The 576,716-nt window shown below is 30.2% G+C and overlaps 56 protein-coding genes and 3 long non-coding RNA genes across 100 annotated transcripts; 31 read left to right on the forward strand and 28 right to left on the reverse strand.

Annotated features, from left to right (window-relative positions):
• Positions 1–1,176: 1,176 nt before the first annotated feature.
• On the forward strand, positions 1,177–2,654 carry LOC109597766 (odorant receptor 4-like). The gene is made up of 5 exons (XM_049969848.1): positions 1,177–1,797; positions 1,849–1,948; positions 2,002–2,085; positions 2,145–2,303; positions 2,354–2,654. Exons 1-5 carry the CDS (start codon positions 1,286–1,288, stop codon positions 2,411–2,413), a joined length of 915 nt encoding a protein of 304 aa, XP_049825805.1. The 5' UTR covers positions 1,177–1,285; the 3' UTR covers positions 2,414–2,654.
• Positions 2,655–14,632: 11,978 nt separating this feature from the next.
• LOC126266279 (odorant receptor 4-like) lies at positions 14,633–15,446 on the forward strand. Its single transcript, XM_049969957.1, has 5 exons — positions 14,633–14,739; positions 14,787–14,883; positions 14,945–15,028; positions 15,083–15,241; positions 15,319–15,446. The coding sequence occupies exons 1-5, from the start codon at positions 14,633–14,635 to the stop codon at positions 15,373–15,375; spliced, it is 504 nt and encodes a 167-aa protein (XP_049825914.1). The 3' UTR covers positions 15,376–15,446.
• A 7,336-nt stretch (positions 15,447–22,782) lies between these two features.
• Positions 22,783–23,626, forward strand: LOC126266237 (putative odorant receptor 92a). Its single transcript, XM_049969826.1, has 5 exons — positions 22,783–22,895; positions 22,945–23,041; positions 23,101–23,184; positions 23,239–23,397; positions 23,450–23,626. Exons 1-5 carry the CDS (start codon positions 22,789–22,791, stop codon positions 23,507–23,509), a joined length of 507 nt encoding a protein of 168 aa, XP_049825783.1. The 5' UTR covers positions 22,783–22,788; the 3' UTR covers positions 23,510–23,626.
• A 29,428-nt stretch (positions 23,627–53,054) lies between these two features.
• On the reverse strand, positions 53,055–54,621 carry LOC109597750 (uncharacterized). Its single transcript, XM_020013508.2, has one exon. The coding sequence runs from the start codon at positions 54,531–54,533 to the stop codon at positions 54,135–54,137; it is 399 nt and encodes a 132-aa protein (XP_019869067.1). The 5' UTR covers positions 54,534–54,621; the 3' UTR covers positions 53,055–54,134.
• Positions 54,622–55,095: 474 nt separating this feature from the next.
• On the forward strand, positions 55,096–56,226 carry LOC109597756 (26S proteasome non-ATPase regulatory subunit 8). Its single transcript, XM_020013514.2, has 4 exons — positions 55,096–55,297; positions 55,351–55,719; positions 55,771–55,956; positions 56,011–56,226. Exons 1-4 carry the CDS (start codon positions 55,190–55,192, stop codon positions 56,146–56,148), a joined length of 801 nt encoding a protein of 266 aa, XP_019869073.1. The 5' UTR covers positions 55,096–55,189; the 3' UTR covers positions 56,149–56,226.
• Positions 56,227–56,341: 115 nt separating this feature from the next.
• Positions 56,342–59,294, reverse strand: LOC109597780 (CWF19-like protein 2 homolog). Its single transcript, XM_020013546.2, has 2 exons — positions 59,213–59,294; positions 56,342–58,300 (listed from the first exon to the last, which is right to left on the reverse strand). The coding sequence occupies exons 1-2, from the start codon at positions 59,213–59,215 to the stop codon at positions 56,393–56,395; spliced, it is 1,911 nt and encodes a 636-aa protein (XP_019869105.2). The 5' UTR covers positions 59,216–59,294; the 3' UTR covers positions 56,342–56,392.
• Positions 58,488–59,300, reverse strand: LOC109597782 (adrenodoxin-like protein 2, mitochondrial). Its single transcript, XM_020013548.2, has 2 exons — positions 59,213–59,300; positions 58,488–59,138 (listed from the first exon to the last, which is right to left on the reverse strand). The coding sequence occupies exon 2, from the start codon at positions 58,991–58,993 to the stop codon at positions 58,535–58,537; it is 459 nt and encodes a 152-aa protein (XP_019869107.1). The 5' UTR covers positions 58,994–59,138; positions 59,213–59,300; the 3' UTR covers positions 58,488–58,534.
• Positions 59,301–59,382: 82 nt separating this feature from the next.
• LOC109597781 (Golgi resident protein GCP60) lies at positions 59,383–61,162 on the forward strand. The gene is made up of 6 exons (XM_020013547.2): positions 59,383–59,563; positions 59,623–59,911; positions 59,963–60,141; positions 60,192–60,316; positions 60,379–60,619; positions 60,680–61,162. Exons 1-6 carry the CDS (start codon positions 59,398–59,400, stop codon positions 61,021–61,023), a joined length of 1,344 nt encoding a protein of 447 aa, XP_019869106.2. The 5' UTR covers positions 59,383–59,397; the 3' UTR covers positions 61,024–61,162.
• Positions 61,163–63,161: 1,999 nt separating this feature from the next.
• Positions 63,162–64,173, reverse strand: LOC109597762 (alpha- and gamma-adaptin-binding protein p34-like). The gene has a single exon (XM_020013520.2). The coding sequence runs from the start codon at positions 64,072–64,074 to the stop codon at positions 63,313–63,315; it is 762 nt and encodes a 253-aa protein (XP_019869079.2). The 5' UTR covers positions 64,075–64,173; the 3' UTR covers positions 63,162–63,312.
• Positions 64,174–64,757: 584 nt separating this feature from the next.
• LOC109597746 (protein arginine N-methyltransferase 9) lies at positions 64,758–69,479 on the reverse strand. The gene is made up of 8 exons (XM_020013503.2): positions 69,149–69,479; positions 68,759–69,092; positions 68,490–68,704; positions 67,671–68,004; positions 67,314–67,550; positions 66,745–67,099; positions 66,224–66,652; positions 64,758–66,169 (listed from the first exon to the last, which is right to left on the reverse strand). Exons 2-8 carry the CDS (start codon positions 69,085–69,087, stop codon positions 65,855–65,857), a joined length of 2,214 nt encoding a protein of 737 aa, XP_019869062.1. The 5' UTR covers positions 69,088–69,092; positions 69,149–69,479; the 3' UTR covers positions 64,758–65,854.
• Positions 69,480–69,707: 228 nt separating this feature from the next.
• LOC109597742 (UDP-N-acetylglucosamine--dolichyl-phosphate N-acetylglucosaminephosphotransferase) lies at positions 69,708–73,901 on the forward strand. The gene is made up of 4 exons (XM_020013498.2): positions 69,708–69,895; positions 69,974–70,085; positions 70,140–70,585; positions 73,213–73,901. The coding sequence occupies exons 1-4, from the start codon at positions 69,711–69,713 to the stop codon at positions 73,697–73,699; spliced, it is 1,230 nt and encodes a 409-aa protein (XP_019869057.1). The 5' UTR covers positions 69,708–69,710; the 3' UTR covers positions 73,700–73,901.
• On the reverse strand, positions 70,818–73,021 carry LOC109597740 (beta-1,4-mannosyl-glycoprotein 4-beta-N-acetylglucosaminyltransferase). The gene has a single exon (XM_020013497.2). It carries the CDS (start codon positions 72,369–72,371, stop codon positions 71,127–71,129), a length of 1,245 nt encoding a protein of 414 aa, XP_019869056.1. The 5' UTR covers positions 72,372–73,021; the 3' UTR covers positions 70,818–71,126.
• On the reverse strand, positions 73,902–77,068 carry LOC109597758 (CD151 antigen). 2 transcript variants are annotated; one of them, XM_049969669.1, is made up of 6 exons: positions 76,868–77,068; positions 75,944–76,040; positions 74,705–74,896; positions 74,480–74,649; positions 74,205–74,427; positions 73,902–74,147 (listed from the first exon to the last, which is right to left on the reverse strand). In XM_049969669.1, the coding sequence occupies exons 2-6, from the start codon at positions 76,019–76,021 to the stop codon at positions 74,100–74,102; spliced, it is 711 nt and encodes a 236-aa protein (XP_049825626.1). In that variant the 5' UTR covers positions 76,022–76,040; positions 76,868–77,068; the 3' UTR covers positions 73,902–74,099. The 2 variants fall into 2 exon arrangements, with proteins under 2 accessions (XP_049825626.1, XP_019869075.2); XM_020013516.2 differs by having other exon boundaries at positions 76,786–77,066.
• A 1,276-nt stretch (positions 77,069–78,344) lies between these two features.
• Positions 78,345–81,876, forward strand: LOC109597743 (calnexin). Its single transcript, XM_020013499.2, has 9 exons — positions 78,345–78,440; positions 78,792–78,907; positions 78,960–79,626; positions 80,096–80,344; positions 80,398–80,612; positions 80,667–80,807; positions 81,070–81,204; positions 81,259–81,426; positions 81,481–81,876. Exons 2-9 carry the CDS (start codon positions 78,821–78,823, stop codon positions 81,535–81,537), a joined length of 1,719 nt encoding a protein of 572 aa, XP_019869058.1. The 5' UTR covers positions 78,345–78,440; positions 78,792–78,820; the 3' UTR covers positions 81,538–81,876.
• Positions 81,877–83,594: 1,718 nt separating this feature from the next.
• LOC109597751 (bombyxin F-1) lies at positions 83,595–93,257 on the forward strand. Of its 3 annotated transcripts, XM_020013509.2 has the most exons (4): positions 83,595–83,751; positions 85,513–85,635; positions 91,717–91,882; positions 91,970–93,257. In XM_020013509.2, the coding sequence occupies exons 3-4, from the start codon at positions 91,717–91,719 to the stop codon at positions 92,215–92,217; spliced, it is 414 nt and encodes a 137-aa protein (XP_019869068.1). In that variant the 5' UTR covers positions 83,595–83,751; positions 85,513–85,635; the 3' UTR covers positions 92,218–93,257. The 3 variants fall into 3 exon arrangements, with proteins under 3 accessions (XP_019869068.1, XP_049825488.1, XP_049825487.1); XM_049969531.1 differs by lacking the exons at positions 83,595–83,751; positions 85,513–85,635 and adding an exon at positions 90,229–90,412; XM_049969530.1 differs by lacking the exons at positions 83,595–83,751; positions 85,513–85,635 and having other exon boundaries at positions 91,470–91,886.
• A 1,841-nt stretch (positions 93,258–95,098) lies between these two features.
• Positions 95,099–108,761, reverse strand: LOC109597765 (FMRFamide neuropeptides). Its single transcript, XM_020013522.2, has 4 exons — positions 108,622–108,761; positions 95,773–95,958; positions 95,586–95,723; positions 95,099–95,531 (listed from the first exon to the last, which is right to left on the reverse strand). Exons 2-4 carry the CDS (start codon positions 95,946–95,948, stop codon positions 95,177–95,179), a joined length of 669 nt encoding a protein of 222 aa, XP_019869081.1. The 5' UTR covers positions 95,949–95,958; positions 108,622–108,761; the 3' UTR covers positions 95,099–95,176.
• A 6,950-nt stretch (positions 108,762–115,711) lies between these two features.
• LOC109597783 (centrosomal protein of 135 kDa) lies at positions 115,712–142,421 on the reverse strand. 4 transcript variants are annotated; one of them, XM_049969799.1, is made up of 21 exons: positions 142,359–142,421; positions 142,149–142,225; positions 141,937–142,063; positions 141,572–141,885; positions 141,345–141,522; positions 141,136–141,295; positions 140,880–141,082; positions 140,658–140,788; positions 140,124–140,594; positions 139,915–140,070; positions 139,769–139,864; positions 139,481–139,710; positions 139,214–139,424; positions 139,045–139,160; positions 118,637–118,762; positions 118,425–118,578; positions 118,172–118,369; positions 117,946–118,122; positions 117,694–117,896; positions 116,267–116,308; positions 115,712–116,211 (listed from the first exon to the last, which is right to left on the reverse strand). In XM_049969799.1, exons 2-21 carry the CDS (start codon positions 142,173–142,175, stop codon positions 115,761–115,763), a joined length of 3,771 nt encoding a protein of 1,256 aa, XP_049825756.1. In that variant the 5' UTR covers positions 142,176–142,225; positions 142,359–142,421; the 3' UTR covers positions 115,712–115,760. The 4 variants fall into 4 exon arrangements, with proteins under 4 accessions (XP_049825756.1, XP_049825755.1, XP_049825754.1 ...); XM_049969798.1 differs by lacking the exon at positions 142,359–142,421 and adding an exon at positions 142,282–142,318; XM_049969797.1 differs by lacking the exon at positions 142,359–142,421 and having other exon boundaries at positions 142,149–142,331.
• Positions 125,337–138,872, forward strand: LOC109597784 (uncharacterized). The gene is made up of 5 exons (XM_020013551.2): positions 125,337–125,713; positions 134,487–134,657; positions 137,074–137,270; positions 137,322–137,662; positions 138,190–138,872. The coding sequence occupies exons 1-5, from the start codon at positions 125,690–125,692 to the stop codon at positions 138,855–138,857; spliced, it is 1,401 nt and encodes a 466-aa protein (XP_019869110.2). The 5' UTR covers positions 125,337–125,689; the 3' UTR covers positions 138,858–138,872.
• A 409-nt stretch (positions 142,422–142,830) lies between the features above and the next one.
• Positions 142,831–146,758, forward strand: LOC109597786 (zinc finger CCCH domain-containing protein 11A). 4 transcript variants are annotated; one of them, XM_020013557.2, is made up of 7 exons: positions 142,831–143,073; positions 143,396–143,486; positions 143,546–143,665; positions 143,727–143,853; positions 144,152–144,250; positions 145,591–145,716; positions 145,843–146,758. In XM_020013557.2, the coding sequence occupies exons 2-7, from the start codon at positions 143,418–143,420 to the stop codon at positions 146,499–146,501; spliced, it is 1,200 nt and encodes a 399-aa protein (XP_019869116.1). In that variant the 5' UTR covers positions 142,831–143,073; positions 143,396–143,417; the 3' UTR covers positions 146,502–146,758. The 4 variants fall into 4 exon arrangements, with proteins under 4 accessions (XP_019869116.1, XP_019869115.1, XP_019869117.1 ...); XM_020013556.2 differs by lacking the exon at positions 142,831–143,073 and adding an exon at positions 143,108–143,215; XM_049969544.1 differs by lacking the exon at positions 142,831–143,073 and adding an exon at positions 143,211–143,337.
• Positions 146,759–146,814: 56 nt separating this feature from the next.
• LOC109597759 (programmed cell death protein 2) lies at positions 146,815–147,998 on the reverse strand. Its single transcript, XM_020013517.2, has one exon. The coding sequence runs from the start codon at positions 147,964–147,966 to the stop codon at positions 146,956–146,958; it is 1,011 nt and encodes a 336-aa protein (XP_019869076.1). The 5' UTR covers positions 147,967–147,998; the 3' UTR covers positions 146,815–146,955.
• Positions 147,999–150,203: 2,205 nt separating this feature from the next.
• Positions 150,204–155,225, forward strand: LOC109597745 (sphingomyelin phosphodiesterase). The gene is made up of 14 exons (XM_020013502.2): positions 150,204–150,424; positions 152,167–152,291; positions 152,345–152,453; positions 152,513–152,683; positions 153,088–153,215; positions 153,268–153,419; positions 153,475–153,553; positions 153,608–153,780; positions 153,830–154,024; positions 154,082–154,182; positions 154,238–154,390; positions 154,460–154,569; positions 154,822–155,009; positions 155,062–155,225. The coding sequence occupies exons 1-14, from the start codon at positions 150,334–150,336 to the stop codon at positions 155,204–155,206; spliced, it is 1,920 nt and encodes a 639-aa protein (XP_019869061.1). The 5' UTR covers positions 150,204–150,333; the 3' UTR covers positions 155,207–155,225.
• A 934-nt stretch (positions 155,226–156,159) lies between these two features.
• LOC109606881 (uncharacterized) lies at positions 156,160–156,930 on the reverse strand. The gene is made up of 2 exons (XM_020023413.2): positions 156,639–156,930; positions 156,160–156,585 (listed from the first exon to the last, which is right to left on the reverse strand). Exons 1-2 carry the CDS (start codon positions 156,888–156,890, stop codon positions 156,205–156,207), a joined length of 633 nt encoding a protein of 210 aa, XP_019878972.2. The 5' UTR covers positions 156,891–156,930; the 3' UTR covers positions 156,160–156,204.
• A 473-nt stretch (positions 156,931–157,403) lies between these two features.
• On the forward strand, positions 157,404–158,100 carry LOC109597731 (uncharacterized). Its single transcript, XM_020013486.1, has 2 exons — positions 157,404–157,602; positions 157,649–158,100. The coding sequence occupies exons 1-2, from the start codon at positions 157,404–157,406 to the stop codon at positions 158,098–158,100; spliced, it is 651 nt and encodes a 216-aa protein (XP_019869045.1).
• Positions 158,101–168,220: 10,120 nt separating this feature from the next.
• Positions 168,221–174,026, forward strand: LOC109606885 (homeobox protein Nkx-6.3). Its single transcript, XM_049969746.1, has 4 exons — positions 168,221–168,341; positions 169,690–169,929; positions 169,989–170,140; positions 173,602–174,026. Exons 2-4 carry the CDS (start codon positions 169,712–169,714, stop codon positions 173,943–173,945), a joined length of 714 nt encoding a protein of 237 aa, XP_049825703.1. The 5' UTR covers positions 168,221–168,341; positions 169,690–169,711; the 3' UTR covers positions 173,946–174,026.
• A 118-nt stretch (positions 174,027–174,144) lies between these two features.
• LOC109597736 (uncharacterized) lies at positions 174,145–174,666 on the reverse strand. The gene is made up of 3 exons (XR_002191448.2): positions 174,584–174,666; positions 174,468–174,517; positions 174,145–174,417 (listed from the first exon to the last, which is right to left on the reverse strand). It is a non-coding gene; the product is annotated as an uncharacterized LOC109597736 (long non-coding RNA).
• Positions 174,667–175,712: 1,046 nt separating this feature from the next.
• LOC109597734 (serine/threonine-protein kinase Pink1, mitochondrial) lies at positions 175,713–178,212 on the reverse strand. The gene is made up of 7 exons (XM_020013488.2): positions 177,793–178,212; positions 177,620–177,734; positions 177,113–177,540; positions 176,876–177,055; positions 176,285–176,816; positions 176,127–176,228; positions 175,713–176,071 (listed from the first exon to the last, which is right to left on the reverse strand). Exons 1-7 carry the CDS (start codon positions 178,080–178,082, stop codon positions 175,838–175,840), a joined length of 1,881 nt encoding a protein of 626 aa, XP_019869047.1. The 5' UTR covers positions 178,083–178,212; the 3' UTR covers positions 175,713–175,837.
• A 269-nt stretch (positions 178,213–178,481) lies between these two features.
• On the reverse strand, positions 178,482–182,034 carry LOC109607922 (nose resistant to fluoxetine protein 6). The gene is made up of 13 exons (XM_020024376.2): positions 181,827–182,034; positions 181,684–181,772; positions 181,420–181,628; positions 181,291–181,367; positions 181,045–181,238; positions 180,609–180,778; positions 179,797–179,965; positions 179,556–179,746; positions 179,367–179,502; positions 179,130–179,313; positions 178,910–179,052; positions 178,748–178,856; positions 178,482–178,693 (listed from the first exon to the last, which is right to left on the reverse strand). The coding sequence occupies exons 1-13, from the start codon at positions 182,011–182,013 to the stop codon at positions 178,629–178,631; spliced, it is 1,923 nt and encodes a 640-aa protein (XP_019879935.1). The 5' UTR covers positions 182,014–182,034; the 3' UTR covers positions 178,482–178,628.
• Positions 182,035–183,388: 1,354 nt separating this feature from the next.
• LOC109597747 (uncharacterized) lies at positions 183,389–189,231 on the forward strand. Its single transcript, XM_020013504.2, has 6 exons — positions 183,389–183,561; positions 185,915–186,062; positions 186,240–187,678; positions 187,731–187,932; positions 187,994–188,166; positions 188,224–189,231. Exons 2-6 carry the CDS (start codon positions 185,954–185,956, stop codon positions 188,965–188,967), a joined length of 2,667 nt encoding a protein of 888 aa, XP_019869063.2. The 5' UTR covers positions 183,389–183,561; positions 185,915–185,953; the 3' UTR covers positions 188,968–189,231.
• LOC109597729 (uncharacterized) lies at positions 189,221–190,058 on the reverse strand. Its single transcript, XM_020013484.2, has 3 exons — positions 189,698–190,058; positions 189,547–189,613; positions 189,221–189,224 (listed from the first exon to the last, which is right to left on the reverse strand). Exons 1-3 carry the CDS (start codon positions 190,050–190,052, stop codon positions 189,221–189,223), a joined length of 426 nt encoding a protein of 141 aa, XP_019869043.1. The 5' UTR covers positions 190,053–190,058.
• A 1,318-nt stretch (positions 190,059–191,376) lies between these two features.
• LOC109597728 (uncharacterized) lies at positions 191,377–199,379 on the reverse strand. Its single transcript, XM_020013483.2, has 6 exons — positions 199,202–199,379; positions 193,390–197,724; positions 192,189–193,147; positions 191,964–192,129; positions 191,764–191,904; positions 191,377–191,694 (listed from the first exon to the last, which is right to left on the reverse strand). The coding sequence occupies exons 1-6, from the start codon at positions 199,245–199,247 to the stop codon at positions 191,534–191,536; spliced, it is 5,808 nt and encodes a 1,935-aa protein (XP_019869042.2). The 5' UTR covers positions 199,248–199,379; the 3' UTR covers positions 191,377–191,533.
• A 4,684-nt stretch (positions 199,380–204,063) lies between these two features.
• Positions 204,064–206,148, forward strand: LOC109597775 (ATP-dependent (S)-NAD(P)H-hydrate dehydratase). The gene is made up of 3 exons (XM_020013538.2): positions 204,064–204,300; positions 205,208–205,402; positions 205,455–206,148. Exons 1-3 carry the CDS (start codon positions 204,183–204,185, stop codon positions 206,036–206,038), a joined length of 897 nt encoding a protein of 298 aa, XP_019869097.2. The 5' UTR covers positions 204,064–204,182; the 3' UTR covers positions 206,039–206,148.
• On the reverse strand, positions 206,145–227,017 carry LOC109597773 (kinesin light chain). Of its 7 annotated transcripts, none has more exons than XM_049970257.1 (13): positions 226,896–226,970; positions 226,676–226,735; positions 222,207–222,553; positions 220,067–220,283; positions 214,324–214,458; positions 214,085–214,262; positions 213,376–213,597; positions 213,044–213,315; positions 212,778–212,982; positions 210,547–210,773; positions 210,347–210,358; positions 210,084–210,221; positions 206,145–206,814 (listed from the first exon to the last, which is right to left on the reverse strand). In XM_049970257.1, the coding sequence occupies exons 3-13, from the start codon at positions 222,233–222,235 to the stop codon at positions 206,794–206,796; spliced, it is 1,656 nt and encodes a 551-aa protein (XP_049826214.1). In that variant the 5' UTR covers positions 222,236–222,553; positions 226,676–226,735; positions 226,896–226,970; the 3' UTR covers positions 206,145–206,793. The 7 variants fall into 7 exon arrangements, with proteins under 7 accessions (XP_049826214.1, XP_019869090.2, XP_019869093.2 ...); XM_020013531.2 differs by lacking the exon at positions 206,145–206,814 and adding an exon at positions 207,253–208,949 and having other exon boundaries at positions 226,896–226,969; XM_020013534.2 differs by lacking the exons at positions 206,145–206,814; positions 226,896–226,970 and adding exons at positions 207,253–208,949; positions 223,902–223,975 and having other exon boundaries at positions 226,676–226,718.
• Positions 227,018–227,904: 887 nt separating this feature from the next.
• Positions 227,905–237,425, forward strand: LOC109597785 (eukaryotic translation initiation factor 5). Of its 3 annotated transcripts, none has more exons than XM_020013552.2 (9): positions 227,905–228,075; positions 228,212–228,325; positions 234,659–234,749; positions 234,814–235,004; positions 235,065–235,467; positions 235,526–235,832; positions 235,892–236,214; positions 236,272–236,452; positions 236,508–237,425. In XM_020013552.2, the coding sequence occupies exons 5-9, from the start codon at positions 235,184–235,186 to the stop codon at positions 236,754–236,756; spliced, it is 1,344 nt and encodes a 447-aa protein (XP_019869111.1). In that variant the 5' UTR covers positions 227,905–228,075; positions 228,212–228,325; positions 234,659–234,749; positions 234,814–235,004; positions 235,065–235,183; the 3' UTR covers positions 236,757–237,425. The 3 variants fall into 3 exon arrangements, with proteins under 3 accessions (XP_019869111.1, XP_019869112.1, XP_019869113.1); XM_020013554.2 differs by lacking the exons at positions 227,905–228,075; positions 228,212–228,325 and adding exons at positions 233,569–233,799; positions 233,846–233,945; XM_020013553.2 differs by lacking the exons at positions 227,905–228,075; positions 228,212–228,325 and adding an exon at positions 230,227–230,380.
• A 93-nt stretch (positions 237,426–237,518) lies between these two features.
• LOC109597726 (palmitoyltransferase ZDHHC20) lies at positions 237,519–238,601 on the forward strand. Of its 2 annotated transcripts, none has more exons than XM_020013481.2 (3): positions 237,519–237,908; positions 237,954–238,202; positions 238,255–238,601. In XM_020013481.2, exons 1-3 carry the CDS (start codon positions 237,556–237,558, stop codon positions 238,511–238,513), a joined length of 861 nt encoding a protein of 286 aa, XP_019869040.1. In that variant the 5' UTR covers positions 237,519–237,555; the 3' UTR covers positions 238,514–238,601. The 2 variants fall into 2 exon arrangements, with proteins under 2 accessions (XP_019869040.1, XP_049825500.1); XM_049969543.1 differs by having other exon boundaries at positions 237,972–238,202.
• A 249-nt stretch (positions 238,602–238,850) lies between these two features.
• Positions 238,851–240,301, reverse strand: LOC126266189 (uncharacterized). Its single transcript, XR_007548651.1, has 2 exons — positions 240,112–240,301; positions 238,851–240,008 (listed from the first exon to the last, which is right to left on the reverse strand). It is a non-coding gene; the product is annotated as an uncharacterized LOC126266189 (long non-coding RNA).
• An 849-nt stretch (positions 240,302–241,150) lies between these two features.
• On the reverse strand, positions 241,151–245,713 carry LOC109597776 (protein argonaute-2-like). 2 transcript variants are annotated; one of them, XM_049969548.1, is made up of 16 exons: positions 245,602–245,713; positions 245,415–245,502; positions 245,286–245,345; positions 245,065–245,163; positions 244,850–244,930; positions 244,667–244,768; positions 244,497–244,616; positions 244,248–244,442; positions 244,033–244,158; positions 243,705–243,979; positions 243,469–243,649; positions 243,192–243,391; positions 242,966–243,138; positions 242,715–242,909; positions 242,383–242,656; positions 241,151–242,327 (listed from the first exon to the last, which is right to left on the reverse strand). In XM_049969548.1, exons 2-16 carry the CDS (start codon positions 245,476–245,478, stop codon positions 241,209–241,211), a joined length of 3,264 nt encoding a protein of 1,087 aa, XP_049825505.1. In that variant the 5' UTR covers positions 245,479–245,502; positions 245,602–245,713; the 3' UTR covers positions 241,151–241,208. The 2 variants fall into 2 exon arrangements, with proteins under 2 accessions (XP_049825505.1, XP_019869098.1); XM_020013539.2 differs by having other exon boundaries at positions 244,838–244,930.
• LOC109597777 (fatty acid hydroxylase domain-containing protein 2) lies at positions 245,680–253,225 on the forward strand. Of its 4 annotated transcripts, none has more exons than XM_020013543.2 (7): positions 245,680–245,791; positions 251,026–251,227; positions 251,278–251,441; positions 251,493–251,578; positions 251,631–251,812; positions 251,869–252,141; positions 252,194–253,225. In XM_020013543.2, the coding sequence occupies exons 2-7, from the start codon at positions 251,034–251,036 to the stop codon at positions 252,366–252,368; spliced, it is 1,074 nt and encodes a 357-aa protein (XP_019869102.1). In that variant the 5' UTR covers positions 245,680–245,791; positions 251,026–251,033; the 3' UTR covers positions 252,369–253,225. The 4 variants fall into 4 exon arrangements, with proteins under 4 accessions (XP_019869102.1, XP_019869101.1, XP_019869099.1 ...); XM_020013542.2 differs by lacking the exon at positions 245,680–245,791 and adding an exon at positions 246,280–246,417; XM_020013540.2 differs by lacking the exon at positions 245,680–245,791 and adding an exon at positions 248,894–249,119.
• A 277-nt stretch (positions 253,226–253,502) lies between these two features.
• Positions 253,503–254,629, reverse strand: LOC109597760 (uncharacterized). Its single transcript, XM_020013518.2, has one exon. It carries the CDS (start codon positions 254,560–254,562, stop codon positions 253,822–253,824), a length of 741 nt encoding a protein of 246 aa, XP_019869077.1. The 5' UTR covers positions 254,563–254,629; the 3' UTR covers positions 253,503–253,821.
• A 212-nt stretch (positions 254,630–254,841) lies between these two features.
• On the forward strand, positions 254,842–256,443 carry LOC109597739 (polyprenol reductase). 2 transcript variants are annotated; one of them, XM_020013495.2, is made up of 5 exons: positions 254,848–255,535; positions 255,588–255,782; positions 255,843–255,977; positions 256,033–256,196; positions 256,265–256,443. In XM_020013495.2, exons 1-5 carry the CDS (start codon positions 255,211–255,213, stop codon positions 256,355–256,357), a joined length of 912 nt encoding a protein of 303 aa, XP_019869054.1. In that variant the 5' UTR covers positions 254,848–255,210; the 3' UTR covers positions 256,358–256,443. The 2 variants fall into 2 exon arrangements, with proteins under 2 accessions (XP_019869053.1, XP_019869054.1); XM_020013494.2 differs by having other exon boundaries at positions 254,842–255,535; positions 255,588–255,977.
• On the reverse strand, positions 256,431–259,945 carry LOC109597738 (glycerol-3-phosphate phosphatase). 2 transcript variants are annotated; one of them, XM_049969331.1, is made up of 4 exons: positions 259,896–259,945; positions 257,194–257,611; positions 256,791–257,140; positions 256,431–256,737 (listed from the first exon to the last, which is right to left on the reverse strand). In XM_049969331.1, exons 1-4 carry the CDS (start codon positions 259,928–259,930, stop codon positions 256,524–256,526), a joined length of 1,017 nt encoding a protein of 338 aa, XP_049825288.1. In that variant the 5' UTR covers positions 259,931–259,945; the 3' UTR covers positions 256,431–256,523. The 2 variants fall into 2 exon arrangements, with proteins under 2 accessions (XP_049825288.1, XP_019869051.1); XM_020013492.2 differs by lacking the exon at positions 259,896–259,945 and adding an exon at positions 257,772–257,825.
• Positions 257,941–262,667, forward strand: LOC109597744 (uncharacterized). The gene is made up of 9 exons (XM_020013500.2): positions 257,941–258,997; positions 259,424–259,800; positions 260,644–260,959; positions 261,038–261,174; positions 261,227–261,444; positions 261,499–261,752; positions 261,803–262,002; positions 262,055–262,185; positions 262,244–262,667. The coding sequence occupies exons 1-9, from the start codon at positions 258,183–258,185 to the stop codon at positions 262,502–262,504; spliced, it is 2,709 nt and encodes a 902-aa protein (XP_019869059.1). The 5' UTR covers positions 257,941–258,182; the 3' UTR covers positions 262,505–262,667.
• A 118-nt stretch (positions 262,668–262,785) lies between these two features.
• Positions 262,786–290,780, reverse strand: LOC109597767 (spectrin beta chain). Of its 7 annotated transcripts, none has more exons than XM_020013524.2 (12): positions 290,624–290,780; positions 277,103–277,261; positions 269,132–273,267; positions 268,119–269,075; positions 267,258–268,060; positions 266,979–267,195; positions 265,867–266,044; positions 265,039–265,128; positions 264,655–264,795; positions 263,813–264,077; positions 263,573–263,752; positions 262,786–263,511 (listed from the first exon to the last, which is right to left on the reverse strand). In XM_020013524.2, exons 2-12 carry the CDS (start codon positions 277,230–277,232, stop codon positions 263,508–263,510), a joined length of 7,101 nt encoding a protein of 2,366 aa, XP_019869083.1. In that variant the 5' UTR covers positions 277,233–277,261; positions 290,624–290,780; the 3' UTR covers positions 262,786–263,507. The 7 variants fall into 7 exon arrangements, with proteins under 7 accessions (XP_019869083.1, XP_049826118.1, XP_049826117.1 ...); XM_049970161.1 differs by lacking the exon at positions 290,624–290,780 and adding an exon at positions 282,233–282,407; XM_049970160.1 differs by lacking the exon at positions 290,624–290,780 and adding an exon at positions 280,232–280,411.
• Positions 290,781–291,876: 1,096 nt separating this feature from the next.
• Positions 291,877–294,358, forward strand: LOC109597749 (zinc finger CCCH domain-containing protein 4). The gene is made up of 6 exons (XM_049969937.1): positions 291,877–292,281; positions 292,340–292,444; positions 292,498–292,560; positions 292,620–292,655; positions 292,714–292,999; positions 293,050–294,358. The coding sequence occupies exons 1-6, from the start codon at positions 292,051–292,053 to the stop codon at positions 293,628–293,630; spliced, it is 1,302 nt and encodes a 433-aa protein (XP_049825894.1). The 5' UTR covers positions 291,877–292,050; the 3' UTR covers positions 293,631–294,358.
• Positions 294,359–294,652: 294 nt separating this feature from the next.
• LOC109597725 (uncharacterized) lies at positions 294,653–299,027 on the reverse strand. Its single transcript, XM_020013480.2, has 20 exons — positions 298,942–299,027; positions 298,806–298,889; positions 298,568–298,751; positions 298,309–298,515; positions 298,111–298,260; positions 297,814–298,058; positions 297,647–297,765; positions 297,400–297,592; positions 297,181–297,346; positions 296,892–297,124; positions 296,693–296,841; positions 296,494–296,642; positions 296,104–296,441; positions 295,920–296,053; positions 295,765–295,868; positions 295,512–295,717; positions 295,315–295,455; positions 295,011–295,262; positions 294,815–294,964; positions 294,653–294,767 (listed from the first exon to the last, which is right to left on the reverse strand). The coding sequence occupies exons 1-20, from the start codon at positions 299,020–299,022 to the stop codon at positions 294,687–294,689; spliced, it is 3,366 nt and encodes a 1,121-aa protein (XP_019869039.2). The 5' UTR covers positions 299,023–299,027; the 3' UTR covers positions 294,653–294,686.
• Positions 299,028–300,075: 1,048 nt separating this feature from the next.
• On the forward strand, positions 300,076–304,236 carry LOC109597737 (integrator complex subunit 6-A). Its single transcript, XM_049969995.1, has 11 exons — positions 300,076–300,339; positions 300,462–300,610; positions 300,670–300,885; positions 300,944–301,063; positions 301,164–301,241; positions 301,298–301,567; positions 301,620–301,825; positions 301,912–302,058; positions 302,107–302,367; positions 302,421–303,491; positions 303,547–304,236. The coding sequence occupies exons 1-11, from the start codon at positions 300,290–300,292 to the stop codon at positions 303,802–303,804; spliced, it is 2,826 nt and encodes a 941-aa protein (XP_049825952.1). The 5' UTR covers positions 300,076–300,289; the 3' UTR covers positions 303,805–304,236.
• Positions 304,237–304,851: 615 nt separating this feature from the next.
• On the forward strand, positions 304,852–307,038 carry LOC109597753 (proteolipid protein DM beta). The gene is made up of 6 exons (XM_020013510.2): positions 304,852–304,992; positions 305,326–305,482; positions 305,913–306,072; positions 306,125–306,275; positions 306,325–306,473; positions 306,529–307,038. Exons 1-6 carry the CDS (start codon positions 304,989–304,991, stop codon positions 306,652–306,654), a joined length of 747 nt encoding a protein of 248 aa, XP_019869069.1. The 5' UTR covers positions 304,852–304,988; the 3' UTR covers positions 306,655–307,038.
• A 746-nt stretch (positions 307,039–307,784) lies between these two features.
• LOC109597755 (zinc finger protein 425) lies at positions 307,785–313,455 on the reverse strand. The gene is made up of 6 exons (XM_020013512.2): positions 312,153–313,455; positions 309,646–309,797; positions 309,311–309,591; positions 309,114–309,259; positions 308,821–309,056; positions 307,785–308,770 (listed from the first exon to the last, which is right to left on the reverse strand). Exons 1-6 carry the CDS (start codon positions 313,405–313,407, stop codon positions 307,916–307,918), a joined length of 2,925 nt encoding a protein of 974 aa, XP_019869071.2. The 5' UTR covers positions 313,408–313,455; the 3' UTR covers positions 307,785–307,915.
• On the forward strand, positions 309,878–312,136 carry LOC109597769 (coiled-coil domain-containing protein 22). Its single transcript, XM_020013526.2, has 5 exons — positions 309,878–310,202; positions 310,253–311,111; positions 311,164–311,537; positions 311,590–311,755; positions 311,814–312,136. The coding sequence occupies exons 1-5, from the start codon at positions 310,153–310,155 to the stop codon at positions 312,057–312,059; spliced, it is 1,695 nt and encodes a 564-aa protein (XP_019869085.2). The 5' UTR covers positions 309,878–310,152; the 3' UTR covers positions 312,060–312,136.
• Positions 313,456–313,496: 41 nt separating the features above from the next.
• On the forward strand, positions 313,497–314,336 carry LOC109597771 (39S ribosomal protein L22, mitochondrial). Its single transcript, XM_020013528.2, has 3 exons — positions 313,497–313,745; positions 313,799–314,012; positions 314,065–314,336. The coding sequence occupies exons 1-3, from the start codon at positions 313,545–313,547 to the stop codon at positions 314,283–314,285; spliced, it is 636 nt and encodes a 211-aa protein (XP_019869087.1). The 5' UTR covers positions 313,497–313,544; the 3' UTR covers positions 314,286–314,336.
• On the reverse strand, positions 314,276–321,111 carry LOC109597768 (ral GTPase-activating protein subunit beta). 5 transcript variants are annotated; one of them, XM_049970231.1, is made up of 22 exons: positions 320,990–321,111; positions 320,732–320,938; positions 320,454–320,673; positions 320,365–320,391; positions 320,083–320,297; positions 319,834–320,017; positions 319,673–319,779; positions 319,468–319,615; positions 319,020–319,181; positions 318,707–318,808; positions 318,513–318,641; positions 317,942–318,457; positions 317,680–317,886; positions 316,985–317,089; positions 316,762–316,902; positions 316,317–316,703; positions 316,122–316,264; positions 315,852–316,066; positions 315,310–315,794; positions 315,057–315,257; positions 314,573–315,005; positions 314,276–314,524 (listed from the first exon to the last, which is right to left on the reverse strand). In XM_049970231.1, the coding sequence occupies exons 1-22, from the start codon at positions 321,023–321,025 to the stop codon at positions 314,413–314,415; spliced, it is 4,482 nt and encodes a 1,493-aa protein (XP_049826188.1). In that variant the 5' UTR covers positions 321,026–321,111; the 3' UTR covers positions 314,276–314,412. The 5 variants fall into 5 exon arrangements, with proteins under 5 accessions (XP_049826188.1, XP_049826189.1, XP_049826191.1 ...); XM_049970232.1 differs by lacking the exon at positions 320,365–320,391; XM_049970234.1 differs by lacking the exon at positions 319,020–319,181.
• A 294-nt stretch (positions 321,112–321,405) lies between these two features.
• LOC109597772 (tyrosine-protein phosphatase 10D) lies at positions 321,406–352,940 on the forward strand. 5 transcript variants are annotated; one of them, XR_007548647.1, is made up of 18 exons: positions 321,406–321,720; positions 342,315–342,558; positions 344,741–345,025; positions 345,078–345,453; positions 345,845–346,029; positions 346,312–346,842; positions 346,900–347,169; positions 347,225–347,506; positions 347,565–347,843; positions 348,341–348,750; positions 348,810–349,383; positions 349,610–349,844; positions 349,905–350,091; positions 350,149–350,406; positions 350,465–350,613; positions 350,703–350,938; positions 351,013–351,097; positions 351,645–351,759. XR_007548647.1 is itself a non-coding variant. In XM_020013529.2 (18 exons), exons 1-18 carry the CDS (start codon positions 321,667–321,669, stop codon positions 352,188–352,190), a joined length of 4,674 nt encoding a protein of 1,557 aa, XP_019869088.2. In that variant the 5' UTR covers positions 321,406–321,666; the 3' UTR covers positions 352,191–352,940. The 5 variants fall into 5 exon arrangements, 4 of the variants coding, with proteins under 4 accessions (XP_019869088.2, XP_049825439.1, XP_049825437.1 ...); XM_020013529.2 differs by lacking the exon at positions 351,013–351,097 and adding an exon at positions 352,187–352,940; XM_049969482.1 differs by having other exon boundaries at positions 351,013–351,093.
• Positions 352,941–353,336: 396 nt separating this feature from the next.
• On the reverse strand, positions 353,337–362,618 carry LOC109597724 (ankyrin repeat and BTB/POZ domain-containing protein 2). The gene is made up of 15 exons (XM_020013478.2): positions 362,459–362,618; positions 360,619–360,809; positions 357,485–358,004; positions 357,228–357,431; positions 356,950–357,176; positions 356,490–356,894; positions 356,250–356,437; positions 355,704–356,197; positions 355,491–355,649; positions 355,218–355,436; positions 354,917–355,160; positions 354,687–354,863; positions 354,491–354,630; positions 354,138–354,437; positions 353,337–354,087 (listed from the first exon to the last, which is right to left on the reverse strand). Exons 1-15 carry the CDS (start codon positions 362,459–362,461, stop codon positions 353,674–353,676), a joined length of 3,885 nt encoding a protein of 1,294 aa, XP_019869037.2. The 5' UTR covers positions 362,462–362,618; the 3' UTR covers positions 353,337–353,673.
• A 6,075-nt stretch (positions 362,619–368,693) lies between these two features.
• On the reverse strand, positions 368,694–370,117 carry LOC109605927 (ADP-ribosylation factor-like protein 1). Its single transcript, XM_020022518.2, has 4 exons — positions 369,970–370,117; positions 369,695–369,911; positions 369,529–369,640; positions 368,694–369,337 (listed from the first exon to the last, which is right to left on the reverse strand). Exons 1-4 carry the CDS (start codon positions 369,971–369,973, stop codon positions 369,128–369,130), a joined length of 543 nt encoding a protein of 180 aa, XP_019878077.1. The 5' UTR covers positions 369,974–370,117; the 3' UTR covers positions 368,694–369,127.
• A 965-nt stretch (positions 370,118–371,082) lies between these two features.
• Positions 371,083–373,489, forward strand: LOC109597754 (juvenile hormone epoxide hydrolase 1-like). The gene is made up of 5 exons (XM_049969483.1): positions 371,083–371,306; positions 372,083–372,282; positions 372,339–372,508; positions 372,561–372,926; positions 372,977–373,489. The coding sequence occupies exons 1-5, from the start codon at positions 371,121–371,123 to the stop codon at positions 373,435–373,437; spliced, it is 1,383 nt and encodes a 460-aa protein (XP_049825440.1). The 5' UTR covers positions 371,083–371,120; the 3' UTR covers positions 373,438–373,489.
• Positions 373,490–373,858: 369 nt separating this feature from the next.
• LOC109605925 (juvenile hormone epoxide hydrolase 1-like) lies at positions 373,859–375,773 on the forward strand. The gene is made up of 6 exons (XM_020022517.2): positions 373,859–374,127; positions 374,320–374,519; positions 374,583–374,752; positions 374,806–375,171; positions 375,222–375,456; positions 375,512–375,773. The coding sequence occupies exons 1-6, from the start codon at positions 373,939–373,941 to the stop codon at positions 375,735–375,737; spliced, it is 1,386 nt and encodes a 461-aa protein (XP_019878076.2). The 5' UTR covers positions 373,859–373,938; the 3' UTR covers positions 375,738–375,773.
• A 491-nt stretch (positions 375,774–376,264) lies between these two features.
• LOC109606203 (juvenile hormone epoxide hydrolase 2) lies at positions 376,265–378,470 on the forward strand. Its single transcript, XM_049969784.1, has 5 exons — positions 376,265–376,895; positions 377,010–377,385; positions 377,437–377,790; positions 377,845–378,073; positions 378,126–378,470. Exons 1-5 carry the CDS (start codon positions 376,641–376,643, stop codon positions 378,337–378,339), a joined length of 1,428 nt encoding a protein of 475 aa, XP_049825741.1. The 5' UTR covers positions 376,265–376,640; the 3' UTR covers positions 378,340–378,470.
• Positions 378,471–378,535: 65 nt separating this feature from the next.
• On the reverse strand, positions 378,536–382,843 carry LOC109606206 (DNA polymerase delta catalytic subunit). Its single transcript, XM_020022766.2, has 13 exons — positions 382,688–382,843; positions 382,372–382,633; positions 382,052–382,317; positions 381,224–381,766; positions 380,933–381,166; positions 380,711–380,876; positions 380,452–380,660; positions 380,134–380,395; positions 379,841–380,074; positions 379,611–379,783; positions 379,307–379,556; positions 379,121–379,250; positions 378,536–379,066 (listed from the first exon to the last, which is right to left on the reverse strand). Exons 1-13 carry the CDS (start codon positions 382,741–382,743, stop codon positions 378,681–378,683), a joined length of 3,171 nt encoding a protein of 1,056 aa, XP_019878325.1. The 5' UTR covers positions 382,744–382,843; the 3' UTR covers positions 378,536–378,680.
• A 3,059-nt stretch (positions 382,844–385,902) lies between these two features.
• On the forward strand, positions 385,903–387,546 carry LOC126266225 (uncharacterized). Its single transcript, XR_007548679.1, has 3 exons — positions 385,903–386,251; positions 386,301–386,456; positions 386,505–387,546. It is a non-coding gene; the product is annotated as an uncharacterized LOC126266225 (long non-coding RNA).
• Positions 387,547–450,777: 63,231 nt separating this feature from the next.
• On the forward strand, positions 450,778–566,650 carry LOC109594976 (brain tumor protein). 4 transcript variants are annotated; one of them, XM_020010246.2, is made up of 3 exons: positions 540,226–540,534; positions 553,024–553,054; positions 561,685–566,650. In XM_020010246.2, exon 3 carries the CDS (start codon positions 561,704–561,706, stop codon positions 564,206–564,208), a length of 2,505 nt encoding a protein of 834 aa, XP_019865805.1. In that variant the 5' UTR covers positions 540,226–540,534; positions 553,024–553,054; positions 561,685–561,703; the 3' UTR covers positions 564,209–566,650. The 4 variants fall into 4 exon arrangements, with proteins under 4 accessions (XP_019865807.1, XP_019865805.1, XP_019865808.1 ...); XM_020010248.2 differs by lacking the exons at positions 540,226–540,534; positions 553,024–553,054 and adding an exon at positions 450,778–452,220; XM_020010249.2 differs by lacking the exon at positions 553,024–553,054.
• The last annotated feature ends 10,066 nt before the right edge of the window (positions 566,651–576,716 follow it).

Here is a 576,716-nt window from a genome sequence, read left to right on the forward strand (position 1 = left end):
AGAGGTCAATATTCTTCTATACATCGATTGGCTAGCGCATTTTCGTTCAGCGCAAATGCCGCCAATCTAAGTCGCGGTAACATGGTGGGCGTTGTATTACGTGCATCGTTATGACCGGTCTTGTTTAGTACAAACATTCGTCGGACCATCGTTGTTTAAATGGATTGTAATTAAATAAAATATTTTTAAATTAGCAATTATTTAGAAACTGTTTAAAAATATTAAATATATTCAGTAGAAGTTCAAGTTAACAGTAATTTTATACATTTCAAATTAATGATTGAAGTAAATAAAATAAATTAGCACATGAAAATTTTGGTACAGTGACTAAATTTCATAGTTACATTATGTTACGGAAAAAGTGGATTTTGTATGTGACAATATTTATGTTTCTTTCATATTGAATCACCATAACGTTTTAATATTCCCACGTTTTAGTAGAATCAGTCACTCGACATGATTGAAGAAAGTTTTCCGTTGCAACGTACTTTAAATAAATAATTTAAAATTATTTATTAGATATTACGACCTTTTTGTCACAACTTTTCCATTTGACGTTAATATTTTTCCACTTTTTCGACGCGCATATTATGAAATATGTTTTTACATTGAAAATAGTTTGAAGCAAGGAGGAACGTTGGAACTATATATATATATATATATATATATATATATAGTATATTTTAATGTGAGAAATATATTAGGTACTTTTGTACTTCGATTAGTTTAAAATTTTGTGTTAATATTAAACAACTTTTTTCCTTACATTAGATTTTACTGGTGAAAGTACATTTTACTTTAAAGAATTTCAGTGATTATTAATATTAATATAAGGTGGGAAATATATTGATTTATATATAAATCTATAATATGCACTATAATATTAGTCTCACTCTTTTATATTTTCTCATTGGAGCACAGTCTATGACGTTTTAAAATTGTTGTTACTGTATAATTATTAATGAATGAATAATTTTAATCGAATCAGTATATAAGGCGTCATGCCTGAAGAAAGTCTCGTGTTGCAAAGCACTCTAAACAATTTAAAATTTATAGGATTATGGTCAGAAAATGGAAAAAGAAACTCATGGTACTACAAGAAATATCTTCTTTTGGTACCAGTGTTGTACTTTACACCGTTTGTATTAATTTTGGATATTACTTATAGACTTATATGTAAGTAAAGAAACAAATTTTCAATAATACGTCTAAGTACAAATATTTTTTAGTTGGAATTCCTTTTGAACAAGAATTAAATGTATATTCTCTTTCTCTCGCAACTATCATGTATGTGAACGTTCAATTTATACTTAATATTGAATCAATGCAGTCTATACGCCTTACTTTGTCCGACGTGGAAGAATTTTCTACACCACCTGACTTTACAGAAATTAGGGTTAAAATAGACAAACAGAACAAGTTTTATAATATATATTTGTACGTATTGTTTAACATCTATGCCATCATAGAAATTGTTGCAGAAAATCCATGTGAAATATATAAGCAAGCAGAAAATTTAACATATTCTTGCGGCTGTTTTGTCCCCACAATTTTTCCATTTAACATCAATGTTTTTCCAGTTTATCAGTTATTATTTTTGTTTGAATATATATCGTCATTCCACATTCTTATTGGGGGTGCTTACATAATGCTATTGGCATATGAAATAGTTTTGTATATAGGAAGCAGAATGAATCATTTGTGCCTCATTTTAGAAAGTATTCCAAATGAAGGAGATGAAAATGTTCAAAAACAAACAATGAAACATTGTATTCGGTACCACCAACAAATCAACAGGTAATACAAAGTCTAATAAATGTGATAAGTTCGTTTTAAGTTCTATTTCAGGACAATTAATGAATTAACGGGGCTATATAAAAAGGTTTTCGCGATTCATGCAATTTTTACAGCTGTAGTTTTTGCTTTACAAGCAAAATTGGCATCAGAAGTATTTATAGTTATATTATTTTTATGCAATTACTGATATATGATATTTTATAGAACGTCAGTTCAAGGATCCATATAGCCTGTTGGTTAATTGCTATATTTTTAATGTGTCATTCTGGACAGGAACTAACTCACATAGTAATAATTTTCAATTAAATAATAAATGTATTAAATAATTGAATATTTATTTATTATAGGGTGAAACATTGGGAGAAAAGATTATGTATATGTGTAAGTGGTATAAGTTGAACACCTCTCTTCAAAAGGATTTGATGTTAATGTTATTACATACCCAAAAACCTGTCATATTTCCAGCTGGATACTTCGCAACCTTGAATTATAATTTATTTATAACGGTAAAAAAATGAATTGATTGAAACTGAAGAAATAATGTCTTATATTGCAGATTGTTAAAACTGCGTATTCATATTGGACGTTGATCGTAAATACACAAAAGGATAATTAGGCAACACAGTCAAATTTATTCACTCACGATGTTATACTTTATTACATTATATATCAATGAAATAGGGCACAAAATAGATGTATTTATTAATTAAATTATTAATAATGTTACAGTTATGCACATCATCATATTTAATTAATTGTTAAATAAAATTAATTCCGCTACGACATACACTACACGCTAATAATACACTATTTATATTATTATGTGCACAACACGTTCATACAAATAAAATTTTATTAAAAACTATCTTTTAATTTCTATATACCCGAGATTTCAAATTTGAAATTTTTTCTACTTTATGGTTTAGCAATATTTATGTTACATATATTTTATTTACCACAAATCAGAGTACTTTGTAATTCAGATCAATCGAAATAGCTAAAGAAATTGATCAACAAAGATGTTATAAATTATACTGTTCAGACCTTTCCCCAATCGATGGGTTACGATGTACCCAGGCAGTGTTTACTTCTTAATATTTTCAATTATAGTAACCCAAACAATTCTCACACATATTCGATTAGGGAAAGGTCTGAAAATCTGGGTAGACACGGCAGTAAATTCACATGGGAGGCTTCTAGGAAGTTTAATATATTTCTGGCAATATGTGGACGGGCATTGTTTTGCTGAAAAATTAGTTGGAGATTTCTTCTTATGTAGAGAAGAAAATAAGGCTCCAAAATGTCATCCACATATCGCTGGGACGTCAAATAGCCACTATTGAAAACTAAACCCATAGTGTTATGGATATGACTCTCAACAGCAAGCTTAGATATTGTTCATATTCATATTTATATAATGTTACATTAAAATTGCTGTATTTTGATGGTTTATAATATTCTGAATTAAGATAAAAATAATGATTTATTTAAAATTTGTCGATTAGTACCTCAGATATTTTGGTTATTATCATTAAACAGGTAAAATGAGCTAATAATTAAAATAATTAATATAAAATGTTTTTTGTTTAAGAGTGTATAAAATCAGATGTTTCAACAAAAAAATTCCGTTTCAATCAAAAACCTTCTTGAAGGAATTACATAAACCTCAACGTTGACCAATCGCAGGCATGGGATGACTAGTTATTGGACGGCGCCATTAAATTACGGTCATTATGTTATCGATCCGCGTATCGACCGGTCGATCGGTCGGGGGTGGTGGTCCGCGCTGCCATCCACCCCAATTAATTAGGTGGTGCGCTTTGGGTTAGTGCAGTCACTCGTGCGATCAATTAGTGCCCTACTGGACATGCTACGGGGTTAAAAGGTAGGATTTTTTATTTTGAATCAATTGTTTAAGGGATTTTTTTAATTTTCTTGTTTAAATGTGAAACCAATATTGAAAGCTTTTGGTAATTGTCTGATGTTTATTTAAATTTTATTAAAATACGAGTCAATTTTGTAAAGTTGTTTAAACAATATTTCAGTACAGTTACGTAAAGTAATTAGTATGAATTAATTTAAAGTTTCTATTAAATATTCAAATATTTTAATAGTAAATTAAAGACTCGATTTTTAATTGAATATTTTTTAATGTCAGTATTTAAAATCAGTTTAATTAAACAGAAATTAAAAAAAATTTGAAAACAATTTGATCAACTTTTTCATTTTTATTGGTCGAAACTGATGTGTTATATTTTTTATAATTAGAATAAATGTTTTTGTAAGTAAGAATTTAAATAGTTAAATAATTTACATTAATTTAATTAAAATAATTGAAAAATAAATGATTTAAAATGAATAAAATGCTTGAACATTGATTGTGTAATCGATATTCAAGATCAACACTCATGGTGTGACACACCAAGGATTACTTTTTTATGATCAAAAAACGTCTAGTTACAACTGACACGATAATGCAAAAACAATTTTTGGAAATATGCTTTAACTGTATAAACAATAAAAAATCCGATTTATATTCAATAATGAATGATAAAAGCAAGTTAATAATTAGAGTTTCGGTTTAATATTTAAACATTTTATTAGTAAATTTTGATTTTTACTCAAATTACTTGTATTAACATCTATATTTTAAATCAGTTTCTACCATTAGAAATTCTTTCCTGTGTACCTGGTTTATGGTATATTTTTGTTATTACAGGACATACCAAAATTATTAGAAATATAAATAAGTAATCGACTCTCATTGTTTTAACTATTGAAAGAACATTTTTTGTCATTACTGGAATAAATAAAAGCATTTAAATATACATTTTCGAAAGTATTTTATACTAAATAAAATAACCCTATAGTACATTTTTGAATAAATTTAATACTTTACTTGGATAAGTGAAGTCATTCAAATTATTTACATTGACAAATATTAATAAAAGCATTTAGAAGTAATTTTTTGGAAAGGGTTGATATTTTACTTGGATATGTAAAGTTGGGAGAAAGAGATTTTCGGTCGTCTACAAATTGTCGAAAGTATCGATACTTTACTTGAATAAGTAAAGTCGAGAGAAAGAGATAGTCGGTCACCTGTAAATTATTGAAAGTATTTATATTTTACTTGGATAAGTAAGATCGGGCGCGAGATTTTCGGTCCCCTGTTGGTTTGAAGTCCTGACCCGGAGTCTTGGTCACAGTACCGATAAGCTCTAATTAGGCAGCCTGGCGGCAGCAGTGGTTAGGTTTGAAATCGAGGGGTGCACTGATTATCTGTACGTTTAACGCAGTAACCATGAAATGAACTTTTTTGGATAAGTAAAGTCATACAAATTATTTACATTGACAAATATTAATAAAAGCATTCAGAAGTAATTTTTTGGAAAGGGTTGATATTTTACTTGGATAAGTAAAGTTGAGAGAAAGAGATTTTCGGTCGCCTACAAATTGTCGAAAGTACTGATACTTTACTTGAATAAGTAAAGCCGGGAGAAAGAGATAGTCGGTCACCTGTAAATTAATGAAAGTATTTATATTTTACTTGGATAAGTAAGATCGGGCGCGAGATTTTCGGTCCCCTGTTGGTTTGAAGTCCTGACCCGGAGTCTTGGTCACAGTACCGATAAGCTCTAATTAGGCAGCCTGGCGGCAGCAGTGGTTAGGTTTGAAATCGAGGGGTGCACTGATTATCTGTACGTTTAATGCAGTAACCATGAAATAAACTTTTTTGGATAAGTAAAGTCACACAAATTATTTACATTGACAAATATTAATAAAATCATTCAGAAGTAATTTTTGTAAGGGTATTTTACTTGGATAAGTAAAGTTGAGAGAAAGAGATTTTCGTTCGCCTATAAATTGTCTAAAGTATTGATACTTTACTTGAATAAGTAAAGTCGGGAGAAAGAGATAGTCGGTCACCTGTAAATTAATGAAAGTATTTATATTTTACTTGGATAAGTAAGATCGGGCGCGAGATTTTCGGTCCCCTGTTGGTTTGAAGTCCTGACCCGGAGTCTTGGTCACAGTACCGATAAGCTCTAATTAGGCAGCCTGGCGGCAGCAGTGGTTGGGTTTGAAATCGAGGGGTGCACTGATTATCTGTACGTTTAACGCACTAACCATGAAATGAACTCTGATGATGTTATACAGCGATTATTGAACCAGAACCTTATTAATTCTTTGGTGTTAAGTAAAGAACAGTAGATAACATAAGTAGTAGTTGTAACAAATACAAATCAAAGTGTTTTTTCTTTAACTAAAACATTTAGGGAAGATTTTTGTTTATTTTCTCATCGATTCGACGGATAAAAGTGCTAAGGACAACAGTGATGTAGTGTTTTCTCCAACGTGAACTATTTTGGGAACTTTGATGGACAAATCCTGAACTGTGATGACACAACCAACCATTGGAGAGACGATAAGGCAACAGGGAAAGAGCATTAAAGGTAACAAATAATAATTGAATTACTAATTAAACAATAATACTAACTGAACGTTTTTGATTATTTTCAGGTAGGTCCAGAACGAGACTAGTTAACTGGGCAACTGGCAACGCAAAGTAAGTTTTTAAACATGTTATATCCGGTTCTTTTTTTGTCGTTTCAACTTTGGTGTCGATTTATTATTGCGTTCATTAATTATTTTACTAAATATTTGCGGAAGGTAGAACAAATTATTGTTTGCTCCATACATTTTATTTATTACTTTCCCAAAAGGAAAGTTTTCATAAAGCTTTTATTGTTTTATGTGTCCTTTGGATAATATACTTTGACATTCTTTTTCAGCTTACATAAATAATGAAAACTTTGTTTTATTTCATATCCCCCCTATTTATTCCTTTTCCACTAAATTACAGATTTATTTTGATTAATTAATAAAATTTTACATCTTAAGTGTCTTAAAATATTTTTTTTATGTCCTTTATGTCATCTAATCAGATATTCTCTTTCAGCTTACATAAATAAAACTTTATTCAGTTTTCTGTCCATATAATTATTCCTTTTCCATTAAATTACATATTTATGTTAATTAATATAAATTTTACATCTTGTGTCATAAAATGTTTTTCTTATGTCTTTTGGGTAATCTAATCAGGTATTCTCTTTCAGCTTACATACATAAAATAAAATTTATTTTCTATCCCTTATTTATTCTTTTTCCACTAAATTACAGATTTATTTTGATTAATTTATAAAATTTTATATCTTAAGTGTTATAAAATGTTTGTTTTTTATGTTCTTTAGGTCATCTAATCAGATATTCTCTTTTAGCTTACATAAATGAAACTTTATTCAATTTTCTGTCTATATAATTATTCCATTTCTATTAAATTACATATTTATGTTAATTAATATAAATTTTACATTTTGTGTCATAAAATGTTTGTTTCTTATGTCTTTTTGGTAATCTAATCAGATATTCTCTTTCAGCTTACATACATAAAATAAAATTTATTTTTTATCCCTTATTTATTCTTTTTCCACTAGATTACAGATTTATTTTGATTAATTTATAAAATTTTATATCTTACGTGTCATAAAATGATTGTTTCTTATGTCTTTTAGGTAATGTAATCAGATATTCTCTTTCAGCTTACATACATAAAATTTATTTTCTATCCCTTATTTATCCATTTTCCAATGAATTACGTTTATATTGAGCAATTAATAAAAGTTTTACATCTTGTGTAATGAAAAATGTGTTTCTTGTGTCTTTTAGGTAATCTAATCAGATATTCTCTTTCAGATTAAATAAATAAAAGTAAATTTTGTTTTATTACCAAAAAATTAAATTGATTGATTAATTTCGTATTTATTATATGTTATGAAGTTGATATTTTTGTATAAATATGTACATTTATTGTAATAAAAGTGTAAATTTATGTCATTTATTGTATTATGTTATTATGTTAATCAATTTGTATTCGCTTGTCCAATATCCAAATGTACTTATTTATAAATAAAGATATAAATAAATACATTTATTTATTTATTATGTTTATTCTCATAAAACTAAATTTATATGCTCATAAATTGAAACTTAGTATAGTGCTGCATTTACTCAGCGACGATGGGCTTTCTAGTTTTTCAAAATTGTTACCTTCGAAAGAATAAAATTAATAAATTTTTCTAAATGAAAAACTTGTCGCCGTAAATGCAGCGACAAGCTACCCCACTAACCAAATTAAACAGTATTTTAATTGTAAAGCTTGTCATAGGATTTTCAGAGTTGTATAGAATTGCAATTTTGAATTGTGTCCTATCTGATGACGCACGAAATGCAGAAACAAGTATTTACTTATTTTTTAATTTATCAGTATACAAAGGTAGAAGTGGTGGCTGGTGGGTTATCGAACTGGTGGTGCACGTTACTTGCTCACCAAGCAAGTGGATTTGATTGACTATGTGGTTGAAAGGTAAACTCTTTCATCGAGTTTGATATTTAAAAGGTAAAATACGTTTTTGTTGGTTTTAATCAATGTGAAACTCATTTTATCTGAATATATGAATAACATGATTACACATACTATAGTTTCCGACTAATTTGTTTTCCTTAAAATTCATTATTTTATAGGAAAAACACATTTTACTTTAAGGAGTGATACGATTGTTCATATTAATATGTTACAAGGTGGGAAAACAGTTATTACAGATATATTGATTCAAATATAAATCCATAACATAATATTTATCTCACTCTTTTATATATTTAGTGACTACCTTTTCACTCGCACTCACTCAGTGACGTTTTAAAACTGCTCTTTCTGTATAATTATTATGAATAGTTTTAATCGAATCAGTCTATTAGTCGACATGGCTGGAGAAAGTCTCGTGCTTCAAAGTACTCTAAACAGTTTAAAATTGATAGGAATATGGCCCGATAATGGAAAAACAAATTTATGGTTCTACAAGAAATATCTTCTTTTGACGCCTTTGTCTTACTTTACTCCTTTTGCAGTGATTTTGGACATTGCCTATAGAGTTATATGTAAGTAAAGAAAATTGAAACATTCAATTATACAACTAAATAAAATTATTTTTTTAGTTGGAATACCTTTTAACCAAGAATTAGTTGCATATTTATTTTCTCTTGCAACTGTTGTTTATGTGGTTGTTCAATTCATGCTTAATATTGAATCAATGCAGTCCATATGCAATGGTTTGTCCAACGCGGAAGAATTTTCCACACCACCTGACTTTGAAGAAACCAGGGATAAAGTAAATAAATACAGCAAGATTTATAATATATATATTTACATATTATTTATTATCTATGTCATCGCAGAAGCTGTTACAGAAAATCCATGTGAAATATTTAAAAAAGCAGAAAATTTAACATATTCTTGCGGACTTTTCGTCCCCACGATTTTTCCATTTAACATAAATATTTTTCCAGTTTTTCAGTTATTATTTTTAGTCGAATGTTTATCGGCTTTGCATATTTTTGTTGGGGCTGCTCACATAATGCTATTGGCTTATGAAATAGTTTTGTATATAGGAAACAGAACGAATCATTTGTGCCTCATTTTAGAAAGTATTCCAAATGAAAAAGACGAAAATGTTCAAAAACAAATAATGAAACATTGTATTCGGTACCACCAACAAATCAACAGGTATGATAAGTCTAATAAATGTCATATGTTCAAGTTATGTTTTATTTTAGGATAACAAAAGAAACTACCGATCTGTATAAAAAGATTTTCGCGGTCCATGCAATTTTTACAGCTGTAGTGTTTGCTTTATTAGGAAGATTGGCATCACATGTACTTGTAATTATGTTATTATTATACTGTTACTATTATATATAACTTTGTAGAACATCAATGCAAGTGCCCAAGTAGCCGGTTGGTTAATTGTTATATTTTTAATGTGTCACTCTGGACAGGAACTAACTTACACAGTAATAATTCGTAATTAATTAATAAATGTATTAATCATAAATTTATTTGTTATAGGGTGAAACTTTGGGAGGAAAGATTATGTATATGTGTAAGTGGTATAAGTTGAACACCTCTCTTCAAAATGATTTACAGTTAATGTTATTACGTACTCAAAGACCTTTAACTTTTCCAGCTGGTTACTTCGCAACATTAAATTATGATTTATTTATAAAGGTAAAATGTTGAATTAATTGAAATTGAAGAAATTAGATGTCTTCTATTGCAGATTATTAAAACTGCGTATTCATTTTGGACGTTATTTGTAAATACACAAAATGATATTTAGGACACGCAATTAAATTAGCTCACTCACGATGTTACATTATATTACATTATAGTTAATTATTCATCAATAAAATACGGCACAAAATAGATGTATTTAATTAATTTACCAATAATGTTAGAATTATGCATCATATTTAATTAACTGTTTATATTATTATGTGCAGAACACATTCATACAAATAAAATTTTATAAATTTAATAAAACTGTGTTTTAATTTTTATATACCCGAGATTCCAAATTTGAAATATTTTCTACTTTTGGATATTTTTAAATGACGTTATTATTTGTTGTCTTAAATCTATGGTTTAGCAATATTTATATAGCCACTACATAATTTAAGGATTTAAGTATAGTAATTGTTACATATATTTTATTTACCACAAATCAGAGTACTTTGTAATTCAGATCAATCGAAATAGCTAAAGAAATTGATCAACAAAGATGTTATAAATTATACTGTTCAGACCTTTCCTAAATCGATAGGATATGATGTAAGATACCTTTTATGCAGTATTTACTTCTTAATATTTTCAATTATCGTAACCCAAACAATTCTCACACATATTCGATTGCGGAAAGGTCTGAAAATCTGGGGAGACAAGGTAAATTCACATGGGAGGCTTTTAGGAAGGTTAATGTATTCTTGGCAATATAAGTTTAATGGTATGGGGTGCTTACACCTTCTGTTTTCATTGGTGGCAATATGATGTCTCAGCGAAATGTGGTTGAAGTTTTGGAGCCTTATTTTCATTCCATCTTGTAAAATCGTTTACACACTTTTTAAAAGTCATATACGAGGATTTTTCAAACTTAACACTAACAATGTACTATTTACTTAAAAAGAAAAAAATATTTACAATATTATAGCTACGTTCATTTCTTGAAACAGTGTAGAAGCTATAAACTTGTGTTTATTAATTTACTATTAATAAAATATTATCTAAAAGTATTTATTTTCAATCATAGGTTATTTTGTTATTCCAACAATTTTCTGCATGGGGGAAAACATTTATTGAAACATATTGATTTATAAATCAATAATTTGTATAATTATATATATCCCACTCTTTCATATTGAATATACCATACATTGGATGGGTACATTCTTTCACTCACTTACTAACCTTATAAAGTTACAACCCACTTAAAATTACCATACTGAAGAGTTTTAGTCGAATCAGTTTATCAACAAACATGGTTGAGGAAAGTCGCCCGATGCAACGTACTTTAAATAATTTAAAATTTGTACAAATATGGCCCGAAAATGGAATAAGAACCTCTTGGTTCGCCAAGAAATATATTCTTTTGGTGCCTTTTTTTTACATGACGTATTTTGCATTCACTGTGGACATCATCTATAGGATTAAACGTAAGTAATTAGTTTTCGATTTATTAAATAGAATAATATTATCTTTCTTAGATGGTATTTCTTTCGACCTGGAACTAATTGCAAGTATCGTGTCTTTATTAACTGCTAGTTATGTGGTTATCCAATTCATTCTTAATATTGAAACAATTCAATCTATATACGTTGATATGTCCGATGTGAAGGAATTTGCGTTCCCACCTGACTTTGAAGAAACAATGGATAAAATACATAGACATGGAAAGATATATAATATATACATATACACCTTATTTAGCATTTATGTCATTCTCCAAATTATTTTGGAAAATCCATGTGAAAAATTCAAGGAAAAAGAAAATCTATCACATTATTGTGGCCTTTTTGTTCCATCAATTTTACCATTTGACATACACTTTTTTCCAGTTTATCAATTATTTTTTCTAATCGAAGTTATAACATCAGTACATATGTTTTTTGGTTGTTGCTACATAATGTTTTTGGCTTATGAAATAGTTGTGCATATTGAAAATAGATTGAATCATTTGTGCCTCATCTTAGAAAGTATTCCAAATGAAGAAGATGATAAACAGCAAAAAGAAAGAATGAGATATTGTATTCGATACCATCAACACATCATTTGGTAAGCCAAAATTTAAGAAATTCCAAATGTTTGATACGTCTTATTTCAGTGTGGCAAATAAAACTACTGATTTATATAAACTATTTTTCGCGATTCATGCAATTTTTGCAGCTGTTGTGTTTGCTTTGCTAGGAAGATTTGCTTTAGAAGTATTTACATATTTTTTATATTATTTTATGATATTTCTATGAGGTGCATTTTGTAGAGCATAAGTGCATTGCTGCATATCGCCGCTTGGTTACTTGCTATATTTTGGTTCTGTCACTCTGGGCAGAAACTAATTAACGTAGTAATAATTTTTATTTAATTAAAAATTGCATTAATTATACAATTCTTTATTATAGAGTGAGAATTTTACAGATAAACTTATGTATATGTGTGATTATTATAAGTTGAACTCCTCTCTTCAAAAGGATCTACAGCTCTTATTGCTGCGCAGCCAAAGTTCCTTATATTTTTCAGCTGGATACTTTGCAACTTTAAATTACGATTTATTCATAACAGTAATAAGTTAAATTGATTTAAATTGAATATATAATCTATTTTATGTTGCAGATTATTAAAACGGCATATTCCTATTTGACATTGTATGTGAATAATCAAAATAATATTTAGAAAATACAACAAAATGAGTATCTCATTATATTGTAGTAAATTAATTTACGCACGATGCTTTGTATGTTATATTTCACCAATACTTTGTAATAATGTACCTTTATAAAATACAATGTATCCTTAAGTAATTCATGTATATTACAATGTACTATTTATGTTATTATATTTAAAGAAAACATTCAAACAAATATATTCTATACAAAACTATTTGTGTTTTAATTTTCTACATTCTATACAATCGAGGCTTATGAGGTTTATACAGTTAGAACACTTATAAGAACACACAAGAAGGGGGTGTTCTAATTTAATATTGTTTGGTAAAACATCCATTTTCATTTTAAACAGGTTATTAAATGTTAATTGTGAATACCCAAAATGTATCTTTTTTAAATCACGATTTAGGCTTGATAATTGAAAATATCATACTAGCACAATTTTTATAACCACACCACTGGATTAAGCATCCCTTAAAATGGGTATGTACCAAGTTTCATAAAATAATTATGCATATTCATAATTCTGTGGAAAAATTATGTTTCATATAGCAAATATTATTCTGAAGAAGCTATAAATATGTAGTTTTTTCTATATATATATTTCAAACAAACCGAAACAACAGAAATAATAAAATAAATATTTCATTATTTAAGACCTTTCCGCAAATTCTATAAATGAATGATTAAATGAATGTTAAGCTTCATGATAACATCGAGATTAATCAAAACGTTATAATTTACCTTAAATGAAAACAATATTAAATTTATTATGTACTGTTTAAATAATTAACAGTTAGGGAATTAATGGGATTTAGAATAATTCTAAAATAGATATTATATTTATAATAGTATTGTTATATTGTTATATTAAAATATGTATTGTTTAAAAATATGTATTTTATTATTATTATTTATTAGTATTCTGTACACAATTTTTAATACATGGTTCAATTGCACTTTCAACTGCGTTTAACATACATTACAATTGTTGGTGACATATATTAAAAATAAAAAATATAATTTTATAAATTTGTATAATTATTCTTAAACTAATTTTAAAATTATAAATAGTTATATAGAACTGTATAACCATCTCATTTTATTAAGTCACCACCCCAGTCTATTATTATATATGATAACGTTTATTATACAATTTGCACAAACGTTACAAATTGCATGGAGGCTTTTTTATAGATCGATAAACTTAATATCAAACCAATTTACATAATGACTAGTATCAAATTGTTATTGATTCAGTTGTGACCACTGACACACTATGGATCCATTATTTTACATTTAGTCGAATGAATCCGTCTATAAACATGAGTAAAAAGAATCTCGTGTTGCAAGTTACCCTAAATAATTTAAAATTATTAGGAATATGGTCCGGTAATGGAAAAATAAACTGCTTGAAATATGTTCTGATGACACCTTTATTATATTCAATGCCTCTATCGATAATTTACGATTTTGCTTATAGAATTAAATGTGAGTAATGAAATAATTTAAATGACAAAATAATTTAATATATTGTTTTTTAGTTGGGATTCCTTTAGACACAGAATTAATAGAACCACTTTGTGCTGCCATACCTTTTGTCTACATGAACATTCAATTCATACTTAACGTAGACTTAATGCTGTCTATATGTTTTCATCTGTCCAACGAGGAGGACTTTCAGTTCCCACCTGACTTTGCAGAGATTAGGGATAAGACGAACAGACGTGTAATGTTATTCAGTTTCAGCATGTTTATGATATGCACCTTTTACGGTGTCACACATATCTTTATAAAAAATTCATGTGGCACATTAAAAAAAACAACAAATCCAGAACTATCTTGCGGCATTTTCTTACCCACTATTTTACCGTTTGACATGAACTTTTTTCCACTTCTTCAGGTTTTATATTTAGCTGAACAATTATCAACATATCATATTTTTTTTGGGGGTTGTTGTCTAGTTGCATTGGTTTACGAAATAGTTACGTATATCGGAAATAGAATGAATCACTTATGCCTCATCTTAGAAGGTATTCCAAATGAAAAAGATGTAAAAATACAAAAAGAAATTATGAAGCTTTGTATTCGGTACCATCAAGATATCATTAGGTAAGGTAATCACTAATAAAAGCCATACATCAAATATTTTATTGTAGTATATCAAATAAAACCGCGAAACTGTATAATAAAGTATTGGGGATTCACACAATTTTTACAGCTATAGTCATAGCTTTGATAGCAAGGCAATCTTCGGTATTTATGTGTATTTTATATTATTTAATGCGGTTTGTAATATAAAGTTTTCATTTTGTAGAACATTGATGCAGTCGTGCAGATGATCGGTTGGTTAACTACAATATTTATAATGTGTCACTCTGGACAAGATCTCATTTACATAGTATTAATTTTTTTATTCAAACATTCGCAAATACTAAATGTCTCTCTGTTATAGAGTGAAACTTTGGGAGACAAAATTATATGCATGTGTAATTGGTATAAGATGAATAAGTCATTACAAAGAGATTTGCAGTTAATTATATTGCGCAGCCAAAAACCTTTGACTATTTCAGCTGGACCATTCGCAAATTTGACATACGATTTATTCATAATGGTAATAACATATATATTTAATGTTTGATAATAAGTTAACTTAAATTCAGTAGAAAAATTATATGTTTTATGTTACAGATTATTAAAATGGCGTATTCATATTTTACGTTAATTACAAGCAAAAACGATAGTTAAGAAATTTAAGAATAATTAAATAAATATGTACACAGCATTTGAAATTCAAAATAGTGAATTCAACTTTTCAATTCCCACTGGAATTTGCAATTATAAAATAATTAAATTTTGTTCCTAGTTATGTACTGTTAATGATATTAGATATCAAATAAAGTCACATTTTTTCACTATCTATATAATTTGTCATTTCTAATACTCTTTACAACTTTTACCGTAAAACTGTATCTTTCAGCTAGTCACTTACTCAATCAACATGGAGAAAAATAATATATTTATATGATATAATACATTTATTATACTCCAGAAATGATTACACTGATATCAATTTTATAATTATTCTAAGGGTTATTATTACTATTATATATTTTAATACAGTAAAAGCTCCTTATTCCTACACTCGCGTTTTCACTATTCGCGGATTAAAATAATGCAACCCAATTTCTGTATTCGCGACTAAAGATTTCTTTATTCGCGGATCTAAATCTGAACGTCGGTACAATATCCTTTATAAACTGTCAAATGGAGTAATAAAAAGTAAAATATTAAAAAAAATTTATTTTATCTACTGTTAGAACCATTTTCAACAGGTACTATTTAAAGTTTTTTAATTATTCAGTAAAGTAACCTTTAAAATACTATTAAAAATATGATTTTAATTTTAATAAATGTTTAAACATCGTGAATGCGCAAACAAATTGTATAATTACATCTACATCCAAAAGGTAATTAAATTTATGTTTTCAAATATCTTATCCTAATTCATTTGATTATTTTAATTAAGTTTTTTGTTTCGCATCCACCATTTTTACAAGTGTTGTTAAAAATGGCGAATGCGCAACCAATCCAATAATTAGTTACTATTAAACAAATTCTAAGAATAAATTGATTATATTAAAAGTAATTTATTTTATCCGCTGTTAGATCCATTTTTAACAGGTATTATTTAAATTTTTTTAAGTAATCAATAAAGTAACCTTTAAAATACTATATAAAATAAGACTTTGATGTTTAATAAATGTTTAAACATCGTGAATGCGCAAACAAATTGTATAATTACATCTACATCCAAAAGGTAATTAAATTTATGTTTTCAAATATCTTATCCTAATTCATTTGAATATATTAATTAAGCTTTTTGTTTCGCATCCACCATTTTTACAAGTGGTGTTAAAAATGGTGAATGCGCAACCAATCCAATAATTAGTTACTATTAAACAAATTCTAAGAACAAGTTGATTATATTAAAAGTAATTTATTTTACCTACTGTTAGATCCATTTTTAACAAGTACTATTTAAATTTTTTTAATTAATCAGTAAAGAGACTTTTGAAATACTATAAAAAATATGATTCTGATGTCTAATAAATGTTTAAATATTGTGAATACACAAACTAATTATATAATTACAACTACATCCAAAAGGCAATTAATTTTATGTTTTCAATTATCTTATCCTAATTCATTTTAAATGTTTTATTTAAGTTTTTTGTTTCGCATCCACCATTTTTACAACTGTTGTTAAAAATGGCGAATGCGTGACCAGTTCAAACAGCAAAATCTCCTTACTCGCTCTAGCAATAGAAAAAATGGAAGTGGCGTTATCATTATTGATCGAAATGAAACTTGATCCGTGTGTGGAACCAAGTCTTATTTTTAAGAGAGAAATTGCTAATGCTTCTGCTGAATGTCTGAATTGAAAGAGCTTCTAAAAACTGCCAAGTAAGATAAAATTACAAAATTCTTTAAGCCATTGCCTAAGCCTGAAGATAATAATTAATCAATTTGGTTAAAAACCTCAATTAAATTGATTTTTTATAAATATTTGTTCTTTATTTTGTCACCCAGGAACGTATTTCCTATAATCCCATATAAATTACCATTCACGGTTTCTGTATTCGCAGCATATTTACGGAACATATACCCCGCGAATAAGGAGCTTTTACTGTATATACAAATATATGTGACATATGTTATATTAAAAATTGAAAATATATTTTTATCAATTTGTATAATTATTCTTGAACTCGTTTTACAATTATATATAATTGTATATAGAACTGTATTTCTCAAATCCTCGCATTTTATTAAGTCATTATCCTAGTCTATTATTACGTAGGATAACATGTAGTTATAGAATTTGCAAAAACGTAGCAAATTGCATTGAAGCTTTTTTATATATGGGTAAATTTGATGTCAACCAATTTACATAATGATTAGTATCAAATTGTTATTGATTTACTTGTGACCACAGACACACTGTGGACCCATTATTCTACATTTAGTCGAACGAATCCATCTATAAACATGGTTAAAAAGAATCTCGTGTTGCAAGTTACCCTAAATAATTTAAAATTATTAGGAATATGGTCCGGTAATGGAAAAATAAACTACTTAAAATATGTTCTGATGACGCCTTTGTTGTACTTACTGCCTCTATTGATAATTTATGATTTTGTTTATAGAATTATATGTGAGTAATGGTATAATTTAAATGATAAGATAATTTAATATATTGTATTTCAGTCAGCATTCCTTTAGATAAAGAATTAATAGAACCATTTTGTGCTACCATGACTATTATGTACAAGAACATTCAATTCATACTTAATATAGAATTAATGCAGTCTATACGACTTCATTTGTCCAATGAGAAGGACTTCCAGTTGCGACTAGACTTTGCAGAGATCAGGGATAAGACGAACAGACGTGCAAAGTTAGTTAGTTTCGGCATGTTTATGATGTGCACTTTTTACGGTGCCATACATATCTTTTTAAAAAATCCATGTGAAAAACTAAAAAAGACAACGAATCCAGAACTATCTTGCGGCCTTTTCATGCCCACTATTTTACCGTTTAACATGAATTTTTTTCCAATTCCTTAAATTCTATATATACTAGAACAATTATCAACATTACATATTTTTTTGGGGGGTTGTTGTGCAAATTTATTGATTTATGAAATAGTTATGTATATCGGAAATAGAATGAATCACCTATGCCTCATCTTAGAAAGTATTTCAAATGAAACAAATGAAAAAATACAAAAAGAAAGAATCAAACTTTGTGTTGGGTACCACCAAGATATCATTAGGTAAGGTAAAATCTAGCAAAATCCATATATGTAATATATATTCTATTTTAGTGTGTCAAATAAAACCGCGAAACTGTATAATAAAGTATTTGAGATTCATACAATTTTTACTGCTGTAGTAATAGCTTTGATAGCAAGTCAATCTTCGGTATTTATGTGTATTTATATTATTTAATGCGGTTTGTGCTATAAAGATGTCAATTTGTAGAACATTGATGGGACGGTGCAAATGGCCAGTTGGTTATTTGCTCTATTTTTAATGTGTTACTCTGGGCAAGAACTCATTTATTGTGTATTTAATTTTTTTACCTAAATATTTGCAAATACTAAATATCTCTCTGTTATAGAGTGAAACTTTGGGAACACGTGTAATTGGTATAAGATGCATAAGTCACTACAAAGAGATTTGCAGTTAATTATATTACGCAGCCAAAAGCCTTTAAGTATTCCAGCAGGACCATTCGCAATTTTGTCATACGATTTATTCATAATGGTAATAATAAACATATATACTTCTTAAGAGCAATAATTTAACTTAAATTCAGTTGAACAATTATAATACGATTTATGTTACAGATTATTAAAATGGCGTACTCATATTTTACGTTAATTACAAGAAGCACAAGAGATAGTTAAAAAATTGAGCAATAACTAAATAAATATGCAGACAGCATTAGAAATTCAAAATAGTGAATTCCTCATTTCATTTCCCTCGGGAATTTGCAATCATGAAAATTAATAATTAATTTGTTTGTTTTTGTTCATAGTTATTTATTATGTACTTTCAATGCTATTAAATATTAAATAAAGTTACATTTTTTCATTATCTATATATTTTGTCATTTCTAATACTCTTTACTACTTTTATCATAAAATTGTATCTTTCAACTAGTCAGTTATTTAATCAACAGGGAAGAAAATAATATATTTATATGAAGACATTATAATTTATAATTTACATTTATTATACCCTAGAAATAACTACACTGAAATTTTATAATTTACATTTATTATACCCTAGAAATAACTACACTGAAATCAATTTTGTAATTGTTCTAAGGGTTATTATTTCCATTAAATATTTCATATACTTTACAAGTATATATGAGACATATATTAAAAATAAAAAATATAATTTTATACATTTGTATAAATATCCTTGTACTAATTTTATAATTACATATAGTTATATAGAGCTGTATTTCGCCAAACCCCCGTGTTTTATTAAGTCACTACCCCAGTCTATTATTACGTAGGATGATAACATGTATTTATAAAATTTGCACAAACGTTTCAAATTGCATTGAGCTTTTTTATAGATAGGTAAATTTGATGTCAAACCAATTTGCATAATGATTAGTATGAAATTGTTATTGATTCACTTGTGACCACAGACACACTGTGGACCCATTATTCTACATTGAGGCGAATGAATCCATCTATAAACATGGTTAAAAAGAATCTCGTGTTGCAAGTTACTTTAAATAATTTAAAATTATTAGGAATATGGTCCAGTAATGGAAAAATAAACAACTTAAAATATGTTCTGATGGCGCCTTTGTTGTACTTAATGCCTTTATTGATAATTTACGATTTTGTTTATAGAATTAAATGTGAGTATTGATATAATTTAAATGACAAGATAATTTAGTATATTGTATTTCAGTTAGCATTCCTTTAGATGAAGAATTAATAGAACCATTTTGTGCCGCCATGACTTTTATGTACATGAACATTCAGTTCATACTTAACATAGAATTAATGCAGTCTATACGACTTCATTTGTCCAATGAGGAGGACTTCCAATCGCCACCAGACTTTGCAGAGATCAGGGATAAGACGAACAGACGTGCAAAGTTATTCAGTTTCAGCATGTTTATGATGAGCATATTTTACGGTGTCATACATATCTTTTTAAAAAATTCATGTGAAGAACTAAAAAGGACAACGAATCCAGAACTATCTTGTGGCCTTTTCATTCCCACTATTTTACCGTTTAACATGAATTATTTTCCAATTCCTCAGGTTCTCTATATAGTAGAACAATTATCAACATTACATATTTTTTTGGGGGGTTGTTGTGCAATTTTATTGATTTATGAAATAGTTGTGTATATCGGAAATAGAATGAATCACCTATGCCTCATCTTAGAAAGTATTTCAAATGAAAGAAATGAAAAAATACAAAAAGAAAGAATGAAACTTTGTGTTCGGTACCACCAAGATATCATTAGGTAAGGTAAAATCTAGTAAAATCCATATATTTCTTATATATTCTATTTTAGTGTGTCAAATATAACCGCGAAACTGTATAATAAAGTATTGGGGATTCATACAATTTTTACTGCTGTAGTCATAGCTTTGATAGCAAATCAATCTTCGGTATTTATGAGTATTTTATATTATTTAATGCTATTTGTACTATAAAGATGTCAATTTGTAGAACATTGATGGAGCGGTGCAGATGGCCAGTTGGTTATCTGTTCTATTTTTAATGTGTCACTCTGGGCAAGAACTCATTTATTGTGTATTTAATTTTTTTAACCTAAATATTTGTAAATACTAAATGTCTCTCTGTTATAGAGTGAAACTTTGGGAGAAAAAATTATATGCATGTGTAATTGGTATAAGATGAATAAGTCATTACAAAGAGATTTGCAGTTAATTATATTGCGCAGCCAAAAGCCTTTAATTATTCCAGCAGGACCATTCGCAATTTTGTCATACGAATTATTCATAATGGTAATAATAAACATATATATTTCTTAAGAGCATATATATTTAATGTTAGGCAATAATTTAACTTAAATTCAGTTGAACAATTATATTACGATTTATGTTACAGATTATTAAAATGGCGTACTCATATTTTACGTTAATTACAAGAAGCACAAGAGATGGTTAAAAAATTGAAGAATAACTAAATAAATATGCAGACAACATTCGAAATTCAAAATAGTGAATTCCTCATTTCATTTCCCTCTGAAATTTGCAATCATGAAAATTAATAATTAATTTGTTGTTTTTGTTCATAATTATTTATTATGTACTTTCAATGGTATTAAATATTAAATAAAGTTACATTTTTTCATTATCTATATATTTTGTCATTTCTAATACTCTTTACTACTTTTACCATAAAATTGTATCTTTCAACTAGTCAGTTATTTAATTAACAGGGAAGAAAATAATATAGACATTATTTATAATTTACATTTATTATACTCGAGAAATAACTACTCTGAAATCAATTTTGTAATTGTTCTAATTAAATATTTCATATATTTTACAAGTATATATGAGACATATATTAAAAATAAAAAATATAATTTTATAAATTTGTATAATTATCCTTGTACTAATTTTATAATTACATATAGTTATATAGAGCTGTATTTCGCCAAACCCCCGTGTTTTATTAACTCACTACCCCAGTCTATTATTACGTAGGATGATAACATGTATTTATAAAATTTGCACAAACGTTTCAAATTGCATTGAAGCTTTTTTATAGATAGGTAAATTTGATGTCAAACCAATTTGCATAATGATTAGTATCAAATTGTTATTGATTCACTTGTGACCACAGACACACTGTGGACCCATTATTCTACATTGAGGCGAATGAATCCATCTATAAACATGGTTAAAAAGAATCTCGTGTTGCAAGTTACTTTAAATAATTTAAAATTATTAGGAATATGGTCCAGTAATGGAAAAATAAACAACTTAAAATATGTTCTGATGGCGCCTTTGTTGTACTTAATGCCTTTATTGATAAGTTACGATTTTGCATATAGAATTAAATGTAAGTAATGATATAATTTAAATGATAAGATAATTTAATATATCGTGTTTCAGTTCGGATTCTTTTAGACAAAGAATTAATAGAACCATTTTGTGCTGCCATAACTATTATGTACATGATCATTCAATTCATACTTAATATAGAATTAATGCAATCTATACGACTTCATTTGTCCAATGAGGAAGTCTTTCAGTTGCCACGAGACTTTGCAGAAACCAGGGATAAGACGAACAGACGTGCAAAGCTATTCAGTTTGAGCATATTTATAATGTGCATCATTTACAGTGTCGGAAATACCTTTTCAAAAAATTCATGTGAAGAACTAAGAAAAACTACAAATCCAGAACTATCTTGTGGCCTTTCCCTACCCATCATTTTACCGTTTAACATAAATGTTTTTCCACTTCCGCAGATTTTATATTTAGCTGAACAAATATCAACATTTCATATTTTTCTTGGGGGTTCTAGTGTAATTGAATTGATTTTTGAAATAGTTACGTATATCGGAAATAGAATGGATCACTTATGCCTCATGTTAGAAGGTATTCCAAATGAAAGAAATGAAAAAATACAAAAAGAAACAATGAAATTTTGTGTTCGGTATCACCAAGATATCATTAGGTGAGGTAAAATCTAGTAAAAGCCATATTACAAATATGTTCTATTTTAGTATATCAAATAAAACCGCAAAATTGTATAATAAAATTTTGGGAGTTCACACAATTTTTACAGCGGTAGTATTTGCATTGCTAGCAAAGCAATCTGCGGTATTTGAGTATTTTAAATTAATTAATGCGGTTTGTTATGTATAAGTGTGATTTTGTAGAACATTGATGGAGTCGTGCAGATGGTCGGTTGGTTAATTACTATATTTGTAATGTGTCACTCTGGACAAGAGCTCATTTACATGGTATTAATTATTTTATTTAAACATTCGCAAATACTAAATGTCTCCCTGTTATAGAGTGAAACTTTGGGAGAAAAAATTATATGCATGTGTAATTGGTATAAGATGAATAAGTCATTGCAAAAAGATTTGCAGTTAATTATATTGCGCAGCCAAAAACCTTTGACTATTCCAGCTGGACCTTTTGCATATTTGACATACGATTTATTCATAGCGGTAATAAGTTAACTTAAAATTCAGTTGAAAAATTATATGTTTTATTTTACAGATTATTAAAATGGCGTACTCATATTTTGCGTTAATTTCAAGAAGCACAAACGATAGCTAAAAAATTGTCCTATTTATATTTGCAATAATAAGAATATATAATTATTTTGTTGTTTATTGTTCATAGATATGTTAGGTATTGTCAATTAGAGTAAATTCAAATAAAGGCATAATTTATATTTTAGTCATTTTTATCAATTCTTTCTTATTTAATACTAGAAAGAAATTTCATAGTATCGACAATAACCTGCGAAAAAACTACTTGCAGGGAAGTTGTTGCCAATTCAGGAGGCCACACGAATTATTAAACCATACTTTTGTTAAGTATTACAATCTAGAAATATCCTTTAGTTTTCATACTTTTTCACTCATTTTTAAAATATTCGTTTTTTAAATAAACTTTTGTATTAGCAGGTTTTTTACGCGTTTTAATAATCTCATAATCAATTTTGTGTATCCATAAAATAAATATAATTACCGAATATATTTAAATCATCCCTAGACATTGCGGTGGTGTGTATTAATACAAATTATTTCATATTATTTTCTACCTTTATATTAATACCACGAAGTTACATTTCAACTCAGAAGTTATTACGAAAAAAATATCACTGGAAAATAAAGAATATACAAGAGGGAAACGACGTTGCAATAATTATAGATTTTTCCGTAAGTCTAAGTAATAATTTTTTAAGTGCACGCTTGCATATTTTATCGATGTTTAAACTACTATTAGCCTAATTAAATAAACATTCGCAGTACTTTTAAAATGGAAGGAAAATATCAACAGAAGTCTCCTATGTAATTTGCAAATTAAATTCATTTTAAATTACAGTTTGATATAATGTTTATTGATAAAATCAATTTACATATTTAATTGGAGAATTATGGACACGTAATCTCAGAAAAGACATACAGATATAACACAAATAAAACTAATACTATATATATTATATGCATAATAAAATTTATAAACATTGTATATTATACAACCGGATTTGGTCGTAAGATTTAAGATTCTTACTCTTTATACCAATCTCTACACTCTTCGATCACATTAAAATTTTTATAGATATAACATAAAAAAGTTGTTAAAATAAGAACATTTCTGAATAATTCTCACATGTTGAGAATGTTACAGTGTGTTAAAAAAATATAATACAGTAGAGAGACTAATTTTCTTTTATTATAAGAACTGATTTACTTTATAATTAAATATAAACGTATGGAGTTGCAATTATTTATGATAATTAGTGTTTACATTTTTGTTTGTATAGTAAATAAATTATTGTAAATATTGAATAAAAAGATGTTTTTATTCTAGCACATAAAATTAAAAATGCTTCAACTACATGTTAAAAACTTTAATTCTATTCATCTAACCAAATACTGGTTTCTTTGATGTAGAATTAAGCTGAATAATCTAAGCAAATAACAAATTTAGAAAACATTCTACCCTAGATGATGTATTAAATATAACTTTAGTAAAATAATGAATACCTGTAATTAATTCAGTTATACTTAAATTTAATCAGGTCTATTTGTGCTATTATCAATTAAAGTCACATACGATTATGCTGTTTTAATAACCTATAACATAACGATAATATTTTTCAACATAATTTAATTAATTAACTTTACCCTTAAGAATAGATCTTAGTTCAATTTTGCAAATGGTCCAGCTGGGATATCCTTTTGAAGTGATTTATTCAACTTATACCACTTACACATGTACATGAGCTTTTCTCCCAAGTTTGTACTCCGTTATACAAAAATACTTAGTTAATTAATTAAACTAAATAATATTTAATCACAATCAATTGTACAGACTGTCTTGATAACAAAGCAAAAACTAATGTTGTAGATACTACCTGAATCGCCAGTATTTGGTTATATAGATTTTGTCTGATATACTGAAATGGAATATGTGTGTTAAACACCTGACTTATTTAAATTTGACTCAAGTACTCAAAATAAATTTGTAATTTAGTGGACATGGAATTTATACGGAGATAGAAATTAAAACAAAGTTTTTTTTATTTATGTAAGCTGAAAGAGAATGTCGGAGTACATTACCCAAACGACACAAAACAATAAAACCTTACGAAAACTTTTCTTTTGGAAAGTAATAAATAAAATCTAATGAAGCAAACAGTAATTTATTCTACCTTCCGCAAATATTTAGTAAAATAATCGATGGACCCAATGATAAATCGATAAGAAAGTTGAAACGACGAAAAAATCATCATTTTAAAAGTGTTCTTTAAACAATAGTAACGTCGTCACACACATAGATGTCACCACTATTATTAACTTACACGGTTAAAAATATGATTAGATTTCTTTTCTTTCACATAGCTTTACAGTTTGGTTCTTGTTACTATTTCTACTGTCACACAGATGGCACTAAAATCCCATTACTTTCCTCTTTCTGTGACGTCAGGATATACAACTGAAGTTGTATTTGGTGTCTAGAGCAATGACGTCAAAGAGCCAAAATCGATTCCCATTTTCGCTGTCATATGGCCAGGCATTCATTTCGACACTGTAAAATGGTGAATGGAAATTTCACTTTAAACAGAAATTTATTTCAATTTTAATTTTGTTTATGTTTAAAAATAGTACTGAGAGTTGGAATCGTGTTGAGATTGAATTACCGAATGGTGTTTTGCCAGATTATTTTTAAACAACTTGTTTTGTTTTACAATTTTATACATTTCGATAGAATTTAATTATTACCAAATTTTCAAAATTATTGTGGCGTTTTATTTAATGATGAATTGTTGAATTAAATAATTAATTAAAAAACAAAATTATGTTCAATATCTTATTAATTAAATTATCTTTATATAAAAATTCAATTGATTACAATAATTTTAGAATTATTTTAAATATTAATTTTAACTATATTAAAAGAAAGTCGTATTAAAATACATTAACAAACACTAATTAAATATTGAATTTTAATTATGATTATGTCGTCTGCTGTTAATTTATTAACTACAATGAATCCAAAAACTCAATATTTAATTCATTCTTACATGTTTATTTATGTTTAAATGCTGCTACTATTGATATTGATTAGTTCTGCTCCGTATTTAGCTTTTACCATTGATTTGTGAGAACAAAAGTGTAATTATTTTCTAGTCTTATTCATATACTGTAATTGGGCATAAGTAGAAAAGCTTTTAATTTTTTAAAATGAAACACGAATTTGTAACTTTTAATATTTGCATTCTATCATGAGGAATGTACATCCTCATAAATTTATCCGCTCTACTGCAGCGTTTATTAAACTTCAGTATTTAATATTGCATAACTCGGTATTTCATTTTTCCATTCTGAAATTTTTACTACTTGCAGTTTTATTATTAAGTGTTGGAGTGTTTGAATTTTATTTATTATTTTACGTTTTATTCTTTATAAAATGTATTTGAAACACATTTGATAACAATGAACAAACATTTAAATTTATAAAGCTTGTTTCTAAAAGAATATAGTGGATCCTTTTGGTCCCATTAATCTTTATCAGTCCGCGTTGTGAGTGCCACGAAACCCTGAACCGACATATTCTCAAGATATACACGCCTGTTTGTTTTCCTTCTTCTCTAATTAACCGACCGAACGTCGTCCTTGTAAACAATGTTATGTAGGACTAGCTGGCTTGCATGTCTTCAGATAACCACAGGAAAACAAATTTATTCAGCTGCATTATGCAGGATATCGATTCGAATGCCAAACTGACCTTCTCAATATACAACTGCGCAACACCGAGAAATATCATAGCGCTCATTAGAAATGGGGGCTTTGGAGGAAATCTGAGGCAACAGGAAACCATTTTACGAAATCCGTTTAACTTTTACAAAGTTAATTGATATTGCGTCTCGAACAGCAACGGTTCTTGTTGTTTGATAGAAATTGGAGCATGATGCAATTACATATACATGCATGTTGGCAAATATTTAGTTAGGGGAGAGTACATGCACTTTAGTACTGAGTGCATACAATAGGAAAGTTACAAGTTTGACATTCAGGCACAATATACCAATAATATGATGACAGGAAATAATTTTACGAAATCCGTTTAACTTCTACAAAGTTAATTGATATAGCGTATCGAACAGCAACGCTTCTTGTTGTTTGATAAAAATTGGAGTTTGACAAATATCAGGCACAATATACCAATAATAAATTTTCTTGAGTAGTACTTTATACACTGTTCCAGAAAATTAACAAATCTCACCAATAGTAAATGATTATAATTGACATCTTCTGTTAATACTCAAAATCTAGATTCGAGTTTAATTTTGTTCCTTATCCAATTATTCGGACGATACGACTATTCTAAGTTAGGAAATATTGAAAAGAAGACAAAAACATTTTACATCTAATTAACTGAGCCATTAGCTATCGAAAAACTTAATCTAAAGCAAACAAATCAGGCTTCTTGCAATAAATTTCATCAAAAAGATGGACAAATGGATTTTACATAAGTCGGAAAACGCAAATGAGCCTTTTATTGATCACATTACAACGAAAAAATGGGTTGGTTAAGGCTGGCATACCTAGTGGAACCGTATGGTTGACTGCTCAAGAAATATTACATATTGATACTTATCAAGAGGCCAAACAATTAACTGCCTACCTATTGCTTGCAAGTTTATAAAAAAGACATTATTTAGACAATAAAAGAGACTATTTGCTTCATCATCAATGCAATGCTTCATAGTTCATATATTTTTGCCATTGTTCAATTTTTTATGTAATAAAGAGTGAAGGGAAGGCCAATATTGAAGTTTTTTTAAATCGAATCATTTATTTTTCGTGGCATATATTTGCTTGTAGTCGGTCATTAGTAAAATGTCAATCTTACCTTGACAACTAAAAAGTGCTATAAAAAATTACATTTTTACTACGTGTCTATGAACCTCAATATATTTACAAATTCCGTGGAAAATTTTATTACAAAGAAGTTCATCTTTCGTGTATATTAGTGTTATTCCAAATATAAAACACAAATGAAGAAAGAACTTTTGAAGATTACTTTATGAATTGAGATAATTGAGTCGCTAACTTTCTTCTAATTAAATAATTTAATAATTACGTCAATCAATTAAAATATAAAACTATAACTATAACTATAAACCAATCCATTAAACATAACGCTGTCTAAATTTATTGATGTGTACCACATGTACCAACTAACTAAACCAATTGAAAAACATTCAATAAAAACGCTCCCGAACCGCTGACATGTATAACGTTCCACTCCAATAACAAGTTCGAACCGGCACCAATTCACAGACGATGCAATTCCAATAATCTCAAGGAAATAAAAATATATCCTCGTTCCTCGCCTTGAACTTGATATTACCATGACAACAACGTTAGGAAGTTTCGATGGCCGGCCCAGATCAGTTTTATTTTTGGTTGTCGAGTATATTTTTGGTGGAATATTGGGATAAATATAGCGCTAGTGTTATGAATAATTCTGTTTGTCTGAATTATTAGGCTGTTTTGACAATTCGGTTTTATGAGGGAAATTTGCGTTTCGGACGTCAGAGGTGCGAAAATAGCGATGTGAACGGGATGATAAGTCGATACAAATTTTAAGTCAAGGACTAAGATTGTTGATGTTTATTTTTCAAGTCGGGTCTTTTGATATTTTGATATGATGTATTAATCCATAGATAGAACTATTCAACATAAAGAAAATGTTGTTGAATGTACAGTAAGAAAAAATGGCTTGTGCAAGTTGATTTAGAACTAAAATGACTTACTGGACTTACTTGGTAATGTTTTATTTTACTTGAGAACTCTTCATGAACTGAATAAGGGGAAAAGGATAAAAAAGAGAAATATACAGACTAAAATAAACATTACATTTTCTGATATTTTTAAACCACTCAATTTTTCAACACGTAAGAGGACTTGTAGAAGTTGATTTAGAGTTAAAATGGGACTATTCTCTGGTCACTCCATAACCCCCAAATTATTCTCTTCAAAGAAATTTGGAACAACTCTGTCATCGTGAGGTCTTGCATTATCTTGATGTAAAGTGAAACAATAGGTTGCAGAATATTGTCAATGTATCGCCTGGAACTTGACGGAACCATTCCCCAAGACGAGAAGGACTGTACCTCGGTTTGAAGTTACACTGTCCCACACCATTACAGATCCTCCTTTAAAAGCTCTTTTCTCAGTCACAGTTGCATTCAAATATCGTTCTCCTCGACGTCTATAGACTCTTTGTCGTACGTCATTTGATCTTAAATAAAATCTGGATTTATCTGTAAAGAGAAACTGACTCCATTGGTTCATGTTCCAGTTAATGTGTTCATTAGAGAAGTTTCTTCTCATTCTCCTATGTGCTCTAGTTAATTCAGAAACAACAGCTGCACGTCTTGAATGTAAATTGGTTTGAGTAGGTACGGTTTGAGTAGATAAATGTGTCTCTGTGGCCATAAAGTGACGGTTTTTTAACTGGTGAGCTGTTTTTGTTCGCTCTTGAAGTGACATCTGAACCAAAAGTTGATCTTCTCGAGGAGTAGCAAGTCTCTGACGAACAGTATATGGTCTCCTATGACTGATACCAATTTCTCTGTTTCGATTCCACAATCTGTGAATAACCGGCTTATTTGGAGCAAGTTTGCCACGTACCTCTGCGATTGACCTTCTTGCTGAAGTGCAAAGCCCCCTAAAAACTTCATCTCTAATGATCTAAGAGCATCGTTGTTCATGGCACAGAATGGGAAAGACGACTGATAAATAATGTTATTTATGAATTAAACGAGTCTATTTTGAAGCATTTTATGACAAATTTCAGTTATTTTAGTTTTTCTATAGATATTTAAAAAAATAAAGAAGTTTTTTGTAACATTAAAATATGCTGTAATGTCTAAATAAGGCGTACAAGATTATACATGGATAGCACAAAAATATAGAAAATATTTAAATTTTAAATATTGATACCTATTTCATTATGACTAGTTTAGAAAAATTTATTTACAAAATTCTTTAAATAGTGCACTTGAGAGCTCTATATGTTTATCATGATCTGGATAAGTCAAAAGATAAAATACAAAAAGAAGCTCGAGACAAACTTTATATTGAACGTACGGAACTCTTTGTAGACATGACAAAAGTGAATCACTCTTTGTTATCAACCATGTGGATATTTCACGCATAACAAACTCATCTCCCTATTTACATTTTCACCGACGTAATCTCATTGTCACAGACCAATAAAATTAATAATTGGCCGGACGCAAGCAGTTCCTCTATCATCTACGTCTGTTGTGACGCTCCTAAATTGATCTGTTGGAGTCAGCTGACACGATTTTTATTGTCCCTGAACGACGGCACTCGGTCCGTTTGGTCTTGGCGGCCAATATTTTGTCGCATGTATAATTTAGATATTGTTGGCCCGCACGAACGGCGCCAGACCGTCAACGTGCTACCCAAAGCTCCTACGCAGTGAAATGAGCCCAAAAACCGACGTCAATTACGAATTTTACAATTGTGATTGTAGCACCGACTTTTAATTACTGTATTTGGTCCGACACAAAATGACGGGCGTCGTAAGTTTGTTAGGAACCATTGTTCCTTCTGTCAGTGTGCCAGGGATGCTTTGATTCATTTATTTAATTGAACAACATCAATCACATAAATGTATTAAATGGTTTAATTGCAGAGCTCGGAGGTTGGGTTAATTTAATCTCTTTTGAGGAGCAAAATCTAAACATTGGTAATAAACCAAATTACTTTGATTTGATCACCTTCAATTTTTAGTAATTAAGATCTGTATACTAAAGATGCTTGAAGGAACATTAAAAACATCTGAATTTATTCAATCAATTTGCAGCAAAATATTGCTAATTCAAGGAAAATCGAAAACGACATAAACATTTAGATTTTCACTGCACTTTTATTACAACCACAATAATATTTGTTCAACAAACGAAATAATTTATGGCCCTATAAATTAAATTAATTCCACGAAATCAATTGACATGCAAACTTTCAATAGAAGTTTTTTCGTAGAAACGTTAGCTTTATTTCCAGCTTTTATTGTTTACTTTAATTTAGCAAGTTACGACACTGTGGGATTTTATTGTGTTTGCAAATTCGTAAAAATGATTGAGGGACATGAAACGATTTGAACGATTTGCGTCAGACATTTGGTAACGACGTATTGATTTTCGATGCGAATTTGTTGCACTTGTTTGAATTTTACGGCAGTTTTAACTCGTCAAATGTCAAAAGCAGAAAATCATCCGAACGTATCTATTAATAAATAAACGGTTGTCTCTCACAGTGAAAGTATGGAAAGGTTCATTATTACTTTCGCTTGCGTTTTTTTATTCGCAGTATTTTTATTTATGTAACATCACAGTCAAACAATAAATTTCTTAAAAATATACGCTGCATTTTATTATAAATTAAAATTAAAAAAGGCAGTTTTTATTTTTATTGTTTAAACTGTAATCGTAATTCATAATTGAACATAAAAATATATACAATTTTATGATATTTTTAGACATAATCCCCACAATATTTTTAATAATATTTACAGTTTTGTTTACAAACAAAAAAGTGAGAGTTAAAAGACATAAATATGAGAAAATTATTTAAAATACATTTTGTAAAATAATAATTTTTATTTACATTATTTTGAAAAAAAAAATAAATAATTTGAAGTTACATTGTGATAAACACTTATAAACTTTATTTACAAACTGTAACTGAAAAATTAAAAGAGAACATTATTTTTGAGAAAAAATAAATTTTTATTAAACACTGCTTATAAAATATATGGAAAAAATCACACATTTTTTGACAATTATTATATCTTTATTTACAAAGCATAAATGGAAAATTAAAAGAGAACATTATTTTTGAGAAAAAATAAATTTCTGCGATGCATTGTGCTAAACACTATTTATAAAATTTATAGAAAACATCCCACTTCGTATTTTTTGACAATTTTTGTACTTTTGTTTAAAAATTATAATTGGAAATTAAAAAGAGAACAAAGAGAAGAAAAAATATGTGCTTTTCAGTACATTGAGTTAAACGTTGTTTATAAAATTTATATAAATAATCCCACTTGTCATTTTTTGAAAATTTTTATACCTTTGTTTACAAACTATAACTAAAATATCTGAAAAATATGATATAAAATTAAAAGAAAGTATTTATTTTTCAGTACATTGTGTTAAACGTTGTTTATAAAATTTATACAATATGACACATTTTGACAATTTTTGTACTTTTGTGTACAAACTATGACAGGACAATTAAAAGACAACATTATTTTTGAGAAAAATTAAATTTTTTTTACTTCATTGTGTTAAACAAGATTTATAAAATTTATGGAAACAATAACACATGACTTTTTTGATAAACTTTATGCCTTTGTTTACAAACTATAATTAGAATATCATAAACATTAAGAAAGACATTATTTTTAAGATTTTTTTAAATAATTTTTAATAACTTTTACAATTTGTATTCCATAACAATTTTAAACACTGTTTACTGCACTGTATTCTGATAATTAAAATTGTAAATGGCAAAATGACTAATTATAATTAACAATTGAATGTAAAAACATTTACGATTGTTTAAACTTTATTAGATTTATGGAAACAATTCCACATTATATTTTTTATTAACCTTTATCCTTTGTTTGCAAACTATAAAAAATTAAAATAGGATATTTTTTAATAGTTATAAAAGTAATATATTTTCAAGACTTCTGTTGTGTTATGAAAATAAAAATAGTGAATGGCAAAACTATTGTTTTTTACATACCCACTTTTATTGTCTGTATTGCATTTTAATAATATGTTAATTAACAATTAAAAAATGTATGGAAACAATCCCACTTGACATTTTTCTAATAATCCTTTGTTTACAAACTATAATTAGAATGTCACAAACGTAGAATAAAAAGGTTAAAAAATATTTTTTTAATATTCACAATTTTTTTGGAGTTATTAAATCACACAGTAATTATGTACTTATGTTCTCAAAATTAAAATTAACAATGACGAAATTATTATTGATCAAATTCCTATTTTAATAGTTCAAATTACATTCCAATCATAATTAACAATCGAGTGTTTTAAAACACTGTCATTAAAAATTATGGAAACAATTCCTCGTGGCACTTTTTGATAACCTTTTTGTCTTTGATTACAAATTATAATTAGAATGTCATAGCCAAAGGATTTATAGTTTTTAAGTTAAAAGAGAACATTAATATTAAGAAAACTTTTTTAATATTTGAAAATTAAAATTGCGAAGGCAAAATTATTGTTCCCACTTTCATTGTTTAAACTGCAAACTGATGGTAATTAAAAAATAATTTATAAACAATTAATCTCTATTTATAAAACTTATGGAAACAGTTCCACGTGGCGTTTAAAAGAGAATAAATTATTTTACATAACATTTTTGAAGTAGAATTTTTTCAAAATAACTGTAGCAGAATACTTATGTTATTTTATTACAGTTTGACGTTATTCGAGAATTTCTGTGAACACAATGCGTCTTATCCCTCTAGATATTTCTTTCCCCTAACACAGATATGCAGTTCGTGACTGCATAAATCCCCTATGGTTTTTGGGGGACGTTCGAAATCGATTGCCCCATGCCTACGTGCCTTCAGTCTTGTCCGCTTCGCAGACCTCGTTTCTATTTCGCATTCAGTTTCGCCCGGTAAGTTCTGCGTAGAAAAATACCGTTCATAATTTTTGTTTATACATCGCGGTCTATCGATTTGAACGGCGGCGACGAAATGTGTTTGCGTCGTAATCGGATTTTATTTGTTTTTAATGCAACGGTTGCAGTTGGCAATCGGCGGGGGTGGGTTGTTGTTCGGGTGATTCGATTTAACTTTAAATAAGGTCGTAAGCGTGGCTGACATTTCGAAATTAATTTCCACGTTTTTAAAATATGATTGAGCAGCTACCGGATAGCATCTTGCGCCCACGGGGACCTTAGGTGTACTTCCATTAATTTATCCTTAAGTAATTTAATCAGAAACTTGATTATCAAATGCATTGATGGGAAAACATTTGACCTTTAGTTTAATTCCTAAACAGGGTCGGCTCTAAACATATCCAACCAAAACATTTAACACGAAAGTACCCTCGTAGCAACTTTTTTCTAGTCGTACTTCTAAATCACCATTTATGATAATTGAAAATTGTAATTTAATTAATCATTAAAAACTTGATTATTGTAAGAATTGAGTAGAAAGAGTTTTACCTTTAGTTTAATTCCATGTTAAATATGTTTCCAAAACGATACACAATGAGTAATTGAGGTTTTAAGTAGCCGAAATTAGCATTTTAATCCATACATGGTTTACCCTCTGTTCTTAAAGAAATTTAATCAACTAAAAACTTGATTATCATCCTTCAAAATGGAAGCATGTCAAATTTCATTCAGCATTTTATCTTTTGACATACCTTAATAGCTTGTAAATAGAAATTCTTTGTGTTTTAAAAGATTGTGCCTGCTTATGTTATTTTTTAAAGGAAATTTTGAAATTATCTGGATAATAAGACGTTGAGAATTTTTCCTCAGAGCGTGAATTACATTTAAGCCGGCGCCACATTTAACCTTTACTTCGGATTTTTGTGTATCGACCAACAAACACTTTATTACCAGCATTGATTAGAATTTAACGTACTTACGTAACACTTACAACCAATATGATAGTCACCCATTTACAGGACATTTATAAACCTTCATTTTATTGCTTACTGTGTATATTAATCAATTTAATACGAACGCGGACAAAGTAATAATAATGGAAATTACCCCATTTCAACACGATATATTTGTGCTTGGATTTATTAGTTCCATTTCTTTTGGTATGTCTGACCTATTTTCTCTGCGTATTTGTCTCCGTTCTGTTGCCATTTCTATTCCGAGTTCATGGATAATGTTCGAGTCACTTAATTTTTTATATCTGGTCTAGATGAGAATATTAAAAATGGAGCAACAGACAGGAGGGTAGGATTTATTTTTTTGTGTAAAATTTATCGATACCATAGTTAAGGACCTTAGTATAAGAAAGATATAGGTGAATATGTAAATCCTTGAGAAAGCACAATAAATTTTTATTTTACTGTCAAATTGATAGAGGTGAGTCAATTTGGAGAAAAATTATCACAATTAGCACATCTTTAATGAACTCTTCTCTTCTTTAGGTCAGAAGAACTCCGTTAGGAAAATGATAACTTATCTAATTTCAGCACCAGCTTTAAAGACTTTGGTATATCCGGGAAGCCACCTCTATCAATAATTGACAAATTGATAGATTGTGTTTCATTTAACATCATTTTATTTATAGAAAAATATTCAAATATTTAAATAAAATCGCTTTGATCACTTTGAAATTTGGTGAAAAAATGAATAATTAACACACCATTGATGAAGCCATCTGGTATGATAACTTATCTAATTTCAGCACCAGCTTTAAAGACTTTGGTATATCCGGGAAGCCACCTCTATCAATAATTGTCAAATTGATAGATTGTGTTTCATTTAACATCATTTTATTCATAGAAAAATATTTGAATAAAATCGCTTTGATCACTTTGAAATTTGGTGAAAAAATGTATAATTAGCACATCATTGATGAAGCCATCTGGTATCAAAGATAAGTCAAGATATAAGTCGGAAGTAGTCCATTGTTAAGACGATGACTTATCCAAGTTTTACACCAAGATTAAAGACTTTGGTTATGTCTTTAAGGTACAATAATAATGTTAAATTCTGACTTGTTTTCTAAGGAGTATTAAAATGTTTTCAAAGCTTTTAAATTGAATGTTCCAGGGAAGGCTATAAATCACCTCTATTAACAATTCATAAATTGATAGATCATTTTATATATGGAAAAATATATGCCATCACTTTGAAAATAACATTTTACCTACCTGAAACATAATAAAACAACAAGAAACATAAACTTAAAATGATTGTTCCAACTGGCAAATATATTTTGACGTTGTGGCATGTAAGATAAAAACGCAAAAGTATGAAATAGCATGAAGGTAACATTAAATTGTGGGATGAACGCATTTTCCACATCCGGCACATCACGTGCAGATAAATATTGACCGTGGAGGTGTGTTAAAAGCAGTTACATTGACGTGTGTTTTGTTTACAGTCGTTGAACATTCGATGTTCCTAAAACGTTTATACGATCACGTAACTCTGGCACAATTCGTACGTATCACTTGACGGACGAAAATAAAAGGAACAGAAACGTTTGAAGCTTGATTTTTCGATCGGACGCTCTATATTTGGTTCATCGCCGCTTCCACGTTCTGACATCACATTGTTTGTCACGATTTATACATGGAACACCGGAAATTCTATTGTCCTCTATATTGGAAATTCGTAGCTGATCTCAACAGGTTTATGTTCACTTAGTGTGTAGGCGTTTATTTCAACATCATGTAGGGCATTCATTTGAACCAATTGATAACAAACAAACGCAACCAAAGAAATAGCAAATAAAAAATAGATAAACAACAGTAATTGCACAAGAGCTTAAATAAATTTATCAGTTATCAAAGACTGAACAACGATTTATTCAAATGGAAATGCAAATACGCGACTGTTTGAAAATTTGTAGGACGTTGCACTGCGATAACCTGTTTCGTAGACGTAAAAATGCTCCTCTTTAGAAATGGAGTTACTTATTTGCGGGCCATTGAAGTCAAGGATAGCCACATATGCGTTTTATGTATTATTTCCGTGGGCGCATGCAATCATAAAATGAAATTTACTTTGTTATTATCGTTAATATTTACAAAAAAATGATTAATGTTCTAGACCTACAATTTTACTAGATTATAAAGCATAGTATTTATTCTATGGTGTTGTTTACCGTGCAGTACAGCCACACGGATATATTAATTTCTGAGCACATATACATACATATATACCACAATGTCTTAATAACTGTTTTAGACACACAAGTTATTCCACAATTTATTAGCACACAACACATGTCATTTTTTAGGTTAGGTTATAATAAATTGTAAATTGTATATGTTTGTAAACAAATATTCCTTACATGTTATTAATATCAAAATTATAAACTTGACAGAAAATTACTGAACATATATATCACAAATTCCCAATAGCCGTTTTACACACACAAGTTAGTTTACAGTATATTAGCAACAACTTGTTTATAACGCTTACCATTTTTTAGGTTAGGTTATATTAATATGTGTAAATTGTATGTTATGTTTTGAAACAAATATCAAAACTACAAAGTTACCAGAAAATTACTGAATGTATATACCACAAGCCGTAATAGTTGTTTTAGACACAAGTTATTTCGCAATTTATTGTCAGTAATTTCTTTATCACACATACCAATTTTTAGGTTAGGTATTATATTAATATGTGAAATTGTATTGGTAAACAAACATTCATTAATTGTTGTTAATATCAAGTCAATAAAGTTGTCATATTTTCAGAAATTTCTTGGAAAGAAATAGGATAATAAATTGGGAATATTTCATATTACACGTAGCAGTAAGCTGGTCTCTAAATTGGATAAACATTAAATTGAAGTGTTAAATATTTAACAAGTAATATCGATTCGATAACATCAGTATTTGAAAATTAATTGATTTTGACTATCATTTTATTTTTAATGATAATTTTTGCAATAAATTTGAAAACAATGACATTCCTTAACTTACTACCACACTGTATATTATAATGAACAAATGACTTATTTACGTTTCAGCTTTTTTGTTATTCAGACAATGATTTATTTTCTTTATATCAAAATAAAATATACAATGTTGACGAAGATGATAATTTTGACAAAAACACAGAAACTGTGTTTGTGAACAATTTTGCAAAACTACAATCTTTATCAAAGAAGCATGAATGTTATTATAACTGCACATTTATTAGATTACAGTACCAATTAACTGAACCATTGTTTTCGTTTAGTTGTCATAAAGTACAATCATAAATGAATAATTCATGAAATATGTTTTTACTGGACCATATCCTTCCAAAACTGGTTTCAAACAATTAACATCACAATTCATAAATTGCACCACGTTTGTTAATGTTAACCAAAACGTTATTGAATACTGCACGTTAACCACAATTTAGTAATCTGTTACCTTGAACTTGTCACTACCTGTGTGTTAAGTTTTGAGTTGCACCAACAATAAGGTCAGGTTCGTTCTAGAAAACTGAATTGAATCGAACTGAATAAAACTAAGTCTAATTTTTTTAAAATGCATCAGCTGTAAAACGGGTCATTATAGGACATTGCCCTGTACGTTTGTAAACCGTATGGTGATCTTATAAAAACATTTTTGTTTCGAGTTCTGACTGAGCATAGTTTATGAAAATAAAAAACTTTGATACAGTGACAAATTATTAAGCAACAAAGTACAAAACAATAGAAAAATTATTTTATACAATTTGAGGATTTTTCCGTGTAATAAAACGTGCCATCAATTAGTCTTTTATTAGAAACACGACAAAAGACAAATAATCTGGTGTCATTGATTATCCTTCTTCTCTTCCACGAATGATTGACATGCAATCCGTTCCATGTTGCTAATGAAACGTGGAATAACCCCATGTTTTCTGTCAGTTCTTCCAATTTTTGTCTGAGATTCTGATTAGCAATTGTTATCATGTTTTCAATGGTATTAGGCTCAATTATCGATCGTAATCCCAATAATAGAATTAACTGTTAGACTGTTCTTTTTTATTTATTATTTATTCATGGTGGCAATAATAGAACTGACCTGTTTATTATTTGACTGCATGATAAAGTAGAAGAGAAATTAACCGATACACTATGATAAAAATATGTAAGTTGATCGATGGTGTTAATATGGATGAAGCATAATGCGTAATGCATTTTTGTAGTAAACAAACTGTTTTCCAACTGCAAAGTATTTTTCACATTATTCAAGCCAATCTATAAATTAGCGGTATAAATAGCACGAAAACAACGAAATTTCGATATAAGTTAACCTTGATTCCTGTTCCAATATTATAAAACGAATATTTATTTTGATCTTTTATCATTAGTTTGTATAAACATACTCTTTTACTTTTATACATGTATGGTTATATCTAAAATTTGTCATTTGGGTAAATTGACACCATGTACAAGAGTAATTAACTGAAAGGTAAACAGTAGGATAAACATGTCATAGTGCAACAATTGTTTACATACAACTGGATGCTGGGAATTGTGTAAATGCATCCATGTTTAGTGCACCAAAGGCTATAAACACTTGGTTTGCGCACCCAGGTGAAAGTATTTGTGCTATAAAATCTAATTGGTTGAAGATTAGAAATTTACAACTATCGTGAAAACGTAAAATAATATGTATTATAATGAAATAAAGTAGGTTAATCGATTTTTGTTTGTTTATACTGGTTACTAAAAATTATATTACTTAAAAAGTTCATTGACATTTTATTCTACTGTAATTAATTGCATTTCTATCCCTTTCATGTAATTCCACACTTTACTGGCATCCATTTGTTTATTTTTCTGCAGTGCGGACATTTTTAATTTTAGGTTAGTTAATTTTATATCTAACCTGTATATTTAAAGATTGTTATATGTTGGTAGCATTGAATAATAACATATTACGAAAAAGTTACTAGACAATTAGAGAAAAATAACATTCTTATTTTTAGGTTAGGTTTGTAACCAAATTTTATGTATATGTTGGTAGTATCAAAAATTATTAAGAATTTACCAAAAAATTGGGAATAAAGTAGTAGGTAGTAATAAATTGAAGGCCTCAAAGTTGGTCAATAAGGAAGTATCTTAAAAACTTCATATTTATTAGTATAATTTAAGAATTAGCACTTATGTTAAAGTATTTAACAAATGTTAAAACTATAATTTAATTAAAGAACTACTTGGTGTTAGGGTCATAAACTTTCCACTAGTTATAGATGAAATTAAAAAATCTCACATTTTAAAAATGTTACTAATAAATAATATACAGTAGTGGTCATTATTATAGGAAATTCTTAAAATGTTTTAACTATAGTTTTTTTATTTATTGTGAACAGTTAATAATATTAATTTACTATGGTATTTTATACAGTATTACAATTAGTTCTAGCATTTTTTTTCTGAATTGAGCTGGACATAAATATGGCAACTTTAATTTTGAAAGAAATTTTTATTGATTAAATCTGTGCTATTTAATTTAGCTTTAATATTTTGTATAATATCTTTTATGTTTTACAATTTTGACCCATCTTCGTGACTGCTATGGTGAGTTTATTTAAATTTGTAAATTCTTTCACATCGAGTTGTTCGTCGTAATGTAGAGAAGCTGCTACGAATCGGGAATGTCATAAACTTTTGACAGCACAGCTTTTTCATTTGTTTCAAAAATCTACTAATCAATTTTGTGTATTCATATTCAAACTAAATTAAGACCGCAGTTTAAAATAAAATTACCGTAAACATTTAAATTATCCCTAAACATTGCAGTGGTGTGTATTTTAATATGTGACTATAATTATGGTCACTATAATAATTTATAATAACATGAATAATGAATTTCATATCATATTTAGATTAATTCATGTGCAATCAAATCCTTTAAATACTTGCGTTTATTTTATTTATTGGAATTACATTTACATATAATTATTACATTTTCAGTTACAACACATCCAAATTAAAATCGTTCGACAGGCAATTCAGTCAATTTACATTCGATTCGCAGGCAGAAACAAACAGATTAATATTGAAACGCCAACAAATTGAAATTTATCGCCCTACACATTTGTGGTACTCGTCGAACGTCACAGAAAAAAAAAATGCGAAGCACAACACAAATAAACGTTTGATAACGGAATGCATGTAAATATTACAGTTGGACCGATATCTAGTTCGTGCTATTTTTAGTTTCGATATTATGTTTTATCGATAGAGTTTTAAACGAAAATAAGCGTTTAAATATAGAATGAAATTAATTGTTAATTAGTTGTTATCATTCAAAGACAATTGCGTTAATGACAATTGCCACACAATTTTGTTGCCAATTATTTTTGTTGTTGGATATTTAAATTAAGAAATATATAAAAAGGGCGCAGTTTTTTTTGTCGAATAAATTGGCAATGGGTCAATTATTTTTGGCGTGACGCTCTATTTGTACGTCTAAAAATTGAGCCGCTGTATTGTTACATAATGGATGGTGTTTACTGGACCCGAATTAGCGAAAACAAATTTATATGCGATGCACGCGAATTGCATTATTTTACTACTGCGTCGCGGCGCGTCGTGACAAAATGTGATATTGTGACGGTAAAAATAGCATTTGCATTTTTGACGTGTGAAATTGTGCGCAAAAAATAGATTAACCAGAAATGATAATTCAAATTTATTTATTCAAAAATTTATAAATCGATGGATTATTTTAGGGAATTAACAATGGAAGGTGTGACTAAACAGTAAATGAGCAATATTTAGGTATTTTAGTTCATATTCACATTTCTTAAAATTCTTTTAACATGAATTTACACATCCGTTAAATTGATTTTTATCGCCTAAAAGAATTATAAAACTCTTTATATTAAATTTTCTTATTTTTAATAATCTTTAATAATTTTTTCCAACTTTCTACAAGTAAATTCATGTCAGAAAAAAATTTCGGGTTCTTGAAATTGAAAGAAAGATCAGTTTTGGCTTATTCTTTGAATTTAAACCATTTATTACGTAAAAAATGGACGATGACAAAAATAAATAATATTCACATGGACAAGTATCTGGATCATGTGATGGGTGAGGAGGATCTTCCCAATTAGAGTTAGAAACTTCCCTTGAGTCTCTACTACATGTGGTGTTGCGTCCCAATGAAGAAGCAACACTTCTATTGACTAAAGAAGTTTTTAACAAAGTTACGAAATTTGTGACAAATAAATAATTGGATTCCTCATTGGTGGATAGTCAATCGAATTGAAGGAAAAATCAACCTGAGTTTTGACGTCCTCTTCAGATTTAAACCATTTATTACATAAAAAATTAGACAAATAAATCATAGTCCCATGGACAAGTATCTGGACCATGTGACGGATGAAGAGGAATTTTCCAACTATAGTTTCTAATACGACGTGTGGTCTTACTCATGAAGAAGCAAAACTTCTATAAATTAAAGACGTTTTTAATAAAGTTGGAGAATTTGTGACAAATAAATAGTTGCATTGATCATTTGATCTCTTAGTGGGCAGTCAATCGAAGTGTAGGAAAAATCAACCTGAATTTTGTCACCCTCTTCAGATTTAAACCAGTTACGTAAAAAATTGGACAATGACAAAAATAAATAATAGTCACTTGGACAAGTATCTGGACCAATTGATGAATCAGGAGGAACTTTTCAAATAGAGTTATAAACTTACCTTAAGTCTCTAATACAACATGTGGTCTTTAGTGCCCATAAAAAAGCTAAACTTCTATTGACTAAAGAACTTTTTGATGATGTTGAAGAATTTACGACAAATAATTAGTTGCATTGATTATTTAGCCTCTTGCTGGGTACTCAATATGTAAAATTCCACTTCCAGTTTACTATATAGTCATCAAAATCTTTCTTGGGTTGAGACTTTATTAAAGTTTTGCTCCACCAAGTTTACCAACTTCAACCCATTGTCCAGACTGGCAAAAATAATTGAAATCAACCCAATTTTCGTCATATGTAACAATACGATCAATGAAAGACTCATTTGTGTTGCGTGCAGAGGATAATTGACGATTATCAACGCCTAATTTCGTTATCTACACTTAATTTATTTGGAATCCATTTGCCCAAATTTTTTGATGAAATCCAATATATCAAGCCCTCTTCTAATGATTAATTAACCACAGATTAATGATTGACATTTTTTCAAAATATTGCAGGAGGAGTTCTCATGAGATATTCCTTAATTTTTTCATTGGATTTTTAAACCGACGAAACCAAAATTGTAGAATGAAAAAAAGGACTTGTTAGAAAAACTATATAGAGTTTAATATAAAAATATTAATATGCAATATAAAAACTGATTCAAAAATGTAAATTACTTTTTTAACACTTAATAGTATTTATTATTCTATAAAATTACAATGGATGATAAGATTAAATATAAATGTACAATATTTAAATGAATTTTATTTTACACAAAATGTTTATTAATTTTTTTAAGATTTTTATTGCCTTTCTTAAAATAGGTTAAACACACTTTTAATGAAATTATTAATAAAATTTGTGCCCTGTCTTAAAAAATACTTAAAAATTTAGTTATTAATAAAAAATAAATTTATAAATAAATAAATTTATAAATAAATAAATTTAGTATTAATATATTACCAGAATCACTAAATAGTTACATAAAATTTCTTTGAATTTAACAAGTATAAGTAAAATTCTCACTTTTATGCAATAAAAATAATAACATAATATTACAATAAATGTATTTTTCCATCAATTATTAATGTTACAACTGTGGGAAAATTTTATTAATTTCCATAAACCACAATCGAACAAACAATAAACTGAAATGTCGTGCATCTTTTCCTATAACATAAACATAAATAAATATTAAGTGTCCTGCGGTTTGGTTAGTTTCAGCAATCGATAACGTTTGAATGGATGAAAATTTTCCATCAAAGGTATCAATATCAACAATCAACGTATCCGACGAAACTTTTCAAGACTCCAATTTGTTGAAATCTGATATTAAACAAGCGTAATAGATAAGGCACAATAAAATTTGCTCATGGAAAATTTTATTCAGTTGAATTCGTGACGACATTCGTCTAATCGACGTATTGAATCATATTACGCATCGAAGTGCAATGTTTACATCAAGATAAGGCACATTCATTAATTATTATTTATAATTAAATGTGGCAAAATATTTTTATATTCGGCGAAAGCGTGAACAATGGAAAAGTCCAGCGATCCACGTCCTTTTATCGAGTTGCAAAAATGCCTTTGCCATTTGCAAGAGTGACGGCAAAAATAGTTTTCAGATTAGGAATTTTCCATTGGCACCTGGTAGCATATATACGATAATACAAACTGCTATTCATAGAAACACCTCAACATTTTATTCATTGACATCACTTGCAGGGATGATGTGATTTACAAAAATACTCTTTTTTAATTAAACTAATATAACATGTTTTATCTTAACTAATCAAAAATTAATATTGTATATTTTGGACATGCATTACATTGATTTTATATAATTTATATAAATTTTGTTTTAAAAAAGTCATATTCTTTGTTTTTTTTTTTATTTATTTTTTTTTTCTATTAAATATTTTAATTGACTTTTTTTAATTTTAAGTTTACTTTATTTAAAATATTTTTCCAACTCTTTGAATTCAAAAAATTATAATATTATTAATAAGATGCAATTAATTTTAAATTTGTATTAAACTAAAGATTATTTTAAACGGAATTAAAGAAACAAAATTAAATTTAATATTTTGGACTCTTATTTTCAATGTTAAATAGATAAAAACAATTGAAATTATTTTATATATTTTATATCATTTTAAATTAAATATTTTAATTATATACGAGGCCCAGTCTAAAATTAATAATTTAATAAAAATTGTGAAAGAATACTGTTGATAAATTTTTTTTTCTATACATTTTATTATTTAAAATTTTTATTTTATGTAAATTAAACTATTTGTACACAAGTCTGGTTTTGTTTTAAATTTTTCGGTATTATTTAAATTTACAAAATTCTAAAATTAATTTAATTTCAAATTAAAATTATTATTTATATTAAAAATATTTAAAAAATGGAAATTAACAAATTAATTATAAAAAATAAATTAATTTTATTTATTATATTTTTATACCCAATAAAATTAAAAAAAATAAAGCTGTTGATTTAAATTTATGTAATTTAAAAAATTGTGTTTAAAATAGGCTTAAATAATAAAAATAGACTTTTAAATAAAAATAAAATAATTTAAATTTATATAATTTAAAGAATTGTGCTTAAAAAATAAAAATAACCAATTAAACAATAAAAATAAAAAAATTATTAATTTATAAAATTATTGTTAATTTAAATTTATAAAATTTAATAAATTAAACTTAAAAAATTAAAAACAACCAATTAAATTCAAAAAATAAGTAAAATTATTAATTTATAAAATTTAAAAAATTGTGCTTAAAATAAAAATAATCATTTCTATTTTAAATCAAAATTATTAATTCAAATTTTTAGAATTTAAAAAATGGAAATTAATAATTTAAATGTGAAATTTTAAAAAATTTAAGATAAAAAATTAAAAATAACATATGAAATTAAAAAAATAAAGGTCTTAATTTAATTTAATGTAATTTAAAATACCCATTAGATTTTAAAAAATAATATTATTAGTTTATATCTAAAAAATTATAAAAAGTCAATTTAAAGATAAAAAATTAAGGAAACAGATTTAAAATTATTCATTTATATTTATAAAATTTAAAGTATTGTGCTTGAAAAAATTAATATAATTAATTAAGATTATTTTAAATCAAAGTAACAAATTCTTGATATTTTTTTAAAATTTTGTACTTTTAATTTTATTTCATCAATCTTAATGTTTTAGCCCAATTTGTATTTAGACAAGGCCAATTGTTAAATTTGATTAAAATAGTCTGGGGAATTATTAATCAACGTTGCATGATATTCAAATGGAAAAAATGACCAATAAATGTTTTATTTATTACATTCTACATCTAATCGTTTCATATTAACTTAATTACCTTATCAAAATTCCACATTACCTTTATGATAATATCCACTACTAATTTTAATTCGTTGAATAAATAATTATAATGAAATTTTGCGAATATCAGTATGTTCGCAAAACTAAGACAGGTATTTTTATTCAGTACTTTTCCATTCGTTTTAAAATTCCATCTATAATCGTCATTCTGATTCATTCGCTTTAAGTTTATTCATTATTGCAATGTTGGATATTTATTTCTGTCGGATGTGAATCCTGAATAATAAAACTTATTGTCACCTTTTATTTTTTAATTTAAAAAAGGGGGCAATATTTAAAAAATTAAATATTGGTAAAAGCCAAAATAGGAATTAATTGTGAATGTAAGAAAATTGTAGGCATTTATGTAATATATAAATTGATACTGAAACGGAAACATTATAAAAACTAAGTGCGCCATACCATAAACCTAATAATATGATCCAATTTAGTTCATGTTTCATATTGTGGGTACTAAATTGTTAATAGTTTTCGTCTGATATAAACCTAAAATGGCTTCAATGTGGTTCGTCGTTAAATTAATAGTGAAACACAATGCTCTAGTTATTGCAGTCGCTGAATATTACTAAAAGCCGGAAATTCAATCCAGACAAACTCGAGTGTGGTATAACACTGCTATTTTTAGTGGAGCACGAGAACATAGACACGTTTATTTCTAGGATCTAATCATTATCTCACACAATCACGTAATTTGTGTAAAAGGGAAAATGGTTATGATTATTCGCTAAAACTATATAACAGAACAAACAATGATTTAAATTGGATGAAATTTAACACGATTATTGAGTGGCATCAGCTGATGCATCCAATTTAATATAGAGTCATTAGGTAAATTGATCAATCGGGGACCTTGACACTGGGAGCCACTTTCCAATTAAAACTGAATATTTCATGGCCTTAATGTGAATTAGGTTTTGTGCTTGGTTGATGGTAATTTTCCCAAAAGAAAACTATTAATACTCATACGTAATTTAAAATTGGTTCAACTATTCAACTGAACAATTACATCCCAACTCTGTAACAAGATGATTAAGGAAAACCAAAGATTAGGTTACAGGTAATTGAAATTAAATACTGGTTGACGTCATTTCATGCATAGTGGTCAGTTGCCGATGAATAATGATGTCTACACCCACTTGATATTCAAATATTACATTGCAAAAGCTTGTCGGAATTTATATGCACTTAGCTTATGTTAAGTTTAATTGAAAATACAGTCACACACTCGATAAGTCAGTAGAAAAAAATTCTACTTAAGTCATCAAATAAACTACAAAATAAGTAGGGACGTACCGGGTGGCTATTTGGTTCACTATTTTGTACAAGGGTTGTAGAAAAATATTAATAAAAAAACTAATCACAATTAAATCACACTTCAAAATCATACGCTACGTGATGTGATGTGTTTCAAATACGTTCTTTCGGTTTCATATCGAGACTATTCTCTGGTCACTCCATAACCCCCAAATTATGCTCTTCAATGAAATGTTGAACAACTCAGGCACGGTGTAGTCTTGCTTTATCTTGTAAAGTGAAACTTGGTCCATACTGATTCATGAAAGATAATACGATAGGTTACAGAATATCATCAGTATATCGCCTGGCCGTCAGTTTGAAGTTATACTGCGCCATACCATTACAAATCCTCCTCCAAAAGCTCTTCTCCCAAAGTTGTATTCAAATATCGTTCGCCTCAGCGTCTATAGACTTTTTGTCGTGCGTCATTTGATCTTAAACAAAACCTGCATTCATCTCTAAAGAGTACCTGACTTCACTAGTTCATGTTCCAGTTAATATGTTCATTAGTGAAGTTTCTTCTCATTCTCTTGAGTGTTCTAGTTAAATCAGGAACAACAGGTGCACGTTTTGAATGTAAATTGGCTTCATGAAGTCTGTTATGTATAAATGTATCCCTGTGGCCATACAGTGAAGGTTTCCTAACTGACGAAAATTCTTGTCCACTCTTGAAGTGACATCTGAACCAAATATCGATCTTCTCGAGGAGTAGTCAGTCTCTGACGATCAGTATATCGTTTTCTATGACTAATACCAATTTCTCTGCACTGATTCCACAATCTGTGAATAACCAGGTGATATATTGATATTTCATTTGACTAGTTTATTTTTGAGTTTTCCGTTAGGGGTCATAAAATTATCAAAATAATCAGTTTTTCTTACTAATTTAAATATTAAAAGAGCAGCAAGACATTTGATTATTTATCATGGGGCATTTATCATATTTTTTGTCACAACCTTCTTTTAAAATAAAATAGGGGTGCCACTTTGAACATTGAAAAAGATAAAACTCTATAACTTCAAATTGATCTATCATCTATATATGATGGGAACTCTTTTGTCATTAAAAGTCCTATCAAAAATTTTATTATAAGTTTACTAGCTTTTGTAAATTTCATTAAAATACAGGATCTGAATGAAGATACAAAAAAAAACATCATTATTCAGTACGAACACAAAGAATTTCTAGTCAGTTTGAAGAGGGTGGAAACGAAATATATAAACTGTTTATATGTGGCAATAGTTTTTGTTTTGTCATTAAATTTCATGTACAAATATTTTTCATACCCATATACAGATTAGGTTATGAAAAAAAAAACAGTTTAGTTCCATTTTAACGAACAAAGTCTATTTGAAATTTTAATATATAACATTGAAAACTCAAAAAATAACAAAGATGCATTAAAACTGGCTTTGTGTATAGAGAAAACATTCTAGAATTTAAACTTCAATAAATCAATATTGATTTATCTGTTTTAAGTTAGTAAACTTTAGTAGATAAAATCGGGAGCCGGTATAAAATTAAACATTTAAAAAGAAAACATCTAGATTACACTTATTTGAAAATACGAGGACAATTTTAATTACATAAATTTGTTATTGGAAAACATGTTTTGCAGTTGATAATTTTATAAAAACAAGTATGTGTGATATCTTTTTAATTAAAACAATTAATCTTCACATCAATAATATCATCTAACTTTAATTAATTCCCCCTTTGTTACAAGTCTAATCTGGACACGATGAATAATTAAATTCAAACATAATAATACCAGACATTATAACTATTAATTAATCACGAACAAAACCGCATGACTTTGGCTAACATCCACGTCTAGAAGCTGAATTCATCCAGACCCGACTAATCCGGACCTCATATGGATAAATCATAACCACCTCAACATGGCAATGATTAAATGGGTCAGTCGTAGTTTCCTTAAAATAAACACCGGTTAATTTGCATACTCCAATGCGTCGCACATGCACAAACCTACCGGTTTTAATTGCGTGCAATGTGTGTATACATGGTTCTTCGCTATTTTTAGACGTGCAGCACTTTTGTCAGTCGATATCGCGACCGGCGTTGTGTGGCGGCCAAACGGACCCGGTAATTTTCCGCTGGCTTGTTGAATACGCCGACAGACAATCGCAAATACAGCTTGTATTGTGTGCAAACATGAAAAATTACTTCCTTTCGATTTAATAAAGCATCTGCGTAATAAGGTCAAAGGTAAAATACAAAAAACTCCTCGACAATCCAACTTCCTCCAACATAAACTGAACGGAATCAAAACGGAAAAACAATGAAGCCAATAAAAGGTCTTGTTTTGATTCAAACAAGTGATTCCATTGAAACGGGATTAAATGAATGGAGCAGCTTCCAACTGATGTTTTAATGAATTAAAATTGAAAACGGTTTAAATAATTGTGCAATTTTAAACAAGCGCCATAATTATTATACAATCGTTGCACCAGGACGTGTACACGATATAAATCATCTGTTTATTTATGGTTTTTACTGTGGAATATTTATTTACATGTGTAAGGTCGCGTTTTATGTCATTGCAAATAGAATAGTGCAATTTATGATGAATTTTCTTTTCCTGTTTCCTCATATGTTTACGCATTACATGTCAACAAAATGTGCATATTCAAACGATTTTAGTGTCTGAAATACGTTTCCTGTAATAATACTAATGGATTTTTGCCCACATGCAATTTCATTCGAGTTATTCAAAACATGTTATTTATTAACAAATCGTAGACTTTGGCAAAAAATAAAGTCGCCATAAATGTGACCTCGCATGTATGTTTTAGAAAAAACTGCACTTCAAAACAACTATAAAGATAGGTGGGTTTGTTGTTCGTCTAAACATTGACAGTTGCCAAAATAATCAACCTATTATATGTGTTATTAAGAAGAACTTCTTTGTCTATAGTGGTCGGTGAAGTACAACCAATGATAAAAAGGTTAAAAATGAGTTCCAAAACTCTCGTTTCAATATGTGAATTGTAATACAATTTATATGTTGAATACATACAATATATACAATTTAAAAAGCGTTTGATCCATCTGAATATTGAGAGAGACATTATGCACGAAGGAGAGAGAAAAAGTCTCCCACTATGGAGCAATCTGGAGACTTACATGACGTCTCTCTCAAGTTTCAGACAGATTAAACGCTTTTCGATCTGTATATATTTTATAGTTATTTGTGCCATCATTGGGTGTTTATTATTATAGTAAATATTTTTTATTCAGGCGCTTTCTGTTTCCTATAGTTTTAATATCTATCCATTCTATGTCCTATAACGAATAAGCCATAGGACAACAAAAGTTAAAAAATAAAATTCTTACTAGGTTTTTATAAACATTTGAACCTAGATGATAATGCTTCAGACATACGAACATTCTGAGACATTTCCGATATATCTCACAAATATTATATTTTCCTTGTAACTTTGAGATGTTTTTGTGATATCACAGATAAGTCACAAAACGTTTGAAATATTGTGACCAATATGGGACATTTCTGTGATACATATATCCGAGACAACCAATGCCGTGAAGGTGGTATGATCAAATGCTGCCATTGATTGACCGTGGATATTTTAGTCGCGCCCTTCGGAAGGCCGTGGAATATTTTCGTTAGTTGGGTTCCCGGGAGAATCCCAAATTAATTAGTCATGCTCCGTTTTACGGTTTGTATCGGCCAAAGTGGCTTATATTTGGCAACCCGAAGATCGCTTGGAACAAATCCAAAGCCGAAATATTTTTCTGGTTGTTCCTGGCGTGCATAATTAAAATTCCCACAGAGGTAAATAAAGGGCACGAAAAAGTAAATATTGGTTTTTATTTGCAGTGATAATAAACCTTTACAATTTTCCCCCTTAGTAAAGCCTTTAATGGCAAAAAATGTTGAACTGATGTCATAATTAACTTAATAGCTAATTTGTGGATTGTTTATGCGAAGCTTTTTCAATGTTTTGCACTCATGTTGTAAATTATTACACAAACCAGACAAAAAAAAGTGATAATAATTACAGCAATCGAATAAACTAACCATTGTAGGTGAGCATGACTCAAACTGGTTGCATTTTTCTTATTGAAAGATAAATAATGAGACAATTCATTAAATTGACAGCAAAAACTGGATATTTCCAGAGACGACAAATTACTATAACCGATAATATCTCGGAGATTCTGATTCATTGTATAGACAAGGCATATTTTTAAGATCAAATAAAGAAGTTTTATTTATTATAAATTACATGAGTAAATGATTGTCAATTTGATATATTCAAGGGTCGTTTTAACTTTTATTTTGCGGGTAAATAGTATGTGTAATCCTTCCTGTTACTTGCAATTGTAACTATATATTATTTTTCTATGTAAGTATGTAAAAGAACAATGTAATATTTATCTATATTCTCTTGATACACTAATGTTTTGCTTATTTTAAAAGTACATTCATACATTCCCATTTTATCTAGATATATTGTTTCCATTATCCATTATTGTAAGTAACATATTGTTCTTTATAAAAAATTGACACAATACATATCTCTGAATATGTGTCATAAATTTGAAATATACAATATTTGAGGGCAGTGCTCCCTAGATAAGGGGAACATCCGGTTTGAAGAAATAGACTCGCATATTGCATGGGTGAAACTACATAATATCTAATCCAACATAAAATGATTAACATCTCTTTTATTTCCATAAGAAATACTAAATACATAAATTTCTCTTCTATTATTAAATAGTAGGTAGTCCAGACGGTGCCAAAATAATCATATTTGGCTGGAGGGCGGTTCATTAAATGTTATATTAAGTAACTCTCCGTATTTGCACTTCTGATTAAGAGAAACAATATTTGGGGAATCCCAGACCTCTTATATCGCTATGACCTTCGAACATTCTTAATATGGATTGGTGATAAATTCGATTTCCTTTCTTAGCGTTTATACATCACCTTAATTTGTAGTATCTTTAATAAATTAAGTTGATAATTAATTAAGTCAATCTGAACGTAGTGGTGCCAACAAATTGATAAACATCAAACTATTTGTCACATGGCAATTCATCAAATAGTTGTACCTAGTTGTAAATAACCATTGACCCTCAAAAAATTGTTTGTCCAATTATATTCGAAGTAATACAATTTCTCCATGTCATTCGTATTATTTATATAAACAATTCATTGAACTGACAATGTCTAATGGATACTAGTTACATTTGTGGGAATCCCCCTTCATTTCATAAGTATACAAAGTGATTCACCTACCGAATTTATTAGAAATTTATAGAAAAACTTCTAATGAATAAGTTATGTGAATCAGTCGTGATCAAATATGCATATTTTTTTTTTATTTTTTACAAACTATATTTAATTAAACTGCTTAACCCATTCGGTTGTTTAAAATTAACTCCTTTAGGTATTAAGGAAGAGGTTTGTAAAAAAACAAGTTATACATTCAAAAGGCTGTTTATTTAGACAAATAATTTACAAATCAGTACACGACAATTATACACATTAAGTGGATATAGTCATGAAAACATGAAAATATCGAAATACATACAATAAAATTTCATCTGACAAAATAACTTATCTAGAAATTTATATAAATTTTATTCAACATTTATTTATTGTTCACGCATTCGTTAGAATATTCGTCGTTAAGACTGATTACATTATTGTGTCGTAGGAATGTAATACATAAAAATATTTGATTAATAATAGAAAAATTGTCGAGGGCAGTGATCTCAGGTGCGGACAAAGTAAACGTCCGTCCTGAAAAAAAGGTTGGTCGTAACAGATCTTGTAGGCCTCTCAAACAATCTAGCAACCAGGTAGATGTTGAAAAATAGAATCGAGAGTCCTAAGAGTATTTAAAATCACAATTAATACAATAGGCTTGTTGAATGTAAAAGAATAAACATCCATTTATTCCAGATCTTTCCAAGTTACTGGGTGTTAAGCGACCTTTAAACTGTACTTCCTAAATATAACCCTCTATAAAGTTGTTTCAAAGTACAACCTATTAAACCTATGAATATAACAAGCAATAATTTTATTTATGATAACATTTCAACTCCGTTAAATCCTCCTTTGCACAGTCTTTACTCAATGTAGCAGATTCTATGAGAACCCCTTAAGCGAGGAAACAATTTAATTTAAATTGATTTAGAAAATTGATTTAATACTGAATCCAAGTAAAAATTAAAAGAATCTTTGGCTAAATTTAAAAACCGGTCGAAATTTTAAAATCGGCTTCCATATTTTTATATTTTTATAAAAAATATCGAAAAACAAGAATTATCCGTTACCGGATCAGTCCCCCACTTAACACTCTAGACCGAGCCAGCCATAAACTCATAAAACTACAAAAGCTCGAACCGATAAAAATTAAGCTACATATCACAGGGCAATGTATCAAATTGCTATACCTGGCAATAGCCGGCCTTAAACAGTCACTGACCCCAAACAAAACAGTCCCAATCGTCCCATTTCTACTGGAGGTGCTGGAGTTTCTTTTTCTCCCCATCTCATGAACTCGTTCTCTCGTTGTCCGCGTCCTTGTGCTTCATGGTCTTCTTCAACTTGTCCAACAATCTGTTGTGAAACTTGTTCAAGCTGGTCGTGGAGTTGCACTTCGGCGGCGAACAGGACTCGCTCTTCACCGGACTCTGCAAGCTGTTGGAGCTGGTCCGAGAATTGGCCCTGGAGTATTGTTTCGAAGACATGTTGGCCGGCACGCTGCGGTGCGTCGGCGACGTTATGAAGTCGGAGCCTGGCGACGTCGAAAGACTGGGTCCCTCCGACCGGCATTCGGACACCTTCCTCGACCGGCAATTCGAGGTGTTCGAGCACTCGGAAACTCTCCGGGACCGATTGGACTTGTAGATGTCCCAATCGTTTTTCACAACCGGCATCATAAAAGCCATCGCGGTGTTTATAAACAACAAACGGTTTTGGGTAAACAATCGATGCTACAACTGACACACTGTCACAGTTTCAAAGTTTACTAGCAAATTGACGTTTCACTGCCGCGTAAAACGGTTTTGTCGAGTAACGTGTTACTACAAGCGTCCTGATTGGTGGGTAGTAAATGGAGGGGGTAACACGCCTTTGAATAAAAAAATGTTCTGGAAACAGCGCCCCCCAATAATAACAAACCAACTATCGATCAATGTGGTGTAATTCAAATTGCCCTAATTAATTTTGTTGAAACAATTTATACAATAACAAGGATTATTTAATTTATCTACAAGAAATATTTTGATAAAATTGGTATTTTGGAGCTTTACTGAAATATGCAAAAGATCTCTTTATTTGAAACTGCATTGATAATTCACTGTTTTAAACATTTAATAATTGGTGGCACCATTATCGAAAATTTATTTTAGTTTTCAATATTAAAAAGAGATGGTGCCAACATGTGAAGATGAATTAATGTTTTCCCTACTGGTTGGTTGTAAAATATTTTGTACAGAGGGCGCTGAACAACCAACAAAAACACTCGTCATCTGTCAAAACTGTCTTTAAAATTTACCCAAATCATCCTCCATAGCAAATTATTTTGTGAAATATTGCTGAAAATATGTCGAAAATCAATGAAGTGGCCGCTTTATACAAGCAATTAAAATCAGAGTGGTCGGCGTCGTCCCCCAACTTGAGTAAATGCGAGAAACTTTTGTCGGATTTAAAGGTAAACACATTGTAGGTTAACTCACTGATTTGGCATAATATTATAATTTCCAGTTGGAACTTACAAATCTGATATTCTTGCCTACGTCCAGCTCGACCGCGTCAAAACAAGAACTTTTACTAGCCCGAGATATTCTTGAAATTGGGGTACAATGGAGTATAGCAGCAAACAACATCCCAGCCTTTGAGCGATACATTGCTCAATTAAAATGCTATTATTTTGATTACCAGAACTTGCTTCCAGAATCGGCATTTAAATATCAAATTTTGGGTTTAAATTTACTGTTTCTGTTGTCACAGAACAGAGTTGCTGAGTTTCACACTGAATTAGAATTATTGCCAGCTAGTCACCTTCAGGATGATCTCTATATAAGACATCCATTGTCCATTGAACAGTATCTAATGGAAGGTAGTTACAACAAGGTAATACTTGTGTTTAGAACAAATAAAAATATTTCAGTATTTGAATTTTAGATCTTCTTAGCTAAAGGAAATGTGCCAGCCAAAAATTATAACTTCTTTATGGACATTCTTTTAGACACAATCAGAGGTGAAATTGCTGTCTGCTTAGAAAAGGCATATGAAAAGATTTCCCCTAGGGATGCTGCAAGAATGCTGTATTTACAAAATGAGGAGGCTTTCAATCAATTTGTAAGTAGGGTGAGTATATAATTAAGTTCTGTTAATATAAAATTTTAAAACATAAATTTATAGAATAAAAAATGGAAAATTGGGTCTGACAACATGTTCCATTTCGTCGCGGAAGAAAGGAAGACGCATGAACCCATCCCATCAACTGAGTTGGCACAACAGGCCATAGAATATGCTAAAGAGCTGGAAATGATTGTTTAACTTTCTATAACTTTTTTATAACATAATTTTACTAATTAGTGTAAGTGATGAAAAGAATAAATTATATATAAAAAGTTATTTCAAGGCATCATTTATACTCCCAGATCCATCTAGGGTTACAGCATTATCATAATTATAAGAAATAATTATAAATGAAAAATCACTAATTAAATAATAAGTTTTTCAAGAAGGCAAATAAAGAAAATTATAATTTTTTTACAAAAAAGTGTTATTTTATTCTTATTTATTTAGTACAATCATATTTGGACCAACTCTTGCTGAACTCCAAGACTCTCTTACTTTGTTCATCAAAACTTTGTCTTTTAGGCTTCCTCCATTTACTATGGTGTAAATCCAACATCCCTCCAATAATTTCCTGAGCAAAATTACTGGGGAACATCTGTTCATCTTCTATAACATGTGCAAATCCCTCGTCCATTCCAAATGACACGAAAAAGTATGGCAGACCTTTAGGAACCGCCTTTCTCACATCTCTACCTTTTAATGAAACCAGTTTTTTGTTTTGGGCCCATTCTGTTTCCGACTCGTCTATGGCTTTTTTGAAATAAATTGGAGCCATGTCACCTTCTTCCTGTGGTACGGGTATACATTGGATTATCATATGCGGGTACCTTTGTAAATACATTGCGGTCTCGAAGAATATAACATCTTCACCTCGAGACTTAAACATCTGCACTAAAGATCGTCTAAAGTTCAACATTTCGAGCCATTCATTTTCGTCCAATTGAGTGGAACAAATTACGTGTCTTAGAGGTAAAATTAGACAATGTCCATCAGTTAAAGGCTCAAATGATGGTAATCCTAAATAAACAGTCTCACCCATTGATACCATAAGATGTTTTAACATCGCCTCACTTTGAAGACAGTACGAGCAATTGTCCAGACTTTTCGTTATTTTTTGATGTTGATGAACCGCTCTGTCCCTATTTCTAGAGTCAATCTTCGAGTCCGATTCTTTTTTCCTTATGTTATCGGTGAAAATATCATCCAGGTCATCTCTCTTCTTCGTTTTACTCACCATTTTTGCAAATTCACTATTTTGATCTTCAATTGTGTTAAACTTCTCGTTCTCAAACATCTCTTTAAGAGAATATTTATCATCATCGGCGAAATATCTCATCCTTTCACCGTCTTGATGAGTTGGCATTTTCTTTTTCTTTTCTTTGCGGTGGTTACTCGGCCCATAATCTGACTGAAGTTTCACAGGTTGCGACCTACCTTGATTATCGGTGCGCGTCAATACTACTTCTTCTTCAACTGTTTTTGGAGCATTCTGTCTTAACTCTCTAGCTTTGTCTAGTTTATCTTTCAGTTCTTTTGCCAATTGTATATTTCCCATTATCTCAGCCTTAACCAATTTAGCTGCAAGGTGGTTAAGCTCCTTTTCTGACAATATCCTATCATCATCATCATCAACATCTTGTTTGTCATTTGTACTTGTCTCAGGTGTATTCGTATATATAATATCCGACTTTTCTGTATACGTTCTATTCTCATTTTCTTCAGGTTTCTTTTTTTTCCAGTTGGATGTTCTAGTTGACCTAGAGTAACTTGATCCAGTTTCTGAGGACATTTCTTCACTGGGTTTCTTGAATTTAGGCAACCCATCACCACCATCCTTCCAATATGGATTAAGCTCCCTGGTACACTCTCTAGGGTTGTATTGTTGCCTCTCTTTTTCTTCCTTTCTCCTATCTTCACGATCCTTTCGTCTGTCTTGGCTTGAAAATGAATTGAATGATGTCGGTAAGGTCATCCAGTCATCTCTTGTACTAGGTTTTTTATATTCAATTGTCTCTTGATTATCTTCTGTGGGTTTTCTTCTATCATCATCAGGACTTTCAGATTTAATTCTTTTGTGACTTTTGCTCTCATATTCATCTGAGCTATCTATTGATTTACTTCTCCGTTTTTTACTTTTCTTAGATTTCTTCGCTTTTTTGTATTTTTTATAATCAGATGATGAATCAGAGCTCTCTGATGTGCTGTGTTTCCTACGTTTCTTTTTAATGAGCTCTTCTTCAGAAGAAGAGTCATTTGGATTTCGTTTTTCTACCCATTCATCTTCCTCTGAACTAGATGATTTACGTTTCTTGTGTTTCTTTTGCTTCTTGTGACTCTTGTGCTTACCCTGTAAATAAAGATATAATCAATACTTACTGCTTAATAAAAAGAATGCATTTCATTTTAACAGAATCTATTAGGATTAATTTGTGAAAAAAAAAAACAATAAAAATCAAAGTTTTTTTAAAATATATCTATTTTCAACGAAAATTACAATAAAATATTTATATTCAATATAAATTTGTAAATTTAGCTAAACAAGATTCAAATACATTAATTAACAAATGTAATAAGATTTGAATTAAGAATTCCTTTGATCATTTATAGTTGCTGGTACTCTAACTTCCAATCCATCCAATTTCTCTGATAAAAAGATCTGGCATCCCAATCTTGATGTGTCTGTTAATTCATAGGCCAAATCTAACATGTCTATTTCTTCCTCAGTTGCCTTATTTGGTAGTTCATTAAAATCCTGTGGGGTGAATATCAAGTGGCATGTAGAACAAGTCAGTGTTCCCTCACAAGCCCCAAATCCATCCAGGTCAATATCATTGTTTACAACTACATCCAAAAGTGAGTCTCCAACTTTACCTTTTGCTTTGACTTTCTCTCCATTGGCTTTAACAAATGTTACCTCAATTTCTTTCTTGTTTTGCAACGGAATTCCTGTAGAAAATACCCTTAGATTTTGTATGCAGTTATTGTATGTTGTTGGTGTCCTGGTGAGTTTTGCAATAGTTTTAAAAATGTTCATAGACATTTTGAGGAAATTAACTAGTAAAAACTGGTCTTCAGCGCACTATAAAACTTTAAACCTAAACGATAGAATTTTGCTGGTTCCGTAATATTACGTTTTGGCCAAACAAACTTCACGGGTAAAAACGGCGAGTAGTTTAAAATTTTATCTATAAATAACAATAAGAATGTTGATTTTCTAATCTTCAAACCACTTCTATTAGATAATCTTGGGTGCACTTACCATTACAAAACGATTAGAAACTCAATCGTGGCTGATGTTGTAAACAAGCGTCAAGGTTATGTTACAACTCACAACTGTCAAGTACGCGAACTTGAGGGACCGAAACATCCCAAGATAATTAACACGAATCTAGTAACTTTAATGATTGTAAGTTTTTAGTATGTTTTGTAGACGTCACTTCGACAATGGCTGCGGAAAGTGACAGCTCACAAATTTCCGACAATTTCTCGAATTTAAAAATAAATACGGATAGCACTAACAATGTATCTAGTGTGAATTCTCCAGTTGATACTTCAAAGTATGGCCTCCCTTTGAAAGAAGTATATCGACTCGCCTATAACTTTTACAAGGGTATTTCTTGATTTGTTTGTATTATATCCTTGCACAACAACAGTCAATTTCCATTGCAGAAAAGGAAGGAAAAGCGGTACATTTCAGTTATGAGGACAAACTACAGCTAGTGGCATTTGCCCAACAAGTATTACATGGACCTTTGTCTGAAGCGATACACAAATTGCCCCCATTAGGAACCTTGGATGTTGTAGGCAAGGATAGGAGAGATGCATGGCTAAAGTTGGGCCAATTGCCCAGTGAAGAAGCTAGAGAAGGCTTTGTAGACCTTTTGTCTAGACTATGTCCTTTGTTTGAGGCCTATGTGGAAGCACACCGCACTGAGATTAGGGAAAAGGAGAGAAAACTGTAAGTTTATTAATTACTTTCTACTTCAATTTTAAAAATTTTGCTTTTTAGTAAGGAGGCAGAAGAGAAAAGACTGTTAGAACAACAAGAGGCATTGAAAAAGGAAGAGGAGCAAAAGAAAATACAGGAACAACTTGAAAGGGAAGAGGCAATAAAACGTCAAATTCAACAAGCTTTAAATGAACAGACTTATGACCAGTTTAGAAAATATGCTGAACAACAATATCCAGGTTAAACATAATCTGATTAGCTAGTTCTTTGTTTAACATACAATTTCTAGGAGATCCTGAAAAGCAAGGTGCTCTAATTAGACAACTTCAAGAACAGCACTATATCCAATACATGCAACAACTGCAAGCAGCTCAAAGAGAATCCACACAAGAACACATTACTGAATCTTCAAAGGTATTAATTAGTAGACTTTATTTTCATTTTATTCTTATTCATAGTGTACTTTTGTGTTGTAGGCTAATGAACAAGTACAGGATTCAGAAAATACAAATGAAGATGATAATGAAGAGGTGACTTTGATGGCTCCAAGTATGTGGACAAGACCAGATGTGGAGGAATTCAAAAAAACAGTATCAGAGGCAGAAGGTGATGGAGTAGTGAGAGTTGGACATGGAGAGACAGTTACTGTTAGAGTGCCAACACATCCACAAGGTACCAAACTCTTCTGGGAGTTTGCAACTGACCATTTTGATATAGGTACAATTTAAAATATAAAATAACGCCAAAATAAAATTGCCTATTGAAACAATTTTGTAGGTTTTGGAGTGTTCTTTGAGTTTGGCACCCCCATTTCTGAACAAGTGACTGTACATGTATCTGAAAGCGACGAGGAAGACATGGACGAACTCGACGATGATGACATATTCAATGAGGAGGCTATTCGTACCGGCGATTTGGAAGCAGGATCTGTCACGCCGAACGGTATTTCTAAGCCTCTGCTCACCGAAATTGTTCCAGTTTATAGGAGAGATTGTCAGACAGAAGTGTATGCTGGTTCACACCAGTATCCAGGAAAAGGAGTATATCTGTTGAAGTTCGATAACTCGTATTCACTGTGGAGGTCGAAAACTCTGTACTACAGAGTATATTACACACAGTAAATCTATTTATTATAAATGTAGAGTATTAAATTTACATAAATCCAATGTTCCAATGAATATTTATATATTTAAATGATGTATATTGTATGTACTATGAAATATGTTGTGCTAAGAGTAAAGTGATATTCGTAACCGTGAATGTAGTTTTATTGATCTAGATGTATATTACACACATCTATTATCAAACACCTTATGAACAGTTTTTGGCTTAAACAACAATTAAAGTTTTTCTGCATTAAATTATCTTTAAACTTGTCCACTGGAAGACAGTTTTTGGCTTTAATGAAATTAGTAATTGATATATAAAAGAGTAAATATTTATGCATTAAATTATCTAAAATATATCCTATGGAAAATATTTTATTTTTTTATTTAAAAACTCATTAAATAAAAGATATCTAAAGGATATATTTTTATTTATGTAAAAATATATTAAAACAAGTATAGAATTTGAACACTGTGTACTAAAAATGTCAGTAATAAAAAAAGATTATTTAAAAATATTTATTTAATGCATATAAAAGGCACTGGTTTCATAATCTTAATAAACATATATATAGATATATAGATATAACTAACTAAAAATATTCAATATCTATTAAATAGCAACAGAATATTAAGACATATGTATTACAATGTTGCTATCACATTCTTTTAAAATTTAACAGTCTCATTATACATAAACATTCTAAAATACATATAATTATTTTGAGAAATAGCATTTGATATGGCTGTATTTATAAATTTAAGCCAAAATAACTTAAAGATTAAAAAATCAATCTCCTCAAACCCTAATGAACTAACAAACATTAGTTTTAGGTGTTTTCCAAGATCGAATACAAATCTAAAATATTTGGATATGACACAAGTACAATTTTGCTTACCTACTTAAATAACTTAATACAAAAACCACTAAAAACTAAACCAATTAAAACTAACGGGTGCAGCGTTCGAAGCTTCGCACCGAACGCAGTTTCTTCGCAATAACTTCGCCAAGCTCCTGCGAACTGTCCGGCGTCAGCACAAGCCTCCTGCGTATTTTGGGGTTCATGGGGGTGACAACGGGTTCCGGTGTCTTTTCTCTGTTTACACCTAACACGATTTTGTCGTACTCCAACGGCGACCAGGTTATGGGCTTCTTTCTCGGTCCTCTTTGCACGATCACCATTTCATCTGGACTCGAACTTTTATTTGGATTTTCGTCCGTCAAAACGGTTTCGTTCACTTCCATCAGTGCAATGCGTGATGATCTTCTGGGACGGTTCTCGTCGTTCATTATCTCCGCTTCGTCCATCATTACGGGGTAGAATTAACGGTTTTTACGACCGTTACACCCCCCGATTGTTTGGCACTTGTTGATGCTTTTAAACTGGCGTGAACGAACTGAATAACTGCATGAGCAAATTATGTAAGTTGCGGGTGTGGTTATAGCAGGAAATTTTGGTGTAAATGTCCAGAAAACTAAATTATTCCCGCTTCAAGATAAACACTGTCAATATTGCCTCCAGCTTAGACACACTGTTGCCGTTGTACGTGTTTTATCACCTGATTAGGTACTATTTTCAAAAAGGATGATTAATATTTTAAATATTCATTAAATATACCTTTTATTTTAACGAGTTTTGTTTGTATTATGAAGTTTTTCATCACTATTTATAAAAAAGATAATAGAATAAATGATTAAACAAAAATCGAGAATTTATTGCGTAAAATTTGCTACGACATCTGTCAAGTGCGATGATGTCCCTTTAAATTTCCAGTCGGCGATTTAAATGCCGTAAGCATAATTTTACACCAGTAGGCTAAGCGCAAATTATTGTAACTACGAATAATAAATATAATTTCTTTTGATAACTAGTTAGTTGTTGTTACAAAAAAGTGTTAATTTAACATTCAGTTATATAATTTCTTTAAAAAAATCATCTAATTTTAATTTCTCATGAATATATAAATGAAAACAATTGATATATCTATTTTAATATTATATTTTCTTAAATATGAATTCTAATTTTAAACATTTCCTTATTTTTTAATTTAAAAATAATATATGATGTGCTTAACATGAATTAAAAATATTTGTATTATATAATATTCATAAAATCAACTAATTATATAATTTAAGAAATAAAATTACCAAGTAAAAATTTTACACTGTATTTATATTATCATTTTTCCATTATACTTAACATTAAGTTTAAATACTATTATAAAAATTATCACATACAAAGATAGAATGTACTTTCTACTCCTATACATACATGTTAAATATCAAGAGCATCCACAATAAACTCAAATGTCCAACAATTCCTCTTCTTCACCACCAATTGCCTTCCAGAACGCTGTCACCATATCCTCAGCATATTTTTTGCGTTGATTAGCCGGCATTGACTGAAAACTGTCTTTCATCATGTGAAACTGTGAAAAGAGCTCTGTGAAATCATCTGTACCATCTTGATCTGTACCTTCAACATTTTCTTGGACTTCTTTTGGAATCTTTTTTGATGAAGGTATCTTATCATTCTGTTTCATTTCTAAGTTGGGCCACATGTGTGTTTGTAATGCTTCAATGATCCTATCAACTCCAAACTTCTCTTTGATTATTTCTTCATCAGTGTGAGTATTATCTACAGTTGGATAGAGTTCAATCAGTTCAAATTCATGTTTAAGGCACCACCGAAGAGCATTTGTTTTCGTAATTTTGGTGTCATTGGTACAGTAGTTTGAGATGAGCAATTTTATTTCAGGTTCACACTCTTTGATCAAATCATCCCATAGATTCAAATCGACTAAACCTGATTCTTTATTGGAATCCATGTGTATTATCACAGCGTCGACGTTTTCGTTGAATTCTGGTGTTCTTTTATACATTTCGTCAATTCCGATAATATTAACCGTAGCTTTATAATACTTTGTGTCTATTATCCAGGGACATTTGATGATACCCGTTTTTGGATCAGGATCGAGTTGTTTTTCCTTAGTTATGAGTTTTATTAAGGATAAGGGTTTTGTGTTGCTGCAACTCACTATAACAATGCTCGGATTATCGTCCATTTCTTGTTAATTTGTCAGTAATTGATATCTAAGCAAAATTTTCTTCTGCTGGAGTTAATTTGAGGTTAGATAAACTGTCAAGTTTGTGGTGACAGAATACGTTCTGTGAATTGAATACAGAGTATTCAAATGTTTATATCACGAATAGGCAACCAATGCTGCTAAAAATTCTGTAATATACACAGAGGATAAAATTTGGAAGTAGACGTCTAAATAAAGTTTCAAATGAAAATATTTCAAAGAAAATTTTTAAGTTTTTTATACTTTACTTAGATAAGTAAAGTGGTGTAATTATTTCACAGTAACCAATATAAATAAAATATCGAAAAAATTCTTGAAACTATTTAATACTTCACTTAGATAACTAAAGTCGTGCAGCCCCTCTACAGTTTATTTCAGACCCGGAGTCTTGGTCATGGAACCGTTAAGTTCTACTTAGGCAGCAGCCCAGCGGTCAGTCCCGACATAGAACATTGTCACATCATATGTTGTATTAGATTTTGATTAATATGAAACTAAATTGTAATTAAAAGTAATATAAATATAATTAATAATAAACCATTTTTAGTTTTATTTAAAATTAATTAATCAATTATTGTATACCTTAGTTATTAAGATGTAATTTTAACTTACCTTTACCAACTTAAGAACTGTGGTCTGTGTTGATCAAATAAAACAATTGGTGTGGCTTTGTATGCTTTATTTAACGGACTTTATAATAATTATATATTATATAATTATTATACCATATATTTTACACAAATATATCTTAAAATTAAACAGCCAAGATATTATTAAACATTGTAACGCCAATAAAACATCGACATAGACAATACGAAACAAGTTTTGGGCTGAATATTCATTCCCAGATGAGAGAAAAGTAAAAATTGATAATACATGTCCAATGATTAAAGTTGGTCACAGGCCATAAAGTACAAAATACCTTTATAAAAGTGAAACCAATTTTAAAACTTTGGTTTTTGTGACTAGTATACCCTGTATAACCCAACTCGTAAACAATTTCTAAACATTTCTCAGTCCATATGGTTACTATCTTTTACATATCTACAAGTGCCTTTTTACATCGTCGTTCGATCATCTATACATGGTAATCAATAATGTATTTACAATAAAATACATACATCGTATGTTCAATATATAACATAAAGCAGACAAAGCTAAACCATTTAGATATCTGTATATAAATAAATAACGTCTAGAAAAATAAGTTAAAGATAGAATTTCTATAGAAGTACATGAAGATGATCTTATCATACAACTAGTACTTTAGTAAAACATTTTTAAAAACATTTAAAATAAAAAGATGGAATAACATCAATATGGAAAATTATAATTCGTTACAGCATTGAAAAATCCTTGATATTTTATAACCTTGTACAATAATTTAATTAGTTGTAAACAACGTTACAATAGGAAATTTTCAATTAAACAAGATACAATTATCTTTAAACATCTAAGAGAAGATTATTCCATCACATTAATAATTTCAAATACAATCAGTCAATTCAGTCCAAAATTCGAAGAATTACATTTAAGACTTTTACTATTAAGTCAGTGATATTCATATGATTTTGATTTACATTAATATCATAGTTAATTGATAAATTACAAAGTACTCTGTTGAGTAGTACATGTTTGAACACCAGACAAATTTTACATAGTCAAGCATTGTCATGTTTTGTAGACGAAATGTACTGCATAACTAGACCAAACATTAACAGACAAATGGCCATGCAACACATATGAATGAGAATATTGTTTAATCATCTACAATCGAAATCTTCAAGTAATTATCCTCTCGTTTAATATAAAGCTTGACAATTTGCCCCGGTTCGACGACACGCGGATTCTCCAAAATGGCGCAGCTCTTACGATGATACAGCGATTTGTAAGTTGGAACGGTGATCTCAGGTGTAAAAACGATGTCGTACCAGAAGTGAACGCCATTCAAAAAACCTTTAGCAACAACAGGTACTTGGATCACGCTCTCGAAATAAATCGGGTTACTTTTTAGGGCGATTGTGCGAGATAAGAGAGCAGCACGCATGTTGAATATGTTGGGGTGTTCAGATCCCTGGAAAATATAAATATGTAACACAGAAATTTAATTACGTTTTACCAAGCTTACAGTGTACTCGTTCATGAATTTATCAATTTTGTAGCCAAGACAATTGTCACTATTGACTTTGTTCCAGTTGTCGATGTCCGGACTGGCGATGAGCTGCACACGGATATGAATAGCTTTGGGAATGCAACGGGGTAATGTGCCGCCCTCTAGCCCGCTCTTCAGAAGCGGGGTCACCAATCCACCGCCAGTTTTAGCCAACGATCCATCCGTGTTAACGCCATCGTAAAACAATACGTTGCAAGAGGCAGCGTATCGGGCGCAGTTTTGAGACGAGTCAACGAATATTACCCTGTCACTCGGTATGTCGTTCAAGCGCATCACCTCACGGAACAACGGAAGATCATCGACGTTCTGGTAGACGTGATATACGTAACTGCCCTTCTTGGCCATCAGAAAACCAAACAGTGGGAAACAGTTTAAGTCTATCACCTGGAAAATTTACATTATATATTCTTATAGACCTTATAACTTATTTAAAAATATTTTTATGACAGACAATAAACAGAAAATTAAGATTATACCTTAAGATCAGTGGCCTCCTTAAAAGTGTCCGCAACGTTACAGATCGCTTGTACCAGCGCCGCATCATTGAGGAATGTAACGATATCGCCGGAAGCATCGTGAACGTTGACGTACTCCTCGAAACGTACGTTCTTGTTGACCACCTCGAACTTCAATCGACTTTCGGCAGCCGACGCCCTCAGGTGCAACTTTTCACCTTTGTTCATCAGGATGGGACGTTCGAGATGGAAGACCGCTTGTTCCCAACAGTTCACGCACTTTTTGTTACGTGGATCGGTTGTGATGCGCACCTCCTGGGTCAAATCCAAGTCGAACCACACGGCGAGTGAATGCACCCATCCATCGTTCACGCATCTGAAATATTACACAATTTATATTTAATTTTATGAAGCATATTTATATTGTTCCAGCTTCGAGAGAATCTCTATTTTGTCCTTTTAAAACTGATTTGTTCCTTGAACATGTAACCAATGAATGCTTCAGTTTTCTTCTTCTAAATTTTGTATTTTCAACCTATTTTGATAGTTGAACCAGTTCAATAATTAAATCTATGTATGTTATAACTTACTTTAATTGAATGTCAAATTGCTTCTCGCCCTTGACAATCTTCTCCAATTGGTTGCAGTTGGAAAAATCAATGCTAGCAAAAAGTGCAGTGTCTGTTTGGTATTTGAGAGCAATGGCTGGATTATTCAGATACTCGGCCTCGTACGGTTCAGAGTCACTCTGTCTTATACAGATTTTCGACTTCAATATGTTCAACTGGGGTAAGGGTGTTACCACCGTTGTTCGGCACCCAATATAACTGTAAAAATCACAACGATTATAGCAAGCAAATAACTGGGAAATGTTTTCTTAATTGTATTAATTTGCGTCGACAACGGAGAACTTTAACAAATAAATTTTATGGTGAACAAAGCCTTACCCGCTGTATATGCCGGTGACATATAACTGCGCCCTGGCCGGTATAACCCTGTACTTCGGATAAGTAACAAGCGTTCTTAGAGCATGCGTGAGCGTTTCGAGGGCGCGTTCACCGAACAACGCCACGTCGAAGATCTCAGTGACCAGGAGGTTGCAGGGGGCTGGAGCGCTCTTTAATTCCGTCGAATTACAGTGCAAGAGGCGCACGTTAGTCGCTTCGTTCTCCTTCAAGATCTCCGAGCACATCTTGTACAATAGTTTGTTCTCTTCGATTGCGGTCACATTCGCTTTCGGATTACTGGCGGCTATGAGGCTCAACAATCCACAACCAGCGCCTAAAATAATTATTTAGTATGAATTTTAATAAGTTTCAATGTCATTAAAACATCTATTTTAGTAAATACTTATATTATTCGTCGATACAGTATATGTTACTCATAAATGTTGATCAATTGTTTAAAGGTTTGCTGTAATTTGAATAATTGTCTTGATGACTCAAATATTATGTAAACAATAATATTAACGCACATAGAAACTTTTATATCTTCTATTCCTCAAATATTTCCACGTCTTGATTTATTTGTTTAGAAGATACAAAAATATATTAAAAACGGGGGAAACCCTAAAATTAAAATTTACTCCACATACGTTTACAGATTATTTAAAATATGATAATAAATTGTTATGACTTGGGCTAAATTCTTTTATGTTTGACTCATCAAATTTATACTGATTACTGAGTATTAAAGGCAATAAAAATAAATGGTCACATCAATAATATGCTAAGTAATTATTACAACAGGACAAACAGAAATCTTACCCAAGTCTACAACATTAGTGAATCCCTCCTCAAGCAGTTCATCAATAGCACGTACATAAGCCACATTTCTTCTAAGATCATTCAACATTCTGAAGTGCCATCTTGGTAACTGATGCCACTTTACATAAAGCAGATTCTTCTCAGCTGGCAAAAACTTTGGATTTGCCTTTACTGCAGCTTCCAAATATCTTCTGGCAATTTCCAGTTCTCCAACTCTAAATGTTTATGTATTAGTGAAATTAATATTATTTACTTCAGAATCTGCTTACCTGTACATATAACCACCAAGATTGTTGAGAATCATGTAATTATTCGGAAAAAAGTTTATAGCCTGGAGGTAACATTTTAGTAACTCCTCTATGTTGTTGGTTGCTTCTAGAGCTGTCCCAATTTCACAAATGACATTTGTGAATATCTTTTGTACGCTCAGTGGAGCTTTATTTGGATTATCCAAGCTTTCAAAGTACTTGATGAAGTACTGGTAGGCTGAGGGATAGTCACGCTTTTGAGCAAGATCAGTGGCTTTTCTCAGGTATACTGTAACATTTGCTGGTGATTGCCGCACTACAGATGTGTGTCTTGGTACTCTACCAGCCATTTTCTCTGAAATAAACAATTGTTTTAGTCATTCTTGGAAAAAGTGGATGTAATAAACTTACCTTTGATATATTGGCTTAGACTGTAAACATAACTATTTACGCTGTCAGACTTTTGTTTAAAACATTGGCCAGTGTTACCAGTTAGATTGAAAACTACTACTTAAAAATATTTACACAAATTTATATTCTACAGTCGGAAATTTGATATATTTTATGACAGTGGTGCGTTTTGATTGAAATTCAGATTTTTCACATATTACTTAGCAAAATAATATTACGAATTTCAAAATTTTAGAAAGAAACACTACTTAAATGGCCCATGTAAAACACAAATGTCATATTCAATTTAACACTATTTTGTAATATTGCCAATTTTACTAGGTTATCTCAAAATAATAAACATTGAGGTTCTGGAACAATAATAAAAATAAATTATAAACACCTAAAATAATTTGTAATTTACTGTATTATTATACCAATTTAAAAAAGTTTCCATTAATTTCATATTAAAAATAAAAAACTAAGATTACCTGTTTCTATAGGTCTTTGTAGAAGTGTAGTGGCAACTGAGCATAAACAAAGAACACATCTGATTTTGACGTTTATCTGACAGTTTCAAATAATGGCGGCAGACGTGGATACGAAGATAAATAATACGTGGATAATGTGGTTTCCAATAGTAATAAGTTTTATTATGTCCATTATTTGTTACATAGTAACAGTAAGACTAATACCCAAAGTTAAGGATATGTTTATAAAAGCGAATCTGTTCGGAATTGATATGAGCAAGACTACCAGTGAAAAAGTGTAGGTTAAGTGAACATTTTTTCCTTTTCCTGCTATTTGAAAATGGTGATTCCTCTAATTTGGTTGAATTTATTTCAGACCTGAGTCTCTGGGAGTGGTAACAGGATGCACATTTTTAATAACAATGTTTTTATTTATACCAATACCCTTCGGAAACAGCCTGTTTGGTGGAGATTTTCCTCACGACGAAGTAAAACTAGCGCTAATCATTGACAAATTACCTATAATGAAATCTTTTTTATAGTTTGTAAAGTTTATGGCAGCCCTCTTGTCCATCTGCTGTATGCTTTTACTAGGATTCGCTGATGATGTATTAGATTTGAGATGGAGACACAAACTTCTACTACCCACAGTAGCATCATTGCCACTGCTAATGGTGTATTATGTAAACTCAAACTCAACTACAATCATAGTTCCTAAACCATTCAGAAATATGTTTGGTTTATCTGTGGACATTGGAATAGTCTATTACATTTACATGGGGATGCTAGCTGTATTTTGCACCAATGCCATAAATATTTTAGCTGGAGTGAATGGTTTGGAAGTGGGACAGAGTGTGGTCATTGCTATTTCTATTATGATATTCAACATCATGGAATTATTTGGGGCCTTGTGGAAGGCTCACCAGTTCAGCTTATATTTTATGCTGCCATATATTGGAAGTTCAGTTGCTCTATTAAAGCATAATTGGTGAGTGTTGAAATTATATTATCTATGCATGTTTTCTTTTACTGATAAGTTATCTGTTATCAAATGTAAATGCAAATTATTGGTATGCATTCATTAAATAAATGGTTGCGTCTAATTAGATTTTATTAATATATTTTGTAAAATATTTACATGTTGTGCCAGTCAGCTTATTATAATTATCATATTATCTGAATTTCCCATTTTGCAACACAAAAATATAATTGCTACATTAGAACTTTTAGAATGTTTAGTGGTCTAGTGTTTTAAAATAACTAGTTTAATCAGTAAAATTATTATTTACACAATTTGATTATTGTGAAGGGGCTGGTAGATTAGTGGGATATATTTAAAATTAAACAAAAAACATTTTTTTAATCATGTATTTTTTTAATGCACAACAAAATTCATTAAATAATTCACAATATGCTAATTATCACAGATAATTTTAGGACTTTTGTGCTGATTTACAGATGTGCACTATATAAGTATGAACAATGGTTACTATACAGGTTAAATTGAAAGCAAGCAAAGGGATTTTTTCTCATCCTTCATAATAATCAATTTTGGAATAGAAATTGATGATCAGATAGTCATATTTCCAGCTGAAATCTGTAACAAATTTAGGGGCATAATAATTGTCTGAGTATCTATGACTCCTTTTCAGTTCTGTTTTGCTGTCTATATAAATACCATTTTCTATCAAATCTTCTATAAATTGGTTATCTATCTTGGGATTGTTCACTTTATTCCAGTCTATTATATCACTCTTTCTAGTTTTGAGGAATTCTACTATTCTATTTGCATCTGTACAATATTCACAATACCATCCTCCAAAATGATTAAGGTCTCCTAATATGATACCTTTGTGTGCAGGATTTGATAAGGTCCTGTTATCTATTAAAAAATCCAGTCTATCATCCAGATTGTGTTTCAAATAAGACACTGTACAAGCTCCTCCAGTAATGATTGTTTTGCTGGGGTGTATCCAAAAAAAACCAAAAACGGACCACCTCAAACGAAAGCGCAATGGTTGTGGCCAATTATCATAATATTTTGTAAAGCTTAAAGCATGTTTGTTGAGAATTTCACTGCTATTGCTTGTTACTAGAAGGTCTTCATTCCTGAGATTCTTCAACAAAGGTTTTACTGTCCTCCAAATATCTGTTAAGTTCCCTTTGACATACAAAATTTTCTTGTGAAATTCTTTCAAAAAATTATTATTAAGCTTACTTTCTAAATAATTATCAGATTGACTCTCATAAAGTATAAATAAATCAACAATGTCATTCAGCTCATTGACTCGAATATCAGCCACACTTTCAGAGAACTGATCTACAGTAAATATATAAATAATTCTTCTTTCAAAAAACCTCGGCCCCTTCACTTTAATTGGCTTTCGGTTAGCCAACATAGCCCTCCAGAAAACCTCAGGCTGCCCACAATCAATGCCATGCCATCCTTGTAAGCAATTACAGGACCACTGCAGATTTTTAGTCCTGTTCATCGACATCAGATCTGTACCATTTTTGTAGCACACGCTCGAGTTGAAATCTATAAAACTGTACCTCGCACCCACGCTCCTCAAGTTAATTTTACTATCTACAGTGTGATATGTAATGAGATTATGTTTGTACGTATCCAGACTCTGGAAGAAACTGACCACATCGCCGGTGGCCTCCTTAGGTCGGTTGATCTGGACGTAGAGGAAAACGGCGACGAGCACCGCCTGAGCTAGAACCAGGACGGTCAGGAAGAGGCGCCGGTAGCTCAAACGTAACGAGTACATTTAATGATTCATTCGGCACTGCTTAACCTCGAAACGCGCGTCGGACACAGTCCGAAGGAGACGTCTGTCCCTTCCCGCATTTCGTTGCGCCGCATTTGTCGTTTCGAATTTTTGGTCGGCGAGCCCGTTTCTATTTTCGGGGCATTTTTTAATTTTTCCGACTTCGTGTGGGGCGGGGATAAAAAATGACAAGAACAGGCGGTGACGTTCCAAGCACTTCGTTTTCAGATTAGGGTTGCCAACTTTTGAATCTTTAATTTTCAAATACCTAAACGTGGCGTTAAATAAAATATTTATGAGGAAATAATTAATTATATAACAAGAAATAATAAATAATATTATTTAATGTATATTTATTATTTAAATTTTAAATAAGTTAATAAATCATCGTCTCAAATAGTGATTATAGTTGGCAACATTGATAATTTTTAATAAGAAATATTGTGGGTCATTCCTAGATATTCATATTTTTGGGCAATGCATATTAAATTGAACTCCATAAACTTTAATTTTTTAAAATCTTTTTTCCATAGTGTACCTTTTTGATCAAGTTGAATTTTATCCATCAACTCAGTTTCAATCAGAAGAAATACAGTTTAAATAAATTAATCAATTTGGAATTTTTAATTACAATAAAAAATGTTTAAAACTAAATTTACAATACAAGAAACTGAAACAATTAATTACAAGAAACTGAATTAAATTGTATATTAAAATCAACTAACCTATATATAAGAAAACAAAGGTGGTGTAATTTTTGGGTTAGCTTATAATAATATAGTTTTCATTTAATAATTAATTTATAATAAAATTACATAACATTTGTGACTTTCGGTTATAGGTATCCCTCAAAGGTGTTTGTGGGAGACACATTCTGCTACTTTTCCGGAATGACGTTCGCGGTGGTGGGAATACTGGGCCACTTCAGCAAAACGACGCTCCTCTTCTTCATTCCGCAAGTGTTCAACTTTTTGTACTCGTCTCCGCAGCTTTTTAAATTGATACCGTGTCCAAGACATAGGTTACCAAAGTTCAATTCGAAGACTGATAGATTAGAGATAAGCACCACGTATTTCCGTTACTCGGACCTCAACGTTATGGGGAAGTTTGTGGTGAAATTGTTTAAAATATTTAGACTGATCCAATGGAAGGAGAGGGAGGGCATCGTGATGACTAACAATTTCACGCTTATCAATTTAGTCTTGTTCTATCTAGGGCCTTTGCACGAAGCAAAACTGACGACAATCTTGATCGTAATCCAAATAGTGTGTTCTATGCTAGCTTTTGCAATTAGGTATCCACTGGCATCCGTGTTTTATGATAAATAAAACGATGCTTAGATCACAGGGAGTATGACCGCTAAATTAGTGCATTTTCGATCACTATAGTTGTCGTGTTCGTCAGGCAGATGCACGTTATTTTTTAGTACCTAATGTGTATGTAAATATAAAGTGATCTATATTTGGAAAGTGACACGTTTTATATAAATATATTTATATATACATTGTTTAAATAAAACTGTTATAGAAATCCAATGAATTTTTATTTATTTCCTACATATTACTCCTAACAAATATTTCTTTTATAAAAAACATACAAATAGATATTTAAAAATAAAATAATTTACATAGAGGTTTTTACGATACAAGTGCCTTAAAAAGTTTTGTACTTTGTACTCATTAAATACCTGGATATGAGATTCAAGAGTTGCTTATTTCCGCTGTTTGTCTACTTGATCAACTTGAACAGCGCACAGGAGAAAACCATTCCCAAAATCTGTAATATGTACACGTAAAAATAATATTAATCGTTAAACGCAAGAAGGAACCTTACCATTAAGCATGATACAACTACACCAGCAGTTCCAATAATAATGGCGTTAGCTTTAACGTACTCTGTAGTAACTGTGTAGCATCCTCTTTGGAAACTGGTGAAATGGTTGTTGTTCTCGCCTAGAACTCTGCAGTTTTGCCTTCGTCCCAAAACCCATTTACAGCAAGATTCAGGTAAGTTACCCTTCCAGTCAGATGGACCATCAATGCCGCAACATTCCAATCTAAATGCATAAATAGTTTATATAAGATGTGACTGGGTTAAGGTGAATTTACCTGGTTTGAGTTTCGTCCCAAGCTTCGGTAACTGGTTTGTAGTTACCGTACGATCTCAACGATCCAGTCATGCCGTTCCTCAAGGTGATCTCCACCTTACCTCTGAATACGTATCCCAATATGCCACCGACTAACATTGTGACGAATATTATAAACAGGACGATGAAATACTACAATATATGTACGTCAATGACTATATAATTTTTACTAGTCTTTTTAACTCACTATGACCAGCATACATCGTATCTCTTTGACGGAACCGTAGCAACCCAGACATGAGATAAGGGTTACCAGAACTCCGGTTGCAATTAATACGTATGTGGCACCTGAATATAAATTGGTGCCCAGAAGTTCATTAGCGAATGATTTGTCGACTGCCGTCCAAATTCCCAAGGCCAAAACTATTAATCCACCCAACTAAAAATAATATTAAATTGTTTCCTTTAATAAACTACTTGTAAATTGTATGCAAATTCTTAAATATGCTCATAATCTGATGTGAATTTGATTGGGAAATATAAAATATATGTTTTGGTGAAACAATAGAACAAAATAAAATTACAATAAAAATTTATTTTCAGACAATGTGATAAACATGTGGCGTTGCGGTGATTTTACACAATACGTTTATAATTTGTAATTTTAAAATATGTTATTAAACCACAAGTTTTTAAAAAACATTTATTAAATCAATTTTGTGCTTCGTGCCAAATTGAATAATATAATAATAATTGAATAATTTTAATTATTGTTGACGGTTTATGCAACAATTTCGCATAAGTTATATTAATACTTATTATAAAATTGACCCACAATGGATAGCATAATAAAAGATAAAATATTTAAATGTATGTAATTTGATATCCCGTTTATTTTTAAATGTAAATAAAATCTAAATTTAAAATAAGTATTTATAGTAGGGGAATAAATTTAACAATAAATAAGTTCTTAACAGCAGGAATTGGTTGTTCAATTTATGAATATATTTTTTACACAAATTATGAAATTAAATTAAATAATATTTATCGGTATATATTATTTTAAATTATGACACTTCCTGATAATACATTTTCCAAAATTCTGAAATCAAAGAATTAATTATTATTTTAATTTAATGGTTATTTACAATTATTTAATATTGATATATGATATACATTGACATTAAAAAATATTCAATTAATATAATAATATTTAATATTATTAAATAAAACTTTTATTTTACATATAAATAAATAAACTTTTTATTTATGTAATTATGTATGTATATTTAAAATAAAAATAAATAAATCCTAAAAAACATAAATTTTTGTGAAGTATTGAGATATATTGAACCTCTATTAAAATCATTTATAAAATGCTCAAAAATAAATAAAAAAAATTGTGCAAATCAAAAAATAAAATATTTCAATATTGTCTGATTATTTCTTGTTAAATTTGCTTTGGTAATATCATAAAAGTACTTACGAAGATGATGAGATTGACAATAAACAAACTGTATTTCATGAAGTTCCCACAACCATCCATGTTCCTCCCGAACCCCATTTTCAAGATTTAAAGTCACCTGAAAACAAACCGTGACTAGAACAAGTTCAACCTTGTTCAAATCAAAACAACTAAACACAATTAGCTGTTAATTGTTACATACACTTATGACACAATATTCTAATTAGACCGTTTTTGTCGTTGCATAGTTTTAAGTGCGTGCATTGAATAAAAGTATTGTAATGTTGTTATTGTAAAATGGTAGTGTAAGCGATTCTAGGCTAGCAAATACTTTCACTACTAGTTCGTCTAGTTTGATCAAGGCAGTACCGTCTTTTAAGAAGATTTTAACAAATAATATTCGCCAACTATATTTTATATATTTATCATACTTAATGTTTAATTAGTAACTTCTGATGTATCTTACAATGAGAAATGACTATTTATTATTCTAAAATCTTTAAAATGAACGCTTTAAACCGTTTAAACTAGAGAAACATATATGTATTAATTATAAAAACTTAATTTTTTCTACTTATATATTTAAATATATGTTAAATACGGATCTGCTTCTGAGTTCTTGAGTTCCCGCTCATCCTGAATCTCAGGATCTGAGATTGAAATCTTTCCTCTTTTTCAATTTCGTTTAAGAAAACTGAAAAATTTGATGATTAACAATGAAAATGGGAAAATAACGAATCTCACACTCTCCCCCAATGGAAAACATCACGTAATAAGTTTTCTTTTCGAAAGCACGCTATTTAAATTATACAACAAACCGTCGCATGCGACAAACAACCACACAACAAACTTCCGAAACTCACTCAGATCAAACGTAACAACTCCAATCTTCCCACGAAACAAAACAGATAATTTGTTTTTATTGTTTCTCCTGTCCAAACGTACCCGTGTTCTTGACTGTTTACCAACTTTCGCCTCGTTACGTGTGGAACCAAGTGTGCGAGAGTGACCACACCTCCCACTCGTCCGTCTCGGCACCTGCGACCTGCATTTCGTTGTAGCATGCACTCGTGACTCATTTCAGTTCATTTTTTTTTATGTTATGCGGGTTTCGAAGGTTTTGGTTCCGAGTTATGGGAAGATTACGCACACCACCAGCAGAACCGTATCCTGGTTGTTTCTCGTTTTCCTGCTGCATTTCGTCCGACGTTCAAGGATTAAATCACTTTATTCATATTTCCGTAATGTAATTCAAGAAATCGAATTTAATGCAAACAATATCAATTTATATTGAATTCGAATTCTAATAAAATGTCTTGATTTATTGTTTTTTTATGTACTCATTGTTAATTCGTATAAACATATAAAACAGTATTCATGTTTTGCAAGGATTGATTAAAATTATGCACTCTCAAGGATGGACAATAAAAGTCCATTTATTTTCTGCTCGTTATTTAAATTTGAATTAATCGTTGTAACAAAAATTGTGCAAAGCATTTATTAAAAGTTAACACAGCAGGAATCAAAAATACAATTACACGTTAGTGTTAGTGTTCATAATTATAGCAACCTTTTGAAATTATACAGTGGTGGCCACAGAAATACCACAAAATTTAAAATTAAACAACCTGTAAGATATTTCATAAAAGGATTTTATTTAAATTGTGACCAGTTAGTATAAAAAGTATATTTCAATATTCTATATTTTTTTGTTATATGTAATGTATAATTATTTTAAATAAAATATAAATATGATTGTATTTAATTAGTGGTGTATTTTTCCTAATTAACGTTAGGATTGTAATGTGTGCTATGTCTCTGATCACCATTGTTCATATAATTGTTTTATTTAATATAAACTGTTTTAACGTTGTTCTATACTGTATTGTATAAACTAATAATGTATAATTGATCTAGGCACACTATTAATTTTGAAAGGAATTTTTATTGACTAATTGAATAACATTTAATTTAACATTAATATTCTTTTATGTTTTATAATCTCGACCCATCTCCGTGAAATAGACTTAGTTAGTTACAACGAGTTGATACAAATTTGTATAATTTTGTCTAAGTAGTTGATTGATCTCACATATTTTCAATAGGCTTAATTTCTGGAGATTGCGATGGCCAAGGCAAAACATTGATGCCTTTGACAATTCGTCAATTTTAGATTTCGGTTTGGATTCGTTTCTTCAATATATGGAAGCAAATTGTTTTTAATATATCGCTGTACATAAATTTGTGCATAAAATATAATTTCACAATTTTCACTACAACTATAATAATACTATAAAATAAATGATATGCACAATTTAAAAACCATCCATCGTAAATTCAAGCGGCGCGCGATCACGTATGCCATCTGTTTCAACCCGATTGGTTGACGTATATACGACGACGTTTTGTCATTGGTCTGTCAATTAATTAGAATCAGTCTTGTTGGTTTTGTGTTTATGTCTCAAATGCCGAGTAAATGTTGTTCTAAAATCCATCCGAAACATTGATTCACTTATAGGTAACTAATAAATTTTTAATACTTAGTTATATAATGGGCAGTTTTTTATCAAATTCACCGTACTTATTTTGATTCACCATTCTGACGTTATAGGTTAGGTGTGTCGATACACCCTAATCTCGTTTAATTGAATTTTACGGGTATTTATAGAAAATACCACTGCTTGTCGGGTAATTAGTGTTGAATATTGTTTTCTGTCCGATAACAATAGGCTTTCACTTAAATCCGGGTAATTAGGTTAGGATATTGATTTTTGTTGGTTCATTGTACAGACCTTTATCTTAAATAAATACAATTACACAAGTGTCGCAATATTACAATAATTACGACTCATTTTACATGTGTTTGCAGGGACAGCTAGTTAGCTAATTCAGAACACCATGAACCTCAGGTTAAACTGCCTCTTGGCAGTAACATTATTATTCATGAGTGCAGCTATAGCCGAAGATGATATCGAAGATACTGAAGTAAGTATACTACACCTTAAATGTGACCACTTCTAAATTAACAACATTTCAGGATGGAATAAGAGTAGAAGTACCTCCAGAAGATGATATTTTGTATACAAGTCCAGAGATCCCTCCACCAGATCAGACTCATGTTTACTTTGCAGAGCACTTTGATATACCTGAAGCGTTCAACAAGAAATGGGTGAAATCCCAGGCTAAAAAAGATGGAATGGAGGAAGAGATTGCCAAATATGATGGTGAATGGGCAGTTGAGAACCCAGTTAAAGATGGACTTAAGGGTGATTTGGGTATGGTCTTGAAAACTAAGGCCAAACATGCTGCTATTTCTGCCAGAACTAAACCAATTCACTTTAATGATGAACCAATCATTGTCCAGTATGAGGTGGTCCTCCAGGAGGGGCAGGAATGTGGTGGTGCCTACTTGAAGCTGTTGAGTGAAGATTTTGATTTAAAACAATTCACAGACAAGTCTCCATATGCTGTTATGTTTGGGCCTGATAAGTGTGGTAATGATTACAAGTTGCATTTCATATTCAAGCACAAGAATCCATTGAATGGCACAGTTGAGGAAAAGCACTGTCAAAAACCCAAAGAAAGGTTGGAGGAAATTTATGATGACAAACTGCCGCATTTGTACACATTGATTATGAATCCAGATAATACATTTGAGATTAGGATTGATAATAAGGTTGTCAATTCTGGAAGCTTGTTAGAAGGTAATTGTTTTATTGATTTAGTTTTTGTATGGTTGTTTCTTATGGTAAATGTTTTAAGTATATGCTTCCTGTCTTAATAAGAGTGTAGTATACAAATAATATATTAGGACCAATTTAATTTAATTGATAATGTTCATCAATTAATTCTCATATGTTGGAACCTGTGACACTGAATTTCTCTGTAATGTGACCACATAATTGAACAAAATAATATTCTGATGCAATGTCTTCTGTTAGTTAATCAATAACTGTGTTCTACAACTTTGAAAATGATGTAACTATTTAAATTATTTTTTCGTATCTAAATTGAAACGTCCTTTTGAATAAATTAATAGAATTAAAACATTATTCTTAATGAATTTATAATGTAAAATAATTTTTTCTTTATGTATTAATTTTTATAATTATGTGTTATATTGGATTATATCATTTGTATTAGTTGATTTTACATTGTGAATCATGGTTACAGACTTTGCGCCACCAGTGAATCCCCCGGCGGAAATCGAAGATCCTACCGACGTCAAACCCGACGATTGGGACGAACGCGAGAAGATCCCAGATCCGGATGCGGTGAAACCGGATGATTGGGACGAAGATGCACCGGCGCAGATCGTGGACGAGACAGCAGTCGTTCCAGACGGTTGGTTAGAGAACGAGCCCACTCATATTCCTGATCCGGAGGCTAAGAAGCCCGTGGATTGGGACACCGACATGGATGGTACAGTTGACGTTTTATAAATTTGGTTTTTATTAATTTTAGTTGTTATCTAGGCGAATGGGAACCGCCACTGATCGAAAACCCGGCTTGCGAGAACGCCGCAGGTTGTGGACCGTGGGAACCACCTCTAGTCAACAATCCTAAGTTCAAGGGCAAGTGGCGGCCGCCGTACATCGACAATCCCAACTACAAGGGTAAATGGAGGCCCAGGCTGATTCCCAATCCTGATTACTTCGAAGACAAACATCCATTTAAACTTCCCACTGTGGTAAGTAGGAAATTACATTTATAATTCTATAGTTTATCATGTTTTTTGTTGCAGCATGCCATAGGTTTCGAATTGTGGTCCATGTCCAAAAATATTCTTTTCGACAATATAATCATCACCAACAAAGTGCATGTCGCTGAATATTGGGCCACACAAACTTTCGCTAAGAAGAGACTAAAGATTGCCCAAGAATCAGTAAGTATCACTTCATATTATATATCCATTTTCGAACACCAAAATCGTCATTGATAAATCTCAGGCTTCCTTATGGGGCAGGATGATGCGGGCGATGAATTACAGGCCGAAAACTTGGGCGGCATATATAATTTATTGTTCCATACCCATCATAATTTACATATGGTACCTCTACACATGTGTAAAAGAGGTACTGACTCAGTATCGCTAAAAAATTGAAATTAGCCAAGTAGTTTGCTAGAATTTGTAATGTTTTGTTTAGGAGAGCTTCATCCAGAAGTTGGCGAACTTCACTAACGAGTATCCACTAATGTGGGGCCTTTACATTGTAGTACTTGGTATACCAGTTGCCCTTATGTTGTTCCTTTGCTTTAGGCCTAGTTCAGCTAGTCAAAAGGTAAGTGCCCATGTCATTTGTTTTCAAATATTTTATATTTCTTTTGATGTATAGGAAAAAGAAGAAATCAATCTGTTAGCAGAGAAGAAAAAGACTGATGAAGTGACTGAAGATAATGCTGAAGGTGTTGAAGATCGTGTTGAAGATGAGGAGGATGATGAAGATGCTGAGAAAAATTCCGAGCCAGACAGCGAAGAAGATAACGATGCTGTTGATGATAATGTAAGATAAATTTGAGGATATATTTTAACAAGATTTCAATCAATTTCATTTCAGGTACCTGATAAAAGCGCGGGAGAAGGCACTAGGAAGAGGAAACTCCGTAAGGATTGAACGATGTTTTGAATTTAGAACTAGTTGTAATCAATTCTTAAGATTTTTTACCTTTGAAATTGGTTTAATTTTGTTTTGTTAAGAGTTTATTATTTATTTATTGCGTTACGTGAATCCATCGATGGTATTATGTTAATATTTAAATAATTCCGGATCAAAAAGTAGCTGTACACCTTTTTCGAATAACTGATTCACAGTCTTGTGTTCTAGGAGGAAGTGTAAATAATTATTTATCTGTAGTACTGTTTTAGTGATCTTACGTAAGTTTTTTAAAATTTATACTCAGGACCAAAGTATGCTTTGTTCTGGAAGTAATACAATAAAAAGCGTAAAACAATATATTTCCTGTTTTATTTTACCTTATTATACATAAAGTAAGAAAAAAGAACATCTCTTATCGGAACTAAATAATTCGATGAATTTATCAATCATCATTTTGTAAGTGTAAAATTGAGAAATAATTTTTTTATTCATATTCTTAATTGAGTAAATTAATCAAGAAATTCATTCGAGGAAAACAATTATTACGAACAAGAATACCAAGAAGTACTTATTTATAAATTATTGTTTACAAAAAGTAGCCAAACACTAATTCATTTAATTTGGAAATTTCTAATTTTCCACTTTGATTTAATTTCGTGCATCATGACTAGTTTTATTCCCGGAAAAAATTATCGGAAAATGCGAATGCAATTTACTAATAAAAAATGGCATGTGTATGTAAGTGCAGGGACTCTTCCAAACTAATTGGCATGCGTGCACTTAGATGCACTGGTATAGATGCAGAGACGTCTCTTGACAATTTTAAAAATCCGAATGTTTTAATCTCACAATTTAATAATGCTACTTATTTAATTAATTATGGTTTAATTATTTTTGCAATAGATGGCGTAATTTCGTAGCATGTGATTCACATAGTCCAAACTTATACATTTTTTAAAATAATCTGTTCGAAATATTAAATATATTTACAAAAAAATTACTATAATTAATTGTAATATTTTTCTGAATTTCTGATTTCCTGGCAATAACTTACTAGGCCTTTTTTAATTTAAAATCGTCGCTTCCTCCACATTTGACTTAGAACCAACGATTTAAATTCCATTTGTCATCGTAATCGGTGGTAATTTTTCATAATAATTCCATTTCTAAAATTACAATCTGCAAATGTAGAGTTACGACTCTGATTTGCAACAATAGACTAATATAAGTGGATTATTATCACTAATGGGTAATGCTAGTACTCACTTTCATACCACTCTAGACGATAATAGATCTAAATTTATATGTCACTCTCCAAAGCAAAGTTCCTTCTATTACGTAATGGCTTCAACCAAATTTAAATTATTCCGTTTATTTAATAATGATGAAAGTGATAGAGTCGAATTGTGAGAAACTTTCTTCCGAATTTCGAATGAATATTTTAAAAAATAAGTTATTTTAGGAAGAGTTAAAGCTCCACAAGTTAATTTATATTTATTATTAGTTTAAAATATTATTATTATTAAAAAGTATTTAAATATGTTTGATTAAACAAGAGAAATTGTAGTTTCAATTAAAAAATAATTATTGTTGGAAAATTTAAATTAAACATTAAAAAAATATATTTATAGTTTTAAAATAAAAAATCATAAATATGGAAAAGATTTCGTTGGTTAAGGATAAAACAATAAAAAATTATTAATTTTATAAGAAGTATATTAAAATTTATTCTTTATAGGATCATCTTTATAATTAATTTGTTTAATGTTTATAATAAATTTACAGATATTTTATCAAAATTATGTGCAATTATATTAACTCTTGAGAAATTGCATTTCAAAAGTTGCAATTATTAAATTGTCTGAATTTTAAGTGTTCACATAAAATCATTGTCCTGCCGCTGATTGCCGCCAATTTGAGTGGTGAGTGACTGGTTTTGATATTGAGGCAGTACCTAAAACCAAATATAGAGCAAGTACAATGCACCGAACGGCGAATATTTCGTTATTTTGTTTGAGCAAATTGCGTTAAATTGGCAAGTCTTTAACCTCCTTGGAGGAGAGCGATGCCGTTTCAGTATGACTATTTAGTGCTGTGTTATCGGTCCAGTCGGTCGGTCGCATGTTGCACCAATTCGTGGTTGGCCCGCACTGAAAACTGAAACAAACATACCTACTCTACGTCGCACCTTTCATTTTATTAAGCGGCCATTACATTTATTTATATTCACAGGTAAGATTTATTTATTATTAAATATAAATTTTGTATTTAATTCATTCAAATTAAAATAGTATTTTAATAATTATTATTTTTTTCTAAATAAAGTTAATTTAAATATCTTCGAAGAATTTATTAGCAAATGTTTTTAAAGTGTTCCGTTTAATTTTTAATAATGAATGAAGTAGTGAAAATTGTCTGACTATTTTATAAAAAGTCGCAATGCTTGTTGGATTATATTATTATCATTGTAATAATTGTTTAATGTAGCTCAAGAAATTGACTATTATACTGTATTAATAAAAGAATTAAAATTTATTTATTTGCAATTGTTAACTACTTATATTTACCATGATATTTCAAAGGTCACTGACTGTTTGTCTTGGATCAATATAAATTATCAAAAAGTAAAAATGTTAAGCTAATAAAAAATAAAATAAGCTAATAATAAATGATTTAATGAGACAATTTTAAAAGTACTATTAAGGTTTAAAAAAATCAATAAAATTAATTCTTCGTGGAAAACAGATCAAATAAATTGATGATTTTAAGATAATAAAATTTATAAAAAAGTAATAATATTCTTTAATTAGAATGGGATTACATATATTTAAGTCTATTTATTTAAATAAGTATATTTTTAATTAATGAGTGAATGAATTTATAGTTACAGATGACTCAAAAAATTGTAATTCATTATAAATTTTGTTAAGCTATTTCTCGAAGAGCTCGCAATTTCGTCCCTCGTACAACCAAATAACCCACATTTCGTTTAACGTTCATAAAACAAATCAAGCATACACTTCTGGTACACCTACGTTAATATAACTCGTGCCACCAGTAAATTATGCAATAACCACAAATTGTTGAACAAAATCAACTAAATGGAGCCAATGAATCGTTGATTGGGGACCCTTCAGTTTCTTTTACGAGGGTTTAAAGGTTGTGTTTGCAATGTACTAGGTTAAACGAAAAAAACAAATTAGTTTAATTGTATAACAATAGAACAATCAAGGTTAAAATGTTAATTTTCAAAATTCTATTGGGCGCCTGGCCACTTCGGAAAGCATAAACAAAGTGATTATTTTAGGATTAGGTCTCACCAGACAAGATCTTTGTCACGTATGTGACCAAATAAAACAATTTGTATGTTGAATAACAATGTGCAATTATAATTGATGTTTGAAGGTTTGATAATTTATGATGTGAATCTTGGAACACATAAACAAAGTAGTGAAAATAAGATAATTACTTTTTGAAGGGGATACTAAAAACAGGTGGTTTTAGAGAAAGAAATAATTATTGAAAGAACGTGTCCTTCAAGAGACCATTGAACACTTTATCTTAACTCTTGAATCCAGACTGAACTTTTAATATAACATGTCCATGAAACTTCTGGAAGCTGTTCTTGAGTTTTTGATAACTAGGGAAAACAAAAGAATTTATCGACTGTTCTAAAAATAGTCGTCCAGAGAATGTTAGCCTTTAACTTTAATAATTCCATAATAACGTGCCTGCTCCACCGTTTCTGGTACGTAAATTTTCACCAATTACGGATCAATCCATTAATTGCCTAGAGCCAGACTGATTAGCGACTAGACAGAAATTATGCTCTAGCTCAGTTTGGAGGTTGCCCAATTAAGGACAACGGCAATAATAGGCGTCTAGTCTTGGCGGCGGTTCACATCAATTGCGGATCTATTTCGATGACGTCGGTCATCTAATCGCAGCTTGGTTTCGGTACGAACTCGTTAACGACCAATTTTGATGTTGCAGGGGGAGAGTGACGACTGCGGGCCACAGTTTTGGAAACATGCGTTGACCTGACCTACAAAAACTACACTATCGCTCGTACTAGTGCGTCGGCTCCGATCCAACAAAAGTTGCACGTCGCGGAAGGTAAGTTACAATATACAACTCATATTTGTAACACAATAGATGGTTGCAACTACTAACAATCTTTTTATTGCATTTGTTTCCTAGTTCTGTCTTAGTGTCTATTTATTATTTGGGTCCACATATAGCCATAGTTGATTTTGATTATCGATTTACTTTTATTTACCATCAGATTTATAATGCTTTAGATTTTTTATAATATTTAGATTCCTTCTATTCAAGTCAATCTAATTATAGAAACAGTGGACTCTTTAGATTTTAAATATTCTTCAGATTTTAACTTAGATCTATTAGATTTATTATGGATACAGGATTTTATCTATAAGGGTTATTAATTATGGTAATTATAAAGACTAAGTACCACTGACGTCATGTGGGTGTTGAATCTGGTGAGGCACATATATAGAACAGAAAAAAGAATATTTTATTTTTATTTTTCATAATAAACAATTACAATGTAAATTTAGTCTGCAAGATATATTCTTATATTTTATAATAAATACCTTCATTACCATAAAAGATATGGTCAGCAAAATAATTTATTTATACTGTACAATAAAAATTATCGTACCAATATAAAGTAAATCCACGGTTTTTACACATTTATTTAATAAATTTCATTTGGTATTTGGAGTTATTGGCTAGAGGCACGCCTCAGCTCTCCTACCATTGAAACAATAACCCGACTTTAAAGCGCATGTGCAAATCTGAACCAAGTAGGTTTACTTTTAAAAGTGCCTCTAGAAAACTTGTGCACAAATTCAAATTAAATGCTTGTTTAATTATGTGTTTTACAATATGTTCCTTTCTACCTTTGTTTAAATATTAAATTATATTCTTTTTTAAAGAATAATTACACAATAACATAATTAACACTATGTCAATAAAATCATGTCATAAGTGAGGCACTCTCTCACCTGCCTCATTTGAGTACCCGCCACTGCTAAGGACACAATGGGAAAAAATTAATAATTTAATAACTGCAGTTCCCTTCCTTTTATTGTGTAATCTGGGTGGCCTATCTGTAGGAGAAAATTTAGCTGTGTGATAGAAAATTGTTAAAAAATGCGAAACTTCTAACTACGAAGACGTTCGGAAACGAGTTACCTCGGCGCATCCGCCAAAATTTAAAATATGTATGTATTCTCCTCCACCTTCGTCGCTGTCAAGTCTATCTTAAAATAAAAAAGAAAAGACGGAATCCAGATGAGTTATTCTAGATCCCCAGACTTGCCCTATGCCTATAATTAGGCATTTATCTCGTCTTGGTCACAAGAATAGATTCCTACGTAGATTATTCCGTATTTACCGAAGACGCGTAAACATTTATAATGAGCACATAGGGTCGTTGTGTTCGCCACTATCACGCTTATTTATAGAAATGCAAAAATGTAAGCGCCAGACAGGCCCGCCGTGCATTCTCGCTACAAATTCTATATTAATTGTTACTTATCGGGATCGTTTGATTTAATTAGAATAACAAAACATGTTATCGGCGTGTGCCGTGATCCATTAAAAACCGCCCGAAATCGCCAATCGTCGATTGTTGCGTAACTGGATGATCAGATATTTTTTTATCAAACTGATGATGTCCTTGATCGGGGTATGGATGTTTCGCAAAAATCTGTTGATTGGTCAATGTTTACTGTTACAATGTAGCCACATATTTGCTTCGGCAAACTTCCAGATTATCCGATTATTCAATTTTCGTTAACTAGACGAATATGTTTTTAAAAATAACAATTTTAGAACAAAAACATTTTGGAAATGATGTATTATTGTTTTTTCTTTTATGTGCTGTTAAAATTTAGTACATTTGACGATTTTAAAAATTTATTTTTAGTACTTATTTATTGAAACTATGTGTGCTGAATGTAAGTACCCAGTAATAGACCAATTTGGTGAGTTCAACAACAACAAAATTGAATATCATGCTTAAACGTATTCACGTGTGAGACACATGTTGTGTATAATAAATAGATGAATTAGAAAATAGTTATACATTCATATTGTTTATATCTATTTTTGTTTAAGTGTTTGTCGAGTCTGGCGACTGAATTAGGAAAATTATTGTTTATTTAAAATAGTTTTAATAGTCGCATAATTAGACTAATTGCTATAAATTATCGTATATATTAGAAATAAAAGAAAAATTATGACTGAAGTTAAAAAGTGACGCATTTGCATTTTAATGCAAACATAGAGAAATAATTAATAAGAATACAAATACGTTAATGTTAAAAACAACTATCTTTATCAATTAAAGAAAATAAATAAAATATTTTAGATATTTATTGCATATTTATTATTTCATTTTATATGTACGTATGTTGTTTTGCAAAAACATTAATCTAATCTAACCTAACCTAACCTAACTTCACCTAACCTAACTCAACTGTACTTAACTTAAGTCAAAGTCTAAATTTCCTCAAAACATATATTTTGTTATTTTTACTTTTAATAATGTAATTGAAAAAAAATAAATAAATAAACGTATTTATTTGTAGTTACTTATTTATTATGTTTAAAGAAACAAAAAAAGTTACAAAAGTTATTAGAATATTTGTTGGTCAAAACATGCCTATTGTGAAATTTAATTACTTAATTTCGGGAGAACTCGACCTTTTCCGGAAAAAGAATTCCAAAACAAAAACGAAGATCTTCAGCTTCTCTGTGAAGAACCAGTGTCAAAAAGCTAATAGTGCTTAAAGTTTAAGTGGGTTTAAGGTCCGTACTGAAGGCATGAAAGAAAAAATCATCCATTTGTGTGTAGGATTCTCAAAACAAGAGAAGTAGTACTTCGACTAATATTCTTCTCATACTTTGGTGAATTACGATGTAAATGAAGCTGACTAACCTAATTTAATTAATAACCTAACCTAACTTAATAACTAAAATAAACTTTTTATAATGATTTATGGCAATAATTTCGTATTTAAGATATAATTTCAGTAAAGTTATGTAATATGTATTTTCTAGAAATAACAAAATTATAGTAAAGTCAAAAGGTGAATTTGTATCTATAGCATAATCTAACCTAATCTAACCTAACACAACCTTATATAACTCAACTTAATCTAAATCAATATGAAAAACTGTTTCAATTTTTATATTTAACAGTGTAACTGTAAAAATTAAACCCATTTTAATGTTTCGCTAATATAAATATGACCTATTTAATTTATTTATATTACAAATTACTAAAATAAACTATTTATAGAAATTTCTTTCATGCGATAATTTGTATTGATTAAAAAAAATGTATTTAAACAATTTTATTCGAAATCGTTATTTCGCAACTAAAATATAATTCCAGCAAAATTATATAAGTATCTTGTTGTGTGTACTATTATTACTACGTTTAGATTGTAAATTTCCGCAATTAGTGCGGATTTACTTGATCTTTGTTTTCGTGATACAGAATGGTGCCAATGATTCTTTATCTTGGCAAGAGCATGTGTACCGATTAATCATCGCAAATATATTTAGATTGTTTTATTTTATTCTTTTACATGTAATTCTATAAAATACGTATCTGGTTATTACACATCTAAACTGCACAGATATAATATAATTACCGACGAACAGTTACTAATTGGAATCCAAAATAATTCTAATCATTAATTTATTCAATGTCAGAATAATGAAAAAATTCTGGTTTAGCATATAATAATACAGATAATATGAGGTCACAGTCTGCCAAATTTTTAAAGATAATAAATCAACCAAAAACAAAATTCTTTTTTATCGATATTTAATTTAAGGGAATTATCTAATATACAATAATTTAAAAAAAAAAAACAAAAGTTTTAAACAAATTAGTCGAAATAATATGGTTACATGTACATTTAATCCGGGTCAATTATTATTATCCTCGTTCGCTTCCTTTGAGATAAACGTATTTGCATTTTGACGAAATATAAAAATAAACAATGTTTACATAAAAATATCACAAACAAACGAAATGTTTATACACAATGTATATAGTAAATGAATGAATGTGCGCGTATGTGCCTATTTTTGTTATACGGACTTGTGTTAAAAAATTATCGCATAATTGGGACATGAATTCATCACGTTGCTCATAAACTTTGATTTTATAACAAATCCGGTTGTTTGTTATTATGTATTGTTAAGCTTTGGGTGTTTTTGTGTGTTCGAACGTCTGGTTAAACACGCGGACGAATTTAAAAAAATACCCAGTCAAAGGTTGAATTAATTAAACATTCCAAATGGGTTGTCTAAGACAATTAAAAATTTGTCTGTAAATTAAATTATAATTGACAAAATATGTCCATGTAATAATGAATGTCTATTATTATTAGGAATAATTAATTAACAAATATGTTCCCATCGATTATCTGGTTCGTCAGAAACCTGCAGCACCGATTTAAAACAATCCAATCGACAGGAAATTAAAAATACCATCGTGACAGTTCCGGATCACTTTGAGAACACTCGTCGGTCTTAATCTTGACGGCGCGACCTCCCTGTTTCGATGATCACTTCTTATTTAGCCTGGCCTTTGACTCCCACTTGTCTCGGCCATTATATATTATCAGTTTTCTAAATGTGAAATTATCAATCGCGCTCCTAACCGGCATACGGTCCAGACACGCGTCCCAGTGATGTGTCCTTATAGGTTCCGCATTTGAAAAGTGCTGCCTCGAGTTTACGTGTCTTTTTCTCCTTCTTCGGTGATGCTATACTTTATTGTGATTTTGCCAACAGTGGTTCTAGTCTGTAGTATGATCATTAAAGATACCGTCACATATTTAAGGTAATATTCGTTCCCAATAAATTGTTAATTGGCCAATTTTAAATTTGTCTCTTTTAAAAAGAAACATATTTATGCAGTAATTCTTTAGATTAATAAAATGTTGTTTATGTTATACTGTAAGTAAAGCTAATTAATATTATGAGTACATTCAAATAAGTTAAAGTTTGTTATAATTCATAATATACACAATATATTCAATTAACAATCAATTAATAATAAATATATAAAGTTTTTAGTACAACTATCTATAACTTATTATTTGTTTTCTTTATTTTATTTAAATGGTTTATCTTTTGCATTTAAATTTCATTAATATAAAAGAAATCATAGAAAAGTGGGTCAGGGTTATAATTTTATAAAAGTTCAAATAATATTTCTTTTAATATATTTGTAAACATTATTTGAGTTAGCTTCATTTCCTGTATTGACTTAGTATTAATCATTATCTATCAGTTGATTGTTCCTAAAGTTGAAATTTTATCTTCAGTAAGCATTTTTGAAATAACATTATAGTTAAAGAAAGCAATTAGTTTGTAAACATATCAACAATCAATTAGTAAGTTAAGCATTAATGGAATCTTATCAATTAACTGAAAAATTCCTTAAAAACAATTTCTAGTATCTTAATATTTTAAATCACGTTTAAAATTTCAATAACAATATTTAGTAAATAGTTAGAAGATTCTTTCCTAACTTACCTATTTCAAGTTCATTTGATTGTAACTTTAATTGTTTTTATCAAATTGTTAATAACGTAAACATCATTTATTTATAAACAAAAATATAATTGTAGTAAAAGACTTTATAGTAATGTACCATTTAAATCTGTTATATTTGGACATTTTGAAAGGATAAAAATCGTTACCTTTCAAATTAATAAGTTTGAGAATAATTTTTCGAAAGTTTCCACCCTAGCAACAATATTTGTATCACGATTAATGTATTTATACGTAACTTTTAATTAGGAATGTATCCGTGATAAGCAGTTGTTGTTGTATTACAAATAAACATATTTGCTGTGTTTATTTATTTGTTCCTGTTGCTTCTTTCTGACCTCGTCAGTGTTTTTAGTTTTGGTTTCAGTAAATACTCGATGTAAAATGTGCAATGAAACTCGAAATTCGACTTATCAGATTACCATTAATCATCGATTAATTGGATATTGAGGACGTACACGTGCGGACCATGTAACAGTTATTTACCAAAAACGAATAATTTTTCATTCTGTTTATATCAAAAATATATCACTATATTTATAAATCATTTGACACGAGAATAATGAGTGTGTGCATTGCTTGTTTCAGATGGAGTTTCGGTATGGTCTACTTCTCACAGTCCTTTTATTCGGCATTACTCGTTGCCAATTGGAAGATCTCGAAGAAATGTTTAGTAAAAAGCAGTACTGCGGTGAACATTTATCAAAAGTCTTGTCCGCCATATGCCAAGGCAACTACAACACATTACATAAAAGTAAGTAAGTACTGTTAATACCCAACACCTGAAGTCGCCTCGTTAATTTTCACCCGACAAATTCTAACTTGCACGTGGTCGTTTCAGAGTATAAGAGAAGTGCCGACGTTAGCGTCCAAGTGGATGTTGCGTCTGCGGCAGAAGCCATGGAGCGATACAATCTGAATCTGCCGTACACGATCAGCAAGGAATCGGCCAGGTCGATGTTGTCGCGGGGCAGAAGAAAGAAACGGGGCGTCTATAATGAGTGTTGCGAGAAGGCGTGCTCGCATGAGGAACTGCGGAACTACTGCGCCCCACGAAGGTACAACAGGAACACGAGCGATGGACGATGATGACTTAAGCCTCTTTGTCAAAATAAAAAGAAAATATTGTGATATTTGTAAAATCCGTTTTCTAGACAGTGTTCTAGTGTTTTAATTTGGTGATATTGTTCACTGTCGACGGTGGGCGGAAGTAAAATATAACTAGTCCAATTGCTATTATCATTATCAGTCGGTACTCGCGGTTGTTGGGTTAGATATTTTGGTTGGCAGTGGAGGATTTCTACATATCGTACGATATACTTATATGAACCCCATGGGTTCCCATTAAATTTTTTTTTGTACCAGTCTGCAAGCTGTGCTTGATCTCTTAGGGCAGTTTTCCTATAATATACGTAAGACGAGATAAATCTATTAAATGAGCATATTTTGTGATATTTATAGCTAATTTTACTCCCATGTAGGTAATTTTAATTAATTCAAGGACGTGTAACTGAGGTTGGGTGCTACACATCTTAATTGTATCAATTACTGATGGTGATGGTAGTTTTAAGGTTGAAGGTCCAGTTGACACCTGACCAAAATCATCTATCAATGTGATATTTAATTAATTATTCTTGTTGAAAAATTTGAAAATGTAATCCATCAAGTTGTACCTGAACAATTTTATCGTTAGCGGATAGGTTATGACTTTTTGGTACCGACTATTTCAAACCTTCAATAAAGATCCAAATTATATAACTTAGTTTGCACAAAAATAACGCTTTTTTATATTTTTGTATACCGAAAACACTGCACCCAAAAATAATGAAAAATATTAGCAGTGGGCCAATGGTAAAGGAATTGTAACATTTATGTTTTGGTTTAACAAAATTGATTTGGTTCAAAACTAATATTTTCTCATTCTTGTAGATTTAGTTCCTATAGCTTGATGTAACATAATTTTATCTAGTGGTCATTTTTCCAGCTGTGTTATTATTTTAAATTATACATTTTTAATGAAAATGACCTTGTGATAATTTTATATATGAGAATTGTTAGGCAAATCTAGGCTGTAGACATAGTTATTACGTTATGGTAATATGATTGTGTAATAAATTATATTTTTTTAATTAGTCGTTTATTTTTTATGCCTATTGGAAATATGTTACAGTTATATGTTACAGATTTCGAGTATCTTCAAAATAATTTGAGGACACTGCTACTGTAAAAAAACTACCTAATCTATCTTAACTTTACATAGTTTCACTTAACCTAACTTAACCCAACTTTACCTATTCTTTAATTAGTGTTAATGACGTGTTCAGTAATGTCGAGAATTCAGTTAAACTAATAAGTAGAAAAAAGTAGATACTTATAAACACTTCTATTATTCAAATACAAATTATATTCCTATGTCTTTTAGTTATTCCTAAACTTATTAAAAATTCTTATGTAGAAACTAATATAAAAGTGAGACAGTCTTGTTGTTTAAGAAATAAGTTTTTGTTTTGTAATGCTTTTAATCAAGTTTTATCTGAACAATTTTATTATTAGCGGATAGGTTATAACTTGTGATAATTTTATATATGAGAATTGTTAGGCAAATCTCGGCTGTAGATATAGTTATTACGTTATGGTAATATGATTGTGTAATAAATTATATATTTTTAATTCATAATTTATTCTGATATTTCTCTTTTTTTTCAAAAAGTTTTATGCCAATTGGAAATATCTTTTATTTTACTGATTTATTATTTCTTATAGAATTTGAGTATCTTCAAAATAATTTGAAGACATTGCTACTGTCAAAAAACTAACCTAATTTAACTTAGTTTAGTCCTACCTAACCTCACTTAATCCTATTTAACTTATTCTTTAATTAACACTATAGGCGGGCAGCAAAATAGTCCAAACTAAGTTGTTGAATTATAACAAAAATTAAGAGATAATTCTTTCAGTTCCGTATGTAAACCAATAGAGTAAAATTATCTCACCCCGCTTTTAAAGTAAGTACATTCAAAAAGGTAAAAATTACCCGGCCAGCTAATAATCAACAGTTCTCGAGACGGGTATTTTTACCCGACCCGCTTATAGTGTGTTAATATTCATGAGATACTTCGAAGTGTTCAATAATGTCTATATTTCAGCTAAAATCGTAAGTAGAAAAAAGTAGATACTTACCGGAATACTTCTACTATTTAAATAAAAATGCTTTTCTCAACGTTTTTTGTTATCTATAAACTTTCCCTCTTAAAATTTTTGTGTAGGATCTGATATAAAAAATGACGGTCCCATTGTTTAAGAAATGAGTTTTTGTAAAGGATTTGAAACGTTCATGTTTTGGTTTAATAAATTTGATTTGGTTCAAAACTAATATTTTCTCATTCTTATAGATTTAGTTTCTATAGCTTTATGTAACATAATTTTATTTAGTTGTCATTTTTCCAGTATTACGTTATGGTAATATGATTATATTTTTTTAATTAATAGTTTGAGTTTTCTTTTTTTCGAAAAGTTTTATTCTATTAATTGTAAAAGAATTTTAAAATATTCAAAATAATTTTAGGACACTCTTACTCTTAACCTAATCTATCCTAACTTAATTTAGTTTAATCTAACATAACCTTACTTAACTCAATTTAACTTTAACTATCAAAAAATTAACCTAATTTGTCCTAATTTAACTTAACTTAATCTAACCTAACTTAACCCAACTTAACCTATTCTTTAATTGGTATCAATATGGTACCCATCCGCTAAACTAGTAAAGGTAAATACTTACCGGAAAAAGTACTTCATATAAAAATTTTTTGTGAGTTCTAAACTTGCCTCTTTGGAATTTTTGTATAGGATTTGGTTTAAAAAATGAGACGGTCCCGTTGTTTAAGAAATAAATATTTGTATTTCAATGCCTTTAATCGTTATACATATATTTATAGATAGTTAATATTTACAACATATACTTATAAAATATCGATCAACATAATACTGAAAAGTATCCAGCCACAGTTTTAAGGAAGAACTTTAAAAAAACGTGTCAACAGTGAATTTACGAGCTGAATTTTTTGCCATCTTGTCGAGCATTAATCGCTAGGTCAGTCAGAAGCCTAAGCAAAGGGGAGTCGTGCATCTGCTTGATCTTTCCGAGCAGTTCATTGATCTGAGCGTGGGTGATTTCGGTTTCGGACGTCGGCATGGCCAACACACCATCGGGATTCCTGCCGAACCTCAGGAAGTTGCTGTTGCGTCCGAAGCGCAAGAAATTGCTGCCGCCACGTTTATACTCCTCCTGCATGGCGGTGTCTCGTTTGGCGCGCGACTTTTGCTCTTGGACCGGGGCGCTTCTGCCGAATCTCAGATGGGTGTCGCGGTCTCTGTGCAGTCTCACTTGGCTTCTGCCAAACCTAAACGAGAACAGTTTATTATAATAATTTACGATTGCGGTGAGCAGTTCATGCCTGAGGAAGTCTTGTCCGGCACGACCGAATCGGATGAAGTGGTCGTTCTTGTCGGTCCTTCCGGATCTGGTGGGTCTGGCGAAGTCCTCGATGTAATCTTCGTAATCCGTGTCGTACTTTTTCTCGCTGCGTCCGAACCTAACGATGACAATGGTTAATGGAAATTGGGATCAAGGTTGGGGGTTACCTTAGAAAGTTATTGTTGTTATTGTTTCTTCTTTGAGGAGGATTCGGGTTTTCGTTTTCGGTGACTTCCTCCGAGTACAAGTAGTTGTCCACATTTTCACCGGGGTAGTAGGTTTCATCTACGTAGCCCCACGTCGACTGCACGAGGAAGAGTATAACAAGGGGAAAGAAGAACATTTTCTTCAAACTGTAAACAGGAAAATATACTGTTTAGTTCAGTTTCAAAAAAGAATTCTATCTTCTTAAAATAATACCAAATTTTATTAATATTAAAGAAAATTTTATAATTTAAAAAAATATCAATTTTATCATAATACTTTATTAAATTTATTATAAATTGTTGTCGGTTTAAATGCAATTTTTACAAAATGAAATATAAATTACAAAATTTATTTACTATTTAACAAACACATGTTCCATCAAAATCGAAACAATATTTGCTTGCACATATTGACGCACACAACGAAAATTCGACTGTTCCCTTACTTTTTACTCCCTGGAAGTAAAATATTCAAAAGTTATATTTGGCCTCAGGGGCTGTTTCGTCTTCGTGATCAAATTGAATAACTCGAGAATAATTTCCAGTTGTTTAAATATTGCTGCTTCAGTCCAAGGGGAACGGTAATTATGTAATGTGTCTGTGTTGATGAGACTGAACTGAATAATACTGTAATTAGATATGTGTTTTGATAGTTTCGGGAAAGACGTACCTACTTGAATTTGTTATAGACATTATATATGTTACGTGTAAACAACAAAAATTAACAAAAAGTAATTTCCAGGAGCTTTGTTAATTATAATAACACAAAAATAATTGTACTGATTTTATTATTTAATCAATTATTACTGGGTTGTATAACTTCGTAATGAAAAATCTGCTGCCCTCTATATACTAGTAGTCGTATTTGGTATAAGTGTAGTTGCATAACAGAATGTAAAAGTCTAAGAGATATTTAATAGGATAAATAAATTAATTAAAGCATATATATATTAGAAAATGGCGAATGCGTTTTGAATATTTGAAATGGTGAATGCATTTAATATTAAAATAATAATATTTAATAATAAAATTACTTCAATTATATAGGAGGAACAAATATGTAGAATCTTACTGTACTGGAACATTTCGTATAAAATCACAATTAATTGAATTGTACATGCATCCATTTAATTATTCACATACACAATTAATTAGCGTTGTTCAGTGGGTTGGATAACTTCAAAATGTTAAATGTATTGTCATCTACAAATCAGCTGATTTAATATAAAATAAATTAATTTTAGATACATAAATTGTAGTTTAATTCAATTAATTATCAACATTCATTACAAAGAAATTGATGAATGGAGGGAATAAGGGAAATTAAAAAATAATTATTCATTACTGCTTCAAACTTATAGCATTCCATTGGCAAATATCACGAAATGGAATGTTTGCAAATTCAGCATGTTTTATTCAAACATTCATTTCGTATGGGTTAATATATTTGTCAAGCAAATTAGTATTCGTCGTATGGAGAATTTCGAGAAATTGATAAATAATAGGACTGCAGGAGCATGATAATTTCAATTTGATTTCACATCTAAAGTAGTGATTTTTAAAACTCTTTAAATAAAATTTTTGAAAAAAAAACAAGTAATTTTTTAATTATGTTTATTAATAAATAAAAAATATAATGCAAGTGCATCTAAATGAAGGAAAAATGAGTTTTATTGTTAAGCTAACAAAAAAAGGAGGTTTATGTACAATGTTTTAATCCGAGAACGAAAATTAATTAACAAACTGTGTGTTGACACAGGATGTTTTGCAGGATGGCTGAAAGAATGCACGAAATATTAATCATTTTCCAAATCGTCTAAAATTGTAGCTTAATGAATTAAAACTTGATAATGATCTGCTGAAGTATTTTAATTAGCGTAAAAACGCGTGCCGTCAAATCGCACCATAAACAGACAGTTAACACAATTAGGTCTCGCAATAAAAAAACCTGAAAACGTGAAAACGTAGCAGCTTATTCATAATCTTTCAATTAAAAAACTTTTACAATTTATTTCCGCTAATAGAAACTTAAGTGTTATGAATATAAATTAGTTTGTGCTTTCCGTGTTACGGTACAGATTCGTTGGGGAAATACGAATAATTTTAAATTCAATAATAGTTCAGCGATAATTACCATTTTTCGTTTGTTTTATTTTTAGCTGTTGCGTGAAATGAGTTTATGTGGTCCAACCCGTTAATAAAAAATGTTTTGTGGTAATGAAAATTTTTGTCTACCTAATATTAATTATTGAAAATTATACAATTTGTTATTATTGCTTGTATTGTTAAAATCCTAATTTTGTTATCTTTATTTAATTTATATAAAATTTATTTGCCCAAACCTGTTTCTAAAGGTTAATTGATCGAAGTTGTGTGGCCTTAAAATTTTACACGAGATATTGTTTAATTTAAATTATTCAAATAGAATTTCGAATTTTCTTTTATGTAAAATATATTCAGGAAATGTTTGCTAGAAAATAATCTTCATTATTTTAAAAAAGTACGGCTATTAAAATCAAGGGGGCGGCACCTTTCAGAATATGATATGCAACAATGGTTACGCTTAAACGTATTCAATGTATATTATACTTTCTAATATACATATATGTAATTAAACAATAGGTTGAATATTTAATAAAACTATATTTAATCGCAGTTTAATAACTGTCATTTGATCATAATATATTTATTATTTTGAATTTGCCTGTTACTTAAAAATTAAATATCGAAGCTTTTATGCCATGATCTTTTTAATCAATAATATATTAATTTCATAAATGGACGTTTAAAAATTTTACATAACATAATTTTGTAATTTCTGTTAATGGAAACACAATTTTATTATAAAGTAATATGTAACAAAAATTATTTTGAAATTAAAAGAGTGTAATTAAAGTTACACAAATCTGTTAAAATTATCTTAGTAGTGACATAAAAACTGAAAATTTAAAAATTCTCAAGAAAGTTATTAATATATTTATATAAAATAAAATACTTCATTATGAATATAATTTTGCTTAGTTTTGCTTAAACTACTAGAAATTCAGAAATTTATCTTGGCGGTTTTATGGACTTCAGCAATCGTCAGAGCCAGTAAAGATCAACTTCATTTTTTCGTTGACAGTTGAGACACACAGTTGGAAATAATCTCGGTTGCGTCTATTTATCTTGATTTTATGAAAGAGATTGTTGTCCGTGACCACAAAAGGAACGACGTCCGAATATATTGGACATCTGGAATTTTCGCGTAACGTACTCCGGACATGCACCCGTATCATTTCCAGTTTGTGTAGTTGTACGCTCCGTATCAACGCGTCACACTTTCCATTTTTTCTAAAATTACTACGTTCTACGGGCGTTGAAACAAGTTGTCGTGTTGGTCGTTAAAAAGGCCACTACGGAGTTGTAATTTTCCCTTTATTTACACAAACTGAAGCCTAATAATAACATACTCAATTGTTCCGAAAAGGAAACCGTTATAACAAGACTTTATGATAATTACGCGAAATTTTAGTTGTCCGGAAACGAAGTTAGTTGATGAGGGTCCTTTAGTTTCAGGTTACAATATACGTCTCCTGAGAGTGTCACGAACACGTTTGCCAAAATATAACAATTATTGGATAAACCATGTTAATTTATTGCTCACTCAATTAATTAAATTTAATATGGTAATATTATTGATTAAACAGTGCATTAAATTTATATAAAATATACTTCATAAAGCACACACAATTGTATAAATCAGGGATAAAATTTTAAGCTCGTATCACATTAACAAGTTTCAAAATACAGATGTTAAGGGTTGCAAGAGGTCGTGGAAACATTGGGAACTGATTACATTGTATTTGTCAGTATTCCATGTTTTAATCGGATTACGTGGTTTAAAGGCGGGGATTATCTCTTTATATACATTTTAAACAATTTTTTAAACAAATGTAATTTGAATTTATCGTATCTTTGGCAAACCGCAATTTTATAAATGAAAATTCAATAAATCGGTTGTACACAGAATTTGTTTAAAAATATGTAATTATTTGTTGTGACCAAAGTCAATAAAAATGTTATTTAAATATTAAAATATATTTTCACGATTGAATATTTACATTTTTTTAATTAACATGGAAGAAAAAATATTTTAATTAAAATGTAATTTATGAAGAAAAAATATTCAGTCCAGAGGTTATTTTTTATTAGTATACGGGTTAAATATTTTAATATAAAAAATGTTAATAAATATTAAACCAATATTGAATGAATAAATATTGTAAATAATAGAATAAATTATAAATATATTAAAATGTATTTTTTTCATAACATATTTTGGAACGTGCTGCCCTCTTTATTTTAGTAATTTTATTTTTTTGAAATAAATAAGATTACATTATAGAAAACATTTTGCGAAAGTATTTTAAATAAAATCCAAATTTTATTTGAAAAATTTAAATTAAACAATACCTCGTGTAAAATCGTGGTACAACATGATTGGAATTAGGCGGTCCGCAAACTGCGATAAATCAAACATTAAAAAGAGATAATGGGTTGAAATGGGTAAACCTAGTAAAGCAGAACATACAAAAAGTGTCAAAGATTTTGTGTTCATAAGAAACTTACTCAAAGTTGAGCTTCTTTAGTCGGTAGAAAAGGTGTTCTTTTTAAGGTAGTGCAAGATTACATCAGGATTTGGAATCTTGAAGAATATTTCAAAATATTAAATAGAAAAGTCTATCTCATCATATATTTCGGTTATAAAATAAACCAACCAACCATTGTCATTTGCTGTAATCTTTTAAAAGCATAAATAATCAATTACATATTATATATTATTAATATAATAAATAAAATACATTGAATATGATACAATAGTTGCCTAACATAGTATAGACCGTGCTGCCCTCTTGACATTAGTAGACGTATTTTATGAACATAATGAAGATTATTTTTAAGTAAACATTTTGTGAAAGTACTTTAAATAAAATAAAGTTGAGGATTCAAATATTCAACTCCAAATACAGAGCTTTTAATTATCCAAATTTTGAATAGTATTGTTTCTATTTCATATGGGGCACACTCAACTAAAATAATTTGATATATTAAAGAAGTCAGCATATAAATTATGTTTGAATATTTGATTATTCATTCACATTTTGAAAATGGGCGAATGCGACACAACACGTTTAAACTAAGGCCTACGAAAAAATATGATGAAACAAAACATCAGACAATTAAATACACAAATCTGAAGTTAAATTAATTTTTTCACAGGCAGTGGTGGTTGAAAGCGTCCGGTCAATTATGATCTTGACAAGCGTCTATTTATCAAGATTTTATGGACGAGAACATTGTTCGGTTCCCTGAAAGGATGACGTCGACATTGTCGAAGTCCCCGAGTCATCGTATATAAATTCCCGGTTCTTTTGTTCACTGATTTTTATTTTTTAGGGATGATTTAATTAACATCGGCCCAGAACTGTTGCTTATTGCTGATTTTTATTCCGCAGGCGTGTAAAACTCGCCGAGTGTTTTCTTAAAGAACCCGAGCATGATAAAATTTGTTGTTTTATCCGTAAATTGCTTTCGCTAATTTATTTTTATTAATATAATTTATGCCGAAGTTAATCATATTCGCATTTGCATTTTTTGTTTTAATTTTAAAAATGTTTTAATAACGAAACCACATTAACTGGTGGTGGGACGTAAGCACGTAAAAACTCGACAAAATAACAAAAAGCGAATGAATATTTAACAAAACTAGCTTTCTGTAGTATTAACGTAACGACGGAGGTTTATTAAAGCCTGGAATATGTGGCGATATCATATTTTGAGATAGAGTTACACTTTTAAATGCATAATTAACCGGATCTGGGCTAACGCGTCAACTAATTTATGAAACAGAACACATTCTAAATCATTTACAAGCACGGGGTCAATCGCAAAACACCAAAAGTGACATTTATCAAGATCTTGTGACCGGTTTTAGTGAACGCGGGTAATGAATTGTTGATGGATTAATAAAAATATTGTTTAAACTGGTGCGAGGTTAAAATAATTATTTACTCTGTCACCCTTTTTATGATATTTTATTATTTTAAATAAATATTAAATAAATCTAAAATAATGTATTAATTAAAATAAATATTCTTAAACAAAATGAATGTAATTTAAATGTTTATTTTAATATATTCTTTTATTAATATTTTAAAAAATAGAGTGATTAATGAATTTTATTTCGTTTTAAATTAAATATTTAAAATTTGAAATTTAAATATATTCGTTTATTACAAATAATAGTTATACAAGTATCATGTATTATTATAAAAAAATAAAATTAAAATTTAAATACAATAAATACAATTTAAATATTAATTTTTATATACTAATTTATCTGTTAAATAATTAAAAATAATTTTGTATATATGAAATATTCACACCAATTGAAAGGTTTTTATTATTTATTCAAATTCATTAGACAATTTAATTGTTATAATATACATGATCCATTGAAAATAAGAAACTATTCGGTTTAGATATAGAATATAAAACGTACAATCAGTACAATCAATAAATGTTCATTCTAAATATTAATATATTTTTTACATTTATGTATTAATAATGCATATTGAAATTTTAATTAATATTGGAAAAATAATGTTTTAATAATAAATTAATATAATAAATTACTGATTTCTGAGAGTATTTCAAAAATATACTTAATTAATTACTAATTAATAACATGTGTATATATGATATAAAATGTAGTTTTATAAATTGTCAATAAATATTAAACCAATTTAAATTTGAATGGTTTTTACATAATTATTTTTCATACGCAAATAAAACAAACCAAGCTTGCAATTCAGCAACAACATTTAGAGCATATTAAATTTTTTAATTACAGTTACTTATGTTATTCTGATATCTAATATTATTTCATATTAAATGAATGGTTAAAAATTCTCCGATTTCATTCATTAGAACTTAAATTGATTTGGAGTCTTAAATTATTAAGACTTAATTGGACCCGGTCGTAAATTGGCCAGACTTTGCACCATTGAAAAAGGCAGACTGTTGGGTAAATAAATCAAAACTTCTAAGAGCGAAACCCGGTAAATATAATTTACAAGCACACACCAACTATTTATTTACATTTGCTCGTTCATTTAATATACGCATAATGTAATACCCAGAAGTAAATTACACTTCCTATACCAAACCGTTTTACAAATTATCATTTATAACTTAGTTTCAGCATAAACTTATTTAATGCAAATACAAACTCTCAAACTATACATGTTGTTAAAATATGCATAATTACGTTTAAAACTATGTGGGTTTATTGTGTATCACTCGGAATTTTCTTTCATCTAATGTTCATTTTATATCAAAACTAAAACTAAGCTATTCAAAATGCTGTTTATATTGCGTTCTATTTAAAAAATATATCTTCATATGGTTTAATTGTACTTTATCAAAGCTATCTTGTTTTCTTCACCCACATCAACTTATCAACAGAAAATAAAATAAAGTGGTTGATGTCTAAGATTTATGTTCCATTTTGTAATTGAGTCTTTAAAGGTGAATCTTTTGTCAGAAAAACATATTTTATATGTCAATAGTATTAACCTACATATTTCGATTAGCCTTAAATATTACGGATTAAATTAGTTAGCGAACTTGTGATCATATCAATGTAAAAATAAGAGTATCAGATTAAGTTGTTAAAATAGTTGCATAACTTCTGTTATTAAAATGTGGTGCCATCTAACAACTAGTAGATGTACTAAATCAAACTTCAACTATTGTTGCAAAAATTAAAATACTCATACTAATCATCTCTCATTTAATTTCAGGAATAAATAATTTAAATAAGAATATGATAAAGCTTAGTATCCAGAATTTCGTTAATACTGCCTAAATTAACGGCAAACTTCCGCCTGAAAAATAAATAAAATAATAACAGGAGGACGTTTCGAAACTTTTTCCCGTCCGGCGATCTCAGCGCCTTCGATGCAAATCTTGTCATTATTAAAAATTATTTACACAAAACGTTTCGCTTTTTGTTTTTCCACTGCAATATTTAATCTCCCTCACAACATTTTTAATTACCCGTTAACGGATAAAATTAGAACGGACTTATCAACCTCTCCCGCTTTTACCCGTATTTATCACCCTTGTATAACAATATGCATGACATGTGTTTAATGCTAGAGTTCGTACGACATTTTTTAGTTGTGATGTGCACCGAATTCCGTGTCGTTTTGCATAATAAAATTATTATATTTAATGTTTTTGTCGTGTAATGCCGAGGTTAAAAGTTGGTTGAAACGCATTTACTTTTTCGCAATAAGCTTCTAGATAGTTACAAAATTAAATTGACTGTAATTGAAGGAAGTCACTGTAAATAATAGAAGTACGGTTATTTCCTGTTTCGTTCTTTCTGTAATTCTCAATGGAACGTTGATTAATATTTTGCAATTTAGAACGGAAGATGTGATAATTGCCAATTTTAACGAAGCACAAATGAAACAAATATCGTTTGAAATTTTAAATGCATCGGCCGATTTTTACGATTTATAAATCTATTATGTCATGATTCCAAAACAAAATCAATGAATTAAATAGTTTTAGTTGACAGTCACATAAATGCAATTCCAGTAAAAGCTTTCGTATTATATGATTTTGTTACAAAATTTATACATCAAGGAAATTAATATAAAATTATATTTTTTGGATCAATTGTAATACCAAATTTACATGTTGTATTATCAAAAATAGCAATGTTCCATTTTATTTTTTATTATTAACATACTGACACACAAATTTGTTGACGTGGTTGTATATGTTTAGTGCAAATAAAGTGGAGACCTCTAGTAACAAAACATTTTTTCTTATTAATATATAATTTTTATTTCATATTTTATGTCTGCTCATATTGTCTCGTTTATTTGACCACTCTCAATATTCATTTAGACAAAATAAAATGTAAATGTTTTTTATCATTGAATAAAATTTTGGCTGTAATTCTATATTTAGCTCAGGCAACCCTGGTCAAATAATGGTTCGAGAATTATTTGAAAAAATCGAGTTATCCTCACTTAAAAGAAGTAGTGCCGTATAAAGGACGCTCCTCAGGAATACTTTATTGTTAGAAATCGGTTCCTCATTCAATAAATCTCAATAGAATGTTCATTTATATTACAACAAGCCGATTTCGTAAATCCACTGCACTTTTTTACAAACATTTTTATGATGACACTAATAATAAAATATATGATTTTCTGGGGAATTTATTTGCACCATAAATAATTTTATTTAACAAAATAAGTGGACTAAATTATATATTTGATTATAATTTAATTTTCAAAAATAAACATTTTTACTTACTTTAGAATAGTACATAAAAATCAAATAATATACAAATAAATATTTAATGTATTAAATTAAAAGGTTTGTATCTTAGATGTTGATTTCTTTGATGTTAAAAACCAAATAAGAATTAAGTAAGTATAATAACTGGATTAATAATAATGCAAATATTTAGTTAAACTTTTGGTATAAGTTAAATGATGTTTTTCCCTTTTTTATTTGAGAAAGTTTAAGATTTTTGTTTTACATTAAAATTGTTCGTCATGTTTTTCAAGGGTTACCATAAAGGTTGATAGATGTCAATATTTAAATTAAAAAATCCCATAATTAAAATAAAGTCTTTGATAAACATGTTAAAGATTTTAATACGATTTTACAATTAGTTATTTTGGACATGTATTTAATTAATTTAATATAAAATGGTATAATATTTATTTTTATGCGTGGGAAACTAATTTTAACAACCCCTTTCACTCAGTCTGTCAGTTATTAAACGGTCCAAATAAGATTAAAACGTATTTCATTTCTATTGATTAAAATGTGTTAATAACATATATTACAACAGACTATTAATAGCAATGTGTGTGTCAAAAAAAGCATTTTTAAATATTAAAACTCTTTAATAATCCGATATTAAAACATGTTTCGTTTATATAGATAAAACTGTATTACGACAGATTATTAACAGTAAAATAAATATGTATATTAAAAAACGGAAGGAAATGTATTTTTAAATTTTAAAACTCTTTTATAATTCAATAGTAAAACAATTTGAGGTGTTTTAAAACTTTCCAACGACGTAAATCACATTTACCGAAACGTAAGCCGAAATTCACATTTTAATGATTCCAGATTCATACTAGAATCTGCACTGGAGTCCGTAATATATCTATTTGTAATTTACAGATAGATCAAATTAAACAACGATATTTAATCCACTATGCACTTAATCTTGCGTTGGAGTGTGTGAGGATTTGGTTAAATATCAAGTTGATATTAATTTATGTGAATTATTGACTCAGGGAATTATCTTGAACAGTTCGCTTTGTGTAATGAAATCATGGGTGCTTGGATCTCACAATAATTCAGAGCGTTAATTAGTTAAAACCACTAACTTTATGATACATCCGGATTGATGCATTTATTACGTACTAGTGTTGTTGTTGTTTTGTTAAATTAGATATATGTATGTTAAATGTTAAATGAAATTGTGAATATCAGATTGCATTGAAAATTTTTGATGGAACACAATAATTTCCTTTTACACATTGGAAATAGTTCTTTTAAATTTTTTCTCTAAAGATACTGGAGAAAGAATGATACTAAATCATTTATCTCGAATACTTTTAACAGTATTATAACTTATGTAAAAAGGTTCTATGTTATAGGTGTTAGCAAAGAAATTGTAGGCAATAGAGAAATCCAATTTTGGATATGAGTACTTTTAAATAAAGGTAAAAGAGGATGGGGATGGAGTAAGTTAAATTCAAATTATTATGTCACATACTTCTTTGAAAGGTTTTTTATAGGTGCCAATTTAATAGTTCCTTCTAAAAGGAAAAAATATTTAAAATTATGTTAAGATATTTCCCAAATGATAATACATTTTTATAATTAAAATCAAAAAGGACTGGATTTTAAACAAATTAAAGATTTGTTAAATATTTCTTGTTTATAATGAAAAATTGGGATGTTATATGTTATATGTATAATTTTTTGATAAACTATTAATATTTCTGGGTTGAGATATAATTTATATTTAAATTTAATACTTTATCATAATATTTTTTCATTTTATTATAAAGTATTTTATCGAAATTGTATTTAGCCAAAATATTTATTTTAAGGCAATATTATTTATTATTAATATTTAGTCGTTTAAAAATGAAAAATAGTAGTAATAAAATACTATGAAAGTGTTTAACAAGTACCATGAATTTTTTAAATGTATTTTTCAAAATTTGTAAATTATTTTAAAACAATTTTAATTTTCAATTTTTTGCAATAAAAAATAAATATTTAACAAATTAAAGAATTAAAAAAAAAACATGTTTACAAAAATAGTGAAATTTTTAATTTCTTAGCAATTTTGGAAATTGTTATGAATAATCAAAATAATATCCAATTATCGCAAAAAATATATTTTATTTCAATTATTCTTTATCATTTATTTTATTTCAATTTTATGATAATATTTTTTTATTTTATTATAACTTATATTAATTGTAAATAAATATATATTTTTCTAATTAATTAAAATAGTATTTAGCCAAATTTATTTTAAGGTAATATTATATATTATTATTTCTGAATTTTTTTCCATTTAATTTAGATTTGTCTATTACATATTTTATTTTTTTTAAATGTATGAATATATTAATCTTAAACTTATGAAAATGAATGAATTTGAAAGTACACAAAAAAATTTTAGTTCCATTTAATAATTAGGATCACCCAAAAAATATATTTTTAATACAAACATTCTAGAAAAATATATAATTATCTGAAAGGTAATTACACTTTAATAATTAAATTTTCGAGATAATTATTTTATTATTAATAAGGAAGTTTTAGAGAAACATAATAGTAAAAATATAAATAATGTGTTCATTTAAATATTAAACAGCCAATTTAATTTTAAATTAGTTATATAATATTTTTAATAACAATTTTAGTAATAAAATAATATGAAAATATTTAACAAATAGAATGAACTTTTTAATTAATAATACATATTTCTAAATAATTTGGAATTTGTTTATATACAATGTTTAAATCATAATGTTTAGTATTAGAATAGATTCATTTAATATTAAAAAAAATATAAAAAATGCTTCAATAAAATAGTTATAATAATCAAAATAATATCAAATTATTACAAAAATACACTTATTTTACAAGAATTTATTCTATTTTCTAAATAAGTTAAAATATTTAATTTTTTTACTTTGTGTTTGAATAATGAAATTTGATCATTTATGAATTAATATTCGATGAAAATATTTTTGGATTTAATAATATAATAATATATGACAATAAAATATAAAATTTTTAAACACATACATTTATATACTTATATTAATTAAATATATTACTCATAATAAATATCAAAAAATAAAATTTAATTTAAAAATAAAATATCATTTACATAATTATAAATAGATTAAAAATTAATTTTTTTATTATTTTATTATTAAATTGAAAATATTTAAATTTTATTTGAGTAGGCATATAATAGTAGTAATTAAGTAGATACTTAAAAAAATTAATATTAAACTAGCTACAAATTAAACAATTTAAAATTAAATTTATTTAAAACATTTTTATCAATTAATATAAGTGGTAATTTAACTATTTAAAGTTACATAATCGCATAATAAACAAATATAAAAAGTACACTTTGAACAAGAACAGTGATAAAAGTTGTAATTGAGTGTGAAAACTCACCGCAAATTGTTGTGTTAAACAACAGTTGATGATCGCGCTCCTCTTCACTACTTCTTTTCGTGCACAACGGTCTGATTCAACAGGCGATAGAATATCGTCCTTAGAATAGCACAGGATAACGCGGCTTTATCCTGTCGGAGCGCCTACATGGAATCCTGGTGGGGGCTACTACAACACCATTGGTCACACTGTCATTCTCTCGGTTACACACATACACACATATGTACGGAGATTTTCCGTTATTTTTTTTAAAGTTCTGGTGTTCTATTAAAAGTTAGGGTTACCGATCCTGATAATGGGGGATAATTACTTAGAGATGACAATTATTATGATTTAGTAATGGATTTGTCGCGTGGGCGAATAACAAGTTTTAGTTTTAGGGGTTTGGTGTCTTAAGATGTGTGGGTTTTATGTGTATGTGAATACGGAATGTAAATTGCAATTTTTTAAAAAACTGGGACAATGTATAATAAATAAAGTATAGAGCTTTTAGTCTAAGTTATAATCATTTACAATATTAAATATTACTATTATTTAATAATAGTTAATTAATTTCATCTTAATAATTTTAATAAATCTATATTACATTTAATTAACTATATCAAATTTTAGCATAAACAATGTACACATTAACATTAATTAGTAATATCATAATTTTTATATAAATAGAGAAACACAAATGTGTTTAAAACTTTGTTTTAATCCGGGTTTTTGGGATTTAATCAGTGTAGGATATTTATACATATTCAAAATAATTCTGAATGTACCATATAAAAACTAAACATCTTAAAAAACTTCGACTGGAAAATAATTCGATAACTTATTATATTTTAATTATTTTGAAAAGGTAAAAACTGGTCAGCAAAAAAGTAGTTGACGATGTAAACATGCTTAATATGTATTTACTAAATTATTAAACTATATAATGTATTTTAAGAACATATTCAAATAACAGTTTTACTTTTTTCTTAAAAAAATATAGTCAAGAAGTGTTTAAGAAATATTATGAAATTAAAAAATATATAATAATAATATTAAGACAGTTTTTATGATATTTATTTTGTGATATTTCTTAATAATTTTAAAAATATTTTAATAATATTTAAATCACAATTTTTTAATAAAAAGATAGATTTAAATAATAATGTTTAATAGTAAAATGATGTAGAAGTATTCAAAAAAACGAAATGAACATTTAAATATTTTATAAAATTTTTAAATTTTTATATTTCTTAATAGTTTTACTTGAATCAAAATTTGTTTTAATCAGTATATTAATGAAGATTAAAGAGAAATTATTAAAAATATATCAAAATATTATGTTCTTAAAAATTTGTAAAATAATTTAATAATAAGTTTAAAGAACAGGTTTTAGAAGTACAATAATAGAGGAATATTTGACAATTAATATGAACTTTTAAAATACATTCTATACATATTTTTACTTGTTATATTTCTTCATAATTTTGAAAATTCTAGATCATATTTTTAACCCTTTTTATACATTTTTTATGTTTTAAACTGTTTCTTCAAGTTTAAATAAAATTAAATTATTAAGGATTAAGAAATAAACAAGACAGATTTATACAAATTCACAATTTTAAGAATTTTGGAATCCAAAGCACTTGAAAATACAAATATTAATGTGTAAGTGTTTCACAGATTAATCATATATAAATAAATTATTTTGCACAGTTTTATAAATTTTCTAAAATATAATTGTTATACATTCTATACATGTTTTACTTGTTATATTTCTTTATAATTTTGAAAATTCGTTTTAGATCATGTTTTTTATCCATTATTTTATATTTTAAACTGCTTCTTTAAGTTAAAAAAAAAATAAATTATTAGTATTAAGAAATAAACAAAACATTTAAATTTTGTATGAATTTACAATTTTGAGATCCAAAGCATTTGAAAATAAAAATGTTATGTCTATGTGTTTCACAGAAATATCAGTATAAATCATATTTAAATAAATTATTTTGCACAGTTCTATAAATTTTCTAAAAAAAATTGTTATCTTTCTTTATAATTTTAAAAATTGATTTTAGATAATATTTTTTATCCATTTTTATGTATTTTTTATGTTTTAACTAGTTTCCTTAAGTTTAAAAAAATATAAATTATTAAAGAATAAGAAATAAATAAAACAGAATTAAATTTTCTATAAATTCACCATTTTGATAATTTTAGAATCCAAAACATTTGAAAATGAAAATATTAATATTATTATTAATTTTATAATTTTGCAATATTATAATTATATTCACGTTCTTTGAAATTTAAGGATGTTTTACTGTAAAAAAATATAAAATAATATATTTTTTATAAATCAATCCAATCCATCCAATTTAAACACGATTATAGTAAATTAATGGAAATTTCAGGTTTAATTTAAAAAACTTAATTTATTAAGGACTACAACATATAATGAAAATTCAATAAATTTTATAAGCTAAATATTATTTAAATTATGTATATATACTGCAAATTATTTCAATTTTTTTTGTTTTTTAAACTTAAAGTCTAAAAATGAAAAGTTTGGAAAATTGTCTTTAGAACTGCAAAATAAATGAATGTTTCTGGTTTGAAATTAATGCGAAATCTGAGAATTATAATTACTAGTTTAAAGGACAATTCGTTGTTTAATTAATAGTGAGAAATCGAAGGTGCCATTAAAACGAGCTGAAAACTTTCATAAATAATCCGCCTGAAGCTTCATAAACGAGAACTCTTTATTTTCATCCAACGATAATAATTCAAACCAAATATTTGTTGGGCTCCTTTTTTGTCGCGCTACCTTTATTTAACGTGGGCCCACATGCCCTTTGGCCGGACGCCGCGACGCTGCCGTCTTGTATTCCAGTCAGGCACAGTAAAACATAAACCGCGTTATTCATTTTAGTTGCCATTAATTTTTATAAAAACTGAAGCACCGTTACGATTGAAAAATTTCCGCTTGTGTACGGGCATAATGACGGGGATTAGGATGCTTTCTCCGACTTATCCGGCGTCGTATACAAAAGAATATACTTTTCATCTAAATCTTTATTTACTACGACTCATGAAAACGTCACATTCGGAAACTGTTTTAGACTCAATGGAAACGGACATGTGACACTTTGTTAATATAGAATTAATTCTTGGTCGTGGGGCCGTCTTCTGTGAATGATTACAGTGGTTGGTTTATTTCAGACGATAAATCGCAATATTGAAATTGATCTAGTCATTATTGAGAGATAAATTTTGCTTCGGGAATCGGAAACTAGCGATTTTCTTGTCACGCCACTTTATTTCGGTTTCATATTCTTCAAGCACAATAGCATAAATCAAAGCAAATTATTTTCTCTATGATCGAATAGTTCAGTGGGATACTTCGAATCGTCGATTCAACGTGATATTAATGTAAGATTGAGTCGTAGTAAATTACGGTCAGTTTTTACAGTGGTTTTCATGATTTGACATGAATTAGGATGACGAATTTTACAGGAAATATAAGAAGACATTACACAACTTTGAGCTACGTATGTGGAATTTTATACGAATCGTAAATTATTTATGGCATATTTTTATTTCGCTGTATGCTTTCATATTCATATTTATGCAGATGTCAAATGATGTGATGATAGATTGATTTAAATAAACTAAGTGTAATCTTAAACTCATAAAAAACATACATAGGTAATACAGTCGAACATTGATAACTCAAACCAAGATTTGCCACAAAAAATAGAATTAATAAGACTACGGAGTTAATAAATAATTTAAGCCTTTTAAATTTAAATAAACACTTAAATTCTAGTGTTTGAAATACAGTCGACACGTACAATTGGTAATTAAATAATTTTTTAAACAATTAAGGATTTATTCATTTTATGAAATATTTTACTGAATATATGGTTTATTATACTGTATCTATAAAACACAAATATTAACACTTTTTTATCTAATTTTTTGTATTCCAAAAGTCCAAATTTTGTAGAAAAGTTAGAACTGTTTCATTAAATTTTTTAAACATTAAACTTGAAAAAACAATTAATAATTTATGTCTTGTAAATTAAAGAAACATTTAAATTCTAGTGTTTAAAATACAGTCGATACATACAACTGGTAATTAAACAATTTTCACAATTTTTTAAACAATTAAAGAATTATTAATTTTATGAAATTTTTTACTGAAAGTCTGTCGAATATATATGGTTTATTATAGTATATTAGTAAAACACATAAATATTAATACTTTTTTCTAGTTTCTTGATTTCCTAAGTTTCCAGAAGTTTATATTTTGAAGAAAAGTTAGAACTGTATTGTTACAATATATTTCTTAATTCCTAAACTTAAAGAAACTGTCATTAATAATTTATGTTTTTTTTTAAATTTAAATAAATATTTAAACTCTACTGTTTAAAATACAGTCGATACATACAACTGGTACTTAAACAATTTTCAAAATTTTTTAAACAATTAAAGAATTATTAATTTCATGAATTTTTTTACTGAAAGTCTGTCGAATATATATGGTTTATTATAGTATATTAGTAAAACACATAAATATTAATATTTTTTTCTAGTTTTTTGATTTCCTAAGTTTTCAAAAGTTCATATTTTGAAGAAAAGTTAGAACTGTATTGTTACAACATATTTCTGAATCCTTAAACTTAAAGAAACTGTCATTAATAATTTATGTTTTTTTTTAATTTAAATAAATATTTAAATTCTACTGTTTAAAATACAGTCAATTCATACAACTGGTAATTAAATAATTTCCAAAATTTTTTAAACAATTAAAGAATTATTAATTTTATAAAATTTTTTACTGAAAGTCTGTCGAATATATATGGTTTATTATAGTAAATTAGTAAAATACATAAACATTAATACTTTTTTTCTAGTTTTTTGATTTCCTCAATTTCCAAAAGTTTATATTTTGAAGAAAAGTTAGAACTGTACTATTACAACATATTTCTGAATTCTTAAACTTAAAGAAACAGTCATTAATAATTTATGTTTTATAAATTTAAATAAATATTTAAATTCTACTGTTTAAAATACAGTCAATACATACAACTGGTAATTAAATAATTTCCAAAATTTTTTAAACAATTAAAGAATTATTAATTTTATGAAATTTTTTACTGAAAGTCTGTCGAATATATATGGTTTATTATAGTAAATTAATAAAATACATAAACATTAATACTTTTTTTCTAGTTTTTTGATTTCCTCAATTTCCAAAAGTTTATATTTTGAAGAAAAGTTAGAACTGTACTATTACAACATATTTCTGAATTCTTAAACTTAAAGAAACAGTCATTAATAATTTATGTTTTTTAAATTTAAATAAATATTTAAATTCTACTGTTTAAAAAATACAGTCAATACATACAACTGGTAATTAAACAATTTTCAAAATTTTTTAAACAATTAAAGAATTATTAATTTTATGAAATTTTTTACTGAAAGTCTGTTGAATATATATAGTTTATTATAGTAAATTAGTAAAATACATAAATATTAATACTTTTTTCTAGTTTTTTAATTTCCTCAGTTTCCAAAAGTTTATATTTTGAAGAAAAGTTAGAACTGTATTATTACAACATATTTCTGAATTCTTAAACTTAAAGAAACAGTCATTAATAATTTATGTTTTTTAAATTTAAATAAATATTTAAATTCTACTGTTTAAAATACAGTCAATACATACAACTGGTAATTAAACAATTTTCAAAATTTTTTAAACAATTAAAAAATTATAAATTTTATGAAATTTTTTACTGAAAGTCTGTCGAATGTATATGGTTTATTATAGTATATCAGTAAAACACATAAATATTAACACTCTTTTTTCTAGTTTTTTGATTTCCTATATTTCCAAAAGTTCAAATTTTGTAGAAAATTTAGAAATGTTCCGTTATATTTCTTAATCATTAAAATTGAAGAAACAGTCATTAATAATAATAATAATTTTGTCTTGTAATCTTAAGGAAATAAATATATCAAATAATTTGAATGTGTTTAAAAACTTAAATTTTAAGATTTTGTTAAACTCAGCTTCTTATCAACCGTAAGCCCACTATTAAAGCGGTTGACCCCATAATAAGAATTTATCTATTCAGGGGTTACCCGTCCCATCTCCTTAATAAAGCTATCGTCCTTATGCGCCTTAAAAATGGCAGACCTTCCGATGGTGGAAGTGGCGTTTTCACTCAACTTTTTACTGTCACCTCTCGCCAGGGAGTTGAATCAAGAGTTACGTCCGTTCAAAGTTTTCCTTTTAGTTATAAATGATAGAATAATAATGATAACGTCCATTATATAAAACCGGAGTTGCACATTTAACTTGTTTCCGGTAAATGTTATTTATATTCATAGACTTCTGTTAAGTCACTCCTAACTTAATGCAGTTAACTGCAATTTATATTTGTTTTATAGTTGTTTTAAAGTTCGTATGGAAAAGTTTGGAAAATAGTGAAAAAAATAGTTTTTATCTGTTATTTTTTTGTGACGGGTCACGAGATTCTGACCCCGAACAGCAATCGATGACGGTGGACGATTTATGTCGCAGTAAAAGGTTTGAATATTTTATTTTGAGTCCATTTCAAATGTGTTTCGCGTACATCTCCCTGAAAATTCAGTATTTTATAAACACATTGTTATAACACATAGCGTTTCAGAGAGGTTTTAAATCGCCCTAAACCAATTAAAAGTTCAATTCACGAAATGTGGAATTAAACAATTAGTTCTCACGTTGAAAGAACTAAGCAGCTTTAAAATTGAACGGATGTTGTTTGTTAATTTACCCCCTGAACAACTTTTATTGTACATAGTTGATGCCGATGGATTTAAATTGTGTATGTTAGTATCGTTTCTATTAGAGTATGCAAATTTCGTAGAGGCAAAAGGTGTTATCATAGCCTAAAATAACTTTGTCTCATCAATCCTTTCATTATAACCCATTGATTGCCGCGTGCACTTTTAATTCCCATAGATTATAAATTGCATGACGTGCCGGGCACAATATCAATTCCGATCAGGTCGAAGCTTTTGTCAAAGCACTTAATCAATAACTTTACTGTGTGACATAAACAATTAAAACGTTTATTATACATTAAAATTTACATCAACCAGCTCGTCTATTTATCTTTGACGTTGACCATGCTTTTGCTGCAAATACTTTCGACATTTTTTATGATGTCCCTGATGCAGCCTCGGTCGCAGGTAAACTTGGAAGGAGTGTGTTCTTTTAATATTTTCAAGGCGAGTTTAGAACGAACTGGGGACACATCACCTCTTTCATTTATGTCTTCTAGTTGATTTTCTACAGTCCCCGTAAATTTATCCATGTGTTTCGCTGATTTTTTGACTTTGCGTCTCTGGTCCGGTCTCTCCGGGTTCTTATCGCAGGAACATTTGTCCGAATATGAATTACTTTGGACGTTACGGCTTTGTTTGTTTTTAACGGTGGTACATCCGCATAATGGGCAACAAGTGGGTGTTACGTCAGCTCTACCCAGTTTTAGCTTCAAAGATACTGTACTTTCGGGCACGGATTCAGGAGACGAAAGTCTTTTATATATGATTCCTCTATTTAACATTGACCAAATTTAATACGGAGGAGATTATATTGTTTTATACTTACCTGTCACTTGGTGAGCCCACTGAACTCGACGTTTCTGATTTGCTAAAAATAAATTAAAATTATTGTAAAACTTTTATCATTCAATGTGCTCCAACAAAAGTTGTCTAGAAAATAGAAATAATATATAATTAATAATACACCAAATTACATTCACTAATCACTTAGAATTGAAAATTAAAACATCTGTGTAAAATTAAAAAATAGTGAAGTTTCTGAGAAATGGTGTTAAGTTAAAGAAAGGACAAGATATTAATTAATTAAATTTACATTTAATAACATTTTGTTATAAGGTATATTATAAGGTATTCCAAAAAATATAAATTAAACAATGTTATATAGATATATTATTTAGACAGGGTAGAATAAAAGAAGAAATGGACAAGGAAATTAATAAAAAGGCACAATTTTATAATGAAAAAACAAAGAAATATGTAAGTTATGTTTTAAGAATAAAGTTAATGACCCAACATAAAAAATATTCCTATGATGAGCTAATTTATAAGAATTTTATAGGACAACGTTTACAGAGAAATGTTTATTATTCCTCTCAGAATTATTTAAATAGAATTTAATTTTGAAAACTACGAATTATGAATGTTAAATCATCTTAGTTCAACTGCATGAAATCATAGGTTGAAAAGTGAGCATAGAAATAATGAACTATATCATTTAAAACCATATATAATATCAAAACATGTATAATAATTTTAAATACAGATTTAAATATTTAAAATTGGGTATAATAAATGAACACAGAACATATAATATAAATTATATATTAAAAATAATAGGAATTATCAATGCAATTAATATTCGTTGTATGTAAAATGTGGAATTGAATGAGGAATGGAAGGAGATTAAAACAAATAATATCATTTAATTCAAGCTTTTATATGATATTGTATGTATATATAATAGTTATTATAACAAAATTATTTGTAATTGTCCTGAAATGTTAAAACCAAGTAAAAAGTAAACAATACAAACAGTAAAAATTAAATTTCAGCACAAAACACACATTTTATTAAAAATAAAAATAAAACACAAAATTTAATAAAAATACAATTAATATAATTAGAACTATAGAAAAATATTTGGAATGCCTTTAAAATGGTAAATTCAATAATTTATAAATACATATTGTATAAAAATAAATATTTACAATATTAAAAAAGAAGTTTAAAAACCGAAAAAGTTGTAATTTATTATTAAAATCAAAGAGATGGATATCTTTTACTGTCATCCTCTCTGGCTCTAAAAAACCTTTCGTTAGCAATCTCCCTTCTTAATTGTTTATTTTGTTGGCTGTAATCTAATGCCTTGTCCTGATAAATGTCCAATTGTTCTGTTGCTGTTGTGCTATAATTACATCATACAACATCGTTAACAATCGTAATAATAAAGTGTCAATTGACAATGTTACTTACAGTCGAACTTGTAAATCAACAATGTCAGCCTTTAGCCTTGAAATTTCATTTTGCAAATCTTGATTCTCCAACCTTTGGTTGATTATATCTTGTCTTGCTTCCGACAATAGCTTTTCCAAATCATCAGAATTGTCACGATCTCTATTCAATCTGGCTTGCAACTCCCTGTTCTCGTTTTTGAGCAACTCCAAGCTTCGCTGGATCTAAAAACACAGTAATGTAAATTCGAATCAGCCTAAAATAGACACTTACTTTGAGGATTTCATCATCTCGTCTCAGCATTTCTCTTTGTAAATTATCTTTTTCCTTATCCATCTTCAGGCACAGGTCCTTCATCTCCCTCGCCTCTTCGCTTAAGTTCTTCTGCTCACAGTCTCTTTGTTTGCATTGCATTTCATATGAAGCTAATTGTGTGGTCAACTCTGAAATCTACCACTAAACATTAGGCAAAGAATGTCTTTGTAAGTGTGTGATGTACTTGTTTTTCGTAGCTCCTGATTATAGAATTCTTGTCCTCCAACCTCCTCTCCAAGTCTGAGGCGTGGTCCAAGGCCACGGACAATTGAACTTTGTTTTGAGTTGCTTCATTTTCCAAGGTGTGATTGTTGGTCTCCAGAGCTGTGGCCTCCTCCGACAGACTCTTGAATTGATCCAGGATTTCATTTCGTTCCACCTCCTACCAAAAATAATTTTTTAATTAATAATCGATTTAATTAGGGCAGATTTTGTACCTTTTGCGAGATTAAGTCTTCGGTCCTCTTGATTTCGGCAACGTATATCTGCAACTGCCGTTTCAAATCTTCGACTTGTCGGTGCAGTATTTCCAATTCGTTCCTCGCGTCCTTACAGTCCACTGTGACGCTGGTCAAGTCGTCTTGCAACCGTCTAAAAATAATCAGGCAATAATGTACGGTTAAATTGTGGTAAACAAGCAAATGCTGACCTATTCTCTCTGGTGAGTGCCTCCTTTATTTTCCTCTCCTTGTCCAATTCGGACTGTAAGGCGAGCAACTCGTTGCGAGAACTCCTGACCTCCACATCTTTATGGATGGTTTCTTCTTCGTACACACTGCAATTAAAGCAACTAATTAGACTAATTTACATAATGAATTAAGAGTTTTAAGACATGTAACACCAGTTTAAATTGCCAAATCGATTCGCACGTGCTACTTTATTGGGTGACTCAATTTAAATCGGCTTACGAAAGACGTCATTGAGAAAAACCATTGTTGGCATAGCAGTCGATAATATGCAACGGCTATTAGGAAATTTCACACAAATTCGTATGAGAAACTGCACGTCTTGGATTTGTTGCGAGAGATATAGGAAAGCCCAAAAAACGATGCAATTTAACCTTGATATCATGCGTTCACGAATGGGTCTTAATTGCACTCTTAATGGTTATGTGGTGTTGTCCGGTTGTTAATTGGCGTCATTTGTTGAATAAATCAGTCGAATAGGTGTTGCGGAATGGTCTACAAGACTTTTTTATAATGTAATTAATTGCTCTGAAGTATTTGGAACGATGTGGGGCAATCGATTGGGTTGCTTAAAGAGTTTATGTGTGCTGTAAAAATTGAAGATGTTTCCATGATAGGCAATAAAGCAAAATATGTAATAAATTGTAATGTACGTAATAATCGTCATAAATTGTCGTAAAATGAAAACTCGTAAAATTAAAAAAAATATCGTTATATAATGTAGACAATGTTCAAACCAAGAAACTAATATCCACTAAATTTTTACAACTGAGTATTTGTGTGTTAAATAGTAAACAATTATAAATATTACTATCATTAATGATAAAATGAGATGCTAAAATAAACATAAATATGTAAATATCAGAATTAAAAAATAAGTAAAAGCAATTATTGTTTTTAAATACATATGAGAATAAACATAGTGAGGTCGTAAAAAATCTATAACTATACACACAATCCACAATTGAAAAGCTTCCAAGATATTGAAATTACATTATGTTATTTAAATATTACTTCTAATCTATTTTTTTTTAGAAATACATACACTGATATATCGTATAATTTTTATGAAAGTTGAAAACAGTTTAAATTTTAATTATATTTCTTTTAACATAAAGGTTTGATGACTTTTCTCTTTAAATTCAATGATAATTGTTCAATGTTCATGATAGTTTGCTTAAAATTGTTAGTTATGAAAATATTAATATTTTTGGTTACATTACTGATAAAACTATACAGTGGGATCGAAAAAGATTTTATAATTATTATAAGTACAATGTAAATAATGTTGACATTAAACATACTGAATTGTTTTTTATATTGTGAATATAAATTTATTGAATTTTAAATATTAATTAATAATTATGAAGTGAAACAACAAGTATGTATAAATATTGAGAATTCATAAATTATATTAATTATACTGTTTAATACGTAATAATTAATAAAAATTAAAAATAATGTATGAGAAATGATTTAAAGGATAATATCTAATAAAAATATTAATATTGTCAAATCAAATTCGGCAATATAATTTTATTATATAAATAAAATATTAATGTATGTTCTAAATAATATATGTATGATGAATAGGATTTTTTAATATTTGTAGTATGAGTAAAAGGTTAAGAACACGTTTAATAGTAATTATGAAATTTATTATTACAAACAGTTATAATAAAGTCTTGAGTAAATATTTATATGAGTTTATTGTATGTTATTTATGTAATATTATATTTCAAGTAGTATTTTAATTTTCTCTATAAGCAAATATGACGATTTATATGAATATGTAAAATTTAAATTTTAAAAATATTATCTTGTTTTTCAATCATAATATTAAAGGGAAAATAAGTAGGAATTGAAGGAAGAGTAGAATAAAGTTACTATAGGAAGTTGAATAAATCAATAAACATTCTAATAATTTTATTTTGCTCTTTGTTATATTTATTAAATGAATGCAAAATGTGAATAATATTCCTAATTAAAAAAAATATAAAGATTAAAATTAATAAAATATTATATAAAAAGAATATAAAAATGTCGTAAAAATATTAAAATGTCACAGAAAAATTAAAATTAAATGTTATAATACAAAACATTTTTTAATTAAAATTAATATTAAAAATAAAGAAAAAATAGAAAATAATTAAAATTTTTTCATTAAATATTTCTTTAAAATGTCATGAACTGTGAAAGAATTATTAAATTATAAATTTTATTTTAACATTTAATCTCTTATAATACAAAAAATAAACAAAAAAATTAATACTGTATGAATTAATTATACAGATTATAAAAATATGCATTATAATTATTCTCATAGGTGTAATTTAAAATAATTATTCAATTAAATATTTAGTGAAAATTTAACATTCTACAGATGCATAACACCAACATTTTAATTAAATGTTATTATTTAAATTATGTAACGATGTGAAGATGAAAATTTATAGAAATCATTTTATTTCTTATTATTTCAAATTTGTATATAAATATGTATCTAGAAACTGGTCAACCACATTGGTAAATTAGTTTTTCGAAAATTTGTAAATGAAATTTCTGAAAGATTTATTTAACCAAATCGTTTTTCAATCATATATACTGAAAGATTTGAATTACGTAATGACTTAAAGATGAAAATTTGTTGTAAATTATTATTTTATTTTTTAACATTTTAAGTTTGTAAATAATGTTTCTAGAAACTGGTCAATCACTTTGGTAAATTATTTATTATAAACGATTCAAATTTGTAAATGAAGTTTCTAACAGACTTGACCAACCAATTCGTTATTCAATCATAATGATCGGTTATTTAATCGGACTGTAAATTGTGCCATTTAGAAAACATTGCATAAGAGTAAGTCGGAATTCCTGACACAATTCGCGGGGTCAGGAGGATGCGTTAACGAGCATCGTAAAATTTTCTCCTCGCTCCGCGTCCACGAAATCGAAAGCGATCGGCCAAATGTCAAAACGTGGCGAGGCCGTTTGCCGCAAACCGAAGAAGTGGCCGTCTTCTGCAGCGACGTGTGAATCGTTAGGTTTAATATGTGCATACAATCGCGTGCATCAATGGATCGCCGGTAACGGTACAACCCGTTTTGGTGCTGGAGTGGTTTTTCGGGATCGGTCGGGTGCTTTGGGTTTAATGTTTTACTGCTGGACGCCAAAGAGCTGAGGCACTAAAATGTCTGGAACCTTTTCCTTTTGTAAATTTAAATATCTGGTTTCAGCTATTAAAGATAATAATAGAGGTCGTTTCAAATGAACATTATAAAACCCAAAAATATGATATTTTAGAATTTGTGAGCGTTTCTAATTTCTAAATTATTTCTCTCAAAGCCACATATCACTAATGAAAATGCTTAATATAAATGAAAAGTCAGAATGGGATAATCCTAAAATGAAATGGAATAATTTAACTTTCAAATATAAATTAAGTCCAAATATGTATATTTACTTTTTCTTTCAATGAAATTGTTGTTTTGGAATATAATTTTAGTTTTACTATATAAATGATTTATTACTGAACAATTTAATATTTGTAGGATGAGTAAAAGGTTAAGAATGCATATGCAACAGTGATGACATTCTATCAAGATTTATTACTTATATAATTACTGTAAAATATCCTCAGGAAATATTCATTATTTATAAACTTTTTATATTTTCTTTATAAGTATATTTTTTTAACGAATTAATTTTTTTATTTTAATACTTAGATTTCTTCTATAACCAAATAAGACTATTTATATGAAAATGTAAATGTTGAATTTAACAAATATTGACTTGTTCTCTGCTTGAAGTTTTAAATAAAAAATGAATAGGAAGTGTCGGAAGATTAGAATAAAGTTATAGAAGGGAGTTGAATAAATCAGTCAATAAATTCAGTAATTTTATTTGTTTTTTCCATATTTCGAATTTTTAAACTTATTAAACCTGTTTTGTGTTAAGGAGCTTTTTATTGTTTTTTATATACACATTTCAAATAAAAAAAAAAATTTAAATTTTAATTCGTGAAAATAATTATAAAAGCATTACTAAAATATGTATTACATATCATGTAAAATAAAATTTGACCATCAATAAAAATTTTTCATTAGTTAATAAATATTTGAAATAAAAAGTGAATTTAATTTCAAAAGGGACAACATCTCTATATTGTTTCAGTAGATAAAATGTAACAAGAGACAATAAAATTACTAATTCTACATCAACATCAATTCTTCAATTTTAAAGACAATTATATCGTAGATATAAAATTACCTTTTTAATCTAATAAAAAGTTAGTTTATTATTTAGGTATGCATTACAGATTAAAAATATTAAATTTCTCCTTTTAAAATTTACTTTTTTATTTATTGTTAGTAGAAAAAATAAAATAATTGCTATTTACAATTTAAATAAGAAAAAATAAACTATATTAAATAGCAATTACTGAACAGTTACTGTTAAAAGAACTATTTTAGATTTAAATTATTTTGATATTTTAAATTTTAAAAATGAATATGTTTAGTATTTTTTCAAAAATATATTAAATCCTTTTATTCAAATAATAATTATATCTAATTTAAAACATAAGATAATTATAATAAATACATCAATATTTAAATACAATTAAAATGGCTTATAAACAAAGTATTTATATAAATTTTATTTGATATTTATGTGATAAATTTTATGTTCCAGGAAATTTCACTTCATATAATAAATAAAATAGTTAATTTATTTATAAAGGTATCCATTATCTTATATGCACAGTTTAATAAAAACACACTATCAAATTTCTTATTTCAAAATTAATAGTTCATTTATTTTTACTTTTAATGTGGAAACCAATAAAACATATTTTAGTTTAAAAATGTAAAAAATAATATTGTTTTAACATATAATCATTTATTAATTTATATTTTCAAATTATTTACATTTTATTTGAAACCTTTTTGTGTGGCTTCTAAATATACTACTTATTTTTTCCTCTTTGTATATATGATAAAACTTTTTTTTAAATTAAAAATGGTGTATTTAAGAATTCACAATGCGTTTGAAGAAGATGTTGGAAGTGATGAAGTCACACAGTTACGATTTCGTTAGTTTAAGAGTGGTAACGAAAGAGTTAAAGATGACCAACGTCAAGGTCATCCTGAACCCTGCGTCGACGAATAAATTAAGAAATATCTTGTGCAAAATCTTTGTGTAACATTTATGAAAATAAGCAGTTATTAAACTGCAATGATTCATCTATTAGAAAAAGAAAAAGTCGGACAAATGGTTCCACATGACTTAAGGGAGGATAACAACATTAGGTTTTTGACAATTGCCAATTGTCTCTTTGCATACAACACACATCGAGTTGATTGCAATAATTCTTACCAGTCTGGACGATGGGTTGAAGTTGAAACTATATTTCAAAATGTCAACCTAAGAGTGGACAATGTGGAATTTTACATATTGGCCACCTACCAAAAGGCCAAACGATAATTGCAACTGTTTATAGTTTATAGTCTATATTTAAAGGCGAGTTTCATTAATAAATATTGATTATTCATTATAACACAAGATAACATATCACATTAGAGACCTAAAGGAAGCTTGAAAATGCTAAATTGATTCTAACTCATCCACTACAAAGATTCACTGCGCCGCAAAATTATGGAATACTTTTAAAAATTAATAAAAATGAAACAAATATGCTACTTTTTTATATTATTTTTTAATGATATATTCTATGAATGTTTACTGAAAAAAAAATACAATACTATTATAGAATTAATTAAATATAACAAAATTTTAACATTTTTCAAGTTAAGTTTATTTACACTTATATGAAGTATTTCCACCACGTGTATTAATGACCTTTCGACAAAATCGCCTCATATTTAAAATTAATGTTATTATGACATTCTGATCACTGCCCTCCCAAATTTCTATGTTATTTTCCTTTAATTGGTTTAAAGTGTTTAGTGATGGTTGAAGTGCTCTTATTTGTCTTCCCATATGGTTAAAATGTTCAATCGTATTTAAGTCCGGACTTCTGACTGGCCAGTTCATCAGTGGAATATTTACTTCGTCAGGTAGTCTCTGACACTTCTCGCAGTGTGAGGTTGAGCATTGTCATGCACAAAAATAAACTCTTCACCAATAAATGGAGCAAAGGGTACAACATGAGGTACTAAGATTTCCCTTATATTCCTATCAGCCGTTAAGTCTCCACTAGCAATGAGAACCAGTTCTTTATGAGAACCATTACTGATTCTCCACCAAAAAATTTTTCTCGTGTTATAAACATCCAAAAATTGAGGTACTATTTGGTAGATTAAGTTATTTTGAAACGTTTAATGTAAATTACTCCTTTTGATACCCATTTAAACAGACTGGCGGTCACTGAACTTCAATATTTGTTGCCAAATTCAACAACAGACATTGTCGCAGATCACAACCAATAAACCGATGGTACGATCAATCAATTCGTCGCGCGTAACATTCCAAACCGAACGGACGCGGCGGATGCGTGCCGCTGCTGCAGTTATGCAAGAGCAAAAACCTTGCCCTTCCCGCGTGTCTCGGCCGCCGACCGAATCGGCACCACCCTCGCGTCCCCGAGGTGGCGGGGTACCGACAACGTACCGACCATGTCGGGTCCGCGGGTACCGCCGACCGATCGCAAACGCAGGACAGCCAGGGCGTGCTGCGAACGTCGCGGCTTGAAATAAGAAAAGTGGCGCCCCGTGCGAATACCGGTCCTGTCGCCGGACGAATTATGTAAAAAGGGTCTCGTGCGGTCGTCGCCGTCGTCGTCTACGTCGTCGTTCGTTCTGTTTTGCGCGTCCGATCGTCTCGTTTGTTTGTTTTCCTTTTTTTTTCCTTTGCTGTGAGCGTGCGACCCGAGAAGAGGAGACGAACCTGAAAATGGTCTGGTGAGAACGGACCGGACAGTGCCATATAGTACGAGCACATGTGACTGTGAAGTACGGCTTTTAAGGTGGAGACGGTGAAGTTTGCTGTGCGCGACCATGGGGAGGATTTTGCGAATTCAGGTAAAAAAATTATTATAAACATTACATTAATAATCAATTATTTTTCAAAAAACAAATAAAAAAAATATTTTTACGTTCTAATAAGATAATTTTATTAAAAAAATTGTGAAAGCGCGAAGCCTAAAAATATGCATGGTATACCTCAGGGCAATGTCATAGGTCTAGTTTTATCTGTTCTTTATGTAAATGAATTCTTATAATTAAATAGTGTAATAAAGCAATAATTCTTTATCAAAATAAGTGAAATCTTGAACATATAATGCAAATTTTAAAACAATTTTAATATTTAATTAACAACAGATTATTATAGTATTAATTTTACGACAGATTATAATAATAGTTAATTTTCGATGTGTCTTCAAAAACATAACAATATAAACCGTTTTACCGAAATAATTTAAAAAAATACTACAATAACTGTTTTAAGTCTACTAAATAAAAATGTTTCCAAAATATATTAAACAATTAATTTTAAAACATAAAAATTGCAATTATTTTAATTAACATTGATTTTAAAAATTTAATTAAATAAAATAATAAGAAAAAGTTCCTGTTTAATGTGTAATAATATATAAAATTATTTTTTATTTAGAACTTAAATAATAAATAATATAATTGTTTTTATAACATTAAATCTTCGAAAGCTTTTTGCATTATTTCTTAAATTTTACTAAATTAAAAAATAAATGTTTCGAAAATACTAAAAAATTTTTTAACTGAGTATGTATATATGAGACAACTAATAAAATTATTTTTATAACAAAACTAAATTTAGGAAACATTTAAAATTTTTTAAATGATATTTTAAAATCTTAATAAAAATATATTAAAAATATAAAGTAAAATAATTATAAGTCTCTTCACTGTGTTTCAACTGTGTGTTTATTAAAATAAATTATTTTAAAATAATTTAAAATTAAAAAATAATAAATAAATAATTTTAGAATAATAAGATAAAGCTAAATAAAAAAATAATTTTAAAATAATAAGATAAAGTTAAAATTCCACTTTAATATATACCATAATAAAAAATAAAATTATTACATTTATTGTGATTTTATTTAAGGATTTTATTTATAATTAATTTATACATTATTTTCAAAACTTAACTTAAAAAATAATATTATGAAATGAAACGAAGTCATAAAAAGTAAATATGTATAATTTATCTTATTTATAACACTTATTACACAAATTAAATTTATAAACTAAAATAGTAAATAATAAAATTTGTTTTATAACAACATTAAATATTGATTTTTGTATTATTTCTTGAATTTAACTAAATTAAAATTTATGTTTTGATAATAACAAAGAATTACAAAATTCGATATTTTTTAACTGACAACTAAATTATTTTTAACCAGATTAAATCTATAAAACATCTAAAATTTTTTTAATGATTTTTTTAAATATTAATAATATCTGAAAATATGAAGTAAAAAATTATAATTCCCTTCGCCATTTTTAACTGTGTGTACTAAGATAATTATTTTATCTTCTTTTATTAAAATATAAAATATATTTAAACACATGTGAAGGTGCTATAAAAATAATTACATATATATAAAAAGCAGAAAAGAAATATAGCAGAAAATATTATTTTAATGATGAATGTTTAAATTTAAAATTTAAAACATAAGAAGTGCAGCAAATATCATCATTAATATTTACTTTAACCAAGATTATAACACAAAAATTTCAAATAATAAAATATAAGATATAATCATTTATTACAAAATTCAATCTAAAAAAGATCTCAATTTTTTTTTAAATAAAATAAAGTTAAATAGAAATAATTTGAAAGTATTTAATAAAATTTTATGGTATAGTAAATAGATACATCTTAAAAAAATAAAAGAAATAAATTATTTTAATTAGAAGCATTTACATTTAAAATAACTCAAAAATAAAAATTAATAAAATCATTTTAATGTTATGGTTTAATTTTGTTTAATGTTAATTAATTTTTAATTAAATTAAATTTTTATATTTATATTGGCTTTATTTTAAATATTAAATTTATTAAAATTTAATAGAAGTATAAAATATTATGAAAGAAATATTTACAAAAACTAATGAAATATATCATTAATGTTGATAATTTTATTTTAATTACATTAAGGTAATTAAATTATTTTACTATTATCATTATATTATGCCAAAAATAGGACACAATAATTAACTTTATTAATAAAACCAGAAAATTAAGCGAATATTTATATAATAAATATCTAAACAACAATGTTTATATTTTTATATATTTATAAAAAATATTTGGGTTAATTTTAAATTTAAATATGTAATAACATAAATTATTAAAATAAAATACACACAATATTTAATTTTTTCATAAAAACATGGAAAATGTTTATTTTCCATTAATATACAAATTGTAAACTAGCCCAGTTCCGTACAAACATGCAGTTTCTATATTTATTTTAACTCTGCCAATTACATAATATCTATTTAATTGCTATGTTAATTTGTCACATAAATATTGTACAGATACTTCCTACAGAATTAATATTTGCATATGTTTATAACTGCAAGTATAATATTTACGACAAATAAATTATTCGTGATCTTGACTTGAAAGGAGAATGGGATTGGCGTCTTTTAAATGTGTCACAATTTTAATTACCGAGTTACTCCATTATTATCGTATATCTTTTGTGATTTTTAACAACACTCCAATTTCTGTGGCCTTTGCAACGGAGTTAAGCACAACCACGTCCTTGATATTTCACCGCAATCCAATCAATTGATAGGAAACGGGAAACAAATCAGCCACACCAACATCCTTGTAAACTGTTCGATCACGATTTGTTTGTAATTAAAAACGGTACTTCAGGAGCTTCAACAAGACGAATCGAGTAAATCTTAATCTTTTACCCGTGATAGGATTAAAAATTTCCGGTTACGCCACCAAGTAATTTGTCTATATGAACGCATACGGTGTTACGAACCGCTTACGGTTTATTATCTCATAAGATTCGATTGTTGCGACACAGATTTACAGTTTTACTTTCGTTGGGAACTGGTATGACCGTATAAAAATCTGGCCTCCAAATAGGGCCTTAACATGATTTAATTGCGCAACCACAAAGGAATTCGTCGCGTGTTTGTTGGATGATGTACAACATCAGTGGATGATGAATCTAAAATATTAGGTAACATAAATTAAAATATATTATATGTAAATTATAACTCCTTGGAACTGAAGAAAAGACTTACTTTTGTTCTCCTTTTCATTTTTAATCCATTTATTACGTTATAAATTGGACAAAGACAAAAATAAATAATGGTTAAGTAATGAAAAAACATCTGAACTATAGGATAGATAAAGTAAAATTCCCAATTTAACATCTTGAAGCTTCCTTTGAGTTTAATGTGACATGTTGTCTCATTTTGTCATGAAGAAGTAGAAGATCCCAGTTATTCAAAATTGTAAATTACTCTTTTCAGTATTTAATAATCAAAAAAATTGAAGAAGCAACATACTTAACCAATAGAAATCCAAGTGACTGAAAATCGATGAAGATTTTATAGTAAAAGATTATTCAGCTAATCCACTTTTGTGTTTCCATTGTATTATTTAATACTTTTTTCGGTGCGAATTTCTCTTTTAATTAATGTCAAACAACATGTGTTTAGATTATCTAACTTGCTCAAAATTCCATTAGAATTAAATACGGTTAATCTATTATAATACAATATGTTGCGAAAATATACAAAAAAAACACGTTACATCATGTGATGCTATAATTTAGACTCATCACGGATTTCTCTAAATGGAAAAAATCAGTTAGGTTCTTTCTCACGTAAAGCATTAAATCTTTTTCATTTTTAACCTGTATTTATTTTAATAGCACCAAATTTCACATCTCATAATTTTACTTTTATTATATACTTTAATAATTCGAAGATAAAAAAATCATAAGTATTTGAAATATTTATTTATTGTGACTAGAATATGAACAACAATTTTGACCTTTAATTTATTTTAATGTGTTTTTATGAAAAAGTAAAACTATATTTGTCACATAAGAAACACTAAATCAACTGAAGTTGAATTAAAGTAGTTATTTTTGGCAACAACTTGTTATAAATTCAATTAGCACAAGAGTAAATTAACAGGAAAGAATTAAAAACTGGATTTCTCCAAACTGGTAAAAATTCGTGACAGACAAACGTATTCGGAACGAAACAGATTAGAATCGACATTATTGTGTCTTAATTCCTGAAATCCTATTTACATTTACGACTCTCAACAGAGAAACTGAAACACAATGAAGAAAGTATCAATGCACTTATCGATTTCAGCAAATTTTATGACATTTTGATATAAAGATTGATAAGTCATGAGAAAGTGTGTGTCACTAATATTACACAACATTTATGATATTAACAAATAAAAATGATGAATGCATGTAAATAAATAAAATAAATTAAATTTTGTGTTGCAATAAAATAGTATAAAATTACTTTATATTTATCTTTTCCGGTTTTAATATAAAAATGTCAAAGAATTGTGTAATTTAAGAAAAATAAAATAAAAATAAATAAATAAATAAATAAATAAATGTAACATAATTGGCAAATTATGAATTTTTATACGAACATATACAGTTTAAATGAAATAAATTTTATTTATTTGGTTACAAAGAACAGAATTTGTTTATTTAGTTGATCTTTTAAATAAGTTGTTGAAATTGTACAGATAACATTTCCTAAATATTTATTCAATTATATTATATTTTAATATTTTTTGTTTTTTATTATTTTATTAATTATATTTACTTTTCTAAATTATTAAGTAAATTGTTGAAATTGAATAACTTTTATTTCAAAAGTTTTTTATACATATATAGTTTGTTATGGTAACAAATCTAATTAAAATGTGGTAATTTAAAGTTACTTTCTTTCTATTTTATTTTATTTTTCTAATTTACAGTTATTATCTCACTTTTCCGGACCTACAAATTTTTTATATTTCATTATAGATTGAATTTATTGAACTATTTTTATGTAGTTTCTAAGGTACGTGCGTCTTTTTATAATTTTATTTTAATTATTTGTATATTTATTTATTTTCACTTTGTAATACTTCTTACAATTAGTTATTTTTTAATAATTCATTTTTTACAAATGAAATTAATTTCACTAATTGTATGTTAATTTGTTACCAAATTTCTTATACATATGTTTTCAAGTTTCTAATTATACCACTCATTTGTATTTTTGCAAGTAATTATTATTCCGTATTTGTTAAACTATTACTTGGACATTTTGCTATAAATGTATATAAATAAATGAAGCTACTGCATTTCGTTTTACTGTTTATCACCACCAAATATGTTTTTACGACGACATGAGCGTTCACCTTTTTATTATTATTGTTGATGTTCACATTCAAATTAGGGAAAAGCGACCGTGGCTCATTGGTACTGACATTTCGTGACGGTTCTCTCGGAACCTTGAAACGGTTCAGTGCAACCTTCGTACAAAAAAAACTGCCGAAGAAATGGACAGTGATTCTTCTTCATTGTTCGACCGCCTTGAACTTTACGGAGGCGACTTTTACTTTTTTTTCGGTAACGGGATTTAAATGTTTACGGACGATGCAACGACGACCAACGCATAGGCCCAAAACATTTTGTTTTTAACGGTACTTTCCAAATTACCATTTTCCAAATTAAAAGATAGTTTTGATACAGGTTTAGATTTATTCTTTTTTTTGTTTTGTTCGGTTCTATTAAATATAAACATAATTTACATATAGAATTGTATATTGTTGATGACCCAGGACACAATTTTTCAAATGATAAATTAATATTTGGAGAAATTAAATGTTATGATTTTATTAATTCAATGACTTGTATATAATATGTCAAAGAACATTAACGATTCAAATGCCTATTCTCGTTTTTCAATTTTAATCAGTGTATATGAAAAGTAAAACCTATACTCCATTCAAACTAGGTAAATATGTGAATACACTAGAGTAAGCCCAATCTTTAGTAAAACAAAATAATAACTATTTTTTCTTAATCATTTGATAATTTTAATATTTTTTTTATCTTTACATTACAATATGATTATGGCAGAACCAGCCGCTTTTCATTCATATTTTATAATAATTGAACCTTAAGATTGATAAATATTAAAACTAATTAGATGCATTTCCTTTCAAATCTCCTTTACTTACGACTTACAGCTTATGGAACGAATATTTCTGCGCAATTTTGTGCAAGTTCAAGGCGTCTTTCCCACAATTAATAATACCTGCAATTGCCTCTGCTGCTGTCAATTACGTAAACATAAACGGAACAGGGGCGCGGTTTATCTCAGATATTTTACGTAATTCCATTTACCCCGATTGCATCAGCGTTATGGATAAAATGCATACATTAAGTAATTATCGACTACGAGATAAATAAAAACAATTATCGTTGCGTATAAAATTGTGCCATTATTTAATTCTTTGACTTCGTGGTAAAAGTAAGAGTTGACGAAATAATTAATAATCAATTTTGTGATTCACGCATGTGACATATTCCAAAGAATGCAAATTTTTCCCATTCCGAACGTAAGACGATTGGGAAACAAAGCCCACAGATAGCGCCGATGGAGAAAGCGGTGCTTATTATTTAATAATAGCGGGAGATCATCCATTTTTATTACAAACAAACCTACCAACTGATTACAATAGTTGGGTACTAACGTATAATTTTTATCGTAACCACAGGTGATAATTGACACTAACTCACACTGTAATGTGGCAACGATTTACCAATTTTGATGTGTTTCAAGTTTGATCTTTAACCTTTAACCTATTTGATTGTAAATTAACGAAAATTTTCTAATTAACATATGCGGTGGCGGTGCGTTTCTGGTGGAATTTGTGAAAAACTTTGGATTTCGTGCGATGAGATGAAAGTTTCACATCTTTATTTATTAACGTTTGAATATTAATGGCCAAAAGTCTTGTAACGTTTTGATGTAACGACATTTTCGCATATAAATTATTTCATTTTTATTAATAACACACGCGAAGAACCAGAAAAGGAGGTCTAATCAAAAAACTAGTGTTGAACTATTTATTTAAAATTTATGATACGTTTTCCTAGGAAAAATAATTTGTGCTAGTTTTAAGCAAATAATTTGATTATCAATTATTATTAATTTTATAAAAATTTTACATGTGTGAATTTTAACTTAAAAATTAAGTAATTTTCAAAATTAATTAGTAAGATGATATTATTTTTAAAATTTACATAAAAGAAAACTGAAACTGGGTGTATATCAAATTTCATAAAAAATGTGCATATTCATAATCCTATGGAAATAATAAAATCATAACTATTTTATGAAACTTAGTATATACCCATTATAGGAGGTCCTTAATCCTGTATGTTAGTTGATTTGCTAAACAAAATTTGTTAGTGTGATTCTTCAATTTTCATGTCTAAAAAATTGGTTCCAGACCAAAAAACTTGACCTTTATTCATAAACACAAATTTTACTATTCTACAATTGAAAAAATGTCAAAATAGCACGAAAAATACAAAGAAATTTGTAAACATTTTATGTCTTAATTGTATACATATATGTATGTTTGAGGAAGCAGATAATATAAAGAAATAAATTTAAATTACAATTATATTTTCAAAGTTAAAATAACTAAATATAATTTTAAATTAGAAAAAAATTAGTTTTAATTTAAATTTTTCTTGTAATTAACTACTCAAGTATTTATTAAAAAATGATCATTCGTACTAAATAATATAAATAACGTAGCGAAAATGAAAAAATATTCAATAATTATATAGATAAGAGAAGAAAATCTACTAATTTTAATTAAATATGTTAATAGATGTAATTATTAAATTAACTAACTAAACGAATTTTATATAATATAAAAATTATTTTTTATATATATATTTGGTGAATTAATATTAGAAGATTTAAAAATATGTCTGGAGGAAGAGAAAATGTACATAAATTTAAATTGACGGAAGTAATCTTATTTGAAAATTAAAGTTTCTATTATAAAATTACAAAAAAATAAATAATCTTCTGTTTATAATCAATAATTTATATAATATTAAAGAAGAAACTCATAATTAAAGTAATACAAAAACAAATATTATAATACAAAAATATGTTAAAAATTAATTAAAGCATAGACTAAGAAATTATTAGCATCTGCTTAAAATAATCATTATGAATCTTTACACATACACATTACAATAAATGAATAAGAATCGACTATGACCAATTTCGAATCAATATGCATAAGTCTTTCTCAATTGATTTTTCATAAATTCAAAGAAATCCACATCCATCGATTAATCCATATGCAAGTAGATACAGATCAAGGAATTGTTGCTTTCATAACTCTTTCTCGCCTCGTTAACGTAATGGCGAAATACAAATCCAACAAATCATAAATCATCCAGCACAAGTACACGGAACGCAAATAATTCCAATGTGCATCGCAATAATCACAAGGTCCGCCCATTAACACCTTTAATCCGCATGGAATTATACGCGCCAGAACACAAACACGAATAACTAATTGTCCGTTTAAAATGTTAAATTTTTCCGACATTCCGTCATAACCGGAGAAAGTGACGTCGGGACCCTAATGAACTTATTGTTGTAACAATTTACCGCATTACCTAATACCCAAGTTAAATAAAAATTGATTTGATTTAACTGGAGCGTTTCAATGAACCTAATTAACGGATAATTTGCTCCGTTGCAGATATTCTTCACTGCACTACAAATGCTCTTCCTGCTGATGCGATGGTCGACGGAGGGGGCGGTGATGGCGCCCCCGTGGGCCAACCCCAAGCTCAATCCCTGCGCCAAACAGCCGATGGGCTGGCAACTGTTGTACTGGCCGCCGGACGGAAAGTGTTACAAAATATTTCAGGTGAGTCGAAATCACGTTTCGCAATTGCGATTGTTCTAATTTAATAATTCCGACGTAAAAAATAAGGATGACAAACAATGAACGTATATCTGAAACAATATGCGTCCGATCCCACACAATGAGAGGAGTTATGTAAAGGGGGTCGTTACGTAAATGCGGCTGCAATCAGACAAAATCGGCAGTTTGAAGAAATTATGACAAAAAGACCGCGGAGCGTGAATGAGATTTATCACGATGCGATTGTAACTCACGAAAGGATTTTGCAATGAAATATCTGTATCAATGTGCAAATTCGTTTGTTTTTTTTTTCGTAGAAGATCCTGTTTACTAACCAGTTGGCGAATAAATATGTGTTCTTTAATTTATAGTCCACAAAATTGTACAATTAAGTGTGTAACATCAGGTTTTATTACAACTACTAAAAAACATAAACGTTATAGTTTTATGTCCATCTTTTATCGCCAAATTAATTATGTTGCGTAAACTATTTTTTACTTTCGTTTTGTAGTTTTATTACTAATAACTATGTTTTATATTGCTACAGTGGGCAGCATTTTATTTAATTTACAGGTATTATTGCATTTCACAATATTACTGATATTTTCATGTTAGTAAATTATTTAAAAATATGATTATTTTTATTATACTTATTAATTATTTTAATTTGAAAAAGTAATTTTGACATTATAATAATTAAAAACAACATTTTCATTTCTTAACATTTAAAGATCTTAATTAGTAGGCATATTTAGATTTAAAGATATTTTGAAACACAGTTATTTCATCAATTTATCCAGTAAGGTAACATGATTTTATCATGTCATATCAACACAACATTGTTCAAAAAATAAAACATTTCCAATAACTAAAATACATCGCTAAAAATATTTTGTTTAGAATTATATGTTTATAAAATATTTATAAATGGTTTAAATTCTATTTGAAAGTTTCCTATTTTCAGTTATATAATAATTAAATCCTGAAATATTGGCAATTCATTTAATTTTTCCATAAATCTTTCAATTGATAGAATTTTTAATTCCATTTTAAATTTATTTGCTACTCTTAATTTTTCATATTTTGTTTAGAACAATAAATATAATTTTATAAATTGTTTAATTTCTATTTTTGAAGAGTCATATTTTCAAAAAGACTACAATTAACCAATAATTAAAATACTGTAATCTTGTTATTTTAGAACATATATTTTTTAAAATTTTGCCACAATTTTTATAAATATTTTATTTAAAAATATCTTAAGTCCATTTTAAATTTAATTACTATTTTTTTAATATTTTTTTATGGAATGATAAAAAATTACTCAAATTTATTAAATTCTATGCGAAAGTTTCATATTTTCAAAAATTTCTGCAGTACTTAATTAAACATTCAGTTATAATTAAAATAATTAAAATTCTAAAATATTGGACATTTATATATTATTAAATTTATTACATTTTCAATAAATCTTCATTTAATTAATAGTATTCAACTCCATTAAATTTAATTACAACCCTTTATGTTTCATATTTTGTTTAGAATATAAAATAATAAATTTTCTTTTAATTAATATTATTTATAACTCCATTAAATTTAATTACAACTCTTTGTTTCATATTTTGTTTAGAATATAAAAGAAAAATAAATTGTTTAAATTCAATTTTCATTAAAATAATCATCTCATATTTTCAAAATATGCTTTTAGTTTTAGAAATTGAATTCCCCAATAACTAATATATAGAAATTTAAAATATATAAAAATAAATAATATTTAACTATATTTTCTAGATATAAAGACATTATATAAAGATATTATTAACCCTATTTTAAAATGATATAATTTAAAGCTTATTAATAGGGTGAAATTTGATTCATTTAAAAATGTTTGTTATTAAAATTCTGAAATTATTGCCAGTTATCACATAAATGAAATATTAAAAAAAGTAAAGTTATATTATATATATAATTTTTAAAATATATTAATATGTCTGAATATTTTTAAGAATATAATTATATTTTAAGGAAATTATTATTTAGATATTGATACTGATAATTTCAATGATTTTTGCTAAACTTAATAAACAGAAAATTTCAACTACCATATGTGAAAAACAATTAACAATTAAAATTTCTTATTCTGTACTAACATAAACAATGCACATGTTTACATTACAAATTATTTTGTAACTTGCACTATCACATATTGTAAACGAAGAATTATATTATATAATATTATGTGAATCTGAAGAATAACCATACCATTTCATAATGAGAACCGGAACAATGCAACAAAACCCAGAAACTCCAACCACTTTTATCATGCATTAATTAAGTAAAACTTATTGAATACAATTGCTCATAACACTTATTTCTCACAACAAAGCCATTACAGTATTTATTTGAATTATGTTTCCAGACGGGTTATCCGTGTCCCGAGGGCATGGAACTGAGTCCATCCTCGGACAAATCGGGAAATGAATTTTCAGCGGAATGTCGCTGTCCACCCAAAACGGCCCAATCCGCCAGGGACGGACGGTGCTACGAATTATTCACCATAGGACCCTGCGAGAAGGGCTCCTACTTCGCCCCCGACACCTACTACAACAACAACAGGTACTTAACTTCAACCGTTTAGTTTTGTTGTATTAATAGTAATTCTTCCAGTTCCAAAAGAAAATGGGGTGTATGCAAGCAGTTGAAGACTTGCTCGAATCCTTCGGAAATCTACTGGCCTCAGGACGGCAAGTGCTATAAAAAACTGACGAAGGGACCGTGTGCCAAAGGACAGTTATTGTACAGTCCGTCCCCTGATAAAATGCCGGCGTGCAAGTGCGGCAAGCAGCGTGAACTCCGGGAGTTCAGGTTCGACAACGGGGAATGCTATCAGCACTTCACGCGGGGGCCTTGCCTTGAACAAGGGCATCTGTTCCTACCCGACCGGAGTTGCGGGTGTCACAGTTTTCTGCCCCATTACCACGAGGAATCTGAACAATGCTACGAACTTGGTAAGAAAGAAAAGAAATGTGGAAATCAAAAATAATACGACATTTCAAATATTATGACTAGATGTGGAATGTTTCACATGTTAATTTGATATTATGCAATAAGAATTTAAAAAAATAAACACGTTAACAATTGTAAGTGCAAATTTTTCCTTGAAACTCTTATAAACGCACATTAACATTAAAATTCAAATGCAGCAATTAATTAATATGCGAAATGAATGTTTTCCATTGATACACGGATTATATAATCGTAATCGTCGTATCACAATCGATGAATTTTATTATAGGCATTCTATGGAATATGTGGTTGCGCAATTTTACGCACTTGCACTCATTTTACGGCAACTGAGTCAAGTTCGTAACCGCAATTGAATTTCTAAATGTTATTTGAATAATTATGTGGGTCGATTGGAACATTATTTTGTTTGTTTACATTTTAAGATTACAAAACTTAATGAATATACGTGTATTCTCTTAAATAATTAATTATAATAGTTTCAAAATTAATCTTATGTAATAACTTTCAGGTTCAATAGGACCGTGTTCGTCAGGCGAAATCTTCGACCTGAACCAGAAGACGAGACGCGGCTCGTGCAACTGCAAGCCAGGCTACATCCGTTACCAATCCGACAAATGTTACCGTCCCTACACCCAAGGTCCGTGTCCCGCGGATCACATCCTCCTCAACACCACCACCTGCATCCGCCAACCTTGCGAGAAGGGCCACCTGTACTTCCCCGCTGATAACCAGTGCTTCCGTATCGGCACCAGAGGTCCGTGCGCCGCGGGCAAAATCGTAACGTTCGACTTCAACACACGACCGTCCGTGGACGGCGTCTCCTATCACGGCGTCTGCATGTGCGAGCGACGCGACTGCCGCACCGACTCGAACCAGGAGATGTGCGACAGTACCAAGGGCATGGTGCGGTACGGAAACGGATGCCACAAGCTCTACACGCAAGGACCGTGTCCGAAGGGCTCGTGGATGGTTCCGAAACGGCGACGCGGCAGGGAGGGACTGTGGTCGGACGGTAGCAACGAGAAGGACGGCATCTGTGAGTGTGCACCGGGGCACACCAGGGTGCAGAAGACTGTTAGGAATAGGAACGTGACGATATGCGTGTCTCCCACTGTGATTTTAGCTAATTATTTGAACAGTAATTTCACCATCGCTCAAGTTGTGACGATTAAATAAATGTATTTAGTTTTATTATTTGTATTTATTGTTTGTAATATAGTTTCTATGATGATACCCAAAAAATGTACCCTAAATTGCAGAACAATAACTTTCGTCCACTTATTTAGTATTTTACGAAAATCATTACAAAAAACTACTAATTATACACAGGTGTAAATAATTTCAAAAAAAAAAAACATTTTACCTTAATTTCTTGCTCAGAGCTTTCTTTTCCTCCTCCAAACTGGTAATAGATTTATTTTTACTCTTCAACTGTTCTTCTAGTGCTGCATTTTTCTCAGTTTTCTCGTCCAGGGCGTTCTGAAATAAAACAATTTTAAAATGAGCTTCGTAATTTAAAGAAACTAGTTTACCAAAAGGTCGTCTTTCTCTTGGTCAATTTTGGTAAGTTGCTTCTTTAAAAGTGATATGTCACTATTCAAAGTCGCCACTTCGTTCTGGCTTTGGTTGGTCATCCTTTCAGTCGACTTCATTTGTTGTTTCAAACTTCCAGCTTCCGATTCTGCCCTGCTCAGTTGATTTTGTAATTCACACACTGACCTCTCCATTTGATCATGGAGATTCCTTAAATATTTAAATGGTTAATTTTCAGTTATACTCTGGAGAAGATTAATTTATACTTTAACTGATTGTAATTGGCCTTAGTAACTCGTAGTTCATCTTCCGAGGCACGCAGTTTTTCCTTTAATGTCTTGTGATTGTCCTCCAATTGAGATATGGAAGATCTCTGCGTTCCCTGTGCTATAACCAAATCGCGCCTTTCATCTTCCAACATTTTTATGTGGTTTTCCATCTCTTGGAAGGCCTTCTTCACCCTTTCTTTTTCACTATCAGTTCGACATAGCAAATCCTGTTAACAAAATTGAAAATTTGTATCAAAATAAGTGACTTAAACTGAATTATTTTACCTGATATTTTTTTCGACAATTATCTCTTTCCTCCTCCAAAATTTTCAAATCCCCGCGTAGAATTTCGATTTCCCGTTCCAATCTTTTGATTCTTTGCTAAAATATATTCTAATAAGAAACGAGAAACTGATAATTGGTACTATTACCTGATTCAAAAGATCTTGGCAGTCATTGGTTTGACTTTTAGTACTCATCATGCTGTCCCTCCAGCTGGTCCTTTCAATGTGAAGAGCCTTGTTTTCATCTTTCAGTGATTTAATAAGAATTTCAAGGTCTTTGATTTGTTTCATCAAATCAGCATACTAGGATACAGTAAAATGTTATTTAATTTATTAACAACAACCTTTATACTTACCCTGCTTCCCGACGATGGCCTATCCTTTATCTCATCCATAAGTTTGTGGTACTCTTTCATGTAGTAGTCCTTTTCCTGCCTCACAGTTTCTAACAGTTGCGTTGCTTGAGCTTGCCTATAATCAATTTCTTTGTCCAGCAATTCCCTCATATGTCTTAAACAATTTTGCGATCCACAAGGTGCCTGAACTGTTCCATCTCCCTGGATATGTGTTTCACTGATGTCCTTCATGTTAGTTTGGAGGTTGCTGTCTTCAGACATTCGGCATGACGGCTTGTGTTGATAGGTTTGGGAGGCTCTGCTTGAAATTTTGGCTGGTTCTGTTACTGAGAATCTTGATGTAATTTTTGACGTGGGTTTTACCAAAGTACCTGATCTTCGGCCTTTTATTGGAGATCTGGAGGATGACGATTTTATGTCTCCAGAATGTCTTGATTGACGATCTTCCATGGTTTCACTTATGGTTTGTTTCTGTGTGAGACAGTAAGGAATTTATATAAAGAAATAAAAAAGGAAATGAAAAAATTTACTTACATAAGCACTAGGTACAAATTCATATGATTTTAATTTTTCAGATGAAATGAGACATTCTAGTTCTGCATTTTTCCTCTTCTGGTCCGCCGATAGTCTTACTAACCTGTCGATTTCCATATTCAAATCATGCTCTAAAAATATTTGAATATACATAATTATTATTCCTAAATTTTATAATTTCGATATTTAATTGTCAGATTGGAAAACAAAACTAATTTTTACCAATAATAGTAAAGTTGTTCACTTTGTCAGTTAAAGTTTTCTTGTCATCCACTTCTTTTTCTAAAATTCTTTGCAAATGATTCTTCTCCAATCTTAATGAATCCAAATCTGAATTCAATTCTGCTTTGTCTTGCTTCAATCTACTGTTTTCCCTTTCCAAATTTTGTATTACAATGAGAGATTCATTAACTCTATCCTGTAACCTTGCAAATACCAAAATACAAATAAAACCCTTTTCTATTAGTAATCATTATACCTCGAAACAGTTTCTGCTTTATTCTTAACAACATCATTGCATTCAGCTTCAACAGCAAGTGCTATTTGATCTATATCCTTAAGTTCCTTTTCTAGTTGTTTGTTTCTCTCAGCTAAGTGTAAAGCTCTTCTCATTGCTTCATGTTGTTTATTAACAGCATCTGTAATAAACTGATTAATTAAAGCTCTAGATTATCAAATATATCATGCCTTTTAAGTTGTTTTGTAACAAAATGTTCTCCTCTTTTAGCTTGTGAATATGTTCATGCAATGCTTGGCATTTATTATCTACATTTTTGTAACAACAGTCTTTGTTTAAAGCCTTTAAGGGCCTACCTCCTTGAACAAGCCCTGTTAACCTTTCTATCTCCTTATCTCTAGCATTTATCTAAAAATTAAAATTAAGCAACCAATATTAAAAATAAGACTAAACAAACCTGATTTTCACAAAATTGTAATCTGTCCAACAAATTTAATTTAGAATCTTTTAAATCTTTGATTTCCTTTGTAAGGTTTTTGATTTTAGTGTCTGACACAGACATGGCTTTACTGAATTCTTTATCCTGACTTCTTGAACTTGCTTGAGACTTTGCCACAGTCACCACTTTTTTCTTCTCTTTAATACCAGTTATTATATTTCCTTGTTCAACTATATCGAACTCTAAACCTTGTATTCTTTTTTTCAGTTGTTGCTTTTCGGTTTCTGCTTCCTCAAGTTCTTCTTCTAATTTATTTATTTGCCTTTTTAAATCTAAAATAAGATATAGGTAAAACAAGTATTATGTACATTATTTAAACCTACCTTTTTGGGATTTTTCATGTTGCTCTTTGAACTGTATGAATGCAAGATGTAAGTCGTTGCACTCTTTTATAAGTTTTGCATTATCACATTTATATGGTTCTGCTCCCAATTGTAAATTATCCCTTTCCTATCACAAAAAGCTCAAATGTTATGACATTTTCAACCAACAATGAAATGTATTGTCAAAATCAAGGCAGATCTGATTTTTTTACCTCAATAGCATCCTGTGCTATTTTCATATATTTCTGTAAGCTTTCTGTCGTTGTTTTTAAATCTCCATACAGTCTCTCTACAAGTGGAAGAGAATCTTTATTAAAATTTTGATAATAACCTAATTCATTTAACTCATCACGTATTCGCAGATATTTTACTTCCATAATTGTTAATTATTAAAAATAAAGAAATAAAACAAATATATTTACAATTATAATATGTACAAAACAATATTTATGCGTAAAATAATCATTTTAATAATAAAGTTCAACAATCACAACAAATATTTTAATTAAAATTTGAAATCGTAAAAGTGCCAACATAAGGAAACAAATATAACCATTAAAATTAGCAATATTTTTATTTATTTTAAAATTCGTCTTTATTTATTTTCATTTAAATATTTTGAACTGAAAGCAATATTTAATTGAAATTAATCAATTACTTTAGTAATTATTTTTCAGTTCAAAAAATTTATTTATTGTATATACTTTACAAAAAGACGTTTTATAAATAACTCCCACAACATAACTAATTTAATTAAATAATTCTTCACGTGGATATCAATATATAAAAATTAATAAGGTATATCGATATATCGGTATATTTTGTTTTATATCAAAGAAAATTTGACATTTTCAAAATTAGTGTTGCCAACGTTACAGCTCAATCATTCTTTGTCATTTTCATCCCATGTCTTGTACTCGTTTTAAAATTTATGTGTAAAATTCAGTGTTTCAGTGAACGTTTAAGGGATATTTCACGGAACTAAATATTTAAACACACGAATTTCAACTTTCCTGATTAGCTTGAATAGCATTTAAAACTCGCGCCATCCGCGAAACATTTCCAAGGATTTCCTACTTCCTGTTTCAGTGACAGAAAAACTTAAAGGTCACCGGACCGTTTTATTTTTTTCTTAAGGTAAGTGATTCTTTTGCATTTTTTATATATCGATTTTAAGTTATAAAAACTCGAAGTTTTTATAATCTTCGTCACTATCACACAGAACTTCATCTGCGTTAACATCGAGACAATTGAAAATGCCTGAAGACGTTTATTACTGGTAACAACCAATTTGTACTTGTTAAATGTTGTGGCGTTTTGTTCTATTCACCGTAAAAGATACGAAATGACACAAATCGTTGGGTAACCAGCATATAAACTGTCCTCCCAAAAATTGTATGTGTATGTGTGTGAGTGTCTGTGACATAACCTAGAAATTTGAAGATCTCCTCGTTTTCAGTCACGACAACTTCTTCAAAAAAATGACGGACCTCGAATCGCCCCGTAAAAATAACGACTGTTATTTCTACTATTACTCCACATGTGCAAAGGTATGTCTTTAACCAAACAATTTCACTTCGGATCTCCACCATATGTGTCATGATTTCAGGGTGACAGTTGCACATTCCGGCATGAACCGTCTGCCTTAGGATGCGAAACGATGTGTTCATTTTGGAAAGAAGGCAAATGCCTAAATGTTCACTGCAATTATAGACACATGGAACTCAGGGTAAGATTGGAATTATTAATTTCTTCTACTTGATTTGTAATTGTTTTTCTGACATTTACAGAAAAACAGAAAAGCAATCGCCTGTTATTGGGAGTCCCAACCTGGGGGCTGCCTTAAACAGCACTGTCCATTCATGCACCAGAACAAGAGTGATCCAGAATCTCCAGAGAAGACCGATAGCAATACAGGTAATTTGATTTATTCATTAAATATTAGTATTTGAATACAAAAATTTATTTGCTATTTGTTATTATTGCAATCTTATATTGCTTAAAGTTAAATGAAATTGAAACAACCATCTAGATAATTTTATGAACTTTATATCCTTGATTTTATAATAGTTACTATTATAAAGAGTTACTAAATAAATTAATAAATCAAAATTAAATAAAAAAAAAATATTTTTTGTTTATAACTTAATAATAACTATTGATTACTTTCAAATTTTCTTTTATAAACCAATCTTACATGATAATTACCTTGCAGAGAAACAGAACAATGAAAGATCTGTGCCTGAGAAATGCCAGAAAAATGACGTCTTCAAAAACTCGGGCGTCGACAGTTTAGTGGTGAATTTTGAAGAAGGTATGCAACTTGTTAAGTAATATTTGATACGAAAATCGAAATGGGAACGATAGCAGCCGATTTTTTGCAGAATATATTTGTTTTTCGTTTTTGATTGTAATCATACTATCATTTTAATAAATCTGTTTCCATGTTGATTCCTGTTGTTGCTAAAAAAGTATATATAACTACGATTTTTTTTTTGTATTTGTTGAGTACAATTGTTAGTTCACCTAATACTTAAATAATACTAGTTGAAAATGGCTCAGAACGAAAGTTAAATTCAAAATTTACACAAATTTCAGTATTCATCTATATGTTATTTGGGTATCTACTAAACCCCAATGTTCTTTTTGTTTCCAATGGAAATAATGAATATTTTCTTTAATGGTAGCTGGTTTCTATCACTTCTAATTAATTTTGGGTGGAATTTTAGTTCTGATGCTCAACATTTTGTGGGATAGTGTTGGCTACTTTAAATTTGATGCATATATTTTTGCCACTTTAATTATTTACCTATATTGCAGCAAATTTTAAGTGGGTACAACACATTTACCCTGATGTGATAATGATAACTTTTTGTGTTTTGATTGTATAAGGTGCATTCTTGTATTTTTTAATTATATTTTGGGTGTGGGAGATATTTATATGCCTATTAAATATGTAGTAGAAAATAGTATTTATTTATTTCTAAACAGCGGCTCTTCATTGTGGACATTTCTTCAATAATAACGATAATAAGTAGTAGGAGCTTAAATATGTTAAACGTGGTATACTCCATGTATGACATGCCTACTTAAACTTTCGTTGTCTGTCCGACCCAGTCGAAGTCCACGTGCCCTTGTAAGGATTCGTGTCCACACACTAGCTGAGCTGATTCTGATTCTAATATTGGAATGTAGTATTTATTAATTAGTATACTCTACTATAACCCTGTTATTGTACATATAGCAAAATTAACATCCACTATAATTAGTTTTTTCAAGATTAGTGTTGGAATGTAAACTTTTGCCATATGCACAAATATTCTCTCTAATTAAGAATTACTGTTTTTTATTATGTATCCTGTGAGGAGTTATATATTATTTTGTTTTTATATTATATAGATATACTCAGCTTGACTTGAAACCGACATACCCTACGAGAATCTCGAATATTTTTGGTATTTGATTCGATTGTTGATTTATTTTTTTATGTATTTTATGAGGAATCATTAAAGTTGTTTTCTTTTGTACCAAGGTTTTGTGTTTTTATTTTGTCTTAATCCTTCGGTCGAGTCGGACAGCAAGAATGCACCATTTTTGCTTCCCCCTTTATACAATTCATAATGCTTGCTACTAAAAAATGGTGGATCTTTGCAGAGTCCGACAGTGAATCCATGCCTTCACACAGCCCGTTAAAACATCCAAATCGACAAATCAAGACATTGGATGAAATCAAATTGGAGAAAATCCAGGCTGAAGCTGCCGCTTACTATTCATATGGGGGTAAGTTCAATAGAAGAAACTTCTACTAACAGTATATTCGTTGCACCTTTATACATTTATATTTTCTGTATATTAATGTATAATACTTAGTTACTTCAGTGTTCCATTTTATTATTTATATTCTAGCCGAACAGTCCCCATCATCTGGTGACGATCTCAGAAAACGTATAATGGAACGTTTGTCAATAAAAGCACAACCACCAATCGACACAGAAAAGCGACCGGCAAAAAGAAACCTAGAAGTAGAAAGTGAAACAAAACATACCAAAAAACAGAAAAAAAATGAACCAAATGTTAATGAGATCAAGATCAAAACTCTGGCGGAAATACGAGCGGAAAGAAATAAAAGGATTCACGATCAACCGACGGATGCTGTGGTTTCTAAACGGAAACACTCCGAGATCGTATTTAATGACCAAAAAGCGGTGGACGAAACGGAAGTAAGTAGTACGAGTTTAGATGAAGACGTCAACAAACCAGCGGCGAGTCCACCAAAGAAATTGAAATTGAGGAGGAGACCTCTTATTGTAGAGGAGAGTGAAAAGACAGTTGAAACTGTATCTAACAGTGTTAATAATGAACGTGGTAACAATGAAAAACTGGAAACTGATCAATCGCGTACTTCAGACAGAACTGAATGTAAACCTCTTGGAACTGACCAGAGTGATTTTAGTAAAACAATGGATGAAGTTCTATTGTTGGAAGATGATGAAGACGATAGTAATGTTAGTATTAGGGCAGAAGACGATTTATTAAATGAGATCGACAGTATATTAGATGAATAAGGATATGTTTTATGTGATGTACATATTAGTAAGACTACTCTTATCAATAATTTAAAACTGAGTATAGTTGCATAAAGGCAATTTTACCTCTTTCTAAAATTTATTTCAACCAAAAGATACTAAATAAGATTAACAATCTATTATATGATTAAGTACCTATTTTATCTGATGTATATAAATAACATATTTTATAAATTTGTACAAATTCTGTTATGAATAATTGTAAATAAGAACATATTAAATGTTTTATGGCTGAAGTTTAGTTTTATTTAAGATGACTTCATGAAAATGAGAGGTAACAAACTTGTTAAACTTCAAATTTTAAATAATTTATTTTTAGATCTACATACATTTCTTCAACAAAAAGTATAATATAACAAAATTTATACTAAATTCTAAATTAGTTTCAAAATTATTTATTTATTTATTTTTAACAAGACAGTTATATATTTAATTATAAACTACTTAAGGTTACATCTTGTTTAAATACGAATTCTTTCTTATATCCTTCAATAATATTACAATTTTTGCTACAAGTATAAATAGCAATAACTCCCCAATCTAATTCATTTTCATTCAATAAACTTAACAACTGAGGCATAATTTGAAATTCAAACTGCCTACTTGCACCACATGCACAATTTGGCACTGTCTCTGGAACTGGTTCTGCTGCAATCCAAAGAGGTGTCCCATTGCGTTCATACCTTAAAATTTGTTCTGGATTTTCCGCAACTCTTTTCTTGAACTTGGAAAATACTTTGTCTTCATCTGAGGTTGCATGTGCATCTAATTCAGTTTCTGAAATGTCATTCAATGTACCAGTTTTGCCTTCCTCTTCTAATTTCTTGAATTTTTCAAGTTCTTTTTCTTCATTACTCTCACATTTTTGTAAGCTTTCAGATTCAATAACAATCTCTTTTTGTGGAAACAATAACTTTGATTCTCTGTTAGATTTATTGTTAGTTTTACATTCTGCTTTGTGTCCCTCTTTCCAGTCTAAAACTTGATGTTCCCTATCACAATATGCCACAGACTTACATTGACTGCAATGCTTTTCTGCTAAAATACCGCATAAGTTACAGAACTGAGAGTATTTGTTGATACTAAAACTGTCATCCGGTTCATCAACAGGTGGATCAAAGTCATAGAACTTGTTCTTTCGTGGCAAACTGTTTCTGAATACTTTTATATTGCCGCTGTCATTTCTCTCGCAACACGAGACATTCTTGCAAATAAATACGTACAAAGTCCTGTGGAAATTGTCCTCATCGTCTTCGATAGGAGCATACACCTGACATAAGAAAATCATAACTTGGTTACACTTGTCGCATTTTAAGTCGGCGACTTTTGGCAAGTTTTCTAAATCGAGCCAAGCTGGTTTTCCGCCTACTTTGCTTGGAAATAAGCGACTTTCCACCTCCCAATCTTCGCATTCTTCCAAAAAACCAAGATCTACATTAGACATTGTTAAAATGTGGTTATACCAATCTAACCTCACTATTTGGCAAACAGTATTTATTGATGTATCATTAACAATTACAAAGAAATCATTGCTATTAATTGTTGATTTTATCAGGATTCTTTTTGATACAAATACAAAAATTTTTTTGAACAACATGAAAAATATCAATTTTTTAAATTAAATATTATTTAAGTTTGCTCTTTGATTTTCATAGAAATATTTTTTATATTCAACTATTTGAACTAGTTGTAGATAATTATAATTTATTTTTATTTACTGACTTTTTATTTGTGCCAAGGGCAGAATATAAATATATTAAGTTAATCAAGTTAATAAATGCAAATAAATGTTAGATAATTATTTAAAGTTAAGTTAAAGTGTATGCATTTGATTTATTTTTTTTTATTTTAAAAGCATTTTGTAATTGAAGGTTATATTTAGTTATAAGTAATAGTTTCTAGCAGTGGCGACTCCTGATATTTGAGCTTGGTGGAACATTTTGTCATTGTAATTGGAAGTATATATTTATTTAATAAAAAAAACTTTACTCACTTTAACGTCATTTATTTTTTTAATAAATTCTTTTTTGTTATTATTGGTTGACGCCATATCATAATAAAAAAGAGATGCTGTTTTAAAAACTTTTTCAGAACTGAATCCACCGGACACATGCACAGTAAAGTAGTTTTTGGAATCATCTCATTGGAAAGAGGCACTCCTCAGGTCCTCTACTACCTAATAATTGCCCTAGCTTAAAGCGCATGCGCGAATGTTTTAACTAAATAGAAATATTTAGTTTCACTTATGAAAAGAATTGGCGGGAAGAGGCACTTTTAAAAGTGATTGTGGAGATCTCACGTACAATATATTCATTGCAATTTAATATAAACCTGTTATTGCTTGTTATCCTTCTATTTTTGTTTAAATATCAATTCATATTCTATTTTAAAGAGTAAAAACATAAAAAATGTATTTTTTAATGTTAACGTTATGTCGATAAAATCATTTTCATAGGTGAGTCACTCCCTAACATGCCTTATCTGAGTAGCTGCCACTGATTTCTAGCATACAACAAAATTAGCATATGCAAAATTAATGAAAAATGAATATTTGGAATTTAAGTTTAATGTAAATCACCGCAGTGTAGTTAGCATGATGCGGTTTGGCTGATTGATCCCCGTTCAAATGTCTATAATTATTGAAAATAACCGGACAAAACTAGGAAATCACCGGTTTGAATTTAATTGGCGATGTTCCTTAAATAATAAGTAGGTTCAGTACTGCAGCCTTGTAAATGTACTTACTTGTGTGTAGAATTATCCAATTGACTAATTCTGCATTTGTTGCTTACAAGGAACTTTTTTATAAGATTACAAATGAGTTTACCTTGTAAAGAAAATTGTATGAATACAAATAAACACACGTTGAATATGTAACATTATTGATTGTTGTATCGCATGCCATTTAAAAAAGGTAAGGAAAATTGTTTTGTTGATTGGGTGTATCCTCTATTCATAAGGATTGAATAAAATATTTGGTATATTGATTATATGAAACGAAAAACTTTAACTATTAATGTTAGTGCTTGCTGTTTAATATTTAAGTTGCAATTGGTTAGAATTGTTTAAAAGATAAGGTAATTACTTTTATCACGATTCAGATATTAGTGATATTTGAAGGTTTTGTTAATAATGCCCCTCAAATAAAGAGTTTCTTAAAAAGTCAGGTATGATTTTATCCATATATAAAACAATTTTTGTTAATTAAATTCTAATAGCTATTTTCAGGATAAGGATTGTAGATATGTAGATGACTCCTTCAACAACTTGTTATTCGTCATACATTTAAATTAAAAATTTTGTCCATTAAATAATAAAATCGAATGTTTCAGAGGGAACTCATTTGGGAATTTATAATGATTTTCCTCTTTAAAATAATCGTCACGACGAATTAATGTCAAGCAATTAACACCAATTAACTGCTGCAGGTATTACGAGTACCCACACTAAAACATTAATTATTAGCAAATCCTGCACACTATTTACACTTAAGTTTAGCAATTGTAGTAACGTCTACTCGTTTTGTTAACGATACTAATCAAAATGTAAATGGACAAATTGCAACGAAACCAAAAACAACAAACCTATGCACAATACCTATAGATAGTACACAATCCCCCACCTTTTTCTGTTTTGTTTAATTCTTAATTGTCTATATTATTCATTATGCAGCTAAAGAGAGAATCAGTCGTGTGCGGCTAGCTAGTTTCGCCGTACCCGCTATCCTTGGATGTTGAACTCGCGGCCGCCCGATCAAAAAAGAATTTGTGAAACCGTGAATTCGAGACGAAATTTTTGTATGTAGATCGCAATGATGGTGAGTGGTGCAGGGTTCCGATTTGGGAGCGGGCGCTCTTTCCCGGTGGCGTTCTGTGTTTTCTTCAGTATTGTTGCAATAATAGGTAAATATTTACTGCCTAAATACATTTAACTAGTGAAAATTAAATATTTTCTAGTAGAACTATGCGGAATTTTTATGACCATCCGTTATTATAACAAAGCAATTAATTAACATAATCGCAAATAGTTTTACGCTATAATATTTATATTCAAACCTAATTGTCACGTTTGAGCAATTATTTTTATAGGTGTTATTTCGACCTTAAGTATTTTTTTGTTTTTAGGTCACTAACAAGATAATATTAATTTTATTTGTGACCTTAAGATATTCATATTTAAATGAAAAATTTTACTTACGGTAAATTTGTGGGTATCTGGCTAGTAAAACTAATTTGTTTAAATAACCATAATAAATATTCTTCAAAACAAAATTCTGTAGATAAATTATTTGTTAAAATTCACTTATGACAGATAAAGTACGTACATAAAAAACTATTTTATTGTAAATACAATCCGAATATTTTCATTGTTAATTTTGATGATATATACATATAATGTTTGGTTATTATATCCGTTCTAATTTAGAACTTCTAAATTATGCTTACATAAAATATAATACTGTAATGTACTTGTTTTATCATTTTATACCACGTGGAATGTAAAAAATAAAAAATATATAATTTAAAAGAGTTTGTAAACATATTTAGATCAAATTGCTTGTTAATGTTATGTTTATGTTAATAATTAACAGTTAAAGTATGTAATTAATGTCAATAAAAAATCATAAAAACTTTTTTTATTATTATTAAGAAAAAATAAATAAATAAATAAAAATCATCAACCGAAAATAGATAAAGTGATAAAAATAAGTATTATTAATTTATAAAATTACTTTTTTCATTTTTGCAAATGTTCCTTTGACATTAAACTATAAAATTTCTTTAAACAAATTACTTAAAACCTAACCGGTTATTAATTAATAAATATCCAAAAATACATTTTAATTTAAATACTTTTATATACCTACCTTTATTATTAATTATTTGCGTCAATTTTGTTTTCAATATATTTAAAATAATGACATTTAATTAAAATTCAGAACAACAAAACATGGGGCTTATTAATTAGGGACAATTAATCTCATTAAGACGTTTATATAAGTAGATTGTGCTTTGATGAATCAGGCATCTAATTAGAATAGTATGATCTTATTATTGTTTCCTTCGCAAGTTTAATAATGCAAACATCACGCCATAATTATCTCGACTAACTTGAATTTACCTATCATTGAAATATGAGAACTCCATTAATCTTTATACATTACATTTTCCTATATGTAATTCATCATTGTTTTTGTTAACATTGACGCATTTTATTTATATTGCCTTGATGGAATTTTGTGGTTGTTGTTTGGGATGGGAGTTATTTTTTTGGGTATTATTATTCAGTCCTTGGTGGAAGAACAATGTAATTCCCTTATGTCTTGTATGTGTTTAACGTGTCTTATTATTTTTACACGAATACAAATGAACACTTCCTGGTATTGCGGTAAAAAACTCATAAAAGTCTCCAGAGACATCACACTTTATTTAAATATAGCCAAGGTGATAATGCCCATCTTAAATTTATTTCAAAATAGGCTGTTACAAAATGCACTTAACTTTGACCCATTGTGGAACCTTGACATTTTGGAAAATTTATTGTAATCTTCAAGCGTGAACTGTACCTCATATACTATTAAAATTAATTAAAACCTAATGCCAATGTTTAAAAGACGATGATAATTCTAGTGTTTATGTTTTAGATGCTAATCCTGTGATAATAGATCTAGAAAACTTTAATGACGACTGGGATTACCAGGTCAAACCCGATGATTTGCCAAGACTGAACCAACCAGTAAAGATCCACGAATTACCACCAACAACACCTGTAATAATTACAGATGAAAAATTAATAAATTAATTTTAAACTAATAATTTTAGATCAAGAGATACGAACATTACATTCAGAGAATCAAACCTAGAAAAGCCAAAAAGAAAATAGTCACTGATGTTATAAGGTCACGAGTGTCTTGTGGATCTTGTAAAATTGGTAAGTATAAATATTAAAATATAATATTAAACAAAGAATTAAAACATTTTACGTTGTAGGAGTGGGATTATTATCTAGCGAAGTAAAGAAAGGTTCCACATTTGACGCAATAAAAAATAAATTCGTTTCATTATGCGTTGCATTAAATATTGAAACCGGTCCAGTTTGTACTGGTATTTTTGACACATACGGACCTCAAGTAGTACCAGTACTAAATGTTACACATCTAGGTACGTATCATAGTCTTTTGATATTGTCTTAGGTTTCCTCTATTTTACTTTATTCGTATATAGATCATTAATTTATTGAGATTTTTCAGTAGAAGAAATAATCCATGTGTCGTTGTCAGAACATGTTGCAAATAAATTTATAAATAGAGAAACCGAAAGCCAATATCTTATAGTATATGGACGACAAGGCCAATTTCATAATGTGTGTTAACAGGTTATTCTCTGTAAATCGAAACGCGTGAAATAACCAATTGTACATAAAAGTAAACAATATAAACTATTAAAACGATGAACGAATCCGCAAATATTTGTTAAATGCTTCACAATTTGCTTAATTCATGGCCACAGTTTGTTGTCGTGCAATTACAGGTCTTTGCACTGCATTTTAAATTATGTTTTCGTAGCACCACTGGAAATATGCAGTTTAGTGTTGGGCGAAGTGTGCGGAGACGTTGAAATACAGGACCACGAGTGGACTGTGGAATTTTCGGACGTTCCAAAGCCCAACTGGACGATTCCCGCTGTTCCGAAGGTGAGACTCAATTCCGAATTGTCTTGCAAATCTTATTCATCATTGTTTTTAGGCAGGAACTCCGACGTTTAAGGTTTTACATCTTTCTGATACGCACTTCGATCCGGAGTATGCACCAGGTTCGCCATCTAATTGTGAGGAACCTTTGTGTTGCAGGAGTTATAGTACTCCAAGTAAAAAGGAAAAAATGATACCAGCAGGACGGTAAAACTCCAAAGTATAAACATTAATTGACTCTTATTTTCAATCATATTTTTAGTTGGGGGGCTTACAGATCGTGTGACTCGCCCGGTATAATAATAGAGAACATGCTGACGCACATTGCAAAAGAACATCCTGTAAGTTCTACAACTTCCGTAAATCTATTAACAGATCAATAAATCATATTTTAGGATATAGATTACATCATATGGACTGGAGATTTGCCTCCACATGACATTTGGAATCAAACTAAAGAAAGCAACTTAGAAATTATACAAACTATGGCAGAAATGATGTCTGAAATATTTCCTAACACTCCCATTTTTCCTGCCCTAGGTAATCACGAAGCCATACCAGCTGGAAGGTACAAACAAAAATAATAAGTTACACTTTAATTCAGCCTAATTTTTCAGTTTTGCCCCTCCTTGGATGAAGGATGATGACTTGGGTATATCTTGGTTGTACACTAAAGTGGCTGAAAACTGGAAAAAATGGCTTCCCGAGTCCGCTGAAAATACTGTAATGCACGGAGGCTTCTTTTCGGTACTACTAAGACCAGGCTTCAGATTGATATCTCTCAATACGAACTACTGTCACTCACTTAGTTGGTAAAGAAGTGCTCCCTCCAAATAAAAAATAGGTCTCAATACATATACCATTTCCAGGTGGCTGTTAGTAAATAGTACAGACCCAGCACAGGAGCTAAAATGGCTGGTGTATCAGTTGCAAGAGGCTGAAAATAACGACGAAAAAGTCCACATCATAGGTTACCACAATTCACAAACATAATGGCGGAACGAAACTGAAAGTAATGCTTTTAGGTCACATCCCGCCAGGAAGTTCCGACTGCATGAAGACCTGGTCGGCGAACTTCAATCGCATCGTGAACCGCTACGAGAACATCATTACGGGCCAGTTCTACGGGCACAGTCACGCCGACGAATTCGAAGTCTTCTACGACATGCCTGAGAACAGTAAGCGAAGAAAGTGGCCGTTTTGGCTGAAGCGGTATAGGAAGGGTAAAGAACGAAAGCCTTTTACAGGTAGGGCCACCAATGTTGCCTATCTTGGTCCCTCGGTTACCACATACGACAACTACAATCCTGCCTACAGGATTTATTATGTCGATGGTGATCATAATGCCACCACTAGGGTAAGTGTCGTTTCGTACGAGTGTTTTTATGGTTTATAATATCTTCAGTGAGGTAAGATGTTTTCTGTAATTTGTGGTGGATGGAGGAAATGATTTAACATAAATATAAAGAGCTATTTTAAGGCCATTAATATTTGTATTACCAGATAACATTGCACGTTTTGCATTAGTTGCTTTTAGTGCACTCTTAGTTTATGACTATAACATTAATGATAAAACGTTTAGCCGAGGAATAATTATGAAATATTGCAGGAGGTAATTGATCACGAGACGTGGACGATGGACTTGGATCTTGCAAATGAAGGAGACAACGAACCAATTTGGTATCGACTCTATTCAGCTAAAAGTGCCTATGGTTTTCCTTCATTAAGACCAGCCTATTGGTCAAAACTTATTACTGATATGGTTGGAGATGAATACTTATTCAACGACTTTTACAAGCATGTTTTAATGTAATATGTAATTTATATTATTTAATTTGATATTTTTTAGGTTTTACTATAGAGATAGTCCGACAAGACCAAAATGTAACGAACAATGTAGATTACAAATACTATGTGATTTGAGAAGTGCAAAGTCTAATAGTAGACGTGAACTTTGTCACGACCTTGAAGTAGAATTTGGAGCTTTATATTAAATTATTTTTTATTTAATAAGTGTTTTATTTTGAAAATTCTCTCTACGAACTCTTCAAAAATTCCTATTGTAGTACTCTGTAATTTGAATTTGAAACAATATATTACTATTCTAAAATAATTTTGAAATGGTACTAAGTAAAACATCAAGAAATAAGGTAGTTCCTAAAAAACCTTTAGGTTTGATTATTTTCTTGCATTAACTGATTTTAATGGGATTACTATTGTTGGAAGGAGGAGGAGAGTCAAATATAAATTACAAAATAAGCAGTAAAATACTAAGAAATAATTTGACATCAATCAACAAATTCAGAAAATATCACACTATATTAATTTAATAGAAAAATATGAACAAGTAACATATCAGTAATAACTCAGTACTAATAAGCAATTATTAGTACCTAAGAAGAAAAATTCTAATGATATTTGATTGAGAATTAACATACTGAAAGCGATTTGTCTATAATAATATATTTTGTTTTTCTATTTTCTTAAGAGTAATAAAACCATAACCATTCCCGTTTACTTTCTTCGTCCAGACTGCAGAAATGTGATACGATCACAGCTTGACACCAAATTACTATTAGCTCAACGTAGTAATAGTAGTCGTCGTAAATATAGGAAAATATCACTTTACACTTTATTATGAGTTTTATGATCGTTATGAAAATTATTAATGAAATTATGGTTACATATTATTGGGACTGTCGTTATTCCGATTTATGAGACGGGCAGCTTTTTAATGCACTCAACTACTGGGCTTTGAGAACCTGCTCGTCGCGTTGCAAATGCAAATATTCCATGTAATCCGATTTATGCGACTGATTTTCTTTAAATGTGGTCTGTGTAACTGAGAAATTAAATTCACCATAACCGCAACGGGGTTTCAATTTATTCACTGTATAATGCAATATAAATTAGCAAGGAAACATATTTTTAATTATCACAGTTTTATTATCTCATTATTTACAACTTCAAACAGTTGGTTACATTATAAAGTTTATAAAATGTCGAACTTACAATAGGGATGTTTTTTTTCACACTCATCCCCATAATCAGCAACTTCCGACAGTTCAGGCAAATAAGCAAACAGAGCTTTGGGCCCCTTTACGCCTTCTTTACCTCTCTCCTTGAGTGCTTTTTGCATGCTCCAAACAAAAGGTGAGCTTTTACAAATTAGAAGCTGGACACAGCCCGTTTCTTCGTCCGCTGTCCGTTCCTGAACATACTCAATGATCTGGTCGGGAAGGTCTTGGTCCGTTGTGTAAGCGAGAAGATTGGACACTTTAGAGTTGTTGAGCATCCAATCGAAGGGTGAACCTGTTGAGTATCGTGCTTGAGTCAACTGAGATGGTGATCTGAGGGACAACGAGGAACTTATCTGGAACGAAATACGTTTACGTTTGAGGAAGAACAAATAACAATAAAACTTACTAATTGTGCGACGAAAATGATGGCATTTACGGCAATAGCACTGATTTTCTTCGCATCGAAACCTAACACCCTCCAAAATCCTGAGAACACATTATCTTTACCATTGTCGTGCTTTATTCTGGTTTTCCCGAAGGCCTCGCTCACTAATTCGGCAACACCTTTAGCCTGGTCCAGACCTAACAATTTTCCTGCCATTTGAATACTGGATTTGATTTTCCCAAACATGTCGAACGATCGATTTTCCTCCGCCATAACGCAGGAAAACACTACTAGAAGTAAAAACCAGCGGATGGTTTTGAGACTCATGTCGAAGTGACACGTCCGTGGCGCAGAAGATTGCGTTACCACCACATGAGCAGTCAAGTAGGGATAATTGTTACTGAACCCGTAAGCTAAAATCATTTAACAGTTTTTGTTTCAAAGTTATTTAATCGACTAAGTGTCAAGTTGTTGAATTTAATACTTTTTCCTTAAATTAATTTTCAAGTGGTTTTTTCAACTTCTTCTCTAATATAAAGCATCATCTAAAGATGATGTTTTAAGCTAAAATAGATAAGAACAGTAAATCGCCATTTTTCCAGTTACTTAGTTTATAATTCAAGATTTACTCCTTGAACTCATATCGTTATTCGAATCATAAGCTAAATAATTGTCACAAAATTGCGATTCATGTGGCGCATCCACCGTAACATACTGATAAAGTACAGTTTGTTAAACCGGGTCAGTTTTAGATTTGTCGCTATACGATTTAGATGCTGACATACTATGTTCAGTTTAACACTCATTCTTACTTCATTATTTTATTTGTCGTGTAGTCTTCAGTTTTCTAGTGATATAGATGTGAGCACACTGAGTGAGTTGCCTCTGGAAAGACTGTTACAAGTGCAGAGAACTTTTATCGATGATGATTACAAAAGTGACAATTTGACCAATGAAAATGTTCCTCAAGCTCTTCCATTGCAAGGTATTTATGTCCAAAGTAATAATGTTGCTATAAGAAAATTTTGTAGGAACCCCTAGGCCAAGTAAAAGAGGAGGATACCACAGTTATGACGATGACTACAAGAAAGACAAAAAGGAGATCCAAAGCATATTTCAAATGTCCGTTACAACTTTAGCCTTTTTAGCCTTTGGAGGATATTTGCTGTGTTTATTGTGCTCAGCAATCAGCAATACCAATTCTACTTCCAACAGTAACACCAACACCCAAGTCGTTCAAGCTATTATCAAACAGGCTAACTTTCGAAGGGGAACAAGAAGACCGGTTACCAATTACAGGAAACGAAGACCCAATCGATACAGGAAGAAATTAAGGCCTAGGATTAAACGGGAAATTTGGGTGGAACGGGTTGAGCCTACGGTGCTCACTGAGAAAATGTATTGGGCTTTGATTAGCTTGTCCGAGGGTTATGCTGGGTACCACACTGTAGATTATAAACATTTTAATCATACAATGCATTAATAAAGGTTTATCTGGACATGTTGCATTTTTTGAAAATCTACAATACTTATTTTCATTTGTTAAGTTTTGATTATTATTTTATACGTATAATATACATGATTAATTAATAAGTGTTTAAAACAATTATTCTTTAAGAATATTTAGTTATTTTTAATATTTTCATATTTATTATAATAATAGTATTTATTTTATTCTTAATGATTAAAATAATTTCAAATTTTATTTAATATTTACTGAATTAATAACAGAATAAAATGAAAAGAATTTAATATATAATTTACACTCAAGTAAAAAAAAAGATGAATAATAAATCCTAAAATATAAAATAGTTTCAAATATTAATTTTAGTTTATATAAAGTTAATATAAAATAAAATAAAAATAAAATAAAATAAAATAAAATAAAATAAAATAAAATAAAATAAAATAAAATAAAATAAAATAAAATAAAATAAAATAAAATAAAATAAAATAAAATAAAATAAAATAAAATAAAATAAAATAAAATAAAATAAAATAAAATAAAATAAAATAAAATAAAATAAAATAAAATAAAATAAAATAAAATAAAATAAAATAAAATAAAATAAAATAAAATAAAATAAAATAAAATAAAATAAAATAAAATAAAATAAAATAAAATAAAATAAAATAAAATAAAATAAAATAAAATAAAATAAAATAAAATAAAATAAAATAAAATAAAATAAAATAAAATAAAATAAAATAAAATAAAATAAAATAAAATAAAATAAAATAAAATAAAATAAAATAAAATAAAATAAAATAAAATAAAATAAAATAAAATAAAATAAAATAAAATAAAATAAAATAAAATAAAATAAAATAAAATAAAATAAAATAAAATAAAATAAAATAAAATAAAATAAAATAAAATAAAATAAAATAAAATAAAATAAAATAAAATAAAATAAAATAAAATAAAATAAAATTTGTAGTTGTAAATATGTATGTAAATATTAAAAATTAATTGTTAATAGTATTTAATAATTTAATTTTAATTTAAATTAAGAATGTTGATTTAGGAGAAACTAAATAATATCAACAGTTTTATTTGATATTATAAATAATAAAACATTGTTTTAATTAGATTTTGTTTATGAATAATATAAAATTTTACTACTTTACCAAATAGATTGCTGTTGATGAATAATAAATAATATTCTTATTAATATACATATAATTAAATGGAAGCTTTCCATTAAGAACTTTACTAATTAACAATAAACACATTTAACATTTAATTGGTAGTCACATTACTAAGTCACACCGAATTATCCATAAATAAAGGAACACACTTATCGTACAATGAATAATAAATTATCGTGCACATAATAAAAGGTTAAAAATGCAGTTTTTGGTCGTTTTCAATACTCGAATCCGCTGATTGAAAAAGCTTTGGTGGCGCAGTGAAAGGCCCCAAGTCTATGACGGTGGCCGTCTGATTAATAACCCGGTACAAGAGTCACATGCTAATGTGACCATGTTATTAGTATGTAATAAAGTATATAGTTATTCATTCGGGCAGTAATTCTCGCTGTGGGGTTCCGGCGGTGTCCCGCTGCTAAACCTCACCTTTAATGGTATTATTTATGCTTGAGTCGGGATCGCCCGGAGAGAACACCCTATGGACCGCTTATGGATCGCCTTCTTCACGAACGCGACCAAGCTAGTCACCTCGATGAAAACATATTTGTGTTTGCTAATCGTTACTTTTTTATTATTTATTGGACCGCGGGACCAGCCATAAAAATAACTCGAACGGATGGCACAGCCACTTAAATCGGTGATCGGACTGATAAGGATACGCTAATAATTATTTTTTTCTTTATTTACGCGACCTGTCTCGTATTATTGGCACATAAACTTCATTCAGTTATTATTTATTTATGTGCTTTATTTACTTACTATTTTCTACTACGGGTATTACCATAATACTCCGATTTCCCATAAAAATTAATGTGTCGTTTTATTACAACCGGAAAATATTAAAATAATAAAAATATATAAAACCGATTAGATTGAAGTTTCATTTAATAATTAAATTATATATGTGGTATTTTAATATAAAAACAGTTTTGTAGCATATATAAATATTAATGATTATTTGGATGACTCATTTCAAATTAAATTAATCATTCTTCTAAAATTAATAATATACTTTTTTCTATAAATAAATCCTTGCAAAATATCTATAATATCAAATTTGAAATATTTTTACTCTCTTATATGTCACTGTCCGAAGATTTATAAAATTTGAATAAACCTTTCAAATTTAACTGTAGTTTATTAATTTTTATTATTATTATTATTTAATTTTTTTATTATTTAATATGTGGCAAGTTTTAAAAAAATATATGTATATTTAAGAATTAGAAACTACAAAATTTAAATTTAAAAACTGACAAAAGGACTATTGGAAATTTGGATAAAAAATTAAACAGATATATTAATTCAAGATAATACTTAATATTTTAAAAATTGTGAAATTATTATGTGATAATTCAATAAAAATTGTTTTAATTTCAGTTCTTTTCTAAATATTAATTAAATCAAGATTTAAAATATATGAAAGTAAGTAATAATATTTATTTATTCACTGATTATTTTGACTCTAAAGATTACTTCCCTAGTTTAATAATTTTATTCAACAATTTAAATTATAATTTTACGCAAAATTGTAAATTAAATGTTTCAACTTTCTAATCTTGAAAAAAAATAATAAATTTTAAAATATGACAAGATATTTTCAACATTTAACTAATCATAATAATTCACAACAAAATATATTTAGTTTTGTAATAATTACAATATTAAATCTATCTAAATTTTAAATTATGTTAAAAGTTGTATTTAAAATATTCATTTTGTAAGATTAATATTATAAAAATATTTATACCAATGATTATAATTATTTATTATATTATTTTCATTTTAAATATGTGACAAAAACTAATATTTACAGATAGTAATAATTTTTATTAATTTATGTTTAGTTTTATGAATAATTTAATATAAAAGAAATTTAATATTTTAAATTATAATAAAATCTGTAATAATAATTTTATTTTTTTACTTCATTATTTTTCTAAAATATTATTTTTATAATTTAATAACTTTATTCATTGAATTAACATATTACATATATTACATTATAATATTATTCTATTTCCATTCATTCAATAGAAATAATTTGAAATAAATTTTACTAATATAAATAAATAATTTAATTTAAAAATTCCTTTTTAACTTTAATATTGAAAAAAATTCTTTATAATTTAGTATTTTATCATAAAAAAATACAAATTATTATTTAATTGATAATATCTAGTTTTTAAATTATACTAAAAATAGTATTTAAAATATTAATTTTTTATATTTATATTTATAAATTTTATTTTAAATTTATATTTAGAATATATTGAACTTAAATATATTAAAAAAACTTTTTAGACATTTATTATAACAGTTATTTTTTTATACATTAATAATTTAATTAGAAAAAATATAATAATATTATATCTCAGATTCTAACACAATTTTTGAAAATCTATAATAATATTTTTAATTTTTTATTTTATTTTTACCTTAAAATATTTTTTATGACATTTTCAGCTCTAATAATTTATAAGTATATTTTTAAATTATATTAAAAATGGTATTTAAAATATTAATTTTTCATATTTATAAATAAAATATGTGGAAAAATATTTTCAATATTTACTCAACAGTAATAATTTGTAATAAATTTCTTTAATACACATTTAATTTAATATTATTATTATAATTTTTATTAAAAATAATTTTAAAGAAATTTAATATTTCAGATTCTAAAAAAATATATTAAATTCTATAATAATATATTTAATCCCATTTTCACTCTAAAATACTATTTTTGTAATTTGACAATTGTACTGAATTAAAATTTAATATTTAAAATTATAAATTAAACGTTATAAACTCCATTTTAACATTTTAATACTGAAAAAATTTATAATTTTAATATATGGCAACACATTTATAACATTTATATAATGATAATAACCATTTATATTAATAAATATTTAAAAATATCTAAATTTTAAATTATTTTGAAAGCTGTATTTAACATTTTTTAAAGCTTCATGTTCTAAAAAAATATATAAAAGTGTATTTGTAATTATTTATTATATTATATTTATTATTTAAATTCTTGAAAACGAAGCAGAATATTTTTGTGTTACTTGTCCCATAAGAAACTATTAAATAAAATAAAAGGCATTCGCCAAGATGTGTGTGTGGACGTTGCATTTTGCTTCATTTCAACGTTATGCCAAGAACTGGCATTTTACGATCACAGTAAGATTGTTTTATAAGTTTATGTTTGTTAGTGCATCACTTTACGACCAGTTAACTGTCATAGATTGTTCCATTAATGGGGGGTTACAATCTTCCAATATAAACGAACACTGTTATAGGCTTTTATAACCGAACACACTTGGCACAATACACAGTAACGTTTTCCATTAATTTGGAACCGAAGTGGCACGCCAATGTTTTAAGTTTTAGTATGGACGTCAAATTTATTAGTTATCACAATCGATAATGCGGTTCGGAGAGACGAATGCGCCCCATAAAAATGCAAATGTCTCTTGTCGAGTGTCGAAAATTTCGGGACCGTTGCGATGGCCCGCTGCTCAAACAGCAGTTAAGGTGGTTTTAATTAATTATGTGAACACGAATATACGGCAAAGGCATAAATACAATTATAGTGTATTATTTAACAAGCGTTTAATGATGCTTATCAGCCACGAAGAAGAAACTTACACGAGCCATTATCGTTGTGGGTTAAATAATCAATTTTATGCACAAGTATTATTATATTATTTTGTTAATTGTGTTTATTTTTACTTATTTCATAGTTTATAATAGTCACAGAATTGAAAGATTTAAGCGAACCTAACCTAACCTTACAATAGACTTATTTATATAAAAAATGTAGAAATTTCATTTGCGTTGACCATATAGAAATATATTTCTATAAGTTCCGTCCATTTGAACTATGTAAAGAGCTTTGACTTCAACTTTTACTTTGTCCATAAGTCAGAACTTATTATGTAAGTCGATAACCATAAATTACTCGTTCTTGAAGCTTTGACTTATTTTTATTACAATTGGTCCTAACTTTCTTCTTGTACATCTCTTTGTCCACTTAGATTTTCTAGGAAAAAAGCCATTTATAGATTATCAAATCTAAACAAACCTAACCTAACCTCACAAAACACTAACTTACACAAAAATACAAAAAACTTCTTTTATATACATATACATATACGGTAATTGTAATTGATTATGTTGAACACAAAAATCATATTCATTTTCCTGTCATTTGGGCTGTTCACTTAATTAATGGCAAATTTATGTTTTTCAGTTTATGATTATACTTAATATGCCCTCCATTTCGTTTCAATAGCAAGAAAAACAACTGAATTGAACATTTAGTAGTATTTTTCTATAAACTCAATCCATTTGAACTATGTAAAGAGTCTTCAACCTTTACGTTGTTCATCAATCAGATCTTGTTGTATAAGACCATAATCATAAACTGCTCGTTACTGAAGCTTAGATTTATTTTTATTTCAGTCATATATTGCTCTAACCTTTCTCCTTGTTCATGTCTTTGTTCACCTAATTTTTCTTGGAAAAGACCAAATAAAAGCTTAATTGTATTATTTGAAGCTTGGAACCGAAATTTTGGTATAAACATGTTCTAGAATCAATGGGAATTAATTGAGATATTGCAACCCACACATACTAATTGCATTGATCTTTTAGATGTAATTGGAACATTTTGTTGTGTTAAAAAGTAATTAACGTCTCTTTCATATGCTTCTAACATAACTGCTTCATTAAATACATTCTTGTTAAACAATGTAATGATTTGAAGACCATTTTGAAATCCACTTCAATTGTTTCTCAAGAAGCCAATTCTATTTAAATATACTACTCATAAAATTGAAATTACAGGGAATTTCAATTAGCTATTTATCTTAAGTTTAAACAATTTATATGAATAAAAACCATCAAGATTCAATAGTCCTCTTGTCCTTTCTGTCACAACATTTTGAAAGTGACAATAGTAATATGAAATTTGATTTTATCACGTTTCTAACAAAATAAATCTCATATGTTGTAATTTGATTTTATGATAAATCGATAAACAGAAATTTGCGATTATCTAGGTGAATTATCAAATAAAAAATAAAACAATTTTTTTCATAAATAATTGTAAGAGAAAATTTGTATATTTCAGAAGTTAATATCTTGTAAATCTGTGTAATTATTACACAAATATGCGTCCCAATTAATTAATAATTTCTCTTTTTGATATTTTTCATTATTAGTTAAATATATATGGGTTAATCAACAAAAATGAATAACGTCTCGTCCATAAGAGGAACATCCGTTAATTGAAAAATTAAATAAAAATTTATGACAGTTTTATTTACCAATACGAGGTATTAAAATACCATAAATAAAGCCATATAAAAGGAAAGAGCATCCTTTTGTAATTTATTATATTGTTAGCGTTATTAAATAACATAATAGCTCATAAAGTACCATATTCCCGTATAAAGAGATGGACATAAACATGTACGTCGCAATTATATAATTATGAATTATAAAGCGAAAACGATTAAGAACAGCGATAAATAAGCCTGGAAGTGGGCAAATAAATAAAAATTAACATTTGGCCACGGTGACTTTGTTTACATAAATCAGGATGAACGTACGAAATTATCACTTCTCACGTACCAACTACGAGAGAGATTTGTGTGTGGTCCGCGAGTTAATAACTATACATCAAATTTAAGTTGTTGATGGTACTTGGAAACACACACAGACACCAATTTAAATCCGTATTTATAAGCAGATCAATCACAAACGAAATTGTTCATTAATTTTCTTCGTGCCTTTGGGAATATTGTTCTGTCGTGAATTGTTTTCTTGATTAAACTAATAAAATAAAAATCAGTAACTAAACATTGATATGTTGTTGGATTTTATTACCAATTATCTACGTTTATGTTAGAAGATATTGTACGATGTTTTAACATGTGTTTTGTCTGAAAGGAAACATATCGAGTTATCGCACTTATCGCTTTCAAATAGCTATTTTACTACTTGTTTATGTTTAGAAGCCTCCCTATCTTGCTCTGCTCGAATGGATGAGTGTTTATTGTGTGCGAGCACCACTGGAGACGAGACATAATAAAGGGCACACAAAACACTTCTGTTTCAACTTTATCACTTCTTAATTTGCTTAATTTTTTTAAACGACTTCTGTGGGAGCTGATTAATTCAACGAGTATATTTAAATTAATTGTTCTGGTGCTCTGGTGATTAAGATAAAATCAAATTTCTAAATTATTTTATTAATTATCTCTTTTAATTAATTAGAATTTACTGATAAATAATTATAAAAACATATATTTTGTGTAAATAAACATTAAAATGTAAATAATTATGAATTAAAACACTTAAATCATTCGATCTTTTTTATAACATTCGATTTACAGATTAATATCCTTAAGATATTTTGGAAGGTACTTTGTTGGAGTTAGTTTTACTCGTTAATTATCATTTTGATAAACTTTTGACTGAAAAATATTAAAATTAACAAATTTATATTTATCATATCATATCTTAAAAATATTAAGAAAAAATAAATAAGAAATGCAGTTAGAAAATAATTTGTATTTATTTTCATGATTAGAAATTAAATTAATAATTTTATTTTACTCATTAATTATTATTTTGTTACACTTTTGACTGATATTTATTGTTCAATTTCAAAGAGTTTAATAAAATTCAGATTAAAAATAATTTAGACTTGTAACATATTTATATCCCTTTTATGATTAGAGAAAACTTAATAGATTAATAAAGATTAATATTTGATCAAATAAGAATTTTAGCTGTTTTTTTTTAATTTTAAAAATTATAACAATTTAATAATGACATGTTTTAAAAATTTCATTATTTTGTAAAAGCTTTATTTCCTATAGTAAATTTAAAACTACAAAATTTGTAATTATAATTAATTTAATTATAAACGTTGATAATTAAAAAATATTTTTATAAATTGTTCATGATTATAAAAAAAAGTATTTAATATAATAAAAATAATAATCACTAAATTTTGTTTATTTAAAATTTTTAATCATTTTTTTTTTTTAAATTTGATTAAAGATTTACATTTATTTTGTGTATTTATTATATTGAAAGTTTTTATTAAAAAAAGTATTTAAAATAACAAGATAATTAAATATAGTTTTTCTAAAAATATATGTATATAATATTTAATTTTTATTTAATTTTATTGGAAATATATATTTATTTTTAGTATTTTATATGTTTATTATATTGAAAGTATATAATTAAAAAAATTAAAAATTTTGTTTATTTAAAATTATTATTCATTTTTTTTTTAATTTTATTAAAAATTTACATTTATTTTGTGTACTTTATATATTTATTATATTAAAAGTTTTTATTAATAAAAGTTTTAAAATAACAAAATATTTAAATATAGTTTTCTAAAAATATACGTATTTATTTAATTTTTACTTAATTCTATTGGAAATATATATTTATTTTTAGTAGATTATAAGTTTATTTTACTATAATTTACTTGTACTTTAATTATAATAAATAAATTTTATTATTTTTTTATGCAAATTAGTTAAAAAACTTAAAATAAGTTAATTATATATACAGATTGTCCCTAAATTGAGTACACAAAAATTAACTATGTATTCTCAAAAAAGTATTTAAAATAACAAATAATTAAATATAGTTTTATTTATTTAATTTTTACATAATTTTATTAGAAATTTATATTTATTTTTAGTATTTTGTATATTTATTATATTGAAAATTTTTCATTAAAAAGAATATTTAACATAATTATAATAAATAAATTTAATTATTTTTTATTCGTTAAAAATTTATATGTAAAAATAAAATTATAAATTATATATATATAAATTGAGTGTACAAAAATTAACCACATATTCTTGACCTCAAAATAGCCCTATTCGACCCAATTGATCTGTATAACAATGTTCTTCCTAAGATAGAAACAGTCCTTGGTAATAATTTGAATAATTTCAAACCTATTTCTGAGATATATTATAATAACTACATTCTGTAACCAACATTTTTATCTCTCTTAGGAATATATTGGTATACAGCTAAATTTGGTCGAATCGGCCTGTTTTGAGTTTAAGAGTACCTATGTGGTTAATTTTTGTACACTCAATATAGGGACACCTTGTATATTGAAAGCTTTTTTAAAAAATATTTTACAAATATGTATTTGTATTTATCAATTGTTAATTGATTAAATTTTATTTATTATTATATTTTAAATTTGACACTGAAATTTAGTATTGATTATATTATTATACCTTAATAATTTTTATTATATTTCGATATAAGTAATTTAATTAGAGTTATATTGAATAATTAATGTTAACATTAATAATTAAAATTTTCGTTTTATTTATATGTCAAGTGAATAACTGATATAGTTTAATAATTAATAATTACTATTAATTATTGTTCTAGGAAACATAAGGATAATAGATATATTATTTTCAGAATTTTTTTCATAATCAGTATTTATGTAATAGTGAAAATATATCTAATGAAATATTATCCAGATAGTATTCAAAAAACTAACTAAAAGTTGGACTTTAATAAATCAAAATTAATGACAACTTATACCTTGCTTGTGAAAAATACTTCCATAGAAGCATATACACACGGTCACACTTAATCATAATTAAGCAGCCAGTAAATTAATGCCCATTTAGTATCCAACAGTCCGATCACCAGAAAACCCATGTAAAATTCGGGCGCCAAACCAGCCAGATCGACATGAGGCAATAAATAGACACGTAAGTGGTGTCGGCTAAGCCGCTTCGTAAAACCACTTATCCAATCAGAACGACGTGTCGAGCGGATCGCTCCACCCAGCATCCGTACGCTGGACCATCTCGTTTCGATCACCTATTACGAATCGATTAGTACCCAATTAGCGGCTATTTGTGACGCGTGGTTCCCGATTTCGACTCGGGCTTTTGGACTTCTCTTTTTTTCTTCGAGTGTCTGTTGATGTTGGTGTTCATCGGTTTTGTGAGGTGCCAGACGGAAATGGATTAAGTGTGTAGGAAGGTGAGACAATGAATTATCCATGTTTAATGTTTGTATGATGTATGACTCATTTCATGTTTTATACAATTTGTTACATGATTTAATTAAGTTAAAATGTTCCATTGTAACTAATAATTTAAATAAATGAACTTAATATATTTTGATAGATAAGAAGAAGTACAGAATTTAAACATCCCAACAGAAATAAATTTTGAAATTACATAATATTCTTACAAACAATTTTATTCTATTAAAAATACATACCAGATAAAATCCGTCGGATAGATGACTAATATTTTAATAAATAATTAACTAAAAAATTATTTTTGATTTGTTTAAAATTAAAAAGTATAATAATTAATCCAAATTTTCATTTATTATTGATATAGATGTCTTATAAATATGAATTAATTACCAAAAATTTATTATTTATTTGTATTAAACAACTTTATTCAATATCAACATCAGCAGGCAATTAATAAATGTTGAGTAATTATATTATTTGTTACTGTTTAAACTAAATAAAAGGATACCTATATTTTAAATTAATAATAAAATAAAAAAATAATTATTTTAATAAAAAAATTATTATTAAATATTTACAAATTAAAAATATAATATATAATTTAGAGTAATATAAATAACATCAAATATTGTAATATTTTATTAAATTCACTTTATTAGTTTATTTTTACATTTTTAAAGATCTTGAACATTCACAAAATTATTCAGAATTATAAACACAATTAATCAGAGAAATAAAAAAATAAATTTTTCTAGAAATATTGATTTTAGGATTGATATACAAAATTAAACACATCAAATAGGTTTGATAGATGGAAAGAGTGATGATTTCTGAACATTTTCCTGCATTTTGTAACTGATTAGATCCATTATTCAATAAATAAGTATTTTAAACAGTTGAAAATTACTCCAATTTAATTTTCCAACAATATTATTTAGTAAAAAAACACCTAATCAAATCAACCTAATTTCACTTAACCTAACCTAACTTAACCTAATCTAACGTAGCCTGATCTAACTTAGCCAAATCCTGTTTAAATTAACAAAATTTTACAATAAAAAACAAAAATATGTTATAATGTAACTAAAGTTACCAATAATAATATATTTAATAAACTAACAAATTAGATAAAATTATAATTGAACAAATTAACAATATAAAAACGAAATTCAGAAAAAGCACTTAATTGTTATATTAGAATCAATATTTTCAGAATTCAAATAAATTATATTTTTTTAAAGAGGAAATGTAAAATATTGCTATCAGTAAATAATTAGTAATTATAATTTTAAATTTTGATGTGCTTGTTATGTTTGTAAAATTAATAAACTTGCTACATTTTAGATTATTTCGCTGACTCCAAATAATGAACCTGAGTCAAATGCCGGAAGCTCAAAGAACCCTCCACCTCCCGACCAAAATGGAACCCGCCAAACTGAAATTCGGTATCGATCGACTGCTCTCCAATACCGAAACCAGCGACCTGAAACCCCCCGAAAAACTATCATACATCGAGACCACGATCCAAAAACCTCTTCCGACGATCGCAGTACCGTGCTCCGACTGTGTCACATCATTGTTTAGGTATGTTACTGTAATTTAGTGTTGGAAGTAAAAGTAAAGTAAAATCGAACGTTTGTCAGGTGCTGCAAATTGAGTCCGACAAGAAACTGCGGTCTGGACGGCATGACGGCACAAGGACACGAAGGTATTCCCGGTTACTTCGGTCATACGTATGGCAGTTCAAGTGGCACCTACACCGTCCAGCCCATCCGTCCTTTCGCCACCCGACCAAGTGAGTGAAAAATTATATTAATCGGTTTATTTTGAAAAGAATCACAGGAATTTGGCGATTCGAATTGATAAAGTGGAAGGAAACTGTGTATACACAATCGAAACGGTTTATCTAAGCGGCACCGTCTGCTCAATATCAACTGCACAACATGTGAATATACAAACACACTCAACATTTCAATCCCTTTTCGCTTGATTTTTATCACTTGTTTATTAGATTTATGGCGGCCAACAAAAATATACACGTTGAAAACATTATTAGATTCATTATAAACAGATTCGTGTTTAAATATCAACTTCCTGATCATCTACATCGATTACATTTTTTCCAATTGCCTTATGGGTGGGTGGGCAACGACGTTCCGTCATTTAATATGCGCATTAACACAGTTTGAAACAGATGAAATTGTTTAAAAATGTGTTTAATATATTATTATTGAGATTCGATGGACGTTTCCCATACAATGAATCCATTGTCTATATAAAACGTCTGTCTTAAGTATGTTATCCAGCGTTTTATGGTCATTTCTCAGATATAACTTAAATAGTAAATAATTGACGGGGCTTGTATTTTTATTATTTATTATGAGGTTTTATTATTGTGTTAATTCCTTTAACAAAGTTTATAGCCATTAAAATCATAATGTCCCGGGGAATAAATTTATTTTATGACTGGCATTATCGTTTCTCGTACTAAAAAGAAATCCAATAAAACTTGTTTGGTTTTGTACTGTATTATCAACTATTGAACTTTTATAGTCGTTAACATTTTCTATTAATACACAATTTTTCCTGCAATTAACCAATGTTTTGTAATTAATATTTTTAGTGATATGATAAACATATTTAATATAATGAATATTCTTATAAATTGGATATAGAATTAGTTTTTAATTATATTAATATTTAACAATTTATTTTAATACAGTTTATGTATTGTTTTATAATTATTAAAATTCAAAATGTCGGAAATTGTAGGAGTTGTTTATATCAATTCACATCCATAGTTAATATCATACTCATAAAAAGTAAAACAAATAAATTTGGTTAGTATATTCTAAATGTAATTATTAATCATTAATTTTTTATCAATATAAATTCCATTTTATAGCTTTAAGAGATTCTTTCATTGGTTCCTTATCATCTATTTAAAAAAATATTGTCATAAACTCATAAAATATGTAGTTTAAAGTAGAAAATGTTTATAAATATGTGTTTTTAAAGTAAACACATATGTGTGTATACATGCATTTTTATAATTAACAGGATATTGAATGATATAAGTGCTATAACTTATATTTGAAAATTTTGTTCAATAGTTTAAGTAAACATTGTTGTTTTAAAGTTAATTAATACATAAGTTTGATTATTTTTTATGATTATCTCTGTCTATTATCTTCAATTAATAAGTTTCTGTGACAAAGGACATTTTCCAAAAATTAACAGTTTTTTATATGTTCCATTTTGATTTTAATAAACCATAAATGACATCCTTGAGAAAAATATATAAAATATTTTTTCTAACAGAAATAATTCTTATACTTTTTATACATAATTATGTGGCTTTTTATGATTATTTCAGTACTAAAAAATCTACTAAACTATTGCTTATGAGCAGTATTTCAAGGATTAAACGTTTATGGGGTTTTGGTATTTTTTATTAATAAACAATTATACCTTCAATTAGCCAACATTTACATTATAAAATTACATAGCTTCAAAGTATCAAATATATTTATACGATTACGTGGGTGTGTGATTATAATTAGTAAGTTTAATAACATTATATAAATATTTTAAAAGTACCAACTAAAAATAAGCTCAATATGTTGAATTTTCAATTATTGAGATTTCATACCCGTTGATATTTTCTATTAATAAACAAATTTTCCTCCAATTAGTCAGTGTTTACATTGTAAATACGCAAGTACTGTTTTAAACTGATAAAATACTTGAAACGTCGAAAATATTTATAAATTTAAGTGATTTTGAAAGAAATACACACATCCACAATTAGTAAGACAGTTCCAGAAACGCGTTTATCCTAAATAAATTGCTTGAGTAGAACATTAATGAATTTATCCTAGAGATCAAAGGCGTTTGGCAATAAGTTTATGTTACAGTGTTTTATCAACAATTTATACAAAGCCATTGAATAAAATACATCCATCAGGCACAGAACGATTATAAAACAGACCCACAAATTTATTGGACGAAAATAAAACGGTGATTGTTGATAGATTTATAAGGATTTTAGGTAAATTTGTAGTTGTATTCAATATCAAAGTAAACTGGAATTAAGGTTTGTGTACGTTGGTTTTTAATTTAATACCTTTATTACAATTTGTTGCTCTTTGATCTTGAATTAAATATTCTTTGTATACATTAGTAAAGTATTAAAATATATTTTTATTAATTTTTTTTAAGTAATAATGTGATCAAAGTTTGGAAAAAAAACAATTTATCTATTTTAAATTAATAAAAGATAAAATTAATATGTAAACTTTTCCTTTAAATAAACATCAGATGTACACTTTACGTTAAGAAATGAGTTGGATATTTTGGAATTAGAAATTTTCATGTAAACTCATGTAATAAGCTGTAACACCCCATCCATGTCAATTAAAAGCAGATAGCCGTTTCCTTTAAACACTTAACGACGCTCTTTTGCTTCTCGTGTATACAAACCGAAATACTTAAATCCGTTTATTGTAAACCAGCTCCCGAAATTGTTTACACTAACGCACTAGACTAATGGCACTGTTTATTTTCCGATATAAAATTTGGGACTCATCATCGGTCTGGTCGTGTATATTTTCAAACCATTATGGGCCTTTTTATGCCTAGTTATTTTATTGCTACCCGCTATGCGTTCATTAATGGCTAATTAAAATGCGTTTTTATTGTCAAAATCTATCTGAATTCGATGGGCGAAACACCATTACAATAAAACTAATTTATGGGTCATTAATATTTGTCTTACACGATCAGGAATAATTAAAAAATTAAGTTTATGCGTGTGTCCATCAATGAATGTTTTATTAAAAATAAGTTTTTAATAGGACTTCTACTAATAAAATATGGAATTCTAATTGAAATCTAGTGTAGCCTAAAATTATGTTAACGAGCAGCGTAAACGCTTTGATGATATTATTAAGAGTAAAAATAAACCGGTTTAATGATTTATTTGTAGCTTTCCCAATAAATGGAAACGTGAATAAATAAATATTGAAGATTGTTATTTGTGCCGTGTATCTATAATATAAACGTTTAATCGGATAAATTCTTCGTCTTAATTGTTTATGTTCCTTTGGCGTTATATTGTAAACATCTCATCTCCATCGCTCACTTCCAACCAAAGAAAATTAAGTAATTAGTTCAAAGCTATTAGGTAGTGAAAGCAATTTGTAAAAATAAAACAAACAATTTTGATTATTGCAAATCAAAACCGTGAATTTCCAGATATGAGAATTGCTGTACCTCCATCACCTTCTTCACCGCCAGGAGTTTCGTCCAGCAATACCAACAAAAGGAAACGGTCTTGGTCCAGAGCGGTCTTCAGTAATTTGCAACGCAAAGGCTTGGAAAGACGTTTCCAGCTGCAAAAGTACATAACGAAACCTGACAGAAGACAACTGGCTGCCACTCTGGGATTGACGGACGCCCAGGTGAAAGTCTGGTTCCAGAACAGACGGATGAAATGGAGACATTCGAAGGAGGGCGGCAAACCGGGCGATATTCCTGCCGATTCCACTCAGGAAGATTTTCATATAGACGTCGACACCGTAACCGATGACACCGACTGAATTTGTGTACCTTTTTTCGATGTATTTATGTGTAATTTTAATGTGCGATTATAGTTATTTTTATTAAAATTGAGTAGTTTTATTACGCGACTCCGTTCTACCTCCAATTATAACAGCAAGTTTCGGATATGTTAGTCGAAAGAAGAAAGAATGTGTGAAGTTCTTCCTGTATTCTCCTTCAAAAGCAAGATTGTTAATCTTATTCCATATTCGTCAAAGTATTTCATTTTTGTTTCCTTAACTGCCGTATGATCTTCTTCATTTCAACATTCAATTGGTTTTTCTTCAGTAATTGGTAAAGGTTGCTCAATCGTTTCTTTTGTTATTCCTCGTTCAATTGCAACATTTTCAATACAGTTTCATGTTTGCAATTATGGCCAGTAAGTGTATTATGATCTTCCTCAGTCTGTTCTTTCATGATACTAGTTCTTTGATAAGAAATTGGTAAAGAAGACCAGTTTAAATCACCTCCCTGATAAAATAATTAAGAAAATTATTATTTAAATATTTATATGGACTTACAATTATCTTTCGGACTTTATCTATGACAGGAACAATATTAGAAGAAGAACCTACTAAAAATCATTTAATTTTATTAACATTCTTATTTAAAAACTAGTTGAAAATGCTTTGTTTACCCTCGGCAAAAATTTGTTTCCTGTATAACTCCTTCAAATTTTCCCAAGTTTTTTTTGCAGAGGACTATTGTACAATATATCAGATTTCACAAAATTATTATTAATATCAGAAAGTAATGTAATGTATTAGTTCTTAGAATTAGCTTAGTTGTTAATGCAACAAGATGCACAAGTTCACTTTTGCCTATTACTAACTAATGAGAACACTTATAAAAATTGCTCAAATTAATTTTTCGTATTTTTTATCGTAAAAAATGTTGTAGTAAGTATTTGCCATAATTTTTAAGAAATAGAGTTAGATGGAAGTTCCATTTTAAATGGATCACACTTTAGAGTTGGTTCAATTATTATGATAATAACAAATCTATATTGTAGAATTATTATAATAGCTCCCAATCCTTTCCTTTCTTGTTAAAAACATGTCTTATTCTAATCATTGAAATAAATATTTAGTTATTAAAAAAATAAAATTTATTATTTAGTTTAATGTTATTAAAATAATAAAATCATACCCACTATATATTATATAAACTAATAAATTAATAATTTAATTAAAATTTATCACAATCTTTCTATTAAAAATTCGATTAACTAACCGAGATTAAATTTCAATACTTGTTAAGCAACGATAATACAACCGCACAAACCAGAGCTCATAGACGGCGATAAATTCAATTATAATTTGTCTAGCCATTTTCGTAATTTTTCCCAAATACTCGCTGTTTAAAGAAATACATATTACTTTTAAGAGAAATCATAAATCTACCAAAATAAATTAAACGTATTTTTTTAAAAAAAATTTCAGAACAAAATTATTAAAATAAAATAAAATTATAAGTAGGTTTTATTAATATACTGCTGATATTTCAAATATTAAATTGTCGAACGAATTTCGTCTAGACTATGTTCCAATTTATTAAAACCAAAGCTTAATAATTAATGTCCTCAACTAATTGAGGTAACTGCCAGTTACGTTTAGTAGCAAACAGAATTGTAGGAATACGGAATGAGGATTTTGAATAGGTAATAAATAAAAATGCTTTTTTTACAACATATTGCTTCAATTTTTCAAATCTCCAATATTCAACAATCTTCAATTAACCTCCAGAATAAATTTATCTATCACAAGTCCAGTCTTTAAGATGTTGCATTTTAATAAGTCACAATACATTTAAAACAGATTAGTAATAAGTAGTATTAAGTATAATAGATAATATAATAGTATCTATAAATATAACTATAAATAAAATATGCTTAGTAATCAAAACAATTTTGTATAAACGATAATGCCGACCGAATATTGGACAATTTAGCCCTGCAAAGAAAACTGGAAATCAACAGATACTCTGGATAAGTTCTCCTTCCGCTTCTCATGTTCGCGTTATCATTGTTTTCAGTTTTAGCTTCTGATTTTGACTGAAAACTGTTATTTTTTATTCGTCCCTCGCAAAGCATTTTAGTGGTCAAACTCAACAGCCACTGAAGGATCTAAAAACAGCAATTATTAATTTATTATAGTTATTACAATAGATATAATATTTACTTCAGCACTAGAAGGAAGTTTTGCGATGCCAGGCTTCAACCAACCACTTGGGGCCCATAAGAATAGCTGACAAATATTGGCAGCTACCTCAGGATCCACACGCTTAAAAAAAAACCGAGGATTACAACCTGAATTTAATTTAAACTTGGACTATATACCTTATTGGGATTGCGCATTAGGAGATTTTTAACCAAAAACTTAATGATTACAGGAACGTCATCTGGCAACTCGGGCAACTCTTCCTCCTTGTAATTCACATTTCTCAATCTGTCCTTGTTTTTGACCTCGTAAAATGGATTGTCGCATCCAAATATTTCGTAGGCAATGGTTCCGGCCGCCCACAAGTCAGATTTCGTGTAGTTCAACACCCTGAACGTTCCCGGTTGTTGCATAATAATTTCAGGAGCCATTAGAGCTGTATTTCCGCCCTTGTCCACGTCGTAGCTGGTGTAAGGCAACATCAAACCGTTAGAGCGGTCCGCGAGGCAACAACCGAAATCGCTGATCACCAAAACAGGTACGTCGGGTTCGGATGTGTCCAGCAGGAGGTTGTCGGCTTTCAGGTCCCGGTGGGCGATTCCGTGAGCCGTCAGATGGGCTACGCCTTCCAGGAGCTGGGTCAAGAGCAGAATGGACTTTCTGATGGACAAATTGCCTTCTTGTACGTACTTCTGCAAATTCGTGTGATATCTTCGAAGAGAAAATTGTCATTTTTAATCTAATAAAATTTATAAATTCTCTATTTTTACCTTTTCATTACCAAGAACAAGGACATATTTCTTCCAGATCCACCAGAGTAAATTCTAGGTGGAAGTGCATCAGGATATAATTCCATACAGTTTTCTAATTCCGGCATAAGGTCGGTGAATACCGAAAATATTGCCACAATATTTGGATGAGGTGGTAGATGTCTCTTCCTTGATGTTAACCTATTTATTAAAAATACAGTTAAACAGTAACACACAATTACAGTTGGCCAAACTTACTCCAGTTCCCAATCAGATGTACCCAAATTGTTGAAATATACCCTTGCTGGAACAGTTTCAGCATACATGGCTCTAAGAATCGCCATGGCACTTGACTGAACATCATAATTGAACATCATTTTCAAAGCCAAAGGAAACTTTGTGATGTCATCTTCATTTTCCACTTTGATTTTCTTAGGAACCACCTTTTCAACTTCAGTGACTTGACTTTGGACTTCATCATCTTTGATTGTTTCATCAATCTGTGTCGGTTCGGATTCGTTTTGTGATGTTTGAGTGTCGATTTTTGCTGCATACACAACTCCATAACTGCCTTTTGCGATGGGTTTACCAAAAGATAAGTCATTCAAAGTCACAGGGTTGTCCTCAAATTTGCCCTTGTCTACATCCACATCGTGATAGTGCCATTTTATCTTTGAAATGGCTTCCTAAAAAATAAATTTCGTGATTTATATTACACAAACAACAGATTTGTATCAATAAAAGTATATAAAATGGGAAACTTACCCTTATTTCCCAGCAAACTCCTTCTAGCTCATCCTCCTTTGTCAAAATGCCAGTTCCAGACGCCAAACTGACTCCAACAAGAGCGAAAAATGGTGCTGAATCCCCATACAAAATCCTACAACCCACATCGACATGTATTGTACACCATTATTACATAACATTCAATCTCTCACCTTTTGGCCGCCTTCTTTCTTAATTCAGCGGCCAAACTGTTGGTGACTCTGTTCAACACATTGTCGATGAGGATCCTCCTGGCCTGGAGACCAATCTGCAATCCCACATTCCTGAATGCAGTCCTGGGCACGATCTGGACATTGGACACCTTTGAAGGTGCTTGCGGTACTTGGTGCGCTACATTAATTTTGTCAGCAATGTTTGTGGTGTTGAGATCCCTTCTGCATATGTGCCGTACAAAGGTTGTACCATGTTTGAACAGGCGCGTGCCGAAGGCCTTTATAGACATTTTGCACTTTTATTGGTGCCCTATAACCCCCAAGGGGCCAATACACTGAGATACTGTCGCTTCTTTCACTGTTTTGAACTATTTGGGGTAAACCACGCACTTTAACATTATCGATGCATTGTCTGTCATTGCTAAATATAAGATCTAATCAACGAAACAAACAAAGATTACAGGTTTCTGTATGTCAGACGAAGATGGAGCTATAATCGTATGTGCGCACGTGACATAACTTGTTTATTTATAAATTTAGTGCGCATTAGGATTTTTTATACACTCATTATTTACCTTTGATTTATATATTTTTATATTTATTGCAACAGATATTTTATAAGTATTACAATATTTTTAAATAATATTAATAATATATAATATAAATTTAATATTGATATACAATAATAATAATATTAATAATTAATTATTATTGGACTAATTTTAATATCCATATTAACACTTATCACTAAAGATAACAAAATACATATATTATAACAATATAACACTTTTTTATATACATTTAATATTCTAAGCGATATATAAATCGCATTGTTTTTATTGCGATATGCTTAATTTGAATCTATTCGACATCCTCGACATTTTTCTGCGTTCACAGCAATCTGAAAATATACATATTATTAATAAAGAATATTTCATATATAGTGTTGTATTACCTTTGCCGAAAATCAGTTTGTGAATTGCCATACAAGGAAAATCAAATAATATCACCAATATAAATGATATTAAAATTGTTATAACTACATCTCCAATATAATTAAACATCTAAAAAATTCACAAACTAATAAAAATTGGTTAAATTATTTAGTTGTAATTACAATAGAAGATCTTGTGAATTGCCAAGCTGATCTTGTAGAGAAGATTCTACAAGCAATCACCATAAAATGCACCAGATACATTGAGTACACAAGTTTTGTCATGACGAAAAATAATTTGGAAGATAGAAAATGATTAACAAATCCTGAAAATAAACGAATTAAATATTTCTAGATTTAAACAATGCTATAAACAGTATTAATCATTTAATAAAATGATCACCTCCATTCCCAGTGGAACACAAAACGACCAGAGTGCAAATGGCTATTGAAAATATTATCCTTATTAGTGAATTATAAAAAGCATTCGCCGTAACATTTTTCGCAGAGTGCAGAAAAACGTACGGAAAATATATGCAAACTATAATCGAAATAAACATCATACTCCACGTGAAAATGCTTGCAAACTGAAACATGCTTCTTTAGATTATTAATATAGGAATTATATGTTTACTGTTACTTTAGTCAAAATGAAGTTGTCACAATCTTTCCTAATTTTATTCAACGACCAGCCACACACAAGTCCTAACAGATACGCACTGTATCTGCAGTAAAGTCTTGAATAGAATATTTCGAAATAAATGTCCGAATTGTTACTAAAATTAAACAAATTTATTTCAAGTTTAATGAACGTTTTTAAATTACGTACTCCAAGGCAAAGGATGCGTAGGGCAGCTCAAAAGAGTACGATATATAAAAATTAACGCCAATTCCAACAGCTATCATACACAAAATAAATGAAATTGAAGTCTTTGGAAAGTTCTCTAAAGGAATCAACAACAAAGGCGACAGAAAGAACATTTGCATATCCACGGACAAGTACCAGGACTGTACAATACACTGAAATAATCAGATGTTAAATAAAAGTTTAATTTAGTGACTTATGTTACATAGTCGCTATGATTGATGTAATTCTGGATGTAAAGTAAGGAAGTCCACCAATAAGTCTTGCATGGTTCTACGAGCGATTCCTCAATGTGGTGCCACACAGGACCGTTTCCTAATCGTGATAAAGTGGTTGCATAAAGTAGTACCATGGCTGCTAAAACTGGAGTCATCCTAAAAGATTTTTTTATGGAGTGAAATCAATATTTTTATTTTATGCAATGAAGTATTAAAATATATGAATAAAATTTTAAAGGCCATTATTTTTTTAATTGTTGAGTATATATTTATAACTATTTATGAAAAAATGTAATAATTTTTGAATTAAAAATGATATTTATTTTGCTCTGTACATGTTTTAATAATTGGAAAATGTGTATGTTTTTGTAAAATTACTGTACAAACTAAAAAACAAACAAATCAATTACGTCAATTATTAACATTGTCACGAAATAACATTTAAAAATACTAAATTTTGGGAAAATTAGTTTAGTATCTTCTTGACAAGAATTTTAACTGAGCTAAAAATACAATTATTTAAAAAATTTAACAAAATAAAAGTCTGGCGACACAGTGTATATTATTAATTCTATTGGTTTTTGAGATAAGTAATGTTGTTTTAAATATACTCAGGGTCGTTTTTATCAAATTCAATATGTAATTCCAGTTCAGATTTTATTAAGTCGGAAGACGTAATTCAGTGTAATAAGATCATGGCTAATAACTCCCAAATGTGGTTATTATTGAAGTTAAATTACCTTTATCTTTAATAACTTCGATTTTGGTTATTTTATTATTGTTATGCAAAAGATCTTACCGCAGGTATCTGTGCATGCACAATTTGGCGACGTCTTTTATGCTACAACTGCCTTTTTTCTGATACATCCTAGTAAAGGCATAAGCTGTTGTTATACCCCCAATTGTAAAAAAGGTATCAATTGCCATGTCTCCTTGGAAAAATATTAGATTTGCGCTACTATTTAAAAACTAAAAGGAAAATAAATAAATAATACATATAAATATCGGTGGTTGAACCTGAAGGAGATGAACTCTTGTCTTTAATTATATATACTCTTCTACTTATCAACTTCAGTTTAAATGATGAATCAGAATCAATATGGGAATATGAATGAATAGAATGATTAATATGGACTGAACCTCAGATAGAGATAAGTTGCCTCATTGTAATTTAACACCAGACTACGTTTCGCCTTCTGATATAAACCACCAAATAATAATAATAATATTAGTACATTTATCAAACCACCATAACTTTCGACTGGTCCTGCGGCCAAAATTCTCCATTCGTAATATAAAACAATCCATAAAACGCTGATGCATTTCATTCCGTTTAAACATGATAAATCTTCTGGATTTTCGTTGCATTTGAAAAATTTCTGTACGTTTGTGATTAACGAAAAGGCGGTCAAAACTTCGTAATCAGGAACTGTGGAAACATGAAGGGCAATAAATAAAATTTAATATTCAGATACACTTACTGGTATCGGAAAATGAGATCGCTAAATCGTACAAAGAAGATAACAGTATCAAAATAATTAAGCCTACAAAAACATACCTTTAAACAAACAAAATAAAAATACATTCAATAGATAATATTTGTCACTTACAAAGTTACAGAAGATAATAATACTGATTTGTTAATGTCGGTTTTACAGGTGCAAAATTTCTCATCCATTTCTTCCTCAAATATGATATTGAAATCTTTTTGATTGCAATCAATTGGCAAACATCTTCCGGAATATTTGACCGAAAACTCTTTTGTGACCCTTTTAATTAGATACTGACTGGTGTTCTGAATTAAATGGTACAAATTCTCCTGAAATATTACTCGAAGTTAAAAAGGAATTTTGTTAAAACGTCAGTTGAACAACATTTTCATAATGTTTTCCAATGCAGTATTTGCGATTGGAAAATTTAACACACTCATCGAAATGTCCTAAGTCGTAAATCACGTTTGATTCTAAAACAGAAATCAAAAAATCACCATTGATTGTGACACTTTTGGAACGTTTACCAAGTATATTATCGTTCGTTTCATTTTTCCACCCTATGTTTTTAAGAGATCTCCGACAATCTTCAGATATAGCCGTATCTTCAAGTATATTAATCTTCTCAACATCAGTTTTGGTGTCTTGAACTTCATGGCCGTGACAAAACGCGGAAGAAAACACCAAAAACACCAATAACAATACACATTTCATTCTAGGTGTTTGCCAGACTATATTTTGACAATCAACTGAAACGATAAATGTCCATAGACACGTGTAAAAATTCATATTTATGTTAAATGTGACAAATAAAAATATTTTTTGTAAACATTATTTAAATACCTTGTTTTTGATTTAATTTAATGACGAGGCCGTTATGTATTTGGCAAATTATTTAAAAATGGATTTTTTTGGTTTAATCACTGTATTAAATTTGTTATCGTTACGGTAACTGACACATAAAAATTCAAAAGTAACCTAGTTTCTGCAATGAATATGGAGTTTGATTTAAATATTTAAGTGACTTTTTTTAGGCAACATGGACAGATTCATGTGTTTAAAAATTAGTAATTTTTAATATCAATACTGTACTTGTTTTATGTAGAAGTGTAAATTATAAATATAATTATATATTTTGTTCTATTTAGATTTTATACATTGAATAATCATTTAACATCTAGAAAACTAGTTCTGTAAGTAAATGAGTAAATATTGTTAAATCAAAAATATAATAAATTATGATTTAAGAAATAAATACATATTATTAAAACAATTTTTTTTTTAAATTTTATATATTTTTCAAAATGTGTATATATAATAAATCTAAGAAAATATATCTTCATTATAAATAATCAGTATATTAATCAAAACCAGAATCATACTAATGATACTGAAATCAAATATTTCCGACACATTGTTTTTTAAAATTTATCAATTAATAAATATTCCATTATAAACAGGTACGTACCCCAAATTTTTCTCAAATTTCTGTTAATTTGGAAATTAATAGTTTTAATTCAATAAAGAAACGTGTTGGTCAAATTAAAATTTTAAATTAGACATCAGACATTTTGAAAGAGAATCAAAATTTTATTCAATCTTTCAATTAATTTTTTGAGAAATATCAATTATTTAATTTAATTTCTTTCAATTCAATTCTATTTTTTTATATTCATCAATTTTTTTCTTAATTTTGAATTAAATATAAAAGGCTCCCAGAAAATATTTCTGGGTACGTGTCTGTTTATAATAAAGCAATAGTAGTTTACGATTAATACAAAACTAGAATTGTAAAATTCGTTACGATTAGTACGTTTATCGTAAAGAAGATTATTGTGTTTGAAATACGATTCAGAGAACTGACTTAAATTTATATAAGTCTGGTAATCGCAAAATTATTGATTTTTAAAAGGTTAATTCTAAACAAATTACATATACCGATAATGACAATCGTTTCGGCCAATTCCTCGAGATTTCCTAGAAAACCGTCGTTTAGTTTTGTTTATAAGAAGCCACCACGTACTTTTATGACACATTTCCGATCCTAATGGATATAATAACGTTTAACCTTGCTTATCAATTTTGAACTCGGGTACTCGACGATATTATTTTATGCAGTCGATATTGAAGAGTTTCAAGAATGTGGACACTTAGATTCGTGGTCTAGTTAGAAATTTTAAACGTTAACAGTGACAGTGAAAGTCGGACGTCCCGAAGACCAATGTGTATGTGTGAGGAAACTGAAGACTGTCCATCTAAAATGTAAGTAAAAATGTATTTGTTTTTTTTTTCTTATAGTTGTGTCTGTTTATACTAAACGTAGATGTGTGTTATTTTATAAAAATAATTATGATAATAATCTGTTTTTATTTATTGAATTTAATTATTTATAAATACGTGACCAATTCAGTTCAAAATTAAGTTATTTGTATTATTGCTGTGGAAAATCATCATATGTCATTATCAAAATTAAACTATATCATTATTGATAAAATAAGTTTTCTGTTTTATTTAAGAAGATATTTTATAGACTATGAAAATAATTTCTTTCATTTAAATGTTTTAATATTCTATGATCTTTAATTATTTTATAGTTATGGAAGTAATTATTTATTATTCATGTAAGTATCACTAAAAATAGGTACTACGTATTTTAGTGAGTACTTAAAATTTATTTTACTTTTTTTAGCAACGACAGTTTTGAAAATAATTTATATGTATTTATATAAGTTACATAGATATTATTACCGAAAAATGAATATTGTATATAATAAATTTAATAATATTGTGTAATTACATTACTAAATTCTATCTAATAAAGTTGAATAAAATGTGGAAATAAAGACCCAATCACAATTATAATATTAGAAAAATTAGAACAAAAGTAGCTTAAAAATATATTATACAAAAGTATTCACTCTAGATAAAATTGAGCTAATTTCTCAAAGAAAACATTCTATAAAATTTTCAAAAACTATGTTTTTTTTTGTTAAATTAATCATAAATGAAATAATTGTGTAAAAATTTGTCAATAAGATATGACATAAAATATTAAACGGAGATGCAAGTTGTTCAATTTATATATTGTTTGATATATATAAAAAATAAATATTAAATGTTAAATATTACAATATTAAATTTTTAATTTTAAAATTTTACCATGATTAGACTAATAACATTTGTCTGTGATTAAACAATGTTTATTTCATTTTATAAATTAAAATTATGTAAGTTCTATATTGATAAATTAATCAGAAATGAAGTAATTGTCTAAATATTTGTCAATAAGGCATGGACTAAAATATTAAACTGAAATTCAAGTTGTTCAAGTTATAAATTATTTGATATACAATGAAATATACTAAATGTATATATTACAATATTATATTTCTAATTTCTATAAAATTTTACATTGATTAGACTAATAACATTTTTTTGGGATTAAACAATATTTATTTCATTTATAAATTAAAATTATATAAATTATAGTTTTATAAATTAATCATAAATGAAGTGATTGTTTAAAAATTTGAGAATAAGGCATGAACTAATTGTTAATTGTTTGATTTGATTCTATTTAGATATATAGTATATTTTTGTATTTTTAATTAACAAACAAACAATTAACAAAGTAAATTGAATAAATTTTTATAAAAAAATATTTATTATAAAAAGATACATTATCACATGGTTTTTACTTTTAAAACATTATTTCTTAATTTTTATACAATTTGATCTTAACTAAGCTAATGGCATTTTTCAAAGATAAAACAATATTTTTTTTTAATTTATAAATTAAAACTGTTACGTATTTTTATGTAATATTATGTACATAAATTTAATTTTGATAAATTAATGATAAATGAAGTAATGTTTTTGAATTTGTTAATGACTTAAAATAAAATATTAATCTATTATTCAGTTGTAAATTAATTGATATACATAAAAAATAAAATCTTTTATTTTATTAATTTTGTTTATTTCACAAATGGATTTATTTCTTTTTACATATATATTCTTGTATTTTCAATTAACAGACAATTGCAAGTGATGTAAAATTTTATAATATATTCAATATTTAAGTAGTTTTAATGACCTATTTAAGTCCTTAATAGTCCATTACTCAATACTGTAACTAATGCTTCTGTTAATTTATTTGTAATATTTATTTAAATGGTAAAAATTAGATTTACAAATGACCAACAATATGGTCAACATTATTTTATTTATTAATTTGCTTAAAATAAATATTTTCTTGTACATAAAAGGTTTCTTACTTTCGGTATCTTATGTTTATTGTAAATGTTAGTGGAATAATCATCTGACATATTTAGTCAAAACATGTTATTATATTTACGCTACGCATAATTTAGTCAACATTTACAATTCGGTCTGTTAACAAAACTTTATATTGTTTCTTTTGGTTACTATTTTTAATCTGTAAGCAGTGTTCTTAAAAGATCTGTTACACAACAATTCATATTGGCAGTTGTTAATTAATTTATTTATTACAACATCTATATATAGACTTGTTATCGTGCACTGTTAGAAGTGATGCTGTGGATTTATTTATTTTTTTCTGTCTTTTTGTGTCAATGCGTCATAATTGTTAAAGGTATAATTGACTGACATGGAATGTACTTAACTAACGAAAATGGACAAGCAAACTGGACTTTTGAAGGAACTTTTGGAAAAATTACTGGAACCAAACATCAGAATCAACACCTGTGCCATCGAAAGGTTATTAGACCGACTTGATAAGAGTAAGTAATAGTAACTTCATCATTTCAATTTAAAACAAACTGGCACGTTGTTTTTTAAAGATAATTTTGCCTCCAACTTGTTATCTGCAGAAAAAGGGTGACACGTGCATTAAAGTTATCAGATAAAATTTAGAGAAACATCAAACGTTAACATAAACATAAACAATTCCATTACAGAAAACACAACAGTCACGCATCACACAAAAATCTATTCGAAATGGATCCAAACAGCCCTGAATACCTGGAACGGGGAGAGACCGATCGAGGTGGCAGCCTTCCTCGTCAACTTGTGCAGTGTCATGTGTAAAAATGAAGTGAAGTTACTGCTGCTGCTGAAAATGAACATCCTCGATCAAGCCATTCATGTCTTAGGCCTGAATCGACCTGGACTGGATCACCGTTTGAAAGTGCCCTACTTGAAATTGTTGAGGTCATGTATGAAGACGAAGTTGGGACTCGATTGGGTGATCACGACCCATCAACACTGGTGTCACATGTATGTCATTCCGGATATGATTACCTACGAACCTATTAGAACTGAGTTGCCACGGTTTATCGTTGAAATGTTTTATAAAGTTGTGGAAGTCAATCGACTCTTTATTGTCAATATCATTCAGACAATGTTAGACCCCATGATTAGAATGAGTGACTCAGTAACGTCGAACAATTTAAACGAAATGTATGAACAACTGTGGTATGAAAACCTCATCAGTCTGCTGACTTTTATCAAAGACATGTTTGAGGTTTTTATCTGGAAAATTACTGACCAACTTTACTACAAACTCTTCATGAAATATAACCAGCTGTACAACATGGAAGAACGAATGTTGAAAATCCTAAAAGCTGTTAAGTCTAAACAGTTCACTCTGGACTGCAGTCGAATACTTTTGCCCATGTACTACTTTAACATTTCCATTTTAACCAGCCATAAAGAAACCGTGCCTTTCGAAACGATTCAAGGAGAGATCGACAAGATTCTGCACGTGTTTAACGTTAATTTCGATCGTGGATATGTTGACAATGTTCTAGATTTGTGGTTCACCGAATGCATCTATCGTAACAACATGCGGTTACCTGTAACTTACGTAACCCACAACAAAGTGCGAGAACCATTTTCCTTCGAGATACAATTCCTTATAATCCCTTTAATACCACTTTTGTCATGGAACACGCTGATCTTAGGAAAAAATCTGGGCAAAACTTTAATGGAGGACGCATTCAGGGAAGAGTTTGTTGAACAATTGCTGACGCGCACCCATCAAATGATCGTCAACACAATCTACCATTGGAGGAACAAATTAATTACCAACGGAAATTTGCTGGAAGAGGCTATTTTGTCTCTGGAATATATACTGAAGAGCATGCATCTGTTTTCTCAAAATTGCGCCATACAAGTGTTCAAAACTCTGGTGTACATATTGGGTGATTATGTGACTGATTTAATTAAAAAAGAACAATCCGGAAATATAAGGCAGCACTATTGTCTTTCGTTGCTCCTGGATAATTTAATAACGTGTATAGAAAAGTTTGATCTCACTTGGAAGGACAGCATAGAGACGATTGATGTCATGAATATATCCACTGAAAGCATGAAACTGCCCAATTTAGCTCCAGAGGTATAATTTTTTTCTATTGATTTTAATTAATACTAAATAATGTATTTTTCAGTTAGTGGCTAAATGTTTGAAGCTCCTAAACCTTTCTATAACAAAATATATGTCTCCAAATCTGGCGTTGCTCATTGAAACAAGTGACTCAAATCTGCACAGAATCGGTAAAATATTGTCTATGAAACTGAGGGATCCAGATTTAAATGTTAGGAGGGCTGGATTTGAAGTATTATTCACATTATCTGATCATGCCAACACAAGTAAGAATCACAATTGATGCATCAAATAAATAGATAAATAATCTGCTTTATTTTCATACAGAGTTTCCCTATTTTTTGAAGATAATACTTGAATTTGGATTGCATATTATGGCTCTGAATGCTGCTGTTGGTAATGATTTCGTCGAAGTCAGGAAACAGGCTTTACTGTGTCTTCAACGAATGGTTATTATAAGGGATATTTCTTGCCATTCTATGGATGTATCTAAACTACAGGTGAGCACAACATTTGTAAGTTGTTTAAAGATAGACCTAATACTTATGTGATTTTAGGAAAACCTGCTGATCATTCTTAAAGACAACCAACAACAAGAAGTGCACAAGCAGGCTTTAGACTTGGCTAGAGTGTTGGTTGAACAAGACCATTTCCCTGAAGCAATACACGACGATTTATACGAAATCATGAGTGATTTTGGTCTTCAACAATCCAACGTGGAATTAAGGGCGGCTGCTTTGGACATTTGCCTAAGCATAATGAGATGGCTGTTAAGACAGGAAGGTTATGTGGATTCCGAATTTCCTCAAGCGATATTCTTGAAAAAGAAGATTGTTGTGCTGGACTCAGAACAAATAAAGCAACGAGTAACAAAGAGCATGTACAAATTTAGTAAAATAGGTTGTTTTGGTGTTATACTTTCTTGTAGAAGGGATAAGCATCCAATTTTAGTAGAAAAATCTTCTTATATTATATCAAGAATATTTAATCTTTTCCAAAAGTACAAAATTTCGCCAGACTTGTTTGAAGATTCTCCAGAAATGGATAATTTACAATTAATGATTACCGATTGTTTAAATAATATTCAAACGAACGGCGTCAATTTAGATTTAATCGAGATGTTGAATAATACTGTTTCTCAGAACTCAGCAAACGTGCCACAAAAAGTTATAAATCCTAGGGATTTCTTACGAGCCCTTGCTGAGTTAAAAGTTGAAAACCCGAACGACCAAGAAAACGCCAATGAATTGGAAAACTTCCTCAGCGATATATTAGATAGTTTAACAAAAATGGAACTGTAAAAAGAGAATTATTTTTTCATATTATTTTAAAATATCATGGCAATACACTTGCGAGAAACTGTAAAATGTCTCTTCAGTGTTGTATCTTTTTCCCGTAATTGGAGAAACTAGATAATTAAAGATTTATTTATTATTTGTATGCATTTTGATTGTATTTATGTGTAAATGGTGTTAAAAATATGAAATGTAATTTGAAAAAATATATTTTTTTAATGTTTTCTACTAAATGATATGTGTTTCAATAAATATTAAACTATCTAAAATCAATTTTCCTTATGAGCCTTATGTTTTTTTTTTATTTTTATAAATGATATATTAGTGAAAAATAAATTAACACTATGAATAGTAGACACCCATATAAGAAATAAAAATAATTTTTATTATTTACAAATAATAACAATTATTAGTAAATAATAAGCAACAAATAATAATAAAACATTTTATAAATAAGATAATTTATTAATATTTGCAATAATAAATAAATAAGAATAAATTAATATAAATAATTTAAGTAATTGTAGACTAGATTTTACACTTTATATATAAAAATATAAATATTAGCACAATATTTTTGATAACAAAGTTTTTTCATTTTCTTGTCCAGTCTTTTTCTCTTGCTGAATATTTCTTTTGGCCTTGAAATAATCTGTAATAAAGATAATGAAGTAAATTATAAAGTTCTTAATTCAATTCCAACTAATCTCTATACGATAAAATTTTTGAAACGTACCAGTTAGAAGGGGTTGAACTTTGTCGTTTTTCCTCTTTCTTCCATTACTGCCCAAACTCCTTGTTAACAGAGACTCACAGTAAACACGTTGGGTCCTTTCATCATTGTTCACATTTTCCTTCTCAATCCTCTCAATTTCCTCTAACGGAAATCCGAATCGTTCCTCGAATCTGCACCTCTCCATTTCCATTTGTTGCCTTAGTAACTCCATGGTGTCCTCGGGATCGGCAACTCCAAACAAGCACTTTTTAACAGCATTAACCTTTCTCGCATCCGCGTTCACGCATTTCACGCTCTTTGATTGTCGTTTGCGAGCACTTTCGAAAACCAAAACTTTACAAACGTATGCACTCATGTCGGGGTGGTAGTAAATGCGACGTGTGATCTACAGGGTTCTGACGGTTTGTAAACACGCGTCGTAGCGCTCCCCCTTTTTAAAACGTTGGCTTCGGACGATGGGACCAATCCTAGACCAGTTGTGGGAGCTCCGTTATTAAATCGAATAGGGGTGGGCATTGGGGTAGGCTTTATCTTTTGTGTTAGACTGTTAGAAATATCTTTTATTGTATTTGGAATACGTTACCAAATCTATTTTATGTTCTACAACATTTCCTAGAATAAAAACAGCTTTCAACAGCTAAACGTTAAGTCTTTTGAGAGAAATTAAGAAAGAATAAGACACTTCATAAGTGAATAACTTTGCTTTTATTTCAAAAATCAATTAAAAATTTTTATAAACATATTTCATCGCCCATATGTACCTTAAAATATATTGTGTATATTTTTATGGTTATAAATACAACAAGTTAAGTTTAAATTATAAAAATTTAATTAGATATTTGTTACTGAATCACATATATAACAAAATCAATTATATAATTGCGTCATTTGAGACAGACAGGCACACTTTTGGCTTAGGATATAGTGCAGGTGATGGTCAAAAATTAGAAAATTACAGGGTTGTTGTGCCGGTAGAGCACGCGTCCGTCATTTAATAAATAAGCCCGATGTGTTTTTTTATCAATCAAGCCGAGCATCAGTTTCAGCTGTGCGACCCCATTATTTTAGAATGATGTTTCAACACTCATCGTGCCCATTCGATTGTTAATGGTGGCAGATGCGTTGTTGGATACCCTTTTCCGAAGTGTTTTGACTGAATATTTAAACAATTATGGTAACTAGAGAACCAGAAAAATATTTAATTTTAACAGTTTTTAAATTTTGTTGTGTTCCAGTTAAATACATTTGTACTTGAATAACAAAAAGTGATATTATTATGTTTATTTTTTGAATCAATTATGAATAAAAAATAAAATACATTAACCTCTGTTGTAACGTATTTAATCAGTAAAATAAATGTGGGTGACTTCACCGGACGTGATTCCATAAAGTGCATAAGGGTGTTTCTGTTACGGTTCACTTACAAAAAAACGACGGTTATAAAAAACAACACTGTATACAATCACAACATTGTCTTGCCTACAAAACTGTGAAGAAAATATGGAGAACATTAAAATCTAAAAGTGACCAATAAATAAGAAAAAGTATTGCTTCAAACTTTCATTTTTTCATTTAATAATTAGGGTCCAATGAGATACTTTTGCTAAATAAGACAAAGATTAACTAAATTATTTTATTTATTAACAGAATTAAATATATACATTAATTTACCTAAAAACTAAAAATCACTTATTAAGTAGTTATAAACATATGACTCCATTTAACAAACTAATTAAATATGTACAATTTGTCTAAAATATCTAAACGTTAGTATTGGTAACTAATTTCTCAGTCACTGTTACAAATACTTTAAATGGTTCATTTATAAATCATAAATTAAACAGTTTCTGTATTCTTGGTCCCACTGTCTAATTTATCTTTATATCTTTTCAAAACGATGAACATGCTAATAGCTACGAGGAATCCTAAGGTGAGACAAACCACAACTATCTCTATTTGAAGATACATTTTTTGTGTTGAAATCTTCGCCTGAATATCTGAAAATGATAAAAGAAAAACAATTATTCCATGTATTATATTTAATATATTTTAATTTAATTTCATACCTGCATCTTTTACTTGAAGGACACCCTTTAAAAAGCTCAGATCTGAAAACTCCACTTGTTTTCCTGAGGGAAAAGTAACCACTTTCTTGGTGTTATCATTTAAAACAACATTAGTGCTAACCTCTGTGATTATTTCGTCTCCTGAAAATCGTTTAGAATTAGTATTCGTATGTTTTATATAATATAAAAATATAACTTACCCCTTTCTGACACAAATTGTACTTCTTCTAAAATGTATTCGTCTTCTTGTTGCTTTATTGATAGTTTTATCGAGTTGTTCCTGTTATCGCTTCCTTTCCACACAATAACAAATGTGTTATCTACAATTTTTATCTCCGAGTTTTCTGGCAAATAAAATTGTTCATCCTATAACAACAAACATTATTGTTAATACAAAAAATATTTTATTTTAATGCTGTGCGAACCTTTTCAGTAATTTGAACGGTCAACTCCACATCGTTGCCTAAAATTGTTCCCTTAATTTTCGAAATGTTCTCAACCGTGCTTCCTGGATGATTTGTGTCGGCTTTTATAATTTCTTTTTTAACTTCTTGTTCAAATTCGTTTGAATTTACTTCCACACTAGCTTCATCTCGTTCCTCGTCTGCGTCCAGTATATCTTCAGTTGGAAATGTGTAGTTGTTTTTCATAATCTGATTAAAAAGTACGTTGACTTTGTCGCCCACAGTTTTCCCGGAGTCTATTAGTACTTCCTTAAATTGATCTACGTTGATAGTGGATACTGTTGATTGTATAAGATTTGGTTCAGTTTCAGCAGACGTGACTTCGGTAGGTAAGATGTCAATAGATGAAACTGTTCCTTCCTCAATGATGTTTTCTTTCAAATTATTGACAGTTGTGGGCGCTTCAGTTTCTGCCTCATTACCAATTTCAGTCGATTTACTATTTTCAAAGTTATCTAAAACTTCTGCGTCAGCATCATCTGTTGTTCTATGTTCTACGAATAGAGACTGCGGAGATGTTTCTTCTTCTAAATCATTCTTTAGCTCCATTTCTTCATACAATGAAATCCCTTCAAAGTCTTCTCTGGAAGTAACCATTTCTTCATCTGTAGTCTGCGAAACTGAGTCAATTATTTTTGGATTTAAGTAATCATAAACCTTGTCAATATGAGAGTAATTAATTCTCATATCAAATGTTTCTTCAGTTTTAAAAATATCCGACAGTTCTTCAATTTTTTCGTCCAGTTCAGTTGTACTATCTTCATCAATTGGCGCATCATTTTGAACATCCAAAAGTTTCCGGTTCTTCAAGGAGTTGCCCAAAGGTGTTTCCACTCTCTTTCCGTCAATTATTTCCACAACGCTGATCTCTGTACTATAACCACTAAGGTCTTCCTCGGATGAGACTTCATCACTGAGTTCTAAAAATGTAAATAAAATCAATTAGGTTATACATAAGATAAATCGTAAAAGGGATTTAGTCTATTTCAATCTGCCACTCGTAAAAATGAAATACGAAGCCGAAGCCTGTCAAAATAAATGTACTGTACTATTTTAACTTTTAAACCCCCTAGTTTAAAAATAGCTGCGCTCATTTCAGCTTAGAAATCTAATCCCCATATCAACTACATCGTGTTTATAATTAAACAATTAAAGCACTCACCTTCATTTATTTCTGGCATTATAGAATTCTCAACAGCTTCTTCGGAACTGGAAACATCATTTGTAACTGTTTGTTTGTTTAAATCTGCCTCAAGTTCAAGGGCTGCATTCACATTAATTACGTTGTCGGCATTAGTGTTTGGGAGATTACCGTTTTCTGTGGTCTCTTCGATCGTTACGCTTGTTGTACTTTCGGAACGTGTCTCTTTTGTTGTTGTCTGACTATTTGCCGCCAATTTATCTTCATCACTGTTCATTATAAATCTATTTTCGTATATAGTCACCGAGTTACTTGGTTCAGTAGACGCATCATCAAATTCAGTAGGAGACACATAAATTGCTGTAACCACTTCCACAATTTCAGATGATGACTCTGTAGTTGGAATCAGGAGAATACTTTGTGTTGTTACAATATCTTCTTTTTCAGATTCGTCTTCTTCAGCTGATTGTGTTGTTGTTTCCTCTTCTTCATATTGTACGTTTACTATTTGGAAGTTTCCTTGCACCATATTATTAAACAATTCTGGGTTTATTAAAATGCTTTCTGAATTTGTGTGTTCTTGAGAATTGTTTGCTTCTTCCCCAATTGTGAGAGTTTGTTGTTGTTTAATATTTTCCCTAATAAATTTAATTAAAGGTGAAGGCTCTGTGCTGGTAGTGCTTGCCCCGAATGTAACTTCATTGTCGTCTACAAGTGGTACTACTGTTTTAAAATCACTAGGATTCATACCTTCTTTGACATCTGAAGACTCCTCAGTTTTTTCTGTTTCTAATTGTGATTCTAGATTATTTTGTACACTCTCGCCTTCATTTGTGAGAACGGATTTTTGTTTCACAAAATTTTCTTCAATAAAATTAAGTAACGGTGATTGATTTGCATTTTCTGTATGAAATTGTAATTCATGTGATAGTTCTGTTGTTTCAAAGTTTGTTGTTACTTTATAGGTTGATGTTTCAGTCACATGAAGTTCCTGGATGAATGGTGTAACTGGTTTCAAGAAGTCTTCGTTAATAATAGTAGATTCATGAGGATTTGGTAAATCATCTGGAATTCCCAAATCAGATCCAGTGTTAACTTCTTCCTTTCTAAGTTCTTCACTCGTAGGTTCAATAGAATTTGTTACAGATTCAATATGTTCCTCGTCAGAGACATTTAAATGTATTGAGTTTAAAATATCCAAAGATCCAGAATTATCAACGTTTACGGTTTCTTCAACAGGCTCTGTAATTGTAGTTAATTCAGATGAGTTTACCTCCAAAATTGTTATTGGATTTAATGTAACCGAATCTTGAATGGATTCTCCAGCAATAATATTTTCTGTAGTTTCTGAACTTTCAGAAGAAATCAAATCAGAAACTGTTGTTTCAAAGGAGTTCTCATCCGAAAGTGTTGTATGAATTGTCGTAACTGAGTCTTGAATAGTTTCTTCAGTTGTCACAATCAAGTCTAAGGTTTCTGAAGCATCACCATCAGTTGTTTTCTGATCCGAAGAGTTCAAATTAGATACTGTTGTTTCCATCATCGAAATCGAGTCTTGGGTAGTTTCATCATTTTCTTTAGCCGCAGTTTCGCTCCAACTTAAAATATCTGCAGCCTCTGACACATCAACATTTAATGTATTTTGATCAAGTTCTTCCATCGTAGTAGTTTCAAAAGAGTTTAAATTAGAAATTGTCGTAACTAAGTCTTGAATAGTTTCTTCAGTTGTCACAGTCAAGTCTAAAATATCCAAAGTTTCTGAAGCTTCTACATCAGTTGTTTTCTGATCAGAAGAATTCAAAACAGACACTGTTGTTTGCATTATCGAAACCGAATCTTGAGTAGTTTCATCTGTTGTGATACTTTCGGTCGAGTTTAAAATATCCATAGTCTGTGAAGCATCAACATTTATTGCGCCCAGATCATTTTCTTCAGCCGTAGAAGTTTCAAAAGAGTTCAAATCTGAAACTGTTGTCTGAATTGTTGTAACCAAGTTTTGAGTAGTTTTTTCCGTTGTTACAGTTTCGGTCCAGTTTAGAATATCTGCAGCATCTGACACATCAACATTTAATGGACTTTGATCAAGTTCTTCCATCGTAGTAGTTTCAAAAGAGTTTAAATCAGAAATTGTCGTAACTAAGTCTTGAATAGTTTTTTCAGTTGTCACAGTCAAGTCTAAAACATCCAAAGTTTTTGAAGCATCAACATCTGTAGTTTTCTGATCAGAAGAGTTCAAATCAGACATTGCTGTTTTCATTACAGAAACCGAGTCTTGAGTAGTGTCATCTGTTGTGACAGTTTCGGTCAAGTTTAAAATATTCACAGTCTGTGAAGCATCAATATTTATTGCGCCCAGATCATTTTCTTTGGCCGTAGAAGTTTCAAAAGAGTTCAAATCTGAAACTGTTGTCTGAATTGTTGTAACCAAGTTTTGAGTAGTTTTTTCCGTTGTTACATTTTCAATCAAGTTTAAAATATCTGCAACCTCTGACACATCAACATTTAATGTATTTTGACCAAGTTCTTCCGTCGTAGTAATTTCAAAAGAGTTTAAATCAGAAATTGTCGTAACTAAGTCTTGAATAGTTTCTTCAGTTGACACAGTCAAGTCTAAAACATCCAAAGTTGTTGAAGCATCAACATTAGTTATTTTCTGATCAGAAGAGTTCAAATCAGACACTGTTGTTTGCATTACCGAAACCGAGTCTTGAGTAGTTTCATCTGTTGTGATACTTTCGGTCGAGTTTAAAATATCCACAGTCTGTGAAGCATCAACATTTATTGTCCCCAGATCATTTTCTTTGGCCGTAGAAGTTTCAAAAGAGTTCAAATCGGAAACTGTTGTCTGAACTGTTGTAACCAAGTTTTGAGTAGTTTTTTCCGTTGTGACAGTTTCGGTCCAGTTTAAAATATCTGCAGCCTCTGACACAGCAACATTTAAAGTATTTTGACCAGGTTCTTCATTCGTAGTAGTTTCAAAAGAAATTGTTGGTTGAATTGTCGTAACTGAGTCCTGAATAGTTTTCTCCGTTGTAACTGTTTCAGTCCCCATTAAAGTATCTGAAGTTTCTGAAGAATCAACCTTTATTGCACTCTCAACAGATTTAACCGTAGTAGTTTCAGAAACGATCAAATCTGAAACTGTTGTGGAAAATGTCGTAATCGAGTCTTGAGTAGTTTTATCCGTTGTGACTGTTTCAGTCTGATGAGGTTCTTTAAATATAGTGGTGCTGTAAGATTCCAAATTTGAATAATTTTCTGTTTGATCTGAACTAATAGCATTGTCTTCTGTTATACTGTTCTCAATTGTACTTGAAATATTAGTTATACTTTCAGTAGATTCAAAATTAACAATTTGTTGAGCATCTTTTGAAGTTTCTGTCGACGGATTTGTAACAGCTTGATTAATTTCGGTAATTTCCAAACCGGCTTCAGATTCAGAAACTGTAGTAGATTCTATCGATTCATCTACTACAATTGGAGTTGTTGAATCTTCAGATGCATTTGCAGATTCTGTATTATAAGAAGTAACAATAACAGTAACAGTTTCGGTAGTTTCATTAGGTATAACCGAGTCTCCAGAAACAAACATCTGTTTTTGCTCATTGGTTGTTGTTGTAAATTCTTCCGGTTCAGAAGCAGGAACTGCTGTTGTTACCTTTTCGTCACCTAACGTGTCGTTGTTATCTCCTATTTGTAAAATTTGTTCTTGAGCTTTTTCGATGTCAAAAGTTATCTGTTCTTCCCCAATATGTTCTAGAGCAGCAATTACTTCTCTAATAAGTTCTTTATCATGACTACTAACATGATTTTTTGATTGTTCTGAATTATCATAAAGAGATTCAACGCCGCTTTCAATCATTTCCGCAATTTGTTTCACGTTATGTAAAGCTTGTCCGTAAACTTTATCATCTTCGATTACGTCGTCGGATTTAATGAAATTGGAGCCCTTATCGGACTCCTTTGCGTCAATCGCATCATTTTCAGCGTTCCAATATTGCTTGTCGTGAACGCTCTCTTTATTTATATCATCTGTAGCTGAAACAATTCCTTCCACATTCGACGGTTCACTTTCATCAACAGACCCCGGTGTGTGTTCCGAAACGGGAACAAAAGCGGCACTGTGTCGTTCAGAAAGAAGGATTTCATGCACTTCAGGGGTAGTGGGTTCGGTTGTTTGTCTTTCAGCGAGGGACTGTTCCGTGGTTAATATTTCTAAAGTGGTTATTTTTAAGTTGCCACTTACGTTTTTACTGTTTACATATGTGACGTTGCCTATGTCGGGTGCTGTCGTATTTATAAGCTCCTCTAATTGATTTGGTTGAGGTGTCGTCTCCGACGCAACGCAGATTGATGCTGAAATTAAATTTGCTTTTTTAATTATTTTTACATTATAACATTTGTTTAATTAAGTTTTTTTTTACGACCCTCCCTTGTACGTGCTAATTTCCTTCAGCTTTCTAACACATGTTTTGCATTTTCTGTGAACCTTCTTGTTTATTTTGCCGCCCCGGTCTAACTTTGTAGTAAATATACAATCGTAGTCCGAAGAACGGTCGAGAATATGATATATTGACCATAAAACACATCTGGTTTGGATTTTCAACATTTGCGACTGTTTATTTTGATAGATTTTTGTAAATGATAATGTCTTGCATGTCAGGGCTGATTGATTGGATGATTTCTGGGTAACTTGTTGGAACTAATTTGGAAAATATTGTATTACTTTCTTCATTCAAAAATATTTTAACAAGTTGGGAATATAAATTATGTAGGTCAATTAAGAATGGAAATTTTAATTTATCTACAAATGCAGGATTTGAATTGTTGAAAACCACAAGCCCGTTAAAATATATCCGATTGTTGATTAAAATTAACCGTCGCTCATATATTTAAATAAATAATTCAATATTGTGTGTTTTCTAAGAAAATTTTACTATGTTGCCATAAGATATTAATATTAATTTTCACTTTAAAAAGTTTAATAATACATATTATATAATATAAATATTATATAAAATTAATAACTATCCTAATGATGATTAAAATAACCGATGCTTATTTAAATAAACAATTCAATATTGTGTGTTCCCAGAAAATGTTGCTATATTGCCAAAAAATATTAAAATTACTATAAATTTTATTTAAAAAAAAATTAATAATATTAATTTTTAATATTATATATAAAATTAAATAAATAGAAAGCAGAATTTTTCTCTCTAAATAATTATTATTTAAATATATTAAAATCATTTTAAACATTGAATAATAATTATTTAAAAGAAGTTTTCGAATAATTCTAAAAAATAATTTATAAAACTGTAATATATAAATTTTTAAAGCAATTTTTTAAAGTTAGAATGTAAGTTTCAATTAAAACAAATTAATTAGAATAAATTAAAAACAATAACCACAAATATATTGTGTGATTTTGCATTTATAAAATATACTTATTTTTCAATAAAAGAATATCTTTAACATTAAGTATAAACCTTAAAAGAACATTTCAATGAAAATTCAAAAATATAAATAATAACAAAAAATATAAACTAAAAAACAAAAAAAATCAGTAATTTAATCACTAAATTAAATTAAGACTAAAATATATTTTAATTTGGAATAAATTTTATTAAAAAATCACAGATAAAATTAGTTAAATTTTTAAATTCAGTTCAGTTCATATAAAATAAATTAAATTAATAATTAAAAATAAGACATTCTTCTTGATTTACTACATGTTCTGTTGATATAGAGATTAATAAAATAATAATTTACAATTTTTGGGTTATTATTTTAAACTACAAAATTTACTTAATATTAAAAAGTGACTTACCAGTTATCACAATGGTAAAAACCAAAAAATGCTTAAACCTCTTCATCGCGTCGCACAATATCCTAACAGTCCAGACGAAAACACACTGAACTCAAATCGGCGTAAATAGGAAACCGCATCCAGAGAAGGTCCCGATGGTGCTGATAAAAGGCCGCTTAAGTCACTGTTGCCCGAAAGCCATTCCGGGACGTCTATATACCCGGATCGTTTGCCTGGTGGTGCCTTTAGGACGGCAACGATTAAAAGATTAAACGTCTGGTGGCAATAAGGAGTGCTATTTGATGGCATTTTGATTTTACAACTCCCCGAGTCTTTTGTTGGCACTCACTCGACGAGACAATTCGCATGGCGAATTGGTGTTTTCAAGTTTACGTGTTTAATTCACCCTGAATTATTAGGTGGATGTCTCGTTATTAGTTACTGGTCTGCATTGCAATCCATATGAGAAATTAATTGCATTAATAACTTTTAAATATATTTGAAAGATTTCAATACAGCTAAAATTAATATTTAATAATTACACTTATTTTTTGTATACATATTATAAATAGTTTGCGTTTAGTTTTCAATTTTAATGCTATCTGAATTATGAAATTAATCTCTAGATATTGGTCATCTGTACAGTTATTCATATGAATTGTAGTTTTTTAAATTGCTCAACAGAAAATTAATAGTATTTGTAGTTAAAAATACATATCAAATTAATGAATTCCAATGGGAAATGTTTAGATCTAACTAAAATTTATATTTAGTAATGGCAAATCAACTTAAAATTGAATAATATTACTTTATTTCTATAGTATACATATTATTAATATCTGTGTTTAGTCTCTATGTTTAATTCGATATGAATTATGAAATTGGTATCTAAATATTGGTTATTGGTCTGTATAGCAATCTACTTGAGATGTAATTTCCTAGACTATTGTTTATTACATTGCTTTCCCAATTTGTTAAAACAGAAAGTCAATAGTATTTATTCAAAAATTAATTAAAAATATATCTCAAATTGACTCGAAAAGTTTAGACACAACTCAAATTTATATGTAATAATGGTAAATAAACTTAAAATTAAAAAATTTTAAAGAATTATAAAATTGATCTATAAACATTGGTTATTGGTCTGTACACCAATTCATATGAGATGTAGTTTCGTGCATTATCGTTTAATAAACTGCTTTCTAAATTTGTTAAAACAGAAAATTAATATTATTTATTGGAAAATTAATTAAAATATATCTCAAATGATTCGAAAGGTTTAGATACAACTAAAATTTATATTTAATAATCATAAAAAAACTTAAAATTAAAGAATTGTATTTTATTTCTTGAGTATACATGTTATTAATATTCTGTGTTTAGTCTTCTTGCTTAATTGGTTCTGAATTATGAAATTAGTTTTTAGACATTGGTTATTGGTCTATTTAGTAATCAACATAAGATATAATTTCTTGGATTATTTTTTATTAAATTGCTCTCAAATTGACCGAATATTTAGATACAACTAAAATTTATATTTAATAATAGTAAATAAATTTAAAATTAAAGAATTTATTTTAATAGTATAAATATTTTGAATATTCTGTGTTTGGTATTGATGCTTAATTCGATATGAATTTATATATTGGTTATTGGCCTGTAGAGCAAACCATATATTGTTTATTAAACTGCTTTCTCAATTTGTGAAAACATAAAATTAATTCGAAAGGTTTTGATATAACTAAAATTAATATATTAAATTTAGTAATAATAAATAAAATTAAAAATAAAAAATATATTTTGTATAATAATGTACGTTATAATTAAAATGGGCTCAAGAATTTATCATAAACTAAAATTGTTTTTAAGTTGAAAATATAAACCCAATTGTACTTTTATTTAAGAATTAATATATTCAAACATTTAATTAAATTGTTATTAAACAAATAATTAATTTTTATAGACTGTACTAAAGCCCAGACACTTGAGAGGCGAAATAATCACATCATAAACCGACAGATTAACTTTGGCGACAGCACCACTTTACTGAGTCTGATGTTTATGCATAATCCGGTACCTGTTAACAACCCCCAACAAAAACAATTAATTTCTACCATAATAAAAACGACGCCAAAAAGGGTCCTATATTTATATTTATGAATTTAACGTTTTTTCTATTATGATTGCATGCGGACATGACAAAACGGAAAAAATGATGTCGAAACAATGCCATAATAAATTAACCGTTGACGGGACGTCGAAGGGTTGGAAATATGAAATAAATGACAAATCTGAATGAAGTCATACGTCCCATATCTAATTACACTAATAATTATTGACAGGCAATATGAATATTATTATGGAGGGGGTTTTTAAACAATGAGGCAGCTGCGACCCACCACCCACTATTAAATTCAATTTTTTTCAATTCGTGTTTCGATTTTGCACTCATTAATCTATGAAAACAATATTCGGCCCATCTGTACCCGTTCAGTTCCATGGGGTTGAAATAGGAAACGGGCCAGAGGCGGAACAAATGAGTTGTCGCTCGCCACTTTGCTTAGTGAAAGAATAATGAGAAATTGAGAAATTCTAAAAATTTGCAAGTAATAAATTGGTCAAGGTATTGTTCTTTTAAAACGGATGTTCCGTTTCCGGATGGGAGATGGTCCGTTTATTACCTGATTGGACCCATCCATCAGTTTTATCTTTAAGGTCACATTCTTGTGTACCGACATATTTTAATATTTTCTGAAGGGCTTGTTCATTGATTGAATTATTATTATTTTACTATAATAATAAGAAGTACATTATTATAATATTAATTACATATTTATAACAATTTTTCTTTTAAGTACATACTAACACTACATTTCACTAACAAAAATTGCCAAGCAATATTTATTAACAAGCATAATAATTATGTTATTGGCATATTAGATAAACACTAGAACAACTACTAAAAATGACAAAAAAATATAATTTGAGTCAAGCAAAAATTTAATTTATTAATATTATTTATTTAAAAAAATACTTTAATTTATTTGATTTGGTATTAATATAATAATAAAACCATACTACAACAGGTTTGTAATATATGGTTAAACCTTATTGTACTCGGAGTATTGAGGTTTCAAACTTTTCCTTTTCAAATGCCACGTGCACGTCCACATTTCCTGGGTAATTTGCGGTTTAGTATCAACTGTACGGGGAGGCACGCGATGCCATAACATATAATTTAAACTATTATATTTCAAAATTAAATGACATTATTTGACTGATCCATACTGTTCCACCAGTGGCGGCCAAGGCTCTCATTATGCACCATTTTTATATGCATAAAAACAATCAAGAAATCACCAACGAAATCTACAATTCTTTACTATTGAAATATTATATGCAGACATTTGGAAAAATCAGTAAACGACATACTTTGTTGTCCTCTGGGTAAATAAAAAATTAATTAATTGAGATATACAACATCAGTGTATCTAATAGAACAATCAGACATACATTGAATGAACAAAACTTTCAAAGATATATTTAAGCAAAGAAACCAATGATATCAAAAAAAAAAAATATTCGTACAAGAACAAAAGTACAAAAGTTTGCATTAATTATCTTATCAATAGAACAAGATCAGATAGTATAAAATATATTCATCGTCCTCCTAATGTAAGTTTCCATCCCAGAGACACTAAAAAAACTTTAAAAGACAGTGGAGGAAAAGTTTAGGTTTGGGGTTTCTTTCCTTGACATAGTATAAGACCATAATCAAAAATTATTAGTAAAATGAACCGTTTCATATACAGCAGGAAAAGCGTTTGACACATCTGAATTTAGAGAGAGACATCATGCATGACAGAGACAGTAGTAGAGACTTACTGTCTCTATTGTTCATGATGTCTCTTTCAGAATTTAGATGGATCAAACTCTTTGTACTATATAGAGATATCATGAGAGATATAATGGAACCATTTGTCCACAATAATATACAAATTACAGGGAGTCATGGAATTTAATTTCAATCGACCATTGTCGATATTTCATTGAATATTTGCTTCACAGTTTACAGGTCATTATATCGAACAAAATTTTTTGTTTAAAGTTATGTATAAATTATTTAACAATTTTTCAGAAGTGAGCTGTCCTTCTGACCAGCCACATTTCACAATTATTTTGTTTAAGATTTAATTGAAGTAGAAGTTATTTTGATTTAGGTGCAAAATGAATAATGAGAGAAAGAATATAGAGTAATTATTTTAAATAAAATATAAAATATTTTGATTTCATTTAATTAGAGGTATGCTTCTAAAAATTAACATTAAGATAGTAATGTATGCTATTTCTCTGGCCACCTCTGTATCTATTATATCTCTATACAAGAAACGGTTCATGTTTCTAATAATTTTCTCTCTTGTAGTATATGCACCCTAAAAACGTATAGGATATTAAAATATATTTGTTAACTTATTAGACAAAATTTTAATTAAGTCTATTCTACAAAATATTTATTTTTAAATTTTGTGCAACTTTATCACTGTATATATTTTTAGCATGATGTGTATAATATTGTTTTATTAAGATAAATATTGTATTATTGAAAAAATATTAAAATATATATTATTATTTAAACTATGATAGTTTTTCTAAGAACTAATTTCGCCCTATCAACTAACAAACAAACTGTGACATTCATAAGATAAAATTTGTATTCTACCTGAATAATTTTTCAAAATTTTAAAACATAGATATTGATCATCTCTCGGTAAACGTTAAAACCTTCAAAGTTTCAAATGATAAAACCCTCCTTCAACAACATTCAAAATTGGCTCCATAGATGGCGGGACAATCAACTAGCTGTCAAGTGGGGAGAGCAATGATAAAAGTATCGTCTTCCATAACAAAACTCGTATTTTCCAATGTGCAATTCAATGGAGGTGTAACCAACCAACATAAACATTTTTTTAAAACATTAACTGGTCTCAGAAACCATAGAAAAATGAACGAAGAATGCGCGAACAGGCAAATGAAGCAGCTGGCTCCCCCTTTGGACCGTGACAAGCACAAAGGACAAGCCGGTCGAATTGGAATATTTGGTGGAAGTGCCGAATATACAGGTATACTTAAAATGTGAATAATATACATAAAATAAAATGTATTCAGTGACAAAATTAATAAATTTATCACATATGTAATAATTGAAACTTCTATTCTAAATTAAATTAAATATAATATTAATTTAAATATTAAAAATATTTAAATTTCAGAAATAAGTATATATTTAAAGATTAAATATTATTTATATAACTTTATAAATATATACTTACCAGTTAATTTCTTTAAATACTAATATATTCTTAATGACAGGTTTGATTAGATTAAAAAAAATACATTTAATATAGTAATTATTTTTATTTGAATTATTTCATGCTTAAATAAACTAATTATTTATTACTTTTAATGATTGCTTTGATGCAATGTCGAATCTTTTGAAATAATTACTTACCTTTTCTTCTGTTCAAACATTTAAATTTCTAATTGATAAAAAATTACTCATTACTCAAGTGCAAAAAATATAGTGATTTAAGTAAACCCCATATAAAATTACACCAAAATACAACAAAGGCAATAATAACTCATCACTCAAATTATCAACTCCAAATTAAATTAAATATAATATTAATTTAATATTAAAAACATTTAATTTTAAAAAATAAATTTATATTTACATATTATTTATTAAGACAATTATTTAATAAAACTATATAATTATATATTTACCAGTTTAGTTCTTAACTACAGAATTGATTAGTTTAAAAAATATATTTAGTGTATTAATAATTTATGTTTATCTGTAAAAATTAAATATTATTAATAAAAGTAAAAAATAATCAGTTAGTTGCTTTCCATTGTTTTTTATAAAGCGGATGTATCGATTTCATTTCATATTAAAAACAACAAACATATTGTTACCCTTTTTAAATAACAAGGAAATGCATAACCGCATAATTTCCATCACTTCAGGTGCCCCATACTTCGCTGCAATCAGTTCGTTGCGAGTCGGAGCAGACTTGGTTTATGTTTTTTGCCCTGAAAACGCTTCCCCGGTAATTAAATCCTACAGCCCGGAACTGATTGTCTTGCCGCTATTAAATCAGAAAGGCATCGATGAAATCAAAGAGTGGATCGACCGCTTGCACGTGGTTCTTTTGGGACCAGGTAATAAAAATAATGCTCAATTTAATAGCAGCTGTAAACTGTGATTTTGTAGGTTTGGGTCGGGAGCAAACCACCTTCTCACTTTTTGAACAGGTTATTAATATGTGCAAGGAGAAAAAGAAGCCTTTGGTCATTGACGCCGACGGTTTGTTCTTCGTCGCCCAAAAGCACTCGATTCTTGAAAACTACCCCGCACCAATAATTCTGACTCCTAACGCCATGGAATTCAAACGACTGGTCAAAGCTGATGTCGTACACGACAAAGTTACGCAATCATCCGACCTGATCAAAAAATTCGGTGGGCACGTAACTCTACTATGCAAGGACATGAACGACGAGATTATCAGCAACGGGCAAAAGATCGAAGTTACAGGAGGAGGATCCGGAAGGAGGTGCGGCGGACAAGGCGATCTGATGTCCGGAGCTTGTGCTACTTTTTTGAAATGGTCCCTGGACAAAGACATTGGCAATGACGTTCAAGATTTCAGGCCATCTGTGGCATGTTTCGCCGCATCCAAGCTTACCAGAGAATGCAATTCTAGGGCTTTCGCCAAGCACGGCAGGAGTATGATTTGTACCGATATGTTACAGGAAATACACGGCGTTTTTGAAGACGAATTTGAAGTAAAGTCTTAAGGAAACAAAATTGAATTGATTTAATGTGCATTTTATTATTGATTAAGAAATAAAATAATTTGCTTTGTGATTTTTTGGTATGTGTAAATAAAATAAGCTACAATCATTTACTTTTTTAGTATTATATATTTTTGGTCAATAGTGTAATGTGTATAGCAAAAAGCACAGCAGAACTTAGCATTTGTAGCAGTCAGCTTCGTATATAGTTGTCTCAAAATACATTGTAACACTATCCTAGTACTTTAAATATCCACAATTCCAGCATCTTTACAAAAATCTAAATTAATGCAATCATTCACAATATTGAAGAAAACATATGATCTGAATTATGGAATGTATCCTAAGTAATTAATTATATAAAGCATATTAGAAAAAATATTTTATCAATATAACAACTACACTATTTTGTCAAATTTGTGAAACATTTGATGACTTAATTAACACGTTCTGCAGAATGTTCTGTTAGCAGCACTGAAATTGATATGATCATAAACACGTATTAGCCCATTTAAGAAGTTTCTTTGACAAAAATCCTTTTGGAAATACAAAACTAAATTAACAAAGTCTTAATTTTGTATTTCCGACCATCTCTCCAAAATAATTCATGCATTCAAGCAATGTAACAAGTACATCAATAAACAGAAAATCAAAAATATTTTGATTATGCAGTTCATCCTTAACCACCAATGAAATTCAAAGACATGAATTATTTTCTTGCTTAATTCAACTAAATTAATTTTAATAATTGCTTTGACTTAATGTCGAATCTTCCCATTCTGAAATAAAAATTAAAGATGGAATTAGTTTTTATCGTATTCAGTTTTTGTTACTTACCTTTTCTTCTCTTAAAACATTATTTAAATTTCTGATTAATAAAAAATAACTCATTACATTACACATTTGATAAATGCCTTAGTTATTTTTCACTTGCCGAAAAGTTATGTGAAAAAATTTAAATAATGTTACTATATGACATCAAGTGCAGTTCTATAAAATTACAAAAACAACGAAAACAAATGTGACAAGTGCAAAAAATACAGAGTGATTTAAGCAAAACCATATAAAATTACACCAAAATACAACAAAGGCAACAATTACTCATCACTCAAATTATCAACTCCATCTTGAGGTAACATAAGTTTTCGGCAAACAAAAAAACGATCATGCCAAAAACATAAAAAAGATGAGGGAGGAGGGAGAATAAAAAATAAAACTATCAATAAACATATGCATTTATTGTAAACAATTTTTAACAAACATAAATGATTCTTAGTTGGACTTGATTTAAGTTGTTCTACTATCGGAAAGCTTCTACCGTGTGAAAAATTATTTTTGTTCCTTTGTTAATAGTGTACATATTTAGTATAGGCGTACAAACTCAAAAAATTAGGCTCCTTCTGGAAAAGGAGCTTAGTTAATTGAGATGTTTTCACAATATGTTAAAATAAAAGTTAATTTAAAAAATATATAATATAATAAAACAATGTTAAAATCCATTGGAAGACAAAATATTGTATATTATCGTGGATGACGAGTTTGTGTTGATCAAAAATTAAGGGAAGACGTCACAAAAAAGAGATTTTACAAAATTAAAATACGACAAAATCCATGTTTTCGTTACTTCAGATAGTGCACCTGAGTAAAGCTTATTAAAAAAACACACTATTACATAAAAATAATAACAAATATATAAATCTATAAGACACTTAGCTCTTACATCGTTTTTAAAAATAAATAAAAAATAAAAATGGTTGAATAATACTAATTAAAATAAAAAATCTGATCTACATCAATAAAAACGATTATTACACTTTAAGCTTCTTCATGAATTGCTTGCTCTACATTTGTTTCTTTTAAGTTGTTAAGTTAAATGCATATTTAAATCACGAGACAAACTTTAATCTTATTCTACAAGTTGGCAAAATTTTAGGTCCTTAAACAATCAAGTGCCAAAATTAAATCCAGTAATTTTGGAACTTTATATTTTCATTTGTTTAGGCTCGAAGTTCGTAATTGCATTTGTAGGAAATACAGTAACAGAAAAACAACGTCGGAACGTAAAATTGCAAATCTAAAATGTTTAAATTTGTAATTTCAAGCTCTAACCTGCATATAGATACTTCAGTTAATAAACTATTATATAACACAATTTATTGCATAAACTCTTCATAGTAGCTTCAAAAATATGCCACTTAAAAATCCTCTATCACAGATAACAAATCAAATGTTTAGTTCAATAACGTAAATATCTATGTTTGGGCACGACGAAATATTGGGTGTAATGAAGGATCACACTAAAATAAATCACCACATCCAAGCAGACGTTTTAAAATAATCATTTAGTAGAATGTTGTGCTGTAGTAAACTGAGAAAGAATGAGATTTTGAACAAAAAATTAAAGTATTAAATGCTTCTCATCATTATTGTAAGACATAAGGCACTAAAAACGCCGGAATCTGCTTTGGACATGGTGAATTCCTCTACTGGTCACTAACAACTACGACCTACTTCTAACACCATATAAAGAATAATACTTTTAAGTCCTGTAAGCATTAAAAATTGACATTGCTAGCACCCAGGCCCACTTGTTCGTTACCATATTTGTCTAAAAATGCACCCAATTACATTAAATAGATGGAATGTAAAAAAACGCTATTAAAAAAATAATAATAATAAAAAAACCATTCAACTAAGTTTTCGTTGACACTCGGTGACGATCCGTCGCGTGGTAATGGAGAAACGAAAGCCCAACAACGATCGTAACAATCATAAAATAAATATAAATCTGTTTGCAGCTTAAAATGTAACGTGATTAAGAACTGGGCTTGCCCACTGGCGAGTGGATGCCGAGGGCGTTAAAGATTTTCGTTTTCAGGCCGCTCTTTTCCGTGTCCGGTGTGCGGGCGGTGTTCTGTCGGGAGAAAACAACTGTCGGTCAGATCGGACGTGATTATTTTTGCCGGTTCACGAACACGTCTATCCCATACTACGTTCTACCACTGGATATAGTTTATGGCACGATTTTTTATATGGGGCACACGTGTTTCGGATGACACTTGTTTATATGTTAGATTTGTTAGTTTTCAGTAAGACGAAACGGTTATTGTCCATCGGTGTTTGTGAATTATGTTTGTTAGTAAGATTATTTTTATTGAAACAGAGAGGATGTGAATACTTGTATTGATATTTCTACAAGACACACATTTTTCAATACCTGTATTGATTTGGCAGAAATTTCAATACTTTCATATTCTGTACAGTTGTAAGGAAAATAATAAAAAACAATTTGGGACGAATGGAGTTGATAAATGTGAATTATTTACAAATGAAAATAAATAAATTAAAAACATTTAAAGCCAAACTTACACACAACAAAAGCAACAAAAACGGCTAATTAAATAATAAGAAAAGAATACAAAAATTTGATTAATAAGATTGACCAGAAAATAATGGTTTTATTAACAATCCTCTTAAAATTAATAACACTAATTTACAAAAATAATGAAATTTTCTATATTTAAAAATTTTACGTAGAATTCATGAAAAAGCCATCTTTTTTAATTGGAGAATATGATGGCACATATTAATATGAAAAAACTGTATATTTAATGAAATTTAAGTTTGATATTTTTAAATTAAAGAGAAAAAATAGATTAGAACATTTGAAACAACTTTATGACCCCATAAATATTATAATTCAGTAATTATGTGTTGTATAATATGAAAACACGTAATTTTTTATCTTTTCCATATTTTCTCACTTCTAATACTAAAAATTTATTGAAACCATTTTACTAACACAGTGTAGTAGCCTTTTATTTCAATATTCTATCACCATTTTTACGAAAGGGTCTGTAAAATCCATAAGATGATATAAAAATATGAAGAAATTAAATAAAAATGATGCATTGGGTTGTCAAACTCTGTAAACTAGTGTAATTAATTTATTATATAATTATCAAATGGTAACAAATAACTGAATCGTTCTTATTATTTTTGTTGCCTTTTTAGAAACAAAACATGAACTAAGGAATATTGAACTTACCTCGTCTCCATCGTAGCTCATCTCGAGTGATTCTCGGGAGCCTCGACGCGACGTTTTGTCTTTAACGCTTCCCGACTTACGTCTCTCCAAATCGCCGAGGATGTTGGCAACTTTCGAGTGTTTCACAATGTCCAAAGCCTATTTAACAGATAAAATAAACCTCAATAATAATGATGCAGAACAAATAAGTAACTTTGCAGAAAATACTGAGCAGCCAAATAATATAATTGATAATTTTGGAATACTTTATTTTATTAACTTACTTGTTGCACATGCTGCAGCGTAAAAATAAAAATAGGTATAATTAGTAAGCCTTAATCAAGCGGCAAAGCCTGTGTTCAAACTTTCAGCTTAAATCTAACTTCGAATGTTTTCTTAATAATAATGCTTCTCAAGCCTTTTATCGAGTTCTTCTCTCTAGAAGTTCCGTATTATTGCTAAAACTGGACAATCAAGTGCTCACCTCTTTCCGGCTTCTGAGTGCGCAGTCCTCCAGGGTCTCTGCCGCCTCGTACTTGCCCTGTCGACGGTAGAGGGCCCCGAGATTTTTCAATGTTGTGGTGACAGTCGGGGAGTCTACTTTGGCGGCCTTGTGCCAGCCACCGTATTCGCCGTACGGGGCGTTCTCCTTGTTCTTCGCTTTGTTCTCCTCCCGTTCCTCGGCCACTTGCCAGATTGGTTTGTTGTCGCCTGAGGCAAATTGATTCGTTCAATTGTGTTCGTTTCTTGAATCTACTGCTTAATTTTCAATGATTCCAAGTTGCTAATAAGAGAGTCTTACCATATACAGTGTATCCATAATAAAATTATCTTAAATGTACGGAATACTTATAGAAATTTAAAAGTTTTTTAATATGGTGTTCCATTGAAAGAAACAAAGTTTTAAGATGTACAGAATTAAACATACAATAACGAACACTCTGTATAAAATTAAAAAATACTAATAATGGATCTTTATAGAATGGTCCTTGCTTAACGTATATGACAAAAATGAACTTTCCAGCGTCAAAATTAAATATTTAGAAATTTTTTGGAAAAAAAATTTAAGAATTATTAAACTATTGTATTTAAGAGTACGGTGTGATGTAATCTTTTTATTTACAATTACTTGTATTTTACAATACAAAAATATACAGGGTTCGGCGAAACCGTAAATAAAATTGTTAAAAGTAAATTAAAAAAGTATATCAAGTCAAGTTATAATTACTATAAAAATTTCAAGTCAATACTTTTTTCTGTTTTGCATATATTTCTAATGAATCAGTTAGGTGATTCACCCTGTACATTCTCACATATTCTATTTTATCAGGCACAAATATCATTTCTCCAATATTTACAAACGTACACGAACTGACATCTACCCATCCTCACAACAAAAAATGTAACATATACCCTCAAACACTCAACGCCGTTATACAGTGTGTTTAAAACAAAATAGGAAAGAAAGGAAAGCGATCAAATAAAACACATTTCATGCAATTAAAAACATATATTGCACCAAAAAAAATAAAATAAAATAAAATAATACAGAAAGATATCTAAACACTCTGTATAACATTATAACACTAGCAGTACCCAACTGAACGGGCAAGTTCCAAAAATGGGATAAAAACGTATAAAAAGTTTAGAGTAATTTCATTCAAATGGATGCTGCTATAACATGTCTCACTAAAATTTACGATGGAATGCTGGATATTCGATAAAATACTGCCATAACAGTGTAAAGGCTGCTTACAAAACTCGATAATCTACAACAGATTACGAGTAACTCGAAAAAATATTGTGCAGTCAAACCAACATTACATTACCCTATTTTTTTAAAAAATAGTTTAATGTTTAGTAACACAAGTAATGTGATGTTAATTTGTGTATATTTAAATTAAGAAAAACGTGCAATACTAAAAGGAATAATAGCAATAATAAGTTATTCATGCTGACAAAAATATAATATATACAAAGGCTACAAAAGTGGTTTAGGCACTTAAGATATCACAACAAGACACGGAATCAAGATTATTTATGTCTCAGTTTCAAAATATCCCAACTACAATTTCCTGGCAAAGAAGGCTTTACTTTTTATTTTCATCGAAATGAAAGTTTTAGATAATCGTCTTATTCTTTTTAAAATTTGATGTCAAGATTTAAATAAAGTGTCATTATCATTCATAATTTTTAATAAATCTTCCAAACGTTGAGCTTTAAAAATGCTGTTACGTTAATAACTTTTTAACGATTTACTTAATAAATTCAATAGAATTTTACAAGTTATTTTAAAAATAAAAGACATAATTAATAATACAAAAATAAAATAAATAATAAATATATATGTGAAATATATAAAATGAATATAATATAAACTAATATGCATCATCATACTAGAAAATCTGACTTAAGTACTATAGTAAACATTAAAAATAAAAAAAAAATTAAAATCACAAAAATCATAATAATTGGGATCTTTCAAATATGGGAGACATTACATTTACGATTAGTACCATTAGCACTGATAACCTGCCATACATTAGGAACTAAAAATCTTCAAAAAATACTAATAAAACACACAAACAAAAACTGTGATATGAAAAGGTGCCTTACGTAATACTACGTAAACAAAACGGTTCGGGTACTTTTCAGTCTAGTTTCGAGATAGATTTGACACTGATTAAACATTCGAAAATTATGATTCTGGCTTACCGTCAATGGTGCCGAACTCGCGTTCGTGCGCCCTGTTCAGGATCTGCTTGTAGAGTACCTCGGCCTCTTTGTATTTGCCCTGTTTCAGATAGCAGGAGGCCAGGTTGTTCATCGTCTTGCTCACGTTCGGATCGTCCGAACCTAGACGCTTTTCGTAGATCTCCAATGCTCTCTGGTAATACTTTTCAACTTCCTCGTATTTGCCCTGGGAAGAAATGACAAAGTTGTAATAATTACAACGGTTTCAGTGATGTTATTGTACTTACTTGGTTTTGGCAAAGCAAAGCGAGATTGTTGAGCTGCTTGGCCACGTCAGGGTGTTCCTTGCCCAACACCTTCTCTCTGATGTCCAGTGCCCGTTTGCACAGCGGCTCCGCCTCCTTGTACTTGCCCCGTTTGCCGTACAACACGGCCAGATTGTTCAAGGTGGCGGCGACTGCCGGATGGTTCTCACCCAGCGTCTTCTCACGGATGGCGAGGGCATCGTTCAAAAGATTGGCCGCCTCCTTGTACTTGTTTTGGTCACGGTACACTAGAGCTGCAAGGCGGAACGGAACGCTCACGATTCGTACGAATTGTCATTGCTCACAAAACTCACCCAAAATGTTCAACATAGTGGCAACATCCGGATGATCGTGACCGCTGGTCCTTTCGAGGTCCTCGAGCGCCTGTTTGCAGAGGGGCACGGCCACTTCGTACCGTCCCTGGGACGCGTACTGTATAACAAGGTTGTGCAAGGTACGCAAACGTGCGGGGATCTCGTAGCCCGCGTTCACCTGCTGTGACAGCTGCAGCTGGTTCGGTGGAGTCGGTGACATAGCTGTGAAAAAATAAAAGTTTTAATAGTTAATATGAAACAGACCTTAATTATTTGAATTACATTAATATTATAAAAAAACAATAGAATGACTTGATTTAAAGCTTTCGAACAATTTATAGTTTAATAGATGTTTTACAAGCTCCAATTCATTAGTCAATTTATTCCCCAATTTACTTTAACTTCTAAAGTCTTTAAAGATAGACTTTACGGGACATCGTCAAGAACATTTTCATTTCTTATAGAAAACAAGGTATCTATCTAAATTTACAAGCTCATTATTATCCATAATTAATTAGTATTATTAGTTACTTATGAATATAGTTTTACATCTAATAACATAATTAGTATTTGAATTTAGCACAACCAGTTTGAATCATGAGGTATATTTTTAATCAAGACTGCAATAAACTGCATCGTAAGTTGCAAAGAATGTAAACAGTATCGAGTGACTCATCCGAGAGCCGTCGATATAAAAAGTGAAACTTACGGTTCCTTTCGTCATTATCATCGTCGGCGAACAGGTCGACCACCGGATCGGGTTTCTCGTTTCGCGAGTGTTCCGACGAGTTGTCGTCGTTCAGGTCCTGGTCGTAGACCTTTACCGTCTTCATGAATTCCAAGTGTTTCTTCTCCTCTTCCAGTTGCGCCACCATCTGTTCGCTCGACTGAAATTTCAACGTAAAATTGGCGGATGCTTCGTTTTCGGTCGAATTTTGGTCAAGTTACCTGTAGCCTTTGTTGTGTGGAGGCCAGTTCGTCTCTAAGCCAGGCATTTTCTTGGCATAATCTGCGCACTTGGGTCCGGAGCTTGTGTTTCTCTGCCTCGATCAATTGAAGATGTGAGGCCAAGGCCATAATCACCTTAAACCAATTTATATTCAAGTTTATGCTGGCAGGGCTAATGCGTACATAATTAATGTATAATTAACTAGTATACACGGTGTTTCTCTTGGCAAAAGATAAGAGGATCCTCTATATCCGTCTCTCTTCTGTCAGAGATATCGAAATGAGATGTGGCTGGAAATATTCGTAATTGCCAATTTGGGACACCCTCTGTATTACTATCAGAATTACCCCTTTGAAAGTTTTCCCCATAAAAGAATCTTCTAAAAAATAATTTTAGTCATCTACTACATCTAAAGGAGTTAAAAATAGTGATCCAACGTGGAATTGCACTTCAAAATTTTTAGCAATATTAGAGACACACCCTGTATATAATGGCAACTAAACCATTGTCCTCAATTTGCGATAGCGTGCAGTTGAAGGATCAATTCTGCATGTTTTTGTGACTTCCCGTCCGTTAACCTTGCATTTGATCTAGTTTCCCCAGACTAATTACTTTCTATAAGCCAAAGAATATAATCCGATTATTTCGAAATTCCAATATAGAATTCTTGTGTTTTTCTTTTTTTGGAGCAACGTCCGATCCTCGAACGACGACTTTCGCCGCCGGTTCTAATCGAGTTACATGATATTGTGGGCCTTAATTTGATTTAACGACCGGAACAGTTCGACGAGCCGTGGATAATCTCCAATGTAAAGATCAATTTCTCCATTATAAATAGGATCTGACAGTTTCCGCGTTAAAATACGAAAAATGAAATGGGCACGTTGCAACCTGTAACAGTATATCTCTAGATGTTTCTTTCATGTCACTGTTCTATTTTTGTTTTATGTTCAATCTCGGTGGCTGCATCGATTGCGACAAACTTCATTTACAATCTTTGCCGGACAACAAACACATAAAAACGTATAATAAAAACGGGATATTCCTGCGGGATTACGAGACCCGGAAAGAATCCAATTTCACGTCGTGACATCAACAGACTGCTAGAAAATAGCAATCGATGATCGGTGGATTAGCTGTTTTATACTTATTTTTTTTGTCCCCTTTGTTAACACAACGTTGTCGGTGTTTATGTCAGGTGAAAATTTAATCAAAACCCAGCGAAAATGTAAGACACGATTTTAAATATAGATTCGAGGCAACAAAAAGGTCAATAAAATATTTTATTTAGTGCAACACGAAATCCAGTTTTCTCTGAAAGTTTATTAAATTGACTTCACTACAGGTGATATTTTCTACTTTTGATTAACATAATCTAAGCACGGGTTTCCATATGAATTAAGAGAGTTAAGGATCACTAATTATTGTTGTTGATATAAAATTGTTTTCATAAAATAGGTGACCTATGGTTAATAATTTTATATTATTAGTCCAGCTCGACGACATGATGTCGAATTGATTTTGCAACCGATTAGGTCCGTTGCCCGACAAGCCGGAAATCAAACCGGCGACCGAGGGCTCTTGTTTGTCGACAATGAGGTTCATCCGATTGAAAACTTAACCGGACACTTGCGGGAGATTCCATTCTACATGTTTAATTTATTTTCGGATTGGCAACAAAATAAGGTACGAAATGAAATAAAAAAGTTGTGCCTCTCTCCAAATATAATTAGTATTATTCATTTATTATTATTTTAGAAATCTATTTTTATGTATATATTAAATTTATTTCCATGATGTAAGTTTAGGTTTATATTACTTCTATATACTCCATAATTAAAAAGACAAAATTAACAAATTTTATGGGTTGTAAGACGAAAGCAAAGAATACTATCCGGATATCAGTAAAAATCTATCTATTTTTCTCTATTTGAATTAAAAACTGACAGAAAAATAAATTTAATTTAATTATGTTGGAAAATATCAGATTTTTTTTAGTTCTGCAGGATCTCGGCAATTATTTAAATACTTTCGCATAAGCAAAGTTTATTGATCAAGACAAGTAAATTTCTGTCATAAAAACTGTCCATTTCACGTGAACATATTAGAACACAATATTTTAATTAATATACATACATTTTCTTTTATATTTTATAGCAAACTTTAAAAAATTCTTCCAAACTATCGCAATTATTTAAATACTCTCATTAGCAAAGTTTTTTGGCAAAGAAAAGTAAATTACTGTGATAAGATATTGTACATTTCACATGCACATTTTTCAAGGAAAAAATTTTAATTAATATTCATACTTATGTTTAATATTTTATAACAAATTTTGAAAAATTGTACCAAACTATGGTAATTATTTTAACACTTTCTCAATAGCAAAGTTTATTGGACACGTGCACATTTAAAAGGACAAAATTTTAAGTAATATACATACATATTTTTTATATTTTATTGAAAATTTCGTAAAATTCTACCAAAATTATTGTAATTATTTAAATACTTCCTCATTAGCCCAGTTTATTGATCAAGAAAAGTAGATTTTTATTATAGAAATTGTCCACTTCACATTCATATTTAAAAGGACACAATTTTAAGTAATATACATACATATTTTTTATATTTTATAGAAAGTTTCATAAAATTCTATCAAAACTATTGTAGTTATTTAAATACTTCCTCATTAGCAAAGTTTATTGGTTAAGAAAAGTAAATTTCTGTTAAAGAAATTGTCCATTTCACGTGCAAATTTTATAAGGAAAAAATTAATTAACATACATATATAATTTACATATATATTTTTTTATATTTTCTTGTCCAAGAACACTAAATTTCTGTCGCAGAAATTTTAGTATATACATTTTTTTTGGGTATTGAATACAAATTTGTCAAACTGTTGTCATTATTTAAATAATGTCACATTAAAAAAAAATTCTTGGTCAAGGAAAGTACATTTCTGTTATAGAAATTGCATGTTTCACGTGCAATTTTAGGACAAATCATTGTGTTACTGAAACTAAAATTAAATTCGTTCTACACCGTCGAACATCAGTGTCATATCAAGGCGAAATTATTAAATTTTTTGCAAAGTTTCACTTTGTTAAAATGGTTAAACTAAAAATTAAATAGTTTCTATTAAAAGAATGGATTTTGTTATTAAGTTAAGGTATTGTTTAAATTTTCTCTGCAACCCACACTAAATAACCCACTTCGGACAAAATTTAATTCTGTTGAAATTGATTTCAATTGAAATGCACGTTTTAATTATAGATGGCGGACATTGATTCATTCGATGCATTAACCAAAATTAATTACATTATACCATGTTCTAGTCTGATAGCCTGACACGATTTGAATAAACACACACAATCAGTAAAATTGCATGACATTTCGTCCACGATTTAATCGCTTTAAACACCGATCGATCGACAATGAATTGGCCAATCTAGTCGGCGATCAATCATCGAAACGTCCGCGGAATGGCATCGCGCCTCCTTTCGCCGCCGTCTCTCTGCATGTGTTTGTGCAATGACTCACCGTCCTCCGGATCAATGAAAGTATTCGAACGGGACCGTCCCCGCCCGCTCCCCCATTCCTAGGCGGTGAAACGGCCGCGTGAGTCACCCACGTTCGCCTCGGAAACGGAGAGGAAACCCTCGGGTCGACGTTCGTGCAGACACACGGGCCCCAAACCGATTCGTAACGGGGAGCGCACGACTTACATATTTAATAAACCGATTGCGAAACATGCGAGACCCGGCCGGATGATGGCGAATCGCGGTAATGGGCGCGAGTGTTTATGGGCCGAGAAGGATCTGCGAGTAATTGGCATGTATGATTTAGTAGTGGGCAGTTTGATGGTTCTCTCTACAATTTAAAAAATTAAAAAAATATATTAATTTATTGCAATAGTTTGTTACATTTTAACCATTCTTTTTAATTTAAATTAACTGTATATTCAATACAGTTGATATTATAATTTATTTCTGAGTTCGACATGGTTCCTTAAAGTTAAAAATTCCTAGAGGTGTCCATTTATCGATACAAATAAAAAAAATAGAGCAGCGAGACTACTTCTTGCACGACAACATGTGAACTGGACAGATGGGCAATGAAAAACAATTTTGTTTTCCGATGAAAGCCGTTTCCAATTATTCAAATCTGATGGCATTTCATGGATGACAAGACCTGTTAATGAAAGGTATAATCTCAATTTCATTAGACTTACTGGGAAGCATGGAGGAGGAGGCGTTATAGTTTGGGGATGTTTTTCTGGGTTTGGCATGGGCTCGCTGGGATAGCGGATCTTAATATACTTCCATTTGCTGAAGATAACATGAGTTTAATGTGGACTTTCCAGCTTGATAACGATCGGTGAAAAATAGCACAAATCTTATTTTTTAAAAATATCAGAATATTATACTAAAATACTGTACCAATTATATTTTTATACTTTTATGGGGGTGTCCCAATTTTAAATGGGCCACACTCTGTATAATACCGTAATAGATATTTATTTTTGTTGTATAATAAACTTTGCCAATGATAAGATATTTAAACAATTGCAATAGTTTACGTCGAAACGTTATCACAAAAAATAACTGTATATTTAAACTATAAATAATATTATGTACACACTAATAAATATTCATGTTCATATTATTTTCTTTTATTACATCATAACTAACATTAGTCATGTTATTCTGGTCGTCCCACTACGTATTCCTTTATATTTCTTTGAAACTTTTTTAATAACATCCCAAAATTACTTTATTTGATGATATTTTAGAATATTTATATTCTTTGTTTAAATAATTAAGCTCTTAAATTTTTTAATGCGTTTAAAAAAAACATCTCACTTTTAAATAGCTATTAAAATAAATATAATCTCAAAATTTCATTGTAGAGGACAGCACATTTGGTAGACTTATGTAGGCAACCCACGATTATGTTTGTAGTTTAATTAATAAATTTCTCGTTTGTAAATTAATTCTTTTCATGAATAAATATATATATATATATATATATATATATATATATATATATATATATATATATATATTTAATATGAGTTCAAAGAAATTAATTATCTATTAAAACAAATATAAATATAATATAATAAATTATTTATATATTTATTTGAAATATTTTACATTAAAAATAGTCGACATAAATATTAATGTTTAAATTGTTTCCGTTGTTGTTAAATAATTATTGTACTTATCACTGTCAATTTATTTTGTCATCATTGAAACATGACTGCTTTACAAATTTATTAGACATGAAACAAGGGTTGTATGACAAATTTTATTGTTGGGGACAAAATGGAATTTGTCAATTCGCATGTCTGGAGTGCATAATTAATACCGCCCGGCAAACTTGTTGATAACACCGTTTCTCCCATTGTCTATCTATTGCCTTCAAACATGTCGACCGAGTCTCACGGCACTCGGAGTATTATAATTGCACGCGAGATTCTACTAATGACCGTAACAGATTATACTTAATGACATAACATATGTATATGGACAACGGACGACCACTCAGAAATATATTAAATTATAGTTAATAGCCGTGTTGTTTGACATACTTCTCTTGTTTTTCAAAAGTCGGACAAAGGTGGAAGTTAATTCTGTTTTAATGTCGAGAACATAAAAGTCAGCCCGGGGAAATATTACTCATCACGGTTGTTTTATCATTAAATTGACAGAATGAAGATAAATTAGAGTTTTTTACCTGTGCTTCCCCGAGGCCCAGTTCGATCATGTCGGCGCTCTGCTGAACGAGACCAGCTCGTTCGCTGACCACCGGATCGGGGGCCTCTTGGATGCCGTGCAGGAGACCAGCATGCTCCGACCGAAGCGCGTCCAAACCCTGAGCCACCGTCTTCACGGCCGCCACGATCTCCTCTTGCGTCATCGCTGTCATCTTGCCCAGACTCTCTATTTTCTTACTGCAAAACAATCACAAATATTAATTATCACCTTTGTTATGTATATATGAAAAGTAATTTTTTTGCAAAAATCTTCTGTGTCCTAAAGCAGAATAAATGTTACTTGAGTAACTTCTTGTAGATTTCAGACTGCTTATTCATAATGACTAGTAAATTATTTGTTGAACTGTTGATGCTGTCGAATTAGACCTACTTTAATATAACTCACAAAAAGCTTTAATTAAATCAATATATTCAGATTTATAAATAATTAGAAAGTTTTATATTATATACGACTTATTAAAATTTTCAATAACAAATAATTTAATCAATTAATACATTCATTATATAAAATGTTTGTTTTTATTTATCGAATAATTGAAATCTGTATGAAATTTCACCTAATTGTAAATTTAGATAAATCTAAAGTAAAAAACTTTGTCAGACAAACTCTTACTCGAGTAATTTCTTATTTCAGATTTCTTATTCATATTGATGATTTTTCAAGTATGAAATTGCAAATTATTTGTTGGACAATTACTGTTTTATTTAAATTGTTTATTACTATTTATCTTGTGTATCAAATTACTAATTCTTTAATAATAAATTTAGACACCCAAAACAGTTTATTCAGATATATAATTCATATTTAACAAGATTTTCTAAGAATTGTTATTATTAAACCGTATAATTGAAGAATTCGTCAATTTTCATCTAATTAATTAATAAAATTTAAAATAAATTAAATCCATTAAAATATTAATTATTTAGAATGTTTTTGTTTATCAAATATTTGAAATATTAAAGGTTTTACAAGTATAAACATGTAAATTATTTGTTGAACTCTTGTTGTAGTTTTATTTAGATTGTTTCTTATTATTTATTGAATAATTAAAATATGTCAAACTTATTTTAATATTATTATATAATAATTTAAGATTTTAATTAATGTAAGTAATTATAACTTTCGGTAAATCAATTGATATATTCATTACTTAGAATATGTATGACTATTTATGAGATAAATAAAATTTATCATAATAATCATAAATTTAAAATTTTCAAATAACATAACATATCCAAACTTTTAATTCAAATAGATAGTTTTATCTAGATTATTTGTGAGACACATAAATGAAGTTTATCAAATTTAACCAAATTTAATAATACATAATTTGAAATATAATTTAATTACATTTTAAATAGAATTTAAATCAATAAATGTTGCTGTAAAAAGAATATACTTAGAAATTATTTGTTCAACTAGTGTCACTTCTTATTTAGATTATGAGTATTGTAATGAGTAACTGTAAAAATCAACCAATTAATAGGTTCATAATTGTTTGTCATTATTTATAGAATAACTGAAACTTTTATCAAATTTGGACTATTTATATAACATATTTAGATAAGTCACAGATCAGTAACTTTATAAATAACTGTAAAAATTATTAAATCAATTAATGTGTCCATTATTTAGAATATTTTATTTAATTATCATTTCATTAAAATCTATATAATAAATGTTACCTATATTAATAATAAATTTATATAAAAAACAAACAAGTTAATAAAAAAACAAATAAATCAATTACCATTAAAGAATAAATTGCTTTAGTAATCAACGACTTATTTGTATACACTCATTTGTTACAAGAGAATTTTTAACGAAATGATTAAATACACAATAATTTTCATATCCCACATAAACAATATTTCCCGAATATGCTTGACCCACATTCTCATCCCATTGTGTTGTCAGCACTCGTCTCACATTCCGTTCGCAAGAAATGAACTTGAATGTGCGCAATATAAAAAGAAAACACATGCGATTATTAATAAATTTCAGAAATAAACAACAAACACTAATGTTAATAACAGTCAAATCAGCAGGAAGACTTTTTAAGCGTATCATGGACAATCACAAAACGAAGTATGACTTACATCCTGTATGCATTGATGACCTTGGACATGTTTCAAAAAGTGTGAATGTGTTCCTTCAGAAATTCCTGCGCATGAGCACTTGAATCATCACCAGTAATAACTTGTAAGCTTACGAAATATCTATTGAGCGGTTTAATTTTTTTTTTTGTTTTTTATATAATAATACGCGTATAAAAAGCTACTCCGTCTACAATATATAAGGCATTATCACATACACCAGGGACGTTTCGCAAAAACGTGTTACTCTCGATACCACAGTTCTTTCTTTTAGTTTTAATTTTTGGTTACTGCTTAAGGCTTCAAAACTTTTATTTGGGTTATTTACGCAAACTAGAGGTTAATATGATCTGTAAAAGAAAAAAAAAATGATAAAGTACATAAACACTTAACAGATTAAAACAAAATAAACTGATCTAATTTTTTGTATGAATGTCATTCAGCACACCATTTTTTTTTTAATTCAATTTGATTAACACGGGAACGAATAGAAAGCGGTTAAGCCAACGAACAAAACGATTTCTAAATGCGGAATCAATCAACACAAACGGTTGTTGGTCCGTAATTGGCGAGGTAATTAATTAACAAAACCGATACGTACATGCTATAGGCTATCGAAATCTAGTCACCGGGTATTTTTATATCGCTGCAGTTCAGTATCGCAGGAAATTTTTAAATAGACCAAGGACAAGGTCAGTAAAAACATCATTACATGTTTCAGGTGTAAAACACTGAAATATTTTAATGGCCAATGGAAGAAACTTTTTAAAATCAAATACTTGGAAAGTAAAAACGGAAATATAATACTTCAAACAAATAATCGGCAGCAGTAGCTAAGAAATATTAATAAAACTAAGTAACTAACTCATTCAAGCTGCGATTTAAAGGATTAGACAGGACTACAAAGAAAAAGAAGTGTGAAAGCAAAAACTTAAGAGAAGGACTCCTTTATGTGGAACCTTCCTGTGTTACTAAAGACGTTCAAAACTTGTCCAGACGATTGAAACTCGGAAATAAGCCGCCGAAACGAATCGATAGCCGTCGCATGTTCCAACTTCGAAAAAAATCGATCCGTCGCACTTACCAAAAACATGAACCCGAAAACGACGAAGGAGGCGAAAATAAACAGGGCAAACAAAAATATAAATTTCTTTTTCATCGGCCGTACAGAACGAAATCAACAACAATATATAGAAGGCAAGCTTCCGGTCTTTCTAACGTGTTTGTGTGCGTGTGTGTGTGAATGACGGAACGAAAACTTTTATTTAAATGGCCGGACGCAATTCACGCGACACGTACGTCCAAATAATTCACATGTTGACCAGGTTTGAAACGGTGACTTGTGTCAATTTTTTGTGTGTGGTCCGACTGTTTTTTACGAGGGTGTGTCCTGTACGCGAACGGTTCGGCGACTGCCGCCCGCCGCACGGACTTACCCGCAGAATGCGTCGCGACGCCGTCGGGCCTGCGCCCTTCCGACGCCGGGGCGACAAAAAAGTACTGAAGGAAATAAAGGAAAGCGGACGTGACCGACGCAAAATGTCCATGGTGAAGTTCAACAGCGAATTTGGATGGCTGAATTAACAAATTATGTAATTTATTCATTTTATTAAATCAATTAAATTATTGTATTACTTACAATCATTCATAATCAAATGATTAACCTTTAATTTTAATTTAAATATATTTATTACTAACCTTTTTAAATATTGGCTTGAGACTATCAATTAAAATTTAGACATACACGTGAACCACTCAATTCTGAAATGATCCTGGAAATGGACATCTATGTATTTATTTGACATTAGTTTTTACCTGTGATTTAAGATCAAATTTAATAATTGCAATAAAATGAAAGGCTTTGCAATATATTCATAATACACAGGGTGATTCACCTTATTCATTAGAAATTTATGGACAACGAAAAAAGTATTGATTAAATTATTACCTGACTTCAACTATTTTTCTAATTTATTTTAAATAAATGGAAGTGGCCTCAACTTTGTTATCTTCAATGGAACACCCCGTATATTTTTGGTTTTACCATGTCCTACTGTTAAACCTAATAGTTTTTGAGTTGTTAATTTTCTCATAAAATTCACTTTTGGCATGCACGTTAACCAACCAATCAAATAACATTCATTTTTTTATTTTTATATTTTTGGTAAAATATCTGTTAATATTCATTCTTAAATATATTCAAAATATATTGTAAATATTCAGTTTAAATTTGTCAAAACATATATGGTGTTCCATATAAAATTTGATAGTCCCAATAATGGCTCCTTACTGAATGGCCTCTGGTTTAATCATTTTATTTGCAAATACATATATGATATAAAAATCTAAAGATATACAGGGTGTCCCAATGATATATATTTCAAAATAAATTAGATAAATAATTTAAGTACAAACATAATTCTCCAAAAACATCTAATGAATAAGATGTACATGATGATTGTACATCAAATAATTATCAAAATACAGTGTGGTCCATTTGAAAGCAGAAATTATTAATATGTATATTTTTTTATGAAATTTGGTATATACCCATTTCAAGAGGAGCGTAGTTAGATTTTCTAAAAATTACACTGTAGGTTTTGGATTTTTGAGCCAAAATCGTGACATTTTGTGTACATTTCTCATGCTTTACAATTGAAAAAAAAGTTTGTTAAAATCGAACAAAAAAATACAAATTTTATGAAGTTGTGACGCTTTCAAATGGGCCGCACTGTATATCTGGTTAATCAATTTATTTACGCTGCTTATTTTATAGTTAAAAAAGGTTTAACATAAAAAATAATTTAATCAATTTTTAAATTTAATTTTATGTCAAAGAGTTTATTTATAAAAAACAAACTATTATTCTAAAAAATTTACAAAAACTGACATTAATTAGTTTAGAAAATAAAATATTTCAAAGTTCAATGTTAATGAGGTTCGTTTTATTATTACATAATGATCACCATTAATTTTGTGTCCAACCAAAATTATTGATTAAATTTAATTTTAAATAAGTATGAGGATATTTTTCACATATTTCCTTGCATCAAATTCCATATATATTTGTATTTTTGTGTTTAATTTATATATTTTTCAGGTATATTTGAAGGTTTTTAGATATTGAATTATAACTTGATAATTATCAAGACAAAAATATCTTGATAAGCATCAAGGACTAAAATCAGTTTAAACTGAAAACTGAAATTATTTCTAATGTTTGTAAGAAAACTCCTAGAAAAACTTACATAACTCCATAATAATAATTATGTAATTTATCTGGTTACTGTAATTAGTATCAGATATTTATGTTCTCACAACCAGTAAATAAATGTACAAACACTATTGGGTAATAAAAACACAAAACAGGAAAAGAACAACTCAAGTAAATACATCACCCAGTAATTAGAAAACCGTTACGTTTCTTATACATGTTAAAAAATATTTTCGAAACATCAACATTAATAAACACTGAACCAAGGTAGATAGTCATCCACACCGCTAAGAAATTGTGAACATAATTATTTTATATAATTTTCAAGTTTCACATTTGATATTGGTTCGAGATAATCGACGAAATGGTGAAAGTTTAATTAAAAAGAGAACGTGCCTATATTAAGTGTTTAGAAAAAATTGTACCCTTAAACCATTGTGTTACTGACCCATATTTTTGATAATGTTGTTATTCTCTTTTTTAATTCAGAATATAGGAAATAAATATCTAAATTTTACGTATTAATATTTATACCTGAATAAATAAAATCAGACAATTTATGACATAGTTAACGCAATCTCCCAAACAGACAAACAATGATTTAATAAGCTATGACAACATCAAATGGTCACACTTTAAAACTGCAAAATTATACAGGCTAAACTGAATAAAATTAAACAAATGACCAACTAAAACCTTCTGCATTAGTCATTCATCAACAGCAACATTGAAACTTATTCACCATAAAGGAAAGAGGTGCTGTTATAGAAAGGTATATTTTAAACACAATTAGACGTCCCTTTTAAAACAGTATGTTTAAAAAGAAAACAAACATAAAGAGGCTCAAAGTACCCAGAGTTTAAAAATAAATATGTGGCATTTGCGACTATCCATTAGATCATAATTTAGTTGGAGTCAAGGACAAATCCAAAAAAGTGACAATTCCTCTATGAGGCTCAACAACATTCAACAGATAACATGCTGGATAAAGTAAATAAACAATTGAATTTCTAACAATATTGTGACTTGATAACAAATAATCAAATGAAGCCCCCCTGTTCAGTAAGTACATTGTGGATTTCACACATTTTCCCACAAGCACAAATGTAAATAAATTAAGTCATGTGCATTAAGTGTGAAGCGAAACAAACAAATTTATGCCAAGGAATCGCACAAAGAGTGCCTCCCATGAACTTTAAAAAAATCGCTACCTATTCTAAAATTCTGACGTTACAAAGAGGCATTAAAGTACACTTACTTGTTAGCACCATCCATAAAATCACTTGCTTCAGGACGTCTTATGTACCATAACACATATCTACAACAAAAATCGCCGACTTTAGCAATGCGAATCGAATAAATCGGTGATCGTAAAAATGAGCAACTTCCAGGAACTATGCGGTTTCACTGTGCACAAAGGTGTGTATCAATTAGGGTGCATGTGCACTCAGTGCGTTTGCAAATATGCTAGGACTTACATTTAATTGCAACGAACACGGGCTATTTTATACAAAACTATATTAAATATTGCACTACAATCACTTTTCTTGTCAATTATGGCTGCTGGTCTGACAGATCTCTCTCTCTGCGTAAATTTTGCGGGGCGACATCTACCTCAAGAAATGCCAAGATGACATAATGTTTATTTATTTTATTAGTTTTTTAGGTTTTTAATCCGTACCACATATTAAATATTTTTTGTTGGGTTTTGTAGACTAAAGTAAAATAAAAAACAAAATTCAATTTTTTTTTATAAAAATATATTTTTTATGAATTATTTTCTGTATATTTACGTTTTATTATTTTATTATTTATGTTTTCAATAATATATTTCACTAAATATTTCTATTGTATATACTTCACACTGAATCAGTATCTGAAACAGCAACAAGCCAAATTACTTTTTTAAATTAACAATTTTTTGAATCTCCTGACTCCTTGGTTGCCTATTTTATATTCCAAAATTATTTACAACAATCAGGGACATTCCAACACAATTCTTTAAAAAAATAAAATATTAAAGAATTCAATAATTCATTCTTAAATAACCCTTTTGTTCTAAAAAAATTTTGAAAATTACTGTAGGGACCAAATAAAAATATTATTAACAAATATGAAAATACGTTATAGGACATACAATACCAATGTGTCTGGTAAAAAAATCAGACGTCAACTCTATGAACAGTAGATAAACTATTAATATCAAAAAAGAATATTTGAACAAGACTAAAAGTTTATACAAAAATATCAATTATTCTACAGAATTCTGGCGAAGGGTTATTTTGAAATGATAAATCCATGTTCAATAGAACTTTTTAACAAACGTTTTGATATGGAATGTCCCCTGTGTCTAAGCATTGAACTGTTGTATTGGTGATTGCCTAAAGTGACAATGTTTCTATTATAAAAAATATATATAGATGTCGCTTCCGACCTAGGGATTTTATTTTTACGTATCTTGTCATGCGATATTTTTACTGCATATGGCGAAGTCGCTGGTGATTTGTTGAATGAGCCGTGCAAGCCTATCTCAGTTAGCCTGACTAGCGTTTCACTTAGTTGCGTTCGAAAATTTATTTTTTCGTTGACAGTCGAACCCGTCTGGTATTGTTGCGACCAGCTGGAAAGACGCGCAACCCGTGCTGGTAAATTACCGTGGTAAGTGGCCTATCATGTTACGTACTACACGGAGCGATCTATCAATTTTTCGTTTTGCCTGGCGACGTTGCGCCAACAATTGATCGTGACGTTGAACCACTGTGTGCATTATATTATTACTGCACTTTTGTCGTAGGTTGTAACTAGGAACGTTCATCTTTCGCCTTCTGGAACATTTTTTGTTTTGTTCGGTACCTGAATCGTCCAAAAGGGCGCAAGTATTTTTATATGACTTTAGCAAAACACAAAGGTAAGTCTTAATTTTTGATACCTGTTTTATTTGCGACTGTTAATTATAGAATGTTACCATATGTGGCGGCTATTTTTGATTGGAAATCTACTGTAAATTTTATCATTCACATGTGACATGATGCAATAGTGCAAGTAATGGTTTTTTGAGTTTTTTTGTTTTGACAAACCACACAAATTTATGTTAATTTGATTATAAACATTTGTAATTGGCTAATTTAAACAAGTCAAAATTAAAACCAGTTAAAGGCACTTCATTCTAAAAACATTATTATATTTTGTAACTAATTACCAATTATATTTTGTAACTAATTACTTTTTTTATTATTACAACATACAATTTCCAGAATATCATAATTTCCTTAACTGAATTTTCTAATTTCCTTATGCAATAGTCCATTAGGTTATCATTTAATAAATTTGGTTTATTTTGTCAGATAAATCTTATTTGATTTATATCTCTTATTAATGACACAAACATTCTTTATTATAAAACGCGGTACATTTTAATTATATGAACATCCAGATAGTAACTTTGATAAAATCTGTATAATTTAATTTCATATTTGATTAATCAAAACTGGTATGGAAAGTAATTTTATAGAAAGATAAAGTTATTTTTATTCTGCCTGCGTGGAAAATCTTGTTTTTGTTATTTTAAATTATATATTTACTTAGTAATATAAACATTTGAGAAATTCCAGACAATTATGGAATGTTTAACTAGTATTTCCTACTACCTTGAATATAATAAATAACCGAAAAAGCACATGTTTTTTGTTATGTCAATTTTTCAGTATAAAAAATGATATTTTTAAAAATTATACAAGATATTCCTAAAATTTCACAGTTGTTCTTAAATTTGGTATAAAATTATCTTATCTATTATCTATGTAGGCAAAAGTCTTTGTCACTTGATTTTGTCTCGTATGAAAATCACTTTTTTATTTTTTTCAAACATTAAAACTGAGATATCTAAATAACAGCTGAGATAACCAAAATTAATCAAAATTACCTTTTTTTCAAATTATTCAAAGAATATGAACAGCTTAATAATTTTAAAAATATTCAGTGGCGTAGAAAAAGAAGAGAATTTTCCAGAACCTTTCTGTATCATTTAAGAATTACATGGAATTGCAGTTTTATATTTTATATAATATGTATAAATTTAAGAACAATTGGACCAAAGGAGAAAAATTTTTGAAATGTAAATTTACTTTAGAAATTAGAAAATTCTCCCAAATTTTAATCACTTTTTTTTAGAACCACCTTGTAATATAGATAATTAAATTTAATCTGTTATTTAATATTTAATATGAGATTAATAGAAAAGAATTTTTACAACATAAAGTGATATTTTTATTTAATTTTTGAGATAATTTTAACATATTCAATATATGTATACTAAAAAATTCAAAAATTATTGTGTATTTATATATCCTGAATTAAAAAATAATTTCTGATCATTATATTTTTAAATTTATGGACTAAATTGTATCAGAAAATATTTTTAATATTAGATAAATAATTCAATTTTTAAAGGAATCTACGTGGGAATGAAATGGGAATTTAATTTCAACATGTGTATATTTTATTACTTTTTTATTAGAACGTATTTTTCTGATAACAAAATTAGGAATTCGTCCAAGTTTCCGATAATCCCGACGAAATGTCTGTTGATTGCGCTTAGCGACAGAAATTATTGAATCCCATTCCACCCACCAATCCCGAATCCACACGCACCCACCCCCCACGAATATTTTCTCGAAAAGAGTTTCGCGAACCGTCAGTGGAAACCGGCCGTGGGAGTGGGGGCGGTGCGTCGTCGACGCGGGGGCGAAAAATCAATACGCGGTTACGGCGCGACGCGGGGCGCCTGTCTCGTCGCCCATTGATCGGGCAGACGGACCGAGTTGCCGTCGCCGCCGTCGCAGTGTGTCGGGCTCCGGTGCGAGAGAAGACTCCATCATATCAGCCAAAGGGGAAGTGCCGCAGAGAAGGCCCCAGGCCTCTCTAATGCTCATGAACTCGTCCGCATACGATGACCACGGCAGCAGTACGTATCACAAAAAAAATTAAATGTCGATTTATTTTCTACATGGACACTTTGTTGTTTCTTTACGTCTTTCTCTTTGCCTGTTCTGTTTCTGTGTCAATTGTTAGGAACGGGACATGTGGATGTTGATTGATTGTAGCATTATTTGTTTTACGTGTGTTTTATGGTATTGTGTCTGAAATGTGCCAAAGATGTTATCGGTGAATGTTGCGGTGCAGATCAATGTCCCGCAAAAGCAAACAATGCGGATGTGTCTTTGAACTACTTGCTCAAAATCGACCCGAAAGGAATGATCATGTAATCACAGCTGTTGTCTTAAAATCGAAATGGAAGTGCACGCGTAATTTGCTACGCATCACGCATACTCATTAACAACACGATTGAACATTGATTGTCTTCCATATGGATTTGGTTAACACGTGTTGATTCCCTATGCAATAATTTTTTATACAATTAAATTAAATTGAGCAGTTGTTCTAGTTTTGCTTTATGGATTGATGTTTATCCAAAACTTTTTATATCGTTATCAATTAAATTAGATTGATCAATTGATTTAAAAAAATACAATAGCAGTTTTTTTTTAATGATTATATTATGACCATAGCTATTTTAGTTAATGTGAACTATTAAAATAATATTAGTTTACTAATGTTGCTTTATAATGTTACATTTATAAACATAAAACTTAACTTTGAAAAGAATTTTTATTGGCTAAATGAGAAACGTTTAATTTAACATTAATGCTTTTTTATTGGGATAGATAGATCGGAAAAATCTAAAATAATCCCAAAATATTCAATTGAAGTTGTCCCTGGTCGGTAGAAAATTGGGAACAACTTTTCAGAAAAATTTGTTTTGGTTTCCACGTCACGTAACAAAAGAATATAAATCAGTTGTTAACAAAAAGAATAAAAATAAACGAAAAATAGTAATGATATTCGAAGGACCTTGGTTATCTCCCTAATAGTTTTAAAAATGTCTTCATATACAGTGTGGCCCAATTAAAAACGGGACATAAAGTTTGTATTTTCGTCCGATTTTGAGAAACTTTATTTTCAGTTGTAAAGAATGAAAAAATATGTACTTACAGATAAAATGTCACGTTTTTGGCACAAAATCAAAAGACGGGATAATTTTTAGAGATTCTGTATGTATTAAAACTAAATACAATATAACACAAAAATGGAAAATGTACAAGAATATCTATGAGGGAAAGTTGTCTGTTAACAAATTTCATCTAGGTTTCTGGATTTTTACTTAACCTTTAAAATCACTGTAAATCTGCAGAGGTGTATCTCTAAAAATTCCACAAACATAGAGTTCCCTCGTAGCAGAAACCAAAGGATCAAATAGACATGTATCTTTCAAAATTATGACTACTATTTCTACTATTAGACTCTATTTTCTACTCACATAAAGTAGAACAGTGGATGTTCAGCAACATTTTAATACTTTAAATGTAAGTATTGTAGGGCAACTCTTTGTAGGATCCGTGAATAGTGTTCTGTTGTATATAATTTATTGGTAGTTAGTTAATTTTGAATTGTTTGTATACACGTTGAAAAGCATTTGATCCATCTAAATGAACATCATGCACGAGAGAGACAATAAAATTTTATTGACTTTGTCGTGCATGATGTCTCTCTAAACTATCAGATGGGCCAAATGCTTTTCATACTGTATATAGGCCGTCAGAAAATAATGCATATTTGTTTTTTGTTAAATTTAATTTTCAATGAAAACGTGATTTATTTTTTATTGGGTCATTTGAAGAAGAACATAATTTTGAAAGTTGTTTTACCAAATAATCCTTTATTATTTAATTCAATTACATTTTTGCTCAGTTAGACTAATTAAAAAAATATATACTAGAATTTAATAAATATTTTAAGTTTGTATTCTTTTTGTGAATTGGTGTAGTTTATTATTTAATACAATTAATTTTTTATTTTCAATTAATGTAGATCAAATAAAAAAATACGCCCTGGAATTTAATTCATTTTTTATTATTACTTTTTGTCGTAGTTTATTTTTTATGAACTGATGTTATTTATTATTTAACTCAATTACTTTTTTGAACAACCTGTTTAGATTGCTTAGCTAATAATAACTATGTATGCTCATAAAAATTAATTATTTGATTATTTGATTTTTATGATATGATTATTTGTTCTTTTTTATGAATTTTTATAATTATAATAATATAAAAACCACTTTTTTACTTCCAAATAAGATTAAAAAATATGTGTTCATAGATTAGTCTAATAAATTGATTATTATTGATATATTATTACATTTTGCTATAGGTTATATTTGTTATATTGATACTTTATTATTTTTAGATTTAAATTGAAAAATTAAAAAAAAATATTTTTTAACTTGTATCTTTCCATTATTGGTATTATTACTTAATGGTGCCACATTTTTGTTCTGAAAAATTGGATTATTGAACAAATAAAAAAAGTTGAAAGTTACGTGTTGTAGTAGTTAAATCCAATTTATTTAATCGATGCTAGTCGAAAACGGTTACGTTACCGCGTGTTTTGCTTGAAGACGGCTGATTGCATAAAATAAATATTCCCGGAACGCCAACCCATACAATTAACGGTTGCGAGGAACTTAAGTGCCTTATCTGTTCATACGTGCATTGAAAATCATAAAAGATAAAACCTGGAGCGGAAAATTTTAATATAATAATCGTGGCAGGAAGTCCCACAATGAACAAGCCTGCCTGCTACGTCATTATTTCGCTCAAAATTTGATTTGCGTCGAGTGTGCATACGAAGAAAACTAAGCGACTGGTCGAACTGCATTCGTACCATTTTGCATGGTAACTAAAAATATTTTTTTATTAAATACGTAAGCATTGAATTCAGGCAATATGATAATATCTTTTATGCATAATGCGACCTTGCTACATTATAATTAATGCATTTACAAATGGCAAATAACAAATTCAGTTCATTGAATAAATGTCACTGTTTCTGTACTTCGTGTAATACGTTTATAAATCGTTATTTTCCTGTGAAAACTAACTTTCTTACTGAGCCACTTGGAGAAAGTGTCAGCGTTAAAATTGCTTCCGTTTGTGACTTGGGAACTTAAACAATTATTTATTTAAAAATTACTACTGTTTACCAGTTGACATGGTTCGATTTTACGTCAAACGTGTTTGACATGTCTTAAATCAAAATTTCAATGTAGCTGCCTCGAAAATACCTCATCAAATGATCGACAAGTTTACCATCACGCATCCGAATCGTAGCATCGATTGTGAATTATAAATGTTACGCCAAGGGATAATATATTATTAAAACATCCGTTACTTCATGTTCACATATGAAAAGGACGTGAAATTTTATGGGCCGATAAATAGTAAATGAGGGTAATAATCGCAATTGATCGCAAGATAATTTTAAGTAAGACATTTTAAACTGTCGTTAACATTTTGATCTTTCCGTTCAGTATCCTAGGAAATTCATAACTGACATACATCAAACGATTTTTGTTGACGGAATATGGTCAATTTATGTCCCTTCAACGGGAATTCAGAAGTATTCTGCATGTAAGTAATAGGTAGATTTAATATGCACATAAAACAATACCACACGCTCAATGTACGGTGGAAATTAAGTTAACATAAGCAACAGTAAATAAGACATTTATCTCCACCGGAACTCTCAATTACACTGAGATGTAACTCGTAGTCAGCCCAGTGAATTACAAACATTAATATAAATTATTCCGGCTTTAAATCGCATTTTTTTATTATTAATTATTTGTGGTTGTTTGTCTGGATTTGTAAAAAGGATGTGTGGTACAGAAAACGTATTATTCCATGTTTTTGTGAATGGTGTTTATCGTAGATGAAATTTTGTTGTTCGAAAGTCCGACACAAACAGTTCCACTTATTTGTTTTCGATCTTCGCGGTTCAGTTAATGTTGATTTCAATAAAAACATTGAATATTTATTTTTGTATCTGTTGTCCGAGAATTATTATGATAATGATTGATCATTGAACATTTAAAATTGCAATTAATTTCGTAGAAAAACAGTATCTTTTTGTATTATTTTTGTTTTGATATAGATTTTTCCAATATTCTGAACAGCAATTGCGATTAATAGTTGATTGTTTTATCATAATTACTTATATTAAAGTATATAATATGTGCAAATCATTTATAAATTCTTAATGCATTATATATTGAAATTCCAATCAAAATTAGCCGATAAGTAATCACTATTTTGCCACCATTAAAATGTGACAATATTTTCAGATACATTATTAACCAAAAGCATAGTTGGGAGTTTAGGGCCCGGGCCAGCGAGGTGTATGACTTCGCAGCGACGTGAGCCCACCTGTTATAGGTATTTACTTATTTTAGATCAGTTTTTAACAATAAAATTAACTGTTGCCATCCTTCTTCCTCAGGACAACAAAATTTTCATCTAATAGGCATCGGAAACTCCAGCCATTCAGGGAAACGTGACTGTTTTATCCTCGACAACCGCAAACAGTGCAGCTACTAAGCCAACCAAAACGAGGAACGGTGTACACTATCAAAGCTCCACAACGCTGCCCCAAGAACACCAACATTACCATTTCGAAATTGAGAGAGATTGGTAAGTACAAAGCAAGTTTTACCTCTTATATGCGTACTAAAAACCACCGTCACTCAATAGAGATTATACCGCCGCCGGAAACGGAGCGAGGAGGCAGCTGGTCCCACCACCACCACCACCCCAATCTGACCTGCCACAATCAACCATCATCTAATATTACGGAGCGTTAAACCGTCATCATGAGTGTGAACGTGAACCGCAACGTGAGCGATGTCTTCTATCGCTACAAGATGCCCCGCATCATCGCCAAAGTGGAGGGCAAAGGCAATGGAATTAAGACGGTGATCGTGAACATGGCCGAGGTGGCGAAGGCGCTGGGTCGTCCGCCCACCTATCCCACCAAGTACTTCGGCTGCGAGCTGGGCGCCCAGACCCAGTTTGAAAAGAAGAACGAGCGATTCATCGTCAACGGATCGCACGACGCCACCAAGCTGCAGGATCTGCTCGACGGGTTCATTCGCAAGTAAGTTGCCGTTGCTGGCACCAATCGTGCGGTTGTTAAAGGTGATTTTACCGTTCAGGTTCGTATTGTGCCCGGAGTGCGAGAACCCCGAGACGGAGCTGCTGGTTTCTACCAAAAAGAACACGATCTCGCAGGGATGCAAGGCATGCGGTCATCACGGTCCACTTGAGTCCAACCACAAGCTGACCACGTACATCTTGAAGAATCCGCCTACCCTCAATCCGACGTCCCAGGGCTCCTCCCTCACTGAGGGCAAACGATCCAAGAGGAGCAAGAAGGCGAACGGCGAGACCAACGGTGATCAGAACGAGGATGCCAACAACTGTACCGTTGACAACTCCACTACTGATCTTACCGCCGATAATGTAGGTTTATCTCAGTACTTTTTTCAATAATCTATAATAACATGCGTTCATTTCTCTAGGGTTTGGGCAGCGATGGCGATGATGACACCGAGTGGGCAGTGGATGTGTCGGAGGAAGCGGTACGTGCTCGCATGCAAGATTTGACTGACGGCGCGAAGAACATGACCATCAACGATGACCTAGAAAAGTCTGAGAAGGAGCGCATGGACATCCTTTACGAACAGGTTAAGTCCAGACGCGACGGCGGTCAGCTGGACAACGCACAGGTGCAGAAAGAGCTGCTCAGCGAGGCCGAGCGTCTGGAAATCAAGCAAAAGGCTCCACTTGTTCTAGCCGAGTTGCTCTTCGACCAGAACATCTTGTCCCAGATCAAGAAGTACAGGTATGTCCGTTAAACATTATGTGATTGCCAGAGGTTTGCATGGAATGGTTGTTACAGGCTGCTATTCTTGAGATTCACCGTGAATGACAAGAAGGCCCAGCGTTACTTGATGGGTGGTTTAGAGCAGGTCATCGCTCTACACCGTGACACTCTCATGGCAAAGGTGCCCGGTTTGCTGAAGGTGCTCTACGATTTGGACATTCTTGGGGAAGAATGCATCACCGAGTGGGCTGAAAAGGTAAAGAACGAGTCAACAGTTAAAGCCAGCAACTATTAATTTAATTGTTTAACAGGTTTCCAAAAAGTACGTGTCGAAGGAAGTGAGTCAGGAAATTCACGATCAGGCCGCCCCCTTCATAAAGTGGCTTAAGGAGGCGGACACCGAAGAATCCGAGAGTGAAGACGAAAGCGATGTGGAAATTGAGTATAACGATCGGGCTCAGGTCACTCCGCTCAAGGCGACACCGAAACCGGCCGCTCCTGTCAAGAAGCCAGAACCGGAGGATGAAGGCGGCGACGATGTTGACATCGATGCCATCTAAATTGACCCACACGGCACAGCAGCATGTTTATGTTCTACGTTTACATCCTTCTACCTACTTCTACTGATAACGTTATTACAGGGTGTCGGGGTCCGTTTGATTATTTATCCAATTAATTTTTTTTAGTGTCGTGTCACTTTATTACCCACACATAAGGCGCCCAGTTCTAGTATTAGTACGATTTTCTTATGCAGCCGTCTACTGAACTGATTTACCGTTGTAAAACTTTGCCCCGGCTCGAAATGGGTGGCAATTTACTATGACGGTAGGTGTTTAGTTTTTCGAAAATTGTGTTAATACTCATGTGGCCCAACTATGGAATTACGTATAAAATAGTATATTTGAATTTCCGTAATTATGTCATCGGAAAAGAGTCTTAAATTAATTGATGGGTGGGCTTCACCATTTTACCCGCTTATAAGTTTCCTGTGTATTTTTATCTTATTTACTATTTATCGGTACCAGAATATCATATAAAATCCGCAATATTTACTTTTATTATTCCTATTGATTTATATAAAATTCAGAATGTTAACATACAGAATTTATATTTAAACAGATGGTTAGGTAGGTTATCATATTTGCCCATGTCATGTATTTTATTACAAGTTCAACATGGAATCTAATTTTAATATTGTTTCATAGTCACAATAAACAATTTTAAAAATATGTTGTTTTTTTAATTCCAATTCCATTGATTATTACACAATAAAATAAAGGGATCAGGAGGAATAAAATATAATAATTTCTAACAATTAAAATTCACCATAATCATCATATTCTGTCAAAATGACAAGCAATGAAAAAAGTCGTTCGGTACATCAGTGCTTTAGCTCCCATATCTGGTTTGGTTGTTTTCATGTGGGTATACTATGTGTACGTCTTTTTGCTGTGCGTGGATATCATAGAAGAACCAGTGAAAAAGTACTCATACATTTCTGTTTTCTCCTTTCTCATTTTAATGAGTGTTTGGTGTCTGCTTGGAACCACTTTCAAATCCCCAGCTCTGGTGCCTATGCAATATCGAGTTACAAATACACAGCACAATCTCCTGCTGGAACTGTCCGAAGACGAACAACATAGCTATTTGCAACAAATTGTAATCAGAAAGAACTTGATGGTTTTAACGTGTTCACCCAATGGCACCATAAGGTAATATGAAGGGTTTATATTTCAATTCACATTGTATATTTATAGATACTGCTTCAAATGCAGACAAATCAAACCTGACAGAACTCACCATTGTTCCACATGTGAGACGTGCGTGTTAAAAATGGACCACCATTGTCCCTGGGTGAACAACTGTGTGGGTTATTCAAATTACAAGCAATTCTTCTTGCTGATATTTTACACCGTACTGTATTGTCTATTTTTTATAACCACATCTATGGAGTACATAATTAGCTTAATACAAGAAAAGCGCAGAGAAGCGCAAATCATCGGCGCGTAATTATGCATTAATTAATAGGCAGAATTGTAGTTAAATATATTTTTGTAGATTTACAGCGTCCGTATTTGCAACCATAATATTTATGGTGCTGTTGGGGTATCACATAGAATTAGTAGCCAAAAACGAAACCACCATTGAAGCCTTAAGAGAAGTGATGTTTTCTAACGGGAACATGACTTTCGATTTGGGATGTTGGACAAATTTTGCGGAGGTTTTTGGGGATAATCGACTTTTATGGTTTATTCCAGTATTTTCCTCCAAGGGAAACGGCTACAATTTCCATGCTATTTACAGAGTTTTAGAATAGTTTTTTTTTTTTTTTTGTAAAAGCTTACATTTTTATATCACACATATACATAGGTATAAACAAAAATAATATACACAGTATTAAAGTTTTTATTTACATTTAGTATTCACAACATATAAAATTTAAAAAGTAGTGCTTGAGAATATTCACAAAAATATATAAAATAGATTAATTCAGGCATTAACAAATGTTTATAGTATTTATATATGTGTAAACAGAAGTGATACAAATATTTGCCAAATCGTTGACCATATTTTTTATATTTAAACAATTCTTACATTAAAATCTATCTATTAAATATATCATACATTTTTCAAAAAATTGAATAAAACCAAAATATTAATTAAAAGTTTATTCAAAACATGTACAATAAATTAAGATTTCACATAATGTGTCTTACAGGGTGTCTACTAATATTACTTATATAGTAGCATTGGATCATCAGAACTGATATGTTCCATGATTTCTAACAATGATTCTACATCTTGTATAGAGTTTATAGTTGGGGGAGAACCTAATAAAATGACAGTTTTTTTATCAATAGATATTTTATAGGTATCTAACTTTGAACTGAATGTAACTGATCTTTCAGATTCTTTCTTGTCAGTAAACACAATGCCAGTTATTGCTTGCTTCTTTATCATAATCTTTATCCTCCACTCAGGTGAAGGCAACTTCATAGTCTTTACATCTTTGACTAATATATTAAAGTCATAGTTCAGCCTTCCTTCTTGTGGTGACTCTTCTTCAGGCATTAATAAGAAATATGTGATGTCTTCAATTTTGCTTTTCTTTGGCAAATCAGCAGTTAACTCCTCAGAGAGTTTTCTTTTTTTAATAGCATTAACAGATGTGACTTTAAAAGTGGGTAAATCATCTTCATCAAATGGTTTATCCTCAATCAAAGTTTTAGTCTTAAAACTTAACATCCTGTTCTTTATTTGCTCTTTAAGGTTCATTGTTAAATTGCTTTGTGATTTACTAGTCATTACTAGACTTTTAATGTTTAGTGTTTAATCACCTTAACATCACTTAACCCTTTTGCAGTAAATTTATATCTTTGTAAATTTAAAAGGTACTTCTTCAGCACTTAATTAAGATTAATATCAAAATACCTTGTTTATATGCTCCCCCTTTCACTCTAACATCAGATTAATGATAGATGTCAGCAATAGAAGTATAATCAATTAACTAATGAATAATTATTTGTATTCAAATGTCAAACTATTTAGATGTATCCTTAGTTTCACTGCACATAAGACCTTCTTGTCTATTGTTGTTTCTCTCAAAGTCACATCAAAAGCTTTATAACTTTTTGTTGTTGTCTCTTTATAACTGGAAAACACCTTGTACTTTTCCTAAGTGGTTATTTATTTCGACCTGCCTGAAACTCCTCAACTTAACCTCAATCCTGCTTCAATCAAAAATGATAATAGAGGACGACGTATCCACTCCGTACCTTGTATTTAGTAAACTATCGTGTTCATATAACCACCTGCAATAATAATAGATGTTGTATATTTTTGCATTCACAAGAAATACAAACAAAACTATACAAACAAGCGGTCGACGCTAAGGAATAATTTAAAAATACTAACCATGATACCAAAGGTTGGACGTGTAAATGGTATAGACCACAGAACACAGATGTGGATGAAATTTACAAATTTTTGTAATTATTTGTTGTATGCAACAAACGTGATTCAAAAACTAAACAACAAACGTAGAATTCTGAAAACATTTGAAAATTCTCAGCGCCATCTACATGCTTATAAAATAAATTCGTTTCAGTTTTTGAATTACCGCTTAGGCCCTATTAAAACTAAATTTCTCTAAATAATTCAGAGGATTTATTCTAAAAAAATGCCAGTTTGCCACAAAAGACAGTTGAATAATTTAATATATTTTTTAAAATTACGATTGTTACAATGTACAGTGGTAGCCAGAAAATAGCACCAAATTTAAAATCAAACATTTTGTAAAATATTTCATAAAAGGATTTAATTCAAATTTTGTCCAGTATAAAACAGTATATATTTCAGTAAAAACAATATTCGAAAAAAATTAAAAGTTTGCACAAAAATGTATTAAGGATATCCTCAAAAATTTTGGCGAAGGAAACTTTAAAGTGGTGTTCAACAGAATAAGATCAGATAGCAAAAATTTCGTTCATCGTTCTCCTAATAAAAGTTTGTACCTCAGATCCTTACTAAAACTTTGAAATACGGCGGAGGAAAAGTTTTAGTTTGAAGTTTCTTTCCTTTTCATGGTATAGGGTTATTACAAAAAATTAATTATATGTGTTTTTATGCATTAGAACTTATATGTGTTTTTATGCATTATATGTTATGATACGAAGCATACATCTAAAGTTGTTCAAAGTTCATTCAAAGATAAATATGTTGAGATATTCGATTAGTCAGCATAATGTCCGGCTCTAAGTACAAATGGAAAGACATGTAGCCTTGATTAAAACACCAAAAAGATTAACATTTAGATGAATTGTGGTTATTAATTGAATAATTATGTGTATAAATTATTTTTAATGTGTACTACGTTTCTGGCCACCATTGTATATATTAGAGTTGAGCAATATTGGGGAGATTAAACAAACAAAAATGATTAAAATATAAATAATAAAACAAAAAAATATATATATCAAGTAGAAAATATTGTTATCATAATAAATCTGTCACTAAACAAAGAACATCGGAAACTCCTTTCTAATGCGATCTTTAATTGTGTGGTTCAGCAGTTCCTTATCCAAATCGTTCATGTTCAGGTCTCTATTTTCAATGTACACCTTCGTTCTAGCCGCAGCTAAATGTGCATAGTACGTCGGAGCTGGGTAACTAACCGACCTGTTACATCTCGTGAACATATGACATAGAAAATAAGCTAGTTGCTCTAGATCGTCGTTAGTGAAACCATTATCATCCCATAGTGTGCAATACTTGGTTGGTCTTGCAACCCCTTGAATACTGGCATGGGACACCAAATAGAACTCTTGCATGCATGGATTAGATATGATGTCATCCACACATGTGCCAGCTGGAACATTGCAATTTTTGTCTTCTGCATCACAACGATTCAGTGGAAATAATCTGGTGTGGTGGCGTTTTTGTACAACAACAAAAGTGATTTTGGGCGCGTAATCTTGTTCGAGTTCTCTACATGCCTCTTGCAATGCACGTATTTCCTTGTTATGAATAATGTTAAATTGCCCTTCGCTGACGCCGTCTCTGAAAAACATGATTCTGTGGGGCTTTTGTCCGTTGTTTTTCTTATAAAAGAACATGATTTGTTCAATTGCTATTTGTTTTAGATCCGTAATAACTTCTTCTTTGGGTTTCTGCAGCCTCCAGCAAATATTATACCTAAACGCTTTCGGTTCATGCGATGCAACCACAGCGGCAACACTTGGAGTATTCATTGAATCTGGACTTGGATGTGTAACATCCGCCCCCATTATCATACATGGTTTTGATAATATCGGCGGGGAGCTTGCCAAACTGTGATTTATTCCTGTTAATTTGCTGTTTACTTTTAATAAAACATTCAGTACTATTTGGTCAGTGATTTTCGTAACAGTTCTCGATTTTATACATTGTGTGAGGCATCCAACGTTTATCTCAGCCGCCTTTTTCACGTTCGAATAAGACGATGATTGATTGGATATAACTACGAAAATAATATCGTATGACATATTTTTTGAGAAAAATTGTGTTAGATCTGGCAAAGTATTTGCCACTGGTTGAAATGGTCTTTTGGCCTCTCTTATATTCATGCCAAACTTTCGGCCAAAATGTAAAATCTAAAACATAAAACTTTAATAGTTACACTACAGCATGTACCAACTTGCAAGTCACCTTCTCAGCCAAGACATCGAGCTCTTTTGGTTGTACACGATCTACATATGCAATAGTCCATTTTCTTACAGTAGCAGGCACCAGAAATCCTCCAATATCTTGTGGCCATGTACCCCAAACCCCTTTGGATACCGAAACCACATTCCTGGTGTTGTCCTTGTTGACGTAAAGCAATTTGGGCGGCTCCAAAACTCGCCCCTCCACTTGCTGAAATGTCGAACCAACTGAAAATCCGAACTCCTTAACCACCTGATCAGCATTGTAGTTTGCTGTCCTAAAATCCAAATGCAAAATTAATGCCGTATCCAATCACATCTTGAAATTGAAGTTACGTGACGCATGATTTAATCTTGTTCATACGAGTGATTGTATCTGTAGTCGCATGCCTGATCATCTGAGTAGTCTGGGCGTCGTTCATTTTTCTATTGAGAGCCTGGTTTCTTACAACTGTGCAACACTCCGGAGGCAACAAGATTTTTGTCTGTCTTGACTTTGAACCTACCCATATCGTCGGCATCATTGGATATCTACAAACACCATACAAAAAAAAGTTAAAGAGAATTGTATTTTATTATTGGTTTACTTAATGGTATATCCTTTTTCAGACCGGAAGTAGCTTTCCACTGTGCAAGTTCCTGTGCCACAATTAAACGTTTTTATTTTGGAGGGTTCGTCCACTCCGTTGACGCGGTAAAACCTCTTTGAACAAACTTGTCCTGGAATCTCGTATAATATTTTCAAATTTTTTATATATCTCTAAAAGGACAAAAGTAGTATTTAAATTTAATATGTAATAATGTTTTAGTTACTTGAAAAAGTGCTATCTGATATTGAGTTAAAGGTTTATGGAAAGAAAATTGTTGACCTGGTGAAGCACAAACATTCTCAATGGCATGTATTACTGATTGGGTTTTTGGAAATGCCTTATGAGCTACGTCAACATTTAATAGTAACTTCCCTCCTCTTATTGCCGATTGATAGAATCCTTGATACATTTCCATACCATTACCTAAAAAGCGTGATAAAGTTAAATAGCTTAAAATTAAACAACAAAATTGGTATAAAGAAAAGTTATCAGAAACTTACCAAGATCCATTATAGATGGCGGTTTAGTAAAAAAGCTTCTTCCAACCACACAACAATTTTTTGAAGCAGCGTGCCTCAGCACTATGTCAATCACTGCCAAAGCAGCAGTTGGTGATTGACGGTCAGCAGTCAAATTATGTAGTGGGGTTAAATTCACGAAACAAGCGTACTTGATTTCGATCTAAAATAATGATATGATTGGGGGCTCCTCATACCGCACCATCAATTCAACTCACCAAAAAAACCTTTTCAATTCCTTCTACTGGAACGGTAATCTCACCACTAAATCTGGACCACGGCATCTCGGTGGCGGTATACATGTTTTTACGGCCATCGAACGCAGGGAAACGGTTTGGAAAATTTTTCTGTCGGAACAGTTCAAACACTATTGGCAACACCAATTTAGGCACATCTGGACTAATTGTGACATCATAGTGGTATGCTGCCTCCAAAGAACCAATATTTAGCGATAGGTGATTAGACAGCACTTTGATAGGGTGTCCTCTTTTTCCTGTTTATGTGGAACGTGAAATGGAGTAAAAAATGTTATTGGACATTTCTTACCTCGAATGATAGTTTTTCTGGGTTGTGTAATTTGCATGTTGGAGAAATCCTTCTCGATTTGCTCTCTTTCTTGTTTTAACCTCATCTGGTTAATTTCGTAATGTGTAGGATGTGCCAGTGGTACCACTGAGTTTAAAATATTAAAATTTAATTTATTATTAAGTTCGTCATTCAAAACCTTTTTTTCTTTTTTAAAAAAGAAAATGCATAGTAACCTTGCATATTCGGTTGAGTTTCCTCTTGATGCAGTGGGGCTGCATTCGAAGTGCTTGGGCCTTCATCTATTTGACAAATCCTTGAAGATTGGCCAAAGGCAGGCTTATTTGATGATACACCCCAAACTGCTTTATGTCTCCGATTCTGTGGTTCAGGTGTGTCATCGTCCCCACCACCACTTCCTGCTTGTTGATCTAAACAAGCAAGTAACTAACTAAACGCCAATTAGTCATATGGAATCAACTAACCGCATGGAACCTGGTGAGTTCTCCGATGCTCTTGTTGAGTATTTTCAACACCTTTAGTGACAGATGGTCCACAAGTAGTACTTTCGTTTGAAGTAAATTCCATTGATGGTATGGTCCATGCTGGGGACAAAAGTGATGTAGAATGGATAACAAAAAAAAAATCAAGTTACCTGTCCTCTGTAAAGGTAACCGCATTTCTGAGCTGCCTGCTTCTGATTCGACCCATTTTTGCGGCTGAGGCCTTTGACATTCTCTTTCTTGTTTGAGTTGAGCTAAAAAATAATAATTATAATTTTATCAAAGGTCTAATGGATTTTGAATGATATTATTTATTCACTTACGTTTTTCGGCACCTTTTTTGCCTCTTTTCTTGCCTGATGCAACTGCCCACGTGTCGTCTTTGAAGGAACTTGTTTGAGGTTCCAAATTTGGATCTAAACATAAGTATTATGTTCAAAATTTACCAATAAAAATATTGAAACGTATTTAAAAGGCTTTTTAAATAAAGAATTTCAGAAGCTATTAATTATTTTTTAAATAAAAAATTTAAAATAATTGTTGAGCTTACCATGTTTTGGTTTTTCTTTGCCTTTTTTCTTGCCTGCCTTGCCTGCAACTCTCCATGAGCTATCATCGAAGGAGCTTGCTTGTGGTTCCGAATTTGAATCTAGACATAAGTATTATGTACAAAATTTACCAATAAAAATATTGAAACTTAATTAAATTAAATAAGGAAAACTTTAAATTTCAGAATCTGTTAATGTTTGTTGTAATAATTGTTGAATTTACCTTGTTTTGGTTTTTCTTTCTCAGGCTTATGAACGTTTTCTTCAGCTCCATCTTCGGAGTCTAATAAATATTTAAAATAAGAATATTGTGCTTTAAAATATATTTGTACTGAATAAGTCTGAGACTTACCTTCCTCAGTATTTAGAAGAGAATACTTATTCTGTGCTTTACTCTTCCTGGAACGTCTCTTCATGAGATATGGACTACTGCGGAACAACTAAAATGTTAAACGAGTGACATAATTCAACAATGTAGTTGTCAAGATGAATTAAAGCTTTGTTTGGAGAGAAAAATCTCATTTTATAGTATACCATACCTTTATGAAACATGACTTATTAGCCAAATAAGTCAATCAATTGCCGTGTAAAAGTGCTTTCGGGAAATGACTTAATAAAAATTACGGCGGGATTCGACTAACTGCATCCGACATGCAATGTTAGTTTAATTGAAATGTGACATATATGTTGTCAAAATTAAAGTGAAATATCAATCAAAACCAAAGTAAGGTAAGTTTAATTTATTTGTTTTACTATAACATATGTATATCTTAACTAGTATTTGCGAAACGTAGTAATATTTTCGTTCGTTCAAATAATTACTGGTTTTACTAATATTTAACAGGAACAAATCCGAAAAGCAAAGATTTTATTCGTAAAAATTGAAGTAACAGAAAAGACATTGATTGTGAGATTTGTTAATTCTCTCATACATTACTTTTTGAACAAAAATTAATAGTCACATCACTTTAATCACATTAGAATTAATTGCAATTGATGTTTTAATAATTATTTTATTTTATACAAACATTTGTATTCCAAAAATATTCATAAATTCCTCAACAACTTAGATTATTTGTGTTTTCCTAAATAAAAATTCGTAATTTGACTAAAATCCACCGTTCAAAACAATCGTGAAACCATTAACAAATTGTTTTAAATTAAATTTACGTATTCCTGCGATTGATTGATTCCCCGCAGGTCCGCTCTCGTTGGCGGTGCGGACCAAAGAGGGCGCGCTTTACAAAATATTCCCGATCCTTTATTGTGTAGGTTTGGTATTGATATTATGATTACCGAACAATAATACACGCATTAACGAGAAGTTTGTAAAATTGTCCGGTCACCGAGTTACGGTGAGTAGAACGATTTTGCCTAAAGAATCGTTTAAATTCTGCACCGCTTGACGCTTTTGCTAACTGCGTTTTCCGACACTTTCTTCCCGTCCGTGACCTCAGTTGATCTATCGTTTGTTGTCAGCGACGCATTTGTTGATGTAATGCGAAAAACCGATTATTTTTAGAGTTATACATTGATTCGACTTGTACAACTGCTGGATTTGTTGCTGATGCGTTTTGGGTTTAATGTCATTGCATGGTTTTCTTTGTTGTTTGTTCGGGCATCGATTTTGATTGGTATCTTCCTGTAATTTTAGCAGCATTGATCTAAAGATTAATTAAGTGGACTAATCTAATATTAAATTAGTCGATAAATTATCGATTGTTCTATCTGACTTGACAATAAGTAAAAAAATATTAATTGGAACTAAAGTCTATTAATTAATCTAATTACGTGTTTTGTAGTTCCAAATCAATTCAGCATTCAAGGTTCAGGTAGTTTAAAAATTGAAACGTAGTATTTAATACTAATGTTTATCATTTCAATATTTATTTCATATCAACAAAATGGTACTATCTTATTTTTCAATTAAAGTGGTCATTCAGACTATTTCGCAATAAAGGATGTAAAATATACAAAATTAGACTTTGTTTCATATTTGTAAAACCATTTTTTATACTAGATAAACTTTAAATATAAAAACAAAATTAAAATGATTACATTTATTTTCACATTCATCAATAAAGTGAATTGACGTCATCCACACTTATCTTAAGCATTTACAATAAATTATATTTTTATGTGAATTAAATATCCAGAATGAGACTAATTTTAAATTTTATTTTTTTATATCCTACCTTGAAAGGGAATAAATAATTATAAGCTACAGTGGTGGAAATAGCACACATTACTATCTTAATGTTAATTAGTAAACACTTAAACAACTTAAACAAAATAAATGCATCTGTGGCTGTTCACAGAAATAGTACACTATATATAGTAAGTATAGTAAATTAAATTTTTCGACAATTCAATTAACATCCACAATCATTATCTAAATTTGTTGCTTTTTGGTATTTTAATCGAGATTGTATGTCGTTCCACAAGGGTTCAATTGTATTTAACTCCGGATTTTACACTGGCCAATCAAGAATCTCAATATTTTTGCTTTTAACCAACGTTGAACAACTTTGGATGAATACTTTGTATCATTATTAAGCATAAAAGTCCATGTAATTGGTAAATTTATCGTTGGCATGGACATCTCTCATGATGTCTTCATATACGAAACGGACCAGGAAAGGAACCCCAAACCAAAACTTTTCCTGCTCAATGTTTCAAAGTCCTTTGTAGTGTATTTGGGATCCAAACTTTTATAAGGAGGACGATGGATGTATTTTTTACCATCTGATCTTGTTCTGTTGAACACGGATTTATTACTTTAAAGTACCTTTCGCCAAAATTCTGGAGGATAATTAATACATTTTTGTACAAACTTTTAATATTGTTTGTTCATTTTTTGATTGTTCAGTCAGTCGACGTCTGATTGTTTTACTAGATATACTGATATTGATAACACAATTAAGTCATTTTTTATTTATTTAGAGGATAAAAAAGGATATCGTTTATCGATTTTTATAATCTGTCTGTCATTAAAAGGAGTCGATTTTTGTTAGGACATTTTCTTATTATACTTTCAATTGAGTGTGTTGTTTCATATTTTCTAATAAGCATTGTAAACCATTTTTCGGAAGGATCTTAAATTCTTAACTGTGTTAATATTTAGACCTTAATATTTCATGTTAATTATCATTTCTATCTCACTGAAAGTGTATTTATTTAATAAAATATAAATCCTACTATAAAAAAGCAAAAAAGTATAAGATATTGAAATATATTTTTATAGTGATTGGAAAAATTAATGTCTTTTATAGAATATCTTACAAAATGTTTAATTTTAAATTTTGTGCTATTTATGTTATCTGGTCTCCACTTTTGTTTGTTGCTATATTGCGTTTGTGTTAAAATTGTATTAAAACTGATACAAATCAAGTCAAATCACTCTAATAATATTAGAAATAATAACCATTAATGTTTTTAATAAAGATTTTATTAAATACAAACTTATGTATCCCAAAAATATTCATAAATTGTAAATCTTTAAATAAAAAGTTATAAAATTTTAAATGTGCATTTAAATTTATTATCTGATATAACACAATTGTGTTGCTAGATGCGGAAACAATTGCTTTCATGCATATAAATCCTATATTTAGTTCATTTCCTTAAATAACAACGTAATCGCTTGAATATTATGCGACTAGAAGTCGCTGCAAAAAAAAATATTAATTATCATAATTTTCACCGTTAATGATTATTAAAATCGATCAATAAAAACTGAAACAACAATCCTTAATCTAATCGCATGCAAAAATGATAAACAATGGACCAGGATCCGTAAACAAAGTTCATAACTAATTGTCTCCCGTTCACCGCAACCAGCTTAGTCGGTTGTCAGTCGCGTTTGTAAGTACCAGCACACACGGCGCACTTAAAAATCGTATCGCCTAACTAAAACGGTGATAAAACGTCGATTGTGTGCCGTTTCTTTGTCGACAGACGATCGTTCGTGGATCGATAGGTCGGTGCGAAATTAACAATAGTGCGATGGGTAGAAAGGAGAAGGGTCCCAGAACGGAGAGGAACAACAGGAACAAAAGTATGTTGTGGTGTTGATCGTTTAACTGTACCATGTCCCGTAATTGGATTACGCGTTTGCTTATGGTAATTGTATGTGCCGGGGAAGATTGCATTAAATTTTTCGAACGCGCTAAAAAGTTCACCGTGGTTCCGTCGTGTGAATTGATCAAATTAGTGTCTCCCCAAGTTGTGCCATTTACACAATTGTATTATGAATTGGGTCAATTCAAATGTCGATTAAATGTCTACAATAAAAGTTATTGGTTTTATTTGCTTGATCACAAATTAAAATTTTAATTCGTCTGGTCATTGTAAATTTAAACTTAATTATTGTCTCACAGTTATGCTGTTTTAATTCTTGTTCACAACTTTTTTACTGTAACGTTATAAAATTTTAATACGCATAAATATTTGCAAAATAGGTATTTTGCATCGTTAATTGTTTTATGTTTATACATAAGTAATCTACAAAAGTCAACCTATGGGTAATTGAGTAATAATTATATTTTATTAACGTTTTATTAACCTTTGTTCAAGAATAATATGTGTTTTAAGACTTAAAAAATATCAAATGAATAATATAAATGATTCATAAATCTGTTTATATGTAAGCCATACCTTCTTTTTATACAAACGTATGTTATTTTATAATAAAGATAAATATATCAGGCTGGGGATGGACTTAGTTTCCACTTTTAAAGTAGTAATGTATATTACTGAGTTTTTATATTTTAAAAAGAATTATTAATTTAAGAAATTGTAAGTAACGTTGGTTCTTTATTGGTTAAAACATTTGCTTCTGTAATTGAAAAAATTTTACATTTTATTGACTTTTTTCTTTCAGATAAAAGCATGTAAATTTACATAAATTGCTTAAGCAATTGTTTCTTATGTTATGATTGCTAACGTAGCTTAAATAAAGATAGTTATATTAAATGATGATTTTCTACAGATTGCATAAAATAACTTTCCAATTATGTGCAATATTATATTTTTTGTTATCGTTACAACAATTTTTCCGTTTTATTGTTGTTTATTTCTTGATGTTAACAAAACATTCAATATATGTTTATAATCATGTTGGTTATATTTTTAAAATTGTTTTTTCCATTTCCAACACTAAAAACCGTTTACTCTGTACATACACTGCACGTCATTTGAAGTGAATTTCCTAGATTAAATAGGTTTAAAGATATTTAAAATATGTTTCATTTAGGCCAGTAATATTATTTGCTTCTCTAGACGTTCATTTACTTAGCACCACAAAAGGCCTCAAAGAAGACTTTCTTTTGTTACTATAATTGCTATTTTTGAACATAAGCTACAACCAGAAGACAAAACCGTTTTCTGATTATTTCTGCTAGACGAAATTGTCATTGGAATCACTGTTAATCTGTCCACCATCAGAAGAAGGTTGCATGAAGATGGTCTTAGAACTAGAAGATGTTTTGAATACCCTCTTCAAAGACAACTTTACCCTCGAAACCACCATCCTCAAAATTTGGAAGGGCTTAGCAATACTCTTAAGAAGAAGAGTAAGCCTAAAAGGCTGAGTCAAGGTCAAGTACACTAATGGAAAAATTTTAATTAATTTTGTTTTTTTAATTTCCAAAGGAATTTGTTGATATTAGTTTTATTACTGATTTAAATATTCTGTTGATGATGCAATTTTGTTTAATTTATACAGGAGATTATGTTGTTTATTTTGATAATATATATATATATATTTGTCGCAAAATAATGCTATTGGTATTCTGATTTATTAAATAATACAAATCACCCACTTCAAAAGTCGGACAGTGTATTTTATACAACTATTAATCTTTTATTGAGTGTGACTTTATGATAAACAACCAATATGTATATTTTATAGCCTCAGTATAAACATTTTTACGATTTATTATTATTTTTATCAATGCTTTCAGAGAAAAAAATGTTGGACTACGAGGACGAATCTTCGTCGTCCGGTGCGGAACTCACTCCAAAGAAAAATGGAAAGTCCACCGTGAGCGCCAACCCCCAACAGCAACAACAACAACCCTCCCTTCTGTCCTCCTTAAGAAGCGTACTGATTGTTCTCAGCACCGCTCTGATATGCTTCGCTGCGGCCCGAAACTCCATCACCTGGTTAGGATATTTTAAGGTTTTAATTGTTTGAACTGAAATGTCGCTTCTAGGCACTGCCAGCGATTTTGGGGAGCGTCCGGTGACTTCTGGCAGGCGCAGTGGGATAAATTCTTGAACATTGTTGGCGAGGATCCCTTTTATCTCTGGGTTTACGGAACGAACATATTAAATTTCCTGGTTTACTGGACATTCGGTGGCATTTATACCTTCCTAGGTAATGACCATTTTTATTGCATTTAAAAAATGTTATTCATATTTTCTGTAGATGTGACTAATAAACCGGCGGCTTTGAGACGCTACAAGATACAACCGGGCACCAACGAACCTGTAGACAACCGAAAACTTCTCAAAGTATTAGCAAAAATAAAACAATTAGGTTAATATTCAATAATGGAAATTTTAGGTAATATGGCAAGTGCTGGTCAACCAGATTGTCGTGGGAATCCCCTGCGCCCTTCTGATGTTTTGGCTGACACAGTGGCGTGGATTCCCACCAGTAAGAGAACTACCCACCTTTCATTGGGTACTTTACGAATTAGCCGTTCATATTTTGGTCGAGGAAGCTGCCTTCTACTACTCCCATAGGTAAATTTTATTATTAAAATAACGTAATTAAAAATACATGTATTTTTTTGTGTTAGGATCTTACACAGCCGACACCTCTACAAGTACATCCACAAGCAGCACCACGAGTGGACGGCACCGATCGCTGTGACCGCCATTTACTGCCACCCCATCGAGCACATCTTCTCCAATCTGGTGCCGCCATTTCTGGGAGTTTTCATAATGGGTTCGCATGTTGCCACCGCCTGGCTCTGGTTCACCCTCGCCATACTTTCAACTCTGAACGCCCACTCTGGATATCATTTACCTTTCTTCCCATCTCCCGAAGCTCACGACTTCCATCACCTGAAGTAATTAGTTGCATTAATGTTTAAATATGTTACTACGACAGAGCTGTTTTAGGTTCAACAATTGTTTCGGTGTTTTGGGCGTGCTGGACCGTCTGCACGGGACCGACAGCAATTTCAGACAGACCAGGGCGTACGTGCGCCACATCATGATGCTGAGCTTCATACCGCCGAGGGAGGCGTTCCCCGAACAGCAGAACTATTGCAAGCATAAGATGGGCAAGAACTAAAAACGGTGATACGCACAGAAGAAGAAAACGTACAGCAATACCGACTTGTTAACTCTAATTTTATTCAACTAATTACTAGTGTACTGAAATTATGTTATGAAGCTTGATCGATGTTTACATTTAATGTATAATATACGATTTTATGAAATCGAGGCCCCTGCATGTTATTGAAGTAAGGCACAACGAGGCCTAAAATGTGATAGAAAAACTGGTGTTGGTTTATTGGGGTCTCGCGCATTTTTAATCATACGTAGACATTCAGCTAATGTGATTTCTAGTGTTAATTTTTTGATTTATAAAATACATATTTTCATATATTCTATTATAGTGATATTTGATATTATTTAGGATATTTTAATTCTAGTTGCGACTGTGAGATTTAATTATTAATTGCACTTGATTATAATTAATGATTTCAAAATGTTTTTGGCGCGACTCGTCCGAGTTTCTGTGATTTTAATTTGTGGAATCGTACACAAAGCACAAATTCAAAAGTTATAATAAGTAACTAATAATAAGGCTTGTAAATATTTTTTTCGGACCTGTTAAAATGACCAAAAGCTGAATTAAAGCATTTATTTTGCATCTATCAAGTACATAAGATTCTTGTAATTCTTCTCCTTACTATTTAACACATCATTTATCACAAAATATGTATATACGTAGATAAAACTTTAATGTCTTTCAATTTAACTTATAAGTTGTAAGAGATGTTAAAATAACTAGTTTCAAACATTTAACGCATTTTATAAACTGTGTTTAATAATCATATGGTGGCAAATTAAGTTGTCCTGAAACTTATATTAAATAACTAACGTGTTTATGAATATAGGAATATAATAAATATATAATTTTTATCACGTGTTTTATTATAAACCATAAATGATGTTATTTTTCAGATAGATATAAGCTGATCTAATGTTTCAATATTCTTTTTATTAAAATTGCACTTATTTTTATCATAATATATAAACCATATGTCATTATAAAAGATAATTGTCTGGGAATTCACTAACGGAAATTCCCATGTAAATAATTACTATACTGCACAATAATTTTATACAAAGCTATTTTCTGTTGCAAAATAAAAAAACGCAATAAAACAAACTAGTACAGAAATAAGACACATTAATATATCATTAAAATATCGTTTATTAGTATAAAAATACAGTTAAACTTATTATCAGGATATATCACAATAGTAATTGCATTATTTTAGGCACTTTTTGAAAGTAACAAATGGAAGAAATCCCTTTGGAATTTAGAGAGTACATTAAATGCAATGAAAAATACATGATATGACAATTTACAGCACTCAACAACAGTATTAATACAATTATACATTTACATAAAAATAATAACAGAGTTAAATTTGTTTCCACAGCTCTTGTATTCTACTATACAGTATTTACAATCTGGAGTAATTTTTCTCAATTTACTGCTTACCCTATAATTAATTATTATACATGCCTTCAATTAAGAAGTCCATTCTCCTATAATTACGGTGCGTCCACCAGTCAGCAGCCTTCTTGTAAAGTACTGAAATAATGATAGCAACAAGAGGCACTGACAAAATGACTGCTACAATTGGCACAACATAATCAGCACTATGACTCTCTCTATCAGAGTACACATCCACATGCACCTCTTCAATCTTAGGTGTTGTCGAGTTAATTTTAATCTGTTCCTTCAGCAAAACATCATCATCTTGTAGACTCTCAGTGATTTTCGGTTTCTGTGGCACCGGCTTGGCAACTGTGGTATTCTTTGTGGTTTTCTGGACTGTATCTGGAGTTGGAGTAACTATTGGAGGAATGTCCTCATTGTTAACTCCCTTCTTAGGGACAATGGAACTGTGGGTTGTATTTGTGCTATGTACATTTGTATTGCTGACAGTGGTAGTATTCAAGGAGGTAACAGGTTTAATACCTGTTGTCTCATTCGAGGGCTTTTCAGTGACATGCTCTCTACCTTTATGTATCGATTTGTCGACTTCGTTTAGAGCAACGGACGTTGCGTTTTTAACTAGTTGGGTGTCGTTTTTAAATTGCACGGAAGTAGGTTTTGGTACAGATTTAACTTCAGCATTCGCCGAAATATTTTTTGCATCTGTTACGTTCAGTGACAACCCATGATCCGCACAAATTACAATCAGGATCAGCACGACATAAACTATTATATTTATAACATACATTTTCTTACGAACATTTAATCCAGTTTGAGGATCAACCTTACGTCAAATAGCAACAAATACTGTCACATATTTATTTTAATTCGCGCAGATGACAGTACAATTCCGGTAGGCACAATGTATCAATTTTAAAAATTCAAAAACAACAAAAATTAATGTTTAATCAACGTATCTTAAGTCTTATTTATAATTATTTCATAATTTATTTTCAAATAAACTCTGATGTCTGGAAAAATTTGTATTAATCATATGTTTTCTATAGAGGGTAGGTCTTAATATGTAGGTAGGTCTTAATATGTTCAAAATAAATCTCAAAAATTGTTTTTTGTTAAAAAACTAGTTGTAAATTAATTTGCATATAAAATGTTAGTTCGAATAAAATTACCATATTTAACATGTGATAAGAATCCGACAACAGTTAATCGCACATTCTGCAGTTGAGGTGTTTTTTTGGTATTTGTAGTGAGGTGGTTGATTATAATGATAAGGCGTTGAATACTGCATCGAAAAGGTAAATTAATGCGGATAAATTCCGCGCTATTTCAAACGAAAGGGAGAGCATGACCTACATTTCAAAATACTTGTTATAAAGTACAGTTAGTTATAACACTAGTGTGATCAGAATACCAAATTCTCTCCATATAAGAAACAATGAATTATATTCAACTCGCATTCTCGTTCTTCATTACTGTGATTATCGTGTTTGGAAGTTTGCTCAATGTTTTTGAGGATTATTTGCCTATAGTTTTTGTACAAGCCTTCCGCTATGGCAAATTTGAAGTCAAAGGCAGAACAAAATCAAAATTGGTCCAAGAATTACCAAAAAGCTACTTCAGGCATTTCTACAGATTGGCTCTGATAATTCAAACATATGTGTTCTATTTGGTAGTCAGTGTATATCTATTTAATGCGGAATTGCCCAATTGGATTGAAGATCTTTTAAATTTGTCTTGTGGGAATGATCGAACTGCACACAGTAAGTTAAGTACTTAATTTAAAAATTCAAAATTTGCAATTAAGAATTTCAGCAAATGCCACAAAAGTGTTTGTGGCAACAGTCTTATTTACACTGCAAGTATACAGGAGATTTTATGACACCCATTTTGTATCAATATTTGGGAAAAACAGTAAAATTAATTTAGGGCAATATATTCTAGGAATTGTGCATTATCCATTTTCAGATATTGCTATATTATGTGAGGCACCAAAATTTGCACTTTCAGGTAAAAGGTCAAACAAAAAAAAAAAAATAAAAAATTCAAAATACATAATTTTTATTTCAGATTTAGAATACAGTAAAGTGAATTTGTTGGAGCTGAATGGAATAGAAATTTTATCAGTTATTATGTTCCTTTGGGCTTGGTCGCACCAACATGTTTGTACTAAAATATTAGCAAATTTAAGGAAGAATAAAAGAGGTTATCTAAATATTTTATTATTGTAATTGAAAAATATATATTTATTTTGTTGTAGGTGATGTTGTTACTGATGATCATAAATTACCACAAGGTGATTGGTTTAAATATTTATCTTGTCCTCATCAGACTGCTGAGATTTTAATGTATTTATCCCTCACAATAATTTTAAGACACAACATAACATGGTTCTTTGTATTTGGATGGGTCCTAAGTAATCAGGTAAAAAATTCTATTTATAAAGTGGAAAAACATTAATATAGTTTATATATTCAACTAATCAATTTTAGGTTGAAACAATTTTGTTAAGTCATTGGTGGTATCAATCACATTTTGATAAGTTCCCAAGGGAAAGAAAAGCTTTGATACCTTTTATTTATTAATGATATGAAACCAAGATAACTTGCCAGTAAAATATATTTTCATATTTGTAATATATTTGCACAATAAAGAAAGTCTGACAAACCTAGATTTATTTTGAGTTACAACAATAATAAATAACTGAGGTAGATGGAATAAAATAAAATTTTACTAAATTTCTGCTAAAAATTATTCTGCGTTAAAATGTGATTGGCGACCTGTATTGAATAAAAACTTCCCAAGATCGCCCAGTCGATTTACATAATAATCAGGAATAAATCCTTTTTCTTCTCTTTTGCCTGACTTTTGAACTTTTTGCAAGCCTTCCAGATTAGTAACACCAGTTAAGACCAATAATGTTTGGAATCCACATCTACTACCCAAAAGTATGTCTGTGTTCATCCTGTAATATATTAACTTCAATAATTAATTCCTTTTTTCATATTTTGTTCTTACCTATCCCCAATCATAAGTGTCCTTTTAGGGTCAACATTATATTTTTTAATGAGATATTCACTAATGTAAGTCTCAGGTTTTCCCATAATCAATGGTTCCCTCTCAGCACAAGTTTCCACTGCTTTCACAATGCTTCCAGTCCCAGGCACAACCAAATCTGAACTCATTGGAAACCTTTCATCCGTGTTTGTGCCAATAAATATACAATTAGGATTATTTAGGTATGAGGCAGCTCTCAGCATTTTCTTATACGAAAAATGTTCATCAAATCCAACTACTACTGCACCAACTTCTGGATCTGGTTTAAAATTTTGAACAAAATCAGCCAAAGGTTCATCCAATACATCTGGCTAAATATAGGCAAATTAGTAACAAATAATATTCTTTGCATTTCAATACTTACCCCAACATCTAAATGCTTAATTCCAGCATTTTCCAGTTCTCTACACAATCCTTTGGATCCTATCACATATACTTTTTTGTTAAATTTTAAATTCTCTAAATATGAGGCAGTGAGATATGCAGTTGATACAATATTATCAACTGTTATGTTATAATCCATACCAACAGCCTTTTTAACAAAATCCTCTCTAACTTTTGTTGAATTGTTAGTGACGAAAATGACCGTTTTATCCATTTCCACGAGTTTGTTAATGACTTCAACGGACCCTGGGATAGGTTCATTTTCAATCCACAGCACACCATCACAATCAGTTAATATTACATCAAATGATTGAAATAACTTTTGGAATTCCAATGGTGATAACTTGGTAAGGTCCACGGAATGACCAGTTTTTACGTATTCCTCCATGCCTTTACGACTAAAATCCAAACAATGGAAACAATTATTTCAATATAGTCAACAAGTGTGTATAGTTTCAAGGTGACCTTAAACTTGATATTGGGTCTACACTTTTTTCGTATATAAACACTAGAACTACATCTTATGTAAGTAGAAATCTGTAAAGTGGATATACATACATAAATTTACCAAAAGCATATCCATATTCGTTAGTCATTGTTGCTTAAAATTTATCTTTGGTATGTTGCGAAAAAAGGTCTAATTTTATTTATACAAAATTGACAATGACAAGCAAGCATATTTGTCCCAAAAATTCGTTCAACAAGTTTATATGTGGAATATACAATTAAAATTAATCAATAACGTAATTAATTTAAGAAACTGTAAATATTAGTATAATATGAAATTGGTTAGAAAAAAAATCCGATTAGACTTTTTATTAGGTTATCTGAACTACCTGTAGAAATTTTAATACAACAGATGGCCTTATGTCTACCATTGTCAGGTTATTTTTAAAAAATTGTAGTATTAATGTATAAAAAATAGCGATATTAAAGTAATATAATTTGGCCAAGCAAACTTCCGTAACAATGAGTAACAACATCCTGGACACGTCATTGTTATCTTTTAACCAAAGTTCTCTACCTGAAACAAACAAACACATTCTGCAACAGTTCTCATCATGGTTTAACAGTATTTACAGGCAGTCAATATTACAAACACCTCAAGAAAATAGAGAAGAACAGATTTATTTGTTGTTAACATTGAAGAAAAGCCTAAAATATGCAATTACAGAACTTAGCCGAGTGAGGAAACCATACAATTTTAGCTGCCAACTTTGTAATGAAGTGATAACAGTGGGACCTCGCGACGATTTCTGGACTGTTTTCCAAAGTCATGAGCATTTTGAGAATATCTACAGTGGACAAGTGCAATTAACTAATCTGAATGGAGATAAAGCTCAAATGTCTCCTACTAAAGATAAAACTTCGAATGATGTTCAAAGTGATGTTGTTTGTGTAACGGATAATAGAAAAGTTGAGGAAAGCATCAAGGAAACAATGTTGCTAGTTACTGAACAGTTATCAAACATTAGTATTTCAAATGTTTCCCAATCATCAGAAAGCCAACCTGTACAAAATAGATTTTCTGAAAGTGATACAGATTCAGACTCAACTTTCCTTTTTAATTTTGAGCTTAAGTATAATGAGATTGTGGAATCTGTGCTATATCCTGCCAGTGTAATGAGAGATGTTAGAAAAATTGACAAACTGAAAGATTTCACGATTCAAAAATCTAACAAATGCAGAGCTGTGTGTTTATTGTGCCCTTGTGATTTGGTCTGTGCCAAGAGTATAAGCAAGAAGAATATTATTGATCATGTTTTTGGACAGAAACATTTAAGGTAATGTATTTTTACATTTATACTTAGGGAAACACCCAAAGATAATCAAATAAGCAGTATCAGTGTTTATTATAAAAGTTACCATTCTGTAATTAGGTAAAGTCCCTATTAATCTTCATATATTTTCATTTACATTTAATATATTTTATTCATTTAAAAGAAGAAAGTTGTATTTCTGAAAATATAATTTTTTGTTGAAGTGAGTGTATTTCCTTTGATGTTTTCAGTGTAAAATATATTATCTACAATAACATTATCAATAATAAAAAATTATATATTTAATCTTTCCCAAAACGTTACAACATCATAAAATAACCCGAGTTAAATTCAAAATGAATCTACAATCACATCACTAACTAGAAACTTAAAAAAGTTATGTTTAGTAGAAAAATTTAATTTAAATTTGCAATTTAAATAAACTTTAAGGTGCGCTGCAATTCCATCGAACGTCGCTGCGCTAAGTTTATACCACGAATCGTTTATGAACATGGAGCAGTCTTACCAGAGTCATCAGGTCTATTTCAAGCCTGATCTAAACTGTGCTTGGTGTGTGCTGTGCAAGAATCAGGTGAAGTATCCTATGATGGGGCAGCACATAATTTCCAAACTACATAAGGATCACGTCATGAAGAACTTTGAAAGAGGAGCTGATTATAATTTGATGACCTTACAGTTAGAAGTGTATGGACTGAGCAGTGAAGCTGTGGCGAAAAAAGAGAAGACGATTATTAACGCACAGAAAGCGCAGAAAAAGGCGGAAAAGAAGCCGAACATGAGGGATCAATCGAATTCTTCGAGTACTGGTGAGTCAGGTTATTGTACCGGTTATTTTCTCGCAAATTTCCTTAAAAACTATACTATGTACTATTTTAGCTTATAATAAATTTAAAATTCATACCATTTTTTAATCCAGTTAAAAAACAATTGTCTCATTTTTTTTGGTCTTTGGAGAAGATTATATCAAACATTAATCTATGTCCAAATTTTGACATATAAATTGTCTCATTAACAATGACAACTGATTTATATTATATTCAAAATTAAATAATGGAATACCATTAATTTCATTTATTATTATAATATTCTATGTAAAAAATAAATTTATATTTATGAAATTCAAAGTTGGATTCTTTAAAATATATTGTTATTAAATATAGTTTCTTGTGTTTTATCAGTATGATTTAGAAGAACCCATTGATAAATCTATTGTACCATATTTAATAAAATTAATAATTTTTTTTAATAAATTCCACTTACTAGTAGTAAAAACACATGCACACAATCTCTTCATCACATTTCACTCCTAAAATACTCAAAAGACAAAAAAATAATTATTGGTGTATTTAGATATTGCACTAAAACGGTTTAAACATTTTTTGGATAAATTTAAACAGTCTCACAATCTTATTGATAGTTTATTAGAACGAAATTAATTCTTTTAGTAGGTGCGACGTTGGACCTACTGTCATAAGTTTTAGTTATATTTTAACAATCTAGTACTTTTTAAACCACTATTGTGGTCAAACTTTGTGGCCACAAGTTCAAACTGGTTCACCCGTTATAGAAATATTATTCATTGTATCGTTATTGTTATAATACAATGGATTATTACCATTATATTTACGATTATTATGTTCCAATTACAGATACCGAGAACGGTACCCATAATATTATTAAAGCGGTCGAAAATCCGCATTCGCAGAATGTTCTCGATCTCATCCCTAACAGATATTCTAAACACAGACAATACCTCCAGCTGAAAGGCAGCAAGGTATTTTGTACTGTGTGCAACGTGTACTTTAATCCTATATTGGACCACATCAAACATCATATCCTGATCAAATCTCACGTTGTTAATTCCCAAATTGAAGCACTGGAATACAAATATTATTGTGAGATTTGCAATGTCAAGTTCACTGATGAAGATCTATGGGTAAAACACCACAATGAAGGACCTAATAGGTATAGAAATATTTTTTGTAATATTAATTTCAAAATTGTTATTTTTAATTTCAAATATTATTAATATATCTTATGTAGGCATGCAAATATTGCTGAGCAGCGCAAAGCTTTAGTACATGAGTATGAGTGTACAACTTGCCTTACTGTCATCTATGGAGATGAATTGTCCCTGTCGAGACACTTAGCAACAGGCACTCGAAGGCATGGCAAAAGAGGTAAGTCAAACAATATTTCTTGCACACTCAATTCTAACGTTGTAATTTATAGAAATCATGTTGCCGGATAAAGTGTGCAAAATGTTTGAGAATTCGGCGATTATAAACAAAAAGGCTGACGAAATGACCCGAGAAGCGATTGCCACTGTGAAAGACGAGGCTAACGTGACAAGCAGTTGTTGCAAAGATATTGAACGTCTTTTATCCACTGTCTTCAACAAATGTAAAGCTTATCCGTTTGGTTCTAGGATTTCCGGCCTGGGCAACAAAGTAAATAAATTTTTTTAATAAATCAATGAATGAAACTGATTTTTTACTATTTAGGGCAGTGATTTAGACGTATTTTTGGAAACTGGCGGCATGTACAATGGGGATAAGTTCCAGGATCCGCAGGATCAAGTGCAGTTTGTCAAAAAGGCAGAAAAGGTTTTCAGGAAGAACTACAACATACTTAAAGTAATTACTTGCATTCCCACTGCCAGAACTCCAATCATTAAGTTGTTGCACATTGCAACTCAATTGGATTGCGACATTTCTTTTAGGCATGGCTTGAGTGTTGAGAACACAAAATTTCTCAAGTAAGCTTAAATATTTTTTAAAAGAAATGTTTCCATTTATAATTTTTTAGATATTGCATGGAGCTACAGCCTATTACTCAACCACTCATTTTGACCATTAAGCAGTGGTCACTCTATTGTCAGTTAAATGAAAATATTACTACATATGCACTAGCAATGCTAGCAATATTTTTCATGCAAACAAAAAAATATCTACCATCTGTAAAAAAACTTAGAGAGTTGAACCCTGGAGAAGTCAGAGTGATTGATGGTAAATACCAAAATAAACACACTAAGAAATACATATTAATGCTGTTTTTAAGGATGGGATACTATCAACTACTCTGCGAGCATCGAGGACGTGAAGAAAACAATCGAATCTTGCACCCAAGATTTGCCTACATTAATTAAGGATTTCTTCGATTATTATTACAACTTTGATTATACAACTCTGGTATGTTGTTAATGCAAAGTTCACATCAATCCAATTTCAATATAATTTTATTTTGCAGGTCATTTGTCCATTGATGGGAAGATCTATTTCTAAAAAGTTCTTCCAAGAAAAAGGTGGCGAATTTCTACCACCAGAAATGAATTCGTACAAGGAAAAGCAAAAGGACGTGAATGGCGAACAGTTCCGTGTTTTATCTCCGTTTTGCATTCAGGATCCGTTTGATTTGAGTCATAATTTAACCAAAGCCTGTCAGATGGGCACACTGAACAAGTTCAAAACGCTGTGCAACCTTTCTGTCAAACATTTGAACAAGTTTTAATGTTTGTATGGTAACCATTCCCATAGAATTTAAGATTATATCTAATTTTTATCTTTGTATATGTTTTATATAGTTGTAATACGCGAGATGTGACAATGATCTTTGTTCTGTTTCGCAACTACGTTACAACAAAACTGTGTCAATAAGACTTATTTTAATATCAGGTTTGTTTTATTAACTTTCCCAATTTCCTTTTCTCCTTTTTAATTATCACATTGACAACCTCATATTAAAACGAAATAAATATAATTTGTGTTTGGTAAATTAATTAAAACAAAATATATTACTAAAAACAATATTTATTTTATATAACTCCATTTTTGAAAGCACACATTGTATGTAAAGTAACCATAAATTACAAAAATTAGATTTAAAAAAATTGACTTGTCACCTTTGACCTTTGCTAAGCAAAGCAATCTCTTAAATAAAAATTATTGCAACACAAGATAAATATTAAAGAGGATACAAATTTGTGGGCAGACTAAAAACTGCCAACAGGGTTTTTAATATTTGTAAATATCAATTATTTTACGGGTTACAGGGGGACAATTACAGTCAACTTTTCATCAATAAATTATTCGTCGAAACACTGGCTGGCATACAAGGGGAGTATCATTTTGTTATTGTGCCCCAGTTTTAAATATTATAATTTTAATCACATAATATATTACTATACATTTATATTTAATCGAGCAGAACCATCAGATGTAAACATGTCCGGGTTTCAAGCACGTCTAGTATAAATTGTAAAAATTCTTATTCTGTAAGATATCGCAAACGATCCACGGACTTTATTAATTATAAAAGTTCGTCCATCGACACTATTTACATCTAATACTTCTGCGGGTTCTATACATTAAAATTACTATAAATGTGCAACTACTATGAAAAATATAATATATTAAATATGCTAAATATAAAAAAGAAGGGCAAAGGAGATTGGATTTACATCCTTTCAGGTAAAGCGTAAAGATACGGATTTTTCAATTAAAGTAGCACAGATTTATCTACAACAAAGAAAGACATGTTATTAATTAAAATTACTTGATCACAGTTTGTGCAACTCACGTTTTCTTAAGGGTAAAGAAGCTGCGTCGTTTGTCCTTCTCTTGTGCAGACGCAGGCAGTGTCTGCGAGCGAGAGGGGCCAGAAGAATCGGAATCAGTGTGTGTACTGATGTGGGAAATCCATGTGTTCATTTCGGCGTCGTCGTGTGCTTGGAATAGGAATTCTCCTCCATTACTCAATCTGTAAAAAAAAAAATAAAAAAATGTAGTACTGAAAAAAAGAATAATTTAAATAACGTACTTCAGTCTGAATACATGCTTCTTCTTCTTGTAATCCTTGGCGATCTCCACGGTGGCACCTTGCAGGTTCAGTGGCTCCTTGAACTGCTGATCTGGCGTCGATTTTGCGGATTTATTGTCTTTGTAGAAGGTTAGCTCGTTGCCTTTGAGTACGACGTACACCTTATCCCAGGACCTATTGGAAGCCTTAACGGTCGTGCTCTCCCATTCGTGTTTCCTCACCAAGTTGCCCTCGAATACTTCCTTGTCGCCAGGGCTGGCGCGTTCTAATTATTGGGAGTAAGCGTTAGTTGTTTAGCACAGGTTTTTTGGACGGGGACAATACTCCTATATATGGCGATTCTAGCTGGTTTCAACTATTGCTCGATTTAAACTTACACATACAAGTTTTACGACATTATCTACGTAAAAAATCAAAGCAAGCAACATTGCAACATTTTAAAAATATAAATAACGGCACTTTATTCAGGTTTATGTTTAGGACTTACTTACAGCTTTTTATTTAATGGTGAACAAAATCAATATCAACTTATTAAACCATGATAATATGATTCTTAAAACTTCTTTTGCTGCAGAATAACTTTTCTTAAAATATCTGCGGATTTCAGACATTGCACTGAATTATTATTATTTTTTTTATTTAGAGAGAGCCACTCAAAAATGGCAAGCTTGACTAACAAGACTGTAAAGAAATACTACACATCTTCATGTGTAATATTTCTTTAGAGTCAATTTTGTCTAATTTGCTCCGACATAATACTGATTTTTAAAATAAAATAGTGATCTTAATCTTGTTCTCCATTTACGGATCATTCCCACCATCACCGTGAACACCATGAATACCTTGAGCGGCCGATGCGGCACCCTCATCGTCACTAACTGCGCCGGATGACGTTTTCGGCGACTTCTTCCACCGGAAGCTCCTAAACGGACTCTTACTGCGAGAGCGATCCTTGCGTTTGGACTTCTCCTCGGCTCGCGACACTACAATATCGCCAGCGGAACGACAAAAACACACACAAATGATAAAAGTGGGACAACATACAGCACCCGAAACGGATGGACGTACAGAAACATGCGGCAGTGGCACCCGAGGCGCAAATAGTAACAAAAATAACAATAATCATTATTATACGTCAACAGATGTGAAATTACCAACTAAATATTTTTGAATAATGATTATTTCTCCTATATAAAGCATTTGATTCAAAATCAGCGATTACTTACGCGTTTGTGCGCGTGGTGGTGTCTGTTCCTGTTTTCTCTGAACGGTACTTGGTAAGGTCTTACGTTGCTCTTGACTCGTCGGCCCATGCACTACATAAACATGCTCATGCATTAGAAAAATACATATTCATGCGAAAATGCAATCAATAAATTTAAATTCTTAGTTCTTATGTTAATTTATGTGTGATTTTCTGTCGGGTTATATAATTTCATGAGTTAATTCGAAGCAAAAGCAGGAAAAGCGTCGTCATGCAAAAGATTCAGATACTTACCTTTCTTAATGTTTGTTAACAGAAATGATTAAATATTAAATTGAAAATCTGAAAAGTTGTTAAATGTACCTGATCCTATATATAACCTAAACCTAGTAAACTTTATTTAATACATGTGATAAAAAATATACATTAGGATGTTCATATAGATAAATTACATATTAATCCATTTATTTCATAAACATGTGCATAAAACTATACAATGTGCAAATATTAAATGAAGCAATAGGAACCAGCACCAATATTAAACTTTATTAGTTGTTAAAGGAGATTGTCAAGAGTTTTCAAGTCAATACCAATTATGTGTATTTTATTAACAACATATTTAGATTGACACGGGAGTATAATGAATACAAATGTGACAGATTACCTTCACCAGTTGGAGATGCAGCTTTTAAAGAAGACCTTTGTCCACTTCCCGCTGCATGAATTAATTATGCAAGATGATTAGATTTAATCAAAGTAACCGAAATATACTCCATGAAGAGTCGCACAGCAATCTCATAATTTTTAATTTTAAATGATGAAATGTTACTAATATAAGGAAGGTACGCACCTGGTCTTTCCTCTACGGCGATGGCTCCGGCCGAATCCGGCCTGTCACTCGGCGCCTGTTCAGGCTCGGGTTGGGCGGCCGCCAAAGCTGCCAATCGTTCGGCCTCTTCTTTTTCTCGTTGCGCTCGTTTCAGTGCCTCCTCTTCTTCCTGTCGCCTCTTCAATTCTCTAAGCTCAAACTGCAACACCCAACAAAAATCTCAGCATTCGTTTCCTGATCAATTTTCGGCGTAATTCTTACACTTTTATCGTGACATGCACTAAATCAAATCGATTACGAAAGCCATGCGAGTCGAACTGTATCATGCGGATAAAGATCCAAGCGTGCCAGTGCAAGTACTCACCCTCTTTCGATTGAACGTGTTCAAACCTGTCTTGACCCCGGTACACTCCTCTAAATAAATAGCGTAGCATTCAGCTGCGATAAAATCCTGCGACAGGTACTTGTCGCTTTTGAAATCGGTCTGTGAAATGCGGGACCAACGTTGTTTTTTCAAACTACCTCTCCGTCCCGGACGTGCATTTTTATGCACAAAACTTATCTGTTTTCTCATCTCCTCATTTTTACTGGGATAATATTTTTCGACGCCGTTTAAGGTAAACCGTCTGCGGCAATGTAAACGGGGCTTGTAAAACTTGTCGACGTCGCGGACAATTGCGTGGACCAAATCTCGAGTGTATTCCGGGGTCAGTTGGCGATATTTGGGCAGCTTCGGTAGTTCATGAACGTAAATGACGGGAGTATGTTCCTCCGCTTGCGAGAAGTCGTTGAGAACATCGTGCGAGTGTTTAATGTAACCATCACCTGTTTCTAACTACAAACACCGTGCAAAAACATTACAAGCACAAGACAACACATGCACCACAAAGTGAACAATTTCTAATTTCTTTGATACAATTTAAAATTAATCTCACTATTTATTACTTGAAAGACAACTAAATTTATTAAAGTGTGTGCAATATTTTTAAAAATAAATTTGAGTATTTAGGTGAAAATTAATATCAAGATGTGAAATAAAACATGCAAAAGTAAAAGTGATTCCAAAAACAAATACAGAACTACCACCTCTAGAAAACCCCCGACATCAAAAAACCCAAAATCATCTTTCTTACCGTTGTCAGCCTTTCGAGAGCACTAAATCTCTCCTCTTGTGCGGCGGCCGACTTTTCGAACGCCTCGTGCCTCTTGATGAGGTTCTCGACGTCGTCGATTGTGTGTCCCAATTCGGTGCTCATCAGATAAGGTTCTTGGGCAATAAGCCAGGCTTCAGCCACGGCAGCATCTCGTGCGAATTGGTACACTTCCAGGATGAGTTGTAAGTTCTCCCATCTAGACATTAAATAAATATACTTAGCAAAATGCAAGATTAATAATTATAAGTTGCGTTTTACCTTTCCTCCCATCGAGTTTGGACGGAAGTCCTGTGGGCGTTGAGCGCCACCAATTTGTCCTTGATTTCAGCACTGGCATAGTGATTCCTCTCCAACAGTTCCTTGCCTAATGAAATGCACGCGGTGAAGTTGTCGTTTCTGGCATCGATCTCCGAGCGCAAGCTCTGGTGGTTGTTCATCAGAAGTTCTACGCCACTGACATCCCTCGGTTTTTCCGTCGTGTTCATCTGTCTGATCAAGTCGTCCATCCATTGCATCAGAGTGCGCACCAAGTTGAAGAACTTGAACAAATCACCGGTGTCGGCCAACTTGCTGCGACGCAGCTCGCAGAGGTTTTGCAGTTTGTGCCACGCGGACACAACGTCCTGTTCCCTGTTGGTGATCTCCTTGGCTTTGTCGCCGGCATAGCTGGCCTGCAGTTTCTCCGACTCGGCTTGGATTTGTTGCACCTGACTTTGCAGAGTCTGCAAATCCTGAAGGAAGTTCTGGTGCTTCCTTTGGAGGGCGCTCACGCTGCCAGCGTCGCGACCCAATTCGTCGCTAATCGACACTTGTTTCTCGACGATTCTGCTAAGTACGTCCTTGCAGTCGTGGAAGAATTTGTGCAACTCTCTTGAAGCCAGAAGCATCTGAGAGCGGGTCTCGATGAGTTCCAGCAGATCCTGCCAGGCCTCATTCAATTGGTCTTTCCATTCGGCGATGGTTGCCGAGTCTGAGTGTCCGGCGGCGATTAATTCGTCAGCGGTTGCGTTCACAGCATTCACCCGCTCCGTTCCGATCGTATTCGTGTCGTGTGCGAATTCCTGGATTAATAAATTAATATGTTATTATACACATCAAGTATTGGGCAAAAATTCTTACCTGGAATCTCTCCCACAACAGCGTCACGTGATCGTAGTCCTGGCCAAGTTCGTGAGATGAGGCGACAACCTCCCTGTCGGCGATCCATTGTTCTAAGTCGCCCACGTCCCTGTTCAACAGGAACAGCTGCAAGGCTTCATCCAACTTGGCCCTGCGCTCACCGGCAAGATCCTTCAAACCGGCGTACAACTTGTCCAATTGTGATTGCTTGACGGCGACTTGTTCGGCCAGAGGATGACCCTCGGCAGTCAACGCCCTGACAGTTTCGCCAAGAGCACGGATGGTCTCGGCGTAAGACTCGACGGCGGCCTCCAAACTTTCATGTTTCTTCATAAAGTTGCGGGCTGATGTTTCATCTTTGCCTCTGTCTTCCACCATCATGTAAAGTTCTTGTTCACTCATCCAGCTCTCGGCTTCGTTGGCATCGAACAAGTATTGTTGGGCTCTTTCGTTCCTCAACAGGTTGTCCCTTCTGGTTTCAATGGCGTCCTTGAGCTCCTGCCAGGCCTTCTGCAAGTCGCTGATCAATCTGCCGAACTCGCTCGAGTCCTCATGACCCTCGTCAATCAATTTCTGACCGTTGTTGCAAACGGTGTTGATTCTCGGTTCGTGATTATCGATCTCGGTACGCAAGGATTGATTTTTTTTGATCAGAGTGTGGACCTGGAACAATCCGTTGCCGTATTCGGTGGAGGAAGCCTGCGGCATCTTTTCGGCGATCCATAACAGTTCGTCCTCGACGTCGCGTCTGAACTGCAACGCCTCCTTCTTTTTCTCGAGGAGGCGCTGGCGTTCGATGAGTGGTTCCTTTAGCTGTTGGAAGCGCTGTTCGACCTTCGTCTTCTTCACCTTGATTTCGTTCATGTCCTTGTCTGGGGCCGCAGTTTCCAAGTGTTTGGTCTGTTTCTCCAGCTCGTCCACTTGGCGAGCCTTTACAGCCATTTGTGTCTCGATCATCTGCAAAAGTATATTGTATTAGAACCAAAAATATGGGTACAAGATTATTTGTTTACCTGTTGTTTTTGCATGAGGATGTTGACGGACGCAAGATCCGAGCCAGTGTCGTCGGATTCGATTTGTTTTTCTAAGTCGTTCATCCACGAATCAATATCATCGCAGGTCTGGTGAATGAGCACTTCGCGGTTGGCATCGAAGAGGCGTTCACCCTTTTCCTTGGTGGTCTGTTCCAATACGTCGAACTGATCAGCCAGTTCCTCGATCTTGGGCTTGATGACATTATCGTACTCTGGCTTTTCTTTTGCCAATTCTTCTCCGGCTTTTTGTAAATTGTGAAGACGTTCTTTGTTGGCGGCAATCTCGGCTTCGCATGCTTGATGTCTGGTCCATTTCGAGTGGATCGTTTTGGCGGATCTGTATGTCTCGTCCTGGGCTGTGATGTGTTTCTCTTGGATCCATTCCTGGAGCTCGTCGCAGTCACGCAGGAATTGTTGGAGTTCCAGTTGGTCGCGAAGACGTTCCATGAGAGCGACAGCTTTCTCTTTATTGGCATTTCTACGCTCGTCAATGTTGTCCGCCCTCTTAGCAATCTTATCGGCTGCGAAGTGGCCTTCGCCGCAAAGTTTCTGAGAGAACTGGATAACACCGTTGATTTTGTCGTCGTTGGCTTCCATGGTTGCCAAGAAAGCTTCATGACGTTTCAATTGGTTCTCCGCCTGTTCTAATGTGGTTGGAGTCTCATCCTTGGCCAAAGTGTGCTCTTGTTGGCTGAGGATAACTTCGGCTTGTCTGGCATCGCGGTTGATAAGTTGCAAACTCAAAGATTCCGACAACAGTTGAGCTCTGTTTTCCCACATCTGTTGAATCTCATCCCAACCATCTTTTAAGGCCTTTAGACGTTCCCTCAAGAACATGTACTGAGGATCGTCCTGTGTGGTAGGATCAGCTGTGATCTTTTCACCATACTCCATCATCTTCTTGTAATCGTCTGTGTAGTTATCAATCTCTTCACGAATGGCTTGGTGTTGAGAAAGCAATTTCTCTGCTTCAGCCAACGAATTAGCCACATCCTCTGAGGCAATGTCTTTTTGTGTCTTGGTCAACCACGCTTGGAAATGGTCCAAGTCGCGCAAAAATCTGTGCAAGTCTCCAGCTTCTTCCAATTTGGAATCGCGTTCTTTGAGCATAAGGGTGAGGCGTTCCCAGATGATTTGGATTTCCTCAATCCTCTTCCTGATGACGGCAGCTTCTTCGGGGTGTTCTGCTTCGATGCTTTGAGCCTCTTTTTCCAAAGAGTTGAGTTTGGCTTGGATGGCAGCCAAATCACGTTCCATACCAGACAAACGACGTTGCAACGTCATGATGCCTGTCAAGTCCATCTCCAAGGAGTCAGTGCTCTGTAGAATTCTGATCTTATCCTCGATCCACGTGGTTGTCTCTCTGCATTCAATGTGGAAGGTCTGCACACCGTGGGCGGAGTTGAGTTCTTCACGCTTGCTTTCTGCTTTCTCCCTCAATTCCGACCATTTCTGATTCAGTTGATTCTGTCTGGCGGTGATTTGTTCACTATCTGGATGTTCTACGTGCAACAATTGCCTAGCTAGTTGGTTAACTACAGCTACTCTGGAAGCATTGGAGTTCATCTCCTTTTCGAAACCATCGTAACGGTGCTTCATTATTTCTACATCTTCGATGTCTCTGGCTGGGATCATGGTCTGGAGCATACGGTCCTTTTCGCTTATCCATTGCTCGACACCATCGCTTTCTGATAGTAATTTGTACAAGGACAGAGCGTCGAGGAGACGCTGTTTTCTGAGCTTGGCCATCTCGAGAAGTTCCTTGTATCTGTTGTCGATGGCAGTTAATCTCTTGGATACTTCCTCGGGGTTAGCTACATCTGGTCCTAAGGCCTCTGCTTGTTGATGTAAAGAATCAATTACGCTGGAGTAGTTCTTCAATTCCTCCGTGACGTCTTTATGTTTCTTCAGCAGACTTTGAGCGTTGCTTTCGTCACGTCCTACGTCTTCGCTCGACACAACTCTCAATGTATCCAACATCCAAATATCAACATCGTCAGCGTCAGCCAGAAGCTGATGATAATCGACAGCTTCCTCCAAACGTTTCCTTCTGTATGATGTCAAGTCTAGGAGGTGCTTCCATGCGTCGCGAATCTCGTTCAGCCTTTCTTGGATCTTCTCGGCACCGAAGTGACCAGAGTTAACCAACTCTTCGCCCACATTGGTGGCAGAGTTGAGCTGTGGTTCGTGAGCGGCGATCTCGTTCTCGAGGATCTTGTGTTTGCTCAACAACAAATTTACGGTGGTCAAGTCGTGACCAATGTCGGATGTTGAAACAATCTGTTCCTTTTCCTTGATCCAGTTGTCTTCGTCGGCCATATCCCAGTAGAACTGCCATAACTTTCGGCTTTCCTCAAGTCGTGAGCGACGTTCGACGGCCAATTGGACTAATTGGGCGTAAGCTTCTTTGAGTTGTTGCACACGTTCGAGCACCAATGCTGGATCGCAAGGCTTATAACCACCTTCACCTTCAGTATCCACAAATCTTTGCGACTGGCTGTCGACTGCTTTCACTCTATCTCCCAATATGTTGATATCGGCCTCAAGCAAATTGTGTTTCTGCAAAAGATCTTCCACACCCATCAAATGCTTGCCGTAGTCGTCTGTGAGTAAGCGTGCTTTCAATTCTTCCATGGCATCTAAAATGTGGAACATTTCCTGGAAGTTCTGTTGTAGTTGTAGGGAGAGGTCCAGCCTCTTCCTTCTGGCGCGTAGCAATTCCAATAGGTAATTCCATAGGCGTAGCACATTGTCTTTACGGGCGTTGATACGCTCCATATCGTGGTAGTTTTCGGCTTCGAGCTCGGCTGCGACGGCCACCACAGCTTGTACTCGTTCTTCGTAGGCGAAGATATCGGTTTCGATGGCCTCATGTTTCTTGGCGGCGGCTTCGACGGCAGCCAAATCTTGACCGAAGTTGTCCTGGGAGACGAGTCGCTGGTTTTCGCTCAACCAGGTCTCCCTCATCGAGGCCTTTCTGTTGAATCTGGCGGCGAGCTGTTCCAGTTTCTCCTGGCGGATCAGCTCTTCTCTCAGCGCCAATTCACGTTCGTGTTCCGCTTTCTCTAAGCGTTCCCACGCTTTGTTGATGTCTGAAATCATTTTGCCTTCTTTGGGGGTGTACGGTCTTTGATTGTTCGCCCTCATCTTTGATTGAAGGGTGAAGAGTAAGATTTCAAGGTTGCCTTTCTCCACGAACTTGGGTGGTTTCTCCACTGTTCTGTAGTTGTTGAATTGACCTAGTTGTTGTTGCACACCGGTCAAGCTGTTGGCGAACTCTCTTTCACCCAAAGACCTAATGGTGGATTCAATCCATGCCAGTAGGTCACTGGTGAGTGATTCGTACTCTTTGATCATTCTGTCGTTTTCCATGGCAATTCCTACTACTTTGCCAATTCTCTTTCCTTGTACCGTCTCCTGCTTCATTTTGCTGAAGTAATGGTAATAAGTTACTACGTATGTGATGATGGATTTCTCATCGGGTTGTTCTACGAACACATCTTCTGCGTCTAACAGTTTGGTGAGTCCTAATTTGTCTTCAGCAACGTTAAACGCATTATTTAAGTTATGGATGGGGTTGGATTTGGACAGTTTTTCGAACTGTATCAGGTCGGGCCTGTGCTTGTGGATTAGAGCGTTGAACGCCAAACCGTCCCTCCACGAGGTCGTGAAGTTTCTGACGTTCACGTTCTGATAACCGGCCGTCTTCATCTGGCACCACAACAACAAAGCATCCTTGGCGGACTTAGTCTCTTGATTATCGGTCTCCTCTATCGTGATGTCTTGAATTTGGAACCTCAAAATGATGGTCCAGATCAAACCTAGCGAAAGTCTGGGGTTGCCGTCGACGATATCGTGCGAACCCATGTTTTCCAAGTGGACGCGTTGCTCTCGCAGGAACTGCAACGCCTTGTCGACGTTTTCCAGGCAGTGGATACGCATCTTGCCTTTGGTCGGACGGGGAAGTCGTTCGCCGGACAGGACCTCGAGCAGTTTGATTAGGTTCTTGCCGTCGCGCATGTCCACGTACAGGTCGGTGATGCGCGAGTTCACGCGCACCAGGTGCGAGTTCACCCATTTCTGGAAGGTTTTCTTCTGCACACTTTCTCTCTCGTCTGAAAGGGAAGTTGATAACAATTTTAGAATAAAATTAACTAAATATAGCTGTTTGTTTGGATCTTTGATTAATAATTGTAATTTTTTTGTAATTATAGTTTTTTATATATAATGAAATAGCAGATAAATGTCAAATATCGTCATTATTACCAATCGCAACATTCCAAAAGCAGAAAAGAAGTATTCAGCTAGAATATTTTTATCTGAATTTTCTTCCTTGCAGAATGAAATCCACAACTATATAATTCAGGAAGAAGGGTTTATATGGCATTAACCCAAGTGATGGACTAGTATAGAAAAATGGAAGATTGGGAGATAGATTTACAGGATACAGAGCTCGACTTTCAAGATGAAATGGACCAGCTCTTGGCTGAGCTGGTGAAAGCAAATTTCCGTGAGAGACTTGTTGTCCGGGAAATTATCCAACTGAAAGAAATATATGAAACAAGAAGATATATACTGTTAAAAATGTTAACCCTGTAAAAAAATCGATATATTGTGAAGAATATTAGAATTATTCAAACTATCAATTTTGTATATATGTACATATATAAAAATAAATAACAAATTATCACAATATCCTATGATCATTCCATAAATCAAATCTAGATAAGAGGCTGATTATTTAAGAAGAAATGGCAATAAAATATTAACATAGGACAAAAGTTCAGTATTAGACCTAAACTTAACAAAATTGTCTAACTTTTAATTTTTCTATTTTTTTTGTGGCTGAAAATAGGTGGAGCTGCGATTATTCTAAACAATTACCAAAATATAAAATAAATCCAATAAATTTTAATTATATAAATTATTTACCGGTAATTTCTAAAAATTAAAAAAAATCATTATATTATTAAAGAAACTTAAATTGTAATTAATATAATATTTTAATTCTTTTTTTTTATTGACAAAAATAAAAAACTCTGTTTAAGTTCATTAAATTTTATTTTATTATTTATATAAATATAGTTATAGTTTTACTCACGAAACAAGAATACTGGAAAATTACATTGTAAAAAGTAATGTTATAATTTTAAAAATAAACATATATTTTAAATTATTTTACATTAAAAAATTTATAAAGTTGATTTATTTATTATTTTATTAATATCAATAATTTTAAATATAAATTTACTATCTATTTACATTTTGATTTATTACTTTTATATAAAACACTGTTCCATTTTTGGATTAGAATTAAATTTAAAAAATGAAATATAAGAACAGAATTTATATTTTTTTCCTTTTGTGTGCTTATTAGACAACAGTTTCTTAGAACCAACAGTAAATTCGTCAATAGACCAAAAAATACGAGTTCAAACCGGGTTTTAAACAGAAAGCCGTGTACCAAAAAAAAATATTAATAGTAAATAACAACAATGCGCCATGCACCGTTGATTGGGGACACGAACCGCCCATAAAACGGGCGAACCGTAAAAAAACCTCCGTGTACCGTTCGCCGGAGCGCCGCGGACGCCGCAACGACACGAAATTACTGTGACGTGACGTCAACGCCGCAAAATAAAACCGAAGCCCAAAAATTATACAGTTTTCATCACGAAATTCAGTCGGATATTGATTCCGGAGGAAAAGGTCAAAGTGGAAATGAAGTTGAAACGATTTCATTGATGAATTTTCGGGGTTTTAATTAAAAATTTCGTTATTATCGAGTGACCCTTTGAATGTTTAAGGAAAATATAAATATTATGGTGTTACCTCTGAGATCACGTACAACATTGTCGTAATAGACTTGTTCTATATTGATTTTGTCGTGCATTTTTACTTTAAAATCAATGCATAAGTCAATTAAGAATCACAGAGCACAGTAAAAAGTTCACGCACCGTTATTAAAACTCACACACGACACCGATTAATGAGCATGCGACTAGGCAGAAAAGGAAATAACTGGAGTGATAAGGAATAACTAGATAGTGGTCGCAGATAAGAACACACAGATACAAATAAATACTGTTTACTACGAGAAACCAAGAGAATTCAACAATAATCAATAACAAAGTAAGAAATTTTCAAAACTGGGTTTCACAGAGTTGGTTTTCAATTGATTTATCTCTATTGTTATCAGTTATGTAGTTTCTGATATTCAATAAATAGATAATAATAGGATATAAAAATATCAAGCAAATAAGTGACATTCATGGATGGTATAAAATGACAATACATTTATTAATTTAACTCGTTACATGGAATTTTAATTGTTTTTCACTGTCCACTGTAAATGTACTTTTGGTGCAATTTTAATTGTTTGCAATCATTTCAAAAGCTTCTCTGTGTTTTGCATTAACCTCATTTGAATCAATTACACTATTTTACATTTTAAGAAATTTTCACAAAAAAGCAATATTTTTATAAATTGCAAATCAAATACTGGTCTGCCGCATAACTAACTAATTAGGAAATAATCATTTAACAGAAAAAGAATATTATATTTCGTAGGTTTTGTGACAGAAGTGAAATAAAATAAAATAATTTCGCGCTATACATTCCATTGTTTGTGAATTTTTTGTACTCCTAGTAAGTTTTTTGCATATTAATTTATTGTAACACACTGGTAAAATGTCAGGTACAATTAACAACAGTTAGAAGTGTGAAAAATAAAAGTCAATCATTATTACCAATCGCAATATCGCAAAATCAGAAAAGATGTCTTCAGCAAGAATATTTTTATCCGAATTTTCTTCCTTGCAGACAGAAATTAACAACTATATTACGACAGTGGTTCAATTCAGGAAGAACCAAACATTTATGAAAAGTGTTTACGTAAAAAATGGAAGATTGGGAGAAAGATTTAGAGAATACAGAGTATGAAATGGACTAGCTCTTGGCTGAGCTGAGAATATTCAGTTGAAAGAAAAATATGAAACAAGAAGACATATACTGTTAAAAAATAATGACCCTGCACAAAAATGCCAAAAATAAATCTATATATTATGAGGAATATTAGTATATATATTTTATCCTACATATATGTGTGTAGAAATAAATTATTAATTAAAATGGTCTTTCATTCATACAAATTAAGAAATTACCCCAAAAAAGCAATATTTATATAAATCTCAAGAAAAATAATGGCCTGTTGTTGTTTCATTGAAATTTGCTCTATTTCTAAATTCCATTCAAAAGTCATTAGGAAACATTTAATTAATTATCAATTCATTACCAATCATTTGATGAACAATCATTTAACAGAAAAAGAACATTATACTACTTAAATTAATTAAATAAAATAAAATAATTTTGCACTATATATTCATTGTCTGTGAATTTTTTTTTTGTATTCAATAAAATAAAATATATTTTCATTATTCAGAATATACACACGACTATATTACGATAGTGGTTCAATTCAGGAAGAACTAAACATTTATGAAAAGGGTTTACGTGCCATTAACCCAAATGATGGACTACTATAAAAATGAAAGATTGAGAGATAGATTTAGAGGATTTCAAAATGAAATGGACCAGCTCTTTGCTGAGCTGATGGAAGCAAATTTCAGTGAGAGACTTCATGAAATGTAATAATTGTAAAATTAATTTAAATTAAAAAGAAATCGTTCTTTTATAAAATGATTATGTTTTTTAATCTGTGTCTCTAAATATGAGCGATAGTGTCCTTGTATATATATAAGAAAATGTTTTATTGATTTAGTTACAGCACAAATATACAAAAAGCAATATAAGGCAGTGCTTCAGTTCTCATCCTTCATTTCCAACTAGTTTCTTCATGAAAACCAGTGTTATAAATAACTGACATCATTTATCACAATTTATCGAGAAGATCCTTTTAAAGAAAAGACATTAATATAAAACGCTTACCAGCTAAGGCCTTGATACGAGACCTTTCGAACAGCCTGGAGGATGAATTTCCACCGTCATACTCGTAATCGTCCACGATCTCCTGCTGTAAGGTGGGATCCCACCTTACGATACTTATGTCTGTTGTCATTTTGGTATTTTACCAGCAGAGCTGGCTACCTGCAACAAAAAGAAATCAAATTATTACAAATAATTTCATCATATGATACACATAATTCAAAACCAACAACCAGTAATTAATGTTAATGATTTACGGGGCATCGAACGAAGAAACACAAATTACCATACATTTAATAAAAACCAGCCCACACCTAAACGTCAGGTTAACTTGTTAACTCAATTACGCGTATTAAACTAGATTAAGGCCAATGTGGGATATAAATTACTCGGGAATGTAGCGGCTAATTGAATTCTTGTTAATTTCTTATTTAGCATCTTTTCATTCACTTTCATGAAACTTGAACAGCAGAAACTACTGTTCTGCTTGTATGTAATACATTTTTTCCATGACCGTCATAAAATATAACTAAATTATGCGAAATGTCTATTTATAGTTACGTTATCTTTATAACCCATTACGCTAATTTGCTCTGATGTAATGGTGTCTGCATAATTATTTTTAAGCACGAGTGTTCCAGAGACCCAACACAACTTACTCACAATATTTCCAGTAATTAAACCACAAAATACCGATGCACTGTTTACAAGAAGTACTGAACGTTTTAAATTGTGCTGGGTTGTTTTATCAACCTGGATGCTTTGGAGACTGTTCTGCCAATTGGACTTTTTCCGTTGTCCAAACCGACGCTGCGGCATTGGCAATAAAACAAACTTGGGACATTTTACTTATTTAGGTCATCTCTATTCCTTTGAACGTGTTCCATACAATTTTTGCAGAGCCAGATACGACTTCACGCCGTCAGATAAGCGCTGATTGCAAAGTACAGACAAAAATTCGTTAGTTACTTACACGCCTTAATTCTATTAATAAGTCGAAATCAAACGGTGTCTAAAACTAGTCAGTAAACAACAATATTGTAACAAAGCAAACTTGAAACGGGACTGAACCGCCTCGTACTCTATTGGCAATGAATTAATCTTGTAATTTTTTCATGTGGTCGGGGCCAATTTAACAAAAATTTCTCGGCACATTTCGCACGTTGTTAGACGGAACATTATTTTTAGAGATGCGTGCGAAACGCCACGTCACGAGATACACAAAGTCTCGGATTAAAGTTTACGTCGACCGACCGTGAAATCAAAAATGCCGCAGTGTTCTTCGATTTTAATTGACAACGACGAATGTAGGAGGTGGATAATTTGGGAAAAATGATCGTCCCGTAACGACCTGATGTAACTTCCGGCTGGACGGGAGGGTTATTGGCTGCAATTATAGGAAGTGACCTCGGTTACTCGCTAGGCAATTGGACCAACGAATTGAAGAGTTGATAATTTGTGTAATGGAGCTAAAATAGCGGTGCGTACAGCGGACATTTATCCTTGGAACATTTTGTGGAACCACAATTTTCAACAAACTTTTTTGGCATATGCACAAAGTGTATAAATAATAATCATTTTGTATTTGTCCTTCGATATTTCAAATAAGACACACTGTATATTTATTAACAAATTGCTTTAGAAAATTTAGGGCAAATTAGACTAACTTAAAACAATATTTTTTATTTTGTTTTTACATAGTCGAATAGTAATTAATCAATGTATCTTTATGTACACAGAACTAATTAAGTTCAGTGATATATAACCAACCTACAAAGTATTTGTTCCCTGATTAAGTAATTTGTAAACAAAATAGATAAAAAAGCAAGACAAACTGAACGGTAATGTATTTTAAATGTAATAATATATTACATCCTGTATATTTTTACATAGCCAAATTGAAATTAAACAACATTTTATTTTATATAATGGGTCGCTAAAAATAACCAAAATTAATAATTACAGAAATATTTAACCGACTTCTTGATTTTTCTATTATAAATATTTGATGTGTAATAAGTAATTTGTAAACCAATTTGTATAAAAATCAAGAATAATTGAAAAAGAGCATCCTGTATGTTTTTACGTAGTCAAAATGGAATTAATCAACTTTTTATTGATGTAATTGTCCCCCATAGTTACCCAAAATTAATAACTTCAGAGATATTTAACCAACCTCTGTAATTATATGATGGCATTCATGGTTCACAATTAATGACGTTCATTTTTCTAATTGTTATGAAGTATTTATTGTCTAATTAAGCAATTTGTAAATAAAATGGATCAAATACAAATTTGGCTAACTTGAAACCTTAATAATTTTTGTATTTTAAACTCTCTGTATATTTTAGCAGCCAACTTAAAGATTATTATATTTTAAAAGATTTTTGATTAACTGATAACTCTATTATTTTAATTTCTTATTTATTTGAGCTCATAATATTGTTGTGTTTGTTGATTTTTTAGAATAATAGTTTTTTCTTTAATTAATTAATCAAACTGACTTTTTCTTTTTGAGAATTATTTCAATTTTAGTGAATAAATTTATTAAATAATAAAATACAGCTTTTAATGATATCCTGAGAATATTTTAAAAATAACAATATTAAAATAAGTAAAAATTGTAGTTACTTAAAAGGCTTTTACTGCTATAAACAATTGTTTTTATTCCTGAATATTATGAAATTACTCTAAGTATGGTACAAAAATGGTTTTAGCGAGTCCTCGTGAAATTGTTTCCATTAAATTTAAACGAATCTTGCGTTTATTGTGGCTATTAGGTTTTTTTATTGTCATATTTATTAGTTATAATTGGAGTTGAACATTAGAGAGAACATTATCATGACGAACAAGTCTATGCTGTAACTACACAACTATGTAAGTACTTTTATAAATTATTTATTTAAATCTTTGGTCTAATATTATACCATACTTGTAAAATTTAGAATAATCTTTTAATATATCTACAAATAGAACTTCATATAGATAATTTGATTGCGACGTAATGATTTATTTAAGCTTTTGTCTCCTTTATCTGGGTACTTGTAACTCAGATACTTAACATATCATATTTGTACGTTACATTTTAAGTTGTTTCCTTCAACTCAAACAAAGACAGTAAACCCCACTCACCGACAAACGAAAAACCCTCCACTCATCCCGCACATGAACCACCAAAAATCCCACAGAAACAACCACACTGCGTGTGCAAAACTCGTGCCAGTGCAACAGGGAGAAACCACTTCGCCTGCGGGATAAAGCCGGAGGATCGATCACCGAACGGGAGCCACGGGAACACAGACGACGCCGGGCGTCCAGACGCCTGACCTACCGCTCTCTCCGTTGCCGCACACAGACACACACGCAACGGCGACGACGACGACGGCGGCGGTGGTGCTTCGATCGGTACGGGAACGGTGTGGTTCCGCGGTGGCGCAGCCCCGGCTATGGATGGAGGAGGAGGAGGAGGAGGAGAGGGGTACGGGTACCGGGGGAGGAGCAGGAACATATGACCGCGAGGCGGCGAGGTATTGATTGCGACCGGCTTTGGCACCCGGTCCCGTCGCATGGTCGGGAAACACGGTGAATGTGTCGGAGGCGGTTTAGTTTTTTTGGCAATGGGAAGGAGCACCGCAGTGCTTCGACCGATTAACACACTAATTGGGGATTCTAATTTTCTCGTTATAAGGATATATGTTTTAGCAATTAGTGTTTAGATTAATATAAGGAAATATGATTTGGGGATAAAAATACTTAGTTTGAAGGTCAAAAGAACGACTCAAACAGCAAATGGAATGAAAATGAATGAATAATGGGAACAACTGTTTTAATTAATTTATAGTTTAATTTTAGTTTCTTAACAATTAAAAAAAAATATATAAAAAATAACGAAATAATCTTTATGGTTTTAAAAATAATTCTATATAAGATAAAAAAATTCAGGTCTTAAAAATTAATTAGAATGAAAATAAACAAATATACGATATTTTTATTTTTTATCATGTAGATACTATTTTATAGAGAAAACAGAAATAAATTTTTGTTTTGAAAATAATTTTATATAGTGTAAAAAATTTCAAGAAAACTTGAAAAATTATTTAGAATGAAAATGTATAAATGATGTACCATAATTTCAATTTCTTGTTCAATAAAATCCTTTTTATTAGAAAAATATATTTTGTAAAACAACAACAAAATCTTTATAATTTAAAAATTAATTAAAATATAAATGAACAAATAATGTATAATAATTTTTATTTTTTATCATGTAGATACTTTTTAACAGAGAAAATAGAAATATATTTTATAAAGTAACGAACAAATTCTTTGTAGTTTTAGAAAATAATTTTATATAGGTCAAAAAATTTTAAGAAAGCCTTAAAAATTATTTCGAATGCAAATGAATGAATAATGTACAATTGTTTTAATTTTTTGTTAAATAAAATCCTTTTTATTAGAGATATATATTTTGTAGAACAAAAAATCTATAGTTTTAAAAATTAATTAGAATCAAAATAAAGAAATAATTTTAATAATTTACATCGTTTATTATGTAGAGAAAATAAATTTTATATGGGTCAAAAAATTTCAAATTCTTTTTAAGTAAAATCCTTTTTATTAAAGAAATATATTTTGTAAAATATCAAATAAAATATCATATATCACATATTTATCAAAGAAACATGTATATAATGGAACATAAAATGGTTGGGATTATTAAGACTTTTTTTCAACTGGAATAAAGAGAAATTCAACAATTTCAGAAACGTAACAAAAAATGTATAAACATATATGTTTACTTTGAAGTGCTATTAATAGATGTGTTTTCATTATTTGTAAACGATTAAAAAGAAAGAAAAATGTAAATATAAACAAATTTTTATGATGTACAAACGTAAAAAAATGAATTACTGAATTATAAACAAATATGTAACCAACCTTAAATTATGAATATTTTATTAAGTCTAAAAGTCTTACGATTTTTCGTTTATTTTTAAGTTTATAATAATTATTTTAATAAATTTGATTGCTACTTAAAATTTTAAAGAAGAAAAAAGTTTAAACTATTATTAAATAAATATTTTAAATCCTAAATATCAACATTTTAAACTAATTGAATCTCTAACCTTTTACCTTTTCATTGGTACTTTTAAATAACCACACAAATATCCACTTTCCATTATACAGAATCAACGAGGTCTCTACGTTAACTGGTCTTATCCCCCACAAGCCGATGAATAAGGGTGAAACTGCACGAACACCCCGAAGGAGATAACCGATAACTTGAAAACTGAAGAACGGAGTCGGCGTGGTGGATGGCGGACGAAGTCCGCAATCGCGTATCGTCAACACATCCTCTCGTCTCGTTCGTTCGTATCTCGCCAGTGCGGCGATGCGAGGCGCGGCGGCATTCGCCACACTCGCCGCCAGTTTGTTGCCCGTTGACCCAGTTCCTGCGGATTTCAGCAGTCTGGGTTCCCTGCACCTAATAATCCCACAACGCCGGAAACGCGAAGCGATCCACTCTCAAGGTTAAAGGGGTGAAGAATTTTTGAACTTCCACAAACTAATTTTAACTCTTAGCAATTGATTTATGAAGTTACTGTTGGGCACAGCTGCCGACATTGTAGCGATACAATTAAATAAAGGGGTACGATATGTGACCCTGACCTAAGTTTAAAATACACCCCTCTGTAATGAAATGCGCCGATATTCAATTAAGGCACATGTACCGCACAAAAGGGGCGGAAGGTCAAGTGGAAAAAGGGGCCGGCGACCTTTCGACAGGTTGGTTGATTGCGCTTTCGGGTTCGCCAGCTAAAGACGTGGCGAACTCGAGGATAATGAGGGAATTAACGTTTACTTTGAAGTGTGCTCATAGTCGGTGCAGAAACCCTAAAAGTTTCCAGCTTTTAAAACACCGCGAAGTGCAAATATTTGCAAAACATTCAAGTTTTAATTGCTGGCTTAATAAATAATCAGATATAAAGATAATAGATAATTTATTGAAATATTTTTGGTTTAATCTCAGTTTGAAACATATTTCCATCTTTAATGTTATTTTATAACAAAATATTTATTTTTGAGGTGATATTTTGAACATTAATTAAAGCACTAAAACGTTAATTAAAATACTTCAAGTAAAAGATTAAATATAAATATTTTGTGTTACCAAAATTTTATCATATAATCAAAAGAAATTGCATTAATTTTCTATTTAAAAAAATGTGTCCTAATAAAAACATCATAAAATTCACTCAAAATAATACAAAATTGATAAGAATTATCACTTACTTTCCAATATTACTTTCCAGTGGTTTTATATGTACAAACTGACACTTAAATTTATCATTAAATGAAACAATAGATTGAAATTTACTTGAATATTTTTTACGTATATGTTTGTCATTTATAATATCACCTATTAAAACCTCAATTAAAACAATTTATCTTAACTACAATATTGAATCAGTTAAGATTAAAACCATTTGATATTGCAATACTACTAATTTGTTCCATTTTTATCGCTGAAAATATTGATCTACATGTCATATACAAATGACTGCAAGAAACAAACGTAACTCAATTTAAAACGAGGTTAAATAACAACCTTTTATTTTATTTTGATGAACATAAAATTCGTATTCCTCACTAAAAGGAAACACGTGTTTGAACATGCAATTTTATATAATTATTTTAAATATCAACCCAAAAAAAAACAGATTCACTTAACTTTTGAATGCAATTAGATATTACAATAATATATAAATTTATTATTAAATGAAACAAATTTGGGGATTCACTTGATTAGTTATGTATGAATATATTTATCAAATATTTTAACATGTGTTAAAACATCAATAAAACAATTTAACTTAACTAAAATTAAAATTAAAACGCTTATCAATAATATTAGACGAATTTTTCAATTTTAATTTGAAGTTATATTTTTCATTGTTTAAAAGTTGGAAATTTGCGTATATGACCTTATTTTATTTCATTTTTATCGTTTAAAATATTGATCTATATGATGTCATGTAGAAATGACATCACTCACTTTAAAACGAGGGTTAAATACAACTTTGCTTTCGTTCTATGAAGTATAACTATAACCCTTTTTACTACTTTATATTTTATAAAATAAAGAAAAAATATTTATACCATTCAAACAAGTTAATAATATGCAATAATTCAAAAAAATTCTTGAACGTCTTAAAAATTAATCAAAATGAAAACGAAATAAGTATTTTTTATAATGTAGATACTTTTTAACAGAGAAAAAAACATAAATATATTTTATAAAATAAAGAAAAAATTCTTATTGTTTTGGAAATAATTTCTATATAGGTCAAAAAATCCTCAAAAATCATTTTGAATGAAAATGAATGAATACAAATCTCAAATAAAACATTTTTAACTTAACTAAAATATGGAATCAGTTAAGATAAAAAATATATAATTATAATATTAGATTCATTTTTCTCTTGCAATATAAAGGTATATGTGTGAAACTTGCATATATGACATTATTTTATTTCATTTTTATTACTTAAAATATTGATCTACATGATGTCATGTAAAAATGATTCAATTCACTTTTTAAAGGTTAATTACAACTTTACAGTTAATTTTTATACATATGCTTTATAGAATTCACATATTTTCCACATTTTCAAAATATTATATATAATTATTGAAGTTAAATCAAGATTGAAAATTTTTCTATGCACACAATGATTCAAATTTATTATTAAATGGGGGCAAAAAGCTGAAATATTATACTAATTTAAATTGATTGGTTAATATAATAATATAGTGAGTGATTTAATACTATTTTTTACAATATTTTCAACATATTTTATTACTAGAATATTTTTTGTGCATATTCTCTTTGCCAAATACACGTATTAAAACCCCAACACTTAATAATGTTAATTACATTCTCTCTCTGTTCTAGTTAAAAAATATATTTTACAATGTTTGAAAGTTATAAATTTGCAAATATGAACTTAATGTATTCCACTTTATTGCTTAAAATATTGATCCACATAACGCCATGTCGAAATGACTGCAGTAAACGACATAACTCACTTTAAAACAGGATTTAATAACCACCTTACTTGTTTATTTTGATGAACTTTATAGAATTATTATTGCCCACCAAAGGAAACATACGAATTTATACAGTTATTTTAAATACAGAAAATAAAACCCTTGAATCAGTAAAAATGTTTAAGTAAGATTAAGGTGTTTTCTCTGAACACAATGATATATATGGTTTGAAAAGGTAAACACTCCAGCAAATAGACTTAAAATATGATAACTTATCTGACAATAAGTACATATACTATGTATTACAAACGCTAAAATACTATTCAAAGGAAATCACCACACATAATATTTGTCCCATTTAACACCTATTTATTATTCACCTGGTGTAAAACTCGCAACTGTTAAATAATAAACACGATTGTTTACACTGTTTAAAGCAAAGGAAGTGACGACAAACTATTTTTTTTTTTTTATTGTAATTCATATTGGATACGAGAATTGTTTCTACTTCCTGGGCAAATTATCATATTAATAATAACTAATCCCCTAACGAGTATTCACATCGAATTAGAGAAAACTAAGCGGATATTGTGGTTTAGAAACTCACTATAACCCAGTCAGTGAAAGATTGTTCTATCCCAACAATTGATATTGTAAGTGCAGTGCAGTTTGTTTGATTTTCCTGCAATTGTCACAGTTTATTTGTTATGCCACTTCGTTGCATAGATTAATAGTAATTAAGTTTATTAAAGACATTCAAACAAGTAATCCGATAACCTGGCACATTTTCCCTAATTGAATTAAAACAATTGCGGCCAAGGTTGTGCCAATAATTCACCTCGACTGAAACAAAATTGCATATATGGCAGAGTCTAGACAGAAATGACTATAAATACGTAATAAACATCGGTTAAACATAAATTATTTATGCATAAACAGGCGTGTTTTGATTAGGCCAAGTATGACAGCAAATAGCAACGCCAGATGTTACTTTTATTCCACGACCGACTTCATAAATGCAGTTCATAAAAATACTCCTCCGTTTCTTGGATTGTAACCGATGAATATTCAGCGTTTCCACAAATTTACATATCGAAATGTCAATTTCCTTTCTACAGAACAAATCTTATTGTTATTTACATATTCTGGCGCCCATAAATAGGGTACTGCAGTAGTAGGTTTAAACAATTTCTGCAGCACATGAATGGTGCAATATAGAATATGATCTGTGTTTACGACGAAACGTGACGAATTATTTCAAGTCGAAGCCAAGTGTATAAATAAACATTTCTATTGATGATTGTTATTTTCAGTGGCCTATCAATAAATTTGCGGACCGTAATAATTTATTATTAGAACGAGTTTCTAAATAAAAAACACGTGGTTCCATGTTCCAGTTTGCCATGTTCTCGTTTTATTTTTGCTCATGTGCTAATTCACATTTTTGTAAAATATAATTTATTTAAACAAAGTTTAATTTTACAATATTCTCATGTAATTTTTAGTCGTTTATTTATATTTTTTGTAAATAATACTGTGCCAAGTTACTTAAAAACAAATTTATCAAATTGTTTCCAACTCAATTCAAATTTTATACAACAAAATTTTTTATTTGCTAAATTAGCCAATTATTTTAAACCAATTGGAGAAATATTATTTTGAATTATTGATTAATCTACACCAATTGTGAAAGTTTAATTTTACAATATCCTCATTTAATTTTTAGTCATTTATTTATATTTTTTGTAAATGACACATTTAATAAAAGAAAATTTTACTAAATTAGCCAATTATATAAAACCAATTGAAGAAATCTTATTTTGAGTTATTTAATCCTCTGTACCAATTGTGAAAGTTTAAATTAACAATATTCTTATATAATTTTGTCATTTATTTATATTTTTTGTAAAAAAATGTTGTGACGAGTTACTTTGAATCAAATTATTCCATCCATGGTACGAATTTTTTTGGATACAATTTTCTGTTTATTAAATTAGTTAATAATTTAAAAAAGCAATTATAGAAACATTATTTTTTATCATTTCGCAACTAGTTCCAGTTGTGAAAGTTTTAATTTACAACATAAACATTGTAAATACCTAGTTAAATTGAACCACGTTTATAAAATACACACAGAACACGAATGATTTAAAACCTATTTTTTATATATTTGTTAACTTAGCCAAAGTTAGCAACTAAAAAAGATAAAATCTTTGTACGATTTCACTAATTGTGCAAGTTTTATCGTTAATTGTGATTCGACAACCTTTAATTAAAAGTTGAACCTTCTCATATCGTATTTTTTAATTATACAATTGCTGATAAGAACGATAACAAACGACTTATTATAAATTTTATATTAATATCACTTATTGTTTTGCCTCCGGTGGACTTTAAATAACAAACTCAATATAACAATAATCTATTTACAATACACTACAAACGATCCCTCTAATATCAAAATCGATAATACCCAAACGGCATGGGCTCCGTTCAGTTAGTTAAAAACGCACCTCGCCTATCGATCGTCGGCCGGTCTGTGTGATGTAATTCGACGGGGTCATGAACCCCACCGGAGGGCCCCGCTGTTGCGACAACACCGGCCATGGTAATTGTCGCAATTGCGACCGGCGTCATCGTCCAGCAATGCATTGTGACGAGTGCACTTTACGCTTTAAATTTAGCCGGTTGCGACATCGAATTTGTTCCGTTTCTTCGTTAAAATTTTAGTCCTACAATGATTCGGTGCGTTTCCGAATTAATAGATGTTAACTGTGTCTCAGAGTTAAATTGGTATAATTAAAAACTTATTTACAATAATTTTACGTAACTGATCGAGTCACAGTTTTAAATTATAGTGTTTGTTTGCTGGAGGGAAGATAATGTCATTTAGTTATTTGCTTGGCGTGGGATACAAAGTCAAGACTCACCATGTATTTTTAGATTAAATTGGATTTATAGTCGACAACCACATATTTTAATCAAACTAAGGCTGGGTAAATTAAAATTACAAACACCAGACAACGCTGGTGTTAACTGTGTGTGATAAGTCGACTGTTGTTTTATAATTTACACATCCATAAACATAATATTAATTAATAAGTAATTTTTAATAAATAAACACAAGTTACATATTGTGGTAATCACAGAAATGGCACAAAATTTAAACATTTTGTAAGATATTTCATAAAATGATTCAATTCAAATTTTGTCCAGCCACTATAAAAAATATAAACACATAATTTTAATAATAAAAAATAACTTCTTTTATAGACAAGTTAGAAGAATCAGTAAACGAAATCCATTCTTGTCTTCTAAACAAATAAAAAATAAATTAATTGATTAATCACTGTGTCTAGTACAATACTCGGACGTTATCTCAATGAACTAAGAGTATCTCATTAAAGAAATCATTGGAACCAGAAATAAATAATCGAACAAGGCTGCAGTTTGTTCAAAAATATATTAATTAATACAATAAATATTTTATTTTATATAGAGTATATTTATTTAGTTGTTTATAAATAAGTGTATTAAATTTCACCATTTGTTTTTGATGTTTTTAATGTTATTGTCTGTTATTGCAAAACATTGGCAAAACACTGTTTCACATACTACGTTAATTAGGAAACGTATACCTCTAATTACATGCAATTAAAATATTTTATTTTATTTAAAATAATTACACTATATTCTTTCTCCCATAATTCATTTTGTACCTAAATCAAAATAATTTCTACTTAAATTAAATCTTAAACAAGATAAATGTTATATGGTTTCTTTACTGAAATATATCCTTACAAATTTTGTTCATTCAGACGACGTCAGATTTTTCTACTAGACACTCTGATATTATATAACCCAATTAATTCATTTCCTTATTTACATAAGGGACAAGAGGATGTGGTTTGTATTTTCAAATGAGTTGTGACTGAAAAAAAAATATATTATATCCTTTTATGAAATATCTTACAAACTGTTTGACTAAGGAAATAAATTACAAATTTTGAATAAAACAAAAATTCACATAGATAAACACATTGCGTGAACAAAAAGCTTTTGATAATAGGAAGTTCGTAAAAAACTGGGAATTTTATTACTTGAAGATGACCTAGATAGAAGACTCCATAAAAACCATAGTGAATGTTGGCTTAGCATCCAAAGAATTAATCAATACGCTGAAAACCAGATCTACGAATGCTACGAATTACGTTTTAAAACAGATTCAGAAAAGATAAGTGGTTTTTTAAAACTAATTATTGTAAATCATTTTTTAGCAGTATATAGGATATAAAACTTATTGAGGCAAATACAATATTATTCGATTAGTAACCAGTTTAAAAACAGAATAAACATTATGAGAAATGGTTAGTCCATTGTTTTCTGTAGATTTTAGATTTACAAAACCAGATTTACCATGACCAGAGTAGAATGTTTCAAAGAGAAGACAATTTAATCAATTTCTTTCGATTAAAAACTGTAATAAAGGGTACCATTCATTAAGTCATCTCAACCACCGAATAAAATACATGCCAAACTTGAACAGGTGTCTGACGGTGCATTTAATTTATCGAAACGATTCTAATTAGACCTTGAGTGGCTACATGGAGCACGTCCACAGATTTAACATATATATCAGATATCATCAGGTTTTTTATTTACATTAGCATTTCTGACTTACACAACAATAATGATCTTATGACATAATCGCTATTATGTAACATTCGCACTTTTTTATTCGGGTTATCTAACGCGATAAATTCGTACAAATAAAATCATATGATTCGTGAAGGCGTGTGAAGCGTTTACAAGTTAATAAAAATGTGTAACTGGAAAATTTGCATGGAAGTATTTACCTAATGCAGTTAATAAAAAAATAGTGGCCTTGTCCCAATACGGTGACTCACGTACGCATCATTTCTATTAATAAAATAATGTGTCGGGAATCAATTTTATTTTTATCATACGATGAACTTTTCACCTCACTCAAAAAATCACCAATTCCGATTATTTGAATATTGTCACGGACAGCCGCTCTGTTTCATTTTTTTGGGGGCCGTCAATAAACATTCATAAGCTATAAATAGATTTTCGGAACTTCAATCGATAATTACCCAGTTTCCAAGTGCCCAGATTTTTGTTACAGCCGACGACTTTCTACTAAGTATTTAGTGGAGTGCCGATAAGAGTTCGGCCAATTTTAAGTTCAGTGACACTAGGGCCTAACTGTCAAAAGGAATAAAAACATTGCCAATAACAACGGCGACCGGTGTTTCCGGTTGGAAAAATTAAATTAACCCGCACCACCCACAACAAACGTTCCCGATTATTTTGCCGGGGTTTCCGTTTGTTTTCAACGAAATTATATCACCGATTTCATTGGTTACACCTTACGGGGCCGCCATTTTCAGGTCAAACACTCAAATTCGACTCAAAAGTGACACAAATACGTAAAACTAAAACGAAACTCACCGCTTACACGATGTATGTTAGATACAGTTCACGCTGGACGCACCAAAAAAATATTGTTTATACAATAATCACTGATTTTTTTCACTTGTTTTCCGACAACACACAAATACGAACGCCCTTCATGTCAGCCAACTTTGAGTACTCGACGCGCGTGCGCTGGAACCAATTAAGTTTACTACGCCCAGTCGTTTGAATTGTGGCGGCACATTAAATAATCATCACGATTTTTTTGAATGGATATTCCCGAACATTGAATTTAATTAAGAACCGTTCGTTAATTCATGTTTGAAAAATAATATAAAGTAATACTGGTAACATAATTGTTAACAACATTTCTATTATAACAAAAAACTTTTACTTGAGTTTGTATATCTGGGGCATTCCACGACAAATCAAATATCTGAAAAAAATATTTTTTGAATTCTTCTGAATTCTGCAACTATTTGTACTTTGAAATAAAAATTTTATATTTATAATAATATAAAAACTTCTAAAATAACAATTAATTTTCTGAAGAAACTAAAACTATTTTTATTTGCAAAAATAGTATTTTTTAAACGGGTATCAAAAATGTCTGAAAGTGACTGCGATATTAAAAAAAAGTTTTGGAAACAAATTAATTATGTTTAATATTAAAAAAATTATCGCAAAAATTAAAAATCATAAAATATAATGATGATGTCTTAAAATATATTTTTCTTTTTTAAAAGGTGCAAAAAGTTGGTATATGAAAAAATAGTAATAAAGTAAATAGTGTTTTTGTATTAAAAATTAAATGTAAAAACATTTTTTAAATAATGTTTTATAGAATAATGGAATAATGGTTTATAGAATATTTTTCTGAAAAGTCAACGGAAGTCTTTTTTTCTGTCTCTAAAAAGTTGTTAAAATAGTGAGTACTTTTCAAAAGGTCCAATTGAAAATGGAATGCCCCATTTATAAATTATTTGTGTCTCTTACTTGAACAGTATCAGTCACATGACAAGAGGATTTTTATCAGATATATCTGATTTTTATAAACCAAAGACCTCACTGTGTTTGTATTCAAAACCAATTTATTAATTTATATTTATTTGCAATTTATTATATCATTATATACCATCAATTAATACATAACGTATCAGTATTCATATCATACTTGTAAAAAACTGGCTTTTACTTATATGATTCATCTATTTAGCTTACGGTAGTTCGAACCACTCCCTAGCGTAGTCCAATACGACTGTTCACCAACCATCAGAACTACAAACATGTAATGATAAATAAAGTGCTAAAAATACCCGTTTTATCTGAAAGTTGAATTTTTGTGATCGTAGGCGTACTCCTGGTGCATAAACGTGGCGGAAAAATGCAGAGCTGATATCAAGGATAATCGGTACAATTAGACTTGTTGCAATCACGCATTTACAGTTACAGAATCATTAAGAATGGCCGAAAATAATAACGCCCCATCGAATCCGAATCCGCATCCGCATCCGCATGCCAACAGACCCCACAGAGGTAATCCGCATTACAGGAACAGCTCAAATCGGGGTCGTAATGTTGAATATCGCCCTAATTATACTGATGAAGAAATTAGACCAAACTACAGGAAGGCTCAGAACCTCTTTGGAGTCAGAGATTTGAGGGAGTTCTTGGACAAAAAGCATGAAGAAAATGTAAGTTCGCGTACTGTGATTTGATATCTTTTAATTCAGTAATAAATACATGATTCAGACCAAAGTAGGCCCCCCTCCAGATCCACCAAATAGTTTATTGAGAGAACCCCAAAGGGAACAATTTGATAGACAACAGAGATCTCCAAGGAAAATACCTAACAAGGTGTGTATTTTATTTTTTATCAAATTATTTGACTTTAAACTAAATAATTTCAGGAATATTATGCAGATAACAAGTATCACCCAAACCAGACCAGACCTCATGATTCAGACAATAAGGTATGTTGATAATTTACATTCAACAAAGCCAATATTCTATTTAAAACAACTTGTTGCAGGATCCAAATCAACGAAGACAAAGTGAACAAGACAAGGTAAATTCAAAAATTAAGAAAAGTTAACAAAACATAAACCTTATATATTTATTTTCAGAATCAGTATTATGCAAATCAAGACAAACATGTAACTTTTGAGAATGCCACATCTTCCAGAGAAACAAATGACAATCACAGTAATAGAGGAAGGCCTTTCAGGGGCAGAGGTAGAGGCAGAGGACATCACTCACCTCATTCCCCAACTGTGGTCAATCCACACAATATCAAAGTTGAATTCACTACTTCAACAGGTGAGAGAAACTGTAGCATGCAAGAAGAGAAGATTGCTGAATTCAAGCATGTTCCTGACAAGAGGCACTCTGATGAGAGAAGGAGTTTTAGAGGTGTTTTATTTGTTTAATTATTTACAACTGTAACTAATAATTTGTTTTAGGTAGAGGTAGAGGAAGGGGCAGAGGTCGCGGTAGAGGTGGTTATCGCAAAAACCCCACTCATTCCCAAGGCGACCAGTCCCAAGCAGCTGAAAGTGGCAATCCCGACGAAACAGCAGCGAATGCTGATGAAGCGACGGCCGAAGATTTTGACGAAGAAATTCCTAATAACGCGGCAGAAGAGGAAATTCCTAGCAACGCGACAGAAGAGGAGATTCCTAATAACGCGGCAGAAGAGGAAATTCCTAGCAACGCGACAGAAGAGGAGATTCCTAACAACGAGGCAGAAGAGGTGACAGCCCACTACCAGCCAGAGGCTCAGAGGAAAGTGGTGGTGAATGAAGATACTTTAAAGGTGAAAATCGATAACACCGCATCTAATGAAGACGCAGGCGAGGATGAAGTTGATGACGATAAACCCGAGGTACAAACAAAAGTCCAGGTAAACAAACAGACATTAACTGCCCCTAAAGATGATATTAAAACTGACGAGAATGTGAAACAGGAGGATGCGGTACCAGCAGAAAAGATTGACGAAACTGCACAACAGCAAACGCCGGAAGTTGAGAAAGAAAAAGAGTAATGATGGGTATTTATGAGACACACATAGGGGATTTACCAAGTCTAAATCCTCTATGTGTAAATAGATTGATGCATTAGGCAATAAGTTTAAACTTTTAGGTCAATACCTAAGTGCCTTTAAATATATGGCTTTTTAATTGTGCTTGTTTAGACATGTTTATGCAGTTTTATTTATAGCTAGTTTTAAAATATGTGGTGGTCAGTTTAATGATTTAGAACAATTAAATGACTTAAGATTAACTGAAGGCTGTATTTTATAGTCGAGTTAGTTTATGATGGCAAGACAATTAATAAAATGATTAAAGAGGAGAGAATGTATCTTACCCAATTTCATTTACAACGTCTTGATAAATCTACATCTCTAATGTCCTAAAAAATCAACGTTAGTGGATGTAGGTGAATACTAACATATATTGTTCATTTTATTACTTACCTTGTCATCAAATGTCGACCCTATTTTATATTGCAATGTGATTTTTTGTGCATTACTATTTCAGTACTGTGTAATAATTAGTTTTGGAAATTGCATTACATTCACAAATATTCATATTCTTAATCACAATTTACATGAATGTATTTATAATAATATATTTATTTTATTATAAAAATATTTCTAGGATTAAGGATTTATAAAATAACAGTGTATTGTAATTTCTACTTAAACTAAATCGAGTGTGATTTTGTGATTTTTTTTGGCAAATTTGTTATTTATTAAATTTTTTATTATTTAATTGTAATTTAAATTATTTTAAAAAATTATATTAAATATTATAGTTCGCATTTATTAATTATTCGATTATTTAATATATTAGTTTATATTAGGTTTATTGAATATATTAATTTATCATATTTATATTTAAACGTATTTTAATTATGTATTCACTTATATAATTTAATTGTTTTTATTATATTATTTTAAAATTATACTCTAAATTATTGTTTTGAATTTTTGTTTTTAAAATTATTTTAATAAAACTTTAGGCAAACTTAAATGTGTTTCTTCAAGAATTTTTAAATAAATAGTTAAGTAAAATTATTTAATATGTTAATCAACTCATTAACATACATTGCTTTCTTCGCGAGCTACTAGAATTTCTCTCTTTATTTCCTCCAGAAGGTTGTCATCTTCTATTTTATTCTAAAAACTGAAGTTAATAAGAAAAAAGATTGTAAACAAAGCGCTACCTTAATAGCCTGCATATAACAAAATTCCGCTTCTATACATCTGTTCATTTTTAGATTCGTGAGACACAAATATGCCCAAATTTCATTTAAATTTGCATCTAAACTATTTGCTTCAGTCAAAAATTCTTCCGCAGTTGAGTAATCTCCAATCTAAAATAGTAGACTGTGAATTAGAAGTACGTAAATACTTATTTACCATATAATTATGTTTAGCTGCTTCCAACCATGCAAGAGGTGTGGCATTATCTTTACACGCCAATAATAAATATTTTCCAGCCTCCGTGTGTTCTCCCAGTAAAGTCAAACTTTTACTAAAGTTCACATACATAGTATACATATTTTCTGGTTTATCGAAAGATTCCATTGTATAAAGCATTTCTTCTTTTGCTGCCTGTGGGTTATTGAGAGCTAAATAGATCAACCCAGACAAGTTTGCGATTGTGTGGTCCTAGAACTTAACTGTTAATAATATTTTAATATACTAAATATTATACGGTTACTATTCCACAGTAGAATTTGGCTTCTTTAATATGTTCTAAGGCATGCTCGTATTGTTTCTTGTAGTAGCAAATAGCTGCCAATAAATAATGGATTTCACCATGATGTTTAGAAGATTCAAAAGCTAAAGCCATCTCCACCCACTATAATTATATTATAAAAAATTAATTAATTACAAATTAAGGAAGCACAATGGTACATTGAAGAGCCTCATTTTCATCAAATAGACTGCAGTGCGTAAAAACAGTGTTTGCATTTGTGGTCGTTTACTCCAAATCAGGTCTTCGGCGTCAAAAAATTTGTTGTAAATCTTTTCTAGGCTAGACTTCTTTATAATACCCATAATTGTGTCACAATTTACATAATCCGAAAATTGTTCGTAATAAATGTATAATATTCCATACACTAAAGAAAACGATTGTAATACTACTTCATTTAATTTGTACCTCTACCTTCAATAGGTATAAACGGATTGTTATTGATTATTGATGCAAAACATAACTCCGCATCAGATCTTCTGTTATTGTCGGCTAAAAGTATGCCATATAATAACAAGCTGAAAAAAATATTGTATAAAACCTCTAATTATTAACATTTGTATGTTTACCATTTCATATTTTTCGGGTCATGTTGAAGGCCCTCATGTACACTTTGAAAAGCCATGTCTTTTTCCTGAAGCTCGAGGAGGAACACCGCATATTCAAACCATAAATTAGCGTTTGTCTCATCGTAGCAGATTCGCTGAAATATCAAATTTTAAACGAAATAAATTTAAATTGACCGTATTTCACTTCGAGTATGTATTTTTCGGCCAATTCCGTATTGCCTCTCATTAAAGCATCCTTTGCGAAAAAATCAATCTGGTCTAATGTCTCAGTTAGTTTGTTGTCTTCTGATTGTAAATCCGTGCCTATTAATTTATTGAGGGCAATGTTCATTTCGTATATCAAATTACAGTAGATTTGGCCAACAGAGTCGCAATAATTGTTTTTGAATTTGTCTATATCTTCTTTTTCGGAAATTTGTTTTGCTCCAAAAATTATTCCGGCTTCGGTCAAAGAAGTTATGTAGCTTTCATATAATCCTCCATCTCTCAAAAACTTTTTGAAGCCAACTATGTCAGCAGATTCTTGTAAACATTTAAGTTGTTATTCCAAAATTAACGGACGATGATTTCTTACCAATTTTAACGAAATCATTAAATCTTGTTGTCAAATCGGAAGTAACAGCCTTTACTGTTTCCTTATAATTATTCCTAGTCACGCAATTGGTAAGCAAAAGTCTACTTGGCTCTCCCAGGAGTATATCTCTTTGAAGCAAGTCTTTCATTCTTTAAAATACAACTTAGGTCAACAACATTAATGAAAAATTAACACCTACTGTTCTGCTATGTCCTCTACAGGTTTTTTCGGCTTAATGCATTCCGATAATTCTACTTCGACAATTATAAAACACTGTTTTCCATATTCTGAATATATTTTCATACTAGGTTCAATCTCTGGTTCAGGTTGAGGCTCTTTTGGCAACAACTGAAAATTATATACAGGAATGATGCTACAACAAAATTATAATAACTCACGTATTTTAGATTGAGTGCATCGTCATCAAGATTCTTTTTTCCCTTCTTGCCTTTCTTGTCCTTCTTGCCTTTCTTTTTGTCCTTTTTATCTTTTTTCTTACCTTTTGGTGATTCAACAGTGTCCATCGTGGGTTTGGGTTTTGGTCTAAAGTACGAGTCCTTTAGACCTGCAAACTTAAATGCTTCAACCTCCTGAAAAGTGGATAAAGGGCTTGCTACTCGTACTTTATAAGCTAAACATGGATGGATAATTATGTTTTTGTTAAATCTTAATTTTTTGTACACATACTGCATGGATTAAGAAGATATGACAAATCCACAATAGCCATTAAATGTAAATATTCTGTGGCTGGCCCTAGAGTAGATCCGACACTTGTAGGCGTATTCTTGCTAGATTTTGATGTTCTGCTAGACGTCCTTCCAGTTTTAGATTTTTTCGTCTCGTTTACAGATTCCTAAAGAACTTTGCTTGAAATTAATGATATTAATACATTAAAATTATAGTTACAATTTCTTTCATGTAAATTTCAATGCAAATTTTATTGAATCGGTATAAGTGGTCCATGAACGCATCCCAATTTTCGTTTCCCAAAACTGAGCGTTTTATGTAATTGAATTTTATTCGAAAATTTCCAGCCTCCTTTGCCTCATCGATGTCGATGTTACAACGGTTTTTGATTTCGCCAGTTATATTTGATAATCTGTTATAGTATTAAAAAATCTAAAGTGTTTAAAAACTAATGAAATTAACCTACTTATATTTTGTAGTATTCGCATTGACCCCAAGTCGCTTTACTCCAGGCCAACATTTCATTTGTTCCTCTTCGATTTTATCGGTTAATGTAGATTCTCCAAACACCAGAGGGTAATATTCCTAAGTTCCACTAATATTATATAATTAATATTTTGTGTGCATCCTTACCGCATATATCGGTAAACCGAAACAAACTTCGAAAGATTTGTTATCATCGGTCATTACATCCGGCAGATTGTAGATGGATTCGATGGTCAAAGTGACAGTGATAGGTTTTCCATCGATCCCCTCGAGCAAATCTTCACTCGAAACAGTCACTACCATTTTCGGAATTTTTTTATAGGAGACCATCCTATCGTCATTATATAGTTCTAATGGTTTAATTATAAGGGTTTCGGAAAATTCCAAATTGCCTGTAATTTAAACTCGTATGAATGTGCTCCGGAGGAGTACTTGAAATTAAACCGTGAAACAGTGGAAGCAGATCCAATGAACACATTCCGTAAATTACTGGGGGAAACTCTGGTGGTTTTTCTTTTTTTACTTTGGATGCTCTTGTTTTCTTTGAACCTTTGGACGACTTCGATCCTTTTGAACCTTTAGAAGTCTTAGATGCTAAAATCGGAGTTAATTTATTTCATCCAAACCTAGCGGATCACCTACATTTTGATCCAGAGTCTTTTTTCTTCTTTTTATCTTTCTTTCCTTTGTCTTTTTTAGATTTTTTTGGTGACTTTTGCATTACCTCACCAGTAATTGCCTCATAAAGGCTTACTATACTATCGTAAGATATCTTGGTCTCTAAGGGAAATTCCGCGTGTTGTTTATATATTTCAGGTTGAAGCACGCCGTTAGATTGTACAACCGTAACTGGACAATAACCAAATACTTAAAGGGTTTGAGTCTCAACAAATACACTTACACATTATGGGATTGGAAATGAAATCGGTGAGTTCCTGAAAAGAGTTGACATCGCACTGCAAGACAAATTCGTAGTTTTGTTCTAAATTTGCCTCGTTGTTAACTGGAATTAAGTTCGTTTCTCCAGCTAATAAGTTCATAAATTTATATTCAGTTTTTATGTCACTGCATGGATAAACACCAATCTAAGGGAATTCAAGTTATGCACAAAAACGCACAGTGTTAAATTAATATTTTACCACATTTTGATAACATTCAATGCGTATTACTATGTTTTTAAAAAGTTTGGGCTTCTCTACAGGAACTTCAGGCTCTGGTTCAACCTAAACATGTCAAGTGATTAAATTTGTTTCAATACGTATTAGTGAAACATACGCTGCTTTTTGATTTTTCGGATTTTATGGATTTTTCTGAAGGAGTGCCTTTTTTACCTTTTTTCTTCTTGTCTTTAGCCATATTTAATATAAATATGTCTAGTAACTGTCAGAATGATAAATTATACTGACATTGATGTTTAATAAATAGATAATAAATTTTGTGACGTTGTTTATTCAACAATAAAAATTGAATAAATATAATTTATAACACAAATATTATTAAATAAATATTTTTATTTATTTTTGTAAATTAAAGTAAATTTTATTTAAATGCTTGTTAATATACTAGCAGGTAAAATGATTTTGATGTAATGTCTACATACAAGAAATGTTTTATTAATGTTATTAACTATTCGTGAAAATACATATAATGTAAGAAAATATCGGATTTCATTCATAATTCATGACTCCATTAATTTAAAATGAAAAATATTGAAATTATTTTAGTAATTCCGGTTAAACCATAAAAATAAGAAAAAGTATAAGACATATTTTATCGAAATGTGGAAATTTCAATTTTATTTACTGAAAAGAATTTTAAAAAGTAAGAAAAATATATAATAAATAGTGATTGCCATAATGTTAAAACGCAAAAAGCTAATTGGGTAATAGATGCATTATTCATTAATTTTAGATAATGTTTATATTAGTATATTATTAAACGAGCACATAAATTGATTATTACACCAGACGGCACTGACACCACTAGTGATCTCCCGCCTCTTTTTATTATATTATGTTATTATAAAATAAAACAAATCAACGTTTATATATTTATAATTATTTGAAAGGTGTGCTCACTGCTATTGAATATTGATTTTTCAACAGTATAATGTTTAAATTTGATTTGTAATCATTTAAAATTTAAAAGCAATTTTTGAAGGTCAGATATGTCAAAATAATAAAAATTACTTGTGGCGTTATTCAATAGTTTGAGTAAATAATAATATGTAATAATTATATATAAATATATTTCGTATTTGTTGTGTTTATGTGTGATTTATTGAATTGGTTAGATTAGAAATAAATTATGAATTTAAATCTTATATATTCCAATGTAATAAAAACACTCCTCATTTTTGTCGTGCTAAAATTCATCATCCAATTTTTAAATATTTTTAATTATTATTTTTTTATAATTTTATTATTGGTGATTTTCTTCCTAATTTTGGACAGTCCTGTTTTATAAAATCAGCACTCGTTTTGGTCACCCCTGGATGCGAAGCTCCTCTCTGTCAAATCCGTCATTCGAGTGACGGGTTTCGCGTTGAAAGGATCTGTGCGTCGGTCGTCCGCTCGCCAATGCGGTTTTTCTCAGTGTAAACAATTGAAAACCGTCCGGAAACATGACCATCATCGTGTTTTTGATCGACACGTCCGCTTCGATGTTCCAAAGGTGATTATTTTAATAAATTTTTGAATTGATTTGAGGTTATGTACGTTGTGTACACTGACCGACAACAATCTTGAATCGGGTCAATTTTAAATTTGAATTTGAATTGACGTTTTCAATTTTAGGACGTACATTGGAGGTAGGACTACAATGCTGGATGTGGCTAAGAGTGCTGTGGAGACTTTTGTTAAAATTAGACAAAGGAGTATAGACAGCAGGATTGATCGATATATGTTATTAACTTTTGAAGAAACTCCTAACAACATTAAAGCTGGCAAGTACCATAAAAAAATTTATAATGCAAAATATTTAACTTTTAATTTTTTATTTTAGGATGGAAGGAGAATCTAGCAACATTTATGAATGAACTTAAAAACTTGCAATGTAATTCTCTGACTACAATGGGTGTTGCTGTTAAACAAGCTTTTGATATTTTAAACATTAACAGAATGACTTCAGGTATTGATACTTATGGTCAAGGACGGTGTCCTTTTTATTTAGAAACTTCAGTTATTGTTCTTATCACTGATGGTGGGAAATTAACTACAGGTATATCAAACAAATTTCTATTCTGTTATGGAAAATATTTCAAAATTTTATTTTACAGTGAATGGAGTACAAGAAGAATTTAATTTGCCTATGCACTCACCAATACCAGGCTCTGAAATGACCAGGGAACCATTTAGATGGGACCAAAGACTATTTGCTTTAGTTTTAAGATTGGCAGGTAAAGATTTTATAAAAAGGGAGACAGATATCTAATAACAACTATTTCAAAAATATAGTTTAATAAATTTTTTACGTAATAAAATATGTTGTTATTGTAGGCACACCTGCAGTGGAAAGAGATACTGGTTTGGTTCCCAGTGACAGTTCTCCAATTGATGCTATGTGTGAAGTAACGGGTAAGAAAAAAATCTTTATATAACTTTTTCAGAGTATAAAAAATTGTTTCTCTCAGGTGGCAGATCATACTGTATAACGTCGCACAGAATGTTAAATCAATGCATCGACAGTTTGGTTCAGAAAGTACAAAACGGCGTCGTTATTAACTTTGAAAAAATCGGGCCGGATCCACCCCCGCTGGACAAAGACGACAAGGACGACGTGAATGCGAAGGACAGAGACGAGGCGGAACGAATGCAGGCACCGGCTCCGCCTCTCAACACCTCTTGGCACAACTGCAGGAAAATGATCTACGTGCCCAAAACGCAAAAACCTTACAGTTTAGGTGTGTTAATTTACTTCACAATTGGGAGAGACAACTAATAGTTTGTTTTTAGGGTTTTGGCCAATTCCAGAGTCGTTCTGGCCGGAGATAACCGCCTCAGTGTTGCCACCAAGGACTGCCCACCCGAACGTAAAGTTCGCATGCACGAATTCGGAGCCGATGGTTATTGAAAATTTGCCCTTCGACAAATACGAGCTGGAACCGTCGCCTTTGACACAGTATATTTTGTCGAGGAAACAACCGAAAACGTGTTGGCAAGTATGTAATAAACCAGATTTCCACTGTAAATGATTTTGTAGATTAGTATTGTGTGAAAGAGTACTTAAAAATAATAATTTTTGCAGGTGTTTGTAGCCAACAGTTACAAGAATTCAGAGGTGGGCCATCCTTTTGGTTATTTGAAAGCTTCGACGAATCTGAGCTGCGTCAACTTGTTTGTCATGCCTTACAATTATCCAGTTCTGCTGCCATTGTTAGATGAACTTTTTAAGGTATGATCAACATTTCATCATCAAACATTTTTTAATTTGTTTTCTTAGACTCATAGATGGAAGCCAACGAACGAATGGAGGACTCAGTTCCAAAACTACACGAGAACCCTTCCAGCTTACTATGTAGTGCCTTTACGACGAGCTTTAACTCGAATGGGGACGCCCGTAGCCCTCGCTTCAACCCTTCTACCTGAAAATACTGAGAACTTTTTGAGCTACAATGTGAACAATTATCTGAAACGATTGAAGAACCAAGCTAAAGTAGAATACGACAAGCTTTGTGCTGAAATCATTCAACGACAAAGCAATGTATGACATTTTACCACAAAATTGACATCTGTTTAATAAAAACATATTTTTAGGCAAACGGATTGAAGACGAACTTCAATAATCCGGAGCAGATAAGAGTTTCGGCGAAAGTAACCTTAAGAAAGGAGCTGGTTACGCATCCAATGTTGGCGGATAAATTTAATGCTCTCAAGGATCAAATTCCTGAACAACCGTCAGTGTTCATCGCCACTTTGGACAAGGAACGCGCCTCGGTGAGCTTCAAGAACCCATTCGACATCCCCAGACACAGACTGATACAACAAGTAGTCAGAATGAGGAATAATTTCCTGCAACCGGATTGGATATCGTTAGACCAGGATGCCGCTCATTCTCTACCCATTTCTCAAATGGGCAACTATCAGGACTATCTGAAAAAACAGACGCCACAACTCAGGGAAATCGAATCGGCGCCGGTTCGGCAACACATGTTTGGCAACCCGTTCAAGATTGACAAGAGGATGATGGTGGACGAGGCCGATATTGATCTGGTGGGTTCACCGGGAACGAACAGGAACAACAAGAGACCCAACCAGAACCAGGACACAGGAAGGTTACCTTGCAAAAGGAAACCAGGTCCTTTACCTAAGAACTTCAGTATTAAGAGGCCTTCCTTGGACTTAACTCCGCCAAGCAGTCCAGCTTATGTTTCGCCACAGCCTTCTCCAATACCGTGGTTTAATTTAGACAAAGACGTGCAACCGTTAGTGGTGGATGACCCACCCGTGATCGTGAACGGTTCCGAAAGTCCGGCTTCTATGGACAGATCGCGGTCGCCTTCGCCAACTTTGGAACTACCTGCACCTGCCTACAGTACTAACAATAACAACGACATGAATTACCTACATAGAAATTCGACGATAAATAATAGTTATGCGACTGCCAGCATAAATGACGGTCCCACAACTGTAACGACTAATTCGCTGAACGATGTTTATGTTAGTCCTGTTATTAATAATGATAAAGATAAGGAGATATCAATGATACTCAGGGAATCAAACTCCAATTCAACGGGAAATTGTATTTTACCCAATAGTAATAGTACCAATAGCAATAATATTGCAAAGTCTCCTATCCCTGTTGAGCCGGTAATCAAAGAGGAAAAGGTATAATTTGATTTTTGTTTGTTTTTACGAAATATCTTACTGTATTATTTTACAGGAGCCTGTGGTCACGTGGAATCCGGAAGAGGTAGCGGCAGAAAATTTCGAAATAAGAAAGTATTTAAATAAATTGGTGCGGAAACCGGGTAAAGACTTCAGTGAACTGTTAGATAAAGTAAAGACACTTAAAGGAGATTGTGATTGCCAAGTAGACATTATAAAGTTAGTTATTAAGGAATCTCTCAGGTTCAAGAGGCAATATTTAGCATCAGTGTTGGAAAGTCACATACAGAGTTTGTTGAGTAGGAACAAATGATTACGACTCTGATAAAGGCTTTGAAACATCCCAGTGGAGCCTGTATGATTGTTATAATGTATGGCTATGTGTTGAATTGCGTTTTCTCTTGTTAATACATATTACAATCTTCCATTACCTTACATTGATTTTGCAATGTTTTATTTAGGACTGATACTTATCAAAATGGTACAAAAAATCATATAAGGTTATGAAAGTTTGTGATAATTTGTTTAATAATCAAATAAGAATGCCTTCTCAAAGGTATTGTTTTTGTTTTGTAAAAGTTTCTTTTTAATTTTAAATGATGAGAAGAGGCTTTGTTGTAGCCTTATGTTCATCAGAATAAATACTGTAAATATTTTTTAATTAAGAATAAGACAAATTTTGTATCAACCTCCATTTTGTAAATTTTTCACAATGCGATGTATTAAATTATTTTATAAAATTTTATTATGATTGTTTTATTCATTTTTGTTTTACTAACTACAATCTGATGTGTATTTTTGTTTATTGTAAATATGTTCAATGATATGAAATTATTATATATGTGTGATTTAAAAATTTCATTCAAAACAATGAATAATGTATGTGTCATAAATTGAGTTAAATTATTATTACCAATTAATTAAGAACCTTTCAAATTATTTATGGGATATCTATATATTATTAATTATAAACTTGATATCAAATTTAAATGAATTTAACCATTTATAATTAAATTAAAACTAAAATAAAATAAATATATAATTTTCTATAAATTATAATGATAATTTTGGTGACACCCGTGCTAATATTAATAAATATAAATCGAATTATTAATTAAACATGTAGGTCAATAAAATATGTATGGGAATAAATTTGAATGCGGACGCATGCGCATAAGCGATTTATTATATGCATCTAAACTGCAATATTACATAAGATTTTTGTTAATTTAATGCATTTATAAGTTACACATATGAAATTGTATATTACATGCAATAAAATATAACAATTAGAAAAAAGGAATACAAAATGAGCGGTGGTTAACAAATTCCCTAAAAGACCTGGCGTAAAAGTCCCTAGCATTCTCAGTGCATTCCGTTTTGTTTACGAAACAGCAGTTAAGTTAAAGTCAACAACCTTGAGAAACATGAAATAATTTACGATATATTTCACTTGAAAATAATAGACCAGACAATTTTTTATATATAACCGTTATCATGGGTAAGTGTTCCATGCTCTATTTACGTTTTTCCAATTTATCTTATCAGATAAGGTGTGGTATCTAATTATTGGAAGCTGAGTTAGTCATCTTAGTTCCATTCAGAACATCCAATTTGAATTTTAATAATCGAAATGGCTCAGGAAGAAAGACTTCCGCGGTACGAAGAGACCAGTTTAGAACAAGAGGAACTGTACAGATCCAGGGAAAGCTTGTATTCAGTTGACACTGTACTGCATTCAGATGATGGGAGAAGTAATACCTGTTGCTCAACTACAACGTTTTTCTATAAACAGTAAGCTGCAAAACCTTAATTGTTTATTTGTTTGTTGCAGGTGGTTGTGATTCATGCCTTACCCGAATACCATATGCCACCCTAATAGCCACAATTATGTGTGCTTTGGGAGTGATGGCATTTTGTTTCACAATGTACAGAGGTGCATCTTTGGCAGTCCTCATGTACACAGATGTTTTTAACATACAGTTATTTTGGTAAGTAGTAAAGTTACTGGTGCATTCAGTTGTGTAATTATGCCTGTGCACACTAACAAATATATTCTTATGTGTCTCAAATAAGATGTCCTATTGTTTAAATTGTTAATTCGAATCAACATTTTTGTGCAGTTTTATAAGAATAGAAGAATATAGTTTAAAACATCAACAGAGATTAGTCATTAATTTAAAATGATTACTTGAATTCATACTAATAAAACAGCTTTTATAAAGTTGTTTTTGTGTCACTAATAATTATATTAATAAAATTACTTCTTTTCTAGCTAGTAAATTTTTATATCAATTATATTTATTTGACATAATTAAAATTATACTATTTCAATAAACTGTACAATAAAAGTGTTTTTTATATTGATTAGATTATTTTTCTTTGTACAGATAGAAAAGATATAACATTTATATTTTCCAGGATTGATGCGGTGAAAATGACCTTTGTCTTGATTGGAGCTTGCATGGCAGCTTTAGGTTTAATGATTCTTTCAGTGGGATTTTTGGCGACAGGTGCAACTAGGCACAAAGTTTACAGAGGTTGGGGTAGCCGTGTGGGCGGCAGAATATCTTGTGCAACTGTAAGATTAATTTAACAATAGCAAAAATTTTGGCAAACGTATTTTTTTATAGTTCATGTGCATCACTTATATTCTACAAATTGTTTGGGTGTTAATTTTCTGCTTCTTGGTGATTGTTACATTCGTCTACACAATATTTTGGAAAATGTGCGAAAATCCAGATGTACAAAGTCTCAAAACATCCATTGATTTAACACAGTTTTGTAAGTATTGAAGAGTTAAAATTGTACAATATGTAATATTTTTTAATAGATTTCATGTTTCCTGATGGCATGAGACAAGAACACATGAAAATACAAGGCGACGTTCAAATCAAGAAGTTTTGCAAAGATTATGTGGAGAAAATTGAAGGCATGTTTATTATAGCCACAGTTGCCTCAGTAATGATTATTTTAAGCTTAGTAAGTATATTGAACTAGTTTATGCCAACAAATTTTACAATTCTTGTTTATGTAGGTTCATTATTTAATGTGTTTGTCTGCAAATTATGCACATATAAGGGACCAAGACAAATTCCTTCAGCTCCAGGACCTCCAAATGTTGAACGACAACGAAATGTTAAGCTCGAAAGATCGATTCTAGGATAAGGCCCAGGAGATACACATGACTGAGACTTTGTGGAGTAATTTTTCTTGAGTTTGATTTATTAAAATTTGTGTCGTAAATGTGTATGTCCTGGGTGTGCCGTTACCGATTAATTTAATATGAAAGTGGCGATGGTATTTCGGTTAATTCCATGTTTATAGTTGTTTCCGTCCTTGTTTCTACCTGAACTTATTTATGTATATTCTATTGAGTTATTAGAGTAATTTAAGTTTAAAATAATTTAATGTTAGTGACAATTTTAAGAGCACACTGCCTTATATTTCATATCCCTGTGAAGTATAAACACAATGAAGATGGTAGGAAGTAGTATTAGAATTATTTTGTATATTTTATATTAATAAAAAGTATTTTTCTACAGAAGTATTGATTTCTGTTTCCACATACCTTATTTTTTTAAGGACTTTATCAAATAGTAGCTCAATATTCTATTTGTAACTAAGAGTACTTTAAAACTTTTTTAGTTTTGTTTTTTAGGGTATAACAAATACTTTTTAAACCTTAATGAATTAATGAGAAAAGAAGGAAACCTTTACATGGTACATTTTTCGATTATTCAATTATTTAAATGGATATTAGAAGTCAGACTTTTTAATAAAGGATTATAAATACTAAATAATTTATTTAATTTATTGTAATATGTGTAATAAATAAAAAACAGAATTTGTATTTAAACATTAGTGTCTTATTTACGTCTTAACTATTGTAATTTCACTACACAATCATACAATTTCAGTTTAAAACTTGTCATTAAGTATCTGATGACTTACAATGTGTATTATTATTAATCATTAAAAATTAATAGACGAAATTTTTAATTTATCTTTTTTGCAATTTTTAAATAATTAATTGTTTTTACTATGCATTAAAGAGTGCTTCTTATAAAAACATCTTGTAGTTATTAAACTTTAATAAATTACAATTTAGAATGCCATGTAAAATAATTTGTATATTTATATTTCAAAATAGAAATTTATGCTATTTCTATTATTTAATAATTAAAAAATAATGCTTAAAAAATTTAATATTAATATCAATATATACCTTGAAAAATATATTGTCTTTTGTTTTACTTAAGGGTAGAAGTATGCTCATATTAAAACTGCATATAATGTTTGTTAAATTCTGTATTATAAAATATTATTAAAAATTATTTACTATGGGACACTTAAGTTTAACAAGATATCTTGTTTCATGTAAATTAAATTATTGGAAGAAATATCAACAACTTTCTCAATTATCAATCAACTTCAACACAACAATCTTCAATTTTTTCTGGGTTTGAATCTTTATCTGGGAGTTCCTCAAAATCTGATATTTCCTCACTATCTGAAGATTTCCAAGAACAGTCATCAAAATCTGAATCACTTGAGGATTCTGAATATGATTTTCTTTTTCTTCTTGAAATTATCTTTTTATTATTGTTAGTTTTATTTTTAACATTTATGGGTTCTAATAAATCAACTAATTTTCCTTGTCTCTCTTTTATTTTCATTCTATACTCTTCCATAAATTGAATTAATTTTAAATCTTGTTCATCCTTGTCACTGTTAGTTTTATCAGTTTGCAACTCATTGGATACAGTTGAAGAAGAAATTTGATTAGTTTCATTATTAGTTTTCATTGTCTCAACTTGTGAACTACTAACGTTTTTTAGTTCTGACAATTTAATTTTCTGTTTTTTCATAAATTGTTGGAATTTCATTTCTTCTTCTTTTTCTTCCTTTGTCATTTTCACTTTTTTTGTTTTACTTTCAACAGGTTTATCCAATTCATCACTAACTTCTGGAGTTTTTGTAGTTTCTTCATCACTTAAGTCATTTAACTTAATTTTTTTTGAAATGTGTTTCTGACCTTTCATGTGCTTTTTGTATTTTAATTTTTTTTCTTTTTCAATTTCCCTCACTTTTTTCATTTCCCTTGGTACTTTTGAAAGCTCTTGCAGTATCGATCTTTTCTCTTCCTTTGAAACATCAATTCCTGTGAGTACAGATATCATTGGTTTTTTCTTAATACCTATGTCACATCTAGGTTTCCTGGGTTTGGGTACTTTCACTGTTTCATGAACTATTTTTATATGCTGTTTTAAATTCCTCTAAAAAATTAAATAAATTTACTGTAACTCTAATAATTAATAAATAATACCCTTGATTTTAATTCAGCTCCACAATTATCATAAGGACACTTCTCAATTTTAAACTTCTTTAAATGATATAAATTTATATGTTGAGTAAGGTTCTTTTGGTAGTCATAGGACCTGCTACAACCCTCATATTCACACACAAATTTTTTCTTATTACTCTCCTCTACATGTGTTAAAGAATGTTGTTTTAGTGAAGAAGTTGATGAAAGTAATTTATCACAAATTATACATTTATACACTGAAATATATATGTTTTTTTGTATATTTTGATAAAATAAATTTTTATAAAACAAACCTGGCTTGCACACTTCTCTTCTGTGAGCTAAATACAGAGTCCATCTACTAAATATTTCCCCACATTCACATTCATAAGTTTTGTGATTTCTTTTATGCTTAATATATTCCCTTTCAGTGGCATATTCCTTTTCACAGAGGTCACATCTAAAATAACATTAATTAATTTAAAATTGGAGATTCTAGTTTAATACATACTTGAAAGGCTTTATTCCAGTGTGCACATAGAAATGCTCTTGGAGTTGTTTCTTCTTGTCAAACTTCACATGACATTCAGAACAAACAAAAGCTCCTCCATCCTTATGTTTTATATTAATATGTTTCCTTAAACTGTACCTATTGTTGAAAACTTTTCCACAACCTTCATGTTCACAGACAATTTCATCTCCCTTCTCATGTGAGAGAACTTTATGCCGTTTTAAATGGGCTGCATTTGTGTATGTCTTTTTACAACCTTCTATGTCACATTCAAATGGTCTCTAAAACATCCACCACATTAACATCTGTTTAAAAATTACTGTATAACATATTACTTCTCCAGAGTGTTTCCTCATATGAACCACTAACTTCCATGCTTTCGAATAGGCAGCTTTGCACCAACTAAAACTACACTTGTGGGGTTTTTTAGATTCGGTGGCGTCGGACCAGTCGGAGGCAGATATATCAGAGGATTCAGGCATCGTAAATTATTATTATTATTATTATTACTGAAGGGAATCATATAACACAACGTACTTAATTCCATGTGCTTCTAATCAAAGACTATATACACTACTTCTAATGCGAAATCTCTCGTTGAATTAGGTTATGAACAGTAGTTCAAATATACTCTTAATTTCTAAATAAATTTTGGCAAATTTGCTTGATTTAAGATTCATTATAATTATCTAAATAAAATATATAAAGTCAGTGGTAGAAGTAATATAAAAATAACTACTTCCGAAATTCATATCATTAAATTTGACATGTTATTGTTGCGGTCTAAATAACACCAACTTTGCGAACTATTTATAATTAAACGTACCTTTTAAATTAAAACAATGGAGGAAGTAGATAGTATAATAATTGACTCTCTTCGCCACCTTGATTGGTAACTATTTTTATTTTCTATTAACTATAGTTAAACATATCAAATTTCAGCAATATAGATGCAAGTATAGAAAGATTGAATCAATTTGATGCTGATATTGTTGTTGAAGCTGTGTCATTTTGTCTAGAAGCAATTCTACCAGATCAGAAATTCCCCAAAAAACTTCCACCTTCAATGAGTCATAAGTTAAAAATTGCTTCCAGCCTTGCCGAACAAATCAAAGAATTAGGTTTCAGAGGTGACATGGGTTACCAAACAATATTGTACTGCAATGAGGTGGAAATTAGAAGAGTTTTAATGTTTTTAATAGAACGTTTGCCAAGGGATGCAAACAAAACAATCCAGATTGAACAAACTGGATATGTGCCTAAATTGGTTAAGAAAATTGAAGAAAATTTGAAAACATCTTTAAAACAAATGTGGTTGCCAAGTTCCTTGTTTCCAAATGGTGTGAGGGAATGTGACAGTCAGTCCCTTGTAAACAGTTTTGGTAATTGTGCTCCTTTGAAATCTGTAAATTTAAACATTCCAGACACATCAAAAAATACTAATGAAAATTTGAAAGAATATTGGATACATCATTTAGCAGATGTGACTAAACAGTGTCCCACAAAAAGCTTAATACCTTCTTTGTTATTTAGAGATTGTGAATTTTATGCTGATCCAGACACTTTGAAATCAATTTTACAAAGCCCATGCAAACAAGAAGATATTGTAAAGGTGGTAAATAGTAATTTAAGTGTAGTTTCACAAGAAACTTCACCTTCAGAGGGTGATATTAAAACTGTTGATCATGTAAATGAATATGAAGTCAAACTACAGACTTTAGTAAAGGATATAGAAGATAATAAGGTAAAATTCATTCAGTTGCAAGAAGAGGCCCACAAACTGGAATCAAATCTTTCACAGGTACGATTAGTCTGTTTTTATGTAAGGTATAATGTAATAATAATGTTTTTAGTTAGTAGCAGTGAAAACTAAAGAGCAGGAAATTTTGAAAGACACAATTGCTAAAGTTAAATTGAAAACTAAAACAATGGCAATAATTTCAAAAGAGGAAAACTTGACTAAGTTGAGAAGTTTGGTGGAAAGCGGGAGTGATAGACTTGTGGACTTGGCAAATCAGTGGAATGAAGTAAGAAGTCCACTTTTGGATGAGTATAAGTCATTGCAAAGTACTTTAACTTCTGAAGAAACTAAATTGCAAGCAGATGAAATTAAGTTATATAATTTAAAAGAAACACACAAGAATATATTGAGTGATATAAAAGAAAAGGAAGAATTGGAAAAGAAATTTATTGAGAAGTTAAAACATATAAACAGAAATAGTAACAGGTATTCAATTTTAAAAATTGTTAATATTTTTATTATACTAATTTAATTACAGGGTATCATATACAAGAAGAATATTAGAAATAATAGGAAATATCAAAAAACAAAATGTAGAAATACAAAAAATTCTCACTGATACCAGAAGGGTTCAAAAAGACATCAACAGCTTGACAGGACAAGTTGAAAGATCTTTTACCTTATCTGATGAACTCATATTCCAGGCAATTAAAAATTTTCTAATTTTTTTTTAATTATACTTACTGTCTATTATTTCTTTAGGATGCTAAAGATGATGAAACAGCTAGAAAAGCATATAAGCTTTTGGCAGCCTTAAGAGATGAGTGTAGTGGAGTTTTGAAGGCAGTAGAGGATTTAGGATTGGTTGAAAGAGAATGCAGAAATTTGGAAGAACAACTTGAAACAGAAAAATCTAAGGATATAGACAAAAAATTAGATAGGGTCCTCCAAGACATAGAACAGATAAAAAAAGAAACTGATTCTCTTTTAAAGAAAAATGGTCATTAATTTTGATATTTAAGCCTTATATTTTATTATATTAAGATTGTAAAGGATGTTAATATAAAGACATATTTAATTAACAACTAGTTTATTTAAATTAACCAACTTGATTCCTAATTTCAGGTGGTATGTAACATTCATCAATCTTCTTGGGTTTTTTCTTTTTGCCAAACCATCTCTTTGGATAATAGACTCTCTTGGCTAAAATACCTAACTCAATTTGTTCCTCATTTTCAAAGAACCAAAGTTTGGTCTCTTTCTCTTTGATGGCAGCCTGAAGGTCCTTGATATTCTCCAGCCTCTTATTTGTTTCATAACGTTTTTTCTGTTCTTCCAAGGCATTTAATCGATCATTTTCCCATTGTGAAAATAAATCTTTTTGTTTGACTATGTCAGTTTCTGAATATTTACTTACATTGTTTGTTACTTCATTTATCAACAACTGATCTACTTCTAAACTTTCAGTTTTAACATCTATTTTGCTGTCTTCAGGTATTAATGCCAATATTTCATTACATAAAGGTTTTCCAAAACTTGTAGCCACATTCAAAGCCTCCTCCTTTTTGCCAAACAAACTCAATCCCAAAATATTGAATGATTTATTCAAAACATCTTCTTTACCCTTAGTCAAACCAATCAGAGTCTTTCCTATGATTTTATTAGAATCTCTTAGATCAAAATGTTCATCATCATAAGGATTCCTCAAGTATTTAACTCTTACTTTGACTTCTTCTTCTGGCTCAGGTTCCAGTTCATATTTAGGCCATTCTTTTGGATCTTTCAGGTATTTATAGCAATGCAATAGACATAAACTATCTGTCAAAGGTGTGCCAAATTCCTCCTGAAGCATTATTTGACTAGCTACCCTGGTGCCAGCTAAATAATCCTTGTCCTTCCAAAATATGTCCAACAATAAGTTTGCAGTGTAATTATCCAAGAATAAACCATAATTTAAACGATCGTCTATCACATTTATTAACTCCGTTTTTAATCCTGAGTTGAGAAGAGTTCTAATAACAGCATGTGCTGAGGAATCAAGTGTTTTCCATGTCTCTGCACTTAACCTAAGTTTGTGCATTACATCGAGGATTTCATCGTTGAACTCTTTATCCCTCACTGCATTTACGAATATGTCTACATCTACGGCACTTATTTGTTTGGTCTTTGAATATCTTTGCTCTAAATCAATGTAAAGTTCTTCAACATTAACTTTCTGTAATATAGGTGAGTTAAGACGTTGTTCCCAATGTTCATTGCAATAATAGGCGGGCGACAGAAATGTTCTTAATTGTTTGTTTAGATTTGAAAACTTACAAACTTGCGGTTTATTACAAAAAGAGATTATTTTCAGCATGTTTTCATATTATTTGAACATAACCTAAAAGTAGTAGGTCAGAAATATCATTGAAGTTAAATGTAGCCAACCGAAAATTATTACAAAAATTAAGGTTATTTATTCTAGGTTATGTGTGATTAATAAATAATCTAGAGATGGCTTTAAGTATACGAAATATTTTAATAGGAAACTTGAGGGTGTTGCAGCCCTTAATCTCGGGTGCAAGATGTGAAAATTTCCACACAACAACTCCAGCAAATGCTTGGATGTCGGATTCTAATGGTCCCAAAAATTGGTTAAAATACAACGAGAAAATTTATCCGCCGCAGGCTCCTGGCGAAGAACCACGTCCTGCTGTAAGTTTGCGGAAGAATTAAAAAATAATTATTGTTGTAAATTCTACTTACAGTTTGTATGCCATCAACGCACAAATATTAAATACAGCCCCTGGAAAATGTGGTATATTGCTTCTTTAATTCGGGGAATGCCTGTGGATGAAGCTATTAAACAGTTGAAGTTTGTGCTCAAGAAAGGGGCAAAAGATGTTAGAGAAGTTTTGGAGGAGGCTAAAGAATTAGCTGTTAAAGAACATAATGTAGAATTTCCAAGTAACATGTGGGTTGGTATGTGATTTTGAATTCAAATTGAATATTGGTTAATTTTTTGGAATTTAAGCTGAGTCATTTGTTGGAAAGGGACAAGTAATCAAGGGTATGAGAAGACATGGCCGTAGTAGGTTTGGAATTGTTGAATATTTTCACTGCCATTATTTTGTAAGATTGGAAGAAGGCAAGCCACCAAAAGATTATTATTTGAGAGATCCTAAGAAACCTGAGGAACAATTACAGGATTGGCTTGAGGGTATGAGAAAAAGAAAGATTATCAGTTCTTTGTAAATATTTTTATTTATGTATATTTGTTATAATAAAGTTAGTTAATACTATTAACAGTTGTTTTAAACATAAAAAATAAATAAGTTTAACAATTAATACTTTAGTACTTAATTCAATTAAGTAAAATAATTTAAGTAGAGCTAAAAAGGTAAGTTAATAATTCAGGTTTACTCATCTCTCTCTTGTATTTTTGCACAATTTCTTGTACCTTCAATCTCCGCCTAACGTGTGGAGGTTGATAACTAAAAAAAACAATATTAATTAAAGCAAATATTAAATAAAAAATATACCTTTCTGAATCAAGACGTCTCCGTCTAGCCATATTCAGAGCAGTATGTCTCACTAAAGGTCCCAAAGCTCGTCTGCTCACCACCATACCATCTACCAGAGGAGACGCAAGTCCGACCCTTCCTGACGGACCTTGCAAACTGACTATTAACAGTCCAGTGCTTAAAATGTGCAAATAAATAACCAACACATCTGAAGACTTGGGTGTAACTCCTTTCTCAAGTCCTGTGTTCATATAATTTAGCAAATCGTCAACTGGTAAAGTCAAATGATCCTCGAAACTCTCCAGCCAAACCACCATTATTTTTGTATTGGTGTAAGTATAATTTGATCTTGGACCGGATCGTTTTGGTGCCACCGGTTGTTTATCCAAATCCAAACTCAGCGTCCGTTTATCTCTGGAGCCACTGTCAGATAAGCTGCGTTCGCTCCAAGCTGTAAATTATTATATAAAACTGTGCTATTATAAATGACACTTCAACTTACATGAAAGGCTACTCGTTTGGAATGATTCAGAATGATCGTCTTTGGATTTAACATGAGACGGCACCACAAACGCTACTTCAGAACATGCGTCGGCCCAGTACAAAACATGTGACGATCCGTCGTAACATTTTGATGGCTGGGCCGAGGCCGGTTGTGTATTTGGTGACACTTTCCAACTCGTGGATACATGTCCAGTCCAACCTATACAAATAACATTGAATTTAAAAAGTTCAGAAAGCGGATAGTAATTTACCTGGATGTTTGTTGACTTCCACAGGCCAACCCAGGGAATGTATGAACTCCAAGAAAAACGGCGACAGTAAATTTTCATTTAAAACATTATTGACAATATCTTGAGCTTGGGTTTGTTGAGTACGCACGTAGAATATGTGTACTGTGTCCCAAGTTCTCGGACTCATATTGTCTAACATAGAGAGATCTTTGCAGAAGTCTGTGGCGCTACTGTCCAAAGTTGCCAAACTGGGACTGACTGCAGATTTTTCTTCGTCATCATCTAGTGTTAAGAGACCGAAATGTGACAAAAACAACCTGGCAGTTTGGAAATCATGACACACTGGAGGCGGCGAACATTCCGGTGCAACAGTAGAAGATTGTACTGCCGCCAAATTGTTTTCAACAACAGTTTGTCTGTTAATTAATTGCGCCAACATATTCGTTTCCGAATTTACAGTTTCGTTGTTTGCAATAGCGGACTCCATGGTTGGAATGGACTGATCACTGTAAATAGTTCAATTTTAATTATGATAATTATTTTACTTTTTTTATTAAACCTACACTTTGCAGTGAGAAACTCTTTCAACACTGTCAGGGAAGTATTTCTGTTTTGTTTGGGGCCTTACTGGTGTATCTTGCATTACTACAGGTCGACATGGATTGGGTGCGTGATATTTAGTACCAGACCGGTGTCGAGGCAAATGACGTAACTGCAAAGTCCAGGCGTGTCGTCCGAATGGGCCACGGATCAGCAATGTTACTGTGGGCTGTGGATCCTTTAGAATATAAAACGATTAAAGTTTATCCGCGAGAATTGTTTCAAAAACTTACTTGATCATTACCCAGTGGTTCCTCTAATAAAGCCATCATCACAGAGCCTTCAGTAACAAAGTACCTGAATCTTTCCACAGCTGAGGACTGATCATTGCAATTGGTGGGCCAAGAATTGCAATGTTGTAACAGGGAAACCTCATCTAAAATTAATTAATGTTGATTAAACTGTTGGTGATTACTATTACGGCTTACCTAGGAGTGAAGATATACTCTCTGGTCCACATTCATTAGGAAAATAACCAACTTGCTCCAAAATATAAGTCAATAAATTCTCAGCTGCGTCTCTTACTCTCATAGAAGCCGGCTTCAATTCTTTTTCTTCCTTCATTTTCACACCCTCTCCAGGTTTTCCAACCGATTTAGTACCGGACACTCCAAGTTCTGCCACTTCCAAAACAGTCGTTAGGCACTCTTTATCCCGCAGCAAATAGGGATGTTCCAGAAGCCAAACTGAGCAGCATTGAAAAGCAGCGACTATCGTGGAATGTAAATCTTTTGAATGAGCCTGTGGAGGCTTTGAACATTGCTGAATGATATAATCACAGAGCCATTTCACCGTTCTCTTACACTCCAACGCGTCTGTTTAAATATAAAATTATATAATATACCATTTATACAAGATTTATAAACTACTCACTGGATTCTTTAATGTGAATTCTTGCAAGCCCCGAGAGCAATTCTAATGCCGCCAAGGAGATGCTTAAATCAGTCTTCCATGACGATATCAACCGATGACATACCAGATAAGTCGCACGTACAAACAGGGCATGCGCAGAATCTACAACACATTAATGAACAATATAAAAACATGATTTAATAATATTTGTTTATTCTAACACAAGTGCCAAGTTAAAACGTACCTAGGGGCAACAGCAATGGGTCGTATTCGATCGACGGACCCTGATCTGGAGTTGTACTGCGGTCATTACTGCTTGCCATGCTTATTGTACTTGCTGTGTCGGAAGCTGGATTACAAGCAAATGGATGAGAAGCAAAACAAACACAAAACAAATGACATGATGAGGACGTAAACAAAGTGAGGGTCTACACGGGCTAATCAACGGATATTTTCAACATTCCCAAACGTGATTTTTATGAAAATGTTTATTTTTGTAATATTCTGTCAAATGGATTCATAATTAACATTAATTATTCTAAAAACTAGATGGCTATAAAATGTGCAGAAATTAAGCAGGTCCATTTGAAAAAATATTAAGAAGTATAATATTGCTGCAAATTGATTAAAATGTGCAACCAATATTATACTTTAAAATTAAAATTTCCTCACACTGTGATAAGCATGACCAACGTTTGTAATAAGCAAAAATGCACTCAATTCTACTATTTGAAATAAATTTTAAATTTGCAATTTAATGGTTCTCAAACTTTACAGTTTTTGACTTTTTTCCCAAATCACAAAACAAAGCCATAACAAATACTGTGAAGTACACATTGTATCAATGCTGAATATTTTCTATGTAATTCAGAATTGCACATTTGTACATTTATCTGTGTTCGCAAATACTATAAAATGCAAGTTTTATATTTTTTGTACCAGAACTAAGCAGATTGCTGGATGTCTCTGCGGTTTGTTGAACCTGTTGGACTTTTTCAAATATCGCAGAATCCTGTACGCACAAAAACAGTCCCCCTAGTAACATATGTGTATTGACTGGGTCCGTCTCTACTTGTAAACCGTTAGTCAACAAATTCATCATCTTGGGTTTTAATTGACTGCATGTTACCACTTTCTCAGGATGTCCTAAAACAAATCCTACCTTAGAAAAGTTGGTTCCTCATATGGTGACACTCTGTACCTGTGTTAATTAGTTCTTTAATGACGACATTTTGAAAGTGCAATGGTAGTACAAGTATAGACAACAACAAGTGTATTGATGCTCTTCTAAGTTCCACCTTGTTGACACCTGTTGGTACTTTTAGGTCTTTATTCGGCAATACCAGTTCTAATGCAGCAATAAACGACGGCACCAATACTCTAACGCCATCCAAATCCAAACGGAACAAATCGGTGGAATTCAACAGTATCGCCACCATCGTTTCACCACACTCCCTGTACGAATTCAGCTTCAGTCCTTGCAGCACCGCCAAGTAAAACCGTGCCAAATATACCGGCAGGATTTCCTCACCAGTTTTCTTGGCGCACATTATTCTACACAGGGTGCCCAGCGCTTCAGCGCGTCCGGCTTCGTATCTTTCGATGGGTAGATTCGAGGTGAAGTCCCCGGAATCGGCCAGCGATCCGGGTTGAGAATAACTTAGGGAAGATTTATTATCCATTACTATCGAATTAGGACGCTTTTGATCACTTTGCTCTAAAATGTATTTGATTTAAGTTTTTTCTACAAAAAAATAATAAAAGTTTACTACTTTGCGGTAGATCGCAGCCTATAAAAGCAGCTTCAAACAGCCATTCTCCGAATAAATGCAGGATACTGTTGCATTTCGGTCGCCCTGGTGCCAATGGTGTTTTTGAGTCAGGTCCAAACGACGTCAATGCTAGTGTTATTGAAAAAAGGAAAAAATAAAACATTTTATTTATAAAGAATAATTTGATGACTCACAGGAAACGCTTGATGTTGAACTTGGTCCGGAATTTGTAGAAGTAACGGGAATTGCGGAACTTCTACTAGTTGTCAGACTAATCAATGTTGATTTTGGTACACCTAAATAATATATATATTATTTTTTTGGAAATTGGCCATAAATTATTTCTGGCTAAGTTCGTGTATATTGTATATTACAGTGCAACAAACAAGAAGAATGAAAATTGCACAGAAAATATGATGTGAAAATGTGCGACATAAGATTGAAATTAAACAATTGTTGAACGAACTAAACATTGACGATTGGAAAGTAAAATAGAATTGTAGGTACCCTTGTTAACCGAAGTCGGTGCCACGCTAAAGCTCTTAGCCAGCCTCCTTTGGGTCGGAGGCGTGGGCGAGTGTGAGACGGAGGCCAATGAGGCCTCCTTCAGTTTGTCCGTGCTGCCGCCACCAGTCACCACAGAGTCCCACCAGACAGGTTGAGCTAGACCTACATGGTCAAACGCCATGGAAAATAAGACACAAACAACATAGAAAAACACACATCACGACTTACTATTTTAAGAGTGTCAACATGTGCAAAAGAACGAATATTTTACAACAGGCTCAGCTGTCAGTTTATTACAGTTGAGTAATACTAATAAACTTTAAGAATTTGAATCCACTATTAAACATTAGTAAAACTAATGTCAGTAAAGCAAATTCAGTTGTGACTCTAACAACTATGTAAATGTGAGGATAAAACCATGCAATATAAGTATTTTTTGACTGTATACCTAGAAAGGCGTCGACTTGACCTGCGATTCCCTTGATAGCTTTCAAGAAAATCAAAGGCAAAGCCTGAAGACATGGGTGCTGAGAGGGATCGACAACTCCGTCCGTGCTAATTGCAAACTGCAAAAATTTCTGTGTTTGGCTAATTACCTGTAGAAAATAATAAATTATACTATTTAAATAAAATTCAAACATGGATAGATGTACTTCTGGTTTTGTAAGATTGACTGGATTTCCTATGGTGTTTAAAAACCGATACCAACTTTGAGCAATACAGTCGTTACTCATGCCCATGGGAATAATGTCTTCATCTCCTAGAAATGTTCAAATGTATCTCAACTTTATAGTAGGTTGGAAAAATGGTTTACCAATTTTTAATTCAGGAAAGTTGGGTCCATACATGAATGTAAGAACCTTGGAAGTTAAAGCAAGATTCACTCTGTTCCACTGCTCAATTAGTGCAACTCTGTGTCGCCAATTCATGCAGCATTCTCTTAATGTTTTCCACAGTGGTGGTGAAGGGAAGCATTGAGCACAAGCTATTAGCCAAATCTACAAAGAAAATACACATATATTTTTATAATTGTAGTTGGTATTTTTGTATAAAATTAATATACCTCAAATAGTACACTGAGTATTCTCTCACAAAGTTGATCAGCTACATCATCTTTCACAGTTGGAGGTGCCAACAAAGTATCATTAATTGCAAGTAAAAATAATAACAAGGACTCCCATGTATCCCTTTCTAGCAGTTTGGATTCATGTGCAATCTGCTGCAGTGTCCTCAGAACTCTGTGACACAATACTGCTTGTCGGTTTATTGTGTCAATCCCTGTGGAGAATAATGATGTTAGCCTCTAATAGAAAAATTTAAAATTATTATAGAAGTAGTAGTATACCTATGTCCTGATACAAAAAAGGCCAGTCTTGCAAAAAGAAGGAATATTTAAAGACAATACAGTGCTAGAACAAAGTTAGGAAATCTTACCTTCACCTTTCCTGGGTATAAATAAATAGTGTAAGTGTGATATAATTTTTCTGGAGTACATGTTTGGGTCATCCATTATTGGTTTCGGAACACAAATCTTTGGATTGGGTAGCAAAGCTGTCAACCATTCACAATAAACATTGACACAATCCTTGATAGCCTCATGTTCTGAAAGTGGTAGTGACAAACCAAAGCACAACACTTCCATGCACCACTGAACCTAAATAAATAATAAATAGTGAAAATTTTTGTAAAAAACTAGGCTAAAAACTGCTTACATCTTTGTCAGTAGTAAGAGTGCTTCGTTCAGGAGGATGTGTGATGCCCAAATTGCTGGCAAGTTGTCTGACAAGCCCCAGAGTTACATCCTTACTTGTAGCTTTGCCGAACTTTTCCAAGACACTTTGGTTTTCCTCCCCTGACTGATGGACGATCAGATTTAAAGACGTCCATTCTGAATACATTCCTTTATTGTCGCCGCTTTCCTAAAACGAATGCAGTCAATAAAAACATCTTTGGGGCGAATCCTAACTTACTTTCAAGTTCATACGATTAAACAGTCCTAAATTCATATGCGAGCCTTTTAATTTACTCGCATTTATCACTAAAAATTATGTTTATTTGTTGTGTCAAAACTGACGTTTATACGTATACAAAATCGGACGAACTATTTGGGGGGTATATGAACTACTTATGTAAGCTGGAATTTTTCTATGTATTTATTGTCTAATTAGGAAGGTAATATTATTTCACAAAAAACTGTTTTATATAATTAATTTAATATTAAGGAAAAGTAATAAATAAAATTAACGTGTAATGTGGGTTGCCCACAAAACTGTGAGCAGTATTTCCCCGCTACCTGTTGATCGTTCAAATGTTCTAAGCGTGGCGCCTCTCGTGGCGCACCTCGCGAACCGTGTTAAATGTCTTCGGGAGGCCACTGTCAGACGCGAAAATGGCGTTGATGGAGTACTGTTGCTGCCGTCGTTCACGTACCGCCTGATACGTTACAGTTGGAGCGGCCGTCAAACGGCTATGCATTCATAATATTTCCTGTGTGTCACGTTTACGTTTAAGTGTTTGCAGTATGTGTCGTGCATGTGTCCGCTTAAAAAACCGTGTCCAGGGGTAGAGAAGTCCTTTCCCTTCTGTTTTCCGTTCGTACCTGTGGATTATTCTGTGTCGTTTTCACGTTTTTGTTCCCGATTTAATTATGACGAGGGGATTTGGAATTTTATTTGCCACTTGCACCTTTGTTTTAATTCAGGTACGTTTCGATTTGTTGTTTTCTTGCTTTTTGGTGTTTATTGTTGTTGTTATTCATTTTGATTCGAGTGCGGGCTGGTGGTTGGTTATTTTTATTTGTATTTTTCAGTCGCATAACAAGTCTATTTTTATTTTAAACTAGCGCGGTCACAACTTATTTAAAACATATGTAGAGTATTGTGTACTACTTTCTAAACTCGCATTCTTTTTCGATTTTTTACCGTTGTCTACGTTTATATAACAACATCCAGTTTTGTTCTTATTTTATTTAAAATTATTGACCAACTTCGAAATAAGTTGTGCTTAAATCAAATTAGGTAACTAAAACAATCAGCCGCAAACACGATTATCTCCTAACTTAATTATTATTATTATTAGTTGCCTTCCACTAGAAGTTTTAAGGTCTCTGACAGAATTATGAATTTATTTATTTAAATTTATGAGGATACAACTAATCGACTTCCGAAACAGTCCTTTGTGCTGCTAAGTGGGTACCTGAGATCGGAGATACGGTCGATGGAACCCTGTACTTTTGTCGATGGGAAAAAGGTAGAATCGCGTTTTATATTATGCTCATGTCATGTGGGGACGAAGGCGCATAAAGGATTTAAGGCAAGCTGCAAAAAATCTCATCTGTACTGTGAATTGGATTTCACTATTGAAATTGAAATTCTGGATGCTTTTAAAGTAAAGGAATTATTATTTTAAAATTGTTTAGAAGAAAAGGCACGGCCAAAAGTATAAAAGGGTCTTTAATTTATGGTTGGCAGAAATAATTTTATTTTTTTAAGTTTTGTCCTTTACTCAAATTCTAAAAAAAATTATCTATACATGTGTGGCATAAAATAGGAATTAATTATAATTTTATTAATCTCGATGTTATTTGGTTAAATTTTAATAAAATATATTTGTTAACTTATCTTTCAATGGTTAATCCTTTTTTGCTGTCAAACAGGCAAGTGATAAATTTAATTATATACTTTCTGATGGTGTTTAAAGGATGACTAAAAGGCGATTATAATTTAACCTCACGTGTCCGGATATATAGTTGTTTATTATTAAATCATAAATTATTATTTAATTTAGTTTTATTATTTATTTATATTTATTGACGACAAATTTATTATACTCGTCGATAAATTTAAAATTTTCTGATTCAAAATCAGTGAATGAGTCACAGAGAGTTGCATTCATTTAGCCTTCTTTTGTTGAACTGATATTTGAGCAAAAAATGTTCATGTTCATTTAGTTTTAATTCATTTTTTTCATTTTAAACTTCAAGTAATATCTCAACTTTTTTAATTTTACCTTAACTAACTACATCATACGCAATTAGTTTTATTTACTTAATAAGAGTAATAAAATAAATGTAAAACATTATTTTTGCATTGCACGTATGTTGTTTAAATATTACATGGTCTTAAAATGAAATATGGTATAATTTTATTGTTTATTTTGATTGCGAAGCCTGTTCAGTAACTGACCAATTAATTAAAGTTTAAGATAATTTATCAATTACGTGTTATTGTTCAATCATAATATTTTTGTAAACCAATATAAATGTTTAAATTAAATGATACGGATAGAAATTAATGTAGAATTGAAAAATAAATGAAATGAAACATTTTTTAATTAAAATTTAAATTAAAATTTTTAATTCCTTATACATATTTTAAAATTCTACATATAATTACAAATAAAATGATTGTACCATGTTCTATATCTAAACCTAATTGTTTTTAAGTTATTAACTTTAATTTAAATTTTTACACTTTGATCTAACTAAAATGTATTTAAGCATTGCTATTTTCAATGGAACACCCTATATATTTTTAGACTTTTTAATTCTATATGTAATTTGCAAATAAAATGTCTATATAAGTCCTATACTAAAACCCAATAGTTTTTGACTTATTAATTTTTTTCCAAAAATTTTATCAGATTGATGGTCTAACTAAATTGTCTGTAAAACCTCTAATTTTGGTATTGGAAAGTTTAGTTTTGGGATATACTTTAACCATGGACCATCTTATAAACAGCCCTTATTAGTACTTCCAAATTTTATACAGGGTGTTCGATATTTACGATTAATTTTGTGCATATTAAAACATCAATAACTTTGTTATACAATAATTGGATGAAAACACATTAAAAATTATGATTTTGTAAAAATAATGAAAATTTTAATGGTATTTATTTTTAAAATATATTCTGTAATAGATAACATTAAATGAGATATATTTTTATTTTCCTATCTTTGAGTATTCATAGCTCATTGATGAAAAGGATACTTGATAAGATGTGTTGTCGACATTAATGATGAATTTGATATTTCCTGTTATTATCAATAATTATTGTGATGTATTCACATATTATTGACTGTGCACAATAGTGGCTAATGTATCAAGGTTGGTAAATTGTACTTTCCTTAAAATCGCACACGACAATTTAATTAAAACATTGTGGTAGGTTCTTGTAAATATTTATTACACGGTGCTGGCATAGTTTCTAAAGAAAGTATTGTTTTGTTTTATATTTTTTAATTAGGTCAGTTTCAACAAATTGAAAAACAGTTCAATGCAAAAAAAATGAAGGCTGTGAAAATTATTCAAATGCCAAGAATAGACACATCTGTAAAATTTAAAAATTAAGTTTTACATTTATGAAAAAAAGTAAATGAAATAACTATTAACATTTAACATTTTTAAAAATCAATCCATAGATGATCGATCTTACACAAGAGACAATTTCTAATTCATTCTTCAACATTTTAATATCAAATATTATGCAAACTTTTTTTCAACATTTCCACCACAACTAGAGCAAAAATGAATATATTCAAATAATGCCAATCCTCTGCAATATGCTAATGAATTACGCAACTTAGTTATTAAATAATAAAAAGCCGAACAAACAGTTATATTCAAATATGAATTTATGTATATACATATGTAAAAAATGTTAATTGGCGTTTTTTACATGTCTAACCCACAAACACAATTTTTCCTTCAACCTTTCCTTGCTTGTTCGTGGAAACGTCGTGATTTTCTCTAAAAATTTTAATACAATATAGAAACGTTGGGAAATATCGTGGACGTAAACTTTCTCACATTTGAACGCGTTATCAATTACATCTGCAAGAAGTTAAAAACCGTTACGTACGTACCGCATTATTAAAAATTCCTGAGCCTGATTCACGCATATTTTTCAAATTTTTCATTTGTCATGGGAACACCTTGAACACTAATTGCGAATTTTTCCAACGAAACGGGCAATTTCTACCAGGATATGTTGCAAGCCAAGGATTAATATTTTCTCGTTTCGATCGATTATTTTACCATAATATTGATTAATTTTGCAACGGAACACGATAAAACCGAAACGGTTGTCGTACATTTCGACCTTCATTTACCGCAGGTTAATGTGAAGGATGTGATAAATTAATTTGGATATTTAGGATTGTTTTGTTATGGAGTTTTAATAGTTTTGTTGTGGATTACGAAAATAAATGTTATTATCGTTCCTGACAGTCGACAAAAGGTGACCTTTAAATTAATTGGCCGAAAATTTTATCTTCCACATCTTCCACATTAAAAGGATCTAACATCACCTCCAAAAAAAAAAAGAACGCGAACTTTTCATTTGAATTTAAAATTTCGTGTTATAAATAAGTGGCTTTCAAGGTGTGAGCAATTATCTTAAGTGCAATAAATTTAATTGGTGAATTACATTTAATTTATGTTTATGCGGTTTTAATTAACCACCGTGAATTTACTTATAATTTCAATGATGGTAAATCGGTGAGATAAAAACGTTTCAACACATTTTTGTGGGATATTTTGAATATTAAAAAAGATTAAATTTTTAAAATTAATCCTTTAAAATCCAGTGGTTAATGAAAATTATATTGTAAAAAGTTATTAGGGAAAAATGTCAACATTCATAATACTTTTTATAAAATTTGCATCTTAATTTTATTGACAAAAAAATATATTTTCTGAAATTTTCAAATTTTAAAAAATGATAAGTGAATTTTGAAATTTTTAGATAAAAATGTATTCTTAACACATATTTGTAAGATACGTTACAAATTTGGAAGGTTTGCATATTTTATAAATTAACTTTTATTATTTAATTTTCCTAAAGAAAGTTGAATAAAAAAATTATTTTTTTAAATTCAATTTTTGGAAAATGGAAAAGAAAAAAATTAATTTATTAATATTAATTAAATTGTAATAAAGCAATTTCATCAATTGTTAACTTAATAATAAAAATATTTAATATTTTAAATTATTATATTTATACAAAAATTAGTTTTTTTCTATATTCTAGTTTTATTAAAAAAATATATATTTTAAAATTGAGTAAATATTTTTTAAAAGAGCCTTTAAAAAATTTTCTGAAATTTCTGTATTAATGAAAATTAAATTGTAATAAGGCAATATTGTCATTTTTAAATTACATTAGAAATATTTGGTATTTTAAATTATTATATTAATAATAAAAATATATAAAAAATGTATTTTTTCATAAAAAAGATATTGAAAAGAAAAAGGTTTCAAAATCAAATAAATTATTATCTTAATAAAAAAAATATATAGAAATATATTTTTTTTATAAAAAATTGATATTTATTGACAAAAACAAAAAAGTTTTTTAAGGAAAATTATTTTTAATAATTTTTTTTTATATATTCGACGATTTTTTTCAAATTTTAAATGTATTTTCAAATATTTCTTAAATAAATCTTTTTATTTTTTCTATCAAGAATTTTTTTGTTTACTTAAATAATTTTGGAGAAAAATTGTGAATTTTGCATTATTTTTCTAAAAAATTTGAAAAAAAGTTTGAATTTTCAATATTAATTTCTAGAAAATGTAAAAGAAAAAATTAATCTATTAATGAAAATTAAATTGTAAAAGGGCAATATTATATTTTTTAAATTTAAATATAAAAATATTTTGTATTTTAAATTATTATATTAATAATAAAATTATATAAAAAGTTTTTTTCATAAGAGAAAAGATATTGAGAGAAAAAGGTATCAAACTCAAATAAATTATTATTTTTATTCATAAAATTAATTAATAATTTCACAAATTTTAAAAATCTTAAATTAAAAAAAAATATTTGTCTTTATATATATATTACATATAATATTAAAACAATAAAAGAAATTCTCAAAACCAAAACATTTTGACATTGATGATGTTATTTTCCAGGTAAACATTGTAATTTGTATTCAAACACCACTGGTAAGATTTCTTTCACTTAACAAGGGTTCTACGTGTCCAGCAACGCAATTATTTCCTGAAACGTTAAGTTTATAGTGTTTGTAAACCGTAGAAAACTGTGAAAGAACATAAATATCGTCTTTTAGTTGTTGATAATTTTAACGATAGATTATCACCAAAGCGTTTAGCACTTCCACGAAAATTGTCTAGTCATTTGACATTAATTGTTTGGGAAATTAAATATGTAATAAGTGGAAACTAATGATATTTTTACACCGATAATGATAACTATTGATGTTACAGGAATACCAAGAAAAAACTTGTTTGTTAAAATTTAATTATACATATATAACAGTAACAATAAAAGCCATAATGCGTAACTGCATAATTATTGCAATCAAATTTGAATACAGGAAAGTAAGAAAATTATATAACAGCAAGTATATTTAGCGCTACATAATATTAATGACCAATTAACTACAGAAATTTCTAATTGCCCAAAAAAAACATTTTCGCAATAGTTTGTTTTTAGGATGAAAACTTACTTCACGAACTTTAATTACGACAATAATACGAAACACAGTCGTTAAAACGTTAGAATAACATTTAAAAATCCTCGACCCAACATTTCTAATCGATTCATTACGGCGTTCTTTTAACGTGATATTTTTGTGGTCCTCCACCACTACAATTAAATTTAATTGAACGAGGTCAAAAAGATTGCTCCCATTTTCCTCGTGACTAACGCGTTTAACGCCGTCCCGATACTGATTTGTGCACGAAACGATTAGTCACTGGCGTTTTACTTGGTTACTGGTTAATTGTTTAGTTGTTTATGAGAACATCTGCTTCCTACAACGCCAATCGAAAAATTCAATGATCATTGATTTTCTACTTTTACCCGGACGTTTTTTCGAATCGTGTTTCCACAGTTTAATTGGTCGATGTGCACACTCAATAGTGAAACGTCGCGAAACAAAAAATAAGATTAAATAGTATATAAAATAACGCTTTCACTTTTTTTTTGCTCGAGTATCTTTTTGTTGATGATTGGGATTGTGCAACTGCCGAATTAACAATCACCGATGACGGGAGATCAATATGTGAACGCCGACAATAATGGTGATTGTTGGGAGGACTTCATTAAAATTCAATTTGTCGCAATTTCGCCTTTGTGAATGGTACAGTTCATGATTGGCTGGGTTTTTAATAACGATGTCAAGAACCCGTCAAGGATTTGTAACTAATTTGCTTTATGTAATGTATTAGAAAATCTTTTGAATGTTTGATGCAGCAGTTAGATGCAGTTTCACAATAGATTAACGAAATTACATGATATAATTTTTTGTTTAAATATCACTTAAGAATAAATTTAATATTAGGTGTTTTTGTGTGTTTTAATAATTAAATCACAAGGTAGAATTGTAGACAAGTGGAGATATAGAACAATATTAATATTCTGTTAAAGTGTTGAATATGAAATGTTTTGTACGGTTTTATCTGACATTAAATATTCTCTTCATCAATATTTTTAGAAGAAGACTGTAAACAATATATTCTGTTGGTGATTTTTGAGATCAAAATATATAAATTAATTAAATATATAATGTCTTAAAAAAGAAATCAAAATTAATATTTGGTAATATTCTGAACGTCAGACTGTTTTGTTATTTACAAATTTATTTAAAATTATTTATATTATTTGTGTCTGAAATATAAATACGTAAATTAGATTTTTAAATATTTTGCTAAAGAATTAATTGTGGTATGAAATGATTTTGTAATATAAATACGTTAGTAAGTTGGAACAATCATCAATATTATTAGAAAAAAATGATTTGAAACAATATTAATCATTCTATTAAACTGTTTTCTGTGTATTTTATTTGTCAATATTTCAAAAATTAATAAATATTATTAATAGTCTAGAAGTGTTTTTCGAGTTAAATATTTTACCTGAAATATAACAGTTGTTAAAAAAGAAATAAATGATTAATGCTTGTATTATTCTGAAAACTTTACACTGTTTTGTAATTTACAAATTTATTTAAAAGTTGGCTGAAACTGTTAAATAAATTTAGATAAATAAATATCTGTTGAAATGTTTACTTAAAATTAATTATATTATTATAGTAAAATGTAAAATTGATACTAAAATTTGGCTTTTTGTTATATAAATACTTTAATTTAGAAATTTAAAATATTTTGCTAAAGAGTTTAATAATGGCTTGAAATGATTTTGGAGATTAATCTGAAATTTAAAATTTTATTACTTAAATTCTTGAAGAAAATCTTAAATAAATATGAAAGAATAAATGTTTTTATCAAATAGTAATAATACAAATTAATTGCATTTAAAAAAAATATATTAAAAGTTTTTGTCTATATAAAGTTCATCAATATTTCTAGTAGAAAATGATTCAAAATGATATTAAGTATTCTACTTGAGTATTTACTGAGTTGAATATGAAATTTTTGGGATGGTTTTATCTGAAATTATAATATTAAATATTCAGTTCAAGTGTTTTTTGAGTTTTATTATGACTTCATTCGAAAATTAATGTGTTATTTAAAAGTTGGTTAAAAATATGTTAAATAAATTTAGATAATTGAATAAATATCTGTATTTACTTACAATATGGATGTAAATATAAAAATCTGATTATATTATCTGAAAATAATACATCTTAATTTGGAATAAAACTGTAAAATATCTTAAATGATTCTATGCTATACAAATTTTTCTTTGTAAAACTATGAATTTATTATATTGAAATTTATCAGTATTTTAAGAAAATATGATTGAAGTAACATTAAACATCTTGTTGGCGAAACAAGGAAAATTTTTGAAGTACTTTATTCAAATAATAGATATTTATTCAAAAAATTGTGCATTATCTTGCTTAGTTAAAAGTTACATGAAAAAACTTTAACAATATAATGCTTCTAGAAATACTACTGATTGTGAATTGAATATAAATGGTATTAATGTTGAATATTCATACAAGAATTTGTAGTTATCATTTATACCAACACAATAATTTAAAAGCTACTTAAATATTTACAAAGAAAATGGCTTTAAATAATGTTGTTTAATATTTTCTTTTAAAGAATTTTATAAGCCAAATATGCAACATTTTAAATTATTAATCATGAATTTTAATACAAACTTTCACATTGTAAAGTCGTTCCAATTATGGGCAAATATGTATGCAATAGATTTTTAATTACTTATACTTCCTGTTATCCGCTCCCACCCTTAGACAGCTGGCTCAAAAAGTCGCCGACTTTCCCACACGTCGACGATCGTCTCATCTTCCCATCGTAGGATGCAATAAGTTATCTCCTATCACAAAAACGCATTCGTACGATGCCAAATGCATCGGGGTATCAGTTGTCGTGACGTTATCCAGAACGCAGACATGTGCACGTTATCCGGAAATATGGCAATAATCGGCCGATACATTACACGCACTGTATCGACGACGTTTGCACGTGCACCGCTTCCGGCTTCCGGCGACGCTCCTCAAGAGGTGATGGGAACGTTCACATGCTGTGCAGTAAAATTTTCTGAATTTGTATAATTTATAAACTTAAATATTGCCCGTTTTACGCCGATCATTTGGTTGTGGAACGAGTTTTTTTATAATTGTTGGCGGTTCCATTTGAGAGGTCAATTGCTCCGGGAAATCTTAGTCACATTTGTTGATCTTCAAGGATACAGTTGATGTCAATTTACATCTTTATTCACGACCAGTTTTTACGACAAAAAGGTTTTTGTCCGATGAATTTTGTGCCACACATTTTCTTTATGATCTGCATTTAGTAAAAGTTTATCGGATGCATTAGTGAAATTTATTTTGTTAATCTTTTTTATGGATACAAGAGTGTTAACATGTGTACATAGTAAAATTGGTCGTAAAATCTATTTCAGTTATGTTATAATTAGAGTCACTAAACGGAAGGGATTCTAAACATTACTTTGAAATAATGTACGCTTAATTATGTCTCAATTTGTGTTATTCACACCGCACTTCATAAATAACAAAAAGTTATTCGATATAGTTAGTTAAATGTTTTGGAATTTTAAAACTGTTTAGTGGGCGACATCTATTTTTATCTATAAATTTTGTAATACCTATATTTATAATTACATATATATATAGACTAATAATGGTATTTATAAATTTTTTTTAGTATAATAAAAATGAAATAAAATAATGAATAAAATACATATTTCTATTAGTATAAAAATTGTTAAGTTTATTATACAATAGTTCAAAAATTATTATATTGTTGTTCATTAAAATAGGTAGATGAATATTTATTGGTCGAAAATCAGTTTATTTATTGTTACAGTGGTTACAAATTTTCTACAAATAATAAAATAAAACTCTTTATTGCTCTAATTACTAAATTAGTTAATTATTACAGTAGTTACAAATTTATAGGTTTTTAAATATTTGAAGTAAAATAAATTAATAATATAATAATATTACTCTAATTGAAAAAATAGTTAATTATTAGAGTAGTTACAAAATTTCTATCAAAATTTGTAGAATTTGGAATATTTTAAGTAAAATAAATTAATAAATAAATGTATTATTTTTAATTTTTTATTAAATAACAATAATAATAAAATAAACCTGTTTATTTCCCCAATTATATATAAAACTTGTATATTTTAATTTTGCTTCATTATAATAATAAAAAATTAAAAGTGTTTATTAGTATAATTGTATAATTAGTTAATTTGTTATTTTACTACTTATAAAATATTCCACACCATCTATTAAATCTGTAAACTGTTAAGATTTTCCGCCGAAATTTACAGATTTTAAAGTATTTTAAATCAAATAAATTAATAATATAATAATAATTTTTTCATAATTTCAGTTAATTTTTTATTACTTAATTATACTATATACACTTACCATTAAAATGATTTGACTTTGAAATGTTATAAGCGAAATCATTTAATAAAATAATAAAAATATATTTTAATTAGTTAATTGGTTACAAAATATTCTTGAACTGTTTATATTTTGAAATAATATCAGCAAAATGAATATAATAATATAAAAAAATATATAAATTTTAATTATGCTTCATTAAAATAATAATAAAATAAAATAAATATATTAGTATAATTATAAACTCAGTTAATTTATATTCCTTAGTTGCAAATTATTCTATACATTCACTGAATGTTTGAATTTTGTAATATTATGAGTTAAATAAATTAATAACACAATAAAAATATGTCTATTAATTTTAATTTTTTCTTCATTAGAATAATAATAAAATAAAAGTCCCTTGATCTTATTGTATATTTTATTACGATAATATAAAATATTCTACAATAATTCCATTGAAATGTTATGATTGCAAAATGTTTGGAGTAAAATAATTAAATAATAATATATTTATTTTTCATTAAAAGAATAAAATAAAATCTGTTTATTGATCTTAATTGTAAAATTAAAACATTTCAAATTAGAAAAAATTTAGTACAATATTTTTAGGAAATATTAAATAAATAAAAGACTCTTGCTTATTAATTTTAAAGTATAATCAGAGTATTGATTATTATAATTGTATAAAATATTTTTTTATTAGAATAAGATTTAATTTAACTATTATATTTTAAAGATTGTTACATTAATATTTTTAATAATAGGTTATATAAGGAATTAAAATCTTTTCATTCACAATTATATTGAAAATTATGTCTGCAACATCGAACAATCGAGATCAAGAAGAAACCATACAAATAATTGATTCCGTGACAAAAGCAAATTAATTACACAATACTCGTACAAATTCTCAATTCAACAAAACATTGCGAGACACGTTACACGTGTAACAACGTTTCCAGACAAATAACGAATTCACCTTTGTTTATTTTATGGTTATATAAAACGTCGATCTCCGCCAAGCGCATTCGTTCCCACAATTATCGAAATTAAATGGCCATCGAGAACGGGAGAAACAAAGAGGAACGTGAATGGACCCGCGGCGAAATATCCGCGTGCCGAATCGACCTGTGTTTATTAATATTCATGTTTCATTGAATAACACGCGGAAAATTGCGCATGAATTTCTTAATTTGATGTTGTGCTGTTGGCGTGTACATTCGAGATTTTCACGTAACTTCCCGTCGAGTGTGTTTTCCACCGGATGTTTTGTTTCGGTTTCCGATGCCAATCAGAATTTATTATTTTAACATCTCAAATTTGTTAAAGAATTTAGTTCTTTTTATTAAAATTCTGGCATGGAATTGATTAAATATATGTAAATTAATGTTTTATAAATTAAAAGTGTGTTTGATTGATCATGGTTTTGGTGTTATCTAATAGATGGATATTTTCTGTCTTTAATAATATAACAAGAATTAAAATATCGTTTTTGTACAAGTTTAAATAGTTCATTTACCAAAATTTCTTTAATATTAATATTTTCTGATTAATTGTCTCTTTTGTAACAAGTAATAAATAACTCTATTTAAAGATAGATTTTGTCATTAAACAAGATTAAACACCTCATTTACCAGTTTTTCTTGTGTTATTTTGAGATTTTTTGTATATTTATTAAGTTTATCGGCAGTTTGTGTTTAATGACAGTTTATGTTCTTGATTAAATTCTTATCACATTAATGTGTATTATCTAATCAAATGTCTCTTTTGTAACAAGCAGTAATTCTATTTTGTGAAAGATCTTGTCATTGTACAAGTTAAGCTGCTCATTTACTAATTTTTGTAAAATTATAAAGTTTAATGGCAGTTTATGTTCTTGATTAAATTCTCATCACATTGATAAGTATTTTGTAAGTAAATGTTTCTTTTGTAACAAGTAGTAACTCTATTCTGTGAAAGATCTAGTCATTGTACAAGATTAAACAGCTCATTTACCAATATTTATTGTATTATTTTGAGCTTTTTTGTATATTTATAAAGTTTATTGACAGTTTGTCTTATTGATTAAATTTTCATCACATTGATGAGTATTTTCTAATCAAATGTCTCTTCTTTAACAAGTAATAACTCTATTCTGTGAAAGATCTTGTTATTGTACAAGATTAAGCTGCTCATTTACTAATTTTTCTTGTATTACTTTGAGCTTTTTGTAAAATTATAAATTTAATGGCAGTTTATGTTTTTGTATAAATTCTCATCACATTGTTAAGTATTTTCTAAGTAAATGTCTTTTTTGTAACAAGTAGTAACTCTATGCTGTAAAAGATCTTATCATTGTACAGGATTAAACAGCTCATTTATCAATTTTTATTGTATTATTTTAAGTTTTTTTTATCTATTTATGAAGTTTATTGACAGTTTGTGTTCTTGATTAAATTCTCGTCACATTGATGAGTATTTTCTAATCAAATGTCTCTTTTGTAACAAGCAATAAATCTATTTTGTGAAAAATCTCCCGTCATTTTCCAAGATTAAACAGCCCATTTACCTATTTTTATTGTATTATTTTGAGCTTTTTTTTGTATATTATAAAGTTATTAACAGTTTGTGTTCTTGATTAAATTCTCATCACATCGATGAAATTTTCCAATCAAATGTCTCTTTTATAACAAGTTTTTCTTGTATTATTTTGAGCTTTCTTGTATATTTATACAATTTATTGACATTTTTTGTCACATTGATGAGTATTTTCCAACTAAATGTCTCTTTTATAACAAGTAGAAATTCTAGTTTGTTAAAGATCTTGTCATTGTACAAGATAAAGCAGCTCATTTACTAATGATTCTTGTATTATTTTGAACCCTTTTGTATATTTATAAAGTTTATCGACTGTTTGTGTCCTAGATTAAATTCTCATCACATAGCTAAGTAGTTTCCAATTAAATGTCTCTTTTGTAACAAGTAGTAATTATAATTTGCTAAATATCTTATCATTGTACAAGATAAAGCAGCTCATTTACTAATTACTCTTGTATTATTGAGCTTATTTGTAAAATTATCGACAGTTTGTGTTCTTGATTAAATTCTCCTCACATTCTAATCAAATGAGTTTTTTTTTTGTATATTTACAAAATATGTCAATATTTTATCATTGAGCAGTTTTTGCTATTTATTTTTACCATTGTGTATGTTTTAAGGGTTCATTTACCAATTTTATTTTGAGTTTTTTTCATCTTTGAGACCTGAAGAGCGATTGTGCATTTCATAACTAATAAATTGGTTAAAAACCGAAACACGTCGGCGGGTTATTGTTGGCAGGAAAGCCAGACACCGTCGGTTTCCTAATCATGAATAAATTGGCCGATGCGGGGGTCACAAATCCGACTGAATGCTGAATGAGCGGCATCACGGTCCGGACGCGTTTCCATTTCAATTTCATCTCGGTTAATCGAAATGTTTTGTTGTTTACCCCGGCGCCGGGCGCACGTTTCGAAAGGTAGTTTGTTGAACTCGTCGCCCCGGACATGTGGCCGACAGACGTGCACTTTATTGCTGGCTTTCATCTAAATTTGTACGAAACTTACCTCACAACAAGTCGCATGCAGTGCATGCTAGTTGGGAGGTGACGATTCGAACTGGGTTAATCGGGTACCAGTTTGTTAGGCACATTTTTGAAATGCATAGTTAAATCGGTGCAGTCTACTACGCACACGAATTTAGGTGGCCCAGAATGTTAGCAGTGCATCACCACGTTAAATTAAACGACATTTCGTCTAGATTTCTCCGTAATAACAGTCGTGTCTGATTTAAATATTTGTGTTATGTAAAAGTTATAAATTTATTGGATGGTATTTGTTTGCAGTGACACGCCGTCTGCTTTTTATAGCTCTCAAAAAGGAGACTATACTTTCTCTCTGCGTTTGATGCAGGCACACGTTTCGAAAGAATGCTTTAAATTGAAGGCAAACTTAATTTTGATCAATTCTACTAAATTATAGTCATACTGCTTAGGTTGCAGGAAACAACTGGTTTCATTGAATTATTTAATGTTCTCACTAATGTGTCATTAGGGATTTCTAAATGAAAGTTAAGAACGAGTTTTTGTGGATTAATGGAATTACTTTGTTCAAATGTGAGTGTGACAAACCTGGAAAAATTATAAAATTATCAGTTAGAATGTATGTTTTATCTAGACTAAAATTTTCTTCTTTATTTTTAAATTGACTTATTTATTTATCTGTTTCAAACAATACACTATTATTGTCTCACTCAGAGCCTTAACAATACAAAATTCCAGAATTTTTTTAAAATATTCATAGATGTGACAAATTATGAAATCCCCAGTATGTAATTATTCAAATAATTGTTGAAATGTTTCAACATATCCTGACAGAATTGTGAATACTGTTTGTTTACATTATGTTTAATAATTTAATACATGCTCATGTATAACTGTTTTAAATATTTTAGACAATTATTTTAACATTTTCTCTAAAAAATATGTAAAGAAAATGATTTCACTTATTATTTACATAGTTACAATTTCCTTGAAGTGTTTTTCAGCAGTTGGAATTTATACTTTAAGATGCACAAAATTAAATATAAATAACGGACGCCCTGTATAAAATTTGGGAGTACTAATAAAGGCCCTTTGTAGGATAGTCCTTTGTGAACATGTATGTCATAAATGAACTTTCCAGCATCAAAATTGGTGGTTTTATAGACAATTTAGTTAGACCACCAGAGTGACAATTTTTGGAAAAAAATAATAATAATTCAAAATTATTGGATTTTGGTATTGGTCTTGGAACATATAGTTACAATTATATATATAGATCAAATATTAAAAATATGGTGTCCATATACTTCTAATGAATAACTTAGGTGAATCACCTTGTATACAATTTGGAAGAGCCATTCTTAAGGAAAAATATGTGAGCAATTCGATTTCACATATTATTTAGGTAGTGACACTTCGAACAGTTTCTCAACAACTAAAAAGTTCAAAACAAATTTATTACATTGCACAGAAGTGACAGACAATAAATAATGGAATTGAGTCGTATAAACCAGGATCTGTTTTCATGGGCGCAAACGTTCGGCGACCACAGCGAGTTGCGGGGCCACCCACCGGCCGCCGAGGCATTCTTTGTTTACGGTACCGTGTTCCAATTGCGGAGGTGCGCCGCCGCTACGTGCTCTCAGCCGTTCGCACGAGGCGAAAGTAGTTTGATGGACGTAACGTACTCGGGGTACTGGACGTACCGTCCGACGGTCTTGTCGTAAGATCCAAGGCCTTTTTGGGAACCGGAGAAAATCTATGACCTTCGGTTTTTCGTACGATCACAAAAGCTAATTCAGTTTAATCGTTTGTCATTTTTACAGTTCATCAAACTTTCCTGTAAATACTATAATATTTTTACCACTGTTAATTATATGGTTAACAAATTATTATTATTGTGTAACAAATGACAATATCTCACGACGTTAAATAGGCATCAGCAAAAAGATGGACAGACGATATGTCTGAAGACAAAACTGCTGTGTCGTCAAGTGAACGATGATTAATCTTACCATTTTAATCGTCAATGGTGTCGCCATGGTTGATAGTTTTACCTCAATGGAATTGTTCAATTAATCAAGTTGCATTACCCCTTTAGTTGTGATAAATTATCCTGAGAAATAAATAAATTTCGTAATAAATTCATGCCTTTTATTTACCTCAGCAGTTATCAATAATATTAATAACTAAAACATATAAAGTTTTAATTTTTCAAATGATTTTTATGGATTTACAACATAAGCCGAAAAAAGCGTGCAATGGCATTTTTTATTGTAGTATGACCTCTAGGTCGTATTACATAATTGATCATTAAAAATGTCATAAAATTATAATAATAAGCAATTTCGTTCAGATTAGTAATTACTGATTTGTTTTACAACGAAATTAGTCAAGGCTCACAATGTCACATATGCATGTGATATTTTATCAAGAAATTCTATAATTATTATTAAAATATTTATTCTGACACAAACCATATAATGTAAATTACTCAGTTCTTAGAAAAATATACGTATTTATTTATAAAATTATTATTTATTAAAATTATACAAAATAGAGTTGAATTATACGTATTTTTTATATTATTTACAATAAATATAGAATAATGATAAAATTTAATTATCATTATAATTAATTTTATTTATTTTAGAGTATAAGATAAAAATAATTTTAATAAATTTTCTTCGTTATAAATTAACAAAAGAATAAATTATTATTCTAAATTTAATTTAAAATGTATCAACATAATTTGAGGACTTTTTTCAAATATTTTACAATATGTATATAGATTTGTTTAAACAAACATGTTGTGTGTATTATACATGGTTTTCCATAACTAACTGGATATAATTGAATCATACAAAAATATTTCGATTTAATCAAATTGGACTTTTTTATTTTGAATTTATGAAATAACTATTTAAATAAATATTTTTGTGTTTGTTGTATAGATATTATTTATTAAAATTGAATTATAAATAAAAGGGTACTGTATAAGATAAAAATAATTCAAATAGTTCTTAAATTTTCAATGATACAAATTAAAAACAGTCCCATTAATAAAAAACAAAATATAATTCTCACAATATTAAATAAATTTAATTCAGAAAGTATCAGTGCAATTTAGGATATGTAAACAATTTTTAAATATTTCACAGTATGTATATAATTCTATAATATTTTCTAACATACATGTTAGATTTAATCAAATTGGACTTCAAAAATTTGATACTGTAGTTATGGAATTTATTTTTTGTATTCAGATCATATTGAACTATATTTTGTAAAATGGAGCTTTCTAACTTACGAAAATAGATTTTTTGAGGTATTTCGTACAATACATAATCTAAAATCGTTGAAACTCTTTTATTTCTTGGTACAAAAAATATTGCTCAATTTTCTTAGTGGAAGAAAGGTACACCGTATAAATGTCTTTCCTAATTGGTATTTTAAAATTGTATAACTATTATTGCAAAATTTCTTTTCCTAACAAGTTTACTAGACAATTAATTAATTAATTTTCTGACAAAATGGATGGAACACCACTGCTTGATGCTTTATTATGAGATTCTATAATGATAATTCTAACCATGCAATGGAAATTATTGACTTCTTAGAATACAGTATTTGTTTGTAGTATATTTGCATTCATTAACATGTTTGCTTAACAAACAATCTGTTAATTATTCTTTGTATCTTTTTTTCAAAATTTAACGTGGTTAGAAGATACCAATGCATAATTATTTACAGTAACTGGGAAATGAATAAGTAATTTGGCATTGAACTTTAGCATTTCAATTTACAAACGGAGTCTGTAAAATATATAATATAAATAAAATGTAAATGTGTCTGTATGGATTTATGTTTTCTCTTGATAAATATAACGCCATATTCGGTAAATAATGATAAAAACAACGTATCCTTCAATGCTGATTAAATAGGAAATTGATATTACTGCATAAAATTACTATTTCCTTAACATTAAATCGCAGTTAATTTGAAATAATCCGTGTAATCCGCCGCACCATCGTCGGATTACATATCAGAACACTTCCTCTACGACTCCCTGGCGCACAGCCAACAATCAAATAAATTTATTAGTTTTTCCTGGACATATCGCTCAGAAAAAAAAATTGATTTACACTGTCCCATCGTCACGGCTCGAAATAACAATGTATAAATAAAATTTCCGACGCAACGCTTAAAAATACAATAACACAATGGTAAGTCGAGCTGTTAATAAATCATTGCGGCTAAATGGCGGCATTAATTACTCTAATCGACAATAATTTACACTTCGTCCGTCGGTCGGCCGAGCATTAAAATTTTTTCCTCCCGCAATTAGGATTCTAATTTGCGGCCGCGTTCGTTCCATGTAAAACCGGGAAACAATGGTTTCTAACTAGCCGCGTGAACAATCGGAGGCGTGGAGAATGCAATACAATTACCATTGAAATTTAATTTTATATGTCACGTTCCCATGTGCTCGAACATTGTCACACTACATTACGGTCGCACTCGTAAATATTAACTTAATTAATTTACGGGGGTTCGTAATAAAACGATGAAATGGTTTGGTTAGGTGGAAACCATATCCTCTATTAGTAAATTGTGATTCTTAATTATGTCATAGGCTTATTAACATGAAATTTGTTGTGCACCCTTTTTGAACCATGTGCTATTCAATGAGAGTCTAATTTTTCCTTAAAACGGGATCTAAGCAGTTTTTCTCATTACAAAACATCATTTGGAGGTGATTTAAAAGTTTTTTGAAAATATTTTTACTTTCAATCTTTTGAGATATTGTTCATCAAAATGATCTATAAATAAAAAAGTTATGGTATTGTTTACATCTTATGTAGACCATATTATTTATTACTAGAAAAGAGATTTTTTTCTAAAAAAATAATAATTTATTATTTACACAATTGTTCAAATATTGTGTATAATTCGAAGGTTTCTCTTTAACTAATGTGTTGCATATTATTATATATTTGGAAGAATATATGTGTTTTTATCAAACAAATTAGCAAGATCTTACATACATTACATATCTCATTAATAAGGAAATCTAAAAGTATTTATCTTTGACATATAATATTATCAAAATATGAAAATAATGTATATTGAATATTTGAAACTAATTATTTAGATATTGTTTGTCATTAATATATTCTTTTATTGTGTGCATATCTTTCCAATTATTATTTATTAAATAAATAATATCAGTTTAATATGTAATAAATCAGAAATTTAAATAATTTATATCATTTATTTCTTAATAAAACATATAAGTATATATGTATATTATTACATATTTGGAATTAAATCTTTATATTTTATGCAGTAGTTTGTTGTTTTATAAAATTTTGAGTATTTACTCGAATATTTTCATAATTTTTACAAAAAAAACAGAGAAATTGTTATTAACATTGCAGTAAATAATTATAATTAATTATCAAAAGTCAGTAATGAATTTCTTTTATTTATTTATTAATAAAAAATATTAATTAATTCAAATGTGAAACTAAGTGTGTATAATGAATAATTATTTTTATTCTCAGACTATCCTTTGATATAGAATCCATTAAAAACTAATTATAATTAAAAAGTTATCATAATGTTTTCATCTTAATAATAATATTGATAGAAAATGAAACTATTAAATATAAAAATTGAATAAATTTGATACTAAATGTATCAGATTAATTTAATAGTTTTGATATATTTTATATTTGTATATTATCGCATATTTAGAACTGTATTTTTATATTTTTACGCAGTAATGATAATATACCTGGTATGTGAAATTGTGAGTTTTTACTTGAATATTTTCAAGGTTTTTACAAAAAAAAACCTGTGAAATTATTATTAATATTGCATAATTCAGTGAATAATTATAATTAATTGTCAAACAAATAACTTAGTAAGAATATGGTGAAGATGTAGATAATCTAAAAAGTCAGATTTATTTGATTTATTTAATACAAAATGTAATTCAAATATGAAACTAAGGGTGTATAATGAATATTTTTACTAACTATTTTATTAAACAATATTTATGTGGTAATAGACCTTTTTATTGTCAGTTTATCCTTTGTTGTAGTATCCATTAAAAGATAATTATAATTAAAAAGTTATGGTAATCTTAAATAGACCATAATATTAATAATAATAATAATAGAAAATGAAACTATTAAATAAAAAAGTTGAATAAATTTGATACTAAATCTATCAGATTAATGTAGATGGTTTTCAAATTTCAAGACAGTAAGAATATAGTAGATATTTTAAAAAGTCGATAAAGGATTTGATTTCTTTATTAATAAAAAATGTAATTCAAATATGAAAATAAATGTATATAAATGTTGTTTAAATAATATTTATGTGGTAATAGAGCTTTTTATTGTCAGTCTATCTATTAAATAAAAAAGTTAGGATTTTATCTTAAATATATCTTAATATTAATAAAATAATTATTACTCCAAAAAAATAATAAATTTAATACTACATCTATCAGTTTAATTTGGAATTATATATTTAATCTATTACAGTAGTGGCCCTATAACTGGTAATTAAAAAATTCAAATATTTTCTTCTAGATATTGGAATAAATGAATATTTATTATATCCATTTATTCTTGTCTTATTTAACTATTTATAAGTTACGTTATTCACACATCAATATGAGACCGGAGAAAACAGGGGAATAAAAAAATAAAAGTGAAACTTATTTGAAATTGGTGTATAAATTTAATTAATTTTCAGTAATTAGCAGATGTTTATAATTTTTTTATATATTTGAGACCTCTACAACATTTGTGAATGATTATAATAATTAATTAACTCCATTCAAAAATTGTACGTTTCTTTTTTTTTTCAGACGACAAATGCAGCGGAACTGGTCATCCACATACCGGGCAACCTGGGCCAGGACGGGGTAGTCTACCGGCTGGACTACTACCCGCCGTTCGGCTACCCCGCCCCCAACACCACCATCGCCTCCAAGGACATACGGGACGTCATCAAGTTCTCGCAGGCGTTGCCCGGCACCAAGTACGACTTCTGGCTCTACTACTCGAACGCCACCCACAACACCCTCACCTGGACGGCCAACTTTACCACCGGTAAAAAGACCATGCCATTAATTCGTAGCCGGTGGAAAGGCGCACTCGGGTTTTATTGCGGCGATCGTGCCGCCGTTGACCGTTATTCAGCCTACGCGAATCCGCGGATACCATTTAAATGAGTTTTTTTCTGTTGTTGTTGATTTGAATGCCATGCAAATCGGTCCGTTTTATTGTGCAAATAAGGTTGTTTTCCGAAATGGTGTTTGTTTTAACGAAAGGGGGACAAGACGTGTTTCAATTAACGCTTTCTATTACTGTTACAACGTCCAAGAAGGAATTAGATAAGTTCGAATTGGAACGTGCAATTAGATGTATCAAATGTGTATTTTGATGTCACATCTATTTTCAGAAGTGGTCGTTAATACATGCTAATTTTCTAGATGATCAACTACACGATTATTGGATGTGCAATAACAAATAGTAACGACAATTAGATTGAATGCAAACAAATGTATTTAGTATTCAGTACTGATACTCTATTTCTAACATCCTGGTTTGATTGGTGATTGAGCAATCAATTGCACCTTGCAAATTTAATACTCTGATAATTATAGATAAAAAAATCAAATTAATTGGCGAATTTACCAAAAAGCCACAATGATTCTGTGGTTTTAGCCATTTCCAAGGAATAAGGAAGCTGCAAATTGGAAAAGTACCATAATTAGATAATAAATAGATATTATTGAGGGAATTATAAATGTGGGTGATTTCATGATAAAGAAAAGGGAAGTAGACATGATTAAAAGCATGAATCACATTTTAAAACACTCACTTTTTTAATTTTTACATTCCTATAAAATGTTATTATTACAATACGTCTTTATTCTAATAAACTTATTTTCAAAATTTATTAAAAAGTTGTTTAATATTATATTAAATATATTTATTAATATAAATTTGTTACAAAGATATTTATGTTAAGTATGAAGTATTTTATCTAACTGATTTTCTTATTACTTTATGCATTCTTCACAATTAGTATAATTACCAAGTTAATTTGAAATAAATTGGTAAACATGTTTTGGTTAAAATTTAATTAGATGCAAACCAGTACCTTAATATAAAAATTTCCACACCATTTATATGAAATATTTATTAATCATTTCTCTCATTTTCTTATAAAGTTACATAACAAATATGAAATTTCCAAAGTTAAAATTGTTTTTGAAGTCAATACCAAAGGCAGATTACCGTTACACATTATTGCATCAAGATCAGGTTGTGTTGTCTATAATTTAAATAATGAATGCCTTGAGATACATGTTCGGTCTTTTTGAAAAGACTTATTTCACTAATAAAATTATAAATTAGAATATTTCCGATTGTAACAATATCTTTTTTTTGCAATTAAATTTTATATATTTTTTAATTAACATTTATTCAGTTATTTATTTTCTGATTTGACGTTTTTTCCAGATCAGATATAGAAAAACTTACTTAAGTGTCCAGAGCCCTTTTTTAAAAATGTTGATTATCTCAATCCGTAATTTATTCTTGTTGTCCTTAAAATATCAGGGATTTTTCATGTATCATAAACTTCTTACACTTAAAAAATGTCATCTTACAATTTTGAGATAATATTTTTTAATATTTAATATTTTACATTTTACATTTTGTTACAGTTTACATATTAAATCTGTCAAAAGGTGGTTTGTAGACACCTGTCCTGAAATACGAGTAATAACTAAATGCTGTGCTGTCAATTTGGGACATCCCGTATATTTTAATAGAAAAGACCCAAATAATATAATATTTATTAAATTGTAATTAGCTTATCACAGTCGGTCATGCTTAAATTTCTAATTAATTTATAATAATAATAATACAGATGCTATAATTTATTGCTGGTTTCGTTTTGTGGAAACTCTCTGTCTAGTCCTAGATCCGAGTTTCTAATTAAAGTAATCGTTTACGCTCTTGTAATTTAAATAAAACAAAAAAGTATCGCCCTCCAATTTTATTTTATGATTGTCATTTCAATAACCACCTAACAGATGTTAAGATGTTCGTTCGTTCAACGAGCTATGTCGGCATAATCAAGTGGACTAAAAACTTAACGTTATTGGGCATAATTAAAAAAATCACAGACGTCTGGCTATCGTGCAGACTCCATCCACTTATCATGACAAAATCAATACGCATAATATCCGCCAGACAACTAATTTTGAATTTTTCGCAGTGCCGGACCCGCCGTCGAATCTCTCAGTGTCGGTGCGTAGCGGCAAAACGGCCGTCATATCGTGGAGTCCTCCGTCACAAGGCAGCTTCACCAGCTTCAAGCTCAAAATCAATCCGCTCATCCATCTGACGGACTCGAAGCCGCAGACTTTGACAATCGACGCGGGCGAAAGTTCGTCATACATCATGAAGGACCTGATCCCCGGTGCCACGTACCAAGTCCAGGCGTTTTCTGTGTTTGAGAACAAGGAGAGTGCGGCCTATACATCCAGGAACTTCACGACAAGTAATTGCGGTTCCCTCAACATAAAATTCAAATAATAATATTTGTTTTATAGAGCCCAACACACCCGGAAAGTTCATCGTGTGGTTCCGGAACGAAACCACCCTTCTGGTGCTGTGGCAGCCGCCTTACCCCGCCGCCATTTATACCCACTATAAAGTTTCAATAGATCCACCCGACGCGAACGACAGCGTACTTTACGTCGAGAAGGAGGGTGAACCTCCCGGTCCGGCTCAGGCGGCTTTCAAAGGTTTGGTTCCGGGCAGGGCGTACAACATTTCAGTGCAGACCATGTCGGAGGATGAGATTTCGACGCCCACGACTGCGCAGTACAGGACTGTGCCGTTGAAGCCGCTGAAGATCAGCTTTGATAAGGAGAAGATCACGTCCAATTCTTTTGTGGTTCATTGGGAGGCGCCAAATGGAAAAAGGTTTGACTGCGTTCCGTGAATTTTTTCAAAACTAATAATATCTATATATAATACTACATGATTAAATAATTTTGCTAAAGGTTACTGAAATCAGTGATTCATATTTGACTGGTTAGTTAAACCTATTATATTCCTATGATGCACTTAATTTATTATTGTTAACAAGGTTTTGCGATTGAATAATTTAGTTTAATTAACTTTGGCTCTTATCATGATGATTTAATTACAATTATTGAATTACTATGATAACGAATCTCATTATTTAGGATCCATAACGAGTATTTAAATTACATTTTCTATTATAAAATTAATTCAAAATATATTTTTTTAATAATTAATTCACTCTTTATTCGTGTTTGTGGTTTTACCTTTGACATAAATTCTTTTACAGTGAGTTTGACAAATACCAAGTCTCATTGGGAACATCCAGAAAATTATCAGTAACAAGATCCAAAGATGAACCAACCACATTGGAATTTCGAGAAGGTTTGGAACCTGGTAAAACCTATTCTGTAGTCATAAAAACTTTATCCGGAAAAGTAACATCGTGGCCTGTCAATGCTGAAGTAACTTTAAGTAAGTAATATTTAAATTAATTTAAATTTTCTCATAACTAGGGTAGTAATAATTTCAAGCTTTTCCACTGAATTTATACCATGAATTTTAAGTAAGGTAGTTGAAAGTGAGAAACAGTTTTTTAAACGATTTGCCGGATGAATAAATCTACCACCAATAAGTAAAAGACATCAGATATTACTAAATACTATTATTACAGAAACTTGAGATAATTTCATACTTACTAAAAATAAAAACATTTTAGAAAAGACAAATTGATTAGCAAAATTTTATTTTTATCAGAACCTTTGCCTGTATCCAACCTGGAGGCCTCAGAAGACGATTCTGGTACAATGTTCTTATCCTGGCTTCCGAATCCTGAAAGCACACAAAATTCATATTCGATATCCTATCACGAGGTCGAGAGCGTGACCGGCGACAGCAACACAATAACCACCAACAAGACGACGATAGAATTAGAGGCTTTATTGCCAGGACGCAACTACACTCTATCAGTACAGGCGGTTTCGAAAGACGCACACTCAGATGACAGTTACATTAATATTGTTACAAGACCTAGTGCTCCCATCATAGAAGACTTAAAGCCGATCATAGATGGATTGAATATCAGCTGGAAATCAGACGTGAATTCCAGACAGGACAGATACGAAATACAATGGATAAGAAACGACACGAATGACTTAAGAAGCAAGATAATCAGTGATTCAAAGATAATACTCCCAAAATTGTATCCTGGCGCAGGATATTTGGTCAAGGTGTTTGCGATTTCTCATGGATTAAAGAGTGAACCACACGAATACTTCCAACCAGTCTGTAAGTGTTTCCAGATTTTTACTTTGTTAATATATTTAATTTGTTTGTTTTGAACAGTCCCAAGGCCACCGAGGAACATGTCGTTGTTGAAAATCACCACAAACTCGGTGATAGTCCAATGGTCCGCGCCATTAGATTCATTAATATCCGAATACGCCATCAGATACAGATCAGACTCCGACAACAATTGGGTAAAACTTCCGCCTGTCCACATCACCGAGGCGGAAGTAGCAGATATGACCGCAGGAGAGAAATACACCATCCAAGTGAACACGGTCAGCTACGGATTGGAGAGCAACGAGCCCCAACAATTAAATCACACAGTTCGTGAGTATTTGCTTTCAATGTTAGTTTATCAACGCTCACTGGTTGTTTCTTCCAGGACCTAATCCCGTATCGAATATTGCTCCTTTGGTGGATTCGAATAACGTAACGTTAGAATGGCCCAGACCGGAAGGTAGAGTCGAAACTTACGTGGTGGTTTGGTTCGAAACGACTACGCCCAATAAACTCAACAAAAAGAACGTTACACAGATCCAAAACGAAACTGGTCCGGTGCGTTTATTGGTCGGCGATTTAATACCCGGCGTCGAATATACCTTCAACATTAAAGCCGTGTCCAACGACTTACAGAGCGACATCACGAAATTACGCACAAGAACAAGTAAGTGTTTATTTGTATTGGGATGTTTAAAACCTTCTAAATTGTTCCATTTTTACAGTGCCCTTGATACAATCCGAGGTGGTGGTTGTTAACAATCAACAGACGACTGACTCGATTAGTTTACGGTACACACCGACGCCTCAAACGTCCTCCAAGTTCGACGTTTATAGGTTTTCTTTATCGGAATCGAACATCCCTGACCAAGAAAAGGCGGCCAACGATTCCGACAGGCTTGTAACCTTTACTGGTCTTACGCCGGGCAGATTGTATAACATCACCGTGTGGACCGTTTCGCAGAATGTGGCCAGTCAGCCTTTGCAACGCCAGGACCGTCTTTGTAAGTACATTTTAAGGTTTCTTCAAATTGACCCTGAATTGGAATAATATATACAAAATTAGTTTAATAAATATGTATTTTTTCATCTTTGTATTAAATTTGTATACTCTTTCTAACCATACTATTTATTTTTCTATATTATATTTAAAACATTTTTTGAGTTAAAATGGCATATTCAAGTATCATAATTTGTTACTTTCGTCGGTTGAAAAGTGGTAATGAATTCATTGTTGAACGTCAAGGTCATTTTGAAACCTACACCAACGAAGAAATTAAGCAATATCTTATGCAAAATCCCATACAACATATTTAGAAATAGGACAGCCATTAAACTGTGATGAATCAACAACTAAAAACTTTATGCAAAGAATTTCATCAAAAATGACACGAAAAATGTATATTAGCTAACTCAACATATTGTACAAATTAAGGTTCCATTTTATTGAACCTTAATTTTGTTTGATAAGCATATGACAATAATCCCAATTTATTTACAGACCCCGAGCCAATAACTGGAATTAATTCCACCTACATTTCGGATTCGGAGATCAGTTTAACTTGGGCATCACCTAAGGGTGAATTCAACGCTTTCGAAGTCCAATATTTGACTTCCGACAACGTTTTGATACAGAATCTCACCCTCCATAATTCCATAACCGTTACCGACCTGAAACCCCATCGTAATTACACGTTTACTGTTACCGTTAGAAGTGGCACGGAATCCAGCATATTGAGGAGGTCGTTGCCTGTCTCGGACAGCTTCACCACCAAAGAGGGAGTTCCAGGGAAGGTGGAACGTTTCGAACCCGTCGACGTTCAACCTAGTGATATTGTGTTTGAATGGTCGTTGCCTACTGCTGAACATAACGGTGTCGTTAGGAAGTTTACAATTACTTACGGTTTGGAGGTAAACCTCGTTAAAAGATTTTATACTTTATATTAATGTTACGTTTTATTTTCTTATAGGGCTCCACCCAAACATCATCGAGAGACTTTGGCCCGCACGAATTCAGAGGCGTAATCCGCCAACTGACACCAGGAAAAGTGTACGTCTTCAAGATTTACGCAGAAACCAAAATAGGTTTCGGTCCCGAAACCGTCTGGAAACAGCCGATGCCGATTTTAGCCCCACCCAAACCTAGTACACGGGTTGTACCCACCGAGGTCTCCATCAGTTCCACCACCATCCAAATCCGTTTCAGGAAGAACTACTTCAGCGACATTTACGGCCCGGTTGTTTCTTACGCAATTATCGTTGCCGAGGACGATTCGAAGAACGCGTCCGGTCTGGAGATGCCCTCGTGGAAGGACGTGCAGGCCTATCCGATTTGGCCGCCGTATCAGGTCACGGAGCCGTACTATCCGTTCCAGAACAGTTCGGTCGAGGACTTCACGATTGGTTCAGAGTCGTGCGACATCAGACAAGTTGGATACTGTAACGGACCTCTGAAGTCCGGGTCGACCTACAGGGTGAAAATTAGGGCTTTCACAGCTCCTGACAAATTCACTGACACCAGTTATAGTTTTCCGATACAAACAGGTAAAATAATCAATGCGGGTTTATTATATTATAAACGTAGTATAAATTAATTAAACGATAACGTAAATCAATATAGATAATGAGCGGAGTATTTGATACAGTATTCAATTATTCACTTGTCGTTTTCATGCACTTCTAGGATTTTTACTAATGTGTAAGTCCTTATTGTATTCAGACACAAATGTCATTCATGGATAATGCAAGTATATCATAATTTCATTTTCAGATCAAGATAATACGCCAATCATTTTGGGAGTGATAATCCCAATAGTGTTGATAGTTATCTTGTTTGTTACAATAATTTTCATTAGACGGAGAAGATCGGCAGGCAGAAAGGCTACAGAAGCGAGGACAAATGACAACATGTCACTACCTGACTCAGTTATAGAACCAAGTAGACCAGTTAGAATAGAAAACTTCGCAAACCACTACCGGATTATGTCCGCCGATTCTGACTTCAGGTAAACATTTCCGTAAAAATTAAAGTGCCATGCTACAATAAGTTCTTGTACCTTATGTAGATTTAGTGAAGAATTCGAAGAACTAAAACACGTGGGACGAGACCAACCTTGCACTTTCGCAGATTTGTCCTGCAACAGACCCAAGAATAGGTTTACCAACATCTTACCTTACGACCATTCCCGTTTCAAGTTGCAACCGGTCGACGATGAAGAAGGTTCCGATTACATAAACGCTAACTACGTACCTGTAAGTACTTAATCTTTATGTCAATAGACAAAAAATAAACGTTTACTTTGTCTTCAGGGTTTTAATTCGCCAAGGGAGTTCTTGGTGACTCAGGGTCCACTACACTCCACCAGAGACGACTTCTGGCGGATGGTTTGGGAGTCCAACTCACGGGCCATCATAATGCTGACCCGCTGTGTGGAGAAGGGTAGGGAAAAATGCGACCATTACTGGCCGTACGACACTATGCCCGTCTATTACGGCGACATCTCTGTCCAGATACTAAACGAAACCCGCTACCCCGACTGGAACGTCAGCGAGTTTATGGTTTGTAGGGTAAGTTTTAGTTGTGGTTTATGTGGATAGGTGTCTTATAAATGTTTCGTTTATTTAGGGAGAACAGCAGAGAGTGATAAGGCACTTCCATTTCACGACGTGGCCCGATTTTGGTGTGCCCAATCCCCCACATACGTTGGTGAGGTTCGTACGGGCTTTCAGGGAACGAGTCGGTGCCGATCAGAGGCCCATAGTTGTACATTGCAGGTAAGTCTTTCTAGTGAATAGAATACCAAAAAATAATACCTGCCAACAAATTTAATACTTCAAAACAAATAACATCTTTGAAATTTTAGTGCCGGGGTTGGTAGATCTGGCACGTTCATCTGCCTGGACCGCATCCTGCAGCAGATCCTCGTCTCGGACTACGTGGACATCTTCGGCATCGTATACGCGATGCGCAAGGAGCGCGTGTGGATGGTGCAGACGGAGCAGCAGTACATCTGCATACATCAGTGTCTGTTGGCGGTGCTGGAGGGTACCGAGTTGCCCGGTTCGCCGCGGGAGATACACGAGAACCAGGGCTTCGAAGGTAAGCAAAGGCTGTTGCCCGCCGCCAAGAGGCACCTCACCGTCACGGTCACGCACATATTTTTGAACGTGTAGGGTTAGGTTGTTGTCGGGTGTTGAAACGCTGAACGTCGACGGCTGTGATCGCGGAAACGTGCGCTCGAATGGCGTTTTTTAGTAGGTATAGGTTGGACACGCTTTTCGCCTAGTGCAAACATTTGACGTTACTGTAAAGCAATTTTATTATCAATTTTTTACTTTTATCAGTGTTTGCTTTGTTTCAAAAACTCCCATTGTTATTTATATATTATAATTTTCATATGTTTGCACTAACTATTGAGATTTTTTAGTGTGTGTTTTAGTTTCGCGTTGAATTTATTGATTGATTTCATACAGCCAATGTACATTTTAAGTCATTTGTTCCTACTAGTTTTAATGTGTTTAATTATTCCTAATATTTGATAATTGGTGTGTTGTTGACAAACGTTTTGTAAATATTCACTTTATCGCTGCTTTGACATCACCAGACAAAAAGGGGCATGCCTATATATCATTCAATTTTTAGCTTAGATGTGCTTCGGTTTTCTTTGCAACTAAATATCATCTAAAATAATCCATCAATAATCAATCACATAAACTAAGAATTAATTACTAATTGATTATTTTTGGACGATTTTATAAAAATTGTTATAACTGAAATTGAGAGTGAGACTATTTTTGCTGCGCAGAAATGGTTGCGCAGTTGTTTAGTCGATGTAAATCCCTGCTGTTCTGTGGTTCAGGAAAACGCGGTGTTGGGAAGGCTGGCCTAGTGCCTACTCTGGATATAGGGGAGAAGAAAAGGTTAGGCTGTGTTAGAAATGCAACTAATAACTCAACCCGCTTTGCCCTGTTTCAGGATATTTCTTTCCTGAAATCGGCTAACACTAATACGGAATGATTAATACACTAATTAAATTCTAACACTACGCACTCAAATGTTTAGGTTTACGGTAGGCATGATCATTTATGGTATAAGTCATTCATCAGTTTCCCTTGTCGGAAATTGGTTAACTTTCTAATTTTAAAATAAATTATTAATTGCCCTAAGAAAAATATAAAACTAAAACTTGTTGTCTCCCGAAAGTGGTAAAGCATGAATCTGGTATTTTAATTAAATTTGCATGTTTTCAAAGATATAGATGAATCGTTTGTAAGATAGCATGTTTAGTAATTTAGAATTTCGCCTTGTTGATTACAATTGATCTTATACATTGTTGGTTTTTTGTAGATGATGAAGGTATAGCTGAATCAGGAATGTAGCAAAGGAAGAATCGTTTACTTTAGTTATATAGTTTAGTTAAACAATATAACAGTTATTGTATTTTTATAGATATATAGAGCACAAACTGCAAACTGCAAACTGGGTCTGCAAAGATCTAGATCGAAAAAGACATTTATACTTTCTTCAATCAATTGACAAAATTTATTTCGTGTTGAATTAAGTATATTATCTTTTTTAAATTATGTGTAGATTGTTACCAATTTCTGGCTAACCCCTTTTATACAACTGTGACCAATTCATGAACAATGTTAAATTAGTTATGCATATATTTTGGTGCGCAAATTTCCAAAAAACTAAAAATGTATGCAAACTCTTTTAAGAGACATATTTTTGTATATAATAAAACCATTCTATGTAGATACTAGTTATATAATTTTTATATATAGCATATACTCTCGATTATGATATTATTTTGTATTTTGTACAGTATTTTATGTTTTACTGTCAATTAGAAACAGTATTTAAAGAAAATTGTTTAGTACACATTTGTATTTAATTTGTATTTTAAAAATTGCACTAAAAATTTACCAACTATTTAATTATAGTTGATATTAGATTATTATTCTGTGATAAAGATTTTGGTTATAGAATAATGTTAGATTTTTAAATTGTTAATTATTTCGCTTAATTTTTTACGAACTAACGAAACAGTGCTTTGTACTTAATTTTATCTTACGAAAATAAAATTATATATATTTTATTTTATTATTAGTTTTATTTCTGTTTATAAACAGGTAAGAAATATTGATTTATGTAATAAACAGTTTTTCACACTCACTTATTCATATTTAATAAAAAAATCTCACACTTGTTTGTGTTTTTCTATGAATATAGAGATTGATTCACCTAATTTATTCATTTTGAGATTAACGAGGTAAAAATTCCAATTATAATTACTTATTATGCTAAAATGTACATAGTATGTTATTATGAATCACCATGTAGGTAAAAATAAAGTGACATTTTTAATCATTTGAAAAACTGCATTGTTGATTAGGTAGGTAATTCTTTTATGAAAAAAAACTTTAGTAAAACACAATTTCAACTTAAATATATATATTTCTAAATATATATGCAATAGCAAACCTTACAAATATAAATAATAAAAATATAGTAGTATATAAATAATATAATAATTAGTCTCCAATACTGATATGAACTGAAACAACAACAAATATATAAATTATGAATATTAATCAGTAAAAGTAAACATTTAAAACTTAGTAAAATAAGCGAATTATGCCTTTACAACTGAAGGAAATATGTAGTTACATAATCAGACGAAGTATAAAAAATACGACTGACTGGATTTGAAATGAAGTTATTCAAATTTGTAATCAGATTTAAAACATTGCATTTTAAAATACGTCTCAAATAAATAATAAATACAGATATTCAAGAAAACTAATTCTAAGTTAGCACCAGTCTAATGTTCAGTTCTTGCCCGGACTTTTCGCATTCTGACTTAACTTGCAGTTAATCTGATTTCGTCTCGACTTGATCCTGTTTTGCAAGGTGTTTAACAAACCCGCCAACACGTCGTGGTTAGGCAACTTCTTGGCGAACAACAATCGTTTAACTGAATCGTCGTAAGTCAACAACGCAACCATATTTTGTAACAAAAATCCTTGGCAATATTCTAATAGTTGCACAGCGTTGTAGACTTTCGCGTGAATGTACATGGAAACTACATTATCAAGGGCTAACATGGAGGCACAACGAGTTTCGCAATAACGGAGAAGGCCGTCTAATTGGAAAAAGTTGGCGGCTGCCATTAATTCTAATATGTCTTCGGAAGCTGGTTCTAAAGCTTGACAACCACCTTGGTATAGGAACTGCATTACAATCTACAAATAAATCGTGTAATATAAATAAACTTTCGCATATTCAATATTACCTGGAATATGTGGTATCGAATGTCATTGATCTGAACGGTGGGGAGGCCGCCATCGCAAAGTTTCGAGCTTAACATCGCCCTTAATCGGGAACTGGCGGTTACCAAAACTATTTTATGAGCGTAGAACAATCGTCCTTCGACGCGAAATGTTACGTCACTCAACTCGGGATTATTCACATACTTGGGGTCAATTCTTGAACCAGAAGTCGTCGTTGGAGCGCAGTCTTTTATTGACTTTATTGGCTCCCAACCGAAACACGTTGAAAAGATATCTGCCAAAAGAAGGGTAGTTCCTTCTTTCTGAAATTACATACATTTAAAACCAAAGCAAAATAATTGTAGTAGTGAATTACCTTGCTATATCTAAATATATTAAATAAAAGGGGTAAACACTCCTGAACGAACTGAGAACTGTAGTCGTCAGGACACACCTGCAAAAAATCTTGAAGAAGTTGGTCGATTACACAGTCCAATCTTGCTTCATGTGCTGCACCTATAAAAGACATTTTAAAAATTAACACTAATAAAACATTTCATTCCATTTATTACCAAGTGAGTGCATCCAACAGTGCAAGGTCCAAGGAACGCCCAAAGTACGTATTTCAATGGTAATATCTAAATGATTGTTCTCAACACTGTGATACATTGCTTCTTGTAAAGCCTTTATCTGTGTTTTGTTAAATTGTGGAGCTGTGTTAGAAGGATTTGAATGGTTTGTTGAAGACCCTAGAATAAAATTAGACGTATAATCTACACATTTATCATATCATGATCATTACCTTCAGCTAGCATCTCCTCCAAAGACAATATTTCCTTACTGACCGGAGCCAAAGGTTGCGCCAACAGCTTCTGAATAATAACTCGATGACCATGAGCTGCCGCAACGGAAATCGCGCTGTAACAACCCCTTTGTGTGGACGCTGAGTAGCACAGGGAATCTTTAATTTGCGTGGAAAAGAATGGGTGAGCTCCGTGAGCGCAAAGTAAAGACACCATGTCTACATTTCCACTTCCGCAAGCCACCTGAAAGTTTGTAGTCATGAAACTTCTCTAATTGAGTCAAAAAATCTCTAAACTTACTTGTAGAGGAGTTAGAGTGCATTTTTCTTCACTTAATAATGCACCTCCTTCAACGTGGGCTCCTCTTTCCAATAAAATTCTGGCACATCTTGTGTAGCCTTTAGCTGCTGCATACGTTAGTGCCGTCCAATGTTGATTTTCTCCATTTACTGCTGCATATAGTGGAGGGTTGGGTGAGGGAGTTTCTGTATCTATTGATGCACCAGCGTCCAATAAAGCCTAAAATACAGTCACAAGTTGCACCTATTATCTATCTCATATATGTAAACCTACCGTTAAAGTTATGTCATCGTTATGTATTGCTGCGAGCATTAGCGCTGTATGACCTTGAGAGTTTAAAGTATCTAATCTGGTTGAAGAAGGTAGCAAAGGGATAGCTTGTTGGATTAATTCGGCAGTACCAGTTAGCATAAGTCTAAACGCTAGTTCAATCTAAAACAATTAAATCGGTAAACTATTCTGAATAAACGATAAAGTGAATCTTACTTGTATCTGTTTTGAAGCTTCAACAATATCTTCCTCATTGCCTGTATTCTTACGAACCCTAACGGCTTCTTCGCCCAGAGTTCTTACGGGGCAATCGACTCCCGGTAGTAATATTCTAGCAGCTTGCATAATATCATCCTTATCAATAATGGCAGCGAATCTATGTTCTCCGTGTGCCGTCGCTACTCTTAACCACTCAACTAATGGTGGAAGTACCACATAAGCCCTTTCATAACATAGTTCTTGAACTGCAGTTGCTCCTTGTTCACCATGTTCTAGTTGAGAACATCTCATAAAATAGAACAGAGCTCTTACAGCTTTAGGACATAAAGGAATTCTTGGGTGCATTCGTCCAATTAATTCCTGCAGCTCGTTCAATGAGCCTACACAAGTGGTCATTAGTGAAGGCTCAGGTGGACCTGAACTTCTTCCCGAATCTCGACTGGACGAACCAACACTGGACACTGAAGCCCATCTGGGAAGAGCTAAAGCACCTATGAAACAATAGTTGTTAAAACAAGTTTATTTGTATTGATGATGAGATACCTGAAGCTATTCTGCCAGCGTTTAAGTGTGCGTAAGGTTGGAGCAAACCCCACAAGTCTCCATTATTAGCGATGGCATGTTCTAAAAGAGTTGCAGTCAAGTTTACTTCGGAGTCGCTTGGAAGGCATTGCAGTAGGATTTCTTCTAAAAGGTTTTCCAGTCCCGCACACAAATACACAGCGGCATATCTCAAAATAATAATGTTAAAAATAGAGTTTTTTGTAGGAATGATATACTTACTCATGAACAAATCTAGCTAGATTCACGTCGGTCATCCACCGATGGAACCGACCCACGTGTAACTGTAACCCAGCCCTGGATGATTTGCTTTGTTTTAATGTGCTGTCTCCAGACATGGCTAACATGGCAGCCGCTCTTAAACATGCTTTTATGCAAGAATCGGCCAGTGGGGGACACAAAACAATTCGGAAAGAGCAAGTTATGTCGTGTTTGGTGCATATGCCCAGAGTGGACGCCAGTCTTTGAGTTTCTCTGCCAATTCTTACTAAGGCTCTTTGTAATAGATATGAGAGCCTTGGAATGGTTTCCACGCTCACTCTGGACATGAATTCTCTGCATCTTCCTGATTGTAGCACTCGTAAAATGCAATGGTTTGTCCATGGTAAGTGTTGCAACTCCACAAGCCTGAAATGATTTTCAAATGCGATTTATTCAATAGTAATTTGTTATTTAAAAGTACCTGTTATGGGAGTCAACCCACACGAACTCGTCTGCATTTGTGATATTAGTATTGATAGTTTCCAAGGAAGAGTGTCTCATCAGTCTTCTCATTGCAGGCTCTGAGCTCTCGGAGCCAGCGCTTACGCTAGAATACGTGCTAGTGCTTGTGTGGGATCTCATGGTTAATTGTTGAAGGGCAAGTTTTATGTCTTCCAGTCCTCCACTTCCTGTCCAAGGTACGTGCAACTGAAAATTAATAATTACAACTAATCTTTAAGGGAATGAATTATGTTTTACTCTGGCGGGTGTTGCTCGGTGTCTGGATCTGTTGTATTGGACATTGGTACGGTTTCTGATAGGTTTTTGCAGTACTCCTGCTGTTAAACGGTCGGCTCCAGCATTAGCTATTTCCCTTGGTGAACTATTACCGGTATCTGACATACTGGCGTGCCCAGACGACCTGTTTTCATCCGAAGAACTGTTGCAGTGCTGAGCGTGTTGCTAAAAAAAATAACCTTCGGATTAAAAATCATTAAAATTGTAAATGTGTTTACCTGCATCCTTAACTCTTGAACACTGACGTGGTGATGTGGTCTGGACTTCATCAGCCTTGTATCTTCGCCACCGTTGGCTTCACCGTTGCATTTGTTTTGCAACCTAGAACTGCCCACTGCGTTCACCTGACCAGCAGTCATTTTGGGACCTGTATCTCTTTCCGGCACCATATTGATGGACGAATGACTACAATTGTATTTCGAGTTTAAATCATGACTACTATTCAAATTACTCTTGGTATTCGACAGGTTGGATTTCTCGGACTGCTCGATGCTGAAGGAGGAAGTCTTTACATTATTTGCAACGTACAAGTGTTGTATGTGGTCCACTTTTCGTTTAGGTGAAACCATTCTGTCCGTCGTGTTTTGGTGGTCGGAGTTGGTTGGCGAAAATGTTGGTTTAGGTGAAGACTGATTGGCTGGTGTGTTTACTCTAGACGAGTCTTTATTGGTGAGTTTATTGCTATCTGGTGTTTCTAAGTGTTGATATGTGGTTTCGTTGCGGGAGTTGCTTGACAGTCTGTTATGAAAAATGAAATAAACTGTGTATTAATTCTAGTCACAAGTTTAATTTTTCAGTGTAAGTTAAATTAAATAAATATTGAAATATTCAAAATGAAATTTTTAGTAAGGTATAAAACGAAATGTTAATTTATATTCTCAGAGGAAATGACGTCTAAAATTAATATTTTAATTACTTTAAACATAATTAAAAAGAACATAATGTAAAAGTAAGATATTGTGCTTAAGAAACATTATTAAAATAATGGTGGGAGAGAGTAATAAACAGACTTACAATGTTAATTTCATTCAAATAAAATATGTTATTAATTATATTAATAAATTACGTATTTATATTAATAAAAATTGGAAATGCTTTAGCATTAAATATATATAATAATTATTTTAGCCTTTTAAAAGTTTTAATGTCAATATTTTAAATTTATTACTTATTAATTATATATAAATAATTTGTTATTATTCTTATTATTATAATATTTTTCGATGTAATTTGTTACCTTTTCTTTTCCATAAATTGTCTCATTAAATCAGCTTCCATCCCTAAAGGAAATTCGTCATCATCATCATCAAATCCATAACAAATATCGTTGCACATTTCCACCTCGTTAATAATTTCAGTAGCCAAAGAAAAAGTATTTTTGAAAATAACATTAATAAAATCGCAACTCTCAGTTGCCTCTAAACTCATCTGTTCATCAATAATTTCGCTGTTTTTTATCTCCGGACTAATAAATTTATTGTTATCGTTCACATATATCACCGATCTGTGTTTGTTTTCCGGAACCTCTGGAGTTTTCACGTCCTCTTTATTATCAACATTTTGATCCTCTGTATTTAGTTTCATTTTAAAATTATTATTGTCGTCGACTTCCATTCCAAAGAATGTAAATTTCTTCTTATCCTTAACAGGGTCGACTTTCTTGGGCGCCAATATAAAATTGTTGTTCTCATCATTATCACAAATCAACTTGTTGTCACAACCATTCAACTCCAGACACAAAATACAGGAGCAAAGAGGATCGCACACCATAATTATTATTAAAACAGTCACCAAACAAACATCAGGAACAATTAAACGTGATCAACGTCAAAATCTCGTCCGCGATATGAAAGCAAAAGCGGCCAATTCGCAACTGCCACTTCGGACAGCTAAAACGAATGTGGATGGTTATTAACAATGAACCAAAATATAGCACATTTCCCATTATTGTTTCAGTTTCCTTTTCTACGGTTATCGCGTAAACGATCTCGGTACTAAACTCTTGTCTTCTCAATGTAGACACTTGGCATTGCAGTGATGGTAATTTACACTTTGTTTTATTGTTAAGAAGATTTGTTTGGATTGTTCCGACGAGCGTTTGTCTTATTATCGTCAATTTTCACTTTAGGATGGTTAATTTATGGTAGTTTTTAAAATGTATTTTATTACATTAGGAAGAATGTAATTGTTTATCTTGTTTTCCAGTTAGTATAAATTTATGGTTTGGTACTCCTAGTTAATGGTAAGTTCTTTAAGTTTCATTTGAATTTTATTTAGGAGTTTTCAATATTTTTTTCGACTTCTCTAGCCTATCTTTAGATTAGTGTCCATTAGTGTATTCTAGAAGCTTTCAAAAACTGATTTTTGGGGGTCTGTGAAATTCCTGAAATTCCTGATTCCACCTATTATTATTTTGTTTGTTGGTTTTGTTAGTGAATAGTGAGATCAAAGGACATCAGTACACGGGTAAGGGGTAGATTTTTGTTGTTGATTTTTTAAAATATCCTGTCATTAGGATCTAGACTAAGAAGTTTCAGGTATAGTCTAGTCCACTAGTCCACAAAATTAATATATTAAAAAATACACTTTTATACTCTTATTGTTAAGTGATGTTAATAATGATCAATATTATTTTTTTATATTTGTTCAATATAACACAAATATATGAAGATTTTTAAAAATGATTCATATTTATTATTTATGAGAAAAGCATATTTTATATATAATAACAGTCAATTAAGTACTCTTTTTGGAGCTACCCACTTATTATTGGTAATTACATTAACATAATATTATTATAGAGGAATTCTGATCATGTCAAAAGTGTGACTAAATTTTTATACAGGGAAATTATATAAATTTATTCATAAAACCGTAAAATAAAATGTTTTCTTGGAAACACCGGTTCATATAGAACTTCCCATATAAAATTAACAATAAGTAGTTAAATTTGACTTTCCATTTTACTTCGACGTAGCGTTTGAATATCAATTTTCATAAGAAATGAACTTGAACAATGCCACAATAACCTTGCGATTAAGTGCCCATTCGAACGGGCTGTCGGAAAAACTCTCATACTTTCTTTGGCGCAAGGAATTCGTGCAACTTTCTCTAATTGCGACCGATTGTTTATTAAACTTCCCACATTTTTTCATTCATTAAAATTAAAAAACATAACGACTGATTAACTACCTAACTCAATTATGAAAATGGCCTGCCGTGAGATTTGCATCTTGGCACTGCTGCTAATAGCACTTGAAAGTTGGTGTTAATGACTTTAGAAGGGCCATAAACGTTACGAAATTCATTATGCAATAATGCGAGATGTTTTTGTGTTGAAATTTGACATTACCTTCTGGGTTTTGGTCTTAGGATCTCGTGATTGGCGTCGGTGATGCAGAGTGGATTCAAGGGACCAGATAGGTGATCGACACCGGTCCAATGTTGATCCGGCGATTCCGATTTGCCGTTCAAGGAGGATAACTCCCAATTGCAAGGGGTCGCATTGTTAGTATGAGCCATATCATAACTGTAACTTATATCCTAAAAGAAAAAAATAATTTTATGAATAATTTTATTGCAAAACCATCTGGATATCTTGTGACAAATGCATATATTGTCTATTAAACACCTAATGGACTATAAAATGTAGATAAAACTTACATAATACTGTCACTAAACGAATTAAGACTATTTTTAAAATCTTAAATGTTGAAAGTTAATATTTTGAATAATAACAAATATATTATTATAATCTACTAATTAATTTATAATTATTGTTTTATATTTTTAATTTTTAGTTAAGAAAAGTTTACAAAGAATATAAATTCTTTTTAACTAGTCATACTAAATAATATGCTAATGAAAAATTTGATTGTTCATTGTGTATAAAATAGTTTTTATAATAGTTAGATCCACACGATATATTTAGAAATTCTTTTAGTTATTTAAACCCTCAAATGAGAAAGACTTGTAATTTATACAAAGTTATTGTTATCATGACATTAAAACGAACAGGACTATCTAGTATAAGATAATTATGCATTTTATTATTTATTTATTTTTATTCCTCATTATATTATTACGCAGTACGTCTACGGATAAGTAATAAGCAATTTAAAAGGCAATTAAAGTTACAAATTGGAAACTTACTACTTTTTGATGGCGAGAACAAATTGAATTGTAGACTTTAAAGTTAGTAAAAATAAATAAAATATGTTTATAATTTTGTATTCTTATTTTAAGTTTTAATTATGTACATGTACAGTTGTGTCTAAATTTTTAAAATACAGGGAATAATTTGATATTTTCTTAAGACGTCAGAAAGACCGAAATAATATTATTTTTTTTTTTTAGTTAATTGTGCTAGTCTCTGGTGAATGAGCTGTAATAATTTACAGACTTAAAGGTGTTTCAATGAGAACTTGAACGCCATTAATTAATTCAAATAATTATAATTAATAATTTGATTTAATATCTTCTTAGGATGAAAGAAAGTTCAAAATAATTTTATTGTTTTGATTAATTGTGCTACTTTTTCGGGGAGAGTATTTCATTGATAATTTGAACGTCTTTTACTAATTCAATTATTTATAATTAATAATTGATGTGGTATAGGGAATACATGGTACAGGACGACAGTAAGATGTGCTGTAATAATCTACAGTCTTAAAGAGTATTTCATTGATAACTTGAACGTCTTTTACTAATTCAACTTATTTTAATTAATAACTAATGTGGTACAAGGAATAATTTGATATTTTCTTAGGACGACAGAAAGTTCAAAATAATTTTATTTTTTTTATTAATTGTGCTACTTTCTGGAAGATGTGCTGTTATAATTTACAGTCTTAAACAGTATTTCATTGATAACTTGAATGTCTTCAATTAATTATAATTAATGACTGATGTGGATACCTATGTTGTGACAGGTTAATTAATAAATTTGTATTTAAATGATTAACCTTTTACAAAAATAGTAATTTTCAACAGTTATTTAATAGAAAATAGATTTATATATATATTAATAAATAAATTAATCTTACGTTTATCTTTTGTAAGCTTGTCATGCACACTATTAATATTAAAATAACAATATATATTTAATAAATATTAAATTAAAAATAAAACCTTTGTTTAAAATAAATTAATATTATTTTATGATATAATTAAATATAACAAAGGATAATCACCATTTCGAATTGACATTAAATTTCTAATGAATCTCATGGTGATTGTTTATGCACAACAATAGAAGTATTCGTTAGTCCAACAAAAATTCAACAAATTGATTGTTAAACATGAATGAAAAAAATGTTTGACCGTTGTCGACCCGAGCGGGCGATTCGCTACTTTTTAAGGACACACATCATACCCACAATTTTTCGAGTCCCGTCTTCGTTAAAAGGGCCCGAGGCTATATCACCTGTTTTTCATGCACATTCCGCGACAATTCGGCACCGAAAACCACGTTATCCCGTCACGCACCACCGCCAACATCCACCACCGTCGGCCAATCGTCCCCTTGGGATTTCCCGGGCAGCGGTTCCACGAAAAATCGACGAAAATTCGCGTTAAATTCGTTGTCCGTGGACCACGAAGGTAAACATTGGTCTCTTCACGGGCGTAGCGGCGGAGCTGAAAATTTCAAAACAGGTATGAATCAGTGGCGTACGACGCGCAAGCAGTGTGGCCGTTTCGGAAACGGGCTTTCTGCGAACTTTATATTTTCGTTAGACAAGTTCGGTGCCTTTGGACTCGGCAAGATTCGGTTCCCCGGGTTCGGGTCGTTACTGGAGGGGACCTGCTTATGTTTACATTAGCCGCGAAGTAAAAAAATGTTTTATAGCAAGCGTTACACAAACTTGAATATATGAAATTCGGTTCGAATCTCCAACATTGCGGTTCATATATAATTTGAAATTAGTAAATAATATATAATTCGCGAAATTCACCGTCGTTTTTCTATTAATCAGACTTAGTTTTAAAGTCTGAAAGAATTGTTTGAATTATTCTTAATAAAAATTTTGTTTTAAGAAAATAATATCCATTAAACGTCCGTTAATTTATATTTATCAATTATGCGTTAACAAAAATGATTGTACACAGTAACAGTCAAATGTAAGTGCTTTACAATTTATTCATGTAAAGAACAAATTAATTAATTTAATAACGTTCGTTAATTTATATATACATATTTATTTTATAGGTTTAGAGATATTTAAGAAAATGCAGAAATTATACATAGTAGCAGTAAAACAAAATAATATTAATAGGTACCTTAATACTAGAATTAAAACTAACTCTTACATGGTATTTAATTTAATGATAAAACTTTCTTATTACATTACATATAATTTTGTATTCGGAATATTCATATTACAAATACACAGTAAAAATACTATCAAAGTATTGAACAAATATGATAACTAAGTATGTAAGAAGATACAAAAGCTCTCACATATGGATGTTCGATCACTTTTGTAATACATGTATAAAAACAAATTTTAATCGTTTCGTGTTTTTCAAAATATGGTTTACCAGTCTCCCCAACTATCCCCCTATTTTTTTAAAATATTTTATTTATGATTTCTATTCTACCACATATTAAAATTATTATACAAACTGTTTTTTTTAAAACAATTTTTTGAATAGCGCCCCGAAAGGGTTAATGGAACAAATCCGATAGTAACGTGCAAAATTAAATAAAAACCAAACTAAAAACACAAAATGGACGTTAATGACAATTTACTTCCACGAATGATCTAACTATAAAGTGAAACCCGCTCACCAATTTTCATGAGGAATCTTCAGATTCAGATTCCTCAACATGAAAGCTGGCGAGGGGCTTCCCTTCATGTCGTGCCCTTTTATAAGACTGAGTTGCCATTCGTTCAAGTAACTTGTCATTAACATCCAAATTCTGAGTTTGTTGTTCCCCCCGATATTTAATTTTACACGTTACTAATGCGTCTATTGTCTCTTTACCCAATCGGTTTCTTTTTTTTTGTAATAATATCAGGAAAAACTGAAAAAGTTCTTTCAGCATCAGCATTCGAGTTAGGTAACGATCGAATCGCATTAATTATATTAAATAAATGACTGAAATAAACATGATTGTTTTTATTACCCAAGTTCAAAATATGCTTCCATCCCTCATCGAAATTTGTATCTTTTAGTTCTTTTACCATTTTTTGAGAAATATGTTTAGGAAGATCGCACCATTCTTTATACAACTCTTCTCTGTCGATGTCTACATTCAATATTTTAGATACAGCTAACAACGTATTAAAATTATCGTTAGTAACGTTATCGATAATTATCTCAGGATCAAAAATTTTTAATTTTGCCAAAAAGTCATCATTGCCGCGTAGTGTGTCTAAATGTGACAAAATCGCTGTAGCAGCTGAAATGTAAAATTTCAAACAATTCGACTGAATCTCTTTTCCTAATTTTCGTTGTTCTTCAGAACCAACAAGCAAATTATTGACGATGTTATTACATTCTTCACCACAATCGATATTTTCTAAATGGTTGGTCAAAACATCGAGTTTTATTTGTCTTATACAGTCGAAATGCCTTAATAATCCAGGTTTGAGGAAACGTCGCAGGATTGAGATAAGCAACATTTCTGTGAAACTATACAGTAAATGAATTCTTGTTTCCGATGACTGAAAAAAGGCATTGTGCATATTAAAATAATTTAAAATAAATTTCAAAAAATGCAGATAGGCTTTAGTATCGTGAGCCACTATGGTCGGCCAACACAACAACAAACGTTCAATAGCTTGATGTTGAGTTAACCATCGTGTATTATTATTTTTTATTAATTTGCATTCAAGCCTTTGCAAACTTAGCAAAAAAAACTCAAATTCTGCCTCCCGTTTCGGACTGTCACGCACAAATTTAATAAGAAACGTTACTACTTCATGAATCCACGGTGGCATTTGTTTACAAGCAGTTTTTACAATTAAATTGCATGTATGTGAAGGGCAAGGAAGTTTAATGGCGTTAGGACAATCCTTACTAAGCCTTGAAAAAAATGAATTTTTCCTTCCAATCATCACCGACGCACTATCGGAAGACAGTGAGGAGATATTGGAAAATGGAATCTGGCATTTTTTCATTTCCGACGAAAAATGATTGTACAAATTTTCCGCTGTCGTGTTTTTTGCGTGTGGCAAGTTTTAAAACTGTCAACGGATCTGTTCGAACATTCATCGTTTCTTCATCAACAAATCGTGTTTGAAATGTCATCCATTTTTGTCGTTGAATCGGCTCGGTTAACTCATCAATGTGTAAACCAAATTTACAATTACGCAATTTTTGAACATGCACGTCTTTTTCATAAGGTCCCAAAACATTTGTTATTACAGAATTTGCAGAATGGCATTACCACTTTCCAAACAAAATTCTTTACGACCCGCTTTCGCCAAGCTCCGCCCGGAACCCCAAAAAAAAATGTAGGTCTTGAAACCCAGGTATACGTAGCAAAGGGTCAATTGCGGTTCAAAAAATTTACTCCTATCGATTATATAATAAGTATTTCATATTTTTGTAAACATTTGTTTAATCTTCACTTCTTGAAAAAATTAGAGATTGACTTAATTAACTTAGTTTTTCTAAATGATTATCTCAGGTAGTCATACATTAAATAAAATAACCCTATTTATAAAAAAAAATAAAAATTAGAAAAATAATTTTTTATTTTTCCCTAATCTGTTATGAACTAAAATTAATTCTATTGACAAAAACTAAGATATTTATGATTTTATTAATATATAGCAGATGTGGCCAACCTGCGGCTCCTTAAAGGATTATTTGTGGCTCTCGATAAATGTACCCCCGTTCCCTTTTCATTCCAGAATTATCAAGAGAAGTAAAATAAATGTTTAATTTTTAATATTTAAATTCAATACACATATGTTGTACTTTTCAATAAGTATAATTTTTATAAACAAATTTTTTAATACATTTTTTGCATAATACGCGAAACATTTTAAATTATGAAAAATGGCTCGGACTATATATAAATGCACAAAATGTATTGTATATAATACGATGTAAATGTATAAATAATAATTTTATAATAATATATACTACTACTCAAAAATTTTTAAATTTACAAAAGTGTTCTACAATTATTGCGTTGAGATGGTCACACAAAATTGTTTCTTACTAAAATACAGATAAATGTAAATTTGGGGATAATTTATGCGAGCCCGCTTGTTCTTATTTAATACGCTTTGCGGCTGAATACACAAAACTTCAATAAAAAAACAGGTCATAAATAACTGCAAGCGGTTCAACAGCAGTCGTGTTTCAATTCGGAAACCGATGCGTGCCGAACGTATATACGAAAACGAGTACTCCAAAATGGTCTTAGACCCCAGAAAGTCCGTTTCCGAAACGGCCACACTGCGCGCAAGCCGACCTTAGCTGGTCATTCTCTTTGGTCTTGTGGTCGGATCCACGAATCCGCCGTGGGCCCCGGAGCGAAATACACGTGTTGCTTGGAATGTCTGTTTTTTGTTCATTTCGTCTTCTTGTCGCTCGTAAAATCTAACTGCCACACGCTAATTGCGTTATGTTTGATATTTCCTCTATGATGATGGCTGCTGATGGAATGAGGCGAAAATGGGTCTTGTATATATATAATACATTTACTTGTAATATGGTATGAAAAGGATAAGAATTAATGGTTATTTTATTTTCCTAATTACAAGACTTTCCAACTGGATTACAACTACAAAAAATAATAGTCATGTAAATTAATTATTTCATAAATTTATTTCATTATGCGTATACTCATGAATATAAATAGATATAATATTCTAATAAATAATCATTAATATAGTAAATTGTATTACTATTAACATCTATGTGGTATACTCCAATATTCAGAACTGGGCAGAATAATAATATTATGTGACTTTATAAATTGGCTTAATCTTTAATTTAATCCAGTTCTACATACTAATAGCTTTAAAGTTTGTCATTATATTTAAAAAAAATATTTATCACATAATAATAAAAACAACTTAAACATTAATGAATGAAATAATCAAAATATTGGGTGTAAAAATTGATTTTCTGAAAAACACATATTATAGTCTGAAATCTTCCTTAGGGATGTCCTTAAATCTTCAGTTTTGCTGGGAGTGAAAATTTTGAAGTTGCTACGAGAATTTTAACTGATTCAAAATCGTCGATAGAAGCCAAAATATCATCTTTTTCAATTATCATAGTGATGAGAACACCTCTATTTTCAATTTAAATGACAAAGGTAAAGGTGAACTATGAGAAACTGAAAGTAATGACGATTGTGGCGATGACAACATATTGCTCAGATATTCAAAATCATATTTTCAATCTGATTCTTTGATTTGAAGTATAGATACTATATTATTAGTAAATTATTTCAATATTCTTGAAAAATAAGATAATTTATTCTATTTTTAACTAATTGATTAAAAAATAAATTTATAAAAATGATATGATTTTTATTTTATCGCAGAATTATGAATATGCATAAATAGTTTATGAAATTTGATATATACCCAATTCAGAAGGTCAGTCCAGTGATGTAGTTAGATTTTCTATAAAAAATTTGTCAGTATGACTTCTTCAATATTTATGGTTTACAATACAAAAAAGTTTGACAAAATCTGACAAAAAATACAAATTTTAAATGGGACGTACTGTATGCATGCATAATTAATTATATAATATTTATTTCTGACAATGGGTTATGTATTATGTTGTTTATAAATTATATTTTGATTAGTAATCCCAGAAGAAAACTAATATGGTTCATTCTATCTCATAATGGTGTTAACGGATTAATAAGTTAACTGTTAACAAAATTAACATTTTCATTATTTGTTTGATTTTGATATTTTTATTTCAATTTTGATTGTAAAATAATTTCTTGTAACTTATATTAAAATGAATTCATTTGCTGATTAGTTATATAAAAGTCATAAATTTTATGACATGTATACATTTAAATATTTTAATAATTTATATTTAGCTTTAAGAATTATTTTTCCAGATATTTATTTATGCAATTTATTTATATTTTATTATTTTACTGGTAAATATTATGACTATATTCATTCATAATGAATCCCATGGTTTTTAATATTAATTACAAAGTTTTCATTTTAAATATTTTCTAACAATAAATATATAATTTCTTTGACAAAATTGAATCTTCAAAACTCATTTACTTGAGTAATGTGTGACTAGAAAAATACTTTATATGTTAAAATTTTCTATAAATATTTACGATGTATACATAAATAGCAAACATAAAAATTAATTATTTCTTTACTAATTTTAAGAGAAGATAAACTCGCATATGACGTAATATTGTACACTTATTTAGGAAGTGAGGGAAGAAATTATTGGGGAAAATAAAAACAATTTCATCAATACCTACATTTATTACAATGTACAGTACAAAATGTATGACAGCATAGATGCATGAAATTGATATAAATATAATTCTTATTTGATGAAACGACATTTGTATTGATCTTAATTTAAACATACATAAAAACGGATAAATGAAAATCATGGAATGATAAAAAATTACGACTAAAAATTACTTTGAATACTTTTTAGAACACAAAACACTTAAAATATATTATTGTAACATTTTTAAGCACTTCACTCCAATTTCAATCCAGCAAACAATCCGTATTCGTTTTTTATCACATTACGCCGGATTGTTTATTGTATTGAAATGAATCAATTAACAAAAATAAATTTTTTAAACCAGGCAATATATTACAAATCAAACACCGGAACGGTGAAAATTGTGTAAGAGACTAGATTTAGTAAACATAGACAATGTGCTATTTGCGGTTCTTTAGGGCTTGCGCCAGCCATTCCATCGCCATATCTAGTCCCTCCCCTTTTGTTGCTGAGGTCTTGAAGATTTGGAACGTCCTGTTTTTCAACGCTTCCAATCCAAGGGCCTGGTGCACATCTTTCAGTGACATGCAACCGGGAATGTCTTGTTTGTTGGCCAGGACAACAAGAATTGCATCATTTAGTTCTTCCTCCTATTAAATTATTGACATTAATTATTTACAGTCCTGTTATAAATCATGATAAATTTTGATAACAGTTTTCTAATCAAATGTTGTAAAATCATAATAAAATGGTGTATTATGTATTTAGTAAATTATGTAAATGTGAGTTTATTTATTATAAAATACAATTGTTAATCTGCTGTTGTAATTTTTTCCCTTACCCTCAGCATATGGAAGAGTTCATCTTTTGATATACCCATTCTTTCTTTGTCTGCTGAGTCAACAACATAAATAATAGCATCCGTATTACTATAATAACATCTCCAATAAGGCCTAAAATATTTAATAATTAGAAGGAACATGTACATATAAAAGCGTCAATTTTACCTTATACTTGTTTGTCCACCAAGATCCCAGACTTGGAATTTAAGGTTTTGATAGGTGACTTGTTCAACATTAAAACCAATTGTTGGAATGGTTGTAACAACTTCACCAACCTGTAACCTGTATAAAATGGTTGTTTTGCCGGCTCCATCTAAACCTAGTATCAGTATCCTCATCTCACGGGCGCCGAGGAGGCTTTTAAAATAACTAAATAACATTCCTGAAAGACAAACATTAACCTAAAAACAGACTGAAAGCTCCAATTGGACTGGACTTACCCATGATTATTGTAATAAATTAGTGTAGTTTCACTGGGATAAATAGGTCTTATTAGAAACTTATTGGTTCATTTTAATTGGGTTTGTTTTAAATGATAAACAAATTAAACTTAAATAGCAGCCTGACGTGTAATTTATTGAAGTGTCAAAATTCAGGGTAGCCAACTGTCGAATAAAAAAATGCATTTGAGATTAAGTGGGATTTTTAAACATCTCTCTCATCTTTTAAATTTTAAAATTTGCCAGTAAATTAAATAAAATACGTATTAATTATCACATAATTTATAATTTTTTTAAATTTAAACAATGATTAAATATTTACTGGTTTAAACTTAATTATAAGATTGAAAAATAATGTAACTTATCACGAATTAAATATTAAACAAATTAAAATTAAATTAAATTCCTTTAAAAAAAATAACTTTTATTTTGTTTATCATTTTCTTTTCATACATGGCAATTCAAATTTCTCAACTTTTTGAAATATTTACATGATCATATTAATTATATGCTTGTGTTTATGACAATATTTTAAATAATGATATTTAACTACATTACATTACAACTTTATAATAACAACAAATAATTTAACTATTGATGGTCACTATCGTGACTAAGCATATTACTCTAGATACTGTTAAATTAAAATGTAAAGTAATTTTTTACTAAATATACTATACTTAAAATATTTTAAATTAAAAAATAATTAAAATAAGGTTTATTAGTTATAACGTTAACTAACTAATATTTTACTATTTTATACAATATATATATAGTGCAGTACATATTCTGCACTATATTTTTGTAAACCATACCATTATTAAATAAATTTAATGGGATATAACTAATTTTATTTTCAATTGGCCAATTACTATTAATAATGATTAAATATATTAGAAAATAACTTCAGAAGTTCCAGTGGTTTTATTTATATTTTAAAAATAAAATTGTGGATAATATTTAATAAACTTTTTTCTCAGTTCTTGGTTTGACCCGATTACAAGTCTCAATATGATTCTTATTTTAATCCGCACAGATGCACATCATCATGACACAAATGTTCCATACAAAAACTTATATTAGAGATAATCATTCTATAGTCCGTCAGTCGATCGCAGCGGTTTCGACTGTAAACAAGTTTTTATTTTACAATGGGCAAGTGCGGAACGTTTTACGTGGCCATCGTGGCTCTCCTGGCTTATGGGGGATATAGGGCTTTTAATTGTTTGACCGAGGTGTCGGAAATACCTAAATTGGAGGACACTTGGTGGGGACCTGGGAACCCCAAGAATGAAGACACCTCAATTAAACCTTTCAAAATTAACGTACCGGATGAAGTAAGTACCGTTATTTAGGTTTTTTGTCTACTTCCTGATAATAAGCAAAAAACAATTGTAATAAAAGTTTTTGCATCTTTTTAAATTTACTACTATTTTATTTAATATATTATTTATTAATATTGATAATTAATTACTATGAACATATATGAATATTTATGTTCGCACATAAATAATTATTACCCATGTAAATTTTATTCTTATGCATCACTCGACGTTACATTAATTTAATGTAATGTAATGTAATTTAATAATTGTAATTACAAATTTGGCGAGAGTACCGTTGGGAATAATCTGAAGTGTATTCACATTATAAAAGAAGTACAGTTAAGTCATTTGTAACATTTTTCTTATTAGTTACCAACCAATATTTATCATTAATGATATTTTTAATTATTTTCAAAGACAGTATTTGCACATTGAGAATTTAGATACCGGTAAAAAATAAACTTTATCACTTAACAAACATGAGTCAGTACACGTATATAATATTACTTGGTTTATAGATAATACTTTATCTAATAGTATTGTATTGCTACTAAAATAACAATAATTAATTAATTTTATTGCAATTTAAATTCAATTAGAGGAATAGTTTGATTTAATCTATAAAAAAACTCAGTTGTACCTATACCGGTGTTCATTAACAATAATCAGTATAAAAACATGAACATATCCTTGACCCTGCGTGTATTTAATTATTAATAATTCAAATGTATTATTGAGTGTTCTGGAAGAGGGGCAATATCAGTCAATGAAATTATTGTTTTTTACAGGTTCTCAAGGACTTGAAGCACCGGTTGGAAATAGCAAAACCCTTCTTCCCCCCACTAGAAAATATAAATCACGAATATGGAATCAATACGAAATTATTATCGGAAATTGTCGCTTACTGGAAAACTAAATATAACTGGAGGGAACGCGAAAAGTTTCTTAATCAATATCCTCAATTTACTATCAGTGTTCAAGGTTTAAGGTACAACTCAAAGTCAAAAGTTATATTTATTATTACAACCCAATTAACACTTTTAGAATACATTACATACACATTAAACCTAAAAATGGCGGAAATAAGAAAGTTATACCCTTGCTTTTACTTCACGGTTGGCCCGGTTCAGTCAGAGAATTTTACGAAGCCATTCCCATTCTTTCGAAACCGCAAGATGATTTCGTTTTCGAACTCATCATTCCTTCACTCCCAGGTAATACATTTCTTAAATATCATCCCTTTGATCTAACACTATTTGTCGTTAGGATACGGATTTTCTGAGGGCGCAGTTAGACCTGGTTTAGGAGCGGCACAAATGGCTGTCCTTTTTGGTAACTTCATGAAGCGACTTGGATATGAAAAATATTACATTCAAGGAGGCGATTGGGGTGCCATCATTGTACAACATATGTCTCAATTGTATCCGGAAAGAGTTATTGCAGTGCATTCCAACATGTGCTTTGTTAATAGCTTGCTCAGCAATTTGATGACCATGGTGGGTAGTTTTTGGCCATCATTGATTGCCACCGAAAAAGAAATACCTTACGTGTATCCTTTATCCGAAAAATATAGTGGTCTGGTCTTGGAGACTGGGTACATGCATCTTCAATCCACAAAACCAGACACTATTGGTGAGTAAATAAGATTATTTGCAAGATAAATTCTGACTGGATTATTTTAGGGGCTGTTCTTCGTGAGTCGCCAGTCGGTTTGGCAGCCTATATTTTGGAAAAGTTCACAACATGGACCAACCCCGCTTACAAGCAATGTTTGGATGGAGGATTGTTGGAAAAATTCACCTACGAAAAATTATTAGACAACGTTATGATTTATTGGGTCACTGACTCCATCACTACTTCAGTGAGATTGTATTCGGAAACATTTAACAAGCACCACATGTCGCTCGGATTCGACAGGGTTCCAGTAACCGTTCCAAGTGGATGCGCAAGATTTACCTACGAATTAGCTTACATGCCAGAGAAAATCCTAAGGACGCATTACAAAAAATTGGTACACGTAACCGACTATGTTGGAGGTCACTTTGCAGCTTTTGAAGTGCCGAATGTATTGGCGAATGACGTTATTCAGTTCGTTAAAACTGTGGAAAAGTTACCAAAAGCTGATAAAAATGCCGAATTGTAAATTAAGTTGTAATTTTGATATGTTTTTGTTACTAATAAAATTTATATAATTATTTTGTCTAGTTTTTTATACCTTATGAGATATACTTTATGTAATATCATACATAATAAATATATGAAATCAATAATACAATTAAAAATTATTTTCTTTCTTTTTACAGCACTGTTTAATTTATTTAAATATAAATCAATATAAATTTTAATATTTAATTACACATAATTTTTATTATGATTCTTTTAGATAAAATTGATAAATATAGATCAATCAATTTCAATATTTGCATGAATATGTAAATGATGCAAGATAGACAGTAAATAAACATGTTGCGACATATCCGACTAAAATATATTGATAACAATAATACCAATCATTTTAAAGACGGTACTCATCATGAGGCCGCCCAATAAAACGACCTATTCATCGAGTGTTATACATCCTATAAACACCGAGTCGAATTGGTCAAGGTTGCTGTTCGTCGGTGGCCGCAGTTAGTTGAGTGTCATGGGAAAAGTGTGCGGTTTATTTTTGTTGGGCATATTTGCCACTTTAGCGTTCGTCGGATTTAAAACTTATTCGATTTTATATCATGTGCCGCAATTACCCAAAATGGAGGACACATGGTGGGGCCCCAGAGACCCCACTAAAGAGGATACTTCCATAAAACCATTTAAAATTAACGTGTCTGATCAGGTATTTAATTAACAATTGTAATTTTGTCCATTAAAAACAAAAACATCAAAATCTATTTAAATCAAATTTGTATTGTAATATATGTTAATTATCCTTATATAAAAAACAACATTTAACAAGGTTGTTTATTAATTGATATAATTGTTAATTTCATCACCAAGATTGAATTTTTAATATTCCGTGTTCGTTTAGTTACTGGAGGATTTGAAACATAGATTGGACATTTCCAAACCCTTCGTTCCTCCTTTGGAGAACGTAGCTCACAATTACGGCATAAACACAAAACTCCTAAACGAAATAATCACTTATTGGAAGACAACATACAACTGGAAACAAAGAGAAGCATTCTTGAACAAGTATCCCCAGTATATAGTCAGCATTCAAGGTTTAAAGTAAATAGACAAACATTTATGTTCTAAAAACATGCAGTATATTACGTTCTAATTGACTTTTAGGATTCATTATATCCATGTGAAACCTACAAATACCGCTGGTAAAAAGGTTTTACCTTTGATTCTCTTCCACGGATGGCCCGGCTCAGTTAGAGAGTTCTACGAAATCATCCCCCTTCTAACCAAACCTCAAAAAGATTACGTTTTTGAACTCATCATACCTTCTCTTCCCGGTACAATGATTTTACGAACAAAGTTGCAAGCTCTAATTCTCTGTTATCGGTAGGGTATGGATTCTCTGAAGGCGCAGTCAGGCCTGGAATGGGTGGAGCACATATGGCAGTTATTTTCAAAAACTTGATGGATCGACTTGGTTTTAAGAAATATTACGTTCACGGTGGTGATTGGGGTGGACTCATTGTTCAAGTTATGGCTACAATGTATCCCGACAAGGTTATTGGCGTTCACTCTAATGCGTGCTTTGTTAACTCACCATTGGCAAATTTCATCACCATTTTGGGAAGTTTTGCCCCATCGTTGGTTGCTGAAAAGCACGAAATTGACAAAGTGTATCCAATGACTAATAAATTCATGTATCTTATTGAAGAAAGTGGATATATGCATATTCAAGGGACAAAACCAGACACCATAGGTAACAAAATACTAAAACAAATATAGAGATGTTTAAAGTAATATTTCCAGGAGCTGCCCTCAGAGACAGCCCAGTAGGTTTAGCTGCATACATATTGGAAAAATTCATCACGTGGACAAATCCATCGTTCAAAAACCAACTTGATGGAGGACTTAAACTTAAATACGACTTTGATAAACTTCTAGACAATGTAATGATTTACTGGGTATCTGACTCCATAACAACTTCAGTTAGATTATATTCTGAAAGCCTCAGTAGTACTCATATGTCTCTTGGGTTGGAAAAGTACGTAAACATTTAAATTGTATAAGGAATTTAAATTAATAATTTAAATTTTCAGTATTCCTGTGAAAGTTCCAAGTGGATGTGCTAGATTTGCACACGACTTGTTTTATAGTTCAAAAACTGTCTTGGAGACTAAATATCATAATTTGATTCATGTTACGGACTATGAAGGTGGACATTTCGCTGCTTTAGAATTACCGGGAACATTAGCTAAAGATATTTTTACTTTTGTAAATAAAGTAGAAAAGTTGCCTAAAGGAACACAAAAACAAGAACTGTAACTGGAGTATTGTAAATTGTTTATTAAAGAAATTTTTTTTTAAATTACTTTCCGTTTCTTGTCCTCCCCAATTACATAGTAATTTTATATTAAAATTTCAATTTTAGTCATTTTAAGGATACTTGTTGAGGTCAAAGAGCCCCTTCAAAGAATATTCTTTCAGTAAACCATTTAATTATTGTATACATAATAGTTTGAGTGATTTTGATTAAAAAATGTTTATTTTTTTTACATAAATAGCAACCAACCTTTAACCTAGGTTAACAAGTTTGTTTACTAATTGATTAAATATTTTAAAATTTTATCACCAATATTACTCATACGTCTGGTTTGTGTAATAAAAATTTTAAAATAATATTTTTAATAAGTCAATTTTTGTATATGAATTTACTTCTTAATATTCTATTTTCATTATTTATTTACTAGAAAATTTTAAATACAGATTAGATAATTATAAACCTATAATTCCTCCTTCGGTGAACGTAGCTACAATTAAATAAGAATTTTATTCTATTCTACTCGCGAATTTATAATTATGTAATTGAAAATAAAGAGAGAAGATTGTTTATGTCATTTTAAAACTTGATTTAAGTATATAGATATGTATTTTATCTATATTTATTTGAGTTAAAAAACATTGGTCTAAAAATTGGAGGATATAAAAGCAGTTTGTAACCTTCTTAACTCGTATCGCACTGATATATGTATTGTGACAATACAAAAAACATTGCATGAGTTTAATATAATAACTGAGCCTGTAAACGTTAGTATGAAGCGGTGCAGATAACCTTCACAAGTAATATAATACTTCAAAGCAAATATTGATAAGTTGTAAAACGCATGTCATCGTTAGATTTTTTCTTTTTCGTGTATATGAGTTCCTTTCAATCCAGATTCAGTTTAGATGATGATGATTATGGCGGACAATACTAAAATTGTATACGCCGCAGGTTCTGCCTTTGTAGTGGGAATTCTATCCTATTATGGGATTTTGTGCGCAACTATTTTAGCTGTGATCGTAGGCGTGAGTGTTTATAAAGTTAGAAGTTTGTTGGAGATTCCCGAAGTACCGAAACTGGAAGAAAAGTGGTGGGGACCCAGGGATCCGAAGCAAGAGGATACATCGATAGAAGAATTCAAAATTCAAGTTTCAGATGATGCAAGTACTACTATTCAATTTATAAATTAATGTCTAATTGTACCTTATGATTAATATCTTTATCTTTTGATAATATTTTCTTATCAACCCAGATTAACATTGCTTCCCTTACAGACTCTAAACGATTTGAAAGATCGATTGGAAAGAACCAGACAATTTACTCCATCATTAGAAAAAACCACGCAGGAATATGGTATTAATGCGAACCTCGTTAAGGACATTGTCCAGTTTTGGAAAAACGGATACAATTGGAAAGAACGTGAGATTTTCCTCAACCAGTATTCCCATTACAAAGTCAGCATACAAGGATTAAAAATCCATTATGTTCATGTTAAACCTACGAACACCGAAGGAAAGAAAGTCCTCCCTTTGATGCTTGTTCATGGATGGCCTGGTTCAATTAGAGAATTTTACGGAATAATTCCCTTACTGACCACTCCACAAGACAACAGAGATTTTGTATTTGAATTAATTATTCCTTCACTGCCTGGTTAATTAAAACATATTCATTTAATACAATTATGCTAATAGTTTTTTTTAGGATTTGGGTTTTCCGAGGCAACATCAAAACCTGGTTTAGGTCCAACACAAATGGCAGTAGTCTTGAAAAATCTGATGAAACGAGTGGGATTCAATAGATTTTACATACAAGGCGGTGACTGGGGATCTGTGATTGTCCAAAGTATGGCCATACTCTTTCCAGAAAATGTTATCGGCGTACATTCTAATATGCCTTTCTCCACTACACTCAGAGCAAAATTTTTGATAATGTTGGGTATGATTTTTCCAAAGCTTGTTGTTGAGGATAAGTATAGAAGCAGAATGTATCCATTAAAATATAATTATGAAGAGACTGGTTATCAGCACATTCAAGGAACTAAGCCTGACACAGTAGGTTAGTATAACGTAAATTCTCTAATATTTTAATACTATATTGTTATTGTATTAGGTTTTGGACTAACCGATAGTCCCGCGGGATTAGCAGCTTATATTTTGGAGAAATTTTCAACTTGGACTCATCCTGATATGAACAAACGTGAGGAGGCGGGATTAAAAGATAAATTTACCTATACCGATCTCCTGGATAACATAATGATTTATTGGATTAACGGAAACATAACATCTTCCATGAGAATTTACAAAGAATACTTTAGTGCAGTCATTCCAGGATTCAATAAGTAAAATATCTTTACTCGTGTATTGTTTTTAATAATAATTTTATATTTGTAGATTACCGATTACTGTTCCAAGTGGAGTAGCTAGATATTCTCAAGAAATAATGCATCATCCAGATTTTGTTCTCAAGGATAAATGGCCAAATATAGTTCACTCTTCGGACTTGGACGGGGGGCACTTTGCAGCTTTTGAGAATCCCGAACTTTTGTCTAAAGAGATATGCGAATTCGTAGCCAAAGCAGAAGTTTGCAAAAAGAAACTTGATTGAATTATTCACTTATAAATAATACAGAACAAAATAAATTATAGTTTACTGAGTTTATATAAGTATTGAACTTCCTATTTTATTGAATGATCAAGTTAACAGTAATATATGTCAAACAGATTGTATCAATCTAATATTTTTGTTAATTTTATATTTTTTATGTTGGGTTTTATTTTTTAAAAACAGGAAAAATTTGCAAAAAGGTGGTAAATAAAAACTCTTTTATATTATAAAGAAAGTTTAATTTAACATTTTGTAAAATACACAAAACTCAAAATTGTTTACAAACAAAATACAAATGATTTATAAGTAACGTATAAAAAATAGAACAATATATGAGGACTTTAAAACAAATCCTCTTCAATTATGGGCTCTCCAAATCTAGCAATTTTGTTTTTGGTGGCCTGCAACTCAACCTGCACTTTCTTTCTAATGTAGAAAATGGGACAATCTCTGCTGGTACACAAAATTTCCTCGTGAAGTGAACCTTGGCATCTTTGGCATTCTGTAAAAAGTTCAGCAAATCTGTCTTCCAACATCCGGTGATGGCTGAGCTCTTGTTGGTATATTGACGCCTCTTTAGGTTTGCAATAGGCACAAACCGCTTCTTTTTCATAATCTTTGGACAAAACAGACTTACAACCTATGCAAGTTTCTTTTTTTTGGGTGAAGGCAGCCAAGGCTCCCACCTTTGATGTCACTTTCGCCTTGCTCCTCGTATGTTCTCCACCTTTATATATGAATTAATTAAACGCTGTTTGATAATATGAATCAAAATACTTACGCAACAGAATAGATTCGGTGTTGTCACCCAAAACTGGTTCGAAAATCCTGATAAGAGGTTTAGAAATTTGGTTCTCCAAATAATACGTGGCGTCAATTGGTATGTTATTCTCCAACACATAAATTGGATCCTAAACAACAAAAACACGTTAATAAACTTTATATATAAAAATTATATAACATTTACTTCAGCTTTTTCAAAAGCTTTGGCGTTTTTGGCTCCAGCTACTATTACATAAGGTATTCTGTCACCAAGTTTTGGCGCATTTCCTGGATCTCTTTTAGTCATTTTCTTAGCTAATTCCACGTGAGCCTGTTTAGCTGCATAATCGTTCTTTGTTAATTCTTTGGTTATAACTAATTTGGAAATGTCCACGTTGTTTTGTAGCAAATCAGCAATCACCAACTTAGTATAACTGACTGCACCATCTGGGTCCCTAGAAATAAATTTAAATAAAGGAGTTCTTCATTAATTTAGAAAGATATCTTACTTGTCAATTAGCAATTTTTGTAGACATGTATTAATAACATCAACAACTAAGGTGCAGTTATCTCTTCTGACAGTTTCAATACCTTTACAGTCCATTTTATCGTATTTTTCTGGATTGGTAAAGTAAAGACCAGCATAACGTTTTTTATTAATCAACAAATACGGACAGTACACCTAAATAATAATAAAATAATTTTAAAACGAAAAAATAAAACAAATTCAAACTCAAACCTTTTCAAATTCTAGCTTAATTGGTTTTATAAATTTAGCACTGATCAATTCAGCGGCTTCTCGACCTAGTTGCATACTTTCTTCCAGAGTTTTTGCCTTAAAATTAACCATCACAGAATCCGTATCACCGTAAATTACTTTGGCATCATTTTTGTAGCCGTTTTCTATGCGGTAGTGTTGCTCAACCTCTTGCTTTGTTTTTTCTATCATTGTACGACCGTATGCTGTCACACTCTACAGTTTACAAGACAATTTAATTAAAGCAAATATATTGTTAAATTTTATTGACTTACGCCTGAAATCTCCAAACAGGGTAACTTTCCCACTTGTGCTCCGGTAAAACCGTAGACAGAATTGGCCGATATTTTATAAGCCAACTGTCGACCGTTCAACACCGTCTTCATCATCGGATCAGTCTCGTTTTTAAGAAGTGCCTTCGCCTTCTTTCTGGCGCCCAATAAATGCTGCAAGATGTGTGGTAACAACCCTGGCCTCACGGTGGACTTGACAAACATACAGTCGGCCGGCGTGTGAGTTACTTGGTCGCTCGTCAAACTAGAAAATTAATTCAATTAAATCCTGTTTGGATAAAGTGCAGTTTGTTAATATACCCCAGTTTTTGCCTCATGGGCTCCCTAAGTAGGGTGGTGTAGCACAGGTTGTGTGCTATCATGATACTGGGATACAGCGAACTGAAATCGAGAGTAGCTATTGGTTCTGTGTAGTAGCCTCTGATGGGTTCTATGACTGTTGCGCCTTCATATTGTTCAGAGCTTGGTGCACCTTGGTGTGTTGGCATGAAGTAATTATGTTGCCGAGCCTGAATATTAAAATAATAATTGTTGATACAATTAAGAGTTTCTTACATACGTGTCGTAACAGTTGGGCGACAACTTTGACTTGTTCTCCTTTGGTGATTAAACTGGTAATGGGGACGCCTGTTACTCTGGCCATTTCCACATCATTGGTAAAACTTTGAACAGCTCGCAATAATCTTAGGGGCAATTCGGCGTCTTTCAGGCAATAAACCGCCAATCTGAAAAGATCGTGAATTTTTTAGTTAGTTAGTCATTTTAAACGTGGTGATTGTACCTCCTTCGGGTTTGTTCATCGCCGTTTTGAAGGTCCGTAATAATACTATAATGTACATCTTCCTTTTGTTCACTCAAAATTTCAGTACAGACGCTGTTTAATGTGTATGACCTGAGTTTGAAATCCCTTTTCATGATCAGGTACATATCATAAGGTACTCTGCCTTCAAAGTTAATTGTTTTGTATGTTCTCTTACCAATTTTCGTTTGGGTGACTGTTTCCTTCACAACTGACCTTAAGAAATACATTAAATGAAGATATTAAAAAAACTGTGTGTAGTAAAAAACTTACTTCACATTTAAAATTCTGCTCAAATAATCAAACTGTGACAACTTAAGATGTTTTGCTCTGTCCAAAAGGAACGGAAAATCAAAATTATTGATGTTGTACCCCGTCAAAATGTCAGGATCGATGTCCCGCAAGAAATCTGCCCAGGCATTTAACATATCCTCCTCCTTGTCAAAGCTCCTGACCTCCGCGTGTCCGATGGGCGCGCAGGACTTCAACGTGAACACATTCCTGGCGACCACATCGTCCTCTTGGCCATGGAGCTTGACGACGTTAGCTATTTGGATGATCGGATCGACATTCGGTTCAGGGAAGACGCCCTTGCGGCCGGCGCATTCGATATCGAAGCTGTGAATGCGGAAGGGTGCCACCGCCGCCCAGTCGCCATCCTCGGGATCGTGGGCGATGAAGTCTTCGAACGACACGTCGATTTCGATTTGACAGCGCGAGGTGATAGGGAATGTGGAGGTTTCCGTCCTCAGATGCCATTTGTTTCCGGGAATTTCTATCCAACAGCAACCCAGAATGTTTCGGTCCACCATAAATCTTGGAGAAACATTAATTATGTAATTTTAGCAACTGATATTTGAACCTACATTATAATAAGTGTATGATTGTATACGGGTAAAAAATGATGTAATTTATTAAACAGTATGATTTTTTAAATTATATGCTATAGATAGACTAAAATAATTATGTGAATATTACATAATTTAATTTAACATATAAATATGATCATGATTAACTTAATTGAATCTTAATTGGATTACAGACAATATTTATTGCCTTTTTATAAATTATGGTACATATGGTGTTTATTATGCAAAATACCTTGTTTCAATGTCCACATTGGCTTCAAATATAGAGAACACATGATTCTGCAAAGGTTCATATACAATTTGTGTAGTCAGCAGCCTTTTGGCAGCTGGTATAAACTTAGGAAGAGCCACAGTTATCTTGGCAAAGGTCATATCGTCTTCTCCAGTGTATTCTACCAATGATTTGCCCTTAATAATCTCAACCATCAAACAAGCTTCAGATATATTTTCTTTATTGCCTCCTCTAATGTCAGCAAGTAGAGCATCATTCAATTTGTTCTAAAAGAGTGCAATTAATAACAAAACAAGCAACGGAAAAATTACAATAGTTACTTTAAAAGCTCCCAGCTCTGACTCTTTGAAAGAATCTGGCAAGTTCACATAAAAATAAGGCGAAAATCCGTGGATATGGCAGCAGACACTGTTTCCTTCCTTATTCACTCCGAACATCCTCATAATTGGTACCATACCAGTCTGTGCACCTGGCATACCCATGTAGACATTTCCAATGTAAAAGTCCAGTTCCAATTCTTGAAATATGAGGGTTTGACCGGGGTCCAATTTGCCCACTGGAGGACGTAAAAAGGTATCATTTCTGAAAGGATTTTAAATCACTGATTGCACCACATTGTATTGGTTAACAACTCACTTGAATTTCTTCGAGGCTGCGCTAGGATAATCGTTTTTACGTTTCTGTGTTGCCATTTTAATTCATTAAGACTTAATGTTAACTAAATGTTGATCAAATCGTACGGAGAAGTTCTGTTTTTGGCGCCAGGATCTTTATTTCTGTTTGACAATAGGTCATATGTAACCATTGTCCGCATAAATTTGAAAACAGACAATACGTCTTATCAGTAAATAAATTGGCATCAGATATTTTAAAATATCACATAATTTATTGATATAAGTCAATTTTGTGTGAAGTAAGTTTGTATTTTATGTGTAAAATTTAATTAAAAATTCCAACGGACAAATGGAAATGATCATTTAGTAACGATTGAACTACTAAAAATTATAAGAACTGTCCATTAAAAATCTTTGATATCATTTAAATTTAAAAAATTGATAAAATAATTAGATCAAAGTGGTACTGAAATATATATGCACAGAATATACGTGTTTATTTTTAATAAGTTTATATTATAATAGTATTTATAGTTAACTAAATTTAGTTTGATGCCTCAATACTAGATGGCAACTAGGTAGTTCGTAGGTTTTCCAATAGATGGCATTGTTACTTTATATTTGATATTACTCTAAAAAATTTAAAATAGTAATTATAAATAAAAATTTTTTGAATAAAATGATTTCCCTTTACTGATTAATTATTTAAAGTACAAACTTTTTCTCGACCGTTATTAAAGTTTTACCGTTTTGCTTGTTTAAAATTATCAGTTTCAAGTTCCAATTATGAAATTTTTAAATGTAAGAAACATGTCAATTAATTTAATAACAATGTATGTAGTTGTTTGTATCAACAGTCCCAGTAAATATGTAAGGATCTATGTATTTCTTCATACCCTACAATTATTAAATGCATAATGCATTAATTTAACTGCACTAAGAAAGTTTTAAACTGCAAATATTCAAATAATAACACCCCATTGACTATCATCACATCACTAATAAGCATAAACAAAGAACAGTTCACTTAAACTCTTTTTAATATTCATTCATAATTGGATTTGTTTGAAAACACCGGTGAAATATTAACTATTTGAATATTTCAAAGTAAAATGCGCTTATATAAAGGCTGCAGCACCGCTTCGCCTTCAGCGCAGGTTTCCTATGTATCTTCAAAGCTGGGTAAGTGGAAAGTCTAATGAACGAGCAAAAAAAGCTGCTTCAACTAGTTAGTTCGCAATGCACAAGTTAATTGCTTTTCATGAAAGATTCTCTTTTAATTTGGCGCACGACTATGTTTTCACGGAAACTTGGTCGGCCTCTTAAAAACTTCTAGCGTCATCAATTTTGTGCAAACCGAATAGCAGACTCATTTTTTCATATTACTGAAACATTTTTATCCTAGGTTTGTTGTTTTAGAACCATGGATAATAGAAACATTCACAAATCGTTGAAATGCTTACTGATAATTTGTGGTATTTGGCCTAAAGATGAAATATCAACTTTTCGGCGGTACTACAATTTTTATTCCCACGTGACGTTTTGGATATTTGGTACATTTACAGTTTTGCAATGCATTGAACTGATAAACATTACTAAAACGAAAGATCCTCTGAAAATTAGTGAAGTAATCATATTGTTGTATGTCAACTCCCTGATGAAAGTTTTCGTGTTTAAGTCACTAGGTATTCGTAAGTTGTTCAAGACGATTCATCAAAAGGAAGCTCAAATAATAACAAGTGCTCATGAGGAATTGAAACAGATCTATTACACTTTTTCCAAATCAGCTGTGAGATTTAGCTTGTATTTTATAATTTTTTCTTATATGACTTACACCACATTTGTTATAACGTCGTATGTTCAGTTTTATATAATGTGGGACTCTTCATCCGGGGAGGATAGTGAACCGAGAAAATTTCCGATAATGCATTACATATTTATAGACCCTGTTAAATATTATAACTACTTATTTACGTACGATATTATTGTCGGTTTCTTAACTGCAGGATTCTTTGCTGCCACCAATGCTGTATTTGTTATACTCATGACTTATTCCATTGGTCAAATAAAGATACTTCAAAAATGTTTCCAGAACTTCGAACAATACAAGGTTAAAATAAAGAACGAATACAATCTATCCAATAGTGAGGCTTCAGAAACGTGGATGAAAATGATAATTTGCGAACATCAGGAAGTAATCAGGTAAAAAGTTTTCCCGTTTATCAAGGCGAAACAAATTAAATCTCATTAAAATATTCCTTCTCATTGAAACTGTAACCGGGTGAACCATTTTCCTGACTCGTTCATATTCATTTTTAAATCTTCCGTTTGACCTAATTTATCTTGTTATATTCCTGTTTTATTGTAAACTGTTCGGACTTCCTGATATAAAATAATTTTCAAACGGAATTTAATTACGGTGCCCGAGGACAAAACAAATATTCATTAACGAGTTTGGAAAATAAAATTATTATCATTTAAATTAGACGCTTATACCGAAATTCAGTACATCTCACAAATGCGTAACATTTAATTATTTTACATTTAAATGTTTTAACCGTTGTTTTTGTGAATGTGGTTCCCAACGCTGAATTAATTAAATTTTATTTGCGCCGAACTAGATGGGTAGTTTTTCCATTTACTGAAATTTTAGTGCTTAGTAAAAAATGGAGGTTTGATCATTTATTAAAATAATTTAAAAATAATCGAAAGAAACATTAATCACGAATAAGGGGGTGTAAGAAAAAGAATTGATAACATCGTATAATGCATCACATTTTGGTTTTGGTGGGCGGTAATATTCAGTTGCTAACATATTTTATGCAGAAGAGCCTGGAGTGACAAGTATTAGGGGGAAAATATGTTGAGCACGGAAATTTTAATATTAAAAAGTATTCAATATGTTCTTAGGGTGCTTTTTTAAAACTTTTTCGAAAAAATACTAATATAAAACATCTTTTTCATCACTTTTATTAAAAGTAGCAAAAATTATGCCCCTTATCTTCATTAGTAAATATTCAAATAGTACAGATATCATCCTCATTTGCATATTTAATATAACCGTAATCAACAACAATTTTCCTCAAATTAACCTTTCTTTTATCACAGTTTACTAAACATTGAATTTTAAACCAAGTGCAAATATTCCGTACTGATTACGTATTTCACAATGAAATTTTCATTTAATGGAAACCATGCAAATGCAATGTTGAATTAATAATGGCAAAACCACGAACTGAAAATGATTGAATATTAAATACCATCGAGTTGACTCCTCATATGCATGCTTTGACTGTAAATCGTCCTTAAGTAATTTATAAACGTTACATTTTAGTTTTGTTACATCGCTGAATAAATCTGTGAAAACTCTGAACTTGATCGAATTTATCTTTGTGTCGATGCAATTCGCATCTATTTGTATTCAGTTGATGTTGGTAAGTTGGTTTAAATAAGATTTATAAAATTTTGTATTAATAATTCTTAGAGCGAAATAACTTTTATCATCATGTTTGATTTATGTCTGGTGGGTGTAAATCTGTTGGAAATATTTTTGCTTTATTGGATTGCCAACACCATCACAACTGAAGTATGTGAAATAGATTAATGAAGTTAGAAGTTTATGTAGTTGTTTTTAGGGCGAATTAATCAAACAATATATTTTTGAGTGGACATGGTACGAACAACCTTTAAGAGTTAAAAAAATGACGAATGTCATTATGATGAGGTGCCAGAAACCTCTTGTTTTGAAAGTTGGAGACTTTTACACAATGTCCAACGCCACAGCAGCACAAGTAAGAAACACTTGTGAAGTGATATTTTGGTGCTTTATTTTATTTTAGTTGCTGCGATCAGCATATTCTTTGGTGATGTTTTTGACACAAACGATGAATTGATACTTGGCTACTTAATATAGTAATAGGAATTAGATTACTAGTCATAAATATTTAAATTGTTAGATTAAACACCTAAAAATAAGGAGCATATTCAATCACAAGAATCTATTATGTGTGGATTTATGTTGGTAGGGATGAGAGTAATCAAAAAAGATAAGGTCGCAAATAGTCGGATGTAATTAAATCCTTAATCATGTGACTCATCTTTTGTATGAGCCTCCCATCCTCCCAAAAACAACAATAAGACATACCAGATGCGAGAGCCACTCTCCCAACATACAGGCAATCATTGTAGGTTTTGTAATTGTAGCCATGACTACTGATTGTAGCTCTCCACTCCGGTGACAAGACAATGCTTCGTCGGATTATCCACGTATATAAACGATACTTATCATTGCGTACGTCCGAAACCGGCTGATGGATTATTCGCCGAATCGAATTTGATAAGTCCCGTTGTTGTGCGACGCAGTTATTAATGCGGGATTTCGGCGCACGTGCTCCGTCAACATTGAAAAAAGCAACGGTGCCCACCCCGACCCTCCTCACTGCTGCATCTGTCCGCGAGCAGATGCAGTTCGCATTTTCGGGGGAGCTGTGAATGGAATAATAAATATAAAAGGGGTCAATTAAACGCCCTTATCTACGTACATTGGCAGGCCACGTGTCCCGATCATTTAATGATACCGGCGTAACAACGGGACGCTGGACGTTTTTAGGGCACGCTGCTGTGCTGAGCGACAGATGAACTAAGTACGTTCAGTTTATTGAGCAGAACACGAAATTCTATTAAGGATTGTTTTGAGAACGTTAAATGGGTTGTGACTCAATGTAACAATTGTTATGTGTGGTTTTATGAAATGGTTCTCACGAAGATGAATCGTGTTTTCGGAGAAATCAAGTTGAAATTATCACGTTAGTTTAAAATACAAATAGCTTAGAATTCCACGTCAGATGGTACATTATTCAAAGGAATAAAGATGATTTATGCAACAAACACAATTTTATTTGAAACCAAACCGTGAAAAGTCACCCCTAAAAGAAACACCCTTTGACAATCATTTTCCACTTTAAAGCAATAAGGAATGCCCATGAAGCAAACCCTTTATCACCCCGTTCTGTTGATTATTTTCAAATAGATTGAGCTGTAGAGTTGAAATTAGATATTGCTCTTGGGAATGATGTTAAATCCCTTTAACAATTTGATAAGGGGATAAAAGTGATGGAAAAAGTATGTAGGCGTGTAATACGTGATTTATGTTTATTTGATTGCTGATAATAAATTGCTTATTAAACTATATTTGTTATAATAAAAACAAAACTAAAAGTAATTTGAGCCAAAACTTTTTTAATAATGATAAACTAGTTCCAACAACAATATTTGTAAATTTTTTATATTAATTGTTGATTTGTCGATTACTAATTTCTTTCTGATGCAGTTATTTCAACTTTACTAAACTAAAATACTTCTAAAAACAATTTAATTATGAGAAACAAGAATATTAACATACGTTAATTTGTAGCCCTTCTTTTTTTAGTATTGTAAATTGCTTAATAAAATATCACTACGAAACGCTGCATGAGATCATTATTAAAATTCAATTTAGATTTATATTTATAAACTTAGCATTTTAGCTGTTAATCAACAATTATTAATTTTATTTAATTGGAAGTTACCTTTGATTTGACTTCAACAACTTATTGAACTTTTCTTTAAAATTATTTAATTAAGAGACATCAGAATATTGAATTAAAACTCAATAAAAATTCAGTAGTAAAAGTATTGTGACTAAAGCTTTTGTCAATAAAGTTTGTTTAAAGAACACGTTTCTAGGTTTTGAATTTAAGTGGATACTTACATATAATTCCAACAAATCTTTTGGATAGTTACTTTTAATTCAACTTTGATGATTTTTAAAAACTACCTAATATTGATAAAAATAATTTGTAATGTTTCTTCACATTCTTATTCAATAATAGAACTTCCAAAATAAAGTTCATCCAATTTATACGTATTGGATATTTATAAAATTTGGATTACATTAGCAATGTGATGCTTATTAATTTGTTTTTAATGAAAGTTACTTTTGTTTTAACTTTAATGACTTTTAGAACTTCTTTTAAAACTATTTAATTAAGAGACTGAAAAAATATTGATATAATTAATTTGAAATAAGTTTTCATGTTATTGAAAAAAAAGTAATTATAAAAATAATTTGACAAGAACTTTTTCAAAATAAAGCTAAACATGATGTTTATAATTTTTTAATTTAAGTAGGTAATTACATATAATTTTTAAAATCTTTTAATTGGAAGATACTTTTTTTACATTATTTAATATTAATAATTTGCTGAATTCATTTTCAAAGCTACTTAATAAAATGACACCTAAACATTGATAAAATATAATTTGAAACATTATTTTAGATTCTTATTTACTATTCTTGAATAAAAATTTAACACTAAAAGTAGCCAGAGATTTAAAACTCTCAAAATAAAGTTCATTCTATTTAAACATATAGAAGATTTTGAATCTCAATAGCAATTTGACAATTATTAATTTCTTTTAACTGTAAATTATTTTTGTTTTAACTTTAATTATACGTCTATATAACTAACTTAACTTTTATTATACGTCTATATGTTTTAATTGAATAAAAAAAACAATTATTTAAATAATGAACTGTTTCAAAACATGGCTGTTTAATAATTTTTTAATTCTTTGATTCAAGTTGCTTCTATTTCAACTTTTATAATTTGCTGTTCATTTTTATAACTTCTAAATAAAGAGTCACCTAAATATTGTTAAAAAGTAATTTGTAAAGTTTATTTATGTTCTTATCCAATATTATTCAATAAAAATTTAGTATTAATATTAGTCTGAGATCAGAACTTTTAAAGTAAAGTTCATACAATTTAAACATTATTAATTGGTTAATAGTAAATATTATTTAACAAAAATTTCAATTATAAAAAGTAATTTCACAAATGTTAAACTTAAATTGTAGCATATGTACAGATTTTGTATTTAGGTAATAATTTGATATATTTTTTTTTAATTGAAAGTTAATTTTGTTTCAACTTTAATGTACTATTTAACTTCTTTTTAAAACTTAAATTTATAACACTGCCTTTCGTTATTATCTGAGACTATTTGCAAGAGGACGATTTCAATAGATAACTTGATATTTATTAACTTTTGTAATCATTTGTTTGGAGGTTACTTTTGTGACAACTCTAATATGTTATCTTGTTGAACCTTTTAAAACTAGTTAATTATTGTTGTGACAATGTAGATGTCAATTTGTAACATTTCTTTATTTATATAATCAATGAAAATCAGTATTAAGAAGTGTGGAACCAGCCCCTTCACAATAATGATTTAATCTAAAATTGATTACATCTCTTAGATTCTACTGTGTACTTAATTTGTCAATTATTAATAGATATCTTCCCGATGGAGGGAAGATTGCGTCCACTTGTTGAAAACCCTTTTTAATTGAAGACTTCAGTGAATGAACCGATAGTATCCAATATTTCATTGTGACTTTGCGCCAAATCGACCGTGCACACTCAGTTTCCGACGCGTTTTTTTTTTTTTGATAGTGTGCGACGGAACGCGTGCCGTTCGAATTGTAAAGTCGCCGTTCCCCTCCATCGTTCCGATTGTGCGAGTGCGGCAGACGGCGGCGGCGACGACGGCGGCGGGATTTAAAAGAGTTTTTCGGAGGGGAAAGTTGCGCTTAGGGCTTTGGCCCGGGAACTTGGGATAGGACGGGGTTCGGTCGGTCGGTTAGGTTCAAGAGCATTTCGCATCTCTCGCTCCCCCATTTCCTCTAGCCGGGCTACATCGATTTTTAGCTGATTTTCGAGTGTGCAGCGGCGTCGCCACCTTCACTAAAACTTCATCCGGTGCAATTTATTTGGAGTCGCGACACGAATTAAATTTTACTTGCGCTCCTCCGTTTAATTAGGGCTGCACCCATTAGTTAATCGCAAGATTTACTGTTTTATGGAGCACCAGTAATGAGTCTTAAAAAAGTGGTTCTTTTATGTAGATAGATATACCTATGTGAACGCGTTTGGCTTGAGTGTGTGACATGAGTGGTGAAGCCCATTATTGTGTTTTCAGATGCACTCCAACCCCGCCGTTATTGATTACCAAGGTCAATCACCATAAACGACGCTTTATTTGCCATCGTTGTGTATTCTTGGAGGCGACCAATCCTGGACTAGGCAGCTATCCGCAGACGGCCTGTTAATGGGATAATATTAAGGGTGGATGGGCAAACAGAGCACTTCAACCTTTCGTTATTCAAACAACACAAGCTCATAATATCCGAGCGAAACTGCGAGAATTACGCCTCGAACACGTTTAAATTATGAACGTATTATGGGTTCCGTCGAACATGTTGATTAGTTGGTGTTTGCTCAGTGGTGTAAAATATAATAATTAAGCCATAACGTTAGTTATTACAGAACAGTTCAATAACAATTATGGGAAACACTTTTAAAACAAGGTTTTTCTACCTCACATGCATAAAATGTCTCCATTGTTGTCCCGAAATTGCACAGTTTGAGTCGAAACGTGAAGGACATCAATTCAAGAAACCGCAAGGCTTTAAATCGCGAAGGAGTTGCCTGCAAAGTTTTTTCGTTGCCTAGTCGCCGAGACAAAGGTACAAAAAACTGGTGCGCCATTCCGATATCAACGAATTGAGGGGGTAGGTCGTTCCCATCGTTTAGGATCGTTCCCAACGCGTCGGTAGCCAATTAGTAGGCACTGATCGATATAAATTGCATTTTTCCTTTGTAACTGAGCGAGTGCGGGGAACAAAGGGCCGCGAGCATGAACGTAAAACCTAAAACTCACCCCACAAATCAGACGCTCCCCCCGTCTGGTTACTTGGCAAAGCCAATGCGGACTGCCGCACCCTGGGACAGAGGAACGACAATTGATAAAACATAATTGCTTCTTAAAATTACAAAAACCCAATAAAATGGTGACTATTTACTTATTTCAATTTAACTTGAGTTTCGTTGTGTATTGTTTCAAGAGAATGGTATATGAATGTCTTCAGATTGAAGTTGACAGGTATTCCAATGTTTTGAAAATAGTTATTTCTATGGGCATGGGTCTAGGTTTAGAAATCCGGGACATGTTACTAGACAACAAAGATCAGTTCAGAATTATCAAGGCACCGAATGACTATTTTAACGGCTTCATGACACCGCTGGTACTTTAGTGTCTATATGAACCATCAGACAATTATTATTAATATCTACTTCTAAGGTGAGTTTCCTATTCTGTCCAACATTAACAACTTCTAAGGTGAGTTTCCTATTCTGTCCAACATTAACATGAAATATAGGCTTGGACTACAAAACATGTTAATTGAAAAGACAAATGGTGTTCATACTATTCATGGGTGACTTTGTTTATTTATAAATAGACATCGAAGAGTATGTTTTAACTAATTGGAGGTAGTGGTGTTATTGTTTGAAACAGCTGATCTACAGATGATTCGATTCAATATTCGTGAAATCATTAGAAACTATAGTATATTCACATAAAGTAAGGAGTCATGTGCTGTTCACACACAGTACAGGTGATTGACAACAGGACCGTATTATCAACTAAATATATCTAAATAATATTTTTAGACAACTATAAAAAAAAATATTTTTTAAAACAATGATTACGTATAAAAATTTACATTTTAATTGATATTATGTACCGTAACTAAACAAATAATAATTGTAATAAATTAATTAAATAAATATGTAACCGGAATGGCACTTTAAATAGGAATTAATACTAGCTAGTTCTTCCGAATTGAGCAACAAGAAGCATGTTATCCATCAGTTATTTATGATCAGGTGCTTAACATGCAATTAAATTTGTTTATGTTACTCTGTACCTAGTTTGAATGGAGTATATAGTTTTTATTCCCCGATTACAATGTTCGATCACAGTCGTCGAAGGTCGTAAATTGCACGAAATCCTCCATTTAAGATTACCAATATTTTTTCCAGGTTTCAATACCATCAATCATGAGTGGGACATGTTACAAAGACATCTACCTCATTTAGAAATTCTTCAACCACTTCGGGAACTTCTAAAATTATAATAAATTTTAATTACTTAGTAGTATTTTTGTACACATAATTTTTCTTCCACTTTGTAAATATTATAGCCATACATCATAATCAAAATGCATTACAGATGATTTACACCATGAACATCCACCGAGTGCGTAGATTAACAAAAACACCGAACCGAGACACGCGCCACAGGGTGGTGTGCCAGGGGGAGAGTCCTCTCTTGCACATCTGCCATCCCCGCGCATATGACACGGGAGTTTTTGTTCGACGGCGTACGGACGTTCACATGTTCCCATCCCACCGGTCTTTCCATTTCCATTCATCGCTGGAACATTTATTGCCATCAATTTTCTGTTTTATTTCTACACTGGCCGACACCGAACTGGGTCACACATGTTGATGGGCCGTGGTTATGTTGGTGCGGAGAGCCACTTGTACTCGTCCCTCTAAATTGATAATTTTTCATTATCTCATGTTTACTCACTGGAGATTATCAAGCGGTTATTTTACATGATGGGGGAGAAATTCAGCCGTCTCATGCACTAATTAAACCTTTTGAGCAACCCCAAATTGTCTTGTTATTCACAAGTCGACCTTGCAAACATCCAAGCCACATCATGTTCTAAAATTTATAGCGCCTACATAAAAAATGTGAAAGTGAAAGTCGATTAAAAGTTCTTTTGCATTTATCAACAATCAATTAATTTCTGATTAATCCATCAATCCCGAACCAAAACGGCTGAACGTTTTTAATTAAGCTTCCCTGAGCCAAAATTTACATTTTCCTCGTTTTTTCTATATTAATGCGGTAATTAAGTCGCTGTTTGCCGAAAGCTTTTGCGTTTTCCGTCGCTCTCGACTTTTTAATTCTTTTTTTTTTTTCCTTCTTCATCCCGTCTTGACGGCGAACCGTCTTCGGGGAATCGAAACTTTTATTATTGCTTTTTTACACACCTATTGTTACGAAAATATCGTTTATCCGTCGACAGAAAAAATCAATTAGGCCGTAAAAAGCTTCAATAAAGCGAAACTGATTTTTCCATTAAGTGTTATTAAAAATATTAATAAAACTTCTACACAGCCTATACAAATTTGATTTGGTACGTTTGAGGGTGAATTTATTACCGAAGTTGGAACGCACCTTTAAAAAACGTGGCGTTGGTATAAAAGGATATTCGGAGCTTTTTTGTGCTTTATTTAGTTTTTTATATGCTAGGTAATATCGGACACTCAATATTTAGATCAAACACAGGAATTAATAATTCATACGGCAGTAGACGTGGTTTTTGAAGCGGAGGCGGATTGTTCCAGTACACATGATATACATATCTGAATAATTCAGTAAATTCATATATTTTCGCTTATTATTTTCTATCGCAAAATGGAATTTTATTCATCGGAAAATAAATACCGCTATGTTTATAAAACACTGTTTGGGTCATGAGATTAAAGAAATATATTTATGTTTTGGCTCCACTTTTTTATGATACAGTTTAGGTGAAATGTGGAATTAATTTGTTAAATCTTTTGTAATAAAAATTAATATGTGTACAATGAATTATTTAATTTAAATTGATTTAAATTAAAAAAGAAATAATATATTTAATTTAAAATGAAAAACAATAAAATATTCAGGTCAAATTAATTTAAATTAAAAAATATGTATAATTTTATATAATTTAAAATAAAAAAAAAACAATAAAATATTCAAATTAAATTGATTTAAATTAAAAAAGTATTTTTATTTACTTTTTAATTAAAAAATGATAATAAAATATTTAATTTAGTGACTTAAGATAAAAAACAATTAATTACATTTAATTTAAAATCAAAAAACAATAAAATATTCAATTTGAATTGATTTAAATTAAAAAGTAATATTAATTAATATAAAATTAAAAAAAAACAATAAAATACTAAAATAATTTAAATTGATTTAAATTAAAATAATAATTTTATTTAATTTATATTAATAAAAATAATAATATTTAAGTTAAAATCAAAAACAGGTCAAATTGATTTATATTAAAAAAATATGTATAATTTTATATAATTTAAAATTAAAAAAAAAACAATAAAATATTCAATTTAAATTGATTTAAATTAAACAATAATATTATTTAATATAAAATTAAAAAAGTACAATAAAATACTAAAATAAATTAAATTGATTTAAATTAAAATAGTATTTTTATACAATTTCTATTAAAAAAAAGAATAATATATTTAATTTAAAGTCAAAAACAAAATATTCAGGTCAAATTGATTTAAATTAAAAAATATGTATAATTTTATATAATTTAAAATTAAAAGAACAATAAAATATTCAATTTAAATTGATTTAAATTAAAAAAGTATTTTTATTTAATTTTTAATTAAAAAATGATAATAAAATGTTTAATTTATTGACTTAAAATAATAAACAATTAATTATATTTAATTTAAAATCAAAAAACAATAACATATTCAATTTAAATCGATTTAAATTAAATAATATTATTATTCAATATAATATTTAAAAAAGTACAATAAAATACTAAAATAAATTAAATTGATTTTAATTAAAATAGTAATTTTATTTAATTTGTATTAAAAAAAGAATAATATATTTAATTTAAAATCAAAAACAATAAAATATTCAGGTCAAATTGTTTTAAATTAAAAAATATGTATAATTTTATATAATTTAAAATTAAAAGAACAATAAAATATTCAATTTAAATTGATTTAAATTAAAAAAGTATTTTTATTTAATTTTTATTTAAAAAATTATAATAAAATGTTTAATTTAGTAACTTAAAATAATAAACAATTAATTATATTTAATTTAAAATCAAAAAACAATAACATATTCAATTTAAATCGATTTAAATTAAATAATATTATTATTCAATATAATATTTAAAAAAGTACAATAAAATACTAAAATAAATTAAATTGATTTTTATTAAAATAGTAATTTTATTTAATTTGTATTAAAAAAAGAATAATATATTTAATTTAAAATCAAAAACAATAAAATATTCAGGTCAAATTGTTTTAAATTAAAAAATATGTATAATTTTATATAATTTAAAATTAAAAGAACAATAAAATATTCAATTTAAATTGATTTAAATTAAAAAAGTATTTTTATTTAATTTTTATTTAAAAAATTATAATAAAATGTTTAATTTAGTAACTTAAAATAATCAACAATTAATTACGTTCAATTTAAAATCAAAAAACAATAAAATATTAAATTTAAATTAATTAAATTAAATAATAATATTATTTAAATTAAAATAAAAAAAAAAAACAATAAATTAAAATAGTTATTTTATTTAATTTATAATTAAAAATATGATAATAAAATTTTTAATGTAAAATCAAGAAACAATAAAATATTCAGATCAAATTGACTAAAATTAATTAAAAAAGTATATTTATTTAATTTATAATTACAAAATGATAATAATTTTATTTATTTAAAAAAAGAATTTAAAATTAAAAAAAGAAACTAAACGTAGCCTAATTTAATATTAACCTAATCTAGCTTAATAGGTTATGTTAAAGCTTAACTTGGTCTAATCTTACCCACCCTAACCTAACCCAAAGTAACATACTATATTCCAAAAGCATGTATAAAAAAGAAAGGACATAAATAAATCGTTTCAACCAAGCTGTTGAACCTACATCAAATTAATTCAATTTAAACTCCCTTAATCCAAATTAACATGATTGATAAAATTACTACTAAACATATTAGTGTCAGAAAGGACGTAAAGTCGAAGATTCGAGCCAATTGCGGAGATTGAAAAGCACCGATGCCGCAAAATAACAGCAATCGTTCCACGAGACGAATAAATCCCCAGCTAAACCGTCAGCATTCCGTGACTTAGCGGCCCGTTGCGGGCGTGACGAGAAATAAATAAATTCCTGATATTTTCGATGATCCACCTCCCCGGTTTTATTATTTCCGTTCCGCCAAAACGGCAGGATGAAAAATAAATGCGAAGACCGGGATGAACGGCCCCCCTCTTTGTCCGTTGATCTCTGGTCTAAGCGTCGTGGAAATCAATGAGACGACAGTGGCTGCTCGTTGGATAATGCAATTCGTACGTGTTGGATCCGGCATTGTCGACGGGGACGGTCGCCTCCTGTTTGTTTTCTCTATTTTGACACTTTAATTCTATCAGCTTCCAGTCATCGTGCTTGTTAAAATAGATACGGCTTCCTTTATGGTTGGACGTGTTTTCATTTCTGCGGATTCGGTGTATTTGTTTATTTACTTTGCTGCGGGAAAATGTGTATTTTCAAACTTGCCTGCGAGACTAATGTTGTGCAACAACCGGAATTTCCACAAATATAATCAAATTTAAGCTTGCGCATGTTTCTATTTAACTTGCCGGATTTGGTTTTGAACACTATCAACTTTGGACCTCTAAAAATGCCAAACCGTGGGTGTGTCTTACTTGAACATTTACAACTAAAACTTGGAAATAATAAACTTAAAACTTTGGTATGTCGTGTGTACTAAAATCATGATCTCTAACTTTGAAAACGTTCAACGAGTGGAACTTTGTTAAAAAGTTTGAGACATATGTGTATTAAAACTTTGGCTTTAGAGCTTTATATTAAAAATTTGAAAGATTAAATTTTGTTGTGCCTTTTGAAAACATTGAGGAAGCAGTTTCTCTTCAACATTATATATATATATATATATATATATATATAATATTCATAGCATGAAACCCTTAACTCACGAATAAATGAAACCACATAATAAAATAACTTTCCTAGAAATATAAAATTCTGTATAATATAAATAAAAATCGAAAGCACCCTTCAACCGTCTAGTTACTTTTATCATCTTAATTTATGTAATTTGATGACATTTTTTATTATTTTACAATATTATATATAATTACCAATTTTTGACAAATTGAAAAATATTATTTTGCACATTTTAAAGAAATAATGTATTATTTAAAATTATTATTATAATTAAAAGCAAACCTTTTTTCTATTATAAAAAATCAATAAAAGCAGTTTTGTGAAATTAAGCAGAAAAGGATATAAAAGTTATTGAAAGAGAATTGAAACATTTTTGATAAAAATGGTGATGATAAACTAGATACAGCTCATGCACCTTCTCCTGTAGATGCAATTCTTCACACTACTTCTGAGATATAATATTATATATAAACTCAAAGAAAATATTACTAAATGAAACTAAATGAAAGAAAAAACAAAATGAATTAGTGTAAATATGTGTGTTATCAATTGTTTGAGAGACAAGATCTACACCAAGGTCTTGAACTGACAATAATACAGGCCATTTTCTTGCTTCTCCTCCATCGGATCATAACTGACCATATTTGTAGTAATTTGATAAACATATTTCTAATGAATGAAGTGTCCTGTACGCATATCTTCAAATAGACAGGCCATAAATTAGGTGATTCCTCAGTGTGGCCTGAATGATTCTGATTTAAACATACGGTCGAGCTGTTTTTATATAGATGTAGGTACAATCTTCTGATAATGTTCTTCGTCTTAGGTCTTACTTACTCTAGTTTAGAATCCAATGTCGTCAAACCTTACTTCTAAACTTTTGGGAGATTACTGCCTGGTACTTATTTTTCTTAATTTCCGTCACCACTTGATGCTCCACTTGATGTACCAATCCAAATTTTGTAATTAGACTTCAGCACTTTGAGTAGTATGGACATTTCTCCAGGTAATGCCAAACAAAATTTTACCTTGAACGCTCGTCTGACAGTGCCAAATACTTAATTTTGATTCTTTGATCTTGACTCTAAAAGATCTGTCCTGGGGGAATCTGTAAATCCCATTATAGAAATTCCTATCAATAGTTTTGCATTTTGGTTATGAAGGGTACTATGTCAAAGTCTTGCCAAAAGTTCTAGCAACATCTATAGAAATCGCTCCCTGTTGCTGAGTTCATCTGAATTGTCAAACTTAAATCCAAGGACCACATCAATATGTAGCCTAAATTTTTTCAACATTTCATAGATTGAAGAGAGAAGAAGGCTGAGAAGGTAATTTTGTAGAAGCATTATATTTTTGCCAATTTTGAGGAACATTCTCATCATTTCTTTCTTCCGAAGTTAGTAAATTTTTGAAATGAATTAACAATATTGGAAAGATATTTCCAAGACATTTTTTCATTACAAAATTATCGATAATGTTGCGAACCTCAGATGGAGACGTACGGTACTAAATTAACAACTTAAGAGAGTATTTGATGTGGAAAGCGTCAGTTGAATGAAAAAATAGTTTTCAGATGAATTTTGGATTATATAAAATTTCTTGATTAATTTAGAAATAATTATTGGTTGATAATTTTCAAAATATAAATATCATGATAATTATCAGTTAAACCCATTTCTTAGAGATGATGACAATCTAATACTAAAACTAACTAAAATGAGATTGTTAGACACTAAAATTGATAAAATAAATGTGTGATTATTTTTTGGTACTCTTGAGAGAAAATTAAAAAAAATTAACATAAATATCTAAAACTTTAAAAGGATGTATTTTAGAAAACTGTGCATATAAAACTGAGAAGCTTAAAACCTTTTAAATTTCCCATTAATTTCGAAATATGTTTTAAGAGTTATGCACATTTATGAATACAGTAATTTATTCAACTTGTCGTTGAAAATTTCATTACTTTAAACCATAAATTGCGAACAATTCCTTTGATTACAGTCAGTAATTTTCAGCACTAAAACTTGAGATCTAACGAACACCGCTTGTCCGACCCAGTTTTTAGTTCGACATTTAACTTCGAGAAAATTTAGTTATATCAACAAGAAAAACCGCTCTGTTTACTTATTAAGTATCGAGATCTTCTTAAAATGTGATATTTATGAAAACATTTCCAGTCTGCGTCGTCCCTTTCGTTGGCAGTAAAAAAGTCTCGATGCGAAACCTCCAAACTATAGTTTACACGGGTCCGCACGCAAGCCCCTAAAAAATCCAACAGGTCACGTAGTCCCGCCGCCGACCCGCTAACTCCACTGATGGGAATTAAAGTTCAATTAAGTTCCACGAAAGTTTTTAGTTAAAACGTTACGGAATCACCGCACCGAGAATAGAGACGGGCCGCAGCGGTCGCCCCCGGGTCGTTTACGTTCTGCGGAATCGATAAAGTAATTCCTGCGGAAGTCCCGACTGGTTGAGTAAACCTGCTTGATACACGCATACGCACGCACAAATCGAAGGGACGGGAAGTGCCCGGAGCGTCTCCCGACAATATTAGGCCAATGTACTAACTAACCTAATAGTTTTATTCGGAAAGGTGGGTTGCAATCGATACAATGTAATAACGAGGACGTTAAAGCTTAATTAGTTGTGTAATAATAGCAGTTGTGAACTTATAATCGTTCAGTTTTGTATTACACTTACAAAGAGAAAAATTCAATTAACACTCTTCCCGGTCATAAAAGGGAAAACTAATACAAAGCAGCCAGTTTTAAAAAATCTGCTGTAAATTCCGTGAAAGAAGATAATAAAGGGACCATAAACTTTCCTAACTGTTCCTTGAAATATTAAAGGGATCATCAATTTAATAAATTTAAAGGAACAAAGCCTTTTAATATCGAAGTTCATTAAGGAAAATATTAAAGCACAGAGTGAACACGAGGAGAGGACAAATGGGATTAAAACAACTGCGTAATTCTTATGCTTAACTTATGAATTCTAATAACTTTGTCAATTTATATGCCTGATATAATTGCTGAAACTAATTTTGGAATAATTTTGTACATTTTGTTTAATTAGCACTATAATATATTGATAAAAATTAACTTAATTAGCTATTTATTATTATACAAGTATAAATCTACATTTATATTAAACAGTTAAAGTGTTAAATTATAATTGCATAACATAATCTGGAACAAATGTTTATGTTTTATTATACACACAAAATATATAAGTGAACTCTTGAATCGACTGGTCAAAATCTTTCTGTCATACGGATTAGAAATCTCCTCCATCAGAAACTCAGTAAACTCAATTATCCAAAAAAGAAACTGAAAGAAGAAATTTTGTGGATTTAATGGATTAACATTTTAGTAGAACTTTTAATTAATTATTTTTTTCATGATTAGCAGTTGGCTGGTTGTTTTACTAATAAATCGTTCCAAAAGGATTATTTGTCAATAATCGGTTTTAAATTTCAAATCCCAACAGATTAGGTTGTTATTTCAAGCGAATATTGGATTCACTGAATAGCTGAAAATCGATTCGGTTATTATCTCATCCGTTTTCGGAGAAAACCTTTGAATAATCATCCGAAGGATCAATTGTAATTGATTATATCTGTCAAATTGTATTAATTAATATATTTAGTAATAATTTACATATCTAGAATAAATTATTTAATTTACTAATTTATTGACAATTTATTATTAATTATGGTTATTTGTTTGTGTTGTTTTAGTGTATATAAAATATTTTCATAAATTTGAATTAATCATTGTAGTTAAATTACTACAATATACGGTACTACATAATAAGTATAAATGATTAATTAAATATTTATTTCAGAAACAATAAGAAAATGAATGTTACAAAAATGTTTAATGGTATGTTAATATTTGTTATAACTATTAATGTGACATTAAAAACAAGGAAATACATATTGAACTTTAAGAACAATGAGGTATGTCATTGAAATATGTATAATATTTATCATATATATATATGATAACGACAATTTCAATCTAATCATAATTTCAACATAAATAAATTAAATTGCAAATATACGGTGATAAATAATATATAAATAATCTCTTAAAAACAGCCATAATAAATAATAACATAAAATTAATTAATTTAATGACATTATAATTATTACATTGTAATATGTTGATAAAAACTGCACTGTTGAGGTATTATGATAAATAATAATAAAATATAAATATTTAACCTAAAAATGATAAAAAAAATGTTAGTGACATATTTGATAATTATTATATTGTAATATGGTAATAGGTAATAAATGTCTCAAACTTTTATTGAGTAAATTAAATATATTATCCAGTAATAACTAAAAATAAATTGTAAATAAATATCTAACTTAAAAACAATGAGAAGAACAAAGTTACTCACATATTTGTAAGTTTAATTACATATAATGGTAATATTGCATTGTAATATATGAAAACTAGAAACTTTCATTATAATTTCATTAAAAATTAATAAATATATCACTTAAAAATAATAAGAAGAATAATGTCAATGATATATTTAAATATTTAATGGTTTACAATGATAATTATTATATTGTAATATGGTAATGGAAACTCCGAACTGTTATTATAATTAGAAGATGAACAAATTAAAATATGCAACCATTAATATAATTGTAAGCATCATTACATGTAATGATAATGATTATGTCGTAATGTGGTAATGAAAACTTCAAATTGTAATTTCAGGACGAGTAAATTTAAATATGAAATCATACAGTGATAAACAATAATAAATGAAATATAAATATATATCTAACTTACAAATTTTTAAGTTTGTATAACTAAATATGATAAGAAGAACAATGCTACTGACATATTTGTTGGTTTAATGATGAATTTATAGTTATTACAGTGTAATATGGTAATAAAAACTCCAAACTTAATAAAATATTCGATGCAATGCTGTTATATATATATATATATATATATATATATATATATATATATATATATATATATATATATATATATATTAATGAATTATGAATAACATAATATCTAAATAATATAAATAAATATACAACTTAAAACGTTCAAATATATTTACAATTTATGATATATTTATAACTTTAATGTCTTGTAATGATAATTATTATATAGTAATATGGTAATGAAAATTTCAAACTCTTGTCATAATTTCAAGGCGAATAAATTAAAATATATAACCACATAATATAACTTAAAAACGAGAAGAGGGTTAATATCACTTATACATTTGTTACGGTGTAATATTGTAATATGGTAATGAAAGCTCCAAACGTTTAATATTATTTCAAGACAAATAAATTAAAATATGCGATCACACTGTGGTAAATAATAATGAATTATAAATAAATAAACCTCTAACTAAAAATGATAAGAAGAACAATGTCACTGACATATTTGTAAGTTTATTGATAGTAATAAGAATATCAATATCACTTATATATTTGTAATGATAATTTTTACATTGTAGTATGGTAATGAAAGCTCCAAACTTTTATTATAATATCAAGGCTAATAAATTAAAATACTCAATCAAACTGTGATATAATAATTAAAAATAAATATTTAACCTAAAAATGATAAGAAGAATATTAGTGACATATTTGATAAATATTATATTGTAATATGGTAACGAAAACTTTTATAGTGATTTCAAGACGAGTAAATTAAATATCATGTAATGAATAAAAATAAATTGAAAATAAATAAATATGTATATTTAATTAGATGTAATAATTATTATATTGTAATATGATACTTTAATGCAAACTCGATACTTTCATTATAATTTAATTACAAGTTAATAAATAATAACACATTATGAATAAATAAATATCTAATTTAAAAATATTAAAAACAATATCACTGACATATTTGTAAGTTTAATGTCATTCAATGATAATTATTATATTGTAATATGGTAATGAAAATTCCAAACTCTTGTTATGTCAAGATGAATTAATTAAAATATACAATCACATAAATAATAAATTATAAATAAATCTAATTTAAACGTGATAAGAATAACAATATCACTTATATGTTATGTAATATGTAATGATTTTTTTACATTGTAATATGGTAATGAAATCTCCAAACTTTTATTATCTTTATAATTAAAAATAAATAAAAAATATTTTATTTAAAAACAACAAGAAGTACAATAAATATAGGATATGTAATTTTAAAAGCAGTAAATTAAAAGATAATCTACTAATGATAAATAATCAAAATACATAAGTAATATATAAGTATTTAAGTTTATTAAGTGATTTCAAGAAAATTTATATATTGTAATTATTTTAAGATTGTTAAATCGCAATGTTACAATAGCAACGTTCTAATTTTATTCGACGACCAGTCACGATCAGTCGTCGACCGGACGATATAAATCCGCGGGGACCCCCATCCTCCGCAGGGTGTGTGTGTGTGTCTGTATGTGAGTCGGCCTGCGTCGCTGCCCCTAAAACTGTCCACCGGTCCGGCGCAGATTTCCCCACGTGGTTCCCCTCGCTCCGTTTCCCGTTTTGCGAAACGGTAAAGCCCGCAGCATAACGCGAGCCCGCGAACCGCATGCAACCCTTTCCATTACAACAATAACATACGGTGCGCCAGTGTTGTGCGACAATTTTCCCAATAATCTGTACCCGATAGGCTGTACCGGCCGCGTTTGTTAGATGTAGGTGCTGACGATCTGCCCGGCATTACGATGCAAAGGTAAGCTGACGCGGATATGGCACGACGTTACGTTTGTGTTTACATCATCAGGGACAGTATTCATGTGTCAATAGACATACGCGGGCGGCAAGGTCAATTAACATGATAAATATTGGGGCTTGTGGTCACATTGAACATGTATTACCTTAGTTAGATCCCTATTATATGTGCCGGATGTCCGAAATTGGTTGCTTTAGGCTGATACTAGTATTTGAGGACCAACCAAAAGAAATATTTTTTTTAAACGTTGATTTTCGTTAATATACGAAATATTTACGAAAACAAAATAATTTTTGGTAGATTTTGAAATATATTATATATTTTTATTACCATTAGTAGAATTTCTCATCTTCCAAAAATTTTAATATATTTATATCGGAAAAATAGAGGGCATAACTAATAATTTATTTATGTTTTTAAATTTATTCATCATATTCACTCAAAAAATTAGTTAAAATTGAAATGTCAAATACTATATTTGATATCTACAATCTTCCATATGTTTCATAAATGATAATATTACCAACTGTAAAAAATTAAAATTTGAAGTCAATTGGAAAATGTATTGCCGGTTTTTTTGTGTTTTTTTCATAACTTTAAAGTATTTCAATGAAGCGTGTACTTAATTTTTGTCACAATTTGTTTTAACATATTTAGTAATTTATACTAAATGTTTAACATGAGTATGAAGAAGAATTTTAACCAATTAAGCGAGTTTGATGGAGATAGAATAGTGGGCCTGTATAAAGCAGAAACTTTGTTTCGAGAAATAGGGCGGCGTTTGAATATAAATGTTGGCAGTCAGTGAAGAGGGTAAAAGAGATAGAGCAAGAGGTTCCGGTAGGCCAAAAACTACCACAGACAGAATGAATTCAACGCGGATGATTGCTGATGAATTTTGTGTCGATAAAGGTAGACCAATTGGTATTCGATCTATTTACCTTTATCACCCTTTTTTGGGCCATTAAACCATAGGCGCAATGTAGAGACTGGTGTATGAAACGTCAACAGTGGGATGAGGTATAGAATCACATTGTGTTTAGTGATGAATCACGTTTTTGCCTGGACAGCACGATGGTCATGTTTTAGTAAGACGACGATGTGGAGAAAAACGTGATCCTCGCTTTGCTGTCGAGAGTCATATTCATAACACTATGGGTTTAACGGTACGGGGTGCTATTGCTTATGGTAGCAGGTCACCCTCAGTTTTCATTAGTGGCAATATGACGTCCCAGTGATATGTGGATGACGTCCTGGAGCCTTATTTTCCTCCCCACATAAGAAGAGATCTCGGACTAATTTTTTAGCAAGATAATGCCCGTCTATATATTGCAATAAATGCATTAAACCTCCTAGAAGCCTCCCATGTGAATTTACTGCCTTGGTCATCCAGATCTATTGACCTTTCTCCAATCGAACCTGGTGGGATATGATGGGGCGACGCTTAAGGAATTTACACCCCCCTCCACAGACTCTTAATGAACTAAGACGTCAGATTTAGTTCATGTGGGATGAGAGTGACTTAATCAAAGAGGGATCACATTATTAGCTTCTGAAGTATATCTTGGTTGAAATAAAAAGAATATTACACTTACAAAACACTTTAAAAAATACATATATCTTTACTAACTTAAACTACTTCAACTTAACCCCACTCCAAGTTAATTATTGAAGTAATTCTTCAAATATCGAAATATACATCAATTTATAGGGAAAATATGTTATATATATTATTAAAATAACTTGATTGTTAAAAAAATAAAATATTTACACTGTGTTTAAAAATAATTTAATTTTCTAAATAATCTTACACAACACAACTTAACCTAACCTAATCTAACCTATCTCCACCCATCCAATATAATTTAATCTAACATAATTTAACCTAATTTTACTTCTTGAACCTAACCCCGCCACAAAAAATTAATTGTTCAAATAAACATACTTATATTCGTTATCTATAACTTATATTTTATATTTAATGATACAAAGAAAAATAATTTAAGGCGTAAATGTGAGTTTATCTAGTCTATAAAAGACTGATGAAATTGATTAAAGGAAGGAAGCTTTTGTGTTGATAAAATAATTCGATTTTGTTTATTATGATCAAATCTTACCTGATACGATACAATATCTATGAAAATCTGTTGCACATAATTACAGGAATGAGGATTTAACATATATATACTATTGACGAAAACTTTTGTTGTTGTAATACAAATTAAATATTTACATTATGTTTAAAATACTTCATTTTATTTATTTATTTATTTAAACTTAATCCAACCCAACTTAACCTGAACTTCTTTAATCAAATCCCACTCCAAATTATTTATTAAAAAATTCATTCTTCAAATAAACATGAATCTTGATTAGGATTCATGTTTCATATTTAATGATATTAAGAACAAATCATTTTTTTTCACATAACTGGTTACTTATATGATTGTAAAAATAGTAAATATTCTAAATTTTTGACTTCTATAAAGTTATGTTGTAATTGATTACGAACATTTAGTATTTATATAAATTATTAAAATAAAAAAATGATATTAAAAAAAATCAAATAGCCTGGTAAAAAATCCGTTTTAGTCAAACCTATCCTAAATTAACACAACTTCATCTATTCTTTTCTAACTCAACATAATCTAACTTAATTCATCCAAACTTAACTAAAATTAACCTGAAATAATGTGTGAAAATTTAATACTTCAGATATGCGTAATCATGCTTCTTGACTATCACAGAAATTCTATAAAGACGCAGGAAATAATTTACATTATATATATCTTATAATATACATGAAATTTATGTTTTACTATACTTGCGCATTCACCATTTTTGTAAAGAAAGTCCCACCACATAAGATCCGGCTGTAGTCAATATTTTTTATAGATGTTATGTTTTGTTGGCAGTAAATAATAGAAACATGAGCATTATTCAATTTCAGTTCGAATAAAAGAAAATAATTGTGTTTGGAAATTATAATGTCTAGACGTGGATATTCCAGGCAAACATATCGATTCACAAAACTAAATTTAATTAACCAACCTCAATACAAATCGCTTTATTAAATTATGTTTATATAAAGGTATAAATTTATTGCGGCATTGTAAAACTAGTGGATAAAAGTGTCATTTGAGTTTGTGGCAATTCGAGAGCTATTTCGAACATAAATCAATTTACGGGTTTTATTAATAAAAAGCCGCCGTTTTGAAAAGTCAATTATTTCTGTTAAAATACATACAGTTTTACGGCATTTTTCGATTTATTACCAGGGTAAAATATGGTAATTGTGTTGAAGGGAGAAATGATTGCACGCGTCGCTTAAATTTTAATTAACTGGCATCCAATTTATTATGCTTGTAAAATGTATACAAAATTTGCTGTCAAATATGGTATTTCTTAGTGAGCGTGGGAAAAAATGAGAGATGTACATATTTCAAAATGAGTAGGTATAGATTTTTTGCCAGACATTTATAACAGTACAGTAAATAAGGTTTCGGCGTGCTTCACCATTTCTCATGTCCTATCTGGAAATAGGGAGAAAGTTGCAAACCAATAAAGTTCAATATTGAATTGGTTATCGGGCTCACACCACAGGATTATAAAGATTCTAAAAAACACAACTTCTCTCGTGCAATTTTTGTCAATAAATTATTCCGGTGCGTACGGTGCAAATCGATAATTTACGTGTTGTTTATTTTCGCATTTTTTGGACCAAAGCGGGGGCGAAACAATCCCTGATAACGGGATAAGTCAAGTGGTAGATGGGGATTTTTAAGGGTGTAAATAACAAAGGTGCCGAAATATTTTTAACGAACAAAAAATATTTTCGTTTGAAAGAGATAAAATTGCGGCGAGCGAGTTTGTGTGCCATTTAATTTGAGGATTGTTTCGAATTAATTCTCGACAAATATTGACACGTATATTAAATATTTGTGTTTCATTTTCAATTGATGCTAACTAATGGTAATAATTTTTAATTAACACCTTTCAACATTAATATTTTATACACATTTTCCGTCGCCAATTGTATTAACTGATTTGAAAATTTTAGCACGTTTTCATCAACAGCTCAAATTACGGTTGAAAGAGCTTTACGTTAAATTCTAATCCGTAGAGATAAATAAAGCAGTTAATTAGTAGCGGAATTCGGAGTTTGAAAGTTCACCGAATGCAACCGGTTTTATTGGATTTTCAGCTTGTGTATTGTCACGAAATGATTGCACCAGTTAATTGGAGTTTTGCAATAATGAAACTTATACAACAATGGTTACAATGTTATATAAAATGTTGAATTTTTAACAGTTAACATATTAATAAATCAATGAATTATAAATTTTATAAAACGAGATTCTAGGAATATGATTTTATTATGAAATAATAAATATGGAATAAATTAACAATTTATGACAATTTTCCATTTTTACAATTAAATTGTATTGTGCATTTTGGAAAAAAATTAATATTATTTAGGAAAAAAGGTTTTCATTTCAAAAAACTACTAAAACCACAATTTTTTAATAAAAAAAATCCAGGAACATAATTTTCATAAAAAATAATAAATATCTATTAAAATAAATATTTGTTTAGTAAAAACAAAAAATAAATTCAACTGAATTATCATTGTGTTAACAATTTAAAAAATATAGATTGGTTTAATATTTAAATAATTCTTTAAAAATAATATCTAAAAGTGTTTAACAACAATTTATGATAATTTTCAATTTTTTACAACTAAATTTATATTTTCATTATGCTTTTTGGAAAACATTTAAAATTATTTAGAAACAAAATTATTCTTTTCAATAAACTAATAAACCACAATTTTTTTATTAAATAATATTCCAGAAACATTATTTTCTTAAAAAATAATAAATATTTATTAACAAAAAAATATTTATTTAATTATCGTTTTGTCAACAATTTAAAAATATAGGGTGGTTTAATATCTAAATAATTCTTTAAAAATAATATTTTCTAAAAGTGTTTAACAACAATTTATGATAATTTCCTATTTTTTTATAATTAAATTTACATTCTCATTGTACATTTTGGAAAACATTTTAAATTATTTAGGAAAAAAGTTATTTTTTTCAATAATCACAATTTTTTATTAAAAAAAATAAATATGATTTTCTTAAAAAATAATAAGTATCTATTATATTAAATATTTTTTTAGTAAAAACAAAAAATAAATTCAGTTCAATTATCGTTGTGTTAACAGTTTAAAAAATATAGAGTGGTTTAATATTTAAATAATTTATTATAATATCCCATTTTTTACAATTAAATTTATGTTTTCATTACTTAGGAAAATAGTTATTACTTTCAATAAACTAATAAATAACAATTTTTTATTGAATTACGTTCCGTCAACATGATTTCCTTAAAAAATAATAAATATCAATTAAATTAAATATTTTTTAGCAAAAACAAAAAATAAATTCAACTTAATTATTGTTTTGCTAAAAAATTAAAAAATATAGAGTGATTTAATGTTTAAATAATTCTTTTAAAATAATATATTCTAAAAATGTTTAACAACAATTTGTGATAATTTCTCATTTTTCTCAATTAAATTTATATTTTCATTGTGAGTTTTAGAAAAAATTGAAATTATTTAGAAAAAAAGTTATTTCTATCGATAAACTATTGAACCACAATATTTTGTAAAAAAAAATTGCAGGGGCAAGATTTTGTTAAAAAATAGTAAATATCTATTAAAATAAATATTTTATTAGTAAAAACAAACAATATGTTATAATATGTATAATAAAAAATGGTTTAATATTTTATATATTTACATTCCTATCAATTATCAATAAACCATAATTTTTTATAAAATTAAATTTTGTTTTATTATAAAATTATTAAACATCTATTTAATTAATATTAATCTTTTCAGTAAAATTATTATGCAAAAGCAATTTGAAGAAAAATTTAAAAATATTATACAGAATGCAATAAATTATTTTAAAATATTGTAATTAAATCTAAATCTAATTCCTTGTTTAAGCAATATGTTAATGTTAAAAGAATTTTTTAAGTCAATAAATATTAGTATGTATTTATATAATTATTCAAAAATATATTATAAGAATAGAGCAAATAATAAAATAAAATTTCCAAAATTCTACATGAATTCTAAAACTGTAGAAAAAATGATTCACCATTTACACAAATATTAATTAATGAAATATTATTTCGTTGCTTTCAAACCTAAAACACATACACACAATTTCACAAGTGGTTTTAAAAGGTTAACGTTGCTTTTGAAATTTTTACAACGGTTTTCTATAAATAACCGACGTGTGTGATATCATCGAAATGTTAAAAAGTCAACAAGAGTAATTCGTACATTGCAGATAAAAGCGTCAACCTGTTCCGTGACGCAGAAATTGACAATGGTGGGACTATAGCGTAACAGCGTCGCGGCGCATCGTATTGAATCAGCGAGTTTTAACGAGCAACATATCCTGCATTCATAGACCAGGAACAATTCGTCAAACAAGAATTAAAACAAACATTCACGTCCGCATTGTTACACACGCGAATCGTTTGCCATTTCGTCGTCGCCACCACTAAAGCATTAATGTTTAATTTTCAAATGCCGCATCATCAATTCGTGTGCGGTTTTTGTCTTCCACACGGCACGATTTTAGAATGTCAACGTTCCGACAGGAAAAAAACCGTCAATTGGCAACAATGAACCGGAGTTCGGTGGCGAATTGGATAGAACCAAGTCCGAAGGTCGCAGTTGCGTACTCGCATTCGCAGCGTGCCGCAAGTTCTTGGTGGGTTCTCCGCAGAAAACCACTTTCACTTTCGGCTGGAGCACGCCACGGAACATCATGACATCACTCTTCCATCGAGATAAAATATGTTTCGTTCGGATTGAATTTTATGATTCCTTCGGGTTTTTTTGTTTGTTTATTTACGTGTCGGTTTCGCTTTTATTTGCGACGGTAAAGTTTTAGGTTGGTTTCTGATGTGCTTAGGGAAATGAGCACGTGAGGGAGTGTTAAATCCGATTTAAATTTGCTCGGTGTAAGAACACTGCGGTACGGGGATGTTTGCTTTTTGTTCATGTTGAACGGGATTAAAATACAAACGTTTCGGGAGATGAAACAAAAAAATCTTGGTATACGGCGCATATATAATAATACAGTATAATATGTGGGTGTATGAAATGACGGTTCTGTTCAATATATTGAATTTCCCATATAATTAGGAACAGAATTTTACAACTATTTTTTTATGTTTTATGATTATATTAATAGTACAATTAAAGTTTTATGACGGGGTAAATATGTATTTTTCACTTTTCAAAACATTTAAAATTTTTATTAATATTTACCAACCATATTTTTTTTTGTTTAGTGTTAAACTAACTTTTACAATTTTCTTGCCTGTGCTTTCATATCCATGATTGAATATAATATAGTTTAACCAACTAAAAAATTTATTGTAAACTTGTACATGTTAAAAATTTAATTGTAAGATTAACCTTTAACTTTAAAATAACATAAATTTTTTTAAAATAACTTCTATACAACAAAATAATCAACATTATAATCAACAATTTTTTGCCAACATTCTACAAGCAAATTCATGTCACATTCATGGTTTCTTAGAACTTAAGATAAGATCAACCTTAGATTTGACCTCCTCTTCAGAGTACAAACTTAACTACAAGACAATAACAAAAATGAATAATAGTTATATGGAGAAATATCTGGAATGTGGATGTTGGATGAGGTGAAACTTAACGTTTAACATTTTGGAACTTGCTTTGAGTCTCTAATGTGAAATATGGTCTTGGATTGTCATGAAGATAAATATGTCCTTTCTATTGGTAAAAAAGCTCGTCTTTTTATAACAATAAATAATAAATTTTAATTCAAATCTTTTGATAGATTCTTGAAAAAAAAAACTATAATTTTGGGAAAATTTAAAAAAATCTTGAAAAAATAACAAAAATATCAAATAGCAATTTTTTTAAATATTATAATTTAGACAATTCTTTTCTCTGTTTTTTCTTAATTAAAAATAAATAAATTTTAATTCAAGAATGGAAATTTAAAATCTTTAGATAGATTCCAGTAGGAAATAGCATTTTTCAATTCGTTTCGCTGTTTTCTTAATAAAAATAAATAAATAAAATAAAAATTTTTGTTAGTTTTAAATAAAATACTGAAATCTTTTAATTATTAAATATTAGGATTAATTCTTATGACTACTTTTTTCTTAATTGAAAATTATATTAAATAAATATAAAGACTTTTGAATTCTTTTGATTACTTTTTTCTTTATTATTGAAAAAATAGTAATAAAGTATAGTTTATTGTTTTGCAATTTTTATATACTATAAAATTTTTCAATGAATTACATTTTTTTAAAATATTAAAAATTAAGGTTTTTTTAACTATTATACATTTTTTTTTATTAATTAAAAAATATATAAATAAATAAAATAAATATTTTTGTTAGTTACTATAAATTCCTGAAAAATTTTTACTAAACACAATATCTAACAAAAAATAATGTATAATTTTTTTAAACTTTATAATTCAGGTTAATTCTTTTCACTTATTTTCACTTATTTCTTTTAATTTTAGATTTAAATAAAATCCTGAAATCTTTTAATTATTAAATATTATTTTTATATTATATATTTACTTTAATTTTCACTACTTTTTTCTTAGTTGAAAATTAAAGTAAATAAATCATAATAAAATAAAGATTTTTGTTAGATTTCAAAAATTCCCGAAAAGATTTTGTAAGTTTTAAAAAATAACAAAAGATGGAGGAAAATGAAATGAAAACATTTTTTTTTATTTAAAAATACGGTTAACAATTTTTTCTACTGTTTTCTTTTAAAAAAATAAAAAATAGAGGATTAAATGTCGAATTTGAAAAAAAATGTTACTATCCAAAAATTCCTGAAAAGATTTTATTACGGTTATTTATTTAAATTACTTTTTTCTTTATTATTAAGTATGATAAAATACAGATTTTTGGAGGTTTCCAAACTTCCTGAAAAATTTTACTGTAATTTTACTATAATTTTTCAATAGAACCTGTATTTAACATATATTTTTTAAATATATTATTTAAAAAAAAAAAAATAAAATAGAATTTTTGTCAGTTTCCAAAATTTTCTGAAAATATTTTATAAGCTGAAAAAGGTAACAAAAAACAGAGGAAATTGCAAAAGCTTTGGTTAAAGTACAATTTATTAATTATTAATTAAATATATATTTTCAAATACTAATAAATTAGATAATTCTATTGATTATTTAATTGAAAAAAATATGAAGAATTTTGTTAATTTTCTTAAAACAAGACAGGCATTTATAATTGAATTGGTTAAATTTCATATTTTTTATAAGGAGTGTAGAAAATAAAGTATTATTTATATTATTGTATATATTATATTATATTTTACATTTTTTTTGTCTACTAAACGTTTTAAAATAATGCTGATTACTTTCTCAATCGTTTTTGTATTTTCTATAATTTTTTATGTAATATATAAATAATTCAGTTACTATTATCCATCTATCAAACGAGTGTTTATAAAAATACCTATCGATTTATCAGAATCCAGACAAAAAGAACGCAACTTATATAAATGACAGACGAAGCAAGTGTCTTATTTTCGATACCCTTTAAAAAAATATTTACCCATCCCACATTAGGACTACAAAAGATGAATTGTAGTCGAAGGAAGTCAAAAAAAAAGGACGAAGTAAAAAAGAGACGTGCGGTAACTCGGATAACTTTTACCAAGAGAGTGTATCTCGATCGCAGCTTCCAGATATTCGTGCAAGCCACTCGCACACGATTACCGACCTAAGCAACAAAGCAAAGCAGCCATTTTCGCAATAATGATCCCTCTTTATTCGGTTTCGCAGCCGTTCTCCGGAATTTTCCATCCGGCCTCTAATAATCGACGGGGAGGACTACCTAAATGAGAAGTTATGGAACACTGAAAGCCTTTCTTTTATCTTCCTTCCAATCTAATCAAAGGCGAATGCCGTTTGTAAAGTATTTTTAAGTTGAGGCACTTTGTAAAATCGTAAAATGGATTGGTGGGCAAATATGATGATGTGGGAAAATAAAAATTTGCAATGTGGATACTTAGGAAGTTTCACAATTTTACAGACGTAATATGTTTGAAGGTGATGATGATTGCTGAAAGTTTTGAGGTGAAGAGTATTTTTCAAGGCAAAACAAGACCATTTAAATGTTGTTGTGTAATTTCTTATGTTTTCTTTAAACAGAATAGCCTTAATAAAAAATTATCTATTCATTCCTTTCACGTGTTCCAAGAATGTGCACCTTTCAATCTAAACGACCCTGTTGACATTTTATCCATCAAACCCTGCCCAATCAATTCAACGCTACACTGACATCATTCCATCAATGCAATGCCAATTTCTTCGCCTTTCCGTGACATTTAGGAACAATCGAAAAGTGAATCGAAACGGAAAGTATTGCTCGGAATCCGAAGGCCCCGTTGAAAAAAACAACACCACTAATGAGTACATCACCACTGTCCGTGGTCCGCGTCATTGATCCAGCTAAATGCGGGTTAACATTCGGCCTTCGTTTTTTTTCCCAATCCAGTCCACACAGAAAATTGCCAAGCAAAGCGGTCGCGGTCCAGTATAATGACCGGCCATACCCGCAATTACATAAATACTGAGACACTGTGTTTAGTCGAGTAATTGTAGCTTGTGATAGCAAAACGCGATAAGATTGGACGGATTCTGTGCAAGTATGAACAATTTTTACTGAATTGCACAACTCAGCGGGGTCACACAGTACTCAGCTCTCCGCTGGACGACTAGAGAGCCGTTCCCCGTGCTCCTCTAGAAAACTCGCCGTCAAAAACCTTATATATCAATCAGGAATTACAAAAAAAACCCGCAACCGTCCATCGAATCGTGCAAAAATTCCCGCGGTTCCGAAAAGATTGATTCGAAACCGGGCGCAAGGGGATTGTGCACGCCGAGATCCATCTTGGAATTTCTCGTCGTCACGGACGAGGGACCACATGAGTGCAAGGTTGGCGAGGTGCATCGTGAACCCCATCGGTCCCCGGCCCCGCCGCCTCACGGCGAATTGGATTAAAAATGTCGGCCGCACTCCACGCCATCGCTTCTGCTCTTCACGAGCCGCGGCGATTTGTTTTTAGTGTTTCCCGCGAGCCACCGCGATGCAATGCGGAGGGGTCAGGGACATACCAATCAACAGTGCAACATGCAATTGCTAGAGACATGCCGTATTTTTAGACTGCGCTACGAACGGCCGGTCGGGCTCAATTGGCATGATTGGCGATGGAATTGCGAAAAAGCCGGTGCGACGGTCCTTTGACGATGGGATCCACGGCGAAAAACTCCATATAATGATGCAAATTACCTGCGACTTCGTTCAGGCTTGACATTTTTTTCATTTAATTTAAACTGATTCAGGACTGTTATTAAAGGAGTATCTAAAATCTTGTTATCTATAAATATTCCAAGGGCAAGAAAGAACGGAAGAAAAGTTGTGCCTTCTTAAACATTTTGTGTGCTCCCTTTATTCACATATTTCAAGTGTATCTGAATTTCTTGTTTATTTAATGTCTTTTCTAGAGTTTTTGACATTCTTTATGTAATATATTACTACTTCCAAACATTCAGGACAAATCACTCAAAGGCTTGGAGTCGACTTTTTGATTTATATACTACAATATTATTTCCAAACAATGAAAATATATTATTCTAAGGTTTGGAATGGACGTTTTGATTTATATTCTTATATATTTAAGAAAATCTTTGGATTAGTCCAACCGTTAAAGATTTTTATACGAATTAATTGTTATATAAGAAATTATAATCTAATGGTGACGATTAGTGATCCAAAGATGAGCAAATTGAATTAAGATGTGGATGTAAAGAAAATAAACAGGAAAACTTATCCAAGTCCACCATGTTTAACCCAAAAATATGTTTTAAATCTATTATAGAAATAAAGAGTTAATAATTGCATGATTACAAAGAGTATATAATACTTGGCTTAGTTGAACCCTTGGAGATAGTTATATACATTATTTGTAATGAAAATTATAATCTAATGTTGATGATCCAACGATGATTAGTTTGGATGAATTAAGACCTGGATGTAAATTAACTGAATATATTAAAAACAGAAACTGGAAAGCCCATCCAAATCCAATATAGTAAATTTGGGGGAATTATAACACTTGACTACACCATTTTTATCACAATAGCATGGTTTCAAAGAACATAAAATCTTTGAATTAGTCCAATCCTTAGAGCTTCTTACATAAATTATTTGTTAGGGAAGTTATAATCTATAATGATTAATGATCCAACGATGAGCAATTTGGTTGAATTAAGGTGTGGATGTAAATAAACTGAAGAAGACATTACAGAAAATAAACAGGAAAACCTATCCAAATACCATATAACAACTTTGGACTTGACCACCATTTCTAATCTCAAAATATTATTTAAATCTATTACAGGAAAAAAGTTGATTTATAATTGCATAGTTAAAAAAAGTATATAACCCTTGGATTAGTACAATCGTTGAAGATTCTTATACAAATTATTTGTTAAAGAAATTATAATGCAATGTTGATGTTTAATGATCAAAACTGAAGAAGAATTAAAGAACAGAAATAGGAAAACTCATCCAAGCTCAATATAGCATTTTGGGCAAATTATAACAGTTGACTACATCATTTTTCAGCCAATATTATGGTTAAAAAGAGCATAAAAACTTTGAATTAGTTAAATTTTTAGAGATTCTTACATAAATTACTTGTTAAGGAAATTATAAACTAATTATGATGATTAATCATTCAACGATGACCACTTTGGATGATTTAAGATGTGGATGTAAAGAAACTGAAGACATTAAAAAAAAATACACAAGAAAACCTATCCAAGTCTCATATGAAAAATTTGCATTTGACTACTATTTTTAACCCCAAAAAATTATATTATCTATTATAGAGAAAATATTGTTTGATAATTGCATGATTAGAAAGAGTATATAATCCTTGGCATAGTCCAGCCCTTGAAGATATATTATATAAATTATTTATTAAAGAAATTATAATCTAACGTTGATGATTAATATTCTGACGATTATCAGTTTGTTTGGATTAAGATATGGATGTAAGAAAAACTGAATATTTTAAAGAACAAAAACGGGAAAACCCATCGTAGTCCAATATAACAAATTTGGGCGAATTATAACATTTAACTAATCTATTTTTAAGCCAATAGCATAGTTACAAAGAGCATAAAATATTTGGATTAGTCCAATGCTTACACGAGATTCTTACACGCATTATTTATTAACGAAATTATGATTTAATGGTGATGATTATTGATCCAACGATGAGCAATTTGGTTGAATTAAAATGTGGACGTAAAGAAAACCGAAGAAATTAAAGAGAAGAAACAGGAAAAGCCATCCAAGTAACCAAAGGTTTGTACATCGAAGACAGTGGAAACGATTCGCGGACCGATTGGCGGATTCCTATTAAAAAAGTGAGTGTAGCTGGTTCTCACATAATGGGGATCAATGTGCCAAAGCATAGGGTAAATGTCCCGCATTTATTGTTCTCTCTCGTTGACCAAGGCCGACCTTGGCCAGAACCTGCTTTACCTGTACACGAAACGCACACTCTGCACCATCCGACTCTGGTTCTCTGGCTTCTTTGCGAAAAAAGGCGATTTTTTCGCACTGCGAGACCGGAGACTGAACTGCCCTCGCTGGAATGTGCTGTACCACGGATGGAACAAGAACAAAATTGCAAAATTTCCTTCTGTCCCAACTTTTTCTTAACGTTGTTGCTTCGTGTAACATATTAAAGAAGTATTTATCACCTTTACGGTCTATAAAACAACATTTATTGTTAGATTACAATGGGTGTTTTATTGTTTCCAGGACATTAGCATGAAGACAAATACGATCCCATATAAGGTTGGGTAATTATACCGTAATTACACGCATCCAATCCTCAATTAGCAATTATAATTCGCAAATTTCTGGGCACCCTCATGCGTACCACAAACCCACCGTAGTGTAGTCGATGTGGAAGCCTTCAATCGAGCAATGCTGGCCATTGTTGTTCGCCTGGGCAAAAAAAATAACGCCGAGAACCGTCCACGTTCATTAACTCGGCACTCGGGTAATTTAAGCGAACGCGAAATTACAACTCTAGATAAAAGTATGCAAACAGTGTTTCCGGCATTCGGAATTGCGTATAGTTCAACTACTCCTCTTTGTTGGCCTGTGCTCAAGGTCAGCCGCGTACATAACCGCCAAGAGTGCCGTGCCGTGCCATGGGAATCGCACACGATGGCTTTTATGGCCTGTGACGGCAACCAGTTTTCTTCCAATTTTTGCAAATCATACTCAATTCTTCTCGTTTATGTACGCGTGTTTACCTGTTTACCTGACCCCGGGGAATGTCCTCCAGCTCTTCGCTTTTGTTCGTCGCGGAGCTCGAAAGAAGAAAATCCTTGCAGGAGAATACCGATTTAAGATTTTTGCGTCTCCTCTTATTTACTTTTTAGATTTTTCTCTTTGCCATAAGAGTGATTTTATGATTTATTTAAAAAAATATTTCTACTGATATAATACTTTTCTTTAGTACAAACACCCGCGTAACTTTTTTATTACTCAACCGATTTTAATGAATAATAACTCTAAAAATAGACAATAAAAATAGCTAAGCGTGTCATACAAATTGTTTTCTGTATCACCCGACTGAGATCTACTGTATGATTTTCTTGTGAAAAAGAATTGAGGTTACATACCTTTGATAAAAAAATATTGCATACATGTCATTTTTTTTTTATGAATTTGTTTCTTTTAGGTTATTAGCGAAGTAATTTTATTCATTAGTTTACATAAACAGTTAGTTCTTAGTGACAGCAAAAAGAAGCAGTGATCAGTCATAATCAATTAATGTTTTCTAGATATTTTAGGAAACATTTATGGTAAGTTGTTATCAAAACACGAGTCAAAATTTGATATTCTTAGTTATTTTTAACATTTTATTACATGATTTAGTTGGTTTGGTGGTCATAACATACAAATTCCTTTGAAAAATGTTTTCTTTAACTCTTTCACAATTTTATCGTATCAAATAACGTATATTTTAACATGTTGGTATTAAATTGATGTATATTTGAAAGCTTCTATATGCTATTTTTTACTCTACTTTTCCCTATTTTAATTATAATTTTAGTTAAGATTGTGAATTTAAGCGTTATAATTCGTACAAATTAGGTGTGTTTAAAAATGGCAATGAATACCTTGAAGTTGAATCACTACAAAGATTTCCTAAAATTTGTACCAAGGAAGAAATTAGACGAAGATATTCTACTTAAAAACCACCTGCAACATTAAACTGCGATATATCAATCATTAGAAAGAGACCTCTTGCATGGAAATTTATCTAAAAAGTTGGGCAAACGGGTTTCACACAAATTGAGGTGAGGATAACAAAAGTGTCATTTGAAATTTTGCTAATTTTCTGTTTGCACGCAACGCAAATGACGCTTTTATTGTTCGTATGGAGCTTTCAATGACGAATTTTGTATATTAATTACTTTTCAAGAGGTCAAACGTCTACTCCTTGCAAATTGTTAATGTTCGGGAAGAATTTACTTATCGATGAGCTTCTTTAAGACGTACTGCTTCTTCATGACAACGCAGGACCTCAAATATACTATATCTATATCAAAATTTCTTCAAATGAATGAAGAAATTAGACGAAAATATCTTATGTAAAAACCTCGTGCAAAATATTTGGAAATAATACCGTGATGTATTAATCATTAGAAAGAGGTTTCATCCAAGGAAATTCATAAAAAAGTTGGACACGTGAATTTTACATGATTTGAGGTAAGGGTAACATAAATAGTAGTTTGACATTTTGTCAATTTTCTCTTTACATGCAAAATGAGATTTTATTTGTTGATTGATCAAGTTTTTGAAAAATTTACTCAGTAATGAGCTTTTTTAAGGCATTTTGCCGATACTCAAAAGTAATTTAAAAATGTTTAATGGGAAGTTTTATCTCATCCACCATATAATCTTGATATTTCTCCATTTAACTATTATTATTTATTCTATTTATTCATGTGCCTATATGTAAGAAATTAACTAATAGAGAATTTTTTGATAGAAAACTGTTTGACTGTATAAAATAATATACTTAGATGTTTTATATCTTAAATATGCCACAAAAAATATGGAGAATGAATTTATTAAAAAATATGTATGTAATAAAACGTCTGAATATTCTCTTATATATAAATATTTCATATTTATAAAATATGTTTCTTACCCACGAAGATAAATTATTCACTTCAAATAAAACTGAACGTTAGGTTTTGACATAACCATTTCAATTTAAATATGTATTGGTTAACAGAATAAAAAATGTGCATGCAATAGACAGCCTTCATAAGTTCTTTCATACTGATTTGTCTCCTCAGTAAACAGAAAAGTATTTGTTAAGCATGTCTCAATTTATGTAAATAAAACGGTTGCATTAGATTTAATAGTATTTATTAAGTTTGATAAACGTGCATGCATGTAATAAATCATTTGTAAAATAAAGAAACTTTAAACTAGTTTACTTAACCGGTGGTTTAACTATTATAATGAGCAGTTTGATTTTATTAATATTACAAATACTAAATGTTTGCGACTTCCATTTTGAAAGACACATTCCTAAAATTACCGAAAGTGCCCACAAAAAAACACCTCCAGAATAGACAAGCATAAAACTGAACTATTTAATCGTTGCTTTAATGCTACGTGCACGTTTTCGAATTGCCGAAGAACAAATACACTTTGGTTCTAAAATAGTTCGAGTGACAGTTATCGTACCATCAGGCTACATAGCAAATATTAATTAATATTCGCAAAACCTTACCGCTCGTACCATTAACACAGACGACTTTATGAAATTTTGTTTACGACTTTTACGAGAGTTCATGAACCTTAAATACGGTTGCTATCTTTAGGAGAGGCCGCCGTTAAATTGCACAATTGGATTAAACGCGAAAACGTTACGTTTCCAATAATAATATCGGTGCAATTTATTGCACTCCGTTTCACAGTAATGCGGTTTTCGTTACAAAATTATAAAATTCAGTTACAGTTAAAATACAATGTGTGTACGGGGCATGTTAATGTGAGTAATAAATTTTAATATAGGTATCATAGATAATCTTTGGGTTACAACAAAGTGGAAAAGTCACCATTTAGATTTAAACGATTATTCAAATTTAGTACATAATCTAAAAAAATGTGCAAAATAAGCTGCATGGAAACATGTGCCAAATATAATTTAAAACGTTAAATTTCATGATATTTTCTATATATAAATTGGTGTGTAGTGGAATTTCAAATTATACAATAAATCGATGTTTTCGATATTATCGCAATAAGCGTTTTCTAGCCTGATCTGATAAAATGTTTCAGCATGGAAATAAAGCAATAATTGGTTTGTTGATTTAGCACTATTCGAAAATTGTTACATTGTAAGTACATATGTGGAAAAACTAAAATCTTCTATCTATTGATCGTATTCACCGTGCTGTGTCAGGAACAACGATGCTCTTGGAAGATCTATTATATAATCTCAATCGAGATGAAGTTGTTAGGGCCTTTGCACTTCTGCAAGAAGGTCAATGGGAGAGGCACGTAGTAAAATGCTCCAAACAAGTCAGCCAGCTATTCACAGATTGTGGAATCGGTGCAGAGAAATTGGTGTCAGTCTTCTTGACAAGATCTACCAAATGGCTCAGGCATCACTTTAAGAGCGAACAAGGACTGCTTGCCAGTTAGGAAACCTTCAGTTTATGGCCACAGCGACACATTTACATTCAAGATGAGCAGTTGTTGTTCCTCAATTAATTTTAACCAATTAAGCAAGTTTGATAGAGATAGAATAGTGATTGAAGAGAGTAGAAGAGGTAGAACGAGAGGTTCCGGAACACCCGGAGCTACCACAGAGCCACAAAACCGTCGTCTTAGATTATTGGCCCTAAGGGACAGAATGAGTTCAACGTGGACGATTACCGATAAACTTTTTGCCGATGAAAGTCCATTGGTATTCGATCTGTTTACCTCCATATAAGGTCTTTTTGGCCTACGGATTTATCTTCTTTTTTCGGACTTTCTTCTATCAACAAACCATAAGCACTAAAGTAGTGACTGGTGAATGGAACGTCAACAGTGGGATGAGGAATGGAATTAAATTGTGTTTAGAGTCATATTCCTAACACTATATTTTTGAATCTATTTAATCCAGAAAATTCAAATTATCCACTTCAATAGGCTCTCAGTTCCTAACATATTCAAATTATTTCACTAACAGTGTAAGATTTCGTAAGTACTCCTTGAGTAAAACAGGTTTGAAGTTATTGTGTTCTCAACTTCAATAGAAGCCGCTTCTAATTTTTCCTCGTTAAAGTAAGACGTTGGAAACAACTAGGAAACTTTGTAAAGTTGAATAAACTACTCCAAAAGCAATATCCTCATAATTTTAAACCCCGTCAACAAAATTATTTCAATACTCATTATAATCATTAAAGTACGAAGCTAGAAATAACCACGAAACCTTATAAACTTGAATTAACCACTTCAAAAGCAATATCGTCATAATCTTAAGCGCCGACAGTGAACGATTATTTCGACAGAATGCACAAATTTCCACGGCAATAATGCGAAATGAAAAATATTAAAGGATTTTGTCAACAGTCCCATGGACTTATCATTGTCTGCGTGTAATTCGTTTTGTGAATGCCTCCGGCTATTTCCGCTTTGTTTCGTTTGAGTAATGGAATGCATGTTTCTTACAATTTTAATCTTTATGCGGCTGAAAACGTCCGACGTTTATCACGATACCAAATTGAAATTTATGGCACCAACAACTATAACGTTCCAACAATCTAAAGTGGTTTCTTGATATAGCGCACGTTGCCTTTGACGCTTTGTGTTCTATATTTTAAAATGCTCCACTAATTTGTCCAGTGAATATTGCACAAAGCTAAAATTAGAGTGCAATAAAGTGGTCAACCTATACATTGTAACTAGAGAAACGAACCAATTTTGTTTAAAAACACAGACTAAGTAATTAAAAATTGATGAAGTAACATAAAGGGAATTAATTGAAGAATTTTCAATACAAAATGACTCAAATTTAAAGGTTAAGAACGAATCTGAAAAGAGTTTGAAGTTGAAGAAAAAACTATTTTTATAAACTTAAAAAAAAAATTAGTCACCTTCCCAAAAAATTTTGAACTTAAAGGAAGTTGACTTAAGAATTCTTATAGATTTAAAGTTACACAAATAGAAGATAAATGAAAGATTTTTTGATATAAATTATAAAATAAGAAGAAAGGAAATGGTGGTTTAAATTTACTCATTTCAGTCAAGAAAGTAATAATTAGTACTTTTTTAAAACAGCAATAAAAATGAATTTTAAAATGTTCTATTAATTTGTCCAATAAATACTGCAATCATTTAAAACTAGTGAATAACAAAGAATCTCAAACAATACAAACATTGTAATTTAGAGAAATGAAATGACCGTGTTTAAAAACAAATTAATTATTTTCTTGGAAACACATCTATTAACTGCGTGACATCTTTTGTACGTAACACGACGACTTTACTGGCAAAGACCTGTTTAATAATCCATTTAGTTACACGCAACTTCCTATATAGCAAATTTCAATGTTAATTCATTATATTACCAATTAACCAAATTGTGTTTGATGACTTATTAATATTTAATTAGGACTCGCGAGCTTGATAATTAATTCTGTTTGAGCGACGCTTAGTGTGTCTATTGCCAAAAAGTCGCCTCAATTAAGCGAAATGGAAGAGCCAATTATGTCACTTTTAGGAATAGGTTTTAATTGGAACGTTGCTAATTGCTTTGTCTTTGGGAAATACTGTTCTATTGTGGATTGTTGAAGAGTTAATTTAAAATTCACAACCTTGGATTAAGAAATAGTTGTTTCATAATTTTACAAAAATGAAAGAAAGGATAATAAATAAGATCTCTTCTTCAACAGATGAAAGTGATAATTATTGCAGAGTTAGTGGAAAGAATATTGATACAAGATAAGATTAAAAACAATAAAAGAAGCGGAGGATGGCGAAGATGTATAAATGTTTCTTAATTTTAAAACAGTTAAAGTACAATTATGTGATGATCTTCATTAATGGAAGGTAAACTTAGCTTCTATAGAGAATTTAAAATCTGCTGAAAAATAAATGTGGCAGTATAAGACAAGATTAAAAAGAACAAAAGAAGCAAAGGATACTGAAAATAGATATTTCATAATTTCACTAAAATGGACAATAAAAAAGATGTCTCCTTCATCTTATATATCATGATCTTCTAAAAAGTAATTTTTAAATTGGTTCAGATGAAAGTTAGAAATGAAAGGTAAATATAGCTTTTCCTGAGACCCTTTTTTAAACCGACCGACGAGATAAGATTAAAAGGAACAAAAGAAGCGAAGAATAGTGAAGATAGACGTTTCATAATTTTATTAAAATAAAGGAACTATTATATAAAGAAGACGTCTTCTTCAACTTACTATAGCAACAACAAAAGAAGCAAAGAATGATGAAGACTATAAACACTATACACTATACATAATTTAACAATAGGAACATGTTTTTAAAAAAAATGTCATTTGACAAAGTTTTTTAAATTTGAAATAAAGAAAAAAATTGTGCATAATTAAAAAAAAAGAAAATGATAGACAAGATTAAGAAAAAAAAATTTAAAAGTTAGTGAAGATTAGAAGTATACAAAATAAACAACAAGAATCATTTTTAAAAATTTAACTGAAAAAATGCATCAGCATTGCCATTTTTTTTAATTTGATGATAAACCAAGTACCATCGCATCGGTCGCATCATCTCCATTTATTTTTGGCAATTCTCAGAACGAGAGCATAAAATTTAGCCAGTCCATTAGTATTTGAGGCACACGTTGTCAAAATGCGGCGCAGATCCGGCAATAATGACGATTAGCGTAACGGCGGGAGTTTGTTGCTCTAGAGAGGCACCTCGGGCAAGTTTAAGGTCAAACCAAAATAAATTCGGAGAACAGTCGCGTGTGTCGTTCGCATCCAAGCCGTGTGTGTGTGTCTGTGTACGTGGAAAACACATGCGTCCCATGTTTTTAGCAAATCGTCGCTCTTTTTAGATAGACGCGCGGCTCGCATCCAAAACGCGAAACGTAAACACGACGCCGAAGTCTCCCATCGGGCAACGCCGTCGTGTGGCGAGGGAATATTTTTGGGTTGTCGTAGGTCTTTACAGTTGAGTTCGTTAGGGTGCGTCTCAACTTGGAGAGGTAGATTTGAAAGAAATTGACCATAATATAGTGTAAGTTTTGACAAAACAAGAATAGTTGAAGCTAGAAACTGAAAAGGTTTCAGTAATAGCAAAAGATATGTAAATGTATAAAATTGATTTGGATGGATTATGGGTAAAGTCAGTCAACCTGAAGAAATTTTAGATTTGGAAATTTAAAACATTACTCTTATCTTGTTTTAAGTATGCAAAACTAATTTAGGAGAAATAGTATATATTAAAACATTAGAAGAAAATGAGATGAGGAATTGTAGACTTTCCAATAAAAAATGAAACACAAGATGAAGAAGAAGAATCAAAACAATGTTCATATTTTTTTAAATTAAATTTACTCTTTACAGAAATTAAATATAAGAAGAAAACCTAATATACAATTCCTGAAATGATTGAAAGAATAATAAAAAGTAAACAATAAGATAAAAGAGAAATAATGATATAAGAAGAAAAGAACAAAAGAAGTGTAGGATAGTGAAGATAAAGGGACATTTCATAATTTTTAAATAGTTAAATTAAATTCTCCTTCATCTTTTAAATGATGATCTTCATTAATGGAAGGTAAACTTAGCTTCCTTCCATAGAGATAATTTAAAATCTACAAAAAAATAATTGAGGTAGTCTAAAAAATAGGAAAAAAGAATAGTGATACAATATAAGATGAAGAAGAACAAAAAAAGCAAAGGATAGTGAAGACAGATGAAAATGAAATGATAATAAAGAAGACGTCTTCTTCATGTTATATACGATGATCTTCTTTCAAGTAATTTTGAACTGATTCTGATGAAAGTTTGAAAGGGTAGGTAAACATAGCTTCCCCTAAGATACTTTCAAATAGACTGCAACATATGTTAACAGGGTCTAAAAAATGATGAAAAAGAATAATAATACAAGAGAAGATTAAAGGGAACAAAAGAAGCAATTAAGTGAAGAATAATGAAGATAGGCATTCCATAATTTTACTAAAATGAAAGAACAATAAAGACGTTCGATTAAAAAGAACAAAAGAAGCAAATAATGATGAAGATAAAAACATACATAAATTAACATTTAAAAAAGAAATTGACAAAATGTCAGTGCCATTTGTCAAAATTTTTTCTAATTTTTTAAATTTGAAATAAAGAACAAAATGAAAACCTAATACACAATGCATGTAAAGATTGAAAGAATAATGAAAAGTAAACAATAAGAATAAAGATAAGTTGACTTTTATTGTAATAACCAATTTACTAAAATAATAATTAAGAACATATAAACATCGATCTATCTCAAATAATAGAAATAAATTTAAAAGAAAGGAAAAAATATTGTCCTTGTAAAACTTTACATTTTAAGCGGAGAAGAAGAGAATAAGTTAATAAAACTATAGAGTGTCTAATACAGAAAGAAACAGATCGAAACAGGAGGATTACGAGACTCTTTGGTAGAAAAGAAAAAATAATGTCCTTGATATACTTTATAGGCCGAGAAGTAGGAAAGAATTATAGAGTTTCCAATACAGAATGAAATAGGTTTAAAAAATTTAGTAGGACTGCAAGACTAATAGAAAATAAATCAAAGAGGAAAACTAAAAATAGAATATAAATGCATAAGCTGGTTAATTAGTGACAATGCAGTTCTTCAAGTTGAAAAAATTATCACAAATAATTATTATTTAGTTAAACAAAATTTGAAAGAAAAAAGAGAGAAATGAAGATTTGATTTGGTCGGACTACTAGGCCAAGAAAAAGAAAGACTTGAAACAATTAGAACCAGGAGAAGTTAAAATTACTCTAATTAGCAATTACTATAAATGAACAGTTAAGCATCTTAAGTAAAAGAAAAAATTCTATTAAAATGTGTATTTTATAATGAAGGGCAATAAAGTATTTGATGAACTACAATATGAAGAAAACCCAGAACACATTTTATAAAATTGGAAATAGTATATAAATTTGGAAGAAAGAAGAAAAGTCTATATTTTTATCATTAGAGGTGAACAACAAGCTAAGAATTGAGTTCCTAATAAAACAATGAACAAAACTGATGAATTTAATTGGCCATAAATTGAGAAGAAGATAGGACTGGTTTCATAAACTGTAAAAAATAGCAATTTACTTTTAACATAAAATAAATTAAAGAGAATACTTAATACACAATTTAAATAATGGGAAAGAATAAGAATAAGAGAGGATGAGATGTGAAAATTAATTAAAATTTCATTCATGATTTTAACAATAGTAATTTTATTTGATTAAACCAGTAATTAAAAAGGTTCATTACAAAAAGTATTTTAAAAGTAACAAGCTTGATTTACTGTGCCAAAGAGTATATTCACAAGACATTCTACGCATCCACCAAATTCCTAAAAAAATAGTCCCCCAATAAACGTCACATTGTTCTCCAACTGGAACAAATATCCAACTGACAGTTGGCAATTGGAACGCACCACGGTAAATTCCGCCCATCCCATAATACCTGTCCCAGCGAAATTGATTGCGTTTTAATTAAGCACCGCTCAATAGCAATTGTCGCCCGTACAGGCCCGGGCGACGTAATCCGTAAAGTTCATACATAATTTAGGCATGGAAGTGGGACAACGGGGCCACGAGCTACCCGGGATACGTGCTAATCCGTTAATTCCAGATTTCATACATATATGCAATTTTCGGCTGAACGCCGCCACTTTGGGCCACGTCCGCTTAATTTCCACGCACTGTGTGTTGCATGAAGGCTTTTACTTAAAGTGGATGGAAATTGTACGCGATTCCGGTGGCCTGCGTTGCGGTTACATGGAATGGAAGTTGAAATGTACTTCAAGTAGTTCGTAAAGGGTTTATTCTAATCTAATCTAACTTCATTTTGTTACATTCTGCCACAATATTGGTTTATTTATTTTCAGGGTTTTAGCACAAAAAAATGTCTTTTTAGACATTTCAAACAAAGTATTCTTGTATTTACTTTTTTGTAATTTCATTACTACAGGGCATGAAAAATAATTAGTGTGCTTGTTGACATTTTTAATACTTTAACTAATCTAGATATGTAATTTAAAAAACGGGTCATGTATTAAAATTTTAACAAACATCATAATTCATAGAAAAATGTAAATTTCAAAGACATAATTATTATTATGATTATTATAGAAGATGTCACAGTAATTAAAATAATAATCACCCACCCTCAAAGAACGCCTACATTTAGATTTCATGGATTTTTAGTGTTCAGTTGGGCAACGCCGTCGTGTGGCGAGGGAATATTTTTAGGTTGTCCTAGGTCTTTACAGTTGAGTTCGTTAGGGTGCGCCTCAACTTGGAGAGGTAGATTTGAAAGAAATTGACCATAATATAGTGCAAGTTTTGACAAGACAAGAATAGTTGAAGCTAGAAACTGAAAAGGTTTCAGTAATAGCAAAAAATATGTAAATGTAAAAAATTGATTTGGATGGATTACAGGTAAAGACAGTCAACCTGAAGAAATTTTATGTTTGGAAAATTAAAACATTACTCTTTATCTTGTTTTAAGTATGCAATCCAAATTTAGAAGAAACAACTTGTTTTTTGAAATAGTATATATTAAAATATTAGTAGGAAATCAGTTGAGGAATTGTAGACCTTCCTATAAAAAATGAAACAAATGTTAGAAGTTGAAGAATAATCGAAACAATGTTCATATTTTTTTAAATTAAATTTACTCTTAATAGAAATTAAATATATGAAGAAAACCTACACAATTCTTGTAAATATTGAAAAAATAATGAAAAGTAAACAATAAGAATAAAGAGAAGTTGACTTTTATTATAAATACCAAAATAATAATTAAGAATATATATAATTCATAGAAAAATGTAAATTTCAAAGACTTTATTATTATGATTATTATAGAAGATGTGAACTGTAATTAAAATAATAAGCACCCACCCTCAAAGAACGCCTACATTTAGATTTCATAGATTTTTGGTGTTCAGTTTGGGATCATAAAGTATTAATAAATTATAAATAATTTGGAAATCATTGTCATCATTTTAGACTAATAATGACTTGTCATCCACGATGATTTAAGAACTCATTTTCTGGTCTTGGTATAGATCTAATGAGGTGCTTAATTTTGTTCTGAGCTACCTCAACCATCTGTACTGGAGATTGAAGGTTTATGGAGAGATTAATAAATTTATTCAATCGAAAAACTTACTAGCTATGGCAATAGATTTACACTGTAAATATGACACAGGCATTATTCAGTTATAAAACTGGATTTTGTAAGCTTAAGGTAAGGAAGAAAATGGGCTGGGTGACCAACTATTATACTAAATGGCTCCCCAAAGTATAAAATTGTTGACTTCATGCATGGCCAAATAAAATAGGGAGTAACTGGAACTAAAGAAAATGGCAGAATTCTATTGTAATAACATTTTATTTTAAGCATTTTATCTTCCCTAAACCACTGATTAGTAATTGCATGAATGATCACAAAGCGTTCCCTAGAGCTATAGTTCTAAGATGGCTGACATCATGTTCCTGAACCTCTCCAGACATAGCTTTGTCTTTGGCTCATCCAGTTGGTAATATCCACGAACGAAAATCCACCATCTTTAAAACCAATTTGTTCTCTAACCAGCTCACTTAGAAAAGACTCAAATTTGCTATTCCACAAACATCCTTTAATATCTGATCATGTTTGTCCTTATATGGATAAGTTATAGACCCAATTTTATTAAAACTTGTTATATTTTGTATGTCACTAATTATATTTTTATATCAAATAAACTTTTTATTTGTGTTATATTATTTTTTCAATTATACGTAATAAGAAAAGTCTACTTTCTTGATTTAAATATAAAGTAATCATCTATATATTTAAAATGGTGAAGATAAATAAAGAGGATACTGTGTAAATGAAAAATTAATTACCAAAGGAAATGAGTTTTACTTGATTTTACACACGAAACACTAATTATAAGATACACAAAACAGGACAATATTCCATTATTACCCTTGCTTCAGGATAAATAAACCATCAAGACATAAACTCATATCCATTAAATCCTTTGTGATACAACATTCTATGAAAACTGATCGCAGAGCCGTCGCTATATTGCAAGTCTCAAGGATAATTCGCTAATATAATGAGTCATGTTGCAGCAATTCCTCCAAACCAACTGTTGATGCGGATTATTGATTCGCCCCATTGCAGTTTACTGGCTATTCTGAATTTTCATCCCATTATTATTCTATTATCTATGCGGACTGTTTGTCTGCGTGGGTTTTATTATTTCCATTTCTGCGACAATGACTGCTGTTTAACATTTCTTTTCGTTCAGTTCAATCTGAATTTTATGCTGAATTGTTTTTCATGAGATTCAGCAACAGTATTTAATGATTTTCTTATGAGTAAGCAAACTGTGATTAAATATTTGATTATTATGACATTTCAATCTTACAAGCGTCTAAAGTTAGTTTCTTGAAATTCACCATGCCAAACGACTTAACTTGTTATGAGTATTAAATGTTTTCAATAAAAAATATGCAAATAGGAAAATTATTAACATTTCGAGTCACAATTTCAGTCACAATGGCGTGGGTGACAAATATCTCTCGAATTTATGACCAGAATAACAAAGTTAACCCGAATTAGAATATCTCGCAACACACCACGGATGAGGATAAATGGAGGGTGTTGCGAGGATCGAATCGATAGTGGTACAATACAACAATTATATACTGAGCATTGTTCGCTTCAAGCTTTGTCGTAGACGTTCTTTAATTATCGTTGCAGCACAGTTCTGGTGCTTGTAAAGCTTCCTAATACCGCTTCTAATTAGTAAGTTTCCGCGATTTGCATTGTTCACCGACACAACATCGTTATAGACGAAATATGTATGTTCCGGCATGTAAAATTTACACCAAACTGCGACACGTTTCACGTGTAGCATCAAGGTGACTAAATTAGTCTTCAAAGTGATTGACATTTTCGATAAATTTGGATTTTTGCACAGATAACCGATTTGATACAACTTGATTTATTGTTTGTTATATAAACATTGTGCGATTATTATTGATAACTATTTTTTTAGTTAGACTTTCTGTAAACCTTGAATCAGTAATGGTATTATACAACAAGAAAGTTATATTAACATTTAAATGTAATTTACATTCAATAATATGGGAATCTAAATTAACTATTTTTTTCGTATAAATTACTACATATTAAGATAATGGTAATGCTGCGCAATTTACAATAACTTAGATTTAATATTAGATTAATTTTAATACCATATAAACAATAATTTCCATATAAAAATACACATTTCGTAATTTTCATTTCATTTTCCCAGTCATTAAGTAATATTCCTTTTACTCTTTATACACTGCTCTAAGAAATTGTTTTATTTGTATAAATAATACAATTTTTTTACTAATGCAGGATAATACACTGCCACATACAGCCCTTGTTGTCCGAAATTATCTTGCTGTCGTTTAGTTTAATGTTATGCCCTGGCCAGCTCGTAGTCCCGATCTTAACCCAATAAAATGTATCTGGAACATTCTTGGGAGACGTTTAAGGGATCATCCTAACCCTTCGAATAACTCAGAGATGAAATTTGGGAGAATTTGAAGCAAAATGAAATTCAAACCTAGATTTTGGGTATGAACAGAAAATGTGAGGCTCTCACTCGCAATAGTGGTGGAAATAACCCCCATTAACATCAAATTTTGTTAATTTTTAGGAAAACAATATTTTTAAAGATTTGATGTAACAGTTATAAATAAAAACATATTTAAAATAAATATACAACGAGTATATATGTGCATAGCACATTTTAAAGTTTGTATTAATTTTTTATTTGATCAAAGTAAATCGATACCACATAGGGGATCCCACAGTGACTCAAGATTCAGTTGTGCACCCCGAAATAGACCCACATCTCGGTATAAATTACAATACTACTGTTTTGGTCGCATAAAGAGCCTCCGGTATAACATCGCTTCCTGTCTGCGAACGAAAGGGAAAGAACGGAGGAATAAAAAATAAAACGAGGGTCCCCCAGATGTTGACTTCTTTTCCTAGGCTTGTCAATATTTCAGCACTTGCAGTGGATGTGGAACTGAAGTCGGGCAGCCACTGCAACCGACTTAAGTGACAATTAACAAGGCAAAGACATATTTAAGCAAATTGCGTCTGGTTATGCGGGAACTGATCTAAATATAAATGTGTCAGAACCTTATGACTGTCTGTCTATTTTTTGACGGATTCCTCCCTCGGGGTGTCGCGGTGTTTTTATTCTTTGGCCTTTACATTTTAACGGTTTGATTATTATTTTTATTTTTAATTTTTTCCAGTTAAAAATAAAATTTTCTGGAGGCAGAAATTAATGAGTTAGAGTTAAATTTTAATAAATTTCTTAGTTAATAGGTTCAATTCACTCAATAAAACAACAATTAAAGAGTTTTGATGACTTCCTCATTTGTTCCTCAAGCTAGATTTGTTCGTAGTTTGGAATCATGGTCTTTGCGACCATATGCGTTGGTTGCACATTCATAAAATGATGGATGTGGAATTTTGGACGCGTACGGTGTTCAGCTGCCCTTACGACGCTCTGTCGTACATAAACATCGCCACCGCTTGTTGCTACAGCTGCAACGATCACCAAACAATAATAAACGCGACTGGAGGTTGCATTGTTTATTAGTTTTAAATATCTCCTAGTTGGTAACGGGTGCCTGTTCTCTTCTGGTAAACATAAACACGAATACCAATATAAACGTACATGTAAAACAACGTGGCTAAGCGTCAACTAACTTTTACGACGTTGTCTAAACAGCCACATTTTTTAACTGCCACAGCTAGTTAGCTGCTACACAATTACATTGTATGGGGCTTTGATCTGCACATAAATTAACTCCATGCTTGGAATTCTATCAATAACTAATCCAGTACGTAGATAACACAATATACGCGAGTGCGATTCATTATGGCCGAACGTGAATACGCCAGAGAACCTGCACGGATCAGATTAATTCTGAAACACCGAATTATCCCGTAATTCCATGCGTTTCCCTTTCTAAGTCCCGTTTGATCAATACCCACGTTCTGGAATATCAGCTTGCTGAATTCCCGATTGTGCACTGTTATTTTGAATACACGTTGATCACGACGCGGTTGGACGGGCCGATTCAACTGCACAGTATCGGCCGTTTTAAATCTAAATTGGGGCCTTTATGCGAATAAATTTGACAGGGTTTATTAAGGATGCGAATAAAAAATCGTCGGTAATCGGACACGAAATATTTGGATCACGATCTACGAAACGATCAAAGGTGACATCACGCGTTTCCTTAAACTTATCTTGGCCAAAAGTTCATATATTATTCATAAATTTCCTGTAAAAGTTCACATCCGTTTTAATATTTATGTGGCGAGTTGCAACGTTTGAAATTTATATTTAGCTAACCTATATAAATCCATTATTCAGAATTTGATTTTTGCATACATCTTCACGCTCCGCTTTGACGTCAAAGAGTCGTCTAGTTTGCTGCAAAAGGCGATAATGAAACTTACCGCGTCTCAGATATTAAAATTTAAATTTCCAAGTGTCTCGGTCGGTCTAATCTTGTGCTCGACACTTAAGTTTTGTGTAATGTCAAAGATTATTGTCGGCATTTTCGCAGTGATTGATGTTAATGATGATATTTTATAGCTGCGACCCCTTCAAAATTCACATTACATCATTGTAATGGTTCATTTTGTCTATTGAACAAAGAATGTTTTAGATGCAGTTAAAATAAACATTGGGCTAGTCTGGGCGGATGCTGGTACAATAACGGATGTGTCCATAAGTACCCAGGTTACTTCAGTGAATGCACATGTGGTGCTGTAAATTTGATGCCCATGGTTTCAATTTACATTTAAAACTGGTAAGAAATATTCTCTAAAATATTTAATAAGAATCTATTAAATTATTAAATGGTGAAGTTTTTAAAACATTATCCATGAAACATTTAAACAAGTATATTATCTTAATTTTCCCTTATAATAATTTATTGTGACTCGTCACTGGAATGAAGGAGCGTTAGTCACAATTTGTGGTCAATATTTATTTAGGAACAAAAAGAATTTTTGGATATATTATCAAACTTAAAATTAAAAGCTGATTTAAATTTTGAAGGATTATTCATCATGGATAGGGCAAATTGTTCTAGGCTTTAACCTACGTCAATATATTTTTTTATTAAGATAGAATACGAAGCACTTTGAATGTATAAAATATCAATTAAAGCTAAAATTGGAAATGCATTTCAGTTTCTGAAAATTATTCAACGTGGTTGGTTTAGGTTTGGAATAGGTTATCTTTCAATAAAATGCAATTTATTTCACCTGTTTAGTTATGAAAAGATTTCAAAGAAGTTTGATGTCTTTCTCACTCGTTCATCATTCATTTAAGTATTTAACAATTATTTATTTATCATGAATTAGATTAATTGGAAATTAATTTAAGTTTTTGAAAATTATTCAACATGGTTGGTTTAGGTTTGGAGTAGATTATCTTTCAGGAAACACTTCATATGACCAATTTAGTTATCACAAGATTTCAAAGAAGTATGATGACTTCCTCACTCGTTTATCAAATAACATTGTAATTTAATACTTATAACATTATTTTTTATTATTTTCATATGTGTAGGTTCAATGGGAAGTATTTTTGAATGTACAAATAATAATATTATCATAATTTAAAAAATCCTGCATGATTTAGGTGTGGGTTAGGTTAAGTTTCTTTCAATAACATAAGACAATCTACCATTTAGTTGTCTCAATATTTCAAAGGCACTTGATGACTTAGAAGAGCTTATTTCATATTAAAATGTGAAGGTATCATGATATTTAAAGAACTCACAAAATTGATCACAAAATCTTTCAATATACCATAATGATAAAATATACCATAATATAAAATATTTAAAAATAAAGGTATATAAGAATAAATGTTTTCTGAATTTGTACTCCCCATTTTTTGCTTAACTCTCAAATATCTGTTAATTAAAATTATTCCCTATAATTTCCCATATAACTAATTATTGGGACACTGAAATTAGGGAGCATTAGGAAACTCTAGAAGCTACAATTTGTGTTCAAATTTTCCATGCTCTTCTAATCATGAACGATTATCCCACGATTCTACATACGAGAACGTGTATTAATGTGTGCCTATTAATAGACAAATAGACAACGATTAAAATAGTTTACAGTGCAAAATATTATGTTAGTATTTCTAATTGCTGAACTAATAAACTGATTCTATAAGCCTATTCCACTACCTGGTCAATTCTACGTAGATTTTATTATATAAAAGATTATTTTATTTTGTAATATTGCCAAATGCCAAATACCGACTATTTTTTTTTTTACTAAAAATAAAAAATTATTTACAGAAAGGTCATCTTTAAACTATTTTTATGATTTATTTTGATTATTGAATGTGTTTCATAAAAATTCATAAATTTTCTTATAATTTTATTTTTTTTTTTTAAATAATCATAATCAAAAAATTCCTTAAGTTTATTTGATTATTAAAAAATATACGGTTAGTCATCCATAAAATAAACAAATATAATTCAAGATTTCAAAAATTAGATGTAAAAGCCATTTTAATTATAATTCAATTTAATATATTTTTAATTCGTAGTTGTTTTATTTATGTTATATTATGATGAATAATTGTCGAAAATTAATTTTTATTGGATTTTATTAAATATATAAATAAATCTTATTCTATCTAAATAAATATTTAGTTAAAAAAGAGTTCTTGGTTAAAAAAATAGTCTGTGTGGAAATTTTTTATTCTCGTTCATTAAAGTGAGGAAGTCACCACCCTTGTGTTTTATTAAAAGAAACCAAACCTAACCAAACCCAACCCAATTAGAACGTATTTCGCAAAATTTAAATGAATTTCAGGTTTTAATAATGATGTTCTTTGATATGCCCAAAAAAGCTTTTTAATCTATCTGAATAAATGTTGATTTTAATAAAAAAAAATATTCTTATAAAGGTTAAAAACTCATTAGGAACTTTATTACTTTGAAATGTTGAAGGAAACGTTGATTATTTAACATTCAGTTAAAGCCAAAGAGCTAAGTGCGTTTGCAGGAAATTAAAAATGAAACAAATAGAAATTACAAATACTTTCTTGTATTCTCAGACGTGTGACTTTTGCAAACTCCACACTGTTAGGCCAGTCGATGCATAAGCAGTTAAGTTCGCAGGCGCGCAATTCCGCATTACATCACCGTGGATAGAAAACAACACACAAAAGATTACTCAAGGATCACTTCGGGCTGTAAATTACAAAATTACAAAGAACACGACCAATGTTAATATTAAGTTAGTGCGCGTCTTATCTAAAGCGAAACGTCGGACGCTTCAAAGTGGTGGTAATCAAACACAAAACCGTTTTTAAAACGCAGATAAAAAGGGAAATCTGCTTCTGTTCCATGTCAGTCATCAAACATGTAAACATACAACATGTGCATCGCCTAGAAATTCCCAGAAATGCGCTCATACAATTATCTCTGTGTACTATTTTGTGTTTTTGGATGATAGTCGGGCTCTAAGACACATTTGTTTGTCGTTAAGTGTTTTACATGTAAATTCTGGTGCTTGCTGATTGACAGAAAATTTTATTATACGCCTCCAATTCCCGAAAATTTTATCATAAATACCATATTATTAAATATTATGAACCAAAATTGAAACTAAGAAGAATATGATAGAAGATAATCAAAAGTCTTCAGAAGTATTGGCTTGTATTTAATTTTTTAATAAATTGGAAATCTCTTTCAATACATCGTGATTTTAATTTTTATTAAGCCATTTTTCTATCAAAACTGTAAACAAGAAGGATAATATGTAAAATTTTATTGAACTAAATAACAACCTCAATCAGACATATTATGCCATATATAATTAAATGTCTTCAAGAGCAATGATACGATTGTAAATTGACTTTTTAAAGTATTCATTTTTATTTGATTTTTTAATAAATTATCTGTTTCAATGCACTCTGATTTTTATTAAGACAATTTTTAACCAAGACTGTAAACAAGTTAAAATTTTATTGAACTGAATAAAACTCTCATTCAGACATATTCTAAATAATTACTATAAATGTCTTCAAGAACAATTGATATTATGATTATAAATTGACTTTTTGAAGTATTCATTTTATTTGTATTTTTAATAAATTGTATATTTGTTTCAATGCACCCTGATTTTAATTTTTATTAAGAAAATATTTAACCAAGATTGTAAACAAGAAGGATATGTAAAGAAATTAAAATTTTATTGAACTAAATAATACTCTCAGTCAGAGATATTCTAGATAATTAAATGTTTTCAAGAGCAATTGATATGATTTTAAAGTACTCTTTTTTATTTGATTTTTTAATAAATTGGATATCTGTTTCAATGCAATTTATATTAAGACAATATTTAATCAAGACTGTAAACAAGAAGAATATGTAAAGAAGTTAAAATTTTATTGAACTTAATAATGTTATCATATCTGACCTACTCTAGATAATAAAATGTCTTGAAAAATAATAGATATTTTTTTAATAAAAGGTATATTTATTTCAATGCACCCTGATTCTAATTTTTATTAAGAAATTTTTTAACGAAGACTGTAATAAGAAGAATATGTAAAGAAATTAAAATTTTATTAAACTCAATAACACTCTCAATCAGATATATTCAAGATAATTAAATGTTTTCAAAAGCAATTGATTTGTTTATAAATTCACTTTTTAAAGTATTCATTTTTATTTGATTTTTTAATAAATTAGATATCTGTTTCAATGCACTCCGATATTAATTTTTATTATAATAATTTTTAACCAAGACTATAAACAAGAAGAATATGTAAAGAAGTTAAAATTTTATTGAACTAAATAACACTCTCAATCTGACATAGTCTAGATAATAAAATGTCTTGAAAAGCAATAGATATTATTATTATAAATTGATTTTTTGAAGTATTCATTTTTATTTGCTTTTTTTAATAAATTGGATATTTGTTTCAATGCACTCCGATTTTAATTTTTATTATGACAATTTTTAATCAAGACTGTGAACAAGAAGAATATGTAAAGAAGTTAAAATTTTATTAAACTAAATAACACTCTCAATCTGACATATTCTAGATAATAAAATGTCTTGAAAAGCAATAGATATTATTATTATAAATTGACCTTTTGAAGTATTCATTTTTATTTACTTTTTTAATAAATTGGATATCTGTTTCAATGCACGTTGATTTTAATTTTTATTAAGACAATTTTTAATTAAGACTATGAACAAGAAGAATATGTAAAGAAGTTAAAATTTTATTGTACGAAATAACACTCTCAATCTGACATACTCTAGATAATAAAATGTCTTGAAAAGCAATAGATATTATTATTATAAATTGACTTTTTGAAGTATTCATTTTCATTTGCTTTTTTAATAAATTGGATATCTGTTTCAATGCACCATGATTTTAATTTTTATTAAGACAATTTTTAATCAAGACTGTGAACAAGAAGAATATGTAAATACTCTAGATAATAAAATGTCTTGAAAAGCAATATTATTATTATTAATTGATTTTGTAGTTTTTATTTTTATTTGCTTTTTTATTAAATTGGATATCTGTTTTAGTGCACCCTGATTTTAATTTATAGTAAGACAATTTTTAACCAAAACTATAAATAAGAAAAGTAATATGTCTTCAATAGCAATAGATTTTATTATTATAAAATAATTTTGTGACATTTGTAATTATTTTTTTTTTAATTTTGAGAATTGTTTCAAGGCACACAGAATTTATTTTTCCTCAAGAATACTCTTAACAAAACCGTAAAAAAATATATTATATATTATATTAAAGTTAATTTACAATTTTATCAATTTAAAAATGTTTTGTTAATTTATAAAAAGCCTCAAAACTATCTTTACATTCTGAGATTATTAATGTAAACAGATCCTTCAGTTTTAGTTGAAGGTATACCTTGTAATCTCAGTTTATTGCTAAACAATATTAGATTTCCTACCATTACAAGATGGGTTTTTAAATATTGGGTTCAACATTCTCACACAGTTTCCTTATTATTAAAAGCAATTTATATTAACGGTTTTTCAAATATAAAAATTTGAAACAACTTTTGTTTTAGTTTCCTTCATAAAAATAAAATAAAGCATGGTCATAAATGTGTTTCCTGATATTGTATAGCAAAACGGTCCAAAACAACTTTATCTATCGTCATTGGTTACATTATAACCAACGACACACAATACTCTTCTGTATTATCGTGCAAGTAAGCGAAGTCGTGATAATTTAATATCAAAACGAGTTAATTTCAACAGTTTCCTATCCACTCGACGATTACGTTGAAAAACGGATACTCAACAGTGAACATTGGTTTATTTTATAAGAATTCCAGTGGGAGATATCCGATATGGAGTGCGGTACAAGTGCGGAAATCCGTTCCAATTATTCTTCAGATGATTGGCAGCGGAATGAAATCGATTGTACAGCCTGTCTGGTCTTGTATCGAGGAAATCAACGAAATAAGTTTAGCAACAAACAATCCAACCGCCACTGGAACGAAGTGGATCGATTTAAATTGGTGAAACGGCACAGAAATAGACGAGTTGCATTGCATATGACCGACCACTTAATTGGTATAAACAATTCCCTTTTATTTAAGAGAACGAGAAAACGTCAACGGCACAGACTGACGGCTCTTAAGTGTTTATTTATTCCACATGATCTCATCACATGCTCAGCACCAACTCTATGTTACTGGTGTTAATTTGATTACATGGTAAAAATATTAACTCCAATACAGGTCGTTCAACTTAATCCAAATTTAAATTTATTAAAATAAACATTAAATTCGTTTTCATGAGCATATGGGAAATACATGGACTGTTTGAACTACAATAGTCTCACTCAAACACCAAACCAAACTCGCATTATGCAAATTAAACAATGGTTAATTAGCGAGTACTCTTCGCTTAGGAAAAGAAACTAAGGCAACAACAACCGGTGATTTATATTTTGGATTATAACTCCGTACAAATTCGGTTCATTTATTAAGTCCTCTGTCGTCGAATCCGCCCGGTAAATAAATAATTCAGGGTACATAAGCACGGATAGAGCCCAGTCGGCGAGGTTTCCGCAATATCGGGAGTTTCGCGAACTTCGGGGAATATGAATTACGATCTTAATAATACATTATACAAAGTCGGTCCGTAATCTCCCTTTGAATTGATGTCGGGACCCCCGTTGGATTCCTGTCGGCTGCAGGAACGATTGCGCGAGACCAGGGGATAATGAAGATGTAACTAGCAGGAACGAAACTGCAAACGTGTCATATTTGGAGTTTTGTGCGGGTAATTTTAGTGATGCCTGCAAAATAATGTCGGGAAGTTTTGGTTGTTTTGGTGTTGTTAAATTATTTCGAATACTATTATGTTTTTTTGAAGACTCATCACTTAAAAGTTATATAATTTATAAGCAATTTTGTAAAGTTGACCCTTTAACCATCCATAAATAAAACAAAAAAGAAGTTCCACAAAAAGAGTTTCCAAACAAGATTCGATGATTATCATTGATAATTATCATGATATTTATTGCTTTATAATTAACAATTAATAATTATTAATATAATTTTATGAGATTGAACAAGAATTTTTAATTCCCTAAATTTAATTAAAATAATTCAATTAAAAAACTTAAACATAAAAATTCAAAACATATTTAGTTGTTATTATGTGACAAGTAAAAATGTATCATTGAGATTTTTTCATTTATTATAAAAAATCCGTTTTAAAATTTATTATTTGTATTATTATTTCTTTCTTTTTTAAATTAAGTTATAATATCAAAAAGCTACTCTTTTTAATTTTTTAAATTTTGACAAAATTTATTAAAAAATAATTTAAAACCTTTAAAATTGTTTATAAATGAATAAAGTTTATGAGGAAAGCTTTCAAGCAGGATTCGAAGCATCATAATATTTATGCTCTTGTAATTATCTGTTGATAATTAGTAACTGATAATTGAATATAGAAAGATCCATCAAATAATTTTAAATTCCCATAAATTCTACTAAATAATAAAAAAACTACACATTTAAAATCGTTAATAAATGAAAAAAGTATATGAGGAGAGCTTTCTAACATGATTCGAAGCTTATCACTTCAATTATCGCTTAATTATTAATAAGTAATAATTAGATATAGTATAATCAATTAAGAATTTTTAAATTGCCCTAAATTCAATAAAAACTCCGGAAAAGCAGTTTTTTTTGGAAAAATCCAAATCATATCAAACTCGTTTGGAATTAAAAAAAAAATACATAAATTAAACATAAAAATTCAAAACGTATACAGTTGTTATTATGTAACAAGTAAAAATGTTTCGTTGAGGTTTCTTCATTTCTTATAAAAAATCCGTTTTAACATTTGTGTTTTATATTATTTTTATTTTTTAATTTTTATGTTATAATATCTGAGAATTACCTTTTACAATACAAGGTCCACTTAACCTACATATTTAAAATCGTTAATAAATGAATAAAGTCTATGAGCAGAGCTTCCAAACAGAATTTGAAGCTTATCAATTTAAATTTTTGTTATTAATTGTCATAATATTTATACTGTAGTAATTATCAGTCGATAATTAATAATTAAAATTATTAAATTACCTTAAATTCAATAAAAGAAACTCTAGAACAGCTAGTTACTGTTTACATTTTTTTAAACTTTGATGAAATTGATAATAAATTAGTTTTGTATAACATGTATTTAACTTACATCTTTAAAATCGTTTATATCAAAAAAGTCTATGAGGAAATCTTCCAAACAGGATTCGAAGCTCATCACTGCAAATTTTCAACGCTAATTATCATAATATTTATAATATGATAATTATCTGTCGATAATTAACAATTGATAAATTAAACATAAAAATTCAAAACGTTGTTATTATGTAACAAGTACAATTGTCTCGTTGATGTTTCTTCATTTCTATATATTTTGTCGTTTTTAGTATTAGAAAACTACTCCTAATTTTTTTTTAAATTTTGACGATTCATAAAAAAGTAGTTTTGCACAATGTATTCGAAGCTTATCACTGGAATTGTAGAAAAGTTTATAGTTTTGTAAATTTTAAGGAAATTCATTATAAATTATATAATAATCAATTATAAATCAAATAATTGATAATTGACATCTATTAATTGATAATTGATCATCATTATTACATAATTAGATATATTAAGATAAAACAGAATTTTTAAATTCTTCTAATTTCAATTATAAATAAGTAATAAACATCAGTTTATTAAAAAAATCCAAATCAAATAAAAAGTCTAAATTAAATGTCTTGTATCTTTTTGAATTGATTATCACGATACTGTCAAAATTGACAATTTATTATAAATATTCGACTTTTATTTTTAAATAACCAGAACACAAAATGGTTTAAAAAATCTCCAAATGTAAAAAATAAATTAATACTATATGGAGATAAAATTAATAAATTAATAATTTATATAAAATTAATAAATTTATGACATTTTAATCATATTTCAATTTAATTATCATTATAAGTAATACAATTTCAAAATCTAAAAATTATTGTGGGTTGTATAAAACTAATATAATATGACAGTGGTCTAATAAAATAAACCTTTTTATTTTTAAATCTGTTAAAATTAACAATAAAAAACAAATAAAAGAAATTAATAAATCTGTACGTAAAATATCTTGTATTCCTGGTTGCATAAAACCGAAGAAATTGTGCAGTTCAAATTTACGGCACACATTTAAAATAAATAAAGATTTTAGATCACGAAAAGTAAATTTTTTAACCGCAATTTAATATGGCGCAATAATAAAACAACCATAACTCCCCCATTCGAACGTTGCATATTACACAATAAAATAATAACACCGTTAATAATAAAACACTTTTATTAGTTATATTCACCGTATCATCCGCGTATAACGATCCGGCATTAAACCGAATATTAAATCCGTTGCGGTAATCAAATCGGTTTCAATTCACTTTTTAATTCCTGCTAACAAAATTTGTTATTGTGTCTGAACACGTAATCGCCGAGATTGCATGACGGAAGCGATTCGGGACTGCAACCATTTGTCACCGTACTTAAAACCGGCTACTACGACTAAATTAATTTAGTTAAATTAGGGGTGGAAGTTAAATTGGGACGGGCGAACGTTTGGTTGCAGTGAAAATATGGAAAATGGGCGAAGCGGAATGGCCACCGAAGTGGGGTGAATACAATTATAATGATTGATGAGGAAGAGTTGAAGGAAGTTGGAAAAATGATGAAAAAGCACAATAACATTATGTTCGGACGGCTTTATTAACGTGCACGATATAAATGACGGAATTTACGCGAACAAATTACGGTTTTAATGTCTAAATTACAAAAACTCAATTTCGCATACTTGCCATCCGGCTAATGTGAACGATTTTGCAATATCTATCGTTTAAAGGAACCGAACGACAAACATGTGAGGAATTTTAATTAACAAAGCTATTCGGGCTTACAAATAGTAATCTACAGATTTCATAAGGAAACAATGTCATGCACTCATATAACACACACCCACCGAACGCAACAATAGATCTTATCCGAAGTGTTGACATGTCGATAATTTGGTGCAACGGAAAAAGTCTGTTTAATAAATACATTGCATTATTGGCGGCCTAGAAGCGGGATATAATAAAATATGGCTGGCCTTGTTTAGTTTCAAGACAAGAAAACCAAATGCAAGGCACGGTTGCGTTCTATTTGCTTTGGTTGCGCCAACATTGGGCAACCAGAAATGTTACCAGTTCTAATTTTTCTCCATCGGCGAATTGCATATCCGAGAAACGTGCAACTGTTGGGCAAAGAAGATGAACAGTTGGTAAAGTTTATCTTCCATCTCTCTACCTCTGTAAGTGGCGGATTGTGCAAGCTGTGTTATAATTTAGATTGGATGAATTCAATGGGTTTAATATTGGGTCAAAAAATTGTGAATATTTATTTTATATATGAAACCTACGTACCGTGCATTGGTTGTATAAGAGGGCATGTCGTGACGATCGGGCAACGCGGAATTGCATAAGGCCCCCAATAAATCATTGTTTTATTGTCGAATATTAGATCGATTTAATTTATGTTTGCCCAATGTAGGCCAGACGGGCAATTGTGTTTAATATCTGGTTACTAAAATAATGGTCGGACAAGTAATACCACTTTCGGTTTCGTTAATCGCTGAAAGTAAGAGCCGGCGACTTTCTTTCGGACGTGCAAATGTACCATATTCTACAAAGCACAGTTACATAAGTTAGAAATTATACGAAGTCACTTTTGATTTTTGTAGCCACGGCTCTGAGTAACGGCACTCTCTACAAGTTCTTCGTCAGTTTACTTTCAATGGCTTATGGTAATTTTGGAACGGTAGAAATTTAATAATAGTGGCACCCGCACATATAAAAAAATTAGATAACCATACTGGTGTAGCACCAAATCTTCTGCTTCTAATTATATTAGTCAATTATATCCTTTAGATTTCCCAATATTGATACTGTTCCAAGAAATTAAGGCACTACACCAATAATAAATGATTATTATTAATATTTTCTGATGACAGGAAAAATAAACTTATGCACTTTTTGTATATATATTTAAAAAAAAGTTTTATTTATAATTGTTACAAATAATTTTAAAAAATATATTATTTCTAGAGAAATAATAACAAAATTTGATGTTTATAACAAATAAAAATTTGAATCTAATGTGGGGTATTCCCATCTCTATAACAGCCTCATCTGTTCATGCTCAAAATCTGGGTTCGAATTTGAATTTGTTCCAAATTCTCCCAAATTTGCTCCACATCCCTTAAGTTATTTGGATGGTCCCTTAAACGTCTCCCAAGAATGTCCCAGTTATGTTCTAATGGGTTCAGGCCTGGACTGTGAGCTGGCCAGACTTTAGCAGTAATGCCAACGTCAGCAAGATAATTTTGAACAACATGGGCTGAATGTGGTAGTGCATTATCCAGAATTAGTACAAAATTTGGACCTATAAAAGGGGCTTATGGCACGACATGTTCTTCTAGAATGTCTAAAATGTAATGCTCAGCATTAAGGTTCCTATTATCACCACCAAGTCAGCAGAGGCTGTTAAAGAAAGGCCTCTCACACCATAATTGAGCTCCAACCAAATAAAGTGGTATTTACCATTACATTGAGTATATTGATCTTCCCTAAATTGTTGTCAAATAGTTTCAGTGCCAATTCTAACTGAGACTGTAAACTTCTTGTAGTCACCAACCGTTGTCTTAAATTTAAAAGTCTTAAAAAATGATTTTGAGCAGGATTTGTGGCACCATTTCTACCCTGACCTCTCCTAGTATGGTCACCAGTCTCCATGTACCGTTCTAACATATGGGAAATGGATGTGTGGGATACACCAAACCTTTTGGCTAATCTACGGTGACTCCAACCCTCTTCCACTAACACAATCGGGAGTTAAATGTCAAGATTGTAATACAAACAATATACTATTTACTGAAATTTACAAAATTATAGGTGGTGCGTTAATTTCTTGAAAAGTGCAGCTAAGAATTCTGCTTCAAGACAATTTGGTTGCCTCCTTGTAATCTGTGTTGTGAAATAAATATTTCATTAGCTTATTTTGATTTTTTATGGTCTTCGAAAGACTCGACACAATCCATCTTGTAAAGCTTTAAATTTTCAATTTGTTTTGGTGGCTTAACTAAATGAATAATATCGGTCGCAGTGATTGGAATGTACAGCTCCGAATTTAGATTTTGAGTCAGCCGTCGAAGACATCGAATTTCTTAAAATAACCCCGCGTTGAAATACCAATTTTCCTTTTCATCAGCATTTTAATTGCATCGACAATACCAGTCATTCAAACCAAACCAGTTCTGGTTGCGCCACATTAGATTGTACATTACCCATATAGATGTAATTAAAAAAAAAAACCAAAGCTGATTTTAATAGATAGTCTTTACGCGGGCACGTATTGCCTGGCGTGGCCAGAGCTCTTGATTCAACATTGATAGTCAGTGATATTTACAAAATAAGCGATTACCTAAGAAATATTACACATTAGTTATGAGTACATGCACCATTCCGAATATAGTCAATAATTGAAAGTACCGTAATTAGCAATAGTTACTTCATGGTGTTCTTGATGCCAAATGAAAGTTAACATCCACACACACTGAACGTTTTCAATGATAGGGAGCCCACTTATTAGATATTTTAATTAGTATTGGCAATAAATGTCGTGGTTTAAAGACAGATGGGTTTTACCATAATAATTTGGGTGTTCTTGAGTAATTTACTTGTTGTAAGACTTTGGATTAAATTCTTCATTTGTGTAATAAAATAATGGAATTAAATATCATTACCGTAAATTAAATTCTCTATTATTTTCATTTAGAGAAGATTAAATAAGTATAAAATTTAATTAAAATGGAAATATGTATAATTCTTCCATTTTAATTATATTTATTAATTATAATGTTTTATGTTTTCTTTGTCACTTTTATAATGAAAAAGATATTATCAAACAATAATGAAAACATACGTTTAATTACAATTACAGTAACAAATAAAAGTAAAGATTTATCAAGGTTTTTCATAATCACACTTCTTTAGTATTTAATAAGAATTTGTTTGTTGATATTGACAAATCGTTTTTAAAATCATGTATTTATTAATTTTTGTGGTTTAGATTTCTAAGAACTTTTGAAATTTAATATTTAATTCCTATTAATACTTTGGGAAAGTATGTTATTAATACAAAATTAAACAAAACACAATAATTAAAGATTATTAAACGATTTCTATAAAACTACAAATCAACAAAATGTCACCTTTTATACTTTTATTAAATTAACAACGAGCTATTTTCTCATTATAAAATTCTTAAATTTCATAAATCATAACATTTTTATAATTTAAAACGTTTCCTAAAATTAAACGCATATTTACTTAAAGTATATTACTTTTTCCTTATTACATTTATTTTACAACCACTGTCGACCATAAATAGTAAACACAAATTATTGTGGTTCATATAACAATTTACTGGTGTTTACCGCATAATTTTCCTTTCACAGGTTCGCATTAAATTAGTGACAAGATTTATGGATCTCCAACAAGATCTCCAACAACTGCCTCTCATTTGGTTAACTTTTAGTATTGAAATAATTTATTGTCAATAAATACTATTAATTGAACATAACTAAATTAACACGTCTCTCTGTGTATTTATTACTCAAACATTGATTGGGTGTTTTTATTCCATGGAAATATTTAATTTATGTGTGGATGCTGTTTAAGATAAGTGAGATAAATATAAACAGAAGTGACAAATTTTAATTTTGTTGATATTTTTAAATATCAATATCTAAAGATTATAAACTAAGTAATTCAATATAGAATGTCAATTTGTTTATGTTGCTGCCAAAAAATTTAATTTGTTTATTATTCAGCAATGTTTAATATTATATTTAGATTTAAGAGTGACGCCATATGTTAATGAATTTAAATTTATAATTTAAATCCTCATCGAGTTGTTAATGTTCACTCTTCGGTACCAAATGTAAACATGTTGAATACTAAATTATTGTTGTACAATTAACTTTATAAAATACAAAAACATTTCATTACTAGTCATCAATTAGAATAATCAACCAAACACATGTGCACGGTTCTTACGAATCGATTGAATAGTATCGGAAATGATTCGGCGGCCAACAATTCGTCAATTAAGTGAAAAAAATCCATATTGTCCGAGGGTGTTTGTTTCGACACAACAACGTTGTACCGAACCTCCCAGTCCGTTCGCTTATTCGTTCCACAGAGATGAATGTACTTAAAAGGTCATGGAGACTCAAGAACAAAAGCAACCTTGAGCCGGAGTCTTTGTCTTGGAAAGGCACGACTCGAAATCACTTTGGTAACTTATTTATAAAAAAAATATATATATAAAATAAGTCGAACAAAGTGGCAATTTACTGACATAATACACAAGCAATAACCTTTGGAAATCGTACGGAATCGGTCTCTTTATTTCATTAAATTCCGAGCATATGGTTAAGGATAGGAACGATCATGACTGCGTTTTGAATTAGACGGATTCAGCGACCGAGCTGCGAACGTCACGGCGCACAGTAGTTATTAAATTTATTTCACAATGGAACAGCCTTTTCGAAATTCAATAAATATTTACTTTAAAAGGTACCCGAAAAAACTCATTTAAAACTTATTGAGCAATTCTCTCAAATGTAAAAAGAAGTATTCGCATTTTACAAAGAAATAATAAAATTGAAATGATTTTTATACATTAAAAGATAAAAAAAGTAAAATGTTTGAAGACTTTTAAATGATATCAGACTATACTGATCGAAAAGTGTTTACCCTGTCTGAATTTTGAGAGAGATATTATGCACGACAGAGACAATAAAGATCTTCAGTTTTCCCATAGTGGGAGACTTTTACAGTCTATGTTGTGCATGAAGTCTCTCTCAAGATTCAGACGGAGTAAGCACTTTTCGATCGATATAAATTAGTGACGGCTCGTGAGTATAGAAAAAAAAACAAATTTTATTTACACATAATTAACAATTAACTACCCTTTGAAAGTAAAAGATATGGCCAACAAAATAATTTATTCATTGCTGTACTTTTCGCTAGCCAATCAAATTTACCATATTAAGATATAATAAATCAACTTTTTTTTGCCCTGTATTCAAATTAGGAATTGGACGGTTTAATTTTTTTCAACAACAAACATTTTATCATAGTAATTTAAACTGGAAATACATGTTTACTTAATAATAATAAAATAATAATTCACCACGTCAGAGGCCTTTCTTATGTTAATAAATTCTTTCGTATTATTATTGGTGGACGTCATATCGTAATAAAAAAGAGATTCAGTATTAAAAACATTTCCATGACTGAATCCATCAGACACACGATCAAGTTATTTTTGAAACTGAAGAATCAGCAATGTTCACGAACTATGAATATGACGGTATTTGAGTTATCTCATTGGCTAGAGGCACATCTCAGCTCCCCTACCATTGAAACAATAGCCCAACCTTAAAATCCATCGCGAATGTTGGAATCAAAAAGAAATATTAAAGTTTTACTTATGAAGCAAAATGCACAAAATATTCATTGCAATTTAATAATAGATTTTAAAAGATATTCTTTATTTAAATATTAAGTTATATTTTATCATAAGGAATAAAAACACAAAATGTAATTTTTAATATTAATGTTATATCAATAAAATTATTTTCATAGGTGAGGCACTGCCTTTTCTGCGTGGCCACCATTGACCTTAGATGTTAATAATTCATTTAGAATATTATGTTGTACAAAAGTTACCATAAATTTACCAAAGAATTGTTTTAGAATGAATTAATGATAAAAGAAGCTGATTTCAAGAAAATAGTTCAGGTTTTATAAAGAAATAACATTTGTATTGATTTTCTTCGAACAATATATCACAAAAGGATTAAAAGTGAAGAGTAAATTTTGTCTTGATTTAACATTACATTTATTAAAAATTTGTTCTTTAGTGTAGAAATGCAAAATAAAAACTTAGTTTATTGTTTCATTGAGTGATTTTATGAAATAAGGTCACAGTTGTGAAAGATGACAACCACAGTAACAGTACTGAAAGACAAAAAAAGTAAAATTCATGGTGGCATCATAAAATTTGAATTGAACACAAGATAAATCAATTATTTCTTAAGGTCATTCAATAGTAATTATATTTCACAAATAGTTAATGTTGGAAAATAAATAAACGAATATTTCTACATTTATTTCATGTCTGTGCATCAAAATATATACATATACTGCAAATAAATTATCAATACAAGACAGAAAAAGGAAAATTCATAGAGGAATCACAAAATTTAAATTGAAATGGGACAAGGCAAATCAATTATTTCTCAAGGTCGTCCAATAGTAACTATTTTTCACAAATTATGAAATTGAAACAAATTGTGAAATAAATAAACGAATATTTCTACATTTATTTCACGTCTGTGCATCAAAATATATACATATACTACAATAATTTATCAATACAAGACAGAAAAAGTAAAATTCATGGGAGAATCACAAAATTTAAATTGAAATGGGACAAGACAAATCAATTATTTCTAAAGATCCTCCAATAATAACTATTTTTCACAAATAGTTAATGTTGGAAAATAAATACATGAACATTTCTACATTTATTTCAAATCTGTGCATCAATATACATATACTAAAATAAATTATCAATACAATTAAGAAATTAAAAAATAACAAACAACCCAATTTGAACACTGTAATTTTCGTAATGAAGTACCAGATTACATCCATATTAATGAAACAAGTCTTAAATTACCAACATATTAAACAAATTTGTAGTTTCCTAAAACAAACAATGTTTCAAATAAATTAATCTTTAATTGATGGTTCGCTGAACAAGGAACATAAATTACTTGTATTTTGGATTACTTCACTTTATATTTGTTTAAACAATGTTTTATTAAACTGAACCGTTTTATAGTTGATTATTAAGATTTTCCTCTTAAAGTTAGCTATGCTTGAAGACCTTTAGTTGAAATTATTGTTTTAAAAACAATAAAAGGTAAAATTAATGTAACTTGTACACTAAATTGTAGAATAATCGAGGTTGTTTAGTTTTAAACTGTTTTACCTGTAATGGAATTTTAATTACAACTAAGTTCTATCTCATAATTAACAATAAGTGAGACTTTTAGAGCTAAATCTACAGAATATGTAACTATTAAAGATTTCAGTGTTCCTAGAAGTAGTGGCAGTAACAAATGACCCCTTGATTAATGTATCCACTTTAGACTAATTAATTACTGGGAATAATAAGGAGTGAACGTTTTACTCCTGCTTTCACGCGTCCTTTAGTGCTTCTGTGTTTCTGTGACACGAACCGTTCTGGTTTACATTTAATTGCATCACAAGTGCGACATCAATAGGAAAAGCCGATTCGTCCAGCATCCGCACTCGGCGGATGGAAAGTGCACGGGGTCCCGCGGCGTCAGGCGGTTTCGGCAACGGTGCGTCCGTCTACGTCCACGGTCGGCCGGTGCGGTGCCTCCATCACAGTCGCCGTTTCCCGCGACCGGCACAATCGACATTTAGTTTGAATTTGTTGAGTACGCGAAGCGGTTGCGAACGGCTTTTTCTGGTCGCATGGAACTCTGCCATATGTCCGACACAGTGCCGGATCCGTAAGAAGAAAACGCACGCGGTTTTATGCAACACACGCTCACTGAAATCCGCCCGCCCCGCACACTTTCACCGCGATCGCCGCTTGCGTAACCCCGACACAAGAGCATCCGAAGGAGTAACCACACAGTGCGACCAACTTTGTATTCTTGTGCCGGTTCATTTTTACGTTGTGCCGTTTTCTATTTTATTAATTTTGTGTTTCAAGTCCAGTTTAAAGTGCGTTTGCAACGTTGACCGCATCGTATTTCGACACTGTCACACATCTGAATTTAAGGTAAACTTGTAAGGGCGTCGTTGACTTTAGTCGGAGGTGCACAAGTTGCGTTACGAAAGTGAGGTTAGGATCCTCGTTTCGGCAACAAGTGTTAATTCCGCTTTGCACGCTAATGACATTGTTTAAATACTCGGGATTGTTGAATGTTTGTTGGCGATTTATCTCGTGTCAAAACACTGAACCGATGTATAAATAGACGTTGACGAAACAGGCGGTTCCGTTTATATCAGATTCGCCAAGCTCTTCCTGTACACACCGCACTGTATGTTAACTGTGATTTGTATTTTAAATTTTTTACAAGGTACAAGTTTTGCAGTAAAATATTTCTGTTTAGTTTGTTTTCGAGTAATTATACATTTTAATTGGGCAACGTGTTATCAAATAAAATTATAATTTTCTTTGACTTGCGCCATTTAAAATTAGGGGAATCACTTGAAGGTAATAACTATAAGAGGAAGTTTACTTTTCCTTGAAAATGAAATTTGTCTTTATAATTTACTTTTACAATAAATATATTTAGTATTTTACTGTTGATTACCTATTGTTAGTTATTAAACATTTTATTTATATAAGATGCCATTACTAAATTTTAAATTATTATAATGTAATATATAAAATTATTATTTTTCACCATTTACTTTCACTCAAGTTGAAATACTTGATTTCAAAAAAGTTTGTAATAAATATATTGTAAATATTTAAAATTTTCTTACTATAACAACAGTTGACTTTTCTAATAGGAATATAATCTTGTTATTAATTAATTAAGACATTAATTTTAAAATAGTTTACTTCTAAATACACTTCTTACTTAATTATAGTATATTTTGTTTTAGAATAATTCTTAATTTTTATAAAATCATTTGAGACTCCCAAAATATATTTGCTGCTCTAGACAGTTACTTAATTTTTTATATATTTAAGAGATAAAAACATACATTTTTATGTTCAAAAAATCTTTTCTGTGAATTTAACATCACTTTATTTGGGTAAATTCTTAATTTTTATGTTATTTGTCACCGTAAAATTGCTCAAAAAAGTATTTTACTGTTCTAGATTGTTACTCAACTTAACTTTTTATATATTTAAGAGACACAAAAATACATTATTAATTTCAAAAAACCTATTCTGTGAATTTAAGCACATTTTATTCGGTTCATGCTTAACTTTTCTGTTGTTTGACACTGTAAAATCCCTCAAAAAGTATTTACTGCTGAAGACAGTTACTTAACTTGACTATTTATATAATTAAGATATATATATATAAATATATATATATATATATATATATATATATATATATATATATATATATATATATTTATTTTTGTGTATTTAAGTACATTTTGTTCAGTTCATTTGGCACCGTAAAAAACCTCAAAAAATGTGTTGCTAGACAGTCACTTAACTTAATTTTTTATATATTTAAAAGACAGATAAATACTCTTTCATTTCGAAAAAAAGTATTTTGTGAATTTGATGTACATGAATGTACTGAATATTCTTAATTTTTCTGCAGTTTGGCTCCGTAAAATGCCTTAAAAAAGTATTTACTGCACTACACAGTCACTTAACTTTTTATAACATATATTTAAAAGACACAAAACTATATTTCTATTTCCAAAATAAAAGTATTTTGTGGATTTGAGCACATTTTCATTTCATTTCTTATTGTTTTGTTGTTTGGCACCGTAAAATCCTTTAAAAAACTATTTGCTGATCTAGATAGATACATTTTTATTTCCAAAAAATCTATTTTGTGGATTTAAGCACGTTATGTTCGGCTTATTCTTAATTTTTCTGATGTTTGGCCTCAAAAAAGTATTTGCTTCTCTAGACAGTCACTTAAATTATTTTTTTATATATTTAAGAGACACAAAAATACCTTTTTTATTTCCAAAAAAAGTATTTTATTCGGTTCTTTCTTAATTTTTTAAAAAAATTGATTGGGACAAGTTTTATTTTTTTCGTTCTTAATAATGACAAGATGACGCATGATGAATAAAAATATAGAATATTGAATTTGACAATATGTAACACATAACAACTACCAGTTATTTACGCCTATAGTTATTACTATTATTGTAATGGCACTATGGTTATCAATAAACTAGAATATTCAGCGTGGGTTGTGGCAGAAAATTATAGGTTGTGGAATGTAACATGAAATTAACTATATTCAAACAAGCTTTGTCGAAAATCAAAGGAAACATGTAATTTAAACATATATTCTAGGTAAATTTTGCACAGCAAAGAAATTACTTAAGACCTTGTGACTTCAGGATGTGTCTCAATAAATGTGCCTGGCGTATATAATTTAATTAACGTTTAATTTTGAAAAGACCTTGTGAAAATGGAGAAAGCGTCACCCCTTGAAGTCAAAGCAACCAAATTATTAGTTCTGAACGACAAAGTTGTTCTTGTACACAAAAAGATCAATTGTTTTATGAAACCACGTGTACACACTTTGACGCACGGCCTGATGAATCGCCGGGCATCTAGAATAGCTTATAAACTTCGTCTTCAGGGTTCATGGACATTCGAGCGTCGAGCACAAGAGAGGTGTCCGTGGCCAGACAATAGAAACTAGTTATTTAATCTTCACACACGAACGCCACGTTGGATGCGTTTCTTGTCTCTTTTTTAACCATTATCTTGTACACATATTTGACGTAAATCGGTCTGATTATTGATTGGGACGGGCGAGCCGTATGCGATAATGCTAATGTGCTCCCGTCGATTTTGTCTGAGCCTCGCACAGGGCAGACATCGGTGTCTGGTTTAGTCGAGTTTCGAGTAAAATTTGAAGAAAAAAAACGACCATTTGTGGCCTCCAAGGTCACAACTTTTAAGTGTCCCAAAAAGATATCGTTCTGTGTTAATGGTCGTGATGTTCGACCCATTTTAACACGGCTTATTGCATTTTAACTAACCCGATCTGCTCACGTTACACGTAAACAATTCAATGCCAGTATGGTCTGATTATTTCCTTTGTTCTAAAACTGGCTGGCATTTCCCTTTCGAGTTAAAAACACTACTTGTATGTTACATCAGCCCGTTCGTTTCGCATTTCTCCCCCCCGTTTCTCGCAATTTAATCACCACTATCGGATTTCAGACTTACGTTTCTTTGTTTACCTCAATTATGGCAACTCTGTACGCCTATATTAATGCACCTTGTGGTATAAAGTTACCATTTAAATAGCTCTGATGGATGTTTTCACTAAGTTTGACATAATGAACCGGACGCTTCAATTTGCCAAGGAATTTATAAAAAGAAGGATGTTTTGTGTGTCGATGAGCAGTTTTGCAGGTATGACATCAAGTTTCCTTGAAACATCAAGAAATATGCTCATTTATTTACAATTAAAAGGAATAAGATGAAAACAATGCAGTCATCATACTAGGAATGTTGTAACACTAAACACGAAACTGATGATTGTACGGGACGTCACCTACGATTAGCCAGTTAGATTAAAAGAATCCCAGTTTCTCAGTACTTAAGCCAGGGTTTCAAGTTTCCATTAGAATTTTGGCGGAGTAAAATAACAGGGGGAAAGACCGCGGGAACATTTTTAACGCAAAACATTATTTGTAGCAAGTACTTGTTTACCGCTTTGTGTGTTGAGTGGCCCTTTTCCACATACACCATTGTTGGGGCACGGCGGAGTAGCAATCCGTTTCAAGAATCCTTTTGTCCGAAACCCTGACAATTAATCGTTGAGGCTGATTGTAATGCAATGAATTAATGTAAAAGTGTGAATTGTTTCCGGCATTAAATCAGTTGTAGTTATGTCCGTACAATCCATTAATTGTTGGCCTTTGCATTGAGTTAAGGTCACATGTGTCACTTGGGCTCATTTCCATAAATTAGACTTTTATCGGTTATTAAAATGACGATCATTTGTCAGAGTCGAATAATCGATACGGTCCACCATTAGATATTCAGTTGACAACAGGAAATATGGGCCGTAAAATAAAATTTCAATTGGACGAAATTACTCACATTCACACATCACACATGTAAAACTTTCACGAATTCGTTACGCGACCGTTCAAATCAGTTTTGTTGCTGAACGTGACCAAACAACCTCAAAATATATTATTTAATAGTAAATTGATTGCCCAAAGCGAAGTCGCCGGTTTAAAATAAAAATAAGAGTGACCTCAATTAGGCACCTTGAGGCAACGCAATATTTATTTTATTAAACCGACTGGTCGGACTTATGATAGAATGATGTCATATATCACTGAAATATTATATTTAAAATAGTTTCTAGAATTGGTTGCAGAAACATTTCCATTGTAGTTGACATTTATAATTGGTTCAACGTGGTTTTTACCAATTATCCTTTTCAATGTTTAATGGATTAACTTAATTGTGATTGGTAATCTCGTTTGTTTGATCAATATTTTAGGTCTTCCAAGCTTATTGGATAGTACAACTATTTTAATTAACATCCCACATTCGCTATAATCTCCCATGTTATTCCCCAACCTTTTGTTTCGTTTAGCGTGATAGTTAAAAACAAAAAGTATTAAATTTGTCCTCGCAAATTATCAACAAGAGCCACACGATTATTTTTAACCAAAGTCCCCCACATTTCCGAGTCAAATTAACGATAACCGATAGTCTTAATTACCTTGTATCCAATTATAATAAACACAAATTACCTTTTTTTACGAGTTTTGCATGAACCCGAAAATGTTAAAATTAATGAAAAAAAAACGCCACAGGCCGATAACCCACCAAGTATGACGGCCTTGAACGGACAATCTATCAGTCGAAAAATCTCGAGCAAACAACACAAACTCACGGGGGCACAGCCACAATGGTGAAAGTGTAACGATTTGGACGTGATGTAAGTCTCAAGGAAATGTGTTTTTATTTCAACGGATTGTCCGATTAGTTGGTGTTTATGTGGGCAATAAATGGCTCAAATGGTCCTTTGTCTTTAAAAGTTTTCTTGATGGACCCAAGAAAATTGCTTCATGCTTCGTAATTGAATGATTATAAGGAATGATATCTATTCCGTGTAATTAAGGATCTAATGTTCAATTCTTATTAAATTTATTGGCCTTATTGATTTGCCGAATGGGAGGTTTAGACTTGGTACATGTAATTAAATTTTTCTTTGAGGTTTGAGGATTTTTGTGACTTAAGTGCACCATCAAAAACACTAACGCTTAAGAAGCTAAAACGTAATCTCATTTTAAAGCTTGCCTTTTATCAATAATTTCCATTGTCGTGAAAACTTATGGGAGGAGTAACTTTTAATACTTCAAGTCAAATTTTTAGCTCCTCACAACCTCCACTTCTTTTTTTGGGGAGGCGTAATCTTATCAACGGTATTTTAAATAACAATTTTTAGCTGTCATGCGAAATTATCTGGGGAACGTATCGTATTAAAAACCCATTACTTCGTCACCTCGATGCCACTTCAAGATAATAAATTTCCAAACGAATTTTGTCCCAATATTCTGCTCGCTTTTCAAACTAAATACCCTGGAAAATTGCCCGAGTTTTTTACTCGCCAATTTCTCCAGGTAAGATTTTCCAGACTGTCTGGGTTTACGGAAAGCCCTTTGTGTTAGACTGACATTATGGAGAGCTCTCTTCCTTTTCAATCGTTCAAAACAAACAAAGGTAATTGAGAACAAATACACTGCGCTTGTATAAATTTAATAAAGCAACAGACTAAAAATAATGTACTTTATTGACAGACGGCTGATGATTTGATCATTGATTATCCTAGTGGACTTTTCCAATGGATTAATGATTTGTCAATGTCTAGTTTTTCCATTTTTAGTGCTATTTTATCAATTAAATAATATCTTTTCGTTGAGCCAAGGTTATCTTTAGTCTGTCGTAGTTGAATCATCTGCCACTCCTGCGTCTACCTTCAGTATAATATTTGATATTTTTACTAAACACCATTGATCAAATATAATATTTTCCATGCAAATATTTAATTCTTAGATATCGCTCACATGTTCGTTAGCAAATATTTGTCTAGGAAATGTTCATTTTTAACATCTGATATTTGCCAAATCAATGACACAATATTCAGCTTCATTTTCTGGAAGTAATAACCGAGAAATGTAATTAAAGCAGAAATTTCTGTTTCTAACGGTTTAATAATTCACGAACTGGTGAAATTTTGTCGATTTTCCGGATGTTGCGATAAAATGGAACTAAAACTGTGCCCTGATTGTATTTCAGTCTCTAGAGAATATTTAAGGTTAGTGTTAATATATATCAAATGTAACAAGTGTTTTCAATTTTATCTTCCTGAATAAAGTATGATGAAAATCTTACTTTAATATTTCATAACATTGGAATAAAAATGGAGATGTGGGATCTGATACACATTTTAAAATTTTTTAGTATAGTCGATGATTTGCCAAAAAAAAAGAATTCGATTTATCAAGACGAATTATTGAATAAAAAATATATATTACAGGAAAAGTTATTCTCCTGAAAGAGTTAACGAAAAATTTTGATCAACATTTACTAGTCAGTCAGTCAGATTTTTTGGAATACTGCCTTAAGCAGACTTTTTGCAAGGAAATGGTTTCCTACTTAAAAAAAAATCGAAACTTTAATAATACATCTATTACGATAGATTTTTGGCACTTTCAGTTACAGAGGACATCTTTCCTTTTACACATTTATTTCTCGAATATGCATTTAGTTTTGAAAGAGCATTTGAAAAATCCTTATCCACTTCCAAGTGATTGTGAAGTTGAACAGTCATCACAGCTAAGCTAAAAACTTCATTTTCTTAGATAATGTTCGTGGGACATGTGGTGAATTGAGATCTGAAAAAATATAAAAAATATTATCATTAAATTCTTGCAGCAGGGAGAGAGACAAGAGAAAGAGTAAGATTTTTTATTTTAGCCTTGAGAAAAGGGACAGGAATTCGAATTGAAGTTTTTATCATGCGTTTAGTTTGCTCCTCCAGGCATTGGAAAGCTTAATTTGTTTGCTTCTTGATGGCCTCAGTAGACTTGTTCAGGTCAGTGAGGAGATAATCAGTATCCTCTACAATCCAATCTTCAGCACTTGATAAATTTTGGTTTGTTACATTCAAATGACGGTTTTGTGTGAAACAACAGTTTCAGAATTTCAATGAACATTTGCTGATACTTTTAGTAGTAGTCTTCTTAGACAGACTACTCTTACTAACAATTCACTTTTTCTGTAATATATACATTAATATTATAAATTTGTTTTATTATATAAGTATGATATTATTATTATTACCTATTATATTATTATAAAGTTTTTATTTTAATACAAAAAAGTCAGTTATTTATGTTTGACGAAAGGATTTTTATTTTCATTTTCACAAAAAGCTACGATTGAAACATTCCAGAATAACTTTGTGAACATTTTCATGCATAAGTTTTCTCACATGAAGCCTAGTAACGAAATATAAGCATTACCATTGTAGGGGTTGTTTTTATGACATTTAATTGGAAAACCCTTAGTGAAATGTACTTTCATTTAGGATTTAAGATGTTGTAATCATGTAAACACCAAAAGTAAATAGGAGTTTCCGGCATTATTCTAATCAATCGTTAAATGGTCTTAGAATTGTTGCCGACAGGGAATGCCATTCAGCATAAGACAGGTATTATCGGAAAGGAAAAACCTTGAAGATTGAGGCAGGAGAAATTCGTCTTATCGAAGATTGTGCCAAATATTTAGTTCGAGATGTTCGAGTAATAAAAGCTCGAGTTATCAAGGAAAATATTTAATATTAATATTATATTTGTAGTTAATAATCATAGTAAGGAAGAGGTGGAGAGGCAACATCAATTTTTCAAACGGTTCTCCACTCCCTTAAGACAATGATGGATGAGCATCCCTCGGTCCAGCACCAGCAAATTAACCAATAATTTCCCGAAAAACGCACCCTGACAATGATACATTGTGCTACATCCCGTATGTGGGTCCGTTCGTCCCAATTAGTTCTGGCCAATTAAGTGCGAGACCGACACGTGGAAGTAAGGCGGACACGGCTTGTGTGAATCTCGCATTCATATTATTTCGAATTCCGAACAATTTCAGGCCATATACTTACCTCTCTTACTTTCATTTTAATTATTTCCGCAACGATGATGAAATAATCCGGCGGCACGTCGTTACTGTGCAATCATTACGCAACAGTCTCGTCTATAATTTTTTCCCTTAATTTGGGATGAGGACGTTTATAAAGTTGAATACACCAGAACGAGTTGATGGCGTCAGAAAGTGATGGCCGCAATTGGATGAAGAAGACATAAAACCAATGAACTAACAAGTAGGAGTTCAAATGGACGGCGAGCCATAAAGTATGGAGAGCAGTAGAAAAATAATAACTGTTAGGCGCACATCGTGCTGTCGTTTTTCCCACACTCGTAAAAATTTCCCGTTAGATCCAATAAATTCGCCATATACGTACGAAATGTTTTATGCACCGGCATAAAACATGATCGCGAATTTTCGACGCACAAAGCACGGACAGATATGACCTGGGTCACGTACGAACACGCTGGCGCCTCGTTCCCTTCGTCATGGAATGTTATTGCTTTAGCTGGTTTCCTGATTTTTTTCCTGGCTCCGAACGGCCAGTCGTGCATCCGCAACGATGGAGGCAATATGAATATGTGGACGCACGCTGCTCACAACCAACTACATCTTCTAGATTAATTTAAAAATTTGGGCCCTGTTTAAATGAATGACGAGAGACAAATTAAATTAAATTGAGCAAATAGAACAACAAGTTTATTTAATTATATTTACAGTTAATATAAATATTACTATTCAAATTTATGGCAGAAATTGGATAAGAAATGAAGATTCATCAAATCAAATGAAGAAAAACGTCAACACTTATTGGAAGTCTTTCAGTTCTTCAAATAATCAGGGAGTAAGATTAAAAATCTTAATTGTTGTGCACAGAGTTTAAAGGATTGAAGCTTCATTATAAAAAATAAAAGAATTACTTGAATCCTGAATTTAAATTATCTGATAACTGGATGTAAGTCTGAAGATCTTAGTGAAGCTTCCACAGTCAGATTTCAGGATGAGTATAAGAGAACTATAAAATCGAAAATGGATAAAGTAAATCTTGAATTTACTTATCAGAAGAATAAATTACATTTATATATTCTTCCAATTTAGTTCAAGGACATTGTAACATAGTGACATTGATGATCTTAACTGTCGCTTCTGGAATTTAAAATATTGAAGATCCTTTATAAAAAATAAAAGAAATCTAAATTGTGTCAAAGCAAGTACAAGAGAAACATAAAATCGAGAATGGATAAAATAAATCTTAGATTTACTTATTGAATAGAAGAAATTCTGTTTATACTTTCTTCAAGATGTCAAATATTGTAATATAGTTTAAGGAATTAACATTGGAGGTCTTAACTGTTGCTTCTACACTTTAAAATATTGAAGATCCCTTATAAAAAAAGTTCAAAGAAGTAACATCGAAGATCTTAATTGTTGCTTCTAGAGTCTTAAGTATTGAATACCACATTCACTATAAAAAAAGCAAAGAAAGACTGTTAGATGCTGACTTCAAGGTAAATTAAAATAAAATATAGAATTAAATAAATATAATCAAATTTCAATTTTGCTTGTTGCAAAAATCTAGAAATTGGATAATCTGGTTCCTGAAAGTAATAGTGAAGCTTCCAGAGTCTAAGATTTATTATATAAAATAAAAAAAGTTAAGTAACGAGTTCAATGTGAAGACAAAAGTAAGATGTAAAATTAAATATTATGAATTTTAATTTTACTTGTTAAAAAGGTTTAAATAACTGGTTCCTTTTATAAAGATCTCAAGTGGAACTTCCAGAGTATCAACGATCTAAGATTCATTGTAAAAACAAGTAAAATCGAAAATTGATTAAAATCATATTTGGTCTTGATGGGAGGACTCTCTTTTTTGTTAGAAGAATGGTATTTATAATTCATTCTTTACAAAATTGTATAATATATTTAAAGAAAGTAAAATCAAAAGTTTTAACTCTTTCAGTAATATAAAGGATCAATATTGTTGGATGAGAGAATTAATTTTAATTCATTCTTCCAATAACATCAGTTTGTACTCTGAATTTTGAGTAATTTGGATGACGAAGTGAAACTTCTAGATGAAAGTAACATCAATTATCGAAATGATGAGAATTATGAGCTTCAGTTTTCATTATGAAGGTGATAAACATATTGAGCAAACAAATATACTACAAATAAACACCAAAATTATTATTACAATACAATAAATTTAAATTAAACAGTTTGTTTAAGCCCAATTTGGCTTGTTGTTTGGAATTGTATAATGAAAGTTGAGTACAAATATAATAATATGCTTTCTCTTAAAAAATCAACATTAAAACTAAGTTAGAATATAATACCAATAATTGAACAATTGCCATTATGCCCCATTTCCGCCATTTAAAATTGCATAACTCTAATAATATAAATCATTCACAAATTTCGATACACATTTCCAAAACCGTTTCAATTCGATTATTTATTGAATTATTTAACAACCGTGCGCATTATTCATGCTTGCAAACATATCGGAAATGTTTTAATTCCAAAATTCAAATGAATTCTATTTGAAATGTTAAAAAAACACTCTTAAATCCACCCAATAACGCAATTATTTATTAATACATTGATTGTGTATAATTGAACGGCGCCCATTACCTACTCTTTGTTTCCGTATCGAATCTGAATTGCATAAGCCGAATAACGAACGTAAAAATGGCCGGGGATTAATCGAATCCGAATCTCCATTACAATTTCATTGTTGTGTTTTCCCAAATGTCCCAGATAAATCGGATTAAACTTTTCGAATTCCCGTCGACCGGCCGCTCGGTCCCATTTCAATATTCCCCCATTCCTGGTGGCGCTCGCTCCGACGCCCCGTTTTACAAAAATTTCTTACAGTTTCGCAGTTATGTAAAACCGGTCGAATGCAAATCGAAGAAATGTTGCTTCATTCCGTGAAAGTGCGCGTAACGACGCCTTTTTTTTTTTTTTGAACAAACAAAAAACCATTTCAGGGTTTTGCGTTGATTTGAATATGAGAAATGGTCGGTGTTGCTTAATTGCGTACGGCGCGGAAGAATGAGTCAATTTCGTTTTGTCATTAGCGAAAATATGTGAATTGGAAACTGTACTTTTTGTTCGTTTTAACGGAACTTTTATTTATGATTGATATTTCTTGTTTTAGGTAAGGCAAACAGTCCACATGGTTTTCGAGGTAAAATTAATTTCTCTTCTTGTTCACAAGTATTTATATATTTTTTTTTAATTTAAATAATTTACACAGTGTTTATACACTTTGACAACCTTTATAATTAAAGTTCTAAAAATGTACAAAAATAGTGAAAAAATGCACAATTTAAGGAACTTTAAATATATAGGTCTCTTTAATCTTGATTTTTTTTCAGTTACAATTTTTTATTTATTTGTAAAAACGATTTTAAAAAACTTCCAGTATATTATATTTAAAAAAGTTTGACTTTTATACTAAAATTTGTACAGTAAAAATAATAAATGCTCAGTAACCCATGTTTCTTTTTTAAAAATACCTACGGAAATATTGTCCTTAAAATGGGCGTTGAGAGAATATTTACTAAGACCACTTTCCCACTATTCTTATAATAGATGCTTCTAAAAGTATTCGAAATACTTTTAAATTTTATTTGGTTCAGAAACAACAAGTCATATGTGTGTTAATCTCATACAAAAAAGAAAGTACATAAATAACAGGATAAATCGTATACAATTATTATTATTTATAGTATTTTCGAAAAGAATGGCCCAAACAATGCATTGACAGTTTTATCAAGTAATAAAGGATGAGAACAATTTAAGAGAAATACTCCCACTATTTTGTTTTCCAATGATTTGAGAATATATTCAACTGAGAAATTATTTAAAATTGTAGAAAACATTAGTGAACAGTTTAGACTTAAAGAACATAAAATTTGGTAATTTTAATGAATATAAACAATGAGTTTAAGTCTGTAATGTTCAATATGGGGACCACCGTAATTTCTGAACTTGCATAGAAAAAAGAAATTGATCATAGTTATTTAATTCACCCTCCTATATTGAATAAACAACTCAACAGTTAACGTTCTAATTTCAAAATGGCAATTTTGGTCCAATAACTTTTGATTTTTTACTTATTTAACACGAAATTCAATTGTTTTACTTGTTATTGAATTTGTTTTTATTTAAAATTTAATATTTTTTATTTGATTTCTCCCAAAGAAATATTTTAGAGATACAATTTAAAAAATATAATAAATAAAATATTAATAAATTTTTGTACTTAAATGTTGGATCCGCCATCATCTCCGAAGACACAAGGGAATGCGTAAGAACATTAAAAATAAATAATATTTCTAAGTATTTCGAAACCACCTGTAATATTGGAGGATTAAATATTTAAAGGACCATTTTACTTAAATAATTTGAGATTCAAATATTGTATATATTTCCCTTTTAAAGTAAATTTTTAATTTTGCAAACAGCTTTTGAAACTTTATATTTTTATTTTAGTTCAAGTTAATAAAATTCATTTTAATCTGTAAGCTGTGGGTACATTATTTAATTAACTTTTTAAAAGAGATATCACGAAGCAAACTTTTAGTTTTTTTCAATTTTAATATGCATAACGTTTTTATTATTTTTATGCTTTGCTGTATTTTAATGAATATTAACTTCCCATAATAAAAATAAATAAATCTCGTGAAAAACGTGAAAAATTGTTTGTACTAAAATGATTAATTTAACTGAAAACTTCCCATTGTACACTTTTCCAAGATATTGAATGTATTAATAATTTAATAATTAAAATTCCCAGGAAATGTTGAATATTCTCTTTCATTGTTGCAATTTAAATTGAACCGAAATTCTTTTGTTGAAATTCAAATTAATTATCGGGTTTATGTAATATTAAATTGATGTGGAAACGTAACACAGTGACATTGTTGAATTATTTATTATTTTGTTGCTTAATTGGGTTATTTGCAGTCCGTGATTATTCAATGAGTATTTTGAATTGCAATTAATTATTTAAATAAAGACAATAATTTAATCACTTTTTACACAATTTTCAAAAGTAATATTATCTAATATGTTTATTGTCTTACAAATGTTTTCTTATTAATTTATTATATTTAATTTTACATTAAGTAAATAATTAACGAAAAAGGGTTCTTTGAAATTCCAATCAAGTTGTATGAACAAATTAAAATACCTTATGTGGAATTTTAGTTGTCAGATTTATATTAGATGATATTTTAAATTGAATGTTTTTAATATATCTATGTTATTGGTTCAATGTTAATTAATTACTTTAAAGACAATTTTAAAAAAGAAAATCATATTATCTAATATGTTTGTACTTTGATGAACGTTTTGTATTCATTTTACTAATATTTAATGAAACAATCGATGAAAGAAGGCTTTGGGAACCTTTTAACAGGTTTTACCAATAAATTAACGTTCTTTAAGTGGTATTTTAGTTGCTAGATTAATATTAAATGAAAGATTTTTATTTTAGAATATGTTTTGAACATATTTAATACATCTATGTTATTGGTTTACTTCCACGAGCTACTAAATGTGTTGACTAGTCTAATATTATGAAAATCTGTTGCTCGCACGTCAAAAACAAGGTTAAATATATCGAATTTCCAATTGATTTGTCGACCTCGTTTTACATTACATAAAATTGAAAACAAAAAAATTAAGTTTAACAGAAACAATATAAAATTTACCTCATAAATAGTGCAGTGGTGCAATTTTCATATGACTTACGTTACTTGTTTTTAAATTTTAACGTTTCATTTATGTCGTTCGGTTTGCTTGATACAAGGATTTTAATGCACAATGATGCCGCGTTAATTAAAACGAATGTCCCGTGAAATTATCGAACATTAAAACAACCGTGGACATTTCAGCACCCACATTCGTTCGCCCCAATCGGTTATTTTAACCGGTAATGAAAGGATGAATGTGCCAATCGGTGTTAAATTAAGAAAACACACGCACGTCGTTCCAGTGACACGTCCCTAATTAATGCACGTCCGCTAAATTGAATGCGATTGTGAATCGGATAAGCGTTTTCCCTTATCCAGACCGTCAAGCCGCGTTCGGAATCAATTAGCGGATGGCATATTCTGACGTCGGTTTACCTTTTTGTTCGTCGTCTTCCGACCTTGTTCAAACTAAAATTTATGTTATTAAAATGAAGTGTATTTGTGCGGTCGTAACTTGTTACATGATAAGACAATTTAACTTTCATAGTTTCACTTTCTTTCTATATTCGTCGTTTGGACGAAAATTATTGATTCATGTAAGACGAAATTGGTAATTGTTCCTTATGGGTTCCTCATAACCCTTTTTGGTGTTGGATAGGAAATACAAATATGATTTGACTTTGTTTATTTAGCATTTTAAATGCGTTTTATGATTTGAGTCAACGAGTTTTAACATTTTCAGTTTTTATTTCTTCTAATTTATGGGAAAATCACTATTGAAATTAATTGGATATAATTCGAAAGCTTATATGATGTAACAAAGACATTAATTTCACTTATTTGTTTTAGAGTTAACAATAAAATTCTTATTATTAATGTTATTTGTTAAAATTAAAATATATTTTAAAACTTTGACATTAAGATTATATTTTAATATATGTACAAATTTTAATTATATATAAAAATAATCATAAAACATCATTTCTATTAATAAAAACATAGTTCAAATTGTCCATGTAATATCAGGCAATTGGCATTAATTTCACTTATGTTTTATAGTTAACAATAAAATTCTTATTATTAATTTTTTTTGTTAAAATTGAAATATTTTTAAAACTTTGACATTAAGATTATATTTTAATATATGTACAAATTTTAATCATGTATAAAAATAATCATAAAACATCCTTTCCATTAATAAAAAAAATAATTGAAATTGTCCATGTAGTACCAGGCAATTGGCATATACCAAATTTATGATAAAATTTTGTTAGACAATTTTTTTTTCATTCAAAAGTTATCAGTTGTAGAAACTTTTACGATCTCACTTCATATTAGAAATATTATTAATTTTGGTTGAAATATGGAAAAATATTCAATTTAATGTTTCTGTAAAAGTAATATTTTTAAACTTTTAAAAATGACTGATTTTTCTAAAAGATCTTTTATTTTAATTGTATTTAAAATTTATTTTTTATAAAACTGATTAATCTTATGATATATGCCAATAATGACGATAATGATTCATTATATAAAAATAAATAATAATATTTATTATTGAAATAGCATTACGGTTATCAGTAATCCTGAATATTCAGTGTGGGTTGTGGTAGAAAATTATAGAGTATGGAATATAATACAAAATTAACTATATTGACTAGCAAAATATCGTTGAATGGTGAATAAAATACCTTCAATGAGGCGACACACCCTTTTCATTAAAAAAGCGTAATTGATAGTGTCTACATGATATTATTAGGCAATTTAATACAAATTTAGTTAGATTGAGAAAAATTATGTGGTTTTTATTTGAGGTTAATATTCATTCAAAAGTTATCTGAGTAGAGGGAGTTTTTAACACCCCAGAGTATTTTTTATAAATTAAAAAACAAGAAATTGGAAAATAAAATATTAGGCAGGTTTATACTTGATAATTAATCATGGCTTTATTTGAGGGGCTTTATCTGGAAACAACTAAAAACAAAATACATCCATTATAAAATCTGGAGGTTCTAATAAAGGCTCTTTATAGCATAGTCCTTGATTGATGTGGGTGTCAAAAATGGACTTTCCAAGATTAAAATTGGTATCTTTAGTCATTTTAGTTAGACTATCACTTGAAATAAGAATTTGTTCAAAATAATTTAGGAAATTATAAATCAATACCTTTTTTCGTTCTCCAAAAATTTCTAATTAATATAAGTTAGGTCAGTCGCCCTGTATATAAAATTATATTCAGAAAATAAATATGTATGTAAATAAATTCGTATAACATTTCGAATATTTTAATGAATATTAAATGAGTATTTAAATTAAAATTATATAAGAAGGATCATAAAGTTTTGACAGTTTTTAGCTTAGGATCAAAATCATTACTGACACTAGAAATATTATAATTTAAAAAACATATGATGAACTAAAAGTATTAATTTGTGTTTCACGAAAAATGAAGAGCAATTACAATACTTATTGCTAGTTATAAGTGAATAAAAAAAAAAATTGTCAAATTGTAGTAAAAGTCTGTTAGTGTAACGATTATACTACTTTGATTATAATAAACAATCAATTTTTTTAGTAAAAATCTATTTATTTAAATAAAATGCTTAATTTTAAGCAGTAAAATAACATTTATTTAATAAAATTTTTAGTTTTCAGCAGGTAACTTATGATCTGTAAAAAATATCAAAAACTTTTTCGGAGATAAATTATAGAAAATTGAATTTTCAAAAAATGTCATATAAAATTTTCTCATAAAGTTGATGGTTGCGTCAGAAAATGAGAAAAATGTCAAAATTTTAAATCAATCCAACTTTAATGTTAAATAACTTTTGAAAAAATGAATATATCAAAAAACTGTAAGAGACATTTTTTGTAGAGCGTAAAATTTTCTATAAAAATCTGTTTTGATCTTTTTGAAATATTATCTCTAACGAGAGTTAAAAAATTTTAAAATCCAAAAGAACACCGTTCTCGTATTATTTAAATGGGAAATTCAAATTTACGATTTTTGTAACTTTCACAGTGTTTTTTTACCACTTCCAACAAGATTTTCGATATAAATAAAAAAAAAAAATTGTCGATTTTTTTGAAACAGTCTAATATATATTACTTTCATTTAACATTTTAAAATATATTTCCGGTATTCAGTATGTTTTCTAACGAATTTTGTTAAAACCGGAAGTGAAAATCTAACCAAAAAGTGTAATTACTCATAATTTTCAAATCAATATTTTTTTTCATTCTCAATAAACTACTTATGAATAAGTTAGGTGAATCATCCTGTAAATAGCACTTAATATTTTTCGTATTTTATTTAAAAACTGAAGATATTTGATTTTGCATGAATCCTTTTAGTAAAATTAGGTATCCATGATGAACTAAAAGTATTAATTTTACTGATTTGGTCAAGGTTTATTGGAAAATTTGAATTATTAAATTTCTCCTTTAAATAAATTAAAAATTGGACTTATTCTAATATTTTTAACTTTGACATTAATATTATTATCTGTACAAATTTTAAAAATATATAATAAGTTTTTCAAAATATTTTAAACAGATATGTATAACTAAATTATATTTATTACTTTTATTTAACATTTTAAAATATATTTTCAATATTCATTCTAATGAATCTTGTTGAAACCAGAAGTGAAGTTTCCAACAAAAATTTCTCATAATTTTCAAATCGATACTTTTTTTTCGTTCTCTATAAATTACTAATGAATAAGTTAGGCGAATCATCTTGTATATAGTACCAATATTTTTTTGTATTTTATTTAAAAAGAATATAATAAAGAACATAATTTTGCATAAATGCTTTTAGTAATATTAAGTCTAAAAATATCTCTATGCACAAAATCAATAAATTTTACTTTATTAATTAAACCTTGATACAATTTCTTCATGCACCACCATGTGTGCGATCTTATCGAATTATCACGTCCCGTTTCGCCGCCACACGATAAGACCATTGGCGAGCCGCCACGGCGACGAATTGCTGTCGTGTATGAGGTCAGTTTCCCTGTTGCTTGCTCCGGGCGTTAAACGTAATTATACGAAAACAAACCTTATTCATGTGTTTATCGCGATGCACACACAACCAATAATGGGTATAATGGTAAATAACTTAATCGTGCGTCATGTTGACGAAATCCGTGAAAATCTCGTTGCATTTGGCCGGGCGCCAGCCACTGAAAAGTGCATGCCCGTTGCCGAACCTTGAAACGTAAATATATAAAACCATCGGAGGAAAGGCCACAATTAAAGCTGTCGTCGTCGTGTTGGCCAACGTTGAATTAATGGAGCCGGTCATTGCGCGGGAAATTGCTAATCTCTTGCATAAAATATGTATTTGTGTAACCGGTCCATGCTTTGTTGATTAATCCTTGGAACGTTCGTTCGTTCTCTGCCGTTTCAGCGATCGAGGAATATGTTTGTGTGTTTGCCTCCATTATTTACCGTCCGGTTGTGCACTTGATGGAATTTTTAATTCATCAACCAGCTCTGGAAGCCATTAGGTCACCACTGACAGATTGAAAGTGGCCACAAAATATAGGGCAGATTAACTGATGAAATCAATCAGAGAAAAAAGATAAAGTTATAAATAATTGAAAAACGTACAAAAACATAAGATATGCTTGAGGCTTTTCCGGACTTTTTATCAAAATGAAATTTAAATTTATGCAAAAAAATGCTAAGTATGATTTATTCAACCCTCCATAATTTTTCCAACTCTCAGAAAATACACGATTTTTCAACTTCCAAAATGGTCCAGCCAAGCCATGGGCCAATACCAGACCTAAAGAATATGCCATTTAAACCTTTTGAGTGTACCCTAAACGATGGAAGGCTTTTCTCCTGTTCAGAATCCCAATCTGGCGATTTTATTGGATCATATATTTTTGATATTTTATGTTTTCATTTGGTTTAATTAATGGAATAAAAATAAGTACTGTAACTAATTAGAAATCAATCAAAATGTAACATATGAAGTACTAAAAGTATTAATTTCATCGATTTGTTACAAGGTTATCTGGAAGATTCGTCTTATTAATTGCTCGTTCAGTCAAAAAATGGGCCCATATCAGGTCTGGAGAACACGCCGTTTTGACTCTGTCCTGAACAAAGGGAGGTTACTCTTCTGTTTTAAATCCTGATCTGGCGATTTTATTGGATCATAAATTTTAAATATTTTCTCTTCTTATTTCGCTTAATGAATGTAAATAGTAATCAAAATCATTACTGAAATTAATTAGAAATAATTTGAAAACAACACATGAAGTACTAACTCACTGATTTACTGTTACAAGGTTGATTATCTTTTTGACTATATCCTGAACGATGGAGGTCCTATTTTGAATCCCAATCTGGTGAATTTATATTCAGTACCTATATAATGTATGTTCAGTAACAAATTGGACACCAATGTACATATTTCATCGATGTTTGAAGTACAATTTGAGCAAATAAAGAATAGAATATTTTTTACACTAATAATGGGTTTTGTCTGCACGATGATTCAAACATTCATTGACTCACCTTGGCATTTATATTAAGAGGTGTTATTCCATGCCACCGGTACTTGACACTGAAGCTCTGTTAGTCTGTGGAGAAAGAAATGAATTTCAAAGTCTCTGCCTTATGGTGTCCTGCACAGATTGAATCGATGATAAATCTGGAGATCATGTTAGTCTGTTAGAAAACTTAGTTTTGAAGGGTTTTAAGATAAAACTATATTGAATATTAAAATTTGGTCACTATGACACACATTGTCACAATTAATCTTTACATGTACAGACATCTCCATAAACATATGTTGTCGATGATGTTACAATGTTAAAAACAGAAACTGGGGACTGTAAAAAATATCACCAAAGGCTATAGAATCCAAGTTATTTAATTCGAATATAGAATACAAGAGAAAAACAAGTAATATGTATATCAAATACGAGACGATTGGTTTATGAATCGTCGCCACAAAAATGTTTATATTACACACATTACGGAATCAAAAATGCGCACTTATTATTACAACCGTTATTATGTAAACTGTTACATCCAGTTAACAGACTTTCTCGTTAAACTTCATCGCGAACGTTTCGACGGTTCGAATTATTACGTTTTTGCAAGGATTCCCATCAGAGAGAATCTTACGCAAAGCCAGATGTTGGAATTCGAATTGACACATTCAAAATACTTAATCTATTATACCGACGCATGAAAAATTGATATGATTGATATACGTTTTGTGTAAATAAAATCGTCGACGATTCTGTTTGAATTAGTGAATTGCGGGGGCGTACAAATGAGCGGCCCGACAATAAACCTTTATAACCCATTTGGAAATACGCACACATTCCCGTATAAAAACGGTCCCTATTAGTCGGGTGATAAATGGAACGAAAACATCTCCAGGGACGTTGGATACAAATCGATTGTGTCGAACGCCCGGTATATTTTTACTACTGTCCGGTAATATTGCAAAGGATGAAACCTTTTAGGATGGATAATAAAAGGTGGCTGTAAATTTTTGATGGCGTTTGTTAAAATATATGAAAAGGTTTCTTGGTATTTCTCTGCTGTAAACAAAGGAGGGAAGTTAAAAGTCAAATGATCACAATTTTAGTAAACCATTTTGAAAGCTATTGCTTTATTTATTACGCTCACCAATTTTATTGTTTAAATAAATGGATTTTGAAAAATAAACCTATTTATGTAACATTTGTGTTCCAATTTAATCTCTTTTAGTTATATTTTATAATACGATTATATTATTAGGTAAAAGGCTAAATAACATCCCGTATTTGTTTGATCTTTTTTAATTAACATTTAGTATTTATAAATTAATCCATTTTGTTATAAAAAAGTAACAATATTATATAAATATGTATTATCTAATCACTTGTTTTTAATAACCAAAGTAACTTTAAAATTATTTGATACATATTTTATTTATTTTAATATTAAAAATTGTAATATAAAAATAAGTTAAATTTAGAAAATTTACTTTTTTTGTTACTTTAATCTTTAATTTTAAATAATTATGATTAATAATAAGTATTATTACATTATAACATATCATACATTTTTTTTTTCAATTAATTTCATCAATAAATTTGATTCCATTCATTGGAAGAAATCAAAACTTCACAAACTGTATTTATTAATTTACATATACATTTTATGATTGTTGTAATTATAAAATATTTTAAAAAATTAGTGACCTTAGAAAAAAAAACAGAAAATATCAAAAGTTTGTGATTATTATGATTCTAGAAATGATAATTTAATTTTTTTATATTTGTTTAAAATATTTTGAAACACTAAAATATTTTTAAAAAAAATTTTTCTGTACAGATATTAAAAAATAATCTTAATGTCAAAGTTTAAATGTTTTTTATTAGAGTAACCCCAATTTTTTACTTGCAATTCTATCTTAATTGAACGAGTAATTAATAATACGAATCTTCCAGTAAATCTTGTAACAAATCAGTGAAATTAATACGTACTCCATACGTTAACTTTCGAATTATTTCTAATTAGTTTCAATAATGATTTTGATCCCATTCATTTCACGAAATAAAAACTGAAAATATCAAAACTTTATTATCCTTCTTGTTTAGTTTTAATTTAAAAACTATATTATTTTATAATATTATTTTCTGAAAATAATTTTATATACTACAATTTTTTTATACTGTGGTGCTATTTGCATCTTAAAACATCAATAGCTTTATTATTTTCATGTATGTTTTAGTACAATTAAACTGAATATTAGAAAATGTTTTGAATCTAGCTTTTTTGTACATAAAATAAATATTAAAGAGATTTTACTAAAAATCTAGTCAGTACCTTTTTTTCCTTTCTCCATAATCTTATAATGAATAATGAAAATTGTACTAGAAACAAATAGACAATTAATGAATTTGTTATATCATATGTTTGTTAACTTTCAAATTATATATATCCAGTTAGTTTCAATAATGAAAATGTCAAAACTTTATGATCATTTCTATTTAATTTCATTGTAGAAACTATATACAGACATATTTATTCATAATATTATTATCTATTGCATTTTTTACATTAAAACAAAAATAAATATGAATAATAATACGAATTATCCTGCAAGTCTTGAATCAAAACAGTGAAATTAATTAAAACATTTGTTATTTAATACATTCGCTTTCGGATTATTTCCAATTAGTTACTATAATGATTTTGATTCCATTCATTAGGAGACATAAAAAGCGAAAATGTCAATTATCTCCAGAACGAATAGAATTTATCTGATAGATCACATGAAAAAACTTGTTGTTTGTGTGTGTGTGTGCCACTAAATCAGAATCGTAAAATGTAAATACCAAATGAAAGTTGTTTTATTTCGTTGAATAATCAAGCAATTGTTATACAATACATAATCGCGAGGCTGGGAGAAAAAAGAAAAACGTCATCAGCATATACAAACACGGCTTTCCGATCTTTGGTGGATAGTTAATGTCTGGAATGTAACAGTTTGTTATTGCACATATAGATCTGCATTTTAGATAGTGTAATGTGTGTTTATATGCTGTTTTGCAACCAGTTTAACGAATTGTTAATAACAAAGTTACGGCCGCAATGCGGATCGGGCGCACTTAATCACAATTTGAACGATACTTCGGCGTTAAGAAAGCACTTAAATGGTGCAATTTAGAGTTAAACCTAAAGTCATTCGTCAGATTAAATAATAAAAGTGGATAAATATACTTTCATTACTTGCTACTACAGTAGTACTGAATAAAATAATTAACCCAATTTTTACACCCGGTTATTTATTAAAAGTTAAAAATTTTTATGGTGGTATATAGAATAAATTAAATGTGTTAGGCGGTAATTGGCAGTTTTTTGCATTCCCAGTGAATAGGATCAAGGAAGTATTACTTAATCCCGTTACAAACTACCGGAACGTTTTCTATTAGATATGTAACCTCAAGTCGGAATGTTTTGAACTTGGTTTTGATAACATCGAAACGTAAATAGTGTCAGCGTGTGAATTTTGTTGTTTAATAAATTAAAATTAACTCAGTACTTGTCATGTTTTTCCTAGTATTTTTTGTCTATCAGAAAATGTTGTGATATACACATTTTTCTCTATTCTCTCTTTTAAAATAAAACAGTAATTGCTTAGAAAAATTAGTAAGATTAAAATTGAGTAAATATAAGTAACAAAGCTACATTTGTAGTACACTTTTTTCCACATCACAAATAAGCCTTTTGTGTTCTTCTAAAATGAAAAAATTAATTAAAATTTAAGTTTCTGAACATAAAATATCTAATAAAATAGCCCAAAGTAATTGAATAAATTTTATGGCATTTTTAAATAATATCAGAATATGTATTATTTGTTATTTATTCTGTCACAGAATATATTAAAATTTTTACGAATAAATTTAATAAAATATTTTCATTTAGTACATTTTTGTTCAACTTCTGTTCAAATACAATTATTTTGAGTTAGTTATAATTCCTATTAGAAAAATGATTTACTGAAAATTTTAATAATAAATTTAAATAATCCTTCTCAATATTAAAACATACATATATACTATTTAAATATTTTGTATCTGAGCAACTGACATTAATACATACCTACATAAAAAACTAAAATAAAAATAATTTTATGTGTGACTAAACAAGTTTATGATATTTTCTGATGTTTTCAACTACATTCTTTTTTCCTTCAAGGTTTACAAATATAATTAAAATTTTCATATTCATTTTTTAATGTGGCATTTTTCTGCTTAAATATGTATCAAAATTTGACCACATAAAGGATATGAATATTTTATTTAGTTTACTCGTATAAAAAAGCGTCTAACTTTCATTCTAAACGTCCTTCAAGAGTTTTTTTTTTAATTATTCCGTTGATGTCATCGGGACATTTTTATTTGCCTTTAATGAATGTTTTGTCCTCTTGATTCCTCAACAAATGTCAACTAGAATACAGTTTAAAATTCCATTAAATAGTAATAGATCTAGACATTTGTAACATGTTTATTTTTTTTTTTTTTCATTAATCATCAGATTCAGACAATTCTGTTGATGTCAAAAAGACGTTTTTATTTGCTTAATTCTTCAATACATGGCAACGAGAATAAAGCTTAAAATCCAATAAAATACTGTTCCAGTACATTTCTAGTGTTTCATTTTTCTCATTAATCATCAGACTCTGATTATTCCGTTGATGTCATTCGGACATTTTTGCTTTTAATAAGAACTTCGTTTCATGATTCCCCAACAAATGCTAAAGAATAAAGTTAATAATAACTAATGCTTCTTATACCTCCCGTTTATTGTCAGATTCAGATTATGTCGTTGTTGTCATCGAGTTATATTTATTTGCCTTTAACCAGAGCTTGTTTTCTTGATTTTTTAAAGTCATCGACGATAAAATTTAAAATCCAACAATAATCGTTCCAGTTTATTTTTAATATTTTCAACTTCTTTCATTAATCATCAGATTCAGATTATTTCGTTGACGTTATCGAGACATTTTTATTTACCTTCAACCGGAGCTTTGTTCTCTTAACTCCTCAACAAATGGCAACGAGAATAAAGTTTAAAATCCAATAAAATAATAACCGTTCCAGTACATTTCTAATGTTTTTCATTTCTCTCTTTAATCATCAGTTTAGATGCAGTGCCGGATACTCCCGTGTTCAATTTTAGGTCGGCCGCGCGCATGACGTCACGCGTAGAGTAACTTGCATTACGGAGATATGAATTTTATACGAATATTCTCAGAAATGTGTTTATTTTCATAGTTTACAAAAAAATCTAATATAAAAAATGCTTGTTATGCCATATTTTATAAATTAAAGATAAAAAAATTTAGCGTAACTGTGCTATAAGATGCATTACTGTTGCCGTAAAAAAATTTTTACTTAAAAGTTTATTACAATATTAAAGTTTATAAGGATAACCAACCATGGTTTTAAATATAAATTTTTATTAATACATTTTGACAGGTAAACATAGAACAAAAAACATAAAAACCTAACACTTGAATCTACGAAACAATTTTTTTCCATTTTCTTTTGCCGATTGATTTGTCTCTTAAAGCCCTGTTGAGTTCCTTAATTCTGAAGAACATTCTAGTTCTAAAAAAAAGCTGTTTTGCTTGTATGGGACAATCAATTTTACTACTTTTCATTAAAAGATCATGGATAAAATTCTGTTTTTCGGTTACTATGAGTTCACCATTAACTTCGAGAAACACTTTGTTTAATTCTTCAACTTGAGACATAAAACTTAACGATGGTTTTGATAAACCACCCTCAGTGAGGTGATCAATCCATGACCATGATTGACTTGGACTTTGTAAGGTGGAATCTTTTAGCTTGTAACAAACAAACCCTGCCAAATTTTGTAAAGCGTCATTTTCACTAAAAACCCGTTTAATTGCAGCAAGTTGTTTTTTAAGTTGTTCATTTTCAAGTGCGAGGTCATCTAAGTTTTTCCATGTTTCGTTTGTTTGAACACTAAAATTTTTAACACATAAGCAAATGATATGATAAATGATTTATAGAAAAACCATTACCCTTTTCCAAAGTAATATTTGATTCCACTACCATATTATTATCTAAATTTTCCTCCACCTTACAATCATTACTAACTACAGGCTGAGCTGCCCTTTCCCCAACCCTGTTAAGCAAAAAGATAAGCTAGTCTCATACAATCAAAGCAACACACCACCACAATTTGATATTTCAAAAACTTACGTGTTTTCAGCCTCAAGCATGTTCTTTATAAAACGTGCTGTTTCTCTTTTTTGTACGCAACTTTTCTTCTTTTTCCAGCTCCAGAAGTTGAAGGTGATTGTACAACTGATTGGGGTAAATTTTGCGTAGGAACAGCATCATCTTTCAGTGCGCGAAAATTTTTAGGAGTGTAACCCAGAAGGATATGTTTTAAGATAACTTTGTAATCAGTTTCACAGAAATGTTTGGAACACATTACAGCGTTTTTTGTGTTTACTTTGTCTTTTCTCTTTGTGAGATGTAACCACGTTTTGCATAGATTATTGTCTTTAGGAAATCTAAAAAATCTAACGTTTCCGATAGGACTACGTTTAGACTGGTTGTCAGAATTACATCCTACAACAGCACACCGCATTTTTATCACTTTAATACACAAATTTAATCCAGAAATTATGTAAAAAACAATACACACAGAAACAAAACGCCGAAAAGAATACCGTACATATGTTAAATAAGTATATGTATGATAGATTAGCGACTGTTAATCTGTCTTTTTAGTTTGATTAAAACACTAAATTCACAATAATACGCTTTATTACAACAAACGTACTTTAACCCTCTACATCTAAAGCTTGACTGCCTGGTTCTTTTTTAAGAACTGCCCCGATTATTAAATGTAAACAAATACTTCAGATTTGTTTATAAAACAAAACTAGTCTAAATAGATGTGAGCACGTCGCATTGGTCCATCGGTGAAGGTGAAGACGTAAGCTAACATGTATATTCAACTATTTACTTTTAATAATGCTTATTGAAACAAAATTGCCAAAGGGCATAGTAATTCGCAGATTATAGGTCAAAATCATATTGTTCAGTTCAAAACCTACTCTACGCGTGACGTATTCGCGCTAAAATAAGCACCGCCCACCATGCGCAATATCCTACCTTATATTCAGTGTATCATGGTTTAGATGCACAGGTGTATCATAATTTCCGTTAGCCGTTGCGAGCCGTTTTTTTCGCCTATGCAATAATTATAATTTGACATGTTTCCTGCCGTTTATCGTTCCCCATTCAAGTCGCCGTGAAAAATGCCCGCCAAGTCCAACAGATAAATTTGTAATCGTTAACAGCTGTTACTGGTTCGGCGGCACGAGAACCGTGTTGTCACATTAAACGTTACGAATCGAGGTAAATTTGTTTTCTTGGTGGTAAATTACAATTGTGGCCGCTGAAATGTTCATTACAGTTGCAACGATGTCCGAATTATGGGACGAACGGGCCACCGCAACGACTCAACGGTTTTTCGAACGGACGCCGTGGTTAATTTCGACGAATGTGGGGGTTGTTTCGGCGAATGTGCGGCAACGGTGCGTGTTGTGCCCCGGAAATGAGGCGTTCGTTGTTTCCGTTTCGTACGAACTGACAAAAGCTCACGCCTCGTTGCTCTTCTCTCGCATTCTCAAGATAAATGGACGCCAGATATGCTAGTTTACAATCATTTTCCGCCTTGGATCAAAATGCTCTGACGGGTCATAAACTCGGAGGCAATGAGAGCCCAAAACTGAAACGTGAACTTTTTAACGACGTACAGGCCAATAACGGCTAAACGGTTACGAGTGGAGATAAAATCACAACTCCGAATGTTTAGATGCTCCGGCTAAAACAAGACAGGGCTATTGATCTGCGAGTTATCTCGAGTGCGAAGAGAACTAGACGGGACCGGGTCGATCGTAAAACATACAATTTGTGCATAAAGTGCGCTAATGTCCATTTCATACTATGTTGTGCCATCCAGAATTTATGTAGATCCACAGACAAAGGCCATGTAAATGTAAATTGGAAAAAAAACGGTTCTGTGTAATGGCATTTTGCATTGCAGAGAACAGTTTTAATAGTTTTAGTATGGACCATACAAAATGTTGATGAAAACAATACAAAGTAATGTTCAGTTTATGAATGATGAGATGGTTATAAGAAATGAATTCGTATTTGTGTTAGTAAATAAAAAATACTATGTACCAGGGGTCCCAAATTGACTTAATTTGGTTATTACTAGTATTTCCGGACCAGTTACAAAAAAAACATAAGTGTCCACATCCCCTGCTTTCAGCAATCAACGTTTCCAGAAGATTGAGCTCTGGACACTTATGTCAATTTTCTGGTCTGGAAATACTCGTAACAGGCAAAATGAGCCAATTTGAGACACCCTATACAATAATCTTCTCCGACCTTATTACTAGGATAAGGAAATTATCAAAGGAAGACGTGGGCGAAAATAGATTTTCCTTGATTAAATTTTAGTCATAGAACAGTTACAGTAATACTAGAAGGAAACATTCCTAAGCAACCAAGTTGTTTTTAGCTTTAGAGTTTATTATTATTTAAATTGAAAAAAAAACTTTCTGCCCTCATTATAAAGAACAGTTTTAATAGTTTTGCTTTGTGTGAACATCAAAAAAGATTAAAACAAAACAAAGTTGTTTAGGATATTTTATGGATGAATTTAACTGATTGTCAGTGATGAGTTTAAAATTAATTATTTAATAAAAAATTATACAAAAGTATAATCTAACGTTTTTACTAAGCAAGATAATTGTTAATTGAAGATGTAGACTAAACTAGATTTTCTTTTCTTAAATTTTAAATATTGATATTCAGTAATTAAGTTGACAATAATAGTACGATGGACATATTTTATTTCTTCCTCATTTACATTACAATAAAGTTTTTTAAACAATACATTGATAGTCTATAATTCTTAAATTAACATAAATAAATGAAAGTTAAAGTTTATTTTATTTAGTTTTACTGTACTACCACTGTTTTTGTAGAATTTATGTAGATCCTCAGCCAAAAGCCATCTAAACGTTAAACAAAGAGCAATTTTAACAATTTTACTTTGTATTCACATTAAAAACATTCAAAATATTGTTTAGGATATTTTGTGGAAGACAATTTTAACTTATTATCAGAAATTATTCTCCATATTTGCGTTTAGTCTAAAAGCAATAACATTACCTTGAATTATTTTAAATTAGATTTATTAAATAAAAAATATATGTACAAAAGTAACATTAAAAAAAATAAGGATTATGTAATCGAGAATATATTTTTCCTGATTAAAATGTCAACAATTTATTTAAATTATATCAATAATTATTTTTTTTAACAGTAAAAATAAAAAATTCTATATATTATATCTATGTCATTAATTTATAAATTAATTTTAATTGAAGGTCAAAATTATTTAGTGCTTAGATTATATTTTAATATTTCATAATATTTTTATTTGGAGGGATGAATTTTACTTTTTTGCAAATATTTATATTAATAATTATGTTTTTTTTTAATTTATCTTATAATTAAATAATGTATGCCAATTATATATAATTATATAATTTTTCGATTATCTTTTTATATTTTAAAACATTTTTTTGTTTGGAGGGGGTGAATTTTATTTTCTAAAAATATGTATATCGATAATTATGTTTTTCTAACAGTAGAAAAAAATAATTCTAGATTACAATAAAAATAAAAGAAGATAAAAAATAAATAAATAAAAAATAGTGTGAACAAAAAAATACATCAAACTTATGTTATAATTAAATAATGTAAGTCAATTAATTTTACACCATCTTTTATACCATACGCTATCTTTTAATATTTTAACATATTTGTATAAAATTTTTTTTAATCATCTTTATATAAATGAAAATCAATTTTGGGGCAATTTTTATTTTTCACTATTTTCTTTAATACAAAAAAAATTAAAATTGCCCTTTTTTCTTAAATAAATACTTTTCTAAGGATTCAAAACAAAGATCTCTAAAAACTAATTTAATGAAAAAAAAAGGAAATTAAAGAAAAATTAATATGTACAGTCAAACATTGAAGACATTATTCATGTTGTATCTCCTTAATCGATTTAATGCCTTTATCAAACAGCTGAATTAAACCATTTTCCATCCGCACTTTAATCCTTGTGCTCCCATTACTTTGTTAATTCGTTCTGGTTCGTCCGATAACGCCTCATTAATAACAGCAATTAATTGTGTCACGTGTATCGCATTTTTTTGCAAACCTGTTTTAAATAGATGCGCCACAATCGGATCGATCTCCGATAATCCATCGATTTAATTACACGTAACCGCCACTTAATTACCACAATTATTGTAAACCGTGTGAAACTGGTGCTTGCTTAGTCTGCATAACACAATAATGTAATTTTTATCACGTTTTATATTCATAAAGTTCCCGGGCATCGGATGGTAAAGAGCAAAATGACGATAAGCAAACCGGCGTTAATATTGCAAAGCAATTTATAAAACGGAAATATCTGTGCCGCATAATAAAGCCGTAAACATATTGCATTACGTTCCTCGGTGAATTTATATCGATCAAATTAGCAGTAAAGTTACAGGCCAACAAATAATCTCAGTTAACCACCTCACAGTTTATACGTAGCCACCGGAAATCAAAGTTTTGCTTCGTTCAGCGATATTTTCATTAATTGCCCATGATAATTAATTAGAAAAATCAGTTTTTATCTGAAAATTGTTCGTTCCTGAAATAGGGTTTGTGGATAGGATATTAAAACAGCGCGTTTTTAATATAAGTAATGTGATTTGTGCAGCCTAATAATGTCAAGGATTTGCATTATTCAACAATAATTTCATTAATTTCAGTCTGTAATTAATTTTTATTTAAAAACTGTTTGGCTTCTGAAATAGAATTACAGATGGGAAATAAAAAAATGCTCATTTGTAATATAATTGGAACAACAGAAACTTAACAGATTTACGTAAGAGGAAATTGAAACGTTGACGATGTTGCCAACCACCAAATAATTTCCATTAACATTACAGTTTAGTAGATATTCCCCGGAAATGCAAAATTTGCGCCATTCTGCACTAATTTCATTAATTACCACTAATAATCAATTAGAACATTGAATTGTTTCCTTCGAAAAGATGATTTGTGGATGGGAAATTAAAAAAGCGCATTTTTATTGAATTAATTGTCTTGAAGTAGAAATATTGTCAGGAGAGCTAAAAATTATCTCAGTTGTCCTCTCAAGGCCTCAAGGATTGAAGAGTTGGAATTCAGAAATAATTTCATTAATATCAATCAATAACTAATAAGGCAAATTATTATTTTTTTAATACTGTTTGGTTTTAAAATAGAATTTCAGATGGGAAATTTGAAACACTTTTTTAATTGGATTGCATTTTATTATGCAACGGCAAAATAATAGGTTTATGCAAGAGGAAATAGAAATATTGACAACGTGACAGCCACCCAATTAGCTCCGTTAACTACCTTTCAGTTTAAAGGTATTAGCCAGAAAAGCGAGTCGACAATAATTTCATTGATTACGACCAATAATCGAATATTTAATTTAAAAATTGTTTAGTCTTTAATTAAAACTCGTCGACGAGAGATTAACTTTTTTTAACTGAATTATACTTTATTATGCAACTGTAAGTTGAAATGATTTAAGAAAGATTAACTGAAAATAATGTCGGAGAATATTAAATTTCAATTAAATTATTTGGTTAAGAGGAGAAATAAAATAGACTTGTCTCTTTAACTTTTATTTACGTTGAAAAATTAAGATTAAATAAACAAAACTGTAAAATTTCACCTATACTGATAAATAAAATAAAATAGTCTTCCCTATCCTCCGTCTGTGAACACAGATTTGTCATTTTCGAAGTGAGTTACAATATAATTTTCGTTGTCAGTTCATTTCGGTTTCAAATTATTTGGCTAGTCTGACTTTATTTACATATAACTTTTCAATATAAAGTTTAGTGTATCAAATACAAACATAAAGTAATCTACGTTGTCTTACTAAGTTATTTCCCCACATAAAACGTCCCTTTAAAAACGTGAAATCATAGAAAATCTCACTGACTTCCCACAAAATGCAACGGCATCAAATATATAATCTAGAACATGAACGTACGCCGAACGATAATATTAGTTCAAGCACGATGTTATGTCTGAACATAATGGGACTAGAGAAAAAAATGAAAACAACGCCTTGCTAACTTCGTCCGGGGTTGATTTTCCATTAACCGTTCATTTAGTTTAATTATGCCCCGTTTTTTTTTTTGATACAATGAAAGCGTTGCCGTGTTCCGTAATGGGAAATTGTCCGTTTAATGAGAGATAATGCGTTTTCAGGCACGTGGCTACCACGACAAAATTACATATGCGGCTTCGTTCATATTTAATTAAGAAAATAAATTTTGTGGAAAAAGACGTTTTAAAATTTTGTTACTTTTATGGGTTATTTGTGGGAAAATAGTTTTAGCGCTTTTAGACTTTGTACTTTTTTAACTTTGGAAGTTCAGTTAAATGTTTTACTCAATGTTTTTCAACAGAAGATTTAAATTATATAAATTTGTAATTGTTACAGTTTCCAACATTATTTATATTAATTGAGTATCTACTTTTTTATGTATGTTATGAACCATTTTAAAATTTAGTTTCTTTTCAGAATTATTTCAAGAAAAGTAACCCAATGTCAAGATAAAAACTTTCAGACTTTGGAGATATTTTAAAATGTTTTACTCAGTTTGTTTTACAGAATATTTAAAATATATAAATGTGTGATTGTTTCAGTCCCCAACATGTTATCTATATTAAATACTTGTTGTTTATTTATTAAAGTTGTTGATTAAAAACATATCTCGATTTTTCCAGTCATATTTAATTGAGTAACTACATTTTATAATTATGAAGCACTTGAAAATTGTTTGGCCTTCCAGGATTATTTCAAGAAAAGTAACCCAATGTTAAGATAAAAACTTCAATCACTTAAACACTTTTGTACTCCTTGAACTTCGGATCAATCAAATGTTTTAATCAGCTTGTTTTAAAAAAAGATTTAAAGAATATAAATTGGGAATGATCTGAGTTTTCAACTTGTTATTTATATAAAATACTGTGTCTAATTCATTAAAGTTGTTGAGTAAAACTTATTTAGTTTCTTATATTCATATTTAATTGAATAACTATATTCTGAAAGTAACTCAAAGTGGAGATAAAAACTTAAACCACTTTCAGTCTTCTTTTTGTATTCTATATATTTTAAAGATATAATAAACTATTTTATTCATTTTAATTTTATTAGAAGTTTCAACATATATACATGAATTGCGGATGGTTTAGTATCTAATAATTCATTTGATTGGATGAAGTTGTCCTGTATTAACATATTTATTGTGAAAGTACATTATGTGAATAAAAAATCATTAAAATTTAGTATTATCTGAGAGAAAATAAGCCAATGTCAAGATAAAAAACTTCAACCGCTTCCAGACTTTTGTTCTTTTCCAACTTTGGAAATTCAATAAAATGTTCCTTCTACTTGGGTTGTTTTAACAGAAAATTCAAAATACATAAATTGCGCATTATTTTAGTTTCCAACAATTTTATTTGATTCATTAAAGTTGTTGAGTAATTAAATTACCAACCCGCCTTTCATTTGTATTAATTAGTTCAAAAGTTTTCTGATTAATAAAGGACTTTGTTTAGTTTTTAATTACCCATTTATAACTTTGTTTTATTACATTTTGACAACAAATGTACTTAACGGTAAAATAAAAACGTTTCCTTAAAAATTTCTTTACAAATGGAGTTCAGTACTAATACAGGAACACATTTTCATCGGAACCTTGACAGTAAATAATTCCACATTTGTTTACCCGACAAACACCGTGTGTTTTGTGTGCGAAGCCCGTAAATTAACAATGTTTAATCCGGAATTGTTGTGTCAACATCTATGAACGGTTCCAAACCAAAAAATTTTTGAAATACGGTTCTCTCCCGTTGTGATTATCGTTAATGCAATTAAATTAACACACGTGCGCTTTCGCGAAATCCACTATCTACGTTTTGCTGTAATGTATGCGAATAAATCAGCATGTTTAACTAAATTAATATTGCGGAAAATTAACTTAGCCTACGGGCACAACTTATTCTGGATTATGTGCGTTTCGACGAATTTAATATTTTTATAATAATTATTTTGATGAAGCAGCACACACTCGTGCACACAACACACAAACATAAAATGTAAGCATTATTCAATGTTGTTTCCCACAAACGAACGAGATATTTTAGCTGGGCCGGTCTCGTTCGTTGGGTTTTTTGAACGTCGCAAACGGTTCCGATTGGAAATGCGCAACAAGCATAATATTCAGGTCAACAGAATCACATTTGTAAACGTAAAAGTAAACAACGTTGGATAATCTAACCGGAGAATAATATGGGAACATGTCGGTATCAATTTGAATAGCTGGGCCTATGGTGTGGAAATTCAATTGTGGAAGCCGTTCAATTTCCGAACGCTTTTAAAGGCATTGAAATTCTTGATTTTTTTTATTTCGTTATTGGTTGTGTGTTTGTGCTCTTTGTTTCAAGTTGCCCTATTCAAAATTCTCTTTCTGCGTTTGTTCAGTTTTTTTCTTTGATTTCTATTCATTTGAACAGGAGGCTTCTTTCGTTGCTTTCTGAACATGATTGATGGAACTGAAATGGTTTGTTTCAAAATCATTATTTTTGTTTTTAGACAATAAAACGGTTTTTTTTGATGTGATTTACATTTTTTAATTGTAAATTTTCTTTAATAATTTAAGTTTCTCGTAAATTAATAATATAGCCAAATGGCAAATAATTATTTTCAAACTGTGCTTTTATAAGAAATGTGAAATTATATAAAATGTGAAATAATAAGAAACATGAAATAATATAAAATATTAATTAATATGAAATACGAAATAATATAACATATGAAATAATATAAAATATGAGGTAAAATGAAATATAAAATAATGTGAAATATGAAATAATATGGACATATGAAATAATATAAAATGTGAAATTAATATGAAATATAAAATAATATGAAATAATATAAAATATGAAATAATATGAAATATGAGGTAATATGAAATATAAAATAATGTGAAATATGAGATAATATGAAATAATATAAAATATAAAAAAATATGAAATACAGAATAATAATAAATATGAATTAATATGAATATAAAATAACATGAAATATGAGATAATATAAAAAATGAAATAATATGAAATATAAAATAATATAAAATATTAATTAATATGAAATACGAAATAATATAAAATATAAGTTAAAATGAAATATAAAATAATATAAAATGTGAAATAATATGAAATGTGAAATTAATATAAAAAATTAAATAATATGAAATAATATAAAATATGAGGTAATATGGAATATAAAATAATGTAAAATATGAGATAATATGAAATAATATAAAATATGAAATAATTTAAAATATGATATAATATAAAATATGAAATATAGAATAATAAAAAATATGAATTAATATGAAATATAAAAAATATGAAATGTGAGATAATATAAAATATGAAATAATATGAAATATGAAACAATATGAATAAGAAAATATATGAAATGAGGTATAATAGAAATATGAAATAATATGAAATATAAAATATGAAATATGAGATAATGTGAAGTACCAAAATATGGAATAATATGAAATAATATAAAATGTGAAATAATATAAAATATGAAATAATATGAAATGTGAAATATAAAATATGAAATATGAGATAATGTGAAGTACCAAAATATGGAATAATATGAAATAATATAAAATGTGAAATAATATAAAATATGAAATAATATGAAATGTGAAATAATATGAAATATAAAAAATATTAAATATGAAATAATATGAAAAATGAAATATGAGATATGATATATAAGATAATATGAAACATATTAACATAACATAAAATTTGAAATAATATAAAATATGAAATATTATGAATTGTGAAATGTGAAATAATTTATAAATTTCTTATAAAATTACAAATAATGCGAATTTAAAATAACAATCTTTTTATTTCAAATATAATAAAGATATTGTTGTTCTATTATATTGAAGATATTGTTATTCAATTAATGTATTAATTATTAATACTTTCTGTTCCCTACAAAACGAACATGAAACACTGTATATAGTAAAAATATTTCAGGATATTTTAATTTTTTAATTAATTTAATTAATAAAATTTAAATTATTAAATACCCTCATTTAAAAAATGTCTGTTGAACAAGAGCAATCAATTTGGAATGAAACAAATAGGCCAGGAATATTGTTCTGAATTCTCAACAATTCATTTGTGGCGTATTACAGCAAATCCTTTATTCAATTTACCTCAGTAAGTTCCGCAATTTCTTGTTAATTGACTCCTTCTACGTTTATAAATAAATCTTAAGTGTTTCTTAACGAACAAAGTTTATCCTTGATTGTTCATTGTTAGTTTCCCAACTTATCTTCATTTAAGAATTCTTTTGTAGTTCCCTATACTTTTAATAATTCTCTTATCAAACACTTCATCAAGTAGTATAAAGTGTATAACTAGATTTACTCCTGAATTTTCTTGGGTTTAATGATCTTTCATTGTATCTCGTCATAACAATTTAAAAATCAAGTTTCGAATTGCCACGAAACCTTGATATTTTTGAAATATAAAACCATTAAACAGTTGTTTTAGTGTCCACCTCCGTTCTTCGCACCCACGTAATTTTCCACGACACGTAACAATCCATCCAGCAACAAACTAATGACTGAATAAATACGACCGTTGTTTGTCCATAATTCGCATTGCACGCCGACATAATTAAATGGATGGGCAATGCGGGGCCAAGAGAGCGATTTTGTAATTTATCGCGGGCACAAATATTTATTTTAGTTACAGCAATGACCTCTAAACTCTATCGATTTCCTTAGATGGAAAGCGGTCGTGGCCAAAAACGTTCAACATGTGGATTCCGTGCCTATTACCGTGCCGATCTTTGATGTTCCGGATGGAAATTCGAGATGTTTAATTAAACCAGACGCGTGTGCCTCTGATGGCGAAAATCACCACCACGAACCCGACCGACGGCGTTTTTAATTAGTACCAAGTTTCGATGTTATGATTTAATCAAGACTGATGAGTTTCCGCGTAACTTTAACGAAGAACTTCTATCGCTGAGGAAATTACTGGATTTTTACCGTGGAGTGCGGACAATGTACCGGTTGGCAATGGTGTTTTTCTAATCGATACGACCATTTTTCGCGTCATCACCTTGACACCCATTCTAAATGTGTTGCAGATAAGCACATTTCATTTAATCCGTTAACGAACATTCCGCGAAATTGTTGACGAAGTGTGACTAAAATTCATTGTTACACACAAATGGATTGAGGGTACGTTTAAGGAAATGAAACGGCGATTTGTCACACATCGCAAATTTAAATAAATTGTCCACGTTGAAGGAAAGTTCACTTTCAAGGATGTCGGTCGATATTTGAGGAAATAATAAATTTGCTGCGGCGTTACCCGAAGATCCACCTCGTATAAATTTATGTAATTCATGCCCGCAATTATTATTGTAACAAGACGACAATGTATTTTATTGTTTTTCCATGTGAAAGTTTTGTGTGCTTGCATAATTTGACCGTTTTGAATTTTATAGCTCATTTGTCACAATGTTTTTCCTTATAATAAACTAATTTACAGAAAAATGTATCTATGAACTTTTAGTTCTAATCCATTCTTGACTTTAAAGTTTGAATAAAATCAGTAGTTTTTAAGACAAATCATAAGACTTTAGCACATTTAAATGTTTTATAAAGTTTTACAAGTTATATTTATGATAATTTTTTGTAACCCTTATAATAAAATAATAACTGTGAGGTTAAAATGTAAGCAATAATTCTGTAATAAATTATTTTCAGAAAACTGTATCTATGTAGTGTAATTCTAGTCCATTCTTGTCTTTAAACTAGATATATTTTTGATAAGACATATAAAAGACTTCAGCACATTTAAAATTTAAGATCTGAAAAACTGTAAAAACCCTTTTTATCTGAATGAATATATATATTGGCAATAATCCTGTAATAAACTATTTTACAGAAAAATCAATGTAGACTTAGTTGCAGTTCATTCTTGTCTTTAAGTCCATATATTATCAGTAGATTTTAAGAAGACTATATATTTTAATAATACACACCATAAAAGCTTCATTTAAGATTTAAGATCTGAAAAATTGTAAATACTCTTTGTATCTGGAGGGTATATGTACGCCACTGGATTTTTAAGTATTTCATAAAAATCCAGAAACCCTCCTACAAGTTTTATTTAAGACCATTTTTTATGCCCCTTGCGATAAAATAATTACTTGGGGGGATCAAAATATAAGCAATAAACCTGCACAAAAATAGAACCATCAAGTTGATGATCAATGGTTTTATTTCGTATTGGATGTACCAATAAAAAACCTTTAGAAACAAATACAAATTGAATTGAATAAAATGAAGGTCTTTGTTCACATTTTGTCCCTCCACCATGCCCGAGAGCCCTTGTGCTCCTCGGACCGTGCAGGAATTCCATCGAGACACACACACATGCACACAATGAGATCGAAAATTTGATAAAATAACGAGGACCATTGTGTCCGCGCCTCCCGACACAAAGTAACCGGGATTATGACCGTCATGATGTGGGAGGCTCTTTCCTTCGGACCTGGCGTCCTTCAACTTGACTTTTGACGCCTCGTGTCCGACGGGCCCACGCTCACGGACCACTGGTATGATTCTGGACGGAAATTGGTCTGGTAGGACTGGTAGATTCGAGTGCTGATGTAACTGATAGTGTTAGACGGTTGGCTGAGAGTTGTTGGTACTTTGTTGAATCACTGTGGATGAAAGGAAATACAAGAGATGCAACATTGATGCAAGTAATGATTTGGGACGTTGATTGGTCCAATGAGAAAATTAAATACATGATGAAGACTCAGTTTAAAATAATAATGGAAGTTCCTCCATGTCATGATGTTTCTTTTAATTCGACTATAAAAGTTGATTAAATCATTGTTGATGAGAGAGAATACTAAATGTACAACGTTAATGCAATTAATCATTCAGGATGTTGTTTGTTTCAACAAGGAAATTAAAAAGATGATAAAGATTCCTTCTAAAAAATAATGAAACTTCTTCCATGTCATCATGTTTCTCTTAATTCGCCAATAAATCTTGATGGAAACTGGCAATACTGATGCAACTAATAATGATTCAAGAAGTAATTTGGTCCAACAAAGAAGTTAAGATTTAATAAAGATTCCTTTTAAAATAAATATGTTACTTTTCGATGCTCATTATGTTTCTCTTACTTCATCGATAAATCTTGATTGAATCATTGTGGATGACTAAAGATTTAAGGAATACATCAGAACTTTTATGTTTTAATAATGAAATTGGGATCCCCTTTAAAACAATAATGAAACTCCCCTTGTCAAGATGTTTCTTTTAACTCAGCAATAAGTCTTGATCGAATCATTGTGGATGAAAGGAAATACCAGAGATGCAACGCTAATGCAATTAACGATTCAGGACGTTGATTCGTTCCAATAAGGACATTAAAAATGATGATAAAGTTTCCTTTTAAAATAATAATGAGACTTCTTCCACGCCACCATGTTTCTCTTAATACCCCAATAAATCTTGATTCCAGCAAAAGTATTTTTTTTTCGCAACGCATCGAACAATACCTGATGAATTTTTAACAGGCCTCCCGTGATAAATGGGCACGGGCACTTTCACTTGGAAAGTCACTCCCGCGTCAAAGATTTGCTGGATTCCTGAGAGCGCGAGCGTCTCGTTTGCCGGTTACGTTACGTGCCACACATCAAATGGTTACGCAACATACCCGGTTACACTTTCAGGCATAGCTAAACAAAACATTACGCGAGGCGGCGCAGTGAGAGAGGAAACGCTCGATATGTTGAGGTGTGCGAAACAATTTCAAAATGATTCTATGCCGCCAGCCCGAGGCCGTGATCTCGTTTATTAATTGTGCGGCAAACGAGACGAAATTCGGAATGAATACCAATTACGGGGCGGCAATTAGGTTAGCTGAAACTGGGTGGCGATTGTACAACCGGTCGCGGTTTTGTCTACAGCTGGCAGCATTGTCTTCGCGAAACATAAGGTGGTCTTACATCAAACGTGGGTGTGTTTGGCTTTTGGTTCTCTTTGACTTCATATTGTAATACAATGGCAAAGGAATAGTGGAAAGTTTACCTTTGATGGTTTTTTCTTTTTACTTCATTTCGATTTTAGTCGTTATTTTAACCAATAAGATTTGAGTGAGCACTACAGAAAAGTACGCTCAAAAGGTTTGTAATGTGTCATATCAAAGAAGTTGAAAATCGGACGTAGTTTTTTTCATATAGTATCCAGTTTCTTTCAGTCTAGATTTTATAGACATGTTCACAAAAGTTATACTTATGTTCTAGTGTTTGAATAAAAGGAATGAGGAAAAATATGTATGTTGAATTACATTTACAAATACTCTTCCAATACAGTCATTTTCTTTGGTAACGTATAAATTGTTATAAATTATGAGAGAAAATAGTTGAAGGAGGCAATTTCTAACCTAACCTTCACTATTGTATTATTAAAATGTCACTATAATAATACCTATAGAACAACCACAGATTGACAAAGGTTTAAGAAGAATGATGAAATAAAATCAAACAAAAGATTCAATTTTAAACACAATGTAGGAAGAAGATAATTTAAAATAATACAAACAAAAATATAAATGATGAGACTAAAAAAATTCAGTGGTTAGATACAAAGTAGTAAGAAGATAATCAAATAAATTATATGTAAACAAACATTTTAAGTGAATTAAGAAGTTAAACAACTAACAATTAAAACAAATAAAATAAAAATGAAGAACATAGAGAGAAGAGAAAAAAATTGTGAGTCAACAAAGATTTTAGGCAATCGAGAGAAGAAATGTATACAATAAAAATGAAGAAGAATGAGAGATTAAAAAGAATCAATAGTTAAACACAAAGTAGTAAGAAGATAAAAAACAGTTAAAAAATCTGTGAAAAAAACAAACAGTTAGGCGATTGAAGGAAGAAAATTAATAAATGAATTCCATAAAAATGAAGAAGCACGAAAGATTAAAAAAGGTTCAATGGTTAAACACAAAGTGGCATGAAAATAGAAAACAGTTAAATAAAGTGGCAAAAAACAAAGAGTTTAGGCCATTGAAGGAAGAGCATTGTTAAAATGAATACATTAAAAATGCAGAAGAATGAAAGTGGCTTGAACATGGATAGCAGTTAAATAAACTGACAAAAAACCAATGAGTTTAGGCCATTGAAGGAAGATTGTTACAATGAATACATTGAAAATGAAGAAGAATGGAAGATTAAAGAGGATCAATAGTTAAACACAAAGTAGTAAGAAGATATAAAGCAGTTAAAAAAGCTGTGAAAAAAACAAACAGTTAGGCCATTGAAGGAAGAAGATTAATAAAATGAATACAATAAAAATGAAGAAGCACGAAAGATTAAAAAAGGTTCAATGGTTAAACACAAAGTGACATGAAGAGAGAATACAGCAGAATATACTGAGAAAAAACAATGAGTTTAGGCTTTTGAAGGAATATTATAAAAATGAATACAAGGTTCAATGGTTAAATAATACAATGTAATAAGAAGAGAGAAAACAGTTAAATAAACTTAAGTTTAAGCGATTGGAGGAAAGAGAATATTAAGAAGAAAATAGAAATGAATTAAAAAAGGTTCAAATAGTAACAAAATGAAAATGTTAAATAAATTGTGAGAAAACAATGAAATTATTTGATTAGGGGAAGAAAATATAATATAAGATATTTCAATAATCTACTTCATTATTATATAAATGGTTAAAACCTAAAAAATCGACCTTTATAAAAAGGAAAAAGTATTTTGAAATCACAAAAAGTTCGGAGCGTAGAAAACTGAAAGGAGAAAATAATAAAATTCCATTGGATCATTAAAATCTCATCACCACAAATTGAACAAGCAGTTCAAATTAAGGAAAGAAATACAATCCCACTTTGAACTTCTTGCGGAGCAACAAAATTGTCTCGTTCCCTTTTCAACCTCCCTCGCGTAAACAACATTTCGCAATACCACATTAAAACGGCAATCCCAAAAAACGATACAGCCCCTCGACGAGACCAAATAAACGTTCGGGCCGCATAATTCACCCGATGTATCGTATCAAAAGGATAAATGAACGTGTTCAGCGTAACGCAGAAATAAGCATACCTCGGATGTTTTCATAAATGCGAACATAAATTTCACCCCAATATAATAAATAAGTTCTTTTGCTACGCCTCTCGCCCGACACGGCGGAAATTTTCGTATCGCCCTTGCGGATCTGTCAGAAGTTTCTCTCGTGTGCACAACGACCATTAATTATGTTATTAATTTTAAACACTTCCGGATGTCGATAGTGAACTTGCGAATTATTTTTCTTTATCAGTTTTTTCGGAAACGATTCGGGTCAATGTGTTTCGAAATATTCTGTATACGATGACCCGAAATTTAGATAAAAGCCGTTCGCGTACGCGATAACACCAAATAATCGGCGATAATATTCATATTAATAATACATGTGTTAGATCGAATTCTGCATTTCGATCAGCTGTGCAAAGACCGAAGTGATAACAGGTTTTACTATCGAATCGATTCAGTCGGTCACAAACAGCACAAATTTGATTTCTGGTTTCAAAATTGCAACCGTTTTTTTCTGAAAATCACATTAAAGTTATCTAATGATTGACTTTTGTTTTGACGAGGTCGATGAGTTCAATTTTGTTTTAAATTAGAAATTGCAACGTGGAACTAATTTTAAAAATCAATACTTAGATTAGTTTACATTAATGAATGAACGTTTAATTTTTTATGAGTTATTTCATTTATTAATTAGGGAATTTTTTGAAATTACTTATTATTTATTAATGAGACAAATTATTAAATTTTTAATAGTAATATTGATTTCATTAAAATTAATTTGTATTTCATTAAAGAGATATTATAATGTTTGTTTGAAAATCTTTGCAAAGAGATAAATTGTATATTTTAGTAAAATTAATGTATATTTTTAACATTTTAATTTCCCTTAATAACAATTTTTTTGTGCCAAGAGAACATTTTAGGATCTTGGAACTGAAATAATGGTCAACCCCCTTATTTTCTTTTCTTCACAATTAAACCTTTTATTGGGTAAAAAAGTAAATGAATGGAACTTCCTCCCAACTTCACTGATTTATTAAAATGATACTATAATAGTATTATACCTATAGAACAATTAACGATTGTCAAAGGCTAAAGAAAAATGATGAAATAAAGCCAAACAAATAAATTGTGAGCAATCAAATACTTTTGAAAGAAGAGAATAATTATTCAGTTTAATATTAAGTAATATCCAGAAAAATAAAAGATTAAAAAATGAATGATTAAAATATAAAGAAAAATGTTAAAAAACTGTCAAGTAAACTGTGAAAAAACAAAGAATTTAGGCGATTGATGGAAGAAGTATAAAATGTATAAATAAAATAAAAATGAAGTATGAAAGATTAAAAAAGATTCAATAGTTAGACATAAATTGTAAGAAGATGAAATGAAGGTATCCAATAAACTGTGGGTGAACAAAGATGTCATGCAAATAAAGAAAAAAGTTAATTAAAATGAATACATGTGGTCTTGTGTTGTCATGAAGAAGTAGAGCGCCTTTTCTGTTGGTTAATGAAGTCTTAGAGTAAGTTTTCCATAAACTTGGTGCCAATTTGCAAGAAGTAGACAGTTCATAGTTAAAATTATCAATATTTATCAAAACCTTATTTAGGTGAATCTTTTAAGTACTCTTCCACAAGGTTTGGAAATACATTTGTCCAACTTTTTAATGAAATTCATTGCATGGAATCTCTTTCTAATGTTAATTTATCGTAGTTAATTAATTAACCTATTTTCAAACATGTTGTATATGAGGATTTTGCACGATATATGGCTTAATTTCTTCTTTAGTACAGGTTTCATCTTCTGCAACAACTTCTCTAAATGCATTGTGAATGCAATGTGTTATTTCTGTTGTGTAAATTATATCATTTGCTTTTCGTTCAAGTAAAAAACATATTATTCAAATAAATCAGAAACGTAAATTAGTTTTCCCTGTACCTAATATTACATTTTTAATAAAAAATTCGACTTTAAATTAGTTTTGAATTCGTACAAAATAGAGTTTGCTATTTTAATTTATACATTTCTAAAGAAATATTGAACATCTTTGTAAAGTTTGATCCAAGTTCAGTAGATAAATTATATACTTTAATATAAAATGAAGTTTTATTTCGAATACCCACATATTTGATATGAAACTAGATAACTAATTACAAGTTTGAAAGCAACCTTTTTATATTTGGATTGAACTTGAGATTTTATGTGAGATTTCCTTTTAAAACTTCCTCAAGCATAAATACTTGTTAAGGAAGCAATAATTAAGAAACAAACATCATAGTGAAGCGACAAATTACCTAATAACTAAAAAGCCAATAAAACCCCTCTGTTCAAAATATTAAAATCTCACACACATCACGACTTCAAATGCATTTCTACTTAACAAAAAGGCCATTGTGTCAGGCCGTATTGCTAATGGAATAAATAATAAAAACCGTAGACATCTCAAGTAAAATCGTTAAAGAAATAGGCCCCGGCCTATTAACATCTTTGTGCCGGGAAATCTATTGTGTGAAGTGTTTCATAAACGACCGTATTTTTTGTGTTTTGTGGGCAACGAAAACTAGTTTATTCATACGGACGGACCCTATCCGTCGAACGCACCCCGTAGCGAGCCCTTCAGGTTTTTTCCTTCTATTTCTCATCGTATTAATTATATATCTAGTTTGACGGATTGGTTGTGTGTGTGTAGATGGGATTACACATTAGCATCGGGATTGTTGTGCGTTGCATCCGTCCTCACAAATTACTCCCCGGTTAGATATTAATCTTTTCTCATTCCACTAATTGTTGTTGCGAGGATTTAAAACGAGCTTTTGCATGAGTGGCACAAAATTCAATTAGTAACGTTTAGTTATTTTTTTGTTTGTTTCAGGTAAATTAAATGGACACGGCAACTTTGGTAGTTAATTGCAGGTCAGAATTTAACTTTTATAAAACTGAGTTCAGGTTCTTCTAAATAGATGTGGTATTTTACTTTTAATTAAATTGCAAAATTCTTGCTTATATTAATTAAAATGTATTTTCTTTTAAAAACTATGAAATATTATTGCAGCATTTCCACTTTTCTGTTCAATTTATTAACAGGCAAAGAATGTAATTTAAACTTTTTTAAATTTAATTAAATTTGTATGTGTTCATTAAAATTTTATCGTTCAAAAACTCTAAAATAATAATTTATTACATTTTCATTTTCACGTTGTACTTTAGTTTATTAACTTTTACTGTTCTGTTTCAGCAAATTGATATTTAAATTTATACACAAATTGAGTACTTTAAATTTAATTAAACTTGTATGATTCATTAAAATGTTCTTTTAATAAATTATGAAATAATAATTTAGTATATTATCCTTTACTTTTTTTGCTCAATTTATTAATATAAATATTTTTAAATTCAATTAAGCCTGTCTGTATTCATAAAAATGTTTAAATTTCTTTTAAAAACCATAAAATTATTTATTGCATTTTCCTTTTCACTTTGCTCTTTAATTTATTACTTTAACTTTTACTGTTATGTTTCAACAAATAAAACTTGCATTTATCCGTTGTTTAACAATAAGTAGGCAAAACATATAAATTTAAAATTATGTTTAAATTATGCAACCATAAATGTTAAATTAATGTATTGTTTTTAGTTGTCTTTGGCAAATTTAATTTAATTTATGGATAAACATATGGACAATTATCATAAACATTTAAATAATTTATACATAGTATTATTTACCAAAACAAATAGCAACATAAATGTTTGAATTCATGCTAGCCATAACATAACGACCATTAAATTTAAGAATATTATGGTAGATGTTTATTCACTTTTGTGTTTGCACATAATCTGTAAAGTTCAACGAATTCAAAATAATATTTACAATCGATGATTCAAGTTTCTATTTCCAACTTATTAAATTCATAACTGTATTTAAGATTTCAATTTTAACTGTTGGCAAATAAAATTACATTATTTTATCAGTTTTCTCTTGTGTCATCAACGTTCGTTAGCCTTTTCGAAATTAATTTAATTTATTGGTTTTTAATCAAATTTAGTAACAAAAAATGATAATAAATGGACACATTGTAATTAACGTATTTTAGATTTTTTATCTTTTAATGTATTTTTAGATTTACTAACAAAATTATCATTTTATGAACGTTTCGTCATTGACTAATTTATTTATTAATAGAATAATAGATTTTTTTGTTTATATAACAATATTTTAAAATTCAATTGTTTTATTATAATTAGGTTAAAATTAATTAATTATTGATATAATGTGTCGTAAATAATTTAATTTACTAATTGGTTTGGTTTTGTCAAAATATCATCGGACAAAATTGTCAATAATTAAAATGTAAACTGCTAACCAGTGACTAGGGATAAATATTAGTTTAAAATTTAATATTTTTTAATCTTTTCAGTATGCAATTTTTCCTTTTGATAAACAAGACCAGAACCAGTAGCTAATTAAATTATTTCTGAAGTAAGAAATATTTTCTAATTTTGACTACATAATAATTGAACAAGTCTTACTAAAAATTTTTGAAAATATTTTAGTACTCTGGACATTTTATAGTTTACACATTCATTTAAAAAAAAAACACATTAATTTTAATAGTAGAAGATGGGGTATGTGAGGCAAAAATTAATTAACTTGATTGAGCAATTTTTATTTGCTACAATAACTAGTGTTTAGTCAGAAATACCTTTTTAGAAATGGTGCAGACAACATATTAACCTACTTCAGCATTATCTCAATATTTGACCAATTTATTTTTAGCTTCTTTATATAAAAATTGTTATTGAGAATGTTATGTGTTTCTTTCTGAATGCAACACGTTTCTAAAACAACATTTTGGTGTTTGTCCAATGTATACATTTGTTACAACCTATGTATAGAATTTTACAGTTTACACATTCATTTAATAAAACGTTGGCATTAATTTCGTTTTTTGTGTATAAAATTCTAAAAAACTTCTTTTGTAAATAATCAAATCAATATTTTCATAAGGTTTTTAAATGAGCTTTTTAATGACTTTATTTTGTTAAATGAGTAAATTCTACAAGTAACTATTGTACAACTTCAATATAATAGTCCAATCCAAAATAATGAAAATTTAACGGGACTGTGCGGCATTTTTTATTACATATGTATTTCTAATAGTTACTCTATATCGTTGGAGCTAGGAAGAGAAGTGTCAAGAACCATGTTAACTATCATATATAAAATATTCTTTTTTGAAGGAATGAGGTATCTAAGTCAGAAATACCTCTTTAAAAATTAGTGCATATAACTTCAGCATTATCTCTATATTTGACCAATTTATTTCTAACTTCTTTAAGAGAAATTGTTTAAAAATTCTTATTGAGAATGTCACGTGGTTATTTCTGATGGTCTTGTTTGTCCATTGTTTGCCTTGTTACAACTTATGTATAGAATACCATAAATATACAGTTCCTCTACGGTATTGAAATTTAATTTTTGTATATAGATTTATATCTATATACAATATATATATATATATATATATATATATATATATATATATATATATATATATATATATATATATATTATAATATCGTGTTATGCTTAACACTTTTCGATGGCTTAAAAATAGCTTAGTTTATATATTACAGTCGACTTCGGTAACTCGAAGCAAATTAGTTGGCACTATGGAATACGCAAATATCTTGTAAAGATATTTTTGTATGTAAAAGAACTGAAACTTATTAATTAATTATTATTATTACCAATAAGATACTTTAAGTTTTTTAATGTTTTTTTTTTCACAATTATTTTCTCCATTATTAAAATTAGTTAACAAACTTTTACCACTGATTTTTTTTCAATATAGAAAAAAGTTTAAATGAAACAAATTATATTTGTTGAAATTTCGAATCGAAGAACAAAAAAACGATAGTTTACACATGTTATTGAACAGATCGACCAGTAGAGTACTATAAAATCCTTGGCCCCGTTGCTCTGAGGATGGATCGAAGAGCGACACCGTCAGTCCGATTGGGAACAGCAACATCATCATCAGGACCTTGACGGAAAGTAAAAGCACCGCGCGCAACAATATCACTTTCGATATTAAAACGGCGTCGTTTATTGCCCGTAAATAAAGGATGCAAGCGCGGAAAACGCGAGAGGATGCGACCACGAGATCCGCGGCCGGGTTTTTGCGAAACGGCCGCCGAGGTTGCTCAACATCCTCATCTCTCGGTGACGCGGATCGCGTTCACTTTCCACCCGGTTCGGTTTCGTTGTTGTGTGTTCATTTTTTTTTTTTTTTCGTTTCGCGGTCGGATTGTTGTGCGAATCGATCGGAAAACCTTGTGTTACTTTTTAAATGGCAAAGCGAAACTCGCGTCGACGCTGCGAGAGGATCTATTAAGGATTTTCGATTCGTTACGGATTTGTGTTACGAGGCCTGGCATGACGAACGTCGGTCTGCGGGAGGTCGTCCGATTAATAATGGCTAATCAATCGGTTTCAAAATTAGTACGAAAAGCTGGCTACAAAATATTGATATTGCGATGTGCATTTTATCTGGGTATTGCAAACATTAATATCGTGCCGTAACCGATTTTGTGGTGCACACTGTAATCAAATAAAAACACATTGTACCTGAATGAAAATTGTCCCAAAATCTGTTGCCTCAGGGCTGTTACATTCGAAATTAAAATTGTCCACTATCAGCATGAATTTTTTTATATTTTATTGGAACTGGAACATGTTTCAACAGCAATTTCAAAAAGGGTTTGTTTTGCAATATGATGATGTTTGTTTCCAGTGAATGTATTTGCAATTTTTTCCTAGTTTTTTCTTTAATACAATAAACTATTTCCCCTGATAAAATATTCACAGAATGCTATATTTTATGCCTTTTCACATTCGAGAAGTTATTGGAGAATTATAACATTAATGATTAATGAAATTATTAATTTAATTTTATAAGTATAATTTTAATACCAATATAAGTAAATGTCAAGTAACAACTTTTTCCTAGTTAGTTATATATCCAAAATATTTACAATCAGCTATACTTTAAGCTAAAGACGATTCACACGCCCCAGGATGGATCCACCTTGTCGTGGTACTGGTGCTCAGTACCACTCCACAATCCAGTGGGCCAGTGGGGCACATAAAACACAATTAGTGTACAAAGTGTTTCACGTTCTTGGTCCATTAGAAGTTGTTGGAGAAATGCAATATTAAATGCCTTCAAAATTATTAATTTAATTTAAAAAGTACAATTTGAATAATAATGTAAGTAAATGTGAAGTAACAACTTTTTCCTAGTTGTAATCCGTTAGTAAAATATACTTTTTCCTCTGAAATAATTTTGGTGGTCATAACACTTGATACAGAATATGAAGTACATCTAAAATATTTACAATCATCTATACATTAAGCTAAAGACGGTTAACATGAAACACATTTAGTATACAGAGTGTTTCACGTTCCTGGTTCATTAGAAGTTGTTGGAGAACTGCAATATTAAATGCCTTTAAAATTATTAATTTAATTTAAAAAGTACAATCTGAATAATAATGTAAGTAAATGACAAGTAACAGTAACTTTTTCCTTGATTTGATCCTTTAGTAAAATGTACTTCTTCCTCTGAAATAACTTTGGTGGTCATGACACTTGATATAGAATATGAAGTACATCCAAAATATTTACAATCAGCTATAAATTAAGCTAAAGACGATTCACATGAAACACAATTAGTATACAGGATGTTTCACGTTCCTGGTCCATTAGAAGTTGTTGGAGAACTGCAATATTAAATGCCTTTAAAATTATTAATTTAATTTAAAAAGTACAATTTGAATAATAATGTAAGTGAATGACAAGTAACAACTTTTTCCTTGATGTGATCCTTTAGTAAAATATACTTCTTCCTCTGAAATATCTTTGGTGGTCATGACACTTGATACAGAATATGAAGTACATCCAAAATATTTACAATCAGCTATAAATTAAGCTAAAGACGATTCACATGAAACACAATTAGTATACAGGATGTTTCACGTTCCTGGTCCATTAGAAGTTGTTGGAGAACTGCAATATTAAATGCCTTTAAAATTATTAATTTAATTTAAAAAGTACAATTTGAATAATAATGTAAGTGAATGACAAGTAACAACTTTTTCCTTGATGTGATCCTTTAGTAAAATATACTTCTTCCTCTGAAATATCTTTGGTGGTCATGACACTTGATACAGAATATGAAGTACATCCAAAATATTTACAATCAGCTATACATTAAGCTAAAAACGATTCACATGAAACACAATTAGTATACAGGATGTTTCACGTTCCTGGTCCATTAGAAGTTGTTGGAGAACTGCAATATTAAATGCCTTCAAAATTATTAATTTAATTTAAAAAGTACAATTTGAATAATAATGTAAGTAAATGACAAGTAACAACTCTTTCCTAGTGGGGATCCTTTAGTAAAATATCCTTCTTCCTCTGAAATAACTTTGGTGGTCATAACACTTGATACTGAATATGAAGTACGTCCAAAATATTTACAATCAGGTATACGTTAAGCTAAAGACGATTCACATGAAACACAATTAGTATACAGACTGTTTCACGTTCCCAGTCCATTAGAAGTTGTTGGAGAACTGCAGTATTAAATGCCTACAAAATTATTAATTTAATTTACAAAGTACAATTTGAATAATAATAATAATAATAATAATAATAATAATAATAATAATAATAATAATAATAATAATAATAATAATAATAATAGTAAATGATAAGTAACAGCCGTTTGTTAGTTGTGAAAATTTAAAAGTATCTCACCAAAGAAAAATTTAGAACATTTTGAGATTTATTTTCTAAAAATAAAAATGTTTTCGTTTCATCTTGGTTTTTCTCTATTTTTCTTTGAATATAATGGTTGTCTAATGAAATTGTTTATAGAATAATATATTTTCATGCCATCAAAACAGAAATTCGTGTCCAGTTAATTATCAACGTCGAGTCGTAATATTCCAGTTATTGTTTGCAATCGGTATTGTTTCCTATCTAGTAACATTGATTCGATTTTGTATGTCATTTATGCTCGTTTGAATATTTAACGAGTTACCAATGGCGGAATTACGGCCGCGTTCCGGGCGTCACATCCACGTACCCAATCTGTAACGTCTCTCTTAATGAACGTAATGACAGTCCGTTCCCCTGACGTTAATCCAATTTCGTGTTGGCGCTGCCGCGAACAAAAAGCCCGATTCCCAAAATGCAAATCCAAACAGGTCATTTAAATAACATTGCAGACGGTGGATGAGGGCGCAAACACCGACCAAGCCGCATTACAATAACATAATGGAGTTCTAACGAACTTCGAGACGAGTCGCAAATTTTAAATCAGCAATAATCAGCGGATCGGGGTGGGAATAATCGCGAAATGGTTTTGTTATAATAAAGTTATAATTGAAGTGGTCCGGCATTTTATTCAAACTGCGGCATTTTTATAGCGAATTCTTTTTTTCTTTGGGGCTGATCTTTTATTGAAATCAGCTCAAAGAAGCTTTGCATTTATTTCATTATTCAAGACCCTTTAAACGATTAAATGGTGAAAATGGTCGTTTTTGTCATTGGAGAGTTTAAGTAATGAAAATGGACTATTAGATTTTGCCTTTTAACTTCTGGATAAAATATGTTTGATATGAAATATTAAAGGATTTAACTTTTATTCCTCTTTTAGACTTTAGTTTCACTATTAGCTTCGAGTTGAAAAATATGTATTTACGTCAGCTTCCAAACTTGTTCAACATGAAAAATAGAAGCAAATTAATGTTTTTAAAATTATTCCAATCTTTAGTGTAGTCATAACCAAAAAATTATCAAATTACTTGAAACCATCAAACTTAGTTGATATGAAAAATATTGAATTGAATTAACTAACTAACCCATGGGCAAACCTTTTATGTTTTACTTGTGCATTCTTCTTCTATTCATCTTTCTGTTTCATTCTTCTTCTATTCATCTTTCTGTTTCATTCCTCTGTTTCTCTACTTGTATTCTCTTCCAGTCGTCATCACAGTTTTAAATTGAATCATTACTGGTTTTTGACAAGTGTTAATATCTTCTCTAACATTTTTCTTTGTTCTTCCATCGGACCTCTCTTAACTGAAGATCTCCCCCGTTTTCTAATGGAATATTTTGTCAACATTTTTGACTCAATTAAACCTCTTCTTATCCCCAAACTATTGACACACCGTATTATTAACGAGAACGGTTTCCACTGAAGACCTACAAAATGGAGTCGACGTTCACCCCACAATTAGACGACGGTCATAACCCCCCGTGCGTGCCCAAAGTTGGGTGCGTTGCCGCTTCTAATCCCCCTTTTGTGTGTGCCTTTACATATAAGATATCAATTTCCACAACGAAGTTTTGGGAATAAAAACACAATGGTTCCAAAAAAATCATCATTGATAATTTTGTTATATGCTTTTGAATTTAGTTTGTGTAATTTTTATTTAAACGACGGATTATATCGACACAAATAGTCGAGTACAAAGGAAAATTTGACACACCAAGGGCCAATTAATCACAGCCAGCGGGAGTGAATCACCCGTCCGAATTGCACAGACATAATGGGAAAATTTTCGGATCAGCGTGCGAGAAATCGTCGTAGGGAGGAAGTCGGAAAATGCAGACGTTCGTCCGGGCGTGAACCCGCCACCCTCGCCAGCAAAACCCGGAGTCTGATTCACCCTCGCATGATTCATCGGCGGCGAAAATGGAAATACGCCAGCGTCGCAAATTGTGCCGTTCGAGCGGGTTTTTACTGTCTGACTGACTGCCAGACCGATTGAAAAAGTGGCGTGTTTCACCGCCCGGTTTTGTCGAGTACAAAGGGGCGGACAATGAAATAAATTTGATGGTGTTTCGGGGATCAACAGATTGATGTTGAAAAAGCCATAAGTTTCAAAAGGGATTCGGTTCTTAGCGTGTTTTTAAACCTCTCATTCTCCTTTCATTGTTTCATTCCTGACAACTGGTTTTATTTACAAACTGCTTTGGAGCAATCCTGTCCCATCTCCTTATACTTAAGATGTGAAGACATTGATATTGCTTTATCATCTGTTTGAATAGTCTAGCCTCATTATATAGTATTTTAAACAGGATTGGACATAAATCCAGTTCCATATTGTAATAATAACTAGAAAACTACAAATTCAAAGAAGTTTTTTCTTAGGTCTGTCGCTACTGAAGACATATCGTCTCCTTTTGACCTAATGTAGCCTAAATTAAGATATAAACGTGCTTCTAAGACTTGCTGAGTAGCTGACTAGAATTCTGAAATTTACAAATATTGCTAAATGATGTAGAAAAAATTGACAATAGAAAAGTTTTTATTAGGAATTAAAACCACAAGTTTCAAAAGGGAATTGGGTCTTAGTATGTTTTTAAAAACTTCTTCATACATTTCTTCATTTCAGTCAAATTAATCTCAGCTTCTTGTACTTGAAGTGGGAAGACATTGATGTTAATCATTTGTTTGCATACAGACTATACTAAAACAAAATTGGCATAAATACAGATTTATATTGCACTAACAAATTGATAACTACAAAATTCAAAATTGAAAGAAAGAGATACAGGTTTTTTATCTCATTTCTTCTTTTTTCTGAGAACTGCTACTTTTGAAGAAATAGCTTCTACTATATATAATATGTCCATCTGAGACTGAGAATGTAGACTTCTTTACGTTGTTTCTTTTCAGATATATTTGGAGAAATCTCATAGCTTCTCATACTTAATATAGGAAGACATTGATTTTGCTTTATCACCTGCTTAAATTATCTTCTTCGTATTATATAATATTTGGCATAAATCCAGATTTATATTGAAATAAGAAGTAGATAATTACTAGATTTAACAATGAGAAATATAGCTAAATCAAGAAAAAAAAGTTGATAATAGAAAAATCCTTTTAAAAATACTAAAATGGATAAAATTTTTTTTTATTCTATGTCGTATGTTGAGAAAGGATATACAAAACGTTTTTAATAAAAATCCAACTAAGTTATTCTATTTCTGTGCCAACCAGGTTTTTTTAAAAGAAGGTTCTCTATGTATATTTAATAGGATATCCATGATATTCATTTTTTTAAGTGGAGGATTTTTGTGAAACGCTCCATGAACTCAGCATTTCTTGAAGCACCTGCTTCAAACAGGTGATCTATTTAAAATTCACGTTATTATAAATTTTAATGCGATCTAAAATCTAAAAATACTCCGGTATTTTGTTGACAAGAACTAGACAAACCCAAAAATTACATTAAACATCTGTTGGTGGATTCACATCTGGCCCAAAGATAGGTATTGCATAATTGGATATAAACATAACAATAAATGATTATTATCCGCAATAAATCTTACCCTTTGGTTCACACCTAATTTTGTTCATTCCTAGAAAAACCCTAATTATATCGACCGTTGCTTCCTCCGCAATGTGCTTCGGCAATTAAATTCGTTGCATTGCATTGTTTATAAGTATTATTCTTTCTGCTATTGTTCACCATCATATTGTTTCGTCGAGTGTGAATTACGGCCCCGGTAGCGGATCCACTGATAATAACATGAATGAACATGTGCAATTAGTGAACGATTTCCGTATTAAGCAAAATGGGAAAATGGCCAAGCTGCAATTTTTTCAGAAGAAGGTTGGAAGTTCAACCAACATCAATTCTACATCCATCAGAATGACATTGTCTTTCCAACTGCTGAACTACGATTACCTCACTTAATAACCATCCAAGCTTATAAATATAATGATGACTAAGTTATTCGTAACCAGGAATCGGAAAAAACCATGGAGGTCACTTGAAGCCACTATCAGCTTTCCTCATCGGGACGTGATCGTCTGTGTTCTGTGGGTACCTCAATAAGTAAAAGTGTCCAAATTAAAACATAACCGATTCGAAGCGGCCTGGCAACAACAGGAATTTCGCAAAGTCAATGGCGTAGTCGGCCGCGTCCGGTGGGCAATATCCGCCCAGGAACCAGGTGCACACGCCGTGACAGTTTCGAATTCGGGCCGCCGCCGGGTGTCGCTTTGTCGGCCGCTAATAACGACGCCGCGCCACCCCTCCGATTCTCACCCCCAATCGCCGGTGGGTGCGCGCGCGACCGATACAAACGCCGATTGATGGCCGGTTTTTTAGCGAATATTTCACAAGCCGGTTTGCACGGATCGGATTACCGGGAGGAAGTGTGTTTGTAGGCATCCATTACGGCCTGTATTGTACGCCTCCAAAGGGTTTTTTGCCCTGAAAATAGATTAATTAATATTCGTGTACGGCGCGTGTAGTTAATATTTTTCTACGTATAAAGTTTTTTGATTTTTCGTACAAAGGATCTTTTGTTGTAGCAAAATGTTGCTTAGGAATGGAAAAACATAAACTCTGAACAAAGGTTTACTTTTTTAGGTTACTGGTTGAGTTAAATATACAAGAAATTTTGATTATTTAATGTTCTATAAATCAGGTTATACAAAAATGAAATACCTATTACTAAAATTACTGAAAAAGAAGGTGTAGTTATGAATAAATATGAGCAATTAAATTGAGAAAGATAACTCCAAACAAATATTGAATTTTTAAAAAATGGGTGACTTAAATTTTTAAGAATGTCTAAAATTTATGTTTCATCATTTTATTTTAACAATAAATGAAAAATTTAAATTTATAAATTATAAGTCTATTAATAAATAATACAATTAAAAAATATATTATAAAATAAGAATATAAGAAAAAGGTGAACAAAGGTAAATTAAATATTTTAGAAACTCAGATTTGATCATTTTATTCTAACAGTTGAAATACAAAAAAAAAAATACATTAAATAGACAATTAAGAAATAAATTCTGAAAAGAATAAATTTCAACAAGTAAAATGAAAAAGGTAACTGTTCTAAAACTAATGTTAAAATACAAAAATATCAAATACATTAAATGTACAATTAAGAAATATATTATTAAAATGGAAATATAAATAAAATAGATATGAATAAATTATAACAAGTAAAACGCAAAAGATAATTCTGTACAAAGGTTGATATATTTGTGTATCAATGTACTAAAATTTAAATTTGATAATTTTACTATAACAATAAAATAAAAATTTAAATACAAAAATATAAAATTTATTAATATTTAATAAAAAAATATGTATATTTTGCAACTGGGTGAATTAAATATCCAAATTTAATGTTCTAAAATTCAGGTTTGATCATTTTATATTAATAACAACAAAGGAATAATCTTCAATAAGTAAAATGAAGAAGATAATGCTGAAGAAAGGAAGATTTGTTGTAACTTAATGCATCAATTGTAAAATTAATTAAAAAATGTATTACAAAAATTGGATACTAAATTCTAAAGTGAATGTATAGTTATTAATAAATTTTATAGTGCAAAATGAAAAAGATAACTCGTAACAAAGATTGACTTTTTGTGATAACGTGAATTAAGTTTCCAAGTAATTTTAATGTGTGAACGTAACAAAACTCACTTTTGATTATTTTGTAGGAGTAATTTATATGTATGAGCAAGGTTAAATAAAAACACAACAATTTTAACTTATTAATCAATTTCTAATAATTAAAATATGTGCATAATGATAAAATCCCGTTTCTATAATTATTATATATGTCCATTTAATATAAAAAGAATGATCCTGCAAGCTAATATATCATTTTAATTATTTTATCTTTGTTTCAGGTGAGTAATTGTAAATAATCTCAGGTAAAGTTGTTTTTTGTTTTCACATATTTTATCGCCACATGCTAAATTAAGTTTTCTAAACACTGAAACAAAAACATTGGCTAATAATTTTATCTGGTGACTAAATAAACGGAAATGCCCATATACAAAATAGCAATTATCAATTTCACCTACCCACATCGTCGATTTAGATATTCGCACATTACGCACAATGTAAATTTATTTTCGTACAACAATTTCGTACGCGACCTCGGTATAAACGAGTTTCGAATTATTTTCGTTCGAATTTTTGCGGACAAACTGCGACTCTGATTCATCGGGCACGCTTTTTACATTACGAACGTTTTCATCGATCTAATTATATGTGGATTTTGAATTAAACTTGAGCTTAAGTGCTATTTAATATAAACATAAGTGTGATAAAAGATATTTCGTGACTTTCTATAAATAAAAATTCGAAAACAAACAAAGAAGACAAATTTAATCAGTCTTAATTATAATTATTAATTATTTGGTAATTGAACGGGGGGTGTCGCTCTGATAACCCTTATTTACTGTTTAATATTTATTAGGATATACACACCTCTTATTAAATACAATCAAAATATTTCACATTTTATTTAAATAATTACACTACACTCGTTCTACAAATATTTAATTAATACATAAATGAAAATAATTTCTATTAAATTTAAATTTGCAACAAAATAAATATGCAATTTCAATTGATATTAAATTATTAAATTATTTATTAAATAACTTGTTAATATTTTGTTAGGTACGGTCGTTTTATATTAAAATCTACGGCAACTCAATTAATAACTACAATTTATCTAAATTTGATGATTTTGGTGTATTAATCGAGACTTCACATCGTTCCATTAGTTTTCAATTTGATTTAAGTCCCTACTACACTGGTCAACCGAGAACTTTGACATAATTATCTTTTAAACAAATTTGGACCACTTTGGACTCATGTTTCGGTTCATTATCATGCATAAAAATTAATAAGCAAATTATCGTTGGCAAATGATTTCATTACATTTTTCATGATATCTCTATACATAAAACAGTCTATATTACCAAAATAAGGAATCTCAAACCATACCGTTTCTTTCACCGTGTTTCAAAGTTTTTGTACTGTAGCCAGAGTTTGGATTCATCAATCCAAAGTACTTTTCGGGAATATTCTTGAGGATTATTAATATATTTATGTGCAAGTTTAGTGTTATTCGAATATTCATAGAATATAGAATAGAACCATAAAGCGTAAATATATTTGAATATACTATTTCTTTGATCAATAAAATCATACTAATATATACGTTTTAATGTAGGATTATTCATGGGCTTAAACAAATTAAAAGAAAAATATAATTCAGAGTAAAAAATTAACTGTTTGAAACTCTAAAAATGTTAAAGATATTTTAGTCTGAAAATACTCCAAAACTCATGTTGGGTCACTTTGTACTTTTGTAACATTAGCTGAAAAATGAGTTTATAAATATGAAGGATTTATTATATATAGAATTAAAAAAGAAATTATATAAATAAAATTATAAATTTTAAAAAGAATGTAGGAATATTGATAGACTTAATCAAATAGAATAAAAAATTAACTATTTGTAACTCCAAAAATTAAATTTTAGGGATATTTTAGTCTCAGAACATTGTAAAACTCATGTTGGATCATTTTGAACTAACATTAGCTGAAAAATGAGTTTATAAATATGAAGGGTTTATTAATTAAATAATAAATTATGCAAATATTGACAGACTTAATTAAATTAAATGAAAAATATAATTCAGAATAAAAAATTAATTATTTGTAACTCCAAATAATTAAATTTTTAGGTCATTTTAGTCTCAGAACACTGTAGAACTCATGTTGGATCATTTTGAACTAACATTAGCTGAAAAATAAGTTTATAAATATGAAGGGTTTATTAATTAAATAATAAATTATGCAAATATTGACAGACTTAATCAAATTAAATGAAAAATTTAAGTCAGAATAAAAAATTAACTATTTGTAACTCCATAAATTAAATTTTAAGGATATTTTAGTCTCAGAACACTGTAAAACTCATGTTAGATCATTTTGAACTAACATTAGCTGAAAAATGAGCTAATAAATATGAAGGGTTTATTAATTAAATAATAAATTATTCAAATATTGACAGACTTAATCAAATTAAATGAAAAATATAATTCAGAATAAAAAATTAATTGATTGTAACTCAAAAACTTAAATTTTAAAGATATTTTAGTCTCAGAACCTTCAAAAACTCATGTTAGATCATTTTCTACTAACATTAGTTGAAAAATGAATATAAAAACATGAAGAATCTATTAATTATATAATTAAAAAATAAATTATGCATATAAAAAATATTTAAAAAAATTATGTAAAATTTTTTAAAAAGAATGTAGGATTATTGATCAAATTAAATGAAAAATATAATTCAGAATAAAAAAGTAACTGTAACTCCAAAAATTTTAAAGATATTTTAGTCTCAGATCATTCCAAAGGATCATTTTGTTCTAACATTAGCTAAAAATGAGGATGAGGATCTATTAATTACATAATTAAAAAATAAATTATACAAATAAAAATCCAAATTATAAAAATAAAGTAGGATTATTAATATACTTAATTAAATAAAATCAAAAATAAATTCAGAATAAAACATTTACTATTTATAACTCCAAAAATTAAAGATATTTTGGTCTCAAAACATTCCAAAACTCAAGTTGGATCATTTTGTACTAACATTAGCTGAAAAATGAATATATAAACATGAAGGATCTATTAACTATATAATTAAACAATAAAATACAAATAAAAATCTAAATTTTAAAAAGAATGTAAGTATAAGCATAAATGACAACCATGATCGGGCGTCGTTATCATTTAATTTCTGCACAGTGTTGGTAAATATACGAGATAGTATATATAGTATAAGTATAAAACACTATTTTAGTAAAATAGGCTAATATAAATTATGTATTTTTCCATATATCATAATTACTGAACAACTCTCCAATTGATAAAAATTTGATCAAAAAATCATAAAAATTACCAATAAATAAACCAATTTTCTAAAATAACATTGACATTTTCGAATTCGACATAACATCCTGCTATCAGAAAGTTAATTACCACGTGATGTGTTTTTCCTGTTAACTAGTGTAATTAGGGCAAGGTGTTCATGCAAAGGATCAGTTTGGTTTTGAAACAAAAGCGTTCCGTCCATAAATTCCGGAATTCGTCCTATTGTTTCCTGCGCCTTGTACTCGGTGCCAAGAATGTGGTCGTCTGACCCTTAAAATTTCTGTCTCGCAGCTCGCGCTCGACAGACGCGGGCCGTAAAATCGTTGCCGCGTGAAAACGCGGCCTTTGAACCGATCGCTCGACACCTTTTCTTTGTTCCAATCCGCGATTTGTCCGTTCGTAAATCGCACATGAACATGAAATGTGCGACTTGTCAATATTTAAACTAACTTGATTTATTCGGTGCGATTAATCTCGCTAATTATATTGTGATTAATATTTGCCACGTTGATTTTGTTAATAACGTTAATTATGAAATATGGACTGCGGCTATCATTAGCATTAAATAATGATGATGACAAAAATCACGCTGATTTATAATGTTTATGGACACGAGCGCATTTTACACAATTGTGGGGCAGTGAAATTAAAATGAAATGTCGTAAATAATACCGTTTTAATTATTTGCAATGGTCAATTGTTTTCTTATCAGTGTCCTAAAACAATTACTCTATTGACGTCGGTGAATTCTTTAATACAATAAAATTTCTTCATTATAAATCAAGACGGATAACCGTTTTAATAACGCGGGGAATTTCTAGTGATTCAATTAAATTTGGCCCCAAATTTCCAACTTCAATAATCACAAATAAAATTATAAATATTTATTTATTAAGTATTTACTTTAGATTATATTTGTTTATATTATAATGTCACTTTACACAATCATAACATTCACTCTGACAGTATTTTTTTATAATAGATAAAATTTACAAAAATAGAACTGTGATGTTCTAAATTACTTTTAAGTGATTTAATAAAAATTTTATTATATAAATAAAATGAAAAATTTAACTCATAATAAAAAAATAACTGTAATTCAAAAAAATTAAATTTTAAAGATATTTTAGTCTTACAACATTCCAAATCTTACGGTAGATCATTTTGCACTAACATTAGCTGAAAAATGAATATACAAACATGAATCTATTATTCATATAATAGCAAAGTAAATTATACAAATAAAAATCTAAATATTAAAAAGAATGTACGATTATGAATATATTTTATCAAATAAAATATAAAAGATAACTCATAATAAAAAATTAAAGATATTTTAGTATCAGAACATTCCAAAACTCATGTTGGATCATTTTGCACCAACGTTAGCTGAAAAATGAATATACAAACATGAATCTATTATTCATATAATAGCAAAGTAAATTATACAAATAAAAATCTAAATATTAAAAAGAATGTACGATTATGAATATATTTTATCAAATAAAATATAAAAGATAGCTCATAATAAAAAATTAAAGATATTTTAGTGTCAGAACATTCCAAAACTCATGTTGGATCATTTTGCACCAATGTTAGCTGAAAAATGAATATACAAACATGAATCTATTATTCATATAATTACAAAGTAAATTATACAGATAAAAATCTATAATAAATTTTAAAAAGAATGTACGGTTATGAATAGACTTTACCAAATAAAATATAAAAGATAACTCAGAATAAGAAATTAAAGAAATTTTAGTCTCAGAACATTACAAAACTCATTTTGGATCATTTTGTACTAACATCAGCTGAAAAATGAATATACAAATATGAATCTATAATTCATATAATTACATAGTAAATTATATAAATAAAAATCTATAATAAATTTTAAAAAGAATGTACGGTTATGAATAGACTTTATCAAATAAAATATAAAAGATAACTCAGAATAAAAAGTTGTAGATATTTTAGTCTCAGAACATTCCAAAACTCATGTTGGATCATTTTGCATCAACATTAGCTAAAAAATGAATATACAAACATGAAGACTATTAATTATTTAATTAAAAAATAAATTATACAAATAAAATTTTAAAAATAATGTGTAATTATCAACAAATTTCATCAAATTAAATGAAAACTAGAATAAAAACTTAGCTGTTTATCATTCGATGAATTACATTTTAAAGATATTTTAATCACAGAATATTCTAAAACTTATTGATCATTTCATAAATGAAAAATAGAAATACGCCTGAATTAAAAAATATATCATAAAAATAAAATTATATATCATAAAAAGACTGTACAGTTATTAATAAACAAATTTTAATAAATGAAATGTTTGTTTTCATTTAATTTACTAATTTCCTAACAGTATAAAATTTAAATACTGTCTCATTTAATGTAAAATTTAATCCCCCGTAAAAATGCAATAAAACCAAATATTAAACAAAAGCGCTCACAGTGATTTTAAAACAGCAAAATTCAATTAAGAATCAACACCGTGCCCTGTTAATAAAATACATTTTACAAATAAAACTTGGAACAAAATCGCACATTTTATTAAACAAAATTTAATTTCGACTGTCACAGTAGGCGCCGTGCATTTCGCAATGTGGAGCAATTCAATATTGTGCCATCGAGCATTTTCGATAATTGTAGAACCGTGTTTTGACGCATCGATTGTGTTTGTTTGGCGTACCAGCCACCATCAGAACCGAACAATCCCCGGGCGTGAGAGTTATGCACGCCGGATTTAATTACGCGCAAAGCACAAAAAGTTATCCTGCCGCGGCATTATTAAAATCACGATTTTCAACGATTTCCACGATAATGGTCCAGTTCCATTTAGGGGCCTGGAAACGGGCCCGGAATTTTAATTCGCACTTTTGCCGGACGAATCCCGTACGGTTAATTGGGCGGCATTAGTCATCGGAAATTCGGTGCCCGGGGGAGGGCGAAAAAATGGAAATTTCGGGAGTGAAACAATGACGCCGACGAGCGGTCGCGGGTGGTCCCTTTGTTTGGATTGTATTGGCAGTTTCTCGAGTCCGCTGGTCGAGCCTCGAGGTCGTTTTCAGGTTGGTTGAGGCCTTACACTTGAGGGATTTAATGAACTTGTCGTGTTTCAAGTAGTTTTACACATTTTTTCGATAATTTCGTTCAAAATTTTATAAATTTATGTATATTTCAGCCAATTTTGTATTTTTCTTATTAAAAATTAAAAATAAAATTAATAAATATGAAAAATGAGATACATGAAATACATGAAATAGATGAAATATATCAAAAATTATGAAATATATGAAATATATGAAATATATGAAATACATGAAATATACGAAATATATGAAATATATGAAATAAATATATGAAATATATGAAATATATGAAATATATGAAATGTATGAAATATATGAAATATATGAAATATGTGAAATATATGAAATATATGAAATATATGAAATATATGAAATATATGAAATATATGAAATATATGAAATATATGAAATATATGAAATATATGAAATATATGAAATAAATGAAATATATGAAATATATGAAATATATGAAATATATGAAATATATGAAATATATGAAATATATGAAATATATGAAATATATGAAATATATGAAATATATGAAATATATGAAATATATGAAATATATGAAATATATGAAATATATGAAATATATGAAATATATGAAATATGAAATATCAAATATGAAATAATATGAAATATGAAATAATATGAAATATGAAATATGAAATATGAAATATGAAATATGAAATATGAAATATGAAATATGAAATATGAAATATGAAATATGAAATATGATATATGAAATATGAAATATGATATATGAAATATGAAATATGAAATATGAAATATGAAATATGAAATATGAAATATGAAATATGAAATATGAAATAATATGAAATATGAAATATGAAATATGAAATAATATGAAATATGAAATATGAAATATGAAATATGAAATATGAAATATGAAATATGAAATATGAAATATGAAATATGAAATATGAAATATGAAATATGAAATATGAAATATGAAATATGAAATATGAAATATGAAATATGAAATATGAAATATGAAATATGAAATATGAAATATGAAATATGAAATATGAAATATGAAATATGAAATATGAAATATGAAATATGAAATATGAAATATGAAATATGAAAAATGAAATATGAAATATGAAATATGAAATATGAGATATGAGATATGAAATATGAAATATGAAATATGAAATATGAAATATGAAATATGAAATATGAAATATGAAATACGAAATACGAAATACGAAATATGAAATATGAAATATGAAATATGAAATATGAAATACGAAATACGAAATATGAAATATAAAATAATATGAAATATGAATTGTGAAATGTGAATTGTAAAATGTGAAATAAATATGAAAAATTTGAAATGACAATATAGAACACACGTTGATGTAATTAATTTATTTTTGTTACCCAGTTTTGCGGAAATGATTAAAAATTCCAAAAAAAATTTGAAAAAATTGGTTCTTAATTTTATTTAAACTGGCGTTAGAGATCCACGATTATCCAGAATACTTCCTAGACATTTCTATATACAATTAAGACAGTCTTTAAACTTCCTAAACAATTCTATATATAATTAACACAGTTGTAAAACTTCCTAGATATATCTATTTACAATTAAGACAAACTTGGAATTTCGTAAACAATTCTATATACAATTAAGGCAGTTTTTTTAAACTTCCTGAAAAATGCTTCCCAAGAAAAGGAGTTCCATTATTTTCTGGATGCATATCTGGGCAGTCAGTTGCCTCTAATGAGAATTCTCTTTATGCCATTCCCATCTTTGACCACAATGTTGCAATGATAGAGGAAACACTAGCTGGGGTCAGTAAGAACAAAGTACAAAAAGCTGGAGTCTACAGTAAATACGCATAGTAAGAAGATTTACTTCTTTAGTAAACCAGTGATTGGCAATTGCATTAGTAGCCACAAAGGGATACGGTTCAAAGGCGGTCTTGACATCATTTGTCGTTCAACGTCTGCATGTTGCTCTTGTACGTCGTTCATAATCTTCAGACGTTTCCAGACAGTTCCAGAAGATGCTTTGACTCCGGTTTATATGATTGGCAATTTCCACAAACTAAAGTTTTGCCTCAAGTATTGAACACAATTATTTTTTGTCATCAAACCAATATTGTTAAAATTAGGCCACTGGATCTAGGAGTTCTAATTTAACTAATTAACATTAATTTTATCATATTCTGTCGTTTAGAAATTTTACATAAACAACATCAATGAATAAAAAAATAATTTAAATGAATTACATAACTTTAAAAAAAAATATGTGAAAGTAGACATTTAAATAAAAACGCAAAATCATGCCTTAAATACCTTTTACGTAATTTAATCATCAAGTTCTAAAAAATATATATATTTAGATAAATAAATAAAATAATTATTATTTTTTTATTACTATTTAACATTACATAATAAAAACACGTCTGTTTTCGGACACTGTGCGTGGATGTGGCAAAAACACTAAAATTAAGGGTCGCCCACGTCGAGTGTGCTACGGTCGCAAATTTTCGTCGCCGCCCCCTTCGCACAAGTGCGATCCTGTTTTAATTACGCGGGGTGCCTTTTTGGATGAATTGTTCCCCGGTTAAGGGCCGCAAATTGCCGTCGGAAGCGTCGCGGCAATGATTAAGGGATGCGGGACGGCCTGAATTAATGCTACAACAATTTCTGTTTGGCCAGGATCGGGGCAATTGCCTCGTTTCAAGAGGTTAATATGCATTAAGAGAATTTTGGTTGGTATAAAACGGTTATTAGATTGTTATAGTTCATGTCCGTCTGCTTCTCCTTCTTTTGATAGTTATCTGAAAGTCTTGAAACAATAGATTTACTTTACTTTTTATTTACTACGTTTTATTTGTTTCATCAGTTAAAAATGGTATAAACAAATATACAATATTATCTTTGTTTTCTTTTTTAAATATATTTACTATATAACTTATCTGTTTTTCATATTCAATTATTTTGCAATGAGGAATTGAAACAATTACGATAAAATATTCTATAAACATTGTAACATTTGTAAATATTTCATCTACGACAAATCAATCGCAAAGATAAACTCCACCCAGACGTTTATAAATATTATATGTTCCATTCAGGGAGTTTGAGCAGTTTATTTCTGTCGAAACATAAAAAGGATAAAAAATCGACGATTTATCTTCTTATATCTACAAAAAGCTATACAATAAATAGATTTACTCGATTTTGTTGGTCTCTGATTCTCAAGAACATTTATTGGAAATCGTGAAACTCAACAAAATCAGAAACCGGTTAAATTTTATTGAAACTTCTTGAAACAAGAGTAATTTGCTTGTTGAGCTCCAATTTTAATTAGAGGATTAACACCACTAATCGATCTAAATCTCTATTAGGTGAAAGTACCATCATCAACTCTTGAACCAATTAATAAATAACATCTTTCCTCTCGTGATATACCTTACATAATATTTTTAACTTTGCTGAATTTCACTTTTAATTTTGTATCTGTCAATATTTTTTTGTGGTAAATGTTAAATGAAAGCTTCATTCCGTCACTGTGCGAAATTTGAAGGTGAAAAGGATGAGGGGGAGGAAAAACGGTAAATTAATTTGTAGTTCGGTGTCGACCGGCGCGAAATTAATGACCATGGAAGGTGATCTCGTAATTTCGTCCTGTTTTTTAACATGTGTTTTTTTATCCAGACACTTTTTGGCATAAAGCAAATGTCACGACCTGAATTAAGGGTTTTTCTTGACGTTATTTTTATTACAATTTTTAACATGTTTATTTTTAAACAGTGCAATTTAAGATGGGAACACTACTGTCACTTTTTTGTTCATTGTTTTATTTTGATAAGTAGTTTAGTTCATTTGGCTAAGGTATAAGGTCATAAAAGCCTCACGGGTAATAACGAAAATTTGATTTAAAAAATTTTAATATGGGAACACAAAAAATCAATACGAAGCCAATATAGAACTTCTACTTTTATAAACAGAGATACATATAAAGAATAATTAATATTCATAATTAGTGAGTGAAGTTTTTCTGAGATGTATTTATAATCCATCCCATAAAGTTATTCCTATAGGTTCGCACTATATTATTCCTGAAGGTTCCCACCAAATTTTTCTTAATGGTTCCCATCAATTTATTTCTGAAGGTTCTCACCAAGTTATTCCTGAAGGTTCCAATCAAATAATTCCTGACGACTCTCATCAAGGTGTTCCTGAAGGTTCCCAGCGAGTTAGTCCTGACGATTCTCATCAAGTTATTCCTGATGGTTCTCACCAAGTTATGCCTGAAGGTTCCCATTAAGTTATATATGAAGGTTCTCATCAAATTATATATGAAGGTTCTCATCAAGTTATTCCTGAAGGTTCCCATCAAGTTATTCCTAATGGTTCCCACAAAGTTATTCATGAAGGTCCCCACCAAATTAATCCTGAAGGTTCCAATCAATCATCATTTTTCAAAATATTCTACTCTTTGGCACATTAAAGAATATGTTTCGATCAAGTAAAAGAAATAAGATTTCTTAGAGACATTAAATTTAAAAAAATGTTTTTTTTTTGCGGTTTTTGCTTGAAACTTTTTTTATATTATATGCCTATTTTTTAAAAAAAATTCATTAAAAATAGAAATTATCGATTGTTTCAATTTTTTATGAATATTTGAAAATTTAATAATTTAATAATAAAATAATAATAATTGTATAATAAAAAATCAATATTGTTGATATATTTTTTAAATGTTCTATTTTTAGGTCAGAAAAGGTTTCTATTCCTATTTTTTTTTTAATATTTTATTTTTTATGAACTTTTTGAAAAAAAACTATATATATGCAGTATAAAAATTTGTAAGGAAAAACGTCAAAATTGGTTTTGTTCAAATTTAAAATAAACTAATTCAATCATCAGAGTAGAATATACTTAAAAAAAAATATCAAAAAATTCTATTTTTAATGAGCTTTAGAAAAAAATAGTAATAAATAATATGTAATATTATAAATTAAATTATTCGAAATAACACTCATTTTATTCTAAAAAGTGCTCCAATCAAATTGTGTCTTTTTTTATTTATAAACGATGTTAAAAAGGTCTTATTAAATTAAAAAAATATATAATTATTTATGAACTTTACAATGTTATGTTACAATGTTACAATTTAATTATTAAACTAATGTGTTAAATATTTTATGTAAAACCATTTGTTTAAAAACATGTAAAAATAAATATTAGAACAAACAGAAATATGTGCTCGAAAAAACATGGTATTTATATTGCAATATTTACATTCTAGTTGCAAATATTTACAATCCATCAGTTTTAAATTTTCATGAAAAAAATTTATAAACGTAAAAATGATTTAATTCACGAGTTTAAAATTTAAATTGGATGTGCTGTTCGAATTACGACGATTATTATTATTATTTCTCTTCCATTTTTAATTAAGTTACTAATTATTGTAATTAAAATTTTACAAATTACATATTTATAATAAATTTTATTTAATCATTGGAAAAAACATTGAGTTGTACTGGTTTAATGAATTATTTCATTAAATTATTTTCGGTTCAAGTTAATATATAATATTTATTTATTGGAACTTTTGCGGTTTTGCGAAAATCATTATATGAATAAATAATTAGTTTCCATTAAAAATTTGTGTGAACTGTCAACTGTGTACGTACTCATTAATTTTATTCCTTTGTTTATTTATTCTTTATGGTGTGCGATGATTACAATAATTATGCGGCATTTAAACTGCAATATCAATTTTATGAACGAAATCTGTATAATTTAATAATTTTTTAATTCAATTCCGCCACATTAACTGTCGAAATTGTTTTTCAATCCGCATTTAATCGGCTTAGTTCGCATCGAAAATCACGGGACGCGACCGCAAAATAATAAACACCTAATCGAATAAATTTTTAATTTCCACCCGACCGCCGGTTAATTTTTCGTTCGTCCCGTTTCCACCCCGAAATCGACCCCCGTGCAGTCGCACGAATGCAACTTTTGATCTTTCACCGGTCGGCATTACATAACAGACCGAGGAGAGCATTAAAATTCGCGGCCTTTTGTCCCGCACCATCGTCGTCCGCACTGAAAAACCGACCGAGGTCAGTAACTTTTGCACGGGCCAGGGTCAGGAGTTCAATTGTCGCTCGTAAATCGCGGATCGCCGGCTCCGGTGTCCTCTGGTCCCCCCCTTCGTCCCCCAGTCCTGCGTCCGGACCGAAAATGTCGGGGTACGTAACCTGACCGCAGGGGCAACAAACCGAAAATTTATCGATACAAATGGACCGGCCTCGGGATTCATCCCGTGCTTCAATTGCTGTCAATTAAAAGGCCGCCGTTAATTCATGATTGTTGTTACGGTTTTGGGGCGTACTGTCTTGACGGCAAGACGGATATTCGGTCGCCGCTGATTGAGGATGTGTTCGAGGGAATGTGTTAAAGAATTACTTTCTTTGATTTTGCATCGTCAGGTTTAATAAATTTTGCTATATTATAAGGTTAAGTTTTTTGAACTTACAATTAGCCGGATGGGATTAATTAATAAAATTAGTTTAACTACAAGTGCGTAGTTATTTTATGTGTAGGTTTTATGTACGAAAAGCTGTATAAACTGGAACAATAAACAATTAATTTGAATTGCCATTAGATGAGTTGAAGAAAGCTCATTACATTTCAAAACGACAGATCCATCCTACTCAAAATTTTATATTTTGGTGTAACTTATTTTCTTTAATATACTGACAAAAAATTGAACCCATTTACCCTGTGGTTAATCAGATTTCATTGATATTTGTCGTACATTTTGAGGTAGTAGAGTAAGTTGATCATTCTCATTTTTGTAAACTAAGATTGATGATCCAGGCACTCTACTTGACGGAGAAGATTCGCCAAAGCTTCTCGAGAACTGAATTTCGAATTTTCCTATCTATGAGATCTTGATGGCCATAGCAACAAATTGGAATGTTGGACAAACTCCAGTATGTGGTGGATCATTATTCGGTTTGAAAACTGGAATTTCATGGATTCTAAGATAAAATGGTGGATGCCCTGGATGTATAATTGAAGACGATCTCATTATATTCCACAACCCAATGCTGTTTTTGTTTACACTATATGTATTAATCATTGACGAAGAAATTACAATTTTAGAGAAAATACAAAATGTGGACAATAAGGAAAAAGTCCAAAAGACTAGTCTGTTAAAATTAAAAATTATCACTAAATAAACAGCTAATATATTTATCAAGAGATTATGGAAAAGAGGAAAAGGTGAAATTTTACAGCAATTGTAACTTGTGTTGAACTACTTTTTAAATTTTACATTTAATTGTAAATAAAATGACTACACCTTATCCTAAACCCAATATTTTTTGAATTGTTAATCTTTTTGTAAAAATTTTGACAGTCTGGTAGTCTAACAAAAATCTATGTAGTCACCAATTTTGATGGTGCAAAGTTAATTTTTGGTATACACGATAACCAAGAAGATGTTATTATCAGTCCTTGAAAATTTTATTTAAACTTAATGTTGTGCATCATAAAACATCAATAAGTTTGTTTCGCTGCAACATTGTCTATATTTTGACTCAAGTAAATTGAATAATAAAAAACCTTTCTATTGGTATAAGCATTTTCTCTACATAAAATAAATATTAGCAGAGAGATTTTACCAATAAATTACCTTTAAAAAAATTATATCAAAATTTTTCAAAATGTTTTTTCTAATTTTCCTCATAAATTGGTTTTTAACAAATATGGTCACATAGCAAGTAGTAAGTTATGTTTCTTTTATATTAAAATGTGCTTTTATAACTTTACTTTCTATTGTAAATGAGAAACCCCGTATAATAAATATTTATTATTCATAAAATTCTAATTAAAATGGCTATGCCATGCCCTGTACTTAAAGTAAATAATCCACCCAATTATTTTTTTCGTTTAATTTTTATATTATTACATTTAATATCTGTAAGTTTTTACGCACTCAAAATAGAAATTAAAAAACCCTGTCTATTTGCATAACTATTCCTTAACCCAAAAGTTAATAATTTCGAAGATGTATATAGTTCCTCACAAACTTCTAATGGACCACCAACATGAAACTCCCTGTGGCGATGTTTCATGTGAATCACTTTTAGTTTAAAGCACTTTGTGCCAATATTTCTGATGTACTTCGTTTTTAATATCGAGAGTTTTATAAAGAGCTTTATCATATTATGGAAAAATACACAAATATAACTTAAAAAGAGACTATTTGCCATATATTGTTAATCAAACTATTTGATGTTAGAGTTTCTATCAAAAGAAACAACAATGCTATTGATAGTATTGAGTGGAAAGTATCGATTTATCTTCTAAAATCAAAAATTTTTCAAATTCTATGAAATTACTCTTGTTAGAACATATTGAAGTCAAAATATAAAATCGTTACCAGAATCGAATGGTCGATTTGAAATGGAATGGGGAGGAAGCAAATTAACTTTATTCGATTGTCCAGACGTTTTATCTTTGTTATCTACTACTATTTCAATTCCTTTCAACATTAGTACCGTCTCTTGTCCTTAAACAAATAAATTACTCACTTTCTCCCGTTTCTCACATTAGTCTTTGTTCGACTTTACATCCATTTCGTCACCCCAAACAATCTAATGGTTGGAAAAGACATTTTAACCTTACACTGTGGTTGAAATAACCCTAAAATGTATTCATTGTCCTGATCTTACTTCATTTCCTTCCAGTGTTAGTAGGTAATGTTTCCCATGTCCTGAAACGCATAAATTGTTTTCTTTCTCTTTCCACTATACTAACCTTTGTTCAATCTTGTTTTGTCTTTGTAATGAAGGACTGGAAACTCCATTTAGTCACGTTTATAAAAGAGAATAGCTTTAGGAAACTTGCCCAATTTAATTAAGTCTATTAGTTTCTTTGAAATTCAACTCTATTTTGTGAAGGTAGAAAAGGAAATACTTTTCCTTATTTTACTTATTACTCGTGCTTGTTTAATTTATTCTTCTTTCTTGATAAACCACACAGTATAATTGTGGGTAACATAAAGAATAATTAACCCCAAGTTATTCGTCTCTTCCTTGACTTTCTTTCAACTTCTTCCCACTGTGGGAATCCCACATCAGTAATCCGTCCGGCGTCCCAAAAACGCATAAATTCCCGTTCTCACATCGTTCTTTGTTCGTTCCAGTTTAACATCGGTGAATGTTTTATATGCTTAATTTTTTTTCGGGTGAGTGTCAAGACGGTGTGCTGTCGTCGGCTGGGTCGGCTGTTCGTCGATGCGGAAAAAACGGAAAGGGCGCAGACTGCACAATTACAACCACTTAACTTTGTGTTTCGTGTTTGTACCGGGGTTTACCTTGTGTGCGTCCAGAGGCGTATATTAAATATCTAGGGGGGTTTAAAAGTACCCGGATACTTTTAACTATTTTATTTTGATGTGATGTGAGCACTAAAACGAGGATTAATTACTGGGATTTAATAATACGGGGATTGGTTTGTTTACTTTCATGGGGAAATACAGAAAATGACGGAAAATATGTGATAAAATGTGTTTGATGGTAGAAAAAATGATTCAAACAGTAAAAATTGAGTGATTCAGTTTTAGAGAAATAAATTTATATTCTACAAGCATAGTATTACATCACCTGAATGTTGAATGGAGGTATATTTAAAAAATCGTCATCATCATCATAGAACTACAAATGTGGTTTTATAAGTGTTTGTAGACTTTTAATTTAAATAAAATAAATATGGATATTGCATTATTTATTACTTTTTTATTAAAAGGTTTATTAATACTTTGAATTAAAAGCTAAAATTATAATATTTACAATGTTTTTATTATTTTAATTTGTTAGTTTAAGGTCATTTTTTTAAAGTTAAGTTTAATTAGTTTATATTCAATTGCTGAAGTCTTTAGACTTTATTACTGGAGATGAGAAGTTATTTAATACGAAAACAAGAGTAAATTTCCAACATTTCAAAGATTTATTAAATGGAAATAAAATTCGCCAGTTTATACTTTACTCGAGAAGTAGTTTCATTTTCAGCAATCGCTTTTAACTCATTTTATAATATAAACAGAAAATTTATTAAACACATATTTATATTAAATAAATTGAATTTTGCATTTTTATTTATTTATTATTTTTAATTTCTTAATACCGCCTTTATGAATAAGATTATAACTTTAAATTGAACATAAAACTAATGAAAAAAATAATGGAAAATATAATTAAGAAAAAAACTATCAACTTTATAATAAACTTTCACATTTGAGATAATCAAAAAACCGACAACGTTTGATTTTTATTACTAGCAATGGAATTTCCAAATACATTTAAAAATATTTTATTATGAAAAAAAGTGATTCATCCTGTAAATATTGTAACGTTCTAATATAATCCTATATAAATATTGGATATGAATTCAGATAAAATAATTTAATCACTTATCAATTTAGTGAATTGGAGCTTAAAATATATTTGATCGTTCCCATAATTATTTGAATGAATAATTAATACTTGTGTGCAATGCATTAATTTTAATGATTTAGATATTTGTTTTATATATTGAATGTAATTTCAGATTTATTTATATATGTAAGTTGTTTATTTACATTTTGTAAACCAAACAAGAATTGTTGGAAATTCAATAGACAAAGTAAATTAAAATGTGGGATTATTTGAGCTGAAGAGATTTATTTAATGCAACATATTTACTGTTGTTTAATTAATTATTTTACCATGAGTTTATTCAAATTGGGATTTTCTTATATCACAGAACAGTTCTTGCTTTCTTGCCCAACAATGGCAGCAACAGAAAATCGATCGATAACTGTTAACCGTGGGACCAACCCCGGCAGATTTCCCAGATAGCAGCCAACAATATAAAGTGACAAAGGGCCACCGTGAACGTCCACGTAGACGATGTGTGATTAATCGTAATTGTAAACATCGAAAAACGCACGGGGGTACGAATCGAATAATTAATCACCGACAAGAGATCTCGGCAACAATGTCGCCGGAGGAGTTAGCTTTCCTTCACAATGGAAACGTTCCTCGCAACTGCAAACAATGCGTCGCTTTTAACGTCTGAATGAGCTGGTTAATGAGCGTTATATTAAACGTTGTTAACAAAGAAACATTGGCGTGCTTTGGCGCTGAACGGTCGTCGTGAAAAATATCGACGGAATTCGACGGCTTTGCGAATGTAATTATGCGTTAAATTGTAACACTCATTACTTTTTTAAAATAAATTTTAATTAAATAAACGTTTTAACTAAGGTTTGTGGAAAATTAATCTTGTGTGCGTTAACTTAATATGTTGGCTGAATTTTTTTAATGAAACACCAAAAGTTAAGCCAAATTATCTGAGATTTTTTTTTTAATATAATCATGGAACAAATTGAAGAGTGTTAGTAATTTTTATATACATAAAAATAAATTAATATGTTGATGAAGTTACTAAACTAAGAAAAATAAATAAATTTCTTGTGCAGTGGTCTAAAAGTTTTTAATGAGTTAATGCGACTGTGAAGCTGCTATGTTTTTTCTTGAATAAATTACCAACATTTAAACTAAACTGTATAAGGAAAATTCATCTTCCTGTAAAGAAGAAGTGACACAAAGTATCTTAGTATTAAAAATCTTTATGAAAAATAGAAACATTTACATTTTAAGCTGATTCAACAGTTTTAATAGTGTAGTTGAAATTGCTAGTTTCTTTTCAGATAAATTTCCAACTTTTAAATTAAAGTTAATAAGGAAAATTCATCTTTTATGCAATGATGGCACAATTTAAAGGATATTAGTTATAAAAATCTTTGTTACATATAAATAAAATAATATGTTGGTGATCAAACAAAAAGTCTAGATCATATTCAAAAGTCTTTATTATTATAAGGTAAAAATGAATGAATCTGTTGAAAATTTTTTCAACATAAACATTTAAACTAAACTAAACAGGGAAAATTCATCTTTTATAGAATAATGACATAAATTAAAGAATGAATGAAATTATAACATTTTTTTCTTAAATTGCCAATATTTAAACTAAATGACGACACAATTTAAAGTATGTTCTTACACTTAAAAATATATTATCAACGTTTGAAATAAATTAAATAAAAAAAATCATATTTTATACAGTGATGGCACAAATTAGGAGATTTACTACACAAAATTAAATTTACATTTAAACTAAACCAAAAAGATAAATTAATTTAACACATATTGATACACCAAAGTTAAAGGAAAGTAAATTTTTATCTAGTGATGGCACAATTTAAAGGATAATAGTTACAGAAAGTTTTTATTATTTCATAAAAATAAATCAACAAGTTGTTAAAATTGATGACATTTTTAAAATCACATATTTAAATGAGGCTAATATTTTTTATATACAATTTAAAGGATGAAGGTTCAACAGTTCTTAATAAATTAATATCTTAGTGAAATTGATGAAATTTTTTTATTAAGCTGAACTATGTGAGGTAAATTAAAGGATAAAAATTTTAAGTTGTTACATAAAAATAAATTAATGTTTAGTTGAAATCGCTAAAATTTCTTTTTAGATAAATTACTACATTTAAATTAAAAATAAATGAGGAAAATTCTATTTTTATGCAGTGATGGCACAATTTTAAAGATATTATTTATAAAAGTCTTTGTTACACACAAGATAAATTAATATGTTGATAAACTTGTTGAGGTTTTTTAATAAGCTACTAACATGTTATAGTGATGGCACAAAAAGGCTAGATGAGAATTATATAAGCCTTTATTATTAAATACAACTAAATAAATCTGTTACTGAAGCTTTCTCATCAACATTTAACTAAGCTAAATCGGAAAAATTAATGTTTTATAAAGTGATTACATAAACTAAAGCTGGACGATAACCTTGAAAGTCTTTACTATTAGATAAAAATACATGTATGTGTAAGAATGTTAGTTATAAACTAAACTAAAAAGATGCATTAATTTAATACATAGTGTGATAAACCAAAGTTGACGAAGAAAAAGTAAACTTTTATTCAGTGATGGTACAATTTAAAGGATTATAGTTACAGAAAGTTTTTATTATTTCAAATAATAAATCAACAAGTTGTTAAAATTGGTGACGTTTTTAAGACCAACATTTAAACCAAGATTAATGAGGAAAATATTTAATATAAACTGCACAATTTGAAATATAAATTAAAACAAAATTAGGATAAACTAATTGATGATAAAATGAATTAATACGTTTTTAAAATTTGCTCTGAAATTACTGAAGTCTATGAATTTAATTGCTTGTTTAATTGATAGATCTGTTGGAACGAGTCTCTAATTGGTAAATTCTCAAGTTGATATAATTTTAGGTAAACACTGATGATTTTGTTGGAATTATTTCATAATGTGAAGTAGGAAAACCGTATAGTATACCAGGAAGTTTTTTACGCCAATACGAACCAAAAAATAAATAGGTGACGAAATTGTGGTTTATTTAACAGGAAACCTCAGATATATAAATAAACGACTTTTTTAATTTTAAAAAGTCAGTCCCAATAACGCATTGTTGTTAAAATTTAATTAAAACATTAACTTCTTGGAACTTTTAAAACAAATCACGTTCATTTCCTATTTTTTTTACCAAAAACAATGTTGGACGGTTGTATTGTGAAGGTTAATCAAGGCTAAGCATGTTTTGGTGCATTATTTCTAATAAAACCCATCGAAAATTCATAAAGCGTACGGGCCAGTTTCACGGTCTTTCGGTTCTGTGAATTAACGACGAAGCCATATGGCCTGTGGAGGACCGGGGCGGGTGGACTTGGAAAACGGTCTCGGTCTGCGAACAGATGCCCGACCGAAACATACGACACCACTTCTGAAACAAAGGACCAGATTTCGTTGCAGCCACTTAATATTTTCAATATTTCCTGACCATGTGGTCGAGGAGTAGTGAATAATTTGGATGTGGGTAATTAATACGCCTTGATTGTCTTAATTATATTTGTTTAGCTGTCGCACTCGAAATGAGTTCCTGAGTCTTGAATAACAACAGAACTTCGGCGTTTCTCGAGATAGTTGCATCATCCGGCCGGAGTCTAGACGGTGCACTTGTTGAACTTCTTCGGGGGATTAGTCATCGGAACGCGGCATAACGAAACTCTGTATAATGATAATCGTAAATTCGGATGCGGGTCTCGAACAGTCTGGACCCGTCCGTCTCTCTCTCTCGTTCCTCTCGCCTCTATAAATATTTAAATGTTTTTAAAACGCACGAGGCCGTTCAACGATTCGACGAGCGGCGATGTCTACGACCTATCCCTCTGAAGGAATCTTTACCTGAGGTAATAAATTAAAGATTTGGTCACCACATGGTTGCCTCGACGCCCACTTTGCTTTTTCTGTCTGTACGCGTCCGTTGCGTGCCTTTCGAAAGGCATGTGTACAGTACACAAACAAAAATATTGTGCCCGTGCTTTGGTGCACCCTGTACAACGTGTATAATTATGTACTGTACGGTTTTATGAACGATATTTGGCCGACTGAATATTTTATAGCTTGTAACACGAAAGAAGTTGTGAAGAGTTTGGAAAGAAAATAACTTAAAACGGGTTCCAGGACAAGGCCCCAGCGGATAGCAGATTTTATACAAATTCAAAGTTACATTATGTAAAGATAGAAGATGTTGAAAACAGAACTGTAAAATAATATTATTGTGTCTATTTATCTGAAGTAGTTTCACAAATGCGGATACCTGAAAAAGGCAGTTTGAAATTTAATCTCAAATAACAATTTTATTCAACTGGAAAAATTATTATAAATTCCACATAAAACTTTTTCGAATCACGTCATGTGTTTTATACATAATGACATTTTAAATTTAAATTAAAATATTTAATATGTTTTAATTACTACTCTGAGAATTATTTCAAATTTAAATGTTTTCATGGTTTTAATATTTTATTAAACTAAAAACTAAAAAAGTTTTTTATATTCAACAAAATTTTATAATATTCACTGTGATAATATTGGATGGTATTGACATGAAGAAAATATATTATAACAATTATTTTACCTTTAGAATTTAGTACATTTATTGCTGGTTTTATTAATAATAAATAAATAAATAGACTATTTTTATATATTTTTATATAGTTTTAGTTTTTTAATTTAAAATATAAAAATTTAATTCCCTATATTTTTAAGAAATAATTAGTATAAATCAATTAAATTAAAAAATATATATTATATATTATATATTATATATTATATATTATATATTATATATTATATATTATATATTATATATTATATATTATATATTATATATTATATATTATATATTATATATTATATATTATATATTATATATTATATATTATATATTATATATTATATATTATATATTATATATTATATATTATATATTATATATTATATATTATATATTATATATTATATATTATATATTATATATTATATATTATATATTATATATTATATATTATATATTATATATTATATATTATATATTATATATTATATATTATATATTATATATTATATATTATATATTATATATTATATATTATATATTATATATTATATATTATATATTATATATTATATATTATATATTATATATTATATATTATATATTATATATTATATATTATATATTATATATTATATATTATATATTATATATTATATATTATATATTATATATTATATATTATATATTATATATTATATATTATATATTATATATTATATATTATATATTATATATTATATATTATATATTATATATTATATATTATATATTATATATTATATATTATATATTATATATTATATATCATATATTATATCTTATATATTATATATTATATTATATTTTCATGTTATATATTAAAATTTTATAAATTGTAAATTTCTATTTATAATTTTAATATTTTCATTAATTTTTATTTAACAATTTTATATTCTTTTTTCGAAATTACTTTAAATACTTTATTTTTTTACATCATTCAAGTTATTAAAATTATTGAATAAGTTGTAAATTTTAAGGCAGACGTCTATATAAAATAAAAGTATAGATCGTGCCAAGTGAAAAAATATGTAATTTTATTAAATTGCAAAGTTTCTTTTATTTATTAAATATTAAAGTGGTTTTAAGAGTTCAAAAGAATTTGTCTTTGAAGTAGACTTTAAATATACCATAAATATACTTCAGAATTAAAATAGTGAGATAAAAAATTAATTTTATATTTTGTTCTATGTAATATTGTGATCATTAATTTGTTTGATATTATTAATTAATAGACTAGTGAGTTTGAAATTTAATTATGTAATTGATTTGTGGTTTTAATATATGGTGCAATGTTTCCTGCAATATATTGGATAAAATTATGAAATTCAAACATTTTAGACTAATTATTTAATATTTTAAAATTAAAATAAATTAAATCTGTTTGTGATTTGCATTTATATTCAAAAATTCTAATAAATTCCAACATGTGTTCTTCCATATGTTGCTCAAGGTCGTATTATAAATTATAGGATCTAAAATAATCCTCAAGAAACACTATTCATAATAGCCAACAAATATATATATATATATATATATATATATATATATATATATATATATAATGTTAATCATGAAATTATTAAGTAACTACAAAATGATCATTGTGATTTAATCAATTTTCCTTGTTTACAAATTTTAAACAAGCATTAATCTTAACAACATAATTACTCTATTGTAATTTGAAATTTATTCGACTTAATTATACAATTACGTGCAATACTGATTTCTAGACAAATGTAATATATTTGAGACTATATTTTTAAATATATTTTTTATAATCGACAGATAAATATTTATTTATTCAATATAGCAGATAAGTATGAACAACAAATTTATGTACTATTCAGTCGACAAACATCGAAATGCAAACCAGAGATCGGGACACGACGTTTTTCCTGAACCCAATCACCAAATCAACAATCCCCGTTATTACCTCGGAATCGATAAATAATAAAACCGCAGCCCCGCAACAACGGGCCGCCATCAATAATTCATCGGGTCGCGATCCACCAATATTTAGCCACCGTCTTAATCCATTGTCTCCGGGGAACTTCTCCGGTTTTCTATTATTAATTCCGAAGGCGTATGAAAACCTACCTGTTGAACGCCCGGGCCTCGGCCATTCAGGTTCACTATACTCCGTTCAACTTGTTTAAAAAAAAAATACCCATAATACGCGGCAAACGCAGGTAGTGAAATTCCTCGAAAGATACTCTCCTTTGATCGTTACAGGTCAGTTTCTTGCTGCATCTTTGCCCTTAACGAATTTTCGAAACGTTCATGTGTGCACGATTTTTTAATTTTGTTTCTCCCGATCACGTAATGGACGTTTCATTACTTCTTAGACACGATTAGGCGGATCGTGTTAAACCGCGAAGCCGGGACCCTTTTAGGAACGAGATTAGAGAAATGGGCGCCAAATCTTAACGGTTTTAGGGGGTTGCACTTAATTGTTCGGTCCCGGTCTTACGAATGGTACTTTGTTTGATGTTGCTGAAGAATTGTATGGGTTTTATTGCGATACGTGACCCATTTTATGGAACCGGGGATTTGACAAGTTTCCTGATTTAAGATGAAATTCGTCTTTGTTGGTAAAGAAAATGTTAGCAATAAAACCATAGATGTTATTTGACTAATACTAAATTTAGGAAGCTATAAAACCCAAATCTTTGTGTTAGCTACCCCTTAGAAAAAATCAAAGTTTGAACTACTTAAGGTTCAAATTTATGAAACATGACAGACCCACATTTATTTGTTTTTAGGGAAGCTCACAACATTGTGGGGTTTAAGCGCCAACCACTGTATTTTTTTTTAAATTTTACGATGAAAACTGTTGAAAAATATTCAATATTTTCATGAATATTTTTTCACATAGATGGACATTTTATAAGTATTTAAAAGAACCAATGTCAAGTTTTAAAATTGCTCGAGGGTGGAATGTGAAGCAGTCGAAAAACCAAGTCCAATATTTATTTTTATGGAGATTCATTTGTTTACTTACGCTGAAGAGTATTAGCATCAACCATTGTTTCCTTTTGGAAGTTTTAAAAATATTTAAAAAGCTCAATGCTAGAGTTGCCCTGAAAGCTAGAGATTTGAATGTGAATTAGTTGAAAGATAAGAAGAAGATGAAGAATGTGAATGTGAAGATGTGTCTTTATAGAGCTTCATTTGTTCACATACGCTGGTTTAGCAATAACCACTGTGTTTTTTTGAAAGTTTTAAAAATATTTAAATAACCCAGTGCCAGAGTTGCCATGAAAACTACTGTAGATTGGAATATGAAGCAGTTGAGGAAGATCCAAGTTGAAAATTTATCTTTATAGAGATTCGTTTATTCACATACTTCAAAGGGTCATAGCATCAATCATAGTTTTAAATATTTAAAAGGCCCAGTGACAGAGGTTCCTCGAAAACTACTGATATTGAAATGTAAAGCAGTTGAAAAATCTCAGTCCAAGATTTGATTTTATGGAGATTATCTTGTTCACATACACCAAAGAGTTTTATCATCAACCGTTGTTTTCTTAAGAAGTCCTGAAGAGATTTGAAAGACCCAGTGCCATGGAAACTACTCGAGAATGGAATATAAAATGTTTGAGAAACATCCACACTCATTCATATGGTGACACAATGATTTTATTGTGCTTCACCCTGTAACCTCCATAAAACTATTGCACTCGAGTTACTTTACAGAGTAAATATTTTCATCTTTGGTGACAATGTACTTTGCATACCGGCTGATGCGGGCGCACACAAACACATCAACAGTTTTATTTCGGTTGGGTGTTTTTTACTTATAAAGTGCATCCAGTCCGCTTGTTATCTTAACCCGAGCAATATAAACAAAACGGTATTTATAGCGTTGAGAGGCCGTTTACTTTTGAATTATTGCCACTGCTACCCGATGATTTTCATATTATTTTGGCGTGCGTGCGGTCTAAAATAAAATTGGGAGAAAATATCGAGAAGGGGGTCACGGGAACGATAAATAAATCATGAACCAATATTAAATGCGGTTATTTTTAGGAAATGCTGCACAAATAAACTTTTTCAATGGCGTTACACTCCCAAATATTGCTAGTGACAAATTTTTGTGTTGAAAGTAGTCGAGTGGAAGAGATTTCCCACCAGTTAATTGAAGCACAGAATAATACAATGTGTTAGTCTGTGGTTGAAACAATAAATTCGTCTTAATAACTTACATCCTGTTTATTGAAGAGTAGAATCACTGATTTGTCCATTATACTGAAGAGTTACTGTCAGAATATGTAAGTTGGTGAATACGTTAATCTTACACGAGTGAAAGAATTGCTGGTTTTATGCAGCATCAAGAGCCAGAAGAAGGGTTCCAAGAATGCTGCAATTAATTTATTTTTTGCCAAGACTGCAGGTGCACCTTCCATTTTATCCGCAGCAGAATACGTCGTGGTAACATTTAAATGAGAACCCCCCAAAGTAATTAATATCTCTCGGTGTCTCTTCGGCGTGGTGACAAACGCAACATTCCACACAGCCGGATTCCTTTGTTCCTACGCCACCTGGCGGCTCCATACGCCGCCGCCGATTAATAAGGCGGGAATTGCGCACACCGAACGTTCGTTTCAGTGGCAGGAAGTCGTTCTTTTTGTTTTCGTGCGTGAGTGCGAGGCGGCGTTTATGGTCAGACGAAATTACACGGTTTCGGTGGGTTCGATGGCTGTTGGAAGGACGTTACAGTCGGTGGGAATCGGCTGGAGATTATTTTGTGGTTGAAATTTCTTAAGAACAATTGAATTTGGGGTTTGGTGTTAAAAGTCACGCCGTTTCCGTCTCGGCGAGGTCGAGACGGGTTAAGAAATGTTTTAAGGACAAGTTAATTATGATGAAACTGAAGACTCCCATACCTCCAATTTTGGGTCTTAAATGTCTTCATTGAAAATTACGGCGGGCCCAATAATTATAGACTTCCTTGCCATTTATTCTTAGTGCTATCTTGTTTTTGATATTTTGTGAATGTAGGAAAAAGATCAGTCCTAACGTAAAACAGCAAACATGGTTTGGTACAGTACTAAAACAAGTTATAAAACTTTGTCTAGAAAGCTATTTAGTTCCCAACTTCCCATATATCCAACTAAACAAGATAATAAAGTCGTTTTTTTGCCAAGTGATAATGTTAATTAGACATGCGTGATAAAATTATTGCCGAAAATTGAAAGTGGTTCTCATTCCGAGATTCCGAAAGTAAAACGATGTGTCGACACAACTTGCTTTGACCATATTTGCGACGCGGCACCTATAAATTGTTAAATTGAATCAGACATTGTTGACGAACAAAGTTGGCATGTTGGAGAACTTTATCGATATCCAGGTCAAATTAGACCATCGTACCAAATCGGTACGCGCACTTCTGAGAAACCTTTTGGTAAATCAATATTATTTCTTTGTTCCAGGTAAATACCATGAACATCAGTGGCTGAGTGGTAAGTCGTTGCCCCAAAAAATTCAACGACCATCTAAAAAAGTCGTACTAGATGTTGAGTTGATCCCCACAAGCGATGAGATGTGAAAAAACCACTGTAGCTATCGCTTTAACCGGCCATGCAGGTGGTCGTTGCATCGAAAAATTTGCACTTTCCGCGGGAAACACCCCGGTTTGGATTGTAGAACAACGGTACCAGACCCGGTTAATTTAATGGCATTACGAAAACCCCACCGTGGTCATTTTCACAGATGGAAAAGAACCAGTCCCTACCTGCACCCTACGTGGCAGAAGGGAAAGGGTGCATAAAACCGGAGACTAAGAAGGGTTCACTTTTGCCATGGCGACTGCAATGTTCGTTTTATTTGTTTGTTCTAGCATTATTAAGTTTTAATATGAACAACCAAATTTAATTTTTATATATTAAATAAAAAACTACTGTTTACAGAAGTGTAAAATACTAAATACTCTCCTCTTTTATAAATGCAAAATTGATTTTGCTAATTCAATTACTTTCATTTAAATATTACAAGCCTTATTTATTGGATTAATTTATGATATTTTTATAAAAAAATAGTGCTGCGTGTTCGTGTATGTTTATTATGTTAACAAAATTATTACATGATAACTTGTTCGTTACATTTTTCCTGTTTTGCTCATACCATTGTTCATAAATATTTGTTTTATTTCCTAGTTGTAATTTAGTTTATACATAGCAGCCAAAAATCGAATAAATTAAATAAAAATAAAGTTTGTTAACATTACTTAAAAGAATACAAATTAAATATTCTTTTTAAAAGGATATTTTGTAACCTTGTATCAAAAATAGGTTAAGTATGTTATTAATATTAATAGATTTTGAAGTTGAACTTCCATTTTTACCACAATAAATGTAATATTTTTATTCATTTTTTTAAGTTTTATATATGCATAGATATTAACCAATAAATAAACCTGCTAAATTTAACGGATATTTTTGTAAAATTGTTTTAAAAATATATATGATGATATTTACCATGACGACCGTACTAATAATTTTATTTGTTTATGTTATTTTCAATTTTTAACAGTAAATTTAAATTGTTACTTGATTAATTTAAATTAAATTTACATTCTAGTAGCGTATTGTTTTATAAAAAAATAAAAGTACTGCTTAGATTTATAGAAAAATGGTTAGAGAAAATTGTTAGATGATAACTTGTCCTTTACATTTTTTCTGTTTTACACATACTACTGTTTACAAACACGATTCTATATTTGTTTTATTTTCTATTTTTAGTTTAATGTTAGCAGTTGTAGATTAAAATACGAATATATAACATAAATATATATATTTTCAGTTGTATAATATTTTTTTAACTCGAGCAACATCATGCTAATTTAAGTTATAATTTTAACAAGAATTAAATAAATAAAAACATCTACTACACATAAGAATAATTGTGTAAGGTGAAAATACGTTAATCTAAATTTAATTATTTTTCAATTGTATAAAATGTTTTTAGACGCGAAAAAAGGAAACACATAAAAAATAAGTAACTTATCTCTCTTAACTTATAAATAAAATACAATATTTTAGATTTAAATTTGTAAATATAATGGGTATCTCTGTAAACTTGTTTTTAAAATATTCACATATTTTTATTAATAAAAGTTAAGGTAAAGTCGAAAGACGTTACATTTTATAAAGAGAAATTTGTCTGACGTAGTTGTACCGAAAACTAAATAAAAATAATTATATACCTTTGTTTTGTTATATTATCAATTGTACTAAAAACCACATAAAAACTAATTTTATGAATAATTTTTTATTTCTAATTCAAGTGATAATTAATTAAATAAAACATTGCTAAAATTTTCGTGTACAGTGAATATGAAATCTAAATAAATTGCAATAAAACATATTTATGTGCAATATGTATTTCAAATAATGAATCTGCATTGTCATATTGTTTCATTTGTTGTTTCGAATTCAATAAAACCACTACAGTCCTTGTCTTTTACATTGATTTAAAAACTCATACTACCGTTTACAAATATATATTTATTTATTTTTAACTGAATATGCTAACTGTCGTATATTAAATTATAAATAAATCAAATAAAATTTGAATTTTCAGTTGAACAATATTTTTTTAATTATAAATCAAAAAGATCCAGTAATTTTTTTATTGTTTATGAGATGGAGAAAATTGACGTAAAGTACAATACAGTACTTATCTATCTTTATTATTCATAAAAATAAAATAAAACAAAAGTTTTAGTTTAACAAAAAAAATGTCTTGTCATATCTTCAATTAACTAAAATATTGACTTAAATTAAACAATGCAACCATACAATGTATAATTTATAATAAAACATATTTCGCAATATGGATCTCAACAAACGTATTTGCTCAAATAAAGTATATGTATTTCTTTGTTCCTTCTATATTGTATTTTGTTTCAGGTTGCTTCGTATTCAATAAAACCATTCAGTACTTGACTTTTACATTGTTTTAAAACACAATACTGTGTACAAACATATATTTGTTTTATTTTCTATTTTTAGTTGAATATATTTACTGTCGTGTATTAAAATATGAATAAAATAAATGTTATATTTTTCAGTTTCACTTGGGCAATATTGTTTTAATTTTAACAAAATTTTGATTTCAAATAATTAATATAAAAAACAAACTAAACTTTATTCAAGTATGGATATGAAATAGAAATTTTGGTAACCTTGTTTTAAAAATGTTCAATGATGTTTATTCATGAAAATTACAGGAAAGTTCACTATAAAGTTATAAAGAGAAGTTTATCTGACATACCTGTATAAAAAATTACGTAAAATATATTTATAAATATTTTATTATTTTTTACTTAATATATAACTTAATTATGAAATTATTAAAGTTTAATAAATTATAATATAAAACATATTTCGCAATGTGCATCTCCACATAAAGAATATGTCTTCTTTGTTCTTATCATCTTTTATTTTGTTTTTGCTTCGACTCATTCAGTATTTGACTTTTACATTGTTTTGGAACAAAATACTGTTTACAAACATACTATATTTGTTTATATATTAATTAAATTTGTTAGCTGTTATGGATTAAAATACGAACAAACAAAATAAAAAATAACTAGAATCACATAAAATATACTAAAACAGAAGATTTAAGTTTGTAAATATAGTATACAAACTAAACATTGTGCAAGTATGAATATTAAATCCATAAATAAAATTGATATTTCATATAAAAAATACCCAGAATCTACTCAAGTAATTATTGTCGTCGAAATATTTTTTTATTAGGTTCATAGCACTATTAGAGGGACCCATGTCAAATTTCAAGTTATAAATGTCATTAATGTTAGATCTTTAAAAAGTCTGAAATTATTCTACAAAGATATGCGAATAAATAATTGTTGCGGAAACGTTGGGAATATTGCAAAAGGTTTTCAGGGATCAAGGTCTATCGAAAACAACATTTGATTGGTACAAAATGTTCAAAGAAGGCAGACAACGCGTTGAAGACGAATAGCATTTCGGACGATCATCCACATCAATTGAGCAACACGTTGCAAACCATCGATTAACACTAAGAAACATTGAATTATTGAAAACAACATTTGATTGGCCAAATCAAGAAACCGGTGCTTGCAAACCGTCAAATAAAAATAAGAAACTTAATGCTGGCATATCAAAAGGGTCAGTCAGTACTATTTTTGAGGATGTTTTGGGCCTCAGACATCAAATTTCGATTGGTACCGAAAACACAAGTTTTTCGCCAAAAATGCGTTCTACAGCCACCGTACTCGCCTGATTTAGCTCCGAGTGACTTCTGGTTATTCTCTGAACTCAGAAAACCTCTCCGGGGACATCGTTTTGAGTCGACTGAGGAGGTAAAAGCTGGATTGACGAAGGTGTTGAAGGTCATTCCGGAGAATGACTATTTGGAGTGCTTCGAGGACAGGAAAGAACGTTGGAATAAGTGTATTGCATCGGATAAGGAGTAATTTGAAGGCGATGAATTAGATTTGGACGAATAAACAAAATGTTTCATTTTATAACAAAATTCAGAATATTTTTTGGACGCAGTAGTATTACATTACATTTTATTAAGAGAAATTTATAGAACATAGTTGTAATAAAAACTACATAAAAAATTATTCTATAAACATTTTATTGTTTCTTAGTTATATAATAATTAATTAATTATAAAATATAAAAATTTTACGTAAAAACTTTCATCTTGTATCTTCAATTGACTAGTTTGTTGAAGAATTAAATTCGACTTTTAGCAACAATGCAATGCAATAAATTACAGTAAAACATATTTCGCAATACGCATTTGTTGAAACAATGAATGTGCGTTCTTTGTGCGTAACACATTTAAAATTGTTTCATTTGTCGCCTCGAATTCAATAAAACCACCGCAGTACTTGAATTTTACGTTGCTCCACCAAAATAACGTCGAAACCCCTAGGTTGGACAACGTCTCCAAACCGTTGGCGGGACGCGGGCGGCCCCGGCACCGGGTAGCCAGCCGCGAGTCGCGCCGTCGACCCGTTCTCATTTTCATTTATTCAACATCTGCGCCCCGAAGGCCCCCCCGACTTGATCCGTGAACCCCGTGTGCGGAATGCGGCGACGGGCCGGCGGTCCGTCCGTGCCACGTCGCGAACGCGGCGAAGACGAGAGGGTCCCCGGTTTCCGAAGAAGCGGCCGCGACGGTGGTTGTTAGTTCGCGGCGTCGGTCGCCAGTGCGCAGCACAGGCCGACACCGTCGGCACACACGGAGCACGCCTGTTCCGTTCGAAGCGGCGGCCGGCCTCCTCTCCCGTATCGGCGAGTCAGTGAATGCACGTCGTCCCTCGAATGAACATGCTGCCCGGGCCCACGTTGCCGGCTTGTTGTTTCCTGTGAACGCCGCTCAGTGTGTGTGACTCTCCGTTCATCTGGCCGCTGCGTTTTTCGTCCGCGTTTGTGATTTCATTCGGACACGAGACCGTTTTGCGGGTCCCAGTTTCCGTTCGGTTGTGCGTTATTGTTTTGTCGCGTAAAAATTGTATTTATTTAATAAAAAAAAAACGATAGCGTTTTTTGGGAATTGTAAGTACCACGCGTAAAATTATTAGTGACTGCCACAGTTGAAAACGTATTTTGAAATTTTTGATTTTTATTTATTTTTTTATTTACTTTGTTTTTGTATTGAGTGTATGTGAACACGGCCTCAATTTTGGATACGGTTTTTATGGAAATGACTGGATTACTAGCAAACTAAAAAGTAAATATTCCACATACCTACGCATGTTTTGTTTGTATTTTTGTTGGCGGCTACGCATCAACCGGAGAACAAAGAAACTCTCGCACAAGCTTTACCTTTTATCAATCACTTGGCGAAATACACCAAAGTACTTAGTTGTTAGCTTATTTGCTTTGGAATTTAGTGCTTTTTTGTCACCACAAGCGAATTAACAGTTGAAACCGTCACCGCTTGTTGGAACTCGTAAGTTCATTCATTCTCCCTCCCCACTCTTTATTTAATCCGGCTACAGTCTAGAACTTTTTTGTTAGTCGAGTTCGTAGTCCTGTAATCTCGTTTCTCCAATTCGACGTACTGCTCCTCCTAATTTCGATTTAATCGTTCCTGAAACGCCGCCTAGTCGGCGGTTTTTATGTAAATCACCGCGGAACAAAAAAAAAAGCAACAATGTGTGTACAGAAATAATTCCGCCAGTTTTATTTATTGTTCTAATTCTTAAATTTAATCATGCGAGCTATCGCAACACGCCTGCCTCTCGGCGATTTGTTCATTCATACTCTGCACAGCTTAAAAACAAGTAAATTATAAAAAGTTATAGTAGTTTTTTATGTGATGCACACGTGCAAAATTATTAGTGACCGCGTCTTTGTTGTTGCGAAATCACGAATTGTTTGCGAGAAGGCGGAACATAAATAATTAAAAATGGGGACGCGTTATTTTAACTGAATTTTGGGTGATTAATTGAACTTATAAACAATAAATGACCTTATACTTGAATTGGTATTTCCAACATGCTTATTATGTCGGTTACAATTTACTTAAAACTAATAATTAACTTGTATTTATCTTTTTTTATTTAAGTGTGTGAAAAGAAGGTTGTATCGGTGTTTTGTTATCGTAAAACAATGGTTGCGATTATTATTAACATTTTCGTTTTATGATTTATTGTATTACTGTATAATTATAGTTATTGAATAAAATAATACTCTTATTTTCAACAAATGTAAATAAAGTTATTAGAAATTTTAAATTATTGGTCTAAAAGTTTTCTGTAAACTGTATTTGTAGATCAAACTAATAATAATATATCAAATTTATTGACCAAATAAAATTGATAAGTCTGTTTGTATCCGACAAATACTTATAATACACACTATAATAAATGGAGGAAATATGGCTTAAATTGTTGATACGAAATAAATATTAATAAAACACTAAATTGTGATTTGTGTTCAAAAATCAAATTTTCAAATATTTATTATACATTGAAAAATTGTTTATTTTAAATAACATTTCCCTTTTTTATTTATTATTTTTATATTTAATGAGTGTAAAAAAAAGTAAAAATAATTTGACACAGGAGAAAATATTAAAAATTTGTGATTTGTGTTAAAAAAAAGTATTCTTTATATATCAAGGAAATTATTTATTTTAAATTACAATATTCATTGTTTAGTTGTTATTTTTATATTTAATGTCATAGAAGGGAAATCTAAAACTTATCTCATATGTCAATAGAGAAAATAAATATAATATATTTATAAATTGTGAATTTCTGTTCAAAAACATTTTTATATATTGTAAAATGTTCATTTTAAATTATACATTTTTTGTGATTACATTTTAATATTTAATAAAATATAAATGAAATGAAAAGCAAACTAGAAATAATTTGACACATTTTAAAAGTAATTGGAGATAATATTAATAAATAAACTGTGATTTGTATTCTTTATATGTCAAGAAATTATTTACCTTATATTATTATATTTCTTGTTTAGTTGTTCTTTTTATATCTAATGAAATAAAAAGGAAAAAACACATTTAAGATGTTATTAGTGAAAATAAATATAATAAATGACTAAATTGAGATTTCTGATCAAAAACATTTTTTATATGTTGAAAAATGTTAAAATATATTTTTTCATGTGTTTTGAAAATTTCTATATTTAATCAAATATAAATTAAATGAAAAGAAAACTGGAAATAATTTGACACTTTTTAGATATAATTGGAGAAAATATTAATGAATAAATTATGATTGGTGTTCAAAAAAAGTATTCCTTATATATCAATAAATTGTTTATATTAAATTATAATATTTATTGATGAGTTATCCTTCTAATAGAATAAAAAGGAAATCTAAAACAGAATCTGAATATCATTGGAGAAAATAAATTTCTGTTTTCATCTGTTTTGAAAATTTCCATGTTTAATCAAATATAAATTAAATGAAAAGAAAACTAGAAATAATTTTACACAATTTAGAAAAAAATTGAGATATTAATAAATAAATTGAATTAAAAAAGTATTCTTTATATATCAAGAAACTGTTTTTCTAGTTTTCTTGTTCTTTTTATATCTAATGTAATAAAAAGGAAATGTAAACATATTTCAGAATATCACTAAAATGTGACTTCTGGTCAAAAATATTTTTTATGTATTTTTTTTTATTTAATGAAATTGAATAAATTGAAAGGGAAACTAGAAATAAATTAACACATTTCAGATCAAATTGGACGATAAATAATAATAAACGATAATAATTTTAAAAAAGGATCCTTTAAATACCCAAAAATGGTCTATTCAAAATTATTTTCTATAAATTAGTTTTTATTTTTAATTTTTGGAATAATGAATAAATTGTAAAACAAAACTAGAAATAACTAAACTTCTTAAAGTTATTCGAGGAAATATTAATAAATCACTAAGTTGTCACTGTTTTTTTTCTTGTTGTGATATACATTTTCTTGTTTTGTTATTTTTTTAATTAAGGATATGTGAATGAAAAAAAAAGGAAATTATTAAAAATTTCGGCCTGATTGTAATTAATTCAATTAAATAAACTTTTATAAATTCAGTCATGTAAAATTTCTCATTTTTATATAATAAATCTGTTACATCAGGAAAGGGATATTTATCATTTAATAATACCTATCACTTCTTTTAATTTATGTCAATTATAAACAGGAAATCGTACATTAAACTGCAACTACATATTATTTGATTATATTCAATATAATTTAAAATAAAAAATATCTAAGATCAAGTTTATATTTTCCTCCCGGTAATAACACAAAGTAACTCCACCTAACAGCTAATAATTTATCGTAGCTGTAAAACAGAGAAAGCGTGTTTTATTTTCATTTTATACGAAGATTCCAGAACTAAGGCCCTGCACATCCATTTATCTCCGTTCCTTTTGCACCAAAAAGACTGTAATCAAGAATAACCAGTTGATTTCACTGCGCTCGACCACTTTAATCCCATTCATTTACTCTCGTCTTCTTGAAAATGTTTTCACTGTTGCTTTTGTCCGGACTTTTGACAAATTTGAATCTCAACAAACCCTTTTTCATAATAGAGATTAGTTGGCAGGTAGATTCTTGGAAAAATACTTTTGAAACTTTGGCCCAAGTTTGGACTTTAGTACAACACTTCCAAACTAATGTAAATAAATAGTTGGACTAGTCTGCTATTTACTTGATACATAACCGTTATGTAGAGAAAAAAAAGAATGAATCGTGCAGATTGAAAATTTTCAGTCGGGATCAAAACACGTTGATTTATTTGTTTTTGTTTTGACATACCATAAAGCTGCTCTCGGCCCATTCATTTTATTTGTCTATAAATAAAAATTATTTACCGAGCTGAGAGACAATGGATACGTTTTCTTTGTCGTGCGACGTAAAATTTACGTCGCGTTTTATTTATGTTCCGCGAAATAAAATAATATCGGTATCTGTCCCCGGAATGATGTAAGTGGCGAGCACGAGATAACCGGCTTCCTCAATTCGACGCGATAAAAACCTTAAAAGCTCTTCTAAACATGGGATCTTTGTTATAAATCATTGTTCGACTCGACCTTGGCTAAATATAAATAAAACTTAGTCAAGTACGCATCAACGCATCGCTTTTCTCTATTTATTTATTTATTTATTTATTTTTGTTGTGCTTCGGGATTTTTTGCATCGCGGATTTTTTAAAAATAGCACTCACATGCACGGCCGAAAATAAACGTTTTCGGAGACCGGCAGATTCGATCGGGAAACGCGCCCTCCAAGAATTTTAATTTAACAGCCGTCCTTTGTTCGCACATAAATTATGGTAATTTTATTATTTAATTGTTTAATTTGAATAATGCGTTAATTCGTGTTTATTTATGATAATTTAATGTTAATCAACCCCTGCCTGGACGTTTTATAGGCTTGAAAACTCTTAAAAGTTTAATGCTGGAGAGGTGGAAGTTTTATTGGATGTTGAAATTTAAAGAATCGCACAAATTTTATGGAATTGAGATGCTTGCTGCGAATTTTACGACAACTTTTCCATTGCACATCTTATTTATGAATCTGTTGTTAAAATTTGTAAGTTGGAATGAATAAGATAAAATATGGAAATGTCTAGTTATAGTCAATATTCAAACTAATTTAAATATCTTATTTTATGGTGTCAAAATATCGTATTATCTAATATTTTCCTTTTCGTTAATTAATATATTTGTTTACACATATAATATGAAGGCTTTTAATCATTTAAACTGCCTTCTTTTATTTTTATTATTTATTAGTCAATATTTTGAATATTTCGTATATTTTTGTGTAACTCATTTTTTTTAACTGATGTAATGTTTCTTACGCTGTTTTAATATTTTGATATTATTATTACACATCGAATATCTAAGTTTCTAGTCACTAAAAGTGTCTACTTTTATTTTTAATAGTTGCTACTCAACATTTTGACTATTTTATATATTTTTTATATAAATATTTTTGTAGATTTCATTTTATTTATTTATTATTTTTTGGTTATTTATTTGCATAAAATAATTTCAGGTGTACTGTCAAATTGTGGTATTTATCAGAAATTAAATTTATATTTAATATGTTGTTAAAATTGGCCTAATGTTTCTTATATTATAATGTAATTGATATTATTACACATCAAATATGGAAGTTTCTAGTCACTAAAATTGTCTACTTTTATTTTTATTAGTTATTAGTCAACATTTTGACTATTTCATATGTTTTTAAATAGATATTATTGCAAATTTAATTTTATAGCTTTTGATTGCTTACTTATATAAAATAATTTTTAGTGGAAAGTCAAATTATGGATTTTTTTTGAAATTAAATTTATATTTAATGTTTTGTTAATATTGGCTTAATTCTTCGTATATATTTTTTTATAACTTGATATTATTATTACACATCAAATATAGAAGTTTTTAGTCACAAAAATTGTCTACTTTTATTTTCATTAGTCATTATCCAACATTTTCACTATTTCATATATTTTTTAATATTAGTTTTGTTATATATTAGTCAACATTTCGACTATTTTTTAGTAATTTTATATTACAGTTTTTAGTTATTTATTTGTATGTACATTGTTCTGTTCTGTTAAAATTTAAAAAATTGCGTAAATCACACAGATATATGAAATTTAGATTAATTATTTGCATATGAATTAGATGTTTTCTCATAAATTTTAATTGTGCACGCTAGAAAAAATGTTAAAATTAAACACTTATACAACAAACATATTTAACATTAGCTACACGGTTTAAACGGTATGTTGTGAAAATGTATAAATTAATTAATTATTATAAAACGTTAGTTATGGGAAATGAGAAAATCAATTTCTTTAATTAGCAACGTTTCCGCATACATTAAGCCATAAATATTTATCTTTTATAAAAGAAATACATTGTAAATAAACAAATATGCAGTTAAACAGCTAAACAATTTCAGATAATGACAGACGAAGTTAAAAGTTCTATTAATGTCGTTATATATCGAGTAATCTATGGATTTTTAATAAGCTCTGATGATGTAGTCTTTCATACCACTTTGTATCATTAAATCTGTAAAAAATTAGATTACTGTAAAGTGAACTTTGATCAAATTGTTTGTAAATCGTTAACTTTATATCTATTTGGAGCTTTGGTCGAGAGTTTACTGCTATATATTTTTAATAATCTAAATGTCTTGTTTGTGATAGTTTTTTAATTTGAGATTTAAAAATATTCTTTACATAATTCTCGTTCCCATATTTAATTCTGAAGAATATTCATCATCAACCTTGGACCCAATTTGATTAACCTTTGACTGAATTAGTTTTAATAAATAATTTTTAATATCCATCTTGTTAACAATTAAAATTTCTTATACATATCACCATACTTAATTAAATTAAATTAATAAAAATAAGCAAGACTTTTAAATATGACATCAAACTTGATCCTTGTCTTGATTAACTTTTCCTTTTTTTCTAATTGTAGCAGTGAAAATTGTTTTGTAATCCGAACCCTTTCACAATAACATTTTCAACCGACTGTCCCGTTTTCCTCTAGCTGTTATCCAACGCTTGAACGTGACACTGATTTCGCAAGACCAAATTAAATCCGCCGTTGCCGGCAGAGATTTTAATTGCAAATAGTTCGCCGACATGTTTAATCTAATTATGACATAATCCGGAAGCTGGAGCGGTTGATATTTTAAACAGTTAATTGCGCAGTCCGAAACAACAATTTCAATATTCCAATTTCAGACCGACTATGTTTTCCAAGCTGGACAGTTTAAAAATACACGATTTCACACGAAAAAAAAAAAACTGGTACGGAGCGCATATTAGCTCATTGGTCGTGCACCGGATCACGTTTCACGCTGCAACCGCGCCCCGAACACAAAGGGGCTGATTTCGACGGGGGCGGCGTTTTGCAACGCCGTAATTCGTATTAGCGGGGCTTCGAAACGGTCCGATATGACGGCAACGTGCGTCCTCGTATGGACGGGTCGACATCTGTCGCACCCGGTTTAAAAAATACACACACACACGGCCTGGAAAAAAAAAACATCTGCTCAGGGGTGTGAAACGAGTCGGTTGAAATGTGTGTGTGTGCGCCTGAGACAAAGGGAATTTTGTTTTGGGTCGGATAGTCGCGTAATTGGGTTTGTTTGCCTTTTTAATTAAGGGCCGATATTAAAATGCGCCGGTTCGAGGCGACCGTTGTTGTTGTTGTTGTTGCGATAATTCACTGATACTTTAATCTAATCAGTTATTAATTTTGTTTTACATGCACAAACGAATTGTGAAAGCTTTTGGATTTTTTTCTTGTTATTTGCTAGTTATTTGATCTTTTAACTGGAATATTCTAGTTTAGGTAAAGTTCAAAACATTTTATATTAAAGCTTTGAAGTACGCTAAAAAGAGTTATTGCAAAATTAAATGTAGTAAAATATTGACTAACGATTTTCCTTGCAATTTTATAAAATATATTTGGAAAGTTTTACTTAATTTTTCATTACATTAACCTTTTCCTGAACTGTTTTCAAATATTGATATATTAAATTTTATTATTCTTTTTTCTTAAATTAGTTATTTAATAAAATTAATATTTTTCTTCCATTTTGGTTATTAATATTTTTTATTACAATTGTGAGTTAGAAACTATTATTTTGTGGACTACCAAATTATGGGATTATCTTAATTAAATTTATGCTGATAATTTAATATTATTATTTACACATGGATATACAGAAGCTTTTAATCAGTAACATTGTGTATTTTTATTTGTTTTATTCATTTAGTTATAAGTTGTACTATTTGTATTGTCCTTACACATTACTCAATATTTCATATACTTTCTATATAAATAATTTTGCAAATTTCATTTTAGTTTTTAATTATATATTTGTATAAAATAATTTTCGGTCGACTTTATTTGAAATTAAATTTATATTTAATATATTGTTAAAATTGGTCTAATTTTTCTTATGTGGTTTTAATAATTTGGATATTATTACACATCAAATATAGAGAAACTTCTATAATTGTTTATTATATTATTTTATTTTTATTAGTCATCTTGCAGATTTAATTTTATAGTTTTTAGTTACTTGGTAGATTGACAAATTATGGTATTTATCTGGAATTAAATTTATATTTAATGTATTGATAAGATTGACCTAATATTTCTTATGTTGTTTTAATAATTTAATATAATTATTTACACTTCAAAGATGGAAACTTCTAGTCACTCAAATTGTCTACTTTTATTTTTTTTATTCATTAGTCAACAATTTAATTGTTTCAAATATATACACACATTAAAACATTTAATTCTTATTTATCTGTTTAAATAAAATAAAATGAAAAATCATGATATAAATTAAAATTAAATTTATTTTTAATATATAGTTATAGTATAGATTGTCAAAATATGGTATTATTTGAAATTAAATTCAATTTCTTAACATATTGTTAAAACTGGTCTAATTGTTCTCATAATTTAACAGTATTATTTACACATAAACGTGAAATCTGTCAATTTATGGTATTTGTTTGTCAACATTTTGAATTATTAATCATTCTATATAGAAAAATACTTAACATATATCATCATTAATTTATAACTTGATCAAACCAAATGGCGTAAAACACAATTTAGAAAGCCCTATGTGATCCGGCCATCTGTCTGTTAGAACCAAAAAAAATATCAGGGGAGAACATCTGCCTCGGGAAGGCGTCTGGAACAAACACACACACACACACACACACACAGACTGTGTGTTAACGAAAAGCGTGACGCACACGGAAAAATTGTCACTGGTTGACGATGGTCGTCGTGTTTTCCCGGTGGAAATTCGTTTTTGATTTTGCCCGTGTACGGTGGTAATGAGATTTTCTTCAGTTATGTACATTTTTTTTTTATTAAATCTGCGTTCCTGACTCGTGACGAGTGTCGGGAGGTTTGGAGGATTCTATAAAAGTTTCTGAACGTGAGCCTTTATTGATATTAAATTTATTTTTAGTCGAAGTGTGAACACAGTGGAAATTGACACGAGGAAAAATTTCACGTATAAAAATTAGCAAAAAGTTAGAAATGTATATAAAACAGGCCGATAATAACTTTAAGAGGAATATAAGACTTCAGAATTTTTTGTTTTTTGTGTTTTAAACGTGCAATGGAAATTCGTACTTAGAACAAGTTTTTATAGTCGTTAATTAAAAATGAATTAATTAAAATCTACAAAGGCAAAGTTTTAATTTGATAAAGCTCCATATTTTTTTTTTTTTTCATGAATTTTAATTAAATGGTTCTTGTGGATTTAAAATTTTAATGAATTTACAAAATCACAGAGAACTGTCAATTATAAAAGCGGCTGGAATTTTTCAAATTAAAAAAAATCAAACCTCTAAAACACAATCAACATAAAACGTCATAAAACCAAGGTACATTCACAGCCATAAAACTGCATATCCAGTTTTAATCTACTTTAATCACGGCACCAGTTTTATTTAATCTAGTCTAACATAATTCGTGCAGTTTCCCGTTTTCCGTCTCGTCCGGCAAACCTTTTTATTAACCGAATATAGTTTTCCCCGCGGATAAATAACGGGGTCGGACACGCCCCCCTCGGCTGGCGGACCCAAAATAGACTTTAATTAATTTATTGTGCCCGGCCGGTTATTTTTCCTTCTCGATGACGATTTTCGTGCGGGAAATATGGCTCGTCGGAATTTACGACTGGGTTTATTAATTTGGTTCGATGTGAGAGGCTGGGCGTGAGTAAGGGGTTGTTCGGCCGTAAGTGACGGGATTGCCTGGTTTAAATTTTAAAATGAGTGCGTCCTAAATCAACAATAAAAGTCTCTGGGACTCTCGCATTTTTTATGGCCGGATCTTCGTCGACCTTAACGGCAAAATACCATTCTGCCGACACACATTTTTCTTTGTCTCTCGTTTCGTTCGTATTGAGTCTGAAATGTTGATTCGAACAGGTATGTTGAGAGGGCAACCAGAAAAAAAAAAAATAATAATAAACATAAGTAAAACAAAGAAAAAGGGACTATTTTAGTATAGTCTATTCGGTAAAATATCGAGAAGTGAAATTTTTTACATATCACTGAATTTTTTTATTAGATTAAAATTAAATTTTATTTATTTAGTAGAAAATTATAATTTTTTTATAAACTTCTTTGTTCTTTGTTTATTTTTACAATAGTTTATAATTAAATTTTATTTAGTTTTAATGTTAATCAAAAAGGCCTCAATTAATTATCAAAAATGGTAAAAAATTTTCTATTTTTCATGGTCATTAAATTAATTACAAACTTACTAAAATGTTTTAAAAATTTTGAATTACATTTTTTTACAATAATTTGTAATTAGATTGAAATTTTATTTAATTTTTGAATTGTTGAAAATTCTAATTTTTTTTCAAGGTCAACTTTAAATTTTATATAAATTTTAGTTCTTGTAAACTAAATGTTTCTTTGTATTTTCAAAAAAATGTATGTATATTTTTAAATAATTTTAAATTTTGAATAATTAAAAAAAAAAAAATAAGAATTATTATTTTAATAATTTAAAATATCTTTAAAATAATAATTAATTATAATATAATTTGAATAATATATTTATAAATTAAATGAACAAAAAGGGTTGTAGAAATTCTATTTTATTGGATTGTCGAAAATATTTAAATGATATATTTATTATTGGTTTATTAATTTGAAATATTTCTGACATTTAAATATTATTTAGAGACATATTTTTTGAAACCATTATATTAATTATCAATTAAATTAAAATGTTTGAAAATTTTCATTTTATATACATTTTAATTATTAAATTCACTTGAAAAGCTTTCAGTTGATATAGTTTAATTAATTTTCATATGAAAAATATTTTCAAAAGGTTTTTTATTCGGAATTATGATTAATTAAAAAGTTTTAAGCACAAACAGCAATTTAAATATAAAATTTAACAAATTTAAAATAATTTCTGAATAATATTTATTAAATTAAATAAAAAAGACTGAAAACTGAAATAACGGCTAGGTACCCAGAAGGATTATGCGAATTAAACTCTCGTTTCCAGGAAGTTATTTTTTTTAATTAAAAAAATATTTTAGCATAAAATCCGCAGTGACCTATTTTAATAAACAATTCAGTTTAGAGGTTTTCAGTTACGAGTTCATTAGTGTTATAAATTTTACCTCAAATAATTTTCCTAATTAAAAAAAAAATTGGCGGGGGAGCTTTGTTGAGCCCACAAAACCCACAAAACTGTTGAAATTCATGAAAAATTAAGTTAACTTTGCCTCAATAACTGATACATAAGTATTTAAAGACGTAAACATTTTCTTCAAAGGAATTATTGTTAATTTTATTTTTGAGGGTTTTTTCGTCCTTGAAAGGAACATGATTTCCTTAAATATTTATCTGTCAAAAGACGCCGTTTGTGTAATAAATGCCACACGAAAAAAATCCGTAATTAAATAGAAAACAGACTGTTAAATACGACCCTGAAAAGCCGATTCGCATAAAACTTTCCACATCACATTATCTCAATTTCCATTTCTCGTATTCCTCCTTTTTTGATTGCGAGAAAAAACTTTACGTTTTCCCCGATACGCCGTCCGTAAACAAAAATTAAATTGTCTCGTTCCCCCGAATCTGGAACGGCCTCCGCGGCAAACTCCGGAGGGAATATTTCAATATTGCGCCTAGGACTTTTACTCATATTTCAGCCGGTGTTTAACCGCGTTTCAAACGCAGGATTGCCAGAAAAAAAATAAATAAATAAGCCGAGCTCTCAAAGGATGCGGTCGGTGTGGGTATAATTTAAATTAGATTTGAGATCCGGAATCACGGGAGTGATCGTCGCATGTTTAATTAGAGACGATTCGCACTCCCGGAACGGATTAACAAACACGATTCGCCCGCAAACACGTGTAATGCACTTCGACATGTTTGCCCTCCAGTCAACAATAAATTAATTAAATCCACATCTCGCGTCGTACTTGCGATGCACTTGGAAACTCCACGACCGATTTCGTCGACACGGTCGACGTTGGCAACAAGTTTTACGTGACGCAGTTCTCGTATCGTTCCGCGGATATTGACCGAATTTCCAGGAAAAAAAGCCGCATTGCAATCTCTCTCCGTCCGCAATAATATAAAACGAATGTATCGGGAGATGGGTGGATAACCGGGGCTTTGTTCCGACGAACGGGAGTTTCGGGAGAGAAGGAAAAAAAAAAACAACAACGTGGCGGTGTGAAAATGAGGCAACTGGACCGTTTTTAAAGGCGTCGAAGTTTTGTAGTTTGTTTTGGATCGGTTTTACTAGAGCGTTGCCAGGAATGGGTTTTTTTTCCTGGTAATTTATGAGGCGATTAATTTATTCACTGCTAGAAATTAAATAATATTCCCCCCGGTTAATTCAGACAACTTATTTTATCGCAATAAAGTAGTTAATGAGTTTACAAGTTTGTTATATGTTGTTTTAATGTAAAAATACTAATTGTAGTTTTATTTTTCAGGTGAGTTCCATTAATCGAGAGATTTTTTGCGGTAAGATTTCACGTGTGTTAAAACATTTTTTTTACTTAAAAAATGTACATAAATATAAATGTTTACAAAATCAAAAATTATAATTTCCTAAAGATTACATATCAAATATGAAATATTAAAATAACATTTAGATAAAATTATATCACCACAAAGTTACAAGAATTGATAGGCACTAAAATATTTTGTTCGCTATTATAATTTGATAATTATTATATTTAATATGTACAATTAATTATTCCTTTCTAAATGTAAAATTTATAGTTCATTGAATTTAAATACAAACAAATTTTAAAATACTTTAATAATTTGAAATGATATAATAATATGAAGTTAAAATAATTAATACAACATTAAAATAATGTTTAAACAAATATTGTTTACCATAAAATTTAATAATTATGAGAATAAATATGCACAATTAAATATTTCTTTTTAAATCTGAAGATTTTCAGTTGTGGGTTGAAAATGTGAATTGCATACAAATATTTTTATATTTATCTTAGTTAATACTAATATAAATTTTAAAATAATTTCAACAAATATTATTTTAGCATAAAATGACAAAATTGACAGAATGGAATGTGTTTATAATTATGGTCACTAATGTGTATTAATCCCTTTTAAATTTAAAATTTATAGTTGAATAAGTTTAAAATGTGTACATACAAATTTTAAAATGCATTATTTTTATATTTATCTTAAATTTCACAATAAAATATTGATATGAATTTAAAGATAACTTCATCAAAAATTATTTTAACATATGTTAAAATTACAACAATTTACAGATTAGAATATTTTTGCTGCTATAAATTTTATAAATATGCCAACTAATGTGTAAAGAGGATTACATCTTTTTAAATTTAAATTTTATGGTTCAATAAGTTTAAAATATGAAGTATATAAAATTCTAAATTGCATTATTTTTAGATTTATCTAATAATAATATTCATTTAATAATAATATATTGAAATAATTTGAAAGTAAATTCAACAAAAATTATTTTATCATAAAATTACAAAAATTAACAGATTAGAATATGTTTGTTAGTTCATAAATATGGCTATTAATGTGTACATTGGATTATTTCTTTTTAAACTTAAAATTTATACATCAGTAAGTTTAAAATATGAAGTACATATAGATTATAAAATGTATTATTTTTAGATTTTATCTTAAATTTAATAATAATATATTGATATGAATCTGAAAATAACTTCAAACAAAAATTATTTCACCATAAAATTACAAAATTAGAATATTTTATATTTTAATATGCATTATTTTTAGATTTATCTTAAGTTTAATAAAATAATAATAAGAAATTAGAAAATATTTTTGTTGTCACGTACAAATTTTAAAATATAATACATTTATATTTATCTTAAATTTAATAGTATATTAATATGAAATATTAAAATAACATTTAGATAAAAATTTTACACCATAAAATTACAAGAACTGATAGAGACTTTAAAATAATTTCGATTGCTACAATTTTTTATAATTATGATAATTAATAAGAGCAATTAATTATTTCTATCTAAACGTAAATTATTCTTGAATGAGTATAAAACATTTTAAAATACATTATTTTTATACTATTAATCTAATATTTGATAATAATTCTAAACCTTGACGTGTTATCACACATTTAACACACAAAATCGCAACAGCTGACCAACCTAGCGAATATTGACCCGCAGTCCCTCCTTCACGTTACAACGACGACGACGATAAAATCGAGATTAATTAAAAGTGCAAACGCGTCGCGAACCAGCAATCGAACCGCGGGTTTCAAAACAACGATAGTCCGTCTGACCGATACGGAATTAAAACAGGCTCGCCGTCGCGACGCCCTGTCGTCGTTTCCGCGGAAACTTCGACGTAGTCCGAACAAAGAACAATTTCACGCGGCAAACGATGGACAGAAATTCATTCCGCACGGACGCGGGTGATTAGTCTTTTGATGTTGTTTTTTATTTCATTCCTGTCTATCCTGGTGATACAAAGAGGATTTGAATTGCTTTTTACATTTGGACAATTTCGTTTTATCCTTGATTTGTTTGATGAATATGGAGGATAATATAATTATTATTGATTTTCTGTTAAATTGTGCTGTATTAAATTATTTGAAATTGGTTTTAAAAGAGAAGAAAATAATGTTAATGCAATTTATTATTATTATATAATATTGCAATCTTCAATTTCTTCATTCTAAGTGAAAGGTATTTATACCCAGTTACGGTTAATTCAAAAAACAAACACCATCACACATGATCTTCGACATCCTGATGAAGTAATTTAAGATTTCAGTCTAATTTCTTCTTAACAAACTGAGTGGTACTGATATTTAATTATATTTTCCTCACTCTGAAGAAGTAATTTAAGATTGCACTTCAATTTCTTCTTAAGAAACTGAGTGGTACTGATATTTAATTATATTTTCCACACTCTGAAGAAGTAATTTAAGACTGCAGTTCAATTTCTTCTTAACCAACTGAGTGGTACTGATATTTAATTATATTTTCCACACTGACGAAGTACTTTAAGATTGCAGTTGAATTTCTTCTTAACAAACTGAGTGACACTGATATTAAATTATATTTTTCCCACACTGAAGAAGTAATTTGATTTCTTTTTAACAAACTGGGTGAGACTGATGTTCAATTATATTTTCCATACTTTGAAGAAGTAATTTAAGATTGCTGTTCAATTTCCTCTTACAAACAGTAGTATTGATGCCCAATTGTATATTTTCCATACACTGAAGAAGTAACAACTTAAGTTTTGCCGTTTCTTCTCTCTAACAGAATGGCACCGGAACCCAGTTACATTTAATCCCAAAAACAAACCCATACCGTCACACATGATCTTCCACACCCCAAAATCAAAATGCCTTCAACCGCCACGAAGCTTAGAGAACATGGTGGCCATGTTTAATCACGACCGCTTAAAACCCAGTACCTGTAATTTGATGAATCCGATTATTGAAACGTCAAAATGACTTGCGATTCAGCACAGGACCGAACAAGAATGGAGTATCTCGAAACATTACTAATTCTGTCGGTATTTACGACTGTTCGAGGGAAATTTGCCTGTCCTTTTTTTCGACTACCTGAAAAGTCCTGGCACCAAGTGCTCAATTGCCTGGTGGCCGTTGAGTAGTTCGGTTCTGTTGCCTTGTTGTGTGTGTGTGTGTGTGATACACGTTTTTCCTTCTGCTTGAATGTAACTGTAAGTAGTTGTGTTTGTGATAAAAGATTATTTAATGGAGCTGCTTCGGTTAATTTAAGTTTAATTAAATAATGTCGGGATATCAAACTTGATTAATGTTCGTGAAGTTTACGTTAACAATTAGCTGGTAATTTTATTAGTAACCTCATACTTTAGTGCTGATATTTGTTTTATGTTTTTGTCTTCATTCTCTTTGTAGAACGTTGTGGAATATACATTTTTTAAAAGTAGAAGCTCTGAACAAAGACTCCGATCAGTTCTTAAGGGAAGGTCCACGTTTCGGCGATAATATCATTAATCAAACCCTAAAATAATTTTTACCTGTGGTAATCGTAAATTTGTCAGGTTGGCTACTAAGGTTTTCGTCCCTTTTGCTTTCGTGCTAAGGGTAACGTTCAGTCCACCCCTCTTTCAGACTGGGTATCTTGCATATTGTTCTCGTGCATTAATATAATACTGCTAAGTTTAAATTAATTCTATTCAGGGAACAAGGGAAGAAAATTGTATTCCTTAATATATCCCGGAATATAAATTGAGGCAACTTCGCTGCTCATTTGTTAATTTTATGGTAAACAATGTTTGTAGACGACCATTATCAAATTACGACAACTTCTTCCCCGAAACTTGGTTGTTCATCAATAATTAAATGCTTAATAAACCATAATTTCACAATTTGTTTCAAACAACTAATTACTAACAACTTGTGACTCATAATAATAGCCAAATTAAACTGATGTGTTAGTACGGTACTTTTGTAGCGTTCGCTTTATAAATAGCGATATTGATTTGGGTTTCTCAGCTTTTTGCTGTCAATCGTATCGGGCCTAATGAAGCGCATTCAAAGGGGATTCCCCCGAATGTCTTCTTCGAGCTTCCGCATAGGATTTAATAAAACACGCCTGATTCAGCATGAATATTTCATTTATTATAAGCCATTCCTAAATTATATCATTAAGTTGTATGCCGTGCACGAACTCCATAAATATTGTTCAGCGTGAACGTTCCACGTGTACGTTTAACGAGCATAAGAATTGCCTTCTTTAAACCTAAACACGGGCACAATATTGCAAACATTCGTCGACAATAATTATTATCGTTCGCCCGTACATTTTTGTCTTATCTGAAACGGGGAAAACTGCGACAGGACGGGGAAAAGTTTCCACCCTTCTCCCGGTGATTTTATTAAGAGTCGGGCCTACGAACCCTCCGCATACATTTTTTTCTCCCTTCGCTCTCTTTTGCCTCCTTCCCCGTGATACAGCCAGGACCGCTCGATAACACCCAAACAAAGATTCCCATCAGAAAAATACCAGTTCGTCGCAGGAACTGTCGACTGAAATTAATTCGAAACCGAAACGGAACGCTTCCGCTCGCCATAGCAGAAAATTCAATATTATAATACATATGGGACGCAGACGGACTAAATATAGAAAATATCGAGAGGGCTTTTTTCCCATTCGGATACGTTGTTTGCGCACGTTGTAATTCGCTACACGGCAAATTGCATTGGCGGGGAAAATCGCAGAAAATATCCAAACATAAAGGAGCAATTTGCGTGGGCCAAGCGCTAACACGTGTTGTTTTCCTTGCTGGAATGAAAAACACTCTTAAATCTGGTAACATATTGTTTGCTTATGTATGAGCGATGGAGCAATTCAGGAAAGAGCTGTGTGGGAAATCGAAGATTGTAGTAGATATGAGGACAAAACTTAAATTGAATATATCCCATTTTATATGACAATAGATGTAATTTAACATATTATAGAAAGAAACGTTTTAGTGTTAGCTGTTTAGGCACACTCTTCGATATCATTTCTTTTTGTTCCTTTCCAAGCTGACCAATTGTACGTATTTCAGGGTTTTTCATGTTCTTTGTTTTCTCTAATTAAGTGTCTTCTTCCTCAACACATACACTTTCTCCTTAATTTAAATAACTTCTCAATTTCTTTGTTTTTCTTGCTCTTTTATTTTGTATTTCAAGGTCATCCACATTCTTTGTTTTAATAATTTTGTGATATTGAATGGCCCCTTACTCAATTTAAATAAGTTCTCAATTTCATTTTTTGCTATTTTATTTTATATTTCAAGGTCATCCAGATTCTGTGTTTTGATAATTTTGTCATATTGATTGGCGTCTTCCTCAAAAGAAACATTCTCTTCTCTTTCTTTCAATCTTAAGACAATATTAGTTCAAGGAAAGTTGTAAGTTGTTTTAATTTTTAGATTAGTTGAGCAAATTATAAGTTTTTGAAGTGTGTATGTAAACTGTTAATTTTGTTAATTTCACCTTGAGTCTAAAATTGTTTGGATTACTTTTGAGTTTGTTTTGCATATATATTTATATAATTTTCTTCTTGATATTTACTTGAACGTGAATCAGTGTTTTATCATCTTATTATCTTATAAAAGTGTCAGTGTTGGTATCATCCTCAAGTCACTCCACAAAAAAATGATGATTGCTTGTTTACAATCGTTCCGGTTGCTCACGCAAAGATAAGACATTGTGCGCACTCGGCCTTTTTCAATCGGCCTCAAATTGTACGTTCGGTGGCCGCATCCACCCCATGAATCGCGGGGTAGTCGTTGCCCCCGTGCGTTCAGTCGATTTGTTGTGGCTGGGCTTAGTCGGGGGGTGTCGGAGCGTCGGGACGCGCGACCTGTTGGGGACGAGGGTCGTCCGCCGAAAATAAAATCATAGACGTTAGTCTGGAACTCGAAGGGGAAGCCGCGGGGGAGGACGCCACGCCGCACAAACACACTCACATGCTCACTCGCACACCGGGAGAGAGAGTCGGCCGTCGGCGGAGGCACCTTGTTGCAGCAATAATTCAAGTCGGCGGACGTCGACGGTCGGGGGGTGTTGTGCAACCCTCCGCCAGTTGCCAGGGCAACGAGTGTCCTCCCCCCCCCGGGTCGCCATCACATCGATCGTCTCCCCCTTTGGCGGTTCCCTCGCCCCTCGTGTCCCGTTCGCGTCCCAATCTCCACCAGACACCGGCGGCGTTCTCTCGGCGTGGAGCGCCCATGGCGGTGGCGGCGGCGACGGCCTCCCTTCCAGCGAGAGGTTATCGTGTTGTTGATTAATTGTTTTCGAAAATAGCAGCATTGTTAGGTGTGACATTTTGTCACCGAATTATCTCTTAATGTGAACGTGTGAACTTGGAATTTTTCTAACATTAATAACAGATTAAGAAGTTTTATCTCTGCCACCAACATTTGTGATAATCTTAAATTCTGCTAACACTTACCTGTCGTTATCTTCTTAATTGATTTGTTAGTCAACAACACATTTTAGTAGTTTAAAACTTACTTTTGTTATAACATGTGAAAGTCTAAACTATATTTATAGTACTCTTTCTATAATTTCATTGTTAGTTCTAATAATTCTTATAAATAATATAATACATAATATAAACTATTGTATTTAATTTCCTTCCATTTTTTTTCACGCTTTGCGTCATTATTTGGTTTATCTAAATTGTTGGTATTTCTTTTTTTCAAAATTAACTAGAAAAGATAATTCTAAAACGATTAGAAACTGAGTTTATAATCTTTTAAACATGCATGTCTCTTGATAAGTTTCGTTCAGGTTTATTTGTTGTGACCTTTATACAAATTGGTATTGCCACCAGGAAGACATTTTCTAACACGAGCGATTGAAAACGAAAAAAAACTCGCAACCTATTGAATAAAGTACGAAGGTGGTGGTTACTTCATTTATTATTTATTCGTGGCCGGTCCATTCAAGACGTCCATTTTCAGTTTGGCTTCTTCCACGCACGGCAGCGTCAATTTCTTCTCACGCATTGATATCCCCCTCACCCTAATCCCAGCCGAAACTGGCGAAAGATCGTCTATCTCTTCTCCCCCCGTGCCGTATAGATTTTGGGCGATGTACCCAACCCTCATCAACCGCATTCCCAGTCAAAACAAAACCGGTGGAATAACCCGAGCCCCAGCGAATTCAGCAGCTGCCGCCGCCACGCTGCTGCACGCCGCCGATCGGTTCGATGACCTGACGGCAGCCGCCGACGCCGCCGCCAGTTTTTCTTCCGCACACAAACACACACATACGTCGGGGCTTTTGTGTCAATCCCGGCTCGCCGTCCAGTCCCTGTCATTCAACAAGCGCCGGTAATAAATGACTGCGGTGTCGACGAAACCGCCGGATGGCGCACTTTTTTCCCTCGACCATCGGGGAGGGCTGAACGAACTGTTACCGAAGGGTTGGATCGATAAGTGCATGCGGCGTTTATCGAGACAATTACTGGTATTTGTCTGCACTGAAGACATTACTATTTAATATATTTTGAGATGGCAATTCAGACTGAATAATACATAAACTTGATTTATTTAATAAGCAATTAAGTTGGTTTTGTTTATTTTATGTCTGTTTAATTAACATCTACCCAACCATTTTCAATTATTATCAGTTGTATTAGTTATATTGATGGTGCCAGGTGGAGGAGACAATCCATTCCGCCAACGTTAATAGACTTTGTCGATAAAATGGAACAAGATAGTTTACCAGATGTAAATAATCTCTTCTAAGAAATGTGCGGGTGTTCGATGCGAAGGCTGCGTCTGACTGGAGTCGAAGGTGACGAGGGTTGTTTGAATGTCAGTCCCGGCTTCTGACAGCCATTAAACGCCTCTGCCTGAAATTTCTGTGTAAATAGCCCCCATCTCGATGCGAAACGTTCTCGCCCCGATAAGTGCGTGCGTAATTAAGAAAAATCGGGGAATTTTGTCGCCTCGCCGTTAAACTTTCCCTTCAAATGCGTGAATATCCCTAAATTACGAGGAGTTTGGATTTAATGGGGCTTGTTAAAAATGGAAGTTTGTGTTCGGACGGCGTATTGAATATGAATTTAGCATTAAACTGGATTTTAGTTTTACAAGGACACATTTAACAACGAGTTAATCCATTTATTTAATTAATATTAATGGTTATATGGAAAAGAGAGAATTAAATTAATTGTGCTTGATGTACCAGTTTATTGTTTATTGGCTTGCTATTCAGGCCTTGCACTTTAAATATTAATTAAGAGTATATCTTTACTAATAAACGAAATAATCAGTTGGTACTTATTATTTCTACAGTCAGTAAATAAGAACAATCAATTTATGTGAATTGCGTCAATGAAAGGGTATTACGTTACAGTTTCTCATATACAACAAATAAATGGTATCCTGTGTTAAGCCCACACAGTATTGAATTTAATTTCCTAGATACTGCCCGTCTGCAATTGAATTTCACTTTATTTTATTAGGCGTTGTCATCCTATCTAACGGGTTCTCTTGAATTAATCTCTTGTTTTATAACATGAAAATTAGATTATACGTAACAGTTTATATTTCAAAATTACTAATGTGTGCCTTATTATTTTTAGGGATGAAGGGTAACTGAAAATGGCCTCGCCGACACCCTCACTAGAATCACTACCGAGAGCAAATTCGATCGGATCATTCTGCGAACAAGTGGACTACCTGTCATTGTCGCCGGCCGACTCACCTTTATCGGTCAGCGGATCATCGCCTCCAGTTTCCGACTCAGTGGACAGAGACAGCGACCCGTCGGAGTTGCACTGCCAACAGTGCCGCGACCCCGTCCTCAACGCCAAGCTACTGTCCTGCTTCCATACATTCTGCAACCCCTGTTTAGAGAAGAACAAGCTCGTCTGCCCCCGCTGTAACTCAGAATCAGTGGAGGTCATACTCAACACGTTGCTGTTCAGCTCGGACTCGAGCAACACAACCAGCACAACAGTCTCCAACAACACAGTCAACGATTTCCAGCAGGCAGTGCGTTGCACCGGCTGCAAAACCAAAAAATTAGACGCCGTAGCCAGGTGTGTGGATTGTGCGAACTACCTCTGCTCCAATTGCGTGATGGCGCATCAGTTCATGCACTGCTTTGAGGGCCACCGCGTGGTCAACCTCTCCGAGATCAAGGAGGAGCCCAAGAACAACACAATCGCCAGCTTGGGCAGCATCATTCCCAACGGCAATCTGTCCAGCACCGAGAAGAACTTCATCTGCCCCAGACACAAGGCCGAACTTCTTAAGTTCTTCTGCCGCACATGTTCCGTACCTATCTGCAAGGAATGCCTCACATTGGAACATCCAGTGGGATTACACGATTACGAACACATCAACGATGCTGCGCCCAAACAAATCGAAGCTATCCAGAACGCCATTTCTGAAGCTAAGAGCAAAGCCACCGACGTGAGAAACATATTGAAGAACGTGGAGCACGTGTCCAGCAAATTGCAAGTGCAATACCACAAGGCTCAGAACGAAATCAACGATACATTCCAGTTCTACAGGTCCATGCTCGAGGAGCGCAAACAAGAGCTGCTCAAGGAGTTGGAGAGCGTGTTCTCGGCTAAACAGATCTCCCTAGGAGTGGCCACTCAGAAAGGCCAAGAGACTGTTGACCAAATTTACAAGGCCTGTGAATTTGTTGAGAGACTGAATAAATGTGCTAATGTAGTAGAAATATTAATGTTTAGAAAACTGCTGGACGCCAAACTCCAAGGCCTCCTCAACTACAACATCGATCAGAGCGTGCAGTCCGCCTGCGAACTCGAATTCGTCTCCAACTACCAAGCGATCCAAGTCGGCGTCCGAAACACCTTCGGCTACGTCCGCTCCAACTCCGAAGCAGTCGTCGGCCCCAGCAAACAACCGCCGATCGCCAGACCGACCAACGGCGGAACCAGCTCCAGCGGAAGCAGTGTCAACGGCAGTTCGGGCAGTTTGAACGGCGGCATCCCGTGCCCGTTCAGCATGAGCGGCTCCAGCCAATCCACTTCGCCATTCGAATCAAACATAATCAGCAAACGATTCAGCAGTGCCAACAGCCTGGGACCATTCTCCACGACTATTGGAGACTTGAATCTCAACACTACAATCAATCCTTATGAAAAGTGGTCGAACGGCGGAACGACGGACAGTATCTTCCAAAACGGACCCTCGGACCCGTACTCCCTCAGCAGCACAGTACCGGCCGATTCCATGCTAGACTTGCACTCTAAATTGATGTCGACTGCTATCTTCCCGCCCAAGTCGCAAATTAAACGCCAGAAGATGATTTACCATTGCAAATTTGGTGAATTTGGGGTCATGGAAGGACAATTCACCGAGCCCAGCGGTGTTGCCGTAAATGCTCAGAACGATATTATCGTAGCCGACACTAACAACCACAGAATTCAAATTTTCGACAAGGAGGGACGTTTCAAGTTCCAGTTCGGAGAATGCGGAAAACGCGACGGACAGCTGTTGTACCCCAACAGGGTTGCAGTTGTGAGAACTTCCGGCGACATAATCGTGACAGAACGTTCCCCCACACACCAGATCCAGATCTACAACCAATATGGACAATTCGTACGCAAATTTGGCGCCAACATCCTGCAACATCCCCGAGGCGTGACTGTCGACAACAAAGGCCGCATTGTGGTGGTGGAATGCAAGGTCATGAGAGTAATCATCTTCGACCAGACGGGCGCGGTGTTGCAGAAATTCGGCTGCAGCAAACACCTGGAGTTCCCCAACGGCGTCGTGGTCAATGACAAACAGGAAATCTTCATCAGCGACAATCGAGCGCACTGCGTCAAAGTTTTCAGCTACGAAGGAGTGTACTTAAGGCAGATCGGTGGCGAGGGCATCACCAACTATCCCATCGGCGTGGGCATCAACGCCAACGGCGAGATCCTCATCGCCGACAACCACAACAACTTTAACCTGACGATCTTCACGCAAGACGGCCAGCTGGTTTCTGCGTTGGAGAGCAAAGTGAAGCACGCGCAGTGCTTCGACGTGGCACTTATGGACGACGGTTCCGTGGTGTTGGCCAGCAAGGACTACCGGCTGTACATCTACCGGTACGTGCAGGTGCCCCCCATCGGCCTGTAGAAGATGTGCGAAGCCAACCTCTCGTCGAGACAGGGTCCTCAGCTAACCATTCCCAACACATTTTGTTGATGCATTTTTGAATGGAATGGTTCAAGGCTGGTCTGTTATTGTATTATTATTACTTATTTTTTTATTATACTTTGTCCAAAATTGTAACGAAAATCTGATCGTCATGGTTTTGAATTTGCCCCCCCCCCCAAGAACTCGTTTCATCACGCTTCAGCCAACGACAGGTTCGGTTTGGAGGTGTTGTGGACCGGGTTTAGCACGAACAACGGATGATCGGATTGGAGACTGACTTCCCTTCATCTTTTGGTCGTGTTCTTGATATGTTGATATTTTTAATACTATACATTGACGAAGCGTTCGAAGGCGGTCCCGACACCGCCTGCATGTTGAATGACCAAATCTATCACTATTTAAAAGTAAAAAAACAGGGATATTATATTTGATTAAATGTTTTAGCTGGTTCCGTGTACCAGCGATTTGTTAAATTGATCATCGGTTTCCAATAATTATAATATCTATTTTAATATGTGTGTATGATGTTAGTGTATGTCTTTTAGTAATAGCACCTTGTTGTTAGCGGGATGCCGCGTTGTTAGCGACCCTAGTCACCATCAAGAACTGTACTTGTAAAATTTCTCTCTCCCCTATCTTATTATTATTATTATTATATTATTACTGATACATGCGCAAACTGAACGTACAAACGACTTCCGACACTCCAACGAAACATGCCCCACATTTAGAAGAGCGTTTCGTATTGTTAATGTATACTTTTGGACTGATGAGTTTGAAATCATGGTAAACCCAACAAGAAAATTTACTTTTAAATAGTTCGCTCTGGCTTTGGTTGTGTTTAGTTGTTATTGTTGGTTGTTGTTTGACGGGTTCGTTATGTTGCGAGCATTATAAATATAATTGTAAGCGCTGTTCCATCACTCGAATGGATCTCTGTATTATATTTAAGATAACTGCATCGAGTATATGATTGAGGTGGGTGCTCGTGCCCCCTTGCGCCCCTGCCGTGTCGTCGAGACAACCAGGCTCTGACACAATCCATTATGTTTTTTTTTTAGAATTTCGACCGGCAAAATGTTATGTTAATTTTTTATGTTATTATTCACTTTATTTTTAGTAAATGCATTTTTTATTATTATATTGGTGCATGCAATATTCTTCACCATCAGTTTTTTTTTATTATTTTTTTTTAATTAGTTTTTTTAGTAGTGTGTAGTAATATATATTATTGTTTGTTGATGCTGCCGAGTTTAAGATAGATGGCGGACGGACTGCATGTGTCCGACGCCGCAAAATGGGTGCCTGTTGGTTCCCGCTCAAGACTATTTACTTAGTAGCTAGGTCCTATTCAGTTTGTTTTCGCGTGTTTGGTGGCGATCCCATTGGCGACTGGCCGGCCCGGCGTACCGAACCCATCATTAGTTAGTTTCTATTTTATTTTTAATTTAATTATGCGTTCGTGGTTCGACATTGGTGGTCGCCAATCGTCCAGTGCGACGCCGTCAGAGACGGGACAGCTGCGGAATTGCTGGCAACGCAATGCCAAAATTTTTTTAAGAACCTTGCCATCAGTACCGCAACCCCCCCACACAAAAGTACCATTTTTTCTAATAATTTATCGATTATCTTATTTTTTATTTATATTATATAGTTGTTGTTTTTTATTCGCCGCCGCCTGGTGAGTTTAATCATCGGCGGCGGCGGTTTTATATATATGGAGGTGATTACGCGATGATAACTGTTCGGAGCGTGCGAAGGTCCGGTGATCTCAAATCTCGTAAAAAAGACGCGGCGTGACAAACGAGACGTCGACGAATCTGTGATGCACCACGAATCTCCACTATTAAAATTGACCCACGGACAACTGTAATCGTCTTGCAAACAATCTGCGATTTAGTCGTCCCTCCCGCACGGCGTACTTGTGTTACTCGTCGTCTGACGACGTCCACGACTAATCAGAACTACGGCCGGACGGCGAAGGGACACCGGCGACTAAACTTAAAGCATAAGTATTTCGGTTTTAGTTATTATTTTGAACGTTTCGTTTGTTGTTCCGTGGTAAAACATACCGGCCTTCGGCGGGAACGATACTAAAGACGTGACTTAAGATGGCGCCGCCTATCCTCTTCGGGTTTGGGGCCCGACAAGTGTTATATATGTTGTTTTTAGTGTCTTGTTGAGAGTACACTCTATTTTTTCTATTGTTCCTTAGACGTCCTCGGGCCCAAAACTCGAAACAAGCGCCGACCACTGTTTTGAAACTCTTTTGTATCGTTTTATTATTATTAATACATTTGTTGTTATTATTATAATTTAATCGTAAATTTGTTCTTAAATTAAATGTACATTGTTTTGTTTTATTTGATTTTTTGTTGTAAATGCTTTTTTAATTAATAATACCATTTCTTGCAGTTTTCATTTTTTATTTTATTTATTTCACGCAGTCGATTCACGGGACTACTGGAGATTTTTCCAACCAACCACACATTCAGTTTAATCACTTTAATGTGTAACAAGCATAGAGTTGTAAAAATGTCTGGCACTCCTGTGTATCGTCTCACACTTATTGTAGTAATCACCTTCCTACCCCCAATAAATCCTAGTCCTGAGCGTATAAAAAGTCTTCGAGCACGGCAAGGTTCTGAAGCAGCCTATTTTCAACATTGTGTTCATGGAATCTACTCGATTTTTGTGCATGGCACGTTGTCCATAATTCGGGTTCACCGCAAGTATGATTTAGTAGTAGTTTTTTGTTCGGTGGACAAGTTTTGTGGAGAGCATTTCTTGGGAACACGAGTAAATTGTGTGTACAGTGTGTCGTTCTTTACTACTGTACTTTTGTACTTAGGATTTAAGCGATATATTTTTTCCTGCGGGAGCATTATGTGTGAATTTGAACAATCTTCCTGGGCCCAACTTAAAGCAAATCCTATATAGTATAGTTATATAGGCATGTGTGATTTTTTTCTTATCATAGTCATTAGTATTACTAGTAGTGTAGTATTTTTTTAAAAAGCGGTAAATTTAGTACGCGGTCAGCCCCGCAACTTGGGGCGATCAGCAATCTGAGTTTGAGCAAAAAACATTTTCGGTAAGACTGATTCAACAACACATCTATTCTGGTAACGAAATTAGTGATAAGCAAAAACCAGTTTGCCAATCTCGATTTCCCAATGGCCGATCGATGAACTAACCACACCACAAGATTGGAACAAGTCCTTGTTTGACGTACAACCAGTTACTTCAAGAGGAACTCATTGCGAAGGCAAAAAAAGAGTTGAAACCTTATGGAAGGACTTCATTTCCTCTCCTAAAGTTTGGTTCAATCTTCAAACAAACATCCACGCACACGCGCCCCTTTCGATCGCCCCCGGCAATTGAGCCTTGGTCACTCGATAAATATGTTACGTTTACCTTCATGTCAATTACATTAGGGAACATGACTCTATTTTAACTTGGAGTGAAGTGTAGATTATAGTGATTTCACTGGTTGTACCACATTTCCACCACAGTTCACTTACTCCTTTCTCCCGCCACGTGCACTTCTTCGACCCCTTGTAACACCAATAGATTACATGTTTTTCCTTTGATCGATTCTCCGAATTATTACTTGAGAGAAAGTGTAAAAAATACTAAAAATAATAAAAAGTTACGCGAGGAAACTGCACTAATATTAATACATTCCATTACTTAGGCTTAGGTTGAATATTGATATGTTCTATATATTCTAAACTTAAAGTGAATAACATTATACACATTCCATTGTTAATTTTAGTTGTTTGTTTACAATAAATTTTATAAGCGTGCAGTTCTCTCGAAACTTATCCTACTCCCGTATTGTTGTTACTAACTCGGTTTCTTGCAGAACCGGGCCTTCTCACACTTCGAAACATTCCAATCTGCACAATTTCTTGTTATTGGCTGCATGAGTTGTTACAGAAATGAATTTTATTTTATATACCTTTTTGCTCATGTAGTTTGTTGTTGTGCACTGTTATTAAAAACGCGTATTGCCGCAAGTCCACTTTCTTAATAATAAAGTATAAAAAATTAAAAGCACATTTCTACTACGGTGTCGCGCTTGTCAGAACCCTCTGGGTCATCCGGCGTCAGAACAACTAGCCCAACAGGGGCGCCTTGCTTTGACATTGGATGACCCCTCTTAACAGACTGTGATTTTTGGAAATGCCTTTCCCAATCTCCCAACGTTATCACTTTGCTCATGCCCAAGAGAAAAATGTAACTTTCCACAAAAAGTAATTTACACGACGCCACCACGACATCCGTGCATCGCCCAGTTGATCTGCCATTGAATTGTTAATATCTTAGAGGTCCAAAACTGTTTTGACTTGTTGAAGGACTACTTTGCAACAACTACAGACTCCCAACTAGTACATAAAAATTGCAGTCTTAAATCGATCGAGGATAGTTAGTTCAAATTAGTCTTCCAAATTTGATGCCATTAAATTCAGTAGTGCCCCCAACGTTGTTGTGAAATAGTACTCATAAACCAAATTCACGTTAAAGTTAATTGCCAAATATAACATTGTTGTGATTGAAAATTTTATTGATGCACTGATGGCCGAGGCGTCGTCCCTTGTATTTAAACAGTGCGAATCTTCCAGTCGCAGCTTCCGACCCGAAGCTGGAACCGGAACATTAGATTTTTCCGAGACTAAAATGCGATCTTCCACCCATTTTGGTGAAGCGAGAACACCAATAAAATGTAAATGTGCGTGTACTGTATTAAAAACGGGCTGGTCTCAACACTGATAGCCTGGATCAGAACTGTTTTGATTTCGGTTGTCGGTCTTGGCGAATCGGGTCCACTTACTGTATTGACTGTACTAAATACACCAATATTATATTCTCCCTTGCTTTGTTGGCTGGATTCAGCGCCAAATAGCGCCACCGACCAAAAAAAAAATCGCTGCTTACTAAACATTGTATTCTAGTCTAGTCGTTTTATATCAAATAATTATATAATGTATTTTTATGTGCTTTGTACGTCCTATTATGGTTGTCAAAAAAAAATCGGAGAGAAGTGAAGAGCTCTCTTTGAAGTATAAGTAGTGTTTAGTAGATATTTGTTAGGACTGATCGAGTTTATCAACACATTATGAATATACGAAAAAAAAAAATTAACATATATTAAGTGTTTTTTCTTGTTGTGAGGCCGCACAATCCATTCGGGGGGCCCACGAATAGTGTTTTCGGCTGTTGGAGTCCGAGTCTCTTAAACAAACTATGCAGGATGCCGGCGAATTGTTAACGTTCAATAGGATAATGTTTACTGAATGATCCGGAGCTCCCACAGTCACGCGGGCCCTCACATTTTGGACACATGCCACCTTTAGCATAGCCGCTTTGTCCGTCAAGGTTCCTGCCATAGGTCGCACAGACAATTCTATATTTGATAGCAATAGTATTTACATGTTTTTCTGTGTGTTAGTAGATTGCCGCATACAATTTAACGCCGCCAATTCACCTTCATCTGAACCAATGGTATAGAGGGGGATTAGTTGGAGTGTCCTGCTCCCAATGGAGGTTGGCCGTAAAGACTTGTGCCAAATAGTTTCTTTAGAACTAATTTGAACTGTACTTATGTCTTCTTAATGTAGAATTTGTTGTTAAATCATTCAAATTAACCGTATACCATTTACATGAACGACTTTTAAATAATTAGTGTGTATTGTTTACCAAATTGTTAACAATTAATGTTTTTTACAAAATTGTTGTTTGCATTGACAATCAATGTTGTTAGAATTGCGAGCCAGTAGAGGTCGCAGCAGTGTTGTCTAAAAACAAGTTTTTCTAAAAATTGTTGACGAAACATGTTATATAAGGATAAGCTTGTTAAGTTTTTTACACGGAAAACACAACTTGACGGTCTGATTAATGTTAAGCGTAAAACCGGCCAACCGACAGGACACGACCAACGCACCACCCCCCGATCGCCAGGGAGATTTGGCGGTGAATTGGCGGCGATGTGTGGTGCATTTAGCTGAAACTATTTTAAACACATATCGGGCTGAACTAAACAAGTCAGCCCCAATCCGAGATTGCGTCGCGGGCGTCTCTAAGCAGATGGCGCCGCGGCGATCCCGATAATGTGCTTCTCTTCCGCCGAAACGCCGCCACAGCTTGCTTTTTATTGTACGTGTGTTTCGCGTTCCAGAGGCGTTGACAATCCGAAAAAAAAGGGGGGAGGGGTTAGTGACGATGGGATTCCCCGAAGCCGGGTGCAAGATCGATTCTCATATCAAAAACACTTGCCGATAAGACTGCTGTCTCAATACTTGCACCCCCGACGTTAGTTTTTGTTTGGAGTTAACGAAACCAGATTTGTTTTGTACAGATACGTGGGACCAACATTCAAAACGCTTGTACGATTCTGTTTCGGTTTTGGACTGACGCAAATTCATTTTTCGACGGTGGTCTTGCGCCCGGAGTGGGGCTTGGGGGTGTTTTCTTTCTTCTGAAGTGATCACGCCTTTGTGTATTTCCTTTTTGTATGTGTTAGCAGCATGGCTTTTGCCCAGCGTCTGTATAAATATTGGAAATTAGTAGTTAGGAAACGCGCATTTTTGTCGCCTAAACGGTAAACTGTTCGTGGAATTCTGAGGTGACACCAGTAACGGGCAGATAATCGGATGGGTTTCGCGAACTGTTTACGATTTTTCATTTGAATCTCTTCTCTCTGAACTGTAAGACTGATGTGTTGTAGTAGGTATTGTAACTTATTGATTATATTTTCCAAAATTTTTGAATCGAGGCAATATCGTGAGTAATACATAATATATTTTTGAGCTGTTTGTTGGCACGTACGCGTATTTTGGGCGTCGTGACGAAATGTTATTTGAGCCGGCGTCCACCGGTTACTGTTGGCCTATAGTACTTGTCTTTTGTGAGCCCCGACTGGAAATACATTTTTTGCCGTGCTTATTGACAGATTGCAATCGTAAAAATTGTATTTTCTTGTGGTTCCGTTGTCTCAGCATGCGCCGCTCTGTGTAAAAGTGCACCTCACAAGTTAACAATTGCGGCAGTGGACAATAAAAGAAGTTACTCCACCTGTTTGCAACTTACTCTATTCCAAAGTATTTTCAAAACTGTTGTTAATCAAAATGTTATTATAAGATATTGAAGTGATGTCTTTTTCGATTCAAGTTTTTTTGTGAACTAGATATTTTCTTACAGATAATTTATTTTGTATATGATCGTTATTACTATGTGTGTGCATGTCACTCAATTATTAATTATGGAGCACATTATCTGGCTAGCATTTCATGTATACACTGTTGGTACTGTTACGAGAATTTCTTGATATGTTGTAATGAAAAAAAAAATGTATTTTTAAAAAATTCCAAAAAAATGTTTCTCGAACCGTTTTTTCTATGGTTGCTACTTGATTCGAGCGACTATTTTCCCGCCAGAGGAGATATTGTACATGCACGATAATGATAATTAGGCCCAACCGAACCCACAGATGCCAAAACACTTTTTTGGGAATTGTTGGATTTATAAGTGAGAGAAATAAAATGAAACGTCGTTCCCACATCAATCTCCTACTTGCGGTACTCTAGTCATTTTCGTTTATTATTTAAGTTTTAGTTTTATTCGCCAGTTTCCATCCTAATTGAATGATTGTTGTTAAAAATAAGTGTGCCTAGTCAGTAGAGATTCGGGTCAAAAAAAAAAAATGTAAAATGTACGGTTGAAATAACCTGTCGAGGTTCATTTCCATGGAAATGAAACGGACATTTTAAACTAGGGAACGTCTTCACTGGTCCTGAATTTACAATAATTCCCAGGACTGACTGACGTTCCGACACTGTGTCTCTGACCACCTCGTTATAAAATTGAATTTTATATCTATTTATTTATTATTATTTATTAATTAGTATTTTTAATATCTTATTAAGTACAACATTTGATGATTAAGTCATATCAGTTTGTTATAAGCGTGTAATTATTGCAGTGGTGTATCTATAATAAAGCATTATGTTTGCTTGAAATTGCTTATTTCATTAACCCACTAACAAAATATCCTAACCCCTTCTTTTTTGCTTTACTAATGTTTACTAAATTATACTAACAACTCTTTCTACTGTGATATATGTACTTATGAAATTGAGAGAGAAAAGGTAAGTATATCAATTTTGTATTATATTAAAAAAATTATTTTATCATTACGAAATATACTTCTAATATTTTTACAACAATTTTATTATTATTGATTTTTCTTTGATAATTATTCGATGAAATTTTATTATCAGACATTTTTCACTGAATATAATTAATTACCTCCCCTTGCCTTATAAATATTGGACCCTTCTCAATCAGTCAAAATGCGAAATTATCAAATAACTCATTGAATTAAGCTGACACCATCCATTCTGAGTTAATAATAGTTATCTTTATTATTGGAGTCCTTCGTCTTTCAGCATCCTTTTATCTATTCGTCCCATCTTCTATGTGCCTTTTGTGTGAAACAAAAGGAGCACATTTGAAATGTTTAGTTGTCTATTGTTTGATTTTTAGCGGAATATAAGGGTAGTAAAGTGGATAGAATAAATGATATTCCAATGTCTATATAATATTTACATCAATGTTATTGTTTCTTAAACTAACAAATTAAATATGTCTAATGACTAACTAACTGTTATACCATATACGGTAGTGACCAAAAAATGGCACAAAAAATAAAGAATTTAATTTAAACTTTGTCTAGTTAGTTTAAAAAACACATTTCAATATTGTATACATTTGCCTTTTTTGTCATATTAATAGTAATAATTCATTCTTAGTAGGATTTATATTATTTTATTGAATAACACTTTTAGAGGGAAGAAAGAAACATTATATTCTAGAGAAATAATAATTAACATAAAGTATAACATAAATATTTAGTTAAAAACTTAAGTTATATTAATTATCCTCCAGAATTTTGACGAAAAGTACTTTGGAGTGATGAAAGTAAACAATACATTCATCATTCTCCAGAAAATGATTGGACATTAAATACACCATAAAAACTTTGGAATACGGTGGAGAAAACATTATTGCTTTTCTTGACAAGGTAAAGACCATTACAGAAATGGATCAACTGTATAAAGATGAGCCCAAAGTATCAAACTGATTAAAAGATATTGAGGTTCTCGGCCAGCACAAAGTCCGGATCTAAATCTAAATGAAAGCATATGAAGTCCTGATTAAAACACTATAAATTTAAATTATGATTATTAATGGACAAAATATTAATAATTTTTATTTAAGTTATCTATATTTTTATAATTTATTTTAAATACTAAATTCACAATAATTTCAGAACCAGTGGATATCAAAAATGGTGAATGCGCCAGTTTTTTTAAATATTAACTATTTTAATTAAGTAAGCTTATGGACAATTATAACTTTGTATTTGAAAAAATACATTAACAAATCTTTACCCATCTGAAAAAGAATTGATTATTTCTAAATTAACTTAAACGTATGACGTTAATGTATAATAAATATTTATTATATTAAATCTAAAGACGACGCGAGGAGTAAATATTTTATTTTTTGAAGGTTGAGTGAATTTATTATCATATTTTATCAAAAGCTTGGGTAATTTCCAGAAGCTTTAGATGCGTAGAGTGTTTCCATAATATTTAATATTATGTTCAGTGGTTAAAACTTCCCTTCCTCATTCTCTTTATTAAATCTTTTATGAGACAGAAATTTGGTTTATAGAAATTGATAATTCACCATTTTACCTTACAATCTAGCCCACAATGCAGATTATTTTACTTTATGCTCCCTTCAACACAAAGAATTGGGTTAAAAGCACGTCCCAACAATAACATAAAAACAAACACGTTTTACTTTTGAAGCACGTAAAGCAGCTACGAGCGAAGGAAAAACGGCTTGCAGTCTACTTCTGTAAATCTGGCCTCCACTTAACAGGCGTCCTCTTAAAATATTAATCCGCCACTTAAGTTAATTCGTGGCAAAGTAACCGGAGAGTAAACGGTCAATCACAGGATGGCCCGCATGAGCTTCGGCTACCGACATTATTAGAATGGGGGCCCGCGGTAGACACACCATACTCATTAATTAAGCAACTAACAAAACGGAGAAAGCGGAGAAGGAACAGCTAAGTGTTGCTGGGGGAGAACCGGCATCGATCCGGCCGGTGGAGGCTTTCGAAAGATGACTCATAAAAATTTATCACTGGGGTGGGTTGTGTACGCGACGCTTTGTGTTTCCACGTACCCTGTGGTATGAGTCATTGCTTTTTTCCCCAGGATTATTTACGTGGATTTATCTGGAAATCTTGAAGCGAATCGGTCGTAGAAGTTTTTTGATGTTAGTCACTGTTTTTGTCACTGATTAAGTTGTGAATCAGAGCTAATGTAGCTTTATGTAAGGAGGAAGTATTAAATATGTATGTTGCACTTAAAAGGGTGATAATGTACGTATATACTCACTAAATGTAATCTTAAGGTGATCTTATAATGTGCTACTGAAACAAAATCCGTTCTACATTAATTTATCATAACACAAACTTAAACGACAAACATCTGAATAATGCATTTTAGTTTGAAAGTCTATTTCCACATTTTCTCACATTATATTCATTACTCATTGAAAATTCACTTGAAGGAAATATCGGAGGATTTGAAGTTTATGACATTAATATAAATCACAAATAAAAACTTATCAGCATGGGAAGCCCCCACATTGATTGACATGTTAGATAAGCAACCACCTTTACACATAAACTTTATGACATATCTCTATTAAATGATATATCTGGGACTATGTATTTTTTATTCTGTTATAACCGTAATCAAATATGTATTACATCATGTAAACATTGTGACAACAGCTTTGTTGGGTCAAGTACTTTTACCACTGCTTGGTCGGTCTCCCCTTGATGTACCAACAGCTTTCACCTACTTTGGCATACTCAAAATTAAATAACCAATAAACTCTTGATTCATAACTAGCCATTTTTCTCTAAGATTATTAGCAAGTTCCCATGTGTGTCCAAATGGATTGTTCAATCCCTAAACTATTACAGAACCAAAAGCATCAGTTGGAGCCATGTTTTGTTCATAGTATCTCCCACTCAACGTGTACTATGTATCCACGAAATGTATTTTTTGAAAATAAAAATTTTAGAAGAAATAGAATTTTGTTTATTCTTATGTCGAATATTCAAATAACATTACTATCCACTTTAAAAGGGTATTTTCAATGTGTACAATGTTATTTTACTACTTTCTTCATATAATAAATTTGAAAATATATATTTCTGAGTAACATCTATACTATAATAACTGCATAAATTGTACCAAATTGATTTGTTATTAAATATTTATAACTATCAAATATTTTATTATGCTAATATACCAATGAAATAATACTCCGTGGTGATTGCAATGATTTAAATAAATAACAATATATGATTTTGTATGCATAATCTGCATTATATTCTGATTAATGCGAATTTAACGAAATTGCAATTAATTTTAAAACGTGCTTATTTTCTCATACTGTACTAATCAATACGAATTACATTATTATAGTTCAAAGCGGACGAATATAATTTATACAGACAAATAAATTTCATGAATTACATATGACTTGTATTGTTTGTTATTAATTGTTAATACAATTTGTGTGGGTGGGTGACCCATTTTGAATATGAAATTAAATTATTAAATTAAAATAGTTTTGTTGCTTCTAACTTTCGGATTACAATTCTTCGTCGGTTTCCAATAATTAAGTCAACTTCGTGGACAACTTAATTATATTAATACAATTTCATGAGATATTTGCTGAAACGTTAAACGAAGCTAAAACAAGGGAAAATTAACGCAAGCTCTTCCAATTACGAGACAAAATAATGGCGAAACTAAACACAAATTAACCCGAATGCTTGGGTATATTTAAACAGGCGTTGTTTTCTTCGCTGACCGCGGTCTAGTTAAACGAATTTATTTACAGTGGGATGTTCCATACGTACAGTAAAATTGACTTGTAAACAACAAAAGAAAATTGCAAAACTGGCTAAATAAAAACCTTGATTCATCCTAACAAAGAATATTACGTAAATTATTTGTGTACTAGAAAACTGAAGTAGAGTTTTTGGATTTAACTTATGCACAATGCCTTAATTATATTACATGGGATTCTTTGCCCGTTCATTACACATTGTTGCGTAAAGAAATTATAGCTTCAAAGGAACTCAAAATTTACAATGGAACAAAGTTTAGCTGGAACATATTCGTAAAATACGTCCTAAAACCGTGAAACGAAAGCAGACAATGCAACCGCCCACAGCCACAACTTTATTATACTTCTAAACACAATAATTAAGTTTGCCCTGGTAATATATTGCGGGAATGTTTCTATTTTATTTTGTTTTAGTTATTTTAAGGGATTAGAAGAGTATTAAATGGGAAAATGTAATAATTAATTTGAATAAGTG

This window comes from Aethina tumida, chromosome 7, assembly GCF_024364675.1.
Source record: "Aethina tumida isolate Nest 87 chromosome 7, icAetTumi1.1, whole genome shotgun sequence".
Taxonomy (NCBI): domain Eukaryota; kingdom Metazoa; phylum Arthropoda; class Insecta; order Coleoptera; family Nitidulidae; genus Aethina; species Aethina tumida.

Coding starts and splice junctions, on each gene's coding strand:
- LOC109597740 (XM_020013497.2), bottom strand. CDS start 72,371: ATGTACTCGTTACGTTTGAGCTACCGGCGCCTCTTCCTGACCGTCCTG.
- LOC109597743 (XM_020013499.2), top strand. CDS start 78,821: ATGAACCTCAGGTTAAACTGCCTCTTGGCAGTAACATTATTATTCATG. Junction 80,808..81,069: donor TAAAGATTGCCCAAGAATCA/GTAAGTATCACT, acceptor TGTTTTGTTTAG/GAGAGCTTCATCCAGAAGTT. Junction 81,205..81,258: donor CTAGTTCAGCTAGTCAAAAG/GTAAGTGCCCAT, acceptor TTTGATGTATAG/GAAAAAGAAGAAATCAATCT.
- LOC109597767 (XM_020013524.2), bottom strand. CDS start 277,232: ATGACAACAGACATAAGTATCGTAAGGTGGGATCCCACCTTACAGCAG. Junction 273,268..277,102: donor TCGTATCAAGGCCTTAGCTG/GTAAGCGTTTTA, acceptor CTTCCCTTTCAG/ACGAGAGAGAAAGTGTGCAG. Junction 264,078..264,654: donor TGCCGCATCGGCCGCTCAAG/GTATTCATGGTG, acceptor CCCAATAATTAG/AACGCGCCAGCCCTGGCGAC.
- LOC109597777 (XM_020013540.2), top strand. CDS start 249,068: ATGGGTAGAAAGGAGAAGGGTCCCAGAACGGAGAGGAACAACAGGAAC. Junction 251,228..251,277: donor GCCCGAAACTCCATCACCTG/GTTAGGATATTT, acceptor TGTCGCTTCTAG/GCACTGCCAGCGATTTTGGG. Junction 252,142..252,193: donor CACGACTTCCATCACCTGAA/GTAATTAGTTGC, acceptor GAGCTGTTTTAG/GTTCAACAATTGTTTCGGTG.
- LOC109597759 (XM_020013517.2), bottom strand. CDS start 147,966: ATGTCTAATGTAGATCTTGGTTTTTTGGAAGAATGCGAAGATTGGGAG.
- LOC109597758 (XM_049969669.1), bottom strand. CDS start 76,021: ATGGGGTTCGGGAGGAACATGGATGGTTGTGGGAACTTCATGAAATAC. Junction 74,428..74,479: donor TGGGACGAAACTCAAACCAG/GTAAATTCACCT, acceptor TTATGCATTTAG/ATTGGAATGTTGCGGCATTG. Junction 74,148..74,204: donor TAGTTGTATCATGCTTAATG/GTAAGGTTCCTT, acceptor TACATATTACAG/ATTTTGGGAATGGTTTTCTC.
- LOC109607922 (XM_020024376.2), bottom strand. CDS start 182,013: ATGAAATGTGTATTGTTATTGGTGTTTTTGGTGTTTTCTTCCGCGTTT. Junction 181,368..181,419: donor TTATTATCTTCTGTAACTTT/GTAAGTGACAAA, acceptor GTTTGTTTAAAG/GTATGTTTTTGTAGGCTTAA. Junction 180,779..181,044: donor GTTATGGTGGTTTGATAAAT/GTACTAATATTA, acceptor TTTTCCTTTTAG/TTTTTAAATAGTAGCGCAAA.
- LOC109606881 (XM_020023413.2), bottom strand. CDS start 156,890: ATGGCGGAGGAAAATCGATCGTTCGACATGTTTGGGAAAATCAAATCC. Junction 156,586..156,638: donor TCATTTTCGTCGCACAATTA/GTAAGTTTTATT, acceptor ATTTCGTTCCAG/ATAAGTTCCTCGTTGTCCCT.
- LOC109597773 (XM_020013531.2), bottom strand. CDS start 222,235: ATGTCCAAGGTCATCAATGCATACAGGAT. Junction 220,284..222,206: donor GTCATCAATGCATACAGGAT/GTAAGTCATACT, acceptor ATTGTTTTGCAG/TAAGAAAATAGAGAGTCTGG. Junction 214,459..220,066: donor TGGGCCTCGGGGAAGCACAG/GTAAAAAACTCT, acceptor AATTGGTTTAAG/GTGATTATGGCCTTGGCCTC.
- LOC109597769 (XM_020013526.2), top strand. CDS start 310,153: ATGGAGGAAGTAGATAGTATAATAATTGACTCTCTTCGCCACCTTGAT. Junction 311,538..311,589: donor ATAAACAGAAATAGTAACAG/GTATTCAATTTT, acceptor ATTTAATTACAG/GGTATCATATACAAGAAGAA. Junction 311,756..311,813: donor CTGATGAACTCATATTCCAG/GCAATTAAAAAT, acceptor TTATTTCTTTAG/GATGCTAAAGATGATGAAAC.
- LOC109597737 (XM_049969995.1), top strand. CDS start 300,290: ATGACCATCATCGTGTTTTTGATCGACACGTCCGCTTCGATGTTCCAA. Junction 300,611..300,669: donor TCCTAACAACATTAAAGCTG/GCAAGTACCATA, acceptor TTTTTATTTTAG/GATGGAAGGAGAATCTAGCA. Junction 301,826..301,911: donor AACCGAAAACGTGTTGGCAA/GTATGTAATAAA, acceptor TAATTTTTGCAG/GTGTTTGTAGCCAACAGTTA.
- LOC109597744 (XM_020013500.2), top strand. CDS start 258,183: ATGAGTAACAACATCCTGGACACGTCATTGTTATCTTTTAACCAAAGT. Junction 261,753..261,802: donor GAGAACACAAAATTTCTCAA/GTAAGCTTAAAT, acceptor ATAATTTTTTAG/ATATTGCATGGAGCTACAGC. Junction 262,186..262,243: donor ACTTTGATTATACAACTCTG/GTATGTTGTTAA, acceptor TTTATTTTGCAG/GTCATTTGTCCATTGATGGG.
- LOC109597729 (XM_020013484.2), bottom strand. CDS start 190,052: ATGAGTGCATACGTTTGTAAAGTTTTGGTTTTCGAAAGTGCTCGCAAA. Junction 189,614..189,697: donor AGTTCAACCCCTTCTAACTG/GTACGTTTCAAA, acceptor TCTTTATTACAG/ATTATTTCAAGGCCAAAAGA.
- LOC109597738 (XM_020013492.2), bottom strand. CDS start 257,809: ATGACTAACGAATATGGATATGCTTTTGGTAAATTTAT. Junction 257,612..257,771: donor TATGCTTTTGGTAAATTTAT/GTATGTATATCC, acceptor TTTGGATTTTAG/TCGTAAAGGCATGGAGGAAT. Junction 256,738..256,790: donor ACACTTATGATTGGGGATAG/GTAAGAACAAAA, acceptor AATATATTACAG/GATGAACACAGACATACTTT.
- LOC109597739 (XM_020013494.2), top strand. CDS start 255,211: ATGAATTATATTCAACTCGCATTCTCGTTCTTCATTACTGTGATTATC. Junction 255,536..255,587: donor GAATGATCGAACTGCACACA/GTAAGTTAAGTA, acceptor TAAGAATTTCAG/CAAATGCCACAAAAGTGTTT. Junction 256,197..256,264: donor GATGGGTCCTAAGTAATCAG/GTAAAAAATTCT, acceptor AATCAATTTTAG/GTTGAAACAATTTTGTTAAG.
- LOC126266279 (XM_049969957.1), top strand. CDS start 14,633: ATGAATCACTTATGCCTCATCTTAGAAGGTATTCCAAATGAAAAAGAT. Junction 14,884..14,944: donor TGATAGCAAGGCAATCTTCG/GTATTTATGTGT, acceptor TTCATTTTGTAG/AACATTGATGCAGTCGTGCA. Junction 15,242..15,318: donor CATACGATTTATTCATAATG/GTAATAACATAT, acceptor TTTATGTTACAG/ATTATTAAAATGGCGTATTC.
- LOC109597765 (XM_020013522.2), bottom strand. CDS start 95,948: ATGTTCTTCTTTCCCCTTGTTATACTCTTCCTCGTGCAGTCGACGTGG. Junction 95,724..95,772: donor AACAACAATAACTTTCTAAG/GTAACCCCCAAC, acceptor TGTCATCGTTAG/GTTCGGACGCAGCGAGAAAA. Junction 95,532..95,585: donor GCCGGACAAGACTTCCTCAG/GCATGAACTGCT, acceptor GTTCTCGTTTAG/GTTTGGCAGAAGCCAAGTGA.
- LOC109597742 (XM_020013498.2), top strand. CDS start 69,711: ATGGCGGCAGACGTGGATACGAAGATAAATAATACGTGGATAATGTGG. Junction 69,896..69,973: donor AAGACTACCAGTGAAAAAGT/GTAGGTTAAGTG, acceptor AATTTATTTCAG/ACCTGAGTCTCTGGGAGTGG. Junction 70,586..73,212: donor GCTCTATTAAAGCATAATTG/GTGAGTGTTGAA, acceptor TTTCGGTTATAG/GTATCCCTCAAAGGTGTTTG.
- LOC109594976 (XM_020010248.2), top strand. CDS start 561,704: ATGGCCTCGCCGACACCCTCACTAGAATCACTACCGAGAGCAAATTCG.
- LOC109597753 (XM_020013510.2), top strand. Junction 305,483..305,912: donor TTTAACATACAGTTATTTTG/GTAAGTAGTAAA, acceptor TATATTTTCCAG/GATTGATGCGGTGAAAATGA. Junction 306,073..306,124: donor GCAGAATATCTTGTGCAACT/GTAAGATTAATT, acceptor ATTTTTTTATAG/TTCATGTGCATCACTTATAT.
- LOC109597731 (XM_020013486.1), top strand. CDS start 157,404: ATGTTCAGTTTAACACTCATTCTTACTTCATTATTTTATTTGTCGTGT. Junction 157,603..157,648: donor TCAAGCTCTTCCATTGCAAG/GTATTTATGTCC, acceptor AAAATTTTGTAG/GAACCCCTAGGCCAAGTAAA.
- LOC126266237 (XM_049969826.1), top strand. CDS start 22,789: ATGGATCACTTATGCCTCATGTTAGAAGGTATTCCAAATGAAAGAAAT. Junction 23,042..23,100: donor TGCTAGCAAAGCAATCTGCG/GTATTTGAGTAT, acceptor GTGATTTTGTAG/AACATTGATGGAGTCGTGCA. Junction 23,185..23,238: donor GACAAGAGCTCATTTACATG/GTATTAATTATT, acceptor TCCCTGTTATAG/AGTGAAACTTTGGGAGAAAA.
- LOC109597766 (XM_049969848.1), top strand. CDS start 1,286: ATGTATGTGAACGTTCAATTTATACTTAATATTGAATCAATGCAGTCT. Junction 2,086..2,144: donor GACAGGAACTAACTCACATA/GTAATAATTTTC, acceptor TATTTATTATAG/GGTGAAACATTGGGAGAAAA. Junction 2,304..2,353: donor ATTATAATTTATTTATAACG/GTAAAAAAATGA, acceptor CTTATATTGCAG/ATTGTTAAAACTGCGTATTC.
- LOC109606206 (XM_020022766.2), bottom strand. CDS start 382,743: ATGGCAACACAGAAACGTAAAAACGATTATCCTAGCGCAGCCTCGAAG. Junction 379,784..379,840: donor TTAAGCTAGAATTTGAAAAG/GTTTGAGTTTGA, acceptor ATTATTATTTAG/GTGTACTGTCCGTATTTGTT. Junction 379,067..379,120: donor CACCGAATCTATTCTGTTGC/GTAAGTATTTTG, acceptor TCATATATAAAG/GTGGAGAACATACGAGGAGC.
- LOC109597751 (XM_049969530.1), top strand. CDS start 91,691: ATGAGTGTGTGCATTGCTTGTTTCAGATGGAGTTTCGGTATGGTCTAC. Junction 91,887..91,969: donor AACACATTACATAAAAGTAA/GTAAGTACTGTT, acceptor TGGTCGTTTCAG/AGTATAAGAGAAGTGCCGAC.
- LOC109597782 (XM_020013548.2), bottom strand. CDS start 58,993: ATGTCTATGAACATTTTTAAAACTATTGCAAAACTCACCAGGACACCA.
- LOC109606203 (XM_049969784.1), top strand. CDS start 376,641: ATGATGATGATTATGGCGGACAATACTAAAATTGTATACGCCGCAGGT. Junction 377,791..377,844: donor AACTAAGCCTGACACAGTAG/GTTAGTATAACG, acceptor TTATTGTATTAG/GTTTTGGACTAACCGATAGT. Junction 378,074..378,125: donor GTCATTCCAGGATTCAATAA/GTAAAATATCTT, acceptor TTATATTTGTAG/ATTACCGATTACTGTTCCAA.
- LOC109597745 (XM_020013502.2), top strand. CDS start 150,334: ATGATGGTGAGTGGTGCAGGGTTCCGATTTGGGAGCGGGCGCTCTTTC. Junction 152,454..152,512: donor TTGTGGATCTTGTAAAATTG/GTAAGTATAAAT, acceptor TTTACGTTGTAG/GAGTGGGATTATTATCTAGC. Junction 154,025..154,081: donor TACTGTCACTCACTTAGTTG/GTAAAGAAGTGC, acceptor TACCATTTCCAG/GTGGCTGTTAGTAAATAGTA.
- LOC109597781 (XM_020013547.2), top strand. CDS start 59,398: ATGGCTGCGGAAAGTGACAGCTCACAAATTTCCGACAATTTCTCGAAT. Junction 60,317..60,378: donor ACATTACTGAATCTTCAAAG/GTATTAATTAGT, acceptor TTTGTGTTGTAG/GCTAATGAACAAGTACAGGA. Junction 60,620..60,679: donor AACTGACCATTTTGATATAG/GTACAATTTAAA, acceptor ACAATTTTGTAG/GTTTTGGAGTGTTCTTTGAG.
- LOC109597756 (XM_020013514.2), top strand. CDS start 55,190: ATGTCGAAAATCAATGAAGTGGCCGCTTTATACAAGCAATTAAAATCA. Junction 55,720..55,770: donor TGGAAGGTAGTTACAACAAG/GTAATACTTGTG, acceptor TTTGAATTTTAG/ATCTTCTTAGCTAAAGGAAA. Junction 55,957..56,010: donor TCAATCAATTTGTAAGTAGG/GTGAGTATATAA, acceptor ATAAATTTATAG/AATAAAAAATGGAAAATTGG.
- LOC109597728 (XM_020013483.2), bottom strand. CDS start 199,247: ATGAAGAGGTTTAAGCATTTTTTGGTTTTTACCATTGTGATAACTG. Junction 193,148..193,389: donor AATGCCAGAAATAAATGAAG/GTGAGTGCTTTA, acceptor TTACATTTTTAG/AACTCAGTGATGAAGTCTCA. Junction 192,130..192,188: donor CCGTTCAAATTACTGAAAAG/GTTCGCACAGCA, acceptor TTGTTGTTATAG/GATGAACAATTTTATTTGCC.
- LOC109597768 (XM_049970231.1), bottom strand. CDS start 321,025: ATGAATTTAGGACTGTTTAATCGTATGAACTTGAAA. Junction 320,939..320,989: donor TTAATCGTATGAACTTGAAA/GTAAGTTAGGAT, acceptor CATTCGTTTTAG/GAAAGCGGCGACAATAAAGG. Junction 314,525..314,572: donor AGACGTCTTGATTCAGAAAG/GTATATTTTTTA, acceptor TGTTTTTTTTAG/TTATCAACCTCCACACGTTA.
- LOC109597755 (XM_020013512.2), bottom strand. CDS start 313,407: ATGCTGAAAATAATCTCTTTTTGTAATAAACCGCAAGTTTGTAAGTTT. Junction 309,798..312,152: donor AATTAGGAATCAAGTTGGTT/AATTTAAATAAA, acceptor AATAATAATAAT/TTACGATGCCTGAATCCTCT. Junction 308,771..308,820: donor GAGCTGAATTAAAATCAAGG/GTATTATTTATT, acceptor TTAATTTTTTAG/AGGAATTTAAAACAGCATAT.
- LOC109606885 (XM_049969746.1), top strand. CDS start 169,712: ATGAACCTGAGTCAAATGCCGGAAGCTCAAAGAACCCTCCACCTCCCG. Junction 169,930..169,988: donor TGTGTCACATCATTGTTTAG/GTATGTTACTGT, acceptor AACGTTTGTCAG/GTGCTGCAAATTGAGTCCGA. Junction 170,141..173,601: donor TCCTTTCGCCACCCGACCAA/GTGAGTGAAAAA, acceptor GTGAATTTCCAG/ATATGAGAATTGCTGTACCT.
- LOC109597762 (XM_020013520.2), bottom strand. CDS start 64,074: ATGGACGATAATCCGAGCATTGTTATAGTGAGTTGCAGCAACACAAAA.
- LOC109597754 (XM_049969483.1), top strand. CDS start 371,121: ATGGGCAAGTGCGGAACGTTTTACGTGGCCATCGTGGCTCTCCTGGCT. Junction 372,283..372,338: donor ATCAGTGTTCAAGGTTTAAG/GTACAACTCAAA, acceptor TAACACTTTTAG/AATACATTACATACACATTA. Junction 372,927..372,976: donor CACAAAACCAGACACTATTG/GTGAGTAAATAA, acceptor GGATTATTTTAG/GGGCTGTTCTTCGTGAGTCG.
- LOC109597784 (XM_020013551.2), top strand. CDS start 125,690: ATGGGGAGGATTTTGCGAATTCAG. Junction 125,714..134,486: donor GGAGGATTTTGCGAATTCAG/GTAAAAAAATTA, acceptor GCTCCGTTGCAG/ATATTCTTCACTGCACTACA. Junction 134,658..137,073: donor AGTGTTACAAAATATTTCAG/GTGAGTCGAAAT, acceptor TTATGTTTCCAG/ACGGGTTATCCGTGTCCCGA.
- LOC109597724 (XM_020013478.2), bottom strand. Junction 357,177..357,227: donor ACCGAGCAACACCCGCCAGA/GTAAAACATAAT, acceptor ATTAATTTTCAG/TTGCACGTACCTTGGACAGG. Junction 356,895..356,949: donor TGGGTTGACTCCCATAACAG/GTACTTTTAAAT, acceptor AAATCATTTCAG/GCTTGTGGAGTTGCAACACT.
- LOC109597749 (XM_049969937.1), top strand. CDS start 292,051: ATGGCCGAAAATAATAACGCCCCATCGAATCCGAATCCGCATCCGCAT. Junction 292,445..292,497: donor CAAGGAAAATACCTAACAAG/GTGTGTATTTTA, acceptor AAATAATTTCAG/GAATATTATGCAGATAACAA. Junction 292,656..292,713: donor GACAAAGTGAACAAGACAAG/GTAAATTCAAAA, acceptor ATTTATTTTCAG/AATCAGTATTATGCAAATCA.
- LOC109597783 (XM_049969797.1), bottom strand. CDS start 142,313: ATGGAAGTAAAATATCTGCGAATACGTGATGAGTTAAATGAATTAGGT. Junction 141,296..141,344: donor GTTACAAAACAACTTAAAAG/GCATGATATATT, acceptor AGTTTATTACAG/ATGCTGTTAATAAACAACAT. Junction 116,309..117,693: donor GTTGATTTACAAGTTCGACT/GTAAGTAACATT, acceptor ATTTATTTTTAG/CAAATCAGAAACGTCGAGTT.
- LOC109597734 (XM_020013488.2), bottom strand. CDS start 178,082: ATGTCTATAAAGGCCTTCGGCACGCGCCTGTTCAAACATGGTACAACC. Junction 176,229..176,284: donor TAATGCGCAATCCCAATAAG/GTATATAGTCCA, acceptor TTTTTTTTTAAG/CGTGTGGATCCTGAGGTAGC. Junction 176,072..176,126: donor AACTTCCTTCTAGTGCTGAA/GTAAATATTATA, acceptor TGCTGTTTTTAG/ATCCTTCAGTGGCTGTTGAG.
- LOC109597750 (XM_020013508.2), bottom strand. CDS start 54,533: ATGGCTTTTATGATGCCGGTTGTGAAAAACGATTGGGACATCTACAAG.
- LOC109597785 (XM_020013552.2), top strand. CDS start 235,184: ATGAGTGTGAACGTGAACCGCAACGTGAGCGATGTCTTCTATCGCTAC. Junction 235,468..235,525: donor CTCGACGGGTTCATTCGCAA/GTAAGTTGCCGT, acceptor TTTACCGTTCAG/GTTCGTATTGTGCCCGGAGT. Junction 235,833..235,891: donor CTGATCTTACCGCCGATAAT/GTAGGTTTATCT, acceptor TCATTTCTCTAG/GGTTTGGGCAGCGATGGCGA.
- LOC109605925 (XM_020022517.2), top strand. CDS start 373,939: ATGGGAAAAGTGTGCGGTTTATTTTTGTTGGGCATATTTGCCACTTTA. Junction 374,128..374,319: donor AAATTAACGTGTCTGATCAG/GTATTTAATTAA, acceptor GTGTTCGTTTAG/TTACTGGAGGATTTGAAACA. Junction 374,753..374,805: donor CATCATACCTTCTCTTCCCG/GTACAATGATTT, acceptor TGTTATCGGTAG/GGTATGGATTCTCTGAAGGC.
- LOC109597747 (XM_020013504.2), top strand. CDS start 185,954: ATGGACAAGCAAACTGGACTTTTGAAGGAACTTTTGGAAAAATTACTG. Junction 186,063..186,239: donor ATTAGACCGACTTGATAAGA/GTAAGTAATAGT, acceptor ATTCCATTACAG/AAAACACAACAGTCACGCAT. Junction 187,679..187,730: donor TGCCCAATTTAGCTCCAGAG/GTATAATTTTTT, acceptor TGTATTTTTCAG/TTAGTGGCTAAATGTTTGAA.
- LOC109597771 (XM_020013528.2), top strand. CDS start 313,545: ATGGCTTTAAGTATACGAAATATTTTAATAGGAAACTTGAGGGTGTTG. Junction 313,746..313,798: donor GCGAAGAACCACGTCCTGCT/GTAAGTTTGCGG, acceptor TTCTACTTACAG/TTTGTATGCCATCAACGCAC. Junction 314,013..314,064: donor TCCAAGTAACATGTGGGTTG/GTATGTGATTTT, acceptor TTGGAATTTAAG/CTGAGTCATTTGTTGGAAAG.
- LOC109597776 (XM_020013539.2), bottom strand. CDS start 245,478: ATGAAGAGACGTTCCAGGAAGAGTAAAGCACAGAATAAGTATTCTCTT. Junction 244,931..245,064: donor CAAAGAAAAACCAAAACATG/GTAAGCTCAACA, acceptor ACTTATGTTTAG/ATCCAAATTTGGAACCTCAA. Junction 244,159..244,247: donor AACTCAACCGAATATGCAAG/GTTACTATGCAT, acceptor TTTTAAACTCAG/TGGTACCACTGGCACATCCT.
- LOC109597726 (XM_020013481.2), top strand. CDS start 237,556: ATGAAAAAAGTCGTTCGGTACATCAGTGCTTTAGCTCCCATATCTGGT. Junction 237,909..237,953: donor TCACCCAATGGCACCATAAG/GTAATATGAAGG, acceptor GTATATTTATAG/ATACTGCTTCAAATGCAGAC. Junction 238,203..238,254: donor GAAGCGCAAATCATCGGCGC/GTAATTATGCAT, acceptor ATATTTTTGTAG/ATTTACAGCGTCCGTATTTG.
- LOC109597772 (XM_020013529.2), top strand. CDS start 321,667: ATGACGAGGGGATTTGGAATTTTATTTGCCACTTGCACCTTTGTTTTA. Junction 350,092..350,148: donor TAAACGCTAACTACGTACCT/GTAAGTACTTAA, acceptor CTTTGTCTTCAG/GGTTTTAATTCGCCAAGGGA. Junction 350,614..350,702: donor CCCATAGTTGTACATTGCAG/GTAAGTCTTTCT, acceptor TTGAAATTTTAG/TGCCGGGGTTGGTAGATCTG.
- LOC109597725 (XM_020013480.2), bottom strand. CDS start 299,022: ATGGCTAAAGACAAGAAGAAAAAAGGTAAAAAAGGCACTCCTTCAGAA. Junction 297,593..297,646: donor GCGAATACTACAAAATATAA/GTAGGTTAATTT, acceptor ATACTATAACAG/ATTATCAAATATAACTGGCG. Junction 294,768..294,814: donor GTTATATGCAGGCTATTAAG/GTAGCGCTTTGT, acceptor TTCAGTTTTTAG/AATAAAATAGAAGATGACAA.
- LOC109597786 (XM_020013556.2), top strand. CDS start 143,193: ATGCCTGAAGACGTTTATTACTG. Junction 143,216..143,395: donor CCTGAAGACGTTTATTACTG/GTAACAACCAAT, acceptor CCTCGTTTTCAG/TCACGACAACTTCTTCAAAA. Junction 143,487..143,545: donor ATTACTCCACATGTGCAAAG/GTATGTCTTTAA, acceptor TCATGATTTCAG/GGTGACAGTTGCACATTCCG.
- LOC109597775 (XM_020013538.2), top strand. CDS start 204,183: ATGAACGAAGAATGCGCGAACAGGCAAATGAAGCAGCTGGCTCCCCCT. Junction 204,301..205,207: donor TGGAAGTGCCGAATATACAG/GTATACTTAAAA, acceptor CCATCACTTCAG/GTGCCCCATACTTCGCTGCA. Junction 205,403..205,454: donor CGTGGTTCTTTTGGGACCAG/GTAATAAAAATA, acceptor GTGATTTTGTAG/GTTTGGGTCGGGAGCAAACC.
- LOC109605927 (XM_020022518.2), bottom strand. Junction 369,641..369,694: donor GGTGGACAAACAAGTATAAG/GTAAAATTGACG, acceptor TAAATATTTTAG/GCCTTATTGGAGATGTTATT. Junction 369,338..369,528: donor AACTCTTCCATATGCTGAGG/GTAAGGGAAAAA, acceptor ATAATTTAATAG/GAGGAAGAACTAAATGATGC.
- LOC109597760 (XM_020013518.2), bottom strand. CDS start 254,562: ATGTATGTTATAAATATAATAGTTTATGTCGTGCTGATCCTGATTGTA.
- LOC109597746 (XM_020013503.2), bottom strand. CDS start 69,087: ATGGCTGGTAGAGTACCAAGACACACATCTGTAGTGCGGCAATCACCA. Junction 68,005..68,489: donor CACTAATGTTGTAGACTTGG/GTAAGATTTCTG, acceptor TAATTATTTTAG/GCGCTGGTTGTGGATTGTTG. Junction 66,653..66,744: donor AGGAGGCCACTGATCTTAAG/GTATAATCTTAA, acceptor TAAATTTTCCAG/GTGATAGACTTAAACTGTTT.